Source organism: Rhinolophus ferrumequinum (assembly GCF_004115265.2).
Source record: "Rhinolophus ferrumequinum isolate MPI-CBG mRhiFer1 chromosome 15 unlocalized genomic scaffold, mRhiFer1_v1.p scaffold_54_arrow_ctg1_1, whole genome shotgun sequence".
In the NCBI taxonomy this organism is placed as follows: domain Eukaryota; kingdom Metazoa; phylum Chordata; class Mammalia; order Chiroptera; family Rhinolophidae; genus Rhinolophus; species Rhinolophus ferrumequinum.
This window is the reverse complement of record NW_022680357.1, coordinates 15275488-15852203: the sequence shown is the minus strand read 5'-3', so window position 1 is coordinate 15852203 and position 576716 is coordinate 15275488. Positions and strand designations below refer to the sequence as shown.

At 47.2% G+C, this 576716-nt stretch overlaps 11 protein-coding genes, 1 long non-coding RNA gene and 1 pseudogene across 25 annotated transcripts; 8 read left to right on the top strand and 5 right to left on the bottom strand.

The window, feature by feature from the left end:
• The first annotated feature begins 97678 nt into the window (after positions 1 to 97678).
• On the top strand, positions 97679 to 127957 carry GPR139 (G protein-coupled receptor 139). Its single transcript, XM_033101854.1, has 2 exons — positions 97679 to 97928; positions 126950 to 127957. Exons 1-2 carry the CDS (start codon positions 97814 to 97816, stop codon positions 127882 to 127884), a joined length of 1050 nt encoding a protein of 349 aa, XP_032957745.1. The 5' UTR covers positions 97679 to 97813; the 3' UTR covers positions 127885 to 127957.
• Positions 127958 to 196738: 68781 nt separating this feature from the next.
• Positions 196739 to 217429, top strand: GPRC5B (G protein-coupled receptor class C group 5 member B). 3 transcript variants are annotated; one of them, XM_033101322.1, is made up of 4 exons: positions 196739 to 196759; positions 206186 to 207199; positions 212761 to 212873; positions 216175 to 217429. In XM_033101322.1, exons 2-4 carry the CDS (start codon positions 206194 to 206196, stop codon positions 216220 to 216222), a joined length of 1167 nt encoding a protein of 388 aa, XP_032957213.1. In that variant the 5' UTR covers positions 196739 to 196759; positions 206186 to 206193; the 3' UTR covers positions 216223 to 217429. The 3 variants fall into 3 exon arrangements, with proteins under 3 accessions (XP_032957213.1, XP_032957211.1, XP_032957212.1); XM_033101320.1 differs by lacking the exon at positions 196739 to 196759 and adding an exon at positions 205915 to 206027; XM_033101321.1 differs by lacking the exons at positions 196739 to 196759; positions 216175 to 217429 and adding exons at positions 205916 to 206027; positions 214194 to 215714.
• IQCK (IQ motif containing K) lies at positions 199203 to 303380 on the bottom strand. 8 transcript variants are annotated; one of them, XR_004422508.1, is made up of 12 exons: positions 303103 to 303339; positions 300710 to 300771; positions 298940 to 299069; positions 298074 to 298171; positions 279846 to 279898; positions 279632 to 279709; positions 263385 to 263469; positions 241705 to 241816; positions 207628 to 207828; positions 203352 to 204643; positions 201781 to 201968; positions 199203 to 200767 (listed from the first exon to the last, which is right to left on the bottom strand). XR_004422508.1 is itself a non-coding variant. In XM_033101323.1 (9 exons), the coding sequence occupies exons 1-9, from the start codon at positions 303302 to 303304 to the stop codon at positions 207755 to 207757; spliced, it is 894 nt and encodes a 297-aa protein (XP_032957214.1). In that variant the 5' UTR covers positions 303305 to 303339; the 3' UTR covers positions 207216 to 207754. The 8 variants fall into 8 exon arrangements, 7 of the variants coding, with proteins under 7 accessions (XP_032957214.1, XP_032957215.1, XP_032957218.1 ...); XM_033101323.1 differs by lacking the exons at positions 199203 to 200767; positions 201781 to 201968; positions 203352 to 204643 and having other exon boundaries at positions 207216 to 207828; XM_033101324.1 differs by lacking the exons at positions 199203 to 200767; positions 201781 to 201968; positions 203352 to 204643; positions 207628 to 207828 and adding an exon at positions 217355 to 218228 and having other exon boundaries at positions 303103 to 303375.
• Positions 241924 to 242512, top strand: LOC117019868 (ATP synthase subunit g, mitochondrial-like; annotated as a pseudogene).
• KNOP1 (lysine rich nucleolar protein 1) lies at positions 303346 to 316785 on the top strand. Of its 2 annotated transcripts, none has more exons than XM_033101318.1 (5): positions 303346 to 303429; positions 305736 to 306649; positions 308190 to 308258; positions 311821 to 311898; positions 312821 to 316785. In XM_033101318.1, exons 2-5 carry the CDS (start codon positions 305738 to 305740, stop codon positions 313130 to 313132), a joined length of 1371 nt encoding a protein of 456 aa, XP_032957209.1. In that variant the 5' UTR covers positions 303346 to 303429; positions 305736 to 305737; the 3' UTR covers positions 313133 to 316785. The 2 variants fall into 2 exon arrangements, with proteins under 2 accessions (XP_032957209.1, XP_032957210.1); XM_033101319.1 differs by lacking the exon at positions 303346 to 303429 and adding an exon at positions 303449 to 303914.
• Positions 316786 to 317318: 533 nt separating this feature from the next.
• VPS35L (VPS35 endosomal protein sorting factor like) lies at positions 317319 to 407139 on the bottom strand. Its single transcript, XM_033102032.1, has 31 exons — positions 407075 to 407139; positions 401559 to 401658; positions 399580 to 399750; positions 397509 to 397631; positions 395210 to 395234; positions 392684 to 392760; positions 390454 to 390582; positions 384266 to 384350; positions 380797 to 380856; positions 375898 to 375994; positions 375193 to 375240; positions 373835 to 373928; positions 370326 to 370403; positions 369760 to 369882; positions 362934 to 362980; positions 361969 to 362080; positions 361349 to 361465; positions 359011 to 359064; positions 356355 to 356435; positions 354825 to 354887; positions 353557 to 353642; positions 352300 to 352380; positions 350368 to 350431; positions 348183 to 348281; positions 346524 to 346601; positions 345585 to 345699; positions 334251 to 334390; positions 328149 to 328314; positions 324360 to 324478; positions 318814 to 318960; positions 317319 to 318401 (listed from the first exon to the last, which is right to left on the bottom strand). The coding sequence occupies exons 1-31, from the start codon at positions 407089 to 407091 to the stop codon at positions 318303 to 318305; spliced, it is 2895 nt and encodes a 964-aa protein (XP_032957923.1). The 5' UTR covers positions 407092 to 407139; the 3' UTR covers positions 317319 to 318302.
• A 197-nt stretch (positions 407140 to 407336) lies between these two features.
• On the top strand, positions 407337 to 408542 carry LOC117019831 (uncharacterized). The gene is made up of 3 exons (XR_004422572.1): positions 407337 to 407670; positions 407792 to 407896; positions 407979 to 408542. It is a non-coding gene; the product is annotated as an uncharacterized LOC117019831 (long non-coding RNA).
• A 1181-nt stretch (positions 408543 to 409723) lies between these two features.
• CCP110 (centriolar coiled-coil protein 110) lies at positions 409724 to 433248 on the bottom strand. Of its 2 annotated transcripts, XM_033102030.1 has the most exons (17): positions 433020 to 433248; positions 432068 to 432149; positions 431245 to 431390; positions 429227 to 429382; positions 426293 to 426421; positions 421734 to 423381; positions 419972 to 420102; positions 419286 to 419463; positions 418579 to 418718; positions 418183 to 418299; positions 417724 to 417825; positions 417448 to 417564; positions 415932 to 416005; positions 415317 to 415379; positions 414573 to 414632; positions 413993 to 414078; positions 409724 to 411626 (listed from the first exon to the last, which is right to left on the bottom strand). In XM_033102030.1, exons 4-17 carry the CDS (start codon positions 429365 to 429367, stop codon positions 411574 to 411576), a joined length of 3039 nt encoding a protein of 1012 aa, XP_032957921.1. In that variant the 5' UTR covers positions 429368 to 429382; positions 431245 to 431390; positions 432068 to 432149; positions 433020 to 433248; the 3' UTR covers positions 409724 to 411573. The 2 variants fall into 2 exon arrangements, with proteins under 2 accessions (XP_032957921.1, XP_032957922.1); XM_033102031.1 differs by lacking the exon at positions 413993 to 414078 and having other exon boundaries at positions 409725 to 411626; positions 433020 to 433247.
• A 1192-nt stretch (positions 433249 to 434440) lies between these two features.
• On the top strand, positions 434441 to 447605 carry GDE1 (glycerophosphodiester phosphodiesterase 1). 2 transcript variants are annotated; one of them, XM_033101774.1, is made up of 6 exons: positions 434441 to 434865; positions 438916 to 439091; positions 440933 to 441038; positions 443473 to 443565; positions 445619 to 445830; positions 446978 to 447605. In XM_033101774.1, exons 1-6 carry the CDS (start codon positions 434605 to 434607, stop codon positions 447123 to 447125), a joined length of 996 nt encoding a protein of 331 aa, XP_032957665.1. In that variant the 5' UTR covers positions 434441 to 434604; the 3' UTR covers positions 447126 to 447605. The 2 variants fall into 2 exon arrangements, with proteins under 2 accessions (XP_032957665.1, XP_032957666.1); XM_033101775.1 differs by having other exon boundaries at positions 434728 to 434865; positions 438920 to 439091.
• Positions 447606 to 451411: 3806 nt separating this feature from the next.
• TMC5 (transmembrane channel like 5) lies at positions 451412 to 507070 on the bottom strand. Its single transcript, XM_033101884.1, has 22 exons — positions 506559 to 507070; positions 505729 to 505854; positions 492529 to 492670; positions 485040 to 486226; positions 483185 to 483357; positions 480714 to 480800; positions 475599 to 475698; positions 474554 to 474641; positions 473873 to 474121; positions 471647 to 471798; positions 469798 to 469942; positions 468430 to 468585; positions 465727 to 465878; positions 465228 to 465306; positions 464359 to 464456; positions 462105 to 462200; positions 459328 to 459403; positions 459019 to 459152; positions 457074 to 457247; positions 455893 to 455971; positions 453384 to 453488; positions 451412 to 452843 (listed from the first exon to the last, which is right to left on the bottom strand). Exons 4-22 carry the CDS (start codon positions 486149 to 486151, stop codon positions 452793 to 452795), a joined length of 3306 nt encoding a protein of 1101 aa, XP_032957775.1. The 5' UTR covers positions 486152 to 486226; positions 492529 to 492670; positions 505729 to 505854; positions 506559 to 507070; the 3' UTR covers positions 451412 to 452792.
• A 10258-nt stretch (positions 507071 to 517328) lies between these two features.
• TMC7 (transmembrane channel like 7) lies at positions 517329 to 557759 on the top strand. 2 transcript variants are annotated; one of them, XM_033101987.1, is made up of 17 exons: positions 517329 to 517647; positions 522177 to 522410; positions 529607 to 529850; positions 530950 to 531098; positions 531803 to 531970; positions 534554 to 534636; positions 539050 to 539195; positions 542401 to 542548; positions 543458 to 543631; positions 544702 to 544859; positions 546942 to 547059; positions 547371 to 547468; positions 549084 to 549270; positions 551107 to 551237; positions 554079 to 554234; positions 555633 to 555711; positions 556521 to 557759. In XM_033101987.1, the coding sequence occupies exons 2-17, from the start codon at positions 522380 to 522382 to the stop codon at positions 556584 to 556586; spliced, it is 2136 nt and encodes a 711-aa protein (XP_032957878.1). In that variant the 5' UTR covers positions 517329 to 517647; positions 522177 to 522379; the 3' UTR covers positions 556587 to 557759. The 2 variants fall into 2 exon arrangements, with proteins under 2 accessions (XP_032957878.1, XP_032957877.1); XM_033101986.1 differs by lacking the exon at positions 522177 to 522410.
• A 213-nt stretch (positions 557760 to 557972) lies between these two features.
• On the bottom strand, positions 557973 to 559134 carry LOC117019812 (transmembrane protein 258). The gene has a single exon (XM_033101988.1). The coding sequence runs from the start codon at positions 558717 to 558719 to the stop codon at positions 558507 to 558509; it is 213 nt and encodes a 70-aa protein (XP_032957879.1). The 5' UTR covers positions 558720 to 559134; the 3' UTR covers positions 557973 to 558506.
• A 1175-nt stretch (positions 559135 to 560309) lies between these two features.
• Positions 560310 to 575888, top strand: COQ7 (coenzyme Q7, hydroxylase). The gene is made up of 7 exons (XM_033101896.1): positions 560310 to 560466; positions 563846 to 564024; positions 565470 to 565584; positions 566313 to 566452; positions 567041 to 567109; positions 567549 to 567627; positions 572583 to 575888. The coding sequence occupies exons 1-6, from the start codon at positions 560394 to 560396 to the stop codon at positions 567624 to 567626; spliced, it is 654 nt and encodes a 217-aa protein (XP_032957787.1). The 5' UTR covers positions 560310 to 560393; the 3' UTR covers position 567627; positions 572583 to 575888.
• Positions 575889 to 576716: the final 828 nt, after the last annotated feature.

Here is a 576716-nt window from a genome sequence, read left to right as displayed (position 1 = left end):
AACAAAGAAATATCATCAGAAGTCTTGTCAGAGAGGAGAGGCGGGTGAAGGGGACCGATACAGTTACTGGCAGCACTGATAAGGAGAGCCCCAGAAAAGCAGAGTCATGAAGAAAAGTGTCCTCCCCCAGTGGTCCCCAGGTTGGAGGGAAGGGGGTGCCACATGTCCCCAGGGCTGCCCAAGACAGAGCCCCCAGGATCAGCAGGGACAGAAAGAGGCTGATCCTGGCATTTAGGTAACTGGGGGAAGAGACACCACGCTCCTCCCACCTCAGTTTCAATGTCCTACTTCAGGGAATTCTGATGGTGGAGCTACGACGTCTTGGTATCTGCTCCCCGTGACTTCCAGACTTTCCCTTCGCAACATGCATTGGGCATGTGAGTATCTGTTTACGTCCCTCAGATAGGACAGAGAGATGTTGTCTTGTTTTATCACTCCATCCCAAGCCTCGCAGTGCTTGACACATAGTAGGGGCTCACTAAATAATGACTGACGACTGACCCAGGGAATAAACAGTCATCTGACCTCAGGCACAGGTTACTCAATCGTACAGGGCCTCGCCTGTGAGGCCGGGATAACAACAGCTCCTCTGAGAATTGCTGTCTTCTCCGTGCTGGAATCCACAGAACATCTGTATGCCGTGTGTTTCATCTGCTCTTTACAACAGGCATATGAGGCTGGCAGGATTTGTATCGCAACTTTGTGCTGAGGAAATCCAGGCTTCCAGCATTGAAATGACTTGCCCAGGGCCACACAGCCAGGAAGTGACGCAATGGAGATTCCGACTCAAGGCTGTCTGGGTCTTTCTCATCTTTCTTACGGGAATTTGGAGAGTGAGAAAGCCATTTCATCAAACCGATGGAAAGCAAAGCAAACTTCATAAAGGAGGTGCATTTATTCTGAATGGTGAAAGGGGATCGGAAAGGCAGACAAAACAGAGAAAGCATTTGAGGTGGAAGGAATGACTTAGGCAAAAGCATAGAAACATAAGGTCCATTCAAGCAATGGTGGGTGGATCATTTTAGATAAAGGGACGTCCTGAGTGAGGCTGAAACTATATTATGAAAACTTTAACTTCACTTGTCCTCTCAGCAATTATTTTTGGAGTACCTACTATGTGTGAGGCTCTGAGCCAGGAGGCAGGCACAGGGAGCCAAGTACCCTGGCTTCCCGTCCCCAAGAAGCTGACACTGTGCACTGACTCACTGACTCCATAGCATTGTGGCAAGGACCAAATGAAGAAATAAGCAGGCAATTACTCTGAAAAGTTAAACTGCGCTATTTCAATTTTCTCCTCTGTTCCTCTAGGTCAGGTAGATGCTTCATGGCGATGACGTGAAGACTCCAGTTTAACCTGGCTTTCACAGAAAGAGAATTCGTGGAGTCCAGTATGAGGAAAGCTGAGCGTAGACTCGCCCTGCTGGTTTCAGGGACTTTACCAAGTGAGCAGAACAGAGTTCAGGCCACTCTCTGATCACAGGGGTGTGTGGGGGCTTCATTCTCAGACAGCTCCAGACCTCACACCTGCTCAGCTTCACATCTGACTGAGATGAACTGAAGAGTTGAACCGTGAACCTGAGTTCAACTCATTGGCCAGAAAGTGACGGTGTGCTCCTCTTACAACCAATCACGATATATATCCATAGGGATGGGATATGCTAATTGGCTTAGACTAACCAGGACCTCCTTCTTCTCACCCCCCCCCCCCCCGCAAAAGGCTAAGCATTAAAGAAAAGTAGTTCTTCAAAGAAAATTCTCTTGGACAGCCACATGCAAAAGAATGAAACTGGACCACTCCCTTACACCGTACACAGAAATTAACTCAAAATGGGTTAAAGACTTGAATGTAAAACCTGAAACCATCAAGCTCCTAAAAGAAAAACATAGGTGGTGAGCTCATGGACATAGGTCTCAGTGTTGATTTTTTAAATCTGACATGAAAAGCAACAAAAATAAACAACGTGGGATGACATCAAACTAAAAAGCTGCACAGCAAAGGAAATCAGCAACAAAATGAAAAAGCAACCTACTGAATGGGAGAAAATATTTGCAAATAATATATCTGATAAGGGGCTAAAGGCCAAAACGTATAATGAACTCATACAACTCAACAGCAAAAAAATAAATAAAATAAATAAAAATCGGGCAGATCGTTAATCATCAGGGAAACGCAAATTAAACCCACAATGAGACATGACCTCCTACCTATTAGAATACTTATTATCAAAAAGACTAGAAATAACAAGTGTTGGCGAGGATGTGGAGAAAAGGGAACCCTCGTGCACTGTTGATGGGAATATAAACTGGTGCAGCCGCTATGGAAAGCAGAATGGAGATTCCTCAAAAAATGAAAAAGAGAACTATTATATGATCCAGCAATTACTCTTCTGGGTATTTATCCAAAGGAAACAAAAATACTAACTCGAAAAGGTATACGCAGCCCCATGTTCATTGCAGCATTATTTATAATAGCCAAGATATAGAAACAACCTAAGTGTCTACAGATTGCTGAATGGATAAAGAAGATGTGGAATACACACACACACACACACACACAGTGGAATATTATTCAGTCATAAAAAGAATGAAATCCTCCCATTTGTGACAACATGGATGGATCTCAAAGGTATTATGCTAACTAAAATAAGTCAGACAGAGAAAGAAAACACTGTATGATCTCTCTTATATGTGGAATGAGTGAATGAATGAATAACTAACAAGGTCATAGATAGAACAGATGGTGGTTGCCAGAGACAGGAGGTAGAAAGTAGGAGAAATGGATAACCTATTTTTTTTCTAGTTTAAATAAACTGAATTTGTAAAACCATTCTGGGGATAATTTTACCAGAAGAGTGGCAAATTCTGTGACTCAAAGCATAGCAACCCACTATTAACCAGCGCGAGGTTTGTGATCTTAAGAAAGCTCAGATTATCAAAATCACGTTATAAATACAATGTCAGAGTTGCAAAGACAAAGTTGGGGCGTGGCAGAAATTTCAATGACAAAGGTGGTCTTTTTTCAAGGTCGAGGTTATCTGCTCTCTGAATAAGCCTAACCACATCCCCTCACAGCAGCAGGAAGAATGGATAGGCAACAATGACTGTGTAAACATTCCTTTCCTTTTGAAATGATATTAATACAGTATTTCTGTGGTTAGGGCTAATACGTCATTTGTTGGCTAAATTTTCTGTGTGCAGTAAAGACAGGCACATGGAAAAATCCTGACCAGAATGCACTGATGAAGGCTTAGAACCCCAGACCTCTTTGCATAGTGTGGTATTTGTAGAATTCATAATAGTCATAATTAACAGAGGAACTATTCTTTGCCGAAGACTAGAAAATGGAAGATTTTTTAAAAAATGACCAAATATCTACCTGCAAACAGAAACCTTTTATAAGTAGCAACGCTACTTCACATTTTTAATACACCTTTTGTTCAAAAAATGTTTCCAATATGTTGTCTCCGTTGAATGATTTTTTGGTGGTTGACCAGAAAGAAGAGAAGACAATGAAACTGGCTGTCCCCCAATTTTGTGCCAGGTACTCAATGAGTCATTTTGTAGGTATTATCTGATTAAATGGTATTATCTAATTATCATTTAAAAAATATTTTAAAAAATTACATGAGTAATACATACTCGTAACACTTTTCAACAACACAGCGGCATAAACATTAAAAAGCGAAAGCTCTTCTTCACCCCTTTCACCCCTCAAGTCCACTTAGGTCCCTGGAGCGAATTTCTGTGTCCTTTGGTGTGCATCAATCCAGACTTTTTTTCTGCGCGTTTTCATGAATACACATATTCTTACATAAATATGTAAACACATCACATTTCATCTATTCTAGAAACATAGTTTTCTTTTCATTTAAAAGTTTCTGAAATGACAATGCCTCTTACAATTAAAGACAACGTACGGTGGCTAATTTCTTTCCCTCTTCGTGGCACATAAAGTAACAGCTCATCTTGAGGTAAGTGGCATGTCAGAATAACAAAAGACAGTAGACATAGCGCTTCCACGATTATATAGATGTATGGTCGTGTGAATGGCTACGGGCAGCTCTCAGCTCACGTGGGGCTGCCTCATTCATTTTAATATCTGCGTGATGTGTCACTGTATGAATGCACCCGTGTTTACGTAGCCATATCCCTTAGAGATGGATTTTCCAATTATTTTCCAATCTTCCTGGTGGAAAACAGTGTAGTGACCATCCTTGTCCCTAAATCTTTGGGCCCCTAGTGTAAATACTTCTGAAGGGGAGAGTTCTATCTCGTAAGTTCGTATAGGTTACCCTGCGTGATACGAAAAACGTAGTTGTTCCAATCCTGGCTCCAGGGTTCCCATATTGAATAATTCAAGGGAGTTCAAACTGTCATCTGGGATGGGGGTCAGCAAACTTTTTTTGTAAAGAGCTAGACAGTCAATGTTTTAGGCTTTGTGTGCTTTACTGTCTGCATCGCAACGACTCGACTCTGCCAATGCAGCATGAAATCAAATGGACGCTGTTATTCCATGTTCCGATAAAACTTGAATTACAAAAAACAGGTGTTGGGCTGGATTTGTCCCGAGGGCTGTGGTTGGCTGACCCCTGGTCTAAGCAAACGGTCCTTCCTGGAGCTGTGCAGTGCCCCACTTGTGTGGCCCTTCCTGGTCCCTTACTCTCCAGGGACCCGACTCTGGATCAGTGTCACAGGCTTTGCAAATTTGAGTTTTTAACCTTTCGTTGTTCAACTCTAATACGCACTCATAAAGTAGTTCTTAAAGTATGTGTTACTGAACGGACGCGAACACCTGACTATGTGCATATGACTCAGTTTCTTCATTGAGAAAATAAACCTGTTGTGGCGATTGTGAGTGTGAATGGAATGCAGCATTTACAAGTACTCGATAAACGCTCTAGGTATTAAAAAGCCTCTTTTCCCCCTTTCACCAATCAAGAAATGTATAATTATTAATTCACAGAGGCAAGGCACAAACCAGGTGAACCTGTCTCAAAATCACGTGCCTCTCCTACAGCACCAACTGCACCATAAAGGAAGGATCTATGGCCCAGAGAATCTGAACCCAGAGACTAAAAGCTTTTCTGAAGTCCCCCCATGTCACCATTGGACATAGAGGACACTGGATCTCAGCGTGTCTGGCGAACACACCTCCCCCACCAGAGGAGGCAGCTTCTGCAAGCCCCCAGCCCTTTGGCCTTGCAGACACCCCCAACCAAGTGGGTTTTCCTGTTATTTCAGCTGACTCAATCTGATCACAGTTCTGTTACCTGGATAGAACACAGCCACGGAGGTGTTGATAAAGCTGTCACGGCAAGATGGAGATAGAAAGTCTCGTGACTGTTAAGAAAAGAACAAACCCATACAGAAGAGATTATCAACTGAAATAAGATAGTCTGTCCTTCAACTTCTAACACATGTCATGGGCAAAACCATGTCATTTCCGCAGGCGTCCTCCCTGCCAGCCAGATGAATAGAATACGAACTGTGGGAGGAGAAAAACTGACAGGCAGAAAAAGGAGCTGGCGGAACTCATCAGAACTGTGAGGCTCCCTCAGTCGTGTGGTGGATTTGAGAAGCCGCCAGAGGTAGAATCGCAGGGTCGAGATCCCACCAATTATGGAACACATCGGTCCTTGAAAAGAGCCTGAAGAGAGGTGACAGGACTGTCCCCGGAAGGTGAAGGCGGAGCCACGCCTGACCCACTCAACAGCGAAGGGCCACCTTCCCAGGTGGGTAAGAGCAGGTGCCGCCCCCTTGGTGGCTCTGCCCTGCCCATACCGTCCCATGTCCCCCCCACGCACACACTCTGCCCACTGAGGCACCAGCCTCGTGCCTCCCTCTCACTCGGTGGCTCCGTCACCCAGACCATGCCCCCTGCAGGTGGTCACACTCAAGGCCACCTGCAGGTTGAGGCTAAGGACAATAAAATGGTAATTTCACTAAGTTGCTAAAACCCGACTGAGAGCCACTGGCAGACAGGGCCCTGTTGGGTCTGAATCCGCAGGGACCCCCGCTCCCTGACTGGCTTGTAATGGGGAGTCCAGAGATGCTTACTGATGGACTTGACTAAAGTCGCCAACAATATCTCCTTCACGGGACAGGCAAGAGAGAGGGAGAGGAAAGAGGCAGGAGTGAGGGGAAGAGAGGAGAAGGAAGCCGCGGAGCAGGAGGGCAGAGGGGCAGACGAGGCAGAGGAGGTGCAGAGAGAGGAGGGTGGACAGAGAAGAGGCTGGTGGGGGGCGGACAGCAGTCAGCCAGACAGGCAGAGGAGGACACCTAGGACAGACACACCGAGAGACAGGTGGACATGGAGATGGTCGGATGCCTCCCCCCACACACACTGAAACAGGGACACCGAGACAGAAAGAATACAGCCAGGACGAGGAGGTTCCCGAGGGGGTGGGGGTGGGAGGGGGGACCAAAGACGTTCCCGGTCTCTCCAGGGAACCCTCACTCCTCCCAGTTTAAGCTTCTTTCTCCTGAACGAATTCCCTGATAGAGAAATTGAAGAAGAAAAAAATGTCTGTCTGGAAGAAACGTCTCCCCGGATTCTGGGAACCTGTCCTGCCGCTCCAGGTTTCCTACGATGGAGTTGGGGACCTGGGTTCACATCTCAACGCCACTGGCCTGCGTGGCACTGACCCTTCTGGGCTCCTCGAGGTGCTAAGTGGTGACCTGGAACACACTCTCTCTACCCTCTTGCAAAACGTACCCTGCCTCTAAGGACATCCAGGGACGAAGGGGAGTTCGTCTGACCTTGGTTAACTCCTATACTCACTTCCTCCCTTCCTCTCCTCCCCTTTCCCATCCACCACTCCCTACACCCACAACTGATTCCCATTTCAAAGAGACCTTGACTTCAGCCCTCAGGTCATGAAATATTCAACCCACTTGGACACTCTAATTAATATGGGGTTTGATTCAGGCCATCGTGCCTTGACGTCCGCCTCTGTAACCCCTTCCTGGCTCCAGTGAGCTGGCTCTGAGCGCTGCCCTGGAGACAGACACTCGACAAGAGGACCCATTCTCCAGGAACTGGCCTGACGAGGCGTCTGCACACCTTCTCTTCACCATCCCTCTATGCCTGCCCGGAAGAGGTGGCAAGCACAGTAAGATCTGAGACGGCCAGAGGCAACTTGGGAAGGCTGAGGGAAAAATAATTGTGAACCCAAAGCAAGCGACAGCTCAGCTGACCAACACACAAGATGTTTCACAGGCTGGCTGGATCCGGGATACAGATGTTTCATCAGGTCGTCCTCACCTGACTGCTGTCAGCCACCCCACCTCCCATGTGGACTCATTACCACAGGATTCACTTGTACTCCTCGGCATTTGGCGCTGTTAACACAGAACGGAGCTGTCCGCTGCTGTTATTCTAGTGTGCTGGTGGGTTCTGCCTCACAGCTGGAGTCATAAATAACATTGAACCAATTGACGGATGGAAGACACGCTAAGTGCTCGACAGAGGATGGGTATTTTGATTAATCACTGCCGTAATCGTTATCACCCCATTCATGGTGGGGATCGGCCTGGTTTTCTGCCCTGCCTGTAACGGCTCACATACGTAATATCCAGCACTCGGGTGGTTCTTCATCAGATTTGCCAAGAAGCTGTGAACTGTTTCTGACATTGAGTATAGGATTCCCAAACGGTCTGTATGTTCCATGGTACTCTCCCCTCTCTCCCAAACTCCTCTTCAGTCATGCAACAAGCATTTCCCAGGCACCTACTGAATGCCAAGCATCGTGGTAGAGGCCAGGGTTTGCCAGTAGGCAAGACAGACAGGGCTCTTTCCCTCAAAAGGGTTAAGACGAGCACTCCCCATCCATGCCAATGACAAGGACACATAGTATTGTCAGATGCTATTCTCAGATCCTTACTGACACTTAAACACTCATTCCTCACAGCTGGCCTATGAGGGAGGGACTTCCAGAGCCCTCATTTTATATTTTGTGCATCATAAACTGAAGCCCAGAGAGGTGGGTTAATTTTCCCAAAGTCACACAGCAATGAGCGGCAGAGCTGGGGGTTAAACACAGGCATTTTGGCTCCGGAGTCCACAACTAACCACCACGTGATGCTGTGTCACGGGGTACATGTTGCTTCTTTCTGTGAGCAATTTTTTTTTCATTTGTTTCTGCACGTAGATTAGAATATCCTTAAACTACCTAGAAAGAGGAAGTGGATTAGTGGTTGCCGCGGGTAGGGAAAGGGAGAGTGAGGAGTGACCCCTTGTGGGTACAGGGTTTCCATCTGGGAGGATACAGAAGTTCTGGAACTACACAGTTGCACAACATGACGAATGTTGCACACTCAACACCACTGAGTTACACACTTTAAAATGGTTCAAGTGGTGAATTGTATGTTATGGGAATCTTACCCCCTACCCCGAGGTTTTTGTTTTAATCCTTAAGTGTAGCGTTGTCTTACTGCCTTCACAGCCCCACAACGCCTGGAGTTTAAAAGTTCGCATCACACATTCCTTGATGGGGCGACTTCTGTCAGTGGTCTTAGAAATGGGGCTTGCTTTGTTTGTATGAGCACCACGCTTGTGATGATTAAAATCAGAGCCCTTCTAGGAGCCCAGAAGGTTCCCGTCCATCTGTGAGCAACTGGACCACAGAGAGTGCCGGTTCTGAGGGCGAGGGGACAGGTGTTTGGTACCAGGGCCAGGTGAGACCAAGCAAGGAGCTTCACAAAGAGGCGAGACGACATCGCAGGCGGCAGGGCTGAGCAGGCAACGTTCAGAGCCAGAGGAACAGCCCAAGCTTGAGGTCTGAGGGGCAAATCAGGGCTGAAAACCGAACATGACCTCAGGGTGGGGAATTCGGAGAACCCAAAGCTTTTGGGGAAGCAGAATATAACAATAATATAAAAATAACCCTCACAGTGAATCAAACCCTTAGAGAGTGCTTTTCCACATGCCGGATACTGTTGCAAGGATTTTCACGCATCACTTCATGTATTCCTTATTATTTTCACCTCTGTTTTATACAGAAAGAAACTAAGGCACAGAGAAGTTAAGTGACTTGTCCAAGGTCACACAGCTAGCAAGTGGCAGAATCTGGATTCCAAAACTGGTCAGGAGCCAGAGATTGACTGTTAATCACAGGAGTTAAGAAGTTAATCTGGAGTTAAGATTCTGGTCAGCTGAGAGCTGACCGCTGGCTTGATGAGATGAGGGACCCGCGGGAGGTTGAGGTTCAAGGATACAGATTACACCCAGACTTCCTGGCCCTGGATTCACAAAGAGATACGTCAGCTACCAATACCGAGAGGTGGATAAGGGCAGTGGATAGGAACAAGGACAGTGCCTGGAAGCCTGGGCTTGGACTCCAGCTTTGTCACTTTGCGGCCATGAAAACTTGGGCCAATTACTTCATCACTCTCTGCCTCAGTTTCCTCATCTGAAATGCGGATATAATAATTACCACCTCACAGAATCGCTGTGAGCAGCACATGGCTGCAAAGCATTGAGGACAGCACCCGGCACACAGTAAACAGAACACGAACGCGACAGAAAACAAACTCTTTATAGAGAAAAGAGCCATCACGTTGTGTATCTGGGGAGACGAGGGGGCTTGGAGAAGCAGCAACCAGCTGGGGAAATCTCTCTGGACATTTTGCCTTTAACACAGGAAACTCAATTCCTGGCTGGAAAAGAACTGGTGGCTGGTGCCAAACTGAAACGGACTCATGTCTCGGGCCACTCAGCCCCGCTTGAACTCAGCTCCCGCATTCCTCCTCGCCTCCCAGCCACCTCAGGGAGGGCAGGGCTGCGGGGCTGCCTGCCTCAAGCTGCCCACGTGCTGACACTTAATTAAGCTATTCATTTGATCCCCCAGTTTGCTCAGTGGCTCCCCTCCCTGCGGTTTGAGTACAGTAAAACTCAGCCCTAATTAAGACTGTTGAAAACACCAGCAGTCTCTGTTAATAAAACATCAGAATGAGACTGATTTCTTTTTTATCAGCCTTTTCTTAAAAACTCTGAGAGGGTGGGCAGAGTGAGCTTAGTTAGGAAGGAAGAAAGTTACCAAACTCCTTCTTGCCAAGTGTGTAAGAAGAGGATGGCATCTCTAATTCCCTCTCCTGGTCTGGGGCCGGAGGTCAAGCCTCTGTGGCAGAAAGAGTCCTAGGGTGTGTGTCCAGGGACCTTCTGTCATGAACTTCCTGTGTGAGATGAAACCTTAGCTCATCGGATCCCTCTTAGGGTCTCAGTCTCTCCATCTGCAAAATGGAGACACCAAACCAGCCTGAATAGTCTCTGGTCTGAGAACAGCAAGGTGTCGAGTCCTTGGATTTGGCCATATGGAGGACAGAGTGGCAGGACCATCTGCCTCTCCGGACACTTCCCTCTCTGACACCATCCTAAGAAAAGGGCCACGGGCAGTTCCTTCTGCTCAAGTCATGGAAGCTGCCCCAGTCACAAGGGATCAGAGTCCCTGTTCCAGACAGCACTGCACACCCAGCCTGATGAGACGTCCTGGCTCAGGAATCTCCATGGTGGGTGGAACCAGCCAGATCCAGCATATTCTCTCTTCTTGGGGAGCTTTATGTGTTCCCCTCCCCAAGCAGAGGGGAGAAGAAGCAGGGACATTGGCCAGACCTGGCTGTCAAATCCTGCTGGTCCCTCCCTGCCATGCACCAGCTACATGACTTTGGACATGTTGGGTACCCTCTCTGTGTCTCAGTTTCCTTACATGTAAATGGGGAAAAGACTCTTCTACATAAGGTGGTTGTAAGGATTAATAAGATAACATGTCAGTAACATAGCACAGAGCCTGACACACATGAGCCCCCAGTTATGGGCAGCTGCGGTTACCAGTGATGGCAGTAGATGAAGAACCAGGACAGAGATTGAAACAGAAGGCAAAAGCAGAAGCGACGCAGAGAAGGCAAAGCACAAATGACTGTATGGGTGAAGCATCTTTCCCTGCACGCACTCAAGGCACCTGCCCTGGTGGGACTCCACCCCCTTCTCCAGCCACAGAGCATGTGACACATGCCCAAGCCAATCAGGGCTTCCGATTCTCCCGGCCACAGTGATTGGTCCAGAGGCGAGCACATGACCAACGTCAGCCCACCTGTGCTGCATGCTTTCACCCTGCGATGCCCAAGGTGCAGAGTTCAGTCTCTTCTCCAATATCTAGGAGAAATCACGGCCCACAAACCCTTTTGTGATTTTTTGAGGACTCTTGGAAATTTGCTGCACAGGTCAGGTGAAAGGATCACCTCACAAAGCAAGTGGCTTTCTACCATCTTGCTATCTTCACAATCCCTGAAACTTGCTGTCTTCCCCTCTTACCGCTCGTCCTCCTCTCCAGAACAACGCTGGAAATCCACCCAGGTGCTTCCAAGAATAAACTTCAGCCCCGATCACCAACCAAAGTGTTTTCCCAGCGAAAGTAGCTTTCTCTTCCAAAGAGCAATTCTGGTTGAACCAAATCTCCTCTGTCACTTTGTATGCCAAGTTCAAGGTCACCTCCATCAGTAGCGGAGATTATCATAGCAGTTCCCCGGGCAGGAGATAAGACGGATATAGCGTTGCCAGATCCCCCTCATTTTGCTGGAACGTTGCTCCCACTCCTGGAATCAACATCCCCGGCAGAGAGAGCAAAAGGTTTTCCACGTTGTCTCCTGGAGCACAGGCTGTGTGATATGCAGCCACCTCATTCGACGTAGGGTTTGCAGGTCTCCATGCTGCCAGAATCAGCAGGTTAAACACTCTGGATGAGAACTAGAATTAGCCTGGCAATGGCCTTCCCCGGACCGTGGATTCCCCCTGCTACTTAATAGAAGGATTCATTTGCACTGGTTTTCCCTTCATTGATGGCAAGGGGCTTGCTTCTGCCCCCGGCAGCCCCTCCCCCTTTCTAGGACGAGAGGAGCTAGGCTTATTGAATTCTAATTCATCATCCTGGCAGCGGGTGTTAATAGAGGGCGACAGATGTGAGACCAGAACACGGGAACCCCGCACCCACCCCTTGCAGTCTCCCCACACCCCTCCTTCCGCTTCTCAGAAAATCTACTCAGACTCCTCCCCACCCCCCAGGGAAGCTGAGAGTTCATTAGGAACAGCAGCCACGAGTCAATAAATACACAGCTGAGATTTTAGTCACTTGCTGTGGTTGTCCTCACCTCCGACCAGGTGATTCCACGGCCCCAGACTGGTTTGTGGGGTGGGGAAGGGTGGCAGGGAGCTCCAAGGACCTCTGCAACCAGAATGATCTTTTCATCAAGCAAACTGGGTCACGTCTAACATCCCCACCTCACTGAAAACTCTTCAATGGCTCCCCAATGCTTCTAGAATAAAAGTCAAAACATTAAATAGGGCTTACATGATGCTGCAGGGTCTGGCCCCTGCTGACCTGTGCAGACTAATATTCAAATACACCCCTCTGTGCTCAACGACTCCAGTCGCACTGAGAGTCATTCTTTCAGGGGCTTTGGGGGCGGCGGGGGGTGGGGTGGGCGGTGGCGGCTCCAGAACTCAGAGCACATGTCACCCACTCACTCTGGAACAAATCCTACTTCCATCTAATCTTATAACCCCTCATTGCATTGGTCACAGCCTGCAATTCTGTATTTGCTATTCTGAGGATTGGCTTGATGCTCTTTCTACCCACTGGTATATAACTCCATGTTTTGTTCACTAGGTATCTCCAGCTTCTAGCACAATGCCTGCCACAAAACAGGAACTCAGTAGATAGCTGCTGAATGGATGGAGGCATGAACAAGTTAAGGGCCCATTCCAAGAGTTGGAAGCTCAAAATGGAGCTAAAACAGAGTGCGTGAAGCAGGACAGGAGAAGAGGGCAAGACAAGGGAATGGAGCAGATCACAGGACGGTCATTATCCAGCACCTACTGTATGCCAGGCACTGGGGATACGGCCGTGAATAAAACGGACACCAAGCTCTTCCTTGATGGAGCTTCCATTTGAGGTCAGTCCCCTCTGGCTTTGCACGATACACACAGGCCAGTATTTGTCCTAGAAGCATCTCTATTTGTCGTGTCATTTTAAGTTGTGGCAAGAATAAATCGCGCGCATAACCAGGCATAGAGGGCCACCCATGGGCAGCCTCCAGAGCTGGGACCTCCTCCGTGGGGAGGCCCAATTAAACACTTCAACACATCTCGGAAATAGATCCGCTCCACACCCAGCTGATAAGACGGAGGGGGCTTCCTCCAGAGTCAGTGGAGAAATGGGAAAGGAGGATTCAATTGCATACCATAGAACTGAAACATCATCAATTTCCCTCCCCTTAAACACCCCAAGTCCCTCGCCCCTGCCAGACACTTCATCTGTCTTCCCTCCTTCCCGCACTGCCTTTCAAAATCCCCGTGTCCTGAGCAATGCAGCATTCATCAGCAGCTGACAGATTTGCCTAACAGTGACCATCTACCATCTTTCCAACGTGGCCCTTGGCTCGTTTACAGGCTGCCATAGGAGCACTGACCGAATTGGGTGGACACTGAATTCGCCAGTGTGCCCAGCCCACTGGGTGGGGGTCGCTGTCACATGGGGCCGTGCTGCTGCACTAAGGATTCTGGCTTTGGCCCAGAGGCTGTGCGGAACACAGGAGTTTTCTGGAGCGGAGTGGCCCTGGGCAGATTCTGCCCCAGCCACCAGGAAGACTCCAAATGCAGCTGTGGGGTCCTTCTTCTAGCTTTCATCAAAGCTTCGCCCAGGACCCAGCTGCAGAGAAGCCCCCAGGGTGCCCCACAGAGCAACTGCAGCTTCAAAGAACCACAGGCAGCTCTAAGCTTGCCCCACCCCACCCCACCCCACCCCACCCGCAGGCCCCTGCAGGCATCTTCCTTCTGGAAGCAGAGCTGGGCTCGCCTTGGGGAGAGGACATCTCTAAGCTAAACCTGAAAAGCCTCTGCTTCCCGTAGAAGAGGGAAATGGCGGTTGCCATGGGGGAAGTCTATATGGATCTATATGGAATCTCGCTTAGGACCGCTTCTCTCTGATCCCTTCAGGGCTGAGCCTGCAGCCAGTGGCTCTTCTGGCGTAGACGAGCCCCACCTCCCATCATTTGGAGCCACCTCCCCTGGGCCCAGACAGTTGTTTAGTAAAAATCATAATTATAAAAAAATAATTGCAGCTACCAAGGCAATCTGCTTAACGTACACTATCTTGATGAAGCCCCACCATAATCTGGTGAAATGGAGATTCTTGTCACCATTGGACAGATGAGGGAGCTAAGGCTTACATGTACTTTCAAATCCTAGACTCCCATTGAAAAGCTGTGTGATGCTGGGGAAATTACTCAACCTTTCTGTGTCAGTAACTTTCACTGAATCAGGATACACACAAAAGTCTTTCTCTGGAGACAAACCCCATCCTTACCCCCAGGCCTCCTATCCAGTCTCAGTGATTCATAGACCGTGCTCCTGGAAGGGGAACCAGCTGTGTCTGAGCCTTTAGGATTCCTGGGAGAGAGGGGAACCGTCCCTCTGGAAAGGATGAAGGTTCAAAACTTAGGCAAAAACACAGGGTCCTGCAGAATCCTCCCTGCCCATGTCTGGTTGCTGGGAATTCATCTCTGCATTAGATAAACACCTGTACCACCCCCAGGCGAATATCCTAGCAGGCAAATCTGACCCATCTCTCATCTGCTGAAAACCCCAGGGCTGGGGTTCTATTACAGAAAGGATTAGGGCCTGTCCCAGTGACCCATTTAACCTTAATTATTTCTTTCAAGACTCTGCCTCCAAAGACAGTCACATCTGAGGTTAGGACTGGGGATTAAGGACTTTCACATATGAATTTTGGGGCAACACAAGTCAGCTCATGACATCTACCCCCATGAACCAAAAAGGGAGTTTACCTAGTTACTTCATACGTCAAATGTTACCTACAAGAAGAGGCTGATGCAACTCCTTCTCAGCTCCTAATACAAAGCTGGGGAGAGAGGACTTGGGGTTGGTCCAGTTTGGGGCAGATGTCCATCCCTGGTCCAATCAGCTATGAGCAAGCATGTGGGCTTATCTAGAACAAACGTGGCTGCCGAGACTGCCTATGGATGATGGTGGCGCACTATTGGCCCATGGCCTTGACAGACACTCCATATCACCTATCAGACAGAATAAACTCAAACTCTCCAGTAGGGCACAGAGAATCCTTCACTCCCTACCCCCTGCAGCCCTCCCTCTTGGCCAGATCTGCGTCCTGCACAAATTCTGCTCTCCATCCATGCTACAGGCACGATTCTGTGAACTCAGCTCGCTATTTCGTACCTCCAGGCCTTTGCTTAGGTTGTTCCCTCCTCTCCACCCGCTTTGCCCACCTGACAAGCTCCCCCTTGAATTTCTGTTTCAAAGCCGAGCTGGAGCATTTGCTTTGGAAAGTCTTTCCTGACGTCCTGTAAAGTCAGCCTCCCTCTTTCATTTCACTCTGTGCCTTTATGCACCCGTCTGTTTTGTTATGTACCCTTTTAGAACACTCAGTCACAATTTCCATTAGACTGTTTTTGTCTTGAAGTAGACTCCGGGTTCCAGGGTAGTAGGGAAAACTTCCCTTACCTACCCCAAAGTCTAGCACAGGGCTTGCTCTGTACTCAAGATGTGGAATGAATGCAGGTTATCCGCTGGGCACCATGGGGTAGAGTTTATGAATAAAACATGAGTCCCTGCCCTTTGGAAACCTCTGAGTGACTAAGAAATGAATATGAATATTGATTATGAAAATAAAGGTATAAACCCAAAGCTAAGGAAGTGCAGAGGGAGCTGCATTTGAACTGGGAGAACTGTGGAGGGCTTCTGGGAGGAGGTGACTTTGCATGCAGTCACAAAGGATGAGTAGGAATTTGCCCAATGGTGTTAGATGGGGAAAGGGAATTGCAAAGAGAAAGAGCAAGAACAAGGCATGGGGAAAAGACCTAGCCCGGCTTGCAGATGTAACACGAAGAGTTATAGGAACAACCGGGCCACGGATACCAGGGGTTCTGAGAAAAGGGGTCCCCAGTCACACCTGGGCCTTTTGACCATTCTCAGGAACAAGTTGAGCAGAGAAGTGCTTTGCAATTGACTCATGGAGCTACCCACTCCTCTGGGCCTGGAGCCTGCACTGATCTGCTCCACTCCACTCCCTCCCCCAAATGACAGAGGGGGTGGCATCTGAGCCTGGAATGAGACAGTCGCCTCCCACCACCTCCTCCCCCACAGAACTTTTCCCAAACCTCCCTGATTTCACTTTGCTCTCACAGTCCCTGGCAGCTCACTCCACTGCTCTGAGTCTCAGCTGTCCATCTGAGAAGACGACAATGGCCCCATGGGAGTTATTGTGAGGGTTGAAGTTCACTCAGGTGAAACACCTAACACACGACTGACCTCTAATAGGTGCTCAGTTAATAGCGGCCACTACAATTAGTTTTTTAAAGTGAAAACGGGGGCCTGTCTTACCTCGCCTGTTCTAGAGCTATGAGTTCCCGGCGAGGATTCACGCCCTGTTCTGCCCGGTACATATTCATGCTCAATAAATGTATGTTACATCAATGACTGCCTAGAATCCCAGAATTTTCAGACTGGGCGATATCTAAGAAACCAGCTATTCCAATCTCTCATTTCACACACGGAGGAAATAAGACTCCTGACTCCACTGTGTGTAATCGTGGCCATTTCTTGCCCGGTGTCCTTACCCATAAAAACAGAGCAGCTATTTTATTGAGTTGTCTGGGGATTAAATGAGTAAATATACATGATGTATTAAAACCAGCATTTGGCACGTAACAGCCATCCATAAATGTTATTAGCATTAGACGACCGAGACTGGCCCAAGGCCACATGTCCAGTCGCCGGCCCAAGGCTGGGCTGCTGCCTCCCGGTCATTTTCCCCAAGACACCCCACTGCTTCAGATGCTCCTTATCCTAATTTTGGTGGTTTGCAATTCCCATGGTGTCCCCATGTCCCAGGAGGGTGCAGGCTGACCCCCGATTCCTGAGGAAGACTTCCCAGCCAACCTGATCATTGGCCAAAGCAAGGTCTCGGCCAGCTTAGAGTCCCGCCGTCTCTGCTTGCAACGTGGCAAACAGTCTGAACCACTTCCTTTTCAATCACTTCGATCGGTTTGTCTCAACCAGGGCAGATTTCGGCCCCCAGAGGACACTCGACAGTATCTGAAGACATGTTTAGTTGTCAGGATTGGTGTTACTGGCATCGGGTGGGTAAAGGCCGGGAACGCTGCTGAACCTCCTACAGGGCACCAGATGGGCCCTCTCAACACAGAATTATTCAGTCTAGAATGTCACCGATTGGCTATTGTCAGACCTTCATGCAGATGCCTGGGCATTCAGATGAAATGTATGTCTGTTTCACATCTGTTTTATAGCTGCATAATCAGCAGGTTGTGGAAAAAACAGTAGCTTTGGCATTAGAGAGACCAGGGTTCAAACTCCAGCTCTGCCACTTACTAGCTGTGTTACCGTGGACGTGATACTTAACTTCTCTGAGCCTCAGTTCCGTCATCTGTGAAATGGAGATAATTATGCTGTGGTGAGGCTTTTTGATGATACATGAGAAGCACCTCGTAGGTACCTAAGACAGTAGGTAGGTCGTAGGTGGCATCTGCTATTATTTACCTCCTCATGTTTGCAAGACATGTAAGTGTGGATACTTGAGAGTGTTGGCTGCGGATGAGCCAGAAGTGGGCTGACAGAAGACAGATTAATGGATGTTGATGGATGGCTTAGGACCAAGAAAGGCTCCAAGGCAAGAGATGGGAACTGGCCACGGTGAACAGGAGGGAGGAGAGGCAGAGATGGTTGAGGAAAGAATCCATAGAGGTACAGGAAATTATCACTCATTCATTTATTTGTAACTGTGATGTATAGGACAGGCTCTATGCTAGGTGAGCCAGAAGTTGGCTGACAGAAGACAGATTATCATTCACACACACACACACACACACACACACACACACACACACACACACAGAGTCACAGTACTTTATTTTCTCTCACAGAACCTGCCTGCCTTTCCACACTTGAAATTCACGCTTTTCTCTGCCCTTCTCGCGTCTGTCCCTCCAAAAGAAACTGCCTCCCCGTCCTCACTTTTCAGGACCCATCTACTATTGTTTCGCCCAATAAATTCCTGAATAAAGCCAGGGAGGGCGTTCCCCTTCCAGGCAAAGACATACAAAGGGGTAGCTACCTTCTTGGAAAACACCTTATTTCGTCTCTTCTAAGATACACATTTTCTCCTGCCCCTGAACCCCTCTGCTAATTACGCAGCCTCTCACTATCGATGAATCTTAACTGCAGCTTTTGGTCAATGGCCGTCATTTCCATGCATGCCCACATTTGGCTGTTTCTCCAATTGTAGGCATGACCGAATGCCCACAATCAATCCCTCTACCTTTCAGTCAACAAACCATGGAGGACCATCTAAGGAAGGGACCTGAATGTTGGTTGTATTCTGAAAACCTTTCATTGCAACCCCCTGATAAGACCAAGAAAATGTCGAGATCAAAAGGTATAGAATGAGTGTCAGAGGCTTGACAAAAGACCCCAGAGACAACAATGGAGTCCTGTTCTAAAAAAAATCCTTATCACCAACACCCTGGACGGCACAGGCTGAGAGTATATGGGAAAACACAGACACCGGTGAGCACAGATGACTCTGAGCTAACAAGTGGCTTCCAAGAGTTGTGCTTGGAGTGTGAAGAGGTTTTAGGATTGCCCTAAATAAGTTTTTGCTTAAATTTTCATATATATATATATATATATATATATATATATATATATATATCCATAAGAATTATACATGTTGAAATCTGTGTCTCAGGAAGCTAATGAACTCTTTTCATGAATATAAATGTGTCCCAGCTTAACTGGTCTTGTTTTTTCTTAGTGAAATATGTAATAGTGGCGTAGCTTAAAATCAATAGCATTTTAAATACCAGGACATGAGGTTCCAGGAGAACAAAATACAGAGACTTCAATACATGCTGCAGCCACGCACTGTCCAGCCAGAACCCTCACCAGCTAACGTCTGGAAAAATGAGATGTCAGGGAAGGAAGAAATCTCACCTTTGCCTGTGGCCTGTAATTTCTAGATCCGGGCCCTGAGCCCCTGACTGAGCTCCCCAAGTACTGCCAGATGGAGAGTGAGAAGGCAGAGCTCTGCGCTCTGGCATTGCAAGTCTTTGGCAAGGAACTCCCTGGAGGAAGGAGCTGTCCGTCAAGCGCCCTCAGAGACCCTGGCTGGATGGGAAGTGGATGAGCTCTTGAGTTGAGGAGAGTCCTTTCGGAACACCACTTCACGGCCCACGCCTTCCCTGATCATTCATCCATTCGGCACGAGACGCTGTTGCTGGAAACCTGGGGGATTGGCTCTGCTTGAAGTCCTGACCTGGCTCGTGTCCTTGCCTTTCTCCAAAGCTTAGTTGAACAGAAGGGGCACAGGCTTCGGAGAGGACCCAGACAGATCTGCGTTCACATCCCACCTTCCACATGTACTAGTCACCTGTTGTGAATTAGCTGTTTAATCTCATCAGGCCTTCCTTCCTTCCATGTTTCCTTCCTTCTTTTCCTTCCTTCTTTCCTTCCTCTCCTTCCTCCCTCTCTCCTTCCCTCCCCCCTGCTTTCCTCTCTTTCTTCTTTCCTTCTCTCCTTCCTTCCTCCTCCCCTTCCTTCCTTCCATCTTTCCTTCCTTCCTTCTTTCCTTCCTTCCTCTCCTTCTTCCCTCCCTCCCTCCCTCCCTTCTCTCCTTCCTGTCTTCCTTCCCTTTCTCTGTCCCTCCTTCCCTCCCTTCTTTCTCTCGCTCCCTCCCTCCATTGCTTCTTTTATTCTACAACATCTTAAACAAACACTTACTGTGTGTCCAGCACTGTCGAAGCACTTCACAAAATTAACTCATTTAATCCTGAGCACAGCCTAGGAAGCAGATACCACGATTTTCATCATCCTCATTGACAAACTGGGAAACTGAGGCACAGGGAGTTCAAGCAACTTGCCTGTGTTCACACAGCCAGTAAGGGGCTGAGTGAGGATTCAGACCAAGGCGGCCTGATCCCAGGGTCTGTGTACTTCCCTCTGCTCTGCTACACGGCCGGCCACCAGTGTCAGTAAAAAATAATAACCACTTCGGGGTTATTGTGACATATTGTGACATACAAGTCCCTGGGAAATAGTAAGGTTTTAATAAATGACGGTCGTCAACTTCGTTCTCCGGGTTGCCAGTCTTTTAATTCACACAGAGAATAGTAATAAATTCTACTTGTATTGTCTTACAAGCTTAGAAAATGCCTTCACGGACATACCTTACCCTCGTCGGTCCTTATAACAGTCCTGCAAACCACTGTTTTTCTTACAATATTGTTAGCCTACAGTACTTTGTATGTCCCAGGCTTTATTCTGTGTGCTTTAGGTATTCATTGACTCCTAAACTCTCTTAGCCGTCTAGCTCTGCGAGGTATCTTATGCCCATGTTACTGGCCAGAGAGGTTAAGTAATGTGCCCAAGGTCACACGACTAGTACGTAGTGATGCTGGGATAAAGCCTAAGTAGTCTAGTTTCAGACTCTGTGGGGTCCACGTCTAAGGCCATTCAGGCTCATAAACCCTGTGACAAGTAACAGAGGCAGTCAGTGACAGAGCCAGAACTCAAACCCAGGTCTATCTGCCGCCAGTGTCCCCAGTAGGTGATTTTTCCCACTCTGCTGCCTTGTACAGCCAGGGCCCTCATGGAAATAGCTTCACGATGATGGTCAGGAGACACAGGGTCTAGTCCTGCCAACGCAATAACTGGTCAACAACTGGGTGACCTTGGGCAAATCACTTTGCCTCCATACTTCATTTGAAAAATTAGGGAGTCACACTCACTTGAGCTTTAATATCCTATAACTTAAGCAACTATTTCCTAGTACTGAATGGTCTGCAACAATTGAAGGGGAAAAAATATAGCATGTTTCTTATGGCTCAATGTCCACCTCATCCTTCTGCCAGAGAAACACTCTAGACGACGCCTCTCTTTACCTGATGAAATCCTGCATGTCCTAGGAAGTGCACCGCACATGCACAGCAGCAAGAAACAGAGCCGCTGCTCTGGAGGCCTCTCCGGCTTCCAGCTCGTTTCCTTCACCCCTGCTGGGAAGAATTACTCATACATTGCTCTGTGCTCCTGCAATACTTAGCTTGTGCCTCTATAATAGCAATTATTACATTCATTGCCAGTAGGGGTGAGTGTGTGTGTGTGTGTGTGTGTGTGCACGCTTCCCCACTGAATCGGGAGCTCCTTGAGGATACAGCCTGTACTCCATTAATTTTCATACACTTGGCAAATTGTATGAGGTTGACCATATTTGGACCTACACAAACGGCAATTCCATATGGTTCAACCTAATAGATGCTCATTAAATATAAGATATTTGGTATTGTGCAATACATGCATTCCTAAAAAAAAAACCCTCATGTTCTACAAGAGGGGTCAGTAAGCTTTTTCTGTAAAGAGACACACAGCAAATATTTTAGACTTTGTATGCTACACAGTCTCTGTCCCAACTACTCAACTTTGCTACTGTATCAAAGCAGCCATAGACAATCTGTAGATGAACGAGCACTAGTACGACTGTGTTCCAATAAAACACTACTATAAAAACAGGCTGGACTCAGGAAGAAACAGAAACTCTGCATAGCCTTATAACAAGTAAAGAGATTGAATTAGCAATCAGGAAACCTCCCACTAAGAAAAGCTCAGGACTAGATGTCTATACTGGTGAATTCTACCAAACACTTAACAAAGGATTAATAACACTTCTTCACAAACACTTTCAGAAAGTAGAAGAGGAAGAAATACTTTCCAACTCCTTCTATGAGGCCAGTATTACCTGATGCAAAACCAGGCAAAGTCATCACAAGAAATCTACAGACCTAAATATATCTTAAGAATATTGACATAAAAATCCTCAAAAAATACTACTAGCAAATTGAATTTAGCAATCTATAAACAGGATCATACACCGCGACCAAGTGGGATTTAGCCCAGGAATGCAAGGTTGGTTTAACATTTGGAAATTGAGCAATGGAATGCACCATGTTAGTGGAACAATGCACAAAAACCACATAATCAACTGAATAGACACAGAAAAAAAGTCATAAAATTCAACACCTCTTTTTCATAAAAACACTCAACAAATCAGGAATAGAAGGGAACTTCCTCAAGTTGATAAAGGGTAGTTACAAAAAAAAAAATCACAGCTAACATCATACTTAATGGTGAGAGACTGAATCTTTCCTCCCTAAGATCAGGCACAAGATAAGAATGTCCACTCTCACCTCTTCTACTCAACATTCTACTGGTGGCTCTAGCCAGGGCAGTCAGGCAAGCAACGTGAAATAAAAGGCATCAACATTGGAAAAGAAGAGGTAAAATTGTCTCTATTTGCAGATGACATGATCTTGCATACAGAAAATCTGGCATATAAGAAATCCCCTACAGAAACTATTGAAACAAATAAATGAGTTCAGCAAGATTGAGGGACATGAGATCAATATAGAAAGGTCTATTGTATTTCTGTATACTAGCAACAATCAACCTGGAAACGAAATGAAGAAAACAACTCCATTTGCATGAGAATCAACCAAGTATGCAGAAGTAACTTTAACAAAAGAAATGCCAAATTACAAAACTTTGTTGAAATAAATTAAAGACCTGAATAAACCGAAAGACATGCCATGTTCCTGGGTCAGAAGACCCAGTATTGTAAATATGGTAATACACCTCAAATTCATCTATATACTAGTCAGTGGCAATCCCCATCGGACAGTGTGGAATGTCAAAAGGCAGCTAAGTAGAAGACGAAAAATGAGAGAAGGAAAGTCCTGGGTGGACTGGGAAAGAAACTTCCTTCGTCACACGTAGCAAAAGGCAATAAACAATTTGGGAATTAATATTCATAATCACTATGCATAATCTTACGCTAACTTAATCTGTATACAACGCTCATTTCAAAATTTGGACTCAACTAACCTTTTTGTCATGTTTCTAAAATTCAGCTGCTTTAGTGGCAATGGAAAAGCACTCTCCCGTGACCTGCACGCTTGCTGCAGGAGATGGCTTTGGACTTGAGTGACAGAGCTGCCTTGGCGTGCTTGGATATGGCCTCTGGACTTCGTGTGAAGGCAAAGAGGCTGTGAAGAAAAGCATGGACTCTGAAGTTCCCATTATGCAGTCTTTCCTTTCCTCGTTCATTGACAGATTCAACAAACGCACACTGAGACTCTACTATGTGCTGACAGCCAGGCTTGAAACTGAAGGCATGACAATAAACAATCAACATGTGGTCCCTCCTCCCGAGGGCTCAGGATAAACAAGGGACACGCAGATAAACAAGGCATTACAATACACTGATGTGCAAGCCCAGGATAGAATGAGTACGTGCCAGTCAGCCAGAGTGACTGGGTGCAAGCAACAGAAACCAACTGGAGCTTATGTGAGCAGAAAAGAAATGTGCTGGAAGGATTCCCGGGATCTCACAGAAGCACCAGAGGGACGAAAGAACAAGGCTCAGAAACACAGGCAGGAAAAGGGGGGTTCCGGTGCAGCTAGTCCCTCAAGTCTCAAAACTACCGTGGTGAGGAGTCTGTAGCCCCAGTCGGTGCACAATGGCCATTACAGTTTAACAGCACGACCCCAGCCCTGGACACCACAAGTTGCACGGGACTCCTCCCGCCCCACACCCCTGAAGCCACAGCTGTGTAAGCACAGCTTCTCCACTGGCCCAGTTTCTTTAGCTTTCCAGATCCCAAAGCAAAGTCTTTGACTCATTCTAGCTGCAAGGCATGCTGGGGAAATGGGTGTCTCACCTGTTGCGTTGTGACAGAGGCAAACTGTCTCGCACCCCCAGAACTCTTAGAGTAAAAGGAACTGTTCCTGGGTTTTGCTCAAATGTCACCTTCTCAGGGAGACCAAACAGGTCAAATCAACCCATCATAGACCTTAACCTTACACGTTATATATCAGTTATATCTCAATAAAGCTGGCGGAAAAAAGGGGAAAAAAACCCCTCTAGAGTTTGTCCCTCCCCCAGCACTCATCAGCTTTCCATACTATATTTTCCTGCATAGTTCTTACCATTATCTCATATACCATATGTCTATTTATTTACATGCTTCTAAAATGTAAGCTCCAGAGGGAAGGGATTTGTGTCTAGTTTACTGCTTTATCCCCAACGCCAAGAATGACGCCTGGAACACAGTAGGCTCTCAATAAATACGGTTGAAGAAATAAGTGAATGAATGAATGAATTCTCTAAACACAGGGCGCTCAAAGATCCCCCAAATCCACAAAATTTCAATAAATGCTCTCTCCACAAGGAGCCTAGGGGAAAGACGCAACCTAACCGAGCCCAGGAGACATCAGAGGGCGCTCCCTGGAGGAAGCGATACCTGAGCTGAGTCTTCAGAAGAGGCAACGCAGACAAATCAGGATCAGGAGAGCAGGATGTAAGCAGTGATGTGGGATTCCATGAATGTGTTGTTTCCTGGATTGGCATTACTCTGGGATGCTTCTCACCCAAGCTCCCTGCATCTTTTCTGTATGAAGGAGGCACTGGGGCGGACCAGGTGTAGCATCAGGCTTGACCACCGAAAGCCAAGATTCAGAGCTTGGAGACAGAAGGAATCTGCTCAGAAGCATCCAAGAGTGAGTCCCTGGTAGAATAGAATGGTAGGTTCCCAGGAACCTACCTTCCCAGGAACCACCTGGCACCTTAAACAAAAAGGTTAACACTCGGAACCTTATTTTGGAGAAAGGCAATCAGAGCAGTGAGAATAAATAATGGCGCTACCTAGAAGGCAAATGAGTTTTTCTCCGGTTTAAAGGTGCGTGTGTTATTACCTGGGTAGCTCTTTGTTTAAGTAATTAGGTTGCCACAGAACTTTTTGTAATTCATCAAAATTCATAGGACGTGCAAGGCCAGGGGAAAAAGAAAGAGTAGGTGGCAGGATTATTACTTGAAGTTCAACTCAATAAATATAATTTATTTTTCTATAGAGTCCTTTATACAAAACAGCGCCAGAGGCTTTACGGCGCAGCAAGACCGAGTTTGAATGACTTAAGTTATTTGCTTGCAGACCAAATGGACGTTTATGAACATTCTGACTTCCCCCTGCACTAAATGAAGTGATATACAGCTATTCTCAACATAATTTCTGTCACCGCCACTATCTTTTCTCGCTTCAGCTCTTTCATAGAGCTCCAGCATGACATAAAGTGATAATTGCTGCAGTACTGTCCCCATGGAGGGGACTGCTTCTGCTCCTTTCAGCTGATCACTTATGAAGGGCCTTTCACAAGATGCTGGGGTGGGGGGGACGGGGAGTGCAAGGAGAAAAAAGGAGCCAATATGGACAGGATCCTAGACACATAGGGTTCACTCCTCTGGCGAATTCGACTGACTCAGTCACAACCATAGAACAATTTCCTCCATCCTGGCGAGCTGAATGTGACCCAGATACAGCCTTGTCACCTTACCTCATCTCCGTACGACATTCAAATAAATAGCAATTGGAAGGCAATTTCCATCTTTGCAGCAGTTTTTGCTAGAAACGCCAAGGGAAAAACACCTTTCTAGTACACGGCAAAACCCAAAACTCCTTTCCCCGCCTGTCTCTCTTCTCTCATTTCATGCTCCCTAAAGCTCCCTCATAAATCAAGCCTTCGCAGTCTTTCTGCTTTGTCTCCTCTCCCTATTTAGGTTCAGCTCTCTCTGGCTTCTCTCCGCTTCCCTTTCTACCATCACCCAGACACTGTACCAGAAAAGAGTGCAAGCCAGGTGAGTCTGGAGCAGAAATGGGTTGCAAAGATTTATCACTGAATATATTTTCCTTTATAACCCGTCATAGAATTCTCCCTTCAAGGAGAGGCCATTCCAAGCACAGCTGTGTTTTAGTTAAACCGAGAGTGTAAAATATTACGTTATCACCAGTACCTGCTGTTTGTGTATAGATAATCCTTAGACCTGGACCAAAGAAGAGAAGATCTGTGTAGTTCAACATCAGCAAAGAAGACGTAATGACCTCACACGTGACCCAGGAACAACTCCTTTGTGAGAGTGGAGAAAACCCCGGGGGAAACGGACCTGCTCGTTCCTAATCCCCACAGCCAATGACCAGTTCTTTAAAATAAACCTACGAATCAGGCTAACAAGTTTTCCAATGGTGGTAAAACACACATAGCACAGCATTTACCGTTGTAGGTGGACAATTCAGTGGCGTTCAATACACTCCCATTGTCGTGCCACCATCCCGGCCAGCCATCCATCGCCAGGACTGTTTCATCTTCCCAAACTGAAACTCTAATCCCAAGAAAATAGCTCCCCATTGCCCCCTTTCCCCAGGCCCTCCATTCCACCCTTCTACTTTTTGTCCCGATGAATTTGTCTGCTCTAAGCAACTCATAGAAGTGGAATCATACAGTACGTGTTCTCTTGTGACTGGTTTATTTCACTCAGCATCGTGTCCTCAAGGTTCATCCATGTTGTCGCAAGTCTCAGAATGTCCTTCCTTGTTAAGGCTGAATAATATTCCATCATATGTGCAGACTACATTTGTTTAGACATTCAACTGTGTATGGACACTTGGGTTGCTTCCACCTTTTGGCTATTGAAAATAAGGCTGCTATGAACGTGGCTGCATGTAAGCTGCCATTTTTGTCCAACACAAAAGCCTGGGGTCTTTTTTGTGCCTGCTCCATTTTTACTGGACAGAAAATGAGCAGCCGCGAACACTCTGTGCCCCAACTCCTTACTCATCGTTGAAGTAGGTGCTCTGTGGCCATTTGCCAGCCCATCTCCCTGTTCTCGAAGAATTCCCTCCTCATCCATCGGTTGGCATACCGCAGCTCTTTCCATTGCAAGCGACCCCACCCCTCCTTGGACACAGCTGATTGGATAAGGGAAAAACCCCGATCGGGGAAAGCAAAGCCATTGGCTGAGACGAGCCAATCAAACTCCTTCTCTCACAAACTTGGGATTGACACTCATAGCTGGGTCCGTTATCTTTGCATGCTGGGCTTGAACAATATACAAATTCAGAGGTAGGGGTTGCAGGGGTGCACGTGGGCCAGTCCCCCTGCTCCCCAAGGTGGAAAATGGAGACAGCCAGTCTCTGAGAGAGAAAAAGAGTTAAGCCTTAGACCCTAGAAAAAGATAGGAGACATCCTGGCGCGTTAGCTGGGCAGAAGAAGTCATACTCCCAGATAAGGGAACAGAGACGGAAACAGAAAGGTAGACAGCATCTGCCTTTCATGCCACTGGGTTTCTGTTACTGAAATACAGCATTTCCTATTCCTGCCTTCCATGAGGTGCTCGTGTAGCCTTTCAGAAAAGGTCCCGTTTTGCTTAAGTTATTTTGAATGACTTCTGTTCTCTGTAATTCCATGTGTCAAGATGACCTATTGAGATATTAATTTTTTGTCTTATTTCTCTGCCAGAGGAGAGGAAAATAGAAAAGGTAATTTTCTGCCTCCCCACCTTCTGGAAGAACAGCCATATCTCCGTGTGTGTTTATTGTTCAAAGGTGGCACCGTGCGACGTGGTAGCCACACGTGGCAGTTGAGTGCCTGACACGTGCTTAGTCCAAATTGAGATGCTCTCTAAGTGTACACACTATATTTCAATGGCTTAGTACTAAAAACAGATGGAAAATATCTTATTAACAACTGCATATTGATTACATGTTCAAATGGTAATATTCTGACTCTATGGGGTTGAATAAAATACAATAATTTCATCCATTTTGCTTGTTTTAAGATGGCTACTAGAACATTGTGAACTATGAATATGGCTCCAATTCTATTTCTCTGGGAGAGCAGAGTGTCCGGTGAAGGTCTAGGCCAGTCTTGGGTGAGGGGAGAAGGCAGCCAGAGCTTCTGTGAATTCCAGGAGTCCTTCTGAAGAAAGCCCCCACTCCCGTCTATAGTGGGCGGGTCAGACCGGCCATGGAATGAAGCTGCAGTCACCACAGCGGGCCACGAAGAGAAGGGCTGGTGCTGTGGACGGAGGAGGAAACGGTGTCCCCAGAGTTCCCAGGACCATGACGGTGGGGGGAGGCAGATTCTACAAGAACTGGGGACCTTGCAGAGTCCCCAGGAGGTATAAACCTCTGAGGGGGTGACACGTGGATCCGAAGGATCAGCAGGAAGCAGGACTTCAATGGCTGCAGGGAGGTCTCTGTGTCTGAACCACCGTGGGGGAGCGCCTCCCAAAGCAGACAGCTGAGGACCAAGACCCTATGGCACCCAAATAAGCTCCAGGATTTGATACAGTCCCGTCGGGTGAGGGAGGCAGCCCAGAGGTGACAGATACTGCACATCTCGTCAGTCACGTGGGTGGGGACTCAGAGCCAGAGTTCACTTTAGAAAATGAAGAGAAGTGGTTTTCTGCACCCCAGCACTGGGGTCCAAATCCAGGCCTGTTTCACAAATAACCTTTGGCCCCAGGGTGAGGCATGGAGAGGAAGATGCAGGCGTTTAGATGGTTCTGTGAAACCGAGGAAGAAAGGGAAGGGGAGAGGGAGAGGGAGAGGGAGGGAGGGAAGAAGGGACTTGCATTCTCCCAGTGTTCCCCCTGGGTACAGGGCTCCTGCATCTGGTGACAGGTACACAGCGGAGATGACACGTAGTAAGGAGGGTGTCCTCTTTTACATCAAAGAGAGAGACTGGGTTTGGCGCCCTCTGATGCTTGCTACGCTTCCTTTCTAACAGAGTGGGCTTTGGTAGCCTTTCCCAGGAAAGGGTAAATAGCACTTGAGAACAATAATTTCATTTTTATTTTGGGAACGGGAGATGACAAGCCCCACAAAAATGATGCCCAGATGAGCAGAGCACCAGCTTTCCACCCCAGCTGTGCTTTAGAGTCACGTGGGAGTTTAAAAAGACTGACGGTCAGCCTGCACCGTCAGATATTCTGGTTCAGTGGGTCCAAGATGGGCCCAAAGTATCAGTATAGGTTTTTGTTTGTTTGTTTGTTTTTTAAGTTCTTGGGCTGATTTTAAAGAGCAGCCGCAGCTGAGAGCCACCGGCTAAGGTTTCGAATATATCCCATTATCTCATTTAAATCAACACTTTATGTCATTACTCTGGGGACAGAGACGAAAGTCCCTCCCACACACGGCTGCTGAGGACCAGGGGTCTGGCGCTTACTTGTGCTTCCGGTTCGTCCCTTCTCGTCTGATCCTTCATTCCCACAGCCCACCTTCATTCCCACAGCCCTTCATTCCCACAGCCCAGGATCAGAGCACTGAAAGGTCCTGCAAGGTTCTTGTCCCCACCAACGTTCCACAAAGCTACCTTACGTGAAAGCACGTCAGCTTTTAAGCTTTGCATCCTAAGCCGCGCTGCTCTGCACCCGGACGGTAACATGAGTAAGAAATAAACCTTTATTGTTGAAGCCACTAGGGTTTGGGGGTGGGGGTGGGGCTGTTGCTACTGCAGCACAGCCGGGCCTTTCCTGATCGGTACCATGTGGATGTCAATCAAAGCCGCCTGTCAATCAAAGCCGCCTGCGCCTCCCACGTCATCCAAGCCAACTGGACTCTCAAGATGGAGAGGAACAGAGACCACTGGTCCTGACTCACCCAGCACAGGTTCCCTGAAGTCACTGCCCGGTCGCTCCTACTTCCTGAAACCTCTGAGATTGTCCGGATCCTGCCCTTTGAAAGGCTGATCAACATGCCTCTGAGTTTTGGCCTCCATCGTCCCAGCTTTGATGTTACTCCGACCCATGCGACTTACATCCTACCTGCCATTTGTGTCCGTGCCTGCCAAACCTAGAGATTCTGCCCCCAGGGCGGCCTTATAGTCTCCCCTCCTTGCCCTGGCCATTCTGGTCCAGTTTCCAACACTCACCCTTGAACATGGCCTGACCACACCGGGAAGACCACGACTGCATCCGGTCCATTGTGCTGTGATTCAGCCACAGGCTCTTGTTATTTCCTTTCCAAATCCACATAGGAGCCTTTAAAAGTTGCAGGAAGGAAACAAACTCATGTAACCCAATGATTAAGGATTTAGGACCTGGAGGCAGATTGCCTCTGTTGAAATCCAGTTCCCACTGCTCACTAGCAAATGACCTTGGAATGTAACTCTCAGAGCCCCGATTTCCTTATTGGTGAAATGGGCCGAAGAAACAGTCCCTTGTCTCAAGATGTTTTCTGACAATTTAATGAATTAATATATGAAAATTACTCAGAACAGGGCCTGGTACAGAGTAAGTGCTCCACGGATAGGCGCTGCTTCTGCTATGTGCCACAGGCTAACCATATTTTCTCTTTAATACTGTCATAAATAATATTATAGTCTCCGTTTACGGAGGAAGAACGTGGGGCCCACAGAAGGCAAGTAACTGGCCCTGGATGAAACAACTCATTATGGAGGCAGCCAAGATTCCCAGGCATCTCTTTCTGTCCCACTCTACCACCTCCTGTCTCCAAAACTAGTACAGAAGGGAAGCCAAGGTTCACTGAGCACCTATTAATGTCCCAGGTACCAAGCTTGATGCTTTTTAATACAGTTTCAAGTACAGCCCTGTGTTGTACGTTACATCATCCCAAACTAGTTCATGAAGGAACTGACGCTCAGAGAAGTGAAATAAATCGCGGAAGGTCACGCTGCTAGTAAGAGCAACCAGGCTTTGAATCCAGGTCAGTCTGACTCCAGAAGCTCCCTCCCCTGGGCCTGGCTACCTCGTGTAATAATCAGAGCTATTTACTGAGCTTTCTTTTATGTCCCCCACAAAGTACAACTGTCACCGTTCCCTCGGAGGTAGGGCACGTCATCCTCGGGAAACGGAGGTGCAAGGAGCTAAATTGGTTGCTCAGGTGCGTACAGCTCGTGAGTGGCAGAGGCCCCTGGGGGCAGGAACTCAAATCTGCAGCCTCCTCCATGGTGTTTGTTCTTTCTGGACATCAAGCTCCAGAGGTTAAAGGCCTCCTGCAATGATAAGGTTTTCCCCCCCCACCCCCCCCACCCCCGACCCCCCCCACCCCGGTCACCTCGCTGGCCACACTGCAGCTGGGCCACAGCGGCTCATTGATTTGGATGCTTTCTCTGTAATTCAGGATTCATGACACTTTGACCCAAACTAAAGTTTCACTGCATGCTATAAAAATGAGGGTGAAAATAAGATTATAGGCTCTTCTGGATAGACGCAGGTGCACGTGTTCTTACATAAGCTCATCCATCAGAAAACTGGATCCTTTTGAAGAAACGGTCCCCAGAACTATGGTAAAACGACATCAGGGTCCAGCTTTGGTAGCTGATTAACAGCTGGTAGCTGCCGCTATCAGGAGCTGGGGAGGCTGGTCCACCTTACGTACAGGTGAGAGATGCAGCCAACCCCAAACCCTCTGGTCTCACTTGAAGGATGGCAGAACTGACTCCCAGCTTTGCCTCCATCTCTGCTGCCCTGGGGGAGGCTAGTTCCTCAAAGCAGTCCCAGCGAGGGCCCCCTGGGGATCCGAGCTTTCCCGCGTCACAGATTATTTAGAGCGCCTATCCATGAAGAGGCAAGGGCAAATCACAAAATGGTGAATGACACAAAAGCAAAATTTGCAATGAGATAAATCACCTCCTGGACTTGGCCAATGACAGGAGCCAAGGAAATTATGAAAAGCTGAGAGTGCAGCAGGAAAGGGAGCTTGTGGCACTGCACTGCCTGGCAATGCCCCTTATTATGGAAACCTTGCTATTTCGCACACTAGCGTGCATAGGATCACAAGAGCCAAAGAAAAAAACCCTGCCATGTCAGACTCACAGAGGGCAAACGCGAGTAAACCAAGAAAGCCTTGATGGTTTGCCTTCCTAAGAGGACCTCCTGTTTTAATTCATGTTAGCATATTAATTGCCCTTATGCAGCTGGGTGCCGCTAATTAGAAATGAATGGTGTTTATTCATTATAGAAAACCCAGCAGGAAAGGCTCTCTACTTAGCAACACTATGTTAATTTGAGTTTGGCTTTCAAAGGTCATAAAACTGCTTAGAACTAAAAGGGTGTTTTTCTAAAGAGAGTTGTTTCCCCTTCTCGTCTTCACCCTTTCTCTGCAAGGAAATTCCGGGCAAAGAGCTTCTGGCCTTTTCTCTACCCTTCCTTGCTGCTCAGGTCAGCGGGATCCTGGTTTACTAGCGTGCAGGTAACTGCTAACAGCAACTGCCCACGCTGGCACACTCTGTGCCTCTCGTGCTTCCCAATCTCTGTACTTCAACACTGCCGGTGCATTTCTCCTCTTCCATCGGCATGAAGAAAGCACCCCTCCCCACTAGCCAGAATTTCTGAGCGTGCCTGGGTGGTAAGCCTGGGTGGCGGCACTGACCACATTAACTGCCTTCAAGTTATGGATTAAGGAAGTAAGAGACCCCGATTTGGGTTCGGATCTAAGCTGTGTTCTCATTCCGCTTTTTACCTGAGACCCCTAAGTTGACGGTGGGGGCTGCTTTTCTATGTAATCGAAGCATCATTTCTCCTGTGGTAGTGATGGTTGTGTACTGGACCGAGCACGCGTGAGGTGGGAGCCCAGCTCCCTGCACCTCTCTTGCAGTCTATAACTTAGATATTTCAAAATTATCTTTAGCATGATTATTCTGAGGTATTAAAGCTCGAGTCTGTATGTTTATCTCTCTTATGGAATAGCTCGCATTCATTGTTGTCCAATGCTGCAATAAAAACAGTTGATACTCATTTAGGTACCAACACTCATCTTAATTTTTTTTTACACGCAGGATCTCACTTTCTTCTGATAACAATCCTGAAAGACATTACTATTATTATTCCCCCTTTTTCGGGTGAGGAAACTGAGTCTCAGAGACGTCTACAGCTTGCCGACAGCTAGTACAACATGAAAGTGGAAAGGGATTATATCTGACTCTAGAGCTCTGAGTCACTCACTGCTTTACAGAGACCTATCAATGACTCGGGGCTTTTCGATGCAGAAAAAGACACCATGCAGGGAAATGGAGAGAATGCAAACTTGCAACGAGGTAATCCAACAGCAAAGGTCCCTCCCTCCATGACTTTTGGGGCACTGGCTGCACACTGAAAGACGTCACCCCCTACCAAGGCATTCTAGGAGCTCACTTTTAAAAATCAATAAAATGTAATCCCTCAAACTGTTGGAGACTTGCGGTTGCTTATAGGATGAGATGTAAGCCTAGCATCGCTGGTAACCATCTTACCACCATAAGGGGAGAGCTTGTCTGGAAACTCAGACCACATGGAAGAGAGAAGATGTGCGATGAGGAGAGAGAGAAAAAAACCAAGGCTGATATCGTCATATGAGCCCCTGGATCCAGCCATACTGACGTGTTCACTACTTTTCCAAAATGACTTCAACTGCTATCCAACTGTGCCATATCCTACCATCTATAATCTAATATCAGTTATGAACCATTAAACTTCTCCTGAACTTTTCACTTATATGAGTCAATATCTCTTCCTTTCCTTATTAAATTACGAGTTGGATTTTCTATCATTTGCACCTGCAAGAATCCTGAGTATATATTAGTTTTAGATTGTTGTCGTTTTTCTCTTTATTGTTAATATTAATTTTTTTATAGCACATGGATAAATTATTTAACTGTGGATTTAGAGGTGCCTCACGCTTTACCTCACACCAAACAGAAAAATTAAGCCCAGCTGGATCACAGACCTAAACCTGAAAGCTAAAGACGTAAAAACTTCTAAAAGGAAGCTTAGCACAACACATTTGAAACCTTGGTTTACACAAAGATTTCTCAGACAGGATACGAAAAAGCATTAACCATAATAATTTTTTAAATGACAGATTAAACTTTATCGAAACTGAAAACTTCTGTTCTTCAAAAGACATTAATAAAACGAAAAGGCAAGTCACAGACTAGGAGATAATATTCACAATACATATATCTGATAAAGAACTTGCCTCCAGAATATGTAAACAAGTCATACAACCCATAATGAAAAAACTTAGTAGACAAAAGACTTAAACAGATATTTCAAAAAGAAGATGCTCAAATGGCCAAAAAGGTACATGAAAAGATGGTATCATTCATCTTCTGGGAAACACAATTTAAATCCACAATGAGATACCACTTTATACCCACTAGACAGGCTGAAACTGAAGAGTGATAACCCCAAATATTGGTGAGGACATTGAATGACTGACACTCTCATACATTGCTGGTAGAAGTGTAAAATGTTATTATAACAACCACTCTGGGAAACCCTTTGACACTTCGTTAAACAGACACTTGGCATGATCCAATAATTTCACTCCTAGATAGCCAAGAGAAATGAAAACACGCGTCCACAGAATGATTTTTATACGAATGCACGTAGCGGCTCTGCGAAGAATGACTCAAACCTGGAAATGATCCAAATGGTCACCAAAAACAAAGCCAGATTCACCCAACGAAATGATATTCATCAATAACAATGAACAAATGACGAATACATACAGTAACACAGGTGACTCTCAAAAGCGTTATGTGGAGTGTAAGGCGCCCAGACACAAAAGATTACCTGTTCTCTGATCCCATGCCTATGAAGTCCAAGTACAGGCAAAACGAAGCTGAAGCTACGGGGACAGAAAGCAGATGGGTTGATGCTCGGGTGGGCGTGGAGAGTGACCCGCATAGAACTCCTCACTTCATGAAGCAGGTTCAGAACAAAGACTCTGGAACCAGAACGCCCAACTCAGCTCCTGGCTTGATCATGTATCAGATGTGTGACCTAGGGCGAGGTACTGAACTTCTCTGAGCTCCCATGGCTTCACCGGGATTAATTCTACTTACCGTATAGGATTGTTGCAGGATTAAATAAGATAACACACGGTGAAGCAAGTGGAATCGGGTCCCCCCAAAATGTCACGCCCACCCAGAACCTTGGAACGTGGCCTTATTTGGAAATAGGGTCTTTGCAGGTGTATCTAAAACAAGGATCGAGATGAGAGCACGGTGGGTTAGGGTGGACCCTACGCCCAACAAGAACGTCCTTGTAAGAGACAGAAGAGGATACAGGAAGATGCAGAGAAGAAGTGATGTGACGACAAAGGCAGGTAGTGGAGTGATGTGTCCACAGGCAAAGAACGGCGAGGAAGGCTGGCAACTGCCACAAGCAAGGAGGCAGAGCCTCCAGGAGGAGCCAATCCTAACAACACCTCGATCTCAGACTGAAGGTTTCCTAACTATGAGAGCAGACATTTCTGTTCTTTTAAGCCACCCAGTTTCAGGTCATTTGTCATGGGAGCCCTAGGAAACCGATCCATAGAGTAAAAGTCCATGCTCAATAAATGGCTTTTTAACATTAGTACGTGGTTTTTCCTGCCATTAAGCAGCAAGGCCCTGCCCCATATTCCTAGGGAGACCAGGCAGTATCTAGCTAGATATTTGTGTGACTTTCCTGGTGCCGCCGTAACAAAGTAGCACAGACTGGGCACCTTGAGCAACGGAAATGGACTTTGTCACAATTTGCGAGGTTGGAAGTCCAAGGTCAAGGTGTTGGCGGGTTGGTTTCTCCTGAGGCCTCTTTCCTGGGCCTGTGGATGGCCGCCTTCTTCCTGCATCTTCACAACATTTTTTTTCCCTCTGTCTGTGCCCAAACGTCCTCTCCTTACGAGGACACCTGTCAGATTAGATTAGGGCCCACCCCGTGGTCTCATCGGAACTTATTTATCTCTTTGAAGACCCTACTTCCAAATACAGCCCCACGCTGAAGGACTGCAGGTTAGGGTTCCAACACACGCATTTTGAGGGGACACGACTCAGCCCACCACACGCTGATACATTCTTGTTGTCCTGTCCTGTCTCGATGTCCTGAAGCATCAAAGCACTGAGTCTTCCGCTTGCAAACACAACTCAATTAGATTGACTAAAGAGTTACTGAGGCTTCCTGGAGCAACCATGGACGTTATTCTTAAGGGTTCCAAACTCAAATGCCTCAGATGCTGGACAGGTACCCGAAAGGTAGGAACCAGGCCAGGTAGAAGGCTCAAGGAGTGGTGGGGCTTATGGGGACCTGGAGAGAATACACACTCAAATGCAAACTTTTAAACTAGCCAGAGAAAGTGCGTCTGCGGACAGGATTCAACCTGCTGCGGAGTTTGCAACACTTGCTTTTCTTCTACATCACCGTCATCATGATCGTCACCAGCATCCTGCCTCCTCCATGTGGAAATCTTTTCTCTGATACCTATGTGGTGAACTCCTGCCCATATTTCGAGGCCCTAGACAAATGTTCCCTACTCAGAGCCTCCCCTCACTTCCCCGAGCACAGACTCTCCCTCTTGTCTGTCTCCAGCGCACATCGTACTTTCCTCATTGCCGGGAAGGAGCGCATCGCTTTGCAGGTCTGTCTCCCTGCTAGACAGTAAACTCCCCAAGGTGACACCCAGTTCTTCTGCCTACCCCTCCCTTACGTTTGGGGACAGAAAACCAGGATATAATGAGTGCCTCCCAGGTACCAGGCATTGCAATAAGCACTTCATCTTCACAAAAGCGTTCCTCTGACCCCAGTTTACAAATGGGGATCCCGAACCCCAGAAAAGTGAAGTTGCTTGCACACGGTGCCACAGCTAGAAACCCTTTGGCAGAGCCAGAATTGAAACCTAGCCCCCTGATATAAAAGCCCCCAATGCCTCTCCCAAGCCACACCACTCCCCAGGCGGCCAGAAGGGCAACCTGCCACCAGATGGCTGAGGGGACAGGGGGATGGGCCACTGGGAAAAATTCCTGTCCTCTCTATGTATTGAGGGGGTTGGACTAGCTGCTATTTAGCTCCTTTCCTGCACTGACGTTTTATTCTAGGAGGCTTGTTATCTCTCGTTTTGACACCGCCTGAACTATTCGAGACAAGTTCCTGCTTTAAAAATAATGATAAAACCGCCTGTCAGTGGAAATAAGCCTCACACACTATCTCGCGAATAGAAGCAGAATTTCTGAGATACCTCTGCAAGTTCGTTAGGCATGCAAGATTAAACTCGAATTTACGTCGGCTCAGTCATACGTGCTCTAAAAGTGAATTGCAGGGGATGGAATTTTCAGCTGCTCAGCTGGTTCCAGATGCAGGTGAGGGAGACCTGCTTCTACCCGCAGGGAACCGCCCACGGGAAGACCCGGGCTTCTCCCTGCCAAAAGCCTGGCACCCCCTGACCAGTTCAGGGATGGAGCACCGGGGTCAACAGGCAGACTCGACTTAGAACCTCCAGGTTCAAAGCCAGCTCCACCTGCTCGGTGAGTAGCCGTGAGCAAGTTTCTTTATCTCGGTGGCCCTCGTCTATAAAACGGGGTGAACAACAGAGGCCCTGCTATTGGTTGTTATGGGGAATAAATAAACGGTTGCAGCCCCTAAGAATCTAAGTCGGAATTAGTACACAGGGTTTTTGCAAAGGTGCCCAGTTCCTTCGAGGACACAGCTCAAGCTCAGGGTCGTATTTGCAAGGCCCTGAACACTCTGGCCTCTGATTATCCCTCCAGCCTTGGTTCTTGCTGCTTGCCCCCCCCTCCCCCATCCCTGCTCAGCCATTCGCAGTACCCCACGTGTCCCCCACTCTCTCTTCTCTTCCCCACCACTGTTGTCCCATATAAATTTCTACTCACCCGTCAGAGGTCACCTTCTCCGGGAATCCTCTCCCACTTCTCCAGGCCGGCATGCGGCTGGGTCCTTGATGACACACCCGAGAAAGCGCCCTTCAATTCACCTGGCCCTGCTGGAAACACAGGAACGTGCGGGGTGTCACCAGTGACTCACCCTTGGGGGGCAGGCAAGCAAAGCATCAGCATCTCCCAAACTGTTAGGAGGGGACGGGATGCCCGAGATGACAACCAAAGGAAGCTTGTCTAAGGATCAGACAGGACGCTCTCTCCTCTCAGGCAGTATGAGCAGTAGCTGGGTGCCTGAGCTCCAATCCCAGATTCTCCATTTACTGGCTGTGCGACGCCAGGCAAGTCACTTAACCTCTCTGCACTTATTCCCCATCTGTGCAATGGAGACTAATAATACCTTCCTCATAGTGTTATTGGGGGCGCTAAATGAGTAAATACACGTAAAACTCTCAGCATAGTGCCTGGTACACAGAACTTTTGCAGTAAACGCCACCAATAATTAGTGTGACTGTTAATCTGTGTCCTCCTTCCCTCTCCCTACGGGGTTGTAAGGTCCAAAAGATTAGCGGCTCTCTGCATGGTTTAGCCTTTGCCCCCCTGCTCAGGATGCAACACAAAGCAGGTACTCAGTAAATATAGATGGAACGGAGAGGGGAAGGCTGGGGAGAGGAGAGTCTTGAAAGTTCTTTAACTGCCAACATATAATATTGTGAGTCCAAAATTATCTACAACGGAACAAAGCCAGATAAATCAATTCCCACCCAATGGGAACCAATCACCCTTTTTCAGTTTGCCAAAATCATATAACTATTCTCCAGCGTTAAAGAGTTCATCATTTCTTAGTTTGCGTTATTCGTTATTTTGGGGAGGGGACATAAGGACACATCAGCAGCTGCTTGAAAGATGCATTGAATGGCACAAAACGACTCCCTACATTGGACCAGGATCCCGCTGCTCCTTCAGAGAAGCTACACTGCGCAGCCAGCTCCTGGAGAGACCCAGGGAAAGCCAAATGTTACCTCCATGTCTATCCTGCAGTCCCACCTACCGTGTTTCCTCGAAAATAAGACCTACCCCGAAAATAAGCCCCAGTTAAGATCTCAGCCAGACGGATGCATTTAGTACATTAGGAAAATGTTCCAGAAGAAGATGACGTGACTGTCACAGAACACAACGTTGACTGTTATACATGAAAAAATAAGACATCCCCTGAAAAGAAGCCCTCAGGGAGCAAAAATTAATACAAGACCCGGTCTTATTTTCAGGGAAACATGGCATAAACCTCAGCTTTGCTGACTGAATCCCCGCCCCCGATTTTGCCAGTACACTGAAAATAAGTCTGTCTTCAGCTACCTGTTCACGTTACCCAAGTTCTCAAGATGAATGTTCAAAACCAAAGAGTTAATGGAATTGTTTTCAATGCAAAAATCACTGTCACAGAGACTGGATTCCTCAAACTCCGTCTGAGCAGAATTTTCTCCCCCTGTCAAAGCCAAGTACTATTCAAAGGTCATCTGATGGTGAGAACTGCAGAGCTAGAGAAGTTAGATTCATCCAATGTTGGGCGGCTTCAAGATAGACAGATGCGTTCATCGTTTAGTAATAATAGATGGTCACACCTCGTAGTTCCTGTTGAATGCGTCATTTTGGTGCCAACCACATGACTTTTTGCTGTACCCACTGGTACTATTATTTACTATCTTATAAGGACAATCACTTGGAGGGGTGGGCCTAGGAGCCCCCGAATAAACACTTCTTTACATAAGGAGTGTTTTCTTTTGTCACCAGGTAGCTCCTGATGTAGCTGAAGCCTACATGTCTTCCTGAAATGTCCACTAGGCTTTGCAAGTTTTATTTTTTTATCAGATGGTAACTGAGAGGAGATACTGGTTGCGTGTTAGAATGTGTTTGCCTTTCAGGATTATGAGATTGTAAGGATTGGTGGTTTTATGCGCCTGGACAGCCTCACCGGGGAAGCATTGGCCACCATGAAGAAGTGTGGGTTATGCTCTGCTGGCCAGGGTTTCCGGGCATCCAGGAACAACAGGATGCCCGCCCAATCCATTCCACAAATATTGCTCAGCTGAGACCCACTGAAAATCCAAGCTTCACGGAACTGGACACAGATAAAATACAGGTTTCCATGGGGAGTCACAAGTGGTTGGAATGGTCAGTCTGAAAACTTAAAAATTATAACGCTTTACTTCCCTCTTTGATTGGGGACCCTCCCTTCTTCTGCTCTGGGTTTAGGGAAGGTGGGGTATCACCAAAGTTCACATCTATTTAATCAACACCTTGCACATCCGTATTCCCCATGCAAAGCCCCATTCATTTGGCGGGAAAAGAACCTGCTTCTGACCCCCGCTGTGGTACCAGAAATCCAGTCCTCAGTCAAAATGATACATCCACATGACTTTTTAAAGGTCAACTCTCTTATATATTATTTGAACACACTTATTTTTCAAATGAAACTTTATATCTCTACTCTATAATTATCTCACAGATGTAAATAAGTGGAAAACCTGTATCATTTGCCAGAAATACAAGGCAAAATAGATACCAATAAGACAGCACCATTAAAATCTAAAGAGATACCTGTGGTTTGCTAAAGGCCCTAAAACTGAAATCTGCTCTCTCCTCATTGAAAAAAAAAAATGACTTAGCATTACAGACATGTTAAAGATGTGGTAGCACCAGACGGAGGGGTTCTCACTGATACAATCAGATGAATAAAACAGAATTTTGTGTGAGAAATAAAATGCTTCCAGTGGGACAGTGAGACTCAGTGTTATTGAAGGCTGCTATACGGTATCTCATAGAATCATCTCACATACTATTCAGGGATAGGCTTTATCCTTTAGCCACTTTGTTGTGCCAATGGAAACAAAACACTCGAGTGTGAGCTGTACCTCTCTGCATCCAACCCCATATTAGAGATGGTCTTGCCAATATAAAATCCACTGGTCTCCTCAACATGACAAAAGTCACACATGAAAAAACAAGGGCGAACGTCACACTCAATGATGAAAGTCTGCCAGTTTTTCACCTAAGATCGGGAACAAGACAAAGATACCCACTTCACCACTTCTATTCAAAAGAGTATTGGAAAGTCTAGCCAAAGCAATTAGGCAAGAAAAAAGAAATAAAGTGTAACCTAATTGGAGAGGAAGAAGAAAAATTATCTCTGTTTGCATATTACATAATTGTACATGTAGAATGCCTTATAGATTATACACACACGCACAAAAGAATTATTAGAACTAATAAATTCAGCAAAGTTGCAGGGTATAAAATCAATACAGAAATCAGTTGCATTTCTATACACCAGCAATGAACAATCTGAAAAAGGAAATTCAGGAAAAAAAATGACATTTAAAATAGCATCAGAAACATAAAAAAATAAATAAATAAATAAATAAATATATATATATATATTTAGGAATAAACTTAACCCAGAAGATGAAAGACTTGTACACTGAAAATTACAAAACACTGCAGAAAAATATTAAAGACATAAATAAATGGCAAGACACTTAAATGGATGTCTTAACGATGAAAATAACAAGCGCTGGTGAGGATGTGGAGAAACTGGAATGCTTGTGCAATGCTAGGGGGAACGTGAAATGGTGTGAGCACTGTGGAAAACTGTATGATGGTTCCTCAAAAAAATAAAATAAAATAAACACAGAATTACTACATGTTTTAGCAATTCCATTTCTGGGTATACACCCAAGGAACTGAAAGCCGGGACTCAAACAAATATTTGTATACCAGGGTTCACAACAGCATTATTCACAATAACCAAAAGAATAGAAAGAACCCAACAGACCATTGTCGGATGGATAAACAAGAGGTGGTCTTTCCATACAATGGATTATTCAGCCTTAAAAAGGAAAGACCTTCTGACGCGTGGTACAACCTGAACGAGCCTTAAGGATATCATGCTAAGTGATATTCTTAAGTAAATATCCTTAAGTAAATAAGGCATCACAGAAGGACAAATACTGTATCAGTCTATCAATACGAGGTACACGGAGTAGTCAAATTCATAGGGACAGAAAGTAGAGTAGAGGTTACTCAGGTTGGGAGGAGGGGAGAACAGAGGGTTGTCTAAGTACAGTGTCTGCTTGAAAGGATGAAAAGTTGTGAAACTGGACAGTGGTGATGGTTGCATAACAATCTGAATGTGCTTGATGCCACTGAAGTGTACGCTCGGAAATGGTGAAAATGGTCAATTTTACGTTACATATATTTTACTACAATAAAATAGTGCCTTGGTCGATCAGTAGCAGACTAGAAAATTTGTGGTACATTCGTACAATGGAATACTACTCAGCAATATGAAGAAACTGTTGATAGGCCTAAGAACGTGCATGAACCTCAAAGAGGACCTGTGTACTCAAAAAGGCCTTACGCAGAAGGATATGTAACAGATGGTTCCACGTATACGAAGTTCCAGACCAGGCTAAATTATTCCCAAGTGTGAAATATCAGAACCTGGTTGCCTGGAAGCGAGAAGGGTATTGATTGGAAAGACGGCCTGAGGGAATTTTCTGGGGTGAAGGAAATGTACTATATCTTGTCTTTGGTGGTTGTGTCCAACTATTAAAATGTAATTCATTTGATAACAGTGAAGATTTTATCATATGTAAATTATACCTCAAAGAAAAAGGAAAGTTCTGTTGGTTCAAATGTTCTTACAGCTGGGCAGCACTGAGCTGGGTATGAGAACAGCTTCTCTCCTTTCTCCTGTCTGCTGCCCGCCTCTTTTTGATTGACACTTTCTTTATGTGGCTCTGTTAAGACATTCAGTCGGGTAACAATTACATTCTACAGGCCTGATACCTAGTCAGTCTTTTTTAAGGTGATTTTTCACATCGCCTTTCTGACTCGCAATGAGGTGACATGTCTTACCCACCACAACCTCCAAAAGGCAAACCCTACCACAATAATCGTTTTAAGGTTATGCTTCACTATAGCTTTAACACTAGACTACGGTGTTTTTTTCTGGTGTCTGGCCCCAGATAAAACAGGGAAGTAAACCAGGAGTCAGAGAAAGCTCCTTGAAGAAACATCAGTGGTAAGCAGGAGGCAGAAAAAGAGGCAGGGGACAGCATTGGAGACAGAGGGACCTGTATGTGCAGAACTGCTGAGGTGGGAAGATGCTGGGGAATTCTAGAAACTGAACGGCCAGTGTAGCGGCAAGCCAGGCGTGATCTCTCTCTCTCTCTCTCTCTCTTTCTCTCTCTTGCTCACTCTCGTTCCTTTCAAGGAAGAAAGAACAAGGGCTAATGAACTCCGAGATATGGAATCAGGCCAGTACACTAGACACCAATTCCACAACAGCCAGTCCCAAAAGGCAATGTGCCAAATTCCCCATTCAGCAATTGACTTTCCTTGAATGGTCCTAAATCCCGGGGCCATGGCTGAAGATGGAAAAAACAGAGACAAGCTCAGGCAGTGGGGACCTTAGAGAGCGTGGGGCATCAAGCAGTGCCTGGAGAGTTGTCCAAGGTAAGGTACCTGCGACTGATGAGAAGTGGGCTTTGTTCTCCACAGACCCAAAGAAAATGGACGTTGGAGGCTTTCAATATGTAGGAAGGGTTCCAAAGGGAAGAAGAGAGCCACGAGCAAGAAAACACCCGAATGGGGCAGGAAGACGAGCGTGCATCACTTAGACGAGTCCCACTCTGTGAAAGAGGGGACAGGCTTTGACGCACAGGTGGGTTCTTCCCCAGGACCAGGAGGCAGAGGGTCACAACCTCTGCCTAGATCTTTTCCACCTGAGTTTAAACTCAGGGTTTTTAAGTTCCATGCAACTGCTACGAAGTGATTCTCATCCTAGAGAAGCACAAACTAGGGAGATTGTTTTCTTTTCCCCCCTATTTTCTGTGTCTCTGCCGTCTCCAGATAACACTAAGTCTGTTCATTGACCCCCAAGGACACAGAGACATGGAGCTTAGTGGTTAAGAGCGCGGACTTGGGAGACACCTGCCATGTGACCTTGGGCAAACCACCCTCCCGTGCCTCAATTTCCCCATCTAGAAAATGGGGATAAGAAGAGCTCCAACCTCACAGGGTAGATGTGAGCAGTAAATAAATTAATCCTGAAAGTGCTTAGAATAGTCCTTAGCTCATAGTAAGTGACCGATACAGGATGGCAGCGATTACTACTATTACAATTATTACTATTATTATTTACTACTCAGACGAAGACAAAGCGGAACAAAAATTGGGCAGGGGAGAATTCCAGACGTTAACTCCTTTGAACCCCAATTTATAAGGAGAAGGAGAGTTAACCGGAGGGGAGTTGCTCTGGTTTCCACTTGGGACAAGGTACAGTGCCCTGGAAGCCGTGCTGGACAACATCCCTGGGTAGGATCCGAGACGGGCACCATTAGAGATGGTCACTGCAAGTCCACAGCATGGACTGGAATGTTCCCTTAGGGAACAGTCCCTTAGGGAACAGTCCCTTAGGGAATGAGCGATCATGACCCATTTCAGAGAATTCCAGGGGGCAAGAGCTGCACCACCCATTCGCCTGGTTCCAGAAAAACACCCCCAGATGTGCTGGGAGGGAGTCTCTGGAAGCAGAAGCAGAATGGTCTGGTTATGCTGCTGCTCGTCCCCACGGAGAACTACAGTGCTGCCTCGGTTTCCGAACGTAATCCGTGCCGGAGGACCGTTCGAGTTCTGAAACGTGGGCAAACAGCCGACAGCTGGGCCTCCGGATCTCGCACTCGGCGGGAGCTGCGGGACACCTTCGACTTCCGAGGCGTGTTCGAACACCTTTGGTTTATGGCATTTGTAAACTGAAAAGTTCGTCAACGGAGACGTTCGAAAACCGAGGTACTACTGTGTACACCCCTGGACCGCTGGCTCAGCCTTTTACCCGGTGACAGAGAAGACCAACCCCAGATGATGTTTCAAAGGAGGGGGTGTTTCCTCCTGTCTGCTCTCATTTCTGGACTCTTCCTCCAGGGAGAAGAGGATTCTGGTCCTGTAGCCATCACCCGTGTGCACCCAGTCTGAGGGGTGGAGAAATTGCTAACCTGACATCCACGGGGCCACGCTTTGCTGAGCTCACTGAGCTGAGAGGCACACGTCCGCTCCGAGCCGCAGACCAGCAGGGCTGGTCCAAGCGGCTCCTTCTTCCCACTTCCTCCAACTCTCTCTGCAAGATGGGTAGAGGGTCTTCCTGCTCAGGGGAGCCTGGATTATAGCCTCCGTGGAGGGAAACGCAGACATTCTTCCCTAGTCCTTTCTCGTTTTCTTTTGTCCCTGTGCCTGCCGGTCATTGGGCAGAAACCAAAGCCAGTCTGCAGGCTCTGTCCTGACCTGCCTGCGCCCTGGGGGAAGACCGGCCCACCATTTCCATCCAGGCAGGGCTCTGTGACCCATTTCTCCCACCTCCCAATTGTGCATTGGCTCTTGGTCACTGTGTGTATAAGCGCTTTGTGCTGCCCACATGCAGGAGAGCACAGGGGAGTGTGTGTGGAGGGGCACTTACTCAGGAATCTCTGCCTCTGATGACAGATACTCAAAGAACATCGGCCAGCATTATAATCCCCACTTTGCAGATGGGAAAACAGAGGCCCAGAGGATTTAAAGGGCTTGACTAGAGAGTAGGTGGCAGAGCCGGCCTTCTGTGACTGGTCTTCAAATTCTGAATCCTCTTGCTTGAAAATGTGTATGTTCATACTGTGTGTGTGTGTGTGTATGTGTGTGTGTGTGTGTGTGTGTGTAGTAAAGTAAAACACATGCATAGATGAACAAATACAACAACAAACGTACAGAATACAAAATAAAATCATACAACCCCCATCTAATGCCTAGGTGCGTGGAGCAATGTGTGCAAATCAAATTGTTATCTACCACCCTGACCTACTGGGCTGACGCCTCCTTCTCGACTTCTAATTCACAGTAGACTCAAAACACCAGCCCTGCTTTCTCCCTGGTTCCCGGTCTGGCAGTCGGTTCTGTGCTATGTTCCTTCTCATTAGAGCAGAATTCCACCCTCAGCGCAGCACAGCCTTAGAAGGGGGCTCCGTGGACTTCATCCTAATAGACTCTGCCGGCAGCCCGTCAGGTAGACGTGACAGACGGACAGACAGACAGACAGCTGCCTGCCACCCTCAGCCAGCAGTGTGGACAGAAGACAATGCACGTGAACAGGCACCGACTAGACAGAGAACAGCGGGGTTTGCACACACTGGGTGGCTGGAACTGCCCCTCCTGCCTGGCTTTCAGGCAGGTGTCTGGGTGGGGGCAGGGGTGGGGTGGGGTGGGGCGGGGTGTTGAGGGACGGGCGCAATAATGCCGCCTGGACCACCGGGGAGCTCAGGGGTCGAATTTTGCTCCATGAATGAATCAACGCTTGTACCACAGGGCCAGTATGTGCACTTTGGTGCCTGGTGAGAGAGCAGGGCAGGGCTTCTCGCCCATTAATTCTAAAAAGGACTTTTTAACCTACTGGACGTGAGGGCAGAGGTTTGGAGGCTGTCAAAGCTGGAGGCAGCCTCAGCAGAGGAAAAGGGGCACCTGGTGCAGTGTCAGAAAGCTGGGTCTCATCCCAAATTTGTGTACACGTGAGCTGCAGGGCTTTGGGCAACTCACCCCATCTTCCTAGAGTATGACTAATATAAATAGAGATGTAAATATGATGTAGCTACAACATATAAAATATGTATTATTTATGCAACATAAGCATATATACAAATGTAGAATATTTATATATTTGCATACATATGTATTAAATATATTTATATCATTGTGTAATATATACAGCAAATAAAATAGAAAGAGATAAACATTATATGGGAATATGTATACACACATATACACAATACACTGGACCTCGGGGAAGTGTCCTCTGCGACTGTGTCTCATCTGTAAAACAGGAGCCGTATTAGGCTCCCACCAGAGGGTTCACGTGAGGATGAAATGAGATTAATTATGTAAGATGTGGAGACAATAAGTGGTGCTTGTTTTTCCTCCACTGCACTTAGGATAATTGTAATTGGGAGGAAAAAGTCACCCTGTGATGTGTTTCACGTCCGTCTCTCCTGCCAGGTTTTGAGCTCGGTCAGAGCGGGGACCATCTGCTCTGTCCCCAAGTCCCCAGCAGGGTGGATTCTCCTTACAGTGTGCAGCGTGGACGAGTGACTACAATGAAAACGGCAGCACCTACGTCGGGGAAAAAGGGAATTGCATGCAGTACGGGGTGCACATTGGAAACGATTAAACGCCGTGAAAACAGGAAAGGTGGCACTGCCATGGGCTGCGAGGTGCAGAGGGGCCCCCAGACCACTGGGAGGGGCAGATGAGAAAGAGGAGAATTAGAACTCGGGCCAAGAGCTGAAGGAGACGCCAGGAGGAGCCTTTAGGAGGTGGCCTGAGGGAGTGGAACAATGAATGACAGTGACATACTGGCTTCTGGATAAAAGAGGCAGGCCAGCCTTGATGCTACCGCGTTTGTGCAATTCTCCTCCTGAGAACTGACTTGCCCCAGCCGGCTTTTATTCATTCCTTCAACCCATTCATTCATTCAATCCATTTTTAGCGATTTCCTGCTAAGTGCACTTTACTGAGCCCTTAGTGAGTTCACGTCCAAGTCCAGGGGATGCAGCAGTGAATAAAACAGACCAAGTTCCTGCTCACATGAAACCCAGATGCTGGGGAGATAAATAAGCACACACGTCCCTACAGACATCGTGACTGAGACGAGTGCCATGAAAGAAAAGAAAACCGCAGAAGGGTACAGGGAGCCGTGGGGGGTCAGGCTATGTTAGAGGGAGGTTAGAAAGGCCTCTCTGATGTGGTAGGCGCTTTCAGGGAATGGGAGGGAACAGCATTCTGAGAAGAGGGAACAGCGGGTGCAAACACTCTCGAGTGGGCGTGTGGTGAATGGATTCGGCTGGCGTGGAGTGAGCCAGGGGGAAGCAGAAGGAGCTGAGACTAGAAAATTGGGGGGGGCAGCTGATCACAGGGAGCCTTATGAGCCATGACGACGGGTAATGAGATGTGTACCAACCTGACGTATCCTTTAACAGATCGCTCTAGCTGCCGTGGGGAGAACAGACTGTAGAGGGCAAGAGTGGGTGGAAGAGACCACTGTGGGGGGGGGCGACCGCTGTTGGTGCTGATGCGGGGGAGCTGATGGTGCCAGGAACCAGGGTGCAATGGAGGAGGTGCGCAGTCTGGGAACAGAGGCTTTCTCCTGTCTACAAGAGGCATTAGATTTGCATCAGCCATCAGAGTCGGAGTTAACGGAGACCTTGAACCTGAGCTGGTCCCAGCACCTGCATTTGACCGATGAGATGCCCCCAAGATGACACAGGCAGAAACTAGACAGAGCCTGGGCAGGAAGCCCCAGTTCAACACCTTCCACTCCTGGCTCCTTTTTGGGTCATTGTCACTTGTCCCTTCAGTCGCTGTGGCTTTGGAGAAACAGATCCACAAAGGGCTAATGCACTTTAGAGGTTGAGAGTAAAATTAAGAATAACTTGCTTTTCATTTATAATTTATGCACCAGCTACTTCCCAAAAGGATTTGAGACAGCTTCCAATAACAATCATCTTTAAACCATCTTCACAGCCACTAAAAAACATGTTTTCAGAAAGTCCTTAATGGAACAGGGAAATGCTCAAAACATAACTTAAAATGAAGAAGACAGGACGCGGAACTGTATTTACTACAATATTGTTACATAATATGAAGATGGCTGGAGAGAGGGGAGAGGGAAGAAAGACGGGGAACGGGAGAGAAGAGGGGAGGTGAGGAGAAAGGAACAGAAAGAGGGGAGGGGGAAAACAGCGGAGGGGGTGGAAAAATAAAGTGGAAAGAAACATCGATAGGGGTTATTTCCCTTCTTAAAATTGTGTGGAAAGATCTCATTGCTAACAGCCCGGTTCCCCAGGATGTTATAAATGAGATGATCTTCAAGAGTACTAATATCTTTTTAATGTTAATTGTTATGCATTCATAGATCAAATAATGTGTCTTTTTAGAAACATAGCTAACACATCCCAACTGTGTGTTCTGGTTTGATTCCCTTTGAGCCGCAGATCCATTCTCCACCCCTCTCTGCCCTGCTCTGGGCAGAGGAGGCTCCTTTGTCCTCTGTTTTTTCTTGGTTGGGGCCAACAGGGACTCCAATTTAAAACATCAGAGGGCAGAGGAGAGGGGGGTCAGGGTATTTTCCACCCTCCCCCAAACCCTCCTTCCTGCTTTCCTTACCCCAGCTCTGGACTGAGGACATGCGGGTGGGGTTCCCTTCCAGGCTCCAGCTCCCTGGGGCCCACCAATACCTCCGTCTTCCCTGTGAGTTCCTGATGTCTCGCCGTCTTTTGTTGCTGTTCTCAGCCTTGCCCTCAATTCAAGAGAAGTCTCTTTAGTAAACGCTCTGTAGTATTTCTCAAAGTTTGAAGGGCACAGGAATTACCAGTGCTACCTCTACCCCCAGCCTCCACACCCACGCCCACCCAAGGTTCTAACTCAGTAAACCTGGGGTGAAGCCCGGCAAGTTTCATCTCTAACAACGCTCAGGAGAGGCTTCTATTGCCCATCCGGGGACCACTCTTTGAGTGGCAGTCCTTTAGTTTAACCCCTTGGGTGTGCCCTCTACTTCCTGAAAGTTCCCTACTAACACTTGACGGGGGCAGTCCAAGGGATGTGTCCGGGGGACGGTGTAATTAGCTACATCTTACAGAATGTGTTATCAGGAGAGAGAATACAATGGTGTTGATCTAAGTCAAGACACTCAGTCTCACGGGGTTTCTTACTGGGCAATACATAGGTGGAAGAGTAATGGCCAAAGTAGGGTACTGCCGTCACGCAAACCTGAAACGTGGCAGTGGCCTTGATCCAGGGGGGAAGGCTGAAGTACCTCCAGGAGACTGTTAAGGGAAGCTGGAAGGGCAGCGAGGAAATTGCTATTGGAGGCAGGAGAACACGGGACTTGACTAATGAACAGTTAGCAAAACGTCCCCTGGAGATAGAAATAGTATCTAATGAACCTGTCCGTCTGGTGAAGGAAATTTCCAGGTCGAGTGCTGAACGTGCCAGCTGACTTTTATTAACTCAGAGCTCATTATTTTTATTAATTAAAGTTCAATACAATTAAAAATCCAGTTCCTCAAATGCACTAGCCCCAGGTCGAGGGCTTACAAGCCACAGGTGGCTACCCCACTGGAAAGTGCAGACTATTCTTGGGCATTGCCCCCATCGTGACTTGAATCAACACCACTGCATTCTCTCTCCTGATTCTGTGTGTTGATGGGGTTCGGCTGGGTGATTCTTCTGCTCTCCGTGGTGTTGGCTGGAGATACAGTTGTCTGGGAGATCTCTCGGGATGGAGCTTCCCAGATGGTTTGCTCACCTGGCTAGAGGTTGGGGTCCGCCAGGTGCACAGATGGGGCGACCAGCCAGAGTGCCTCAGTTCTTACCCATGCGTTTTCTCCATGTGGGTTGGGCTTCTCACGGCATCGCAGCTGGGTTCCAAGAGGCAGGAAGTGGAAACTCTTTGGAAGCCCCAGAATGTCACTTCTGGTGCATTCGAGTGGTCAACGCCAATCATGAGACCAGCTCGGATTCAAGGGAAACAAGCATTTCCCTTATCCAAGGGGATTCTGTTTCAAGACCCCCCCGAGGGTCTTGGATGCCTGAAACCTTAGATAGTACCAGACCCTACATATACTATGTATTTCTTATGCATACATACCTGGAATAAAGTTTAATTTATAACTTAGGCACAGTAAGAGACTAACAACAATAACGAGTAATAAAATAGAACAATTATAACAATATCCTGTAATAAAAGTTACGTGAATGAGGTCTCTCTCTTAAAGCCTCTTAAAATATCTTATTGCACTGTAGTCACCCTTCTTCTTGGGATGCTGGGAAAAGATACAAGGCCTATGTGTTAAGACAAAGTGAAGTGAATGACGTCAGCGTCGTGATGTAGTGTTAGGCTGCTATTGACCTTCTGACAAAGTCATGTCTTCCACCCACAAATGCAATGCTTTTCCCATCTTAACTAAGCACTTATCTATATCACACACTGTGGCCAAAACTTTTTCAGTGTGAGGTGCAACAGCAAAACTAGCACGAATTCCTTTTTCCTTCTTCACAAGTTCACAGATAGAAGATTCAATCATTCTTACCATAGATCTTAGCAACCTCAGCGTACAATTTTTTTTTCTTTCCTTATGAAGAACGTCCACCTTTTCACTTAGAGGAAGCACTTTACGACTTTTCCGTGGCATATCCAAACTTGCAATGTAGGGCCACGATTAATATAAAGGTGACACAATCACTGTGATACCTCAACAGCTGACCTACTAACCCAGATGGCTGCTAAGTGACTAATGAGCAGGGAGTGTCTACAGTATGGAAACGCTAGACAAAGAGATGATTCACGTCCCAGGAGGGACACAGTGGGATTGCGCGAGATTTCATCAAATTACTCAGCATGGCGCGTAATTTAAAACTTATGAATTGTTTACTGCTGGAATTTTCCATTTAATATTTTCGGACTGTGGTGGACGGCAGGTAACAGAGTCCATGGAAAGCGAAACCGTGGCTAAGGGGGGACTAGTGTAAAATGATGTCCCCCTCAGCTTCAAAAACCCTCAGCTCCCACTGTCTGTCCAGTCGGAGCTTCCCAAGTCCCTCACGCGCATCCAGGATGCCAGCCTTGCCCAGGGACCTGCAGCAATCAGAGCCCATTCTCCCCTCCCCACTTTCACGCATGCGATTTCCTGTGCCTGGGATGTTCTTGCTCCAATTACTAGCCCAGCAGTCTGGCCTTGGGCAAGTCACCTCACCTCTCTGACACCGAACTGACTCATCACACAATGAGAGTAATCGTTATGTCTCCCTCACAAGTGGTTGGATGATTGAGGAAGACAAAATGTGCAGAACGACCAGAACAGGGCCGGGCAGTTACCCCACCTGGCTACGGTGGGGAGGGCATCTCTTCCTTGGCTCAGAATCCTTCCTGCCGATATCACCTTGGTCATTTTTTTATACATTCCCAAGGAAGCTTCTCACCTCATCCTGTCTTTTACCCAAGGCTCCCCCCTGCCCCTCCCGAATATCTAACTGAATGATTTACAGGGGGAAAAAAGCAATACTTCTTTTTTTTCTCTCTCTCCTACGGCCAAGGGGGAAAAGAAGGGGAGAGACAGATAGCCCAAGGAACAGACGACCTTGGATTGGTCGCCGAGTTCTAGACACTCAGATTCAAGCTGGGGGATTGATCGCTTCCCTTGCTCTTAGAGAGTGAGCTCGAGATATCAGGATAGCCTCCTTCAAGACCATGCTTAGTGCTTTCTTGGCAAACTAGGACCATTTGTCACCCTTTGGGAAAAGCATGAGCAGAAGGGAAAAAATATTGGCAAGTATTTTACCCTGAAAGCCCCACAGTCTTGAGGATGAATCGCCTGCCGTGGCTAGAGCCGCAGGCAAGTTTTCCAGCAGTTCACTCGCCCAAGATTCTCATCAATTGTCAACTTCGACACGTGGACGCCAAATCCACTTGAGGGACAAGAAAGAGGCATAAACATTAAACACATAACCTTTCAAGTGTGTCCCTCCATTTCCTGACTGTTTCTTCTCCCCCACATCATCGTTCTCTTGTTTTCTTTTCCAGTTGACGTTGCACGGAGGAGGCAGACATCATCAGTTTGATTTCTGAATTCACCACACCAGCAACGGAGCGCAAAGAGAGAAGGAGCGGACTGTGGGAGTCAGCAGTCGTGGGTGCCCAACCCCCGCTCCATCACTTTCCAGTGACATGTCCTCTGCTTTTCTCATCTGTAGAATGGGTAGAACAATGCCTACCACCCAGAATTGTTGTGAAATTTAAATGGAGGCACACATACCATGTTTCCCCGAAAATAACATGAGTTTTCAGGATGCTCGTAATATAAAATAAGCCCTAATGCATCTGTTGGAGCAAAAGGTAATATAAGACCCGGTCTTATTTTCGGAGAAATATGGTATCAAAGGTAATATGTAGGAGCTGGTATTATTGTTGTTCTTACTGGTGTTATCATACCTGAATATACTTAAAATAGTTCAGTGGTCACCAATGAGTCCTAGGACCCCAGGCCTCAGCACTCTTATTTCCCTCCCTGCTTAGTTCAGATCCATAGCCCTTATCCATACCTGATATATAATATATATTTCCTTACTTGTAATTATCTTTCTTCCTCATGGGGAACGTTAGCTCCTTGAGGGCAAAGATCTTGGTCTACTTTGTTTCATTGCCAAAATTCCAGCACTTATCAGGTGCCTGGCACATAGTAGATGCTCAATAAATATTTGTTAGATGAATGAATGAGTAAATGAATGAGTGACCGAACTCGCACGAACGAACCCAGCAGAATACTCTGATCTCCTTCCGATCGGCCCCATGAATCGATGGAGTTCGAATGGAGGTCTATTGACCGTCTGTCAATAGAGGACAGTCACCAAGAGAGGAAGGGCAAGGGGCCCTGCTGGATGACCTCATCTTGGTGCATCCATTCATTTCTTGTGCCCCACAAGCGCGAGGACTCAGGATCCTAGAGCCGGTGGTGTTCGGGGAGAAGGACGCTGGCCAAACCCACAGGAGACTGGCGTGTATACCAGCACAAACGCACAGCAAATGTCTTCATTGACAATGATTACTGGGAGAGCCAAGAGGACCAGAATGCCTCTGCTGGCATGAATAGCACATTCACTCCTCGTCTGGAGCCAAACTGCAATCATTTATTCATTAAACAAATACTTAGGGAACATGGCGGTGGGCTAAGCAAAAGCCGACGTGGCGAGAAAGGGTTCAGTGAGCGTGTTCCCAACGAACGGACACTGAGTTTCTTTGGGTTGTAGGTGAGGGAGACCACTTGCATCGGCTTAAACAGGAAGAACCGGTTCCTCAGCTATAAAAGAGAATGAAATCCTGCCATCTGCAGCAACAGGGATGGACCCAGAGGGTATTGTGTTAAGGGAAATCAGTCAGACTGAGAAAGACGAATACCACACGATCTCACTTATAGGTGGAATCTATAGAACAAAAGAAACAAACAGAATGGACACGAATTTATAGATACAGAGAACAAAAGGATGGTTGCCGGATGGGAGGGAACTTGAAGGGAGGAGTGAAAAGGGGGAAGGGATTAAGAAGCACAGATTGGTAGTTACAAAACAGTCACAGGGATGTAGAGTACAGCACAGGGAATATCGTCAGTAATATGGAAATAACTAGGCATAGTGCCAGGTGGGTACTAGACTAATCAGGGGGATCACTTCGTAAGTTATATAAATGTCTAACCGCTACGTTGTATACCTGAGACTAATATAATATTGTATGCCAACTGTTAATTGCGAAAATAAAAATTTATTTCAGAAAAAGAACAGTTTATTGCAAAAAGGAAATGCAGGGGTCTAAGGTCAGGAATTAAATTTTGGTCTTAAGAGGGATAGGAATTAAGAACAGGAAAGACAGAAACCATGACAGCCACTCTTTCTCTCAAACATGTATCATGTATTATATACTCCTCTCTCCCAATTTCTCTCTTTCTCTCTCTCTCTTGCTCTCGCCTGGCATGCTCTATCATACCAGCTTCTCTCTATACATCTGCTTCATTTTTCTCTCATATCAGTCTGAATTCTTGGCCGCACAGAAAACTGACTCAGGCTGATTTAAACAGGGAATTTATTAAAAAGATATCAGGAGACTCACAGAATCTCCAGGAAGCCCAGAGAACAAAACAAAACAAAAAAACTGCAAGAATCAGGAGAGGCTAGACAGCCAGATACAGTCAAAACCCAGTCCGGTGAGGACGGCCCTGCTGCTATAACGGAATACCAAACATCTCAGCTTGCAGCCGCTCCCCGACGGGCACCAGGCACCGTGAGCTGCTGTGGCACTGCTGCCAGGATACAGTCTGCTATGCCTGCATCACGTGCACAAGCTTTTGTCGTGGAAATTTATATATATGTAGACACACACACGTACTATAGTCCCTCAGTGTCCGTGGGGCATTGGTTCCAGGAGCCCCCGCGAAAACCCAGATACTCGGATGCTCAAGTTTCCTATGCAAAATGGCAGGGCATTTGCATGTAACCTACGTACATTCTCCCATAGGCTTTCACTCTACATTACTCGGAATACCTAATACAGTGTAAATGCTGTGTAAATAGTTGTTACACTGTATTCTGTAAGGAATAATGACAAGGAAAAACGTCTGTACGTGTTCAGCACAGAGGCAGCCATCACTCACCATTATGGTAGACCTGACTATTTAGTACCTATCAGACACGAAGTAACTTTTTTTTTCCCCCGAATATTTTCAATCCATGTTTGGCTGAATCCACGGATGCAGAACCCACAGATATGGGGGGCCAACTGTATGTGTTTATACGTTCCCCAAACATGGGGAGGAAGGGGAGGGAGAGACAATGGACAGTCCCCAAATCACAGCTGCCCCCGTGTCTCTCTCCCCCTCTACAGCAGACTTGACTTTCTCAGTGCACATGGCCGAGCATGGCTGCCCAACAGCCATGAGAAACCGAGTCCCCAGTCTAAATTCCCAGGAGCTTTGGTCTGATGGCTCCAATCTCAGTCAAGTATTTAATAGGATCAGCTTTAGCCTAAGGGCAGGATCATGCAATACAAACCTGCCCACAGGGGCTCCCCATTGAGTATGAAAAGCACGTCTCAAAGAAAGAGAGACCTGCCTGAGCAGACACCCCAAAAAGACATCCGCTATCTGGAGTCAGAGTTGAGAACTGGGTGATGATTCACACTTTGGCAGCTTTGAGTTCTGGGAACTTAATGAGCCCGTCTGCAGAGCTCCAGGTGACCCCCCAGGCTTCTGCAGTCCTCCCGGGCTCCTTGTCTCAGTGACATCAGTGACTGACCCCTCCTTCTTCAGCTGACAACCACAACGCACATTTACAAAGCTCTCACTGCGCACCAGTCACCCAGTACCATCGTGCATACCTGTTTCTCCGAATTCTTAAAGCCACCTGTTGGGGGCGCTATTTTCACCATCCCCATTTTTCTGTTGGAGAAACTAAGGTTTGGAGACATTCACATGCCCAGGTTTCTCAGCCTCCTAGTAAGAGGTGGAGCCAGGATTTGAACGCAGGTGGTCTGAAGCAAAGCCTGTGCCCGTCAACCATCTTGCCTCACCCGTCGTCTCCTGTAACTGTACGGTCACATGAAGGTGACCCTCTATTTCTCTAGTTTCATCTAAGTGTCTTCCTGCTGGAGTTACCTCTTAGGGAGCCACCTGATTTTAAAGTCAGTGCCCACACCCCAACCATAAAATGGAATTCAACAGTCAGACTGTCTAATATGTTCCCATGAGAAGCAGCCTAGTTATCTCAACCAAAAAAAAAAAAAAAAAAAAGTACCCATTAATGTAGATAATGTGGGTTTATAAGGACTATCTGACAAATACACACTCATTGCTATAGAAAGGATATGTGTGTCCCTCCAAAACTCGTATGTTGAAACCTAACCCCAAAGGTGATGATATTTGGAGGTGGGGCCTTTGGAAGGGGATTGGGGATCAGTGGCCTTATAGAAAAAGACCCCACAGAGGTTTCTCTGTGGTGTGATCCCTTCTGCCATGAGAGGACACAGCACGAAGAAGGCGTTCTGGGAACCGTAAAGCCTCACCAGACACTGAAAGTGCCAGGGCTTAGATCTTGAACTCCCCAGCCTCCAGAACTGGAAGAAACACGTTTCTGTTGTTTCTAAGGTATTCTGTTATAGCAGCCCGAGCGGGCTAAGACACTCATTCCATCATGCGAGAAATATTTATGAAGCACTGTTTTAGGCATGGGGATAGAGGAGTTAATAGAACAGATAAACAGTAAAGCGCTGCAGGTGGTGTGGGGCAGTGAGACAGGCAATAAACGAGAAAGACAAAGTATACGATCTGTGAGGTAGGAAGTGCGACATGGAAAAAATAAAAGAGGGAAGGTAAATCTAAAGCGCTGAAGGCAGGGAATCCAAATTTTGGACTGAGCAGGAGGAGGTGTGTGAAAGGGTCACTTGAATAGAGGAGAAGAGGAAGGGAAGTAGTGTGCAGCTATCTGGGGAAACAACAGTCCTGGCAGGAGGAACAGCACGTGCAAAGGGCCTGAGGTAGGAACAGGACTACAAGTGTTTTTGGGGAACAGAGGCCAGTATGGCGGGAGGGGACGGAAGGAGAGGCAGAGCCGTGGAGGTTGAGTGGAGGTTAGTGGAAGTGAGAGCACAGAGCCAGCCCTTTGGGGCCTTGACGGCTAAGGTGAAGACTCGGGCTTTTTTCCCCCCAAAAAGCTAGAAGTGACAAGATTGATGTAGTGTGTGACAAAAAGAGAGCAGCCCAGGTTACCTCCCCCCACTCAGCCTCACTTTCCTCATCTGTAAAATGGGGACAATTTGACCTACTTCCTAGGGGAGCTGTGAAAATCAAAGAAGGGGAACCACAGAGCTTGGCACAAAGACCTCACTAAACATTAATTGTGTCCCTGTCACTCTTAGTAAACAGGCCTCGGTGTATGGATGGCTGCTTTGGCTCTGTCTCCAGATTCACCAAGTGACATTCCCTCCTGCTCTGTTGTGACACCCATCAGGGGGCCGTGAATATTTAATGGCCCACAGACGCCTGTTTCAACAGCATGTTTTCCTTTCTCAGATGGCAATTTCTTAATTGCTCTAAAGCAGATGTACTTGGTTTGCCAGCCAAGTCGCAGGAGATCGGTTTCAGGGCTTGGGTTTCCAAACAAGACCTTGGAACTGAGTGGTTTCATGTTTGGAAGACCGTTCCTGGGAGCGATGGGAGCAGGGCAGGGGGAGGGTGTGGGGAGACTTTCTGGATTAATGAGGACAGGCCAAGGGGTGTGAGCCCTCGGCTGCCTGCCGACCCAGTGACCTCCTATACACAGCCATCGTCAGGGGTCTGGTGGCTGCAAGGAACCCCAATAAAGTGAGGGCAGAGGGAGAAGAATCTGGGTGTTACAGAGGTCAGAGGCTGTCAAACTGCACTTGGCAGAGCTGTCAAGGGGATCCACAGTCCTGTCAGGTTCCCCCACCCTCCCTTTTAGTAACATTAATTATCGTGATCAGAGCCCAGTTTATTGAGGACTCGTAATATGCTGGGCACAGTTCTAGGCCCTTCTCACAGGTCAATGCATTGCATCCTTACAACAGCTCCCCCGGGTGGGTATAAATCCGCTTTCACAGAAAAGGGAACCAAGGCTCAGAGAGGTTAGGTAACAGGTCCAAGGTCACCCAGCTTTTACGCAGCGAGGCCAGAACTCTGACCCAGGCAGTGTGGAGTCAGGGCTCAGGCCCTTAAACACTCCGTCTTCACCGACTTTATCTGTGCAGGTTTCCGTGTACGAGTCCATTTTGTTGCGTGTGCATGCACACACACACAGAAATCGTTGATCTCGTCTAGAACAGAAGAAACTTCGGACAATGTTCCAGGACTGTTAGGACCCCTTGCTTTCTTAGCTGCCGCGTCCTAGCTATCCATTCCGTCATTTATTTATTCACTCAACAATTACTCTGACAGATGCTGCTTATTGGGAAAGGGAGCACAGCCAGTGGCGCACAGCAGACACGGCTACAGCTGGACAAACGGGGACAGGGGTCTGTCCTGGGGCAGAAGAGACCGCGGGACCAGCATCGCCCAATGCAATGGAAGACTCGCATGGATCCTGATTTGAAAAAACCCAAAGATGTGTTCAGGACAAGTTCAGGACAAGGGGAAATGGGAACACAGATGGGTGGTAGATCATTCGAGAATACGCTGAAGGGCTAGATGCCACCAAATCAATAACCTGGAAGAAATGGACACGTTCTTAGAAGCATGTAGCCTTCCTAGGCTGAACCACGAAGAACTGGAAAGTCTAAATAAACGGATCAACAGTAAGGGAATTGAAACTACCACCCAAACCCTCCCCAAAAGCAAAGTCCAGGACCAGATGGCTTCACTGGTGAATTCTACCAAACATTCAAATATGACTTACTACTTTTCCTCTGCAAACTCTTCCAAAAAATTGAGAAAAAGGCAATACTCCCTAACTCATTTTATGAGGCCACCACTACCCTGCTACCAAAACCTGGTAAGGATAACACAGACCAATGATCTCTGATGCATACAGACGCAAAAATCCTAAACAAAATACCAGCGAATCGAATATGACAATACATTAAAAAGATTATACTCCACGATCAAGTGGGGTTCACCCCAGGGGTGCAAGGATGGTTCAACATATGCAAATCGATCAATGTGGATACACCACATAAAATAGAGGGTAAAAATCATACGATTATATTAATAGCTGTTAATTTTGTGAGAGTGATGATGGCGCAGAGGTGGCCTTCATGACCTGGTTTCTCTAAGAAATCAATTGTAAGGGGGAGGAAAAAGAGAGGGAGAATCTATAGGTTAAAACAGACTTTAAAGACACCTCAACCAACTACAGCACATGGTCCTGGTTTGTAAGTTGATTCATACAGACTGTAAAAAGGAAAAAGGGAGGGGAGAAGAGAGCTAGAGAGGGAGAGAGAAGAAACAAAACAATATGAGACAATTGGAGAAACGTGAATGTCACCTGAATATTTGGTGACATAAAGGAAATGATTACAAAGTGTTAAGGTGTGCTAACGTTATTATGGCTGTGTCTGTTTTTGAAAGAAGTCCTTATCTTTTATAGATACATACTGAACTAGTTACAGATGAAAGTGATAAAAATGCCCCAGATTTGCTTCCAATAACTGGCAGGAGAGAGAAAGGGGCTACAGATGAGGAAGTCGTGCCACGAGACCACCCAGAATTGGTCAAAGCCAAAGATGCAAGTGGTTATAGCATCGTCTCTACTTTTGCCTGGTTTGGAATTTTCACAATAAACTCTTTTTCGTATTCGCGTAAGTCAGAGATACAAACTGACAATTGTTTGTAAGACAACATGTCTGGGATTCACTTCGAAATATTCTAGCAAAAAGATTTAAAATGTAGGAAGAAGGATTAAATAATCGAACTTCATTGCTGAGGCTGAGTGATGGATCCACACGTGTGCATTATTCTATTCTCTCTGCTTTTGTTTACGTGTGGAACTTTCCTTAAATATAGAGGAGGGGAGGAAAAGAGCCTGTACCTTGGCCTGCATATGGCTCTGCCCTTTGTTAGCTTTGTGGCCCTCAGCAATTGTTATACTCCCTGCCTCAGTTTCCTCATCTGTAAAATAGGGTTCAAATAAAACCTATGTCCATAGCAGCTGTCTGTGTAAGAGCCTCAAACTAGAAACAACCAAATACCCATCAGCAGGTCGGTGGGTAAATAAATTCTAGTACATCCATACAATGGAATATTACTCAGTAGTACAAACGGATGAACTCTGATATATGCTATGAAATGGATGAATCTCAAAATAATTATGCTCCATAAATTAGCCAGACAAAAAAAGAGTTCATATTGTATGATTCCACTGACATAAGTTTTTGAGAAAATGCAGACCTATCTATAGTGGCAGGACGTATACCTGCAGTTGCCTGGGAACAGGGGTGACAAGGGGGGGCGGGATGGAAGGATTACAAAGGCGCACGGGGAATATTTGGGGTCGATGGATAAGTTCATTATCTTGACTGTGGTTTCTTTATCAGGCTGTCCACTAACATGCGTTTATTGCATGTCATTATGTTTTAATAAAGCTATTAAAAAAATAAAACTTATCTCAGAAAGTTGCTTGGATTAAGCAAGTTAATATACGTAAAGTACACAGACTCATATCAGGCCCCTGGTGACTCTCGGGCAACCATTACTAGGGGCTGGGAGTGCAAGAAAAAATCCAGACAGACCGGGCTGTTGAACCCTGCCCTCACGAAGCGCTCAAGCTTCTCGGGAGAGGAGAGACACAAATCACAAAACCCTGCAATCGGAAAGAACCACAGGGAAAGGGGGGATGTAAGTCAGTGCAGACTTCTTGGAAGAAGAAATATATCAGCTGAGGCCTGAAGATAAGCAGCAGTCGGAAGGAAAGCACGTGCAAAGGCCCTGAGGCAAGAGAAAGCCTGACACATGCTGCAGAGGGCGTGAGGGTCTGGGAGAGGGAAGAGGAGAGAAAGGGAAAGAGTGGGAGGAGGAGATCCACTAGCGTTTACTGGTTACTATGACCTAGGCTCTCTCCTAAGCATCTTACATTCGTGAACGCATTTACACACAGTAACAAACCCATGAGGTGGGTACTGTGATTATTCCCATTTTTCTTAGGAGCAAACTGCCGCAAAGATTGGTTAAGCCACTGGGTCCAAGCTCACACAGCTAGCCTAGTAAGAATGGCAGGGAGATTCAACCACAAGTTTAAATGATACCAGCTCCGGAGCTGAGCCTAACACCCTAAGGCCCATGAAAAGATCAGCGAGTTTGCACAAGCATAAAAGGTGTCAAAGCCAGCCCAGCACCACATTGAGGCTTCCTCCTTAATATCATGAAAAGAATCAAGAAAGAATTGAAAAGGGAATGACTTCCTCTGGAATACCATCGGTGGGAAAAACTGCTGTGGCAAATACGACCATCTTCCAGTTAATGGACAAGGAAACTAAGCACCAGCAAAGTCAAGTCACTTGCCCAAAGTCACACAGCTGGTAAGCGTTGGGGTCTGACTCCAAATCCTAGGCAAAAGCCTATCTTGAAATGAGTTCTCCCCCGAGGTACCGTCTCACCCTTCTCCTTTGGTCCCGCACGTCCCGGCCTGGCCTCTGCAGGGCTCAACACTCGTGTTTGCCCTTCCTGTGCCATGTCTGGCATCCAACCGCGCTGTCTGTGGAAGGGCTCCATGACTGCCGTGGGCAGGGGGGCACATCAGACTGCCACCTCTTGGAAGGGGGTGCCATTATCCTATGACACGGGTCTCTCGGTCAGTTCTCCTTCCTATTGAATTAGCACGGCTTGACACAACCCCTCTTTTGCCATCTTAATGTGGTAAGTGGCTAATTTGATTGGGTTTAATGAGATGTAAATGATTGGATTCAATAAAGCACCAGGGAGTGTGTCCCTCCAAATTGCTGGCCTCGTTTCTCACTGGAGGTGCCACGCTCTGCCTGGGAGCGCGAAGAGAGGGGCCGGAAGCTCTTGCTGGCACCTTGTTGGCCTGAAGGCTACAGGCTCCTCCAGCTCTGGGACGCCTGCTGGGAACGGAAACCTCAGTTCTGTAACATGGAATCACCCCGTTCTCAGATCATGAGCTTTCCTGATCTCCCTGCCTTCAAACTCTACCCACATCAGGGGTACCCCCCAAAGGGCAGCTTTGGGGTGTTTGGCCCAGGAGGCCTCATGTCACTTCCAAAACACTAGCACCCCCTTTGCATTAGGGTACAAAGTGACCGTAACACTCCCGGGGGGCAGGGGTGTAATTACTGGAGTGCAGTCCCTGAGAAAAGGGCATGGGATCCAGATAGCATTGCCAGATAAATTATAAAATGCCACTATATACATTAGTACATACATAAGTCTTAGTGTTAAGTATGTCCCAGATATTGCATGGGGCACACCTATGTTAAAAATTACTCATTGTTTATCTGAAATCCAAATTTAAGTGGACATCCAGATTTTGCTTTGCTAAATCTGGAAACCCTAGATCCAAAATAAATATGGACAAATTAACCTTCAACAGGTGACAGAATACACCTTCCACTGTAAGAGGAGAGGGTGGATTTTATAACATGTGGTGTGATTTGTGCAAGCTGTTAGGTTGGTCCACAAGTAATTGCGGTTTAAAAGGTTAAAAATAATCACAAAAACCTCAATTACTTTTGCACCAGCCTAATACTACTTAGTACCTACCTCCTAGGGTCTTGGTGAGTCCATACATGTAATTATTAAATGGGTTACTGTATATAAATTGCTTAAAATAGTCCCTAGCATGTATTAGGCAGGATATAGGAGAATGTGATGATGGTATTGATGAAGAAGAAGATGGAAAGAATACATCTGAAGGAGGGTATAACCACAACTTCCGGTCAAGACAGGAAGTAAAGATAATCCCCATGTGATGGTTTATATTTTCTCTGTGAAAATTCCAGCAGGCAGGAATCATACCCCTCTTGCTTTGTTCACTGCTCATTCGCCAGTGCCTGTACATATACCTGCTACATACGAGGTGCTCAATCAATATTTGGTGAAAGGAAGAAAAAGGACTGAAGGGGGGAAAAAAAAGGAAAGAAAGGATGGTAAGGAAGAAGGTGTAAGGCAAGTTGCAAAACCTGGCAATGAGAAAGAGAGTTGAATATGGAAACACAAAAGGAATTCTAAGCTACACTGAGAATGGATCCCTTGATTTGCAGTGGTGCCAATATATAGAACATTCTGGGGCTAAGTTCAAGAGAGCTCAGTGGAACAGATGTAGGTGCAAATAGTCAGAAAGATTGATTGGTCCAGGATGGGGGATTCACCAGTGGTACAAGGGAGGGACAGTGAAACAAGGAAGAATTGCTGATAAAGTAACTCAATGATGGACAATGGTTCCTAGACTTGACAAGGAAGGAAGATAAGTGGAGGCTGATGGAAAGAAGAAGAAGAAGAAGAGGAGAAGAGGAGGAAGAGGAGGAAGAGGAGGAAGAGGAGGAAGAGGAGGAAGAGGAGGAAGAGGAAGAGGAAGAGGAAGAGGAAGAGGAAGAAGAAGAAGAAGAAGAAGAAGAAGAAGAAGAAGAAGAAGAAGAAGAAGAAGAATCAATGGCTGGCTTCAGTGGGAGAAGCTGTGAAAAGTTTGAAGGACAGGAGGGTGTGACCTGAGTGTGAAGTGTTTCAATGTATGGCTTTAGTGATGGAGCAGGTCTGGCTGACCATGAGGTTCAGGTAATGGCCAGAGGGATCTCAGGCGGACCGTCTCATTTAAAACATAACAGCTCATTTCACTAACAATTGTCCCCCCAATAAATTAAAAAAAAAACAAAACAAAACAAAACAACGTAACAGCTCAGACCGACTTTGGAACACCTGCTCGTGTTAAGCTCTGTGACAAGCACGGTCTTTTCATCCACTCTCTTTTCCATCATTGTCTCACTGAATCCCCACAACACCCCTGAGAAGTGTTCTGTTTTAAGGAAAAAGAAACGGAAGCCTAGAGGTTAAATAACGTGCCCAAGGCCACGGGACTGAGTAGAACCAGGATTTGCACCCAGATGAGCACTGAGGCCCACAGTCTTACTTCTTCAATCTATCTCCTGGGTGGGACGCAAGCAGAAAAGCAGAGAACCAGAAGGAGCCGTGACTCCCAGAGTAAGGGAGTCAGAACAGAAAACCATTTTCTTCTGACCTTTAAGGGAAATCCTCGGTAAAGTACGTACGTCGTGTCTGCCGCATGGTAGGCACCCACTTCCTGGAGTGGTAGCTGCCCTCCAAGATGGCCCTCAACGATCCCCACTGCCCGGTTTTCTCTCCCTTCCACAGTCCCCTCCCATAATGTACCAGCGTTGGTCTGTATGACCGACAGAATGTGACAGAAGTGATGGGAAGTCACTTCTGAGTGTCACTTCTATATGATACTATGGCTATAGTCTGGGGCAGGCTGGGTGCCACATTGAGAGGACAGTCAGGCACCCAGTCGGGAGGCCCACATGGCAAGGAACTGAGGCCTCCAGCCCACAGCCAACAAGGGACCAAGGCTGCCAACACCCACGTGAGTGAACACAGAAGCAGACCCTCAGCTGAGTGCAGACCGGGTTCCATGAGACACCCTGGGCTAGAACCACCCAACTAAGTGATTCCAGGTTCCCAACTCCCAGCAACTAGGAGAAAATAAATGTTTGCTGTTTTAAGCTGCAAAGTTTGGGGGATAACTTGTTACACAGCAATACATCACTCATAAACCTGATAAATACGCTTAGCATTCAAGCTAAGCCCGAGGCTCCTTGACCCTCAGCTTCCTCATGAATTTTTTTCAAAAAGAAGACGATAAAAGGACATTGAATATCCCTCAATTTAGGCCGTTTGATTAAGAATGGACTCTGGAGCCCAGTCTGTCCAGTTCTGTAACCCAACTCCACCTGCATGACCTTGGACCTGTTACTCAAACTCCCTGAGACTCAGTCTCCTCTTCTTTAAATAGGGGGTACCCTTAGAAACCCCCTCAGAGATGAAACAGGATAATGACTAGCACAGCACATAACAAAGAGCCTGACACAAAACAAGGACTTAATAAACACTGGTTATTGCGACGTTAGTGTTATTGTTGAATTCGTAGTATGAAGGCTGAGTAAGGGCTGGGAAAAGAATCGTACGAATCTTTATTCCCTACAGTATCTGTTTACAGACTAAACTGAGGTTGGAAATAAGAGATAAATCTGCCAAAGCAATGGCCAAATGAATGTTGATGGTGTAAGCTATAGAAAATCACCCCAAATGGTGCTTCCGGGGGTCCCCACCTCAAACACCCAAATTTCCGACACCAGGCCCAGATGCTGGCAGGTGGCTGACTTCGGCTGACTTCTGAAGGTACTGCACCCTTCATCTGCGCTGGATGCTTCGGGCCATAAAAGAAATGAGTCAATGGCTTAGTCACCGCTGACATGGAGCTGAGACTAGATTATGAAAGAAACTGAAATGGGAGGCAGAGCCTTGTTGGGAAAACCTCAACCAGAAAAGACGTCCCTGGCCACTGGAAATCTCCATTTGCTCCAGAGCTGTCCCCCCTTCAGGGAGGGCTGGCAGGGCATGGGGAGTCCAAGATGAAATCCATCCTCCTTTAAAGAAGTAGGATTCCAGGGTCAAAACTGAGCTCTGTTCCAGCCCAAGTAAGCCACAGACTAGCTGCATGCCCTTGGGCAAGTCACTTACACATCAGGCCTCAATTTCCTTGCTGTAAAATGGATGCCTACCTGGCAGGGTTTTGTGAGGCTAAAATAGGATCACATGTGTAAAGTACCAAGCACACAGTAGGTCCTCAAGAAATACTAGACATTTACCAGGGTTTGCTGCATGGGGATAATAAAACTGCCTTCAAGTCACTGTTATGAGGGTTAAACAAGGGGACAAGTAGAGTATCAGGCACACTCTGCACGTAGTAGGTCCTCAAAATGAATTCCATTCTTTCCAGCAGTTCCTAAAATCTCTCCTCCTGCAGAGAGTCTTCCCAGACTAACCAGAAGAAGAAGGCAAACTCCTCTAGAGCTTTTTGACCAAATTTAAAGACCACTTGACATAATCCCTGAGGCAGATACTGGCTAGTTGGTCACCAAAGCTCTTCTTGGATGCATGATTGGACCACATTTCCCAGCCTCTCTTACAGCTATGTGTGGTCATGTGACTAAACTCCAGGCAAAGGATGTGGATGGAAGTGATGCGAGCCACTTCTATGCCTGGCCCTTGAAGACCTCCCTTAATGCCCCTCCGGTCCTTCGTGTTCTCTGCTCCGTCCTCTGGATGTGTACAGACGCTTCCACGGCCTCAGAGCAGAAAGAAGAGCCACTGGATGGAAAGCATGGCTCCTGGCGTCATCCTGTGCACAGCGTCCCCAGGGACCAGGAGTAGCCGTATCAGACTGGTACATGAGCAAGAAGTCAACTTTTGCAGCGTGAAGCTACTGGATTTCAGGCTTTGTTTGTTTCAGTAGCTGGCATGACAGTCAGCCTCTGGAAAATCCTACTCTAAGTCCTCATCACAAAGGGGACCAAATAGATAAAGTGAACTTGGCTGCTCCAGGCTTCTGAGAGTGAGATATTCCCCCTGAAAATAGGAATGCTTTGGACTTCTTTGCCATAAAAGAAAAGCTCATGGAGAATTAACCTAGGAGGTGCCACCCACGATACCACCCAACATTTCTGCGGGCTTTCTGTGTGCCAGCCGCTGTGTTAAGAAGTACTTGATATGTACATGCTTGATACGTACATATATTCCTCATAACAGTCATAAATGTCATTCAGCTCAGTTCACCATAGAGGGACCTGCAAGGCAGTGAAATGAAGGAACCTTTTCTCATTTCATAGCAGGGAACTGCTCTATGGCATGAGACAATGATGGTTCCATTTTGTCGGGAGAAGGGGGAGGAACAGGTCTGCCTTGGGGTACTCTGGGAGCCAGGGGGGAACAGGAGGGTTCCTGGGCCCCTGGATATGGGCAGAGGAGAATGCTGCCATTCTGAATTATGGGAAAAGACCAACGTCCAGGCTTTGAAATGCTCACCCCAAGTCAGCCCTGCCCAGTTCACGTGCTTGGTGTAGACATTTCATTTGTCCATCACCAGTATGCACATCTGTGGGTTTGGAAGCTTTCCCCTACCTTCTCAGGCCAACCATTACATGACTCTCTTTTGAATGCTCAGGGCACTTCATTTATATCTCTCCCTGTGCGAATGCAGGCAAACTACTTAACTGCTCTGAGTCTCCATGGTACAGAGACAATTACACACCGACTTCCTTGGGCTGTTGTGACGCTTAAACAATGTACTATACATGTAAAGTGTCTGGCATGTAGAGTGCTCAACCAGGTAGGCGTGTGTGAATGCACAAATTTTCTGTCCATCTACCTGTCGTCTAGAGATAATATTAGCTCCTTTGATGTCAGAAGAATTGACTAAAATAACATATTCCCAGTTAGCACACCAGCTTGCACGAAGACAACACTCAGCGAATCTTAGCTGGTGCTACTTATTTCAAGCCACCCACCGTCAGCGTTGAGCTGAGACGAGGAAGTCCGGGGTTTGAGTCCCGGGTTTCCTGGCTCGGCAGCGACAGCCAGCTCAGCCCATCTTCCAGTCTCAGTCTTGTTGTCAACAACATGGAGCTGACGGTGCTCACCACAGAGGATTTTTTTAAAAGCAGAGAATAGTGTAAAAAAATATTCTGTAGATGGTAATAAGCCTTTAAAATGTATGGACTTAGTTATTGGGTGGCAGCCTGTGCCTGTCCTTTATATTTCTTATCAACAGGAAACCCAACTTTGCATCTTGAGTACCCCAGTACCTAACATAATGACTGGCACATAGTAGGTGCTCGCTCAATGCTGATCAACTGAGCGGATGAAGAAATGGTTGAATGTCTGGGACTGTTTGAAGCTTGCAGAACGCAAGGGTTTTGTCTCTGCTGCAAACTTCTCTTGGAAAAATTATCTCCCTAACCCACTAGCCCACTGCCTGGCGCCTGATTTCCAGGAACAATGATGAGGATTTCCTAAACCCTTTCCGATAAGCCTAACAATAGTAATTGAACGCTTTCCTTCCAAAATGCCTTTACATCTACCTGTCAGCACCCTTACCCAGGGAAGTGTTATTATTTTCACTTTACAAATAGGAAAGAAAAATTGAGGGCAAGAGAGGAACTGCAATTTCTCCCACTCTGCGAGCCAGGGGCCTCTCTAGAACTTTTCGGAGATACTTGATTTCAGTTATTCTTCTCCTCCTCAGGGTGTCTAGACGTAGAGAAAAAGTGCCCTCACAGTTCACTGCAGGTTGGGTATTTTTCCCACGAACTACATGGCATCATGTTCTACACAACCATCCAGTTTAGGAATTTGGAAATGGTCCCGGGTTCCTCAGCGTCCCTCATGCCCACGCTCCTGCCCACTCGGGCACCTGCATTCACAGACCGGTCACCAAGTCTGGCATCTTCTTGTCTATTTCCACTTCTCCCCCAACCGGCGAGTCCATCATCACTTCCCAACAGGAGGACTTCGGTCCTCTGACGGGTCCCTTGACCCGCGCCCCGGCCCCTCTTCCCTTCCCCACAGGCTGAGTGATCTTTTCAACATCAAAATTCGATGCCACAGGCTTAGGGTAAAATCCAGACTCTTCACCACGACCCAGCCTGCCCTCTGCATTCCTGACTTCCTCTCTGGCCACCACCCCCTCACGCTCAGGTTCCCACCAGAGGGAAGTCCTTGAAATTTCCAGAGTGCTCCCCACTTTCTCCGGCCTCTGACGCTTCACACACATTGCCCCCTCCTCTGGGAAGACCTGCCTCCACGCCACACCTGTCTGTTCTCCGAGACTTGGCCGCAACATAACAGCCTCAAGGTGCCCTCCTGTTCTTGCAATCTCCTGCGTGTCCCTGATCATTCAGTACACGTGGTGATTTGCGTGGCCCCACTGCTAGCTGTGAGAGCTAAATAAGTCGAACTGAGCCATCGGTTCGCTGTCAACACCACTCCTGTCCAGAGTCTTCCCGAGGACTGTGAATTCCAGGGCAACGGGACTTCTGGCTGACCACATCAAGCCAAGGGCAAACTCATGTTCTTCTCCAAGCTTTCACGTTCAAAACCACTCTCACCAACAGGGAGGGAATTGTTTCGCTTTCCTACAATGTTTGGAGGCTCCCAGAGAGGCATTTCACAGCGCTTTGCAGAAGCCCACAGCCTTCTGCCATTTTGCTGGAACATTCTCCTTTTAGATGTCCCTACCAATCCCCCTCCTTACCCTGAGAGTTTCACCCCCAAACCAATATGGTAATCACTCACCACATGCAGCTGCTGTGCATTTGAAATGTGGCCAAACGGGAATCTGCCGTAAGTGTAAACTACACACTGGATTTTGAAAACGTAATATAAAAAAGAATGTAAAAGATCTCATTAATACACTTAATACGACAATATCTTAGATAGAGTTTGTCAAATAGTTATTCCAAGAATTTCACTCGCCTCTGTTTTCATTTTTAATGTGGATACTAGAGAATTTTAAACTTCATTTGCAGCTCGCGTTATATTACTATTGGACGGCATCGGTCTGCACGACTGAGCTCGTCAAGGGCAGGTGTTGGCTCAGAAATTCCAGCGGCTGGTTTCAAGATGATGTGTAATGTATGTCTTCCCTTCATACCCCGTGGAGTGAAGACATGCTAGCACAAAAATTCATCTTCTCCTAGTCTGGTTCCCCAGTGATAACATCGGGATGGGGGTAGGGGTTTATCACTTGACACACAGTTCCAGAACCCCACCATGCAACTGGCACTGGGGTGCAGGGGTGAATTAAATGGCCGGACCGAGAGGAACTTTATGATCCCTTCCAACCCTAAAATGTCACCTCAAATTTCTGATTTTTGGTTGCACAGCCTAGGACTCCTCCATTTGGGGTCCGAACATGAGGAAATCAGGGTCGCAGAACTTGAAAGATATTTTTCACAGAAACTCCACTATAAAATATGTAATATAAGATCCCAGGCCACCCTCCACATACAAGTTTATTTAATCGATAATTATAGTAATATTTATTCGGTCCAAAATACTGTGCATTTTAAGGAACTGTCTCATTGAATTTTCATATCAGCTGTGAGAATTCGACCCTATTATGTTGGTTTTTCAGGTGAGGGAACTGAGGTTCAGAGAAGTTTAGCAGTTTCCCTCGTTCCTAATGCTAGAAAATGATGCAACTGGTATTTGAACAAAGATTTGTGTAATGTGGAGGAGACGGGGGTGAAAACCATGGCATGTTTCACGAAGCTCTAATAGAACGGGAGACAAAAGCTCTTCTCTCTTTCCTTCTACTAGATCCCCCATTAGGTTTTCTTGGCCAACTCCCTTGGAATTTGATCCAGAGCATAAAAGTTGGGAGGACCCTGAAGTAAATGGGACCTTTTCAGTAACAATTTGTAACTCACAAGGGATAGAAAACGCAGCAGATGCAGATTTAAGCCGGACAAAGATGGGGAAGGAGTCAGAATTATTGGTTCAGCAATTTCAAAGTTCAGGGACATGTGGCTTCAGGTATTGCTTGCAGGTGTTCAACCCCCGGCATCAAGACCTGGTATCTACCCATCTCTGCAGACTCCTCACCTCCTGAGTTTTCCAGGATTTTGGCTCTCCTGTGTTCTTTCTAAGCTCCTTAAAGGGGGCAAGACTCTCTTCCCACCAGTGGTCATAATTAACTCTGATTGGTTTTAAATGTGTCGCGTGCCCATCTAGGAACCAATCACTGTGGCCAGCGTGGTACAGTCCTCTGATTGGCCAAGCTAGGTCACGTGCTCACTCTTGGACCTGGGGAATATGGTCAGTCCCACCCTAACCACTGGTCTGAGATGAGTGGAGACCAGTGTTTCCCCAAAGGAAATTTGCTGTTACCAGAAGAGGCAAAGGAATAGATGGGGAACAGGCAAAACCCACAAATATCAACTACAGTCTGTATCATGTGTGGTATGCGGGTAAATCTGTTCAGGAAAACCAACAAACCCTGATTTGTAACATTTGAAGATGTCACGAATGTAATTAATCCCACCGTGGCTAATTTCAAGCTACCAACAGTTTAACAACTGTTCCAAAATTCCCGAATATTTAACAGTCTGTTCTCATAAGCCAGTGGGAGCTGCCTTCGGCACAGCCCTGCCTCCTTCCAAGGAAGAAGAGAAAAACCCTGACAGAGAGGAGGTACTTCTAAGAGGAAAGGGATTTTATTTTTTATCCCCTTTGTATTTTGGATTTTATTAAGTAAAAATCTAAGTCTCCTATAATCTCAGAAGACGTCCTTCACCAGAGTGAGGGGACAAGCAGGGGACAGCTCCAGTGACGGTGGAAAGCTCCATCACCCATTTACCCAAAATTTCTCAACAAAAGCACATATGGCCCAAGCTAAAGCTCCTCTTTCCACCTTAGGCTTTGTGTCAACGTGATTATTAAAACACCGATTCAAAAAACATTCTCCCTTCTGTGAACATCTGTTGTCACTGATTAGAAGCTGCTTAGAACCAAACCATTTTCCCTCTTGCCCGATATGAACTGCAAACAGACACCAAGGCCACGTTCTGCTGAATAACTGGTAAAGAACTCGGATGTGTCCTTAAATGTACACACAGGTGAGGACTCACCACGGCAATTAGGAATGCCAGGAAGCGAAACGCACGCGGCAGACACGGAGGGAACAGTCATAGATTCAGGTACAGATATTTACTATGAGGAACTGGCTCCCATCATTATGGAGGCTGAACAGTTCAAGATACACAGTTGGCGCGTTGGAGATCCAGAATGTTCAGTGGCGTAAGTGACAGTCTGCGTCTGAGAGCAGATGGTACGAGTTCAGTCTGAGTCCAAGTCGAGGCAGGAGAAGACTGATGTCCCAGCTCAAAGACAGTCAAGTAGAGAGAAAAGATTCTTTCTTCCTCAGCTTTTTATTCTATTCAGACCTTCAACTGATTGGATGCGGCCCACCCACATTGGGGAGGGCAATCTGCTTTACTCAGTCCACTGATTCAAATGCTAACCTCTTCCAGAAACACCCGCACAGACACACCCAGAAATGTCGAACCAAATATCGGAGCATCCCGTGGCCCAGTCAAGTTGACACATAAAATTCACCCGTGGCTATCTCGTGTATACTCCCAGTGTTGAGACAGAGTCTGTTAGTCTGAGATCTTATACTGCGCATTTTATAAAGGAGTTTCTATAGACAAATACCCTACAAGCTCAAAATCCCTGACTTCTGCTTGTTTGCGTCCCCAATGAGTGAAGGAATAGCTAGGCTGTGCCACTGAATATCAAAAAATTGAAGTGAAGTGGATGTTTTCATATTAGAAGGCATCTGAAAACTCCTCTTGGTCCAGCCCTGAGATGATTAAGCACTCAGCTTTTGGGTTCAGAGAGACCTGGGTACACATCGCATCACTGTCACCTTCTAGCTGAGTGACACTGAGCATATTCCTTAGCTTCTCTGAACGTCAGTTTCTATACCCTGGGAGAACTGATAGCACTTATTTCCCAGAGAAGAATGGTGTGAGAAGACACGAAGAGTTTCAGCACTGAGTCTAGGGCCTCCGATTGCTAGCCTCCTAAATAGTAACACATAGCGTTTGAATGGGTTTTAAATCTCAGTATTGCTCCCTGATTGAAAACGCCCCGTGCATCTTAGGTGCTAAAGTCACGGCATAGAAGGGTGAGAAACGCATGAGCCATGTTGAAGGGTCAATGAAAGAGGTTGTTTCCCAGCCTGTTTACTTGAAGGAACGCGAGACTTCAGCACAGCTGAGTTCTGGGCTTTCTTTGCCTGTAAAGACCTTCTCACCATCAGCATTTATTACAATCGACTACACTAGGTGCTGTAGGGCTCACAAAAGAAATAGAAGACATGGAAGATGAGGGACTGGAATGACCAGTGTGTGGACGTGGAGTAGACAGCCGGGATTGAGCTCAGCTCTGCCACTTTCTAGCTGTGTGACCTTGGGCCGGGTATCTAACCTCAAATGAGAGTCATCCCTATGGGACAGCATATTTTGGGGGATTCAGTGAGAGAATGCCCACAAAATATCTGGTACCTAGTTAAGAACAAGATGAGAACCCTTCTCCTATTTACCTGTAGGAGCTGATTTTCTAGAAGAGAAAAGAAGGTACACAGAGAGGCCATGGCTACCATTTGAGTTTCGTTTACAATAGGCTGGGGATTCAATGTGCCGTGTTTTCACACTGTCATAGGAGAGGAAGAAAGAGAGGTAATTTCTGTTTTCACACTGTCATAGGAGAGGAAGAAAGAGAGGTAATTTCTCTGCCCCCACCCATGCTGGAATAAAGGGGCTTTGCTGACAAAAAGTCAGGCCCATCAAGAAATCAAGCAGAAGTTACTTTAGAGAGAGTGGAGGAAAAGAGGATGGAACAGCAGAGGCAGAAAGAGAGGTACCCTGAGATCGGGATCACTCGGGGGGTGGGGGGATAGTCCCATGAGAAGAGCCCTGAGCCCTGTTGCCACCCAGCCCAAAGGGTCAAGACCTCGGCAGCAAAAATAACTTCAGGGGTCTATTTTTAGGAGTGAGCCTGGGCAGGCCCGGGTGCCCTGGAAAGAGCTGATTCCGGGGCAGAGCAGGAGCGCCTCCCAGAGGTCAGAGGACCAACAGTCAGCTGGGGTACCCACAAAAACAACCGCCAGGATGGAGACCCACCCTCCAAGGATGGGCCCTTCCTTGGTCTTCTTGAGACCATGGGGTTCTTATAGGATTCTAGTGGGAAGTAGGACTCAGCCCCGTCAATCAAGCCAGCGAGCCTTGAGAGATCAATTTAACTTGTTTCAGAAAAAATAATAATGATGTATTTGTTGAAGCTGAATGCCATTCACAGGGTTGTCAGAGCTTGCTAAGGACTGTGACTCATGTTCTGTCTGGCAAACATAACTAAGCACCGAATTGTTCACACCACCCTATGAGGCAGACATCATTAATTCCACTTGACAGAGAAGGAAACTGAGGCTACCAGGGTGGCAAAAACTCGTGTTGGGCCACAGTTAGTAAGGAATGATTAAAGAATATTTATAGCACCAACTACAACATCTGGAATGGAGGAGGTGTTTCACACACATTTGTTGAACTGATGATTGAATGAACAAAATAGATAACCTCTCAGTAAAAGGGGATGGAAATAGCAAAGCCGGGTAACAATAATAGCTGACACGTACCACACCTGCTTTAGAACTTTCTGACTCATCTCACCCTTGTTCAACCCTCAGATGTTTGTCCCATTTTACAGATGGACAAACTAAGGCCAGAGAGGCTCAGGCGTTTCCTCCTAGTCACATCTCTGGGAAGCGGCAGAGCCAACATTCAAACTCACGATGTCTGGCTCCACCAGCCACGTTTGTAAAGACTGTAGTATCCGGCGTGTGGAGGGGATACAGCGTGAAGGAGCTGTCCTTGGAGTGGGCCCTTTTGTCCTGCTGAGATTGGGAAACACAACGTGAAGGTTCAGAGCAAGGGCTCTGGGGACAGAGAAACTTACCCTCCCACTCCAGCCCTGTTACTTTCTAACTGTGACCTCAGACAAGTGACTAAGCCCTTCTGGGAGCCACTATGATGGCAATGACAACAAACACAGTGATGGAGGAGGAGGAGGCAGCTTCCGGAAAGAAGTGACGTCTAAAATGGGTTTAGGAGACGGGGAGGAGCATCCAAGTCAGAGCAGAGAAGACCCCCCCAAAATGGGCAGGGGAGCTAGGAGAACAGCACATCAAGAGGCACAGACACAATCCTTAATGCCCACTCTCTGCCGAGCGCGTGTGAGACCTGGACAGGGAAAGGAGAGCCCCAGACAGGCAGGCAGGAGGGGCAGCACTTGCCCATACGAGGCCCAGCCGCCCGAACCCCTAGTCGTGTGTCAGCAAGTCGGAGGTTACATCCCAGGTGACTCCACGCAGGGACATCAGATGGCACACGCCTCCCTCAAATCACCCCAAGATTGATTTTCCAGCCACATCCTCCAGACATGCCCATTTCGGCAGAGATGCTACTTGCAGGGACCAATCAGAAGTTGTATGTTAAATGCAGTTCCCCTAATCGGAGTAATCTCTTTCCAGTGCCAGACAGACCCTCTTATGTTTGAAAGGTTAGGTCTGCCTTGAAGCAGTTGAGCGGAAACCCAAATTTGGAGAACAATTTGCAGCTCCTAAGAAGCCATCACTCAGAAATGCACTGACTGGACTCGAAAAACTAGACCATCACCCGTGGCTCCTATGTCACTACCTGCGTTTCGATGACCTTGCGGCATGAGGCCTCCAAGATTCAGAGTCTAACGACAATTTCTGTTACTCAACAAGGACCTCCTCCAGTGAGGCTAGAAGCCAGAGAAGCTTGAATGAGAAGCAAAAAGCCAAGAGGAGACAGACTGAGTCTCATGCTTCTGCCTCCCTCTTCCATCAACAAGACTTCCATTTGTATTCCTCACAGAATGGTCCATGGATCAGCAATGCCAGCCTCACCTGGTAGCCTGTTAGAAATGCAGGGTCTCAGTCCCCAGCCCAGACCTGCTGAATCAGAATCTGCATTATAACAAGCTCCCCAGGAGATTCCTGTGCGTGGTAAAGTGTGACAAGCTCTGTGTGTGGGGAAATCACCGCCTCTGAACCCATGTGGTTAGAAAGCCATCACTCTGTCAGTCGTCCACGAAAGAATCAGGACAGCTACTGTTTATCAAGGGCCCCTGGCAGGCCAAGGAACGTCCACGTATCTTCTCGTCTGTCCATCTCCCCACATTACAGATGGCAGAGCTGAGATTCAGAGAGGGAAAGCAACTTGCATAGGTCATCCAGGTAGTAAGTGACAGAGTCCTGTCAATTATGGTTCATCCCCAGAGGCAGGTGATATGGTTCGCCTTCCAGAGCACACGACCCCAGGCTTTATTACCGAGGAGGAGGGTGGAATGGCTCTTAGATGGGAGACAACAAGTCAGCTATATCTGGCCTGGAAGAGTAGACTTCTTCCACAGAGCCCTAAGGCTCAAGGAACTAGAGACAGGTCTCTCAGGAGACAGCAGTCATTGCCTAAGAGAAGGGTCCGAAGCAGGTAACAAGCCCTCTACTAGGTCCAGGGCACCCAAGCGCTAGTTCTGACCCATAACAAGTCCTTACATTAGCACAGGAAAGAAGGAAACTAACCATGCTGGGTACGTGAACCGCATGACCTTATTTCTTCCTCAAATAGACTGTCATCGTTCCCATTATACAGATGAGTAAGCTGTGGTTTGTAGAGGTGACACCAACCGCCTAAAGAAAGCTGGGACTCACATCCAGTCTGGTATGACAGCAGAACCCTAGCCCGTTTCACAGTATGACACACAAGATGATAAAGTCCTGAACTAAGCGAGGGGCATAAGGAATGAGGAAGAGGAGATAAATGGAGGAGACTCCAGGAAGGATCATTCTTTGGATGGGGCGGAAAAGCCAAGGTTAAAGGTCATTCCGAAATTTAGAGCCGAGCACTGCTGAGCATGGTCGAGGCACTCGTGATCCTTACTTAAATCATAAAATGTTTTGGGGTTAATTCCCAAGAGTTCGGGAAAGATACAGACCTATTCAATCCCAGGGCATGCTCTTCCTCCCTGCCCTTCTCCCTAATGCTCAGACACAGTAACTTCCAGAAGGAAAATAAGTGAGACCAGAGGTGACAACCCCCCAAGAGAATACTCCTTGTCCATTGGGAGGGAGTGGCCATGGGAACCTGTGACTGGAGAGGCCAGGGACACCCCCCGCCTCAGATACTCACTCATCTGACATTCACACGCACTCTTCTCATCACCTCAACTCCCCACCTCCTCCAAAGCTGGAGAATCCTTGTACCAAAGACTTAAATATTAAAGGAGGCCTTTGCCCTAAGCACGTGAAAGTGTTTGTTAAGCCTGCTTCCCAAGTGAAAACAAACCCAGAACAAACTCGAACGTGTCCTCCCGTGAAAGGGACCCCAACCTTGGCTGGTGCGTGTACAGAAATCCAGACTCTCGGATGAAAGAAACTACGACATGGCCTCCTCATTGCTCATTCGATTGTCTGTTGAATGAGAATTCGCTTCCACTAGGGCCTCATTCAAATCTCTTTTCCACACAACTTTCATCAGAGTGATATTTTAAAAATCCGAATCTGATTATATCATGCTCGGGCTTAAAACCTTTCAATGGCTTCCCATTGCACTTAGGATAAAATCCAAACCCTTTAATGTGGCCTGTGGGTTTCTCTGTGATTGGACCCCGGCCTACTTCTTGCAAATTTGCTGGCGCCTTTTTCCTCCTTATTCTATAAGTTATTACACCCCACCCTTAGGTGTGGAAAAGAGGCGGCCCCGTGCCAGGCTCCCACAGTGTAGACCACCCATGTATCACAAACACACAGAAAAATAAATGTATAAGAGAATAAATGTATAAGAACACTTGAGATCTGACATTCAATGACAGCACAGTGGGACCTATATTCGAAATGTCCACGCTCATGAGTAACACGACTCGACTCGAGGCCCAGGGAAAGGCTTCTCTGCAGCCTTTGATCTGGACCTTTAAAACAAAAGGCAACAGCATTCAAATGTCAAGAACGATTGTCTACGACATTCACCCCTGCTGATTTTGGAAACAAACGCTGCCCTGAAAAGCAGCGATATCAGCATTGAAAACACTTAGGGAAGAGAAAATAGGAATGAATTAACTTCTCACTGCCTTCCTCTCAAATAATACGAATGCCGTACAGTCTTACAAAAGGAAGCATTATTTCCTCGTAATGCCAAGCAACCATTTTCTTGCTCCCTTTTATGATTCAATGTATGGATCCAGGGGTACTCACGAATTAGCACGGTCGGACACGGCAGTGGAGAAACATTTTGCAATGTTAAACGATTTATATGACTCTGTAGTTGGCGTGTATCTAGATCTCGGCCCGTTCGGGACGAGCCTGAAGCCATGATAGCCGTACTTCTCATTGACAACTGGCTGAACTTTGCTAAAATTCTTTGATGAGTTCAAATTTACGTTCTGAAAGCTGAGGTACATTTCAATTTTATGAAAATGATTTGGATTTGGATTTCAATATTCATTCTCATGTTTATTTTACGTTGTAAATGTAACAGATCATTGAAAATACTTAGGAGTAAGGTCTGTGGGCCTTCATTTTGTACCCCAAATAATGTTGGGGTCGGGGCCGCGCTACACTTAACGATCTTGTTGGAATTCCCTGAGTTCCTCAAATGCACTGTCCTCTTTCTTACCCCAGGGCCTTTGCACGTGCGGCTCCCTTACCTGGGTCAGTTTTCCATCAGCACCCTCCACCTGGATAACTCCTCCCCACACCACACATCTTCCCTCAAACGTCTTACTCTTTAGGAAACCTTCCTGAATTTCCCCGTTCAAGTTCCGTTCCCGTATTACACATACCCATTGCATTCATTCTTCTCATTGGTTTGTTCAGTACATCTGCCTTCTCAGAAGACTGCAAGCTCGTTCAAGGTAGGCACTGGGTCTTGTTCACACCTTTCCGGCACCTGGAAGAGAACCCAGAATATGACAGACGTTCAATAAACATCAGGGGACTAAGTGAATCACTTTGCAGAGCGGCAGCTCCCATCACACGGCGTTGTAATTACTTGTTTAGGTTTCTCCATCTGGACCATGAGTCGGAGGCCAAAAGCTGGCAATCCCCTGGTCACATTTGGCCTGCAGTTTGGGTAGTGTGGCCTGCAGAATATTGTCCACTATGTCTTTAAATGTTTCAATTAATTGCCATTATTTATGAGCTAGGAAACTACACTTACAGATCCAGATTTTCATCTTCTCTTGAAGAAGCCAAAGCTTTGGCATTTGGCAATGTTTCCCACATGGCAACGATTCTCTAAACTGAGACACATCCACTCTTTCCAGGGAGCTCAGCTGTCCTGACCACCACGGTCCTGATTTACCCCCCTTTCACTCATTTCCACTGGACTCCTAGAGCAGAGACTAATATTCAGTCACCAAACCATTCTTCTCTTCTTCCTGAGCTCACGGCTAGATTACGTTTCCCAGCCTGCCTTGCAGCGAGGCATGGCCATGTGACTAAGTTCTAGCCAATCTAAGAAGCAGTGATGAGAGCCACTTCCAATAAAAAACTTCCATGCAAGGTCCAATGTCTCTTCCCTCCTCTGTCAGCTGAATATTGATGCCCGGGGCCACCCTGGAAGGTACACATTAAACCTGGAAAATACTTAGGAACAAGGTATGGGGGCCTAGGTTCCTGAATAATTGCGTAGAGACCTCCCACATACTCTCTGCCCACCAGAAACACCCACGTCGCACTGTTTTCTTAGAGAGTAAAACATTCTTCCTGTGTTTTAAGCCACTGAAAAGTCGAGTTTGGTTTTTTACATCAGCTAATGTGACCCTCACACAGCCCACACAGGCATTTGAACTTGGGACCCTTGCAAACGCTCTGGGAAGACAGGGGATGTCTCGCTCACTCCTTCACCTGCAGCGCCTAGCACAGTTCTGGGCCCGTAGTGGATGCTCAAAAATATGTTTGTTGAATGAATGAATTGCAGGAACAGAAAGAATTCGTGTTAGCTGCAAACAGAGCCCAGGCAGGCGAACGCCCCACCACCACCCTCATTCAGTCCAGCACCACCGCTGCCCAACACACCAGCCCCTAGCCTGTGCGTCCAAGCTTCCTCCTCTGAAGACCCTCCCCAGGTGGATGTACATGTCCCTTCTCTCCTTCACACCTGTGCTGAGGACAGCAGGCGGGGACCCGTGGAACTGGTATATGGAGATAGGCACGAAGTCGAAGCAGCTGCTTGGAAAATAAATTGCATGTAATCACCTGCTATTCCAATTCTAATCTCATCGGGAACCTGTTCTCCCAGTCCCTGCTTCTGCTCCTTTCTCTCCTGGCTGCAGAATGCTCTGGAAACAGAACTCCACTGGACAAGAGGGAGCCCAGGACGGAATCGACCTTCGCAATCCTGCATCACCAAGTATTTATTACATGACCAGTTCAGATAATGGTGGATACGTGCCTTCCGTCCAGAAATTTACAATGGTAACAACTAATATTGTATACCACATTTTAAAAATCCCACTCACCTATGTTCTTTCATTTAATACTCAAACATCCGGGTGATATATGCAGGGATTACTGTTCCCATCATACAGATGCACACAGTTCCCAAACTTTTCCTTCCATGTGCCAAGCACTGTGCTAAGGACTTGTGTGTGATTTCATTCAAAGCTCAAATCAACTCTATGAGGCATATTCTGTTCGCATTGTACTTATGTTTAAAAGATGAAGTGATTTGCTCTGGCCCGCGCATTGGTACGAGGTCGAATCAGGAATTGCACCCCGTCTGTTGGATCCCAGGGTGCTAACCGCTGTGCCATTACACCCGTGAGTCACTGCGTTATATTTGTTGTGCGGATGTGTGTCCTCTATCAGACTGTGAGCTCCTCCAAGATTGTGAGACCGACGCATATCGATAACAACTCACCCCAACTAGTACAGTGCCCGACACTTGGAACAGTACATATGAAACACCTGGAAAAAAGAGAGCGGTTCAAGAACGTGTCCACAGCCACAGATCGAGCCATGACTCTGACTTGACTCAACAGCTGTTCTCCAGTCCAAAGACTTTTCAATGATAACAGGAATGATGATGCCATCTAGCATTTACTGAGAACTCCTATCAGCCATTTTCATACATATACTATGTCATTTACTTCTTGAAAATAACCTTGTACAATGGGTGCAGTAATAGCCTCATTTTGAAACAGAGGTTCGATGAGATGAAATAACTCGCCTAAAGTCACCCAGCTAATTAGCATCAATGACTCAGCATGTCACATCTGGCTCACTTAACACTTGCCGCCTTCCTTCCCTGAGAACTGGACCCAGCCTCTATATCTGCTCCAAACTGATTGACTCCCTCCCTCCCCAGTTCCCAAAGCCTGACCCCCACCCAGCTGATTACAGGAACCCCATTGCTCACTCATTCCTGCAATGGAGCTGCAGCTCTAGAGGAGGCCCCTTGGGTGCGGGGGACACTTTCCAGCCTTATAGCAGAGGGGCTAAGTGCATGGCTTCTGTGTCACGCAGATCAGGTTCCAATGTTTTCCTTTCTAGATGCACAAATGTTGGAGGAAAGAGAGACGGAACTCGACAGAGACTATTAGTTCTCTATGAAGTGTGGCCTGGGCCCCCCAATACATCTTGTGGCCCCCCTACATGTTCCATCCATCTATCTACCATTCTTTTTGATCTATCAATCAATCCATCAACCTAGCATCCTTTCTTTTATCCATCCTTTTACCAATCTACCCTTCCATCATCTTTCCTTCTTTCTTCATTCATCTCTTCCTTTCTTCCTTCTGTCCATCCATTCCACAAAAACATATGGACCAACTATTCTGTTCCCAACACTGTATTGGGCTTTGAGCTGACAAAGATAAGACAGGGGCAGAGGGGCTGTTACTGTAATACAAGACTCACAGAGTTGTTTGTGAGAAAATCAACCACACAGTGAGTGCTCAAACACCAGCAGTTGACATTGTTTTTATACAACCAGGTCCTGCCCTGGTGGAACTCACAATGTACCTGGAAAGCGCATTTGTAAATAAGCTAGGACGTGGGATAAAAAGCCAAGGAGTGGGAGGTAACTAAAGTCAGCCTGAGGCCTCAAGGCCAGTCTCACGGGAGAAGAACGTCCCTTTTCTCATAAAAAGGAAACTCTTCCGAAAGACGATTCATCACACATTACTTGATGACCTTGAGGCATTCAAAGGCTTTCATGGATAATCACCTTTTCTCCCTTTGGTCAAGATCTTTGCCAAAGCATTTGCAGCCCTCCATTCTTTGTGTCTGTTTCTGCGTTTAATAGATCTTCATTCACCCATATATTGCATCTAGAATGTCCTTGGAACTTAATGTATTTCAGATTCATCATAAAATTACAGCAGTGAAAAGCACCTTAGGTACCATCTACCCAATACTTCTGTTTCGCTCGAAGGAAAGGCCCAGAGAGGTTAAGTGACTTGTCTGAAATGACCCAGCTAACCTGGTGACTCAACTGGGACCAGATCCAAGGTCTTCTGATGTTCGTCCAAGGTTACTTCCATCCTACCACGCTGCCTACTCCTTGAATTTCACACCAAGCTGCCATCCCGTGGTCCTCTCTCTTTTCCTTTTTTTTTTTTTTTAATTTATTGGGGTGACAATTGTTAATAAAATTACATAGATTTCAGGTGTACAATTCTGTATTACGTCATCTATAAATCCCATTGTGTGTTCACCACCCAGAGTCAGTTCTCCTTCCATCACCATATATTTGATCCCCCTTACCCTCATTTCCCACCCCCCACCCTCCCTTACCCTCTGGTAACCACTAAACTATTGTCTGTGTCTATGAGTTCTTGTTTCTCATTTGTTTGTCTTGTTCTTTTGTTGTTTTTGGTTTATATACCACATATCAGTGAAATCATATGGTTCTCTGCTTTTTCTGTCTGACTTATTTTGCTTAGCATTATACTCTCAAGATCCATCCATGTTGTCACAAATGTTCCTATATCATCTTTTCTTACCGCCGAATAGTATTCCATTGTGTATATATACCACAACTTCTTAATCCATTCATCTATCGAAGGACATTTTGGTTGTTTCCATGTCTTGGCCACCGTAAATAAAGCTGCAATGAACATTGGAGCACACTTGTATTTATGTACAAATGGTTTCAGATTTTTGGGGTAGATACCCAGGAGAGGAATTGCTGGGTCACATGGTAATTCTATTCATAATTTTTTGAGGAACCTCCACACTGCCTTCCATAACGGCTGCACCAGTCTGCATTCCCACCAACAGTGTATGAGGGTTCCTTTTTCTCCACAGCCTCTCCAACACTTGTTACTATTTGTCTTGTTGATGACAGCCATTCTGACTGGGGTGAGGTGATATCCCGTGGTCCTCTTTCTGTGTATTTCTTTATCTCTTCCGCATCCACGGCAGGGTGGCAAGTTGAGGGCCAAATTATCTTGAGAAAATTACTTTGCCTCCCTGTTTTCCCATCTGCAAAATTACATTGACAAGACCGACTTCACAGATTTGACGTGCAGATGAAAGGAGAGAATTTAAGTGAAAGGACTTCAAGCCGTGCTATGTATTGTCTTTGATCCTCAGAACAGCCTATAAATGGCAGATTCAGGATTTGGACTTACCTGGATCTGACTGCAATGCGTATGCACTAGGCACGACATTTCTGATACTTCGAGGATGCTTGACAAATAAAAGAAACTAGTGTCCAAGGAGGTCAAGTAGATGTACTTTTCCCTATCACTCCTGCTAAGTACAACTAAAGTCCCTGGACATTTTATATAAAATAAACCTAAGTACAACTTCCACTTCGACCTGCAAGTAACAGAGTAGCACTAGTTTCTTGCCCTGAAAGAGAAAACCAGCAGTGTCAGAGAAAAACAGACAAAACAGAACGCGTTAGGAGACCCAGGCTTTCACAACATAATACAAAAATGTACAAGCTTCCGTTGAAAACCACTCATCACAGCAAGAACCAGCAATCTCTCAAACTGAATGAAAAAAATTACAATCAATAGATGCCAACATCAAGTTGCCAGAGGTGTTAAAATGATCTGGCAAAGAATTTAAAGCAGCCATTGTAAAAATACTTTAATGAGCAATCACAAACACACTTGAAACAAATGGAAAAAAAATTGAAAACCTCAGTAAATAAATAGAAAGTGTCAGCGAACAAATAGAGGATATGAAAAAGAATCAAATGGAATTTTTAAACTGAAAAATACAATTTTTTAAAAGAATTCAGGGAATAGGCTTAACAGCAGAATGGATGGGAATAGTCAGTAAACTGCAAGATAGAACAATAGAAATTACCCAATCTGAAAAACAGAGAGAAAATAGGCTGAAATGAGAAAAATGAACAAAGCCTCTAGGACCTGTGCGACTATGAAAGATCTAATATTCATGTTGTTAGAGTCACAAAAGGAGAGAAAGAGAGTGAGTCTGAGAAAGAACTCAGAGAAATGATGGCTAAAAACTCCCCAAATTTGGCAAAAATAAATAAATAAACCTACAGATTCAAGAAGCTAAGCAACTACCAAAGAGATTCACACACCATAATTAAACTTCTAGAAACAAAAGATACATTAACAATCCTAAAAAACAGCCAGAAAAGAAAAAAAAAAAAAGATACCTTACCAATAGGGAAAAAAAAAGACCTCAGATTTATTAACAGAAACTATGGAGGCTAAAGGGAATTGCTCAGTATTTTCAGGTGCTGAAAGAAAAAAATTGTCCATCTAGAATCCTATACCCAGTGAAAACGTCCTTCAAGAACAAAGAGGAAATCAACACATTCTCAGGTCAAGGAAAACGAAGAGCATTTGTCCCCAGCAGCCTGAAGAAAGAATGGCTAAAGAAAGTTCCGTCAACAGAAAGAAAATAATGTTTTAAAGGAACTTTGGAACATCAAGAGGGAAAAAAGAACACAGTAAATAAAAATATGGGTAAATACATGTTTCCTTTTTCTCTTGAGTTTTCTAAACTATGTTTGATGCTTGGAGAAAAACAGATAAATCGTTATAAGAAGAGAAACATATTTGGAAGCTATTTTTTAAGATCCTTTTTTATAAACATGTTTTTTTCCTCGATATGGGTATTATTTAGAATCTCCAAAAACCTCGTTATTTTATTTTTCGTTTGCTCCTTAAGAAGGTCCAAGTCCGAAGACGAGTCATACATCACTTCTTCTTCGTCAAGTGCACCCAGGTAAGGCACCCTGCACCCACACCCAGCAAACTCTTTTTCGCCTCTCTAAACCCTTTCCTTAAACATGGCTAAATTAGAACTCTTTGATTCCAACTGACATACACTCAGTTTGAACTACCCGTGTTTCCTCGAAAATAAGACCTAGCCAGACCATCAGCACTAAATGTGTCTTTGGGAGCAAAAATTAATATAAGACCGGGTATAATATAACATAACATAACATAATATACCAGGTCTAACATAATATAAGACCAGGTCTTTAATATAATTTAATACCAGGTCTTATATTAATTTTTGCTCCAAAAGATGCATTACAGCTGATGGTCCGGCTAGGTCTCATTTTCGGGCAAACATGGTAGCTTAAGGCAAACAGTAGAAAGATCAGGGCTGGTGCTACGAAATGGCTAGAATTAGTGTTTCCAATACCATCAGCTTCCAATACCTTTCTCCTCTGTCTTATGTCAACTTCCTCTTTCTGCACACCAGGTTCATGATCATCTATCTGCGCTTTCTCTGAGTCTATATTCTAACAGCCCTGCAGCCAGAATAGAAACATGATCTGAACATAAAAATCCCTAACTGAAAGCGGGTCATGGCGGGAAGTCCTATCCTGAGCCTGTAGCTTCCTTTACAAAGGGCAATGTTTCCCTTAAGTGAGCCTGTCTATTGTCTTTTTGCATCTTTTGCATCTAAGATAACATACCTTTGAAAGGTCAGAGTAATCTTTTCTTCCGGGCCCCTCAAGGCACACGTTTTGTTTGTCCAGCATCCAGGACTCTCTTTTGCTAACAGATCCCACCCCCTAGGCATAGGGTTTAGGAGATTGGTCAAAGGGCAAGTAAAGAACCACAAGTGACCAATCATAGCCCTTCCCTGGGATTTTTTTTTTTTTTCAAATGGGAGGCAGAGGAGAAAATTCGTTTTATGTTCAGACCATCTTATGTGGTTAATTTTGGTCTCTGAGTTTGTGGGGCCTGCTATGCTGGTCTCCCCTGAGCTTGTCAGTTTTTGTATGTGGCCCCTTTTTCATCCACACTACGAATAAGAATAGGATTCATTATAAACTTACTACATTTCCAATACTGTACTAAGCTTTTTAGATTTGCTATTTCATTTGATGTTTCATCCCTACAACAAACTCAGAAAGTAGATACTACCATGAAATCTGCTTTACGGATATGTAATAGAGTGGAAGAAAGAGAACTAACATTTATAGGTTGATGATACATAGCCTCTTGGGACGTCAGGGAATGGCTCAGAGTACAGACTCCTGAATCAGACAGTCTACATTCAAATCCAGTTTGATCACTTACTGGCCCTGTATTCTTGGGCAAAGACTTAAAAAGTACAGTGGTACCTCGGTTTTCAAATGTCTCCGTTGACGAACGTTTCAGTTTACGAATGCTGTAAATTTTACGGATCTATGGTATCATTAGATAGTACAATTCATGCTAAATTTGCAGTTGTAGGGGTTGATTTTAAAGGCCTGGAACGATTAATCCATTTTGCATTACTTTCTATGGGGAAACCGTGACTCAGTTTTCAAATGTTTCAGAACTCGAATGAACTTCCGGAATAGATTACGTTCGAAAACCGAGGTTCCACTGTATTCTCTTTGAGCCTCTGTTTCCGCATCCTTAAAATGGACATGATAACTGCCTCCATCTCAAAGTGTCATGAAATGAGATTCACTCATTCAATCAACAAATATTGTGTGCGTGACTTAATGTGCCTCATAATTTTGCAAGGTTGGGAAATACTGCCTACATTTATGTAAATGAGGAAGGCGAGGTTTAAAGAGCTTAAATTATTTGCCAGACTCCACACTGCTAGTTAGCAGGGAGCTGGGATTCAGATCTAACTAGGTTTCCTTTGGTCCCAAAGAACTGCCTGTAGTCCCAGGACAAAGGCTGTTTGGGTCAGGGGCTGCAAAGAGGTGAAGGATGGATTACATCCAGGTTGGAAAGTGCTCTTTGGGTTCTGTCAAGGAACATGGGGAACGCGCTGGGGAAACTGAGGCTTTAGGCCTGTGAGAGGAGGAAGGCAGCAGGGTGTACAACGGGCAGTGGGGCACAGGAAAATATGGGTACTGCCCAATGAGTGGCCCCGAGTCTCCAGAAATGCAGCTGGTCTCTGGGGACACACTCTCTCAGGATGGCTTTGGGATCACCAACCCAGATGGCCTCAGTAATTACTGGATTTGCCTTGTGCACTATGATGTGGTGATTTATCATAAGAACTATATATTTATTTGGTCTTAGTCCCATTTCTGGCACACAGAGCCCCTAAGACCTTTGGAATTTCCTAAGCGTGACAGCAATAAAGGTGTCTTCTGGTATGGTAATGAGGTAACTTTTGGACCACACCTTAGGATGAGGGCAGGCTGCTGGAAGAACCAACCTGGTGTTTAGAGGGTTGGTACACTCAGGCCCACCCACTGACCTCCTTGGAGGGGAGGGGCTGGACATTGAGTTCAATCCCCCATTGGCTAGTGATTTAATCAATCATGCCTATGGAATGAAGTCCCCATAAAACCCCAAAGGGAGGAGATCTGAAGAGTGTCTGGGTTGGTGAACATGGGAACAAATGTGCAGGATTCAGAGAGGGCACGGGGGCTCCATGCTTTGCCCTATGCCCGATCTCCTTCCCCAACGGGAAGGCCCTGTCCACGTACCAGGAAGTGAGCTCTCACCAGCTGATACCCTGAGTCTGCCAGCGCCATGATTTTGGACTTCCCGGCCTCCAGACCTGGGAGAAATAAATTTCTGGGGCTTATAAGCCACCCACTCTGTGCTATTCTGTAATCACAGCCTGAACAGACTCAGATAAGAGACCACGGAGAAGACAATTTTAGGGGTTCCTAGGCCCAATATGAAATAACATTGAATCACATGGCAAGAAAGTTCATCCTTTCCCCATCATTCTAATTATAGCAAGGAGAAGTCTCAAGTGGGTGCTAGCATATCTTTACCGCCTCTCTAACCCTTGCTAATCTCCCCTTCCAATAAACGATGAAGCAGGCCTTAGACGCAGCACCTTGGCTACATACAATATTAGCTAGAATTTTAATGATATTTTCTCCCTCACCCCCACGAGTCTTTAACTGGTTTCCTTCTTTATACAGCAAGTGAGACCAGTTTGCCTCTACATGGTAAAACTAATTTTAAAATAAAATTTAAATATCTAGTCTTTTAAATAGAAGTATTTCTAAGTGAGTCAGCTTAAAGAGAAATATCATCTTGATAATAGCAAAAAAAAAAAAAAAAAAGTCACGCATGGGGTATTGCAATGGCTAAATTCCAGGAAATATACTGAACGATTTCTTTTGTCCTAATAGCAACCCACTGAGGTAGATGCCATTTTTATCTCTAGTTTATATGGAGGAAGCTGTGACACAGAGAGGAAAAGAGACTCGGCCAAGGTTGTTTTAAACAGGCCTCTAAAACTCAGTTCCGCCTGACACCAAAGTCTGACCATGGGGACAGATTATGGTGTTTGTTTCCAGAATCAGAAGTTGTCAATTTGGGAAAGCCTTGTGTGCCTCTCTGAAGAAGTCTCCAGTGACCTGCTGGATTTAAGAAATTAGCTACCAGGTGTGTGGCTCACCCTGACCTGCCAAAGCCTGGGCCAAGCACTCCATCCTCTCTCCACGTCTCCTGCAGCTTCTGCCCCTACAGTGTCAGCTATAGAGAGAGACAGCGTGGTACTGGGGGCCGGCCCTGCACTGGAAATTGCTCTCTCAGGTCAGCAGTGCAGAGTCCCCAGGATGACTGTTCCAGAGAAGACACTTTCGGTGCGCAGGTATTCAGGACATTCTGGAACTTTCCCGAGCAGGACAGCTCCTTCCTCTGCTCTCACCTACTCCCCCCCCTGTCTCTGGAGTGCCCACCTGCTGGCCTTTCCAGCTGTTCTGCTTCTGTCATCGTTCTGCTTGGCAGAACAGGCCTTCTCTACACACCGATGAGTCATGCGTTCTGTACATTTCAACGTTTTACCCCTGCAGGGAAGATTCTGGTAGTACCTTCGCTCTCACTGCTCTTAAAACCCCACGCCTCCCTCTTAGGACTATTTCTGAGGCTCTTAAAGAAAATTGAACTTTTCGGCAGCCAGAGCGCAATGGTTGGAAAAAGAGAAAGGCTGGGGTTTGGGGGAGGTGTCCTCATAATTCGCTGGCAGGGAAGAATGTTCAAACGTTCTCTCCTCTTCGGGTTTGACAACCTGAGTACCTGGAATGTTCTAGGTGCTCTACAGTGTGTGAGAATTCTTGACCTCGGAAACTAGACAAATCAAAGGAAAATGACATTTGGTAACTTTTCATGCACTCAACACACAGACAAGAAGCCAACTTTAAATTACTGTGATTTCTTCTTGAGCCAATTCTCAATTACGCAGCGAATGGTATTAGACGTAAGGTGATAAGTGCTGCGTTTGCGCTCCAGCTCTGACACTCATGAGCATGGACACCTCATTTAACTTCTCTGGGCCTCAATTCTCTCATCTGTAAAATGGAGCGATTGCACAGGTCTCTCACCCGAGGTAAACGTGGGCCCGTTGCCGGCTCTCTCTGCGCCATGGCTTTCTCAAGGGCAAAAGGATCTCATTAAACCCTGGCTGCTTCACAGACGTAATGATGAGAAGGATGAAAAGGAAACGGTGCTCGTGGCTCTGCTTTGTTACAGGTAAAGGTCCATCAACTGTGAAGTGTTACTGGAAGGAGAAAAAGATCACCCGCTGATCAATGCATGTCCTTGAGTTGCTAATAATATGATCCTTCCCCGACTAACTGACATAAAAAGGAAACTGGTTTGGTTTTGTTTTGTTTTGTTTAGACGTGCTCTTCATAGCTCTGCAGAGCCTGAGCTGGACAATCTTTATGTGTCCTGGATTGTTTTCATTGTAGCGAGAACATTTCACATGAGTGTCACCCTTTGAACACACTTTTAAGTGTGCCATTCGATAGTAACTATAGGCGCGGTGGTAAAGGTAAGAGCTCTAGAACTTGTGTAACCGAAACATCATGCCCCTTAAGAGGCAACCCCCCCAAATCCTTCTCCCACCAGCCCCCGCGAACCACCATTCTATTCTCTGCTTCCAGGAGTCTGGCTACTTCACATGCTTCCTGTTAAGTGGAATCACGTGACATGTGTCCTTCTGTGGCTGGCTTATTTCACTCACATCCTGTCCTCCAGGTTCCTCCATGTTGTCACATATGGCAGGATTTCCTTCCTGGTAAGGCTGAGCCATAGTCTCCCATAGTCCATCATATGGATATGCCCCATTTTCTTTCTCCGTTTGCCCTTCGAAGGACGTTCAGGTTGTGGCCCCATCCTGGCGACTGTGAATAATGCTGCCGCGGACATGGGGGTGAGGAGACAGGGGAGGGCTCATGGAAAACAGGAAGCCACAGACGTGGGAACGGGCAGGAGAGAAGAAACACAGCAATGGCCTCAGAGCAGACGGGCCCTGACGGGCGGTCTGCACAGAGACGAACAAACGCCAAACGCTTCTCCAGCCCTTGTCTCACTCTTTCGAGATCCTAAGCCCCAGAAGATCATCTAAGTGGCCGATTGTGGCACGACTGTCCTGTCAGAGGCTCTGGCCCCGTCTGACTGTCCTGTCAGAGGCTCTGGCCCCGTCTGACTGTCCTGTCAGAGGATCTGGCCCCGTCTGCTCCCACAAAGAGGTGGCAGGCATCTGACTTCCCTCTCCTCCGACACCACATCCGGTGGGAAGGACACTCTCCCTGGGGAAATCAGGACCTGTTAGGAAGAGGAATATGATTCTGCACGGCCCCTAAATGCCTAATAACTACTGCGCGGAGATTACGTAAATGCTTCAATAATGACAAGGTGCCACTCTCAGATAGGACTTTATTTCTCTTTTTGCCATTACATGTTTTCCCACCTGATCGAAAACAGGTAACGTGGCGAGACAGACTGGTTTGGTTTGTTTGGTTTCCTCCGTCTCTTCTCTCCTCTGCTCGCCTCTTCTCCCTTCTCTTCTACCCTCTTCCCTCCTCCTCTCTCTCTGTCCCTCCCCTCCTTTCTCTCCCTCCCCCAACTCCTGTCAAGCAAGGTGACAGGAGCAAAGTGCGTCTTAAATGATACTCATGAGTCTCCTGGGTCTCTCTGCACCAGAGAGAAAAAACTGTTTCCCTCATGGTTCAACATCTGGCCAACTACACCCTCTCTCACCCTACCCCACACACGTGCACACACACGTGCATCACACACATGTACACATAAAGATGCACACGCGTGTGTACAAACACACACGCACTCCCCTACCCCTCGCCTCCCTCTTCCTCTCGGGCAAAGGGCCCATTTCCTTCAGCTTGTCCCCACTCCTTCTTCACCTCTTGAGGAAAGGTACCCCGGTGCGAGCCGGACTCTGTCTTTTTTCCAACCCCTGGGATATAGTGGAGACAGAAACACGCCACTGTGCAAATATCCTTGTCCTGCCCTGTGGCAACCCCTGACCACCGTGGCAGCTCAGTGACACGTGACAGAAGACCTTCTCCAAATTCTGCCAGAACTGACCTGCCCCTCCCAGGGCTGCGGGAAATGGAGTTAAAGGGGTGCTGGAAGGGTCCTCCGCCATGAGCCCTGCGTGTGTGGCAAAACAAACACAGCAGAGAAACGCAGTGCTGCAGCTCTTATAGGACGGCCGGCGAGAGCAAATGGCCAAGGTCAGGAGAGAAGCGCCAGCGAGTGGCAGGGACCCTGTGGGCAGCCTCATAGCAGGGCAGGAAGTGTTTCCTGCAGCAGCTCCAGGCGGGATTTCTGATGGACTGCAACCCCACCAAGAGGTGTCGGTTTCAACCACAGCCTGTAACAACCTACGTGGCCAAGCGACGTTGCACACGGTATTTTCCCCTGTATTTTTACCATGAGAATTTTCAAGGATACATAAAAAAATGGAAGGAATTTTACAGTGAAAACTCATATACCCAATACCTAGATTCTGCTGTTAACCTCTCCTCGCTGGAACACGTGTCTCGCCATTCTTCTGTCTACCGAGGGAGCCACTTAATTTTTTGATACATGTCACCGTGAGTAAGTGGCATGCGAGCACATTCACCCCAGCACTTGGGCACACGTCCCTAGAGTCCAGGATTTGCTTATGGTTCACACACAAGGGATTTTTGACATAAAACAGGAAAACACAGGGTTTCGGGGAAGGGCGGGGGGGATGAAAGGGTGGAGCACAGAAGAGTTTCAGGACAACGACAAAGCCCTTTGAGATGCTATAATGCTGTACACATGTCCCTTACACATTTGTCCAAACTTTGCAACCTACGACACCAGGAGTGCGCCCAAGCGTAAGCTCTGCGTTTCCGGTGGTAAGGGTGTGCCAACGTAGATTCAGTAGTCGTGACGCATGCCCCACTCTGGCGGGGGACATTGCTAATGGGGGACCTGCACGTGGGGGGGGGTGGCAGGTGGATATGGAAATCTCTGAACCTTCCATTCAATTTCGCTGTGAACCCAAAACTGCTCTAAAAAATAAGTCTCTTGTAAAAAATTAAATAAATACTAAAAAGGGAAATGAAACATCCGACGCGGGACGGACTATGTAGTAAGCACACCCCAGGGGCTGGCCTCGGCTTGCTCACGTGTCGGGTTGCCTGCCCAGCATCTTCCCGTTCCTCCTGTTGCAGAACCCCACGTTTCCTTTGGATCAATGGTCCAGCTCTTCTCAAAGCCCGTGTGGTTTGGGAATCGCTGACTGCTTCCCTTGGCTCCATCCCTGGACCCATGAACACCATTTTTGGTCGGCTACAGAAATCCAGCTCTGAGTCCGGGGCGCATTGGTGAGGCTGGTCCGGTGAGGGCCTCCCTCTCCCAGGACTGCTCATCTTGCATCTTTTTATGATGCTGTAAGAACGTGCTTAAGAATGCTGCTCCTCCAAAGCAAAGCAGGGCCCCCTGACGGAGAGGGCCACGGACTCTTTGCTCCTGGATCCAGCCAGGCCTGACGCCCAGCAAACGTCTGTACTTTTCAGTTACGGGGAGTCCATACAGTCCTTCTAAGAAATCAAGCGGGTTTGAGGGTTTTCTCTCCATTTCGATAAAGAGTCCTGACGAACATACACGGTTACTAGAGAGGAACCGGGATTCGCCCCCATGTCTGGGTTCAAGGTCTCAGATGTTAACAGTTACGCTAACATACCCCGCATTTAGGTCCTAAACTGAGGGTTCAGAGAGGAAGGAAGCTTACCCTGCCCACGAGGTGATCGGAAGCCAGGAAGGGCAGGTCACAGGTAACCCCTGAGGGTGACACAAGGTGGTCAGTGGTGTGGAAGAGGGGTGCCTGGGTCAGGGAGGTGTGGGGGGACGTGCAGGGTAGGAAAGGCTTGGAGGATGAGGTGACCCTTAAGAGGAGTCTCAAAAAATGAGGAGAAAGCAGAGGACAAGGTACATTCTTCCGGGAGGTAGGGGAGCAGCGTTGGTCATCAGAGAGGTCCTAGGGTGCTCTACGCCCCACGTCAGCAGCCCCCCCATTCGGGACAATCTCAGTCATCATTGCTGTGTGTCTGTCGATCAGTCTCTGTCTGTGTGTCCATCGACCTCGTCTCTCTGAGTCTCTCTCTGCATCTCCGTCTCCTTTCTTCTCTCTCTCTCTCTCCCCCTCCCTCCTTCCCCTCCCCCCTCCCCTCTCCCCTCTCCCCCTTCCCCCCCACCCCTGCATGCACTCACTCTCCTAACTGCTGGGAGGCTGTCCACTCCAGCATCAATACCGCCCTGGTCCAAGCCACCATCACTTGTCGCATGTCCAACGTGACAGTCTCATAACTTGTCTTCCCACCGCCATTCTTGCCTCCCTCCCTCCATCCATCCTCCACCTCTCAGACGAAGCAAATGTTTTCAATGCAAATCCAATCAAGGCACTCCCTGCCTAAAACCAGGGATAAAGACCAACCTCGTCACCGCAGCCTACAAGGCCCTTCTCACTCTCCAACTGCATCCGTCTCCGTGTACCCCCACTCACTGCACCCCAGCTTCCCTGGTGTCCTGGTTCTTCAGAGTCCTTCTCCCTCCAGCCCAGGACCTTTGCACTTGCTTTTTCCTCTCCCTGGGATGCTGCCCTCACTCCCAGACTCCTTCTCCTTCATCTAATTAACCTTTACTCATCTGTCACCTCTTATCTCAGGTTCAAATCTCACTTCCTCAGAGAAGACTTCCTGTTTGCCCAACCACATTAGGTATCACTGGTACACATTTTCCCGTTCTTTTGACTCTTTCTTTATAGCACGGATCCAGGTTTATACCCATATCTGTCTCAGAGGGATTGATTCCTGCCCGCCTCCTGCCCTTAAGATCCAGGAAAGAAGAGGCCGTATCAACGTTTGAAAACAGCTGTACACGTGGCCCGCAGCGCGTGGCTAGCACCCACTTCCACTTGTTAGACCCCACCACTCCCCTGTTGCATCCCCAACCCCGAGCAAAGTGTTAGTTGTTATAGTTACAATGGACATGACGTTTGAGCAGCTGTTTTTCTTAAAGAATTATTGCTTCAGCCCGCTTCCTCTATCAAGAGGGAAGAAATGGAAGCTGGACCAAGACAGCCAGGTGTTTCCAAGAAAATGGGAGACAGCCTATTTCCTTACGGAAGAGAAGAATGCTAACAGTTCGGCCACATCTGTGGTTCTGAGCTGTGCAGGGTTACAGGCACGTGAGCTTGCAATCCCCTCTCCTACTGTCCTCCACATATTTCGATGATATGTTGTTTTAATTTATTCATTGGCGAGGTATTTCTGGACACCTACCTGGTACTGTTCTTGGCCCTGGGGACACAGCAGAGGACAAGATGGATGTCACAGGAAGCCCACAATACACTGTGTGACAGTTTTCTGTTGTGTACCTGTCCTTTCAGTAGACTAACCTCCCCCCGTGGTTACAGCACAGTCTGGAGCCAGACTACCTTGGGTCTAATCCCAGGCAGGTGGCCTTAGGCAAATTACCAAACTTCTCTGGGCCTCAGTTTTCTTACCTGTGAAATGGGCCTGATGACTGTACCTTCCTACCAGTGTCAGCATGAGGATAAAACGAGCTAAGACATAGCTCTCTCATAATAACATCCCAATAAATGTTAACTCTTATTACCCGACTCTGTACTCTAAGCAGCACGGGCTTCGTGGGTGTATGACCTGCGCAGTCACACAGAGCCCCACCCCACGCCTAGAAGGGCTCAACACGTGCTTTACTGCCTTTCTGTTGCTGTCCTGAAATTCTTCATTTTTGAACAAGGGGACCTGCATTTCCGTTTTTGCCTCAGGCTGCATAACTATGTGGCTAGTCCTGATCAACACACATGAAATGGCCAGCAAAAGCCTGTTGAAACAACGAATAAATGAATGAATTGAGCCAACCAGAGGTGTGCGCGCCAGCACGCCACTGCTGTACAGACCCAGTCAAGTTAGTCAGCCCTGAAGCAAAATTAAACAGACTTTGTCGTTGGCTCATCCTGCTCCTCCCCTGGGACCACACACCTGTCCTAAGACCTTAAAGTTCTTCTCACCCAAGCCATCCATCTCCCGGGAAACTCAGACCTTAACAGACTGTCACGGTTCACTGTGCAGCCAGCGGAGAACCCAGTGCAATTCCCCACCCCCAGACCACAGCCATTGCCCCTGCTGGCATCCCTGGGACAAGGCATTCCTGGTTTCCTTCATGCCCATTTTACAGATGGGGAAATGGAGGCCGAGGAACAATGAGCTCTGGCAAGATTCCCCGTGCAGCCTGGTAACTCTGTCCAGCCAAGTTTCTAGTTTTATACAGAGTCTCTAACTAGAGCCACACAAGTCTTTTCTAGAGTGGCCAGTCATATAGGACAATTACATGCAACATTTGCGACGGTGCCTGGCCCACCCTAATGACATCCCATGTTCTGACACTCTGGCTAAGATCAGGACAGCTCATTTCCCTGAGTCCCACATGCCCTGCTCACTGGGTGCCAGGGCCCTTCCTCCTTCAATGTTTCTTGAGAGTCCACAACAGGCCGACTCTGCATAGAAGCCAGCGCCACCACCGCGAACAAAACAGACAAAAGAGCCCAACACAGACAAGAAATAAATACACAGTATATGGTGTGATGCTCAGCACGCTGGAAAAAAAAGCAAGCAGTGGAGGGCAAGGGGAAGTGAGCATTCAGGAGGGGAGCAGTGGAGATTTCAATTTTAAATAGGATTGTCAGGGCAAGCCTCCACGAGAAGGAAACATACAAAGAAGACCCGAAAAAGGTGAAGAAGCAGGTTAATGAAGCGTTCTAGGGAAAAAGCACGCGGAGCAGAGGGAACAGCCAGTGCAAATGCCCTGAGGCATTAACCGTGGTCCCCAGGGTAGGTAGCGAGCTCTCTGAATGAACTGGGGAGCTGTGTCAAATCCCGTACACACAGTCCCCAGGTCCGTCCAGTTGCCGACAGACAGATCCAATCGACAGGGTTTTGAACCATTATTTATTGAGCCTCTCCCATGGCACTGCTTTCTGTATCAACGCTGTGGGGGTTTTGTTTTTGTTTTTGTTTGGGGTAGTCACATGTAAACAACAGTTCACAACAAAATATCAGGACCTAACTTGGCTCGAGCTATCAGACCGGCACTCACTGGGCCCACAGGACTTTCATCTGTCCCTTTCCGGGCCACAGCCTCGCTGGTTGCCACAGACCCAGGCAGGCCCAGCAGACCCCTCTCTCATGCAGAATGCCTGGCCCTGGATGCGTTGGAGTTTGCCAGCCTGGGGGAGCCCCTTACAATACTGGACACACGTCCCTGGCTCTGCATGAGGGCCAGGGGTCCACTCCATCTTGGAAGAGGATGGGGAAGCCCAGACAGTTCCTTCCCCACAGGAATGGATGGCATAGGGGTGGGGGCTTTAAGGGGAGCAGAGGTGGGTCTTAGCCCGTCTGAGCTCATGCCCTTTCCTGTATTGGCGGCTGCTACGCCTGCCCTGGGAATGCCTCTGCTTCCTCCGTGTTTTTTGCAGAATCTTTCATTCTCTCTCTCTCTCTCTCTCTCTCTCTCTCTCTCTCTCTCTCTCTCTCTCTCTCTCTCACACACACACACACACTGTCTTGAGCCCCAGACAGACTTCTCTCCCTTCCCAATTCCGTTGTGGCCCCCAGAAGAGCTGCCCAGGGAACTCTCCATCTACCTACCCTGAGAAGGGGGTGCCCCTTCACCCCCACTCTCCAATATAACCTAGATCCCACCTGCTTTACCTGTCCTAGCCTTTACACAGCCTTCAAACACTAGACCGCCCCCCAGATGACTCCCACGTGGGTCTGCATGCATGTTGGGGTCGTCCTGTGGGTGTGGCCATGGTGCATATTGATGAGGACGCCCTGCGGTTTCACGTGTCTGGGTGTGGGCTGAGAGGGCCTGAGTGTGAGTGTGTGGACATGCCCGCATGCCTGGGTATTGTGTGCCTCAGGGTAAGTGTAGGTGAGTGTGTCTGAGTGGCTCAACATCTTTATTCCTGACAGAAGGACTCCCTGTGGCTGGCTTCTCTCATCCACCCTGCATCCCCTTCAAAGGCACTCCAGCTCAGGGACAGTCCCCCCGGCCTCCCCCAGAGTCCTTATAAGCACTCAGACGCAGGCTCACTTCCTTTCAAGCTCAGCTCCTCTGGTCCAGGAGGCCAACAACCCTTGAGCGTCCTCGCTCCAACAGCCCCCCATTCCCCCATGCCCTGGGTGGAGACCCCGCTACAGCGATGGACTGGAAGCGCTGGCGAGGGGAAGGGAGGTGGCTGGGAGGACAGCCGAGAAGGCAACCTGAGGACACGCTGCAGGGGCAGGTCCCACCCACACCATGCCCCTCCCACGCAGGTGGAGATGGGGGTAGGCTCTCACCCTGGTCTTCCTCTGGGGTTCCCAGGTCAAACTCCTCCTCTCCAGAAACTGTAGCCGAGAGAGGCAGCTGGGACCCCCTCCTCCCGTGCATCCCACCCACCACGTCCAGGCGGTTGCTGATTGGCTGCGGGGAACTGCGTCCCAGCCCCCCGGCTCCGAGGCGGGAGCCGAGCGGGTCCAAGGTGGGAGGCGCACACGCGGGCTCCGGGAGCCCCTCCCGAGTCCCTGTACCCTGCGGAAGGGCTGAGGCGGGACTCCAGGCAGGCAGGTGCGGACGGAGCAGAGGGGACCACGGCCAAGGGTGGAAGCAAGTCCTGCAGGGAGAGAGGCTCTGCTGCTCCAGCTGCTGCCTCCGCCGCTGCCACCAGCGAGCCGGCGTCCAGAGGGGGGCCGGCAGGCCGGCGCGGAGACGGGGAGCGAGGGGCGCGCTCATGGAGCACACGCACGCCCACCTCGCAGCCAACAGCTCGCTGTCCTGGTCCCCCTGCGGCTTGGGCTTCGTGCCCGTGATCTACTACAGCCTCTTGCTGTGCCTCGGTTTACCAGGTGAGGAGCGAGGGGGCGAGGGACGGTAAGCCAGGAGCCCCAAGTACGCAGCGCTCCTGTCCAGGACCGCCAGGCCCACCCACCTTCTCGGTGAGATCCCTGGTGCCCCTTCTGAAAAAGTTTAAGCCTAAAGGGCAACTGCGGACATTTCCAGATTGGGGGGAAAGGAAGTTGCTGTGGCCTTGGGGGCAGGGGGCTGGGGCGGGGGGGGGGGGGGGGGGGAGGACAGTGTGTGTTTCCTGTGTGTTTCATGCGTGTGCGCGGCAGGCGATGGGCAGCGTGTGTGGGGCGGTATGCGTGTGTGCGTGGATTCGAGGGTGCTGGTGAGTATTTGTGTGCGCATCTGAAGGGTTGCGTGTCCTCGAGGGTCCAGGGAGGGCTGTGTGTGCGACTTGACTGCACGACCCGACAGCTTGCTGGGGGCTCCACTCCTCGCACCGCCCCCATGTCCACTCCAGCCTGGGTACGCCTCTGCCCCTCTGCTGTCCCCACCTGACCCGAGATGAAGCCGGAGACCCTGATGCTGGGCAGTCCTTTGCTGGGGAGGGGTGTCCCTGGGATGGAGCAAGGGCTGTGCCCCAGTTGCAACCCCTAAGCAGGAATGGGGCTCCAGGCCAGCTAAGAAGAGTGTGGGGGGGTGGTGGCTCTGGGACATGCCCTGGCCAGGGTAAGGGCGCAGAGATACACAGGCAGGCTGCTGAGGCCACCACCTCAGGGGGTCACAGTCTCCTTGAGGACAAGCCTCCCCTCCCCTCCCCGGCTTTGCTTCCTGGTCCTCCCACCCCGGGCAGCTCACGGCTGCCGCAGATGTCTGGCTGGTCCCGTATCTTCACGTCCTCTCCACAGTGTGGCTGAGACTTGTGCTAATTCCTGAAGAGAGCTGAGCTGCTGGGGGAGAGCGGGAGGGCGCTTGCCCTGTGAGAGGGGAGAGGGGTTTCCTGGGGCTCCAGCTTCAGATGGCCCTTTTCTCCACATAGCCCCTGAGACAGGTCTCTGTGGCAGAAAGATTCCTTAAAGGTCTTTCGCAGGCAGATGAGAGAGGGGACCAAAGGGAACAGAGAGGGAGAAATCCAGTGTGCAGCCTGGAATTCTAGCATCATCATCTTCAGAACCCTGGGACCTTGGGAGCTGGGTTTCTGACAGCCTTGCTGAGATTTCCTTTCTACAACATTCAACATGGTAGCCAGCGTCCCCGATGAGCTAGTTTAAATAAACCTCTCGCCAAACTAGGCAGGTACAGAAAGCATAAGTTTACTAATGCTGCCCCCCCCAGCCCCCCGCCGACCGCCACCGCCATGAGCGATGAGGCTTTTATTACTAACTAATTGCTCTGGCTGCCCTGGGAGGGATCCTCAGCCTCTGATTTGCCCTGCTGGGCAGCAGCACGTATCCGTGTCCCGTAATTACCTCGAGCAGGAATTGCTTTCGGTCCAGTTTGCACCTCCCCGTCCACCCTCCCGAGCCTCTCCCAGGGCGCTCTTTCAGGGAGTGAGTTTTTCAGAAGGTTGGTTATTGGTGACACTTGCTGAACAGGAGAAGGGACAGGCCCCCTCTCCCCTGCAGCCCTCACATGATAATGTACCTATTCTGCCCCTACACCCTCCATCTCCTCTGCTGACTCAAGTAGCCACTCTCTCAGGCTTTCCTTCTGAAAACGCCTTAAGGACAGAGACGAAAGACAGGGAGAGACAGATCCTGCACGAGTCCACGGCGGGGACATGCGGATAGGAGGATAAGGAAAGTACAGACCCTCAAACGCCTCGAGGTACAAGTTGAGGCACTTCACACCTTCACCGCCTAACTCCTGGGCCAGCCCGGGCCTTGTCGACTCACAACATTGGCACCGACTGAATGCCAGGCAGGGTGCTAAGCGTGGGCTCGTCAGGGCTGAGCCTGGGACTTGGAGATTTATGGAGACGGGGGGTGGGGGGGGAGGGGATATGGACTAGGATTAGAAAGTGGAGGGCATGGACGTGCTCACACACTCAACGAAGCATTAGGACCAGTTACTGTGTGCCAACTGCCCAGAAGGTGCCAAAGAGACTCAGAGCCCCCTCAGGTGCTGTCCCTGAGTTCAAGCAGCTCACAGGTATAAGCTTAGGATTCTAGAGGCAGCGACACACGCAGACGGACCCGGCATTATGGAAAAGAGGAAGTCAGGCTTGTACGAAGGTCACGGGCTGACAACCGTTGGTTTTGTTAATAGCTTGCAAGGTGGTTCAGAGGTGAAATCCTTGTCATTTCGTAAAACCATAAAGGAAGGCAAGTCTGTCCTGCTGACTAAACATGCAGGCTGTAGAGTGAAGCAGACCTCAGTGTTACTTTGGGGGCCTTTTTGTATCTCTATGCCTCCGTGTCCACATCTGTAAAATGGGTTTTCTGGGAGTGGCCGCTCCTTGGAATCGTGGTAAGGGACGAAGTTGATGGAGATGAGGGTTCCACTCCGTGCCTGGCACTTCGCACACCGCTTGCTGTTGTGCTGTTGCAGCCGTGCTGATCGGGGAGCTGATTTGGTTGTGGGGTGGCGCACAGGCCCACCAACAGCCAGAGAAGGGATGGGAGGCACGCAGAGAAAAGCTCTGAGCTCAGCACTCACTCTGGTGCTGAGCTCACTACCGTGTTGCCCTCCCCTCCCAACCACAGGCCACCAGCAATTAGTAAACCCTCATTACCCGGCCGCTGCCGGGGAGGCGCAGCTATGCTGGGTGTGAAGTAACAGACCACAGGGCCCCATAATCTTGCTGAAAACTGAGATTTTAATTGAATCACTTTTCCTGGCAGTACACTCACTCTAATTCCAAATTCTTGCCATGGTGGTCGGAGCTGTGGGTGGGAACTGAGGAAGGGAGGGAGAGTGGCTGAGTGTTTGGCAGTGGAGGAGCCAGTGACTAGGAGAAAGTGTGGCTGTTTCTCACCACCTTCAATCTCTAGAGTGAGAGGAAGAGCTTGGGAAAGGCCACGTGGTTGTCCCCTGCCTCTAGGAATTGCCCCAATCAGACTAAGTGAACTGGTCTGGTGTGGGATAAGGGGGTGCTGACGTGAGGTATGGACAGAATTAGGAATTCCTAACCTCTCTGTTCCCCAAGTTTCTCCCCCTGCAAAACCGGGGAACGGGGAAGGTACTGCCCACACAGGGAGTTATATTAAATAAGAAAATCTATGTCCAAATCGCTGAACACATGCCTGGACTGAGAAAAGCACTTATTACTCAGTGCCTTCTCCGTGCCAGATGTTTTTCTCTATTAAGTGCTTATATTATTGCAGTTAACCCCACCACATCCCTAGGACCCTGAACCCATTTTACAGATGAGCAAACTGAGTCAGAGAAGTGCCGCATCTTGTCTAACCGGCATGCAAACACCCCCTCATTCCATTGCATCACACCCTTCGTTACTGCAGGGAAGTTCTCTGAACTAACCGCAGTCCTTCATGCGACGTGCTCAGCGGCGAAACTGGAATCCCAGTTGCTCCTAGAACTCCACGTCTTTTTTCCTCCTGCTTTTTAAGGAAGCAGGATGTTTCTAAGCAAGATGTTTTCTAAGCCAGCAGAGCCAGCAAGGTAGACTTGGGGACACTGATTGGACTAGCTGGGAAAAGACAGAGCAGAGGAAAAGATGAGCCCGAAGGTCTGGGGGAAGAGTGTGAAAGGGAGGAGAGTGAGCCCGCTAGATAAGGATGGAGCAGCACGAAATTAAACTGATTTCGAAAGCTATTTTTTAAATTTTACCAGAAGGGACCAGGGAGGTTAAGGGAGACGAGGCAAGGAAGACGACAGCCTAAAACCAACAGCTCGGCACCCAGCACATGGGAGCGTTTCTACGATTGCCAAGCAAGGGTGATAATACCTGCTTCTGCAGGTTGGTGCAAGGTGAAAAGAGATGACTAGTCTCAGCCGGACAGGTAGTAAGTGCTTTGACACACAGTAGTTACTGGTGCTGTTAACCAGAGGTGGGAAAATGGTCACCAGTAAGCTGGACTGAGCCCTCCAGACGTGTTATCTTTCCCTTTCAAATCTCTTTAGAGAAAATGTCGGAAACAGGTTAAGAGTTACAAAGTCTGGAGCTGGACCTCTGGGATTTGAGTCCTGGCTTTGCTGCTTAGGAGTTGTGTGACTATTAGCAAGTGACTTGACACTGTGCCTCAGTTTCCCCATCCGTAAAGCATGGATCATGATAATTATGGTCCATACTTCCTAAGGCTGCCGGGAAGATTCAACGGGTTGAGAACCTAACACAATGCTGGCACACAGTAAGCACTCTATAAGTTGTTTTATTGTCATTTAAAAAATTAGGAAAATCCAGGAAAAACTGCCAACGTGTTTTACGACACCAGCTACACCAGCTTACCCTAATATCAAAACCAGACAAAGACATTACAAAAAAACTACAGACCAGTATTCCCCATGAACATTGACATAAAAATCCTCAACAAAATATTAGCAAATCTAATCCAGGAATATATAAGAAGGGTAATACATCAAGACCAAGTTGGGTTTATCCCAGGAATGAAAGGCTGGTTCAACATTTCAAAATCATTCAGTATGATTCACCTTATTAACAGAGTAAAGAAGGAAATCCAAATGATCATCTCAATAGATGCAGAAAAAGTACTTGACAAAATTCAACATCCATTCATGATAAAAAACTTATCAAACTAGGAACAGAGACAGAACATCTTTAATAAAGGGCATCTATAAATAACTGACAGCTAATATCACATTTAATGATGGAAGATAGAATGCTTCCCCCTAAGTTCTGAAACAAGGCAAAGGTGTCTCTTCTCATCACTCTGAGTCACCATTGTACTGGAAGTTCTAGCCAGTGCAATAAGGCAAGAAAAAAAAAATAAAAGGTATATAGAAAGGAAAAAATAAAATTGTTTCTCTTCACAGATGCTATTTTCTTTGTAGAAAATTCACAAAATCTCCACCAAAACAAGCTCCTAAGAACCAATAAGTTAGTTCAGCCTGTGTGCACACTGTTAATATGCAAAAACCCTTCTGTATTTCTAGATATCAGCAATGAATAGTTTGAAATTAAAAATTGGGATTCTTAAAAAAAAAATGACTTCCAAGTGCCCTTGAAAAACCAGAAGAATGGACAACATTAGTTTAGGCTCAGATCCCCAGCAGGTAGTAATTGGCTGGAGCTGAGAAATAGGCTGTATTTATTTACTTATTTGCAGCTGTGTATGTGTATGTGCATTAAATCGGTGATGACATACTAGTCAAAAACCTAAAAATATTAATAGGTACACACTGTAATTTCAAATCTCTCTTTTGTCACTCTCTCCAAAATTAGCACGTTATACACACTGTCCTCCATCTTGCTGTGTTTTACTTACATGTTAGTCATCCACAGCAGTACCTACGAAGTTTTCCATTAATGAAGCTGCATAGTATTCCATTGTTTGCCTGTACCCTAATTCATGTAATAGTTGCCCCTCTCCAAAGCACACACGGGCTCCAATTTGAAACCATCCCTACGTGGTGCACCTCCTTCTCCCCTGTAACCTGTCTGGCCCCTCCTTATGCACATTTGGCCTTAAGATCCCTTTTATCTTAGGTAGAGAAAGAGCACTGCACAAGGAGCCCTGGATTCCAGGCTTGGCTCTGAAACTACCTCACTGGGTGACCTTGGACAAATCATTCTCGATGAGTCTGTCAAAGGCCCAGGAGAGCCAGGCTCTGCTTGTGTAGTTCAGTTGGAGACGTGGCCATAAATAGGACACAGGCCAGTGAAGTCGTCATCCTGGACTGGTCTTGGGCTGGAGTCCAAACCAGTAGCTTTGTAAGCCTCACCCTTGCACTTTCTGTAATGATCCCCTATGTGGTTTCTGCTTTATTAATTTGAGTGTAAAATGCATTGCATTGGAACGGAATGAACATGGATTTGAAACCTACATCTTGCTCTTGTGTGCTGTGTGATCTCAGATATGATACTCCACCTCTCTGAACCCCCGTTTTCCTTTGCAAGAAAGCGGGCGGTCAAGTTCAGCAGTTAAGCAGACTGCCTGCGTCTGAATCCCGGCTCCCCTACTTCCGAGTTTGTGACCTTGGACAAATTTCTCACCCTCTCTGAGCCTCAGCCTCCTCATCGATGAGATGGGATCATCATCCTACCGATCTCAGAGGGTTGTTTTTTTGAGGATTAAATGAAATTGTAAAAATGCTTATCCCCATTCTCGGCACGTGTTTGCTCTCATATAGAGCAAGAGTTCGATAAATGTTATTAACCTTCCGTGCCCTGCATGGCTGCTGTGGAGATTTGAGATAAAACATGCAAAGGCTGAGACATGCTACAGGCCCGTGCACACTGGAAGCACCCAACAAATAGTAGGTGGAACTGCTTCTATGGGCCAACAAGTCAACCTTTATATGGAGGTCTTTTCCATACACGCACAATTGCACTCAAAGGGCGCCCACCAGAAATGAAAATCCATGCCCTGGGAAACGAGGAGAGAAAGAGCCGATGGATTAAGCAATCCATCCCATCACAAGCCTAGGGAACTTGTGCCCCTAAGAGAGTTGCCAGTGGTTCAGGGAAACCTGCAGAAATAACACCAGTCCAGAACGTGAGATGGTCTGCAGCTAAAGCTGGGAGAGACGGATCAGTACCACGAGAGAGACAGCCTGATGCTGCAGCCGGGTCAGAGACAGAAGGGGCGGGGAGGTGGACACAGATCCAGCCAGTGAACGAAGCTCCCTGTGGATCAGACACGAGTGGGCGACACTGACAGAGGTGCCAGCCCTGCAGAGGGCACCACAAAATGCTGGGGGCGGCGGAGGGCAGGTGTCTTGAATTCAAATACCTGCAAAGGCCACTCAGACAGTGTAAAGGAACGGACAGGCCCAGTCTTAAGAAATACCTCACCTACCCAAAGAATCAGGCTCCCAGCTGTTTTTCTGAAAACTTGTGGCCCTTTTGCTCTCATTTTCCCTCCGTGATTGAGACCTGTGTTCTACAAACACTGCACCCTCCTCTTAATAATCGCCGGTACTTATGTAGCCCTGACCACGTGCCAGGGAGTCTTCAAAGCACTTTACATGCATTAACTCATTTAATTCTCACGACAACCCTCTGAGGCATGTATCATTATTATGCCCATTTTTCAGATGAGAATGTTGAGACACTTACCCAAGGTCACGTAGTTTAAGAAATGACAGAACAATATTCGGTACTGCTGTCCAGCTATATCAGAAGCAAATGGCGGCACACACTCAATGACAGCTGACAACCGACACTCAGGCTGGGTCAGGGGTTGGAGGCGACAGATGACGGAAGAACGGGGACTGAGGGAGTTAGCTTTCCAGCCAAAGGCCCAGTGTTGCCAAATTGTTCAAAAGAATCTAGAACTCCAGATTTTTATATGAAATGTTCCAATGTTTCAATGTTGGCAACTAATTCAAAAATCGTAAAAACACTATGCAAGCCAGCACAGCGTGAGCCAAATCAAACATATCTGCAGGCTTGCTATGGCCCGCCAGGCTGACAATTCACAAACTCCAGAGTGGGCAAAGCTTTAACCACCACGAGGAAACACCAAGGGGGTCACCGGGTGGAGAATAAAAACAAGATGCTAGAGGGAGGAACAAAAAAAACAGAGATGGAGACTCAGAGCAGTAGGTGGCTACCTAGGAACAGAACACCGACTCAGGAAACTGGGGATCTGGCATGAACTGGAAGGAAAGTTCCAAGGAGTACCACAGATTGCATGCTGACAATGTACTTGGAACACAGACCCACCACGCTTGGGAAAGGGACGAGCCCCCCGAAACTGGCAGCATGGTACATTAGGATATAGGCTCAGTGGTCCCCAGAGTTTGATTCAAATTCCAGCCTTGTGGCTTCCTAGTGGTGGGGCTCTGGCAAGTTGTTCAAACGACTCCGAGCCTCAGTGTTCCTGTCTGCAAAATGGGTGTAACAGTGCCTTCCTCACAGTGTTTATGGTGTGGACAAAATGGGACAATGTGTGGCTGGCACAGTGCCTGCCTCTCCGTGGCTGCTGTTTTCTGATGAGTCTAAACAGCCCCATTTCACAAAATGAAACCGTGACCTTACCCAAAGTCACAGGGCTCGGAATGGCAGAGTCTGAACTAGAACTCAGTTTTTCCAACGCTTACTTGGTTTGCTTTTCACAAAATCACGCCGCTGGTCTCTTAAGAGGAAGCAAAGTGATAGAAAATCCAGGAGAAAGAGGCTGTGGAATTTGGGAGCTCAGAGTCATCATCTAACTTTTGAGGGGTTTTGTTATTCCTATTGTTGTTTTATGTATGATTATTTTAGGTCGGACAAGACTGCATGCCGCATTCAATCCCTTTTCAGTCTTCTTCACCGTTCTGATTCCATCAAGAGGAAAGTCTCCCTGGGTGCTAGTGTGTCTTTCACACCTTTTCACGCATGCTAAATCTCCCTTAACAGACACAGAGTAGGCCTAGGACTGATACTTTGGCAGGCAGCAGAGTGACATTTAATGTCTAGCTAGAATTTAGTGTCACTCTTGTATTGTCACCCTATTTATCTGTAAGGCTACCTTCTGTTTATGACACGGAGGCAGAGCTGTGATACATCCAGGCTGGGCAGTCTGGGAGCCACCAGATAGGCCAACTGTGGAACCAAGTCTCGGGTCATTTCAATCCATTTATTAGGTTGGTGCAAAAGTAACTGCGGTTTAAAAGGTTAAAAATTGCAACAACCAAAAATGCAATTACTTTTGCAATTACTAATACAATTAGAATCTGCTACTCAGTTCCGTTTTTGGAAAATAACTGACTCCTCAGACCAACCTGGGTACGTGAAATCTATTCCTTCAACTGTACACTTTATGACATCTAGTCAGAGATCAAGGATTGCCAGTGAAAATTTAGCACCCGTAGGGAGAGATGTTGGAAGTGAAAAATACACACCCGCCTTTGGAAATTTAGCATGAATGAAAAATTAACTATCATATTATTAATTTATATTGATTAACATTTTGGATGAACATGGTAAAATGAAATATATTCTTAGAATTTATTTCACCTGTTTCTTATTTTTTTTAATGTGGCTGCTAGAAAAATTGAGATTGCTTACGTGACTCACATTACTTTTATATCGGACAGCAGTATTATATAAAGTATAAATTCTAGGGAAAAAGTTAAATCACTTTAAAACAAGATGTTAGGTAAATAATAGTACAGGGAATGCAAGAATACAGCAAACATCATAATGTTGGTGGGCCAGTCACTAAAATCTGAGGAACACTGGTCTCAATGAAGAAACTGAGGCCCAGAGAGGGCACGAAAGTTCCCCAAGGTTACACAGCCAATCAGGGGTGACCGTGACCCCAAATCTTCCAGATTCCAAATCCAGTGTATTTTGGCCATCCCAGCAGGTCAAAATCCATCCCTACAAGGAAATGGATCCCTGCCATCTCCATCCCTAAAAGGAAAATGTAAGGAAGGTAGGGTCCGGGTGTGCTGAGCACACGGCCACCTCGACTCTCAATGGGATTCAAAGACAGGGAACTTCTCTGATGACCAGGATCTTTGCTTTTCTATAACATGGCAACAGAAAGAATGACTTGGGTTTTTCCTGAGGAAAGGCCGTGACCAGCTGAACTACACTGAGAGGATACTGGGTCTTGGAACCCAAATATATGTTTTCATTTTGCCCGACGGCAAAGAAGGATGAGAGGAGAAACCAGAGAGACCAATTAGACAACTGCATCTGCATTCACTGATTCATTTATTCACCCACCCATCCATCCATCCATCCATCCATCCATCCATCCATGTGCCCAGCATTGCCAAATACCAGACACTATGCTAAGCATGTGGCAAACCTAAAAAGACCCACGCTCTGCCTTTGTGCTCATGTGTGTGTGCACGTGTACACGTGGGGAAGACCAGCCTGATCAGAAACCCAAATAAACATCAACAGTCACCCGTGAAGAGATTGCCAGGGAGAGACCTGGTGATAGGAGAGCTTTGCACAGGGGCACACGCCCAGACGGGGAGGCCAAGGAAAGGTCCCTCGGGAGGAATGATGGAAACCTGAAGTCTGAGGAAGGAAGAATGGAAGGAAATGGGTGAAGGGAGCAGACAATGGTCCTGAGGCAGGAGGGGACCTGGTGAATGCACATCAGGACAGAAAGAGGGCAGAGTCTGCAGTGCCAAAACGCGGGGTGGGGGCGGGTAGAGACCAGGGTGTGAGACGCAAGCAGGGGGAGACAGGAAGCCAGAACTTGACAAAAACCATGAACTGGACCCTGAGCTCGGACCACACGCGCTACAGCGAGGGACTGATGTACTGACCCGCGATTTCTTTTCTTTCCCCTCATTTGCTAGAATGTGTGGCGGTCAGTGGAGCTGGGGGATTTGCTTTTCTGCCACGGATATTTCTTATCGTTTTCAGTTTAAACGCAGAGCAAACTATCAGCCACCTCGGAGGGACTCCACACAAACACACACACACAAACACACACACACACACACACACACACACACCCCGCAGTCAACGGCACACAATGGCCTGCAGATGCTGTTCTGGCTGCAGCCCTTTGCTTTCAGCATTCCTGGCCTCACCACCACAGTTCAGCGCCACATCGCTGCTGACGAGAACCTTCGTCTGCCTCTTAAAGGAAAAGCAGCAGCTTCCCTGGAAGGCGGTGGAGCCAAGCAGTGGTCGCAGAGAGACCCCAGGTGCACCCTGTGCCCTGAGGAGGGCGGGGCGGGCAGTCCTTAAAGGACCCACAGGGCCCACGCTCTGGACCCTCCCAGATCACGGCTCCCACATCATGTCCCCTCCCCACACCCAGAAAAGAACTCCTCTCCGCCCCGCCAGGGGGCATCAGGAACGAAACACGCGTTAGGAACGAAGCACACCGGGTGCAGCTCTGCTGTAATAGTTGCGAGGTCTTGGGCACGTCATTCCCCCTTTCTGGGCCTCAGCTTCCTCATCGAGATGGAGGTGATGATACCAAGTTTATTCACGTCACACACAGACAGTCGTCCCCCCTTTATCCGCACTTTCCCTTCTCACGGTTTCGGATACCCGCAGTCAACCGTGGGCCAAATATTCAATGGGCCATTCCCAAAATAAACAAGGCACAGGTTTTTAATTGCGGCCATTCTGAGAAGCGTGATGAAATCTCCCGCCATCCCCGCTCTGTCTCACCCGGGACGTGACGCGTCCCTCTGTCCTGCGTCTCCACGCTGTACACGCTCCCCGCCCGTGGGTCACTTGGCGGCCCTCTCGGTTATCAGATGCCTGCCGGGGTATCGCAGTGCTCGTGTTCAGGGACCCCTTGTTTTACTTACTAACGCCCCATTCACACAACTTTGATTCCAGTATATTGTGATGCTAGTTCTGTGTATTCGCGTTGTTCATCTCTTATTGTGCTTAATTTATAAATTAAACTTTATCATAGGGATGTATGTGTAGGAAAAAATACAGAGTGTATAGGGTTCGGGACTGTCTATGGTTTCGGGCATCCACGGGGGTCTTGGAATGCATCTCCCGCGGATAAGGGGGGATTTCTGTATCCAGAGCCCCTGTAGGCACGGCGTGTGGCGGGGCTTGGAGAACAAAGAACGCAGAGAGGTCCCTGCTTAGACCCACAGTCCACCAGGGCCACCAACCGCAAACAAGTAAACAAACGCACAGACCACTTTAGATACTGAAGCGTGCTATCGGGATAACAAAACATGGGAAGGCGGCAGGAGACAGGGTGGCCAGCAGATGTCTGAGCTGAGACTGGAATAATGCGAAAGAGCTGGCCGTGGAGGGCGTGCCAGGCCGAGGGACCAGCAGGGAGAAGCCTGGAGGGGGGAATGAGCTGGCACAAAGGCAGACCTGTGTGGTGGGCACACACAGTGAGCAAGAGGGAGGCTGGCAGGCGATGAGGGGGAGAGGTCAGCTGGACTGTGTGGGCCTCTTGGACCACAGTGAGGAATCTGGGTTTTCACAGTCGGCCTCCCCGTCTGCGGGTTCCGTCTCTGCAGATTCAATCAACTGTGGATCGAAAGGACGAACACAAAAATTTCCAGAAAGTTGATCCCCACGCCGTGGAGTATAACAAGTGTCCACAAAGTATTGACATTGTATTCGGTATTGTAAGTCATCGAGAGATGACTGAAAGTCTACGGGAGGACGTGCGTAGGTTACATGCAAACAAGACACCATTTTATATATGGGACTCGAGCATCCGAGGATGTGGTATCCGCCGGGGGTCCTGGCACCAATGCCCTTAAAAACACCGCGGGACAACTGCACGCTAAGTGCTGCAATAAGACACACGAGCCTTTGAAGCCAATGACAGGATCTAACCGGACTTTGGCGAAGGTCTGTCTGGCTGCTGTGGAAGGAAGAGATGGAAGGTGGTGAGCGGGAAGCAGCTGGGAGGGTGAGAAGGCGGCTGCTCTGGGGGCCTCTGGCTCTGGCAGGAGAGGGAACAATACCGTGCGGTGCCTGGCACAAGATGAGAGTGAGGGTCAAACGTCATGTTCACAGCCTCTGACACCCATTCCTGCCCCATCCACCGTGACCTTGGCCTCCAAGGAAAACAGACACAGTGAGAGAAGCCAGCCGACTAATGGTGTCCTCAGACACCAGGACGTCTGTACCCGCCTCGCCGGGGGCCGTGGACAGCGTCCGCAGCACAACAGAGAGCCGCCGTCTTGGCCGTGGCGGTGGGCAAGTCCGGCTCATGACCCAGCCGTCAGCTGCAAGAGTCCTGAACAGAGAGAACGCAAAAGCCTGGACGAAAAGGAAAGGGTCCCCTTCGGCACTGCCATTTGACAACTGAACAGGACTGCATTCAGGCCGGAATGCTGAGGGATGTGGTCACAGTTCTGGTGACCCGATTCCAGCAGGAAGAAGGGAGGACTGCCCTTGAGAGTGAGTGCAGAGTCCAAGGGCATCTTGAAAACGGGCAGAGAGAGCTCGTGGGAGAGGGAAGAGAAGGTGCTTGCATCTTCTCCGAGCAGACCTTCTGGACAGACCAGGGGGGCTCTGGGAAATGAGACAGAGCACTAGGTGCTTCCCCCCAAATGCTGGCCAGATGCCTGCTGGTCAACACGCTCCCCAACCACCTTCACTCAACTTCCTGAAGAGCCTTGAACTTGGAAGGAAGGAAGGAAGGAAGGATATGTGCATGCATGCATGTATGTATGTATGGAAGGGAGGATGGATGGGTGATGGAAGGAAGGAAGGAAGGATTCTGGATGGATAGATGGAGGATGGATGGAAAGATGGATGGATGTATGGATAAACAGATGACTGCCTTCTTAATCCATGAATGTAATTTCCATACTAACAAGGAAGAGACTGAAGACAGGAGCTTGATCATAACTGTCTTCTTTATCATCACCGTCATTTTCCCACCACCACCACCGCCACCATTTATTGAGCACTTACTCTGAGCCGAGCACTAGATCAAACCCATCGTCCATGCTGCCTCATTTCACCTTCACAGCAATGCCTGGGAGGTGGCACCTCTATCATCCCCATTTGGCAGATGGGAACGGAGGCTCTGAGAAGTAAAGTGACCTGCCCAAGGTAATTCAGCGACTGGCCAACAGAGCTGAGACGTGATGAGCCTGTGCGTCACCACTGTGCTCTGTGTTTGCCGTTGGGTCTGCTGCTGACAGTGGTATGCAGAGCATTGGAAAAAACAAATACTGCGTGTGCAGACCTCTGGTCAGACTGCCAGCCTGGTCTTTGCAGACGCTTTGGGGGACTAGCCTCCTGACTATGGACTCTCCCAGCGTCCCCACTGCCCTCTCTCCGAGCACACGGTTTGATTACTTAAAATTATTTGTAAGCAAGGACAGACAGGTGAATTCCCTCTCTACCCCACACCTCACCTACAAAAGGAAAACTGAGGTGCCTCTTTTTTCTTTTTTTTTGAAAGTAGGAGGTTATGATAAAAACAGTTCCCCTGAACACTCTGTCATCTTCCAAATCCTTCCGAGGTTTTTCAGGCAAATGCCCAGAATCCCAAGTTCCAGGTCAGGTGGTGTTTACTGACCACCTGTTACGGGCCAGGCTGTATTCCTAATGCTTAAAAGGCACCATCAATAATATCCATTAATATTAATGAAGTGTTGGCCAATAAGCAAAGCAAATTCAAATTTACAAAGGGCTTTCTCATCCATCATGAAACTGAAGCTCAGCAGAGTGCGATCGCTTTCCAAGTTACTACTTGGAAGGCAAGGCTGAAAACCGAAGCTGCATCCTCAGACCTCAAAGCCAGAGCTCCGTGTCCCACTAAATATACAGAGCCGTCGAAGGCTGGAATGACCCCCAAGATGGAGCCACGCCCCTGCATCCTGCTAGGACTTTCCATTATTCAGGACACTGTCCAGTGGGAGAATGAAAATAAACTACTGTAATGTGAAGGATGAAGTGTGATCTTCTAGAAGGGAGCCCCAGACCACGGGACAAAGAGGAAGGCACCACCCCAATTCCTGGGTTGGGGAGCAGTGCTGGGAATGCAGTAGGGGCTAGCAGGGCAGACTTTTTGCCCCTACTGTCTGGCTCACCTCCTCCTTTCAGGGACCCCGTATGCAGTGCGTGTTTCTACGTCATACACATGCACTGAACACGTCCTACGCTCCTGAACTTTGGTCAAGGACTGGGGATGAGAGAGAGACGAGTGAACTTAACCCATGCTTTCAAGACATGGACTGTCCAGTGGGCAAAACACATAAATTGAAAATCGTTAGGTTGCACCATGTGAAATTGTCAATATTGGCCCATTTGTTTACCTTTTTAAAAGACCACTTTATATGGTTCAACCTTGGACCCCATAGTGCAGTAATTCGCTGCTCTGAAGAATAGCTCAGGATGACGTGGGAGCCCCAAACCAGGGGCCAAAGGCTGTGTTCGTGCCTCCTCCATCACCATATCCCCCCAGTGGCAGTTTCCATGGCTGAAAGTGGGATAGCACGATTGATGGTAGAAACTAAACTAATAGTCGTTTACCATAAGTATAACTAACGCTAGTTGAGTTCCTACTGCCTGTTGGGCACTGTTTCGAGTACTTCTAATCCCGTAAAGTAGGTGCTATTCTTACCCCACTCTACAGATGAGGAAACTGAGGCACATGGTAAGTTGTGAAGTGGCTCCAGGTCACGCAGCTGGTGCCACGGCAAAGCCAATCTTCGGCCCCAGACATTAGGACCTGGAGCCTGTGTCCCATCTGCTCAGCCGTACTTCTGCTCCGGACACTTCTTTGGTTCTAAGACCACCCAGGTGCCTTCCAAAATAGTCACACCTCTTATTTTAGTTTCCTACCTTATCATTTGGGCTAAACCGCAGGTTTGGATTATTTATTTAGTAGCATTATTTAAAATCAGTTCAATTAGTTTACCAATGGTATTTTATGAAGCTGAGGAAAATGGATTGAATTTTCGAGCAAACGCAGAGAGTTTCAGGAACAGAGGGGCGGGGGGGAGGGGCCAAGGCAGGGCTAAGAAGTCCCTGCAGTAACCCAGGTGTGACATGGTGACGTCTAGACGTGGGTGCTGCACCAAACAAATTTACCAAGTGCCCACTATGTGTCAGGTACTGTGCTAGCTAGCAACTAAGAATGTGGCCCAAAACAAGATGGACACAGATCCCCTCTTCCAGAGCTCCCCGTGTCAGGATGACCAAGGAAAGAGAAGAGACCGGGTGCAGCTAAGAGGTAATTATATAAAGTATTAGCTGGACGCGGTCTTATGGGTGGGCAACAAAAAATGACTGCAAGTCTCAAAGCCTGGCAATGTGATTGATAATGACCAAGAAATTGACTGAATGTGTATTCGCTTCTGAAATCTATGACAATCTATTCATCTGAGAAAAGCAGACGAGAGCAATGAAATTAGAATTTTTCCTTTATGAATGCTTTTGAGCGTGCGGATTCCAGAGAAATTAGCCAATATTTTAATTTTCTGCTATCTCGCTCCGATACGAATCAGGCCACCTCTGATAATTAACATGGGTCTAAACGCTTTTGTAGTTTGCAAAGCCGCTTCCCAGGCATGCACTGTCTCCTTGAGCCCCCACAACAACCTTGGGAGTTTGCAAAGCAATTTCACTGAGGTTATCACACTGGATTCTTGAATTCTCATGCCTCATTTCCCCGCGGCCCACATGCCAGCGAAGCCTGTCATTTTACTGTTCTGCAAACACAGCATGCTTTCACACTTCCTTGACTTTGCACTTGTGGTTCCCTCGGCCGAGAAAGAAGCCCATCCCTTCCTTGTGCAACCAAGGAGTACCCTATTCGTTCCAGGAAATGCTGGGCAGGCAGGGAAAAGCCTTTGTTCCCTGGGGCAGCGAGGAAGGTCCAGGCAGCTCGGACCCAGCAGATGCACCCAATGATGGCACCCACATAAGGGGTAGACCAGCAGGCCAAGAGCCACAAGTTCTGTCCTGCAGCTGACTTAGTGTCATTCAGTGGCAGAAATGGCCCCAAGGCCTTCTGCCTTCTTCAACAGTGGAGCAGTGAACACTTTGCAGCTCGACTGACCTGAGGTCAAGTCCAGCCTTTGTGACTTACTAGCTGTGTAACCTTGGGCAAGTGTCTCAAGCTAATCCTAAATTTCCTCCTCTGCAAAAAGGATCTAATAATACCCACCTTTCACGTAAGGGAAGGAGCAGCGACTATTAAGTGTAAAACACGTGTCAAGATTTCTAGCACATCATAAGAGATTTCTACATGGAAGCTCTTGTTTCCGTTATTGAGGCCACTTCCTTCACAGCAGAAAAAGGTATAGAATCCGTTATCATCGTCACCATTACTGCTACAATGGCTGTGATTATTTGCATTCGCCCTGATTGCTAAAGAGGAAACAAATCCACTTTCTGCTCCTACGGACACTTTCTCTGCCGTCTCTTGGAAATGATAACGGAGGCGGTTTGTTTTATCACAGACAGCGGCACAGCAAAGCGTGAGAGGCATCCACCGGCATCACGGTGGCTGGACAGGCTCATTCATGAAGGACAGACGACGTGGATACAGGGAGAGGGAACTGAATAGGCGAAGGCCCAGAGGCTGGAGACACAATGAATTACTGCGGGAGTTTCAGGTACAGTGGGTCCTCTTTGCTGGGACAGACGGTAGGCAGGAGTGAAATGCAATGGAGAGGGGAGCAGAGGCCCCAAATCCCGTAGTGTCTGCTCTGCAGCCCACACTCTGAGCACTTTCTGTGCATTAACTTATTGAGTACGCACAATCAGCCCCATCTGACAGAGGAGCATGTGGAGGCCCAGAGAAGCCAGGTAACTTGCCCAAGGTCACACAGCAAGTACGCATCAGATCTGGATCCAATGCTCGTGCTCATTACTACCACACCAGGAAGGCACTGCTGCTTTTACTGTGTGACATTCAGGCAGCTGTCCCGAAGCCAGCAAAGAAACAGACCCTCCAGAGTCACGAGGAAGCAAGCCACACCCAGCTTGGGTCCAGTGGGAGCTGCCCTCTGTCTGCCCCCTCCCAGCGTACAGAGGTTGGTTTTGAGAAGTTCCCAAACAGAAAATCATTTCCATATAATTATGCCTCCTTGACCTACATGTCATTCGGCTGTGTGCACGAGCTGGAGGCACAAAAAACAATTTCTCCAGCCAGAGAAAATTGCTTCCCGAGGTCCCCAGGTAATTAGGCATTGTCTTCTGGGCATGGCCTGTTCCCTGTCCACCCACTTCAATGCCACATCTGCTGGGAGAGTGGCAGTCCCACGGTGGAACAGAACGTCCACCAGACCTTGGAGAGCATGCAGCCGGTAACGTGCCTGAGAGAATTCTCCAGTGTTCTTGAAAATCCAAATCCCATGGAACTTTCCCCTGCTGTCCCGAGAGGGACAAGAGGGCACGTTATGCGAGAAGCCGTACCTCTCAGCATTTCTGCTGGCCCCTGGCAAATTCTACAGACGAGGGAGCTACAATGCCAACCGCGTTTGAAAGTTGCAATGCGGTGCATAAAGGACTCTCTCTCTGGTCTTTATCCCCTGCCCCCTACACATACACCCCATCTCCCTTCAGGAATGTCTGCTGCTTGCCACAGAAATAAGAAGCATCTTCGTTAGGAAAACGCTTTGATGTTTATAACCTTTCCAAGACTCTCCACTGCCGCGAAAATCACAGGGGGGCCGTTGCTGGGCCCACATTTGCACGTGGGGCTGCCCTGAACTTCAACAGGTCCCCACCAAGCCCCCCGCATTTCTGTCATCCGCCTGCCCCAGCCGGGAGAGACAGGTGGGAGGGAGGGTCTGGTGGGAGAAGGAAGAGAAGTAGCAGCATGGATTCTAACCGTCGCAGTGGCTTTGCCGCCCAGTTTGAGTTGGCTTTGTCCCGCGGCAGTACATTTTCTGCAGTAAACCTTTAGTAACTCCCAGGCTACTCAAAACTGTTAACCAGCCCTTCAGCATGTCTGTGACGCGGTGTTTATCTCGACCTGCTGTTGTTCATTCATTCATTCTTTCAACACATATTTATTGAGCACCAACTACATGCCAGAAACTGTGTAAGACGTTGGCAATACATTAATAATAATATGCAAAACGGACACACTTCCTGCCCTCTGGATTTCTAACCCACCTCACAGCAATGATGGTAAAATTTATACAGCATGCCTGGTACCAGGCACTGTTCTGAGCACTTCCGCTGTGTTATTCCATGTAATGCCCGTGAAAGCCTGTGATGGCTGCCAGGTCGTCATCCTTTCCATAGAGGAGTCAACTGAGGCACAGGGAAGTTAAGTAAGTTGCCCACAGTCACACAGCTGAAAAGTTGCAGAGGCAGGTTCGAACCCTCGCAGGCAGGACCCAGAGTCTGTACTCTCTGCCACTTGTCTTTCTGGAATGACACTGGGAGGCCCTGACGTGCCTTCTGGGGTGTCTATACTAATGGAACCAGGGTGGGTGGGTTAACCCTAACAACATACTCTGAAACCTTTGCATACAGTAGCAATTCCCCCCCCCCCCCCCCCCCCCCCCGCCGGATGTCACATGTTACCACTTTTTCTCCTTTTAAGTTGGAGACACTTGATGCAGGACGCATACTAGAAAGCAGCCAGGGGTGCAAAGTCAACATTTGATTGCTACTGTTTCTATGTGGTCTGAGCTACGGGGCACCCAGCTGGCGTCCCTAGGAAGAGATGCCTCAAGGATGGAAAGACAGCTGGGGTCTCCTTTGCTCATGCCATCACTGGATGGTGGTGCCCATCTCCTCCTTCCTGCCTCTGTGCTGCCCGCCCTAACCCAGATGCCTAAACGCATTGCCACTTTCCCTCCTGGGCCCCCAAAATGCCTGGGCCTGCTGGGTCACACCTGCTGCTCGGTCGTGCAACTTCTTCCCTTTCTGCCTCCCTCCCCTGGCGACCAGCCTTGCACGGTGAATGGCACAAAGCACATGCTTTCTGAATGAAAGAAGGTGGCCCAGAAAAATGTGTGACTTACCCAAGGCAGCAGGGCTAGCAGGTAGCAGAGCAGAATTCCTCTGATCAAAGTAGACCGGAAGCTCCAGGTGGACTCAAACCGCTTCCATGTTTGTGCATTGCTGCATCCCCCAGGTCTGGCTCAGTGCCTGGTGCTCAGTGGACAGCTCAGTGTTTGTTGAATGAATAAGTAAGCACCGACCTCCTTTAATTCTTATGTTGCCCTTGCCTGAAAGGAAGAAGACCAGCAACAGAAAATGAAGGCTTTGTGTTGGCTGCGTTTTGTATGCACAATTGATAAGCTATTTGCCCGCAGCTAAAAATACCTACCCCTGGCAGCCATTGGGAGGCAGATGGATGGTGCCAGGCTCGGGTCACTTAATCAAACAGCGACAACCCGAGCGGGGCCACAATTAGCCTCTGACACCCCAACGAACTCAGATGAAGAGCCCGGAAGCCTCTGACTTCCTGTTAGTCCCCAGGCACCCAGAGACCATCACCCTGGGTCCACAAAACAGCAAAACAAATGAGCACCCTGTGCATAAGGCCTCACAGCTGGAAGTGAGGGATGGGCAGAGTGGGTGGAAACGGAGCCCCCAAGAAGAACACGAGGGAGAACAGCCAGTGGAGAGCGTCCCTCGATATTGGAAGGGGCAGTGGACAGGGTCTCGGTCATATGCCCAGGACTTCAAGAAAATGATTAGATCCTCGGCGGGTGGAGATGAACTTAGGGTCGGTCTCTTTATCCCCTACTTTTCCGCAGGGGCTGAGGGTGGCGGGTATTCTCAAAGACTCTACAATTCTTCTGAAGGGCATTCTTCCCCCAACTTCCCTCATGCCACATATACGCCAACTGATATGCACTGTTTAAAGGAAAAGGATGGAAGGAAGGAAGGGAGGGAGGGAGGAAGGAAGGAAGGAAGGAAGGAAGGAAGGAAGGAAGGAAGGAAGGAAGGAAAGAAGGAAGGAAGGAAAGAAGGAAAGAACAGAGGGAGGGAAGGAGGGAGGGTGAACTGGCCCACTTCTATTTAATGGTCAGTCCCCTCCAGCTAATTATGGAAGCATCTGGACAAGCAGGTGCATCGAATGGGCTCTAGAGTCTAATAAATTGGTGTTGAGTCCTGGGTCCAGCTCACACTTGATGTCTGATCGGGCTGGTCTCTTACCCCACTGAGCCTCAGTGTTCCCATCTCTATAATGGGGACAGTAACAGTATCTATCTCCGAATGTCGTGTGAGGATTAGATTTCATGAAAGTAACACCTCTCGCAAGTGATCCATTTTATTAAGCAAGTGCTCAGCTCTTGAGTAACAAGTATCGTGAATGGGAGAACTGGAACAGGCCTCTGTGTGCAACCTTGGTCATCTTAACTCTTGTAAGCCTCAGTCTTTCTCATCTATACTAAGGGGATGAAAATAGTACCTAGTCTATTAGTAAGGATTTAACATAGAATATTTAATGTCAGATATGACATTAATATTTAATACTCTAGATACAAAGTATACTTCATGCATATGAAGAAGCACCTACTTTATTAGTCAGGATTTAGCGCTGGATACTTAACGTTAGATATAATACTAGATACTATTGAATATTCTAGATAGGAAGTACACTTCATGCATATGAAGAAGTGAGCTCAGGGCCTGACACAGAGTAAGCACTCGATGGCCATCAGCTGCCCTGACGGGATGGTGGGGACCTGCCTCTTTGCCTTTAGACACGCTCTTCACCCCTCCTGCAGAAACCACCCCCCCTTGCCCTGTCTGCCCGTCAAACTGCCCACTCACCTTCACTAGGTGCGAGCTATGATACTATCGTGATTTTTACCGCTTTACTATTAACTGGCCCGTTTTGTAGACCTGGGAACCGAGGCCCTGGGAGGGGCAGTGGGTCGGCCAAGGTCACACATGCTCTATGTCAGAACCTTCTCCCCGTGACGCATCTCCTAGCAGAACTGGCAAGTCTAAGGACCCTTCACTGGCTGAGTCGGAGACGAGTCACGGGTCTTTCCTACAGCCAACTGGCCCCTCCTCAGGAAACACCAGGACACGCTCCTGCCCACATTTGCCAGAGCGTTTTCCTCCACATCAGGCCTTCGTCTGATTCACTTGGCAACGGTATAGGACTGCCCATCGTACGTGCACGTAGTAACTGTGACCACGTACTGCACGCTCTCCCTGGGCCAGGCTCTGAGCTAAGAGCATCGGGTACGTGCGTGATTCCTTCTAATCCGCACAGCAGCCTTCAGAACCAGACACCTCTGTTACTTTGTTTTACTGATGAGGAAGCTGAGGCGCACGGCGTTGACGCAACGTGCCCGGGTCTGCCAGCCAGAAACATGCAGGTCTGAGGTGCTAACCCAGCTCTGCTACAGTCCAAAATTCACACCTCTCATTTGAAGAAGTCTGTCCTTTCTGGTAACTTACACCCTGTGTCTGCTGGACAACCAGCCACCTTGAGTCCCCATCTGTCTCTGTGGCAAACCCCCGGGGCTGAGAAAACACAGCTGCATCCATCACTGGTTACACAACTTGAGCCTGGATGGCACCATCTAGTGCTTTCAAAATGCTTCTTCGACTTGCCAGCTGTGCCACCTTGGGCAGGTGGCTAACCCTCTCTGAATATTAGTTTCCTCATTTGTAAAATGGAGACCAGAGATTACACCCTACTGACACTGTTATCCTCTTAGAGTGTTCTTGAAATCAACTTACTTATTACATAAACTGAACTTATTTTATAAGCAGGCTTTCATCACTACCCTACATGGAAAAAACAACATTCCTCTAATACCATTAAAACTCAATGCATAACTTTTAATGTAAAAAAGTCCGTCAGCAAATCCCATAAAACCATTCCATCTATACAAGGCCACCAGCACACAGTAGGTGCTCAATGTATGGTAGGCATAAGAAAATGAACTTGGAACCGGAGAAGTATGGTTTGGAAACATTTGAGTCTGTTGGCCAAAGTGAATGTGGTTTCCCAGTTGAGACCTGGCAGTTGTCATGGTTACCCAAAGAAGCTGCCCCTGGTCCGAAAGCCAGAACCACTTTTGCAGTCCAGAGAAGGCCAACTGATTGGCAAGGCTGGCTCCAGCCCTGCAGCAGGAGGCTGACTCACTTTCCCCGTGGCCCTGGGACGGCCGTCATCTTAGGTCTTGCGGACTCTTCATCTGCAAGAGGCAGCCCTGTTTGGTCTACTATTTCTGATCCACATTGCTTTGTTAATTTTTGGGAAAAGCCAGGAAGGCTGCACCATGGATCTGGGGCCCAACACCCTCATGACAAACCCACCACATTTGTTCGACCACGGCAGACATCGCCAATCAATGGCAGCATTACTAAGCTCAGGCATGGTTGTAAATTTCAGCAGGGCGCCCAGCAGCCACTACCAATCTATTGAAGATGAACCGTTTTCTTGCCATCCCTGCCTCACTCAGGCTGTGCTCTCACTCTTGGCATAAGACCCAAGAAAGGGAGACACAAAGAAAGGAGGAAACACCGACCCTAGCTCTGAAAAGAATCCACTCAAGTGCTAAATGTGGTGACAAACGGGTCTCCACAAGAAAAAAAAAAAAAAAGCAAACATGATAGTAAAGCTCCAAAGAAAATTAGGTATCAAAATAAGCACTAAAATTTTTAAAGAACAACGTCTATTTCAGAGAATGCAGAGACAACTGAGTTATCGGCTCTTAAGGGTTTAGTTCCATAGATAATGACCAACGAGTGTGTCCAGCAAGCAGTAGAACAAAGTGAATGTGGGGGGTGGAATACAGCTGCAGCTGGAAGGATTAGGTCAGAGGCGATGGACAATGTCCGAATAGGGTGACAGGGTTGTTAGTGCCTGAAATGATCCATGCAGGGAAACCAGAATCTTCTCTGGGCTCCCTTGGGAGCTCAGACTCTCTCCTACTCATCTCTGCTTCCAGCACTGGGCCTGGCCTCTAGTTCAACAACTGTCTGCTGAACTGGCCAGGTAAAAAGTAACAATAGCTCACGTTTACGAGTGCTCACTAAGCTAAACCTTTTATACATTATTCCTATAATAACAACAACCTATGAGGGTACGACTTGTGATGGTGCCCATTTCACAGATGTAGGAACTGAGGCTCAGCGAGATAAACCACTATACTTCACAACCTCTTCCAACTAGGATAGGTTCTTATGTGTCTGGATAATTTGGGGGGTGAGGTTCAGCCTGCAAACAGCAAAAAGGCCAAATGGCCGTTGGGAGCCCTTTCGGGAACCTGGAAGCCTTTCCCGCTCTGGGAGAGCCTTTCTCCTGGGGTGGGGTCCCAACGCCCGCCCTCCACTGCACTCGCCCACAGTCAGTTTTGTACCCTAATTGCCAGAAATACTCCACATTCCAAGTTTCTGCCTTGGGGAAAATGGAACAGTGGGAAACAAGGATGGCACTGGCCAGCTGGCAGTGCCCACACCATGGGACAGCTGCTCTCAGCAAATCCTTCCCGGCTCCTCTCCTGGGAGTCCTCAGGGCAGAACTTCCTGAAGACCTTCTAGCACCATCTGCAGAGGCCAAAAAGACTGAATCCCGAGTCTTGCCAGCATCATCTTTTTAGTCCCCCTTCCTTCCACCTCAGGAGTGGAGCAAGTGACAGTGAGGGAGGTGACAACCTCCAAGAGGTGAAGCCCCATCACGCAGTTCAGTCTCCACGCCCCAGCAGATCTAAACAAGGGCAGTGCTGAGTGCTCACTCAGGAGGCTTCCGTATTGCTTTTCCTAACAGTCCGTCTGTCCTTGGGGCATCTCCTGGGAACAGCTAAAAGACCACCACTGGCGCCAGGGGTCCTTGTACGTCTGCAGAACGTGAGAGCTGACTCTTCTAGTGCAAAAGATAGGCAACTGGAAGGAGGAGGGATGTATCAAAGTCACAGGGGATGATGGAGAAATGGGTGAAGGGCTCCTTTTTTGGAAATTCACAAGAACATAATTTAGGATGCAGAGAAAGGATTTGCAGAAGGTCATCCCAGGAATTTCATCAGCCCAGATAAGCAATTTTGTCCTCTTCTGAAGGTCTGCGTGGACTGAGCAACTGTGTTGTCAGGAGCCCGCTCTGTTCACTTAACTGCCGTCAAAATCAGAAAGTTCTCCTTGGTGTCTAACCTAAATCCTCTTGTAGCTCCAACTTGAGCTCTTTTCCTTACAAATTTGCTTTGCTACCTTTAGGAAGGGACAGAGGGAGGGAGAGGAGGGCAAAATAGTGTGTGACCCTTTAAACCAGCATTTCTACTTTGGGGAATTTATTCTACGGAAATATGCAAAGATGCTTAACGAAAAATAAATAAGTAATGTCCAGCCATGGGTAAATATTTCATGAATATTATTGACACGGGGGGAAAATCCATGATTTATTTCTAACTGAAAAAAATCAACTTGCACAACAATATTATTGTAAGATATCATTTTGTGGTGACGATCTTTATCCCTAATTATCCCTATAATTATAGGCATATAAACATCCTGGAGATATCAACAGCAAACGGTTAACAAATCTCTGTCCTGGTTATCTGTTGTCGCATAGCAAGGCACCTCAAAACTTCGAGGCTTAGAACCACCACTGATGATTATTTGTCACAGCATTTGGGCTGGTGACGCTCACCTGGGTGGCTCTTGCTGAGGCTCTCCCCTGCCTCTGCAGCCAGCAGGCAGCTGGGACTGCAGTCACCTGGGGATTCCACTGAGCTGGCTCAAGGTGGCTCACATGGCTGTTGGGTGTCAGCTACGAGCTCACATGGGGCTTTTGACCCGAGTCCCATGGCCTCTCCATGTGGCTTGGGCTTCTCTCAGCTGAATTCCAAGAGGGAGCACCCAACAGCAAGTATTCAAAAGACCACTTGTGACCTGGGCATGCAGTGTCACTCCTGCGTAGTCTATTGGTCAGAATTAAGCCACAGGACCAGCTCCAACTCCAAGGGAGGAGACTATACAAAGGCGTGAATACCAGGCGGTGTGCCATCAGTGAGGCTAGATACTGCATTACCTCTGGAAAAATGGGATTGGGGCAGACTTTCACGTTCTAAGTAGTAGCTAAATGTATAAACTCAAGAGACAAGAAGCCTGGTTTATTGTGCTGGCTCACCACTCGCTTGCTGTGTGACCTCCAACAAGTTACTTAACCTGTCTGAGCCGCGATGCTCTTAAAGAATAGTACCGATCTCATAGGGTGGGGGGTGAAGAGTAAGGGATTAATCTTGTGTGTAAGAGGTTTAGAAGTGCCCTGTCCACAGTGAATGCTCCATAAAAGTCAGTGAACAATAATATTATTATATGCACTGATATAACACTAAATATTTTACAAGTGTATTTTATTTTTATAATTGAAACAACTAACTTTCAAAGACAGTTAAGTTTTCTTAAAAACGTTCTTAAGTTTTTAAGAAAAAAAAGAAAACAGAACAGAACTCAGAGGCGTAAACTCAGAACTCCCAGCCAGTGCTCTGTTCCAGCTGCCTCTCCCAAGGACCCTGCAGAGACCTCTTAGTCCTCAGGGACACAGAAAACACCTCTGGAAGACCGTGACCCTTTCCCTCTGCACTGAGACCAGTCAGCGCTGGGGTCAGACAGCCCCTCCAGTGTTCTCTCAGCCACTCCCCAAATCCTCTCCAGTTTGAGCACAGGAAGCCGCAAAGTACAGGAAATGAATCCCCGCTAGAATATAACCAAGAAGTTTTGCAATCACAAAACCTGGGCTTTGTGCTCCCCAGGAGCTAAACCTGTTCAATGACACTACCAACAGAAAGGATTTGCGTTCTAGAAGCACTGACGTTTTGACGGTGAAGTTCACTGGGGCCAGCTCAGACCGGATCGGTTGGGTTTCCACAGCAGACTCCTGGGTTAGTTAGTTTGAGAGAAAAGCTGAGCAATGGAATTTCAGGCAGGAATAGACTTCGGTTTCTTCGCTTATTCACCCATTCTAAACACACACGGACTCTGTCAACACCACTCTGTTTCTTTGGGGGGAAATGTGCCACTGTGGAAATGAAAGGATTTTTTGATGTGGGGAATTACAGCAAATGTCGGGCCTTAAGAGTTGAAAACGCCACCTTCTCATTTCTTTTGCAGGAAATCAATACCCAGGCATCGTTCCCCTGTGGGTCTCTATGGCTCACACGTCTTTCATCCCAAGGATTTCCTAAGTGTTCTTGATGCTGCCTTGGGGGGTTGGGGGGGAACCTACCTGTATGAAAGGAATGGGAAGGAAACTCAGTGTCTGCGGGTTAGTTTCTCAAGAGCGGCAATGACTAGAAACTTACGGAAACGTCAAATGTGAATACCTAGCAATTTTGCTCAGAGTTGATGATTTGCTTGACTTAAAACATTAATTAGATGGGGCGGAGACATTTTTAAAGAGTTTGGATGTGGAGAATTTTGAGCAGCACACTTCAAAGCTTCAAGTGGAGAGTGAGACACAGTGGTGACATCACTCTCTGCAGAATATGCATAACATTTTTTCTGGGGACACCCCAGAATTTATTCATTCCTACCTCCTCAGAAGCTGGGAGGGGGTCGGCAAGGTGGGACATGAGAGAGAACGTGGGCATTGCTTAATGGTTCTGAGACATGCAGGAACTTTTCTAAGTCAAGGGCAACCTGGGGAGCAGGAGCCACTTTCCTCCGGCTGAGAACCCTTTCCTGTGACCAAAAATCCACAAAGCAGAACTTCATACGCCTTCACGTCAGACAGAACCAGAGTCACCTTCTGGCTCCCCCCACTCACTCACTGTGTGGCTGTGGGCAAATTACCTAAAAACCCAAGCCTCAGTTTCCTCATCTGTAAAATGGGGATGGTAATAGAGCTGATAAGAGCCCTTCTTTCCATTCCATGAATACCAAGCTCATTCCCACCTCCAGGCCATTGTACTTGCCATTCCCACTGCCTAGAATTCTTTTCCCACACATTTTACATACACACGTAGACACACACGTCTGTATAATGTGCATATTCACATAGACATGTTTGTGTACGTGTATGTATGTGCGTGTAGCTATATAGATATGGACATATATAGACATACGCATGTATATCTGTATAGCTATGTCTATGTATCTATGTATATGAATAAATAAATTGCAGTTAGTATACAGTGGAATGATAATCGTTAAAATGAGTGAGCTAGATCTACAAGCATCAACAAACACAGGTCTCAAAACCATAATGTTGAGTGAAAAAAGCAGCATGTTGAATGGCCGGTTCTGTGAAAAAGAAGATGAGAGTTTATGAGCACGGCCCTGAAAACTTGCTGCCCTGTGGCAAGAATCCTGTAGGGAGAATACAAGGGAAGGAGGGAAAAAATGGGCTGCGGCAGTTTCACAGAGGGCTTCAGTGCTACAGTGTCGTTTCTGTTCTAAGAACTGAAGCAAGTATGGCCAAATGTTAAAATGTGTTCAATTTGAGTACGCCAGGGTATGTCTATTACAAGACATTTTTTACATAATAAACTATCGTATAATATTTTTAAAAGAGACAGATGCCGGCTTTGTCGCTGGCCTTCAGACAAGGGACGTAAATTCCCTGAGACCCTTGTTTGCAAAGTAGGATTAACAACGTTCAAATTTCAGGGTTGACTGTGAGAATTAACGAGAATAAATGTGCAGAATGACTTCCAGATATTATATCCATTGGCATACCATTTTAGAGTGAGTCCCCAGTGGCTTTCCAGATGTGTCTTATTCAAAGAGACATTTGGTTTTAAAACTGATCCGAAATTAAGTGGATGCGTTTTCAAAACACGTCTGACCCCAAGAAAAATAATACATCACTATTATTTAGGCAAAAACTCTACATACGCCTATTATATGGACATACGTAAGCATAGATTATTTATTAACTGTGATTGCCTTGATAGAGGGGTATGTGGGTGGCTGGAGATCAAGAATAGAGGGAAAACTTACTTTTCTCTGCTATTATTTTTAATTATGTACTATGTGTAGATTACCAACTCTAAACATAAATATATTAGGTTGGTGCAAAAGTAACTGCTGTTTAAAAGGTTAAAAACAACTGCAAAAACTGCAATTACTTTTGCACCAACCTAATAATTTATTTTTAAATTAACGTAAAGGTCATGATCTTTTCTGCCTTCGGTTTTAAATCCACCTAAAAAGGAAAGGACCTGAAATCCCGTTTCTAAAAAGGTTCTTACGAGGTCGTATAGTCCAGTCTCTTCCCTGAACACATGCAAGCAAGAAAAGCCACCCCAGCCCCACCTTCTCCATGCAGGCGGATGAAAGAGCAAGCCTGGGGTTGGGCACCGGGGAATCTAGGTTTAGTCCCCGTCACCTGGACTTCCTGTGTGACTCTAGGCAAGTTCCTTACGCTCTCTGAGCCCCCGTTTCATTCCTGAAGTGAGGACAAGGGGAGCACCCCCTGTCATGACCGTGTGAGCTACAAATAAACGACAGTGTGGGCATGACACTGTGTCACACTAGTACCTGGAGGTTTGCAGGAGGTGGGACTTGCAGTGCAGAGGTTGTCCTTGCAAAGCTTGGGTTCAGTCCCTGGTCTTCCAGGGGAGCGCCCAGTACACACACCCCTGGGGCCCCACAGCTGCCAGCGGTCACCTTGCTTCGGAGATCAAACAGATTCTCTTCTGTCCACAGCCAACATCCTGACAGTCATCATCCTCTCTCAGCTGGTCGCCCGGAGGCAGAAGTCCTCCTACAACTACCTCCTGGCCCTGGCGGCTGCCGACATCTTGGTCCTCTTCTTCATCGTGTTCGTGGACTTCCTGCTGGAAGATTTCATCTTGAACTTGCAGATGCCCCAGGTACCTAACAAGGTCATAGAAGTGCTAGAATTCTCCTCCATCCACACCTCCATCTGGATCACGGTGCCGCTCACCGTCGACCGCTATATTGCCGTCTGCCACCCGCTCAAGTACCACACGGTCTCCTACCCAGCCCGCACCCGGAAGGTCATCGTGAGCGTCTACGTCACCTGCTTCCTGACCAGCATCCCCTACTACTGGTGGCCCAACATCTGGAAGGAAGACTACAGCAGCACATCCATGCATCACGTCCTCGTCTGGGTTCACTGCTTCACTGTGTACCTGGTGCCCTGCTTCATCTTCTTCACCTTGAACTCCATCATCGTGTACAAGCTCAGGAGGAAGAGCAACTTCCGCCTCCGTGGCTACTCCACGGGGAAAACCACTGCCATCTTGTTCACCATCACCTCCATCTTTGCCACGCTCTGGGCCCCCCGCATCGCCGTGATTCTCTACCACCTCTACGGGGCGCCCATCGAGAACCTCTGGCTGGTGCACATTGTGTCAGACGTCGCCAACATGCTGGCCCTTCTCAACACGGCCATCAACTTCTTCCTCTACTGCTTCATCAGCAAGCGTTTCCGTTCCATGGCGGCCGCCACGCTGAAGGCTTTCTTCAGGTGCCAGAAGCAGCCCGTTCAGTTCTACACCAACCATAACTTTTCCATAACAAGTAGCCCCTGGATCTCGCCGGCCAACTCACACTGTATCAAGATGCTGGTGTACCAATACGACAAAAATGGCAAACCTATAAAAGTGTCCCCATGACCCCAGAGGTGTGGCACCCCGTGCCTCTGTCTAATCCATTTCGAAACGGGAGGGTGGCCCCACCTAAGGCTGAAGGAGCGCTCTTAAGGAGCGCTCACCTGATTTCCTGTCTTCACAGACTGAGCAACTCTCAAGACTGGTAGACGAGAAAAGACGGAAGGGAAGGAAGAAAAGCATGAATCCTGTTTTCATTTGTGCGTTTACTTTTCACAAAGTCACAGTGACCGCGGAAGTTCCTGCCAGCGTGAAGGTGGTACCACCGGAGGTTGTCATCACCCTGTGGCCAGGAAGGACACACAGTAGAGAAGTAGTCTGTGACTTAGCCTTGGCACTGTCCACAGTCACTGGGGACCATCATTCACGTGACACATCCCACCGCAGTAGCACTGTACCTGAGCCCACACTCTTCTTCTGGGAGCTGAGGTCATCCACCACTTCTGTGTTCTGTTCCCCGCATCTCACAGTGCTGACCAACTCGGGACTTTTCCGTGGTGCCCTTTGTCCTAGATAGGGTTGTGGTGTTCAAGTGGCCCTGGAACCCCTCGCTGTAAAATGACACTGTGGGGACATCGTATTGAATCCCATCCAGACTGTGGCCCGGACTTCTGTGGAAAGACCCCAAACCAACATAACTCTGACCCTCAGACCTGAGGTCTAAGATGCTGTCTTTCTATTCGCCATGATGTATAGATTTTTTTCTATCTCCTCCAAAACAAAGACCCTGCCTGGTGCATGGGGCGAAAGGAGGATTTCTTGAGCCCAGAAAAACAAAAAAAAAAATAAGCCCACTCTTGCCATTGTTTCGATCCACCCGTGTCAGCTGTATACAATCCTTCAACCCCCAATAGCTTCCTTGCTGCGGTACCACGTAAGCTTCCTGGAGAAGCCCTTTACGTATCGCCTTGCCAGCCCCGCCTCCTTGCTTGCTGACACCCTCACCAAGTTGCTTTATTTGAAGTGACTTCTGAACTGGATTTAATTTCCGAGGGTCAGGAACTGTAGTTGTCCAGGTATGAAGGGAGATAGTCTCCGCTCTGCCCCCACGGTCCCACTGGCTTTCTAGACACAGTGGACATGGAAAGATGCCCGTGTTGTTTGCTTCTCGGCCCTTTGACGCACGTGGGCTCAGAAGGGTGGTGCCAGTTTTCTGTAGAGCTATCTAACCAAGATCCTTTGCAAAATGATAAAATCTGAACTTACTCATCTTCTCTTTGCCTGTCCAAGGCCAGGGGGTAATTAACAGGCACTTACTTCCCTGGGAATTACCACTCGTGTGTGCACACACACATTTGATTGTATTAGGCTCCTAGCGATGTGTTTTGAAAGGGAAATCCACACTGGAGTTCCTCTTGTTTCGCCTTTTGTTTCTTTTCCTCTCCCAGATTCCTAGTATTCGAAATTGTCCCTGTTCTGGAAGAAATTTCCCCAAATGATTTTGGAATTTCCTAACATCTTTGGTGACCAAACAAAAAGCAGACAGTCCACCTGGGGACATGTGCTTCCGAGGGCTGGATATTTACTGCATTTTTGTTTCTAAATTAGAAGACATGTCTACCTTCTTTAAGGGAAATTTGCAAACCATGAGCATGGTAGAAAAAGTCCCGGGTAACACGAGACCTAAACTTCCAACGCCCTTGGTACTAACGCAGTATAATTGTAAACCATGTTAGTACCCATGATCCTTTTCAAATCCTCCGTCTTTTCAATGATTGCAATGGAGGCTCATCTTACCCAAAGATTAGATTCTAAAGTCAGGGCAAAAACACCAAACTCCGGCAGAGCCAAAGTTACTTACCTCTGCAAAGTCTCCAGGAAGAAGCCCTGTTGGAGACCCTAATCAATCCCGTAAGAAACCTAACACCGCCAGGTTTTTCTGCAGCAATGGAACCATGTGCTGTTGTTCTGGCTGAGGATGGGACAGAGTTGGGGACCGTATTGTCTGAGTCTAGTGCACCCGACATTAGGATCACACTGGGGCAGCCAGGTGCTCCCACTAGAAGAGGTTCACAGAAGTGGCCTGACGGAGACAAGCGGATTCGTGTCCCCCATGTCACTCTCTCCCCAGGGCATATGCGCATCGGGTGAAATGGTGGACAGACTCCCCGCATCTCTTAACATTGCTTTTCCCTCCGTTTCTTTTTTGCCAAGCACATGTCGTCAAATGTGTGTCCCTTTCACGTGTGTGTGATGTGATTCCACCACGCTCCCTTATGAACGGACATTAACCAAAGGCTACCTACACTGAAAATGTATATCTATTTATTTTTTAAACGCATAGCTCTGAAAAAATGCTAGTTGGGGCTATACGTGAATGAATTGCAGTGCAATAGCGATGAAGGGTAAGGAATTCTGTTTTCAGAATGTATGTAAGACGGAAAAGTGTATGTGGATTTCAACGCTGTCTGCTCCACGTTTTTAATTATATGTAAAAGTTAACGGTTGATGTTTAAAAAGTCAAAACTGGTGTGCATTTGGAATGTTTTCCTCGTACACTCATTTATTACTTCTCCTCAAAACAGAGGCCGTACCAAGTAGTACCATGGTCTCTTTTCCTTCTGACTATATTTTATATTTTGATAAAGTAACATTTAAAAGAGGTCTGATTCTTGATGGCACTTTTAACAAGTTGCTGTGCTCTGGTTAAAATGCACATGAATGCCCGCTGGATTAGGCTGATATATATCTCCTAAAACTGATCTCAGATAATCTACAAACTTTCAATTTATTATTATTTATAGTAATAATTGTGGACAATAATTAAAATGTTTTTTTTTAAAAAAAAAAAGAAAAAACAACAACAAAGAAAAAAAACAACTTTTAAGTCTTTCCCTTCAGGCCAGTTTTGGAAATAAAGCCTTGAAATTTGAAGCCTGTCATGGAAACAGCTGCTGTTGGTGGCACTTATATAACTGCCTTATATCGGGTTTTTGTGACGCTTCCTTCAAAGTCTGTCAATTAGCATCTCTCTTGGTGTGTGGCGTGTGTCCCTACTTGGACGTGCAGTGAGACTACACGTGTGTACACGCTGTGTCTTTTTTATTGAACAACACAAGGACGGAAGTGTCTCCTGGGGAAGGAAATGAGGAGGATGACAGACAAACCATCACCGGCAGACCGTGGAAAAGCATCAACCTCCATTTTGCAAACTCTGCAATTGGAAAAGGTTACTTTGCACAGTTGGTACCTCCTGGTCCAACATGGGGGTGGGGGTGGGGCTTATCTGAAGGGAATAAAAGACTCCAACATTGGCTCTTCCAGTTCAAAGAATGGAATAGAGTATTACCATAGAAAAACAGTACACGCTCATATTTTCTTAATTAGATAATATATTGTGTTTGGACTTGTTTGTATTATAATAAATTCTAATATGGTGCACATTTGGTGTTTGCTATCTGTAGAGCTGTTCAAGCCAAGGCACAACTCTGATCAGAACATTTTAAATGAGCTCCTTATACTCTGTGCTGGTGCTAGAATGAGGCCTGTGTCCCACCTGCCTCCTGGGTAGTCAGATATCGTTCAGAATTGAAGACCACTGAGCTCTGCTTCCAGTCTCCTGAATGAGGTGGCTTACTGGGTATACAACTGAATTCTCTTCTGACCACATCCTCTACGCGTCTTCGAGACACTGATAGCTACAACCGTAAGTAGAAATCTAGCGCAATGGCTGAGACCTTGGACTTGGAAGTCAGATGTCATGGGTTCGTGTCCCAGCTCCACCATTTACTAGATGTGTGGCCTTGAGCAAATCCTTGAAGATTTCTGAAAGACTGTGCTAGGGTGGAATGTGGTGCAAAAGTTCATTTTTTTTCCAGTTGCCTGCAAGGTGGGGAGATGCTCTCACAGTCAGGAAACCAAGGTGTGAAGTCAGTTATTGTCGCTTATAACTTTGCAGGCTCTGCCCCTTCCAAGCTGTGTGGCTTCGGGCAACGTTCACAACCTCTCTGAGTCTCAATCTCCTCTCCATAAAATAGGGCTACCGTGTTTCCCCGACAATAAGACCTAACCGGAAAGTAAGCCCTAGTATGATTTTTCAGGAGGACATCCCCTGAACATAAGCTCTAATGCGTCTTTTGGAGCAAAAATTAATACAAGACCCGGTCTTATTTTCGGGGAAACACAGTAATTGTAACTCCAGTACATACCTCTTGGGAGATTAATAACAGTAGAGCTAAAAAGAGCCTCCAAAGGTACATCAGCTCACAGGTAAGGATGCTGACCACAAAGAGCTTAATGATTTTTGTCCAGACAGAACCCAGGTCACCTACCACTTCATCCTTCCCCTCTGTTTCACTGCCTTCTCTGTAAGATTCTGGTGACTCGCCCCCTCAAAACCACATTCTTTCTGTGCCCTTTTGCGAGCTGGGTCTATTGCCCAGTTTTCCAACTCTTCAAACCCAGGTCATCCAAGCACGACCTGTCACAGCATCATTAAAACACTTGCTTTGACTGTTCCCTGAGGTGGAAACTTCTAAATTCACTCTACCTGGAATCTTAACCGCGGCTCTCAAACAAGCTATGCGTTTCCCACACAAACCGCCACCAATTCTGACAGCCACCCCCAAACGAGCGTCACAATCTATCTTTGCATCGACTGGGAGAATGAAAGCAACTTACAAGTAGTTGCGAGGGAATTACAGCAAAGCAAAGTACGTGCTGAAAAGGTTGCAAACAGAAGCTGTCAGGCACAGCCATGGTGGCCTCATTAATTTTATTAACCGTCTCAAGGAGGTGGGATAAGTGAGATGATGAAGGCTGAACGGTTAAATAATAATCCTTTCCTTAGTGCACTCAGCTAACTACGAAGAGGTCAGAGGCTCCTGTCTACTGAGATAAACAGACACCGTGAATTTCCTACGTTTATTAGGAGAATGTGTCACTGTCGTGCCAGAAAAAGAAAACTTCTCTGATTAAGAAGGAGACCACAGGGCCACTGGGAGGAGAGATGCCTTCTCGTCAGCTCTGCATGAGGAGTTATTAGGTCTGAGGAGCTGTGTCACCTCGTGAATGTCAGTAACATGATATTTCCTCTCCACTGGAGACAGAACAGGAGGGGGTGAGGCTTAAACTGAAGTATGAGGGATCCAGATTAAACCCCGAAAAAGAAATTTTCACAGCGAGAAGCAAATCTCACTCAGATGGTTTCGGTGAAAAGGCTTTGCCCAAGAGACTGCCGAAAGTGGTTTGAGCAAGAATGAGGGAACCAACAAGAGCTACTGAAGAGTCTAGGAACTAGAAATAAAAGGAAGCCTCACCCTCCTAGGCCCGATGAAGTGATGGGGGAACGAAGGTTATGGCAGCTCAGTACGGGCTGTGTTTTGGAAGAGGGGACTTCCAGCAAGCAGGTGCCACGCTACTGCCAGACATAGGATGCCAGGCAGGAAGGTGAGGTGCCCTATCCTCTCTCTTCCTTCCCTCTGGTATCCTGCCCACGCCTCTACTGGCCAAGCTCGAACAGAAGTCAGCCAGGAAGAGAGCACAGGTGAAGCCGTCCGCAGTGGCTCCAGGGCACAAAACAGTGAAAAGCAGATCAACGGTGGATTGGGACAGGAAGCAATTGCAGAATCGCCATCAAAGGTTAGATTCGTCTTTCTCTACCTTGGGTGCTGGAGGGGATCTTAGAGATTATTTCACTCAAAAAAAGAAAGCTAAGGCCCAAGAGATTCGCTTGCCCAGAGTCACACAACCTTGATGTTGGCAGGTCCTGTTTCCATTGATTTTCTAGCACATTCCTGGAAATACATAATATAGACCTTCACGAGCTTGCTTTCCAACCTTCATGGTTAGAAATTTCTTTGATTGATCCTCAGACTCTCCAATGACCAGACTATGAACCCGAGCACGTTTAGGGAAGTAAATGAAGAGAGTCAAGAGGGTGAGCACTCATTTAACAACCACATGTCCCAGGCACTCCTATCGTGATTCATTTACTTGAAATCAATACTTCGATAAGTACTGAAATATACGATGTGCCAGGATCCATTGTAGGCACAGTGATTCATCAGTGAGCAAGACAGACAGGGACGCTGCCCCTGTGGCATTTATATTCCAGTGGGAGAGACACAGAAAAGCAAATAAGCTAATTTCAGGTAGTGGTAAGTGCTGGGAAATAAACAATAACAGTAAGTGATTGGGGTCAGGCAGAAGCAACATGGGGGACGTCTGACAGGGAAGGTCTTTTTTTGAGAAGGTGGCAACAGAACTGGATCCCAAATTAAAAGGACGCAGCCCTACAAAGAGCACTCCAGGCTGAGGGACCCGAAAGGACAAAGGTCTTGAAATGGAAATAACCTCGAGTGTTCATGGAACACATAGAAGATGACTGGTATTGTTGAAGCACAGTGATTCAGGAGAGAGGGGCATGAGACAAGCCAGGGAGGGGCAGGCAGGCGCAAACTCATGGTGAGATTTGGGGGCCCTGGTGAGGAACGGAGTGGGAAGCCCTTGGGGAATGGGTAGTAAGAAACTGATGTGGTCCTATCATCTCACTTAATCATCACAACAACTCACGAAGGGAACGTGGTTACCTCCACTTTTCAGATGAGAACACTGAATCTTGGGGAGAGGAGGGTACATTAAGTTTGCTTAGGGTCACAGTGAGAAATTTATGAGTTGGTATTTAAGCCCAGTCCTGTCTGGTTCCAGGAGACACTTCCTCAGGCCACTTTTGACATCTTTTCCTTGACTTCCCCGTACTCTCCTGACTTAGCAGCTTGCTCCCATGAGCCTTTTCATCATGGACGGTTGCTATTTAGCCTATAGCCATCCCCTGGTTTCAGGAATGAGGAGTCAGCAATCATCAGTTCATAGCACATGGCTCTATTTCATGACCCGATTCGTGTGTCTGATAAAATCTGGCAGAGTATCAGCCCCACAAGACTGTAGATGAAATAACATAGACTGTCGTGCGGGGCGGCCTGTGGGGTCCCTGCTCCCGCTCCCCACATAAGAACGCAGGATATGGTGAGGCCAAAAAGGAACACCCACGGAGCCACAGATAGGGGAGTCAGACCACTATAGTCTTGCTGGCAGCTGGGTTGGAGACACACGAAGCAGGAGTCACACTGTCCGCAACCCGCTGTCCTAACTGCAATCTGCGCTTGCCAGCCACCATCTCCTTGCTGGTCCCCATTTGCTGCTAGCGTAGCCACAGCAGTTATATTAGTGGCCAATGGCTCACTGGTTACAGCTGACGGTCAACTAGCCATAGCTGACGGCCATTCAATCACAGTTGATGGCCATTTACTACCTGAGCCAGCACCTTTCCACGTGAGGCCGAGAGCCTGGAAACTGCACTCCTGGCTCTGTCCCCACATAGACTCTACTAGAAGGTAAGGCATTAAAAAGGTATATCCTTTTTGAAACGTTCTCGCACAACCCTCAGTCATATGTTCAACGTCACTGTTTTGCAAATGCTTTTATACACAGATTTCAACTCAGTCCCTACTCAATTTTACGCGATGGCCCTTAAAAAAAAAAAAAAAAAATTGCCTCTGCTTCTGTCCAAGGTGCTGCAAGCATTTGGGAACAACTTTGATTTGAGCAAGAAAGGCAATACATGTTAAGAAAATTTTACATATGAAGATACAGATTTGCCCACACACACATGCGCACACCCATAAAAAAGGAATCGGTGCAGCGTTATTTACACGAAACGACTTACATTTACAGCAAAGTTATTTACCAGAGGATTTCTTACAGGAACAAGTTCCCCTCGGGCCTTATTCCTCAAACCATGGTCCACCTATCAGAGAAGCAGCACCTGGAACCTTGTAAGAAACAGACTCACCGGCCCCACCCCAACCACTAAACCAGAATCTGAATTTTTACAAGATTCCCAGGTGAGTCAGACACACATTCAAGTCTGAGAAGCACTGCCTGACTGCACTTTAAAATGGTGGTTTATAGCCTTGGGAAGCTCTTTAAAATCCCAACACCCAAGTGGAAATCCAGGCAGGATTTTTTAAATGTCCTCAGATGATTCCAATATGCAGCCAAGACAGAAAACCACGGATTTTTTTTTTTTTAAGGAAATTTGGTACGACTACCATAAATGGAAACCTGGGATCACCTGCCATTCATAGGTACAAGTCATTGAAAAAGGCCAAAGATAGTCAGTAATTCTTACCTTATACGATTGTCTGAAAGTGATGTCGCCGGCAGTCCCCACTAATGCACACTTTCGCGCTCCCCCGTCTCAGGCAACCCCAGTCCGAAAACATTAAACGGCAAGTTCCAGAACGAGCCAAGGCAGGACTTTGAAAGGGCGCGCGCTTCTGAGTAGTGTGATGACATCTCCCACGGCCCTGCTCTGTCCCACCGGGGAGGTGACTCATCCCTTCATCCGGCATCTCCACGCTGTGGACGCAGCTCCCCACCGCCTTTAGTCCTGGGCCTCCCAGCAGACCTCTTGGTGATAAGGGCAAAGGTCACGGCACCACCCAGCTTGCGTTCAATCACCCTTAATAACGGCCCCAACGCCCAAGAGGACAGATGCTGGCAACTTGAATACGCCAAGGAGAAGCCGTAAAGTGCTTCCTCCAGCGAAAAGGTAGGGATGTGTAGGAAAACCCAGCACATACAGGGTTTGGTTCTATCCATGGCCTCAGGCATCCAGTGGGGGGGGTCTTGAAACCTATCCCCCCTGGAGAAGGCGGGACTACTGTACTCTCGCTTTGCTAAGAAACCAAAAGTTAGCTGTTCAGGGCCTACTGCCAACGCGCTGAGTCTTCCTCCTTAACCTAATCAGAAGGATTGATAGCAAATCACAATGGGCGGCGATGTTAGTGAAGCCAGCCTGGTGCTCTCTACAGCGTCTCACACACTCTTTGTGTTACAAGCGCTGTACTGTACTTTAGGAAACACTATTCTATTAAGATGCTTCAGCAGCTTCGTTTATTTTCGCGATCCCCAGCCTTAGACTCACCTGTAGTTTTTTTTTTTAAAAAAAAAACCTATACCCAGACCCTACCCCCAGATGAATTGAATCGGAACCTTCTGGAATGGGCTCAAGGCATCAGAATATTCTAAAACAGGTGTTTCTGGTACACAGCCACGACTGAGAACCACTCGTCTACGTGGTAACACTGGTTGGCTTAAAACTGGGAAATTAGAATCCAGCTTTCCTAAATCAGACTCTTCACAACTGGTTGAGGTTTCACAGGTGTGCCCTTCTCACGTCTGAGGACTAAAGCGGCTGACTAATCATCCTCAAATTTCCCTTCATTCTGAGTGTGGAACCGGTTGAGAACTAGATTCAAGAAATGGACAGGTGGAGATGTATTATCACCTCTACTCCTGGAGGAGCAGGTTGGAGAACTTTGGTTGAATCCAGGGCCGAACGGTTTAGATGTCGACTCAAACACCCATGGGACAGTCTGAAACTGCATAGAAGGCAATTACCCAGACAGTTGCAGGCAGGATTTCTGCCCTTCAAGCAGTGCCCTACTGGCGAGGGCAATCAGAGAAGGGCCTCTTGCCACAGCTCAGTTAGGAACATGTCCCATGTAGGAACATGGAAGACGGGACACAGGGGGAAATCCCACCCTCCTGGGGGCAGTCCAGCCTGAGAAACAGACAAGGAGAGAGGTTTATTCATATATTGTTTCTTCTCCAATTGCAAAAATCAGTCAATGCCCTGCTCCTCCACTGGGGCTGGAGTAAAAAAAAGGAGGCTGAAAGAAGTTACCTTGCAAGTACCTCTGAGAGTAAGACCAAGAGTTCCTAAATGATGGGCTAAGGTGAAACAACTAGAAAGAGAAATCGGTTTCTCCCATACTCACCTCCTCATCACTTAGGGAATTCTACTAACGTGACTCGGGGAATTTCACAGCCTGCAAGCAGTCACACTGGACAGGTCACTTCTCGTCTCTGAGCTACTGTTGCACCATCTATAAAACAGAAATGACAACAGTATGGACTTCAAAAGGGGGTTGTGTCTGGAATATGTTTGTAGTATTAATAAATAACATTATTCGTTAGTTCCCTGTGACAGGACGGTGGAAACATTGCATATTCCAGGACCTCCCTGAGAAACTGGTCCCCGTTGAGATGACACAAGGTCACTCCCAGGAAGAAAGCATTGAACTGTGTCAAGTTCCAGCTCTCTCTCTTTTCCAAAGTAGAGAAAGCATATCAGTCATTAGTCATCTAGTGACAGTCCCTGAAAAAGACAGAGCAACAGAGAAGACGGGTGACAGGCCGTCGGCCACTCCATACTCAATTTCAATACCATGAAATGTGGCCTCCAGTTTTGCCCGAATTCTTTCTCTCAAACAGTGTGCAACCACTGCTAATCTCTGGAGCAAAACTTTAGCCTGCAGGGTGGTGCGTTGGCAGCTGCAAAAGGTCACTGGCCCCATCTCATCTCATTAGGGTCTCACTGCTGGCTTCAGTGCTGAGAAAAATGGAAATCGTCCCGCTGGTGGGTGAAGGTTGACAGACAGGTGACCTGTCCCCATGATGTCAAGTATGTCTCTCGGGCTCTGAGAGAGCAGACAAATATTCCTCAGCTGGAGACAAGCACTTCTCGTTATTGTCAATTAATCCTGTAAATATCTGATTTCTAAGAGGCTGTAAAGAACGGACTTCCCGTTGCTAACCGTGTGTGTGCGCCTCTTGGTGTATCTGATGCAGGGGCATGGTGACGCACTCTGACATTGCTGCTCCAGTCAGGAGAAGGCCACAGCCATGAGAGGAAAGGACAGGGTCTGTCTCGAGAATGAGGTCATCGTAGCTTCTGTCATCTGTGGGGGAAGAGGTCGTCAGACAGAGAGTAGGAACTAGATGTGAAAATGCGGGAGAAAGCGCTCAGCTTCTCTTTGTCTGGACTTGGACAGTCTGATGTCCACAAGACTTGTATTAACTGTTGCTACTATCTGTGCTACAGGCTTTACCTGGATTCTCTCTTGTAATTCTCATCCCTCCAAGCCGGGCCTCTTATCACCCCCCCAAAACCCCACGTTTTACAGGTGAGATCCCTGAAACTCAGAGAGCCCAAGTATCTTGCTCAAAATCGCTCAGCTAATAAAGAGAATGGTGGGGCCACAACTCTCATCTAGATCTGTGTCCCAAAAGCCTGGTATTTGTCCCTTACACGACTGTGATTGATAATATGACACCCAGAAGGCTGGGTAGACTTGAGAGATGTCTGCAAAGACTCAATCAGACACAGAAAGTGAAAAGAGAGGGAAGAGACACTTCTGGGAGGTATTACTAGAATGCACCAAGATTTGGGCTCTCCTCTCTTACTGGGTAGACACCCCTCTGACGAGAGGCACAGACACACAGCTCTCTTTGGCCAATGGAATGTGACAAGTGACATGACTCACTTTTTGGCATTTACGAGTCACGAAGTAACTGCCCTCTCTTTCCCTGCCAAGCCATTGTGGAAAGAATCTGAGCCAAACCAAGACACGGAGGTCAGTCACCCGAACCCACAGTACATTTTACATAAGAAATAAATTGTGTGTTAAGTAACTGTATTTTGGTGATGTTTGTTACTGCGGTGTCACTTCACCCACCCTGAGAAAACACGACGATGCCCAAGCTAGCGTTACAAAGCAGTGGCACCTATGAAAAAATGAAATGTGGGGAACAATGTCTGCATCGAAAACTCTATTAATGGATGTCAAATCAAAGAGAGACCTTTTCGGTCTGCTTCCAAATAGAGCAATGCTATCAGAGCCTATTGAAAAGGTGGTACAATGTGGTAGGTAAGTGCAGTCTGGCTGACGTGTTTAATTCCTGTCTCCCTCCAACAACCGCCAGCCGGGCGGACTCGCCTCTGTGAGTCTGTTTTCTCATCCGTAACACGGATTTACAGGAACACTAACCTCATAGCATGGGCAGTAGGAGTTTTAAGGACACTGCACATATAAGCACTGGACGTAGTAGTACCTGGCACAGGAAGTCCTCCAGAGATGTAACTATTATTACCGAAGCAGGAGGCAAAAACTACTGGCAGAAATGAAAAGCATTAGTTACCCGCTTCCCAACAACGCCCTGTGAATCCTGCAGGGGTTAACGCAAGGCACGCATGCATGCACACGCACAGTTGCACGCACGCACAGTTGCACACACGCACAGTGGCACGCACAGGCACTCACAGCCCCCATGCACTGCCCTTTGATTCCTCTCCCAAGGCAGGGATGGAAATGAAGTCTGCCGACTGTGCAGCCCTAATTGCATTTGCTCCCTGAAAGAGGGTCTGGCCCGGAGCACCTGCAGTCCGGCGCTACGTGACAGCAAGGCTGTCGTGCAGGCAGCAGGGCCCAGGCAGCGTGCTGATTTGGGGGTTCTGGGACCTGAGACACCACCAGACCTGGCAGACCCCTGGGGGCCCCTCCCACCTGCTACCCCCACCCCGGAAAAGGAGCTTCCTACGCAAAGCTGGGGGCAGTCTGGACATTTGCCATCAACCCCCTTCTCCAGGGCCCTCAGGGGCTGCAGGCGGGGAAAGAGGAGTCCAGATGTTTTCCCGATGCCCTGGGAGGCCGACTACATAGCATGGTGCCGAGAGCAGAGGGTTCTGAAAAGCAGGAGCCAGGCCCAAAGTCCAGCTCTGACATCCCATCCGATGGAGAACCCGTGTCCTCAGCTGTAAGATTCAAGGTGGTAACATGTGCAGGACTGGACGGGATGGTGCATCGCAAGTGCTCAGACAACACCTGACACAGAGCAGAGGCCCAGGAAACTGTAATGAAAATATTTGTTCACTCATCGGACAAACATTTATCGAGCTCACCCTGAGTCAGCTCCAGTTCCAGCTCAGAAGACATGGGTACACCACTGAGAGTAAGTCTCTGCCCTTGCAGAGCCTACATTCTGCTGGTGTACAAGTAAAAATCCACAAAGAAAGTAGGCAGGAAAGTCCTTCTTTTTCCTCTCTCCCCCCAGGGATAACCACTGTTCACAGTTTCGCATATGGCCCTCAAATCATTTTCTACACACAAGTATCCTTTAAATACACACACACACACACACACACACACACACACACACACACAGAGTATCATACTATACCCGCTGAGGTAAATTTGCATTTTTTCACAGAGTATGTCCGGGGTATTTTTCTGTGTCAGCACATATGGGGTGACCTCATTGTTTTCAGTCACTGCAATGTATTCTGTAGTAAAGAGGTACCATAATTTATTGCTAGGCTTTCAGCGGTTCTGCAGTGTTTTACTCTCCAAATGACTTCAAGGAACATCCTTAGGTAGATACATTTTGAGACATCAGATGGGCGGGTTTTCTTTATGACCTTCACACAACAGCATTGAGACAAAAGCGAATTTAACACCGGTTACAAGCCAGGCACTGCATCAGGGGCTGGGACCCAGAAGTGAGTAAACCATCGTCTCTGTCCTCGAAGAGCGCACACTGCCATCCAAAGCTGGTGTTGATGGATTTAATGAGCGTCTACTATGGGCAATTCATGGTGTGGTGACACAAACATGCATCATCTCACCCATTTTTCACAACAGAAGCACCCTATGCGGCAGGTACTATTATCAGCCCCACTTTACAGATGGGATTGAAGCTCAGAGAGGTTAAGTAACTCACCTCAGGTCACACAGCTAGCAATAGACTGAGCTGGAATTCAAACTCAGGCTCTTAAAACACTTAGACTCAGGAAATAGGATTAAAGTTAGTGTAAGCAGGACCTCAGAGGAGGGAAGAAAGGACTCAATTGAGAGATCAGGGAAGGCTCCATAAAGAAGTGACAACTAAGTGGCATTGAAAAGAACAAGCTTGTTCTAATTGACAAGGAGGGAGTGGGAATTCCAAGAAGAGAGCCGCACGCTCAAAGCCCCGGGGCTGTGAAGGTGGAATTTCTGGGAACCAATGCATGTAATTTAGCAGGAACGGGGTGCAGTGAGGGAGACGAAGCTGGAGGGAGGGGCGGCAGGACCACGGACAGCTCCGCATCCCAGCGGAGGACTCTGACCTTATCCTAAAAGTTATGAGAAGCCACTGAAGGGTTTGTGAGGCAAGAACGTCAGGATCAGAGTTGTGTTTTTCAAAGGGCATGCTGGCTGTCGGGGTGGAAGATGAATTGATGGAGGGCAGCAAGGAGACCGATCAGGAGGCTGCCGCAGCCATCCGAGTCATACTTGGAGAGTTTGTCTTCTTGGGGCCAGCTCACGCCATGTAATAAAAAACAGCAGGGTGGCATCGGGGCAGGACGTGCCAATCCAGAGAGACCAGGAGCTCAGGGGCTCCGGAAAATGCCTGAGGCAGACTCAGTCCCTGCTTTTCCCCAGGATGTGAGAGCTGATGGCTGACTGCTCAGTGGGGAGACGTGAGTTAGCCTTGGACCATTTCACTCCACGTCCAGAAAGCTTCCAGCAGCCGAGAGATGGCCTCGGGTCGCCCCATCCTGGTGAGAGAGGGCATCTTGAGCAGTGGCCCATCCCTTCCACCACCCCGCCAGTGGGCGCCAAGGGCCTTGTGGACCTGCAGAGAACCAAGCCGCATGGCTGTAGCCTTGTGAGTCACCCCAGCTGGTTCCGGCTATTTTCCCTGGGAGGCAGAGGGGCTGGCGGAAGTGTGTCCTGGCGAGGCCAGGCAGGAGACCAGCGGCCAGCCTGCCAGGGGCTGCCAGGCGTGGCCGCGGCTGACGGGCAGAATGGATGACAGCAGCCACCCGCTGACCTTGTGGGGAGGCAGAAAGCTGCTTGCTCATTTCCGCAAGGCAGAGCAGCCAACACCCAGGACCTGCCCAGGGCAGGGGCACACAGCACAAGGCACTAGCATCAGGGGTTGACAACGGCGAGTAAAACAGCTAACGAGTCACCGAGCCGGGACTGCTGTCCAGGAACTGTGCTCCGTACTTGATGTCCTCACCGTGTCTGCCGAAATACTTCACAGCTGTTATTTCATTGAATCCACTACAGCAGGGGTCCAGCCAAATCCGGTTTGTGGCTTGGCTTTGTATGGCCCATGAAATAAGAATGATTTTCACATTGTTAAAGGGTTTTAGGAAAAACAAAGAAAAACATGTGATAGAAGCTATCTGTGGCCCAGAAAGCCTAAAATATTTACTATCTGGCCCTTTCTTGAAAAAGTATGCCAATTCCTTCACTAGAACATAAGCTCAAGGAGGGCAAGCAGGGTGTGTGTGTGTATGTGTGTGTGTGTGTGTGTGCGCGTGTGTGTGTCCCAATTCCTAGAAGAGTTCTCAGCACATAGTAAATGCTCAATGAATATTTTTCAAGTGAATGAATGCATGAGTGAATGAATAAGTGAATGAATTTTGATTATCACCCAATGATGTAAATACTAACATTAGCCCCATTTTACTGATGAGTAAACCGAGGCTTACAGTGGTAAGATGACTTGCCCAAGTCATAAAGTTAGAAAGCTCCTGGGCTGTGATTCTAACTCAGGCAAGTTGGAATTCACGGCCTGGCTTTTTTTTTAAATTACTGATTTAGTTTTTTCAGTTACAGTTGACCTTCAATATTATTTTACAATAGTTTCAGGAGTACAGCCTAATAGTTAGACACTTATATAATTTATGGAGTGATCCTCCCAATTAGTCTAGTACCCACCTGGCACTATACATAGCTGTTGCAACATTATTGACTCTATTCCCTGTGCTGTACTTTACATCCTTGTGACTATTTTGTAACTGTCAATTTGTATCTCTTAATCCCTTCCCCTTTTTCGCCCAGCTTCGCAACCCCCATCCCCTCTGGTAACCTTCAGGGCTTTTTAACTGTAGCAAAAGGGCCCAGGACCCTAAACCCAGAAGCTGGGACTACATCTCACAGCGCTATAGCTCTCAAACTTTCCTGTGCATCAGAATTATTAGCGACACTTGTTCAAGTTCCTGTTTCCAGACCCTACACCCTTGCGATTCTGATTCCATCAATGAGGACCGGGCCCAGGAGTTTGCGTAGGGAGAGAGGAAGGAAGATGAGGTGGTTACTAGAGGCAAAGGACCTTGTGGGGAAGAACAGGAGGGGAAATAAACCTGCAGCACGAGGGCAGGATGCCAACTCTCTTTCTCATCCCCCTACGACTTCTTGTTCAAATTCAGACTCCAAAACAGCCTCCACCAAGAGCGTTTTCTCTTTCATCCAAGAGGGAGCTGAAGAACGTTGTGTGCTCATTGGCTTCCAAAAGTGCAGAGGGAGCCAGGGAGGCCTCGTCCCACCCGACCAGCCTACCTTCCCTGTGGCCCAGCGATTGAGTTCCTCGGCCATGCTAACGATCTCTCACCGCAAGTGAGCTGACTCTGCCCACAACAGCTAATGGCGGTTGGTTTGCCTGCTCCGAGAAATCCATTGGAGGACTGTGCTCAGGCAAAGGGAGCTTGCAGCATCCTGACCGCTCAGGATGAGAGGTTTTCATTAGGAGGTCAGACATCATCAGCCTCTCTGGAGGCAAATGCAGGGCAGACAGCATATCATCCTCCCGCCCTGACTCTTTCTCCAGCGCAAAAGCCTCAGGGACCGGGTCCAGCCTGATCTCTAATGCAGCACCAAGAAGACTTCTCTTCCTTATAAATACCTTCCCTGGACCCAGCTGTCACAATGTCTGCGACTCCCTCGTTACGGAGCCATTGCCCACTGGCAGCCATCAACCACTGGGTAAAAGCCCAAACCTCGGCCAGAGGCTCTCGAGGGTGTGATTCTGCTCCCCCTGTCAATTTCCCCCACACTGAGTCAGTTTCAGGCCCACATTTTCTCTTGCCTCCTGGCCTTGGCACATGCTGGTCCCTCTGCCAAGAATACCCTTCCATGAGAGTAGACTGGTTAACCAATCTATGGTACACTCTTACAATAGAACATTGTGAAGCCGTGAAATGTGATGAATCCGAAGACTATGAGGCACCGTGGGAAAATGTAAGAATATACTGAGAACACCCGGTCGGGAAATCCTAATAGCAGGTAATAGTTACTGAGCATTTACTCTGTGCGAGTGTCTTAGGCACTTCACAGGTCCCGACTCATTGAATCCCCAAAACAACCTTAGCTGGAGGGTCCTGTGATTGTCCATCGCTTTACAGAGGAGAAATTGAGGCTCAGAGAGATTATATAACACATCTAAGATGACAAGCCCAGGCAGTGGCGGAGCTGGGATTTGAACCTAGGTCATTTATCTTTAGTGTCTGCACGCCTAACCCCCACACAGTACTGTATGAAATAGAAAGCACTGGTGCAGTGTGACCCTGGTTTTATAAAAACAAAAACAAAATGCATTACTTGTAGAAAGGGGGAGAGTTTTAAAGCCTCGCCTTGATAGGTGCCAAAACGTGCGCAGTGATTATCTCCCGAGAATGACATTGATGAGGTGAATGACAGTCCCCAGGCAGCAGCCCGAAATGGAGTTTACCGCAAAGCATGTCTACTGAGGATGGCCCTTGGGACCAGTAGCTATGGAAGGGACAGACAGAAAGCAGGAAGTCGTGAGGAGGACAGCTTGAGCTTCGATGCAGGGAGCCCTTGATCTAGGACAGCTCTTGGAGTGCCCCAAGTTGGGCCACGGTAGCCAGACCTTTCTGTCCCATCACGTCCATCGGTCATTGGATGTGGGCCACCGTGTAAAGGGTATAACATCAGATGAGGCAGCTTTCTGCAGCCGAGGCGATTCCTGAAGGGGCCGACAGCGGAAGGTATGCCAGTGGCTGTCTGGGCAGCATCTGGACAGCAAGTGCTTCCTCCAAGGGGCATCTGACGGGTGCAGCACAGGCTCCCACCAGGGATTTTAACTCTCTCCTTTTTATCTGTATGTTCTATGATTAATGCCTGTCACTTGTGCAGCAAAGGGGGAAACGGTACTAAACTGTGTTCAACTGCAGTAAGAGAGTCATAAAACAGTGGCTTAATCATTTAGGGGAGTATTTTTCTCCCCTGTAAAATAAGTTCGCGTTATCAGTGTCCTTCTTTCATTAGCCATGTTTAGCATGTGGCATCCGTCCTCATTATTACCTCATGTCTGCCAGAGGGCTGCTGCAGTTCCAGCTATCACACCTGCATTCCAGGCAGAGAGAAAGAGGAAGTGGAGAAAAGGAAACAAGAAGCCTCCCATCTGAGTCAATCCATTTAAAGATTTTTTTCCCCAGAAATTCCTCCCAATGATATCTGGTTACATGCCTCTGGCCACCTTTATCTGCAAAGGAGATGAGAATGTGTTCTTATAGTTGCCCTGAGAGTTGGTTCTGACAGTAAGGAAAGGGGGTAGGGGGATAATGGATATCGGATAGGCAACTAGAAGCCTCTGCCACAGGGACTGACTTAGTTTGGGTTCCCCTGAAAGCAGATCCTGACTCAAGGATTTAAACGCGCATTTACTTGATTCCGGGGGAAACACCAGTAGAGGAGTGGAAATGAGAAAGGGAAGGTAAGACAGCCAATAAAGGGTGAATTATTATGCAAGTTACCAATGAGGGCAACTGGGGCTTACTCCCATTTGGAAAAATTCTGAAAACCCATGGAAAACACTTGCCTGCGTTATTCTCCCCAAGGCCCAGGGGTGCTGGGATATTTATGTACAGATTCCTGTCAGTTGAGGGGAAGACGCGGAGGGTCAGGCATTAATTCATTAGGACTTCAAGCGGACACGACGGTGATCAACTAGGCCCCAGCTTTTTAAAAAAGATGCTGGTCGTTGGAAGTCGGGCCATTCACCCTAAAGTGGTAAATTCAAGATCATGGTGAAACGTACAGCAAATAACTTATTGTTAAGAAATTGTACTTGCTGTTACGTACAGGATTTTGTGAATTGCTTATTTCTTGTAAACTAGAGCAAGATGCAATGTCGGCACTGTAGTAACACTCAAAGTTCCTGGCTCATTCCGTCTTGTGGTGCCATAAACCTCCCACAAGTTATAGGACAATAGTCGCCTATCCCCAGTTCCAGGGTGTAAAGCCTAATTGGTCTTAACCAATCAGAATAAGGCATGCCCCTGGCAACTGTTACTGGCTCAGGAAAGATCACATGATCTAAACTGGCCAATCAGATTGCAGGAAAGGGATACAGTCTAGGCAGAGTAGGGAGATTTCCACATCTCTCCGGCTACACGTGAATGATGAGGCATGGAGACCCAGCTGCCACTAGAAGCCATCTTACACCTACAGAGAGAACCAGGAGCGCAGAGCAGAGCGATGGAAAGAACCTGGGTCCTCTTGACATCACTGAGCTACTACTGATCATTCCCTGCTTAAGCGTCCACCCTATGTGTGAACTTCCAGCTCTGTGTGATTAAATAGGTTATTCCTGAGCAAGCTTTAATCAGGATTTTCTGCCATTATAGCTAAAAGACATTCTAATGGATACAACTACCATAATTTTGAACACACTATTACTTTTGCTTGTTTAATTGCCGGCTGCCTCTAGATTTTTCCACTAGACTATATTCTCTGTGAAAGCAGAGACTGTCTTATTCGCTATAAACTTCCCAGGGCCTACCAGAGTCAAGTGCTTCTAGTAGATTCTCAATTAAAAAAATATCCGTACATGGATGGATAACATCCCCTATGCTTTATGAATCGGAAAGAAAGGAGCGGACTTCCAAGCAGTCCTGGGACACAGCCTATCCCACCTGTGTTTCAGCTTCTACTGAATATTTTTACTAATGTACCTTCCTTCATAGCTGTTGCAAATGGCACTCGTGTATTACTTACCTATGACCTTTTAAGTTATTCAAAATCTAGAATCAAATATGCAAGTAAAGGCATTAGTCATGTGTGTGGCCGTCAAGGTAAAATTCACCATTATTCCAGCTATGCTTCAGTGCACCTCTGCACAAACCTGTCCTAGCACCACCCCGAGCATTCAGCATCCAGACCAAGGGGAATAACCCCTACGATCCCAGAATGGGCACCCCAACTGGAATACCCTCTTCCTAACTGTTTTAGTTATCTACGGTGTGTAACAAATTACCCCCAAACTTAGCTGCTCTGAACAGCAAACATACATTATTTCACACTTGGTGAGGGTCAGGAATATGGAGAGGATTAGCTCTGCGGTTCTGGTTCAAGGTCTCACATGAGATTACAGTCAAGCCATTGCTTGTCGCTGCCAGACAGGACCCACTTTCAAGTTCAATGACATGTCCCTTGGCCACAGGGCTGCTCACAGCCTGGCGTCCCCCAGAGTGGGTGATCCAGGAGAGAGAACGCACATGAATCCGAGGGAAGCTGCAGTCTTTTATAACCCAATCTTGGAAGTGACACACGATCACTGCTGTCGTATTCTGTTCATCAGAACTTAGGCACTAAGACCAGCTCACACTCCAGGGAAGAGGGCTTACACGCCAAGTCCTGTGGGGAAGAGTAGCAGAGAATTTGTGGATCTATTTTTTAAACCACACTACCCCTGAGTCTTTCCTTTCCTCACTGGACGTTTGCCTTCTGGGATTAAGAGAGTCACAGCTTGGGCGGCCTCATGCTTGATCAGTCACCACCATCATTATCAGCTTTATTAACACAAGGGACTGATCGCATACGAATTGCTACCATTTTCTGAGCCACGTGCCAGGCAAATGCTTTATGTGCAATCATCCTCGCAACACTATTAGGTAGGTACTATTATTATTCCCATTTGTAGTTGAGGAAACGAAGGTTTGGAGGCAGTTAAGTGATGTATTCAGTGCTGCATAGCTGATAAGTGGATAAACCAGGATGGAGAGCCAGAGCTACCTATCGGAAGAGTCCGTGCTGTTAACCACCATTCTACACTTCCTCCCATTGGCCAATAAACGAAACTCCATTTATCCCAGCAACACCCCATGGGGAAAATCTTTAAAAATTAAAAAAAAAAAAACAAAACCCAAAACTTTGAAATCAGAGTTAAATTAGGTCTAAATCAGAGGATGAGAGGGTAGGAAACTAATATACAGAGCGCACACTCACGCATGGATCCAAATGAATAGGAAAAATCCAAGCATATCCCCCAATGAATGCAAATCTATGCAGATGTATGCAAATACCTGTAAGAGGCTAGGCCCATCTATGTAAATGACCATGTCCTGAAAAGCAATGGGGGGATCAGACCGGCTTTTCAGAAGGCAATGCCTCCTCTGTTGACCTCTCTTGGTATAGGGGTCACCACTGGGCAAAAGGGAAAAAAACCTCTAAATTGAAGGTTTTAAGGAAAATTGTACTCGGCGTGACATCCAGATGGTTGCAGGAGAACAAATACCCCAGACGAGGGAGGCACAGCTTCTCCAGGCCCCAAAAAGCTGCCAGATTCAATAAATTAGTATAAAAATCAGTAAGAAAACATCCTGTTTGCAAACAAGTGCCATTTTCTTGTCCCAAAGGTAAATTAGCAAAAGCCGAATTGGAAATCTATCCTTTCAGGGCAATCATTCTCAAACTTTGGTAATGCATTAGAATCACCCAGTGTCATTAGTTAAAGTCCCTGTGCCCGTTCCCAAGTCTCCTGAGTCAGTGGAGTGGAAGGCAGATGTGCTGGAAATCGGCACCGTGCAAACACATCCGCGATGATTCTGAGTCAGGAAGAACATGGATCACTTTTTAACAAACAGGCATTTAAAAAACACAGGCTTTGAGAACGGGCAGATCTAGGTTTAAATCTCAGCCTGACCTTTACTTACTATGGGACCTTGGATTGTCAACAAGGTATCCCAGTCCCAGGTCCCTCATTTGTACAATGGGGCTAATTGTCTTCTCCCTCTCAAAAGATTGTTTTGAGGCCTAGTCGGGATAATGCATTTAAAGGCCTTGGCACAAAGCCAGACATACAGTAAAAAGTCAGTGAATGTTTCTGACAATCATATTCTTTAATGGAAGTCAGGAACCAGAGACCTCGACCCAGTGTCCAGGCCGGCTCCTAAAATAGGGTTCTCCTTCATTATTAGCTGAATAAGCCTTTACCTTTCCTCCCACTTCCCACGGACTCCACCCCGAGAGGCGGAGTAACGATCTGATTGGTAAGTTGACCAGAGTCTGCATTCCATTGGTCCACTGTTCTTTTTGGAGTCTCCGACTCCCGGCTCCTCCCCTTCTCCCTCCCTTCCCCACTCCCCTCCCTCCCTTTCTGTCTCCCCTCCTTCCTCATTCTCAGCTCTCCCCATAAAAAAGTCCTCAGGTTCTAGTCCAGAGAGGAGTATTAAAATGGCTGATTAAGGTCCACACGTCCAAGCTATATTTTTCAATTGGATTAGCCAGCAACAGGCTTGATATTTTTATCCCTGTCTTGCTCCTGTGCCTATTAATTTCTCAATTGGTCCAAAATCCATAGAACGGAGGGGCAACCATCGGCCTAAAGCCCCACCACCTGGTGTGTGCCTTCTGGGCCCCGGGCCTCAGCCCACCGTGGGTAAATTCCCTTGAGATCTGTTGTCTGACTTGACAGTTTCCCATTGCGGCCAGTTATTCACTCACGATTAACCATGGCAACCACATTTATGCACTAATTTCACAGCTGTCAAGATTTCCTCTCAGGGAACAGCCTTCATGTGCTTGAATTACGATTTTTTCCCCTGTCAATCCTTATCAAGTGGGTTTGTGGGTGCGAAGTCGACAAACAGAAAGGAGCCCTCATAAAGGACACGTCAGGAGGAGCGCCCCGGACTCGGCCCAGTAACAATTAACAACTGGATTTTGGAGAAGCCTTCCAAAGCGTGTAATCCGTGTTTATAAACAACACCACTGCTCGACAGTGCCCCTAAAAACTGCTGCTGCATCCATGGGGTGTAGGCGATGTGCCAAAAATCCTGAGTGACACTTCCATACATTCCTTAGCGCCTTGAGTCCTCATGATGACCCCATTCGCAGATGAGAAGACTGAGGGTCAGGGAGATACCTGAAAGCAGTGCCCAAAGTCATACAGCCAGAAGTTGCAAAGCCAGGACTCAAACCTCAGTCTCTTGGCTCCAAAATCTTCATCTCTTTCCACCACACCAAGATGCCTCTTTGTAACCCTACCATCATGCACCCCTTGTATTTGAGAATATGTCAAGCCAAACCTCAGGATTGAACGGCCTGTTTTAATGCTTAAACTCGCAGAATAATTCCTAGGTACAGTCCCTGGCTCTTCCTCTTGCTAGCTGTGTGATCTTAGGCAAGTCACTTAAACCATCAATGACACTCCCCCCCACACACACTTCCTGGTATTCACACCCTTAGGTAAAGTCCACCCTTTGAATGTGCATGGGACCTGTGACTTGTTTCTAATCAATGGGACACAACACACAAAAGTGAAGGGATATCCCGGCGGCCGGGTGGCTCAGTTGGTTAGAGCGCGAGCTCTGAACAACAGGGTTGCCGGTTCGATTCCCATGTGGGCCAATGAGCTGCGCCCTCCACAACTGGAATGAAGACAACGAGCTGCCACTGAGCTGCCAGAGGGGTGGCCAGCCGGCTCAGTTGGTCAGAGCACAAGCTTTCAACAACAAGGTTGCCAGTTCAATTCCTGCATGGGATGGTGGGCTGCACCCCCTGCAACTAGATTGAACACGGTGACGGGACTTGGAGCTGAGCTGCGCCCTCCACAGCTAGATTGAAGGACATGACTTGGAGCTGAGGGGCCCTGGAAGAACACACTGTTCCCCAATATTCCCCAATTAAAAAAAAAAAATTTAAGTGAAGGGATGTCATTTCCATGATTAGGTTACAAAAGACTGTGACTCCGGTTTTGCTCTCAGACTCTCTCTGACTTCCCAGCTTGCACATTTTCATAAGGCAAACTGGCATGTTGGAGAGGCCCAGATGGCATCAGACAAGAGGAGCTGTGGCCCTCACTCCAACAGCCACGAGGAATTATATCCTGCCAACAAGCACGTGAGTCTGAAAGCAGATCCATCCCCAGTTGAGCCCTGACATGGCTGAAGCCCCCCGCTGACACCTTGATGGCAGCCCGGGAGGCACCCTGAGCCCCCAGACCCCACTGAGCTCTTCCTGAATTCCTGACCCACTGAACCTGTGCAATAAAGGTGTGTTCTTCTAAGTTGTGCGGTATTGTTTTAAGCAGCAACAGATAATGAGTATATCATGTAATCGCTGATTCACTCAAACATTCACTGAGCCCCTACGACATGCAGGCACAGTGCTAGGACAGCATGCAGAAGGAAGGAGGGCATAGTCTGCAGGAGACACGCACGTGCATGACAGCAGGGTACACAGCCCACGAGAAACACGCACAATCCAGGCTCACGGATGCAGAGTCAATACACATGGCAGTACCCTTTGTCAAAACAAGACTCCTAAGTGTTTAAGAATGCACCCTTTAATTAACACTGAAAGGTAAAGAGTCTAAAATCAAGGAGAAAGGAAAAACCTAAATGTGTCCCCCAACAGGGGAAGGACGAAAAAAGCAAACCAACCCCCCAAGAGATTTGCCATCCATGAAGTCCACCGAGTACTTAACAGCCATTAAAAATATTGAAGCAAGTCTGTATCTATTGACACGGCAACAATTCCATGACACAATGCTGGTTAAAATTGAAATAAAAAAAAAGCAGTATCAGGAAGAACTATTTGATATATCATGGATGTTTAAAAAGCAGTCCACTCTGTGCACGTGTGCACGCACGTGCACACACACACACACACACACACACACACGGCATTTATCTTCACTGCACATATATACATGCAGAGAACAACACAACGTCAGGGTGAGGGCAAGACTCTGGACTCAGACTTCCGGGACTCACCTTCTGGTTATGCCATTCCCTAGTCGTGCGACGCTGCATTTCTGACATCCTTGGAGTCTCAGTTTCCTCATCTGTAAAGTGGGAATTGTAAAATGAGGATACAGATTATATCACAGGGTTGTCGTGAATTAAACGAGCTGCTAATATACGGCTGGTACACAGTCAGCGCTCAGTGGGTATTCACTGTTATCAATACTAACACCATACGATGGTTATGATTAGTGCTATTATGAGTCTGGAAAGATAAAGACAAAACTACAAAACAATGTTTACCTTGGGGAGGGTCCTGGGATGAGAATCAAGGACAAAGGAGTCTTAGACCTACAGTGGTACCTCGGTTTCCGAACGTAATCCGTGCCGGAAGACCGTCGAGTTCTGAAACGTTGGAAAACAGCCGACAGCTGGGCCTCCGGATCTCACCCTCAGCAGAAGCCGCAGGACAGGTTCGACTTCCAAGACATGTTCAAAACCGAAGCATTTACTTCCAGGTTTACGGCGTTTGTAAACCGAAATGTTCGTCAACGGAGACATTCGAAACCCGAGGCACTACTGTATTTGTAATTTTCAATTTTTTCATAAGGACAATGTTTCAAGTATTGCGAAACCACCAAGTGCCATCAATAAAGAAATAGTCAGGTGGGTACAGGTGCTCAGGCATTGTGGGGCAGACAAAGCAGGTCGTCTGCTCCCCCGCGGTGGAGGGGATGGTGTCAAACCAGGCTTTACGGAAAATACAACTGCTATTTTCTCCATATACGTTTTCCTCTCTGTCACCTTTGTCTGAAGAAGCAGACAGGGAGGTTCCCCCCACCCGCCCCCGCCAAAGTCCCCTACAGATTGACAAAGGTCCTCCTGAGAGTCTGGGGAAGGGGCTCAGGGGCTGTTTCCAAAGCTCCCTGGGCACCCACTGGGTGGCCCGGCCAGCTGCCAGCTTGGTCTGGTTGGGCCTTCGAAGCAGCCAGCGAGTTCTTCCAGCCCCGCTGAGCCATCCATTAATAAACTCCGAATAACGGGCTGTTTTCAGGTTCAAGGACGCTGCTGTTGATGACGGAGGGAAACCTGTGTCCTGGGAAGGGGTTTGGCTGTAACGGTGATGGATGGCCGGCCACCTCCCTCATCTGGCCTGATCTGCCAGGTCCCTGGGCTGGCAGGGGCTGCCAGGGGGAGTGAGGAAACCCACTGGGGGGGCTTCCGAATAGAAACAACGAAACACCCCAACACCTCGTGGATCAAACCACAGTTGGGATCTCATTAATTCTACACCTTAACCATCTGAGCTAAATGCCTACTGTGAACAAGCCTCTGCTTTCAAAGCAATAAATTCAGCCAGAAGCAGCAATTAACTGGACCAATAAAGGTAGGACGGAGCAGAGAAGAGGCATTTATCAACAGTCTCCTAATTACTTGCTCATTTCCCGTCCCATTTATTTTCCCCAATAGTCTTTTTTCTTAATTTTTTTTCTTACCCAACAGTCATATAATGTCTTCACTATTATTATTGACCGTTTTTATGGAGGAGAAAACTGAGGCTCAGAAAGGTTCTGGGACTTTCTCAATACGACACAGCTAAGAAGCTAACGAACCTGATCCTTGTCACATTATTATGTCCCTTTTACAGATGAGGAAACTGAGGCTTGAGAGAGTCGATGGCTTTCCCAGGGAGGAGCACGGGACGGAGACGTGGCGTGGTCATTATTTCTGAACTCAAATGTTGACTTCTTTCCCCCGAGTTGATGCCCAAAGACGCAAGAAGCATCTCATCCTCTTCATCAGTCCCTCGGAGGCTGGATCAGACCTTTCCTGATCCCCCACATTACACTACTTCTTGAAAGCTGGTCCTGGCTTCACCCACAGCAGAATTGAACGACGGCTGGATTAAATATGTTAAAATGCATATTCCCAGGCTCGGCCCCTGGTCTTTGAATCACATTCTCTCCCCACGTGATCAGAAGTCTGCCTTTTAAACAAATACCCAGAAAGAGACGCGCACCGACGTTTGACAGCCACATCACAGGCATTCTTCCCCAATGCCTGGTACATCTTCATCCATGAAGGACACGGCAGCTCTTGAAAGAGACCTATTTTATATTCATGAGCCACACTGTTAAATCCATCATCATTTTACATTTATGAAGTTCATTTCTGTCCCCTTAATCAGAGCTCTAAAGCTGGCAGCCTCAACTCTTTGGCTGGCTGTTTAGTCTCCTTACCCTGACACCTCACCATGGTTTTAAAAAGAATCCGGTCGGGGCCCCAGAGACAGACCTCCAGGTTCACATCTCGGCTCCCCCAGTCTCCAGCTGTGCCACCGACACTCTAGATCTCAGTTTCCTCACCTGCCAGGGGGGTAACGCTAGTCCATGCCTCACAGGTACATGCGATTATTAAACAGAAGGAAAGCTTGCCGAAGAACATCTGGCATAGTCACTACTCGATAAAGGTGAGATATCACTACTGAAATGCAGATTTCTAGATTTTGCCGTGGCAACACAGCTGGATCCAGGTGGTTGGACTGGGGGGTGCTGTCACCCCACACACAGTGCTTGGTCACCTGGCCATCCCTCATGGGCACTGAGTCTTCAGCTGTCCCTGAAGGCCTCTGTGTTGGTAACACTGAGGGCTAAATTAAAAGCACGTGTCCATCACTGGTCCTCCCCAGGAGCCAGGGGTTTCAACACCCTGTCCCCTAGCACCAGCCCAAGCCATACCCAGCACCCACATTCCTGGGGATAGACCTGGACCAAAACGCCCCTTCAAGTCCTCCCAGGCAAACCCCTGACTCATGGCTCACCCTTCTCCCTCTGTACCCTCACCTCTAGCAGGACTGCTGCAGGTACTTAGGGATACCCACCATCCTGTGCTCCAGGGACGTACAAGATCCTCTCCCCTGGCTCACTTACCCTTTCTCCTTCCAGTTTCAGCTTCAACGTCATTTCCCCCAGGACACCTCCACGGCCTGTGGAGACTCGATTAGCTGCCCCGCTGCGGGACCCCGGTCCCCGGGACTTCCTGCTCTCCCAGCTACTAATTGAACTGAGTTCGAGTTACCTAATTTATTGTCTCCCCTTATAAACAAGGAGATCCATGAGGACAGAGTCTGTGTGCTATTCACCACAGAATCCTGGGTACCTAACAAAATAGTTAGCACAGAGTTGGTGCTCAATAAATGTTGAATGAGTGACTAAAAATAGGGATTCTGTTGAAATTCAGAAGGAGGACCAGAATTCTGTTTACAAAAGAGAGAGGAAACAAGCATTTATAGAGCATCCTACTATCTGTGAAACTTCATAACCGCCTTATGAAGTAGGTATAACGAGCCCTTTTACAAATGAGAAATATGAGAGTCAGAAAGGTTAAGTGATTTGTTCAAGGCTATTGAGCCAGAGCAGGGGACAGGAAGGTTTTTCTGTCAAGGGCCCCAGTTTTTCTGTCAAGGGATATTTTAGAGTCACTACCACACATACAATCTCTGTTACGACTACTGGATTCTGTAGCACAAAAGCTGCCATACATAAACAAATGACCTTGACCAAGTCCCAAGAAAATGTTATGTACAAAACAGGGATGTGACCCCTGTGCTATAGTGTGTAAACCCCTGAGCTAGGCAGGTATTGATCTGAGGAAGATTGGAACCCATGTTTGTCCACGACATACTCAAATCTTTCAGACAAAACGTTGAAGACAGAGGAGTAGCAGACATGGTTATAGACCCAGGAAGGGATGTTTGCTTTGGGAAAAGCCAGAACAAATTTAGTCTCTCTGATCATAGGAGCTCCTATAATTCCTTGAGTAAACATTCATTGAGGACCTACTGTGTGCAGGGCCTTTGCTAAGTATTCAGGGAGGGCCCTAAACATGGACAAGATCAGCCCGTGGCATTTCCTAGCCTACGGAGTAGTAAGTGAAGTGGTATGTGTGCACTTTCTTTCAGTCATTAAATATTTCTTGCATACCTACTACGTGCTAGCAGGTGAGACAATAGCGATAAACAAATCAAGGCTTAGTCCCTTGGTCTTAGGCAAGTTACAGCTCAGCTGCAGAAAGCGACGTGAAGCAATAACTGCACAGATAAATATTTAATTACAATTTGGGATAAATGCCACAAAGGAAAAGAACATGATGTCAAGAGAGAAGAGCAAGAGGAAACGCATTTAGTTTGAGGGGCAGGGGGCTGGTCAAGGAAGAACTCTCTGCAGGAATGGTAAACGCCCCAAAACTGAGATAGCAAAGGGCAGAGACAGTTCAGAGGAGGGCTAGGGAGAGACTTCTGGAAGCCCGTAGCATTTGAACTCTATCTACCCGGAAGGATGAGTGAAATGTGGAGGTGCAGGAACCAGGCTGCGTGTGCAGCTGTGCAGGCTGTGCATTGCACCGGTTCAGGGAGTACCGTCACCCAGACACACAGGGAATGGCGCCCCTGTGGTTGTGCAGCTGTCCAGCTGTCTGCAGCAACCCTGTGCCGGGACGGGGAGACACAGCAGTCCTGAAGGGGGGCCAGGAGCCCCTTCGTTCACCAGGACCACTGGCAAACTGCCCTGGCTTAAAAGAAACCTGTCATACGCTGCGTCTTGCCCCCCAGCCCCGGCCCCCACCTGGGGCTCCATCTATGCATGGAGGGGCTTCTCAGGCCCCCCAGTAGCTGTGATGAATGTCCCCTCGTTGCCTGTATCGACTCCCCCAGTGAGGCCCTTGACGGGTTCATCAGCCCTCCTCTGGCTGCACTGTGTTAAGTGGTCTTCAGCCCCATACTTATTACTGCTGTCTAACGAGCTGGCGGCAAAAGCTTGCTGATATAAAATTCATATTTATTGAATTTGATGGTCCCCGAGCCTACTCCTGTGTGTCTAACCTTCCTGTCCTGGTGGCTGGGACCACTCTGGATTATTGTGTTACAGTTTTATTGATGGGCAGCTCATTAGCTCCTTTCTGTGGACAAGAAGTCGCCACCCATCTTTGCTGATTACATACAGGGAGGTTTTCTGCCTGACAACTCTCTCAGCTGAACAGGGGAAGGTTGGGGGGTAGGCACCCAAATTCACATGCCTGCCAGGACTCAGGGGGTGGGGGATGGTAAATGAGGAAACGGGGCTGGGGGACAAGAGATTTTCCAGGAACTTGGAAAAGGGGGATTTGTATGCGTGTGAAATCTCTCCATTTTAAACACCTGCAATTAATCGGTAGTGTTTCTAACTCTGTGCAAGCCACACAAATTACGTCTAGAGGTCAAGCCCAACTCTTGGACCACCCGTTAGTGATTTCTAAGCTAAGGAAAGTCTGGAAAAGGCCCACTGGGGGTCTGCGCCGTGCAGGTAACGCCATGAGCTAGCAAAAGCCATCTGCCCCAGTAAATAAGCCCCTTGTTAGTCCCCAAAGGCGGCTGAGCCCTGTACAATCGGGTCACTCGTGAAACGGTACATTGGTCAGGGCAAGACACACACAAATGAAAAAATTACATCTAGGCAGGAAACTGCAGAGAACGTCACTTGACACTCACAGGCTGTTTCTCGCCCTGGCAGGCTTGAAGAAAGGGGCACACTGCAACAGATACGGCCGAGGTGGCAGCTGTGACTGCTGGATGGGGTCGGATGGGTGGGGACAGAAATAAAGGGATGGTGACTTTTCACTGCCGGAGCCCCCTGGATACAGCCCGTATGAGAGAGACGAGCAACTACATTTTGGAAATAAAGGTTAACGTTATCGTTATACAATAATAATCATGAAAAAAACCCACATTCTACGTGTTTATTATAATACTAGGTTGAACCATATGAAATTGCTGGTGTTTGACTAGTTCTCATCTATAAAGATGCCAGTTTCATTTAGTTCAACCTAACACATGCCAGGTATTGTGTGCTAAGCAGTCACCACGTATCATCTCACTCAGTACTCACCTCACCTCTCTGAGGGGCGTCCCATTATTATTTCCATTTTACAGTGCAGGAGACTGAGACCAGAGAGGTTAAATGATATGCCCGAGGTGCAAAAAGGCAGGTCTAAGATGTAAACCCAGGGGGTCTCAATCCAGAGCCTAGGACCTTAATCACGGGACCCAGCCACAAAGAGTGAGGGCCGAGAACCAGCCGCTGCAGCAGCATGATGTGACATGCGCACCCCCATTTGTAATCACATTACTCATAATCGCCAAAAGATGGCAGGAACCCAAAGTCCACACAGTGGAATATTATTCAGCCACAAAAAGGGCATTGTGACACATGCTACAATCTCTATGAACCATGGCAACATTACGCTAAGTGAAGTACGTCAGACACAAAGGGACACGTATTGTATGACTCCACTTACATGAGGTACCTAGAGTAAGATAACTTCATGGAGACAGAAAGCTCTGGTGGTTTACAGGGGCTGGGGGGGGGGGGAGAGGTGGGGACGTAGCGTTTAACGGGGGCGGAGTTTCAGTTGGGGAAGATGAAAACCTTCTGGAGAGGATGATGTTCGTTGCACAACAAAGTAAATGTACTGAATGCCACAGACCGGCACACGTAAAAATGGTTATAATGGCACATTCTACGATATTTAATTTTCACAGATAAATTGTATGTGTAGTTAGTTTTCCACAAAATAATAATAATAATAATTTCTCCCCCAAAAAAGTGCCAGTTTCAAGCTACACTCGCGAGTAGCCCAGGCCCTGCATTCTGAACCAACTCCCCACATTCAAGACTGAGAAGCACGGCCACAGGTGCCAGGACAGCTGTGTGCAGGGCAAAGGACACGTTCAGCCCTCAGGCTGGGGTTGGGGGCCAGTCTCCTCCCATCCCTGCTCAGCCCTGGGCTCCTGGCATGTCGGCCATCAGCTGGGACAACAGGGCTCACCTCCCCACTCTGTTTAGCTTGGCTGTGTGGGGCCTCTTGGCCGCCAACAGAAATCTCCGTGGTACCTCTGAGCTCTGCTACCGATGAAATTAATTCCTCCAGAGCCCAGAGAGCCGGGTGGGCGGGGAGCGCTCACGCGGCGGATTGAGCACACAGCTCTGGCAGCAGCTGTTCCATTTGGGGAACTAATGAGACCCGAGGAAAAACCTGCCGAGGGATGCCAAATACTTGTTTGCTTGTGGAGCTGATAGAGCTTTGGCCAAATTGGACAGCGATGCAAAAATGTCCATCATTTTTTGTTCAATTTTGCGGCTCTGTCTTGCGTTTCGGAAGAAGGATTAAAACGGTGCTTGTCCCCAGGCAACCCCTCATTCCACAAAGATGCCGTGGAGACAGGCACCCTACATCAATAGCGGGTATTCCAAAAGGCGCTCTGTCTGGACCCCTTACTGACTCACTCACCACCAAGCCCTGACCTCCCCCCTTCCAAATTGTTTGGCCCTGTCCTGCCTTTTTGTAGCCCATGCATCTCTCCTGGCAGCTGCTGTAACGTTGAATAGCCGCAAACCCAGGTGAGCAAAAATATAACCTCTCTTATTTTCTTGAAACTGAATTTTATTATTTTCCGGATCCCCTGCTTTCTCTGGGTGCAGTAAGTCTAATCCTATTCAACTGAGGACAAACTTGGACAATTCAGAAAGAACTCGGCAAAGTCAAGGTTTCCGTGGTTATGTCATGGTCTGTTCCCTCCTGCCTTCTCCTTCGAGGTGCGTCTAATTTCTGGGGGCCTGACATGGTAGCATCATGGCATTGGTGGGGCTGTGGCCCTTGGTCGAGCCTTTGGTACCCACTGAGAAATACATTATTGTGTCTTTAATCGACATTTTTACTCCTTGTTGACCCCACAGGGATTTTGTAACGCCTCCTGGTCTCCAGTCAGCGGTGGCCACGCCCCTCATTCACGGTGCAAGACTCAGCGCCCCAACCATGCTGACCTTGGATGACCTTTGGTGCAGAGGAGTGTGTTCCCTTCTCACTGGGAGACGCTGGGGATGGTGAGAACTCAGTGAGCCTGTGCTGACCAGCGTGCTCAGATAACACTCACAGCTGCCTCTGCTTCAGCATTCCAAGCTGGGTGGTGGAGGAGCTTCTGCGAAGCTGGACAGCTGAGGCACAGGTCCTCTCTGCTGGGACCCCTAAACTCGCCTAGAGTTTATTCAATCCCTTCCCCCTTGAGACTCAGCGTGGGAGGAAGAAAGAGACAAGGCCCCTTCTGAAAAATACTTGTGGCAGACTGGCTTTCCCAAAGATGGTGGCAATGATGTCTCTCATCCCACGTCTCTTTCCATAGTGTGACCGGGACACTCGGTCCCTCGAGCGATGGGCTCTATGCCCCCTTCCCTTGAACCTGAGAACTTTATGACTGCCTCGACCAATCGAGTAAGGCGAAGAGACGTTGTGTGACTTCCAAGGGTAGACCGTTGAAATGCCATGCATTTCCACCTTTCCCTCTTGGGACATGTGCTCTTGCAACTCAGACCCCATGCTATCAAAAAGTGCAAGCATCCCAGGGTGGAGGGGCTCATGGAGAGGAACCAAGACCCCTGGCTGAGCACCGCCCCCAAAAGCCAGCACCAACTTACCAGCCATGTGAATGTACCATCTTGAAATGGATCCTAACAGCCCCAACCCCACCTGTGCATTTCCGGCCGTAACAGCCTTCCCCTGGGCGTGAAGATGCAATGGTGGAGAAGCCCAAGCAGGGAAAGATCGTGATATAAAGAATTTCCAGGGGTGGTGGAATGCACTGAATAATAGCTTATAACATTACCATGCTCTTTTCACCAAAGCAGACGCAAATCTCCAGTGTACAAGGTTATCCCTTCCTTTCTTTTCCTTAAATCAACTTAAATCCCACTCTGGCAGCATGCACCCACAAGTTGCGAGAGTGGCACTGCTTTTCCCATATGTTGGTGTTATTTTAGGCTTTAGGTGTTATTTGTTATGATTTGGTAGATTATTTTGGAGGTCTGGGGAACGCTCACAATTTTTTTTTATATAAATCCGTAGTAATTGCTTCTTCACTTTATGCCATTTCAGCTTAAGAGAGTTATCATTGGAAGAGTACTTTCCGATGGCGGGGGAAAATCTGTACTCGCTAGTTTTGGGCGCACGCTATCACTGCTGAGATGTACATTGTGCAAGCCAGTCAGCAAAGATTTTTATAAAGGGCTACATAGTAAATATTTTTTACTTTGCGGACCATATGGTCTCTGTCGCAACTACTTAGTTATGCCATTGTATTGCAAAAGCAGTGTGGACTCCAAGAGTAGAGATTCACTGGATGTGAACCCAAGAAGGAATTTACCTGCTGAGATGGACTCCACATGGTTAATCGAAGGACCAAATTTTATAAATACTAAGAAGAGTCTAGCAGCCACCTGCTGGCAGGTAGGAGAGTGTCTACCTGGGAGAGTGACTGAACTCTCAGCTTCCTGCACTACGCCCTGCTCCTTTGAAAGGAGTTCCTGATTTCGTCTTTCAACCAATAGACTGAGACTTGACCCATCCAATCAGAACTGCTCCAGAACAACCAATCAGGATGTGTAATATCAACCAATCAGAACTGCATGATTGGGGGACTTCCTGTCAAGATGACGTAGTAGGTAAACACTGTAGTCACCTCCTCCCATGGCCACATCAAAATTACAACTAAATTATAGAACAACCACCCTTGACAACCGCCTGAAGTCTAGCTGAACGGAAGTCCTATAACGGAGGAGAAGCCACATCAAGACTGGTAAGAGGGGAAGAGACACGGAATGGGCTGGTCCCACACCCACGAATGGCAATTAAGATTCAGGAAGGCTATCCCACTGAAGAGTGAAAGATCCCAGGCCCCCACCAGGCTCCCCAGCCCAGGGCACCAGCACCGGGAAAAGAAGTCCCAACATATCTGTCTGTGAAAATCAGCAGAGACTCAGTCCAGGTGAGACAGAGGGCTTCTGTAGACCCAGGCATCCTCTTACAGAGCCTGTGCATAGACTCACTTGCTTGCAAACACTTGCCCTAAGTGCCAGAGAAGGAACAGCAGCATGAAAAGCACCAAAAGGGACATATGGGGAGGAACTAAATTGTCTGGTTTCAGGGCGAGGGCTGGAGAGGAGGCTCTCTCTGGGACTAAAGTGCCAGCAGGTGCCATTGTTCCTTTGTTGAGCCCTCCCCCCACACAGCCTGCAGACACGGGCGATCACCAAATCTGAGTCGCCATCAACCTGGCTAACACTGCTCTTGCCCCACCCTGGTGATTCTCTGAGACCCTGCCCAAACCCAACGGCCTGAGAACCAGGGGCACCAATGTTTAAGGGCAAGAAAAGGTGGATGGATGTCTTAGCTCAAGCAGAGAACAAATTCACCCTCTCTCCACCTGTTTTGTTCTACTCGACCCCAATGGATTGGATGACGCCCACCCACATTGGTGAGGGCCATCTTCTCTACTCGGTCTACTGACGCAAATGCTAATCTCTTCTGGAAACACCTTCACAGATACACCCAGAAACAATGTTTTACCAGCTATCTGGACATGCCTTAGGCCAGTCACATTGACACATAAAATTAACCATCACACAAACTCAAGTGCCCTGCCAACCTGCAACCTTCTGAACACTAAGATCATGTCCTTTCTCTGACCTTGCTCTCCACTGCCCTCCGTTCTCCCGCTCCTCCTTCATCTATGCAGCAAGTTTAGGCATTTTACAAGACAGCAAGAAGCACTGACTTTAAACAGAGTCTTTTTTCAATCCTGTAAAAACACGCCCAAGGGTTAGGAAATGCGATGCCTAGCAATCTGCTTGAAACAGGAAAAGAGAAAAATAAAGGTACAATGAACACAAATTAGCATACCAACACATTATCCTGCCACATATTGTATTACACTTATCTGTTTACTTGACTTCCTTTCACACACACTGTGAGCTCCTAGAGGGCAGAGACCAAATCTTATTCAAGCCTGTTGTTCAGCTCAGTCCTGGCACATTCTACCTGCTCCATAAATATTTCTTGAATTAAATAAAGTACATCCTGCAGGAATACGCGGTGGATGAGTGCCCAGAGTGGTTCTTGACAGCGTATTTAAGACTAAAGTAGCTGAAGCCCTCCGTATTTGCAACCGTTAAAATGGTGGAGAGCAATTTGGGTGACTGCTATGAATTAAGATATTAAATAAAAGACAGTCTTAGATAGAGACAGATGCCTGCACATAGTAGGATGTACATCAATGAGGGGAGGATGAAAAGCACGTTTAGTTCACAAGATGACAGAGAAATCAAGGGAGGCATCCATGTAGATTCTAGACGCGAACCTGAGCTCTTTCAGTAGATTTTGAGGTTAACAAGGTGGTTTTCTCCGTCACTGCCACTGCCAGTTCAAAACTCGAGTTTTTCGTCAAACTCACAGAAACGGAGAGAATTTCCTTCTCTGGTTTACTGTCTCGATTTTGCTGTACAGTAGCACCCCCATTTCACAGAAAAGTGAGACTAGGGTAACAATCCGGCAATCATAGTAAGTACCATTTACTGAGTGCCTACTACGTGCCAGGCACCGTGCTAAGGTTGCAGGAGGAAGATACCATTATTACCACCACCTCCCCAATGTTACCCTCTGAGGCTCAAAGAGGTTAAGCAACTTTCCCAAGGTCATGCGGCCGGCAAGTAGCAGAACCAGAAGTGGAATCCACATTTGCTGATCCCCAAGTATGGGTTTTTAACCCCTATGTTATGCTGCCTCCTTCCCCCAAAGCTCACACACCTGGAAATGCCAAGTCCTGTCCTCATGCGATGATAGCTACCTGGAAGCCCTCCCTTCAATCAGGGAAGATACACTGAGTGTGTCCTACGTGCTGTGCACAGGCCAGCCACGACCTCCACCCTCCATGCGTTCACAGGTCGATGCAAAGATATGGAAGCACATAAGTAAATGGGATGTGTAGGCACAGGAGTATCAATTAAATGTTGCATCACAAAAAAAGAAAAAAGAAAGCAGACACCTCCCTCTGGATTGGAGGGATTGACAGCTTCGTGGAAGAGATGCCTGAAAGATGGGCAAGTGAGCGCTGGGGAGAGCAGACTCCATTTGGGATCAACTGTGCCAGAATCTGGGCCTCACAGGGTCCGAGACGCTCTTCGTGCTGCAGTGTCTGGGTAGGAGTTACAGCATTGAACGTGGCAGATAAGCCAGCCCACTGTAGAAGGTATCTATTGTTTTGTCTCCACCAGAATTCTCTCCTCTTCTGGTAATTGGTCCTTTCCCACCTCTGTCCATAAGATTTCCATAATACTGACAAATTTGTCTTGGCCCTCAAGCCACGGTGGATAGGCTCTGGGATGGGAACTTAACCCAAGTTGGGTCAATCAGAGGTCAAGATTTTTTTTTACTTGCACCCACAGAGGGCAACAGATGGCCTCTAGCTGGCTGGCGCAACTATGATTTGCAAAAGTCAACATCTGGGGCTGCCATGTTTCCTACTGCAAGCAAGTAAACTCATCCATCATGAGAGAATGAAGCTAACACTTGGAGAGGCAGAAACAAGAGAACGATGGTTCTGGTTCCAGTGTTCATGGGACCTGGCTTCCTTCTTGTGGCTATTCGACTCTTGCTTGGATTCTGTGCCATAAATCCCCTAGTGGCTGAGGCAAATGTAAGTTGAGTTTCTGTCACTTTTAACCAAACCGATATACGTATTTGTGCTTCTTGGTTTCTAAAAGATAATCAATTAGTACCAATTCTGGCTTCTTCCGTTGCTCTAGATTTGGTTCCATTCTGAAATATCTGTACAGCACCTAGCAAGTGTCAGACGCAACTCTAACTAAGGTGAAGTGATTGAAGAGACTTGCTCCAGGGCACTGGAATTAAATTTAAATATCATTGGATTGAGAGAGCCTTGGAAAAATGGGTGAAGCTCTCAAACTTTGAAAACAAAATACTCTTTATTTATGATGGTGTCGTCCATCAAATGTGAAGAGAACAATGTCATATCTTGCTGTCACTTAATTTTGGTAGAAAAATATGTGCAAAAAAAAGTGACTCATTTTTTTGTTCATCCTAAGATTTAGTGCACAGTTGTTAGTATAACTGAAATTATATTAAATACGTGATATACAATGTAAAACTTAGTTTTTCCAATTTTTAACTCCATCTTTCCACTTTTCATCCCTTCATTTTTTTCCCTCACTATCTACAGTGAAATCTTGATTCCCTTTTAAAGGAGCTCCCCTTTCAGTGGGCTGACCCGTGCATAAATTATCTTTGGATAACAAGGACCTCCTGTAGTTAAAATAAGCAGTCATCATCAGATGGTGCATGATGGGAACATTTTCTGCTGCTTCCCCAGAAGGACAAATGACAAGTCGCAGCCAGTACCAACGGGTCGTGGGGACCCAAAGTGCCTGTGCTCATGAAACTCTCAGTCTAGCTGAAGACGCAAACCCCTGCCAATCAAAACACTCCTTCGTGGCCAAAGCTAGTGAAAGAGAAAGAGATTCTGCCAGGACTCCCAGTGTGTCATTCATCCTATCTCTGCCCTCCCCCACAAGTCCCTGGGCCGAGCAGATGCCCTAGAAGCTCTTAGCAGATGCTCTCCACGGGGCGGCATTTGTACCACAAATACCTTCCTCTAGAGCAGGAATCTGCAAAGGTTTTCTGTAAAGGGCCGGGCAGTAAGGACTTTAGGCTTTGCAGACCCTACAGTCTCTGCTGTTACTGTTGAACTCTAATGTTGTAACACACACGAAGCCACAGACAGACAACACATAAATAATTGCGCGTGGCTGTGTGCCAATAAAACTTTATTTACAAAAACAAGATGGCGGGCCCAATTTAGCCCTTGGGACTTTGTGTGCAGACGCTTGCTCTAGGGCATTTTAGGGAACAGGGGTGTGCTGGTCCTAGGCTTGTTTGTTGCAGACACTCCTCCCCCTCCCCCTGTTCACAGCTGGCCTGACTACTGCAGGCTCCTGAATCAGTCAGCAACTGGCCACAGTTGGCAAGACACTGGATGGTGGGAGGATGAGCAAAGCAAGAATGGTTTTCCTCCCCTGCACCCCAGATTTGGTTGGCTTCTTGGACAGCAGCCCTGACTTCTCCGAGGCTCCAGCCCCACAAGACATGTGCCATGGTTCCAGCTTCCACTGGGGGATCCCAACCCAAGGCTCTGCCAACCCCACTCCTTCCCTTTGTCCTTCCGGCCCTGCTGATGGTGGCAGTTTTCCTTGGGTGGCATCACAGCTTCTGCTAGGCTCCCCAGCTCTTCCTTCTCCTGTATCACCCACCCCTGTGTAGATACATTCCCTCGGTTATAAAAACTTCATTTCTTTTTCTTTTCCTGATTGGACCCTGGCGGATCCAGGAGGCAACGATTTTGCCTTTGCTTTTCGAAAGCAAACAGTGCTGAGAAACACGGCAGGCTGGGCCCGAGCGGGTTTGAAAGATACTATCCTTGCCGGGCTCTGTTGGAAGAAATAATGAGTTTAGTGGGGAAAGCACTTTGTGCTGAGAGTGAAGCTTTCAGCAGTGCTTGACCTGTGCTGATGGATGGGGTGTGCTTGGAGAACTGCACCGCGCGGCGGCCGCGGAAGTGACGCAGAAAGGGGGTGAGGAAGGGAAAGGATGGGGCAGGTTAGGGGACCATGCTATAGGACACCCCACCACAGTCAGCACTACGGGAGCAGCTGGCCAGCAGGCAGGTGGACACCCAGGGGCCCTCTGCTGCAGGAGCAGGCCTCTCATACAAGGTCAAGTAGAAGAGAACCTGCAAAGTGACTGAGGTCACTGGCAAACTTACCAAAAGTGTGGAGCTTACATGCTAAGACGGGAGGGTATTCATTACCTGCTGCCATGTCACAAATCACCTTAAAACTCAGCAGCTTAAAACATCCCACATTTCTTATCTCACGGTTTCTGTGGGGTCAGGAGTCTGGGCACAGCTTAGCTGCCTCCCGTGCTCCAGGGTCCCCCACAAGCTGTAATCGAGGTGTCGGCCGGGCTGGGGTCTCAGCTGAAGACTCAGCTCCAGGGAAGGATCCATTTCCAACTTCACACGGTCATTGGCAGGATTCAGTTCTTTGAAAGGTTGTGGGACTGAGGGCCTCGGTTCCTTGCTCGGGGGTGGCTGGAGGCCTCTGTCAATTCCTTGCCACGTGGGCCTCTCCCTATGGCTGCTTCTTGTCAAAGCACGCCAGCTAAAAAGGCTACAGAGTCAGCTACCAAGATGGAAATCACCGTCTAGTCCCAGAACTGACAGCCCCTCCCTGTGGCCGCGTTCTATCGGCTAGGAGGAAGCTCCTCAGTGGGAAGGGGTTACACAAGAGCATGAAACCACGAAGCGGGGGTCACTGGGGGCCTTTAGAGAAACTGCCTGCCACAGAGAGCAAGACACTAAGCAAGAAAAATAAGTAAAGGAGATGCCATATTAGGCATAGTAGATATGGGGGAAATATGGCAAGGAATAGGGAAGTAGTCAGTCAAGCCCTTGCTGAGAAGGCAGCATTTCCGTAAAGAGTGGAAGGAGGTGATGGCACGAGCCTGGCTAACATCTGGGGCCAGAGCCTTCCAAGTAGAGGGAACAGCAAGTGCAAAGGCCCTGGGGTGGGAGTCGGGATGGAGTGTTGAGGGCCAGCAAGGAGGCTAGACTGGAGTGCGGAGAGGGTGACCAGAGATGGTGGCAGAGAGGCAACGGGAAGCCGGACCATGCAGGCCTCAAGGGGGAGATGGGAGCTGCTGCAGGGTTTTGAGTAGAGAGCAAGCAGGCGCTGGATGAAGCACCCGTCACGGGGAATCTCTGAATTCTCCTGCTCCATGCCCCCTCCAACTCCTGCCAGCAAGGACGGCAGGAAGGCTGGCCAAGGTCCAGACAGCCAGCTGGGACCGGGCAGTGTGTGCAGGACCAGACGCTTCCAGAGGTGGCCTGGGTTGCCTTGGCAACAGGGGCTTCCAAAAGCCTCCCCAGGGACTCCCCGGGGCGGCAGCAGGCCTGGCTCATTTCTTGTAATCCAGCAGTATGAGGACATAAAGAAATCAATTTATTGGCACAAACAGTCCTTCAGGCTCCCGCTCTGATTCTCCCCAGAATTCCACAGTGCAGAGCTCCCCAGATCTCAGCGTGGAGTGGACAGGTGCACATTTCCCTGGGCGGGAATGGGCCCTCTCATGAAAGGGACACGGTGGCACCCCTGACGCTTCATGAAGTAAAGAGCCAAGGCTGTGTAGTGATGGTTCTGGTTCTGATCCACTTCTGCCACCTGCAGCTGTATGACCTCGGGCCACTCACCTAACCTCTCTGAGCTTCACGCTCCTCCCAGAGTTTTCCAGAGTGAAAGCAGCCGATGCATGTTCTGGGCCCGCCAGCTCTTCCATATAGGACAGAAGCCTGTGTGTACCCCGGATCGCTTTTTCCTGAGGCATCTCCTTCAGAGAGTTTTGTTCAAATGCCACTCCCTCAGTGAGGCTCTCCCTGCACAGCCCTCGTCAAAATCTGGAATAGCCAATGACCTGTCACGTGTGAAAAAGGGGCTCACCTTCATTCGTCATTAGGGAACCGCAAATTAAAACCACAAGGCACACTGCCCCTTTACAACCAGGCTTCTCAAAAACAGGACTCGACACACCCATTTCCATCTCCTCCCTCATTCCCTCCTCAGCCCCCTGCAGCCCCGCTGCAGCCTTACTGCAGTCCTTCATGAAGTCCACCCACGACCTCAAGGCTGCCCCAAGAGCCAGGCTGGAACCCAGGCTAGATCCTGCCTTTTCCACCTCCCCGTGCAGTAGACAGAGATGGAAACGCCACAAATGCTTCGCAAGAAATCTCTTCCCAACACGCTCATAGTGAAAGTCAAAAGCAAACTCATTTGGGACTATCCAGACTTTCTCCTGCTCATGCTCTCACCACATGTGCACACGCACATGCACACACACACGCGTACACGCACACATGCACATGCACTCATACCCACGCGCATGCATGTGTGCACGTGCGTGCGCACGCACACACACCCTGCTCCCCAACCCTACGTGAAGCTATAGGTTTCCGGGTGGGGGAGACACCGCAGACACCCTCCCTCTGGGCTCACCCTTCATCAGACACCTCTGTCTGAGCTTCATAAATCGCCCCTGCTGCTGTCTGGTTGCATTTCCATCAGACGGCTCCCCATTAATGCTCACAGCCAGCCAGCCTCTCCCGGGGGCTCTCGCGCCGGGGCCCCACTTTCCACACTTTATATTCCTCTCAAAAGCCCGCTCAGCTCTTCCCCCCAGGCTCTCATGATCGATGAGACAGATCACACATGGACCCCAGAGAGGAAGGCCACCTTTCATTCAGCACAGATGGGTCCTGGGGCTCCAGAAATGGAGCAGACACAGGCCCGGCACCTCAGTTTCTCTACTGGAACATGGACCAAGGACACCTCATTGAGTCCCGGGGAGGATTAAATGACATAATGCAGTCAGCAAACACCCTGCACCTAATAGGCGCTCGGCACACTCAGATTCTGCTGTGTGCCCTTGGAGGGATGGTTTGCATCATTTATGCTCGTCACAGGGTGCCGGCTGAGCCTAAAGACGCAGTGGAGCTGGCCCCACAGCTGTGGGACTTTGGCAAAAATCCCCACCACCTCTGCAAAAAGCACTCCTGCCAGTTCAGGTGCAACAACATGTACCAACGCATCGGGCAGGGTTTGGTCATCATTTTAGTGCTACAGCCATGACTTTTAACTAATATTTATTAAGCACAGTTGTCCAGCACTGAGCCAAATACTCCATGGATATTAACCCACTTAATCTTCAAACAACCCTATGAAACGAATATTATTATTATTTTCTTTTTTTATTACCATAACCTTCCCCACTTACAGAGACGGAAATGAAAACGCAAAGAGGTGCGTTTGTCTACGGTAGCTCAGAGAGCAAGTGACAGAACTGGGATTTGAACCCAGGCAGTCCAATGCCCAAGCCCTCAGCCTTAACCACCATTAGCTGCTTGTCATGATTCTTTCTACACACCCTGCCTTCCTCGCTGGTTGGGCAATGCTCAAATAGGACATAGTAGAGGTCCCAGGTCACATGGATATTCTGCCAAAAGCCTGAAAAACTGGTACTTCAAGCAAAATTCGTATACAATCTAAAATCCATCCTAATATCATCCATGGTTTTTGAGTCTTACTGTATTCCCAGCCTGTGTTTTCTCCAGCTTCGCAACAGAATGGCCATCCTTCAAACACCCTAAAAACACACCTGCTTGGGGGTTGCTGTGCTGGGTGATGTTTTGGCCAAGCTCGCAGGGTTTAATTCCCACTCCATGAAATGGTGTGTGTGTGTGCTTCCACCGTCCTGGGGGTGGTTATACCGCAAAGCCTGTACAGCATCCTACAATGGTGGATCACACGTACACCACCCTTCATGGCTCAGGCAGCCCTCTGTGTGTTTCACACGTGTGGATGCACGTATGCCTCCCAACTGCCCTAGAGGGTAAGTACTGCTGTTATCTTTCTCATCTTACAGATGGGGAAACTGAGGCACCGAGTTGCAAGCCCTTGCATGACATCACCCACTCTGGCTCCAGGGCCCATGTGCCATGCCGTCTGTCCAAGGAGCCCGAGGTGAACAGTGATTCTGACGCCCCTCCCTGCCCGCCATGCACCGGCCAGTTTTCTCCGTGACCCAGCTCTCTCCAACGGGCCTGTTGGTCTCGGGGAAGAAACAGTCTCGTTGAATCCTCTCTCGAAGCTAATTCGGCCATTTACTCTCAATTTGTAGCGGATGCTGTCGTCTCTCAGATTTCAAAGAAGATGAATGCACGGGTCAAATTGAATTAAAAAATTTAATTGAATAAGACGGAACCAGACAGCTTGATGGAAGACTTTGATCCGATAAAGAGAGAGTAGAAATGCGTGCTCCTCGGGCCTGGGTGTGATGGGAAGCTGTCTGGACCTCGTCTAGCCTCTCCTCATCTGCAGGAAAGCCAGTCATGCCAATTAAGGGTGAGATTGCCCTGGGCTGGTGTGGGGGACGCTGTTCCCAAGCAGTTACCAGATGACCACGGCCCAACGCTGGCTGGCAGTCTGCCCACCTGCCTCTCCGTCCCTGCCACCCAGTTCTGAGCCCTGAAAGTCAGGGACCTGGTCTCAGATCTCACAGACCTCTGTGTCCTGGCCACAAGAGGAAACCTACAAAAGAGTTTCTGAGAGAGAGAGAGAGAGAGAGAGAGAGAGAGATTAGACCAGGGACCCACCCCAGAGCGATCTGTCCAGCAGAATCTCAGGCCCCGCCCCAGACGTTCCAGACCAGAATTCACATCTTATCATTAAACTCAGAGACGGACTTGCTTTAACGCAGTGGTTCGCACCCATGGCTGCACACTGGAATCACCTGAAGAGCTTTAAAAATGTCCAGCTACTCGGACCACACTCCATCCCTTCCATTCAGAATCTCTGAGGGTGGGGCCCCAGGCATCAGCATTTCTTAAAGCTCCCACGTGATTCCAATGGGTGGCCACGGTTGAGAACCATGATTAAAATCAGGTAGGACAGCGCTGGTTTCCTATTTCCACATGGCATGACGTGGCTGGGGGTGGTCGGGGGGGAAGGAGCTGCTCTCCAGCCCCACGTGGCCACACATGGATGTCCATCACCTGCAGGTGCCACAAGCTATAGGCCCTGACGTCTATCTATGAGTGGAGTCCCTGGAGGACTTCCCAGGACCCACATTCCCCCAGCTCCCCCTCTTTTAAGACGGTCATTATCAGGAAGCCACCAAGCAGTTTCTAACAAAGTAAATGATGCAGCATATGCCCCAGCAATTCCACTGCTAGGTTTACACCCAACAGAGATGAACTTACAGGGCCACCAAAAGCCTTGTACAAGAGCCTTCACAGCAGCTTTCTTCATAATAGCCCAAACCAGAAACAACCCAACCCACCGTCAACAGAGGCAAGGATAAACAAATTGCGGTACGTCCATTCAACGGACTACATCTCGGCAATAAAAGGCAGCAAACTACTGATCCGTGCAAAACACGGATGAATCTCAAAAACTTGACAGCGAGGGAAAGAAGCCAAACACAAAAGCCTACATGCTGTAGGATCTCACCCACATGAAATGTTCTTTTCAAAATAAAGGTATGGTGACAGAAGTCAGAATAGTGGTAGCCTTCAACGTGGCAGGGGGACGTGACTGGAAAGAGTCATCAAAGAAATTTTTCTGGACGGATGTGAATGCTGTTTATCTTGATATGGGTGATGAGTATGCAGGTGTACCCACTGTAAATATCTGTGCATTATTTTACTCTATGTAAACGTTACCTCAAAAATGGTAACCACTAACTAAAACAAAAAAAAAGCTGTCAAGAGGCTGTGTGGGGTGGTGGAATGTGTGTGATCTGAAGAATCTGAGCCTGGACTTTCAACCTGAGACCCCCTCAAGGAGGGAGGCATAGAGCCAGGCCTATAAAAATGGGAACAATATTCTGAGGTCAACAATTACTCAGCTACCCGATTCCTTTCTCACTTTCCCAGCCTCCCTTTCAGCTCGGAGTGACCGTATGACCACACGCCATGATACGTGGATTGATGCCTCACAGAGATTTTCATTTCTGAGTGAAAGTGAGTAAGTAAAAGCAACAGCTGGAGCCGGTACCACCCTTCCCTCTCCCTCCTTCTTGCACTGAAAACAAATACGATGCCTGGAGCAGGGGGCAGCCCTCTTTTGATTATAAGGCAACAAGCAATTAGAAGAAAACCAAGGGAACTCAGAGATCCTGCCCGACACTGCTGAAGTGCGAAAGCCAGGTCAGCAGCTGCCTACCTCCAGACTTCTTCTTGGAGAGAAATCACCCTGTTTGTTTAGGCCACTGTGAGTGGGGCTCTAAGTCGCTTGCAGCTCAAAGCATCCCTAACTAAGGACTTCCAGGACAAGTAAGTGAGGTAATCTTTATGAAATCACAGAAGTATGTGCCTGACACACATTACGTGTTAATACAAGTCAATTTTCTCCTCCCAAACCCCCATTGCAGGAACCTGGACTGACGATGAAAACAGTATAATGGGTTGAGGTGGAATACTTTTCCCCTAATTAGTGAACAGGTAATATAGGCCTGTATGCTAGCCAGAATAACGCCCCCACCCCCCAAAGATGTCCACGTCCTAACCCCCAGAATCTGTAAATTTACTGTTTCATGGCAAGGGAGGTTGGAGTTAAGGTTGCCAAACAGCAGGCGCCTGGAGATGGAGAGATTACCTTGGATTATCTGGGTAACCACAACAGTCCTTAAGTGTGAAAGGGGAAGGTGGAAAAGTTGAGTGTCAGAGGGACTGGAAGTGAGAGAGTCAACATCCATGTCTGCCTGGCACTGCTGCTTCGAAGACGGAAGGGCCCACGAGCCAAGGAGTGTGGGCAGCCTCCAGAAGCTGGAAAAGGAAGAAAACGGATTCTTTAGGGTCGCCATGGGAACGCAGCCCTGCCGGCCCCTTGCTCTCAGCTCAGGGAGACCCATTTCAGACTTCGGACCCCAGAACTGGAAGAGAATACATTTGTGTTGTTTTACGCCACTGAGGGTGTGGTCATGTGTTACAGCAGTGTGTGCTCATGTTCAGGGTGTAACAAACAACATCTACTCCCAGCAGGATGAAAAACCTTCCAATGTTCCAGCCAGAAAAACATTCTAAATACTGATCTGGCTGGGGGTGTATGCATATGCAAACATATGTAAATGATCTTTACTATACATGGATTATACAGCAATTAAAGAGTCAAAAAGCCACCTTGGGGTGGCCAGTTAGCTCAGTTGGTGAGAGGTGGTGCTGATAACACCAAGGTTGCCGGTTCAATCCCCGCATGGGCCACAGTGAGCTGCGCCCTCCTTAAAAAAAGAAAAACAAAACAGAAGCCACGGTGAATGTCATGACCAGATCAGACAATTGCCCCTAAATCCAGAAAACTGAGTCAGCAGGCTGGGTGCTGCTGAGAGCAGAGAACGGCCCAGTTTTATCAACAGGCACTAGGGACCTGGGGCAGAAGCCAGCTCAGTTGAGAGGCCTCCACCCAGCAACTCTCCTCCCCACACACCTGTCACTCTTGCTTCCAAACCACTCCTAATATCCTCTCACATGCATATTGCCACTGTTACCTGGGTGACCAGTAACATCTTCATGGGCGCCAGCTGTCCCAGTGTCATTATTAATAGCATGGCCCAGGTGGGAAGATAAATCATATCGCCACTGCCCTCGCACAAATGGTCGACAAAGGCATTTGGGGAGAACGCGCCCAGGGCAAGAAATCACAGCCCCTGCTGTAGTTCCCCCTTGCGATGCTTCTGAGTCACCGCAAAACACAGGCAGAAGCACTCTCACTCACTGTGTAGGTCTGACCACGCTGGCACCCTGGACCCCACCACCTGCCCGGGTCTCGTCCGCAGGAGAATGAGCTCAGAGCCGCGGGGATGTGGTTCTGTAAAACCTCACTCACGTCCTGCCCTGGCCCAAACCAAACCACCCGCTCCATCCTCCCTGGGCAACGTCCACGCTTAAAAGCATCACGTGGGACCCATTCGATGTCAAAACCGGCCTCACTCCCCGGATCCCTCCCCAGCCTCGGGACTTAGATGAAAGGCAGGCAGATTTGGTTTGCACTTATTTGGGGGCGGAACTTTTTTTCTTCTTTTTTTTCTCGAGCTGCCTAAATGACATCCTGCCTTCTCAGCATCCGAACACACACTGTGTAATTGTGGCGTCCTTGTGAAAGTCACCTTGCTGCAATGGTCTGGCCAACGTGGCCCAGGGCTGCCCAGTGGGGGCTGGCTGCCCAGTGGGGTGAGGGTGCTTAGATGTTGGTTTGTGGCCCAGCCACCTCCTGAGGCTAGAGACACATACGAGGGTCGTGTTTGGCTCAGCTGACAGCCAGCATCAACAATCAAACACATGGGTAGATGGGTTTGCAAATGATTTTAGCCCCCGGCCTAGTAAGTCTTCCAGCTGAGAACACAGACATCAAGGGCAGGGACGATCCATCCTGCTGTGGCCTGTCTGAAGCCCTGGCCTACAGAAACTGTGAGGGGAAATAAAATATTATTGTTATTTAAGCCAGTGTGTTTTGGGGTAATTTGTTACACGGCAGTTGATAACCAATACAGAGAAAACCTAATGATGGCTTCTCATGCAGCATCTAGCTATAAACCTTATGGAAGAACTGGCATTGCTACTGTTTCAAGTACATAACCACCTCTGGACTGATCCCGGAAGCCAAGAGAAAGCTACACTCTGATTGGCCCATCCACTGGCCAAAATGGGACACCACGATGGACCACTCTACTTCCAAGAGAAGGAGGGGGACAGGGGTCCTCCCAAGAAAATAACGCTGGCAGACAAAAGCAATGTCAAATACAGGGAGCTCGTGGCTTAGCCATCTCCCACACCTGCGTTTCCTGCTCCTGTGACCTGTGAGCTGTAGTGATGTCTTAACGGTCAAAACTGTTAACCCTTTACTATTCAAGATATCCCCACTGATGGTTCCCACGGATAACTGTGCCAGAGCTATCAATGCCACTGCCATTGCCAAAACCAGCTTCACCCATTAATGCCTTGAGCTACATTTTTACCTTTTCATGGCACAGTATTTTACTCCTGGCCTTAGGAATCAAGTATTATTCTGAATGGGACGCACGACAGACCCTGGGCTGTACCACCAAACCACTCAAAGGTAGAGATCCAAAAGCCCAGAAGGATTGGATATCGCTGGCATGCAGAGGGAGGGGGACCAAGGAATGCAGATGGTGGCTCGGAGCTGAGAGGGACCCCAGCTGGCAGCCAGCAGAAGATGCAGATCTCAGTCCTGCAACTGCAGGTACTAAACTCTGCCACCAACCAGATGAGCTCAGAAGCAGAATTCCCCCCTGAGCCTCCATATGAGACCTCATATGGAGGTCATATGGAGGTATGCTGCCGGCCATGTTTCAGGCTTAATTTGCTTTAAGTCCCATTTGTCCGTCTTTCTGAAGGTCCAGGGTTCCATCCAGAGAGCCCTCCTCCAAAACCATATTTCAAATGAGTCCGTTTTTTTCCTGTCAGCCTTCTTCCCTCTCCCGCTCTCGCATCCATACGCAGTAATGGGGAGGACAAGGGTGTGGGTGATCTCAGCCTTGGTCTCCAGTGACACATCTGGGCTCGTGATGGTCCTTCTAGTTCTTCCATTGCTGTCCTTCTGCGTCTCAGCCCTCTCTTGATTTCTTGGCTGCAGTTTCCATTTGAATTGATGCCTGAACCAGAGGAAGCAAAATCTTTACCAGCTTCTGTTTATGTTAAAGTTGTGTGTGTCTTCTGTGGTCATGGTTTTTGTCTCCTTGATGTTCAAATGCAAGTCCTGCTTTGGCCTTTTCTTCTTTCACTTTCATCAAAAGTCATTTCAAATCATTGCTACTTTCTGCCAGTCAGATGATGCTATTTGCATTATCTTAAGTTATTGATACTTCTTCCACCACTTTTCACTCCTCCTTCTTCCGAATCAAGCCCCGTTTTTCGTATAATATGTTCTGCTAAATTAAACAAATAGGTGTAAATATCTCTTCGAGTCCCTATTTTCGATTCTTTTGGGGTATATACTCAGGACTGCTGGATCATGTAGTAATTCTACGTATTTTTTGAGGACCCACCATACTGTTTTCGATAATAGCAAACAGGTATAGTTTCAAGCTGCTAAATGTACGCTAATGTGTTAGCAATTAATTACACTTGAGCTCTCTCTCTCTCTCTCTCTCTCTCTCTCTCTCTCTCTCTCTCTCTCTCTCGGTCCTGGAGATAATAGCAACTGTTTCCTACACCCACCATTCCCATATTATTTAGGGTTTTCTTTACCTCTCTTTATAGCTAATCCCCTGGTTAAGATTCTTAATCTATTATTTTTTTTTTTATCTTTTTTAATCCCTGGTTTTCTTAATCTACTGGTTAAGAATTCTGTATAAGATTTTCCCTATTGAAATTACTGGTGAGGTTTGTGTCCCCTGATGGGTGGGATCGCTAATAAACATTGTGTTCCACATGGAAGTTAATTTGGAAAAACAGTTACACAGTCAGCCCCCAGACCAACAGCAGACTGGGTGACATCTGTTTGAATTTGTTTGGGTTTGTTTTGGGTGCAATTCATATCTCGAACCTCTGTGATATGACATATTCCTATGCTTAAATGGTATATTGGAAATAAACCAATGACAGCATAAAACCCAAGATAAAACCAACTTGGGTTTTATCACTTCTGTCATTCTCCTGGGCCATTTGGAGTTTTCATTTATTTGTGTTTAAAAATTTAAAATACTTAAAAGGTACGAACTACAAGGTGTAACTTTTTTTGGTTCATGTATTAAATATTTCATATAGTAAATATTGTATGATTTACTATAGTAAATCATACAGTAAATATTTCGCTGAATTTGATTCATAAATATTTTGCTGAATTTGACTAATATGTTTAAAATAGAACTTCAGATTCTTTTTAAATTGTTTATTTTAAATCTAAGTATGAATCAAGAAAATAATGATTATTACTGATTATTAAATGATTCTTCCTGAAAATAGTTTGGTTGTACAAAGGAGGGAGGTATTAAAAAATAATCTAGGGGCCGGCCCAGTGGCTCAGGTGGTTGGAGCTCCATGCTCCTAACTCCGAAGGCTGCCGGTTCAATTCCCACATGGGCCAGTGGGCTCTCAACCACAAGGTTGCCGGTTCAATTCCTCGAGTCCCACAAGGGATGGTGGGCAGCGCCCCCTGCAACTAAATTGAAACGGCACCTTGAGCTGAGCTGCTGAGCTCCGGATGGCTCAGTTGGTTGGAGCATCCTCTCAACCACAAGGTTGCCGGTTCGACTCCCACAAGGGATGGTGGGCTGCGCCCCCTGCAACTAGCAACAGCAACTGGACTGGAGCTGAGCTGCGCCCTCCACAACTAAGACTGAAAGGACAACAACTTGAAGCTGAACGGCACCCTCCACAACTAAGATTGAAAGGACAACAACTTGACTTGGAAAAAAGTCCTGGAAGTACACACTGTTCCCCAATAAAGTCTGTTCCCCTTCCCCAATAAAATCTTTTTTTAAAAAAATAAATAAATAATAATCTACCATGAGTGCAAAATCCGAGGTGTGCTCTGAGGGAATACACTCTGTAACATTAGCTTTGTACTCGCTGTATCATTATAAATATTACTTTGTCTTTATCAATATACTCAAGCAATTTTAAGTCAAACAGCACAAAAAAATACAGACTCGGTCCGATTTTACCTTCTAACTCCCCTTCTCTAAATTGTCCTCCCTAATTTAATTTGCTCCCAACTTTCTGTACAGAAACTCTGTTTCAAGCTTTGCTCTTAAGCCAACGCAGCAATAATGGGATTTCAAATTTCCTAAACCTTCCTCTTCTTGGCTGCTTCTTCCAAAATAAAAAAATGGAAGCATTGAATTCCCCCAAAAGATGGCAGTAGAGTTTCTGGCCCTGGTCCCTCTGACCTGTGGGCTTATTCCTCCTGGATCTGCCCTCCAAGATCTCTCTGTGTTTCTCTGAAGACCCAGCTGTCTGTCAACCCCGTGTCCTGTGAAGCCCTGAAAACCCAAAGCAGGGACACAGGGGCACTGATTCCCAAACCGAGTGTCCACGTATTGACCAGCTACCATGACAACGAGAGCAGAGCCACGTTAACCCTGAGCTGCTCCATCTATGAACCCCGCTGGACCCCACAGGGAGGAGGGTGATCGATTCTCCCTGTGTGACCCTCTTCCTTCCTGCCACCGTTGCACACTTACTCCACAGCAACGCTGAGCAGAAACGGGCCCCCGAATCATCATCGACACCCCTGATTTATAACCGGGGAGACACATCAGCACCGGCTAAGGTGACCCACTGTGCTAGAGTCCCCAGGGCCGGGGGCTGTGTGTCGAAGATGGCCCATCAGGTAGGTGATCTTCGTACACAGACCCATTAAGAGCTGCTGCTGTAAAGAGCACGAACAGAGCTTGTAGAAGCAAATGCCGGTGGGTTTCAGACACAAGATGCCAACCCCACCCAGACACGGGGACCTGAGACTGTTAGGTTGGTGCAAAAGTCATTGCGGTTTTTACAATTATTTTTAACCTTTTAAACTGCAGTTGCTTTTGCAACAACCTAATAAGCTATCAGATTAACAAAGATCCAAAGTTGGATAACCACAGACAAATGGCTAATCCCCCTGGTTTATAAAGTGTTTCCACCAAATGGATCATGAAAAGACCAATACTCGAATCCCATAGGAAAAGGGCAGAGGAGATGAGTAGGTAGGTGACAGAAAAGGTAGTATACACGATTCCTAAATATATGAAAAAAATGATCACTTCATTCGTAATAAGAAAATCTAATCAAACAGCCCATCCAAAAGTTTGGCAACACACTGACAAGGTGATGGGGAAACAGGCTGGTGAGCAGGCAAATTGGTACGGCCCCACGCAGGCGGCACCTACGAAAACTACAAGCTTTTCATCGTTGAGCCAATTCCACTCCTAGGAATTTGACCAACTGATACAAGTACGTGTGTGAAAAGATTTAAGTACAGGGGTATTCACATGCAACAGTGTCTGTAGCAGCAACAGATCAGAAACAGCACATCCCCCAACAGGAACCAGTCACATTAATTACACTTCAGCCACACGGGGAAACAGTCTACTGGACAACCATTTAAATAAGAAGGGGTCAAATCAGTGAAACACTCCCAAGACATTTTAAGTGAAAAACAAAAAAATGACAGGGTGTAAAACAGTGTGTGGTTAATGACAACGTTATTTTCAGCAATGATCATTTGATAAACACGAATGAGCATTATTTTCTCAACTCATATTGGGATTCAAAATAATTAACTACTTTTAAAGAACACTTTTCTATGTCAAAATATTCAATTTATACCCATATAGTGTGTATACTTTCATTACACAGATAACTCTGGAAAGACACATACACACACACAAAACTGGTTACAAGGCAAAGGATCATTTTTCCAAAGACGACATACAGATGGTCCACAGGTACATGGAAACATTTCAACATCACTAACCAGCAAGGAAATGCAAATCAAACCCACAATGAGATATCACCTCATACCTGTCAGAATGGCTGTTACCAAAAGGACAAGAGATAAGAAATACTGATGAGGATGTAGACAAAAGGGAACCCCCATGCACCACTGATGGGAACGCCAATTGTGCGGCCACTACGGAAAACAGTACGGAGGTTCCTCAAGAAATTGAAAATAGAACAACTCTCTGACCCAGCAATTCCACCTTTGGGAATACATAGCCAAAGAAAATGAAAACACCAACTCGAAAAGAAACATGCACCCCATATTCATTGCAGTACCATTTACAACAGCCAAGCTATGGAAGCAACCTAAGTGTCCTTCCGTGGATAAATGGATAAAGAAGTTGTGGTCCATATAGACGATGGAATATCATTCAGCCATAAAAAGGAAGGAAATATTGACATTTGCAACAATATAGGTGGGCCTGGAGCGTATTATGCTAAGTGAAATAAGCCAGACAGAGAAAGACAAGTACCATATGACCTCTCTCAAATATGAAATCTAAAAAAAAAACACTCATAGATACAGAGAACAAACTGGTGGTTGCCAGGGGCAGGGGGTGGGCGTAGGGTGGGAGAAATGGGTGAAGGGGTTCAAATTGTACAAACATAAGTAAGTTGGGGGGGTGTAATGTACAACATGGAGACTATAATTAATATTATAACACTGTATTGTATACTTGCAAGTTGCGAAGAGAATAAATCGTAAACGTTCTCATCACACACAAAAAAATTCGTAACTATGTATGGTAACCAATGTTAACCAACTCGTACAAGGCGATCATTACGCAAGATACACAAATATCAAATCATTATGCTGTATACCTGAAGCTAATATATGTCAACTATATCTCAATAAAAAAACCATAAGGGCTACAAGCATACCGGGAGCCACATACAAGTGCTGGAAGCAAGATGGTTAATTTTCAGATTGTACAGAAATGGGGTGTAGCCACCACGTTCAAGAAAAAGCTCCCCCAGCAAGGACACAATGAATAGAAGGTGCTGGGGATTGAACTGGGACCTCCTGCACACTAAGCATGTGTCCTACCACTGAGCTACATCCCATCTTGTATGATGTTGGTTTTCAAACTATCCTTCAGGAAGTGAAAGAGAAATTTATTCCCTTTAAAAAAAAAAAATACTGGTCACAGTGGGGGGGTAGGAGGGGAGTAGCGAGCTGGTGTGTAGGGGAGGTTCCAGGAGCTAAGAGCAAAGGAAATTTACTTTTCTCTATGCCTTTGTATTATTTGAGTCTTTTACCATGAAAGCATTGCCTACTTAAAGATGTAAAATAAAATAACAGAGAAAATAAAAGGTTAAACAAACGTACTTTTCTGCAATAATGTCCCCACTTTACAGATGGAAAACTGAGGCCCAGTAAGAGAAGGTTTCCTCTGCCTGCCCACAAGACCCCCGCGCCCCCGCGCAATGGGGCCGCCTCCCTGAGACCCAGAACCCTTTGCTGTCCCCTGGGTTAGAGCAGGCCTATGTCTTCTTACCATCAACGCCATCTCCTGTCCACCTCTGTGCCCTCAGCACCCAGTGTGGGCCATCCATCACTTTTGTTCACCCATTCATCTTGCAGCCAACATCTGAGGACTGACCGTGGTCCAGACATGATGCTAAGTGCTGGAGAACACTGATGACCCTCAAGGTCAAGTTCCCCCCTGACCTTTACACAGGGCTGCCATGTGCAGTCACACCGGCTGCACACTACACAATTTCAGGAATTCCCATTCACATAGGTTATTATTTAACGGTGCCCCCTGGATTTTTGCAGTTCACATCCTATCTAACTATACTCAGTAACGTATGGGTATAGTAATGTATAGTAACGTAATGCAGGGAAAACGATAAATCAAACAAAGCAGGGATGTATTTCTTTTCATTAGAATCAGGGCCATGAAGGCCCAGAACCCGGTGTTAGAAGAGAGAACAAAAGGAGGGACCTATTTTGAGTTTCACATAAGCCATTCTGAGAAAGGGTTATTTAAACTAAGGAACTGTATTAGTTAGGAATTTTATTTAGTTGCTAGCAGCAGAGAGCCAACTTAGTAGCTTTAACAAAACAAGACTTTCTTGTTCTCTCATTCCACAGGGAATCAGTTAGGCAGCCCAGGACTGACCTGGCAGCTTCACTAGTTATCAGGAGCCCATGCTCCCGGTGTCTTTCTACTCCAGTGGGGGCCGGGGGGAGGACCTCCATTGTCCAGGTTGCCACATGGTTCAAAATGATTGCTAGAGCTCCAGCCACCACATCTGCATCAGACAACAGGACAGAGCAAGGACAGAGAAATAAGGGAGGGTATCCCACCTATCTAAGGAGAACACTATGTCTCACAGACTATTCCACTTCCAACTCATTGGCCAGAAATTGGTCATGTGGACACATCACGCTGCAAGGGACGCTGGGAAATGCAGTGTGTAAGGCATCGTCCAGAGTTGTTACCGAAAGGAGGAAATTGTGACTGAGAGGCAAGAACAGTCTGTGCTGAGAATAAACAGGAGTTAATTAAGTAAAAGAATCGACGGGGCCGCAGGTCCCAAGCAGAGAGAACAGCAAGTACAAAGGCTGCAAGAGGAGAAGGAGGTTGGTGTGTTCTCAGAACTGAAAGGAGGCCAGGTGGTGGGAGCCCAGTGAACAGGAGGAGACCAGGAGCCAGAAGAAGGAAGGACCCCGCCCCCTTATGCACGTCAGCAAACCCAGTTGCTTACCTTCCACTCTGGGCAAAGCCTTGGCGTCTGTATTCCAATTTCACTTCTTACTCACTGAGAGCCCTTGGGTAGTAGGTCTTTTCACCTCTCTGGGCCTCCGCTTCCTGACCTGTAAAACAGGCATTACATGCGAACAGCTTATAGATGTATCATGGGAACTAAGTGAGCTAATGCGTGTAAGGAAGTTAGCAGGGCACCTAACACGTATGAGCACACGTTATTACATAGTAATTACACCCCTGACCAAGAAGACTCACGCAACTGTGACACAGTCAACAGTCGAGGTTTTATTCCCCAGGTTGAACACACCACCTGGGGCACAGTAGTGCTCAAAAAATGACGGCTGCTCCTTTTATGACTATTGCCAACGACAGTAGCCAGCTTGCCAGAATTTCTTCCGGCCTCTTTCTTGGCTCCTGCCCCACCGCCCACCACCAGCCACAAATCTATCCAACGGCAAACTAGAGATGAGGGCACCCTGGTGGAAGTGCCACTCCAGGGAGCTAAGAGACCCCCGGGTGCCTGGTTAGAGCCCAAACAATCTATTTGCTCAGGCTGAGAGAGAATCTGGTTGGCTCCAATGCAGAAATGCTTTCTGCATTGAATCTGAATAAAACCCACACTTAGATTTCAGGAACCGCCGCCATTTATATCCCCATTGATTTCTAAGCCTATTTTATTGTTCCTCTTCCCGGTGAGGGTGGTATGTATTTTTGGGCTGCGTTCCTTTCATAAATAAGTAAATATTGCAGGGTAAATATAATAAGAGCTAACATTTATCAAGTGCTTGGCATGGTGCCAGGCATGCTGCTGTGGGACTCTGCCTCCATCATTTTATTCCACCAACGCCACAACCCAAAGAGGTTAGCACTTTAATGGTCCCCATTTGACAGAGGAGGAGACCAAGGCTCAGAGAGGTGAGGTCACTTCCCCCCAGAAAAGCAGGAGAGTAGGTGCTTTGGAGAACAGTGTGACAGTTCCTCCAAAAAGTGAAACTTGGAGTTGCCATGTGACCCAGTAACTCCACTCCTAGGTAGTACAGACCCCAACAGAAATGAAGGCATGTGTCCACACCAAACATGGACACGCGTGTTCACAGCAGCACTACTCACAATAGTCAAAAGTGGGGGAGGGTGGGGGATGAGGGTGAGGGGGATCAAATGTATGGTGATGGAAGGGGAGCTGACCTCTGGGTGGTGAACACACAGTGTGATTATGGATGATGTGATGCAGAATTGCACACCTGAAATCTATGTGATTTTGCTGACAATTGTCACCCCAATAAATTAAAAATAAATAAATAAAATAAAATAAAATAAAAAAGTGGGGGAAATCCAAACATCCAACAACAGATGAATGGATAAATAAAATGTGGTCTATCCATACCATGCAATATTACTCAGCCATACAAAGGAAGGACCTTCTGACACGCGCTACAACATGGATGCACCTTGAAGCCATACATAACGCTCAGTGATGGAAGCCGGGTACAAAGGACCACGTATTGTATGGTTCCATGATACGAAACCATAGGCAAATCCACCGAGACAGAGCAGACTGGTGGTTGCCAAGGGCTGGGGACTAGAAGGGAATGGGGAACCATTGCAATGGACATTGGGTTTCTGAGGGACCGTGATAAAAGAGTCTTGAATTAAATAGTGATGACAGTTGCACGACTCTATGAATATACTAAAACCACTGAACTGTACATTTTAAAATCATGAATTTTATGTTAAATGAATTATATCACAATTTTATTACTTTTTTTTTAGGGAGAAGCAGAGTGGGGGGTGGTTTAACCTCAAGGCTGTCCGACTCAACGTCTCGATGACCACATTCTGAGCAGCCCACGTGGACACAGACCCAAACTCCACATCCTCGGTGCCATCCTTCTTTCAGTTCCCACTAATTAAGCTTCTGGAGTCGGTCCCAGGCTGGACGGGGAAACGCTAAGTGCCCGATGGTTTGAAAACACCAGTCATCCTCATTTCTGCTGACACCCTGAGCCTGGGGCCGGCTCCCTCGCAGACCCAGAGCAGCCTTAACTGAGAGCAGCTGGGGCTGAGAAAATCTCAGCAGTGAGCAAGTTAATTACAACTGCCCGAACGCAGTCCCCTTGCCCATTGATACCCACCAGCCAGTTCCAGAAGGCGCGACGGCGGGTGCTCATGAATCTTGCTAATCGTACATGCAACAAACACTTGGCCTCAATGCCCAGGCTGTATCTTCACTGATACAAAATAATGTGTATGTCTCCTGCAAATCTTCCCAACTGCCATGTCACCCCTGCCCAAAGACGACCCCGAGCAAAAGACACCATGGGCGGGCACAAAGCCTCAGGTTCTGGGGTTCAGATGCCGCCTCTGCCACTTACCAGCAGAGTGGTCTCAAGTGAGTCGCTTCATTTCTCTGAGCCTCAGTTTCCCCGTCTGTTGAATGGGGCGAATAACTTCCACCTCTTTCATGGCTACTCTGGGAATTAGAGATGCCCAATCTTAACGTTCCAGCTTGCAGTGAGAGCTCAGTGCTGTTATATGAACCGCAGTATTAGATGAGCTGGATCATATCCATGGCATTTCCTCCGACCACTGAAATGTGGGGGCTGGCAGCGACCATGTGGCCCGAGAATGACTCTCAATCTCGTGCAGGGATCAGAGAAAGTGGCCCATCGCCAGGAGGAACTTCTCCAAGCTAAGGGGTCGCAACCTTGCAGACCCAATAGCTCATTTTTTACAATGAAACAGTCTATAATCCCCCCATTACTCCCCTACAGGGAAATTCTAGGATACCCACACACATCACGGTTTTTTTTAACCAATATAAAGACCTGATAGTAATATAAAGAAAAAAAATAAAGGGACGTCTATAATAAAGATAATGGGGATTTGGACATAGAGATGCCCAGACACCATTCAGTGCACTCCCCAGCCCCGGTGTTTCTGATTCACGAGGGGAGCTGCAGACGTTGCTTTTCTGGTAACCAACACAGGGCTTAAGATTTTCCAGACAACAGTTCTCAGCCCTGGTACCATATTGGAATCACCTGGAAAAGGCTGGGGTTTGGGGTTTGGGTTTTAAGGCCTGCATCCTATCCCCAGAGATTCTGATGTATTGGGGCCCTTGTGTGGCCAGGTCATTGGGGCTTTTTAAGCTCCCAGATGATTCTAGGGTGCAGCCAGCGCTCCGAACCCCTGCTCTCAGCCAGTGCTTCTCAGAGTGGTCCAGGGACCCACAGCAGCACTGAGAACTTGCTAGAAATGCACTTAAGTCTCTTTCCCCAACCTACGGCATCAGAAACTCTGGAGGTGGGACCCAGCTGTATGGCATCCCCCAAACTGCATGATAAGAATCACTGAAAGGGGGGTGCTTGTCATTCCTAGACACACACCCCCAATTCTGACCCAGAGACCAGTACCGGGCCCGGAACATGCACTTTTTTAACACATGCCCCTCACTTACCTGTTCAGACTACCGACGGCCCCCCAAACCTCTCCTCAGCTCGCCCTCTGAGTCTCAGGCAAGTCAGGGCAACCTAGAGAACTGAAGACCCTCCCGCCCTCCTTGCGCCACCAGCACCACCAGCCTTAAGCCTCCTGGTTCTGCCCAATCTGTTCCGCAGGCTGCGGTTTCCGGCGCGGCCTTCTCTCACTAAATGATTCCTTTTGCACCCAAACCACCATCATCTGCGTCTCCCGTTTACCCAGGCGCTCACCTCCGTCAGAGAATATTAACACATACATATGCAGCCCCCACAGACGTGTGCGGTTGCCACTTGAACGGCGCAGGGTGTGAAGCGCGCGGAGCCCGCCGAGCGGCACATCCAGGGATAACGAAGCGCAGATGGAAAACAGTATTTTCGACGCACGGTTGGGAATCCGCGGTTGGGGATGCGAAGATACTGTTTTCAAGCCATGGTTGGTTGAATCTGCAGTGGGCTGAATCCCTGGATGCGAAAGTCAGGGCGAGGAAAGGCCAGCTGTGTCGAGTGGAAAAACTCCGGGTGTAAGCGGACCCACGCGGTTCACACCCGTGTTGTTCGAGGGTCGACTGTACCCCTGCATACACATATGCACACCGCACATGCATGTAGCCACATGTACACCCACGTACGTGTATGCACATACCCACCCAAAACACCCCCGAAACTCACCCCCCCCCCCCCCCCCCCCCCCCCCGCTTTTGCCCCCCACACACGCACACCCCTCTCTCCCTGACCCTCAATTGTCAGAAGCTTTGCTCTTTCTGAGCAACCCTGGGGCCCTGGGATCTTTGCTGGACCCTGAAACCCACGGTCAGTGGGGAACAGACACCCGTGGTCTCTTACCCCACAGCCACCCCCACCCCCATCCCTGCCAACAGCTGCACAACCTTGGGCAGAGATCGTAGCCAAGCGCCCAGGGAAGGCGGCCCACTGCCAGGAGATACTCCCAAACTAAGGGGTCACGACCTTTCAGACCCAATCAATAGCTCCTTTTTGTTTTTATAAGAAAACAGCCTGTAACACACCCCCCCATTACTCCCCACAGGGAAATTCTAGGATGCTCACACACATCATCTTTTTATTAACTCGATATAATGACCTATTTGTAATATAAAGAAAAAATACATGAAGGGACATCTATAATAAGATAATAGGGATTTCAATATAAAAATACCCAGACACCACTTCCCAGAAGACATCAGGATAAAGCAGCTAGATGCTGATAGCTCGACTTCAAATCACCATAAAAGCAACAGCCACGAACACTGACCTGCTGATGGTCCCTGAGACGCCACCAAGCAGGATGCCACCAGAGATGCACGTGCCTGAAACAGAGAAGAGGCAACTCGGGCTGTTTCTCAACAAGACAAAGTACAGCCTTCCCTGACTCCAGCTAATAATACTGTATTGTGTATTTGAAAGTCACTAAGAGAGTAGATTTTTAAAGTTCTCCCCACACACAAAACTAGACAGTAACTATGGGAGGTCCTGGATGTATTAACGAATCTTAATGTCACCATTTTGCAATATATCCATATAGCAAATCATTATCTTGTACACCTTTAACTTACAAAATTTTATATGTCTGTTATATCTCCATAAAGCCAGAGGGGAAATTGGATGTAAGGAGAACTGGAGTTGGTTTGACAAGATTTTTTTTTTTAAGTTACATTTTGAGACATCCCTCTTGAGAAATAGATGAAACAAGATGGCAAAGGTTGATAACCGTTAAAGCTGGGTGATGGATACTATACATACACACACTGTATGTGATTGTGACAATTATCATAATAAAAGGGTAAAAATAAAGAAAATTGTAAAGTCAATTGTTGGGTTTTGTGTTTTTTTTAAAGGTTGGTTCATTTTTTTCTCCTGGAGCCAGGTTACAATTCCTGTTTTGTTTTTTTAGAAGAATTGGAGACTATCTGTGAAAGACGGTTGTCAGAATCTGTGTTACTGAGTTTATCATCCCGAGAGTACAGATTAGGGTAACAGAATATTAGGGAAGCTGGGACACATTACAGCACAAGTGGCTGAGCTCAATGGCCTAGACAACCAAAAGTTCAGGCTCTGCTATTTACTGGCTGTGAATTTTAGGCAAGTTACCAACCTCTCTGATCCTCAGTCATCACTGCTGTAAAACGGGTTTGACAATAGCGCCCACCTCCTGTGTGATTATGAGAAACAAATGAAATCACATATGTACTCCAGAAATAGCAGTGGTTACTATTGTATCTTTACGTCTAGTCTAGCCTGGATTCTTAGCCTTTTCTCACCCATCCAGGAAAATGACTGGGTGTTCTCGAGCTTTTAACCCGACCATATTTGAGCCTCCCCACCTCCATTCTGACCTTAGCTACCCTCCCCTCCCTACCCCAACCGAATGTTAATACGTAGTGAACATTTATAACATGCCAAGGACTGGGCTGGACTCTTTACCTGGATTATCTCATTTAACCCACGATATTATTAAACCCATTTTAGAGAGGAGGGAACTAAGGCTCAGGGACATTCACACCATACAGCTAGGAAGTGGGCTCTAAGACCAGGTGTACCTGGTTCCCCAAAGTTGGAGTCATTTTAAAAGTTCTCCCACCATAGATACTGAGAGGTCGGGATAAAGGTCTCACCCCACACTTGGTCTCTACGCACAGGTACCACCAGCCAATTGTTTATTCCCATTTTACAGATAAGAAAACTGAGTCCCAAAGTCTACCCCAGCAGCAGGGACAGACCCCCTTTCTGATTCCACTCCTTAGGAGCTGGGTGTGAAGCTCACATCTCTGAGCTCTCGATCCCGCTTATCTCCCGAACCCCCACCACTGACTCCATCTGTTTCCCAGGCCTGGGGAAGCAAGTAGAGTGACACAATAACTGGTCCAGAGATCAGAAGATGCAGTTCTGACACCATTCAGCTGGGTGACCTTGGACCACTCACTTCCCTTCTCTGAGCCCCACGTTCCTCATCCCACGCCAAACCCTACCTCAGTGGTCATCTCAACATTCCCCTCTCTTCTCACACCCTGACCCCCCCCATTTGTCATCCTCAGGAGGCAGAGGTGGAGAAGCAACGAGCCATTAAATACAAAGAAGCCATCTCTTTGGAGCCAAAAGTTGCTGCCTTTTCAAGGACAAAGAGAAACATACCTGCATTAACCACTTACAGCTGGAGTGCCCAGAGCTGCGTGAGGAGCCAAATCTGTGGGAGGCATTACCACCCTGTGGCCACCGGGCTGCACTGCAGGCCACCTCCAGAGGCTCAGAGACTATGGAGTTCAAAAGATAAAGAGGGCCGTTGACCCTTAGGGAACGGTCAGTTCAACAAGGCCTAGAGGACAGAGAGGGAAGCACCCTGTACTGGAACGTGCACAGGCTGTTCGCCGGCTGGAACACGATTCCCCAGCTAACCCCTTGGCTCCTTCTCTCACTCCTCCAAGCCTCAGCTCACCTGTGTCCTTTCTCAGCAGCCTATAAACTGGCAATGCAGCACGCCCCACCCCCTGCACCCACGTCGTGCCTTGTCGTGTCCATCTCCGTCTAAGGGGCTGCGTGTCTTACTAGCTGAGGCCACATGTCTTTGCTCATCATCCAACAGGAATTGTCTGTTTTGCTCACAGGTGTGACCCAGCCCCTTGGACAGGGCCTGGCCCACAGCTCATTTATTTATTGAATGATTGAATGAATGAATGAATGAATGAACGGACTGGTTCGGCAGCTTAGACAAACTGCTGAGACTCTCTGAGGCTCAGTTTCCTCCGTGTCTCTTACCGGCCTCATAGGATTGCGGTAAAGATCCAATGAGGTCCTGGTGTGGGTTAAATGTGTGTCCCCCCAAAATTCATGTCCACTTGGGACTTCAGCATACGACCTTATTTGTAATTATGCCCTTTAGAGATATAATTAGTTAAAATGGGGTTCTACTGGATTGGGGGAGCCCTTAAATCCAAGGACTGGTGAGGACACAGAGACACACAGGCACCCAGGGAAGGAGGCCATCCGTGTAGACAAGGTCAGAGATGGAGCTTTGCTGCCACGAATTCAGGAACACCTGGAGCCAGGTGGGGCCGCTGGAAAAGGCGAGGAAGGACTCTTCCCTTCAGAGGGACCGTGGCCCCGAGGACACCTTGATTTTGAACTTCTAACCTCCAGAACTGTGAGAGAATACATTTCCGCCGTTTTCAGCCTCCCAGTTGGGGGCACTATTATCGCAGTCACAAAAATCCATCCAGGCTCCTGTTAAACACAGCGGAAAGCGGGAAGCAGGTGTTTGCGGTTGAATACCCTCTACTGCAGAGAAAGTCCACATCATGAGAGGCCCTGGAGCTGGAGAGGTCACCTTGGACCTGCCAGCCTGGCCAATGCCACGCAGAGCAGTGACAAGCCCTATCCAGATCACACAGCCACCAGCAAAGCAGTGGCGGGATTCGAAGCCACTGCCTTTGGGAGCAGTGTATGACAGTGCATGGACAACTCAGACCCCAGCCAGGCAAACGTAAACACACCCAGGCTCTGCGTTGTTTGTTTATAATGTCGTTTACAACACTGTTCAATAACGAATAGGCTGACCTCGGTTCTTTCACTAGGACCAAGAAGGCGAGAGTAATGGAAGGAACTAATACACAAACAAATATATGTGCACACACATTGTAAATAACATCGTTCATCTTCCGCTGGTAGATGTTCTCACACACCTTTAAGAATGCGTCCCATGTCATGTCTCAGACCCTAGGGTCTGTGGGCCCAGGGTGGCCCCGGGCAGTGCAGAGGTGGCGGTTCCAAAAGCTGCCAGGGGTGCTTCTCCAATCCCATCTACCAACTTACAACAAAGCCCAAAGCATGGGACACGCCAAAGACACTGTCAGAATAAAAAAAGATGTCTGGCAGAGACAAAAGGAACAGAACAAAGAGAAATGTCTCCCCCAAGTGGGAAGCCCAAGAAATGCCTTCCAAGAGAAAGGAGAAAGGAGCCGCGCACGCTCCAGCTCACCTCTGAAGGAGAACTGGACAGTGGGGCTGGACCATGGTCATGTTCCAGACCGGGGGGGTTGCAAACTCAAGTGCCTCTGGGGCTGGCAGGAGATAGACGTAGGGAGGCGAGCTGGGTGGGGACGGTGGTGAGCCCCAGGTCTATGGGAATGGCAGCCGCAGCTTAGGAGCTGCATACAACTCAGGGGGTCTGCAGGATGTTGGGGTCTTGGTTCCCAGAGAAGACACATCTCCACCAGGGGACACATTTCAAGCTACAGTGTCCATCTGGTCCCTTTGGGCTCCTTGTGGCGAGAGATGAACAGACAGAGAAAGGAAGCCTGGCAGGAAAAGCTGCCTCGGGCCGGCTGGAGGAGGCAGGGCTGCTGCCCCCCCCAGAGCCGCTGGGATTCAGATGGTTGCCCTGGGCTCCTCTTACCTGCTTCTGATGGCACCTTGGTCAGTTCAGCTGCTACAACCGATACCACACACTGGGTGGCTGGCAGACAGCAGAAATGTATTTCTCACAGTTCTGAAGCCTGGATGTCCAAGGTCAAGGTGCCAGCAGGTTCTGGTGAGTGCCCGCTTTCAGGTCGCACACTGCCGATTTCTCCCTGTGTCCTCACATGGCAGAAAGAGGGAGCTCTGTGGCGCCCCTTTTCTCAAGGCACTGATCCCCTTCACGAGGGCTCCACCCTCATACCCTCACAATCACCCAAGGCCCCACTTCCAAAACCCATCACGCTGAGGGTTAGGGTCCCAACACAAGAATTTGGGGGGACCCAAATATTCAGTCCATCACTCATGGGAGTGGTTAAATGTAGCAGCTGAAGCCTGAGTTGGGGTGGCGACCAGGCCTCAAGACCCGTGAGGATAAAGGTCTTCGTCAGCCCCAGGTAAACCACTGGAAATGTGACAGTAAAAGCTATTACAAGAAAATATATAAATATCCATTGTTTGCTTATTCACTCAACATGCATGTATGGAGCGCCAACCAGGTGCCTGGGAGTTTCCAGACCCCCATGACTCCAGCGCTGGGGCAGGAAAGGGCTCTGCGTCACTCACAGCTCTTGTCTGCAAGACACAGAAACTGGCTTGAGTTAATTAAGCAGTAAAGGTGTTTAGTACAAAGATTCTGGAGGTCTTCTGGAATCATCTGTACCCATGGGGCCAGCAGAGGAGAAGCTGGAGTCTCCCAGGACAGGGGCGTGGGGGAGGGGACAGGCCAGAGGAAGCCCCACCCTTGGCCTGTCCTAGTTTCCTCTTGCACGGCAGGGGGACACATTTTCCTCTGCTCTGTGCTTCTCTCTCTCCTCCCCCAGTTCCTGCTTTCTGCCCTTGCCCTGACTCACTTCACCATCCCTGCCTGCCTCCCCATTACATAACTGTCCCCTGTCCCAGGGGCCCTTATGTAACCCAAGTAACCTCAGTCTTCTATGCCCACTTTGCAGCTCCCACCTCAGCTTCCCCTGTCTGGAATAATTTTTCACAGTTGGCTGGGCCAAGTCCTCAGCAAGGAAAGTGAAGAAAGGGAGGAGGTGGAAGGAGGGGGGGATGGGGAGAAGGGGGAGGAAGCCACTCCCCACCCCAGCCATGGGGCTGGACAGGCTCGCCTGGCAGGAATGAGCTCAGGAGAAACCTCTTCTGCACACCACGCCTGAGCCACGGCCCGTCATCAGGGGACTCACGCTGGCTTTGCGATAATTACCCTCGCTGTGCCTCAACGCCCGCTTCTGGAAAAGAGGAATGGCGATATCTGCACCCCCATGTTTGCTGCAGCGTTATTCACAGTAGCCACGACATGGGAACAACCTAAGTGTTTGCTGACAGAGGAATGGATAAAGAAAACGTGGTCTGTGTGTACAATGGAATATTACTCGGCCTTCAAAAAGAAGGGAATCCTGTCATTTGCGACACCATGGATGAACCGGGAGGGCATCGCGCTGAGTGAAATAAGCCAAGTCAAATACTGCACGATCTCACTTCTATGTGGAATCTGCAAGAGCGGAACACATAGAGACAGATGTCTGTCATGGGCACAAAACAATAAAGTGGCAGCAACAGTGTATCCACATTTGCTCACGCCTGGCTGTCCACTACAAGGATGAATCCAGAGATGCCCCTGGCCTGAAGCGTCCCCCACTCTCATTCCGGAGGGAAAGTCAAGTGCTGGAGTCCCAGGGGAACCTGAGCCCCCTCGGTTAATTAGGAGATTCTCCCACAATGTCCTGTGCTCAGCAGCTCTCCCTCTCTAGTGAGACAGTCTGCCTGTGACCGGGAGCTCCCTGAGAGTAGGATCCATCTATGAATCGCACCAGAATCAGGAACAGCCCCAAGGAAAGCGCTAGGGACACCATCGGGGTCCGATATTCAGGCAGTCACCTGCCTGAAGCAACTGGAGGGGTGCTGAAAATATCATCCCGTCCACTGCTCGAATCCTCATCATTCAAACCCACTCCTCCATGGAGGTAAGTCAGATGGGCAGTGGGGTGACATGGGAAGAGCAGAAGTGAGTAGGTTTGCATCATCCTGCCTCCGGCACTCCCCTTGGAGAAGCCCCTCGAGCTGTCCCAGCCTCAGTTTTATCACAGAGAGGTACAGACACCTACCTGGGATGGTTCTGCGGTGAAAGCAAGATGAGCCAGGGAGAGGCACGCGGGCGGCTCCAGAATCCCAGGGGCTCGCCACTTGGGAGATGACCTCCTTAGCGGAGAAATCAGGATCCTTCTCATGGGTTTGGATACAGAATAGACACACTTTAAAGAGGAAAGGATTCATTTGGTTGAGACACACCCCTCTGCCCCCCCCCCCCCCCCGGCTGTGGGATCCAAGGATGAACAGCAGACACGTTTCTTGTTCTCGCTGAACTTACAGCTACACTCTCCACACACTAGCCGCTGGCCACATGAGGCTATTTAAGTTTCAATGAATTAAAAGTAAATAAAACGGAAAGTTAGCACTTGTCACATGTAAAGTGCTCACGTATAGCACTGACAGCAAACACATCCATCGACGTAGAAAGTTCTCGTGCATAGAGTTAAGCTGGGGAGACTGACACTAAACAAAGCGAGAAGCCCTGGGCGGTGAGGAATGGAGCCAGGAAAGTCTGTGTGTTTCCAGAGCGCGAGGTGGACGGAGCCTTCGAGAGCCTGACCCAGGCCCCTGCCACCTTCTAGCGCTGTTCTCTCCAGGGCTGGAGCCTGGGGTGGCAGCCCTGCAGCGCCACGAGGCGCGTCTGTGTGGATGTCTGACCTCGCAGCAAATGCTACCAGGGTAGCCCCTGGTTGAGAAGAAAGGCCAGGATTGGATCCCAGCTCTGCCAACGGCATCGTGGCCGGCCAGTAATTAACCTCTCTGGGCCTCAGTGTCTCCATCTGTAATATGGGATGAATGATAGTATCCGCCTAGAGCATTCCTGGTGGGATAAATACTTTAAAGACGAGAACACTCAGGAAGCACCACGTGAGTTATGATGATGAACTTCTTGGGGGTGGAGGGAATGCACCTGCCACCGAAGAGCCACCTTCATTTTCACTCTTTGCTTCGCAAAGTCGTCTCCAAAGCTAAACTGATCAGGGTCCGTCTGTAAAATAAACCGGGAAAGGGAATATAATCACAGCCATAATACTCATCAACTCACAGCGAGGGCTTTCCACGTGCCAGACTCTACGTGAAGCGCTTTACAGATAGCGTGTGTTTCATTTTCACAACAACCCCAACAGGCGTGTACTACTAAAATTTTCTTCACTTTGCGTATGAGGAAATTGAGACAGAAAGGCGAGCTCGCCCACGTTTAAAACGGAGGGTGGGGGGAAAAAGGATCCCGGCGTCAGTTCCACTAGATACCACCAGGTGACAGTGCCCTCCCACTTTCCAATTCTGCAGTCTGACCGGAACACTGAGCAAGCAAGGGTCCGCCCGCAAATATTTAATGATCGCCTACTGTGTGCTAGGGAAAATATAATAAATAAACGGGGGAAAATATGCTGTCCTTCCCGTCCACTTTTCCTTAAAAATAAAAAAATGTATTCACAGAGATGCGTAGGTGGCCTGACTAGCAGTAAACCAGCTTGGCTGGGCGGGAACTCGGGGAGGCTCGCAGGAAGAGATGAGAACATCTGACAGGTCCGTGGTCCCCAAAGATCAAGGGCAGGCAACTACCCTCCCGAAAAGGAGTTATTCTGCCACCTTCCTGCCTCCCCAGCCCCACCTCACCCCCACCGCAGGGAGATGGGAGCAGGGCTCATCTTCCTGTCCTGTCTTGTAGAGCCGGGATGGGACGGGGTGGGTAGGATGAGGGGGTCTCTCCCTAGGAAACTAGAGTCGGGGGTCCTCAAAGTTCTGGGGGGTTTTCAGGGGAGACCTGAGGAATCTAGCCTAAGGTCTCCTAGGGATCCAGCGTCGTGGGAGTGCTGCAGCTCAGTCTCCCAGGCCGGATCCGGGCAATGCCCACTTCGGATGGCAGGGTGGACTAGGAGCCGGACTCAGTGCCCAAGTGCTAGGCTGCCCCTGGACCCTTCCTTCCAGCCGGTTCCAAGGCCGCCGTGGGGAAGCGCGGGGCGCGCTTTCTGGCTGTGTCCCGGGCCGCGGAGTGTATGCGCCCGCCGGGAAATTGGTGGACGTGTGTGTACGTGGATAACGCGAGCCGCATTGGTGGTGGGGCTCCTGTGTATGTACCCACGTGAGGGGTGTACTGTGTGGACGTGTATGTTTGGGGTGGCCAAGGACGTGGGTGTTCACCCAGTGTGCGCCAAGGGACACGGGGGGGAGGGGGAGTGGAGTACGCCCAGGTGAGAAAGGGCTGCATTTCGAGCTGCGTAGAGGAGGCCCAGCCACACGTGCGTGCCTGCTGGTGCTGCACAGAGGCGTCGGTGACTTTGGAACGCGCTCCGCGGGAACCTCTCTGCGTCGTGGATCGAGGACTAGCAGATTGAGCGGAAGTTACTGTTTAGGAACCCACGTTGGAGGGTACCCTGGGTGGGGTAAAGGCCCTGCACTGGGGTACTGTGGGGCTGTCCCTCCGTGTGTGTGTGTGTGTGTGTGTGTGTGTGTGTGCCCGAGGCTGGAGCGACCTGGAGACCTGTCCCGCGCATCTGGACTGCTTACGGCGCACTGTGGTTGTGGGGTGAGTGTCCTCGAATTTGGGACATGGGAGGGGGTCGCCTCAGTGCTCCGAACAAGGACCGTGGGGCTTGCGCGGGTGGGCGAGCGCTATTGGTGAGGGGTTGGGTGCGCAACAGTCCGCAAGGCGGGAGCCAGGACCCGGGCTCGGAGGCGGGGCTCGGAGGCTCCGGGGGCGGGGCCGGGCGGAGGGGCGGGGCTGCGGCGGCTGCAGCAGCGCGGGCCGGGCCAGGGGGCGCTTCGCGAGGCAGCGGTTCCCGAGGGCGATGCAGTGAGGCCGAACCGCCGGGCAGGCGCGCGCGGGGCGGGGGCCGCGGCCGCGCTGCAGAGATGTGACTCAGGCGGAGGGCCAGCGGGAGCGTCGGCGCTGCGCGGCCGCGGGGGTAAGTGAGTGCGAGCCATGCCGGTGGGGTGGAAGGCGCTGCAGGCCCCAGAAACTTTTCCTGCTGTGGACTTGGGAGGATTGGGGGGCCTGCTTCTGATGCTTTTCTAATTTCCCCAAGGGATTAGTCTGTTGGGGGACATGGGGGATCCGGATGGGGGGAACCACAGTGCAGCGGGCAAGGAGCTGCAGAGAGCAGAGCTGGGATCAGGGAAGGGCTGGGGACCTTTGGGGGGGTCGCTGTTTCCCCGGACCAGCTGGAGATCCAGGTACGGGGGCGATCACAGGTAAAGGACAGCTGGGAGTAGTGTAAGAGGGTCCAGCCATGCCCGAGTGACTCGTCGTGTGAGGGGAGCCGCGGGCAGGTCCCGTGGGGACTGATGGAGCCGGGGGCACAAGGGCCGGGCTTTGGGGGTGAGCTGCCGCACCTGCCGCAGGGGTTGGAGGCCAAGCTCGCAGCCGGCTGTGGCTGCGCACCACGGGACAAGGAGGGGACACTGCGGGCAGAAAGAGGCAGAGCTGAGACATCGGGCTGGGGGACAAATGAGGGAAGGCTGCATACAATGGCGGGGGGTGTGGGGGGTGGCGTTTCTGTTCGGCCAGGCTGGAGGTGACGACTGGCCCTGTGCCGAGTCCCTTCTCCTTTGGGGGACAGGGGCTCGCCTCCGGGATCCTTACCTCCCGCACCCGCCTTGGCCCGGGGTGGGGGGGCTGGTTAACCAGTCGGGGAGGGGAGCACCGACCTTGCCGCATAGGACAGCCCCAGCGCAGCTCGCGGGTACATTGCCCGGCCCTTACTCTGTCACAGACAGGCCTAGCCAATAACACCCCCCCCCACACACACACACACACACACTGTCCCCTGTTCGCTAAGGGGGCGGCTCCTTGGAGCGCGGACAAAGGCCCCTGGAGTGTGGCGGGCAGCGGCGTCCCCGTCTGGGGCCCCGGCCCACGCGCCACATTGGCTGCCCGACTGCGCCAGGATGGATGAGGGGGACGGGGACTCGGGGTGGGGGGAGCACCTGAGCAGAGCCCGGGAGGAACTGGGGGTCCTCTCAAAGACGAGAAGTTGGGGGCGGGGGCAACTTGGCACAAAAGCCTCGGAACTTCAGCCAAAGAACCTTGATTGAGAAGTTTCCTGGGTGGGGCGGGGGCTTTCGGGGGATTCAGACTTTGAGTTAAACTGCATGTAAATGGCTGTAAATAGAATGCAAATCGGCGTCTGTCGGCTGGGAGCCCTCCAGTAGGCCAGTTTTGTTTCTAGACTGTGGAGTGGACGTTTCCTGCTCGTTCCCAGCTCGTTCCCAGCTCTAAGGCTGAAAAGGGGTCAGCTGAGTTGGGAAGGGACGAAAATGGAAGGGGAAGGATTCGCCATTTGGGGCACAGGCAGCAAGACAAGCAATCTTGTTAGAAAGAGAACCTCAAAATCTTAGTGGTTAATTTGCTATTTCAGTAAGTGTGCCACAGAAGTGGGTCTGGGGCACTGCAGTGTATAACATGGACTCGGGGCTGGGGAGGTGGTGAACAAGCACAAATAAATACCGTGTTGCCCCGAAAATAAGACCTAGCTGGACTATCAGCTCTAATGTGTCTTTTGGAGAAAAAAATTAATACAAGACCGGGTCTCTGCGTCGTGGTTTATATTAAAGTAAGACCGGGTCTTATATTAATTTTTGCTCCAAAAGACATATTAGAGCTGATGGTCCGGCTAGATCTTATTTTCTGGGAAACACGGTAGATACAACTTTCCATTAGGACAAGGACTGCCCGGAAAATAAAACTCAGTGCTGTAAAAGAAAGTGACGTGACAAGGGTTTGTGTACACAAGACTGGGGGGAGTGGCATTTTAGTGGAGCCCTGCAAGATGGGGGACACCCCCACACACACACCCACCACTGGGAGATCTTGTGGGAGAGACTGAACCAGGCAAAGGGCACTACAAATGCAAAGGCTTTGGGGGTGGGAATGAAGTTAGAGGAACTGAACAAAGCCTATTGTGTCTGGAGCTCGTAGGCAGATTGGGGTGGGCAGGGGAGGGGATGGCAGGGACCAGTCAGACCTCGAACTTTTGGGCCACGGAAAGTATTGTAGGTTGTATACTCCTTGGGCCAGTGAACCCTTAGAGAGTTTTGAGTGGGAAGCCACGGGATCTGATTTTTAAAAGCTCCTCTGACCTCAATAAGGACTTCCCTTTCATTCTGCCTCTGTGGATGGCCAGGCGCCGGCAGCCTCTGAGGGTCCCTGTCCAGCCTGCGGGGAACGCTTTGAACCTTGCCAGCCCTGGGAGCCCACTCAAGGAGTGGCTCGGGCTTTTAACTCTTCTCCCCACTTTGACGCAGTCCTTTCCACCCTGAGCGGCCCCCACCCAGATCCCACGGCCCCACAAACACTTCTACACAGAGAGCTTCCTGGGGGTTCTGAGTTAGTCACATTTTCTTCTCCGGATTACAGCCTGAGAGGAATCACCCAGCCAGCCGGCCAGCCGGAAAGGGCAGCCAAGGATGCAGTTTGCATTTAAATGATTGCTTTTATTTACAGGATCAGAGCTGCTTTGCATATTCCTGTGCAAAGAGCTTGTGTTCTGGCAACCCTATTTACTAACCTCTGAGGGTTATTAAATTCCAGGGCTCCCAAACAGGCTGGTGGTCTGGGCGGCACTGGGAAATGAAGATTGCGAGATGGTGTAACATAAAAAAGATAACACAGGGTGAGATTGCAGCTCTAGGAAAGTGCTTCATGTCAGTTACCTCCTACCAGTTGAATCCTGTCCGGCAGGAAATGCACCAGCCACTGGAACGGGAGTGGGCTGGGACAGAGTGTAGCTGGGCCCCCGCCAGACACAGGGGTGGTCAAACCAGGGGTGCCGTGGAAGGGCCTTGAGGTCAGGAGTTGGGAGAAATGGGGCCAGTCGCAGCTTGGCCCGTAAATTCCAGTAAACGTCTGCCAAGCTGCCTTACCTCTACCTTCATTTTCCCAGCGGGACAATGGGAATCACGATTATCTTCTTAATAACACTAGTCTACACCCTGTGTGCCAGGTACCTTGCTGGGTCCTTTTCGTGAGTCTTTTCACTCCAGTATCGTTATGCTCATTTCACAAAGAGACTGAGCGGCAGAGAGGTTAAGAATTGCGCGGTGGCTTCCCTCCCACTGAGGTCTTCTGCTCTCCAGGAGACAGATGGGAGTGTGAATTCTGTGCCAGGTATTCATCTGGGAACCGAAGTAGTAAACATGCCCAGGAGTAGGAAAGCCCCTCTCCATCTGCGCAGTTTTTCTTTCCTTTCCATGTTCCAGTGCCTCCCCCCCTTCTTTAGAGAAGGTGGTTTTACGGTGCCTCTGACAGGGGCCCCTGGGGTGGAAAACGAGTGGCCTCCTTGGAGCCTCAGTGATGGTGACCAAGGCAAGGCTGGTCAGATGGTATGCTCCCGAGGGGGACTGTACAACCTGTATCTCCTTTCCCACGGGTGGGTAGGAAGGTGGGATGCTGGTTCCCCGAGAATGGCTCGTGTCCTGGCTCTGAGTCCTCGTCAGAGACACTCGGTTTCAGGGTACCCAGCTTGGCCTCCATTCCTCTGGCCTGGGTTCCTCTTGGGAAAATCACCCTCACTGTGAGGTTCCCACGTAGAAGTACCTGTAGCAGAGATCGGGGGGCTTGGGGGTTCTCAGGGCAGACCACCCCCAAAGGTATCACCCCTTCACACCACTTCAGGGACCTCGTTACTTGGTGCGTGATGGGGGAGGCTGGCAACCAGTGGTGGACAAACACCTGGGTGAGCCCCACTTCCAACTCCGTCTCCATGGCAACCACCCCTCCTGGAAAAGCAGTCAGAAAAGCTCACAGCCTCAGAGGGGGAGTATTTGCCAATCTTTTCTATTTATTTAACAGACACTTTATATTACTGCTTTCCCAACGTTAACTACTGCCCTAAACCCGAATTCGTCATTATTTTAATCCTCACAACAGCCCCCGCTTGATGGGTGCTATTTATCACCCTCATTTTGCAGATAAGGAAACTGAGGCAAGAAAGGCTAAAGCAGCTGCCTGGGGTCACAGGGTGCTAGCAAGGGGCAGGAGCCGGACTTGGAACCGGAAGGTCTGACTCGGAAGGACGGGGAGCTGGGTGAGGAGCGCGGCTGGGGGAGCAGCCCTGCCCTTCAGGCAGGCAGCGCTGTCCTTCTGGCGCAAGGAATCCTGCCTGCATTCTTTCCAGCCTCTGCAGGCCCCAGCTCGTGGGGGAATGGAGACATGGAGCGCGCTGCTGGACCACCTGCTTCTGGCCCCTCTGCAGGGAGACAGTGTGAGAGTGTGAGAGTGAGAGTGTGTGTGTGTGTGTGTGAGATGCAGGGTACTGAAGAGCTGAATGAGGCACATTTCTGGGAGCCTGGCTGGCAGCAACGGTAATTAGCATGTGAGCCAAGGCTCGCACATTTGTTCGCATTTATTCATTACTCCTTTTGAGGAGATGCATGCCTCCGTCCCACATCCCACGGGTTTGTTGCCATATATTCATCCCGTTCCCGTCAGCCCTGCCTGGCGGCTGACTCGAAACCTCTAATCTGTATTGTTCAGTTTGGGGTTCCTGGAGAGCTGCTCCGCAGGCCGTGGTGGGGCGCCAGGTGGCTGGTGCAGCAGGAAGGGCTTACCTGACAGTGGGCGCCCCCGCTGCACATGTCTTCAGGGTGCCCCAGCATCTGCACACCCTTGGGGCTTGTGGAGATGGGGGGCTGGGCCCGCTCCCCGATAGTGCGCCTTCTAACAAGTTCCCAGGTGACGCTGTTGCTGCTGCCCTCAGCACCCTCCGCTGTGAGATGGCAGTGAGAGCATCTGCCTGCTGTTGAGTGACGGTTGGAGACTGTATTTAGCAATTCATTCATTCAGTAACTGTGCCGTGAGCCCTGCCCATGTGCCAGGCACTGGGGTTTGGTGCAGAATAAGATAGACCAGGGCCTGGGGGTGGGGGTCCGGACCAAAAAAGTAATCAAATACAATGACTGAAAATTGTGGCACATGCGACAAAGATCAAAAGTACTGGCACGCAGCGTGACGGGGGTGGGAGAACCTAATCCAGACACACTGGCCAGCGCAAGGCTCGCCAGGTGACATGTCTGGATCCCTGGTCTGTGTTAAGAGCCCGGTAACAACCGTACAGTTGTTTGGCTCTTGGCTCTGCTTTCTAGCTGAGTGTGACCTTGGACAAGCCAGCTGACCTCCTTGTTTTACTTCCTGTGAAATGGAGACAGTAATGGCACTTGCTTTATAGTGTCGCTGTGCAGATTATAAAGGCGTTAATGTATGTGAAGAGCACAGAAGAGTGTCGGGAGCACAGGAAGCACCGTGAGTCAACAATTACTGTCACTCAACTGGCAGTAACAGAAAACTCTGCAGGGCATTTCTGAACTCTCCAAAAATCCTAGATGGGCCGAACCGGCTTCACTCTGGGAGTCGGTCTGTGGGCCTCCCGGTCACCCAGGGACGAGTGTTCTATAGATTGGGGTGCCTATCCACTCCTGGGTATCCTTCGCAATGATAAAGACCCACCTGAGACAACTGGACCCTCCCAAAGCCCCTGGCTGCCTTGTTGCTGGGGACATAGGACTTCCTGAAAGAAGGGGGGCCACATGATGTTGGAGGAATAACAACCTCTCTGTCGGCAAGTAATACAGATCCAGCTCAAAGTGGCTTCATCCAAAAAAGGGAAGTTAATTGGCTGCTAGAACTGCAAAGACCAGGGTTTCTGGCTTCAGGCATGGCTGAATCTAGCCATTCAATGTATGAGGACTCTGTGCCGTCACTTTACCGTTTGCTCTGGGTTGGATTTACTCTGGCACAGGTTCTGTCCCTATGACGGCAAACGGTACCTCTCCAGCTCCAGGCCTATGCTCTTCTAGCTTACCAACCCCAACAGAATCAGAGGACCTCTGTAGTTCATTGTACCAAATATCCTAAGGCTGATTATCATGCGTCTGGTGGGGCCATCCAGGTGCCTGTCTATGAACCAATCAGTGTGGCCAAAGGGCGGGATAAATGCTCTGATTGGCTAGGCCTGCGTCAGGTGCTCAGAGCTAGGGCTTGAGGTGGCTCTCCAAAGGCAAAGCAGGAACTCTTTTCAGAAATGGGACAAATGGATAGTAGGCGACCAAAACAACAGCTGTCCCGGAAAGAGAAGGTTCCACTCTCAGGAATGAGAGCAGAAATCAAGGGTGTGTCCATTTACCATGTCAGGAGTGGGAGCTGCAGACCTGGAAGTTCAGAAGCGTGGTCGCCATCTTGGTTTTTTCCATCATCCCCATTGGTTTCCTGTTGTGGTTGGAAGGCTGGTCGGGAAGGAGGAGGAGCTGGGGAAACCGAGTCCCAGTTTGCAGGCCGGTCTCCCGTAGAGAGAGGAAATCTCAGGAGAGTGAATGGAGGCAGCTAACGAAGGCCAAGTTCCTGCAAGGAGAGGACGTGGGGTGAGAGCCTGGCTGGTTTCCCGACATCTTTCCCATCAACTCTGACCTCGAGTGTAGAAACCAGGCTTTCTCAACCTCAGAACTATTGACATTTGGGCCAGATAATTCTTTGTTGCTGGGGGAGGAGGGCATCCTCTGCATTGGAGGATGTTTAACAGTGTCCCTCGCCTCTACCCACTACGTGCCAGTTGCACTCCCCTCCCCAGTTGTGACAACCAAAAATGTCCCTAGACGTGGCCAAATGTCCTGTGGGGTCAACACTGCCCCTGGTTGAGAACCACTGGCCTAGGGGGCATGTGGAGAGAGGGCTGGTGATCAAGACCCCAGGAACACATCCCTACCCCTCATCCCCCCAGCCCGACGGGGGGTGCGGTTGGCTGCTGAGTGACCGAGAGAGGCTGCACGGGGTGTGTCCTGTTTACTCACTGAGAAGTCTTCTAATTGCGTTTGCCATTGATGAGATATGTGGGGGGCCCCTTCACCGTGTCGGGGCAGCTGATGGCATTTTGCTCAGACATTACTGGTTCTTGAATATTCACCCCCATTATGCTTACAGGACGGTGTGACAAGCGGTTCTGGGTCAGGACGATATTTTTCCAAAGGGTGGTATGTTGGGATATGCCACTGGGCGTGCAATGGGAGTTACGTCAACAAGCAATTTTAACATTTCAAGAGAGAAGTATTGCAATGTGTGGAGTTCTCTTTTAAGTGAGTTGATTTCAAGGACTTGGTGAGTCAGTTAAGTTAATAGCTGCACAGGTGGTGTGTAGACAAGGCATAAGTAGCTGCAGTGGCACTCCAGTGGCCGACGTGGCAGGGCCACGAATAGTGGCTAGACGGTGGGCCCGATTGCCATTGTTTGGGGTGCATGCTCACCCCTAATTTGCTTCAGTGGGATGCTGAAATGCTCATGTAACGCGCATTGCTTGCCGGACGCCTTCTGTTCCGAGCCCGCCTTCTCTCATCTATAGGCAAAGGTGACGGTCCCTGTAGCACCGGGCTCCTTCTTAGTCGGCGGCCTCAGGGCCAAGGCAGGATGGGAGCTGCTCTCCGGATCCTGTAAAGGAGCAGAGAGAGGTGGTCGATACAGCATTTACTTAGGGGAGCCCCAGGGACCCGCTGGAGCTGCCTGGAGTTGGCTGGTGACAGCCCCACGTGGGTGGAGCTAAGGCAGCGAGTCACTCTGGAGCTGTGCAGGCCGGGGCTCGCTGAAGGCCAGGCTGCCCTCGAAAGCAAGGGGCAGTGGGCAGAGGAGAGTCCTGGTGACTCGGGTATTTTCTCAGCATCTACTTTGTGCCAGAAATGTGCTAGTGCTTGAGTCTCCCCGTGCTGCTCATCCTGGTGATTTCGCCCTCAGGGGACACTTGGCAGTGTCTGTCTGAAGATCATTTGGGTTGTCACAATTGGGGGAGGGGGGTTGCTGCGGGCACCTAGTGGCTGGAGGCCAGGGACACTGCTAAACATCCTTCAAGGCACAGGATGGGCTCCACAACACAGAATGACCACATGCAAACAAAATGTCAGTCGTTCCGAGGCTGAGAAACCCTGGTCTATGCTGATGAACAAGACGGTGTCCCTGTCTTCCTGCAGCTAGCCATAGAGAAAGAAAGGGAGGGCTGGGAGAAAGAAAGGAAACAGGCACAAAGATGACAGGTATTAGAGCTAAGACATAGAGAGGAGGCTACAGTAGAGAAGAATGGGGGTGTGACCTTGGCCAAGGTCTGAGTGGATGACATCAGTGCTGAGCCCAGCGGTGGAGGGGTGGGGCGGGGAGAGTTTTCCATCCTGGGGGTGGGAGGAGCATCCAAGCACAGGGAACATGGGTTAAGCCCATCCCCAGCTTGCATGGGGGCCAAAGAGCATCCTATGAGAGCATCCCCAGAGAAATGGACTGGCGTGGAGTGAGAGGATGGGTTCTCTGGAAATGTTTGGGGGGTGGGGGAGGGGGTGGGAGAAGAGAGGGGCAGGGTGGAACCCAGGAAGACAGTTCATTTTGGGTCTACGAACGGTACTACATGTGAAATGCTGGGAGGTTTCTAGGAGCTGGGTGGTATGACCTTGGGCAAGTGTCCTAACCTCCGGGAAGCTATTTTGTCTCCTGTGTGAGGATTGGCTGAGAGCGAGTCATCGCTGCCAGCTGTTACCACTCAAAGACGGAAATGGGGTGATGCGTGCCCTTCTCCCAGCAGGCCTTGGCCCACGGCTCTCTCTTTCAAGTTTCATTTTATCCCCTTATTTTTGAAGAGGTCAGAATGTGGCCTCAAATGCAAAGACTCTGAAAGGTTATTCAGAGAAAGTGAGTCTCCCTCTGACCGTCTCCTCTGGTCACTAGTGATGACGACTCATGGTGGTTCACTGGGCCCGGCCACGGGTACAGATGGGAGCCCAAATCCACCCTCCATCCCACCCGCCACGACTGGCTGTGCTGCCTGGAGAAAGGGGTGCGTTTCCCTGTGTGTCCAAAGGCAGGATGTGGGCTGGCGGGTTTGAAGTGAGGTGGGTCTTAAAGAAGTTGGGAGAGGAGGAGAGTCTAGCTGTGAATTGATCTTTTTTCCTCCCACTCTCACCCCCGACTTTCCTGGAACGTTCATGGTGTCAGAGGGAAAGATGAGAACCCAGCAAGCCCTCGCCTTCCTCCTGCTCTTTGTGATCGCCTCCGGGGCCTCTGAGAACACCAGCACGTCCCGGGGCTGCGGACTGGACCTCCTCCCTCAGTACGTGTCCCTGTGCGACCTGGACACCATCTGGGGCATCGTGGTGGAGGCCGTGGCCGGGGCGGGCGCCCTGATCACGCTGCTCCTGATGCTCATTCTCCTGGTCCGGCTACCGTTCATCAAGGAGAAGGACAAGAAGGACCCCGTGGGCCTCCACTTCCTCTTCCTCCTGGGGACCCTGGGCCTGTTCGGGCTGACGTTCGCCTTCATCATCCGGGAGGACGAGACCATCTGCTCCGTGCGCCGCTTCCTGTGGGGCGTGCTCTTCGCGCTCTGCTTCTCCTGCCTGCTGAGCCAGGCGTGGCGCGTGCGCAGGCTGGTGCGTCACGGCAAGAGCCCCTCGGGCCGGCAGCTGGTGGGCGTGGCGCTGTGCCTCATGCTCGTGCAGGTGGTCATCGCGGTGGAGTGGCTGGTGCTGACCGTGCTGCGCGACGCCAAGCCCGCCTGCGCCTACGAGCCCATGGACTTCGTGATGGCGCTCATCTACGACATGGTCCTGCTGGCGGCCGCCCTGGGGCTGGCCCTCTTCACGCTCTGCGGCAAGTTCAAGAAGTGGAAGCAGAACGGGGCCTGCCTCCTGGTCACGGCCATCCTGTCTGTGCTCATCTGGGTGGCCTGGATGACCATGTACCTCTTCGGCAACGCCGAGCTGCGGCAGGGGGACGCCTGGGGCGACCCCTCCTTGGCCATCACGCTGGTGGCCAGCGGCTGGGTCTTCGTCATCTTCCACGCCATCCCCGAGATCCACTGCACCATCCTGCCGGCCCCGCAGGACAACACCCCCAACTACTTCGACACGTCGCAGCCGCGGATGCGGGAGACGGCGTTCGAGGAGGACGTGCAGCTGCCGCGGACCTACATGGAGAACAAGGCCTTTTCCATGGATGAACACAACGCAGGTAAACGCACGGGGGCGCCGCCCGCTGGGGGAGGTTCCCGGGCCGTTTGTCCTAAAAGGACGCTCTTGCTCGCCAGTGGGGAAGGCCGGTCCTGGCAGAGCAGAGCCCACAAACGTTAACCCCGGGCAACGTTGATTTAGAAGTTTTATTTATTTAGATTTTTTTTTTTCCCCTATCAACTGCCAGCTAATTTAATATAAACATCCAGGTTTCTGGCTTCTTTTGAAAAGTTGGATCTGGCAATGCCAGGCCGCAGTTCCCAGCCAGTAGCAATTGTCTGGAACTGGCGAGAAGGCCCTGCCTCTCCCCCCTCACCGGGTTGTGGCTGCCCCTTTAGATGGGAATCCACTTCCTTTTTTTTTGGCCACACTCCCCATCGTTCCCTATCGTCCCTGACCCAGCCACTCTAACACGTTGACGCGAATTACCTGGCTCCCTGCAGGTGTCTGTGGTTGCAGCCCATGTGTAGATGGTGAGGGACAGTGCTCGTGCCCCCACTCTTACATCCGACACCACGAGTGTAGGAATTTGGGCCCCCGAGGCAGACGTCTGGGTTCAGATCCTGCTTCCGCCACTTCCTGGACGGGTGGCTTTGAGTAGATTACCTCTCTGCACCGCAGTTTTTCTCTCTGTAGAACAGAAACGAGAGAATGTGCCTCACAGAGCTGTACTCAGCAGTAACACGCTGAGTACCGGACGGAGGGGCTCCCACAGTTCCTGGCACGGTGGGTGCGCGTCTTGGTTGGGTTCCCCCGAAAGCAGAACCTGAGACCTGGTGCAGGTGGCTGACTAAGGAGGTCAGGATGGGGATCACCTCCGGGAGCCCAGATGGCCATTCAGGGGATGAGCAGAGGCCAGGGGCCTGGCCAGTCTCTGTGGTCCTGGGAGCCACCTCTTACTCAGCTATTTCTGGACCAGGATCCTCTTTATCTGAGCCCCGGGGACACCCCGGGGACTCAATGGTAGTGGGAACACCGGAAATGGATGTAAATTTTTGTACATTCATTGGGGGATGGGGCTGTCATTTTGTCAGGTTCTCAGAGCCGTCTGTGACCCCCTCCCCCCACCACTGATGGTTAAGAACTTGATGGTCTAGCTTCCTTGCAGTGAAGTGGGGATGCTGGAACTACACAAGTACTAAAAGTAAGGATGGCTAACCTTTACTGTGTGCTTATCATGGACCAGGTACTGCTCGGAGCATTGTAGTAGCTAACCTCACTTCGTGCCTACAATAACCCAGTGAGGTCCATTTGCAGACAGGAAACTGAGGCACAGAGTGACTTGTCCAAGAGGCAGAGGCGGGTGTGAACCCAGGCGGGCTGACTCCAGAGCCGACACGCCTGACCACGCTGCCACAGAATTACTCTTCTCAAAGGATGTTACAGTCCCACATCTCAACGACATGGCAGGACACCTGGGTGCATTGAGAAGACAGGGGTATCGGTCCCATTTTACAGATCAGGACACTGAGGCAACTTGCTCAAGCTCATGCTGTAAGTACACAGCAGAGCAGGAAGGGGGAAAGATGGTCTTCTGAATCCCACAACACGCATCCTTTCCTGTGAAAATGCAGCCCATACTTCATATCCACAGAAGACCCAGAGAGCAAAGGGAGCTGGGACCCAGGTCGGGACCAGCAGTGCTTGGGCTGGCACAGCGGGTAATGGGGATCCAGAGGTGCCCCCACCCGGTCTGTTTCACACCCTGACATGTACCAAAGCCAAGTAACTTGTCTTTCAGTCCCCCTCTTTCTTTTCCAAAACAAGAACAGCTTTATTATTCCTTTCTAATGACAAAAGATCAACAATAATCGTGTAGAAGGTTCGGCAAGTAAAAATGATAAAAAATGCTCCAAGTCCCATTGCCCAAAGGCAGCTACCGCTGTGTGTTTGCCCCCATCTTGCCAGACTCCTCTCGATGAGCATACACACAGCCTGCCTGTCCCCACCCCCCGAGTCCCCAACCACGACAATCTCATGGAGCCACTCTTAACCTGGCTACACATCAGATTCACTGGGGCCGCTGAAAACAGTGCCTGCCCTCATTCTGATGAAGTCTGTTTGGGTGTAGGTATTCTTTAAGATCTCCAAGTGATTCTGAGATGTAAGCAGGTTGAAACCACTGGTCTCAGAGGTGCCGCGCAGTGTGCTTGCTTAAATCAGTGTCATGGCTGGAAGCCCTCCCAGGTCAGTGACCACAGAGCGACACCGTCTTTCTCAAGATGCAGAGCTTTCCATAATTTAGTTTTCTGACCTTCAGCTGGTGAGTATTCCACTTGCTTCTGGCTTTCCATATAAAGTCATGCTGCAATGAACAATCTTATCCATTCATCTCTGTGCCCTCGCTCACTTAACTCCTTGCAGAAAAACCCCCTAGACTGCACCTAAAGGTGCCTCAAAGAATCTGCAACTTTAAATCATAATATGTACTGCTAGACGGCTCCCCAGAACGGTAGGCTCATTTACTGTGCCCCCCTCAATCACTGTATGAGAGCCCCATTTCCTCGCTTCTTTACCAACCTTGGATGTTGTCAGACTTTTTAAAATAGCCCTATTTTGCATCGTTCCAAACATGTGTCCACCGAAATTCACAAGGGCCCAGGCAGGGCGGGCTCCAGGCAAAGCCAGCTCCCTCAGAAAACTCGCAGAGAGAGGCTCAACTAGCCGGGGCTGCCTTTGTTCTAGAAACACTTGCTTTGCTAGCTGGGGAACACGTGGGCACGCCCCCCTGCCACCGTAAGGACAGCTGTTGTCATTTTTGGTGCTGACCTCGGCCAGCTTATATTTTAGGGAACCAGGACCCACCAGGGGCCTTGCCCAGGAAACAAAGTGGTCCTCTTTCTCTTGCATTTCCAGCACCTCAGCAGCCTCTGCTCCCTTATTTCCTTCCCCTGAGTGAGACCCCCGATATATACACGACTTTACCAGCCTAATGCTTATTCATAAGTATCAACAAGGCATGAGGTATGTGAGTTAAAAAGATGTGAAAATATACTGAAGTATGTAGCACCTCTTGTCGGAAAGATCACATGTTGGAAAGCGTTAATGAGACGCATTAAATGTTCACCTTTCCAAGGAGCAGGAAAGAAAAGTGTTCTTTCTTCTGTTAGGGGATTTCGGCTCTCAGATCTCATTAGGGCCACAGGCTATTTAAACTCTGACCCTCAGCTTCGCAGTGCAAGGCCCTGAGTCGGCTTGGCGGACAGGGCCAGTCTAGCCTCACCTGCAGTCTAGACAGGAGTAGGCTGGCATTCAACCTATGGTCTTTGATTCCTGTGAGGACCCCCTTATGGGTGGGCCCTGCTTGCCTTTTAAAGCTGACTGAGGTCAGAGTAGGGTGTTAGTTGGGATTCTTGAAGTTGCAAGTGATCAAAAATCTGATTTGAAGCAGCGTAACCGAAACAACAACAACAAAACTAATGTACTAGGGACAAGCTTCAGGAATGGTTAGATCTCGGAAACTCAAGGTGACAAGATTTGGTCTTTTCCCACCTCTCGGCTCTGTTAGTATCAGGGCAGTCCACAGCTCTACGCTTGCACAGTGTCCCAGTAGAAAGGAGGACTAGTTCCCAGGGTGCGTAAACAAAAATCCCAGAGTTAGCTCTGATTGGACCTGATGGCCCTTCCTTGACCAATCAGCATGGCTGGTGAGATGTGATGCCCTGAATGGCCAGGCCTAAATCCCATGTCCACGTCGAGGCCAGGGGAGGAGGCAGCCAACGCTCAGGGAGCTGGAATGTTGAGAGAGACGTTTACCAGAGGAGAACCACAAAGAGCTACTACAGAGGGGGACCCCAGGGCCAAGGCACCCCCCCACACACAGCTGGCTTGTAGAGTCGAGGGGCATCTGTTGACTCCAACAGATTCCCCTAGCACAGCTGGCCAGGTCTCTGCATTATGAGGAACGCGGTGCTGTTTGGGCTGCCTTCTCGTCAAGCAGTTCTAGGCTGGGCACTGAGACAGTAAGAGTCCATGGACGGTGTCCTCTGTCCCCTGGTGCTGCGTCCTGGCTCCCCCAGGAAGGGCATTTCCTCACTTAGCACGTGCATAATGGGCTGCTGAAGGCGTGGAGATGCTAAAGCATACATCATGAGGGTATCTTGGAACATGCGTTCCCTACCCTGCCTCAGTTTCTTTGGTCCAGTCGGGGCTGAGATGCCCCTCATGTCACTTAAATTCAAGTTGCTTCTAAGGAACTAAGTACGATGTTTAAAAACATAGCATTTGGAGCCAGGATAGTGTGATGGACAGATTCTCTGCCTGAGTTGAAATGTCGGTCCTGCCACTTACCAGCTGTGTGACCTTGGGCAAATTACTTAACCTCTCTGTGCCCCACGTAAAGTGGAAATAATCAAAGTACCGACAGTGCTACGAAAACTGAACAAGTGAATATATGTAAAGTACTTTCACAGTGCCTGTCTCTTGGTTGGCACTCTGGGGAGATTAACTATATTACTGAGGTGATTTTTGGTCCCCTGCCCCAAGGAATGTGTGTAAGTCCCAAGCTCTTTTGCTACTTTTTAGCCAGAAAAAAATGACTCCTTTCAGGACACCTTTTAGGAGAGACTTTTCTTAGCAAAGTAAGATGGGTGTCTTCATTGAGAGTGAACATAATAAAGGTGCCATCGCACAACTGAGATGGACTTTCGTTTTGATTTTTTAATAGTACGTCTACTTTCTCCACTATTTTTTGAGAGCAGTTTTAGGGTGACAGAAGAATTGAGCAGGAAATACGGCGAGTTCCCACATGTCCCCTCCCCCGGTGTCCCTGGTATTAACGACTTCTATTGGTGTTCCATCCGTGTTGCGATTGAGGCTTGGCCTTTCCCAGAATATAATAGTTGGAGCCGTAACAGCATGTAGCTTTTACAGACTGGCTTCTTTCACTTAGCAATGTGCATTTAAGTTTCCTTCATGTCTTTTTGTGTAATTTGGTTTTTCTTGATTAAAAAAGAAGGGGGGCGGGGAATCTCTAAAAGTACACAGAAAGGAAGAAACACCATTTGTCCACCTTTCAGAAGTAAAAGGTGCTGGCATCGTTTGCCACCTTTGCTTCAGCTCTCCCTGTTTTTCCTATTTAGAAATAACCCTCCCCAAGGGGTTGGGCTCCCTCTGTTCTGTTCCCCCTCACTTTCCCCGTGAAGATGACCTTTATCACGGGATGCCCCCACGCGTGTGTGATGTTGCAGGGTGTGGGTTGAACTTGATGTGAATGGCATTCTGGAGTGAGGTCTTTTGTCAGAGGGATGCAGAGGTGCTTCCTTGTCACGCATGCCCTGCGGGGGCTTGGGGGTGCGGGGAGGCTAGAGGCTCAACCCTGCCCCACTCCCGGCCTGCAGCCTGGATTCTACAAACTTCCCAACCCCACTGAGATGGGTCAGGCTCTCTGAGAGCCAGAGAACAAAGCCCCTTTGTGACTTTTGTTTGAAATCTGGCTTGTGACAAAGAGGAGGCAGGTGGGAGGGGTCGGGGCAGAGCATGGCGTTGATGCCGTGGAAGAAAACAAAATCGGGTCTTGTTTTTTTGTGTGTTGTTTTTTTGTGTTGCCTTTGCCTCCCTCAGCTCTCCGGACAGCAGGGTTTCGCAATGGCAGCTTGGGAAGCAGACCCAGCGCTCCGTTTAGAAGCAACGTCTATCAGCCAACTGAGATGGCCGTTGTGCTCAATGGCGGGACTGTAAGTATCGAGAGGTGATGTGTTGGCAGGAAGCCTAAGAGCAGTGGGGGTTGGGTGGGGGGGGTGGCAGCTTCCAGCTCCAAAGGGGACACACTGCTCTGTGGAGGCTTCTGATGGGCCACCAAGACAGGCTCAAGTGACACCCCCCGCAGCTAGAACGCATGCGATGCTTCCATTTTTCTTCTTTCCCTCTCTACCCCCTTCTCCATGCACGGAGACCCACCTATACCTACTGCGCCACCTGTAAATTCGTTTGACAGAGTCCCTGTTTCTTGGGACTCCTGTACCCAGTGAATTCTCTGGCTTTCATTGCACGCAAGATACCTTCATTCTCTCCCTGGGAGGTGACTTGTAGGAAAAGCCCAGGATTGTGAAGCCCTGGAGGGTTTTGCTGACATCCAACCTAGTGTAGCTCCCCTTCACTTCCCCCGCCATCGTTGTGCCCCAGCCGGGTCCTGGGGTCCCCCGTCCCACCCCCACACACACACTCCTTAAGAGTTGTCTTAAGAAATGAAAGTGATTATCATTCCTCTCCCACGAACACAAAAGCAGGTTTACTGTCTGATGCCAAACAGACCGCCAGCAGAATTGTCACTGTTTATGTTTTGCCTGCGTGGAATGACATCATTTTGCTTCTCCAACGGTCCAAAGACGCACTCTCATTCCCACGTTTAATTTCCAAACATAGCTCGGTGCTTCTTCCAGAAACAACGCATGAGCCAGCTTACATGTGTCAATTGGGTTTCCATTCTTTCTATCATGTGCCAGTTCCATAACTCGCCCTGCGCTGCTTTTGTTTTTGATGGAAGTCAGGCGTGGTCTTTGATCTCTAAGGGAACTTTGGTTTTCTGGCCTCGCTAGGCATTGGCCTGCACGGGTTGGGAACAGGCTCAAAGACAAAGACTCACAGTTTTGCCTTCTGAAGCCCCCCTGCCATCCCTGGGGCTGCTTGGTTGTTGGGTGCCAAGAAAAGCCTGATGAGGCATTCCGCCTGGGTGCTATATGTTGTTAGAAAACGGCCCCATGCCCGTCACTCTTAAGCCCCCTTGGTCCCTTCACGGCATAAAAGCACCTGGACTTAGGAAGCAAAGTGGGTTTCTGGGTAAGGAAACATTCGTTCTGGATGCATGATTGCAGAGAAAGGGAGACAGCTTCCCAAGAAGGGAGCGGCATCACACGCTAGTAGCTGCCTTTTTGGGGGACTCTTCAGCCCGTTTTGAAAAAGCAAGGGAACGGGTCTTTGGCACGTTGGTAATGCGCTGGTTTCTGATGCTGATTTTGCAAAGCACAGAGTTCTTAGTGTGTTGTCCTTGTTTCCAGATCCCAACTGCTCCGCCAAGTTACACTGGAAGACACCTCTGGTGAAAGACTCAAGTTCCAGAGAATAAGAATCTCTTACCGATTTTATTCCCTGGCTGTGTCTTTCTTGAGGGAGAAATCAGTAACAGATCCAGGCCGCCACACAGCCAGGAGATTGGGGAATCCTAGACAAGGGGATTTCGTGTAAATGTGAACACTGCTGAACTGAAAAGCTAACACCGACTGCCCGCCCCCCCCGCCCCCCGCCACACACAGACAAACACACACACACACGTAATACCAAACCAACCTCAAGCCCCACAAACTAAAGCAACGCTAATTGCAAATAGTATTAGGCTCACTCGAAAATGTGGCCGGGAAGACCGTTTCATCCTTGGGGGATAGAACAGAACCAAGTTCACAGCCGGTGGCCCGGGCTGGTGTTTGGTTGAACATGGAGGTCCCCACGGCATGTCCCCTCCTCGACCGCGGTGGCCTCTGGGAGATGACCGTTTCACTGAGGAGGGCCAAAGGGACCCTGCACATTTCAAGGGGGGGGTCAGGAGCAGTTCAGGAGGTGGTGGGTGTGATTCCAATCAAATCGTGGGGTGAGCTTTACAACCAGTAGTGGTGGAGGGACCCTGACATGTGCCAAAGAGGAGATGCCATTTGGAAGCTGAAGTGACCGTCACATTTTTTTAGAGTGTGGTGACCAACCACTGTTCCTTCTAGGGGCCTCTTGCTCCAGCATGTATGGCAGGAAAGCAAGCCCGGCCTCCCTCCCTGGTGTTGCCATGGCAACACTCTGGCTTGGGGCAGCCGCCTCTTCCCTCAACCATCCCTCCCTCTTTCTGCTCTCTCCAAGCCCTCTCCCAATTGGATTCCCACATTCACTTCAAAAGGTCAAATGGGGCCCCCAGCTTGAAACCCCCTGGGCTGGCAGGCTGGAAGAAAGGCCAAGCAGATTTCCAAGATGACGGCTTGTGGCAGGGTATCCCGGGTGCCCTCTAGGATGGAGAGATGGCACCTTGCCGCCTGGCCTGCAGTGAGCGGTTGGGCCTCTTCCGTGGATGCAGTGCGAGTCGCAGGGTGGGGCGGGGCACGTAGGGCTTCCTCGCTGCTTTTGGAGGGTGGGGGGACATTTCTGACTTGGTTTTCCGCAAGTTCCATGAAAATGGTTCTCTTCAAAGCCCACTGTTTCTGTCATGGTTTCCATCTGTCCTCAGGAAGTCATTCTTTGGTTCTTTGGCATTTCGAACATCTCGGCCATTCAAAGCCCCATGTTCTCTGCACTGTTTGGCAGCATAACCGTAGCAACGATTCAAAGCAGAGTCTTAACCTGATGGCACGGAACGTATTACATGAGGGTGGGTCCTTCTGCATACACTCTAATCACTATATTGCTTTTTCTATACAACAACCCATAAGCCTTTAACCTTTAAAGAAAATGAAAAAGGTTACTGTTTGGGGGAAACTGACCTCTTCACAAGCCAATGTGTCTGAGCTGAGTATGTTTTAATAAACCTGACGATTTTTCTCGAGGCCCTAGTCTCTGCTGTGTCCTGTCCTTGTCCCCAGCCCCCAGCCCCCGATCCTTGCAGAGCAGTGGGGTAAACAAGGCCCACCCGGCCACCCGTGTGGCCCAACTCCGCGTTTTCCGTTCCTGCTAAGCGTCTTTCTTGTCACCACGCTTGGGGAGGGGAAAGCATGGCACCAGAATGCGCCCGCCCTAACCGTCACCTTCCGGAAGCTGCCTGCCCCTCCCACAGCATGTGCTTGCTTCTAGGGAATCACGGTCCAGATTTCTGTGTGAGGAGTATCATTGGGGGGGGGCCGAAAACATGGGGGACCTACTGGGAAGGAGTGGGAGGGAAAGAAGCTAGGGCCTGGGGTGGGGACGAGGGCGGGTGCATGCAGACCCAGAATCCTCGAAATACAGAAGTCTGCAAACCGCCGGGTCCAGGCTGGTGGAAACCGACTGCATTACACATTCTTGTGCCAGGAAATGGTCGCCCACCCCCGCTCCCTGGAGTCCTTCGGAGCTCCCTGACCCCACCTGTGACTCGGTCTGCAAGAGCCCCCTTGCAGAAGGGAGCAAGTCACACAACCGTTTTCTAAGTTCTTGGTGGTCCAGGAGTGTGCGGTGAGCTTGGCATGCATAAGTTGCTACGAGTGGAAAGTCACGTCTCACCACCATAAAAATGGAACCAGCTTTGAGTCACGGGAACCTCGCTTAAGGAGACCTGTCTTTCCTTCTTTTCTTTTCAAACCTCTGATACGTTCGTTATTGCGCTTTGGGTTTTGTTTTATTTTGGCTTTAAGATCGAAGCGTGGGTTGAAAGCCTTCCCAATGGGGGGCGGGGGCCGCGGAGGCTCGGCAAGTGAGGGGACAGCGCAGAGAACTTATTTTTCTAATGATTTCACCTGAAAGGGACAAAGAGACATCTTTGCCAAGAGACTGTGGCAGCCAGCGACCCCCATGGAGCTAAGTTTCAATATAAAATTAAGCGGCCCCTCTGTTGAAGATCTGTTTATGTGAACAGGACTTGGGGTAAAAGAGCTGTAAGAGGAGCATCTGTGAGCAAAACACCTAATTGTAAGCACAGACCTTTCCGTGTCTGGTTAGTAAAGTCACCTTGGGACTATAACAGCCACTCTTGCACCCCCTTTCCGTGGGAAATGCGTCTTCTATGCTGGATTTCTCCACTGGGGGTGGAGGGCGGGAACGAGTACCTCAGTACTGAATAACCAACGGCAAAGTGCTGTGTGTCGCCAGGGTTTCTAGCTCAGCTGCTGAACGCCGGGGACCCAGCGCTGTGAGCACAGGTTTCCTCAGGCCCACTGAACAAGCATGAATGTGGGGTGGTCCCCTGGGCTGGCTGAGTTGAACCCTGAACTGAAAGGGAGCATTTTTGTGGCTTTTATAATCCGTGCTGCGACGATCATACCAGCTTCACAGGAGTGCTCAGCAGGTGCTTTTCCTTAATTGACAAAGAGCTAAGGCTCATTTTTGATAGATAATATATATTTATTAAATGTATTAATGTGTGTTTTATAAGGTACCTTCATCCTTCCCTGGCTGACTGTTGCATCCTTATAAGAGAAAAAAAAAATCGTTAAAAGAAATTTCAAGACAATCAATGTGTACCATAAAGGACTGTATATAAATATTACAAATTGAAAAGGTTGTAAAGCATGGGCAGATAGGTTTTATTTTCAAAATGCTGTTAACACAAAAATAAAGGCTTTACTATTTACTTCAGATGTGTGGTAGCTTGTCGAAACCACCCAGGACAACCACTGGGCTTTCAGATGTGGCCAGAGGCTAAGTCTGGAGCGCTCTGAATTGGGCGATTCCTGGTTTTAGTGGCAAACCTCAAAATAAATGAGGGTAGGAAGTCAGCTTGCCCAGAAAAATGGGGGCTTGCTGTCATACTTTGGGGCCTCGACAACCAAAATCCTGCTACTGTGGTCGGGGTGTCCGGGTCTCATCTTGGGTGAGCTGCAAAAAGTGAAGGGCGAGTCTCCTTGGGAATCGATCGCAGGCGGTAACGTCTTTTTTTTTTTTACGAAGAGTACTCACTGGATAAATTGAAAACCCACTGCTGAGGTCTGGGACTTAAATTTAAATATGGCTCTTTGCAAAGGCAACCACAAGTGGGAAATTGGTAACCAGGACACTTCACCAACTTGGAACTCGAGTTCGCTGTACATTGTAATGGCGGTTGGTGCAGAAGAATATTCCTGAAGCTCTGATGACAAATAGATGGATGAAAGAATAACATGTGGGTATAAAGCAGAAAAGTAAGACTGGTACTTTCTTGCGATGAACGATTTGCACGAAAACATATCTGCCACGAATCCTATCTTTTTATGGAAACGGTTCTGGGTTCACATGTAGCAAACCTAGTCTTTAAAGAAAAAAACAACAAAGGAAGCATAATTTGGACATTTTGCTTGAATGAGGTCATTGGAGCTCGGAAGGGAAAGACACCAACAGCGTTTAAGGGGCTGGGGTGTTAGCTACAGTCTCCTCCTCCTCCATTCTGCATTTCACTGCAAAGAAACGAAAGAGAAAGTCAGGGTTGATTTCCACGCCTAGGCAGACCTGTCATTTGGAAATCTTCGACGTGTGGACAAGGCTAGTTGGACCGAAACCCACAGAGCGACTATGGCTTTGGCCCCATGGACCCACCGGGAAAACACAAGGGCTTTGTGCTCCGAGGGCAGCACCTGGTTTCCAAACCCATTCACGTGACGTGCATGGCCACCCGTAATTCAGTTCAGAAGAAGGTCAGAGTGTGCTTTGCGGGTCGGGGGAACTGAAGGAAGTTTTGCAGATGATGATGACAGATTCCAGGCTCTTGGCTCAACCCAGTCTGTCACCACTCACCCTGTTCCCCGCCCCCCCCCAACATTAAAAACTCAGGATGGTTCTGGGGTCGACACAAGGTCGAAAGAATCTTTTCTAGTGTTTCATGGTCCCGATGAGAATGTGATCTCGGTGATTTCCTGAGTCAGGCAAACAGGAAAGTGAGCTGAACACAGAGCACGGCGCTATTTGTAAGGGAAATGGTCCCCAGAGCTAAAATGTGGAGCCCCAGTTCCCTGGGTAGGGGGTGGGGTCCTTTTGGAAAGACCCACTTTTTTCAAATGTCTGCTTCTAGTGTCCAAGTGCTTGGTGGGACACCAGTGCCTGAAGCGGAGATTCTGAGCGAGGTCTCGGCTCTGGTTACTTGGGGAGCCGTGTTCTGAGCAGAAAGGACAGTGGAGGTTGTTACGTGTAGGGCACAGCTTTCAGTCGAGCCTGGACCTGGTCCTGATGTCCTCGTGCCCACGGGCACACACTGGCCACACCACCCAAGCACAGGGCGAGGTGCAGACACCACGTGCAGTGCAGTCCTTTCCCGACAGAAGCGGCCTGAAGGCTTCCAGCAGCACAAACCAGCCCAGCCTTTTGAAACTCGGGCCACGCCAAGGCTGCCCAAAGCTTCCTGGACCTGGTTTACTCAAAGAAAAGTCAACTCCCAAATCTTCAGTGCTCACGCGTGGACTTGTAATCGTGGGGTTTCGATCGGTCCCCCTTCCGACCTCTCCCCATCCTGGCCTTGCCCAGCGTGTGAAATTCCCCAGGTGCCAAATAAGGAGGCAAGTTGAAATGCTGACATTCCCCAGACTCTCCCCAATTTGATAACTATCAACATTGATGTCGCTTTGTGAAGCACTGATAATTGCATTGATAACTCAAACCACAAAAGTATCTTTAACACCTGGAGCCTGTGATCATGGGAAAATTTAAACCATTTTTCGACGTGTGTACTTTTGTTCCATATTTATGGAGGCTACAGGGGTGGTCACAGTCAGGCCCCTATCGAGGGTGACAGTTAACGACCCTTCACAGATAACGGCGCACCCACCACACCCACCTCGCAGGCCTCCTCCCCACACCCCGCCCATCCGTGACGGCATCCGGGATGTGGCTATTTAGCCACGGCCTGGGGTGGTGGGGTCCTGATCCGTAGCATTTGCCAACGTCCACAGCGAGTTCCAAGCTGCCATCCTGACGACAGAGTCAGGGAGAGGCGCACACAGCTGGGGGCAGGGGCAGCTCAGCACACAGCTGCTCTGGTTCCCCATGGGACAGTATTCAGAGAGACTCAGGTATGGTTGGGGGGCCAGCAGCCTTTGCATCACTGGGAACCGGTTAGAAATGCAAATCCGGGGGCCCACCGCCAGACCCACAGAATCAAGCTGCCAGTGCAGCCCATCCGTGTGTGCGCTAGTTCAAGTTTTAGAGCTCCTGACTACTGGTTCTCTGTCCTGGCTGCATTTAAGAGTCGCCCGGGCAGCTTCGGAAGCCACTGGTGCCTGGGTCTCACCCCAGAAATTCTGATGTAATTGGCCCGTGCATCCATCCGTGTGTTCAAAGCTCCCGGGTGTCGCTCACCTGTCCCAGGGTTGAGAAGCACAAATCATGGTTGGAGTCCCTCTAAAGAAACGACCTTAAAGACCCTCAGAAGAGTTATCAGTGTCTCAAAATTTAAGCCACTGGAATGAATGACATTCTCTCTGACCCAGCACTGGCAGACAGACGCTGGGGCTCAAGTGTGGACGGAAGGAAGGCGTGGCTTCCGGGAGGGGTCTCCAGCCCTCGGGTTTTCTGGTTCCTCAGCTCGACCTGAAGGAAGAATCCACCTACAAGCCTTTGGCCCAGTATTTTCACCAGTTCCTGTCCACACCTTCATATCGTCTTACCCACCCCCTACCTACACTTTGACCTGGGAAAAAGCCCTTATTATCTTTTCCAGATCATTACACAAACGTCTTGAGGGAGGCGAGTGGAAGGGATGCTAGGGACACTCCTTCAAATTAGAGTCAAGGGACCATCTAGAGTTAACGGACTGGAAATAATCGTGGACATGGTCACCTGGGGGACTCTGAACATTCCCAACCCCCAGCCCCACCCTAGCCAAGCAAGTCAGAATCTGGATGGGGGCCGTCCGCGGGTGCTGCCACCCTGGAAACCCGGCATTATCGCGTGACACTGAGTGTGCACGTGCCCTGCGATGCAGCCACTCTATTCCTGTATCTGTCCCCTGGATAAAGGAACCGTGGTCGCCTCGAACAGTGAGCACACAGCAGCGAACGCCAATTTCAATTAGCTGACGGAAAGGTGCAAAGCGTGGAATGGTACCTACTGTGTGACTCTATTTATAGCATGTGCTGACAGGCGCTCTATTTCCTTAACTGGGATGGTGGTCACGAGAGTGCTTTCCAGTTACGCGTTGTTTAGAGTCACTACTGTATGAATATTTCAGCACTCCCCCCCCAAAAAAAAAGGTGAAAAGAAATACAAATGGTAATGATATTACTTGAAATTATAAAGTCAACCAATAAAGGAACGGCAAAGAGAGACTTCATTGCTTTGGGAGGGTGGGGATGGGTTGTAAGTGAACCCGTCATCTGTCATAGCAGGAAACCAGGGGATAATGTCTACAAGCTTATCCGTCTGTCGGCGACCACCCAGAGAAGCAGCTGAGAGTTCAGAGAGACTGCAGTAGGAGAGGGCAACACAGACAGCAGGCGATGCTCCTTCTGTCCTCCTATTTTATCCTCTGTGTCTTACCCCAGGAACCATAGCGAGGGTCACTTTGCTACTAGAAACTAAGAAGCAGATGCAGTCTCCCTGGTGGTTTTCCTGCTGGTCTTGGCAGGACAGAGCCCTGCACAGGTAGGCAGGGACTCAGCGAAAGGGGCGGGGGAGCGGCAGGCAGGCTGCGTTTCCACCTGAGCTCAGCGCCGTCCTGTGCTCGCGCTTGGCTCCCCACACCACCAGGCAGATGCCTCCTGCCCCTGCACTGCCCTTGTCCCCGTGGCAGGCTGGTGCGCAGCCAGTTCCGGAAGGGCTGGGGGAGTGGAAAATCCCGGGGAGATGCGCCAGCCCTTCAGCTTCAATTAAAGGCAATGTGACAAGAAAGGTCCCGCATACCAATGAGACTCGCTGCCAGGGTCCCTGGGCCTCTCCAGTTCCAGTCAGTGATGGAGCGGAGAACTCGGGGGTGGTCAGAGGGGCTGTCTCAGGCTGGGGACGTGGGGAGGAAATTCAGGGGCCACAGGGCCACCTGGCCACTCATTTGGTGTTGCCCAGATGTGGCCTCCACATAAAGGATCACCTGGGCAAATACAGATTCCTGGGCCCCTCGCCCACCCAGGCCTTTAGAATCGGAACCTCTAGGAGTGAGGCCTGGGGGTCAGCATCCCCCATCCCCTCCACCTCCGAGCTTTGAGGGATGGTTGTGATGTGACAAGTCTGGGAAAGAGCTCTGTGTCACTGAGCCATCACTCAGTGCCAGCTTCCTGAGGGCCCGGGTCTGAGAACGGCCCGGCCTCCTAAGGGCGCTGGGAAGAGCAAACCAGACAGGCCTGCAAGATGCTCAGCACGGACCCGGCCCAGAGCTAGGCACTCAGTGAATACCAGCTATGATTATTTTTCGGGCATAGGCTTTGACCTCAGGGAATCACAGTCCAGAGGGGGACGCAGAAAAACAAAGGGGATTGTAAGAACCAAGAGACGTTCATACACCACAGAGAGGTGATACTTCAGCGTTCACCCATCACACAGCTACGGACCCGAAACAGTGCTGGGTCCTGAGTTACAGAGACGACACCGGTTCACACTCTCAAGGCAGCAATTTATATATAAGAAGCCTTGAAAAATAAGAAGCCTTAATGTTTCATCCCATTAGCACCCAGTTTCTAAGATTCCGGGGAAAGAAAAAGCAAGCACTCCTAGGGTCTATCCTGAGCCCTTTACACATAAGACGTGATACCAGGTAAGTGCTGTCCTTTTCCCCGTCTTACAGATGAGGAGACTGAGGCACAGACAGGCTACACAACTTGCCTGAGGTCACTGGGGGCTGTCTGGCTCCCTCATTCATGCTCTTAACCTCGACAGGGTCAGTGTTGCTTCCACAACGGTTTCTCACCTAGCAGGTGAAGGTTTCTGTAATCCAAGATACGACCACGACGCATGCAGACGAAGGTGCATCACTTACCACATAAACAGTGTGCGAACAACCTAAATGCCTAGCCATCGGGGCGTGACCGGGTACCTGATCAGTTATGAACTTGGTAACATCATAACGCAGCCATTAAAGAGGTGATGCTTTTGCAAAGTTTGAAGGCACGGGGAGAAATGCCAAGGAACGGGGAAAACACAGTGGGGCACATTTCCTGGAAAGTGGAACGATGCGAATTTGAAAACTGAAATTTGAATCTAAAAGTCAGTGTCCCCCAGGGGGGCCTGGACAGTTCGGGGAGACCGAGGCTTCTGTCCGTGTCGGAAGCCAACCACGATGACGTCTCTCTGACGATAAGGTAGAAACCCGGTTCTTTCATGTAGTGATTCCTGGCCCCCCTTTCCCTCTTTCCTTTCTGCAAACAGAATTTTTTCAGAGAACAGTGATTCCTATGTGACGTTCAATCCTGGGTAAAGTCTTTGTAGTACGTCCTTGAAATGTGATTGCCCTGTATCACATTCGTTCCCCCTAAAATTGTACTCATTGCCTCAACCAGGTTATGGCCCAGCATCTCGACTGTGTTTAACAGAAACAAAAACTAAACATGGATACAATGATTGAAAGGAAATGGGTGAATTGTTTTTTTTCCTAAATGTCTACAATATACGTGTATTGCTATGCAATTGGGAAAAACTCTCTGAACGAATTCTCAGAAAATATATGCGACAGAAGAAAAAAAGACTGTCAGGGAATGGACCGCTACACAGCCTCACTGCAATCAGTCACAGCCCAAAGATGGGGAAAGGCAGGAAGGTTAAGACATGGGGTCACAGGGCCCATCAGAAGCCGCGGGAGCCCCGGAGGAACTGACCGCCCAGTCGTCAGACCCAGCGCGGGGAGACCCTGAGAAGGGACCCACCCAAAGGTGAAACTGTCTCAGGTGAGGTGACCATTCCAAACAATATTAATGACACGTTTGCTGGGAGAAGTTTCTGGAGAATTGCTAGAAAAATGATCCCCCCTCAGTTTGCTTGCTCATGGGAGGGCAGACTTCAGGATCAGGTAGGCCCGGTATTCAAAGCCTGGTTCTGCCATATGATAGCTGGGTGACCCCCACCTCTAGCCTCCATTTCCTCACGTGAACTATAAGTATAATGAGTAACTTGACCTCATGGAGTCCTTACGAAGAGTAAAGGAGATGAAGTATTCTGAGTGCCTGGAGCAGGGGCTGCTGCATAGTAGGTGCTCAACAAATGTGACTTCCTTTCCCCGAGGGGACTGTCGAAATGTAAGCTGAAAAGCTGTCCAGGACTTCACTGGGCATCTTCTAAGATTCGTAACACGTCCCTCCTCTGAAAGGTATTTACCTTGCAAGCTCGGCTCTCAAACACAGCCAGGAACTTGCCAGTAAGCAGCAGGAGCGGACGGCGACGTCCTGGCATGTGTGCCCCTCCCTGTGTTTAGTCCTCTCCCACAGCAGCTGTGCTCGTTCTCTAACCATCATTCCGGCAAGCTGGGCTACCAGATATCCCGAGACCGGACCTGAGCGTAGGAATGAAGCGGGGTCCCGATGGCTGAGAAGCACACAGACAGTTGTGCATCATCGTTCGTCACCGAGGAAATCAAAGCCACTACGCACCCACCGGGGTGGCTAACGTGAGAAAGACTCGTGGTACGAAGTGTTGGCAAGGAGGTAGGGCAACTGGAACACTTATGAGTCGCCAGTGGGAACGTGGAATGGTGCGTCCACGTCAGAAATGATGTGCCAGCATTTCTAAAATTAAATATATGTACCGGGATACTGTCAGACCCATCTGACTCCTGGGCAATCTGCAACTGAAGCATTTCCATCCACCGAAAAACATATACAAGAACGAGCGCAATAGCGCTTTTTTTCTTAATAGCCCCAAGTGTCCACCAGTAAGTGAACAGATACACAAATTGTGATCATATTCACACACAAGACTACAAAGCAGTGAAAAAGAGCCAACTGCTGCCGCCCTCACCTATGTGGCGACTCTCCCAGACACGAGGTTCAGCCAAAGACGCCAGGCACGGAGGGGCCATCCTGAGCTTTCCATGCATATGAAGTCTGAGGATGGTGGTGACGCTGGTAGCCGATGCGGACAGAAGCCAAAAGAGACTCTGCCTTGGGGTCAGGGGTTACTGACTGGGCAGCGGCCTGAGGGGGTGCTGGACACGCTCTTCATCTCGAATTGGGGGGGCGGCTGGTCAGGTTGGGGGCTACACATACAGGAGCTCACTGAGCTGCACTTAGGACCAGTGCACCCCTCAGTACGTAAGTGGTACCTCGGTAACAAAGGAAACAAAGCAAAATTGGAAAAATGGGGAGGTAGAGAACAGACACCAAGATCTGAGGACGTTTCATGCAGATCCAGGCCAAAGAGTCGTGGGAAGCTCAGCCTTCCTGGAGGGCACCTCACGTGCTCTGTAGACAATCTCCCATAATTCATCAGGACATGCGCACTTACCGAGTATAGGACTTGGTGCTCATCTATCATCTCAGTTAATTCCCCAGCCACTCTGGAGGCAGATGCTATCATTCCTGTTTTGTTAACGAGGAAATTAAGGCTCAGAGATGCCAAGCAACGTGCCCAAGATCACAGAGCTAAGTGAATGGCCGCACCAAGGTTCTAAGCCTGATCTGTCTAAGTCCGAAATCCGTGGTCTTCACCATCACGTCACAGCCAGCCAGAGTAAGGACCGGGGCCCTGGTCACGACCCAGAATGATCCAATGGACCGTAAGTCATGTTCCCTACCTTCCAGTTAGGAAGGGAGGGGAGTGTATCGTTTATATTACCGAGGTTTTATTTCTTTTCTGTTTTACCGAATTTTCCAAATAAGAGTATTTTTCCATATGTATTCCAAAAGCAATACATAATCGTTATAGCAAAGTGGGAGAATACAGAAAAAGTATGAAAAAAAACTCCATGTCCCCCACTGGAAGAAATCATAGAAGATCTCCTTTCTCACAAGAACTAAATGTTGACATTCGGGGGTGGGTGTCAGCAGTCTGGTGAGTTGACCCCCCCTTTCTGGACAGTGCCAGATACTGGGCTGCAAGGTCACTGTGGGGAAAGTCGAGCTGACTTGGAAGCCACCAGGCACTGGGGCGAATGTGACAGTCTCAAATGTGTGGCAAATGTGACAGCCTCAAATGTGTAACAGTGACAGCAAAGCCTCGTTGGAGGCAGGATGTTTTAATATCGATAAGGAAAGCTGAGGGGGAGGCAGCCAGCAAAGCAAAGCCAGCAGCAGGGCCATCGGAGCAGCGTGCGGGGGCTCAGAGCACCCCTGGAGCCTGAGCCGGCAGGCTCTGAACGCCGTCATCATTTACCAACGGGGAGATGCGGCCTCAGCTCCTTCCTCCATCAAATGGGGGCAGTCAGACCTTCGTCTCGGGAGAGTGCAAGGATGAAGTGCAATGGCACCGACTGCCTGGCACACGGCACAGGCTCAATAAAACCAGGTCTTAAAAGTGCAAGTAACGCGGTGACTGTAGAAAACCTGGGAACCAGGCTACTTTCAGACAAATACTTAAACACATTTTCTTCAAATCATGGAGGTAAGCGTCAAGTGCTATTCATGTGTTTTCTGTCTATTCAGATAGTCTCGCTATGTCTCCATTGACGAGGGAAGAAGGTCCAGTTCTCAGGCAGCCAAATTGCATCGACCCTGGAGTCCTAGCACAGCAGTTTCAACAGCCACCGTCTACTAGGATACCTTTCAAAATTCTGCGTCTTCAAAAGCCTGGAGAGTCAGGCGTGTGAATGAAGAAAGGCGACCTCCGTCAGCCGTGTGTTAGGACTTTTTAAAACATTTATCTCTGCATTCCCAGCTGCTGCGGCCAAGACTGAGCCTAGAAATATCCCAGGCATTCTGAATGAGCCGGGGTATAAACAGCTCTCATCCCGTTCAGAGCGGCAGACGCTCTGGACATTACATGTTGCCTGTAAGTGAAATGGAAACAAATCCTCCAGTTTATTTTTAAACAGCTCCTGTAACAAGTTAATACCTAATTGGGAAATTGCTTCAATCTGGGCTGTGGGAGTGGGGTATTCACTCATTATCTTGGTGGTTGGCGGGGAATCCAGGGCAGACGGGGCTCAAGTCAAGAAACCCCAAGGACTAAGGAACCAAGCTGATCAAATGTTAATAGAACAGGGTGGGAACTAATATTCCAAGCGTTTCAACTACAGACTGTTTGCCCCCGCCCCCCCCCCCCCCGTGTGCTGGAAAGAAAATGTGAATATTTTCAAACACTGGCTTTGGTGAGAAACATACCTCCAAACAAAACCACTCGGTAGAAAGGATCACTCTTCTCATCTATGTCACTCCTACCCCATAAATGTCTCCCAAATCGCTCCCCTTCTGTCCCCTGCCACCACCAGGTCGCCCGACTCATCCCTACCTGCAGACACACTCCTCCTTCTGTAAAGCCCGCCTGACCCGCTGCCCAGCACAAGCCTCAGGGTCAAGTCCAAAGTCTTGAACAAGGCCCCTGAGGGCCCTGCTCTCTCGGCTCCCCCATCACCTCACCTCCTGCTTCTCCCTCAGGCCTTCTTTCGGCCCCCCTTCCAGGCTCAGGGGCCCTGCCTTGGCCCTCCCCTCTTCCGGGAAAGCCCTTTCTGCCACTCACATCTCCTTAACTCCTGGCTCATTTCCAATCGCAGCCTAGGGGCACCTATTTCAACAGTCGCGCAGCACCCTGCACTTCCTTGGAATATTCCCTGCAGCTTGTAATCACGCGTTCTTAGGATCGCGGGAACAGCGTCCAGCTTTCCCACTAGACTTTGAGTTTCCAGTACAGCCAGGCGTGGCTTAGGTCTCCACTGTACCCCAGGACCTGGCAGGTCTGGACCCAGCCCGGGGCAGGTGCTCAGTCAGTCTCTGTTGGACCAATGAAGGAAACTGCACTCTAGCTTCCTTTGTAAGTTCCAAGCCCTCTCTGTCTGCCTGCAGGCTGTTCAAAGGACACACATCCTTTCCAGCAATATAAAACCTGCTCCAGTTCAGTGGGGACGCCCAGACTTTAGCGTCTCTGTGAAGGGACTAGCACCTTCATTTTTCAGATGAGAACACTGAGGATCAGAAAGGTTAGTGACTTGACTAAGTTGCAAACGTGGGATGTGACCCCTCGTTTGTCTGTGCCCTGTTCTACCGCTTTTAGGGAATTGCGGCCAAAGTCTTGAATTCAAAGGTAGTGCTTTCAGAATGAGATGTATGAATTTAAGTTCAGAAGTTCAAGTCGCTTCCTATGATGACAGGTCCATCCGTGGCCACGGAAGTGGATGGATCATGTGGGAGGAGGTGAATCTGACCAGGGTGACGTGGTCAAGGAAGAAAACAACCATGTTGGTGGATGAGTTAATCACAGGTGCACCGGACAAGCTCAGCCTGACATCAGGGCTTGGGACGAAGGGCAAACTATGTTAGGTAACAGAGCTTTCAAAGGGAAACCGACGTGTGACATTGGAAAAGATATTTGACATCTCTAATAGAAAAGAGCAAATTAGAAAACAATAGGGCATGATTGTTCACCAGTTTCATAAACATTAAAGTACTGATAATATTCAGCACTGCGGACTGAGTAGGCAAGCAGATATTCTTATTAATATATATGCCTGAAGGGAATGCTACCGTGTTTCCCCGAAAATAAGACTGAGCCGGACCATCAGCTCTAAAATTAATGTTAAGACCCGGTATTACATTATGTTATATTATATTACATTATATTATATTATATATTATACCCAGTCTTATATTAAAATAAGACTAGGTCTATACATTAATTTTTGCTCCAAAAGACGCATTAGAGCTGATGGTCTGGCTAGGTCTTATTTTTGGGGAAACACGGTACTATCGTTTTGGTTAGAGATTTGTAAATATGTATCAATTCTCCCATCCCACTTTTGAGAAGCTGTTCTGCAGGAAATAGTTACCATGTACATGGCCAAATGCACAAATCTGTTTATTGCAGTGTTATTCATAGTGTTAAAAACACTGGTCGCAAAGTATCTATTAATAAAGGGATGGTGCATCCTCGGCATGTAATGATGTGCTTCTATTCAAAAGATCAATTTAGAAACAACAACTAAAAAGTTAGTGTTTTTCAATATGTAAAAATATCTCCAATAGCTGCACAAGTGAAATTAAATTCTCTTAGGAACGAAGGCAGGCACAGCAGCAATATTTATAATGGCAAAATTTAGAAAGAAGCGTCCAATAAAGAACTAACTACATTATGTAGCTAATCATATGCAAAATAAATTCAAACTATAGGGAGATGTGTTTATGATATACAGCTGGGTGAAGAAAGCAGGGACACATGAAAAGCATCATTTTTGGAGTATGATCTCACTTAAGTAAAATTAAAGAGAGAGACGTATTTTCAAAAACATTGACAAGAAAGAGGACAGCTGGAAATTTAAAGGCCCAGAACAGCCAAAATAATCTTGGGGGCAAAGAAAGTTGGAAGACTCACACTTCCCGATTTCAACACTTACTATAAAGCGAAAGTACAGTGGTACTATGTGTACGGGCCTAAGACAGACGTATATTATAGATCAATGGGATGGAATTGAAAGTCTAGAAATAAATCCTCACGTTTACGATCGCCTGATTTTCCACAAGGGTGCCAAGATCATTCAATGGGGAAAGACCTGTTTCTTCAACAGAAGCTGATGGACAGCTGGACATCCACATGAAGAGAATGGCGTCGGACCTATACCTTACACCACATACAAAAAATGGACTCAAAATGGGTCAAAGACCTAAACACGAGAGCACCAAAATCATAAAACTCAGGAAAAAAAAGACAATCTTCGTGGCCTTGGATTAAGCAGTGGTGTCTCAGATATGACGCCCAAAGCACAAAGCAACACATGAAAAAATAAACTGGACATCATCAAAATGAAAAAATTCTTGTGCTTCAAAGACACCACGGAAGTGAAAAGACAACCCAAGAAACTGCAGGTCGTATTCGTCTATCTGATAAGAGAGTTGTGTCTAGAATATATAAAGCACCCTTACAATTCAACAATGAAAAGACAATCGAATTCAAATGGGCAAAGGATCTGAATAGACACGTCTCCAAAGAAGACACACGAATGGATAATCTGCACATGAAAAGATGCCCACCACCCTTAGGTGTTAGGGACCCATGAATCAAACCACAATGAGACACCACTTCACACACCCTAGGATGGCTGTAATCCCACAGGCTGAATAACAAGTGTTGGAGAGGATGCGCAGAAATTGGAACCCTCTTTCTCCGCCGGGAGGAATGTGAAATGGTTCAGCCACTGAAAATAGTCTGGCAGTTATTCAAACAGCTGAACCCAGAGCTGCCACAGGACCCAGCAATTGTATTCCTAGCTATGTACCTAAGAACAATGAAAACATGTCCACACAAAACCTGTCCACGAATGTTCACAGCAGTATTATTCACAACAGCCAAAAAGCAGAAACGTCTCAAATGTCCCCAGCTGATGACTGGACGGATGAGATGTGACACGTCCCTATGACGGATTATTACTCAGCCGTGGTATGGACTGAACTGTGTCCCCGTCAAATTCATTGACGCCCTAACCCCATCGTGTGATGGTACAAAAGAGAGAGGGCCTGGTGGAGGCCGGGAAGGTCGATGAGGTCACAGGGTGGAGCCCTGATCCAACAGAACTGGTGCCCGTGTAAGAAGAGGAAGAGACACCGGAGCTCTCCCTCCACCTAGTGAGGACACAGCCTGAAGGCAGCCGTCTGCAAGCCAGGAGGGGAGCCCTCACCGGGACCCACCCTGCCGGCACCTTCATCTCGGACGTCCAGCCTCCAGAACTGTGAGAAATAGATGTCTGCTCGTTAAGCCCGTCCACTGCCCTCTCAGTCTATGGTACTTTGTTATGGCAGCCCGAGCTGATGAACACAAGCCATAAAAAGAAATGAAGTACATATGGTAAGTGCTGCAACATGGATCAACCTTGAAAACATCGTGCTAAGTGAAATAGAACAGTCACCACGGTCAACCTGCAGAGTCAGAAAGTAGATTAGTGGCTGTTTGGGGCTGGAAGGAATGGGGGTCTTGGGAGTTATCGCGAAGGGGAGTAGGGTTTCTCCGGGGGAGTGACGAAAATGTGCGAAAATTGATTGTAGTGATGGTTGAAAATTCTGCGAATTGACTGAAAGCCACTGAATTGTACACTTGGAAGTGTATGATATATGAATGATATCTCACTAAAGCTTTTTTTTTTTAAAAAAAAAAAAAAAGAAAGGTGACATTTCAGTAGTGGTCATCTCTGGGTGGTGAGACTCACACTTACCTACTTTTGGGTTCAATTTTCCACAAAGGGCAAATATTACTTTTCTAACCCGTTAAGAAGAAAGTTATCTTTTAAAATTGTTAAAACAAATGCTAGCAGCATTCTCCTTTTCTACAAAACCAATAAAACTCCCACGTCTGTAAGAGTCGGCTGCATCCTAACAACTCCCCCTGGGCCAGGCTTCTCAGGGTTCAACGTTCTTTCATATACATTATCTCACATGAGCTTCGCAATCTCTGTGTCGTAAACAAGGCAAATGCCTGTTTTCTTGCTGGATATATTTATATCCTGCTTCCTCCCTAAAAGGATCTGAGATCATTGTACAACAAAATATAGTTAACAAAAATAGGAAAAAGAAAACTAAGTCCAAAGATAAATGGAGAATTTAGACGCGCTAACCAGAAGAGTCAATACGTTGCTGCAAACGAGCTTGAAGTTGGACTCGGAGGTTCCCGGCAGGCAAGGCAAAAAGGGAAAGTTAGGGAAGAAGCAAACCATTTCCCCAAAGGAAGCACCACTTTTTCCCGGCACCATTTGCTAGATTACATTTTTCATACGGGATTTATTCTTATAAAAAGATTTAATCTGGAGTTTGGGCCAAACAATCTTGGTACAGAAGATGCTGAACTACATTTAATATGGCTGTTTCCTAGAGCTCTCCTGGTTTTGTAAGCCAAAGAAATACCACTTTGGCAAATTCCAGTAAAATCCAAGATCACAGGATCCAACTTGATAATAGGACCTAGTCCAGTGGTTTTCATGTATTTAAACTGCCACCTATGAAAAGAAATAAGAAATACAATTTGCATTGCTTGCAGTACACAAACACACACACCTGAGACAAAAGCGTCATCAGTTGGCATTTACCTTACTATGAGAAATACATACTGATGTTTCCTATCTCTATTTCGTTTTTAAAATGCTGTGGCAACCCACTAATTGACTTCACCGTCCACAGTGGGGAAAAAACATGATGCAAACACTGTATGGTTTAGAGTAGTTACTGATCATTGTTGAGCACCTAATGGGTATGAGTCATGTTCCAGGCATGGTTTCTACTGTACAGACGAAGGAACTGGAGCAGAGAGAGGTTAAGCAACTTGCTCGAGGTCACACAGCCAGTAAGAATTTGGAGGCGAGCATTAGCTCACGTCTTTTGAATTCAAATAACCTCGATTCTCAGGTGGGCTTTCAGAGCAGTGCTAATTTCATTTCACAGTTAAAAGAGGGTAGATCAGGAAGGTTAAGTGCCTTACTCAAAGACACACAGCTAGGAAGCTTCCAGGCAGGGTCTGAATGGAGATCTTGGGGCTCCAAGTCCAGGACTCTCTGCCCTTATTAGCTGTTCACTCTGGACAACGTCAAATGTCACTTTGGAACCTAGTTGGTCGATACAGCAAACTGTTCATTATTAGTGACGGTGTGGTGGGTAAGTTGGTTTGATCTCTTGATACGCCTCCGTATTTTCATAGTGAGACGGTATTACTTCGACAAGGGGATGATTTTAAAATTATTTTCAAAGGCAATCAGTCTGTCCTTCACATCAAGCCTTCATCTCCCGGCACCTTTAAAATTTTCCATGTCCTGGACTAATGAGAGTTGAATCTGAAAGTTGGCAAGACACTTCAGCCCTCAGAGCCTATATTTAGACCCTACGGGTGAATGCCATGCGTCAACACAGTTGGCCCGGCCCTCAGAGAGAAGGTGGCACACAGACGGGCGGGACCGATGCCCTGTAAGCCAGGCTAACAGGCAGAGGGGACGTATGCTTCATGCCCCCAGCCATTTAACCAGGTTGAAGCCGGATGGATTTCCCACAAAACCCACCACCACCAGGTTCCTCCAGAGCATTTTAACGCCATAAAGAACATCTGTGCGTTGCGGTATAATAAGTTGGGGAAGAGGAAGGGCTGTGCAGTGAAGCCACCTGGCTCTGCTACTTGCTTGCTGTGTGGCCCGAGGCACACCATTGAACCTCTCTGTGCCTCAGTTTCTTCCTCCGTAAAAGCCTGAGTCACTGCTGAGGAAGGGTTTGGAACAGCGCTTGGTGCCTGCCTCACTGTAAGCAAGCAGCGCATGTGAACAATCTCTTAATATTTTAAGAAAATATGAGTAATCAAAAAAGAAAACTAACCACCTGCATTTCTATTCTAGGGAGAAAAAAAATCCACAAAAAATAGGCAGAAATAAATGAGCCCATCAATTGCCGACCTCCATTACTAGAGGTAATCACTATTAGCATTTGGTAGGCTTATTCTGGTAGGCTTTTTGTCTTTGCCCGTTTTTATATTCTGGGTAAGCATATATTTTCCGTTTGTTTGTTTGCTTGGAACCCGCTCTGTTTCTTTTAGATTGTCTACAGAGTGTTTACCAAGCTGGGTGCTTTGGGAAAGGGACTGTGCGACACAGATTCATTCCTTCCGTTGACAATTATTTCCTGAACAACCACCACACGCTGGGCACTGTTCAAGGTGCTAAGGACGGAGCAGTGAACAAAACAAGAAGGGAAAATGGCCCTGCGGTCCCAGAGCTTCCAATGCAGTCACACAGACAGTAAAATAAGCCGGTCAAATCCTGGGAGCTTCAAAAGAATTAAACACTTAAAAAATAGTCATGGGTGACTACATATAATAATAGAACTGATGAGATCACGTGGTCACAGGCATCTCGGAAGTGACACAGCGATTACAACGTAACCGAAGCCCTACATGCAGACCCTGTGACACCCCCAGCAAACGTGGCAGCCAGCCCTCTGTCATCACGGCCGTTTCTTCAGTTCTCCAAGGCTGCAGAGAAGACGTGGCACCCACAGCAACTTTCTGGTCTATGCCCCCCGATGTGGCATGTTGTGATAAAGCTTTGGGAGCGGTCATTTCTTTCTGAATCGCCCGGTAGAGAACGTGTTAGATGAGGGCGAGCCGCGGCCAGGGATGGGGCAGCCTGGAGCTCAGGGAGGACCCACTGCTGAGGGGAGGGGATTTTAACCAGAGCAGGACGGAGGTGAAGGAGGAAGCCATGAGGGAAGCCGGGGTCTGTGCCTTCATGTATTTACTCCCCATTTCTACAACTGTGGCCGAAGACACATAAAATTGACCATCTTAGCCATTTTCAGTGGACAGTTCAGTGGCATTAAGTGCTTTCAAACTGCCGTGCAGCCATCACCACGGGTCGTCGCCAGAACTGTTCATCTTGCAAAACTGGAACTCTGTCCCCATTAAACACTGACTCCCGGTTCCCCTCCCGCAGCCCCGGCAGCCACCATTCTACTTCCTGTCTCTATGAACGTGACTGCTCTACGTACCCAGGCACATGGGATCCCACAGTATTTGTCTTTTTGTGACCGGCTCATTTCACTTAGCATAATGCCCTCCAGGTTTCTGCAGGTTCCACGTGTGTCAGCACTTCCTTCTCCGGCTGAGTGGTGTTCCACTGTATGGAGAGACCACACGTGGCTCATCCATCCATCCTTCCACGGACATTGGGTCACTTCCGCCTGTTGGCTGCTGTGAATGAGGCTGCGGTTATGAATACCTGTGTACAAATATCTCGCTGAAGACTCGGCTTCATTTTTCATCTACACCCCGACATGGAACTGCTGGATCACGTGGTGATGCCATTTTTAATTTTTCTAAAGAACCGCTTTCTCGGCACCATTTTACATTCCCACCAACAGGGCACAAGGGTTCCAGTCTCTCCACATCCTTGCCAACATTATTTTCTGGTTTTGGATAGCATCCCCCTCATGGGTGTGAGGCCGTCTGTGCCTCCATCTTTATTTGCCCTGTGACAGCTTTATCGAGATGTAAGTTCCACACCAAACAATTCACCTAAAGCACATAATTCAGAGGCTGCCCCCCTCCACGCTCCCTGGATGACTTCGTCCCGGGGTCGGAGCATCTGGGGGCCCCAGATCCACGTGTCAGGGTGTCAGTGCAATGGTGTCACCAAGGCATCAACGACCTCCCCTGCTACCAAACCCACCACCTGGTTTGCTTCCTGCAGAGGGAGGGAAGGAGGGAAGGACCAGGTGGCTGGGACGCCTGCAGGGCATGGAGGGTGGGCCAGCGGGATTCTGAGAGTGTGTGTGTGGGGGGGGGGGGTTCACCTGAGGGGGCTGCAAGGCCTGGACGGGAATTGGAGATGGAAAGCCTAGGCGCACGGGAGGAGAACTTGAAGCGGCTGGGATTTAAAAGGAGGGCCTGGGGCAGCACAGAGCCGGGCTGACTTTGTTTTCCTCCAAACTCTCCTAAACACCCAACCCACTCTTCTCTCTTCACTCACATCTACAGGGTCCCAGTTACTCTCTGGCCCTCAGCTATACCCCCCAACCCTACCCCACCAACCACTCTCCCCCATAGAAGCCCAGGACGTTCCCCATCCATTGTTCTCTCCTTCAACCTTGAGGTCACACTCGCAAACCCAACAACCACCCAAACAACAGCAAGTCTCCCAAGGTTTGCATTTGCCTGAAATAGGCCTCTTGCCCAGGGGGGCAGGAGACAGACAGCAAACACCAACTGGATCTGCGGTTTCATGGGGAGTTCTAGGCTCACCCCTTCCATGTTTCAAAGGAGACAGCAAGGCCCATCGAGCCGGTAAACCTCCGAGCTGGGCCAGGCACTCAGATCCCCTGAACTTTAATCCAAATGAAATCGCATTAGTGAGAAGGGGCTCGTAAAGGAAGATTCTGAATCCAAAGCTATTACTGGGATCCTGCAGCTATTCCACAGAATTAGGATTTTGCCGATGTGGTCACGACACCTTCTCTACTGAGAGTAAACCCATGTAATCACTGTATCTGGCCTCTGTCCTGACGCGTCCTGCTCCATGTCCCCCAGCGAATACCAATCAGCAGCAGGACCCAAAACCACACTGAAGGTAAATTTCCTGGAATAAAAACTGTGCTTATTTCTCTTGACAGTTCGAGAAAAATATTACTGACTCCAGCCACCTGTTACTGACCATCCGCTTTGAGCCAGGGATCTACTTAATAGCAATCAGGGTATTATTTCATCTTATTTAATCCTCAGAGGAGCCCTGGGTGACACACCCTGATTGTTCCCATGTAACAGAGCAGAAAACTGGGCCGTGAGAGGCAGGACCCAGCTCTGTCGAACCCCGAAGCCAAAATTCTTAATAACATATATGAGCCACGTGGTGAACACTTACGTTACTAATACAAGTTACTGATCACTTATTATGGTGATTTGGGCACTACCCCAGCTCGTTTGAGCCTCACAAAAACCCGAGGGGGTAGTCACTCATATTCGTGTTTCCATTTTAGTGCTGTGCAAACTGAGTTAGACAGAGAGGTGAAGCGACCTGCCCAAGTGTACACAGTTGCTAAATGGGAAACTGAATCCAATCCGGTTCTATGAACCTTCCAGGAGTTTGTAGCTTTATTCAGATCCGGCAAAAGGCTTCTGCATCTAACTGCGAAGAAGAATGCTGGACAAGATGAAGGAATGACGCTGAGGACACGAGAGGCATCTACTTACATAAACTTAAATGTGCACTTAGGGACAGGTCGTCTCAAAAAGGAAGTCATCTTTCCTTTTACTTTTTAATCTCAGCAGAATAGTAGGGCGTCTTGGAGCATTTCCATAGAAGGCAAGTCCCCACTGTGCAGACTTTTGCAAATTTTAAATGAAAAGAAATGTATGAAAGCTGACGTCAGGAAAACATCCCCCACCTACGGGTGAAGCTTAAAAACAGAATTGATGGAAGTAATAGCAACGCATGAAGTCACTAGATTTCTGCTAATCAAATTTTAGTTTCCTTTGCCGGTTAAAATGGAGAAGGAAGTAAGGTTTGAGGGGATACGAGAGAAAAAAATCAAAATGAAAGCGACACCTTCGATTGACAGATACATTTCTTTCTGAAGAGGCATGATATTATCAAAGCAATGACCTCATTCAGAATTATTCCTGACACATAATCGTTCTCATTTTACCGGCAGGGAAAACGAACCACAAAGATTACAGCACCCACCCAAAGCTCCAGAGTTGCTCGGTGGCATTAGCACAAATTGACGCTTTGGGGTGACAATGTGGCGGTCACTATCTAAGCTCAGTATGTATGTTCCGGCCCTCTGACCCAGCAATTGCATTTCTAGGAATTTATCCTGGAGAAACACTTCGATAAGCAAGCAGGCATGTGTCTAGAAAAATGTCCATGGAAGCATTATTCCTGATACAAGCCAAAAGCCCATTCATAGGGATCGGGTGAAAGAAAGCATGGCAAGAGATCTATCGTTTTCATGGCACCACAAAACATAATGCGCCAAAGCCATGTATACTGACATGAAAAGATGTCAACGATACATTGCCGAGTGAAGAAAAAGCAAGTTTCAGTACACTGTATGTACTATGGTTGCACGTTTGTAAATACACGTGTGTATACGATTTATATTACATATTGATAAACGGAAGAAGAAACTCTGTGAGCAGACTCACTCACCAGTGGTTGTCTGGAAAATAAGGCACTGAAATTTGGTATTTTTTGTTATAAGATAGACTATATTTGTTAATCACAAAGGGTCACAGCCAGTGCCAGAACCCACCTCCTGAGTCCGGGGTAGAGTGCTCCCTGCACACGGGAGCGGTGGTGGGGGGAGAGCCCTCTTTGGTGGGGCAGCCCTTTCCCGCTTCTCATCTCTAGGTGGGCAGGGAATCTGCGAAGGAAAGAACACCCTCATCCATCTCCACTTAGCCTGCCTTCCTGCTCTCATGGAAACATGGTCATAAATCCTGCAGCTGTTGGATGGGGCACTCAGCCTCCCCTCCCCCCAAACCTCCCCTATTCCAGCGGCCTGTGGTCATTTCAGTGTGAGTGTGCAGGGTGGGAGGCATGGCCAGACACTGCCCACTATCCTGCCTGGGGGTCCCGGCACCCTGCTGGGAAGCTTTGCCCTGGGCCAACATACCCTAGTGGGCACACGGGTTACAATCACTGGACGACATGGCAGGAGGTGGCCTGAGGTTCCCTGGCCTCAGGCAGATCTGGGTTCCCATCTCTGCTTTCTGGCCCTATTGGCTGTGTGACCTTGTGATCGTCCCAGACTCAGTTTCCTCATCTGTACAATGGACACACACCCTTTCTCTCTCAGACAGCGGGTGTGAGGACTACAAGGAAACATATGGTGCCCAGGATAGTGTGTGGCCAGTGGCACATGCTCCATCAATCCCAGCTACTCCTGAGTTCCAGACATCCTTCTCTGCTCTAAGAACTAAGTTCCAGGGGCCCTCCCAAGGTCACACGCACGGGGTGTGGCCAAGACGAGGTGCTCATTTTAAAACTATCTTGAAAACCCAACCCTAATAGGTAAGATGTGTCATTACAATCCAAACTTACAGTTCTAGATTTAAAATCAGCAAAAGACATTTCTCTTGTTTCTACCCCCCACCCCCACCTCCAGGCAGGCTTTTATCTTTTCCCTCCAGAAGCAAATGTAAGAAACTCGTTATTGTCCTTAGAGAAAGGACAGTGTTCACTAGGTTGTGTCCTCTTTATGAGAGAAAAATCTCAGCTCCAGGAATAAGTGTGCTTCCGAGAAACTTTTTAAAGCTTGAGGACACAATGAACAATGTCACAATCCCATGTCCTTCGCTGCTGCCGCTTCTAGGAAGCTCAGAGCCATACTTCTACCTCCCACAGGAACATTTCCGACGTTATCACGCACATTGCAGAATGGATTAGGGGAGGGCCCAGTGTTTCCAAAACACTGGCATACCTTTGTTTCTTACGTACACTGTGAATTATGTAACAGACCCTATGTCCTTCTTTGCTTTGTCTCTAAAACATCTCTAGCGAGGATAGGCCTGGGAGCAAGCATTTTGCTTACTGCATTTTACTGGCTTTATTTTTCTCCCCGTACTCTTAATTTCTCCTTAACCAGATCACCACATTTACCTAAAACTGTTATGCATGAGCTTCTACCGCCACTACAAACCACTCTTGGAATGAGGTAGGAAATAAACAGGTAAACAAACAAAGGCACACAATCTAATCCCTTTAACAGTTCAACTTCCTTCACTCCCTTTCTTTAAAATATCAACAAGAAAGAGTATTTGCACACCTATAAAGAATACACATATGAGAAATGTAATCTGATTACACACACACACATATGTATGAAATGTAATCTGATGTTATGGAAACAATTTCTTGGTTTCTTTCTTCCTTCTCATACTAGATTTCCAAATAAAATATGGATATTCAATTACAAAGCACATTTGAAAGCAATTACTGACTATATAAAGCTAAAAATATGCTATTAATCAAGAAAGGATTTTGACCACATCTCAAAAATGTCTTAGGCATCTTCTTTTGGATTTTATTGGCTGTAATTCTTGTCACACACATTTTAAAATAATTCTTGCAACTGTCCCAATGGGTAGAGACTCGAGGATAACTTCACACCATTTCTGTCCTAGAAGAAATCCTGTTTGGGACGGCCTCTGACTCACTGTAACATGAGGCGGGCTATAAATGACCACGATTCTACCCTGACAGCTGACGCCACTCTCTCTCCCTCAGACCTCCTGTCTGCACCAAGGTTGCTCCAAGAAATGAACTTGGCCAAGATTATTCAGACTATAAATACCAGCACACGGTATGGATAAAATGGCATCCCCTCAAGAAACATATTATGTTTGTTTGCTGGATTTGTACAGAGATGAGTTTGTGGGTTTTTTTAGATGAAGTTGAAACACGATTTTTACTGGCAATCACTCCGCTTCTTTTTTTCTTTTTTTATTGCAAATCCAAAGGAGAACTAGCATATGTTTACCATTCATTTTCAAATGATTTCATCAGAGGTCACCTTGGCTGGGGAACTTATTTTCTAAACCTCCATGCCACCCAGATTCATAAGGTTTAAAACAGAGAGTAAGTCGGTTGTGCACGAGCTTAGCAAATGATTCAGCTCGGTGACACTTGCAGGGAACAGAAAGCTCTACTTTACTTGTGGCAGCAGGTCGTCCCCTGCGATTCTCAATTCAGCCCCTGCCGAGGGGCTTCCGTCAACACAAACACCCAAGAACCGGAAGCCCAGGTCCTAAGAAATGGACAAGCCATGCGCAGGGGGGTTGAGTCTGATGGGAGAATCCAAAAGTGTCTCATCCCTGAATCTCTTCTCGGGCATGTGTTAGAACAGTGAACACAGAAAGGGAGCATCTGGGCACTCCACTGGCCGTGTGTCCTTGGGCAAATCCCTTGATCTTCCTGGGCCTCTATTTCCTCATCTGTACAGGAAGCGCAGAGCTCCAGCCACCAAATGCGTACAGAACCCCCGTTCTGTGCCAGGCGTGGGGGCATTGTGACGAATGAGACAAACACAGTCCCCACAGGGAACCCCAGGGAGCTTAGAGTCTAGGGAAGGAAGGCAACCCCAAAACTGCTTTCAAGCACACAGATATTTTAACAACACTAATCGTGACAATAACTGACACTGACGAGCACGCTGTGTCAGGACTTGTTCTAAAGACCATCTCTTGTGACCCTTTTATCACCCACAGGAGACGGGTCCTGTTAACAGTCTCATTTTGTACAAGGGGAAACCAGATCTAGCGTTCATGAAGTTAACTAGATCAGGGTCACACAGATAAAAGTGACCCTGGATTCCACGACCCATCTGGCCAATTCCAAAACCTGGTCCTTTATCCATCACGCTGCACCGACTTCCTTCTACATGGGTCACAGGTCAGGGGACAGCGGTTAGAACCGGCTGTTTTGCCCGAGGGCCATTTCACAGTCTCATCGTAAACAGGAATGTATCCAGGGGTTCCCACTGGGAACCCCATCTTGTTTGGAAAGCACGGCTCCTCCTGAGCCCTTGAAAGGTGGCAAGGGACACAAGCAGCAGGTGGCTGAGAGGGGACTGCTTTCAACGCCCCTCGGCTGAGGGCTGGATCCCACACCGTAAACCCAATCTGCTTCCCCTACCCAGAGCGAGCCACATCCATCAGTCAACCCGCAGCAAATCAACCAAAAGAATAAGGAACAGGAATAAACAGGCACGCTGCATTCCGCCGACCTTTAAGCTGATTGCAGCCTTGACTCTCTTCCAGTTTTGGAGTGAAAGGAATTGGCAGTTGTGCAGGGAAGAGAGGCCTGGGCCGAGTCTGCCAAGTGTTTGCAGCTCAAGCTGCTTTTAACAAGGGATACTAAGACCACCAATCTGGTGAGCGCCAGGTCTGCATCAGGCATACGGCTCTGTATGCCGGGCTCATTTAAGCCTCGGAGCCTAGCCAGGCATTCATTCATTCATTCACTCATTCATTCATGCACTCACTCACTCACTCACTCAATCAGTATTTACTCGGTGCTCACTTTGTACTAGACGCAGAAGTAGGACAAGGGCTCTGTCCTCATGGAGCTTACACGCTGGCGAGGAAGACAAGTAACGGCCAAATAAACAAATAATCGATGTATGATCACGCATAGGCGGGACTTCCCTGGTTTGTCCCCAGAGCTTGGGACACAGGCAGGCCTAGGGGACGCCACATTTTAAAGAGTGCAAACAACTGGGAAGCCGGTACCTCTCAGGGTCTCCCCTCTGGCTGACCACTAGAACCAGGGAAACTTAACATCAACACAAACCCTGGGGCCCGTCCTGGAAACATCGAGTCAGAATCTTGGAGGGGAGGCCCCGTCAATCAAATCCAGCAACTGACCTTTCTGCTCTTGTCTGGCCCAGAACATTTTGACTCTCTGGCGAATGTGCTGCTCCTCGCGCAGTTTCTTCTGCCACTGACGCAGTTCTTGAATCTCAGAGTCACAGCGAACCTGGAACGGCCCCACAAAGCTTTTAGTTCCCGTTCCGCATACTTCCATGTATTAGCCTGTAGAGCTTGCATAGAAAATCCTTCACAAACCAGTCTGATATACTTCTGATGCTAAGTGAACGATCTCTACCCCTAAAGCTCACGTAATAATAATATTTGAGTGAAAATGAGGCTGTGGGAAGACTTACAATTCTAGTGGCAGGTTGAGAACATTCTAGCTCTGTGCTGTCCGATCGAAACACAATGCAGCTACATGTATGATTTAAAATGTCCTTGCAGTCTCATTTTAAAAAGCAAAAATAAGCTGGTGAGATTACTTTTTAAGAATATGTTTTAGATTCCACCGGCCGTTTGAGGCCATGGACTTTCCATCCTAGAACCACGGCCCCGTTTGTCCATAACCTTGCAGAGAAGGCCCCGGCGCTGCTAAATGCCGGCTGCTGACTTACTGGAAGCCTTGCCTGGCCACATTTTGGCACTATGCTGAGGTTGAGCTGGTTCCTCCAACCCCTGCTGAGATCCCTACAGCTATGCAGAGCTTGAAACAAAAAATAGTTAATGGTGCTAAAACTGGGGGCTTCAAACAGCTCACAGGAAGGAAGCTCTGCGGGATGGTTTGGTGGCCACGGAGGTGTGGATGTGGTTTTCTGTCGGCGAGATCACAGGCAAGCCTGGCATCATGGGCTATAATGTTTGACGACCAATCGTTTCTTTTGGGTTTATTATTCGACTGTTCTTGGACCATGTGTGATCAGACTGGCATTTGAATAAAATATGGCAAAATCAGTATTTTCTATATCAAACACTGCATGGAAGATCACATTTTCTCTTGACGTTAAGTTGGATTGTCTTTTGCTTTAATATAGCTCTAAATGCATGTCTTTGCTTAGCCTGAAATTGGAAAGGATATATGTGAGTATACCAACCTGTTACAATATGTATGAGGGTAACATTTCAATTTGAAGGTTGGAAAGCATGTTTACTTCCAGAAAAGTTGGGGGAAAGGCCTTGAGAAAAGTAGAACTTGCTGCAGTAGGAGAAATAGTAATACCATGTACCAAAGTTAAATCATGTCAGTAGCATAAAGAATAAAATTTGGATGGTTTCTCTTTGCTAAAATCAGGGAAAGACCTTTTTGACAACACCTATGTCTGTAAATGTTGGGATACTTGCTGGTAATCTGCGTATCTATAACATCTTTAATACCATGACAGACTGAATGAGAGCCATGACTACATGTTTTAATCTAATTTTGATAAGTGTATTATTAATCTATCTGGTTTTATGATTTTTAGGACTGATCTTTGCAAAAATAAAACACCCTATGGATATTTAAAAAAAAAAAAGAATATATTTTATTCAGCCCTAAAGATCCAAAATATCATTTCAACATGTAACCAATACCAAACCATTATTTATGAGATAATTTTACTTCCTGTTTCCCATACTAAGTCGTCTTCCACATCCAGTGTGCACTTCATACTGACAGAGCATCTCAGTTTGGACTGGACACATTTTGAGTGTTCGACATCCTTCTATAGCTGGTGGCTACACATCGGACAGCGGAGTTCTAGACTAATCACAGTGAATGAATGCACCAACCACACTTCCGGTTAACTGCAGCTGCCTGAGCGCTTACTGCATCCTGGGCTTTGTGCCAGATATCGGGGATGAAGAGACAGGTCGTATGGTCATTTTGCAATGGACTTATTGAGAAACCACCAACTGCCTGTCACAGTGGCCACACCATTTTCTACTCCCACCAGCGATGCAGGAAGGTTCTAACTTTGCCATCAATAGTTATTTTCCACTTTTAACATTATTATTGTAGCTGTGCTCGTGGGTGTAAAGTGGTGTGTCTCCCTGTGGTTTTGATTCGCATTTCCCTCATGGCCGTGCCACTGAGCAACTTCTCACGGGCTTGTGGGCCACCGGGATATCCTTTTTGGAGAAACATCCTTCAACCTGTTACCTTCCTGGATTAGTTTCCAAAGAGTCCTGTTGTCTTCTAGTAGGAGGCTCTTATGGGTTTTTATAACTAGGAGTCTTGGGGAGAAATGTTGGGGTTGGGGTTTTCTCAATCCCTTCCCTTCCAGAAAGCTTCCAGGTTTTTTATGCATCCCAGAGCTGTACTCACCGAGAGGCATTCAGAGCGATGGCCTTAGCAAACTCAAGAAAAATAAAATCCTTCCTATTACTTCCTCTCTCAGGGTATGAGGTATCTTGCTTACAAGTGATTTTTTTTCCCAAAACAAAGACTATTTCCAGCTGAACGTACCAATGGAAGCCACTCTTGCATATATATGTACACACACACACACACACACACACACACAAATGATTTATCCATATTTAAAAATTACATATAAAGTACTGCATATGTATATACAGATCAGGTATATTATGAAGTTATACAAGTTTCAGAGAGTAAAAACAGCAGTACACTGATGCCATACAACATAAGGTAATCCCCCGAATCTTTTCAACTACAAATCAATGTTTTTACAGTATTCCCTAAAGTCTTGTGTTCGTTAGATTAGGTACTTCCACATCTATTCTGGGTAGGAGGGTTATCAGCCCAAACACTCCTGGGGGTGCTAAAAGGGATTCCCCACAACTTTCTCACACACTTCTGTGTATCGGGACCGAGTCCACAGAAATCCCCACATTTCTGCATTGTGACAACTGATACCCTTAATGAGAATAAACCCGAAGGCTTTTCTGAATGACTAAAGAAAGGTGAACATTGACGCTACCCAGTAAGTTGATTATATTTTTATTATAGTCAAATTCTTTCTTCACAATTTATTTATTCTGAAAGTTTGGAAGGATGAACAAGGAGTGTGGGTTCCTCTAGACAGGAAGTGAAGTTGGGGGGGGCGGGGAGCTTTCACTTTTTACTCCATATTTTTCTGGATGGGATTGTTTAGGAACTAGACACCCTTTATCTTTTCCTCGATGCCCCTCATTCTGAACAGAGCACTGGTATTTACAGTGTGGAATACAGCACTTGTTAGCTAACTTCTCATTACCAGGAAAGCCTGGGTCGTCACAGAAGGCTTTTGTCAGCCCTGGGGAAAGCACCCATTGAACTGGGCTAATCCTGGTCGCTATTGTCATTATTCGGGAGTCAATTTAAATCGCGGTAGTCGTGCCAATCAGCAAACACCACAGAGTGCAGGGCAATGCTCAACGCAGAAACAATTTCATCGCCAAACAAAAACTCCCTTAGGAGTCCTCTTCTACTTTTACTTGCTTAAATTACCACGTGGGGTCCATCTGCGCTTCCAAGGTAGGCACACTGAGTATCACACACGTTATTGCATACTTGACCGTGGAGTAAGATCAGGAGGGAAACTCTTATCATGAGGAAGTTACTGAAACTCTCTGAGCCTCGACAGCCTCAGCTGTAAAATGGGGATAATGCAAATACTTCCTTCAGGGGATTGGCGTGACGACAAGGTGAGATGCTGCGTGAGCAATGTCTTAAATCAATTAAGAAGGTAATAGGAATAGTCTGGATTTAGCTCGGATGTTGCATTCAACAATTACTGTTAGGACATGGAGCCAAGTGGCTGAGGAGTCATCGAGGGGTCATAAAACCGAAAGTGACGTCTCCTTCCAAGGGCTTACAATTTATTGACTACATGAATGGTTTTATAATTGTACAGCTTTAGGCCTCAGACAGCTGGTAGAGAGGAATGGGAGCTGAGGTCGGGCTTGCAGGTAGGGAAGGAGAGAGGCGCTGTTACCTGGGAATCTGAAATTACCCTTCACAGAGCTACGCTTCTGAATTCCTCTTCGCTCAGCTGTTTTCCTTGCTTCTTGGCAAAACAGACCAAAACAAAGCAACAGCTACCCTCTGTGGATGAGTCCCTGGAGGTTTTCTAATTGCTTTGGAGGAAGATACTTACTCTATAAAGATGCCGGAGAAGTGACACAATTGAGACCCCTTCAGTGACGTCACGCGAGTAACCTCCAACCTAGGGTGAGATGCCTCGTAGAAGGTTCTTTCTACGTCTTTGCCATGACTTGGCATACGAATGATTCTACCGACGGATTTTATCCTCGAGAAAAGCTGATTTCCACACACAGCAAATATGTTTGCCAAATCTCTTTCAACTACCTAATGAAATATTCAGAGTTCCCAACTCTCTCATGAATTCAGTGTCCTCTCTGTACGTTAAGCTTGGTGATTTCTTCTCAGACCTCTAGCAAAACAAAAGTTGGTTTCTCGTGCTGGTGGTCATGAGTGTGCCTTATTGTCTTTAGGAACTAATTATAAAAATCTGTGGCTATCACGTATTTCCTGGCATTGTAGAGGTGTTACAGCTATTCTTCTGCAGGGACAGGGTGCCTCTGAGGACTGACTGGGGGCTGTCGGGGGAGACGGGAACGGGCTCGAGAGCAGATTTTCTGAAACGGGGGTTGCAGCACAGCCACGAGGAGTTAATTCAATTCCCCGCGTTGTGAATAGCATTTAGGAAAAAAAAAGTCAAATCCAATAGAAAATAAGCTATTCCTTTATCCTTAAGTAAGGGCCCTCTTTATCGCTCATAAAATTGTTCTGTCTCGAAGTCTATTTCGTCTGATATTAATAATGCAAGCTCATTTTCCTCTGGGTTGCCGTTTGTGTCATAGATCTGCTTCCATCTCTTTCAACGATTCTGGGTCATTTTTGTGTGGCCTGTAGCTCTAGCACAGAGGCAGATTTCTTTTGAGCTCGTAATCATGGAGGGCTGTAGTTCTAATTCCAAGTTTTCCCAGGTCGGAGGTCATGTCTTTTATTCAGGGATCAGTAAACTTATTTATTGGAAAAGGTCAGATAGCAAGTATTTTTGGCTTTATGGGCCATCCAGTCTCTGTCCCAAAGACCTGACTCTCTGCCATTACAGCACAAAAGCAGCCCTGGACAATGTGTTCTGTAAAATGGACATGGCTGTGTTCCAATAAAACTTTATTTATAAAAAACAGGCAGTGAGCCAGACTTGGTCCACGGGCTATAGGTGGCCAACCCCTGCTTTTATCCTTCAGTTGGCATTAGAACTGTAGCACCCAGCTTCCCTTATTGTCTCTTCCACCTCCCTATGTGTATTACATAAATATTGCCATTTTAACACAACCCCCTAAATTTGATGATATTGAGATCATTTCGGGCACTGGTTATAAACAGAATCGCAGGTTCCTACCCCACATGTTCTGATTCAGTCCATGTGAGATGGAACCAAGGAGTCAGGACGTTTAGCAAGAACTCCCGGTGATTTAACAATCTGCAAAGTTTGGGAAATTCCACTCTAACGGAAGAGACTTACTGCTACAAGACGTGCTGCCCTAACATCTGCTCGACTTTGTCTCAGTGTTGACTCACACGATACCAGCTGATTATCACAAATCCTTAAACTCCGAATCAAGGACGCCTGCCTCAGACTATGGGTGTGGGATCAGGAAGTGGGATCTGTGTGACTCATGAAGCAGCTGCCTTTTTGGTGGGGTAGCCTTTTCAGGGCAGTTCTAGAAAGGCCTTCTCCCAGGAAGCCACACCTATTTTTTTCTTTTTTATTTCCCCCCGAAAATCCCTTTAATAATAAAGCCACATCACAGTGGCTTTCCACATGTTTGGAAAAGCGGAATTTCCCCCACAGCTCAGTCGATGACAATAGAGATAAAGTTCATCCGGCGCTTCTTACCCAAATAATCAGGGAATGAATGATTCGGCTGCAAAAGCATTTGAGGTATTCGGTGAACTTGCCAGTGATGTATAGGGTTAAATTACAGCAGATTAGGCCAAGACCGTATTACTGCACAAGGCTTTGATCTCTTTCTCACCATGAAGACCCAGGGCTGACGTTTATGTAGTTACAGCTGCCCAGATGTTTCCAACATGCAGTCAAGGTTGAAAGCCACTGCTGTACGTGTGGACACTGAACCCCTCCACGGGTGGCTTTGAACCTGCTGTCCCCAACTAGCAGCAAAACAGCAGCACCCGAGACTAGTTTGAAATGCAAGTTCTCAGGCCTCACCCCCGTCCTACTGAACTCGATACCTTCGGGGTGGGGTGCCCAGCAATCTGTTAACAGGCCCTCCAGGGAATTCTGATGCCAGATGAAGTCTGAGAACTGTGCCCCCAAGAAATCACGGCTCCGGGGCCCCTGCCCCTTTAGAATTGCAGCCACTCTTCTCACCTCGAATGTAGGTGAGCCTCGGGGTTTACTTTGCCCAACGGAAGGTGACGGAGGCGTTGCAGTGCGGGTTCCAGAGTCCACGCCTCCAGAGGCCCGAGCTTCCATTTCTGCCCCCTTGGAATGTTCCTTCCATAATGTCAGGAAGCTGGCCTACTGGAGAGGAGGGCCGTGTGGCAGAGAACTGTAGTGTCCTACCCAACAGCCAGCACGTTGGCCCCAGACATGAGGCCAGTTTAAACCTTCCAGCCCAGCTGGTCATCCGCTAAATGCAGCCATGTGTGAGTCAAGGAGAAATCAGGAGAGGAACCACCGAGCAAACCTAGAGAATCGTGACACACAGTGCACTGCAATGGTTTTGAGCCACTAAAATATAACAGCAGAAGGGATTAAATTGCAGCTGTCAATCTACTGCCCATAAACGGTGCCTTAAGGGAAACTGGTTAGCCCTTTAAAGAAAAGGACTTTTGCGGTACCAAGTGCCAGGCAGGCTAGAAGGTGCCTCGGAAGCCGGGCTGGTGTCACGGGCAGGCACCCAGGCCAGGGCTTAGAAGGGCCTCACATTTGTTTGAACGCTCTGCCGTCACCACCTAGAAATTCTTTATAACTTTGAGCAAGGGACCCTACACTTTCATTTACACTGGGCCCCGCAGGTTCTGTAGCCAGTCCTGTTAATATGCAGCTTTCTCATTTATTCCTTACAACCCTAGGAGTTAGGTTTGTCAGCTTTCATCACCTATTTGGGATACGTTGTGATTGAGCAAATTAAAAGGGGACTTTTGTAGACAGTCTGGCAAGTGGGCAAAGCATTTCCTGGGCATATTAAGGAAAATCCACTTGCAGATATAAATTGGAGTAAATTTAAACAACTACGGGGCTGGGCAGGGGGCAGGGGAAGGGACCGGCCTGGGAAGCTGGGTCCCAAGCAGCCCAAGCTCACTATTTTTAGTGCTGTGGCCTATTTCGGCCTGCCGGTGGCCCTGAGAACTGGGCCTGGGAAGCGATGATGGAAACCAGGCGCCTTCCTTCTGGGGAATGGCTGGGATCACGCTGGGCACACACAAAGGTCTTTCTGATGAGCTCAAGGACATTTTGCAAAACAGGATTTTCTTTGACAGGGAAGTCAAAAAAAGAATATTAAGGAACACTATCAGGAAATGATCAGGAATATAGTCTTAGGGAAGAAAAATGCGTGGACAAGATCTAGTCGTTTAAAGAGCGAACAGTTAACTAACAATAAAGAGCTAACTAGACCCTGACCACGTGCCAGGCACTGGGTTGGTAAGCATTTAACGTCCGTCACTTCATGTGCACCCTCACGTATAACCCTATGAGGGCAACACAGGGGTTACGTGATCATCTTCATTTTACAGGAAAGGACACCGAGACTCGGGAAAATTAAATCACTCTCGGAAGGTCCCGGGGTTGGTAAGCCGGAGTTCAAACCCCCATTGTGGGACTTTGTCTGCCCAGACTGTCGCCTACAGCCCCACTTCTCTAACTTTAGCAATGACTCACCTGGGCATCTTGTTAAGACCCAGATTCTGATTCAGGTGGTCTAGGGCGGGGCCTAGATCCCGCATGTCCAACCAGCTGCCACGCGGAGATGACACCACGTGATCCATGGACCACAACTTGGGTAGCAAGGATGTGCATATTATGATCGTTTTCTCCTGCTTCTGCTTTCATCCTCCTACAATCTGCACTCTGTATAGCAGCCTGAGTTACTGTGTTAGTTTCCACTGCTGCCTAATAAATGACACCCCACCCCCCAAGTTTGGAGGCTTCAAACAACAATAAACACCTATTATTTCACTGTTTCTGAGGGTCAGGAATCCAGGTGCAGCTAAGCTGGATGGTGCTGGCTCGGGGTTTCTCATGACGTGACAGTTAGGAGGTGAGCTGGGCCTCGAGTCACATGAAGGTGTGACGGGCTGAGGAGCTGCACCTAAGATGGCTCACGCACACAGCATGGGCTGGAGGCCTCCGTTTCTTGTCATGGAGGCATCTCTGCAGGGCTGCTCACGACATGACAGCTGGCGTTCCCCCAGAGTGAAGGGTCCAAGACAGAGAGAGAAAGAAAGAGAAAGACAGAGAGAGAGAGACTCCAAGACTGCAGTGTCTTTCATAACCTAACCTTGGAAGTGGCACACCATTACTTCTGCCGTATTCTATTGGTAACACGTACCAACCCCGGTACCCCTGTGGGGACTCCCCAGGGATGTGAATACCAGGTGGGGATCGCTGGGGAGTCATTGTGGATGCTGACCGCCAGTTTCCCGAGGAAAAGTAAGTCGGATCGTGTCACTCCTCTGATTAAGGGCCTACCACCGCTTATCAGCAGAGTCAGAACACAATCGAAAGCTACAACATCCTGATGACGGCTCACCACTGACTCCCCACGATGTGGTCCCAAGTCTTCTCTCGCTTTCCTTCCCTCAGTCCCGGCTCACTTTAATCACCTCCATTGGCGCTCATCTTGGTCCGCAAACACATCTAGCTTCCTCCCGCCCCTGCGGACCTTCACGCGTGCTTTTCCTTCTGCCTAGAATGAACCTCATTCAGATCTCGGCTCCAATAACATGTTCTCAGAGAGGCCTTCCTGGACCGAACCCACCATCTAAAAGAGTAGCTGTGCTTCTCCAGCCCTTTAGTTTGCTTGATTTTGTTTCATGGTATTTATTTGTAGTAAGGAGTGAACTTCTCAGCTACACTGATGTTGGTCATGTGACTTGCTCTGGCCAATGGAATGTGTGGGCAGGTGGCACGTGCCAGTTTCCAGCCGACACCTTACCACTCATTGTGTGCTTTTGCTCATCCCTTTTGAGAGCTTTTGATCTCTGCTGTAAGAAGAGCATGGCTCTGGTAGCCTACTGACCTCAGAAGAATGGCAGACCCTGGAACAAAACTAAATAGAACCCAACCGCCTAGAGCCAAGTGTAGCCATACCTAGCTGAGGGAAGCTGAAATCGGGTTTATGTGCAGACACGTGAGTAAGATATCGATAGATGTTGTAAGCCATTGGGTTTTGGGGTGATGTGTTAAGCAGCAGCATTGTGACAGTAGCTAACTGATACACTTCTTGACGTGATATGACGTATTTATTTATATCTGTGTAGAGTCTATTGCAAGAATGCCAGCTCTGTGAGGGCAGGGACCTGGCCTCACTCTCTGCAGTAGCCCAGCATCTAGAATAATGCCTGCCTGCCACCTAGAAGTCCTCAATAAATACTAGTGACTTAATATCAGTGAATGAATTGATCGAATTGTACAGCCTGCTTGCTTATTTAGCCTTTATGCTATACTGCCTTCAAATTAGCCTGAAAAATTGCAAAGTATTAAAGAAATAATTGCCTTGAACAGGAGTTCTAGGCAGCAAAGCCTCCCCAGGGAACACGTCACTCACACCAAGTTGTCTGCCATTGTTTCGGTGCCAGCCACAATCCCTCTTCATCTGGGCCAGATCAGAAGTCATCCAGAGACTACCACCAAGCCCAGCCTGAGAACGGAAGTGCTGCCCTCAATGACACTGGCTCACCTGGTTCGGAGGCTGTCCCCAGAGGAAAGCCAGAGAGATGGCTAAGGACACACACAAAAGGAGGAAATGCCCCCAACCCCCCTGCCTGGAACAGCTGCACCAGGAGACGCCCCTCTCTGGAAAGGAGGAAGAGGAAGTCAGGAAAGCCGTGATGCTGACCGACAATCTGGAAAGACCAAGACTCACGAGAAAGCAGAAGGAAGAAAGAAGCTGGCCTTCAATCACGCATTTTGGGGACTTGTGGAGGAAATAAAAATCAACACTAACTCCTACAAGTTTCTTCAGTCCTTCCATCTCAGGGCTCATGTTAGGTTGGGAGTATTCCAAGTGAGACTATGTTTGGCCAAATTCCTACCCACTAACTACATTAGTAGTGAGCTTTCCTTCAGGTACAAATACTCAGAACAGACCTACGTGTGCTGACGTGGCAAGCTATCCTCAATGCTAGGTGAAAAGGCAAGATGCGGGTGGCCACGTATGAGCCTCTATTTATAAAAACCACAATATAATAAGTACACCTAAATGTTCATATATACAAAGGAAAAGACACACACCAAACTTTTAACAATGGTTTCACCTAGGAAACGGGGTCAGAGGAAAATAGGAATGGAGATTTTTCATATTTTAAATTACTCGTTATGGACTGAATGTATCTATCCCCCCAAAATTTATATACTGAAGCCCTAACCACCGGTGTGATGGTATCAGGGTGTGGGGCCTTTGGGGGTTGGTAAGGGTTAGATGAGGTCACAAGGGTGGGGTCCTCATGAGGGGGTTAGTACCCTTTTAAGAGGAAATCAGAGAGCGTGTTCTTTCTCTCTCTCTGCATGAGTGGCTATAGCGAGAAGGCAGCCATCTGCAAGCCAGAAAGAGAACTCTCCCCAGACATTCTGAGAAATAAATGTTTGTTGATCGCGCTACCCAGTGTGTGGCATTCCATTACAGCAGCCCAAACTGAGGTACCATTTCCAGAGGTCTGATTTTTGTCTGAGTGTCTGCTCTTGAGCAACAACAATATCCATAAGAGACTTTTTTCATACAAAGGAGGCCATTCGTTTTTCCATACCCAAACTGATACACGCACGGCTCCTCGCCAATATTTTCAGAGGTGGTCAGATGTGGTTGCAAAATGACATCTCATTTCCTACGAGGTTTGCCAGTCGCAAGGGACCATCCTCTCACGCATGCCGTTGTCAGGACTGGGTCATGAGCTGTGCTCTGCAATTGTACCCTTGGTGCCAGACTGTCTTTCCAGTCCCATCAGCGTCTGCCTGCTGCAAACATGGTGACTTCATCCATCCTGCTGAAGACCGTGGTCTACAGGGGTGCCCAGTTCCATCAGCACCATCGTGGTCTCGGAAAAGAGCACATTTATCCCCCTTCTCGTCTGCATCTGTTTGTGGCATTCCTGCTACTCTCACAAGTCAGTCTTCTAACAGCACACACAAACTTGACAGAGAAAAACTGCTCATTCCATCTGGCCTTGACAACCTGTCTCATTTGTTTGGGAAATAGAACCTCTGGTACTTTTCGAGTAGGAAAGACACTGAGATATAGTCCCACCTGCAATACCACCCATTTCCGCCTCCACAGGGCACAGAACACTCTCTCATGTGTTGAGGCTGAAAAATATTTTGGTCCTTGTGATAACCCTGTGAGCCAGACTGGGCAGCTATTATTGTTCGCAACTTAAAAGGAAAGGAACGGACATTCTGAGTTGGTGATTTGTCCTGGACCATCCCATTGGTGGGGAGCAAAGACGATTCCAGTTCATCAGTGGGTCTAAACACTGCATGTGAGAGTCACCTGGGGGCTTTAAAAACTGCCTATGTCCTGTTCTCACGTGGTCACATGAACGAGAACCCCAGGGGACGAGGCCCTGGGCATTGGGATTTAACAATAAAATCCTTCCACGGATGACCTTGACACATCGTGAGGCTTGAGACAACTGTAACCCACAGGCATAACTGGGCCAGTCTTACGTCAAACTAACGTGTTTATTCATCTCTAGGTTTAAGAATTCCCTTATCAGGTTCTACAGTGGGATACTGCTCAACAACAGAAAGGGGCTACTGATGCATGCAACCAGACGGATTCATCCTGCCCAGGATGCCTGTAGTGGATGTTTTCCTTTCAAACCTGTTTGGGGGATCGTCATTTCCCATAGCACACTTCATTTCTGCACATCACAAGGCCTGGAGCAGAGGTGGTTCACAAAGGCCAAGGATAAACTGAACACACTTCCCTGAAGTGCAATGTCTGGGAGCTCACCAAGCACAGCTGCCGAGTTCAAGGGCCCGGCTGCATCAGTCCACAGAAGTCCAGGTTTACAAGCCCGTGTACATCCCTGAGAAGGAGCTACAAAATGGAACAATACCGTTTGTTCTTCTTTGTTTTCAAATTCCCTCATTACAGGGATCAAAGAAGGGATTCAGTTATTTACTAAAATACGTAGTTACAAAATGCCTCACATGCGCCAGGCAGTGTTCTTGGGGCTGGGGATACAGGATGAACAAGTCAAACAACCTCTACCCTCCTGGAGCTCGTGTCCCCGCTAGGGCGACAGGCTCGCGACAAGTGAGGATCTAAGCTTTAGACAGAACATGCAGCGTTGTCAGAGGCTGGAGAGTCATGGGAGGGTGCTATTTTAGGAAGCGTGACCAGGGGGGACACCCAAGAACTCGGAATGAAGGAAGGAAAGGCAGATGCAAAGAACAAGCAGCAAGTGCAAAGGCCCTCGGACAGAAGGATGCTTGGGGTCCCTGAAGTACGAGGACGCTACTGATGGGCTTTTTAAAAGGTGCCTTATTAAGGAAAATAGAACCAGTAACACAATAACGACGACCATGACCGGAACTAATAGTTACTGTGGATTTACTATGTGCCTGGCACTGACTATCTGATTCAATCTTCACAGGCAAACTATTATGATTCCCATTTTATAGACAGGAAACTGGTTCAGAAGCTAAGTAACCTACCCAATGTTAAGGAGAGCCTGATGGAGCATACCAGGATTCAAACAGATCTGTCTGCAGTGGGAGCTCCCATTTTTAACAAGTCGCCACAGGGCACGTTTCACATTGAAAGGATAAAACAAGTCTTTCCATTCAGCCATAACATTCAAGAACAAGAAAGTGAAGGCGAAGGATGAGAATGTCAAGTGATCTTTCAAAATAAAAACTGTCGTGCCTGATAGGCCAGCCAGCTGCCTGAAGTGGAGAACACGTTCTCTTCCTCTAAGTGCAAAGCCGCAAGCTGGAATTTCTGCAGAAAAATATGGGAAGAACAACAAGCCTTTCCTTTGTATTCTCTGAAGAGCCTTTTCATAGTTGCTTAGTTTTTATCCTGGGTTGTTTTCATTATCCATTTTCTACTTAACTATATAGGTCATCTCTAAGTAAAAAGGAGTGGCTTTTCAGGGGGGAAAAAAGTCAAGTTAAATCAAAACACACCTCAACATCCATCTCGTGGTTTTTTTTTCTTTTTCTTTTTATTGTGGTAAAATACACGTAACATAAAATTTACTGTCTTAACCATTGTAAGTGTACAATTCAGTGGTATTAAATACATTCATAATGTTGTGTAACCATTGACACATCCATTCCCACAAGCCTTTCGCCTTGTAAATCTGAAACTCTCTCCCCAGCAAACAAGAATACTACCCACTGCCCCGCCCCCAGCAATCATGATGCAATTTCCTGTTTCTATGAAGCCGACGACTCTAAGTACCTCATGTAAGTGGAATCCTACAGTATTTGTTCTTCTGTGCCTGGCCTGTTTCACTGGGCATCATGTCCTCACGGTGCATCCATGTTGTAGAGTGTGACAGAACGCCCTTCTTTTTGAAGGTTGAATAATACTCCATTGTATATATTATCTATACACCACATTTTGCTACCCATTCATCTGCCAGTGGCTCGAGGGTTGCTTCCACATTTTATCTCTTGTGAGTTATGCTGCCATAAACGTGGGGGGAACAAATCTCTCTTCGAGACCCTGCTTTCAATTCGTTTGTGTCTATCCCCAGAAGAGGGATTGCAGGGTCCTACAGTCGTTCTATTTTTAATTTGAATGTAATGCATACTGTTTTCCACAGTGGCTGCACCACTTTACATTCCCACCAGCGGGGAACAATGATTCTAATTTCTCTACATCTTTGCCAATACGTGTTTTCTGGAGATTTTTTTTTGGGGGGGCGGGGGATGGGGGTCGATAAGAGCCGTCTGAATGAGGGTGAGGTGGTATCTCATTGTGGTTTTGATTTGCATTTCTCTAAGGATTAGTGATGTTGAGAATCTTTTCATGCACCTGATGGCCATTCCTGTACCTTCTTTGCAGAAACGTCTAAGTCCTTTGCCTATTTCTTAATCAGGCTCTTCTTTTGATTGTTGTGTTTTAGGCGTTCTCTCTATATTCTGGATATTAATCCCTTATTAGATATATGACTTGCAAATATTTTTTCCTATTCTGTGGGTTTTCCTTTTTTTCCTCCATGGACAGTGTCTTTTGATGTACAAAATTTTTATATTTTCATGAAGTCCAATTTGTCTAATTTGTCTTTTGTTACCTGTGCTTTGGATGTCATATCCAAGAAATCACTGCCAAATCTAGCGTCATTAAAGCTTTTGTCCCATTTTCTTCTAAATGTTTTACTGTTTTAGGTCTTAAACTTAGGCCCTTGATCCATTTTGAGTTAATTTTTGTATATGGTGTTAAATAAGGTTCCAACTTCATTCTTTTGCAAGTGGCTATCCAGTTTTCCCAGCACTCTTTGTTGAAAAGACTGTCCTTTCCTCACTGATGGTCTTGGCACCCCTGTCAAAAACCATTTGACCATATACATGAGGGTTTATTTCTGGGCTCTCAATTCTGTTCTATTGATCTATATGTCTGTCTTTATGTCAATACCACACAGTTTTGGTTACTGCAGGTCTAATAAGTTTTGAAATGAGGAAATATGAGTCCTCCACTTTTGTTCCTTTTTCCTTTTTCAAGATTGTTTTGGCTATTCCGGATCCCTTGAGATTCCCAATTAATTTTAAGATGGGTTTTTCTATTTCTGCAAAAAAGCCCAATATTTGTTCAATAATTGCTATATTACTGAATATTAATTGTTTATGTATTTCACTTAATCTGAAAGACGCTGCACAATTTCAGGAAGGAAGCTCTCAGATTCTGGATCAAAACCGTAGTGCTTCTAGACTGTAGCACAGATACAATCTTCACTGTCTCATCGAGCCTCCAGCTATCACGGTTATACACTTACAGGCCAGCAGCTGCCTAAGCCCACGGGATTAAAAGAAAAAGAAAAAAAAAAGTGTACCAAATGGTCACTCAATCCATTTCCCAGGCTTCGTGGAGCTTCAGATGTCTGCTGTATGTGATTGCAAATGGTACCCCCGACCCTGAGAGTTGTACAGTGCACAACCCACGCAACTGGACACAACAGCCGTACCTGCTGATACTCTGTAGCAGTGTCCACGCAATTCCATCCTCCCCAGCAATGCTTCAGACTCACAACCTCTTTCTTCTTCCTCTCGCCACTCTGCCACCAAAACCTACACCAAGGGCCCACTAGCATACATTGATGGTGCGTGTATATCGAACTACAGGCTAGACTGTAGCCTCTGCAGAGGGTAACTGAGCAATAATTATCAAACTCTGAAAAAAGGTACTGACTGTTCGAGCCATCAATTACACTTACAGAGAAAAATCAGTAAGTGTGCAACGACATACGAATAAAAATGTTTTTCATAATATACTTTATACAGGACAGAAAACTAGGGTGTCCAACCCACTACAGTTAAATAAATTATGGTTCGGTGCATTCATGAAAGGTCTAGGACGAAGCCACTACAATCTGTGAGATACGCCTTTGTGTACTGACAAAAAAAGGTTACTTCCAGTATAGCATTAAGGGTAGAGAGCAGGCACAAAACAGTGTTTCTCATCACTATTGTGCAAAAAAAAAAAAAAAAAAAAAAATCCTGTATGAATAAACAAAATTCTAGAATGATGATGAATAGGCCAAATCCCTAAAAAACACTTTTATGTATTATCTGTTTTTTCCCACAACAGTAATGTATTACTTCAACAATAAAAAAAGAGGTTTTAGAAAAACTTGCTCCTTGGGGGAAGCTTCATCTCCAGCCGAGACTACAGCTACGCAGGCCACAGACTTTCCCTGGGATGAGTTCGGATGGTTGCTGTGCACGAGTGGACCCAGATTTTTACTTTGTGCCAATCACTTGCTTCATGTGCAGGTAATCCGGAGTCTAGAAATTTCTATGTTGGAAATTGTACTTGTCAGGCCTCTCGATTGGGACAGAGATCCATCCTGAAGAGGATTCACTGGTACAGCTGAGTAAGCCAGACGCTCCACGTCCTGGGGCTCAGCTCTTCACCTGCCCCTCAGCTCTGTTGCCCTGGGGTCCCTTCTCCAGAAGCAAGATGCTTGCTGAGACCCCGCTGCAAAGGGAGCTGCCGTGTCCCAGCAACTCCTATGAGGTCCCAGAACGGAGCTGCACCAGGTGGGATCGGCCGGGTTGAGGTCCCTCCCCATCATGACCTAATCTGTGCAGCCAGAAGGACGCCACGTTGGGGTTTCCCGCCGGCACTGAGTCGCCTGTGCAGTGGGGGAGGAGCCCCTGTCCGACTATCAATCTTGTACTCTTGCTTCATACCAACGCTCTTTCTCCTCGGGGCGCCTCATTCATCCCAGGCCAGTTCACTCTAGACAAAGGTACAAATCCAGGGTCTCATTCTTCTCTGCAGATGGGGATTAGGACATCGGACTTTTTGTTTTTTAATTTCGCAAAGCCGCCAAGGGGCTACAGGAGCAACCCCACGCCGTTTTGTTCGTCAAATAACGGTAATGATTGATGGCCTTTGTGATTCTCAGTTGTCACAACGCACGGAGGGAGCGCAGAGGGGAGGACTGCACTCCAGGCTGGTGTCTAGGCTGAGTTGGACAAAATCAAATAAAACAAATGGGCACAAAGCGTAAAACAGCACAGAAGAAATATTCAGTGGATTTGTCTGGTCCCTGCTCCTAAATCATTCAAGGAGTTTCAGTCATCATGGCCCACCTAAACCGCATCTGCACTTCACAAGACAACGGTTTTCTCTGTCAGCTTGGTACCTGTCACATCCAGGGTTCCAGAAGCAGAAGTGGCAACGTGGCTTCTCACCAGCCACACTTTGGAGAGGAGAGCGCTCAGAGGACCAGATCTCATTCCCAATATCCAAATGGATTTTTTTTTTTTTTAAAACCACTCAGTTTTGCATGTTGAAACAATCTGGCTTCCTCACCGTTGAGTATTTTGAAAAAAAGAAAGAACACGTCTTCGTCTACAGAAGTGCTTAATGTCTAGTACTATCAGGACCCTACTTACAATTCTAATGATTATAAAGTCACAGCTACCAGGAATGATCTGACTACAAATAGCTTTTCATAGTGTGTGACATTTCTGTTCATGTGGCCAGTTAAAAAAATACTTTTATGAGATGTCCGACTAGTTTTCTGAAAACAAGTTAGGATGTCAGATTTCTGGAGTTTTAAGACTTCCTGGCAAAATTATTAATTCAGTCTTAAAAAGAAAGGAAGTTCTGACACATGTTACGATATAGATGAACTTTGGGAAATGATGGTAAGTGAAATAAGCCAGTCACAAAAGGACAAATATGACATGATGCCACCTCTACAAAGTACTTAAGAGTTGTCAAAATCCTAAGAGACAGGAAGCAGAAAGAAGGGTGGCTGCCAGGCGCTGGGGGAGGGGGAACACGGACTTAGTGTTTAACGGGGACAGAGTTTCAGTTTAGAAAGATGGGAAAAGTTCTAGAGAGGATGGTGGTAATGGTTGCACAACCACGCAAATGTACTGAATGTCATTGAACTGCACACTTAAAAATAGTTAAAATGGTAAATTTTATGTTATGTATGTTTTACCGCACACCAAAAAATTTGAGAGAGGCTATATGTTTCCATCATGGTATTGAAGAAATTACAAGAAAAAGTTTTTGTTAATTGAAAAAATAACCTTCATGGTGAAGTGCGGTAAAAACTACACGGGAGTGTGTAAGGAGGAAGTTTACAGGAGTCCTGGCTGTGAGAACACACTTCGTGAATTCTTAAAAACCCCTTTCTTCAGTCATGGGATCTTGAGTTGTTACTGACAAAACCAAAAAACCGTATTTGATTCTGCCAAAAATCAGTACGTGAAGAACACATGGTCAAAAGGAATCAAATGATGGCTTACTTCATATTATTTTCCCCAAGATATTTGTTTATTTTATATTTATATAGATTCTATTGATATAGAATTCATATACTATAAAATTCACCCTTTTAAAAGGGCGGAATTTTCTTAATTTGTTCATTTTATTTTCGGATTGTTCATTGCTAAGAAAATACAATTGACTTTTGTATATTGATCTTATATCCTACAACTGTTACCATAGACAGAGAGAATAGGGCCGTGGGGAGAGAGGGAGGAAGCAAGGAGAGACAAAGGAGGGAGGGGATGAGATCATCCAGAAGAAAAAGTGCAGCTGCCGGACCGGCTACAGCCCGATTTCGGGGCGTCAGCAGGCCCAGGACGGCATCTTGCCCCTCAAGGTGACCTTGAGCTCACTGTAATGGATTCTGGTATTACCAGCATTTCGGGCAGGGAAAACCTTCACCCTGCGTCACCACGACAGTTCCCACAAGGGACAAATAAGGACAAGAGAACCCCACCTCCAGCGGGAAGGGGTGGTCAGTGAGGACCCACCCAGGAACGCCTATAACATCACCCCCAAAACTTGACTATTTCGCACCCTCATTTTGAAAGTAATAGATTCCCAAGCCTTTGTTCTCCAGTGCAGCTGCTCTTCTCCTGGCCTGCCCACTCCCGCCACTTCAGGAGGGCTCTCTTCTTTTCTTTTCATAAATCCACCGCTTGGTCGGCTTCTGGGGTGAGTAGTGAATTCCGTCCTGTGGCCTTCACCGAGAACCCGGTTTCCGGCAACACAACCTCGACAACTTGTTCATTCCAGTGAGTTTTCAGTGAATTAGGATTTTCTATCTAAAAGATCATATCACGGATGAATAGAGAGAGTTTTTACTGCTTCCTTTCCAATCTGAATGCTTTGTGTTTCTTTCTCTTGCCTGATTTCCCTGCTAAAACCTTCAATTAAAGGTTCTTTGAAATGGCAAGAGAGAGGACATCCTTCTCTTTTTCCCCCCGCTCTTAAGGGGGTACATCCCGTCATTCACCATCACAGACGCTGTAGCTGTGAGGGTTCCTAGATATCCTTTACCAGGTGCAAGAAGGTCTCTTCTCTTCCTACTTTGTTGAGCGTTTTATTATGAAAGCTTGTTGGATGTGGCCAAATGCCTTTTCTGCAACCACTGAGATGATCGCATGGCTTCCATTCATTTTTAATTAATGAAAATCATACTATGCTCATTTTGTAAAAAATCTGCTCAGTACATACAAGGCTAGAGGGTCCCTAATTCTTCCCCAGCCAGCCCAAGGTCCCCGCTGCTGTCAGGCTGCTCTGGTTCCTTCCTATGCATAGGGTGTGTGTGCGTGTGTAGCTGTTGAAAATACACAGTCTGTTTTAATTTTGTTTTTAATGGTATAATATACATGCTATTTCCTCTCTCCGGGAGAGTCTCTTGATCCCAGCTGATACTCCAGTGCCCCATCTTTCTTTTCAGACTGGGATCGAGTCCCTCTTTTCCATGGAACCTTCCAACGTCACTCCATACATCTTTTCCTTCCAGTGACAACTCAGGACCTTTTCCGTCTCTTGGCCTCCTTCCTCAGTTATGTTTTGAGCACAGGGGATGTTTGACTTGGAGCACCTTAAACTTCCACACAGTATACACTGACCACCTCCTCCCCAAACATCGTTCGTACCTTGAGGAACATTTCTAGCTCTGACACAGTGACGGTGCCACAGCCACAGGTAAACTGTGAGCCGTCTGGGCAGCTTTTTATTTGGCAGCGTTTGTTGGTGTGATGATGAGTGGAGTTCAGCTGTCTTACAGCTATGCTCATTCTGTGCCCATAACCCAGGGCCCCCGTGTGGAGTGGGGGTGGCGGGGGGGTCTTACTGCACGGGAGCATCAGGGACAGCACGTCCCTCTTATTGTCACATACTGGTCACATACCAGGCTTCTGGGTATGATTTGGTTTGAAGAAAGGGCTTTGCTGTTTTACAGAAACAAAATCTGAACATCACTATTTGATTGCATTTTGCTCTATTATTTCATAAAATGGAACAGAAAACAGACAAGCGGAACTGCTAATTGTAGTATAAAAAGTGTCAGTCTCACAAATGAAGCACACTGATGACAAAAATGGAACTCAGTCAAGAAGTACGTGGAATCCAGGAATCTTTGGCCTGGGCTAAACATCACTGAATTTAAGCTAAGCGACTGGTGTGCAATTATGAAGGAAAAAGACTACGTTTATAAACTATGCATGAAATGCTGAAAACCTACGTCATCTAAGATTATAACCAAATCGCAGAGAAGAACAGAGGGTTTTTAACTCTTTGGGAACAGACTGTTCCCTATTACGTGCATGTCTATTATCTGACTTTCACACTTGGCTTCAACCCACATTTTTAGGGATGTGCCAAGTACAAAGGGAGTGGAATGAACGACTGGACAACATCGCTGCAGACAGTAAGCTCCTTGTAATCAAGGACGGTCCCATTTAAAGGTCACGTAACAGATACTCTGCTGATTAACTGATTGCAGCTCATTCGAATCAATCTAACTTCTTTTTTTTTCTTTTTCTTTGTTTTTTGGGGTTGTTTTTTTTTTGGTTCTTTTTTATTTCGTTTTTCAATCTAACTTCTGGATGGGTAACTGTCTGCCAGTGCATTCACCTCTGTCTAGTTCATCTACACAAGCCCCGAGGAGTGAATGCACATGGGGATCTCTGGCGTCCCTGCAAATCCACAGGGACCTTCTCCTGTGGTAATATTTGTCACCACTGATAACACATCTAAATGCGTCCCCCTGATGTCCGACACTCAGACGCGGGTGCAGCCATTCTGCAACCTCGGATGGGAGCTGCACGGTGACCTAAACGCTTATTCACGCTGACGCTCTAACAGTCAACGACTCAGAGCGGTTGTACTCGAGGCACATGTGCCACTCCCTACGAATTTGTAAAAGTCCGTCCTTCCTGAAGGGCCAACACGACAACATGGATCAGGAGCTTTAGAAAGAAACTCATCTTTGGACCTAGAAATCCCACTTCTAGAATTCCTCCTATTATCAACAATCAGGCAAATGAGTAAGCATAGCTGCAAAGACTTGCAGTGCGGCGTTTATTGTAATAATGATAAACTGGAAAGAGCCAACCCGAAAGTGCTTAGAAAAGACAAGTTTTAAGGAAAAGGTTACTTTCTGTATGATAGGTATTTGTATGTTATTCTGCTAAGGTTTGGAGACGTTTATACCAAAATGTCAACCACGATCACCGTTGGGTGCCCGTTATTGGTGACTCGACAATTTTTATTTGCTTTATCTGAATGATTTGAATGTGCTAATTTTTTTTTCTAACATGAACGTGTACTGCTCTCTGCATGCATGTAATATTCCTTTATAGGTAACACAGGCCAGCCAACCCAACTTTAAAAGGTCGGAGGGCACGCTGAATGATAACTGCAAAAAAAGTTTGGCAAAAATTCTAAACCACGCTGGAGAACTATTTTACAGAGAATCCTGTTTCTGAGGTCTGGGCTCTACCAGCCTGTTTCAAATTCATCTAAGCGTTTCCCCCGGGGCCTCTCCATCACAAAAACTCCCCATCAGGCCAAATGCCGTAATTGCAGATGACTCTTACCTGATAAGCTCTCCAGAAGGCCTGAATGCGCAGAACTGCTTCCACTTCTGTCAGCAGGAGGGACAGCGGGACTGGTGGCCGCGGGCTGAAAAGCAACAAAATGGTCATATGCCCGTGAGAATCTGTCCCTCAGCCTCCGCGGTGCCGCATCCATTCCCATTCTTAGAAAGCAACCATCTCACTTTTTTTGATAGAAAAGTTTAGGCTTGACTTAGCATGTTTTCTTTTAAAGTCTGGGATGGGTTTTTGGTTTTTAAGCGGCGTGATCTGCTTTGAAGGACTCAGTTTAGTCAAGTTGCCGGTTAGTCCTGAAGGTACAACATAAGGCTATTGAGGGCACAGAGCGAGAGGCAGAGCAGAAGTAACCTTTACACACTGCATTCTGACTACGACATGATAAAGGGCTCTTCCACCTTTCCACGGAATGGGACTTAAGTAGTCCGTCTCTCTCCGAAAAGCAAAACATTGGAATTTATCTCTGATCGGTCAGCATTCCAGTTGAATGTGGCTTAAATTCAAGCCTTTTTTTAAAGCCCTATCATTACATCTTAATAAGCAATAAAATATCTCAAGTGCTGGGTCATTTGACAGTGTCTGCTCTTGTGGGGTTTTTCAGATCGTGATGTGACTCCTGCTCATAGATAAGTACATTTAAAAGTCACGGCTAAATGCCCTTCCCTCCTCTCCACACAAAGTTTAATAGAGATACTAACTACTGACAAGAGCTTATGAGTCCGACTTAATTCTGGTTCCTTACATTTCCCCAAAGCACAGCTACCTTGTGTAATTTCAGGCAGAACATTTCAGACATAATACAAAGAAATAAACCCCGGAAAGGACAGGGGTCACACGGAGGCTGTTCCCAGGGCAGGATCCCCAGAAACAAAGGAGGGCCTCCCAAGGGCCCGGGCCTCACAGCTCTTCCTAATGACAGCCATCCCGTGAGTTTACAGTGATTCCCAAGTACAGAGAGGCTGACTAGCCTGCCCAAGGTCACGCAGCTTGTAGGTGGCCTCGTCAGAGCCCAGACCCATCCAATCCCAAAGCCCAGGCTTCCCCCACAATGCCGTGCTCACGCCAGACCTCCGCTGGGCAAACACTTGCAGATGCCCAGCCTGGCACACACTGCAGAGCTAGCTGGCAGCAGTACACGTTCCTCCAGAATCTGGGTTTTATTTCCCTCTAAACTTTTGACTTAAAAACCACCACCACCTCCACCACCACCACCACCCCAAACCCCCACCCTTGATACACTGTATTTGCGTGAATGAATGAATGAATGAATGAATGCTCTTTGAGCTATTCTAGAATCAAAGAAATCAAAGCCGGGAAGAACCTTGGGGGTTATCAGGACCATTTTTAGTGGGCAGTGTTGTTGCCAGGGGCTGGTTTTCTGGCCACGCAGGGTTTTCCTTTTCAAGACACCAAGTAAACGAGATTCTTCTACTTCTCTAGAGAGATGATTACACCCTCAAAATGACAGCACTGTTAGGAACCTTTCCTTAATGTTCTGTTTCCATTTTTATTTGCATGATGTTTGGCTTTTTCCCCTGGTTCTGTTTTTGTTTTCACTCCTTGCCTAATATGGGTTTTGTGGGAGGGCTGCCACTGGAGGTGCACAGGCTGCCTGCTTTCCACGTTACATGTCTCCCTTCGTCCACTGTCCTTATTCTCTAAAGCTCAGCTGTGTGACACCAACGAATCCCAGCCCTTTAATAATTCTCCCTCATAGTTAAAAACCAACTGCTTCTAGAGAGACCTTGACATTTCTCAGGAGACTTTGGGGTGCGGGCAATGAACCTAGGAGAATGGCATCGTGTGTTAACATGAGCTGGTATGACACTTCCTGAGAGCTCTGCAGAATCCCCTGCCATGAGCCTCGCTCCTTGTGCTCCAGACGAGCCGGCCCTTTTCATCTCCTCCAATGTGCCCCTCACCTCAGGACCTTTGCAGAGAGCTCCCTCTGCCTCCAGTGTCCTTTCACCCCCAGCCAGGGCACTGCATACAGTTGTACAAGTTGTCCTCTGCTCCAGGTCACACAGACGGGCCAGAGGGTGCTGAAACCCCGCCCAGGCTCTGCTCACCAAGCCATGTTCAAGGGTGCAGGCTCCATCTGCCCTAGGCGAAGGGCACCTTTTCCTGATTTGCTCAAAGGCACCTTAGGGTGGCGGGGCCTCACACCTCTTTTTCCCTATTCACCCTATTCTGTCTTCCCATCTCCATTCAGATGCTACTGAAAGACGCCTTTTGATTAGGCCAGGCCCCAGTGGAGTTCTGTGCAATTTTCCTTTCTAGTGCTTGGCCTCGTTTGGAGAGGGAAATCTGTGTGATTATCTAATTACGGCCCAAATCCTCAACTGGACTGAAGGCTCCACGAGGGCAGAGAAGGGGCCTGGGTTTGCACTTTCTGGTCGCCCCAGCACTTAGGCCGTCTGGCACATAGTAGACACTCAATAAATACTTGGGGGATGGGCCTCTGTGCCTGACACAGTGGCAGCACTTTCTTCGACACGTGGTTCCATTCCATCTTCTCACAATAAGGAGTGACTGTCAGCCTTCTTTTAGAGTGAAGAAACTGAGGCACGGAGGGATGAACTGCTGCTTTCAAGGTCACTGACTATTTCCGGCTGAGAATGCAAGCCAGCCAGGAAACAGAGAGTGGCCCAAAGAGAAGAGGGCAGCTGACGAGGTCGCTGGGAGGGAATGCAGGGTCTCGCAGCTGCCCGTGTTAGCAGAGGAAAGCCCCGTCCCTTGCCTACAAGAAAAAAACAAGGGGCGGGGGAGCGGGCCGTAATCACAGAAAATGCCCTCTTCGTTAATCCCTACAGTAATAACTCGGCAGGTATTCGCTTGTCTGAAGCTCCTCGGGGAAACCCGATGTCAGGGCAGCAGAACAAAGTGCAGTTTGTCGCTTGGATCTGGGGGAGATTTGATGGCGCCTTTCTGTTCAGCTGCAATTTTCCTGTGTTAAGGATGTTTTTCTCTACTGATGTCATGAAATCCTCAAAGTAACCGTATTCCTGTTTGGGAACAGCAGCAGGGACAGAGAACGGCAAATCTGGGGACACAACAGGCTGGGCCCGCCCAACAAAGGGCTTTCACCAGTAATGAAACCCGCCACCGCTTTGCATCACAATGACATCTCCAAAAAGCGAAATGAGATTTCTAATAGGCCTTTACATGGTAATGTGAAGCCACCTTTCGTGACATCCCTGCTTTCAGGGCGAAATAATGGGCGCTGTCTAGTTCTCAAACCCAGAAGAAGTATGAGAATGTCAGTGTAAATCAGGCCAAATGGAAAGGACTTAATCTTTGGAGAGTAGTCCCTGGGAATTATCAATCATTTCAGCAGGCCAGCTTGAAGGCAGGGGAGCCATGCCAGGCCTTTTTCTCTCTTTTGGAATCAGTGCAACTGGCTTCAGGTCAAAAAAAAAAAAAAAAAAGAGAGATTGAGTAGAGGCGACTGCTCATCACTGAGGATGCAGGGGGGGAGGAGACAAGCATGTCAATCACAGCAAGCATGTCAATCACAGGGGGAGGCAGCTGGGGCTCCTCAAGGGCTAAAAATGGACATTCCGACAGCAGCGGGGCTTGTGCGCCCCAATGGGCAAAACTACCGCTGACCATGCTTGCAAGGACTGTTTCATTCGTACTGCTCATTTGTCATGTTCTTCTTTCTCAAATTAATTCATGTGAATTAAAGATATCTGAATCTCAAGGATCATGCTGTAATTCTGAGAAGGAACATGTATTAATTTTTGATTGTGTATGTGTAAATACACACATACACACACACACAAAATTCTTCCCCCTTTTTTTGGATGCTTCGCAAAAGATCTGCGGAACGAAAAGAAGCTACAGCATCCTTACAAAACACATAAGGGAATCTGAGAAGCTAGTCTTTATTAATTTCTCCATCCAGTTCTAAAACAAGAGGTACCACCCAAAACTTAAGCAGAATAAAGCAGAAAGGAGAAAAGCTTGCTTTATATTAAATACTGAATCTTGGGATCCAATGCGATCCACTTTTCATTAGGTTAAGACATTAAGTTTTCTCGGAATGTGTTTTCTCAGAATGTGAGAGCCCAACCAGATGCAAAAACCGTTTACAAAATGACATAGGCCCGAACTCAACCATCGGTCACTATGGCCCCAAGCCTTTCACGGGCCCAGTATTTGCTAATACCTACCCATCGTATTCAGCAAAAGAGATTACCTAGTCCCAGTGCTCAGCCTTAACTGCTTTCCCAAACATTCTTGAGCCATGAACTTCAAAAATTTGGAAGAAGTACAATAGACGTCACCTGGGACGGTCCCTGCAGACATAGAGTGACTGGCCCTTAGGGGGGAATCAGGATTCTTTCAATCCCAGCCTTCCATGATGGGAGGAATAGCTCCAAACCCAGTAAGGGACAGCCAGCTGCACGACTCCGACGGCCTTAGAATGCATTTAGAAATGTTCCTGGGGCGTGACAGGAGGCGATCTTGCTCTGGCCCCTTCCCGAACTTCACCCAGGAGACCAACAATCACTTACAACCCTGGCATCAGGCTGAGAAACAGATAATCTCCTTGGTAAACAGAGTCAAGCCCCATTTTACCAGCCCCCTCACTGGCAGCTGCACATGGGTCCAGGTACCGGTGCCCGTAAACAGCGTGTTGTGAGACCACGCTCACTCGCGGGCTGATGGTATCACCACCTTAAAGATCAGGGCTGTGAGACTTATGTTGTTTCATAAATATGCCCCGACTGCTGTGTTCTTTAGTCTCGTTGTAACTCATAACATATTTTCTCTAATGTGACTTAAGGAAAATCATAAAAAGACCTGCCTCCTCCCTGATCTCCCTCCTCCCGCTCCAAAGGGTGAGCCCAGGTAAGACGGGGTAGGGGATGGAGGGAAGGAGCCTCCCCACCCCTTCCAAACCTCTCGCGGGGGACCTTCACTTGTTTTCTGCCATGGACCCCTTTCCACTTTGGCAGTGGGAGTCCTTCTCGGAATGTTTTTAAAAACATAAAAGTAAATGCGTAAGATTACACAGCCAACCAATTATACTGAAATACAGTTATCAAAATGTTAAAAAAAAAGAGTTGGTGATATAGTGATATAGTAATATATGTGCTTCTAAACTAAGCAGTAAATAAGAAAAGCTAACGGCAGGTCAATTAACTGCTGTCATTTGAATGAAGTGACAAGTGTAAATGACATTTGCCTTCCCTGCAACCACTGTAACGTGACGTGAAAATACCCACTTGCTATTGGTGACGAAGTTACAAGGACCGCAGATGCCACCGAGGTTTGCTGCCTACGTTCCTAATCCAGAGAGGCTACATTCCAAGTAGAGACTAAGACTAGGGACAAAAAGAGGCCATTGTCCCGTCTTCCAAGTTCAGGGACCCCTGAATCAGAGACAGTTGGGGTTGGGGCTGGGTAAAGGCGGAAGACGCGTTTTACACACCGGACGGGACTGAAGACTGAGGATTTAAAAATAAACAAGATGGATCCAAACAGTGAAATGAAACTATCTAAAAAGAGTGACCAGGAAGTTACAAAATTTGGCCAACACGTTATTCAAAGACGGCTTCCCAGAGTCAGCGTAGTACAGTGGGGCAGCTCCTGGGGGAAAAAGAGAAATCAAAGTTCCCTGATATTCCGAGGAAGCTGTGATTCTTCAGTGACCCCGTTCAATTTTCCAAAGAGAACGTTTCTTCCCCTGCCTCCACCTCAGTACGTGGCGACCCATTTAGCCAGCGCTCCGGCCTGCGATCTCACCCTTCACTTCTCTCTCGCGCCCCACGTCCGATCTGGCAACAAGCCTTGGCTGCAGCATCAAAACGTACCCCAAATCCAACCTCTTCTTCCGTCTTCCACTCCCAGGGGCCATTACCACCCCTGCCTACCACTGCCTTCTCACTGGCCTCCCGGCAATGTCGGACCTGACTTCTTTCGTCATCTCCCCACCCAGCCGCCAGGGTGATCTTTTTAACAGAGAACCTGGATAACCCTGCTCCTCTGCTCAAAACCCTCCAACAGTTTCCAATCAGACTCCAAAGAAAAGGAAAAACCCCGATTCTTTATCATGGCTGGGCGTAGCCTGGCCAACCTCTCTGCTCCCATTTCCTGCCACTCTCTGGGGCTCCCTCAATGCCTCTGGCCCCACGGGTCAAGCCTGTTTCTGTCTCTGGGCCTTCATGTGCCTGTTCTCTCCACCGGGAACATTCTTCCTTCCGATCTTTGTAAGGCTGGCTCCCTCCGCTTGTCATTCAGGCCTCTGTGCCCACGTCACCTCCTTAGCGAAGGTAGCTGTCCCAAGCAACTCTATCTGAAACACTGCCACCTCCCCCCAGGGCTGCCACCCTCTAGCCACTTACTCTGCTTTATTTCTCTTCAAAGCACATTAGACAGTAAGCTTGTGAGTTTGGTTATTACGTCTTCCCACTACCATGCAAACTTCATGGGGCCCAAGACTGTCTCTGTCTCTTTCTCTCTCTCTCTCTCTCTCTCTCTCTATCCACGGTACCTAGCAAAGTGCCCGGAACAAAGCAGGCATTCAGTCAATATTTTCACATGAATGAGTATCATTATAGATAAGGAAACAGAGAACTTCCTTTCATGGCAGAATTGATTGGTGGCAGAGCTGAGGTCAAATGCAGATACCCCGACATTTTTTTTCTTTTTCTCATTCTCCTCCCCACGTTTCACTTTGTTCAAGCGGTAACTACTGTTCTCTTAGGATGAAGGATAAAACAAAAGCTGTCATTCTCCGAATGCCAACTCTGAGCCTCCGTAGTCGGTATCTTGCCTTGTTTCTGCCCATCATACCCTCCCTCTCTGCAGGTCAGCCCTCAGATCTGGCCCTGCTGATGTCCCCTCCCTGAGTTGGGGGCAGGCACGGGGAACGTGCGTCACAGTGCCCCACTCTCCTGTGACCCACACTGAGCCCGGCACAGGCTGTCTCCCAGGACGGGAGTCGTGAGACAAAGACTAGAGCACCTTCCTGGCAGAGCTGTCACTGGCCTGTGTTCCCGCGAGCCCTAGACCTGCTTTCTGAGGCCAGGCCCTTACCTTTCTCTTCATGTTTGTCAGTTATCTTCTTACTTCCAATATGTACCCTTTTTCTTCAATAGCCGTGAAATTTCTGTGGCTTGCAACAAGGAACTCTAATACCATCTCTAACCCTCACAGCACCCTTCAACATAGGTGTTCTTTGCGTCCATCCGCCATCCAGTACAGAAGACAGGAGTGCGCTCAGAGATGTGACGGGATTAGCTCCAGGAGACCAACCGTGGCAGGCTGCAGAACGGGCCCCCAGGATGTCCACATCCCATCCCCACATTCTGTGAACACACATGTTCCCTCATCTGGCAAAGGGGACTCCACAGATTTGATTAAGGATCCTGCGATTATCCAGCTGGGCCCAGTGACAGGGTCCTCATGAGAGGGAGGCCCTACTGCAGAAGGATGTGATGTGACAACAGAAGGAAACGGTCAGAGGGATGCAAGGAAGAGCCCTCCAGAAGACAGGTGGCCTCCAAAAACTAGAAAAGGCAAGCAAACAAATTTTCCTGCAGAAGGAACTGATTTTGTACTTCTAGACTCCAGAACTACAAGAGCAGTTTCTCTTGTGTTAAGCCACCAATGTTGTGGTGATTTCTAAAGAAACTGAAACACCAACAATAACTGGCAGAGCTAAGATGAGGCCCCAGGTGTGTCTGCCACGCTGTCTCACCTGGGCTCCCTGAGCTTGTTTCCAAAGAGTCACCTGGAAACCACAGGAAGAAGGAAAGGCAGCAGCACAGTCTGCCTCAGAGAAGGGGCCACCCGCCCAAGAGGGAGGCACTTAGAAGAAGATTTATGCATCCCAGCGTGTCCCAAGTTCAGGAAACAGCTCTCCTTCCTTCCTGTTTGAAGACGAATGCTAATATAAAGAGCAAACACAATTTATTACCCTCATGGGACTCTCTGGCCTCTGAAATTACTGAGATAGAAATTTGCCATAAAACAGAATAAATTTAAAGGATTTTTTTCTTCTTGCCACAGGGCGTGGCGGCAAATTCTCTGACGTGACACCACTGAATTATGATTTTAGTGCGAAAGGCATGCTGCTTCCCGTGCCGTGTCAAAGGCATGAGCATTTTCAGTCCCACTGGTAAGTTTGATGCCATCACACAGCCAGCGCTTGTCCTCACACGGCATGGTGACACCTTTGTTTTCACCTCAGTTTTTGGTCATAAGATCCCTTTCGCCGACATAAAAGTATAGTGGATATGTTTTCTTTTCTTTTGTGTATCCAAGGGTAGAACTTAGCTGAAAAGACGTTTCACCCAAAGCAACCTCTTCTCTTTTAAAACACAATCTTTGTTTCATTGAAGGTCTCACCTTTAACGATGTCTTTCATGAGCCTTTCCCCCTGGGACAGGGGACCAGCTAGGCAGCCGTGCATATCTGTTCCTTATGCTTATTTAGTGATTTGTTCTTGCAAATGAGTCTGATCCATTCGTTTCGGTCGAAATTAAAACAGCAAAACTTTTCCTGTCCTTAACATGGTAGCAAATAATGTCACCGCTTCTGTCTGACTGGTTGAATCAGGATTGTATACCACGAGAGAGGATGCGGGCTTCCTAAGCAGGAGGAAAGCCAACAGGAGATATGACGCAATCCACCACTGTTGAAAGGTGGGGAAGAAAACACCCTCGTCGAGCTCTGAATAGAGCATGTGGGGAACACTGTACTGTTGTTCCCAATTATGACTCCTTTCCCCGTAAGAGAACTGTGTATCCCCACGCTTGGCCACACACCTTGCAGTGGCTCCCTGTCGGTAGTGTCAACTTCCCTACAGCACTGATATTGAGCTTGGCCATGGGACGTGTACTGGCCAATGAAATGTGAGCAGCAGTGATGTTTGCCATCGCAAGGGTTGGCCACTGCCCTTTTCCTTCTGCTTGAGAATGAGGGAGGGGAGCTGCTCCTTCATCCTGGGTCCCAGAATGAAAAGAGACGTGAAGCAGAGCCAAAGGTGATACACAGCCAACATACGACAGAGTGAAGAATAAACTTTTGTTGTTCTAAGGCATTGTTGAGGGCTGTTTGTTACTGTAGCAGAACCTAGAGAAAGTTGACGAATACAGAATACTGGAGGGTAGTTGGGTAAAGCCACGTAGGAGAACTTATCAGTCAGGACTCTTTCATTTGCAAGTATCAGAAATCTAACTCAAACTGGTTTAAGCAAAAAACAAAAGTAGGTATTTATTGGCTCACGTAACTAATGGGGTAGTGTTGGCTTTAGCATGGGCAGACAGGCTCACAACACCACCATAAAGAGGCAGGCTCTGGCCACCTATCGTTATGCTGTATCTCAGGCACAGTCTCTTTAGCTGTATGCCCTCGGCAGCTCAAGGCCTATCACGTGAAAGCTCCAAGTCTAGAGGAAAAGGGAGAAAATCTTCCCTGGTTGCTTCTTGAAAACTCTCGGGCTTACCTCCGATTGAACCAATCTAGAGTAGCCACATGGTTGGGGAGAGTCATTGCTTTGACTGGGCAGGCCTGGGTCACATACCCAGCTCAGAGACAGACGCGGAGTCAAACACTGTCCATGGGAACTGAGAATGGAGAACAGTGAGCCTCCCTCGAACACAGGGCACCCAAAGAAGGGGGAGATCAAGGTCGGAAAAACATAAACGTCTACCACCGGAAGCAAGAAGATGGAATAATAAAAAAAAAAGAATAAATACCCTTTACTTTTGCAATTGTTTTTCATTCTTAAAGGAACTCTGTGGACAACAGGAAACCTACAAAATAATATAGAGGAGAAAATAAAAGCCATGTTCCTGCCGTGTGGAGTGAAACATCCTTCCAAGAGATTTTTTAGGTCTAGAGTTACTTAATTCTGACGAGCCTCGATTTTAAATGTTTCCTTTTCACTGTAGAGTTTATTTAACGAGTAAGTATATTTTATACAGCATAAATCTTAGTTATTTTTGTAAACTTAAGATAATTTTTAAAGGGTTGTCAATGTCCCCGGCTACATAAAAATGAAGTTATTTGGAAAAAAACAACACAAAAAGTCATGGAAAAGAAATGGGTAACCAAGAAGGGATGGACAGAGTGAAGGATATGCTAAATTATGGGGAGCCTTTGGGAGAAGAGCCCGTCATTTATGTGATAAGCGATCGGCAGCCACCCGTAACAAATGACCCAAACTCCCAATGGTGACCTGATGATACAACGGCATTGAGCATCAAAGACCGTCGGGCTTGGTGGAATCTGTCTTACCAAGAACATTAAAATAAGACGTGAACTCACATTGTAGATGGCTCCCAGGCTGACAGATAGGATTACTTGAGGCTCTAAATTGCTAGCACACACAGAATAGGCAGAGGCATTGCATTTTACACGGGAGCTGTACTCTCTTAGTCAGGACATAAGATGAAAATCACAGCCAGTCAAAATTTCCCCTTACTGTCGCTTAAATTAACCATATAAAGACACAGCGTCTTTCAAGCAGCCTCACATAGCCAGTTTCCTCCCAGTTTTAGTACCAATCACTCTAACTACTAAGTGATTCAAGAGGCAGCAGAGTAATTAGCCACGCTCCCGAGAGCATGGACTCTGGAATCAGACTGCCTGGGTTCAAATCCTGCTTCTGCTATTTACTAGCTTGTGACCTTGGGCAAATAACTTCCGTGATTTCTCTGTGCCTCAGTTCTTTCTCTGAAACATGGCTGTCACCGGGACAACTAGCACTCCCAATAGATCTCCCAGCCTCCCTTGCAGCTGGTTTGGGGCCATGTGAGCAGAGGTGAGAAGATGAAGAAAAAGGGTGCCTCCACCATTCTTTTCTTCCTGTGCTGCAGTGACCTCAAAGATCCCATGTTCCAAGTAGCTGTAATTTACAAGGGGGCTGTCCAAGCTGCACCCATCATTATATGCGCACACACTAGGCCGTTATTGGGTTAAGCCGCTGGTATTTTGGGCGTGTTTATAACTGCAACCTAGATGGTCTAGCCTGATGAATACGATGGGGAAAGTAATAGTTCCAACTTTCGAGGGTTGTTACGCAAGTCAAATTATACAGTATTTCTAAACTGCTCAGAATAGTACCTGACTAAGCATTATAAAAACATTTGATAGGTTATAAAAACGCAGATAGACAGACACACAGACAGAAGGGAAGTAGCTATCTTATAGACTACTCATGTTCTGAGGGGCACGTAAAACTGAGAACGAAGGAAATAGCTAAGTCCCGTGTCCTATTTTATGCTTCACCTCGAGTGAAATTGCTTGCATTTAAAAAAGAAAAAAGAAAAAAACTCTCTATGCCCCAAGCGCATAACACTGAATTAGCATAAAATCAGTACACATATACCGCAATCCAACTATCCACAAACTCTTTCTGTCCATGAAGACAGGACCACGTGCCAGGGACCAGGGCACAGAGTAAGTGGCCAGTGAATGGCAGCCAGCCAGCTTGAGAGTATAACTGCTCCATCATTTCAGAGCACATTTAATTATCCAATAAATATTAGCTGGATAAATGAACCTTACATTCAATAACTTCCCTGAAATAGCTGGAACACCCCTGCTTGGAACACGTACCAGGAGTGGAAACAAATGTATTCCCCAATAGCTGGTACCAGAATTCCTCTTATGCGGGGAACTAGATCGGTTTAGGCGAAAGACCATTTTAGAGATGGACACACTGAGGCTCAAAGAGGCTCAGTCGGCTTTGCCCAGTCACACAGCTGGAAGGAGAGGTGCTTGATTTGGAATGTAGAGCTGTGACTCCAGAGCCCAAGCTCCTAATCCCACACTGCACTGCCATTACCTTTGGGCTCTGGGACATTCTTCCACCGCCTTTGATAGCTCTGGCATGTGACTTCCTGTCATCTTCTTTAACCCATGCCCACTAACCTTTTCAGATACTGATGACACCTCCAACACTACGGCCTCAGGTCCGCATGATTCCACGAGCCCATCTCCTCGTGTCAGTCAGTCACTCAACAGAACAGTGACGTCTTAGAATGGCTCATCGCTGAAGACTACCACGTCTCCATTTCGCAAATTCCTGATCTGATCTACTTTGTCTAGCCCTCCATCTTTCCCACCCACTCACTTCTATTTATTTTACATGCCCTCACATGAGGCTATAGTTTGGGAAGATTACTGGTGTCTCCTTCGAACGGGGAGCGGCAAACTATATAGTCTGTGGGCCAAATCTGTCTTTATGAATAAAGCTTTATTGGAACACATCCATGCCTATTGTTCACGTACTGTCTATGGCTGTTTCATGCCACAACGGTGGAGTTCAGTAATTGCAACAGAGCCCATACGTGGCCTGCAAAGCCTAACAGACTCACTGTCTTCTACAGAAAATCTGCTGACTTGACATTGAAAGCCATTTCCTGTCCCCTGGAACTCTAACATTATTGGAGCTGTGTTCTTAGGGCCAGCCCAGGGCTCAGAGCACATTAGCCCTCCTCCCCATTGTTCTGGGAGAACTGGGTTTGGCATGGAAGGGGGTGCAGAGGGAGAATGAGACCCATGCAGGAGAACTGGCCGGTGAGCTGTGCACATGGTCAGGTCTCGGGAGGGGTGACCAGGGCCTCCCCAGCACCCCAAAGCTTCCCCCTTGGGCCCACACATGCCACTCTCCCCTGGACATTTTCCTTCCTTGCCGTTTGAGCTTCTCTGCATGATCACATGGAAATTGGGGCTCCCCCCCAGTGTGTCACTCACTCCAGCCCTCACCCTCCCGGTTCACTGCGAGTCAACAGATACTTCCTTGCCTGTGGCACACCCACCATTCAATCGGTGTTCATGGAGAGCTTTGAAAACATGCATTGTTTCTTTCCCTTTTAATTTTTTATTATGGAAAATTTCATGGATATAAAAAAGCAGGCAGGGAAAAAAAAAAGAACCCATGTCACCATCGGCCAGCTTGAATTCTCCTGTTCTCCATGTGGGTCACTTGTGTCACCTCTCCTGGTCGTGTCCGTAGACATCAAGCCATTTCATGTTTCATTCATAAATATGTCAGCATGTTTCTCTAAACAGTAATAACTTTTTCATCATGACTACAAAAATCTTACATTTTAAATAAAATAATAATTCTTTATAGCATCAAATACTTACTAAGAGCTCAAATTTTCAGTCACCTCCTCATTTTTCTGTTGAGCTGTGTGTTCTTTGAATCAGGATCCAAATAAGATCCACACACTGAAATTTCAAAAACCATATGGACCCTTCCACCCCCATTTTAGTGTTTCTGAGTCTGGTATGTTCTTACTTCCAATGCGAACGCACAAGGTAGTATTTCTTTCTCTTCCTGAAAATTGCTTGTCAAATTGTTAACATAATTCAGAAAGTATGGTAATTCATGAGAAAAATATTGAGCTACTATTCTTAGAAAAGTTCACAAGGCTTTCCCTTGTACTTAAACTTTCCCAGTCCAGACCTCTCACTGCACCAGCTTTGCCAGTCTTCAACCCTGATTTCCCCAACCATCTGTTGTCTCCACCCCCTTTCCAGGATTGCTGGAGATAAGCAGAGGAGCAGGCTGTTTCCAGGCACCGCCAGTCCAGGCCATCAGCTGGGTTGTCCCTATTTAGCCCACGGTTTCATCATGGCAGCTGCTGTAGCCCCCTCCCCGTCCGTCCCCCACAAGCCTCCAGAAGCCGCCGGGGCCTCCCTCTCAGCAGATGCCTTCACACCTCCGTGAGCGACAATGACAGACCCACCGTGCACTTTCTCAGCTCTTCCCCCTTCCCACTCGAATTTCCTCTCACTTTTAAGCTCTGCTCTCAGAGGAGTAAATATACATCTTCTGCTACATGTGCATACGTACAGAGAAGTCTCTGGAAAGAAGTTCGCTAAAATGTCAACAAGGGTGATACCTGGGGGACGGGCTCTTAGGTAACCTGCACCTTTTCCTTTTCACTTTTCTGTCTGCTTTCCCTTTTTTCATAGCACGCGTCATTTTTACAAAACCCATAACACCATTTAACAATGTAAGTCATCCCCACTCAAATGGAGGCGATCCCCAGGACTGAGGGACTTTCAATTCCCCCATATTCTCCATCACCCTTTACGGCAGGTAGAACGACGGAGCCCAGGGATGTCACATCCTAATTCCTGGACTCTGAGAATATGTGACCTAATGTGGCAAAAGGGACTCTGCAGCTGTGATTAGATTAAGGTCCTTGAGATGGAGAGATGATTCTGAATGATCTGGGAGAACCAAAGTCATCCCGTGAGTCCTTCACAGTGGGAGAGGGAGGCAAAAGAGACAGGGAGCAGCACTGCTGCCTTTGCAGATGGAAGAAGGGGCCGCCAGCTGAGGAACACAGGGCCCCCTCGAGGCTGGAAAGGCCAGGGAACTTCAGAAAGGAACACAGCCCTGCCAGCACCTCGATTTTAGCCCCGTGAGACCCACATCAGGCTTCTGACCTCCAGGCTTAAGATAATAGGTTTGGATTGTTCAAAGCCACCAGGTGTGCAGTAATTTGTTACAGCAGCAACGGAAAACTAATACACCCTGCTCCCTCCCCACTGGTCATTTCAGATCGACACAGAATCTAAGCGGAAACAATGGTTTGCTTTGTAAACACAGCGGCAAGACCACCCAGGTCCCCAGGGCCAAGCACGTGACTTAGAGTAAGTGTCTCCTTCCTCAAACCTCTGGGACCAGCTCAGGGGTGCTCCAAGGAGCCTTGTCCATCGGACAAGCGATGAGCATTTCTCCCCAGACCCCACTTCTGAGCTTCACGCCAAGGTCTCCAACATGGACATGCTAGAGGCACCTCAGTCTCAGGTGCCCCAGGCAGGAATCATCTTTCCCCTTGAACCTGCTTTTCTGGCTGGTCCCCTTGCTTCTTTCATGGGCCCCCCTTCACCCAGCAGCAGATCGCACCTTTTTCAGGCACACCCCTTCTCCACCCCGAAACGCATCCCGTGTCATCCATCCATTCTACCCGTCCCGTCCCTCCTCTTTCATTCCTGTTGTCCTATCTCAAGCCCTTAGGGCTGTAACCACAGCCTTAGAAAGGACAGCCTCACGACTCCAGGCTGTCCTTAAGCTCACACATTCCCTGCACTCGTAGGGGCAATCTTGCCAGAACAGTCTGCTCACTGGCATGGAGTGAGTGAAGGCGAGAGATGCTGACCAACACCGACAACAGGGAATGACCCAGGGCGAAAGGTCGATGGTGCCAGGTTGGAAAAACCCGGATGAGGTATTTCTTCCTGACTCCATTCTCCTTACGAACGTTGGTTCCTACTTGCCTCTCTGACTCTTCCTGTTAAGAGGACCCTCGAGAAGGATATGGCACCTGAGTTCTTGCCTCTCAGGATCAAATCTGGACAGCCACCAGCCTGGCCACTGCCCCAGCTGGACTGGCTCCAGGCCAGTCCTGGACTGTGGGTGGTCGTGTGCCCCCCCCCATTTCCCTGTAGTGCTCTGCTAACATCTGAATTACACCCTAAGGGCTGCAGCCCTATTTTATTCATCTCTGTTTTCACCACAGCACCAAGCTCTGTGCAGTGCACTTGGTAGGTGTTCAATAAATTTTTATTGCATTGAATTAGACTCGCATACTTTAATTTTTATCATGCCAAGAATGGTGATACAAGCGCTCAATAAGCATCAGTTGCCATCATCGTATCATTGCTACATCACTGATTAAAAAAAAATAGCTCACGTAAAAGAATACTACTAATTTTATACGACACGATTTCATTGTATATAGTTAAATAACTAATTTTAAGAGCTCTGGAAGGGTGCATTATAGACCAAACTGATAACTGCTGTGAGAAGATTCAGAGTAGAATGAGGGTCAAAGCGTGTTAACTTTATCTGTCATGTTCGAATACTTGAAATGTAGAATTGATGCATATAACTAAAAATTAATGTTTAGAAAACTTCAGCCCTATTTCCTGAGACATAATGACCCTCAGGGCAGGGGAGAGGGAAGGAGGAGGACGGGAGAGGGTGAGTGAATGGAGAGATGAGGTACTTAGGAGAAGAACTGTTGAAAGTTTTCTATTTTATTGCTGAAGTGCTTCCTGACTATTCACTGTGTGGGCAGATGCCCTTCGCCTCGACTGAAAATAACCAGAGACAAGAGCCGCACAAGTCACTGCCCAGGGGTCCTGGGTGGGTTCCAGGAGTTAGTTCTCTGAGACTGGAGAAAACTGTCTGTAACACATTCTTTAAATTAGGTGTCAATAATGGAAGGCGTTAGGTCGGCACTTACTGTTGCTTCAGCCACTGCTTCACAAACGGAATAGAGAAGAATTCGGTGAAGGGCGCCCCTGTCCTCTTTGGATTTTGACTGGTCACGACGCCATACGTTTGATTGACAAGAAAAGAATAAGCAAGAATTCAAGTCAATTGTTGTTAGTCTGCTTCTAAATCAACACTACTAAATCCTTGGGGTCACAGCATATTCAAAGACATGACACACTTACTTGTATAACCACTCAGTCAGAAAATCACAGGCAATGAATTTGGTTCTTTTCCTCTAAAGAGAGAAGAGAGAATTCAATTACATTCTTGACCCTCACGTCTGGGGAGGGCAAGGGAAGAGGGGTCAGTTAACCGATTGCTTGTGTTCCAGGTGATATGCACGAGCCCTCTGTGAGGTTTATAAGCAATCAACAAACAGGAAGTCGGGGATGTAAAGAATTCTGAAAACACTTCTCCAGTCACCTTTGAAGAAGCACATTTCTGACAACAGGGACTAATAAAAGACGGCACCCTTGGGAGGGGGCTTATTACGTGCTTTTGGAGTTTTCTCAGGAGGATTCTATTTATATCTAGACCTTGATGCTGAGTAATTGTGTTTGTCGCTTTCCCCTGGTCCACTCCAATCCCCAGAACAGCCCCGCCTCCCAAGTAGAAAGGGACAGCCATGTGACACAGTTCCACTGTATGACAGAAATGACCGTGTCCTATGGATTTCTGAGAAGCTTCTGTTTCCTTGGTTCCTACTGCCCTTCTTCCCTGAAGTTTCCTTCTGCTTCCTTCAGCCTGGAGCACAGACATGGGGCTGGAAGCGGAGCAGCCTTTTGGCCACGAGGCCAAAAGCCACATGCGATGGATGGTAGGTTAGACGGAATGTGGGTTTTTACTGGCTTCCTCAAGCCTCGGCAGCTGCTTGGGCCTGACCTGCTCTGGACGTCTTGAGACGGAGAGGAAATCAACTTCATCTGGGTTATCACCCCTGTTCCTGAGTTCTCATAATACGCGACGGAACGCCGTCCCTAGGTGACAGACAGGTAGCACGCCGCGAGGGGAAAACCGTACTGCAGCAATGGCGACAAGGCTGGGAAAGGCAGGGGGAGCAGCCCTGGGGATCCCGCTTCCTCGGCCCATGTGGAACCCAGACAGCACCAGTTAACTCCATTTAGAGAACTGTTATTTCAACTGGGAGACAGAGGGTCCCAGCTCTCCTGTCAGGACGGCAGCGGCTAAGAACAAAGTTTGTCTAGAGGCGTTGGTGGCCATGTGTAGAGAATCTTCCCAAGATTGAAGGCAGCACGGAGTCAGCTGGAAAATCTCTCTTTGCCACCCCCAGCTCTACCTTCTCCACCCTGCTCCATGGCTTAGGAGGCTGATTTTATGGTTCACGTCAACCAGGCTCTTTTCCTCTCTATTGGGGTCCAGCCAATGAGAGGTACCAGCTGGAGATCCGAGAGAGGGAAGACAGAGAGGCAGGGGGTTACGGGTTGATTTGGGTCTCCCCTCCCCCAAGTTCACTGAAGTCCTAACCTCCAGTACTTCAGAATGTGACCGTGCTTGGAAACAGGATCACTACAAATAAAATTTGCTCTAGACCCTGGATCCAGCTATGCCTGAAGCCCGAATCCCCTGGACCTTTCAGGGACACGAGCCAATATATTCCCTTTCTTTATTATGCCAGTTTGCACTGAGCTGTTTATTGCTTGCAACAGAAAGAATTTTAACAAGTATTCCTTTCTTCTCCAGCTGACTAACTCCCATTTGTCCTTCAAGATGGAAACCTCCAGAAAACTGTTCTGAGCGTTCTCACCCTCCTCAGTCTGGGGTAGGCTCTCCTCACCCCCACTTCTGTGTGTCCCTGTCATAACTAACGAGACTGCCAGCCCAAACGTCCATCTCCCTCACCAGACTGTAAATTCTCTGAGGACAGGGCACATGTCTTCCTTTTCTCTATAGTCCCAACACTTAATTGAGTGCTTTGCACAAAATAACCGATCAATGAATGGTGAGTCAATGAATGAATAAATGAATTCACCATTCAACTCTCAAGTATCAAAGCAAGAAGAACTCAAGTATAAGAATCCCACCTTTAAAAGGAGTTGCCAATTGAATTCTGAACAATTTCTTTTCTTCCCGCGATATTTTATTATGAAGTTTTTTTTTCTTTTTCTACTTCTTTCTCACCTTCACTTTGAAACAGCCAACTCAGCTTTACAATCTTAGATAAGGTTGTAAAGATTGTTGCAGAATTGATTCTAACCGAAAAGGAAAGTGCTCCGTAAGATTTTTTTTTTAACTGAAAGCTTTATTACAGCTGTTAGTAAATAAAATCTAGTGGTGCCTGAGTTGCTGAAGATTGTTTCCAGTTTCTTACCTCATTGCCGATAGCCTTTTATAAAAAAATTGAAAGACTGCAGGCCAGGGTAATAAAATCTAATGTACTAGACCATGTAATGGGGGCTTCGACATCAGCATTGCAAGACTAGGAGTCCCTTCAAAAAGCCATATTTAACCAAAAAAAAAAAAGAAGAAAAAAAAAAGGCACAACAATGTAAATATGTATCTAGCATGAATTGCCGCATAATAATTTAGACAATCCAGCAATTGTAGGATGGCAGTGTTTCTCTCTTGCCCTACAAAAGATGCATTGTTACCTTGGCCTTTACCACTCCATTTAGTGGTAAAGATTCCTTCTAGAAGGGAATGCGGCTCGACTTACTCTATTAGATAGAGTTTTTAAATAGCCAAATGGTCTGATGCATGAAGGTCACACCGACAGACTTAATCACGTTTGATGCAAAGAAATAAAATGGGAGAAATTGTGTTTTCTTTCTGTTCTGGGCACACGTGGACGTGCTGTGAATACTTAGACACAGGGAACAGTGGGGATATTGTTCGGCTGTTGTTTAGTTTAAAAATTATCTGCTGGGAGCTGAAAGGGAGAAGGGAAAGCAAATGAAAACTTGTGGTGAGTGAAGAGATAAGAGAGGAAGTAACAGAGAAAAACTGCAGCGGGAGATGAAGAGTGTGTGGGCACCCAGGGTTTACGTAATATGGACAAACACACTGAGTGCGTGACTTTTAAAGGGTGACAATGTGCAAGTTTGGGTGAGCAGAGGAAACAGTTAAGAGAACCTCAAACGAGGTTAAAAAGTAACTTAAAAAAATACCCAGAACGAAATGGAGAAGGACAAAATGTCAAAGGAGAAAACATCGTCAGTCATCCTGAGTCGGCAGCTTACTCTGAAATGCATCCAGGAAAACGGGGGAGCTGGACAGAGGGACGGGTTGACGGACTGGTGGATGGATATGCGAAGAAGCAAGTAAAGCACGACGGTACCTAAGTGCAGAATCCAGGTGGTAAATACGAGTATGTGGGTGTTCACTCCGAAATTCTTTCAGTTCTTTGTATGTTGGGAAAAAATGTTGTGATAAAATTGGGGGAGGAGAGTATCATCATAAAACCTCAACGAGAGGAAAGGCAGAAATCGGGCTTTAATTCACAGTATTTGGTACCGATTTTTACGTTGGATACATACACAGCAGGAGACAGACTGGGGGACGGAAGACTGGAAAGAGAAACAAGCAGCGTTGGAAAGTCACTGAGGCTGGATCAGGGGACTAAGTAACATGCGGGGAGGTTGGTGAAGTGAGGCTGGCTGTGGCTCTGTGCTGGCTGAGACTCCCTGGGTTTGCAAGGGACAGAAACGTGCTTGGGGTGACCTTAGTGACTGGGGTTTCCTAAAAGGTCAGTCTAGGCTCGATTTTGCTGTAACAGACCATCCCCAAATCTGAGGAGCTTTCATCATCAGTGGTTTAGCTGTGGCTCTGTTTCATGTGGATTTACTCAGGCGAGCAGAGCAAAGCTCTGTCTGAAAGGTGGCTTATTATCTTCCAAACGAAAAGACGACAGTGAACCATGCTTGGACTCCTGAAGCGTGTCTGGAAATCACGTATGACATATCTATTCATTCCGCTGACCAAAGCGAACACAGGGTCAGGCCTCCCCTTAGGGAGAAGCCATGATATTCTGGAACGATAATATATTCGAGCACAGGGGTTCCTGGAAGGAAAACGAGCATCCCTCTGACTGGGGACAGAGCCCGGGCTCAGTGTCCACAGCGCTCAGGACAGGCTAACCCTAGTCGTGCACCAGCAGCTCGGTGACCCCGACAGCTCCGGTCCAAGTTCCAGGCGGGAGTCAGCTCTTGGGCCCGTGGCTTCTTTCTCAACTGACTGCTGTTTTTTCTGATGTTCTCTCTGCTTCGACGTCGGCGAATATGGCTTTTCCAGCTGTCTCCTCATCGGTGGGGTCTCCCCGCTTCCAGCCAAACTGCAATCAGCCTGGCTGCTCTGCTGGGTGACATCCCCGCTCCCCGCACGGGAGCACCGGACCGGCTGACCGGACACCCCCCAGGACGACCGTCCCCGCCGGGCACAGCACGTGTACCAGGCCATTTCACAGCCACTTGCCATCCGGGAGTCTGACACTTAACCCTGGTTCCGTCACGTGTGTCCGGGGTGACGGGGGCGCGGACAAAGCAGGGACAACGGGCCGCAGTGCAGGCTGGGGGCATGGCATGTGCTGTGACAACAGCCTCCTTTCCCATGTAGACATTCTCCACAAAAAACTGCTAGATACCCGAGCCCCCCCCGCACCCCCCAGGCGTGATGAAGCTGATCAATAACGGCGATCCTAGAAATGAGCACCCACTCGGGCTAACCCCAGAGGCCCAAATGCTCCTGATCACAGCAAGCTTCACACAGGCTCCTTTTTTCCCCCCACTGCATTAGAACTCCATGAGAGAAAAATAAGACTTCTGAGAAGAAGTTTAAAATACGCACTCAGAACACAAAACATTGACCAAGACTTGCAGCACAAAGCCTGGGGGTCATTTCTAAAAGTGGTTGTGATTAAAAGGAGTAATGCTAAAATAATGCCACCACACCTTTCCTGCGAGAATCTATTTTTTCCACTCCTGAGACACTTCTCAAACAAAAGCTGATGGTCGTTCTATTTTTCTGTTTGCTCAAGGCCACGGAACGGAGTTTTTCCTCTTACTGACCAGCGCCTTACCACCTTTTAAAAGATATTCAGGCATGTGATTTTTAAAAACGAAAATAAATGACTATTAGATAGGCACGGAATGTACAAAAGAAAAAAAAGGTTTTGTTTTACTGAATTATTCATAGTAGCAAATTTTAGTATCATGAGCTCATCAAAGGACTTATCAGGAGTTAGAAATAGTTTCCTGATACCAACTGTTGTTTACAATCGTCTTCATTGTAATGGAGTTTGATGAGCAACCAAAGCCGAAAGGAAAATTTTATGTGGCATGTGACAGGATAGGAAAAGAGGTAGAGAATCTTATCACCTCTATCCAGACTCTGCATTTCATCCATATTTAAAGCTGACATAAGACTTATTTTCAGCCATCATTTTACTCATACATAAAACTCCTGGGCACCCTGATGGCTCAGTTGGTTAGAGCGCGAGCTCCCAACAACAAAGTTGCCGGTTCAATTCCCGCATGGGACGGTGGGCTGCGCCCCCTGCAACTAAAGATTGAAAGCGGCGACTGGACTTGGGGCTGAGCTGCACCCTCCCCAACTAGACTGAAGGACAACGGCTTGGAGCTGATGGGCCCTGGAGAAACACACTGTCCCCCAATATTCCCCAGTAAAATTTATTTTTTTAAAAAACAACAAACTCCTGATTTTCTCTCCAAATTGAGCAAGGTGCACTATTCTAGTTTCACCCTGTTCAGTAAACATTTACTGAGGACCTACTATGTGCCACGCCCTGTGCTAAATGCTAGAGATAAAGAGATGGAGAAGACATAGCCCCAACTGGGGTTAATTCAACGCCCAGCAACCACCCCTCTAGTTGGATAGGAGCTGCGATGGGTGTAGGGGGTTAACCCCACGTCCAGCTCCAGTGTGAACCCCGATAAGGCATTCCAGACAATCCCACCTCACCTGCCACCTACACCTAAGCCCATCTGGTCCACACCTATCCTGGCCCAAGGGACTCAACAGTTATCGGGCACGGACAGGGAATCCATTTCAGAGTGGTAAGATGGGAGAGGAGACGTGCTGGGGCTTCTGGGAAACCATTTCCTTTGTTTTTCCGAAAGAGCTTGGCCATTCTCTCCTTCTGCTGGGGGTGGCAGGTTGAGGCAAAGCCGAGGCCAGTGGCCAGAGCTGTTTTGCCATTTTGTAAGGATAAAGCTGACTCTGAGAGAGCCCAAACGGAAAGGCAGAAACGAGCCAAGTCCTCGGTTATTTCATTGAGCCCCTGAATCAAACCAGTCCTGAAGCCTTCTTTCTCTACCTCACAAACTTCTAGTCAACACCCCCCTTTATTATTTAAGCCAGTTTTCGGCTGGTTGCAACATAATGAGACCTAACCAAGACGGCTGCCCGGTATCCCTTCTGCCTTTTTCCGGTAACTGCACCCTGAGCGCCTTCTGGGACCTACCCTTCCCCAGCTCTAAAACTCTGTGCCCTGGGCAGGGCTCCTCCCCTCGGCTCAGCCGTCCGCCAAATCCTTCCAGTGCCAAGGACTGATTCCAAAGTAGGCAGCTGACCTGACTCAGTTCAATCAGAGAGAAATTCTGGGAGAGTCTCTCTCTAAACTTGAGCCTTAGGGACACAGGCTGGTGCCACAAGGAGAGGGACCCTTTGGGAGTGGAGCCAGGCAGGGGAAACAGAATCAAGAGACGGAGTGGAAACCAAGTCCTGAAGACATCACCCCCCCATCAGGCTGCACAGCACGACCTCCCTGTGGGCCTCTCCTCTATACAAATAAACAAACAAATAAACAAACCGCCTTTTCTATTTAAGTCAGTTTGGAGGCGGGGCTTAAATCAAGGTGGAGGGGGGAATTCAAGCCCACCTGTCTGACTCCAGCCCCCCACCTTTCCTCGCTACACCCTGCCAGAACCCTCCACATCTCAAGGTCTTCTCTCCCACTATTCCACCCCCCACATGGCCAGTCTCAGACCACTTCTTTCTTCCATACTGCCCTCATTTCAGCCTTCCACCCCGGGTCCTTGGAACTTTTTTCCAACTTAATTTTGTTCTTGTTTTATTGCTACTTTCCACTGTAGCTGTGTCAGTCACTGAGCTAAATGCTTTACATCCGTGATTTTATTCAATTCTCATAAACTCCCTTATAGGAAGCAATTACGATTATCAATATTTCCATTTTACAGAGGTGGAAACTGAGGCTTAGGAAGGTGAAGGTTACAAGGTCACCATGGTAGCAGGTCCAAGGTCACGACTCTGGAAGGAAGTCGAACTGGGCCCTAAATTCAGGTGAGCCTGATTCCAAATTCTATGCTTCATCACTAAGCTCTCCTGTAACAGCAGCAGCAGCGACTGCTACAAAAACCTGGACAGTTCCAGGGCATACAGGGGTCGGCAAGCTTTCTCTCAAAGGACCAGACAGTAAATATTTTAGCCTGCGTCACATCCATTCAGCTTTGTCATTGTCGCACAGAAGTGGCCACAGACTATGTGGGAAGGAATGGGTGTGACTGTTCCAATACAACTTCATTTGCAACAACAAGCCCCAGGGAGTTTGCAGACCTCAGCTAAAGCGCATTTATCAGTAACAGACAACATTTCATAGGGAAGCATGGAAACACCCGCAGTACTTCATTCCTGACCCAGAAGTTGGATTTCAAAAACAGCTGTTTCACCTATTTCCTAGATAAACCTTTATTATTCCAAAAGATGAACATTTTAAACATCTTTTGGATCTGGGACTCGTTTATAACTAGGTAGGCCTGTTAATAAAAAGTAGCCGGAGAAAAGCAGTTCTCTGAACAACCAAGAAGGTCAATGTATTTTAAGATAAGGTCTTTTAAAAAAGAACCAGTTGAATCTTATTTTCATTCATTTAAAACAATGGCGTCTGTCCAGATATAAATTCTCAAGAGAAGTCTGCGATACTTGCAGTCTTTTTATTTTTTTATTTTTTGTCACTAGCTCTGATTCTAGCATCTCTTTAACCCTTGGAGGTCTCTTCACATTGAATTCTCGGGGTTCTGAGTACACCATGATTTCATGATTTCTAAGAGTTATGTTTAGATTTTTACAAATATACATCCTTTCTTAAGGCACCAATATTCTTAGAATGATGAGGAAAAGTCCATCCTTGGGCATGTGTAACATCCAGAGAGGATCCCTGTGAAGGGACAGCACCTTCCATTCATTCAAGCAACAACTGGTCACCCGGAAAGGGTCGTGGGGAATGACATTCCTTTTATAGACTTGCTATTTTCCAAGCATCTGTTAACAGTGTTAACGACAGTTAACACATAATGAGTGCTTTCTGTGTGTGCCAGACAGTCTTCTAACTTTTACTTCTAAATTTAGCTCATTTATCCTCACAACAACTACGTATTATTACATCGTTGTTTACCATTATTATTATTCTCAGTTAACTGATCAAGAAACGGGCACAGAAAGGTTTAATACCTTGCCAAAGTCATTTACTAGTAAATGCAAGATTAAAAATTTGAACCCAGGGCCGGCCCGGTGGCTCAGGCAGTTAGAGCTCCGTGCTCCTAACTCCGAAGCCTGCTGGTTCGATTCCCACATGGGCCAGTGGGCTCTCAACCACAAGGTTGCCAATTCGATTCCTCGAGTCCCGCAAGGGATGGTGGGCTGTGCCCCCTGCAACTAAGATTGAACACGGCACCTTGAGCACGGCACCTTGAGCTGAGCTGCCGCTGAGCTCCCGGATGGCTCAGTTGGTTGGAGCACATCCTCTCAACCACAAGGTTGCCGGTTCGACTCCTGCTAGGGATGGTGGGCAGCGCCCCCTGCAACTAGCAATGGCAACTGCACCTGGAGCTGAGCTGTGCCCTCCACAACTAAGACTGAAAGGACAACAACTTGAAGCTGAACGGCACCCTCCACAACTAAGATTGAAAGGACTACAACTTGACTTGGAAAAAGGTCCTGGAAGTACACACTGTTCCCCAATAAAGTCCTGTTCCCCTTCCCCAAGAAAATCTTTAAAAAAAAAAAAAATGTGGACCCAGTTGGACCCCAGAGCGAGCCCCGTCCCCACACATTACCTCATTTAATCCTCTCAATACTCCTGCCCAGGGTTTATAAGAGCTGCAGACAACTTTGCTGAAGTCACAAGGCTAGAGCCAGAACTCAAACCTGCCATCTGCTGCCCAATCTGTATTATTCCTAAAACAGCGTATGAGGAAAACTGCCAAAAGGGCCACTAATCTCCATCCCTCCCTGGGCCACACCCTTTGCAATGTGACTTTACAGCTCTTCCCATCAAGAGACGGAGTCTGTTTCCTCACTGCCTGATTCTGAGCTGGCCTCGGGACTTGCTTGGGCCAATATAATGCAGTGAAAATGACAAAGTGCCAGCTCTAAGCCTCAGGCTCAAGCGGCTTTGAGGTTGTCCACTGGAATCCCTGCAACACTCCCCATCTACCATGTGAACAATCCAGGGCTAATCTGGTGCGGGATGAGAGACCAGGTGGAAGAGAGCTGAGTCCAGCCCAGCCAGCACGCAGGCCCCCCGGTACTGAGCTGCCAAGGCCAGAAGAACCTCCCCGCTGAGCCCAGTCGACTGCTGGCTTGCAGAATGGTGAGCTAAACAAATTGTTGTGTTAAGCCACTAACCTCTGCGGTGGTTTGTTATATGGTAAAAAGTTAACTGATGTCACACGTAATAATGGAAATGAAATTGACGGCCAAATGGTAACGTTCCCCCTATGTAGCAGCCAGTCAAGGTCAAGGCTGCTACTCCCACCACTTGGCACGAAGCCATGCCCCTAAAAGCAAGAGAACAAAGCTGCAGAGCCAAGAAGGAAAATCCTGTCACAAAGCCACTGCCCATTATTTTGTAAGACAACCATGGGGTCACCCTCAGGTCAGAGCTTGTTGACTTTCTTTTCAAAGCCTTGTCTTTTGAAAAGGTTGACTGAGTTTTAGAAACGAAAGCAACTCCGAGCCAAGTTTAGGGATGAAGTGATCAATGCTGCTTTTGTTAAAAAGGAAAAAGAAAGGAAAGGAGCATGACTATAAAGTCAAAGTAAGATTTTTCTTGCTGGGTTTACAAACTGGATCTGACAGCAATTCCAAGAGTCTGAAAGGGAAGTATTTTCAACACTAACAGCCTTATCGACATAGTAGAACCGAGTGCCAGGCTCTGAGGCCAGACTCCGGGGTTCAAACTCGGGCTCTTCCTCTTAGCAGCCGTGTGAATTTGGGTACTTCTTGGGCCTCAGTTTCCTCCTCCACAAAACGAGGACAATAAAAGCCACCCATTCAAAGGATGACTGATAATTAATGAGATCACGATGTGAAATAACGCTTGGCATACAGGAAGTGCCCTACAAACGACTGCCATCCATCACCACCGATTCATCACTCAAATGGCTACTGTTTGGTAATGGTAGGTCCTGACAGATCAGCCCTTCACTTTGAGCCCCCTTTCACAGTTAGGTGCTAAACTCACATCCCAGCAGGATAACTCCTTATGAATTATTGAATTCTGGATTTCCTATTTAATTATTTTCAGATCGCGGTTGACTGTGGGTAACTGAAACCACGGAAAGTGGAACTTCGGATAAGGGGGGTGATGGCTGTAGTTGTGTTCGCAAGGATGTGGTATGGGGGGACTTCAGCTTGTCTTTGATGGGCCCAAAGCAAAGCAGACAGACAGCAGATAGCTAAGAGATGCAGACCAAGAACTCACAGAAGTTAAGAATACAAATCAAAGATCACCAATGGGTGAGATCTAGCTCACAAATGTACTCTTGTTTGACATGCTGTGTTTAATCTTTTTAAAAATTAAGGATCAATAGTATTTTTATAAATTAACTGGGATAGGGCCGGCCAGGGGGCTTAGGCGGCTGGATCTCCGTGCTCCTAATGCCGAAGGCTGCTAGTTCGATTCCCACATGGGCCAGTAGGCTCTCAACCACAAGGTTGCCAGTTTGATTCCTCTATGCCCACAAGGATGGTGGGCAGTTCCCCCTGCAACTAAGATTGAACACGGCACCTTGAGCTGAGCTGCCGCTGAGCTCCCAGATGGCTCAGTTGGTTGGAGCGGGTCCTCTCAACCACAAGGTTGCCGGTTCGATTCCCGCAAGGGATGGTGGGCTGTGCCCCCTGCAACTAGCAATGGCAACTGGACCTGGAGCTGAGCTGCGCCCTCCACAACTAAGACTGAACAACTAAGAGTGAAAGGACAACAAATTGACTTGGAAAAGTTCTGTAAGTACACACTGTTCCCCAATAAAGTCCTGTTTCCCTTCCCCAATAAAAATCTTAAAAAAAAAAAAAGTTTACTGGGACAGTACATGGGAAAATTGGAATTGGGAGCTTCTTCTGAAAACTCAGGGGATACGGCCACGCTGAGCCCACACCGCTGCACGGTTGACAATCAGCAGGAAACGAGAAGCACAGCAGCTGGCCCTGAGGGCACGAGCTCCTTCAGTCACCAGGTCCCCACCACTCCTTAGGGTCCCTTTACTGTTAGTCCAGGCTGGTGGCATCACTTTCCTGGCCCTGCGTCCCTCTGAATGTTTCTCCCTTAGGACAGACGGTTTTCATACTCCAGGTATGTAAGGTAGGTTGGATAACTGTCCCCCAAATATGTCAACCTCCTGATCCTCAGGACCCATAAATATGTCACCTGACACAGCAAAAGAACTTGGCAGATGGGATTAAATTAAGGCTTCTGATGGGGAGATGAACTGGGTGGGCTGGTGCAATCACCAGGGTTCTTCTTAGAAGGGAGGCAGGAGGCGGAGAGTCGTGAGGAGGGAAGCAGAGGAGGAAGTTACACTGTAACTGACTTCGAGCCACAAGCCAAGGAACGCAGGTGCCTTTAGAAGCTGGGAAAGGCCAGGAGACAGACTCTGCCCTGGAGCCTCCAGAAGGAACAGCCCTGCAGATGCATTTCAGACGTCTGAACCAGAAGTATTCCACATCCTGCAATGGGCAGGATACTGTTGCACAATAAAAAACTGTCCTGCAGCCTAAATAATTTCAAATATCCCACTGGATATTTGCTAAGTGAAAAACTCATTTCTAGGGGTCTGAGCCAAGAACCCAGCTCCATTGCACATATACACACAGGGTCTTTTCATGTGGTTTTAATATACGTTGATTTTTCCGGAAAAGCAACTACCATGTAAATCAAGAAAAGACTATACTTTCAGAGCTTGAGTCCTTCACCTTTTCAGAAAATCAGGCCACCAAGGACAACCACAGTATTTGCGTGACTGAAACACCTCACATGACTGAGTCTGCCTTTTGCACTGTCGAGTTCAAGGTGATTCTGTGCACAGGTGAAAGCAAGGGACTACTTCCTATCTTCTGGTGTGGTTTTGCTTGAGCTTTAAAAAACGAAATAGATATGACTTAGAAGTGATTTTCATTTTATTTCTCCTTTATATTACTGTCCGTTATAAAACAAATGACCACTATACACATTTTTGAAATTACTGTACAGGTAGACTATTATAAGAGTGGCCCCTAATGAATCATGCCTGCTGGGTCCAGGCCCCTTTGCAGTGGGACTTTGCTTCTTCTTTTACGTGGAGTCTACTTCTCCCCTCTCGTGAGATTCTGGCCATGTGCGTTGTTCTGACCAGTGGGATGAGGCGGAAGTGACGCCGGCAGAGTTTCAGAGTCCTGGCCTTACATTTCCGCCCTCCCCCTTTTGGAAGACTGCCCTGAAACCCCCGTGCTGTGAAGCAGCTCGTCGGACCTCCCGGAGGAAGAGAGCCACGTGGAAGAGAAGCAGAGTGTGCCAGCCAAGAGCCAGCACCAGGGCCCCAGACGTGAGTGGGCCCCGCCTGGACCTTCCCTTCCTGCCTGGTCACCAGCTAAAAGCAGACACATGAGTGCGTCCAGGTGATACCAAGAGAAGAGCTGCCCAGTCGACCCGCAGAAATAATAAAGCATCGTTGTTTTAAGTCACAAAGCCTTCAGGTAGTTTATTAGACAATAACACAGCAATCAGGTAAGTGATAAATAGGTAATGTCATCTCAGCATTTCATTTTAGGACAGTAAGAAAAGCACTATGAAATGTCATGAGAAGGGGTCAGTGGGCCCAATAGGGTCCAGAACCACCGCTCTGATGATTTGTCACTGCTCTGAAAATAAAACCCACAGCCTTTCCTGGCCTACGTGACATGCTAACCTCACCTCCCATCTCCTTTGCTCACTCTGCCTCTGCCATCCGGGCCTCCTTTCCTTTTAGTCCCTGGAACAGTCCTGAGTCATTAAGGAAACTCGACAAGAGTCGTACATATGCTACATAAATCAGTGTACACAAAGGAAATGCCTGTACAATATTCATTGTCCACCCACAGAAATACTTATCCTGGCTATTTGTACGAGGTAATCATGTGCCATTCTTTACCTATGACAGAGTATATTCATTTAACGAAACATAAAACACTGCCAGCAACCAGCTCACTTCACAGCAAAACCAAAAGGCCCACTTATAGATGGTCCTTTTAATAGACCATTTATAGATGGTCACTGTAATGCCACAGATATGCCACTTAGATTTTCACTATGACCTTCTTACACATAGTTGAAAACAACCATCTGGGAAAGGGTAAAAGAAATCTATTTCACTTGCTAAATTCCTATCATGAATTGTGCAGTGTCTTCATCTCATCCAAAGGCTGCGACAATTCATGGAAATTGTGCACGGAAGGTTTAGTCTCCTAATTGTGAGCTCCTCCAAAAATGAAAGAATAGAGAAATATCTGCCTGTTACATAAGCTGGATTTTATTCTGAGCATTTAAGAGATTTAAATATCTAACACTGAGCAAACGATTTGATTAGGATTCTTTATGAAATTCACGGGCATCTAATTCATAGTATTTAACATGACATGCAGCATAGAAGAATTGGGCTATTAATGAATCAAAATCAAAATCATCAAGTTTTCACAGCTTGTCCAGGGCATGGCTGGATTGGAAGCAAAGTCTGCCTGATTCCGGAGCCCAGGTTCTGAACCACTGGACCACGTGCCACAGACCACCTCATTCGTGTGCACCGACAGACAGACAGACAGACAGACACCCTTCCCTCCCCCCAGACATGTGCGTAACTGGTCAAGTGCTCTACGGCACAGTAATTTAGTCTTGCCTCTTGTTCTACTTCTCTCTCTCTCTCTTTTTCCCTCTCTCCTTTAGTCCCTCTCTTTTGGTTTGGTTTGGCTTGGCTTTGGAGTACCTAGGGACTCACGGGACAATCTAAGTGAAGGGTGCTGGCCCTCCAGGCCTGCGGGAGGGCCTGGTCTGGGTGACTGCCCCCGATCTGCCTGGCTCCTCGTGCTTCTCCTCCACAGCCCCCACACCCAGCTTTCCTCTCAGAATCTGGCCTCTGCTTTTGGCAGGCCCTTGGACCAACTGGCAACCTGGTCTAGTGAGCAAACTCCGAGACTCAGGAACCAGACTGCTGGTCCGAGTCTTGGCTCTGCCACTGACTAGGTGTGCACTGGAGCTTGTCGGGTCCCCGAGGTGCTGCACAGCCGTCATCTGTAAGACAGCAACCAGCACCCACGTCGGAGGACTGCTGGGAGATGAGATGAGGTCCTGCAGGTAAAGTGCTTCGAACAACATCTGGTACAGAGTAAGAGCTCTGAAAGTGCTAGAAACTTTACTGCTCTTGAATTCCAGCCTCTTGCTCTACTCTCTGGCTCTCCATTGGCTAGGAGGCTCCTTCAGTTTTAGAGGATTTTCTCCTTTCTCTGCTCTACCTCCCACAGACCTGGGCAGCCTCCCACTTCCCTCCGGAGGCGGTAAATCCAGACACCACAGGTACACTCAGTAAATCACCTCCTGCACGGAATCACTACGGCAAACTCCCAGAACTTCACTGCTATCTAACAGTGGGCCTGACCTTTAAGGAACCACATTCATTCATTCATCCAACAAATATTTCAGAGGTCCCTGCTATGTACTCCTGGGGCTCCATCACAGAACAAAACAGAAAATAAGCAAGAAAAAAGAACTAGAAGTCAGCATTTTAAGGGCAAATACCAGTCAGCAATTATTCCTGAGCAACCTAACAGAAACGCTTCCAAAATATCATTTAAATGGCCCGCGTAAACAATGGGTTATGCTGCGGTTTAAGAGCTATGTGGACGCAAGGCGGTTGTGGCGGGACAGATAAGAACGCTCTGGTTACGTAATTTTGGCTGGAGGCCGGTTATCCCTCAGCTTAAGCATCCATTCCCCACGACAGGATGTGAGGAATAGCTGAATGGAGAAAACGTCAATCTGTCACGCAGAATGGTTACCAGGAGCTCCACTGGGGCCTGACAAATGTTGAGATGGCAGTAATATAACTTTTAAGCCTTCAAAAAGACTGTGTGACCCAGGTGGGGGAGGATGTGGAATGGAGCGAATCGGATTTAATTAAGAAATCCCAAGACGGGAAAGGAAAGAAGTTAATGGTGATTCACCCACAGTGCACTATATACTGAGCCCAAAATGCTGAGCTTCCCGGCCCAGCCTGAAGGGACGAGTGGTGGGAAGCTTACACCCCATGGTGGCCTGAGAGTCTCTAAATACGTCCCCTGCATCCTCCCATAATAGGAGCACCTCTGTCGCCCCGTTAGCGGGGGGAGGCAGCTGAGGCTCAGTTCACTTAGGGTCACACAGGAAGGGAGTGCTTGATTCTGGACTCCAGGGGGCGGCGGTCCTTGCGGGGCATCAGTGCAAGTTTACGAGTTTGAAGAACCCGCCCTTTCTGCACCCTTGATCATTCACTGGAACATTTAGACTTGAATGCTCCGTTTGAGCACCGGCAGCGTTTCATGTTCGGAACATTTCATTTAGTCCCAGAGGCAGCTCATCTGCGGGTGTCGAAGATGAAATATGAGTTGACACGAGGAAGCCTAATTAATCTCCAATACAAACAGAACCTTCTCTGATTCTTCAGAAGCGCTTTATCACTGCCTAGAGGCTGCGAACTGTTTCCAGCCCCCTCGTTACAAAATTATTTATGGAGAGACATTCACCATGCAACCTTCAATGTGAAAGCTTAATTACTGCCCTCTGAGCTGATTTTTGCGCCCTCGGAAGGGGTATAAATTAGAAGAATCACAGCTGAATAAATTGGAATAAAGGCTGCACCACTGAATAGAGCTGCCCTAAGGTCCAGAAGTGAGTACCCAGCACGGGCTCCACTCTTTGCCGTTTCTCCACATCCATTCTTATTTCAGAGAGCAAAAAAGAACAGACGCAAAGGAGGAGAAAAGTAAAAATGACCACCTTAGCTGCCCGTCACACTTCAGCTACTGAAGGCTTCATTACTGGCTGGTGGTGTTCTTAAGGACAGGACCATGTCTTGTTCTCTCTGTGCCCCAGGGCCTGGCCCTGTGATCAGCACATAGTAGGGCTTCCTAAATGTCTGCGGAACTCAAGTGAACTTGGGTGACAATCTGCTTGCAGACATCCCTTACACATATGCAAACAATATTCCATTGTGTGTGTTTGTTTAATCACGGCATTCCATCCTTTGTTCCGTCTAATGAAAGGCACAGCACACTGAGTGACCTTTGGCCAACAGCAAGAGTAAAGAGAAATGTCCCTGACATGTCACTTGTGAGATTGCCTGGCATCCCTTATTCAGCAGCAGGTCCTACTTGTCTCCTAGTAGAGACAAGACCACCCGACAACGGCAGGACAAGGCTGAAGGCTCAGCCCTCTGGCCTCCAGCCTCGCCACCGTTCCACCCGGCCATACCTTGGACCTCTTTAGCAACACATGGGGTGGAAAGCGGGGGGTCAATTATGAGTAGGGGATAAGAATTAAGTTGTAAGGGAAGCCAAGTAAGCCAAGGAAATATATGCAAGAATTAGAAGCAGATTAGATTTTATCACCTAAGGCAAATAGCGATCTGCTCTCCAGAAAACAGCCACGAATGAAAAAAGATCGGTGTTTCCTGGCGCTATTTCCAGGGCAGCCTCCAACTCCCATTTTTTGGGAGGGAGGAGAGCCCAGGCTCTAGGACCCCCTGATCCTGGGGGATGTGCCGCATCGCTCACTGGCTGGGGGATCGCAGGTAACGCTATGTCTCTGACTTCCAGGGGCCTCCTCTGGAAAAGCGGGGAGCTGCTGCGCAAGGGGATCTGGCTTAGAGGGTAACTGTGAGGGGGAGACAATGTGTGTAAAGCAGTTTGACCAGCTGACACGCAGGGGATGGCTGATCGATGAGACAGCCCCTGACTGCAGGTGACGGGGAGCAGGTACCTGCATGTGACAGGCAGGACCTGAATCACTGACATTTGTTGTCCCAGCTTTTCCCGCGTCTGGTCCCCTTCAGCAGAGCACCCCCTGGTGCTAATGAGAACAGGGGCCTGATCACGGGCGTCCTTCCCGGCTCGGTCAGGACAACTGGCCTGGACCAGTGAGCCAGGAGAACAAGGCGGAACTCAGGTGCCCTCGGCCTGTGTCTGAACACGGAGCGTTTCTGCCAGAGCAGCATGGACACGGTCTCCTCGGGATAGAAGGGACCATGGGGGCAGGAGCCAGGTCTTCTCAGAGATCCCGGGGGGAAGGGCAGCCCAGCGGGTGACATCACAGGGACCGCGTGGAAGGCCCTCGGCTGTGTCGAGCGGATGGCGATTCACAGTGTCCTTACTGCCACTGTGCTTCGTGTCCATCTGGATGGGAACCCTCGCTATGCCAATTCCCCTCGACCACCTTTCGGAACCTCTCTGTTCCTGTTTTCTCACCTTCAAACGCAGACGATCCTAACGGAAGGGGCCTCGCTGGGCTGTTCCGAGGGAAAACCGAACTAACGGACAAAGCGCTGAGCAAGCGCGCGGTCAGTATCAACCATGGTTGCTATTCTGTTCTCGTCACGTGGGCCATCCCAAATTCTAGTAGGCAGAACAGTGCAGGGAACACACCACCCCCAAAGCCTCCTGTCAACTGGAGAAGGGACGGGGACTCAGAGGGGAATAAGGTGGGGGTGCCCGGGATCGGAACTCGCCTCACACGGGTCACTGGCTGCAGTGTGACAATGACCAGCAGGAATGCAGCCTTCACGGGGCACAGGCCTCTCCTAAAGCAAGTGACATGCATATGGCATCTGGCATGAAGCAGAGGAGGGAGAGGCAATGGACGGGGGGTCAACCCAGAGCCGAGAAGGGGTCAGGAAAGCTTTCCTCCACACAGGGACCAGGAATAGCAGGCCGAGGAGAAGGGCGGACACCTCTGCAGGACCCACGCGGCCAGACCGCTGGCAGCCATGTGTGTGCACAGCTACGAGCCATGGCTGGAGCTGGGCAAGCGACCCAGAACTCAGGCTTTCCCTCACCAAGGGACCGTCCTGAGAACCACCACTGGAGGGATGGTACCGAGGTCACAAGCTACCGTCTGATAAAAAGCAATCATGGAACATTCAGAAACAAACAGAACAACTGACCTCAAAACATTTCTCTTTGTCCGCCTGGTGAAGCAGGCTGACCATGCCGGGAAGCAGAACTGGAAAGATGAACGTTTCCAGAAAGTCTCTGGGGGAACCTAAAACAAAACAAAGTGTCCACTGAAAATCCCAAATGGCCAAGTGGATCTGGGAGAAACGTTTGCTTCTGAGCCGAAAAAAGGTGCTGTCCACGAAACAACATGACCTTACATGTTGAGACTGCTGAGTCGGGCTGTGTTACTGAAGAAACTGAAAACCCGTCTCTGTGCCTTTGGTGCAGAGAGGATGTCGGCCGGGTGCTACACGGTGCCAGGATCACAGGCACAGCCAGGAGGCCTGGAGGCCGGGGTGGCTGGAGGGGGAGGAGCAGGGGCAGGGTGGGGGGGCAGGAACTGAGATCCCAGAGGAACGGGGTGGCGGTACCATGGACAGGGCCATGCAATGGCGGCGCTGGCTGTCCCGGCTCACAGCGCACCAGCAGGGAGAACGGAACGAACCTAGAAAAGAGGGCCTCCCCAGGGAGGGCAGGAGGAACTGGGGCTCAGGCAGGAAGGGGTAGGAAACCCACAGCTCTGGCTTCAACCCACAAAGCGGGCATATGGTAGTTTCTTCTACTTCTTACATTTTTGCCCTTTGTATTGAACGTAGAATCGATGTATGTTTGATGTTATTATCATTATATTTCAACCTTAAAGATATATCAGTGGAGTCAAGGCTATTTCTTTTAAAAATCAAACCAAGAAGACATTCTTTCTTGTTTATGTGGGCTCCCTGAGGTCTGTCTGTTTGCCCCGACTCCCACCCTGTGGTTTTGCAACGTTACGAGGCCCAACCTATGAAAGATAAAATCTTACTTCCTTACGCACATGTTTTCGGATCGACTGTTTCCAATTTCACTTGCGTGCAAGATGTAGGTGAGTCCGTGGTCATGTGAGGAACTGAATACATGTGCTCTGTTTTGATGCGATGGAAAACTATTTCTTCCAGTGGTGAAACCTAGTGAGGCAGAGAATCAATTCATTAAATAGTGTCAATAATTGCCTTTTCTTTTGTAAACTAACGAGGGAACAAAATTCTGTGTCCGACTTCAGGTTCAAGGGGGCATAGTGCGCACAGGGCTGTCTGTCTGTCTTCCCCCCGGAGACACAGAAATGACGATGAAGGAATAAACCCCTAACAGAGAAAAGAACAGGAAGATCATCAGTGGACGAGAGATTCGCAAACATTTCCAACAGAAACAGGGAGGAAGCCTGGTGTGAGGTAAGAAAGAGGGGACGTGGCGACCCAGGAGCCACAGAACAGACCCAACTGCCCCAGACCGAGGACGCGAGTCCACCTTCCCACCAGAATTCCAAAGGGCCTCAGTGCTCCAATTCCTCAGAGGGTGAGTGAATGAAAAGGCAATGAGAAACAGGAGGCGGTCGGTGAAAATCTGGTGGGCGCTCCACGGGCCTGCTGCCCACATTCCCTCTCCCCCTGCTTCTTCAATATACACAAAGCTACATCCACATCAGTGTTTGCTGTCCAGCTCTCCTTTCCAATGACTCTTCTGTAAATGAATGAAACACACAGCCTGGGAAGGAGTAGAACTTCTCAGGGTGCTATGCTGGTGGCCAAAAGAGAAAAGAACAAAAAAGCTCCCCATTGACTTGGAGGCTCCCCGCCTGCTGACCCTGCAGAAGTCTTCCAGGGGTCAAGCACTCCCCATGAGCTCCCAGGCAGTGTTTCTCCTCCTAGGAGAGAACCATCCAGAAAACGAACCCACATGCACAACAGTAGAAAACGAACTCACATGCACAACAGTAGAAAACCATACCAGCTATGGAGAAAAACCCACTCCGGGCTCCATTTTACATTCTGGACCAACAGTGAAAGCTTTGTACACAGATAAAGAGCATCAGCAGCATAAAAGACAAAGCTGGAGGTCTACAAAAAACAACTGACCGTGGAAGCAGCACCAAGAACTCAGGGAAGGGAACTGTTCTGAGTCTCTGCAGAGAAATGTGAGAAGACATTGCATCCATAAAACAAGAAGAGGAGGCTATGAAAAAGAGAATGCTCACACGCCACGGGAGTTCTGAGACAAGATGATCCAACAGCCGCAAGGAGCAGAAACACACCGGAAATCTAGGGACCTAGGTTTTGATTTCATCCCTGTGACACAGCATCCCTGCGAGCCTTCCTTTTGTATTTTCAACTCCATTAAGTTCCTATTTTATTCCAAGTAGACCGGCCGAGGGCCTCCCTTCCTGGCTGCCCTGCTGGGCCCTCTTTCCTTAGTCCAGGCTCCTTCTTGCCCACCTGGATATGCACAGGGGAACCTGCTCTATCTGCAACTGTCCCCAACATGGACATGGTGTTGACGCCCCTGTAAAGGCCTTTCTCATCCAGGATTTCATCTGAGGCCCTGTGAGTTAGTCAAGGATTAGCTGATCCATTTAACAGATGTGGAAGCTGAGGCTCACAGAGGTGATGTGATGCCCTTTAAGTCACACCATAGAGCTGGGACTGGCCCTGAGTTTCTGGTTTGAGTTCCGGTGCCTTCCCTAACTGAAGCCACTGTGCGACGTTCCCCAGCTGTCAGAACTGGTCTCAATTAAGAACCTGTCATTTGGATTCTGTGGGGCGATACTCACAGCAGTCGCAGCGTCTGGTTGGACTTTGTATCCTGGAAAGGGAGGCAGCTCAGCTTCATACTCTAAAGGGAGTGGGGGGAAAATGCTTAGTTCCATACTTCATTGCAGTTTACGACGGAATTTTCTTTCCTCTCAATAAAACATGCGTACCTTTTATTTTGGTTGGTGGTTTGTAGACATGAAAAACAACGGGCCATTACCGGTTAATAATTAATGTGAACCACCTTATTTTAAATGGCTACGAGATGGTGATTGGCGTCTGTGAGAAGAGCCCAGGCTTTATGTAAGAGTCTGAGACCCTTCCCGAGAGGGAAGAGCGTAACTTTAGAGTTTGCCCCCAAATTACGGCAAGTGACAAGTAAGGTATCAGGAGGCGTGCGCACACACAAACAACATCGGTCAGGCAGGATACAGACCTTGTCTGAGTCCGATGTTTACCTGTTCTGGATCTCATCTCCCTGCGATTGTTTCTGACAGGTGTGTTCGCTGGGAGAATGTGCTTTTCAAGTGGATATCCTAAGTGAATGTAATACTTAACCCCGAAGACAGGATTGCCCCCAAAGCCTGGATTCCATGTTTGTTGTGAGAAATTGAATTTAGTTACTACGTTTGCTATAAAAAACAGCATTTGTTAGAATGTTTGTTTTAAGAAATTGGGCTTATTCCTCTAGATTGTAATAATTGTTACAGTGTGTATAACTCGCTAGTTTTGACCTCTTTAACATTGTACTGTAACTCTGGAATCCACTCGCTTTTCAGAGAGGATTGAACCCTGTCTTTGCGTTCTCCCTACCGGCCTGCTTGACCAAAATAAATCCCATGATACTTAAATACAATGCAAAGCGTGGTTCTCTGTCAACAAGGACCAATACGTATGGAGCCCTTTCTAAATGCCGGCCATTTCACGGGGGCCCTTTGCATCCACTGTCTTACTTGGTCCTCACATCAGCCCTGGGACACAGGTACAAGGATTAACCTCTCTTACAGCTGAGGCTGAGCGGTTTCTCCAACAAGACACCACTAGCAAACTGTATGAGGAAGAGCTGTTTGGTTTGGCGACCTGAAAGCTGTGGGGAAAAGACAGCCACGATAACAACCTTCGAATATTTGAGTGGATTCTTGATGGTAACTCGGACCACTGGCACTTTGGGTCACAGCACCAACGAGGCAAAGGACCAAAGAGTACGAGTTACAAGATGAAACAGATTTTTATGGATGTAGCGCAACGTAATGCTTGGAGACAGAATTCAAACACTGGATAGCAGTTGAAACGCATGGCCTTTGAAGGTATCTATTAACTCTGAGCCCACTAGTCTCTTTCTCCTCTGTATTTTCCACTTCTCTCAACTCATCACTCTCTCTCTCCTTCTACCTGGACCCATACACTGCTGCATTCATTCTTTTTTCCGTTCCACAAACATGCCGACCTGCGCTGTCCCATCCAACAGCCACTAGCCACAGGTGGCTACCTAAGTTTATTTAAGTAAAATCAAAAATTCAGTTCCAAAGCTGCACTCACCACATTGCTTTATGCAGCCACATTTGAAAGTTCTACAGGGCAGTTCTGTTTCAGACCCTGCGGTAGTAGTGGTGGCCTAGGGGAGGAAACCAAGCCACCCAGCGTTACTGCTGAAGAGCTAACACCTGTCAAGCTCTTGCTGTTAAATGGGGCAATTTGCTAAGGACTTTCTGTAGCTATTTACAGGTGTATCCTGCTAACACCATAAAACAGGTGCGTCATTATGCTCCTTTGCAGAGAGGGAAACAAATTAAAGAACGTGTCCAAGGTAGGTGGAGTAGTTTTCATTGGGCCTCAGCACCCAGGGTATGTCCGTGGAGGGCCACAAAGGAAGGGGGGGATCCGTTTGGAGAGCTTAAGGGAAGGTTAGAAGTGGAGAGGAGTTGAAACCCACGTCTCTCTAGACCACACTTGCTCAGCGTGTGGGCCCCTCATCAGCCATCACCATCAGAATCACCTGGCTGCTCAGTAAAAGTGCAAATTCCCTGCACCCCATCAGGCTCTGTGTGCGGGTCCTGGGAACCTACGTTTGAAACGAGCTCCCCATCCCCGCCCCGTCGTTTCCTTCCTGTTCACTAATCCAGGCTGGAGCATCACGGGTCCACCCCACCTGGTCCTTCTATGTCCCCTTCCCTCACCTCGCCCCGCCTTTGACCTGACCACGGGTCAAGGTCGGAGACCGCGCCCCATAACCTCCGCCCGGCCTCTCGGAGCCTCAGTTTCCCCGCGCGTAAAATGGGGAGCTCGGCGGGTCAGCGACGCGGCTGCCGGGTGGCCTCGCACGTCAGCCGCCCGGTGCACAGAAGGCGCCCCTACACGCGGCCCCCGCCGGGACGCCCGCGCCCCGCGCCCCACGCGCGCCCGAGCTGCCTACCCTCGCAGATCTGCTCCCACAGATTCTTGCCCGAAGGCTCCGCAACCTGCACCGGCGACACGGGCTGCTCGGGGGACACGGGGGACACAGTGGGCACTGGTGTCCTGGGGGTGACAGACGACTCTCCGGAGCTGGCGCGCTCCTCCTGCTGGGCTATGAGGCCGCCCAGCAGCCCGGGCGCCGCCATGGCCTCGGTTTCCATGGCAACCGCGCTGCCGCGACCCGGAAGAAGCCGGAATTCGTAGGGACGGGCCAGAATCTGGAGACTTATTTCCGGGTCACGGCGGAGCGGGGTCTCACGTGGAAGCGGAGAAGTTTGGCCTGCAGGTGAGTGCGGGCGAGGCGACATCGCGAGGACGGGATGCTGCGAGGGGTCTGCAGATGGGGACCCGGGGGCCCGCTCTCCACTGTGTGCGCTCGCCCCCGGCGAGGCCGCCACCTCCAGAAGTTCTCCCCTCAGAGCTGGTCCCGGGCCCCCAGCGTAATCCCTCCCGGTGTTTGTGCGGGAGCTTTGGCGCGACGGAGCCTTGGAGGGACCAGCCTCGCTCCCGGGTCCCTTGCTTCCTGCTGACGATCCTGCAGCGGGCGTGGGACGCTGGTGCCGCGGTGCAGACCACACGCTCTGAAGTCCTGCGGGCCGGTTCCCAGGCCCCGTTTTGCCCCCTTGGCCGGCCCATGGCAAGTGAGTGAGAGTCTCCAAACCTGAGTGTGCGAGCCCCCGAGGTGGGGCGTTCACACCCATCCCCACGAGGCCGCCGCGAGAACTTTGAAAGAGCTTTTGCAGAAAGCATTTGCGGGAGACACACTGGAAGGTGCGTGTCTTCTTCCCTTCTTGAAGGAGGGAATGCATTTGGGGTCGCAGGGTTGAAGAGACGCTCTTCAGTGCTCAGGAGGCGGCCATGGGAGAGAAGGGGGTTCAGTTGACAACCCCCCCGCCCCCCGGGCTTCTTTGTTCCTATCACATCTCTTGGCCACTCCTCCATCCTCTGCCTCTTTCTTGACTCCACTCTCGCCAGATTTGCACTTTTTCCCTCAGCTTTGCAAGCCCCTCTTCCTCTGCCCACCGATTTCAATGTCAGTATCCCCTAAAGTTCTTTCTCTGGCTCTTTCTGTTCAACCCTTAATTACCACCCATATATTCCTAAATATGCCCACGTCAGCTCAGTCACCCCCGAGCCTCAGAGCCATTGCCTGTCTCCACTTGGACATCTCAAGGCATCTGTTCAAGCCAGTGTGTCCTCCAGCTCAACCACCCGCTTTCAGTTCCTTTGTCTCATGGATTAGCACCACCATCCTGCAGTTGCTCACGCTGGAAAACCGTTCCTCAGAAAGTTTCCTGACAACTGATAGACCAGGTTAGACAACCTCCATTGTGCTGAAGTACTTGGAGCGAGTGACGAACGCACTTGAGCTCCACCTCAGGCCTGGCCTGACTCTCTGAAGCTGCTCAGAGTTAGGCAGGTCCAGTGTGGACCCCTGGACTCTGAGGCTGAGGGGAGCTGCAGGGTGGAGAAGCTCCTGACCGTTCCCTGCCACTGTCCAGACCTGCGGGGAGACGACGTTTGTTTCAGGATTCCTTGGGTGTCTCCATGTCATCTAGTCCGGGGAGCAGCAGGAACTGGGCTGGTGACAGAAGTAGCCCAGCTGGAAGCTGAAATGTACTTGCAGGCCCTAGCCCCTTCTCAAAGGTGCCTCCCTGATAGTTTCCTAAAAAAAAAAAAAAAAAACAAAACAAAGTATCCTAAGTTGCTATGTGGCATATCCAATCATTAAATGTTAGCAATTTATTTGAATATTTAAAAACAGGCTTGCAGGCTGGATGTCCTCATCCTTCTCCCCTCACCCTCCACCCCCCCCGATTTGTTTCAATCCCTTTGATGGGTGGGGAAACTGAGGCCTGAGAAGCCAACAGCTGTGCGGCAAGACGATGTCAGTCACCACTTGAGCCGGGTGTTTTCAGGCCTAGCTCCTCTCACCCTACCTCGCTGCTGCTTTCATTATGTGGGAAAGTAATTAGGAGAGTAAGTCATCCGGGGTGCGGTGGCGGGGATCAATGTCCACACACAAAGCAGAAGAGCTGTTTGGATGAGCCAAGGTGACAGGTAATTGTGCCACACTGACTGCCTCTGGTGGGATCTGGCAAGGAGGGCGGAGCTCAGGATTTCTGTCCCCTTCACAGTAAAAGGTGAGCCCCTGAAGATGGTGTCTGCTCAGTCTGGCATAACTGCAGTTGGACCCTCAGTGGCTGGCCCAGGGTGACTAGGCTTAAAGAAGTGATAAATGGGGTTAGGAAAAGGAGTCCACAATGGAGCAAGCACTTTCCATGGATTCTCATTCTTTCCAACAGCCCTTTGAGAAGGAAGTGGTATTACCCCATTTTCCAGATGGAGAAATTAAGGCTCTGGGAGGATAGGTGATTGGCTTAAGGTGAGAGAGTAGTTTGGATTTGAACCTGGGGCTATCTGAATGCTAACTCCATTCTACATTGATCATATTTCATTTTGTTCCGCATTTTCCCATACCCTAACATTTTAGACCATCCACTCAAAGAAGCGTGGCTCTTGGCCATACCTACTTGAATTGTACACAGGGTGGCTTGCCGTGGGGGTAACTTGTACCATTTCTATTTTCAGGAATGATCACCAAGACCCACGAAGAGGACCTGGGCTTTGGGCTCCCTGAGAAAAAGAAGAAGAAGAAGAAGAAGAAGGTGGTGGTCAAAGAAACGGAGACTCAGTATTCGGTGTTAAACAGTGACAATTATTTCTCTGAGGTCTGTCCCCCAAGAGCTATATCCCCTTCGAAGAGTGGGGTTCAAGGGCAGGTACCCAAGATGCCTCTGGTGAAGCAAAAAAAGAAAAAGAAGGGCCACAGCACGGTCTACGGGGAGCATCCAGACGCTGAGACCGCAGCCTGTGCCAGGCAGACAGAGTTGCCTGGCCCCAGGAAGCAGCCTCGGGGGCCATCCGAGTCCCTCTGCGGGGAGAAGAAAAACAAGAAGTCCTTGAGGCCTCTGGCCACGTCCCCGGGTTCGAGGGTAAAGACCTCCCCAGACCCCAGACAGGATGAGGAAGTTACCAGAGTTGGCAAGAAGCTCAAAAAACACAAGAAGGAGAAAAAGGCCCAGGAGGCCGCAGATTCAGCCCCGGACCCTTGGTTCTGTGAGGCCGGGGGTGCCCTGCACACTTGCTCAGTGGGGAAGGGTGGCCAGGAGCTGGCCGCCTTGGGGCAGAAACGGAAGCAGGGGAGCCCCCAGGAACCCAATGCAAAGATGAAGAAGAAAAAGAAGATCCACCAAGAGGGAGACACCCCCCGAGGCCACCCTGAGCCCTCCAGGTCTGTGAAGAGCAGCCCTAGGAAAGGAAGTAAAAAGAAGCCCGTCAAAGTGGAGGCTTCAGAATACATCCCCATAGGAGATGGCCCTAAGGCCCCCGCGAAGAAGAAAACGAAGTCCAAGAAAAAGGCAGAGCTGCCAGGCACAGAGGAGCCAGCTCTGAAGAAGAAAAAGAAGAGGAAGGAGAGCAAAGTAGGAGAACCGTGGGAGGAGGTAGGCGTTCCTTCAGAAGTCGACTCTGCTTTGGGAGAAGAAGGGGAGCAGTTAGGAGCGTATGTGTATGCGCGCTCGCAACTCAACTTTCTAGCTGCCCGAACCCTGATTAAACAAACTGACTTCAGCCCGAAGAGGGATGTACGGACACATGTAACCGGAAGGGCTGACAGCTGCCTAGCACCTACTGGGGGCTGGGCCTCGGTGAACGCCACCAGAAGGACGAGTCCCCAGAACCCGGTCCTCAGGACACTGTGTGGCTTGTGCTCAGCTTGGCCAGATGCGACTGGGGCGGGGGGTGGGGGGGGAGCCTATGAGAGGCAGTCCTGGTTCCTGGGTTTGTCCCAGCTTTGCCCTGGGGCATTAGACTCCATTCCACTGGCTCGCTCCTCCTCCATTCAGAAACTCTGAGGGCCTGGCAGGAACCCCAGAAGTTGAGCGAACGCCCATCAGAATCTAGAATCCCTTCCGCCATGAGCCCAGGGAAAGGTGGTTGGTCCCCTCTGCTTAACACCCTGGAATGGGGACTCGGCCGCTTAGCGCAGCCACTGAGTCAGGAAATGCCTACCCGACTTCGGGGTCCGGGAGGGTGATGGGAGGAAACAGCCATCCAGGGACATGTGCCATGTGGCAGTTGTCAATACTGAAGGACAAGGGGAAGGTGGCCGGCCGAGGGTCCCTCGGCCTGAGGCCAGGGAGAGCGTGGCCCTTGTAAGTAGGGTCAGGACAGGCCCAGTGAGGACACCTGTGGGAGCTGAGACGTGAGGGACCCGGATGGAGCAGGAGGTGCAGGGGCCCAGGCAGGAGCAAAGAGGCTGGGGTGGCAGGAGCTGCGGGAGCCGGCGCCCCGTCAGTGACAGAACCATGGGCCACAGAAATCTGGATGTTTGTCTAAAACAAGGTCGGAGCCCCTGGAGGGTTTTGGGGAGAGGGGTGACATGATCTTTGTTTTGTTTTTCTTGAGATATAACTGGCATAACATTGTGTAAGTTTAAGGTGTACAACACGTTCCAATTGGGTTTTTAAAGCTCCCACCTGAGCTGCTGCGTGGAGTGGACCAGGTCTGGGGGGTGGGCAGGCAGGAGAGAAGGTGGCGACCAGGCCCTGGGGGCGGGCATTGTGGAGGAGAGAACTGGGTCAGTTCGGGTTTGCTGGCAGCCCCCCCACGCCCATGAGGGCTGAGCCCGCCTTTGCATTCCCCAGCCCCTGCCGCCGCCTCCCACGCCCAACCCCCACGTCAGCAGGGCCCTCGGCCTGTCTTCTTGCCGATTTGGTGTCATCCTGGAAGATCAGGTGACTGGTGTGGCAGGAAAGCCTGTGCACCTGGCCTGAGTCGGGAGACCTGGGTTAACGTCAGCCCTGCCCTGGGCAGTGGGGTGATCTCATGACAGTCATTTCACCTCACAGCTTGAGTTCTGTGGGTGACGGGTTGGGGGGTGCTGGGACCTTGGGACTTTTCTGGCCTCTTGCGATTGCACCTGCAGGGCTGCGGGGCACAGGCCACACGTGCCCGGCTCTTACCCTTTGCTGTCCTGCGCAGGAGCCCGACACAGACCTAGAGGTGGTGCTGGAGAAGAAAGGAAACATGGACGAGACACACATAGACCAGGTAGGCCCAGGTCCCAGGAGCCTGGTCGCAGAAGCCCCCTGGGCTCTGAGGGCAACCAAGCCATGTCCACAGCCCATTTCCAGGAGCAGAGAACTCGGGCCATCCCCACTTCCTGCTGGGAGACCCCTTCAACCTCACAGTTGGCCTGAGGGGCCCTCTGGTCTTTCAGAGCCCCAGGCTGAGGCTCTGCTCCCCGTAACCACTGCAGGGCGAGTGGGGGGAATGTCCCCGAGACCTGAAGCCTGGGTGGGGAATACATGCCGAGCCAGGCCCACTTGCCACCTCCTGGCCTCAATTCAGGACCATTTAGGGAAGTGGTTGTGTTGGACCAGCTTCTGTTTCTGTTGTGCCGGATGCCCTGGGAAACACGTCCTTTGTGGGAACTGGACTTGCTGGAATTGGGGTCCTGCACAGCATAGGAACCATACGGGGTGGCCTTTGACCATCACTAGCGAGGTGACCTGGGGCAGTCACTAACCTCACTGACTGTGTAGGTGAAGACACAGATGCTGGGTCAGAAGGTAGTTCCATTTTTAATGTTTTTGAGGAATTTCTGTACTGTTGTCCACAGTGGCTGCACCAGTCTGCAATCCCACCAACAGTGCCCGAGGGTTCCCTTTTCCCCACATCCTCGCCAGCACTTGTTTGTTGATTTATGGATGACGCCATTCTAGTAGGTGTGAGGCGGTATTTCATTGTGGTTTTAATGTGCTTTTCTCTGAAGAGTAGTCATGTTGAGCATATTTCATATGTCCATTGGCCATCTGTATGTCTTCTTTGGAGGAATGTCTGTTCAGGTCCTCTGCCCAGTTTTTCATTGGATTGTTTCTCTTTTGGTGTTGAGTTGTATTGTTGCTTATATATTTTGGATTAACTCTTCATCAGATGTCTCATTAGCAAGTATCCTCCCCCGTTCAGTTGGTTGGCTTTGTTTGTTGACGGTTTCCTTTGCTGAGCAAAAATTTTAGTTTCATTTAGTCCCATTTATTTTTTTTTTTGTTTCCCAAGAAGACATATCTAAAAAAAAATATTGCTAAGACCGATGTCAAAGAGTATACCATCTATGTTTTCTTGTAGGCGTTTTATGGTTTCAGGTCTTAACATTTACATCTTTTATCCATTTTGAGTTTATTTTTGTTTATGGTGTAAGAAAGTGGTCTGGTTTCAATTTGTATGTTATCCAGTTTTTCCAATATCATTTATTGAAGAGACTGTCTTTACTTCATTGTATATTCTTGCCTCCTTTGTCACGGTTTGGATGACCATCTAGGCGTGGGTTTATTTCTGTGCTCTCTATTCTGTTCCACTGATCTATGTGTCTGTTTTTATGCCCAGTACCATGTTGTTTTGATTACTGTAGCCTGGTAGTATAGTTTATCAGAGAGCATGAGACTTCCAACTTTGTTCTTAAGTTTACTGTGGCTATTCAGGTCTTTTGTAGTTCTATATGAATTTTAAGATTATTTGTTCTAGTTCTGATTGCATTGAATCTATAGATTGCTTTGGGTAGTGTGGACATTTTAACAATATTAATTATTCCTATCTGTGAGCATGGTATATGTTTCCATTTGTTTGTATCTTCAATTTCTTCAGTGTCTTGTAGGTTTCCAAATACAGGTCTTTACCTCCTTGGCTGGCTTTATTCCTAGGTATTTTATTCTTGTTGATGCAATTGTAAATGGGATTGTTTTCTTAATTTCTCTTTCTGATAGTTTGTTACTAGTATAAAACACAACCAGTTTCTGAATATTAATTTTATATCCTGCCACTTGACCGAATTCACTTATTAATTACTCTAAGTTTTTTGGTGAACTCATGTCATCTGCAAATGATGGTTTTACTTCTTCCTTTCCAATTTGGATGCCTTTTTTTTTCCTTTTAATTCTTATTTTTTCTTATGTCTTATTTCTTTATTAATCTGTCATTGTCATGGTTAGGACTTCCAACACTGTGTTGATTAAAAGTGATGAAAGTGGACGTCCTGGTCTTCAAGCTTTTCACTGTTGAGTATGATGTTAGCTGTGGGTTTGTCTTACATGGCCTTTATATGTTGAGGTATTTTCCCTCTATTCCCACTTTGCTGAGGGTTTTTATCATAAATGGATGCTGGATTTTGTCAGATATTTTTTCTGCATCTATTGATACAATCATACGATTTTTATCCTTCGTTTTGTTTCTGTGGTGTATCATGTTAATTGATTTGAGGAGACTGAACCATCCCTGTATCCCTGGACTTAATCCCACTTGATCATGATGTATCATCTTTTTGACATACTGCTAAATTCCGCTTGCTGATAATTTTTTTGAGGCTTGCACTTACGTTCATCAGGGACGTTGGCCAATAATTTTCTTATTTTGTTGTGTGTGTGTATGGTTTTGGTACTAGACAAATGCTGGCCTCGTTAATCGAGTTGCAGAGCCTTCCTTTCTCTTCAGTTTTTTGGAATAGTTTGAGAGGGGTAGGTATTAATTCTTTCTTGAATGTTTGGTAGAATTCACCTGTTAAGCTGTCTGGTCCACAGCGTTCTTTTGTTGGGAGTAAATTCGATTTCAGTACTAGAATCCGTTTGTTCAAATGTTCTGTTTCTTCCTGACATAGCCTTGGAAAACTGTTTCTAGGAATTTTTCCATTTCTTTTAGATTCTCCAATTTGTTGGCATATAAATGTTCATAGTATTCCTTTCTATTCTTATTTTTGTAGTGTCAATTGTAATCTCTTCTCTTTCATTTCTTTTTTTTAAATTATTTTTTTCAGTTACAGTTGACATTCAATATTATTTTGTATTAGTTTCAGTTGAACATCATAACGGTTAGACATTTTATAATTTATGCAGTGAACCGCCCAATTAGTCCATTATCCACCTGGCACTATACTAGCTGTTGTAACGTTTTTTTTCTTTTTAAGATTTTTATTAAAAATATAGCTAACATACCATGTTAGTTTCAGGGGTAACCCCATAGTTACTCAACATTTATATACCTAAAGAAGTGATCACCATGATAAGTCCAGCAACCACCTGACACTGTACCACGTTATCACAATATTACTGACTGTATTCCCCATGCTGTACGTTACAGCCCCACGACTTACTTGTTTTATACCTGGATATTTGAACCCTTTACTCCCCTTCACCTTTTCCCCCTTTTAAATTTTTCAATTACAGTTGACATTCAGTATTATTTTATATTAATTTCAGGTGCACAGCATAGTGGTTAGACATTTGTATAATGTAAGACTAGTCTAGTACTGACCTGGCACTATACATAGTTATTACCGTATAATTGACTCTATTCCCTGTGCTGTACTTTACATCCCCGTGACTATTTTCTAACTACCAATTTGTACTTCTTAATCCCTTCACCTTTTTCGCCCACTCCCCAAACCCCTCCCACCTGTCACCCCAATAAATCTAGTGCCCATCTGATACCATACATAGTTATTACAACGTTCCTGACTGTATTCCTTATATCCCCATGACAGCTTTGTAACAACCAACTTGTACTTCTCAATCCTGCCCTTTCCTCCCTCCATCTAAATGTTTCTTTCCTCACCCTTGCTCAGGTGAGGCGAAAGGCCTTGCAAGAAGAGATCGATCGTGAGTCGGGCAAAACGGAAGCTTCTGAAACCCGGAAGTGGACAGTAAGTTTGGTGCTGGAGCTCTTGAAGGCGGTGCCCTTGGCACCCCGGGCCCCTCCCCCTCGCCTGGCAGCCTGAGCAGCAGGGTGACGGTGACCAAGTTAGCACAGGCCCCGGAGGCGGCCCCAGCTGGCCGGCTGGCTTCCTCCACCATCCTCCAGCACAGAATTTGTCCTGAGCTAATTTCCTTCTTAAGCCTCGTCTGTGTGACTTCAGTCATCATCTTGGGGAGCTGGGTTTCTTGCCTCTCCCAAGAAGGGGTCCTTGCTTAGCCCATTGCTCTGAGGGGCTCTCGTGCATTTTCTCGAATATGGGTGATCCGTGCACGGGTGGTAGGAATCAGGAACCCCAAGTTCCTGGTCTGGCTCAGCTTCGGACTTGGCTGCGTGACCCTTTACCTTTTGGCCTCCACTCCCTTCCTGCTATAAAATGCAGTGCTTCCGGGAGGAGACATGCATTTCAGGTTCCCACTCGGCCTCCTCCACCTTCTGGCAGAAACCGTAGGCTGATGGTTGCGTGGCCAGCTGGAGAGGTGAGGTATGCCCTGGTGACCAGCATAGTGGGGACATGTGCCGTGCTGTTTGCCATGAGTTAGGGGAGCAGGAGTAAAGCAGATGGGCAGCTCGACATGTAAAAGGACGGCTCGGGCGCTGGCCAGACCTGAGATGGAATTGCAGCCAGGTCTCCCATGAAGCTTGTGCCCTAGTTAAGCAGAAAGCCCCCTCCGTTTCCTGATCAGTAAAACGGGCATCACACATCCCTCAAAGGGCTCTTGTCAGAAGTAAGAAGACCACGGTGCTCATGAGCATTGCGCCTGGGACAGAGCAAGCTTCTCGTCAGCTGGGTCCTTCCTGGGGTGCTTGGGGTCGGGGAAAGGAAAGGGTTGGAAACCGGGAGGATAACCACCTTTGTTCTCTTAACACAGGGCACTCAGTTTGGCCAGTGGGATACTGCTGGTTTTGAAAACGAGGAACAGAAACTGAAATTTCTCAAACTTATGGGTGGCTTTAAAAATCTGTCCCCTGCGCTCCGCCGCCCCCCTCACACGACTGACAGGCCCAACATGGCACTCAGCAAGGCGGCGGCCGACGGCCTGCAGCAGAGCCTGCAGCAGGACTACGAGCGGGCCGCGAGCTGGAAGTACCGCCGGGGGGCCGGCCTCGGCTTCCCCACCGCCCCAAACAAAGTCTTTTATATCGACAGGAATGCTTCCCGGTCAATCAAGTTTGAAGATTAAACTCTCCTGGTTTGTCCCCCCAAAAGAGCCAAAATTGCTTTTGTTGTTCAGTTATGCAGAGAAAAGCCATCTGAGAGTCGACCTGAGGTGGGGGCAGCTCATGTTTCAGGAGCCAAGGGAGCATGAGTGGCTGAAATCTACTGTTCTCTGCGTTAAGCTTTACATCCCCTTTTGAAGATGTCACTGTGTAAATAATGACAGCTAACATTTGTTGAGTACGTCGTATGTGCCAGACACATACTGACCGAAGTGTTTTCCTTGCATTAATGTACTTAATCTTCTTGATTATGAAATAGGTGCTGTTATTATCCCCATCTTACAGGTGAGGAAACTGAGGTTCAGGGATGAAGTCGTTACATTGCCCAGGGTCACCCAACCAGTAAGTGCCAAGTGTACTTTCATACCTCAAGCCCTACGTCACTATTCACTGCTCTGAATGTCCCCCTCTAGAGAATTTCAACTGGAATACTCACTGGGGATTAAAAGGTCTTCTGATTAAAGGAACAGAAGTCCATTACACGTCTAAATCACAAACAGGAAGTGGAATTAATGATAAACGGGAACAGCAGGCTTATTTTCCTTTCCAGCTCGGAGTAGCTGCAGGCAGAGGTGTCTGAACTGCAATAAAGCAACTGTGGCTGAGCTTCCGCTGCTGCAGAGAAATGTCTCTGATCCAATCTTGCCTTTTCCAGCTTCCTGCCTGCCATCCTCAGTGCTGAGCCTGGATTTATTCTCTGCTGTAACTAGATTCTGAACGAGGCATTTTAGATAGCGGTTAGTCCTCCGTAGGACCCACTGGCAAATTCCCAGGGATGTGTTTGTTAGATTCTTTACCATCACCAGGAAGAGAATCCCAGGTGACTTCTGTGGTGGAGGCTGAATGCCAGGAGCAGACGCATGGGGATGACACAGGAAGTTGCTTCATCAGCCATGGTGACAGTGTTTTCAAGCGTGGACTCTACAGCCAGCCTCACTAGGTACAGCAACCCGAGTGACACGTGACCACCTTCTCTCCATTCACCTAGCATTTTGCTTCCCAAAGTACAGGGTGTGACTGGGCCATTTTCACATCATTTGGCCTGAATACCTCCCTCAGACGTCCCACCTCAGGCAGGAAGTCCTGATGTTGGGGCTGATACAGCAACCCCCGAGGAAGCAGCCTCTTCCTTTGCTCCCTCGTCCTGTGTTGGCTTCATCAGGCTGGTGGAAAGCTGGCCACAGCCATTCCAGGCAGCTTACCAACACACTAGGACATTCCAGAGGAGGGGAAAAAACCGTGTGGTTCAAGGAAGCTTCCAGAAGCCCCTCAAGAGACCTTTCATCTTAACTCATGCCCATTCCTGAACCAGCCCCTGGTGGAAGGAAGATTCTCCTCAGGCCAGTAAGAAAAAGCAAGGAGCAGATGCCAACAAGACACACATGGCACCCACCCCTGACGGCCCCGCTGGGCAGGTGAGGCCGGCCTGCCTGGGCCGTGACCAGAGAGCACTGGCCAGGTCAGGAGTCCTACAGACCTGCTCTCAGTGGCTGGGGTGGGCCACTTCCCTCAGAACCTGGCCTTTCGTGGATTCAGCCTTGAGATACGTAATGGAAGAGGCCATCCGAACACCTCGAAGGGAAAGTTCTGCATTTGGAGTGAGCTCCTTCGGGGCAGCTCCTCTGACGGGAGTAAATCTCCTGGCCGTGAACTACAGGAATCTGTCCAGTGTCATAGGAAACCAACTGACTGTTCTCCACACGTTCTGATCTTACCGAGGCATCACACTTGCATTTGGGCTCGTCAGGAAGGATTGTGGTCCGCCATCTCGGGTGATTCTGGAGCGTGGATGATGGCTTGCCCCCCGACTGATCCCCACAGTGATAGCTCTCATTAGGGGGTGACGGCCAGGCCTTTCCCTCCTGCCGTGTAGTGTAAGTGGTCTGTGTCATAGGATTTGACTTGGGAACTCCCTGTATCACCGTTGGCTGACGTGGTCCCCTTGTTCGAGGGAAGGTTTATTCAAGTCTGTTCCTGAAGCACAGTCTAGCCAAAGAAGGTTGGGCAGCCAGGACGGCAAGATGCCCGTGTCCCCAGAATGGACTTAACCTCATGTCTGCCGCTGTTGTCTGCAGACCGCCATCACTCACAGAGCAGGGTCCTGTCCTGGGAGGCCGTCCTGTCTCAGCTTCCGGTGACAGCTGAGCTCCTGTCCTCTGGAAACCAAACCACATTGCCTTGAGTCACCCAGGCCCTCCTCGACCTGTCTGCAAGTTTCTGTGCTGTGATTTCCCTGATCTCCTTCAGTCTGGACCCCATGCAGAACACAGCCTGTTTCCATTGGAACAAGGAGGTTTTGGATTTTTACTCGATCTGGGGAGGGGGCAAGAGAGGTCTGGCATTTAGCGTGGCCGAGGTCTTAGCTGAATATGTAACAGCCCTGTCCTCAGCCTTGTTCTCCCTCAGCACTTCTCACTGACTGACCCTCTTCGTATGGCAAGGTCCTTCCCTCCTCCCAGTTGCCCATATCCGCTGTCCCCCAAACCTCATGATTCGTAACCACTTTATGTCATGGGGTGATCCCTGCCGTTTCTGCCTTAGTCCACTGGGCCCTGTCCTGTGGCCACCTTTCCACACACAACTAGACCGGCCCATCCAAAGTATTTCCCAAAGAGACACAGTTCTCCCCTAAAATAAACTGCGTACTCAGCTTTCTAAACTTAACAACTGTTCAGGTTTGCGACTGGCAGAATGGCCCCCAAAGATGTCCATGTCCTGATGACCGGAACCTGTGAATATGTTAGGATACAAAACGAGGGAGTTCAGGGTAGCGGACGGAATTAAGGTCCCAGGTTATGTGGGTGGGCCCCGTCTAACCTCAGGGGTCCTTAGATGTAGACAAGGGAGACGAGTCTAAGAGACTTGGAAGAGACACCCCACCAGCTGTTGCTGGTTTTGAAGGTGGAGAACAGGACCACAATCCGAGGAATGCAGGCAGCTTCTAGAAGCTGGGAGAGGCCAGGAGATGGATTCTCCTGTGAGCCTCCAGGAGGAAGCCGCGCTGCTGACACCTTCACTCTGAAGGTGAGTCCACTGAGACCAGCTGGACTTCCGGCCAACAGACCTGGACGGTGATAAAATCGTAGTTTCAAACCACTAAATTTGTGGTCATTTGTTAAAGCAGCGACAGAAAATGAACGTAGGTCTTACGCAGAAGTTTTCCTCAGTTTTACCTTGTTTCCTAGAATTCTTAGATTTTATTATTGTTCCATCCCATCATCCTATGTGATGAGAGTAGGCTGCTTCCCGTGTAGGCCGTGGTTTCCAGAGACGGGCTAACTGCTTTCGTAATTGGGTTGGGAAGAACCACACAAGAGCATAGAAAATCTAAGCTGCTGCCTGGCCAGGTGACATGTTGCAGAAGCTCCTTTGGTGTGTGTCTACCCGACCTAATAGGACCGTACAAGTTCAGGTGACTGGAATAACGTTAAGAAGTCACTGACTTAGGCTTGGGAACTAATGACATCTGACATGTACAGCCTCGAAGTAGAAGAAATGACTTGAAAGCACATAATTGGTGAATTTGCCAATTTCTTTTGTTTTCATTTAAATAGTATGACACAGTAAAAGTGGTATTGGAAATCATTTTGTGAAATAAAGGCCACTTGGGAATATCTGAGCCATGTCACCATGCTCTCTGAATTTCCGCATGTTTTCAGTAAAGGGACCTGCCACTCTTCAATGGAGGCGTTTCTCAACAGAATTCTTTGGGTGAAGGGATGTCACTTAAGTTGGCCAGAAAAGCTATAGCACATTCTTGGTCCTAAACTATTCGGTTAAAACATTAGTTCATATAGGGGCCGGCCCAGTGGCTCGGGCAGTTGGAGCTCCCTGCTCCTAACGCCAAAGGCTACCGGTTCGATTCCCACATGGGCCAGTGGGCTCTCAACCACAAGGTTGCCGGTTCAATTCCTCGGCTCCCGCAGGGGATGGTGGGCTCCGACCCCTGCAACTAAGATCGAACACGGCACCTTGAGCTGAGCTGCCGTTGAGCTCCTGGATGGCTCAGTTGGTTGGAGGGAGTCCTCTCGGCCACAGGGTTGCCGGTTTGATTCCTGCAAGGGATGGTGGGCTGTGCCCCCTGCAGCTGACAGCGCAGCTGGACCTGGAGCTGAGTTGCGCCCTCCTCAACTAAGATTGAAGGGACAACAACTTGACTTGGAAAAAAGTCCTGGAAGTACACACTGTTCCCCAATAAAGTTCTGTTCCTCTTCCCCGATAAAATCTTTAAAAAAGAAAAAAATTAGTTCACATAAATTTGTCTTCAAAAATTATCTTAGGCACTTTTACTGAGATTAACATGTGAACTGTAATCATGCATTTCATAGGGCAGGTAGAGATGAAATGTAATCTCTGTCTACTGTATACCTTCCACAAGTACAATAGTTTGGGGGCAGTTTTATTCTACAACTTGGATGCATTTTCCTGAACAAAGGGTTCTAGGCTGGAGTCCCCGCCAATCACTATTAATGTTCTTACTGATTCAAAATAAAATGTCAGTGGAAGCTCATAAGTAATAATCAGATTCCATCAAATTGGTAGTAAGAAAAATAGAATCCCATGCTGTCTAGAAATATGGTTGCACAGCAAACCAGACACTATGTTGAGATACATTCGCTTTCTTCTGGATGAAGAGAATCGGGTAATTAAAAGAACAGCCATGAACATAAATACTCCTTCAGGAGGTTCATTCCATTGTAGGATATATTCTCTTCAGGTCTATTCTGTCACAGGATATATTCTAAGTCTAGTCAAGAGCTGCTTTTTAATAGAAAAAGGAATTATTTGAGCTATCTGCCTTTTATAAATGCTCCAAGGTGGTGCAGGGAACATTTAATTCCAGACTTGAGACCCTTGCAATAGGGAGAGGAAAACAGTAGCTTTTAAAAAATGAAGCGCTTTGCACGGTTCTTTTTTCAATTAAAGACACCACAAAGAAAGATGTGACTTGCGTTCAGCTGCTCAGTGAACGAGACTGGACCTTAATGCTCTGACCTTTCCCACTTCTTCACTGTCAGAATAATCCTGTGTAGAGGCCAAAGCTTAAACCAATGGTACACGTGTAAAAATAAAATCTAAAAACGCAGGTCTTTTTGGACTTGGCACCAGAGCTCCTGGGGAGAGGTCCCAGGTTCAGGTCCGCGTTTGCAGAGGGAGCCTGAGCGCCAGCTCAGTCAGATGACCCATATCTGGTTGTTTGCTCCGTTTCTTGATGTATTCCAGAGTTTTCACCTAGGAGGGAAAAGAAGGATCCATTTCTTTACTGGTTTGTAATTCTCTGTCCTTGGAACCCAAGGCTGTAACAAATGAGCCATCTCGTGATCTTGTGTCTTTTTCTTAGCAGAGAACAAGTCAAGTCTTTTGAAGGACAAGGGCAGGGAAGAAACAAGTAAAGTGTTTAAAACTTCTTAGATTACAAATTGCCCTTAAAATCAAATTTGGATGTGACCACGCATGACTGAACTTTTAATGTGTGTGGTTTCTACACTGAAGAAATAAACTTTTAATACTATGTAGCACAAGGAAGTGATCCTGTAAAACTTGTGGGCCTGGCCCTTTTCTAGAAGGGGCATGAGGTCCTGGCCCAATGCTGTGTCTGGCCAGGAGGCTGGTGTTGCTCGTCACTACCCTCGGAGGGTCTTACCATGGTCCTGCTGTCCGCACAGCCATGCCTCTGAGCCAGGTGCCACAGGTTGACTGAGAGCTGATTAAGCCTGTTGTTGCGCAGGTCCCCATGGGCCAAGATACTGTTAAAGAAGGAAAGGCCCAACGAGCTCTGGCGCTTTAGGGCCTGAAAGAGAAAGGAGAGGTTACTGTCGGGCTCGAGACCGGCCCAGTGTTGATGCAGGCCTGGGTTCAAATGCCAGCCCCACCACAGATCTTCTGGAGGGCAAGCTGCTCAATCCCCTGAGTCCTAGCTTCTTCGTCTGTAGGAGAGTGAGCTAATGGCAGCTCAGGGGGTACGTGAGGATTGGATGCGATGATACGTGTAAAGCCTCGATGATACGTGTAAAGCCTCATGGCTTTGGAAACAAAGGACTAGAACTGTTACTGTTTGTAGAGGACATGATACTATATGTAAAGATTCCCCAAGAAACTGTTAGGACCAATGAATGAATTCAGTGAAGAAGCAGGATACAAAATTTGCATCAAAAAGAATAAAATTCCTAGGAATACATTTAACCAAGGAAGTGAAAGATCCGTAGTTAGAAAACTATAAGACACTGAAGGAAGAAACTGAAGATACAAATAAATGGAAGGATATATATATACCGTGCTCATGGATAGGAAGAATAACATCATTAAAATGTTCATAACCAAAGCGATCTACAGATTCAATGCAATCCCTAGCAAAATACCAAGGGCCTTTTTCACAGAACTAAAATAATTCTAAAATGTATATGGAACCACAGAAGACCCCGAATAGCAATTTTGAGAAAGAAGAACAAAATTGGAGTTATCATGCTACCTGATACCAAACTGTACTACAAGGGTACTGTCATCAAAAAAATCATAGTACTGGCATAAAAACAGACACAGGTCAGTGGAAGAGCATAGAGCCCAGAAATAAACCCACGCCTATGTGGTCAATCCATGACAAAGGAAACAAGAATGTACAATGGGGCAAAGACAGTCTCTTCAGTAAATGGTGTTGGGAAAACTAGACAGAAACAAGCAAAAAAAGAAAGAAATCAGACCACTTTCTTTCACCATATAGAAAAATAAACTCAAAATGGATTAAAGATTGAAGACCTAAAACCATAAAACTAGAAGATAATATATACAGTAAACTCTCTGACATTGCTCTTAGTAATATTTTTTTCTTATTTATCTCCTCAGGCAAGAGAAACAAAAATAATCAACACATGGGACTACATAAAACTAAAAGGTTTTTGCGCAGCAAAGGAAACCATCAACAACACAAAAAGACAACCTACCGAATGGATGAAGATATTTGCCAATGATATATCCAATGAGGGGTTAATATCCAAAATTTATAAAGAACTCATACAACTCAACACCAAAACAACAAATAATCCAATTACAAATGGGCAGAGGACTGAATAGACATTTCTCCAAAGAGGGCACATAAATAGCCAATAGACATATGAAAAGATGTTCAACATCACTCATCTTCAGAGAAAGGCAAATAAAAACCACAATGAGCTATCACCTCACTCTTGTCAGAATGGCCATCATCAATAAATCAACAAACAAGTGCTGGTGAGGATGTGGAGAAAATGGAACCCTTGTGTACTATTGGGGGGATTGCAAATTGGAGCTGCCACATGGAAAGCAGTACGGAAATTCCTCAAAAAATTAAAAATACAACTACCGTATCACCCAGCAATTCTACTTCTGGATATTTATCCAGAGAAATGCAAAACAAAGCACTGAAAAAAATGCACCTTGTGTTCACTGCAGCATTATTTACAACAGCCAAGATATGGAAGCAACCTAAGTGCCCAATGATAGACGACTGGATAAAGAAGATATGGTACATACATACAATGGAATATTACTCGGCCATAGAAAAGAATGAAATCTTACCATTTGCGACAGCATGGATGAACCTGAAGGGTATTATGCTAAGCGAAACAAGCCAGATAGAGAAAGACAAATACCATATGATTACACTTGTGTCAAATCTAATAAACAAATGAACAAACAAAACAACTAATAGATACAGAGAACAAATTATTGTTCATTGCCAGATGGGAGAGGAGTTGGGGGAAGCGGGTGATAAAGGTGAAGGGATTAAGAAGTACAAATTGGCAGTTACAAAACCGTCACGGGGATGTAAAGTACAGCATAGGGAACAGAGTCAATAATACTGTAATAACTACGTATGGTGCCAGGTGGGGACTAGATTTATCGGGGTGATCACTTCGTAAGTTATATAAATGTCTAATCACTATGTTGTACACCTGAAACTAATAATATTGTATGTCACCTCAAAATTGTAAAATAAATTAATTGAAAAATACACAATACTATTAGTAGAGAAGGAAACAACACAGTAAATCACAGACTGAACAGCATGACTGGCAAGGAGCAGGCTTGGGGTGTGCAGGGCCAACCCCACAGCAAAGGGCGAGGAGGCGGCACCGACCAGGCACAGACTCTGCTCTGGGTTCGAGTCCTGCCCCAACCAGGATCCTGGGCCGAGATCACCGTTTGGTAGGTGCCAGCCCACGGTGCTCACCTTTTAAACCAGCCATCGTCTGGTGCCCCATTTTCTGCTTGGGTCTGGAGGACCACGCTTAGAATTCTATGTCAAATCCACCTAGAGGGTGTCCCCTGAGAGGACCTTCAACGACACTGCACCGAAGGAGATTTTTCAAAGCCAAACAATCTCTGAGTATTTCTCCATTCTGTATCTTCTCAGTAAGCCTTTACCCTAAAAGCCCAATTCATAAGCGTCTTTATGTGCACAGCCCTTGAACAACGGAAGCGTCGGCGATGGGCCTGAGGGATGACAGGGAATGCCAGCCACTTCGCAACCACCAGAAACTACGAACCACGTCGGCCTCAAGCCCCCTCCTCTCTCCAGACGTTTCACGTGGAAAAGAGCTGCTTTTCTTTCTTGTCCTACGAGCGCTGTCGCTTCCAGGAAGCTCGAAGGATCCAGCCTGGTCCCGCTCCACCACACCCACGCAAACAACTTCATAACGCTTGTGATTCAAACAGGGCCGGCTCCTTCACAGGGATCTAACGGACAGTTTGGGGGCAGGGCTGCCACCAGCGCCGAGACACTCAGGACCGACATCAGCAGTGGGGTCTCCCCACCGAGTGGAGGGAAATCAGACCTGTTCTTCCCGAGCACCGGACTAGAGGATTCCACGCGAGCTCCCTGCCATGGCCTGTCACCTGTGAATTTCATAGCACACGACTGCAATGAAGGATGACACGTTCCATTTCAGCGTGGCCCACCCATGTTTTTCTACTAAATGTGCACCTGTGGACAGACATCTTCAGCGAATGTACCTGGTATTTATGGGAGTGGAACTGGCTTCGGGAACATTCCAGCTTTCCTCTGCTTTCAGAATTCTGCTTCAGTCCTTACTACCACCGAGGGCCCCTCCCCCAAGAGAAAGAGACAAACATGAAAACAGTCCCAAATTATACGGTCTGGGCTTTATTTTGGGAGCGTGGGGTCCCCAGCCCGTGGTCATTTATGCTGCAAGTGGCCGCCTGTGATTAGACTCAGCCTGTCGCATCAGTGAAGAAATGCGGCAAACCACGTGGCAAATGTTTCTTGGGTGCAACGTGTCAGACACACAGCGCTGCGCTAAGAGGCCCCGGGGCTAGAAGCTGGAGCCAGGGCTGATGGTTTTAAGAATCAGGGAACAAACGGCGCTAAGAATTCTTCATGGCGGGGGAGCACAGGGGGATCTAATTAGGGTATCAAGTCCAGGCTGACGGTGACGGGCTTTCCCATGTCTCCTGCAGGTACGGAAAGGGCTCTCCTGAAAACCAACCAGGCAAAGACAAAGAAACGCTGGGTCTTGAACCCCGAGGGAGAGTTGGCATGTGTTTGAAAAAGGCCTTTCGGTTGAAGGTGGGGGCTCCTCTTCTAATACTTAGGGTTTGATAACCCAGCTCCTGAAGAAAGGGGTTTCTGATGCTGCTGCTTCCACTGACAGTCAGGTGCCCTCCACGCATTAAGGACCCCAGCAGGTGCCCAGGATCAGTGGGACACACCCCACATCCTCCCTGGAGAGGGCACAATAAGGCACTCAGGGCCACGGCAGCAGTGCTTCCGTATTTTCCCCCTGCCCTTTGGACTAACCCTGAGGCTGGCCCTTTGGGCAGTGCCCCTGACTTTGGCAGAGGCCACCAGGGAATGCAGTCCAGAGACAAATGCCACTCTCTAGCACCTCCCTGAATGACCCGGGGAGAATGGGAGCCCAGGACACACATGTATGACGTACATGTGTACACCCACAGATACACAATATTCTTGTGGTTTTTTTCATGGGGTGGGGACGGGGTTTAGGGCAATGGTGGTATTTTCTAGTTCTGGAAATGAGAAAGAATTAAACGTCAAATCCACCTTGGTCTTCCTTTGTCTTCAAAGGGTTTGCCGGGGTGGGGGCGTAGGAGCAAAACCTGGGTATGGGTGGAGGGCTCAGGGAGGAAGGGGAGAGCTGGACAGCCACTGGGAGCGGAGCAGTCTGAAATGCGTCTGGGGTTTAGGAAAGGGGGTGAGGGGGAGGACGGTGACAGAAAACAGGACCTGCCAGGATGAGATCAGGAACAAGCCGTCATGTCGTCTCTTGCTACGTGGGAATAAAGCCATCAAATTGCTCAGGGCTTCAAGCAGCCAGCTCGGAGTGAGACCAGAATGAAGCACCAGGCAACCCCCGGGAAGGACGCAGAGAAAAGTGAGGCACGGGCTTTGACTCCCACGGCGCCGCCCACCGACCGCACCGCGACCACACAACAGGAATCAGGCTTCACACGATGTCTGAACGACCAACACCTCCGCCAGCCTGAGGCGGGGCCTCTGGATCCAGCTGTCACCCACGTGTTGGCAAGAAGCTGCAGAAGATGGTATGGTCGACGTAACGAGGGAAGGGGACCAGGTACAAGCACGTGCCTGAGCGACGGGGATACGTTCTGAGAACTGTCGTCAGGCGAGTTTGTCGTATGAACATCACGGGGTCACATACACAAACTTAGAGGGCACAGCCTTCCACACACCCGGCCTCTATGACATGGCCTGTTGCTCCTGGGCTACAAGCCTGCACAGAACGTTATGGAGGCGGCTGGATCACAGTGGTACGCCTGTCTGAACACAGAAAAGGCACCTAAAAACACGGTCCACGGCGCTTTCCCACAAATGGCAGCACAGGAGGTGATACACCAGCATCACCACAAACACGTGAGTGACGCCTCGTGCTGCAATGTGATGACGGCCGTGGTGTCACTAGGCAATGGGAATTTTTCTTCTGCATCATATTCTCAGGGGACCGGGATGCCGCAGACGGCCAGGGGCCTGGGGGGCCGTACTGCAGGCACAGAAAGCAGCAGCCAGGGCCCCACCGTGCTCGACAAACCATCTACAGGAGAACAGGCTCCTCACACTCCAGAATGAACCAACGTTCAAGCACATTGGAAACGCGTGCGTTCAGAGCAAGCAGCCGGCGTGGGGGGTGGGGGGGCCGACGGACAGAGGGCACCCACCTCGTCCTTGGCCAGGGTCTTCAGATGCTCCAGGATCTGCGCCATCACCGTCTCGCACAGCTTGTTGTTTTCAGCCAGAAACTTGGAGTCTCCCCCGTAGAGGCTGTCATTGGAGTCGACTGATGGAAGAAAGCAGAGCGGTGAGACGTTACCAAGGCCATTCTGTCCGGGGAGATGCAGCCGCATGGGAGGAAACTGCGGCAGGGCAAATGGAAACAGCCAGAATTTCCCAGGGGGCTTGGGGGTCTTTGGAATCACAGAGAAAACAGCTGGCCTTCTGGACAGTCGGAGCTAGAGCCCAGGATGTGGGCGTCGTGTCCGCTCTGGCTCATGGGTGGAGGGGGACAAGTAGAATCATACTGACCATGAGGGCAGCTGCCACGCCTGACCACAGGGCTAAGTGCTTTCCACACATTACATTCCCGCAAGTCCTCAGAACCAGCATGAAAGAAGAGAGTAACATCTCCCTTTGACGAATGGGGAAACAGGCTCAGAGGGGGTCCCCGCTAAGATTCAAACCCGGGAAGTCCCATTCCGAAGCCTGAACTGCCAATCACGGCACCCAGCTGCCTGCCTGGACACCCCCCTTCAAACGCACCATAAAGCTCCCTCTGCTCGTGAACTTGAATCCCTCTGACCACGTCTCTTGCCCGTTCAACAAGTCCCCCACTCGGCTCGGGCACCTCCTGTGACAACTACTCCCTAGAGCATGACCAGGAAGGACGGCCTTCCCTCTGTATGATGGACCGTAGTGTATTTCGTTGGTCCCTGCTGGGGACTCTAGCTGTTTTCTTCGTTGGAGGGTGGGGGGCTGGTCCGGGCTGTTGCCAAGTCTTAGCGTCCACAGTGAAACCACAGCCCTGCCTGCAGAGTCCATTCTTTCGCTCCACACCTCCGTGAGCCCACTCCCCCTTTTCTCTGCAGGTCCGTTTTAGCTGCTTTCATCCCTGCACCCCAGCGCCACGTTGGCCATGGTGGAGTGCCATCCTTTCAACCTGGTGTGAACCAGCTGCCGTCTCAGGGGCCGATTGAGAGGAGAAGCCACAGGCCACACGGAGAAACCCTTGGAGCACCCTAAGGGGCCGAGAAGAGGGAAAGGGTCTTGGCTGCTTCTGAGCTGATGGAAACCTGAAATGTGGGCCATTGTCCCAGCAATGGAAGTGCTCAGGCCAGAGCGCAGGCCAGAGTGAGCCTGAGACCAGACCTGGTGCTCACGAGGGGGAGAAAGGATACACCCGGCAAACGGCCACTAAAAATAGCTGATGACCTCAGCATCTGTCTGGCCTGGGCTCACACCCCCGAATGCTGCAAGGGCCTGGCAGGTGGCGTGGAGCAGTGAAGGAGCCACACCGGCGTTACAGTGGCATCCCAGGTTCCACTCTTCCCACTGGAGATGCTCCCTCTGCAGAGTCGATAAATAAACATTCAGTCCAGCAATATTCCTCCTTCTGTTAATACATCAAACACACTTGCATGTAAGTCGTGGAGTTCCCGCTCCAGGTAATTCCAGAACGGCCTCTTTTTATTCGTCTAGGAAGGGAGGAGCCAAGGCATCCTTCGTAAATGCAAGAAATATTGGACCTGAGTTTTTCAGATGTCCTGACCCATGTTATCACCGTCTAAAAGGCTGCCCAGAGTAAGAACAGGATGGGAAAATGGAACCCCCGGCCGTTGCAAAGCCTCCCGCAGCCCCCGGACTCTCTCCTACTAAGACAATTGTCCGGTCACAATTGTGTATCCAAAGTAAACACACCTGGGCCAAGAAGAAGGAAAAGAAAACCCTTCCGTTTTCACCTCTAGAAGTCAGAAATCTAGACTCCCGCCTATGGAACACAGCCGCGTTTCCTTAGCGAGTAGTCCGGCCCCGGCAGTCAGCCCTGGTGGGAGGCGCAGACAGAGAGAGGAGGTCTTTGGGTTACAGACCCACTTCCACGGCAGTGTCAGGTCCTCAGAAGTGCCCCTCACAAAAGAGGAAATAAGAATGCCAACAAATACCGGAAAACACGTTCCACCTCATTAAGCCACCAGGGAAACGCAAATTACGCTCATCAGAACAGCCAAAAATGAAAAAGGCTGGGCATCCCAAGGGAATGAATGGACCCCTCGTTCCCGCCCAGTGGGAGTGTCAACTGGTACAACCGCTTCGGAACACTGACGCAGTATCTACCAAAGCCAAACTAAGCAAATCCTGTGAGCCGGCAATCCCACGCTGGGTGTGTGTACCCAACAGACATGCACACCAAGTGACATGTTCAGGAACTACTCACTCCAGCAGGAACTGGAATTGGAAACATGCAAATGTTCGTCCATAAGGGAATGAATGAATCGTGGTATATCCACACAATGGAATACTGCACAGCGGTGCAAAGGGATGACCCAGAGCTACACAGAACACCACAGAAGACTCTCACAGACAGCATACCAAGTGAAAGAAGCCAGGCACCAAAGAATGCTTGCGAAATGAGTCCGTTTACATAAAAGTCAGGAATTGGCAACCTAATTTGTAACGCCAGAAGTCCGGAGAGCGGTGCTGACTGGACGGGAGCCTATGAGGGATTTCTGGGGAATCAGTGATGTTCGATTTCTTGATGTGGGAGGTGGTCACCTGGATGTGTTCACTTTGGGACAATTCACTGAGCTTGATAGTTTGTTGTATACATACATACGTTCTATATTATACTGAACTAAAACGCTGTTTTGTAATCAAGGACGCAGCATAACGTATATCTCACAGTTCTGGGTCTGAATTCCACTTCCATCACTAACTGGTCCTCAGCCCTTCAGACCACGTGGCTTGCAAACAACACTGTCCTTCTGAGTCTCCCCCTTGGTGGTATGTAAGATGGAGACACACACGGATGCCTGTCCTATCGCAGTGCTGTGAGGATTAAAGGAGAAAGAGGCCCATAGAGTCTGGTGCAGTGCCTGGCACACAGTAGGCGCTCAGGTCGTACAAGCTGTCATCACCTCCATTAACCGACCTCCCTACGTTACAGCTTTACCTTCAGCCTCCAGATCCCAGCTAGAGAAAACCTCCAAGCGTTACTAGCAGGTCACCCTTGTACCACTGCAAACTTGTTCCCTGAAACTTACAGATGTAGAGACACCTGCCTAAACCCTGAAGTACACAACTACCGCCAAAGCACCTTTAAACAACTGGGCCATGTTTTGGAAACCAAACCTTGGAGCCGAGGGTCTGACGCGAGGACGCTTACTTAGGCTCGGTGCGCAGCAGCGTGGAGTTGGGACGGTCCCATGTGAGGCCCAGGGCACGAGGAGGCAGCCTCGCAAACTTGGAGCAGCAAGTTCAAAACGGCTGGCAGCACACGGGGCCAAAGCCATCTCCTTCCCCCCGCAGCTGATCCAGGCGCTAACTGAGCCTCAGCGTCACTTGAAGTAACGGGTGAAAACACCCAGCCCGGGGGCCCGCCTGAGACTGTGGTTAGGACAGGCCTGGGATGAAGCTCTCGCCCGTGTTTACTTAACCACTGTTCTAGGTAATTCTGTGGCACACCAAAGACGGCACCTCTCTAAAAGAGGGCTTTCTCCAAACTCGTCTGAAGCTTGTTAAAGAGGCAGCATCTCAGGCCTCTTCCTGGGGGGTCTTAGTCAGAAGGGGCAGGTGGGGCTCAGGAATAGGTATCGTAAGAGTTGCCCTGGGGAATTCTTACCCTGGACGAACTCATGTTGGGTGAAACAAGGCAAGTTAAGTAACAGCATGAGCACACGTCACTTTACGTGCGTGTAATTCAAGGACAGTGCAGTCTCTGGTGGGAAGGGACTGTCTACCTTTATCTACGTGGTAGAGGTAGGTCTCCTGGCCCATGGCAGACAGAAGGTGCAGGACGCAGGTGTAGATGCGGATTTTATCGTCACTGTTGTCTTCCCAGGTGTAGTCCTGGATCACGTTGAGAAGCTCTCGAACAAGAAACAGGACCCCGTGTTCGGGATGATCCTAGTGGAGAACCAAAAAAGGATAAACAATCCCAGACATGAAGCAGGAGGGGGGGAAAAAAAGTCATGACAGCAACCCAGGTCCCTCCCTTTTGCAGCGGTGGAGAAAGGAAAGCGCCAGCGATGGTTCAACACTAGAGAAAAATGACAAAAATGTCGTCGACCCACGCATCCACATGCTCCGGCCTGCAGGGACAAGCTTTGAGAGCCTCCCTTTTCGGGTCCAAGGAATGAGAAAGCAGTGTCCTGTCAGCTAAATGGCCTGTTTCCAGAATGACAATCCTGCTCCCATGTGCACAGCAGTCAAAAGTCCCGTTCCTCCAACTACAAAAGCAAGTTGCAGGTCTCGGAGCAGATGAACAGCGGACGCCACCTCCTTCGGGGAAGCTCCCTGAATGATCAGTCGCCATGAGACACCGACTTTAAAAACAGCCTCGCTTGTCAGGGCGTTCGACAGCATTAACACCTAAATGGAGGGCTCTCTTGGAAGGAAAAACCCGCAGCCACAGAGTTCGGAAGGGTGTTTCTCAGATGCTAAACTGAATGGAGAGTGACGGGATGCAAAAAAGTCTGCAGCCTCAATTCAGCTCCAAAGAGGCAAGTTGGGTGACGTGGCTCTCCCGCTTACCACTCCAGAGACTTCTCCCACGGACAGTCCACCCCAGCTCCTGCCGCTATCACCTCCCTGCCCTGGCTGGTCACCATGGCCCCCACTCGCCACACCTTTACAGCTCCTGGGACCAGATGGACCACTCAGGGTCCTGCCAGGACACAGAGGGCACACTCGAAGGGTTCAATTTAAATGCGCATGGATACATGAAGGATTATTTATGAAGATATGGGCAGGGTGAAGGGAACTAGTGAAGACAGGGGAGGCACCCAGGGCCTGGTGACAGCAGAAAGCTGTTACCACCCTCGGGCTAAAGGCACACGGGGAGTGACGTTACTGGAACCTACAGCTGGAGGCGGCCAGCGGGCGGGAGCTGTGGCCTTGGGTGCAGGAACAAAACCAGGGCCCAGCGAGCGTAGGGGGATGTACCCCAACCCCACTCACCTGCCCTCCACCCGCTGTCGAGACCTTCCTCTGGCTGAGTGAGCTGAAGCCAGAAGGAAAAAGCCCAGGTGAGGCAGCCCCCAGAGGCCAGTCTCCATACTGGTCAGAGGGGAGGCCAGAGGAGGCTACAGCGGGCAGCTTGTGCCAAGGAGGCTCTGGCCTCCAGCCCACTGTTCCCTCCGCTGGGGTCTTCATCTGCAAGATGTTCTCGAGGCAGATGGCTCGTGGGAGCCTAGCTCTCCGTGTACACGCTAACTCCCCAGAGAGGCCTTTCTTCCCTGATCACCCAGAGCCCCCAGCCCCCGCCCTAGTCTCTCTTTCCCCCAAATCATGTCATGTTTCAGCGCAGTTCTCAGCATCTGAAGTGATGGCGCTCGTTCCTTCGGTGAACTACCCAGTACCATGGCTTCGTTTAGCTGCTTCTGTCTCACCCAAGCCGATCCCCTCCAGGAGACGGGTACTTTATCTGTCGTGTCTGCCGAGAGCACACTGCCAGGACTGCCCCGGGGACATGCTGGACGGTGCCCCATCCCTGGTTCCTACGACAGTGCTGGGTACACGGCCGGAGCTCGGCAAATACTGCTGAATGGATCACATGCTTTGAGTACCTTCTACGTGCCAGGAACTGAGGCAGCTATAAAAACAGTAACAGTAGCTAACATTTATGGTCGCTATCAGAGCTGCCGTAGCTTTTCTGTGTTCCGGGAAGATACGAGTATGACATGCCCTCCCCATTTCATTTGGGCATCGGGCCGCAGAGAGGTCACGTGGCCCAAGGTCACCATGATGACACTTGTGGGAACTGGGATCGGAGCCCTGGCAGTCTGGCTCCAGAGCCAACATTCCGTCTCTTAACACGGCCCCTGTACAGATGCAGTAGGCGCGCCTCTGCCCGTGGAGCCGGCGAACTGGGGAAGGCACACGCGGAGCCAGCTATTCTGAAAGCTGGCCCGGAGACGGACAAGCGCTGTAACCGAGGTGGGTGGGCACAAGCAGCTGGCAAACCCAATGGGTGTATTCCAGAGTAACAATAACAAACACTTCCAGCGGGCGGCCGGGGCGGGAGAGAAGGGGGATGTGGTTTGTACAGCTGTCAACATCCGCGGAACTGCTGTTCTGTTGGCAAGAGGTCACATGATGTGCCAAAGCCCAGGGGCTTCAAACTGTAGGCGTCAGAAGTGCCCACTGTTTACAGGGCCCATCTCAGCTGGCAGCTCACCACTGCCTTTCTTTGCTCACAGCTGCTTCTATTTTTTTCTGCTATGGGGATGTTCAAAAAACTACATTTTATTTACGGATCTGCCTTGGAATGAGACAAGAACCCAAATGCTCCAGTAACTTAATTTCAACACAAACTGCCGTAACTATTTTGTGGGCGACCATTCTACACACCTTCAAAAGGTGAGAAAGAAGGGGAATGAAGATGAAAAGGTTTGCCGTTAAGCCATTTCTGTGAGTTTCTGCTTAAAACCAAAGAGACGAGACATTATTTCCAACCTTCTGTACAAAGAAGCATTTTCCACATGATAGCCATGCTTCAGTGGCCGTAACATGTTTTTTTTTTAATTGTACTTGGATGGCTCAGTGCCAGCAACTGAAGCAACGCAAATACCGATTAAAAAAGAAAAAAGAAAAGAAAAGAAAAAGGAAAGTCCTGGATTCAGTTCGCAATCCGAGTGGGAAAGGTCCCCCGGTGTCTCTGTGGTACCAAGGCTGCCTCTGTGACCAGCGAACAAATGCAAACAAGGAGACCGACAGGGCACCTGGAAGGGACTCGGGCCTCCCAGCTGGACAGACGCGGGCTGGCTTCCGCCATGTGCAGCATCTGCACAAGTCCTTCTAGTAAGTAAATGTCACCAGTGAGGAGAAGAGGCGATACCCTGGAAATCCCGAGCTTCCCAGGAGAGCTAAGATGAGAGGCAGAGAAGGCAGCGCTGAGCCAGACATTCTGGCTTTGAATTCTGCCGTGGCCACTTCCGAGCTGGTGACCCTGGGCGAGTCACTTCCCCTCCCTGTGCCAGGGTCTGCTTCTGTGAAATGAGGATAAGAACAGGCTTGTTGGGCGTGAGTGTTTGTGAACTGCTGGCTGGCTCACTGTAAGAGGCATGTAAGTGTTGGTGAAATAAATAATAAAGTCCTTCAGAGAAGGAGCTAGAACGTGGGGGGCAGGGCTGGGAGGAAGAGCACGAAAGGAAGGGGGGCACGACTGCTCACTAGCTGTGTCCTCGGCAAGCTGCATGGCCTCTCCAGCTCCACGTTTCCTGAAGTGGAAAAGGCACAAAGACTCCACCTTGCTGGGCCTGGGGAGGGTTCCTAGAGCTGAATACTGACAAAGGGCTTCAGCACAGCACAGTTGAAAATCCACATGTAACTTCTGACTCCCCAAAACTTAATTACACGCCCTCGGTGTCCATGGGGCGTTGGTTCCAAGACCCTCCCACGGATACAAAGACCCAAGATCCCTTCAATAAAACGGCGTAGAACGACGGATACTGTTGGCCCTTTGCATCCACGTTTCCCAGCAGGGGATCAAAAATACTGTTCTCATCTGTGGTTGGCTGACTCCACCGTGCAATGCAGGGATACGGGGCTGACTGTATATTTAATGAAAAACATCCGTATATAACTAGACCCTGAAAGTTCAAACCCGTGTTGTTCGAGAGCTAGCTGTAGTCAGAAGTCACGACCCGTCGCTAGTCTCCATCTCATTATCTTCAGGAAACCCACCCAGCAAAAGCACCAGCACTGACACCAGGAACAAGAAAATCTGTTGAAGCCGGGGGCATTCCCACAAATGCCCAGCGGCCAGGCAGGCAACAGAGATGGGTTTCGTGGGTCCGCAGGCACCCAGGGCAACTGGAGAAAGTGTGCTAGCCCCCGGCCGCCTCCCAGGAGCCCCCATGCTCCCCAGCTGGGGCCCCACATGGCAGGACCTGATTTTTCAAGAGGAACTGAAAATCTGCGGTTTTTTGTGACCTACCAATTTTTAAATATGGGTCATTCATTCCACACGTGTTCCGTGATTATGTGACCAGCAAGCGTGTCATCAGTTTGTGGCCCCAGGGAGAGAGCCGGGTCACAAACCGCTTCCATGACTATCACTGCCCTCAGCCCTCACCGCAGCCCTGCCAGGCGGGCACCGTGATGCCAGTTCAGGAAGGTGACAACTGTACAAAACCTTCCCAAGGCCACACGGCTCCTGAGTCACTGGGTCAGGACCCAATGCAAGTTTCTGACACCGAACACAAGGCTTTTCATCGGATCTTCGATGATTTTTAACAAAGAGGAAACACCATGCACAGGAGGAAATGCATCCCAGGGGATCGACGAATAACGACACGAATCTGCTTCCTCCTTAGAAACCCTCATTTCTTTTGTCCCGTCACTTGACAAATAGCTAGATTATCCAAAGAGAGGAGATTTGAAAAACACAAGTCAAGCAGCCCGGGCCCCCAAGTCCCCCTTCCTCTCTCCGGAGACCTTGGGATCTGAACTGGGATTGCTGGGAACTGAGTCACCTGTCTTCTCAGCCCCATCGAGATACAATTCGCCCACTGAAAGTGCACAACGCAATGGTCAGGATAGTCACAGAGCTGTGCAGTCATCGCCACAACCAATTTAGGACATTTTCATCACCCCAACAAGGAACTCCGTCCCCATGGGAGCTGAGTCACTGTCATGGCCTGAGTCCAAAGGGGTGTTTCTCAAATTGTGTTCCTAGGACCACTGACACCTGAATTGAGTGCGGGGGGGAGCCGGGAGAGGGCCCCACACATCCGGATTTTAGCAAGTTGCCCTGGTTCCCACGCACATTTGGCTCCACCAGGAGCCAGCCGGTCCCGTACCTGGACCTTGTCCCAACCTGCCAAGGCCAATGGTCGCCCCAGAACACTATGCAGAACCTAAAATACGTAAGACTACAAAGGAAACCAATCATCCTCAAACCTAGTTTTCAAAATATTTTCCCAATGTACGTGTCATGTCGTCATCTATTGTTCCTCGGTGAATACATTTAAACAACAGACCTAAAGACGAGCCTAGTAACCACTGTGCTTTTGAAGCAGGAAACGCACAAACAGTCATCTGAAACACCTTTCACACCCGAAACTTGATATGAACATCCAGTTGTGGCTACTGCTGACGGAGTCCCAGCTCCTGCGGCGACCCCTGGCTCAGGGCCTGTAATCCGTCCTGGAGCGAATGGCTACATTTCACTGAGGTTTGTAAGAACAAAGATGTCACTTATTTTCTCCTCCAAATTCATGGCCGCCCTGCCAGCTCCCCAGGGAGGAGCTGGACCTGAGGTTTAGAATCCCTGTGAGGGTGAGGGTCCTCGTGCTGGGCCCGGAGGGCTCGGATTCCCTCCAGCCCAAGCCTGACCGCTCCTCTCTTACGTTCCACAGGAAACCCCATAAAGGTCCCCTCTGACCTCCGGTCTCTTGTTTCTACCACTTACCATCAAGAGAGTATCACTCTCACCTTTATACTGTCCTACTCTATGTCTGCACATTTGCACACTTCATCATCACGGCAGCTCTGATGGGTAGATGCTGTCATTATTCCCATTTTACAGACGAGGAAACTGCAACCCAGGGGGGTAACATCACTGCCCAAGACTGCAGGGTGGGAAGGAAGAGGGGCTGGGATTTTGCCCTCGGCATCTTGGTCCCGATGCCTGAGCCCCCTTAACCAGTCAGCGACACCTCCTGACCATACAAACAGCCTCAACTACTACGCCCAGGACACAGAATGAATGGAAAACACACTGAGAAATGCAGATCTAACAACACCAACATGTACACAATCCCTGTACTTACAGGGCTATGGATGCATATAAAGCAGGTCAAAGACACGTCACCTACAGCCCTTTTGGGGAGACGTACCGGAACTATTAATAAAGTAGAAAAGAAATTGCAGAGGAATTCCAGAAGGAATGAGTCCGATGGCCGCATCTTCCCATCGATATTTATCATCTTTGGAACTTCTGGAATGAGGCCGATAGCGGCTTTGAAAAAGGCATCAGCTGCAAGACAGAAGAAAAGTCCATTTGTGAGACTGAAAAATTCAGGGGCTGCTTTCTTATTCACACGGCTGGAGGCTGATCCCGAGAGTTACGTGGAAGTCAGGCCACGCGGAGGGCAGGTCCTAGAAAAGGGTTCCTGCAAACCGTAACTGACTGGGTGGGACGCTCCGGTGACATTCTGTTGACAGGGCACAGTTCTTCCCACCCATCTCTCCCTCTTTCCCTCCTTCCTCCTAAGAGCAGTTCAGCTCAAAGAACCTCAAACTAGCTTCAGGTAATGAAGTGAATAAAAAACAAGTGGTAAAATTTTACAGAAAGCCTAGAAATCACAGTTGCCTGGGCTGAGGGCTCAACCTAGATCCGTTCATTGAACCCTCCCGTGGAGATCACGGGAGCAAAGTGCTGTCATCGGTCCCACTTCACAGATGGGAAATAAGGTGCAGAAAGGGAAGAAAGAGGGGGAGAGGGAGAAAAGGAGAGGGCGAGGGAGAGGGGGAGAGGGAGAGGTGAAGAGGGTCAGAGAGAGAGAGAAGAGAGAAGGAGGTTCCAGCACTGGTGGTGGGACCTGGGGCTCAAACGAAGGCCTGTCTGCATCTATTCTAGCGCACACCATATTGGTTACAGAAATAACAACGGGAATGTCTGAGGAATGCAAACGCATGCACACACGCGCGCACACAAAGAGCTTCAGAGACTTCTGAGAGTAACAGTTCCAGATAATCATCCCAGAAATGAAGATGTTTGAAAAATATCTCAAAATATCTAGATATTTGAAAAAATATGAAAAAGTCTGTAAAACACGAAGACTTCAAAGGGTGAAAGGGAGAGGAGAGGGGGAGAGAGAGAGATGGAGAGGGAGAGGAGAAGAGGAGGAGGGATGGAAAGAGGACAAGACGGGAGTGAAAGAGCCACAGGACAGAAACAGAGGCAGGGATGGGGAGAGGGGGAAGAACTGGAGATGGGGGCGGGGAGAGGGAGAGTTCTTTCTAGAACTGCCAAGATATTAACCGTGAGAAAATGGCTCAAGGTCAAAACGCTGACCTGACAAATGAAATTTTTAACTGCCGATAATGGTCCAAATACACTTCCAGTCGGACACAACTTGCAGTGATGCCAAAGAACAGCACTGGCACACAGTGTCCTGAACAAAACCGAGTCGTCGTCGTTGTCGTCTGCCCCACCCCCCCAACCCCCCCAGCCCCCGTGCAGCACCGCAGGGGATGTGACACCAAAGTGAGCATAACGGACACCGATCTGCAGCCCCCTCCCCCCACACACACACTTAACATGTTCTGGCAATGGTTCCATCAGCGCACATAAAGTACATCTTTCTTTTTTACAGCTACAAAGTAGAATCTGGTCCATTTGCTTTTTCTTCCGGGCGCGCACGCGCACGTGTGTTAAAACACACATACCATAAAATTTACCATCTTAACCATCTGGTCCATCCATTTTTTTTAAACAAGCCTCTCTAGTGAACTTTATAATTCAACGAGATTGGAAACAATTGTCCTAAATCCTTTAGATGAATGCAGAATACAACTTTCCAGCAGCGAGCGGTGTGCACTGGAAGATTTAACCTGGGGACTTTCGGCCAGAAGCAAATGGAAAGGGCTGGCCAACTGTGCAAGTCCGCCAGGGCAGGCTGCCTCGTCATTTCACATCCACAGTGAGTAACGTCACTGATGGCAGTGACAACGCCAGGGCCAGGCGTGCCGGTCACTGTTATCACACAAGTTTAGATCGCTTCCTGTCGGAGAGTTTAGGCTCTCCTGTTTCCCAACCTGGGCAGCTTCAAAGGGTCCACAGAACACCACAAGAAGCATGTCATTCCAGAACCTTCTGCAGGGACATGGAGAAATCACACACACCCCAAACACAGAGAGCCACGAACATTACAGACTAGCCATCAAAATATATGTCACTAGAAACCCTGGGAGAAGGTGTGATGTGAACAGAAGCTGAAAATAAAGGCTCCGTTGAAGACACTGGGTAAGCTCTATCTGACTGAGCCATGCTGCCTGACTACCAAAAATAACGGAGACACCTGTTCCCTCTGGATGACGGTATCTTTCTCTCAGCTCTAAACTCAATGGGAGAAAAACTGAAAACAACCAGACAACAAGAGACTAGTTAAAGGAACTTGCATTGACATACCATGTTTCCCCAAAAATAAGACCTAGCCGGACCATCGGCTCTAATGCGTCTTTTGGAGCAAAAATTAATATAAGACCAGGTCTTATTTCACTACTAAGACCCGGTCTTATGTAAGACCGAGTCTTGTATTAATTTTTGCTCCAAAACACGCATTAGAGCTGATGGTCCAGGTAGAGCTGATTGCCCCCTTATTTTGGGGGATACGGTACCATGGAAATGATGTGACTAAGACAAAGAAGGAACAATCACGTGCCCCGTAGGACATTTCAGTCAATGACAGACCACAGAGACGATGGTGATCCCTTAAGATTATAACGGACCTGAAAGAGTCTTGGTAACATGGTAACGCAACACATTACAACCGTCTCCAGTGCTCAGTACGTAACACGCAGCACGTGCTGATCTCCCAGGAGCAGCAGGCTGTACCCACAGCCTGGGTGTGTGGGAGGCTGTGCCATCCTGGTTTGTGTAAGTGCCTCTGTGCTCTTTGCACAATGACGAAATCGTCTGCATATCCCTGTCGTTAAGCGACCCGTGACTGTACCTCTCTGTGCTCTGATGCATAAAGATGTCTAGGACATATAAAACACAAAAAGTTGTACAGCTGTGTACAGCATGATCCCCTCCTTGCAAGGGAAAAACCAGTGTTTATACTGATGTAGATGCACAGAGACGTGAGGAAAGACAAGCCAAACTGGTGGTGTGACGTAGGGGTGGAGGCTGAGGGTAAAGGAAACGGGCATCTTTCACTCACTCCCAGGCTACTGCTTTGGACTTTTCATTGATCAACTTCCAAAAACATTTTGTTAGCATACAAAGGCAGTAACAGTGTAAAACTGTCCATCACAGAAATGCGGGCAGTGAGGCAGGAAGGTGGACAGGTAGACAGCCTGACGGCCTGAGAAGCCCCTTCCTTCTTTCCCAGAGCAGGAAACTGGGGAGGGAATGGGGAAGGGCTGCCCAGTGCTGCAGCTCTAAGGGACAGCCACCCGCCTCGTGGGGCAAAGCATGACACTAAGCTGAGGGTGATGCAGACCTTCCAGGGCTCGGGGTGCGGCTCTGCACCCCACAGCCAATGGGCCTGGAAGGTTCCCCTCTGATGAGCTGCTCTAGGAGTGAGTCATTCTTTAGGGTTCAAGCGCTCCAGACACCCCCACGACCATGGGTTCTCCACAAGGCTTTGCAAGGCTCCGGCCTAAGCCCAGAGGCCTTTGCAGCTCCTACAGGTAACTCGGAGGCCGGCAGCCTCCCACAGCGCCCACCAGAAGGTCCCCACTGCTGTCTTGTGTACCGCGGCTCTGCACCCACAGTCTGAACGGAAGGGCTCCATGTTCTAAGGGGCTGAGGCGTCAGTCAGCTGGACAACTGTCGGAAAGCTTCAAAATGCTCGGAATTAAGATGAGGGCTGCTCATTGTCTGCAAGAGCAAAACGCTGGAAAGAATCCAAATATTTTTCAATAGGAGTTGGGGGTGGGGTGGAAACGAAGCGGGGCTGGGGAAAAAATCTACAGCACTTTTAAGAAGAAAAAGCAACAGAACACTGAACAGCCATTACCAAGAATGGGGTGGGTCTGCAGTATGTATGGACATGGATGAATGGGAGCGGGCGGGTCGGGAGAAAGTCCGAGATTGACTGATAAGCAAAAAAAGCAAACTGAAAAACACTGTGGAAGACACGATCTCCTTTCTACGGGGGAGAGGGGACTGGGTGTACAGAGGGGGAGGAAGGCGGGCAGAAGGGAGGTAAAGGGCCTATGAGAGTATTTTTTAAATGGATATACAGAAGGGAAAAAAAATCAAGAAAAACATCTACACTGTGAACAGTGGGTACTTTTTTTTTTTTTTTTTTTTTTGTAGGGGAGGAGACAGAGAAGATTGCCGGAGACAGGGGAGTTTTTTTAAAAAAAGGTCTACATTATTGTTTCGTTGGAAGTTTTTCAAATGAGCACCCACTGTTTTTATAATAAAAATCATGAAAATGTAAAATAATGTACAGGTTGTCTGTTTTTCAGCAGGACACAGGACAGTTGCCCCAAACACCCTCCATACGCAAGGAACCCAGATTTAACTGTGACCTGCAGCCGAAGTCCACGAAGTGCATGAATCACAAGACAGTCAACAAGCAGTAATGGAGGCCACCTTCACGAATGGTCTTTTGTCTTTAAAAACAACGCATTAGGTCAGTGCTAATGGAAATCTTTACTACTTGTCAGAGCCATAAACCCCCTGGGTGGAATAAGACCTCAAAAGTAATTCCCCCCCAGACTGACTTTCCGCTATCACATGCCCTCCTGGGCCACTCAGGGGGGCAGCTCCCAGTGCAGGAACCCTATGAAGGGAAACCGCAATTTCTTAAGATGAGGTGTCACAAAGGGGTAAGAGAGTCCCGTCCCTCAAAGATACTTTATTGAACAGGGTTCTGGCTGGAAGAATTTTTCACTCGCTCTCTCACGTTCTGCCAACCCATTGCTAAACATCTGTACCCGCCTTCAACGTTCTCCATCACTGGGTAAGTTTAGGCTGGAGGGACGACGTTCACAGAATGGAAACTACTGTATAAAATGCAACATTGGGACATAGTTGACTGTCTCAACTTTGTGTTATGGACTAAACATGTGTGTGTCCCCCACCCCCAAATTCTTATGTGGAAATCCTAACCCTCAAGGTGGTACTTGGAGGTGCAGCCTTTGGGGGGTGATGAGTCATGAGGGTGGAGCCCTTGTGAATGGGACTGGTGCCCTGAGGAAAAGAGACCCATAGAGCTTGCTCGCCCCTTCCACCAAGGGACAATACAGTGACAAGACAGCTGCCTATGAATCGGGAAGATCCCCACCAGACTTCGAGCTTGATCCTGGACTTCCAGCCTCCAGAACTCTGAGCCACAAATGCTTGCTGGGGAAGCCACCCGGTCTGTGCGTTGTTGTTATAGCAGCCTGAATGGGCTCGGGCAGTCTGCAGTCCAGATGTGCTGTCACCAAGGGACGGGGTGAAGGCTCATGGTCCAGATGAGCAAGTTATTATCCGCGGCCGAGTTAGCCAGAGAGACTGAAGACTATTTATTACTAAAGTGTGTTTTTGTGATAGAACTTGTCATTGTAGCAGTTAGGTTTGTGCATTTAAGGGCCGCTATTTCGATGATATGTAAATAGAGCAAGACTTAAAGAAATATGAATGTGGAGGGGGACAATTAAATACCTAATTCATCAATGTTTGTTATCAGTGACAGCGTAATCTAACCTTGATTCTGCCGCCGGGTTTATGGAGAAGCATGTCGCCCACGTTCACATCCAAACACGCAGGATCCATCCACCTCAGAGATTATGTCTGAATGGTCCAGGGCTCTCACCCAGCCAAGCACGCTCAGCCCACGCGTTACTGCAGGAATGACACGTCTTTGCCCTCCCAGCAGTTCACGGGAGATATGAAGGTCTCTGTGGATACTTGGCTTTCCCTAAGCAGAAAGGACTGGGTACTCCTTATCTTAAATCTGGCTCTTTGTTTCCTAAATTACTTTATCTAAAGTCCGGTCTTTAGTAATTGGTCTCTAGACACCACACCAGGCCCCCAGGGTTAGAATTAAAACTGTATTGTGGTTTAAAGGAACAAAGCCAACTAGCAAAGCACAGCAGTTGGGACAGCACCTGAAGTCACCTCGGGGTGCACCTGGGAAAGTCATGTCACACTTCTGTGCCTCAGTTTCCTCCTCTGTAAGATGGACGTAAACCACCTAGCAAATACTACGTACCAAATACAGTAAACTGCTCTGCCAGGAGTCCAGTTCTCACTTAGGCTCCCAATACCTTCCTGATTTGACCCCTCCGCCTAGAATGTCCTCTGCCTCATTTCAGCATTACAGGTCACCCCCCTTATCTTGCAGGCCCCTCCAAGCCACCTCTTCCATGAAGCTTTTTTTTTTCTTTTTCTCTCCCAAGCCAAGGCCATTTCTCTCTGCTCTAAAACCCGCCCGGCACAATTTACGAACACCCTGCATGGTATTTATCAGGTGCTGCCTTTGTACCTGTAAAAGGATCTGTTTTCCCCTTCCAGTACAGAGCCCCTGTAAGTGCACCCTTGTTCCGGCACAAGGCTTGGCACAGGGGCTTACGTGTAAAAATGGCCAAGAAATGCTGGGAAGGAGGAAGCAAATCAGAGGCGTTTGCTGTCGTAAGGAGCTGAGTGAACTTAAAGGGGAGACTCACTCCGCTTCTCTTCTGTCGGTTCCATCAGTGGCTGCCGCCCACCCAGGCCCTTACACTCCCTCAGGAGGATGGACAGGCTTCATGCTGCCTGCCTACCTGTGAACTGTCCCAGCAGAAATAACCTGCTTTGTCCACGGTCACCAGAGAGGCCTCAAGGTTTGAGAACAGTCACATCAAACATATTCTTCAGAGGGCAGTGTTGTCACCAGAACTAGAAGTATGACCTTAAGCATAATCCCCAAAGACTTGGTAAGTGCACGGAGACCCATTTTTCTCCTTCAGGAGCCATCTGCCCTCTCTAGGAGGAGGAAACATGCAACTATTTTCTCCTCCATTAGCAGTTAGTTTGCAGAAGCCAGATCAACCCCTTCCTTCACACTCGCCTGCGTTCCTACGGAACAAACCGGCACGAACGGCTTCCTTCAACGTGTCCATGAGCCTCGACCCAAAATTTGTTTTGTTTTACCTAGAAATATGAAAATAAATTATTCAAATCCAACTAAGAGGGCTCTGATGGGACCCTCTCCTGAACAGCGGGTTTGCTTCGGAGTTATGTCCATTCCATTCCATAAAAAGTTGGGTACCATTTTACACGTGTCAGTATTATCCACCATGACTATCTATGGTACCACGCAGTCATTCAACATTTATTGAACTGAAGCTAACATTTATGTTAGCTGAAGTGGACACAACAGCTAACAAAACAGACAAGACCTCAGGGAGCTGACAGTCTTGTGGGGGAGAAAAGCAAACAATCCTTCCCATGTTTACTTGTCAGAGAACGACGGTGGTAAGTCCAGTGAAGAAAAGTGCAAGGTGTAAGGATAACTCGACTTACAGGGCCACCTGACCTAACTGTTTGGCAGGGGAGAGACAAGGATAGCTTTCCTTAAGACGTGGCTCATGAGCTAAGCACTGAAAGATGAAGATGCCAAAAATAAATAAAAGAAAGTAAAACTTAAAAAGGACAGGAGAATTCTATAGGAAGGAAAAGCATGATTATTTGATGGTAAGAACAAAAGCCACACTTTGGACCACTATTTTGCTTGAACTGTTCTCTCTCATGTTTCATCGTTGGAGGAGCTCCAGGTCTTTTACCCTGAGGATAATTCGGCAGGTTCATCCTGAAACCAAAGCCGCAGTCCTGCAGATTTCTCAAGGTTTTACACGAGACATGGACTCGTTGCATACAGTTAGCGTCTAAAACTCCACAGCAAACTTTTGTCATTGGCGAGACAGTCATACTAAACTAGTATTTACTAAGCAGCCACTTGTGCCAGGTGGCCAAGCGCTCTAAGTACGGCACCTCATTGAATCGGCAACAGAGAGGTTCCACTGCCATCACCTCCACTGTGCAGATAGGGAAACTGAGGCACAAAAAGGCCGACCTGTGCCAGGGCACCCAGCTCATCAGCGGCGGAGTCAGGACTGGGACATGAAAGGCTCCATCAGTTGGAGCCTCATCCCAACACACAGCCACGTACGTGGTGGAAGCCCATCCCTCCGAGCTTCTCACTGTCCCGTCTCCCTCCCCACATCCTGATAAACGTATGCTCTTTTAAGACCCTCCTAGAACATTTCTTCCCATTGGAAAACACCCTCCTTCCTGAGAAACGAAAGATGATGGAACGAACATAAAAATACAGGGCAAGAGAACCTGTTCTTGCGGTGGCCTGATAATAATCTTCCAGAAGGAACCACTGACAAACAAGGGCAAGAAGCTACCTGGTAAAATAGCGGAAGGAAAGACAGGCAGGCATCTCCCGGCCACCTCTAGGTGAGAAGCACGTGACCAAACAACGGACTGGAAAGTCCTTTGTTTCTCCTAAATACTCAGGGGCAGTGGATGACTTTGGACTAAACCCCACAGGATCCACATTCTGGGCTGCACCAACGTGTCCAAAGGACCAGAACTGGATGGACCTCCCCTGTAATAAGCCTTTGTCAGCATTCCACGCTGGGAGTTCAACGAGAGTTTACTTGCTGGGCTGGACTGAGCCCTGGCAAAGCCACAACCTGACAAAAACATACAAGGGAGGCTGGATCGAGGGAGACCAGAAAACGACTCCGGGTTGGGGGACAGGTGAGGGGTGCAGGGGGTTCATAACCAACCGACAGGGAGGGTGTTTAGGGAGGTGAACAAAAGCAGCCCATTTCCACGAGCTTCCCTTAATTTATATTTAGCGTTCTCATTCTCAGTCCTTGAATGTCTTATTTATTTTGGCCAGTAAATGCGGCGTGTGGCTTCCAGAAGAACAATAGCAGGCTTTTAAGGTTTAGCGCTACAGCATTTAGACATTCAAGGACAAATCGCCAGATAAATTATTAAACACGAAGGGGACGCCACAGTCCAGCTCCCTGCAGTAGCGTAAAGCGAGGGGTGAGGAAGATGAGTCCACAGCTGACACGGAGTCCGGGTTGTTCTTACGTGGCTTATCTCAGTGTGGACAGAGGCAGCACAACCACAGCTTTCCTCAAAGAGCTCCTGGGAGCAGCAAATCTTTGGGATGGGAGAATCTGGTCACAGGAAACTTGCCTGGGATCCACAACACTTGCCATCAGGGTTGCAAGTTTACAAAGTTGGGAGGAGAAAGATCTAGGCCCCTGGGGCCCCCATGTGCCTCAGCTACACAGCTCACAGTCCACCCCTAATTTGCAGGTGACACCACACTCAGGCCTTCCCACATGGGTCCACTGTTCCTGAACTTTCTCAGAGGGAACCAGTTTATAAGAGTTAAAATTTCTCATACCCAAACTAATCATTCATCTATCCTTCATTTTGCACATCCTCAGGCTGTTGGTGGCAGCTGTTAATTTTTGTTTTACTTTGTTTCTTGCTAACCCATCGCCCTTACCAAAGCAGGCACTGGGAAAAGAGTTCCACGTTTACCGACAAATAATGAGGATGGGTGCCTGCCTGCCCTTGCGGGACTTGCAGTCCTAGAGGGGAGGAGGTGTCCAGACAACGAGTAAACACATAATACAAACAGTAAGAAAACATCAGATCGTGGTACGTGCCGTGATGGTTACGAGGAGGCTGGCACAGAGCATGATTTTCCTTTTCTGCCTGGCGATTTTTTTTAAAAAATGCAAACATCTGCGGAAAGATCATTCTAGAAAGAGGGAAGAGCCAGTGCAAAGGTTCTGAATTGGAAGGCAGCTTATTACGTTCAAAGGACAGAAAAAAGCCGGCGAGGCTGCAGTGTGGTATCAGATGAAGACAGATGGCAGGCAGCTCAGATCAAGTGGACACTGACAGGCAAGGCATTCGGTTTTATTACAAATGCCCTGGGAAGGGACCAGAGCGCCCCGGAGTCGAAAGCAAAACGAAGCTGAGTTTGAACAGTTCTTGGATGGCAAACATGTTTGAAGACTTTGGTATTCAGAGCTGTCCCAGATGAATCAGCATACCGGAACTGCCAGGCCGGGGCAAAAGAATGGGGCAGGGCCACTCTCCGACCTATTCAGTGCCCACCCAAACCCATGGCAGCAAGTGGCAAGTGGCTCCCCCTGGCATAAACTGTGACATCAGGTGGAAGACCGGAGCAGGGGGTGGGGGCAGACAGCCCGGGAAAGCATCAGTGTTTCACACAGTCCTGGAGAAATCCCCAAATTATTTACTGAAGCCTCCCTGGTGGTTTGCATGGTACACACAGTCTGTCAGGCTGATGAAAGGACATGGCCTAGGGTTAGATCCGGGACTGAGCACTGGCTCAGTGACCCTGAGCAGACTCCTCAGCCATTCCTTCCTCAGTCTTCTCACCTGGGAAATGGGGCGCCAACACACGATGGCCTCAGGTGGCTGTTGGGAGCATGAAATGAGGCAACATGTGCAAAGGGCTCTCCTCATAACAGACGCTCCATAAAGGGCGCCAGGATTTCTTCCGGTGGTTATGTTACGGCCTGCTGGACAGGTACCCTGCTGCCGAGGTGCCAGGGCTCTGCCTGCACACACCTGGCCCACACCATTCCAGGAGGTGATGGGCGCATCACCCTGCAACATACACTGTGACCCTCTGCCTACGGGCGTTCTCTGGGCTCACGGGTGGCGCAGGCCTGAGTGCCAGGACGTTCTCGACCCAGAAGCAGGCCTCAGTCAGTGACAGATGGGAGCACAGGGTAAGGAACCCCTCAGGTGGGGTAACAGCCAGGCCACTAGACACCCCTCCCAGAGGTACCCAGCTGCCCACAGCAGTCATCTGCCCCCGGCACACCCTCCGCTGGCTTCCTTCCCGTCCCCATCCTACCTCCCCACCCCCCACCTGACACCAGCGGGGGGTCGTCTCCCATATAAGCCACTCACTGCCTCCGGGAAGCTTCTGTACCTCGTACAGAGATGCGTCTTGAGCAGAATTTGCATCCCTAACAGCAACTTGTAGACAGGATTCATCCTCTGTATATTTAATAGACTCTACTCTTGTGTCTCTGGGGTTTCCAATAAACAAACGTCAACAGCAAAAAAATAAACATGGACCTGCCGTGCTGAAGGAGTCCTAATTTCTAAACTTCTCTGGGCCCACGTAGCCCGGGATGTCTGAGCTGCCCGAGCGGGTCGGTCTGAGGTAGGTTTCATGTAGGTCCTTACAGGAAAATAGCCCCACTCTGTATAACCTAACTATAAACCTGTATACGTCTGATATGCTTCTTACTAAAGAAACATTTAAAACTTGTTCATTGGTAACTTTTTCTTTCGTCCTTAAGGAATCTCTCTCTCTCTCTCTCTCTCTCTCTCTCTCTCCCTCTCTCTCTCTCTCTCTCCACACACACACACACACACACACTCGAGTTGGCTTTCCTAACCAGCCAGGGATGCCCAGATGAGAGACTGACGGGCTTACCTTGGGAGAGGCACTGGTTGGCCAAGGCCACCTGGCCAGAATGCAGGTAGAGATTGAGGCGCGCAAAGATGCCCACCAGGGAGGGGATGGTGATGAAGCAGTAGGCGACACAGGCCTAGGAGAAAGGGAACAGAGGAAGCAGTTACGTCGGCAAGGCCATCCCCGTGGACTGGGCCTGTTTTCATCCATCATGTATTTTCCACGCAAAAACACTTGAAATAATCACCCCATCTGAGCCCGTTTTTCCCTCTTGCCTCTGCTCTGTCTCTTGGGGAGGGGAAGAGGGTAGAGCAAGCAAGGAGAGGGATGGTGTATGAAAAATAAATCCTCACCCATCACTGACGGAAGGAACTAGATAACACCGAATACTGAGAAGTTAAAAAGCAGCCGTTTAAACCAATTACTTGAAAAACATGGAGGTAATCAGAAGCGGCTGCTAAGAAGAGTCTGAGGCTGACCGAGAGAGGTATAAGGTGAGAAAGGGCAGGGCTGGGATGCCTGTTTCATTGTACTCTGTTTGACAGATTTCATTTTTGAAAACGTGGATATGTAATGCTTTGATAAAATTCGGAGCTGCATACTCCAGAAGCGGTCATTTTTTTTCAAAGCTGGGAACTTACCAAGAGGGAAAAAAAGGTGCCAGGCCTCCCGGCTGCAGGTGCAACTACAGAGGTAACTGAGCTGGCACCCAAAACCCAACCCCCCTCTCTACCGCCTCTCCATCATGCGGAACAAAATTCAGACTCCTTTGATCGTTTCTTTTGAAAACATCAAGAAAGTTGGTTAGCCTAGATATGCAAGGAAAAACGAATCTGCAAAATCAATACAAAACCACCCTTATCGTGCCGCACTGGTCTTTTCCTGGGAACAGCAAATCAGGAACTCACAAACAAAACTCACTGGAGCTCAAAGTCCGTGAGTCTTATCTTTAGAACATACCCGGACAAACGCAGCCGTCTTTCTGGAATGGTTCCCTTTCATTACTTTTCTTGTTTCCATTGCCAAGCGGTTCACATTCTAGATTTGTTAATAAGGAAAACAGAAAGGGGGATGAAATGATGGGTGAGTCACGTCTTCCACAGAGGTACGGACGTGAACTGCATACAGGTCACTGAGAACAAGCTAAGTGGGACCGAGACTGTCAGCTGAGCCCTGAGAAGGGGCCATCAGGCCTGAGCCTCCCCGGGCTTGAGCAAACATCTCCTACGGGGTAGAACGAAAGGCACTTACTCAGTTAGTCATGCCTGTCAAGCAGCATTATAAATGACCATCTTTCGGGTTTAATGAACAGCTAGGGTTCACTGACTCCATTTCCAGAAATCCCACACACTACGTTGAAGATCTTGGACACTTTGTGAGAAACCTCCACATCTGAGAGTCAACCGTACAACTCAGCTACGTAATATTAACAATGACCATCAGAAAGGCAGTAACAGCAGCCACGCGTCACGCCCAGCGTTCCAGCGGCCGTTCGGAGAGCTGCACATTCATTAGCCCGTTCAATCCTCATGACCTCCGAGCTGGGTGCTGTTACCCCCCCGTCTTACAGACGGGGTCTCTACATTTAGGACTTAAGTTTTGTCAAGGTACATAACCTGCTAACCAGCAGGCAAGTATACAAAAAAGTCGCGCTCCTTGAATTTCCATGAAGCAACGGAAGAGCCTTCGGGCATCTTTCCACAGACATGAAAAGTGTGCACCTGTGGTTACCAAACTGTGTACTGTGACACCCCCGAGTGCTGGGAAAACTCTTTGGCGCATCACTGGTGTTTCTCTTTTTGGAAAACGCTGCAGTGCTCAATCGTGAGCTCTGGCAAAACACGGGTGTGAGCAGCTCACAGCGTCAACACCAGAATGGGTCTACAGTCCTCGCAGCAACGTCGTATCTTGGGAAGACCGCGTTTCGGTGACGGCTGTGACCAAAGGCGAGTACTGTGCCGAAACCAGTGCGGAAAAAAAATATCAGGGTGGAACAGACAATAAGGGGAGTGGTGTCCAATCTGACTCCAACGTTTGAGAAGTTGTGTGGTGCCCAATAGGTGCACACGTTTCATTAGTGAGCCATTAGAGTGATTTAAGAATGAAATAAAAATATATTACCTTTCTTTCAATTTATGTCTACTATTGCTTCAAAGGGCTATCCAATTGTTAGGGCATAAATATGTAAGCTGTTTGAGCCCAACTTCTTAATAAACAGAACCGTGTTTCTTTCTTTTGGTGTGGAGGTCCCGTGAAAAATTACCAGAAGGCACCATGATCTACAGAAGGTGGGACCCCGGTTAGGCAACGAGGGGCCTCTTAAGTTAGTATTTCTGTAACTAAATAACCGGTGCAGCTCACTTAACTCCTTGCTGTTGGCACCCAGGAATGAAAATATGCAAATTTCAGAGAAAAAGAAGGCAATTAAAAATCACCCGAAGACTTAACAGCAAAGTTGTAGATTTGATTGACTTTTGAGAAAACACCTTTCATACCTCGGGAACGGGAGCCATGTGGGGTCAGGAGAATCCCGGATTAAAATCGGTGCGTGGCATACAGATAAATATATGCTCAATACATAATTAGGAAGAGAACAGATGAATGACGGAAAAGCCTTACGTGAATCAACTGCACAAGAACGGGTTCCAGATTGCAAAACATCGACCTGGCCTCAACGTAAAAACTTAGCTGTTGTTCAAAGTCACGGCCGAAGGACACCTAGAATCAAGGAAAAAGATGGTTTTTCCTGAACTTCATGGGGGTCTGACGGCAAGTCACCAAAGATCCCCCAGACATGAACAGGGGGAAATGCGAAGGGTACACAAACAAACATACGCTCACTGCAATATAACTAGACTTGACGTTATTTCACCGGGCGCAGAGCTAAGACACTAGTTCTACTGTCCCCTCATCGTTATGACAACATGCACTGGAGAAGAACATAAAGAGGCCAATGGATATAAAACAATCTCAAAATACAAACAGGATTTCCCAGGCTAGAGGACCACTGGGAAGCGAGGAGTGCGCTTGTCACCTGTGGCCTTTTCACAGGACATAAACGTGGTAACTGGGAGCCGCTTGGCAGAGGGGTTTCCCTAAGAAGGGCCACCCCTTTCTCCTTCCTGATGCGGTTTCCAACCTCAGCAGTTCCCTTGTGGCTGCGAGAGCCAAAGATGCGAGTTTCTCCACCATTCAAAATCCCCTCTTCTCCTACTTCCTCAAGTGTATGAACAGCTGGTTGGTAGGCCAAGCCGAACTGCTCCAGCAATCGTTTCTCTCCAGAGGAGGTTTCACAGGCTCGTTCCACCACAGTGATCAGGTCTCACATCTTATTTCCTCATATTCTTTTCCATTTGGGTCAGTGGCTTTCAGACAAAGCCATAAAAGAATAAATACCACATGATCCACACAGAAACCAAGGGCACAGGAGAGGCACCGGGTAAAAGCCACAGGTACACTTCCCAATGTGGGAATTTTAAAGCTAATACTGACTTTTTGTCAGAATTGGTATTTTACCCACAAAGTTAGGTGGATAGTTAAAATATCCCCTGTTGCTGAACCAGTCACATTTCCAAGGTAATTTTCAAAGTAATCGAGTTATTTTTATCTCAGCCAGCTTCTGTCTTAACCTGCCTATTAAAACAGGATACTGGCAGCCGTTGGTATTTAGCTTTGCAAACCAAAAACAAAGGCAAAGGTTGTTCTGGCGAGAATGGGCTGGTGGGGTGTATCCCTCCCGCTCTGCTGGCCCTTTCAGCGTCCCTGTGGGCTCTGCCCTCTTCCACCTCCCAGAGGCTGGCCCTGTGACTTGCTCTGGGACAAAGCACCAGTCACTATGACTTCTGAAACGCTGCCTCAAAAGGCCCTGCACCTTGTTTCTGCCCTCATCACTAGGAGAGCTCAGCTGAGAGGACAGACTGATGAGAGAACAGTGGAGAGAAAGATGTCACACAGAGGAGCAATGAGACAGCCCAGTCCACAGCCAGCACCAAGGCCATCCTGGATTCTCCAGCCCCAATCCTGACACACGGAGCAGGCTGGTTACCCAGCCAACCCACAGAATTGGAAGAATTCATAGAACACGGTTACCTAAAGCCACTAAGTTACGCAGCACTGGCTAACGAAGAAGGACGGAGCGTGGACACCTGGCGTTTGCACCTGGCCTCGTGTTCATCACCACCTCATGAGCAGTACATCCGGTATTTCAGGGAGCCCCTTCACCCCACTCCCAGACCACGTGACTCAGGCGTGCAGGTGTGCGTGTGTCCCCCTGCCTGGCCAAGCGATCGGGGCGTTCACTCTGTCTCACATCAGCAATTTGTTCTGGGCTGGGCGGGTGACCCTAACTCAGCCAAAGGGACTCAATCCCAGGACTTCTGCTGGGCTGCAGAGCTTGAAGGAAAAAAAACCTGGGGCTCTCGTGGGGGGTGAGCCTGTCGGGGCAGACGCCAAGAGAGCAGAGCCACGAGCCAAAGACACTCAGATGGCAGGCCCTGATGACACCACGGAGACCCCGAGTCCAGCTGCTCCTGCAAAGGGTTCCACCCCCGGGCGTTTTGTCATATGAGCCAATAAGTCTCCCCTCCCACCCTGCTTTTTATTTTTTCCTTAGGCCAGTTTGTCTTGGCTCCCTCTGGCCCCAGGGGAGTACTGGCTAATGTAAGATGTTTTCTAATTTCATCTTGTCTCGATAAATATGAAAAGCACCAGGGAACATAATGTTAACTGCTTTCAGCAGAGTAAAGATAAACAATTACATCACATTTCCAAGAGCAATGAAACAAACGCCTTTCTCAATACTTACCATTCTTATAAACCCATTAATCAAATATGCCAGCATTCTTTTCTCATCCTCGAGAGTGAGTGCACTAAAATCAATAATTGTACATAATTAACAATGAGGGAACAAATGAGTTTCTAAAGAAAAAAATATATAAGAACTAAGCAAATGAACGAGTAAGCATATTTTACATTTTCTAGATTTAAAAAGGAAACCTCCCACCAGGCTGTGTTTCTTGTAATGAAAATCGGTACTTTGACAATTTAAGTGTGTTTCACATCTCTCAAAGATGTTGTTCTCGAGACATGCTTACTAATGGCAAAAGAGAAGGTAAGTTTGTCTTCTTTGGAATTTGGGCCGAAAGGTCTCACTTCAAATGTTGTATTTCAGAAAACGTTTGTTCAACATAAAAAAGTCGCAAGCAGGCAGCACAGCTGAAAAGAACTGTACAGTGGACATAAAAACTAACCACTAAGATCCGACCAGTATCACTTTATAATATTTGCTTCATCACGTAACTATCCATTCCCCTCTCCATCCATCAGGCCGTCTTATTTTCAGGACGCATCTTAAAGTCAATCACAGACCTCAATAGCTTCTCTTTGACAGAAAATTTACCATGATTATTAATAAGAAAATGTCAAGGCCTTACAGTTTTGATTACACATGTGAAGGCCTATATAGTTCCCCAGATTTATTTGGAAAATGTTAAGAGTCCAGAGAAAACAGGCATCCAGGTTTTTGTGTGTTGGTTTGTTCTAGGGGAAAACAAATATTGGCAGAGACTTCAGACCACCCTCCAACACGCGTTGTCTCCTTCATTCTTTGAGACTACATTTCCCAGCCTCCTTTGCAGCTAGTTATGGCCACATGACAGTTCTGGCCAATGGGATGCGAATGCGTTTTGTTCCCCAAAAGAAAGCTTAATGCCCACAGCCAGCTTCCACCAGAAAGACACAGACCACACCCCAGACGGATGGCAGAGCAATAAGCCAGAAGGAAGGTGGGTTCTTGGATTGTTGTAAAGCACAGCTACCCATTCTTACCTTCTGGCTTTACACTTTTACAAGAGAGAAATAAACCTATTTTATTTAGGCCAAAACCCAATAACCTGCTAATACAAGTGCCTTTCTGGACGTTTTCTGTGCCTTCATTGTTATTTTCTCCAACTAAGATCTACCGGTTCCATTTATTATGAAAAGTCTTCATATGTTTTGGTTATTGTAACTACCCATGAAGTTGAAAACACCAAGCCATAAAATAAAGATTCTAAAATCCAGAGGTAAAAAAAAGAAATACAATTCATCTTGTTGATGGTTAAGTACTAAAACAATTTTCTCAAATGCTTGTAGCATTTTCCAGTGACTCAAGCTGCTGTAAATTCTTTGGGGACTAACATTTCAGCCACAAATAAGCAAGAACTGCCTGAAGCGTAGTCAAATGGAAACATGGGAAGAGGGGAAAAAAAGGCTAGAAAGCAAAGGAGTGATGATTTGGTCTTTGACCCAAAGGTAAAAGCCGGTGGATGCGTCTGGACCCCAAGTATACTGAACAAATAAAGTCCTTCACGTACAGCTATGAGCAATTGCACTTGAATTTCCAATAATTGGCTAATAAGGAGAAAAAACGCAAAGGATTATGTTACTGGAGGAGTGAATCATTATTACACTCCCTGCTGCGCTCGGAAATCTCTTGGAGACAGGGGGATTAAGTTCCCTTGGATGAAACCAGCCTTTTTCTCCCAACAGAATTCCCAGTGTAAAATCATCTGCCATCTCATTTTCCCACGAAGGTTACCCTCAGCCCCCCTCCTCTCCTGCACTGGAGTGTCCCCATTAGCAAGAATCTTAATAGCGCCCAAAAAACAATATTACTCTCAGGGGCAGCCTAAAGCAGTAATTCCCCATGGTACTAAGACCCAACCCGCATTACGGGCCAGGCTGAAGCGTGGCTTACTTCACGGAGTCATGCATGGTCTTGCAAACGTGCAAAAGGGCGTTCAGGATGACGGGGTCCTTGGTGGGCTCTTGCTGATGCCTAGGAGACATTGAAAGATCACGGGAGATGCTATGTCCGCTGAGAACAACGAAAGCATGGATTTAGTTCTTAGCTAATGGACGTATTTCAGAAGCAACCAGGGACCCGGGCGCAGTGAGCTGAGCCCCGTTCATCACTAATGGGCGACGTTCTGGTTTTCTCTTAATGCTTCTTAACAAGTTTGCTCTTCGACACGTAATATAACTTCTCGTAACTGCAAAATCCTGGCAGTACTGCTCCATTTCCTAAAGCAGGCAAAGGGCAAGCCTGTTTTCTTACCGAGCTGCTAGAACCCCCTAGAGTTGTCCACCATCTGTCTACAACTGTGTCAAGTGCCAGGCAATTATTAATTGGGGTTTTCGAATAATATGAAAAAGGACACACTCCTAATATAAACCTTTATGTAAGTAAAGTAGATGTGTTTGTTCCAAGCATATGGAATTAATCTTTTAGGAAGACAACACAAGCAAAGCTGAAAACACATATTCAAGCAACATCTAACTCGATTTTCCAAACTGGGGCTGAGTTCTGTCTTAACATTATTTTTCTTTTACCGTATCTGCATGCTTAACACTTCGAGTGACTTTAACTTGTAACTTAACCTTGTCCTAAAACATAATAGGCATGAAATCACTGACTAGTTCTATGTTATCTAACAAACTTGAAAATAAACATAAAAACACAACTTTTAAAATAAAAATAAAAAATCTCTCCTCCGTGGACCACCTACAATTATTTCACGTACCACTAGCAGTAGGCAGTTTGGGAAACAAATTTAATGATAGGAAAGGAGCTAAATTTGAAAACTGATCGCACATCCACATACTAAAGGTGGAAGCCTTTCCAGCACTGGTATCTTGATGAGTACGACTCTATCTTATAAAATGTTTCTCACTAAGTAATTCATCAAGAGACTGATCCTCCCACAAACACACAGGAAAAAATCCAAAAGTGATGGCCAGGCTCTTGCTAATACTTAAGACACTGTCTTCTAAAGCGCTAACTATAAACTTTTTATCATGTCTGCTCCTTCTAAGGGGTTTTCCTCTTATGTGATTTTAGGTATATGACATACGTACACTTCATTAGGCCTCAGAGAGCACAAAATGATTTCTTATCAACAGGTTTCAAACGTGCCACGAATAGAAACTTCCAATTACGATGTGTTCCACTTACTTGATAAAAACTTCCATGATGCATTTGCAAACCTCCACCCGCACGCTCTCTTTTTGGAACATGTCCAGAAATGGCAGAAATTTTTCCTAAAAAAAAAAAAAGAAAAGCACTCTCCATGCAATTTACACAAGTTATTGGAAGGAATGTGAAGGTCGCTTTTTCTTGGAAGGTCTAAACAGAGGAAGACTTGTTCCTCTGTGAAGCAGGTTAGATGAGGACTCACCTGAAAGCAGGAAGAGAGCCCTGAGGTTTGTAAAATGAGTGACATGTGCCCAGGATCAGGGCTGGGGCCAGTGAACATTCTGGCAAACCATCTGAGCAACATTTAGAGGACCACAAGCTTTTCTGGGTACAACATGAAAAGCAGGCTTTAGTCTTTTGACAATGGTATTGACGAGCAGAGAAAGAGCCAGAGTTGTTCCCAGAGTGGCCTCTGTATCTTGCCTCTCCATCTAGTGAATCTGTGACTTAAGCAAGTGACTCTACCTCTTCCAGCATCAGTTTTCTCATCTGTAAAGTGGGAACAATAACTCATCCTACTTATCAGTGGTGCCGTGAAAATGAGATGAGGCAATGCTTGGAAAGTTCTAGCACAGTGCTTGGAGCATGGCAAATGTCCAATAAATAACAGCTTCTATTTTCAAATCAACAAGAAACCAAAAACGTACAGTCCTGTGAATATACGTAAATGGAAACCGGAAGAAGGAAGGTGCCAGGGAAGTGGGAGGCGAAGGGAAGGGAAGAGAACGTCATTATACATAGAATCACCTAGACCTGTACTTGCCCAGGGCACTGCTGCAAACTCGAAAGGGCGTCGCAGGATTTTTTAAGTTGTTGAGAAAAACATAGTAAATCTTAATTTAACTCTGTCAGACACTGAGAAAACTCTTAGCTCTATGTATTTCATAGTTGCAACATTAGACTGTGTGAAAAGAGCAAGTATCATGCGAAGACGAGGAAGAGGGAATGAGGAGGCAGGTGCCCCAGGTCTGAGCAGCCGTGTGGTGCCCAGCTGGCACCCACATCCCATTAGTAAGTAACGAATGAGCTAAAGATAATATTTTTCTTTCAGCCTATGTATAATTTTTTCGAATGCTGATGAAGTTATGACATACATGCTTAAGTTGTTGAGGCCTAACTACTTTATAAAAGGAACCGCTAAGTATTTCTTTTGGCTTCGGGTGCCATGAAAAAGTTACTGAGACACCAAGGGAACCGCCTCTGACTCAGATACGAATTTCCACAGATAATTAAGGAATGTTACTTACCACCGAGAAAAGAACTGAGAAATCATGGAAGTGGCTGATCACTTTCTTAATTATTGACTGAAGCTGCAACACAAAACAAAAGGCACATCTCATTTGAAAAACTTGGATTTTTTTTTTCTTTTTTTTTTTAAAGGCAACTCTTTCATAATCTGCAATCCCAATCACAACCGTGGAAACCTGGATTGCTCAAGGACAGAGAATTACGGTTTGGCACTGCCTCACTCTGAGTTTGCCCATCTTATTCTGTCGTCTTTGGGACACCACTTCTCAGCCTCAACTGCCCCTTCTGTAAAGTGGAAAGCAAAGCATCTAGTTCACTGGAGGATTAAATGGTTCAGGTACACAGTGCCTGCCCTTCAAAGCCCTCCATTAAAGTCAGCTATGAACATTCGAGGAGGGAGCCAACATTTTCTATAAAGGGCCAAACAGCCATGACAACGACTCAGCTCTGCTACTGCAGCTGGAAAGCAGCTCCAGACAACACGTACACACGGGCAGGGCTGGGCTCCAATAAAACTTTATTCACGGAAACAGGCGGTGGGCCGCCTATGGCCATCGGGCGCTAGTTTGCAGACCTCCATTCTGGCCCATCAGGATCGGGATTCCTGACTCCTTCAGTGGAGACACACTGGACCAAGTGTGCCCGTCAATAGAGGCCACATCACTTCGAGGACGATGGCAGGTCTGGGAGGCCGGCTCCCACATGCCCAGCACTGACGTCCACCAGCCCTCGCCCTGAGGTGTACACTGTCCTGCTGACAGGGGCTTGGCATCAGAGAAACGGGGAACTGCTTTTTCTAAATAAAATATAAACCCCTGCCCGGGGTTACCATCAAGATGAGGAAATTTACGGGCAGGTACTTTGTTTACACTAAAAATAGTGCTGTTTTAAACCCTTTGCAAAGGAAACCACTCTAAAAACAGAGTATTAAGAGGTACAAGCCTGTTTCATAATTAAGTAGCTCACTACATCAGTCAAGCCACAGATTAATGAAAAATCCTCAGAACTTCATGACAAGCAGTGCTCCAAGGCATTACAACACACTGCAATACACGTGGGGCATTTCCTTATTTAAAAGGATAGGTTTTTATTCCATCAACATTTTACTATGAAAATGCAGAAACAAAGAAAATTCAGAGAATATATAACAAATGCCCATTTACTTTCCACTTAAATTCTAGAATGACTAACGTTTTGCCGTATTCGCTTTATCTCCTCACCTATCCAGCCAATGGTAGAATTTGTGAACACAACTCAATCCACACACATTTAACTTTTTATTTGGAAATAATTCCAAACTTGCAGAAAAGCTGAAAGAACAGTACAGGAAACCCCCATATTGTCTTCACCCAAATTCGCCCATTTTGAGAATTCTGCCATATTTGTTTTATTGTTCTCTCTCTGTAAGTCATAGTTTTTTCTTAAACCATACGACAGCAGACTGCATGTATCATGTCCCTTATCTCTTAATACTCCATTTGTATTTCCTAAGAATAACCGTGGGTAAATGAGCAGTGCAAACCTGTTACCTGAGGGTAGGAGTCTTCAAATGCACGATCTGGAGTCATGTGCTTGATGACATCTGCCAAAACGGTATTCACCTCTCGTTTCTAAGTGGGGGAAATCACAAACACCTAGATTAGACACAGAATGGTAGTCGTTGACCATTTTTCTGGGGAAAAGGCCTATCGTTTTCAGAATACAGCATACACCTTCTAGAAAACAGTTTCAAAAATTCTGCTGGCAATATTATAAGGGGAAAACATCCCACCCATATGGCAGCCCTGACACCCAGTCAGAACTGCAACACTGTTCTCAAAGGGTCGGTGGCTTTGCACTGCTCCAGCTTTCCCTGATAAAATCGGCCGTGCCGTTTTCTGCCCACCTGTCCCAGACCCTCCCCAGACCCAGACCACAGTGAGGCATTCTGCGAAGAGCACAGACTTGTCCCCTACAAATCAGGTGACCCAACGCCCACCTCACTTTTGTTATCTGCGTCAGGGTCAGCCAACCCACAGCCCAGATCCAACCTAATGCCTGTTTTGATACAGCCCTCGAGCTAGGAATGGTTTTTACACTCAAACCAAAAGAAGACAAGCATTTTGTAACGGGCACTGGAGGTTCCAATTTCAGTATGCATGTACCGGGTTTACCCGCACGCAGCCATGCTCACTCACATGCTGTCTGTAGCTGCTGTCATGCTGCAATGGCAGAGTCAGATGCTTGTGACAGAGATCAGATGGTCCACAAAGCCTCAAATATTTACCATCTGGCCCGCTCTATCTAGAAAGTGCGCTGATCCCTGGTCTCTATGACGGGAGCAGTGAACTCTCCTGGCCAGGCTTACAGGTAACGTGCCTGGCCCACGGGACATGTTATCTAAATAGCTGCCATTATGTTTACTCTCTCATTTAATGCTCATGAAATTCCCCAGCATGGGATCATTACTCCCATTCGACAGATGAGGAAGTGGAGGTTCAGAGAAGTTAAGTGACTTAGCCAGGGTCACACAGCAAAAAAAAAAAAAAAAATCTGACAATGGCATTAAAAAGAACCAAAGTTCCTTGGAGAAATAGCTGATCCCAAATCTGGGGTAAGAAATAAGCAAAGGAGACTGGGCCATCTTAGAAAGCTAGGATAAACTCTGAGATGTCATGAGCTTCAAGAGCTCCTGTTGTAGAAATAAGCAGATACCGTGAATGGCCCAGGAGAAGCAGCACACCACCACCCACGGGTCCAAAACGGCAGATTTGAAGTGGATTAAATCTCCAGAACTGACTGCCAATTTATAGGAAATACTGAAGGCAAAGAAGCATGGTGAACACTGCCACAGAGAAATAACTGGCTAATCCAGACGGAAACTCCATTTCTTCAACATACAAATTATAGGGGGGGAAAAAGGGAAGAAAGGGCGGGGGTAGGGAGAGAGAACTTACAGATCAAAAGAATCCTAAGAAGTCACATAATGTATGGACCTCACTTTAATCCTGACTGAACAAATAAACTGAAAAAGAATTATGAGAGTTGGGGAAATCCGAATATTGACTAATTTTTAATGACATTAGAGCATTTTTCTTTTAGTTAGTATAACGTATTGGGATTTTATTTCAAAAAAGGGAATTCTTATATTTTACAGATAAGTGCAAAATGCGAACAGACTTTCATCAAATACGATGTCTGAGATTTGCTTCAAAATCATCCAGGGGGTGGGGAGAAGGGCTAGGGACGTAAACGAAAACAAGACTTGTCGTAAGCTGATCATTTCTGGGTGATGAGTATGAAAGGAATCCTGTGTTTGAAATTTCCATCATAAAACATAAAACAAAACTTGGACAAAAGATGTCCAACTATTACAGTGCTTTGTACACGAAACTGATCAAAAATAAAAATAACCCAAAAACCGAGACAAAAGAAACAAAATCAACAGCCTGACATTTTATACAATGCTCAAAATGAGGCAAAACCAATTTCTGGAATTACAGGCCAGGATGGTGGTTACCTTCCACTTCCTCCCCCAGGCTGGGCGGCCGCTACGGGGGAGGAGGGGAGGGGTTTGGGGAGGGCGGTACTTCCTACAGCCTATGTTTTGATCTGAACCATGATGACCTGGGTGTACTTTGTGAAGATTTATTAGGCAGCACGCTTACGATGCACGTGCTTTTCTGTTACACTTCAATTTTTAAAAGTTGATTAAAATAACTCTCTCACAATCGGATTTACACCCAGTTATATGTGCCTCCAAAGGCTCTGCCTTTTGACAGGCCCCGTATTTCCCAAACTGCGGGTCTCGTCTGGGCCTCGGGAAGGAACGGTTTTTGTGTGCTTAGAAGATAATTCCATGCAAGTCTGGGGAAGGCTGCTTACTAGACAACCATTCAAAGTCACAGCGCGCTTTAGCACAGAAATATCTAACGCATCTTATAGTGGAAAAAACTCCCTCCCCTTCCCACGCTTCACATGTGAATTTGGGTAGCACTTCCCAAATTCACATGTGAAGCGTGGAACCCTTTTGTTACGGCACACATATTAACGCTCCATCACACGACAGCATACGGGCCGCACTTTTATAAATGAAGAACAATTACCACTGTAAAATGCCCAAGCTAGACTTAGTGACGGTTACAAACATGGAAAATAAAAAAATAGACTTCTTTCAACAACAATACACACTACAGCCACACGTACCGTGAAATGCCTGCACGTGTACTCCACCCACACTTCGGCACAGTTAATGTAGTCCTACAAAGAAAGAGTAAAAACGCCTTTACGGTAAGAACACCACGGCTGACCTTGTGGCAGAAGCTCATTATGCACAAATCCCTGCGAGGCCTGCGATGATTAAAAGAGTTGACAAGCGGTAGGAATTTCGAGAGAGTTCCTCTACAGAAAACTCACCCACCAATGTATTTTTATTCCGAGAAGTGAGTTACAGAAAAACATCAGTTGCTTGAAACTAGTGATACTTTCATTCCAGAATTGCTACCTGGGACAAGATGGGAGCCTGGGAAGCTCCACCAAGCTCAGAAAATGGGGGGGCTCAGAGGGAGGGGTGGGGTAACAGTAGGGTGTCCTCATCGCACCTCAGCAGGTCTGGCTGCAGATTCCAGCTGTGCTTAAAATGTGATTTTTTTTTTTTGCATGTTCTGAGGAAGAAAAACAGGCTTTCTGCCTTTAAAAAATAAACCATTTGCCCCATAGAGGGGTGATGTGTATATGTTGGGAAAAGGTTAAGCACGCAGGTTTCAGGTAAGGAATTGCGTGCTAGATTTGAGTAGGAAGGGGACCCATGGAGAAATGACGAGATGGCTACGCAAAGGACAGTGACGAACTCAGTAAGGCTGCCTGCCCAGGAAAACATTGAAAGGGGGGAGGAAAAAAAAAAGAGTCAAGGAAAAATATAGTCCGCAAGTATACCTCTTCTGTTCTGACACTTGGGGAAAAAAGAAGAAACGGGGAGGGAAAAAATGGTTATCCATTCACACCAGAAACTCCAGGAACATTCTGAGGTCTAGCTGGAAGGCTAAGAAGGTAAACTTAATGAGGAGGGCTCCCTCACTCTGTTTCCGTCCTGTGAGGAAGGGAAAACCATCAACACGGCTTCTCATGCCAAGTTTCCTTCAAGTTCTGGGGTACAGGCACCACAGACCCAGAGATTTTTGATTTAGGTGTCCTCAATAAGCTGTTTTAGTTCGCCTATCAGTTAGGTTAAATTTCAACAGCTGGAGTTGAGCGAGGATTTTGCTAAACCTGAACTCGGTATATGACTTTGCAATTGTTTCTAAATTATGTCACCATTCTCTCTAAGCTATTGAAAATGTGGGGATTAGCGAGGGGTTTATAACTGAGCTCATGTGAATAGTTCCCTCTTGAGAAATGCGTTCTCCTTCTACCAAATGCTATATATCCATATTCAGTTATTCGCTCTGTTATGGACGGAATGTTTTGTGGCCCCCCCAAAACGCCTACGATGACATCCTGGCCTCCAGTGTGATGGTGTTAGGACACGGGGCCTTTGGGAGGTGACGAGGTCGTAAGGGTGGAGCCCTCACCAAGGGGATCAGTGCCCTGGGGACCCCCAGAGAGCTCTCTCAGACTCCTTCGCCACGTGAGGAGGGGAAGCTGGACGTCTGCACCCCAGATGAAGAGTCCTCACCAGAGGCCAACCCTGCCGGCACCCTGATTGCAGACCTTCAGCTTCCAGAACAATGAGAAACAAACTGCTGTTGTTTCCCAGTCACCGGTCTACCATGTTCTGTTACAGCAGCCTGACCGGACTGAGACACGCCACCCACAGGAGAGGAACAGTGCAGGGTGTGGTGAAGGTTTGTCCAGCTGACCCTGCAGCCACAAACACAGCCAATTGCAGCGTTTCCTGCTGGAAACCACGTAAATCGCTGGCATGCTGCCTGCGAGGACCGTGAGGCATGAAACCCAAAGCTCCAACGGCATGGCCATCGCTGCACCCATTACGGCACCAACAGCAGCTGAGCCATCTTCCCAAGGTCTCCTGCACGTGGAGTGTGCGGAGAAAGAGGCTCTCTCACTGCCCAGGTTCAAGGGACAGGAGCTGGACGTCCCTTCTGCTAATTACTGGCTTGGCTGCTCAATTCCAATTTAGGAATATCCTGCTCAGTTGGTATTTTCAAATCCGACTGCTGCATTGGGGATGCTGTTTGCAAAGTGACAGGTCGTCCCCTTCCCCAATAACATCTTTAAAAAATTAAAATTAAAAAAAATAAAGTTTCAAGTACGTATAATTCTGCACTTTTAGTACATCTTGTGGTCTCAAGAAGGAGACAGAGCTGGGATACAAAAATCAGAGAAATACACCTTTAAAGCTATCAGTTCTCCATGATAGGTTAACAAATAATAAAACTAGAAGAAGTCAATTTCTTTTTAAAAAGCAGTATGGTTAGTTAAAAGACAGTTTTTGAAAAACAAAAGCAATGTGATTAGTTAAAGGACAGTTCAGAGCATCACTTGGACAAAAAGCAGCTAGTCTCAGGTCAGAATGGCCACCCACCTGTGGATTCTTCAATTTAGTGATAACTTTCCAAGCTTCATTGAGAATCTGAAGGCGATCACCTTCGGGAGGATCAGCCAAGGCCAAGTTTAGTCCCAATGAGCGAAAGAGGAGATGCTAAGAAAAATACCAAACCATTACAATAGTGGAGCTTTTAAATCAGGGCAATTTCAGGCTTCAGGTTGTAACGTTTAGCTTGCCTCGGGGATAATCCTCCAACGCTCTCTTTCTGAAATCCTACCACAGGCCTACACATGTCAGAAAGAGAAGCGGAGAATAAAGAGCTGGCTCCATGCACGGGTCTAAGCTGGGGGACGCACATTTTGCATAAATAACAAGTGAAGATGTATTCTTAAAGACATGAAGCCAATCTCTTTCCTAAATACTTCACGGTGAGATAGTGCCATGGATTTAGGGCTCACGGGGCCTGACTTGCAGCAATCACATGTGCCCAACAATTCCAGGCTCTAACTCAGCTTCCACGGTGTTCTTCAGTAACTGAACCTTTGCTCGCTGTCCTGCGGGCCCAAGCAGCCCGGACCCCGGACGCTCGCCCTCGAGAGCTATCGGGAAAATACTGCCCATTCGTTCTCCCGCTGAGCATGACGTCCAGAGCATACCTTGGGGAAACCGGACTCATCGCACTCTTTAATCATGCCAATGAAATCCATGGACCTTGTGGCAATGAACTCAGCCCGGAAGGCTGACATCACGGAATTCAACAGCAAGGCACTGCAAGACACACACGTCCCATGTCAGCAGGGCGCCCCCTGAAGGAAGTCGCTTTAGTTTTAGGATGTATGTCGCCAGGAAGGATGACTGACAGTCCTTTCATGGTAAGATTTTAAAAAGCTAGACTAAAAAGGCAACCTCTAGAGAGTAACATAGTGTTTTGTGCACATTGGGAACTTGTTAAATGTTGAACTTGATGGGTGGATGGATGACGATGAATGGACAGATGATAGATAATGGATGGATGTATGGATGGATGGATGGATGGATGGATGGATGGATGGATGGACGGACGGATGGATGGACGCATAGGTGGATGGGTAGGTGGGTGGGTGGATGCGTCATTAGATGGACAGGTAAATATGCAAGCAATCAAATCCATTTAAACAGAAGTAAATTGAGCCTTCAAAAGGCTGGTGCACTAATAAAACTAAACATTCAGTAGCAATATTGATCCAGGCTGCAAATAAATATCCATCCATCTCTCTTATGTAAAGCGCTATTCTAGGACCTAGGGACACAGTGAGTTAGGGACGTCTACCACCAAAAGGAGAGACAGGAAGATGGGAGCTCATCCTGACCCTACTTCTTGTCACAGTCCCCTGGGGAAAGGACTGTTATTAAACCCATCTCACAGATAAGGAGACTGGGGCACAGAGGTCAAGCAAGTACCGCAGTTCACACAGCTAAGAAAAAGCAGAGCCAGGCATCTGAAGCCAGGCAGCTGGACTCGAGTTTCCTAACCGCCATGCTGTCCTGCCCCACTGCTGGCCGTCTTGCCCACGTAAGCATGCCAAGCTCCAAAAAAAAAACAAGCAAACAGCTCATGCCTTATGAAGTTGAAAATACTTACTTGTTTCCTAGTTTTTTGCATCGCTCCATCATCTCGGTTAGCAGAGCCTAATAAATTATAGAAAATAATAACAATTATCAGGTTGGAGAACCTAAAGCAACATTTCTCACCGTGAGATTTCCAAAGTAATACTCAAATGTAACCGCCTGCCCATCTCATTAATTCTCAGTGTCTGGCAAGAAGGGAGAGGAAGGGTGAATTCACTCCTACGGCATTTCGTGTAACGGCTAAGAGCTGGGGCCCTGGCGTCCGGCACACCTGGGTTCAAATTCCGTCTCTTCAACTACCAACAGCAAGACCTTGGGTCAGTCAGTCCTCTTTGTTTAGCCTAGGTTCCCTCAGCTTTAGGCAGATGATACAGGGGGTACCATCCCACCTGCAGGGTCACTACAGGAGGATGAGCGAGGTACCAACAAGAACGGAAATTTACTCCCCACCTCTCCTACGACCCCCCACGTTCCTCCCCATTTCACGAGGTGCTGGTGGACTTCTCAGTAGAACAAATAACAAATACTGGGCCTGCGCTCGATGCCCCCCCCACCGCCCCTCACGGTGAGAAGTACTTGGCACCCATGCTCTCATTTCTCATGACCACCCATAGGCAGGCTCTCTAGTCTCCCATTTCACAGGTGAGAAACCGAGTCACAGAACATGGACCCAGGTGACTCAGCTAGCTGTGGCGAGCAGGACGTGACCTGCGCCACCTGGTATCAAGGGCCACACTCGCCACCACATTTCCTCTCCATAAATTTTGAAGCATAGTTTCACCCCAAAAGGAAGTAAATGTTTTACTTGTTGGAATACAGTTAATGGCTTTGGAGCTATCTTAAGACAATTAGGTGTCTTTCAAAGAGCTCCTGTTTTTTAAAAAAAAAAATCAATGGAAGTATCCTACAGGGCAGTGGTTTGGGAAGGTTTTGAAGGGCACGGACAAGGTCACCCTTGTCAAGACAAAAGAGCCATCTTGAAACTCACGCTGCACCAGGCACGGGGCCAAGTGCCTCCCACACCTTCTCTTACTTCTTCTTCAGGTACATTATCCCCACTTTACAGACACGGAAGCCAAATATCAGACTGGTTAAGCCATTTCCTAGTAAGTGGTGGAAATGAGATTTCTTTCTAAGTCTGGCCCCGAAGTCAAAAAATAAAACAAGTCTTCTTTACTGCAATTCCACCCTTTCCAGCTGGGTCCCTGGGTCCTAGGTGTTTCCTGAATAATTAAGGTGACAGCTGACTTTGGAGGTACTGTTGGCACCCCCATCCCCAGTGCCCTGATTTTATTCAGATCTTTCTGTCTGCTCAACAAATATCAGGTTGGGTTCTGTTATGGACTGAATTATGTCCCCCCCAAACTTGTATGTTGAAGTCTAAGCCCTAATGTGACTGCGTTTGGAGACAGGGCTGTAAAGGAGGTAATTAATGTTAAGTGAGGCCTTAATCCAATAGGACTGGAGTCCTTATAAGAAGAGGAAAGGAGAGCAGGGATGCACAGCCACAGAGAAAAAACCAGGTGAGAACACAGTAAGAGGATGGAGGTCTGTAAGTCAAGGAGAAAGGCCACCCCAGAAACCAACGCTGCTGGCACCGTGATCTGGGACTTCCAGCCTCCAGACCTGTGAGAAATCAACTTCGGTTGTTGATAAGCCCCCCAGTCTATGGTATTCAGGCAGAGCAGCCCGAACAGACTAGGCAAACTAACACATGTCTGAACCAACCACATGTCTCATTCCCCCGCCAGTTGTGGTTTTAGCCATGGACACGTGACCCACTTCGAGCTGCTGAAATGGGGGCTTCAAGGAAAGATTTCTTTGTCCTTAAACAGGATCCCGAGGAACTGAAGACTCCCCATCTTTCCTTCTCTGGATGCAGCCATATCTGGACACAATGCCTGACTGGCGGCGGCCACCTTGCTGCTATCTGGGGATGGCAGAGCAGAGAGATGGACTGGACCTGCCTGGTCCAGAATCTGCACTTGTTCTGAGACAGAACACAATGAGTTATTTTTGCAGGGCCAGTTAGGTGTTTGTTCCTTGCAACCAGAGGCATCCAATGGCTGATGTCACAAATGGCTTCCCTAACAACTCAGGGGGGTCTTTCTATTGGAAAAGTCATCCTTGAAGACCAATACCAAGGCGGTTTCTGGGAAAGGCTGACAAGAGATATTCCGTATCGTTATCACACTCATACACCCCGACACACACACACACACACACACACACACACACACACACACTCACTCATATCATGGAGAAAGCAACTTTCAGGTACCAGCCGCTATTCCAGGCTCTGGGGACAGAGCAGTGAGGAAACCAGACAGAAATCCATGCCCTCGTGGGGCTTATTCTCTCCCTAGGCACACGCAGGGATGCATCCACGCACACGGACACACACGGAAACATGCACAAACGAAGGAGACGTCTTGCCACCACTTCTGAAAAGGTGAGGTAGGGCAAATGCCGACATATGGACAAAACATTCTGGCCCTAAAGACAAAACAAATACTTAAAATGCTCTCTTTTTATAAGAGATGCATGCATTAAAAATGCAGCCAAGGATATAACTTAAAAAAGAAAAACCCAAAACCGAGGCTCTGTTGTCATACAGGAATACTCTTAAGTGTACAGAGGGCCAGATCCCAGGCAGGTCTGTTAGAGGTTATTCATTTTTATTTTTTTTTTCCTGAGAAATGACAGGATTGATTATCTTTGGCAAGAAGAACAAGACGAACAACAGTTCAAACCAGACTGAGCTCGAAACAAGCCTGTTGGCTGAGAGGAGCCATCGAAAAACTTGCAACTCAGTGTCTCAGTTTGCAGAACACACATCTGAACGAGAAGTCATTAGGCCCCTACGTTCCACTGATTTACAATTTAATTGTTTGTATAACAGTTATAAAGACAGGAAAACTTACAAAAATAGCGTCATGCAGCAGGCCCTTCCTCCCAATCCCCACTTCCTAGGGGTCTGCAGGGTCATCACTGCAGAGTTAGTTCATCTTTGTAGACCTCTGTCTCTGCCCTTTGAATGTATAGCCTTCGGTGCCCAAAGCCTGTTTTTTTGTGCCTGATTTACAAAAATGGATAGCCTATCCTTATTGGGCTGCAACTTGCTTTTTTTATACTCGAGAATCTAGCACGGGCCTCCTTGCCCCATGTTAGCACACCGCCTCGTAATTGTTAATGGCTGAGGAATCCATACCATAAATATAACATCGTTATTCAAGCTGCCCTACTTGATGCATTTTTTCATTGTAAACACAATACAGAAAAAAAAATAAAGAGAAAGGAACCCAAACAAAACACTAAAGAAAAACAAGCAAATCAAAAAGAAAGAGATCAAGAGAAGAGAAACACAGAACAAAAACCACCAAACAACAATTGACAAAATGGCAATAAGCACATCATATCTCAATAATGACTTTCCATGTAAGTAGACTAAACTGGAAAGCTTCTGCTCAGTAAAGGAAGTCATCAATCCAACAAAAAGACATCCTACTGAATCGGAGAACAAATTCACAAATGATATATGATAAGGGGTTGATATCCAAACTATGTACGAAACTCATGCAACTCAACAACAACAAAAATAATCCAATCAAAAAACGGGAGAAAACACGAAAAGACATTTCTCCAAAGAAGACATGCATCAGGCCAACAGACAAATGAAAAGATGCTCAACGCCACTAATCATCAGGGAAACGCAAATAAAAACCACAATGAGGTATCACCTCACATCTCGCAGCAGGGTTATCATCAATAGATCAACAAGTGCTGGCGAGGATGTGGAGAAAACGGAACCCTGGTGCACTCTTGGTGGGACTGCAAATGGGAGCAGCTGCTAAGGAAAACAGACAGTATGGAGGTCCTAAAAAACTAAAAGCAGATCCACCATACAGCCCAGCAATTCCATTTCTGGGTACTTATCTGAAGAAAATGAAAACACTAATTTGAAAAGATATACATACCCTTAGGTTCACTGCAGCATTACTTACAATAGCCAAGACATGGAAGCAACCTAAGTGTCCACTGACAGATGACTGGATAAGGAAGATGTGATGTATACATACATACTCAGAACGGAATATTACGTGGCAATAAAAAAGGATGAAATCTTGCCATTTGTGACAACATGGATGGACCCAGAAGGTATTACGCATCTCACTGCTCAGCAAAAAATCACATGGGATTCCATTATCGGACAAGGCTCAGTCTTGGCGTGAGGTGTCAGGCCTTTATTCTCTATACCTCCCACACCATGCCCAACAAACAAAAAGCGGCTGAGAATGAAAATGATGATAAACTTATCAAGGATTTGTTTTCATTGCCTAAAAGCAGGTCTTGTTAAATGGTTGCTTTTCTTGTGTAGAATGTGCCTCAAATAGGAGGAAAAGATCCGTTTTCTACTTACTATAATTTTAATTGTATAAGGGCGAAAAAAAAAAAAAACAACCTATCTTTAAACAACAACAAAAAAGCCTTTTTGAAAAATCACTCCCAGATTTGGGGGTGGCGATGGGGTTGGATCTCAGTTTTGATTTGAAATTTCATGTGTCAGATATTTGCAGCTCAAGGCATTTCTCCTTCCTCTCCGCTGAAGGAAGGCTCTGCTTTTTCCCATATCTCACTCGCCTGTCCTATATATCAGCAACTGCTGCAGCCAAATGTGACAATCCCCTACTTTGGGGACACGGCCTCTTAAAGACACACATGGCTGTAACCCTCCAGCTGACAGACGCCAGCCACTGTCGAAGCGTTAGGCTTCAAATTGTCACACGCATTTTCAATACCACCCTCCACACTGACATGAATTCTCCATTTTGAAAATGATTTTTTCTTTTTTTTTTTACAAGACACCACACATTCCTTAGTTGAGTGCCCTAAGAATCGGAGTTTATTATTATTCAGGTGACCTAATTTTTTTAATCACTTCCTCTGCTGCAATAATGATTTCCTCACGTTTTACTCCCTAGGAAAGCTCTATTCCCAGCTTCTGCCATCCTCTGAGATTACTGGTGCTTAAAATAAAAGGAAGAATGCCCTATGCCGTGTTCCTTTTGTTTTTCATCTGATTTTGCCTTTCATTACAATAAGGGAGAATAACACAATAAGTGTTCTCATTTTCAAACGCGTCAGGCCTGCCTGTGTGTGTGTGTCGCTCAGCCGAAAGGCAGGGCAGCTCCGTCTACAGTCAAGTTCATGGTACTTCTTCCCAGAAGCCTGGGCCAGCGTGTGGCGACTGAGACGAGCCAGCACATTTCAGACAGACCATTTCTACTGGCGTGACCGAAAACGCTTTTCCTTAACGGTAAAAAATTCACCTGACATACAAGACGGCCGTATGTTCTCCTCATACTTCAGAATTTGGACAAAGTAAAAATATAAGGAATGCCTTGTATTTGCTAAAAAGTTAGAAAACACAGGCCAAGAATCCGTAAGCAGTGTCCAAAGCCTCACTCTCCAGCAATACTGTCTCCTATCTCCCCCTTCTCTCATGAGGATGGACGTGAAAACCACGTTTGCGACCCTGCGGACGTGACAAATATTCAAGCACGATGCGTGGGGCACGCCCCTAAGCCCTGTAGACGGACTCTCGTGCTTGGTCCATGCAACAGACTAGAAAACAGGAATTACTGCTGCTCCCGTGGGACAGATGAAGAAGAAAGGCTCACAGTGGGTAGGGACACAGGACTTGACCTCCGCTTTATCCCAATGGCTTGAAGCCACAGAGCTCAGATTGAGGCTCGGCTCCAGAGTACACACACACACGACCACCTAGGACACATACAACAACGTGTAGCCTCCTTTGTTCACGCGCCCCGTACTGTGAACACCCTATGACAGCACACACAGGGCATCATGGGTCGCCATCCCTTTAAATAGTCCCCTAACATCCACTGAACACATATACCATCGTTTACATACACCAGCGAGCCTCTGGTGGCTGTCCGCCACGTCGTACTAGCGTGACAAACCTACACATACGCATGCAGGTGGGTGTATGTACTTGTCCAATTATTTCCATGTGACATTCTTAGAAATGGGATTGCTTAGTGAAAGTCACACCCTTTTTTCTTTTACTTCAGGGTTGTCAGTATGTGTCTGCAGCTTGTGGGAAAAGGCGGGTGTGTCTGAATTTTGCTTTGCACTTTGTACCCTTGTTTTATAGCAAGGCCCTTTTTTTTCTTCCCCACAGAATAAATTCTCAACCATCAACGAGAAAACAAGAAGCTTCATCATTTACAGTTACGATGACAATCTGAACTGGTGCCCTACGGAAATTGCTACTCAGTCTTGGGGAAGAAAATCAGTTAATTTCTGCTATGATTCTGACTTCACTTGTAATTCCTAATGATGCTTCGATTAGACACACACACACACAAAAAAATCTTACAAAAGCAATCGCCTATCTGAGTCCCACTTTCCTTCTGTAAAATGGGAAAGACACTACCTGTTCTACAGACGTTGTGCATGAAGGTGAGAGAAGAGGCGATGAAGCCCGTTGGGCCTGGGTCTGGATTCCAGGGGTTTGTGTCCCGTCACACACTTTCCAGCTGTGTGACCTTAAGGACGGATGTGGCCTCTCTGAGCTTCCACACCCCTCTCCCAGAGGTGTGAAACAAGACAATGAGGACGAGTCCCCGGCACTGACCCAGCCACCGTGGTCAGCTCTCTCTGATGGCTGGCTAGCGCTGTGTTGCTGCTGCGGTTCTAGATGGGCCCTGTTCACGTTTCAGGGCACACGGTGTAGGGATCCTTCCAACACGATATGGAGGAGAAAGGAGCCCCAGCACCCCTCCTCCTCGACACCGAAGCGTGCTGGCAGTTACCTCGGGGGCGTGGTAGGAAATGCACTGGAAGATCCAGTCCATGGCAGGCGAGTACAAGGGGAGGTAAGACGGCATCTCCACTCCCTGGACCACCAGCTGGTTCTGCACTGTATCCCCATGAATCTACAGGAGACCAAAGAAACACAGACCAGGAAGAAAGTCACGTGTAAGAAACAAAAAGCACGCAACTCACAGACCGCGCACACTTGTAAGCATTTGGATGGCCTCAAGAGAAACAGAAAAAACACAGTTTCCCGTATCACCAAGCTGAGCCGTTCTGGGCGCTGTGCAAAGAAGGAACCTGATAAAAATGGAGCCAGCAGAGGCTAAGAAAGGCTGATCAACTAGAGACGTTTCCTATTAACACCGGCACGTTAATTCTCTCTGCCTATTCAATACAATCAACACATTTCAATGGTGTGTCACAGACGCGAGAGCAATTTTTGAGGAGTTTACACATTTAAAGAGCTTGAAGGTAATCTCGACTTGGAAAACCAACGGGGGTTTGTGAATTCGTGATCATGCAACTGTTATACCAATTAGCTGCTCTGACAGCGTTCTCTTACCTGTTTGAACGTCAGGAGGAAGTCAAAAAAGTTCTTACTGAGGCTTTCTTTGAGATGTGGCGCCACTTCCATTCCCACCTGCAGCCGAACAAAAGGAAATTACCTTGACGATGGAAAAACAACTAATATGTACAGTAGGGTGCCAGTTTTGTAAATTAAAAATATACACACAGATAGATACAGGCATAGAGGAGAAGTCCAGAAAGTTCATTTTTATGCTTTTTGCTTATCTATTTTCTTATTCACTAAGTATGCATTGTTTTTATAAGAAAAACCACAGGAACGATTTTTAATGAAAAAAAGGGCAACACTTGCAGTACTCATCTGTGCAATTTCCCAGAGGGAAGGAATGTAAATCTGAACAGATGACCAAGAGAACAAATCACCACAAACTACAGAGGAATGTACTCTCAAGACTGTGTATACGCTTTTCCTCCTTCCTCCCTGAAACACGATAAACACACATGTGGCTGTACTTATTAAATGCAGCAAAAAAGATTTTGGTACGTGAGAGTCAGCTGGGACTTCACAGCTGCATGGTTAAAATACATTCTTTGCCGGGCAGTCATGGAAGCAGACAGAAATTTTCATATATTTTAAGCAATTTTACCTAAGACAAGCACGAGGCGTAACCATGCTATAACCCACTGGCTCCTGCATTCACTGTTTAGAAAAAGACTAACATTTCCAGCTGACAAAATGTGCCAATCAGAGAGAAGGTGGCCAGAGCCCAAAGCGCCCCAGTGTTCCTTACTGAGGTCCTCGGCTGCACTCAATTCCAGCCCAAACTGCTGCCTTTATTTAGCATAAAAACAAGTCAGGAGGGAAGGTGCTTTTCTGGGCACTGGTTGTTTACAATGGGGACAGGTTTCTGCCACTCACCTCCCCACCCAGGGGCCATGAAGATTAAGAACGGGGTTTTTCAGGTGGCTGGTAAAGAATTCCTTTGAGCAGATTTGAGCAAGACCCACTGGGGCATTAAGTGACAAGGGCAGGCGGGCGGTGACTGGGGATGCTTCCTCATCGAGCAGTGGGTACAGAAACACACTCACGACAAGCGTCAGATCCAGTTCTGCTGTGCTCTACTCCACTGTCTTTCCCTCCGCTTAATCATATCGTAGAAAAGGCAGTAATTATCTATTAGGCAACAGCAAAGAAAGGCAGTGGACAAGCCATGGAGGGGAGCTGAAGAGGCCGTCGCTTGGAAGAGGAGTTAATCACACATCCCTTTAATAAGCACGGCTGAGCTCCCCCCATGCCCACCCACTCGCTGCTTTTGTGTTTTGTTGCTCCCTTCCCATCGCGCCAAATGAACAGCTTGGAAATCTGCTTGGGTCTAGAAGGTTCTACCCAGAGTAGCAAGGGTAGTTGCTCACCCTTTCCATCTGTTCTTCCCGCCCACCTGACATTCATTCATTCTCACTGTTTTTGTCCTTGGGGAATCAAACCTTCCTGTCGGACTACGAGGTATGTGACAGAGCTGGACCCAGGGCTGGGTCAGTAACACATCCCATCCCATGGCCACAGTGACAAATGGCCCAAGAGGGTGCCCTGAGAATCAGCCCTGAGACAAACTGGAACCACTGGGGCCAAGGCCCTTGCACGCCACGGGGGTTCCTATGATGGGAGGATGGAGGCCAGGAGCTGCTAGGCGCCACCATATGTGGACAGAGCAAGCCCCTGAACGAAGTCGCCCCAGAGGAAGTCCGAGCTGAGGGATGAGGGGGAGGACCATTCTCGCCGATGCTCGAAGGCCCGGCATCCAGCCATGCCCACACCCCCCGAGGCTCTCTGAAGCCAATACGTCTCCCTTGTTGCTTAAAGTCGCATCAACTGAGTTGCTGCCACTTGCAAACGGAAAGAATTCTTCCTGTGCACAGACTGTCTCTTATTCTTTTGACGTCAAAGATCTCTGGGAATTCTGGGTTGACAGAAATGATTTCGACAGGTACAGCGCATTTCATCACCAGTGTTCCTTGGATGGGCCTGCGATCTCTGCTGACCGTCACCGCGCTGTAAAGTAGCACCTGCCATCCAAAGGCACTTGACATGCAACAGACAGTATCTTTCCCGACTCATGAACCTTACGTTAAACTTGAAAACCGAACAGGTCTGCGAGGCGTGGGTATTTCTCCCCTCTCTGATTTCTCTTTAATAACCAGAGCGTCTTCCTAAGACGCAAAGCCATTCAAAATCTTGATTACTCTATTACTCAGCTGACGTCTAAGGTGAGTTCAAAGCATTTGCTACTTTCTACAAGGGGAAAGGCAGCTGCTCGCGAGTGTGCAAAGACCCCATTCTGGCACGTCCCCCCGCCGGATCCGGCAGTGTTGTAGGCACAGGAGGTCCTCTGTGCATATAACACTGCCTCAGTGTTTCAATATGCTTCAGTATGGTCCGAAGTTGAAGCTCTAGAATACTCCTGTAGGAAAAATGCTCCCCAAGTTTCTGGCCTCTGTGATAAGGGCAGCGGGTGCCCTGAAACGGACAGCCTTTCTTTTATTCTCGGTATCAAGACACAGCCCTAGGAAAGGGTCCTTCCTAAAGCTGTCTGCTGTTCCTTCTGACGACCGATCTCTTTGTGACAGGTGAGACTGCAGAGCGTCTGTCATATGCTAGATGTCACGCAGAAGAAGTCAACCAAAGGCTACTGGCTCTCGCCTCCTGATTGAAAAATATGAATAATCACTTGTGGGGTGGGGAGTCCATGCAGCTTTGTCCTCGAGGAAGACAATGGGTCACCAGGACCCTCCAAAACAGGGGCAATAAGCCCCCTGTCAAGGTGTCAATGGGAAAGGACAGGACAGGCAAGGAGGATTCCCAGAAAAACAACCGTAAACTTTTTCACAAAGTTTACGTAACGTAAACTGTTGCATTTTTCACAAACGCAAAATAAATAATTTTAAGCAGAAGCTTCACGATACCTTAAAGGAGAAAAACCGCTAAGTGATTTACCATCCAGACCGCCCCGCCCGTCAGAGCAGCCATGAAGATGGGCCGGCCACCCTCCTCGGCCGGGCGACACAGACCCTGAATCCTGTCAACCTGTCGCTGCAGGGAGCACCTCTTCCCACCAAACAGCCCTCACCAACGCGCTCTCGGCACGAACTGTTGAGCATGAGGACGGAAAAACGAACACGCCCATGAACTTCACGACAAAGGGAGAGCACGTTTCAAGGCAGAGAAAAGCAACCCGTCAGCTGAGAGGCCCTGGGAGCCCCTTCCCAGCAAGAAGGAAGAAACAATTAATTCTGAATACCAGTTTCTTTGTAAGAAGATGACCTTCAACACCTCCTCATGGGAGTGACGCTAAGCAGGTCTACTTTAAAATGAATGTTGAAGGGAAAAATCCTACAGCTCTGCTTTCTGTGGAAAAGCCATGCTCTAAAATCAGCCACTAATGAAGTCCCTTCTTCAGCGGCTTAGGGGGTGGCAGAGTAACCAGCGTGAACGCTGAAGGAGACAGGATCATGCCACGCACACACGTGCTGGGGAGAGACGTGGCCTACCCGGCACAGATAGGCCCTGGCGTACACGGACACCAGCGGGTCTCCGATCCCTCGAATTATGCACGTCAGGCGGGGCAGACATTCCGAAATCCCCCTGTGAGAAGAGACAAAAGACGGCAGCATCACACCCCATGTGAGAGCTCCTTGTGCTTTTACTTTTAACATAAAGATAAAACCAAACTTCCTGAGTGGAGGGGAGGGCGGAAAAAAAAAAACCAGGTTTCAGCAGTAAGCCAAGGTCAAAGTTTCAGAGTTTTCTGAGTCTATGTAACAACAGGCTTTCTCTCGTTAACAATTCATTCGCTGAATGGCTTCTTTCATCCTGACCGCTTGCTCAGCGCTGGAGTCCAACCTTCATTATTTTCCTGCTTGAGGTCACATGTATTTTACTAAGTTAGCAGTTTCTGTCCCCCAGTTATTTTCCGTGGGCGGGTCACCCCTTGATTTTCTCAATATTCTCACCGCATCTATATTTCTTTGGCACTGACGCCCTGCCCCGGCCCTGCCCCTGTCCCAGCACCCACACCTCTCCCTCAGGCTGGTAGCAGCACCCCCACTGTGCTGTGCTGGTTTCTCCTGCAACAGGGACTTCCCTCTGCCTCGGGCACCATTCTCCCCACTGGGGAGGCAACATAACTGTGCCTTCAGCGCCAGTGTTACCCACCCCACAGCCCCCGGCATCCCTAGATTCCACTCAAACACTAGATTCGAAACCCAACCACACGTCCCTCTGTGGAGTGCCGAGTCAGCCATGAACTTCGGGGAGTTCATTACCTAGATGCTACCCCACAGAACAGCCTTTCCCTGCTCTGCAGAAGCAGAGCCGGTTCTCCCAGGCCCAGCAATCTCCTCTGCAAACAATGCCTGCGGTGACCCAGGGCTCAGGGGGAAAGGCTGTGGCTTCTGACCTGGCATCTTTATCACCGAGCTGGACAGCGGCAGCAAACACTGAGCGCGGGCCTACTGTGTGGTGTGTGCAGCTCAAAGGGGCCTCCTGGACCTCTTCTTAGGGACTTGTTCACAGAGGGGATCGAGGGTCAGAGACCCTACATAACTGGCTAAGACCACACAGCTAATAATGGCAGAGCCAGGATTCAAACAACTCATCCCCCACGAGCTACTCAACCCACCTCTCCTGGCCCCCGTTTTCTTCTCAGTAAAATGAGGATTAAAATGGTATCTCTATTTCTTTAAGTTTTCATTTGGAGTAAAGGAGAAAACGCTTTGTACCAGATCGGCTCCACACTGAGTACCCAAAGAATGATAGCTACTGTTTGCCTGCCATTAGTGTGTGGATATGTGGAGGGACTGACTTTTTTGGAAATGTTACGGTTCTAGACGTTTACAAAGAGACTTACGTTTTGGAGAGGAACTTGTTACACTTCAGGATGGACGCTTCCACGTAACTGCACAAACATTCCGTTAAGGAAGACATTTTCTAGACGGCCTGCTTCCCAGGGGAAAAGGCTCAACTATCCACGAACAGGATTAAGTGTATACCTTTGGGAGAGGGGAGCTCTCAACAACCCAGAGAATTAAGTCCGGCAGTGGCTTGCAGTTTCTGTATTTGGCTTCCAAGGTTTTGTCCTCATTAAAAATAAAACTGGGAAACGTGCTGAAACTTAAGCTGGGTTTGGGGCCGTTCTAATCAAGGCTTTCTGGGGAGTGGACGAACGCCGGCTAACAAAGGGTTAGTTTGTGTGTAAGGAGAATTCAGTTCTTTACTACCCGTCATTGTGCAGAGAAGCTCGACCCCGTTCCTTCCAAGTTCATGGAACCACAGAAAACACAGAGAGGTGAAGCACCAAAATTGGAGAGAATTCATGGGGAATGTCCCTCACGGAACCGGAAGCTCGGGATCATCTTCGAAGGAACCAGAGAAGTGTTGGAAGAGAGCAAAAGTGCAAGGGCTTTCCTACAATGTCACTGTCTTTTCAGCCTCGCAACTGGAACGGGACCAGATTTCCAACAGGAATTTCAGGGCATCCCCCCCACACGGCTTCTGTTCACAGCACAGCGCTTTTCGCCTCTTTAAGACTCATCAGACAGAAAATAAAGGATACAATCTTGGAATGAGTTCCCTGATGGAAGCGATCTTGAAAAACCAATTTAAGCATGTTTCTTTGGCCGTGTCATTTACATTCTCTGGAGAGAAGTGATCTGCAAGACAAAAATAATACCCATCAGCCTCCCTAATGCTCGGGATCCGCTAAAGCCGCGATGAGTCCTGGGACAGGAAAACGTCACAGTGAAGCAGAAGGGCCAGGGTACCCAGTCCTATCCCTTTCCTTCCAAAAATCATTATTCTTGTCAGGAAATAATTGGTGACAATGATAGCTTATATACGAAGGCTTTGTAAGTGCCAGGTGCTGTGCAGAGTGCTTTAGAGACAGCATCAGCTCACTTAATCCCCACAATACCCCCTTTTCATCACCTTATTATCCTGCTTTATAGACCGTGGCACAGAGATGTTTAGCAACTTGCCCAGAGCACACAGCAGGCAAATTTTAAGAGCTAGAATTCAACTTAGGCCGTCTGGCGGCACCACCTACATTCTTAGCCGCTGCTCAAATACAATTCAGAGGTTCTTGGTGTGCCCACCGATAAGATGAGACTTGACTTCCAGATGCTTTTGGAGGCTGCAACTGTAACATGAAATGCGATCGAAGCTTGTGCTCTAAATAGCACAGGGCCAGACTGGGAGGTAAACTGAGGCCCTAAGGTGAGCAAGCAGCCAGAGTTAGTGCCAGCTCAATGCTGGCTCTCAGGCTTGAGTCACCTTGTGGCAAAACTGCCAGATCCTCCCCTTATCTGCTGTTCTCCTCTTTGATAATAGAACTATCACTTTTCTGCTGGGCAAGCGGCCATCCTGGCAGTGAGACAGGACCATGTGACCAAGTTCTGGTCCCAGGACATCAACAGAAGTGCAACTTCTGGGAAATAGCTTTAAAAGAAGGGGCTTGACCCCTTTCACTCCTTCCCCCCGCTGCCCCTCACCAGCTGGAATGCAGGTACAATGGCTGGAACCCCCACAACCACCGTGAACCATGAGAGCAACGAGACAGGCCAGGATCCCTGGCACCACGGGCTGGCAGCCCCGCCAGCCCTGATCCTCTCTGTTGTTATTTTGAGCTGTCTGGCACTGGTACCCAAGCGGGATCTTGACATACATCTTAATAAGGAATAAAACAGAGTACAGAAAAATGAAAAACAAAAACGAAAACAAGAACTCATCAATACCAAGAAGGCAACTGCTGAGTCTCCCATGGAAATGCTTTCTTCTAAATGATTCCGTAGGCTTCATTCATTCCCAAATGATTCACTCGCCATTTTGAAAGGGAAGGGAAATTACCATTTTTCCTTTCCTGGCCGGAACCTGTGCACTTAAAGTAACGTTTTTTTCAAGTTCCAAGAGACCCCAGACAAGTAAAGATAAGGGTTATTCTTAAATTCATTTGTGAATCCTGCCTTGTGGAAAGGGGAGAGGCAGGGTTAATTTCCCTTCACATGACAATCCTGTGACTTGAAGTCCAAAAGCAAAAATAAGTCTGTGAAGTCATCTCACAAAAATCCCTCGCTTTCCAGCTGAGGGAACAGAGCGTTAGCATAGGGTATATGCACTGACTACAAGCTGTCCAATAACCTGCATGTGTCAACACAGAGGTCCTAGGCTTTCCTTGCAGCTCAAGAGCTAAGTTAGGGAAAGTTTTTATGTCATGCGGGACTTTAAAATCTTACAGCAAACGAAACATTACATTCCCTTACTATGTGCTCAATGCAAGTATTTTCAGAACAGTACATAAGAGAGCCCTGTCCTCAGGAAGCTTCCATTCCAGTGGGGGAAGAAACCTCATCAAGAGGGGACAAGGATAAGCAAGCAAACAAATAAGATAACACCCAACAGCAGCCAACACAACGCAAGCTATAAAACTAGACAGAGGAATGGAGTGCTCTGAGCTGGGGACCGTCACTAGACAGGGTGGCCAGAGAAGGCTCCGCTGAGGTGGCATTTGAGCTGAGCCCTGATGACAACAAGGGGCCAGCCATGCTCGCATGTGGAAGTCATGTATTTCCAGGAAGAGGAAACAGCAAGTGCAAAGGCCCTGAGGTGGGCACGAGCTCTGGCAATGTCAAAGAACAGGAAAGCAAGCCAGTGTGGCAGGCAAGAAGGGGACGAGCCGGCATCACAGGCCAGGTCACGCGGGGCTGCAGCCTTGGTGAGGACTAAGAGTTTCTCTAAGTGCTATGGAAACTCCCCGAAGAGTTCTGAGCAGCGGGATGACGTGACGTGATTTATATTTCAGGACTGGGGCTGCTCCGTGGAGAACGGATTCAGAATTGGGAATTCAACTCAGAAGCGATTTCAATGTAACAAGCAGCAGACGTGTTTTTTTTTTCCCTCCAAGTTCCCAGTCATTGTTCTTACAGGGCTTCTTTTTCCAACCCTGACCTTCTGTGGCTATTTTAGGAGGAGGGAGGAAACCAACGAGTCTAATTCTGTGTCACTTGCCAAGTCTCTGCAGTAGCAGTCTCTTGAAGGCACAGTGCTTATAGGCGAAACGTCATCTTAGCAGGTGCCTGGGTGGCCAGGTCAGCTAAGGACGCAGCTTATGTAGATGCCGTCGGCCACGGGGGAAAAGTGAAGGAGAGCAAGCCCAGGGTGGAGGATGAGAACCACCACATAATAAACCCACGTCCCTTCTCCCGCAATGGAAATAAACTTCCACCACAGAGATGGTCTCTCCAGCTATGTGCTGCATTAAGGGATGTCGGGGAAAATCATTACTACCTCCAGTAGCGTATCCTTCCCATGAACCCAAAGGACGCTGGTGTCTTTCTACACTCGCAAGAGCTACGCCCTAGTTAAACCTCCAGGAGGTGAGGGCTCAGACATTCAACTCAGCAGTCAGAACTTGAAATGGAAGGAACGAGGACACCTGCCACCGGATTTCTCTCTACACTTGATCTCTTTAGGCAGAATTCTGCGCAGTAGATTTCAGAAGCTTCCTTCATAATTATTGTGAAGTGTCCTCCCCAAGCTCGCTGGTATTTTTGAGAAAGGTTTGCCCTTTCCCTGTCAGGTTCCTGGAACCAGAAAACACACGCAGATGAAGACGTTATCTGATTGGGGGGGGAAAATGGAGAAGTTAATTTTAAGAAAACCAAAGTCTGACTTGCATCCCTCAAGGCTGCAAAAAAGAAAAAAACAAGATATTTCAGGAAGGAAGAATTTTATTGCTAAAAGTGCTACTTAATATCTTTAGATAAGGACCGGAAGTGACTACAAAAATTACCTTTTATCTTGAACTTCTATGGTTTAGGGAGAGAGTAAGTTATCCCTAATTTTTTCCTTCCTTGGCTCTACTGTGCTGTCTGTATACTTAGTAAAAACTGGGAGGAAAGAAAATTAATACAGTCAATGCAAACTCGAATGCTTCTGGGGGCCAGGCAGGTTAAGACAAATATTCTGCAGCGGTTAGGTCCACAACCGCAGGAAGTAGTAGAATCTGTATCAAAAGCACTCAAAAAAAATACTGCTGGAGCCAAGGAAAACACCGATTTGGGTTTCATCTGCCCGCAACTTTTAGTGATCTGCTGCTGCTGCCCTTCCAGCCAGGCGGGCCCCTCCACCTTCCCCGTCTCACTGCCTCCCAATCCGGAGACACCCTGAACGTGGGAGGAGCTACTGCAAACATCACAGGTGTGACCTGGAGGTGGGGAGGGCTGAGAACGGTGCTGTCCCACAGAAATACCATGTGAGCCACATTCAAACAGGGGAAACAAATCAGGTGAAATTTTCATAATATACTTCATGGAACCCAAATCATCCAAAACATCATTGCAACATGTAACCGATATTTTAAAAATTATTAACGAGGTTCTTTATGGTCTTTTATTTGTATTAAGTCTCTGATCTGAAATCCACTTTTTAAAATATTGACAGGACATCAGCTTGGACTGGCCAGATCTCAAGTGCTCAAGAGCCGCACGTGACCCAAAGCCACCATATTGGATAGTATAGACCCAGCGCTAAGAGCCAGGCTCTTGCTAACAGCTGTCAGCGAAGCTATGGGCAAGTCCCTGACTATTTCACGCTGGGTTTGCCCGTCTATAATGAGACAAGGTGATTCCTCAGAGCTCTTCTAGCCCAAAGGGTCTTAAGGTTCTGTTTCTTTCTGAAAAATTAGTATATTAAATAACTTTCAAAATACAGGTAGATGGATGAAAGAAATAACGAATGAATGAATGAACGAACAGAGGTCAAATTATGGGTTACTGCTGCTGATGCCCTCATCTGCTTAGGAGCAGAAGGACAGAAAGTGAAGGTGGAGCAAAGGTGTAGTTCTAATTTGTACAGATGTCTACGTACAGTAGTATTAGGCATCTGAATGGGGAGGATGAAAGGGAAAGAAAGCCGCTCCTTGCTGCCAGACACATCGTCACCAGCTAGATGACAAAAGAAATTCAGAATCTACTCCCATTATAACCTCCTGAGAATTTTAAATTGATTGGCAATAAATTTAATGCAAACATCACTTGGGCAAAGACTGTAGACTCAGTCAAAGCATCTTCTATTGATTGAGTTGACGTTGTTCTTTAATATAGATAAAGTAGGTCCTTTAAAGCAATTTGCTTCTTAGGAAAGATCTGCAAGCAAAATACTAAAATGTCAAGCAGCAGAGGAATTTAAGTCGGTGGGAAACTTCAGCTGAATTTAATTCTAATACCTTTTCATTCGTGCACATTCACGTTACTTGCCCAAATTCCTCGGCGGGCTAATGGAAAACCTTCTAATGTTTTTAAAAGACTGAGATGATTAGAAATCTGGAAACGTTTTCTTTTACTTTTAACACACCAGAAATGAAAAACTTTATTATCGGGTCGCACTAACCGCTGATGTGATATAAACCTAATCCTGACTCCAGAGCAGAATGAAAGCCGGGGAACAGCCGTGACATTACCTGGTAAGACGCTGCGGTTATCCACGCACATGGAAAAGATGCGCTCGTACACGAGCTTTCCTGAGGAGAAAGGACAGATGGTGTCAGCGTCGCACTCTTCCGGAGTAAACACTAAATAAACGTTTGTTCCTTCGTTGGGGACATCGCCCAGACAAACTTCAATGGTGGCAAAATGCTGCCACCTAGTGGGACAAATTTGAAGCCACGTTTCTTTGTTTTTTTTGTTTTTAATAAAAGGAGGGATTTTTACTTTCTGTGAGAGGCAGGTAGGTGATCAAAGGCGCCTCTGGTACCGCCACTCAATCAACGGAGAATGACCCCCATCTTATTCTAGACAAGAGGCTGCAAATGGGTGGCCCAAGGGCTGAATCCACTTCGATCAAAGCAGTGATCCACTTTGTTTGGTCCACCATACGGCAGCCCACAAAGTTTTAACATTTTTTGATTTAGCTGCCAACACTTAATAACTGGGAGAATTCAAAAGAAAAAAAGAAAAAATTGGGATAATTCACATGAAAAGGCAGATTTCTTGCTTCTTCCCAGACGATATGCCAAAAATGGGCCCGTATCCCGAAAGGATAACTATGAGCTAGAACAGATTAGCAGCTGCCCTGAATGGCAAACAGACTATCCAGTTTGCTGCACTCTCCACCATTCCCTACCGTCTCTCATCAACAGCCTGCTTCACTCGTTTATGTAATCTGCCTGGTGCCTAGAAACATGGGGATTCATCTAGAATGTAAGTTCTACAGGGGCATATTTGTGTCTGTTTTGTACACCTAGATCAGTGCCTGGCATACAGTGGATGGTCGATATTTGGTGTTAGATGCATAGATGAACAAAATTTAGGTCGTGTGGGTCACAGGTACTGTTAGGACAGGACGTTATTTGTTGTGGATTTATCACCATCATGATTGTCAACTCCCAGCCCAGCTAATTTCGGCAATACAGCAAGGGCAGCAGGCACCTGCATTACATCCGGCTTGCTGAGATCTGGGCTGCCGCCAGTAGAGGCTGGCAAGATGGCAGCCCAAAATTCTCACGAGGTTAATGTGTTTCTCTGGCCAGGCTTGCAGGTTAGAAATTGGATCTCACTGGTGTCCCGAGCTAGTTTCGCTCAGGGATGCTGACTTAGGCAGAGGAAACTTGCAGGCCAGTGTGTTAACTTATCATGAGAAACAGAACTGTCAGGAGGACCAGACACGGCCACCGGCCTGTCTCCCTGACTGATGGCCTCGCCCCGTGAGGACAAGCTGTGCATGAGGACAAGTCCAGGTGCGAGGGGTGTATGACCTACTATCTATCCTCAGAGCCTAAGGTGCCCGCCCCTTCTGGGTCACTTGTCCCCATCTCCGCCACCTTCCTGGGTCCACGCCAGTCTCGTATGTCACCGAGAGTAGCCTAATATATTACACCTGCAGTAGCCTCCTACTCGTACCCCTGTCCCTCCTTGTCCTATGCTCATCCCAACACAGCAGCCAGAGGGAGCCCATCACAACTCAAATCGGACTACGTCCCTTCTTTTCTTGACACCCGCTTGGTTCCTCACGTCCTCAGATTCAAAGCCCAAGTCCTTCCAATGGCCTCCAAGGGCCACTGCGATCTCCGGCCACGTCAGCTCCTGCCTGCTCCTGCCCTCACTCCGCTCCAGCCACTGTGGCCTCTCAGCTCGCCAAACCTGCCCAGCATGCTACCACCCCAGGGCCTTTGCACCAGCCGTTCCTTGGGCTAACCTGCTCCTGCACTCCCACCCCCACAGAGCACATGGCTCATCTGTCCCCAACTTCAAGTTCTTGCCCACAGATCAACTTCTCAGCCAGGCCGCCTCCCATCAGCCTATTTACAAGTACAGCCGCCCCGGCCCCCAGCCATTCCCTCAGCTCCCCTCACCCTACCCTGCTCTCTCCAACATACACATAACACAGGACTGCCCTCTAACACACTCTCAGGTTTACTTATTTGTTCTGTAAATCCTCTTTTATGGCTCCACACAGGCAGGGATTTTTGTCTCTTATTTGCTGACACATCCTTAGCACCCGGCAGTGCCTGAGACCAGCTCTCCAGCTCATCTGAACCCGAGAGATGCTACCTTTTAGCTGGGGCATCTCTTCTTTTAGCTTTCAGTCCTCTTCTTCTGGCAACAGCGTCACCCAGGCCTGGATAATAGGCATGTTTCACCCCCCCGCCAGATGCCACGAATGGCTCAGGGACTGACACGTGACCCAAGCCAGACCAATGAGATGGAATTCTGGGACTTTTGCTGGAAAGCTTAGAAGTTTCTTCCTTGTCCTGGGACTAGCAGTGAACAGAAGCTGAGGACACCTGGTAGAGTTTGGGAATGAAGCCAAGCCCTGGGAAAGTACTGGAAAAAGCCAAGCTCCTGAAGACACTGTCTGGGCTCTGACTCCAGCTGTACATGAAGCCAGAAACTACAATTGGACTTTTCAACAGAAGCCAATAAATAGCCAAAACTAATACAAGCCAGGCTTCTTATCACTTGTTCCAATACATTCAGATCCCTGGTCTCCTGTGTAGAGCTAAATGGGTCCGAAGGACATTTGTTTCCTGACATTTCCGGTCTTTGGATGGGTTACAGACAACACTTGCCAGCTTGGGAGCCCACTGGTCCTTCCTTGGTGAGACAGCGAATGTCTCTCCTGAGTTCAGCTCTCAGAAGGCAACTCTGTCTGCCAGCTCTTGTGGGCACCTCGCTGCCCGACGTACAGCTTGGAGGGCTGCCCGCTTTGGACAAGCTGCTAATGGCATGATGCTTGGGCCACTGACCACCAAGTAGCAGAGGCCGCCTGCCTCTCCAGAGGGGCCTAGGTCATTCTCTTCAGACTAGACCTCTCTACTGGGCTCGCAGTGATCACTGTGCCCGAGGGGTGTGTGTGGGCTGAGGGGCAGCCACAGCGAGGCAGAAGGTCTCAGATGTACTGCAGTCGTCACCCAGGCTGGAAGGAGAGGACGGTGGCCTGGCTCTGGTTTTCACAGTGATCACAGGGAAAAATGGGCATACTGGGGAGAGTTTTAGGCGGCTGGGCTGAAGAACGTGGAGATGGACTAGACATGGGCCACAAGGGGCGATGTCCCTCAGATTTCTAACAGCGGGGTACACAGTGCTGCCATTCCCCTACCAAGAAACCCAGTGGGGCCAGAAGAAGGGCTGGCAGGAGATGCCAAGTTCAGTTCCGACAGAGTGAGATGGCGATGGCCTGGACCTGGGTTTCAGGACGTGTGTTTGCCAACACTTTCCTCACTTGTTTTACGAGCCTATCAGGTTAGAAAACATAATTTAAAATATTTCAAAAACAGCACCCTTGTTAGTGAGCAAAGGTTTGGTCTCCCTCCTGATTCACCTAATTGATGACTTAAATCACAACAGAACCGAATGGAAAGCAACGCAAGCGCCCAGCTTCTGGCAAACCAAGTGCATTTCCTAGATCTAAGATGACTGACTAGTACTTACCAAATGTGTCAAGTATGTCGGTGATGAGCACAAATTTGCTTGGGTAGAACTGAATGACACTGGTGTCCGAAAGAAGCTTTGAACACTAGAAAGAGAGAAAAGAAAATTTAGTGTTGTGTCTGACCTGGTTGGGACGCTCCAGGCCCAGAAAATTAACAATTTGTACAAACAGGTACAGGGGTTAACCATGTACCAGGCCCTGTCCGACGAGACACTGGAGACGTAAGGACGAGCAAAACCACCGGGCTTTTGACAAAGAGAGCCAGACTCTGTCACAGCAAGCCTCATAAGGAAAGACACGGTCACCGTCCTCCAGGAAAGCCACACACCAAGGAGGCTTAGCCAGAAGGGTCTCTGCTCAAACATTCAAGGTCACCAGGGGAGGTCAAGGACACCTCTCCCATCAGTGTCCCTGCAGGTGACTCCATCTTTGTTCCAGCTGCTTTTCGGCAGTTACCTCTGGTTTATTTCAGGACAGTCTTGATTCTTAAACATTCTTTTCTATGAACTGACCCCAATAAGTAAGTCTCCAGGGTTTCTTAAACTAGCATCTACTCAATCCCAAACTTCCCGCTAAAGGAAATGACACGTTTCCTTCCAGGAAGACATGTTTCTCTGGAACTATGATCTTTAATGCCAGAAGCACTTTGGCTGTGCAAGGAATCGTTCAATTCCCAGGCAATCACTGCCGCCAGAGGACCATTCACACTGCAGTTCTGGACTCGTAACGAACGGAACCCGGCAGCCACGCAACCTAAACACCCCAGATTCAGTCACCACTTATCATCAGAAACAAAACAAATCGGGGTCTGTGTGGAAGAACTAAACGTAATGCCCTGAAGCCCTTACAAATTCAAAAGTCATCATGAGGAACTCAATAACCTTGCCCTATTTTAGCATTCAAATGGTTGGCCCTCAGGTAGGACGATGTCACTTGAAAAATGTTTGGACATGTGGAAAGGCTCCTTGAATGCACACTTTTCCAACGAGCAGCTGAGGGTGATAACCTTCAGCAAATCAAGAGGCACTTCGGGTATCTTCGTGCTCCGCTGGTTACCCCCAAATCGAAATTGTCAGATGCACCAAGTCCCTCCCCGGCATCACGTGCCCACAAGAAAACAGCGTGTATAATTTGGGAAACATCCTCTGACAGCCCAAATGTTATTTGGGGAGGGGTGGAGAAGCGAGGAAAATGTGAGCTGTTAAAACAATGGTGTTGACACCAGACGTGGCATTTGGACGTGCGCAGAATCCCATTTCCTGACGCCTCGCTTTGTGTTTTCCGTATGCCCTTTATGAGCGCTCCAACGTAAACAACTAGCCCATGAGAGTTCAGGGCTTGGAAAAGACAAACAAGCTGAATCTTAGATACTGTTTACAATGCACAGCTCTGGGCTCCTAGGGACGTTCCATCTCCCCAGCTCTTACCCAGGGGCCCCCTCACAGATGAGGTTCTGCCCATGGGTGGAGAGAGAGAGAGAGAGAGAGAAAATTCAAACAGAAGATTTCAAATTAAACACAGCTGGGGCTTCCCAACATCTGTGCATTGACTTTTCTCCCAAGCTGGTGTCACAGAACATATATTTTGTAAAGAATAACAAGAAGCAGAGTTTTTTAAATCCAAAGTTAAAGTCATAATGATGCTATCATTGAAATTACCTTGTAAATCACAATTCTGAAGAATCTACAGGTTTTTAAGGCATGGGTGCAGTTTCCTACATCACAATCAGGCACCCCAGTGTGCGTGTGTTAAATATACAGAGTCTTCGCACCACATCAAAACTACTGGTCAACCTCCAGCCAAGACACCAGGAAATCAGGCCTTTTAACAAGGGCTCTGGTGACTGATTCCCTGAAATAAGCCGGGGACACACTGGGTTGGTGACCTCCACAATCTGCAGCAGATGCTGAATGGACTAAGCTTCCTACAAACCTGTGTTCTCAGTTTCAGAATCATCTAGGGAGCTTTTAACAATAATGGTGCCTGCCTCCCAGTGCTGACGAAGCTGGTCTGGGCGCAGCTGGGACTCGGGATTGCAAGTGACTCTAACGTGCAGCCGAGGCTGAGAACCACTGTCATACACATTTCCTGAACGTCTGACCACTAATACTTTATTCTGCCTGAAACACCTGCTATCGAACTTATTCACATCGCTGGAAAAATACTGCAAGAGTGTTTTTCCTTTGCATCCAATTAGAAATATCTAGAAGCACACTAGCAGTTTTCTAATTAAGTTTGGGTCTTTAAAAAAATGGAATAACCCAAGCAAATGTATAAATTACAAGATAACCTACGGTTGAGTACTAAGAAAGCATAAATGGATGGATGGATGGATGGAAGGAAGGAAGCAGACGAATTAATCAGAGGACAACTACTATCCAGAATATATGAAAAAAATCCTAAACATCAATAATAACGCATAACAATGAAAGAAATGAGCAAAAGGAATTGACACAAGGCGTTTTACAGAAAAGGGAACTCTGATGGCCCGTAAACATGTGAGATGCTCAATCCTATTATAATTGGGGAATTGCAAATTAAAACCTCAACAAAGGAGCATTTTATCACTTCCTCAATTGGAAAAATAAAAATAGAAGCTCTGCTCATACCAAATGTTGGGGGAGCTGAACAGCACAGCCTCTCCCATTCCCACTGCTACTGCGAGTGTCCCAGCGGGCACAGAAAACTCTGGAAAACAACTGGGCACTGCCTGGTAAAGCTGGAGAGGTACACATACACACCCTACACCCCAGCCATCCCGCTCTCGGGTCTGGACCTTCATCTAGAGGAAGGTCAGCAGACGTGTCCAAGACTGTTCATAGTGACAGCGTAACGACAAAAGAAAAGGACAGAACCAGATGCCCTTCAACAGAATGAAAGATACATGATTTACACATCAGTAGGCTCACTGTTATTACGATGGCAAATCTCTCCAGACCTATAGGGTCAACACAATCCCTATCAAAACCCCAGAAGGGGCGGTCTGTTAGCTCAGGTGGTTAGAGCGCAAGCTCTGAACGACAGGGTTGCCGGTTCGATTCCCACAGGGGCCAGTGAGCTGCACCCTCCACAACTAGATTGAAGACAATGAGCTGCCACTGAGCTGCCAGAGGGGTGGCCGGATGGCTCAGTTGGTTAGAGCGTGAGCTCTCAACAACAAGGTTGCCGGTTCAATTCCCACACGGGATGGTGGGCTGTACCCCCTGCAACTAAAGACTGAAAACGGTGACTGGACTTGGAGCTGAGCTGTGCCCTCCACAACTAGACTGAAGGGCAACGACTTGACTTGGAGCTGAGGGGCCCTGGAGAAACACACTGTTCCCCAACATTCCCCAATTAAAAAATTAAAAAAAAAACAACACACAGGTTTTATTGGGGGAGGAGATAAGAAATTGACAACCTCATCCTAAAAACCACATGGAGATGTAAAGGACCCAAAATCTCCAAAACGATTTTGAAAAAGAAGAACAAAGCTAAAACATTTACACTACCCAGTTTCAAACTTACCATAAAGCTACAGTAATCAAGACAGTATGGTACTGACATAGGACAGACTTACAGATCTGTGGAATAAACTTGAGAGTCCAGAAATAAACCCTTCCATTTATGGTCAGTTGACTTTTGACAAAGGTCCCAAAATAATTCAATAGAGAAAAGACAGTCCTTCCAACAAATGCTGCCGAGACAATTGGATACCCTTAATAAACTTACACTCTTATCAACACGCAAAAATTAATTCAAAATGGACCACAGACCTAGATGTAAGAGGTAACACCGTAAAACTTCTAGAAGAAAACAGGAAAAAATTCTCATGACCTTAGGTTAGGCAGAGTTCTTAGAAACAACTCCAAAAGCACGAGCCGAAAAACAGACACCAGATAAATTGGACTTCATTAAAATTAAAAACATCTATATTTCAAAAGACATCATTATGAAAAGGGAAAAAGCCACAGACTACAAGAAAATACTTGTAGCTCATATATTTGATAAAGAACTTGTATCACGGATATGTAAAGAATTGTTCCAACTCAACAAGATAAACAACCTGATTTTAAAAATGGACAAGTCTTGAACAGACATTTCGCTAAAGAAGATAGACAAATGGTCAATAAGCACATGGAAACATACCCAACACCACCAGTCAGTAGGGAAATGCAAGCTGAAACCACAATGAGATAACACTTCAAACCCACTAGGATGGCCATAATCAAAAAGGCAGACAGACTGCTGGAAAAGATGCAGAAGAACTGGAACCCTTAGATGCTGTTGGTGAGAATGCAAATGGTGCAGCCATTTCGGAAAGCGGCTTAGCCATGTCTCAAAAAGTTGAACACAAACGTCCCATATGACCCAGCAATGCCAACTCCTAGGAATCTACCCAAGAGAAAGGAAAACGTGTCCATGCAAAGACGTGTGTACAAAGGTTCATAGTAGCATCTGTCCTAGTAGCCAGAGTGGAAACCGCCTAAATGTCCATCAACTCATTCACGGAGAAGTAAGAAGGGGTTATCCGTACAACGGACTAATATTCAGCAGTAAAAAGGCACACCGTACTGACACAGGGGGGAACCTCAGGAACGTGACGCTAAGTGAAAGGAACCAGATGCAAAGGATTACATACTGAACCGTCCCACGTACATGAAATGTCCAGGAGAGGCAAACGTATAGTCAAAAGCAGATCAGGGTTTCCTGAGGCTGGAAGTGGCAGTGGGACTAGACTGCAAACAGGCTTGGGGCAGTCTGGAGGGGAGGATAATGGAAAAGTTCTAACACTGGATTGCGTAATAGTTCTGCAACTCTATAAACTCACTGAAAATCACTGAACTGTCCACACTTCCAATGGTGGGTTTGGGGATATGTAAACTATATCTCAATAAAGCTAAAGAAACAAAAGCCTGATTACAGAGCACGTCAGGTGAACTGGTCTCATTTCTCCATGCTCCACAGCTTGACTGTCTTAATTGGCTAAAGAAGGCAGCTTCTAAAGGACCGAAAGTTCAATAGTTACGCATCACCAGATGTGGAGTTAATTCAACACTTTCGTGGTTATTTTTCCTTGAGAAGACACAAATAAAATCTGCTCCAGATGTAAAACTTAGAAGTCACAGTTCTGTACCACAGTACTCTCGGCGTGGTAAAGGCTGCCAATAAAAATATTTGGAAGAAGCGCTTGTTAGTTTAGAAATTTCTCACTTGTGCCACGCAGCAAGCAACCCCCGTCACGTGCATTCAGGAGGAGAGAACCCTTCCTCAAGGGTATTTACTTTGTAAACCAACAACAGTGATGGAAGAGACGTAGGCGCAGGTTTGCCTCAGTCACGAAACACCAAAAAAAATAGCACCTGCCACGCAAAGTATCATCTTAAAAGACTTCAAGTACCCAGGGCAAAGACTCCCAGCCTCTCCCCACTCTCTCTCCAGAGCAACAGGTGAGCAAACAAATGTCACATTGCCACGACGCTGAACTAGAACGGGATCTGTCCTTTTGAACTTAAATGGCTATTCAGAAATTCTTTGTTAAGCGCTGCTCTGGAAATCGTAACGCACACATTATTCCTTTCACAGTGTGTTTCTGAGCATGTTTTGCCAAGACAGGATGATCTTAGGGGTCAAAACAACAGAATAGGCTGTTTTCCTTCCAGAACTTGCTCTTGTGATCCAAGAGTTGTCACGGATCAACAAACTCACCAACAAAGAGGTTTCAACAAATGTACCTCTCCCAACGGCGTAAAAAATAGGGTTTTTTGTCCCATAATTATGCAGAATATGACCCAAAAATGCATTTATCAGGAATACACAACCATTAGTTCCAAAGATACAATGGAAATCTAGTCAAGGAGATCCAGACTGTTGGTCAATCTTTAGTCTGTACAAATCATAAACGTGTCAGGGGCTGTACCAGGAACAATGAACTAACTGCATGACGCAGGGGGCATCATTAATTGTGCAATCTAGGGTGAGTGTCCTGGAATTGTGCAGTGCACAACCTGTGCAGCTGCACATGGTGGCCCTGGGATTAGCCATCTCATGAAAACACTGATTCGTAATCACGGCCTTTCATAGAAAGTATGTGGAGATGGAACACATGAAAGAAGGAGGGGAAGACTCTGAAGGCGGGCCTCTGAAAACCCTAATTATCCACAAAGAAGTTTTACATAGAAAAGTCACAAAAATCACCAGAGCTGACCTGGATGACTATTTTTAGAGCCTTCACTTTCTGGTCCGAGGCCCAAGCGTCCTTCAGCGACTGGTTGAGCTCCTCTATGCGGTTCACATAATCCTGTTGAGTCAAATTCAGCAGTTCCTTTTGGGAGCCCTGTGGGCAGAAAGGAGGAAGGTGAAGGAACAAAAGGAAAAACACTGACCACCAACCCGAGCACTGGCTGAGCTTCGCGCTCTAACTTTCCCTGATAGCCCCTTCAGGATCGATCGTTTTGTCTTTTGATCAAAGAGGCTCTTGGAGTTTTCTGCGAAGCGGGGCAGAGTGGAGTGTCACCGAGAAACCGGCCTAGGAGGCAAAGTCAGACCTAGGCCAACTCCCAGGTCAGCCGCTTCCCACCATGCGGTTCTGGGTGAGCTGCTTCCCTCCCAGAGCCTCACCTACAAACAGGGAGGACCGACAGTTATCAGGACGCACCGTGGGCCAGGCCAGGTATACCAGATGCTCGAGATACAAAGGTGGGCAAAATGACCTTATTTCTGCACCAATCAAGTTTAAGGTACACAGATGGACATTAACACAGACTAAGGTAAATGCTCGGGAGGGCACAACAGTTCACGGAACCTTCTGGGCCGAGGCAGTGAAAAGTGACCCTTTCTTCACGTCAGCTGTGACAACCGTGCAAGCCACCTGTTGAGATGGCAGCATCGTGAGATGGTGGTGTGTCTGTCACTGCCCTGGATAAGTAATGCCAGGAAGAAATAAACCTCTGTTCTAGTAAAGCCACTGAGGTCTGGGGGCTCATTTGTTACCACAGCATAACCCAGCCTTACCCTGACTAACACTATGTTAACTTGAAAGCCACAGGGCAGCCATCTCTGCTGTGAGCAAGGAAATCAGTCTGTAGGAAAAAGAAAAAAAAAAATGGAGAACTAGAAAAAGACTCAGTGATGAAGGCTTCACAGAACCACGAGAGACAGAGGACAGCTGCCAGGTTTCTGGGTGGTTCTTCAGATCCTGGCTTAGCCAGCTTAAGTGACTTTCGGAGACCCACAGACTAACGTGCTTTGATTCAAACCCTCGGCAATTCCCTTCTTATCAGCCACAGTTGGCTGACGATTGTGTGACTGAGGCTCTCGGACACCCTACTTCAAAACGTGTCCTGTCTGAACTGGGAAATCGGACAGTGGATTATGAGACTCTGCTAAGCACCCAACAACTTTGGTTTCAGAGCTGGAAGGACCTGGAACCAAGGGGCAAGATACAGGACAGAGCAACACAACTACCATGATATGGCCCTTTGTGGATTTCAAAGCAACCCCATTCAGACCTCACAACTATATTCTTTATCCCCATTTTATAGATGAGGAAATGGGCATAGGAAAGGTGAACGCCCAAGCACAGCCTGTTAATAAACAGTTGAGCTAAGGCCTCGAGACTCAGGATAATGACGGTGAAAGCAGCTAACACTTACACAGCACGTACCACGTGCTGGTCTAAGCACTTCCTAGACATTCACAAACCTATGAGGCAGGAACTATGTAGCACCCCCATTTTATAGATAAGTAAGCTGAGGCACAGAGCTGTTAAGCACCTGGCCCAAAAATCACAGAATTACCAACGGTAAAGCCGGGATTCACAGTCAGGCAGTCTGGCTCCAGAGTTTGTCCTTTTACCCACCATACTATGCCACCTCTCTAAGTGACACTCCAGAGGACACAAATTCACCTGTCTCCAGGGGCCAGGCTAGAAAGGTTCACGAGTGAATCGGGATGGTACAGGAATGCGGGCCCACAATCAGATGGAATTCAAGAGAAGCCAGAAATCTGGATTTATGTTAAATTGACCGATTTTGAAGAGTTGGCAAACGAGTCACGTGTTTTGAAAGCAGGTGCAGGCCAGTTAAGACTCCTGTGGCCACATGCAGCCAGCAGAGCAGCCAGGGGGGACCTTTCTCCTGCGCTTCCCAGGGAGATGGCTCCGCTTGGCTTGCACAGTGAGACCCTGTCCTCAGATGACCCAGGTTTGCTCAGGCATCACAGTGAGAAAAGACGCCTTCAGAAAACCAGCCCGAGGCAGGCTCCTGTGAGCTCAGCCAACTGCACCACTGGCGTCTTTCCTGGTTCCCTTGGTGCCTCGGGAGGACACAGCACAATGCAGGGCTCGCGAATTAATCAGCAGCCACCAAGACTGCGGTCCCTTGGCAGAAGAAACGACAGCACCACGCGGCCGTGGGCTCTGCCGGGGACTTGCTCACCTCCTCAAAGTCATCCAGCTCCTCCAGCCTGGTCCGGACCTTCTCGGACATCGCGGATGTGGCCGTCCCGGCTTTGCCTAAACAGAATGGATTCACGTCACACAGGTGGCTTTCCTCTGTCACCAATACTCCCGAAGGAAGGTAGCTGTCACTTTACACTTCATCATGAATAAAGCGGCCGGGGACCAACTTCCACCCAAGATTTTTTGAAAGCAACGTCCTTCCGTAACCCAAGTCCCATCAGGAACCTTCCTGCTTGGAAAACTGCCCCCGCCCGGAGCTCAGGGGATCAGCCTTCAAAAGGTTCCACTATTATTTGATATTTACAAACGTTTCACTGCATCATTTATTTATTCCTAAAGGCAGGCGGTCCGGAGGAGGATGCCAAAAATCCGTCATTTAATTGTTCTCCACAAACAAGAGGCCGTCTCAGGCTCACTCAGTGTGGAATCCTTGCACCCTTCCACCAACCAGACAACAGTCTCCCTGTCTGGCCGGAGGTGGACACTAGGGCTTCAAAGCCCTCCCGTGGCACGTACAGGACCAGCGGTGCCTCTCCCTCATCACCCGTCAGCACCATTCTTGCCATCAGCAGAGACAGGTGACAGGATGACGGAGAGGGCTGCGGGTCGCAAGCCGGCCACCAGGCTGTGTCCAGCGGGCGGCTGCTGGCCAGCGCCTCCTCCTCCAGACGCGTTCCCCATCTGAGATGGCTTCTGGTCCAGATCTCAGGTCCCTACGCTCCGGCCTATCCATCTCACACTTCAGGAACGCAAGTTGGTCCTTTTAAGGTGCTGGTTTCTTAGCTCTGGTGTGAACTCAGATTTGTCTGGGATCAGCTGAGAGTATGGTACGATTATCTAATTACTAACAACTACTAAAGTTAAGTTTCCAAATCATTTTTTTTTTTTACCTGTTTTTACTTTTGTCTCCCCCCTGAAATAATACACACAGAATGTGCATATATGTACGTGTTAACAGATATTAGAGGATCTTTGCGACCACCACAGAGTTCTTTCATTCACCATTAACTTTAATTCTTGAAACTTACCCCGGTTGTTGCACAGAGCTCTATGCAGCTCATTCGTTTTCCTGCTGTTCAGTAATTTCCATTGTGTGTGTGAATACACCATAATTTTGTTATTTTACTGCCGATGGATGTCCGGGTCATTTCCTGCTTGGGGCTACTCTGAACAGGAGTAGCTGCTATGAACATGTCTGCGGGTATCTCCTGTTCCACACATGCCTGAATCCCTCAGGGCAGTGCTTCGCAGCATTTTATAGGAATCACCTACGGCTATGTTAACACGCAGATTCTGATTTTCAGTAGGTCTGGCCGGGCCTGAGACTGCATTTCTAATGAGTCCCAGGCGATACCAAAGCTGCTGATCCTTGGACCAAACTTTAAGAAACACAAATCTGCACAGAGTTAGAAAAACGCTTTCTGTAAAGGGCCAGATATAAGTATTTGGGGTTGTGTGAGTTATACAGTCTCTGTCACAACAACTCAACTCTGCCTTGATAGCCAGAGACAATAGGTCAACAAATAGACATAGCCGTGTTCCAATAAAACTTTATTTACAAAATCAAACAGTGGGCCGGATTTGGCCTATAGGTTGCCCCTTTCTGATCTAGGGTACATCCTAGCAGGGGAATGGCTGGGTCAAAGGGTTGGCCCATCTTTAATCTTAATAGGTAATGCAAATGTGCTTTGCATGGTGGGTGGCATGTTACACGCTCACTGGTCATGTATGAGAGTCCCTGTTGCATTACATTCTCACTAGCTAGTGGCGTCATCAATCTTTCTGATTTTTCCAAACTGGTGGATACGCAATGCTATGATTTACTTCTTTACTGTTTGGGGTCAAAGTGACACCCTTAACAAAGGGGCACCCACTCTCTTGATTCTCAACCTGCAGAGAATGGGGGAGAGCTGCAGCTGCCATCCCGGCGATTCACACAAAAACCAAGGCCAAGCTCATCTGCACCCCAGCAGCATGTGGTCGGTCAGTCCCTTCCGAATCACCTGGGAGCTTGAAAAAAGAAATTCCCAGGCCCCATGCCTCAGGAGTAGTTCAACAAGTGGCATGGGGTCGGTGATCTGTATTTGTATGAAAGTTCCTCAGGTGACGCTGCTGTACAGCCAGTTCGAGACCCCCTGGTCCAGAGCCTCTGACCGTGTCTTAGCAGAGGGAACCGAGAAGTGGCATGTCCACAGAGCATTAAGTGTGAGTGTAGGACTCCCTCCCCAGTGGATCCGCATTTTCACAAGGGAGAGACTGCTTCTCTGTAACCCTAAAATCAAGCAGTGGGCTTACCTTTTACTCCATGTAACATCTGTAGTCTTTGTTAATTCATCATCTAAATGTACTTCACCTCTACTGAGTCTACCCGACCCAGAAAATAATAACTTCGATTGAATTAAACATCAGGGTTTGATACTACGAACTTTTTTTTTTCCCTTTGTGAAATTATATTAAAGGGAATGAGAGAATTCCCCATCGAAACAGTAACAACAAAACTCACCTTTTTCAGATCCCATAAATAGATTCTGCAGAGGCACAAAAAAAAAAAATTAATTTTTTAAAAACTTACTGGATTCTATGGTAAAAAGGACTTGTAAAATACTTAAATTAGTATTCAATAGCACTAAGACAATCTGACCCACCATTTTCCAATAAAGCCAAATGAAAAATAGAAACATTTACTCAAAGGAGGAAAATACAGCTCACTAGAAACTACTGGAGATTCAAATTTTTAACTCGATTCAGGACTCTCAAAAGTAAGCCAACAAACAGCAAAATTTTGAGGACAGTGGAGTCACGTGACAGCATTTAGCTTACTCTAAAGCAGGGTTTCACAACCTTGGTACTATTTACATTATGGGCTGGAAAATTCTGTGGAGGGGGCCGTCCTGTGCACGGAAGGATGTTTAGCAGCAGCCGCTGGCCTCCACCCACTAAATGCCAGGAGCACCCCCACAGCTGTAACAACCGAAAATGTCTTCAGACATCGCAGCACGTCATTCGGGCGGTAAAATTACTCCTGGTTGAGAATCACTGCTCTAAGTTAACGTGCTGCACTCGGAACATAAAAAGAAACAGCTAATAGCCCTGTCATTCCACCTGCCACTCTGCTCAGCGAGGACCAGGCCTGGCAGGGGAACAAAGAGGCTGGTGGCCTTTCCTAGTCGCCTGCCTGCCGAGTTCGCCCCTTTCTCCCTACTCACAGCCCCGGTTTTTGATGGGGACACTGTCACACTTCCCAGCTTCCCTTGCATCTGCGTACAACCGTGACTACCTTTCAGACAAGTGTCACTGGATGTGTTGCGGGGGACGCTGAGAAGTTTCCGTAAATGAGAGAAGGTGCATCCTACTTTCCCCTTTGTCTCCTTCTGACAAGTTGGACACGAGGTGACACTGACCGTGACAGGGGAGCAAGACAGAAAGAGCCGGATGCCTGATGACTGTGGAGCTGCCACACCAGCCCTGGACCAAGCGCCTCTGGACTCCTTTCCAGTGCCACGGGAGACAACGTCAGTCTTGTTTAGCTCGTCAGGGAGGGCTTCGGTTATAAGCAACTGTGCCCAAGCCTCCACTCACAGGCACTGCGCTCCCTGGATGCTCTCAGCTCTCCCCAGCCTTTCCTTCTGTGGGCAACTTGCCCAGTGCAGGGCTGGCCTGGAATTTCATACGTGTCCCCAGGCACAGGCCAACGACTCCCCCTAGCGGACACCCAAAGAAACCGAGCTTCCAGCCCTGGAAGAAAGCCGGTGGCTGTGACCCACACAAAGAGCAAGAGTAGCCACAAGGGGCCGGGTCCTCACAACAAACCCCGACCACTTCTGGAGACGGCCCTGCGGTTCCGGTTCTTTCTCTGACCGGGGCCAGATCCCTGACTCTGAACATTTTGAGAAACCAACCCGCACGTTGTTTCCCAACTAACACTGACATAAGTGAAACTTATGGAGCCCGGGAGTTGGGGAAACATAACTGTTGACGATGTGATTTATAAAAGAAATAGTCGGTCTTCGTGGCACAGAGCTCCTAAAACCCTTGGAATTTCCTAAGTGATGATCAAGGTGTCCTTTGTTATGTTAATGAGGGGACTTCAGGACTGCACCTAAGGGTGTGGCTGATGTCCAGAGGAAGGGACCAAGCGATTAGAGGGTTGGTTTCAGTCCCCTCTCCTGATTTCCAGGGCGGGGAGAGGGGCTGGAGGCTGAGTCCGATCGCCAAAGGCCAATGAGTTCATGGATCGCGCCTCTGGAACGACAGCCCCATAAAAACCCAAGAGGACGGGGTTGGGAGAGCTTCCGGGTTAGGAAACCGGACCACGTCCCTGGACCCCAACCCCATGGGGACAGAAGCTCCTTGGTGAGGGACCTGGCCCTATGCATCTCTTCATCTGACTGTTGATTCGCTCCCTTTGATATCCTTTGTAATAAACTGGTAATCCAGCGAGCACATGGGTTTCCTAAGTTCTGTGAGCCGCTCTGGCAAATTAATCAAACCCGAGGAGGGGATTGTGGGAAGCTCCATTTTACAGCCGGTTGGTCAGAGGCACGCACAGGTGACAACCTGGACTTAATGAATGCCATCTGCCGTGGGGGGCAGACTTGGGCTGGGCCGTGGGATCTGGCGCTGTCTCCGGGGGGACAGTGTCAGAACTGAGCCGACTTCATGGGCACCCAGCCGGTGTCGGAGAACTGCTGGCTGGTGCTGGGGGGAAACGCACACAGCGGAACTGGGTACAGAATCATCACCACAAGAAATTACTACTACATCTGAAGTCGACGCTGAGAGAAAAGTCTGCTGGGACTCACGATAGAGAGTTTTTCTGTGGTTGTGTAGCGGGCGAGGATCTCTCCTCGTTTGCTGGCCCAAGGCTCAAAATCTGATCCGACCACGGAGTTCTCATCTCGGTCACGTTTCTTTCGGGAACTGTCCTAAGGAAAGGCAAGACAATCTCTTCAGCAGCGATATCATTTTCATCTTAAAAAGATAAGCAAACACGGTGACTACAGTTGACAACATGGCAGTGTGGAATTGCAATTTCCTAAGAGAGTAGAACTCAAATAGTTCCATCCAAAAAAAAAACAGGAAATACATGGGGAGAAGGATTTGTTAACTCGGTGGGAGGAATCCCTTCACAACATATGTATCAAATCATCACAATGTACGCTTTAAATACCTCATAATTTTACTTGTCAATTATACTCAAAGGTAAAAAAAAAAGTATAAGCAGAGGGTTGATAGTCCTCACTGTAGAATAAAACAGATCTGTTTAAAGAAAAGTTTGCTATGATAAAAAAATTTTTCAGGGCCAGCCCGGTGGCTCAGGTGGTTGGAGATCTGTGCTTCTAAAGGCTGCCAGTTCAATTCCAACATGAGCCAGTGGGCTCTCAACCACAAGGTTGCCGGTTCGATTCCTCGACTCCCGCAAGGGATGGTGGGCTGTGCCCCCTGCAACTAAGAACGGCAACTGGACCTGGAGCTGAGCTGCGCCCTCCACAACTAAGACTGAAAGGACAACAACTTGACTTGGAAAAAATCCTGGAAGTACACACTGTTCCCCAATCAAGTCCTGTTCCCCTTCCCCAATAAAATCTTTAAAAAAAATTTTCAGGCTAATTCACGACAAATGACCAACAAATGTGTCAAAAGGTGCTCAAACTCATTACGAATCAAGGAAAGGTGAATTGAACAAGGTCATTTTTCAATGATCAGAACTGCCAAGATTTAACACAACTGATAACATCCAGGCTGGCACGGGTGCAGGGGGACAGGCCGTCTCAAGTCCTGCTGGTGTGGGCACAAACGGGCAAAGCCTTTTTGGAGAGCAGTGCAGCAGCAGCCGTCAAAGCCCTGACTGCACATTGTCTTAACGCAGGCATGAACTTCTTGGAAGCTGCCCTGCAGGAGAACCGCACGTACGCACCGGGGCGTACGTATGGTCAAGGTCTGAGGCACCACTGTCTACACTGGCAGTTACCAGGAGCAGCCTCTGTGGACATCAGAAGCAGTGGTGAGTTCACGCGTGGAGTGCCCATTGTTTAGGATACAACGCAGCCATTCACAGTGAGAAGGTTGTTAAGTAAGTACTAACGCAGAAAATTCTCCAAGACATTGTCAAGTTAAAACAAAAAGTATAAATACAGTTCAAATTACATAAACAAATAAAAAAGTAAATAGATGGATGCAATGGCAGCATAGACTGGTGGCTGAGAAGGTGGATTCTGGAGCCAGACAGGACGAATGGGAATTCCAGCTCAGCTATGACTTAGTATCTCTGTTCCTCCATGGGGACCGCTTCAAATGGGGATTGTGATCCATCTGTCACAGGTTGTCTGAGAGCTAAACCGGGACTGCATTTAGCAAAGGCCGGCCCCCTGGTGAGGGGATGCTATTACTAGTTGTTATTATTACTTATTAAATGAGTATGTGTGCAAGAGCTCAGAAACTGCTGTCAGAAATATCCATGGAAACACAGGGGAAGTTACAGAATCCACAGCACACCCATTGTCACTGACGACCTCCAGGTGGTGAAGAGAAGGGCGGCAAGTGGTCAACAGGACTTCATCCGACTTTTACATGAAAAATTAGTGAATCAGTGACGTAACGACATAAAAATAAATCCGAAAGAACTATAAAAAGAGGGACATTAAAATAATGAATCAATTTTAAAATGCTTTCAAAAGAAGAAAGGAAGAAGCTTCCAGGCCCTACACCAGCCTCTCCCTGCAGAGTCACCCTCTCTAAGCTGTACCCTGTGGACGTCTGCACTGTTTGGACTGTTACAACCAGGTAGCACCATGCAGTTTAGACGACCCCCCCCAATCCCTGCACCCCCAGAGCGGACCCCCAGTGGCACGGGGGCCCTGAGGGATGCGTTACCGTGGCCACGGCCGCCCTGCCCGCGGGGTCAGCAGTGGCTGCGAACATGGACAGGGGGTCGGTCCCATCCAGGACGCTGCTCAGCGGGTCCACCACGGAGCTGGAGGACGACGAGGATGTCGAAGAAGTGCTTCCTTTGCGGCTCACTTTCTTCGTCTTTGACTCCGTGACCTGTGGGGAACGGCTGTGAGGGTCAAAGGGAAGTCACCCCAAATCCCCCCAGTGAAACACTCTGACGGGTTTGCCCTGGTTCCAGGAGGTGACGTAACCATTCCTTTGAGGCAGGGACGCTTCTTTTTATGACAAATGGACAGGACTCAGAATGCCAGTGGCCAAGGAAGGGAAGGTGGGAAGTGAGGGTCAGGAAGGGCCACTGCGATTAGCAGGTGAGCTAGATGAATTCTGTGGGGCCTGCTCACTCAGCGGGGTCCCTGGACAAGCAGCAGCCACGTCCCCCGGGAGCTTCTAATGCTGCAGAACCTCAGGCCCCACCTCAGGCTGTGTAAACTCACAGCCTCGGCGGCAGGCCTTCCTTTCTGGAGAACTCTGCCCAGGGGCCACGTCCCGGTGTGTGTACTGCCGGGTGCCGGGGTGTGGAGCCACGCTTCTGTCCCACTGGCCCCTCTCCCTCCCCAGCTTCAGATGACTGGATCACAGGTGAACCCGAGACAAGAGGGGCCAACCAGAGTCTCTGCTGAAAACGGGGAGCAACGTCCAGATGGGCTCATGACGGTCCACTCCTTCTCAAATGAGAAGCTGTGAAAACCCAGGGGCCAGGGGCTGGACAATTATGGGCATTCTGGACAGGTGTCCACAGGAAGTAGAGGAAACCAATCTTCAGGGAGACAGAAGGACAGGATGGACCAGAAGGAAGGAGAGAGAAAAGAGCATTTGAAGTGCGTGTGGCCTGGGGCCCCCCCAGTGTGCAGCTGGTGTCTGAGGCGAGAGCAGTCTTACGGAAGACCCTCCCCGAAACCTGCGGGGCCTGACACTAACCCGGGTGACTAGTGCCTGTCACTGGTGCACATGTGTCACCTTGTCTGCCGGGCACCCAGTCCTCCCTCCCCCAGGCTCAACAGTCCAAACTCTCTGTGGGAAAGCAGCCCTCCCCGACTCTCAGCTCCTACAGGCCTGGTGGGTGGACGCTGCTCCCAGTTCCCAGGCTCTCGCCCCAATCCCGTCAATCAGCATATTCCACACCCCGGTCACCAGGCTTGGTTCAGAGAAGGACGCGTAACCCAACGGGCTAAACAAAAACTGCTGGAGAAGACGTCCCCCTGCTGTGTCACCAGTGAGATGTGAGCTGGGAGCTGCGGCAGTTACTCTGTCACCGTGTGGGGAGCGAGGTCCTGACAATGGAACCAACTCACTGGTGGGTCAGCTGCAGGGGCCCATGGGGATCTGAACGGCCCTGGGAGGCTGAAGGCCAGTCTTGTGACCTCCTGCTTTATGGGACCACCTCTGTGGGTTTACGTCAGCCCTCCGCTGGAAGAAGCTTCATGGCGTTGGTATCCACTGGCATCTGTCTGTCAAGCTCATCTCTACCCACGGTGACAACCCCACGGCTTCTACTCCTTGCACTAACCCAGGAAGGAGTGACCAGCTACGTCTCTTGCCTGCTTTTCGTTTTGTTTAGTTTTTGAAATAAACTCACAGACAGGCTACGATGCCACTCAGGCCAGCACCCTATACTGGTAATGACAGTGATTCTTCATATTCCAAATAGGCGAATCAAAAAAGCAAGATATGTTCTGCTTACACCTCCACCCCAGGAATACAGCACCCCACACGCATGACAACTTCACTGAAAGGAGAAAGGGGAGAATAAAAACGATGGTGGGTGAGGCCAAACTCACAGACAAGGGGACAGGGACAAGCTGGCTGATTTAAACAGGCAAAAAGCAAAAGACCCAGGGATGCTGTCCCTGCCATGTTACCGAAGGGGGATGTCACGCAGGGAGGCCCTTGACAAAACTTACAGTTATGGGTTTCAGCGGGTGATAGTCCCCAAGCTCCAAGGGCACGGCCTCCAACCGGCATGACGCAAATTCGGCCTTGTAGTTCCTGTTCCTGGAGTGCCTGAAAAACAGCAAAACCCAGAAACCCATTAGCTGATGGAGATACCGAACACTAAAAACATTTTGCTCAGACTTCCGCAACGACGAGGCAATTTACAAGGGAACGGGATTTCCACCAAGACCCACGAGAAATGCTATACTTAAAATTCTTTTTTTTTTTTTTTTTAAGTCAGTTTGAAGGTACAAGGAGCTGCCAACACACACAACACCTGTGAGGCCAGACACCAGAACCCAGGGAAGCTCGGTGAGGTGAAGCCAGCTGCGCGCGCACACACACACACACACACACACACACGGCATTTGCCAGAGGGACGAGGGGCCAGAGCCAGGCAGAGGGCGGCTGCTATGAGCTGATCAGCCAGGAGAGCATCAAGGAAACCTCGCAGCGCTGGAAAGACGCATTAGGACACAGTCAGGGTTGGAAGGACGAGCTTCTGAAGACAAGGGGCTGCAGAGAAGTGAGAAATTCGGCCCTGATTCCCCCTCAAAGAGTGCGCCAGCTAAGGGCATGCAGCAGAAGGAAGCGAATCAGAAAGCTGATGAAAAGCAGTTTTCATCAGTCTTGTGAGGGCTTAACAAGTCAGGGCACCAGTGAGATGGGAAATAAAAGGGGAGAGAGTCGCCACATTGAAACATGAAGAGGAGAAGATGGGAAGCACGGAAGAAAGAGGGTAGACGGCGAAAGGGACGTGAAGGGGCGGTCTTAACACACACGCGAGTGGAACCCCAAAGGGGAAGAGAAAAAGGATGGGCAGAGCAGTATTTGAAGGGACAACAGCTGAAACTTTCCCCAAACTAAAGAAAGACATCAAGCTACAGACTCATGACACACGTGCGTCCCAAGCCAGCCTCAAAAACAAAACCAAGCAACCATGCTTCGGGTCCTCCGAGTAAAATGGCTAAAAACTAAAGAAAGGACATTTTTCTTAAAGAAAAAAAGAAACACTATTTTCAAAGGACGGCAAGAAAATTTTGACCTCCGCACAGAGCTGGGAGCCTTCTAGAAGATAAGTGAACTCATACCTTTAAAGTCCAGAAACACAGTAACGGCCAACAAAGAGTTCTACGCCTCATGGAACGATCCTTCAAACAGAAGAAAGAAATGTGCAAAGGAAAAGCAAGAGCAGCGGCAGCAGCAGCACCACACTTTAAAACAAGAAAACCCTACATATTGAAATATACAGAAGGTGCCAAAAAATGTATACACACTTTAAGAAAGGACTGTATTAAAATTGTCATACTCAATAAATACCCATAACAAAAGATGAATACAAGTCATGTGTATGCATTTTTTTGGCACCCCCGGTATATGTGTGTAACACACATGTAAATGACCATTGACTGCAAAAGATAACAGAGTACGGGGACCTGGCTACTTTGTTCCTTGGCCTCCAAACCCCGTGACTTCATCCCCCCCCTTGCCCCATTCATATTGTCCCAGCTTCACTCCCATCTGTATGAAATCTGACCACCCCCAACCTACCTGTGCCCATTGCTCCAGCTCCCTCACTAACCAGAAAGCCAACGCAGTAGGAAAGAACTGAGCTCCTATAGTTTCATTTCTACCTTTTCTAAGTAAATCTGGCTTTGAGTGCAGGAGAAAGGCCGGTTAACATGGACCAGCTTCTCCTCTCTACTTTTTTTTTTTTTTTTTTTTTTTTTTTAGAGAAAACCCCAACCGCAGTCTATTGCTCAGTCCCTCTGAATCGTGTTTTACAAAATATACACTGTCTTCATTGCAGTTGGAGTCAGTTGTGACATATTCTTCCAAACTCCCTCTCAAATGCGATCAGCCAATCCCTGCCTTTTAAAACAAGAATAAATACACTGGAATAATAGCCATCAACAGCCATAATGAAGTTTTAAAAACCAAATCACAGTTTTCTTCCTTTCAGGTCACTCTGAACCTCATCCATAGGATTCTGAAAGGTTAATTTAATAGAATGACTAGAAATGTCGTCCGATCTGAAATTCAGTTGCAAATGTGTTTTCATCCGTACAACGAACAAATCAGTCGACGGCTGAGAAAAGCACTACTGTATTGCCCCAAAAATAAGACCTAGCCGGACCATCCACTCTACTGCGTCTTTTAGAGCAAAAATTAATGTAAGACCCGGTTATGTTAGATAAGACCCGGTGTTATATACTATAGTAAAATAAGACCGGGTCTTACATTTATTTTTGCTCCAAAAGATGCATTAGAGCGGATGGTCCGGCTAGGTCTTATTTTCGAGGAAACACGGTACATCAAAACAGCATAATAACGGTTCTCATTTATTATGTGCTTACTGTATACCAGGATCCGGACCAAGGCCTTTACCTCCATTTCCTCATTTAATCAGCCCCAGGAGTTAGGTGGTATGATGATGCCCGTTTGCAGACAGAGAAGCTGAGGCTGTTTGTGTTGGTAACTTGTCAGGTGACAGCAACAAGTAACGGAGATGGATGCAAACTGAGGGAGCAGTTAGCATCTGTCTCTGTCGGATGCAGTTCTATGTATCACCTATAAGTCATCTTGAGAACTTGAAGAAGTAAGCAATGAACTGTCTACTTTTTTTTTTTTCAGGACCAAGCTTTGAAATGATTTTAAGTTTGAGGGGAGGGAATTCTTGGGAAAATAAATACTGCTCTGGAAAAACTTTTTTAAAAAGGGAACCGTTTATCCTTCCTGAAAGTCAGGTCAGACTTCTACATTTTGATTTTTCTATCACTTCTTCCATTATTGCCTCAAATTTGCTCTCGGCTCCCTACTAATTTCCCGCAGTCTGAGATGTTTAAGCATTTTCCTCAACGCTTGGGTCTTTGGTAAGGCTCACAGCGACCTCTAGTGGACATTTTCTCAAAAATTCTTCTTCCTGCGGACAGAGCTGGTACCCAGGGTCCCTGCTCCCCAATCATCTCAGCCCCCAGCAATGCAAAAGGCTCCTTTGGATCTTTGACAGTTGCTTCAGAGGAAAGGCCAGCCTTTCACACCTCCACTTCTGGCTGGGTCTAGCCTCTGAACCCCACTTCCCTACCAAGGGCATAACCTGGGGAATGTCTAAATACCCCAGACCTACAGAATCAGGAGCTGCATTTTAACAAAAACCCCATGTGATTTATAAACACATTAAAGCCTGACAATTCCATTTTTAAATTATTTACAGTTGAGAACATGGATACCTAGAGTACAGACATTCCATTACCAGTTACTAAATTAATCTCCTTATACTGGAAATGCTGAAATCCACTGAATGCTTTTTGTCAGCTATTTTCAAGCTCGAATGATTTTTTTTTTTTAATCACAGTGACAATCTGGCCACACACTTTTGTTCTCTCACGATCACAATACACCAACCACTCCCCCCCACACACACCCAAGTAAAATCTAAACATGATGTAGAAACTCCAGTTCCAAAGGGTGATTTTCAGGGTGCTGTTACCAAAGGAGGAAACAGGAAATGTGAGGCATGGTGTCCTGGACATGTCACACGTTAGACCCGGCCAAAATTCATCCAAGATAACAAAAAGTGTGAGAAAAGAGATTCTGGGGAGACCCAAGACAACGCAGCGGGGTTTGGGGAGCCTGCAACCCAGAAGCCTCAGCCGAGGATTGGAGACCCAGCTGAGGACAATGAGTAAGTTCGCAGGCTCTGGGCTCTATGATTACGTAAACTGCTTCATCATCGGCCTCCATTTCCTCATTTGAAAATCGAGCTTGTTATGAGGGTTAGATGAGATTCTGCACGTTAAGCTCTCAGCACAGTACCTGGCACAAAATAAAGGCCTGATGTGTGTCAAGTACAATGGCAGAAACACTGTTCTCCTCTGTGGGGCTATTTCCTCATTCATTCCATAAATTTTACTGAACACCCACTACCTGCCAAGCTCCATGCCAGGCACTGGGGATCCAGTGATGGTTAAAAGCCAGTCACTTAAGGAGCAGCACGTCGGGTGGGGAAACTGAATGGTGACCATGGACTACCACACAAAGGAATGTCAAGGGCGCAGCCAGACTCGGAACTTCGGAGACCTCAGATGGGAAAAGGCTTAGGGCACCTCTCTGTAATTTAAAGGGAAAACACCTAAGGTCAAAACGTACTGGGAGGCAGAGATGAAAAGAGCATCTTCCTGAATTTTTATTACAAAATTCCAGATAACTGAAGCCAGTGTTTCCCATGTTTTTGGTATTTACATCTTAATGATTCCCGAAGAGCTGCCGGGCAGGGCTAGCTCAAAGGAAATGATGAAGAAGAGCTCAGGCGCATCCAACCCTGCTTCTGGGTGGAAGACGCTTCAAGAGTCAGCGAGGTGAACGGAAGACAGCTGTGAATCAAGCAGGCAACCAGGTGGTACAGGCAGGCCTCCTTTCACGGCGCTTGGCTTTACTGCGATTCACAGGTGTTGCTTTTTTTTTTTTTTTTATAGCTGAAGGCCAGACCCTCTACCAGCAAATTTTGATTGACTCGCTTTATGGCGGTGGTCTGGAACGCAATCCGCAGTGTCTCCGCAGTATGCCTGTTTTCGGATTATTCAAGTCTAGGGCTTGTATAGTCTTTCATTTGCTCACTCACTCATTCAGCGAAAGCCACTACCCATCATTTGTAGATAAACACCAGAAAATTATCTCCCTCTTTGAGACTCAGAGGAGACCTTACATTTCCAAATAATTCTACTGTCAGTATCACAACTTGCTTGCGTTCTCCACGTACTCAGAGCACCCGTGGGGGCCGGAAGCTCCAATCACTCCCCTTTACACCAGCCACAAGAGTGCCGCCAGGCCCGTCAGCCTTTGCAGGTGCCATTCATTTCTGCATGGTGAGCTCCTACACATCCTGCAAAACCTCCTTTTACAGTCAGTCTGCCTCTCTGAAGCCTTGCCCAAGGCCCCAGGAGAGGCTGTGCCTCATGCAGATTCCTTCTTTAGACATCCCTCTGTTCTGTGTGTCTGCTGCATGAAAGTGTCAGCTCTGAGGCCAAGTAGCATATCTGAGGGCCCTGCACAGACTAGGACAAATGTAAGCCTTTAAACAGATGAGAAAAAGCAAGTCTCCTCTAGATGAACCGAGCAGCTGAGGGAACAGCCAGGTGCCCTGACTCGTCCAGACTCAGAGCTGAGTGAACCTTTCTCTGCATCCAGCGCCCCTAGAAACCGCACCAACTCTACTGGGAAAGTGGGAGCTGGGAACTCGAGTTTCCTCTAAGGGAAGGGGTAGCGTGGGAGACAACCAACACCCCGCCGGTCCGGCTTCAGGGAGCTCCTCCACGTCAAGACAACCCGGGGATGGGGTGAGAGGCTCCACTAACACCCAACACAGAGAGCAATTCATTCATGCATATGCACACACACCCACTCGCAGAGACACACACCGATACAGAGACCCAGAGACCAACAAGGACAATCCCTTCCCAAAGCCCACCGGCCACTTCCACCTTACCAGGGAAAGACGGCCATCTTCCCAGGCACGTGACCGCTCGCTCTGGGGCCGCCAGCCCTTTTCTTCCTTTCCAGACCCCGCCCCACCCCGCCCTGGCCGCCATGATTGTGAGGGGCAGACGCCCGCGCCGCAGAGCGCAGGCGCGCCGTTCCCTGGCGTTCTCATTGTGGACGGTCGCCCATCCCGCAGAGCGCAGGCGCGAGGCTTCCTGGCGCCATGATTGTGAAGGGCAGGCGCCGGTCCTGCAGGGCGCAGGCGCGCCGTTCCCTGGCGCCACGATTGTGAAGAGCAGTGGATTTTCTAGCCCACCTGCGCCCTCTGGGGCGGGAGAAGACTCCAGACGTGGGCTAAACGACCTAACCATTGGAATGGGGAGGGGGCGGAGGGAAGGGTGTTAGGTTCGACCTGACAGTGGTTTTACCGCTCATTAGCTGTTTGGGTTGGGTAAGCCACGCCCCCTTCCCAGGATGGACAACCTGGGTCTCTAAAGGCGGCCCTAGGTCCAAGGACAACGGCCTTCAACTGGAATTAAACCACATGGGGAAACCGGGGTTGGCCTTTCATCCCACTTGGCAAAGCTGTACGTTTTCATGAAGGTGGATATTCGTTTCGACCATAGAACTTGGGTGCTCTAGTGTTTGCTCTGCTTTAAAAACAAACATCCCAGGATTCCTTACTAACATTGCCCATTTAGTAAATGCTTTCTCTGTGTGGCAGGTACTATGCTTGGGCGCTTTGCATCCGATCTTTACTCCTCACTGCAAACCCCCGAAGTAAAAAAACCAAAACACTTGTGGAGAAACTGAAAGTGAATTGCCCAAGGTTGGTAAGTGCCCCAAGCGGGACTGGACTGTTGGTTAATCACAAGATCTGACTCGCCCTTTTTTCCCCTTTTCCTTTCCAGTGTCTTTTCTGATGGAGTCAAGTGAGAAAACCACATTCTCAAAAGAGCTCCTCGGGAAAACGCCATAGAAGATCTTCTCGGCCCTTTGATGGCGCTCGGCAGGCCGAGGCCTGGTTTCTTCATCCGTGATGTTACAATAATTTGGGCCTTAAGGTGAAGGGAGATGATTGTAAAACCCCCGGCAAATAGCCAGCACTGGTTTGAAGATGTGCGTCATCAGGCAGGCAAACGAGTCATACTGTATCTTGTGTGACCCTCGGGTTTGCAGTGTTTCTCTCCACGACAGCCTACCGTGCAAAGTATCCGACTTGAGAGCTACAGAGAATCTGACCAAAAAGGAACAGATTACATAAATAAGTGAAAAGGTAGTGTTTTCTTGTCAAGTCTAATTGTGGCTAGACACCATTTTTACCCTCAGAGCTGTCTTTAGACCCTGATCACGGACGTGAGGCCATGGCACCATATTCCAGTTCGATTTGCTGTATTCGACAACTAAAGTCTCCTTTGTTTTCTGAAATTGTTTATAACCTATACAGATGCCCACTGTGGTCGCTTAGAGATAAAGCGTGCCAACTCCATTTGCTTATTGTTGTTTTTTTTTTTTTTAAAGTTAAAGGTAAACTTACTCTTTTTTTTTTTTTTTAAAGATTTTATTGGGGAAGGGGAACAGGACTTTATTGGGGAACTGTGTACTTCCAGGCCTTTTTTCCAAGTCAAGTTGTTGTCCTTTCAGTCTTAGTTGTGGACGGCGCAGCTCAGCTCCAGGTCCAGTTGCCGTTTCTAGTTGCAGGGGGCGCAGCCCACCATCCCTTGCGGGAGCCGAACCGGCAACCTTGTGGTTGAGAGGACGCACTCCAACCAACTGAGCCATCCGGGAGCTCAGCGGCAGCTCAGCTCAAGGTGCCGTGTTCAATCTTAGTTGCAGGGGGCGGAGCCCACCATCCCTTGAGGGACTCGAGGAATTGAACCGGCAACCTTGTGGTTGAGCCCACTGGCCCATGTGGGAATCGAACCGGCGGCCTTCGGAGTTAGGAGCACGGAGCTCCAACCGCCTGAGCCACTGGGCCGGCCCGCTTATTGTTTTATAACTATTACTTTTCGGGGGGCGGAGGGGTTGTTCATGGGACAGTGGTATCTGATGGAAAAGACCCTCATCTCCAGAATGGGTCTTTGTTTTCAGCCCCGTGTCAGTAATGAGCAGCTTCCAGTCAGAACCACTATTCTCAACACAGGAAATGCACACGAGTTAAAGGGTGGTCGTGGGAAAGTGAGGGGCTCTTCTCCCACTGCCTGGCAGACGACGGGATGCAGTATCTCTGTAAGAGGTGAAGTGAGCAGCTCTTACCACGCTCTCATGAGACGGTGAAGCGGTAACAAGAGCTGGACTCTTCGGAGCTGTGTGAAGGAGGGCTTTGATGTGAGCTCCAGCCTCAGCATTCTCGCCCATTCGCTCCTCCACAGGCTTCTAGCTCTTAATAAGCCAAGACAGTCCCAGCTCTAGTGAACCTTCTGCCTTCTGAAAAGCCCAACTCCTGCAAAATCTAATGCTGGAATAAGCACTGGTCTAGGTTACATATTAAATAGTGGGACATAACCTTTCATGGGACGTTTAATTGTAAAAAATGATCATATTACAGTATTAACGTTTTGGCCAGTTACTTTTTAATATCTATCCCTTAACAGTCCTTTCCTTGATAAATAAAAGATCAAACTAGATTTCCTTTAAGATGAAAAGTTTATTTTGCCTTTTGCCTAGAAGCAAAACTAGTGAAAATTAAAGTATAAAAATAAATACAATTTACATTAATGGACATTCCACTTCAAAGTAAAAATAACAAAAATAACAAAAAATAAATAAAAATCCATTAAAAGCACAATGTCTGGCACTTTTAGGAGAAAAAGCTGTGAACAATAAAAAAATGTGTAAAACACACAAGCTCTTATCTTTAAATTAAAAAAAAAAACAACACTCAAGTTTCTCATCCTTAATCTAAAACTAGTCTTAACTTTCTCCAAAACATACTATATGTTTTAGCTATTTTGCATTAGTGTACATAAAACTTTTAGTATCTATCTTACTGGAAAGACCCACAATTATATGAGTAAGCTACCTGTCTCCTGAGTTTTCAGAACGATAAAGCACAATGTATCATATTAAGATAATTTGATATACTTTGCCTACAAATAGCAAATTGGTAACTCAAACATTTTTAACTGTCTTCTAATTTCCTGGTTCACTCATTCAATAAATGACACATCTCAATAAGGGAAATCAAGTTTACACCCAGAGTAGGTTGTTACTTTCTGTCTACACCTGGATATAAAAGTTAAATTTTAAATAGAACAGAAAATCAAAGAAAATAATCTTTATCTCCACATTCTTAAAAGGATATTAAGAATATATATCGTCTACATTTTCAAAAGACCAGTTTCTTTGTAAAATTCAAGTTTGATTAAATGTACACAATCCCAATTGTATGTGAAAAGCACAAAGCCCTTTTTGGAAATGGTACGATAAATTAACTGATATTCTCCTTCATAAAAATCATGTTCCCTTGGTAACATTTTTTTGGTTTGTATTTTAAAAGAATATGTTAATGACGGGAAAAGAACCTTAAAAATTAGTGCCTCTTAATGCATTTCAATTAGACAATATTACTATCTCATTTCAAAAATTGAATTGATGATTATGTAGCCCTTTATTCTCTCCTAAATCAAGCATGCTAGAAAAAGCAGACTATGAAGAATCAAAATATACAGACTAAATAGAAAATAAAACTGCATGCAACGCGTCATTCTGTTACAGACGTGAATGTAATAATAATGCATGCCTAAATGCCACTCCACGCAAGAAAATTGTGCTGTCTTCACCAAAGTTGTCACCCTCCACAAGAAGACGTCATAAGCTAGTAGAAATGTTTCTGAAGGACTGGGGGAACGTACATTAAACCTCACACTTCCATAAGACAGTGAGCTGTTGAGAGGAAGGCGGACTTGTGACCGAAACGGTGAGACCCAGCTGCTTCGGAGGTAAATGGTAGATGGACCGCAATCAGCAGGCAAGTGTTTTAGCCCATGTGGTTGTCCTGTTAGCCCAAGCCTGAGAGATTAATCAGAGTTTTCTTACAAAACCAGGGGAAAACGTTCTTCTGCAATAATCTCCCCCTTGAACAGAACAGTAATTTGCAATCAGTCAGCAGAGATGAATGGAATCGATATTTCAGAACTTATCATTGATCACACCTTATCAGTATTTTATGGAAATAAACCCAAATATCCTTTTAAGTTTGGAAAAAGGTTCTCAGCAGACATCTGGGTAGATAAAACAAACATATGTTTGTACAGGTTCAGCACAGAGCTGAGCCAATTAACTAAATACTAATTAGTCCTCACGCAAACCTAATATTACGAGGAATGGGGGGGGGGGGCGGGAACAGACTGGCCAGACTGACCAAACCGTCCAGATAATTGCTCAGCCCTCCCAAACCACTTCATGTGTGTAAACAGAGTCCAGGGCTAAAGAAAACATCGTGGGCAAGGACAGTAAGATGGATGGAACCTTCCCCCCTTTCTTATCCTAATGAATGTTGTCTTCTTAAATTGTCGCAACATTTGGCCGCTTTCTTTGGATTTTTCCTGCATATACTCCTAAAAATAGAGCAAAACTAATATTATTTCTCAATGTTAGTGTTTCTGTAATGATAACCATTTAATGAGTGCTTACTATGTATCAGGTACTGAGCTAAGAAATATACATTATCATATTTAATCTTTATATAAATTAATCCTGAGATAGAAATTGTTACCTCTATTTTATAGATAATAAAACTGAGACACAGGAGAGGAAGTAAGGGAGCTAGGGGTAGAGATTCTGAGAACCCAGTTCAACCTGATCTGTCTTAACCATTTTGTATTACTGCCTCCTTACTCTGCTTTAATTAGCGGTTTCTGAATTTCATTATCAACTCTTGTGTCAAGCATAAAACATCAAATGAGTAGATATGTTTCAAAATGTACGAGATCAGTGATTTAGCAATTCCGTTTGTAAAAACTCAACAACTTGAAGTGCTTTGCAGCAAACTTTGACACCTTACAATCCTATTTCGGTGTAAGTATGACATTCTATCACCATAACAAAAAAGAGGTTCCTATAAATTGCTTAATGAAGGATTCGTTCTTCACGTAGATCAAATCAAAGCATAATTTCAAATTTGTTTGAAACATAATGTAGGCCATTAAAAATCTAAGGAGGAAAGAGGCATCTTTTCAAGAACAACTATGTATATGGATCCCTGTGTTGAGACTCCAACTTAGAATTTTAATCAGTCATATCCCAAATTTTCATTTTATGTAAAAGGATAAAATTCTTGAGTCTTTTTCAATCACCTAAAGATGCACTCTTGTATAAATAAATCTTTAGAAAAAATAGGAAAGAATTTTTGTACTTGTTTGGGTACATGCTAATTATACATACTTATTCAAGGGTTTTAAGTTCGTTTGTACTCATAACTATGTTGCAATTGAACCACAACAGGTCTAAATACTGAACTTCATTGTGTATTATTAACTGCAGTGACTTCCTATTTATCTTTACACTGTTGAGTATTACTGAATAAAAACATTAGTTGTTATTTTGCTTATAGGTTCACAAATGACAAAAAGTGGAGATGAAATGCATGAGACAAGAACATGGAGACTAGTCACTGTGGCAAATATGCAAGATGGGGCAAAATACTACTAATTCCTCAATGATCTGACAACTAGCTAGGATGGAACACTAACATCAGGAGAACACTGAAAATGTCGTAAAATTCCATATAACTTCGCAAGCAACAAATTTGGTGTTTGGTCTGCCTTCTTCCAGTAATCTTTCAGACCAACTGATTCAGACTACCTCTGGAATAGCAGGATCTTCAATTATATGATCGCCTTGAAAAGAACCCACTGACTGTCACTCATGGTGACTTCCAAAAGATGACACTTAAATTATCCTCTACATATGCAAAATTACGAATTAAATTCATTCTATACATGCAAACGGTCAGCAATCGTTTCAAAGTTATGATCAATATCTTGTTCCTTCTTTGAACTTACATAAATGGTGAAAACATGAAAACATTTCTCGTGTTGCTTGTTCCCTCCTAATTTGGAGGAAATCTCTTAGTAATAAAAGCTCTAAAATATGTTAATTGCATATTAATGAGATTAGAATTGATTCAAGATTTAATTTTCATTACTTAGTGATTAACTTAGGTTTCTTTTAACTGCTCAGAAAGCAGCACAGTTAAAACCAAACATGTGGAGAGTATTTTTCATGGATCATGTCATTTCGGGTGAGCTCATCAAAGGGTGTTAACAAAGACACCTAAAACATTACTAAAACATTAGCTTAGGAGTTTTGCATTAGTTCAACATTCAATCTGTCTTCTTGCCACCATACATAGAATTTAAAAATAGTTTTTAATTTAGCCCTTAGATAATTCTCAAATAATGAACATAAAGAGAGATTTAGCTCAAGCTTCTTATTGAGCAAAAGATTAAGGGAAAAAACACCCAAAACAAAACTCAGCCCTCCCACTTGTCATATTCACACGTGATCCTGTGGTCAGAGGGAGAAACTTTCCCCTTATGTGCAGACAGCATTCCTGGGGGTTACACGGTCCCCAAACTGAACAGGCACAGATGTAGACATCAGACATCATCACATTTCACTCACTTATAAAAAGGTTTCTGAATTAAACAAGTAGAATTCTACCAATTTTTTCAGATTAAAAATAAATAAATAGTGTTTCCATGGAATTATTGCAGAAATCAAGGTTGGAACCACCGTTTTCCTAGGTCTCCCGACTGCCACAAAATGCTGACACAAACCATCACTAGCAGGAGTGACGGTGAATACGGCAGGATGATGGTGGCAAGGACAGACCACAGACCCCACGTGCGTGGCCTGTGTTACGGGGCAGCTTGTGCACTTCTGTCTTTTGAATGGGCTTCGGGGACTCGTGGCTACACACCTGACACAGGCGCTCTGTTAGGCATTCTGCTCTGTGAAGACTTCTGTCTATTTTGCACAACCCCCTTCACTGCTGTCTTAGGGCTTCTAATTGAATATAAAAAAATTAATAAGTCACTTGCATTAAGATCTAAATGTTCAACATTCAAAGAAAGCAACCGTTCTGCATCAACTGTTCTTAGCAAAATAAACTTGAAAAGAATTTAAGTCTTATACACGCTTGTGTAAGGAAGCTGTACTTTTGCTTCAGCAGGAGACTGAGAGCCATGGCTTATGCTTTGCTGGAGAATCACTCTGGTGATGCTGAACTTCCTCTACAGATGCTTACAATACTTAATGAGCCAAATGGTATGAAATGAAGCGTAAAAACATGCCAACAGAAGATGATAACTAAAATACAATACACAACAGAACACCAAAGGGTTATCTCCGAACACAGAACTTTAAAAGATCTTGAGACTATAGGAGATACCACGTTTGGAAAAGAGTTCTCCTTTACATAAGGGGCCCTAAATGATTTTTCCCTCAAAGCCAATCCTGACTTGAACAGTTTTTAAAGCCCATGTGTGTCGCACTCTTACCCTTGCCTACTTAGCAGCCTGGGAACAGGGGCATTCTGTCCTTGGTTTGGCTGAAGGACTCTGTTGACAAAATAAACAAAAAATTAATTTAACAGGATGAATTCCTTCTTCCCCCCATTTTCTCTCAAAAGATGAGAGCTGAGAGCAGTGCGGTGGGGGTCATCTATGCAACGCTATGGCCGACGTAATAGTGCAAAGCAAAGCAAGATGGTTAAAGCAGATTAATACAGTACGTGTATTTTGTTCAACAAGAGCCCAAACCTTAGGTTTCTGTCAGGAAAGAGGTGTCCGACGTAAGTTAATTAATCCCTCTGCTTTTAGATAATTTATTTGTATACTTTCCAAAAGCCAATTTCCTTTCAAACACCTGAGAGAAGAAACTTCACTCTTCTAAGAGTAGAAAACAGGTCACAAATATTAAGCTCCCTTTCTAAGGTTTTTAAGTAAGTATCAAAGTCCACCTGGGCTATGGGCTGAACTCAGGAGACATAGGGCTCAAACGTCCACCAGAGACAGCACGTCCCACAGAACATTCCAGAATATGTGGCCTGACGTGACCAGGTACAAGACCAGGTGTTAAGATGGAGTCTGACCCAACTGAGAATCTCCAACTGAACAGGGAGTGTCTTACCGATGTAACGTGGAACAAAGCCCACAAAGAGCAAGCTCAGGATTTATACCATTTTCTTATCTTTGAAAAAAAAAAAAAATAGCCTCTCAGTGAGACTAAGTAATTTTTCTCACCTTGTTTCAGAAGGATTTTGTTTAACCAGAAATTTCTTATTTGGCATTCCCATTTCAGCAGCTCTAACAGTACAAAAATAAGGACACACAAACAGTGCATTTAGAAAGAAAGAAAAACATGTTTACAAATGTGATACAGGATGGCAGAAACAAATCATCATTTAAAAGTTGGTGTACCACTGAAAGACCTGTAACAAGCATACTAAAGACTACTGTCATGGAAGAAGAGTCTGAATATGATAGTTATTAGGATATTTGCATTACGTTTTCCCCCCGTGAAGTCTTTAGGATATTAGAAAAAGAATGTATTTAAAAGATATAAAATTAACACTAAATGTAAAGGATGAACTATGTTTACGATTATTTGACTGGCTACCAATTACAAAAGTTGAACGCTGACAAATTTAGTAGTTTACACATTTATCTGAAGAAGAAATCAGATTTTACCACCTCATTTTAATAAAATTCGTCACATAAAAGGGGATTCTATCAGTTCAGCTGTAGAAAAGTGAACTGTTCCTTATTTCTAATATGAGTATACAAACAGACCAACCAATAACTAAAATTAATTGGTTTGATAATAAACGAATGTAACACAACACAAGAAAAACTTACTTCATGTACTTCTTCCTGTCAAGAGACTTCTGTGTCGCAGCTGAAAGAGCCACTCGTGGACTCTTCATTTTATCCTTTAAAACACAAAAGTAACATAAAGCTTTAGCGGTATCCATGATACCACTAAATTATAGCATAGGATAATCTCTTAACGGCCCGGGCAAGCATCTCTTACCAGCATTTTGAACTTTGACTTAGTCTTTATAACTGGAGCAGTCTGATGTTTAAAAACAAATTATTTTCCCAAGGAAATATAAAATTTGCTCGTTTTAGTTTTGCCAACCACACTAAGATCAGTGATTCAAACCACAGATCTCTAACATTGATCTATTTCAAATTAACTTAGAGCTTATTTTCTTACTCTGATTTCCAAAAGATGCAAAAACCACGTGACAGTTTTAAGGCAATTCCACCAGGAACAATGGCTTATGATCGTTTTCTATAAGCCATCCAAGCAACAGTCAAAATCCAGTCGCAAAACAAAGTGTAATTCTTTCACTATTTTCTTTTAAATCCATCTACAGATTTAAATGTTGCTGGTAATCCTGGGAATTACTTGTGCTCAAGAACTGTAGGAAGGGTGCTGAAGTCAATAGAGAAGAACGTCATTGTGAAATAAAAAGAAACATACATATAGCAGTTTCTGCCCCTGGTTCCTGCTAATATTCGGTCTGTGACCCAAGTTCCTAACACAGAGCAAAGCTCCTAAAACCCTTGTAGTCTGAGTGATACAGTTGGTAGAAGCAGCTTTTGTTCTAGTATTTGGTCTTTGACACTGGTTCCTGACACAGAACTCCTAAACCACTGGAGTTTTCTGGGTGACAGGCAGTGTTCTAATGAGGTGACTTTGGCTGAACCCCTGGACAGAGACTAATTATCATAAAGTCCAAGCATGATTAGAAGCTTGAAACTTTCAGCTTCACCCCCTATTCTCCAGAGACAGGAGACGGGCTAGAGACTGAGTAAATAACTGATCATGTCTACGTAATGAAGCCTCCATAAAAATCCCTGACGATCAGAGAGCTTCCGCGTTAGTGAACACCTACCTGTGCCAGGAAGCCTGCGGGGACAGAAGCTCCGGCTCTCAGGCCCTTCTGGACCTCGCCCTACGCATCCCTTCATCTGGCTATTACTTTATTATATAATAAGCCAGTAAATGTAAGGAAGTGTGCCCCAGAGTTCTGTGAATCACCAGAGAAAACCTCAGACCCGAAGGGGGGGAGGGGTCATGGGAACCTTGCTTTACAGCCATCAGTCAGAAGTCCAAGTGACGCCCTGGGACTTGCGAGTAGCGTCTGAAGTGGGGGCAGTCCTAACTGCCTCCTTAACTTGTATTATAGTATCTGATAACTCCAGGTAGGCAGTCACAGAACTGAACTGAGTTGTAGGATATCCAGCCTGTGTCAAAGAATTGGTTGGTGGGGGGGGAAAACCCACACATCTGATGGCAGAAGTATTTTGCGACTTGTAGAAGAAATTGTTTTTCACTCATTCATGACAAAATCAGAGAACGTACCATTTGCCTGAGCATTTTCTCTTTGCGAGCTTCTCGATCATGATGTAGAATAGACATTCTTTCAGCTGCATCCATCACAAAGAATATGTCATGAATACCATAGAGGGCAGCTCGCAACTAGGTTGAAAGGGAAAAAACATTGTACCCATTTAGAGGGTTCAGTCATGTTACACGCACTTGTATTTAGAGGGAAAGGATGAAGTTTCCATTGAAACATATTATCAGTGGGTAAGTGAGAGACATAAAACAGCCCATTTCCAGGACGTGCGACCTTACCTGAGCCAACACTCTGTCCTGAAGAGAAGCATCCTGTGCAGAAACAGCCCCCCTCTTTAACGGTGCTTCAGACTGAAAACTTCTGAGGAATTCCATAGTGTCCTGAAAGAAAACAATGCTCCTTCAGAAACCATTTTTCTAGAAAGATTCATGATCACTGGAGTTCCTTCTTGTTTTTTTTCTCAGTCAAGCCAAAATTACTAAGAACACAAAATGATTACTTATTACAAGTCAAACAGCTCCACGTTAAGGTAAGATGAAAATACACAAACTACTTCATTTATGTATTTTTTGAAATTACCTGAATGAGATTAATAATCAGATTTCTAAAACTGCCTGTTAGAGTAACTAAAAAATGTTTGATCTGCCCAAGTTCTAAACTAATTTGTCAACTCGGCTGTAACAAGACTGATAAAAACTGAGACAGAGTGAAATACGAATGATTTACAACAATCTTACTTTTACAGTTTGTCGAAGTTGCTTCAGTTTATCTGTCTGCATAAGCCTACGAGTAAGAAATCCTTTTGCCACAGCAGTTATTTTATTAAACTTTGCTTGTACTTCTGGACTGAAAACCTAGAAGAAATAAGATAGACACAATGTTTTAAGAATCTGAGTATTACACTCAAGATTGTTTTTCTTAATTTATTACAATGAACTAAGTTCTTCTATGTATGTATGTTCTACATAATTTCATCTCTAATAAAAACTAATAAGCTACTTGATGTATGGCAAAAATATTCATGCTCATTTGTACAACCTAAGAGAATGTAGCTCTTTTAAAAACAGAAAGATAGCTAGATAAATAGACAGAAGACAGACACATGTATGTTATAGATCATTAAGTTTGCCCACCTGCGACCATTTAGTTGTGGCCCTTCCAAAAGGCCTTGTGACTAAGAGTTTGGTCAAGCCACTAGTTGATGGTCCCCAGAGGTAGAATGGTGCTTCACTTACAGAACCAAAGCTATGTTGTAGGGCAGAATTTGTGGAAGCTGGAGAAATACACATAGAGTGTTATACTTGATGCCACATGACCAGAAAATGCAGAACACCCAAATCAACACTTCTGACAATCAGTAAGAATAACAACCGCCTCTGAAACTGATCCACATGCGGACTTGAAATATTGATGGAATTGAAGCTTAGGCACCAGATGGATCTTTTCAACACAAACAGCATCTCAGGATAACTGATGACGTGAAGATAAGCTCTTGCGGGGACTGAGGAATTAAATGTAGTAAATGTGGTAATTCAAGATCACTCCGGAGAGAGAAAACCATGCTTTCCCTTGAAGCAAGTCACCTGCTGCGTGAACGAACAAAGACTGGACTCCAGGTCAAGTTTCCTGATATTTCCTTTGTAAAGGTGGCTTTTCTCAGGAACACCTGCTCACCTGTCTTTGATCTACTGCTCTCATTTAATTTTTCACTAGTTACTAAGCCATGGGTTGGACATGGAATTACTTGAAGAAGAAAGCTCCAGTTTTCAAGGGCGGCGAATGAAATACCTTACGATAGCATCATTTTATTTCACACGGAAAAGGATTTGTAAATAATTACCAGAACTGTGAGAATGTGACGTGTGGAGAGAGTCCACGTGAGACAGCATCGCTTCCAGCACACCGGAGTCACTTACTCTTCTCCATTCTATGGCCTCTGCACCATTAATGCCCAATTCATTGGCTTCCGCGGCAGTCGCCTTCTTCTCTTTGAACATTTTCTCCTGTTCTTCTATTTCCTGTACATTGACAGTTCGTTATCACACGCTAGGTAGTTTGTTAAATTGTATCCCAAAGTAGTATCATTTTAGGCTTGGCTAAAAGTATAATTATCAAAAAATTACTATGTATTTCAGGTTTTCCTCCCTCAGATAAAATTGACAATTTGTTTAATTGATTTTAAAATGTAATACATTAACAATAATAATCTTAAAACAAGTATCTTCCTCTTACGATAATACTCTCGCAGAATGCATATTTCAGTGTCTATTTATAAAATACCTTTTAAAGATATTAAGTGTTGAACCAAGGAGTGAATAAAGTATCCTTCTGATAAATTCTACATTTTTGGATAAGAATAATCTAAATAGTAAACCTCAGATTCTGGCAATAAAAATATTATCCATGTATCAAAATCAATGAAGATATACGGGGGGAAATTACACGTACCCATGACATGACCAAAGTTCACGGGTGTCCCAGCTAAACTCCACTGACCACCCTATGTCCCTCCGTTTAATTCCTCACCTTCTGCAATCTTTCCTGCTCCCGCTCCTGCTCAGCTATGAGAAGTGATAACTGCTGGGCGTGCTGTTCTTCTAGTCTCTTCCGCATTTCTTCAAGAGCTAACATCTTGCTTTTTACTGTCTCCTCACCTTCTGAAAAGAAACATGTCCCCCTCGGATTTAGAAAACCTGCAAGTCTAATATCTGATGTTTTATATCATTAACTTCAATTGTGATTCTCAAGCAAGAGTATTCCTGGACCTGACATAATATAACCAAGACACAGCCAGGTCCCCACTTTGGACCACATTCTCTTTTGCCACTCTCCTTATTTCACGCGATCAAATAAAGGTCTGCATCTCACCGTCCTCACCACTCATTCGACAGATCCCCTTATGATCTGAAGTGATGGAGCCCAAACTATGCTATGTTCAGTCTACATTCTCCTTACTCCACCTTACTTCAAAATGTGGGCTCCATCCCTAGAGGGGCTCCCTCCCTCGAGGGCTGCCTGGAGATAGCCCACAACTCTCAGCCTACTTTGAGTTTGGCCTTGGTGAAGAAAACTGCCTCTCCCAAGTTCAAGTTCATGCTCACATCCAATGTCCCGATTAACACAGCGGTACATAGCCGTCCCCTCACCCCAGCTCAGACCCACTGAAGGACCATCCACACTTCAGAGGGCCCCGTGGGAGCAGCTGAGGTCTTGGCTGAGGCTGTGTCCCAGCTCAACCTCTCCCTCAGCTCCTCCCCTCCTGCCACAGGTGTGGTCCCAAGAGCCCTCCCTCAGAAACAGCCTGCAGTCCCTTCTCCATCTCACAGTGGACTTCCCGAGCAACAACTAGCTCTGGGCAGCTCTCCACCCACAGCCCTGCCTCCCTGCCCACTCTGAGAGCGCCCGGGCTGCCAGGGCTGCACAACTGCCAAGTGTCGGTTTTGCCTACTTCTGGGTTTCAGGGAGGCCGCCTCTGGCCATGTTACATGGTTTACTTGGAGAGTCCAGGTTATCAACTGTTGTTTTTATGTCAGTGCTTACTGAGTTGCACAGGTTTATAATGGTCTTCCCCCACCCTATTTTTCCTACACACCATGTTATTTTCAGCATGCAGTTTTAAAGAGTGTGAAGTGTTTTTTCAGGAAGATAAATATCACATTAGAGCTGAAATGTCTATATCTAAATACTTAACTTACTTGATCATGTCATCCACATCGACAATGAATTATGGCCACGACAACAAAGTAAGGAGTAACGCAGAAGACATGTCGTACCAAGCTGTTGTTAATACAACTCCAGATGCAACAGAAAATAACTTGAAATAATTTTAATCGCTAAAGACAGTATTCCTGAAACACTTTCTCTAATAATTTGATGTTGAACTGTGTACTGAAGGCCCAGCTCCACAAAGATCGCTTCACACATGAACGGACAAACTGAGGAAAATATTGGAAACCATCGTCCACAAGGGAAACACCGTAGCAATACACTGGATTCAACTAGGAAGGATGTTTCCTGCAAGACCTTTTCCTGCCGTCTTTACCAGTACGCTCTATAATACCAAGTGTATAGTGAAATAGTCAAAATTTAAATTAAAAACTAATTTAAGAAAGCCTATCAAATGGCGATAAACTGTAGCTAATTATACGCTCTCTGATAAGATAAATGAAGTTTAGTACCCTAATGAACAGATGAAGACTATTACTATTATTTCACAAAATGTCCATCGGAAGTATTACATGAAGGTGCCATCTGCTTGGCAGGTATCAACACCTTCAAATTTCCTCACCTTTGGAGCTACTTTCTAATATTTGATTCTTGCTGACGCAGACAGATCCCTTAGGGTATCTTTTGTCTGGCAAATGTTGCCTTTCCTGTTCAGCTATTCCAGGAGTTATGGCATAAGGGCAGTTTTCTTTTTGCAAACCGTCAACATCCAAATCAAGTCTCCGTTTCACGTTCTCAAAACTGTCGTCCAAAAAGTGTTCATTTGCACAGGCCACTATAGGGGTGTCGATCGGCTGCCTGGCATTCTGGTTTTGCATCAGTAAAGGAGACGGGTTCTTGACATCATAAGACTTATTCAGTTCCATTTGTAAATTGCAGGAGTTTTTCTCTAACACGCTGGCTGACTTGAGTCCACTTGTGGTTCCAAAGTTTGGACTCGCTATGCACGGACCGGTGGCATAGGGCTCATGCAATCTTGGCATTGGAGGACACAGACTGTCCAATTTGTGTGGTCTTTTTCCATCACATGCTAACTGACCTTCCACGACAGCAAGTCCATGAATGACTTTATTTTCTATGTGATCTCCTGAAGACTGACATACCTGATCTGATTTACCTAAAACCATTTCCTGTACGGCTTCTGGTGTATTTTTGCTGACATAAACCTTGCTTGAACAAACGTCTGTTAAATCGATCGGTAACTTTGGCACAGTTTCAGGGATGTTTGTTTTTTCATCAGTATCTTGGACAATTAAGTCTACTGTCTGTTCTTTTCCTTTAGGACTCAATTCACAGGCATTTATCGGGTTATTTATAAGTATATGACACACTGATGATGGCCTAGAACGCCTTCGATGCATTTTAGGACTCAGGCTGGGCTCTGGACTTGGTAATTTGGCATATGAACCAGTAAGACTTTTGATAACATTATTTTCAGTAACAAAAGTGGGAATGACTTTAAAATCAGAATCAGGATCTGAAACAGCGGGATGGCCGTTTCCTATAGGTATGTCTGCTTTAGAAAAGCTACCTAAGACTGATGGATTCACACTGCTTGCTTGAGTGGAAGCACCTTGGAGAAGAACGTTTGACTTATTAAGGCTGGGCTTGTCAGGAATGATGGAACCGCAGTGTTTGCCGATCAGCTGGGTTTTCTCCTTTACACAGCCAGTCACCATGACATCATTTTCTTTGTCGGAATGGCTCTCATTAATACTCCTCTTTGCACTACTTCTCAGACTGCGTCTCGATTGTTCTCTTTCTATATATTCCTTTGACTTTTTCATCAGGCTCTGAAGACTCATGATGTAGGGATCTGCAGGAACTTCTTCCAAAAGGGACGGTTCCTGTTTTTCATGTGTTGAGAACAGACCATCAGAAGTAAGAGTCTCTTGCGGGGTTACTGAGGAGGTCTTCAGAGAAGCTTCGTTTTCTGTGTGGCTAATATTGGAACAGTCACATTGCTTCAGAGAATTGAGTTCTTCTGAGTTCCTAGCTAGGTCTATCCCATTGGATTGAAACTGGTCCTCATTAGTCAATGGTAAAAGTCCAGTTATCTTTTCAAACTTTGCTAAAGTGGAGTGTTCAGCAGGGCTTGGCAAGATATTTGGAAATGTAGCAGGAACATTCAAGTTTGTGACTTCTGAATGAGAGTAAACTGTTTCTGTCTCCCACTGATCAAAATCACTGGTATGAGGTGCTTTTCTAACCTGAAAAATGGAGATTTAAAAATTAATGTTTCCTCATTGCACAAAAGCCTTTGATTTCATTGTTTTCTACGATAAAACAAATTAAAGATTCAGAGTTCTGATATTTGAAAACACAGACAAACAAAAACGAAGACGACCATTTTCCATGGTATGCTTTGTCACATGGAGCTCAAATGACTTTAAACAACATGTCGGTCACCCAGGCCTATTTATTAAGGTGTTTTTTTAAAAAAGAATTCATCAATTCTGATACAAATAAGAACATATTTGCAAGTGTATACACACACACATATATCCCTATATCCATGTGTGATTTAATCTTGGAATAGAAGCATTTTCCTTAACTTTCATCTGGTTATGTTATTAATGTCACCAACTGTTTCTCCTATTAAGAGCCATCATCTCAGGATAACGATATGTAAGATAAACAGTAAGTAGTTAAATGTCTTACATAAATGAGTCCCTCTTTAACAAAGACTAACGTGCCCTGGATACTGAATAAGGGAAAATAATTTAGTAACAAGACTCTGGCTTCCCACAAGCTTACTCCAAATTTTAACTAAAATCCTTTTGTATGAGGTAAACTTGAGTTAACGATAGCTCAGCCAGGTAGCTTAAATTACTTAAAAATAAGAAAAATTTCAACTTAAAACTCAATTTACTAAAGCAAATTTCAATTTGAATAAATGATGGTCATTTAAAATAGGAACCTGTTAATGAGTTTTAGAACAAGCGAAATTAAGTAAAAAATTGATAAATTAAGATGAGAACAACTGTATACACAAGAAATACAACAGGAAAAAAATAAAATTACATTTTATATCTAAATATTTCAACTTTGCAAAAAAATTAAAAGTGAACTAGGATGGTTTCTAAAGATTATACAAGACTATATAAAGAAATTATGGGGCTGGCCCCGTGGCTCAGGCGTTTGGAGCTCCGTGCTCCTAACTCTGAAGGCTGCCGGTTCGATTCCCACATGGGCGGGAATGCTCTCAACCACAAGGTTGCCAGTTCAATTCCTGGAGTCCCGCAAGGGATGGTGGGCTCCGCCCCCTGCAACTAAGATTGAACACGGCACCTTGAGCTGAGCTGAGTTGCCTCCCAGATGGCTCAGTTGGTTGGAGCACGGGCTCTCAACCACAAGGTTGCCAGTTCTCCTCAACTCCCCCAAGGGATGGTGGGCAGCGCCCCCTACAACTAAAAGATTGAACATGACACCTTGAGCTGAGCTGCCACTGAGTTCCTGGATGGCTCAGTTGGTTGGAGCGTGTCCTCTCAACCACAAGGTTGCCTGTTCGACTCCAGGGCTGTGCCCCCTGCAACTAGCAATGGCAACTGGACCTGAAGCTGAGCTGCGCCCTCCACAACTAAGACTGAAAGGACAATAACTTGACTTGGAAAAAAGTCCTGGAAGTACACACTGTTCCCCAATAAAGTCCTGTTCCCCTTCCCCAATAAAATCTTAAAAAAAAAAAAAGAAATTATGATGTGAATATAGGCTCCAGAATCCTGAATATTAAGATTTTTTAGGTTTTTTCCTAGACCACATGGCACTCCTGTTTTGCCTTACAAACCCCAAGACATGTAATCGTTTCCAGATACTATGCAATAAACAGGACAAGGGGTACGCAGTCACAACGTCAGGACCAAAGTAAAATAAAAGGAATACACAGTCACAAAATCCATGAATATATTCATAGGTTTAAGTAAAATCAATTATTTCCTTAAAATATCTCACATTTCACATTTGTGATATTCAGCAACTACGCTTTTTGTACACCACTAATATGAGCCTTTGGTTAGATGATTTAAATAACAAACGTCTATCATAGAATAATAGCTTTTACAGATGAAAAAGACCTTAGAAATCTATTTTTAATATATGAAATTACCTGTATAATCAATTCATCACTCTACAGTTCAACATTGTACATGCTCTATCAAAACAGAGTTTTCAAACTCAACAATAATTGCATTAGTAATATATTTCATATATTCCCTCAAGGGATCAAAAATGATATGCCATTTTTGTTTCAATAATAAAAAAAATCTAGTAATTAAAAAACCCACCCTTACTGTGCTACACATTATATTTTTAAAACTTAATATGAACTATAATTATAACCTGCAAATTAAAATCTATTACCCATAGAGAAATGAAAGGAGCAGTTAATATCCTAATGTACATTGTACATACATTATCCAGAATTACACAAACCACAAACTCCTAAGATTATGGAAAATTAAAAAGATGTAACCAGCAAAACAGTGCTATATATGGCAGAAATTATTTATTCAATCAAATTCATTTATTTTTCTTTTTGGTATGAAATGATCCAGACCTTAAGACAGCCTGTTTATATAATTTTAAATTAAGCTAAATAAAAACAACTACACAGGTATGGATGTGTTGTTTAAATGGTTTTAATTAGGATCTAAGATGCATCTAGGCAATTCTATTTATCTAATCTAAATTGCATTTGTGTATCTATGAGCAGAATTGTCACCAAAAAAAAATTGGGGGCAGTTATTTACAGAGAATGAGAATAAGAGCATTGAGTCAATAGTCTGATTAGTTCAGAGGTAAACGACAATGGACAATTCTATCATTTTGTCACTGAGAATTGAATGTTTTTAGTCATAAGACACAGACAATAAGCAATTATATTCTGTGTAGGGTTCCACTGTCTAAGTCCCCTCCGATTCAAGTACTGGGCATTACTAACAAGCAAGGGACTTTTCTTTGGAGTAACTGAAATGGAATATCACAAATTATGAAGCTTCTCAAACAGAACAGTAAAGTATGCTGGTAACTAACTAGTAAGTGCAAATATATTTCTGAAACATTATCATCAATGTTTATACAATTATGACTCCTAAATAATTTAAAAGAGCTTAAATTACACACCTGAACATTTTCAAGAATCTCCTGGACACGAGTCAGTAAAGCTTTCTTCCTATTAACCTGCTTTCTTGCTTCTACGTCAAGTGCTTTCTGCTTTTCTTGTTGCATTTCCTTCCTTTTCTCAATGTTAAGCTGCAAAACGTCATAAATATGTAATTATTTCTCATAAATACAAAAATAGCATAAAATCAGGACGTTTTCAATCAGAATGACTAAAACTATCTATAGTGAAAGAAATCTGAGCAGCAGTCGGGTTTAATGGCAGGGATGGGGTATGTGAAATCTTTAGGTGGTGATGAAAATGTCCTCTGTACGAGTTACACAAAACACATGAAATTTGAATGCTAAACATGTGTGCATTTTACTGTATATAAATTATTCTCAACTGAAAAAAAAAGTAGAAAGAAAGAAAGAAAGGGAGGAAGAAAGAAAGAAAGAGGGAAAGAAAACCTGTTCTCTTATCAATTCCTCTAAAATGAGAGATAAAATTTGCTTTTGGCCACTGGTGAGCTTTTCACTTGGCAATGTCATTCTTCACTGAGTCAGTTAGATTCTTCATGATCAGTGTACATTTTACCTCTCTGCTACCTCAAGAAAATCTCCAAAGGTTTAATGATAAAAGAAATAGATGTTTTATTTGCCTACAAAATCAGAACACATATTTAATTCTACTTCACCATAACCTCCAATGAAAACATAATGTACCTAAAAAACTGAAAGCTTCCAAGCATTATATCTTTTTACAGTGGATTTAAGTCTTATTTATTAAGTCCTGGGAAGTCTTGTCGCTATTTTAAGGAGTCGAGGCTTATTTTAGATTTATGCATATGGAAAACATGTCCTAAAAAATTATTCCAAAGTTGCAATATTCTTCTATCAAATACAACATAAAAATATGGATGAATGTCAATAAGTATAGATTTTGCTTATAAATAATTAACTGACGGAGTCACAGACGCTAAGCTGTAAGGCGCAGACCTTTTGGTCCATATTAAACTAATCAAGCCTTATGTCATCAAGTAGCTGATAAAAATGGTTGCAAAATTTTTTCTCCTTTGCATGGTACCAAAGAATCACTCCACAGTTTACTTGCTAATAAAAAGGAGGAAAGAAAATTTATACCTTTAAAGAATCATCTGGCAGTCACCACTGTAAAACCAATATTCAAACTAAACATCAAAACAGGAACAAGGAGGCATTACGTAACTTCTGATTTAATTTACTATGAAGTACATGGCATTATCTCCAAAGAATTCTTGCCCAAAATATGTAACCTGACTCTAATCAAAGTTTATAGGAACTATAGGGACTAGAGTACAAGTTAAATTATCACTGAAGGAAACAATTAGAGAAATCCAATGGAAGGCACTCTACAGGATAACCGGTCTGGTCTCTTTAAAAACTCACTATTATAAAAACAAAACACACAATTTTTAAGAGGTAGAGGCACTGTTCCAGATCAAGAAAGATTAAAAAAATCATAATAAGCAAATGCTATTTGTCAATTTTGACTGGACCCAAATTACAAAAAAGAAGTTATAAAAGATATTTTGAGCACAAATTGAGAAATTTGAGTATCAATGGAATATTAGATGCTATTAAAATTATTATTCATTTTCTAAAGGTGTGATCATGGTATTAGGGTTTTATGTAAGAAAATATCCTTATTTTTATAATATGTATACCAAAATATTCAGGGGAGACATGTCATGCCTCTGCAATTTTCAAATGGCTCAGCAATAAAACAAAAAGAGTAGGCAAATATATACACACACATATACATATATAAAATCACAAACACAATAAAGCAAAAATGTTAAAAAACGGTTGAATCTAACTAGTAGATATATGGGTGGTCATGGTACCTCTCAACGTTTATGCATGTTTGGAAATGTAATTATAAAAAGTTGGCAAAAATTACTTATCTTTTAACTCCTGTTATATAAGAAAAAATTAACTCACTTTCAATCATATTAATTTTCTGATCTGAAATAAAGTCACATACATATAAAAAATATTCAATCCATATCGAAGGGTATGTGATAAAAAGTATGTCTTCCTTCTCATCCTATATTCCTTTACCCCTCCCCAGAGAAGGAGTGCAAGATCCTTATTTAAAAACCCAAATAGTTAACACAGATTGATTATCTCTTATGATCTAAGTGGTTCTATACATGTTAAATGGATTAGTTTATTTAATCCTCAAAACAGCTCTGTGAGGCAGGCATTATTTTTATTGTCATTTAACAAATAAAGAAAATGGACTTGCAAGTTCACAGAGCAGGTAAGTGGCAGAGCAGTGATTTGAACCCAGGCCAGAAGGTAGCAGAGCTGGGCTTCAAACCACGGCTCTTCCCTGCCCCCGAGAGCATGCGTTGTGCAGTGACTTATAGTAGCTTGTGGATATTCTTCCAGGCCCATATCTTAGGTGTACTGTATTCACTTGAATGGCATGGATGAGATTCTTCTATAAAACGGACCAGTTAAACTAGTCCACTACTGATAGATACTTAGGTTGTTCAATCTTTTTCTATTTTAAACAACGCTTCTATAACCTTACGAAGATTTCTTTGGTCATATAGATGAGTATAACTGTAAGATATTCCCCCAAAATGGAATTGCTGAATCAAAGATTATGTATACTTTTAAATTCTGATAAACACTACCATATTGCTCACCAAAAAATAAAATTAACTTATTCTCTCAGCAAAAGTGTATCATAAGTGCCTTTTCCCCACAGATCTTATCAGATCTTTGCAAATCTAGTAGGCAAAAAAAAAAAAGCTAAAAAAAACACCCAACTCATTTCTATTTTTTTAATTATGAATAAGTTAGGCATCTTTCTGATGTTCATAACTCTTTCTTTTGTTTTTCTATGAACTGCCTTTGTGGGCCACTATAGAAAACAAGGTTATGTAAAAATCAAAGAGCGTTTACCAGTGGAGAAAGCACAGCCACTCCATGGAAGCGAATAAGTGAGATGCTTTCAGACTGGACAGGTAAAAAGCTCTCAGTGGACAGTGATGCTTCTTGGATTCTGGCAAGACTCTTCTCACAGAACTTCTCATATTCCTCCATCTTCCCACGACCACACTACAAAAGAGAAGAATGTCATTTTGAATGTGCTGAGTAAAATACATCTTAATTATTTGGCCAATTGTATAGAGCACTGAAATATTCCTAGAATTCACGACTCCTAGAACTGGCCCTCCCAGAATTTTTTCACTGATCAGGAGCTAAATCTTGAGTCTAAGGTAAAACATAGGTCACGATCCTCCCCAGTTGAAGCTTGCTTCCAGATAGTAAACATTTTTGAACACTTGCATGTAAATCAATCTTTGAATGTGATTAGTTTAGAAAAGTACTAAGAACTCACTCACCAATGAACTCTACTTTAAAAACACAAAGTTCTATACCACTTTCCTAACTTTAGATTACAAAATAGAATACATTTTCTTAAGCAGGACTTATCTACACAGCACAAGAAAAACTAAATTATAGAAAGGTAGAAATGCTTTTCTACAAAAAAAAAAAAAGACAAAAGGGTTATTTAAATAAAAGAGCATATTTATTTTTTAAAATTCTTTTTCTGTCATGGAGTTCAAAGTCTATTACTTGCATATCTAAAAAACATAGTATGACTCCATGGTCACTGGCCAAATCAGTCAGCAGTGGAAAACAGAAAATCTATAGGCTCTCATAATAATTCTAGTTGATCATTGAAAATTGAAACCATTGCCAAACTACTTAAAACAATCAACCCTGTAACTTCACAATTTCTGGAAAAGTGTAATGGTGGCTATGAAAATACAAGGGAACCAGGAAGGATTAGCCACCATATTCATTCAGCTAGCAAGCATTAAATATTTGATTGCCTGTTTCCATAGCATTATGTCTGGCATTGTTTCCTTTAAATAAGCAAGGGAAAATAAAAAGGGAGTCATCATCAGACTCATAACCAACAAGGGAATGAACTGTGAGGACAGAAAAACTAATACAGTAATGTATCTTTCAGTGTTCATTTTAAAACAATTAATTAATTAACAAAAGACAGAGGGCAGGGAGATTCAATTCATGATGTAGGATATGCAAAGATGAAATAAGAGAGAATATGATACTGTCCTAAGCCTCCAGGTACTTAAAAATTCAGTACACTGAAGTGCCAGGGACAAATTATAATACAATTAGAAATGAAGAAAAAGCATATGAAAATTATGATTAGATTGACCAACTGGTAGTCTTAATAACTTCTTCCTACCATCCCATCAATTCTAAATATTTCCATATTCAAATTATGCAAAGTGAGCGTTTAATTCACAGAAATGTCACCATAGCAAGGCCTCCATTTTCAGTCTAGAGTCCAACCTACATTATGATTACGATTATCTTAACAATCACAATATGCAGAAGCTAAGACGTAAGAGAAATTCAAACGACCCCATTTTGATTAAAATACTTCCAAATATTTTTTACCACAATCCATGCATCCAGCATTTTACGGCACATAAATAGATTACTCATACAATTAATGTTAATAGACTTCCTATGGCTACACAAACAAAGAATGAAATTCTATTTTAAAGGTCTGGGAAATTTAAGGAAACAAAGTATCTTTACAATAGTTTCAGTTTTCTTTCAACAATGTCACATAGATATGCCTCATTGCTTCAGAAAGTTAAATTCATATCCCTTAAACAGTACATGTATGTCATACATACTGCAGGTGGACCGTAATTTATTATTATTTCAGCATAACTTGTGGCATCTGCTATTGCATGAAATATCCAAATACAAGTGCTAATATGCTGACTATGGAAATTACCAAATGATCCTAGAAGAGCATGACTGGATCCTTCTTATCCTTCAGCCTCAGCTTGTTGGTCCCCCATCTAAATTAACCCTGCATCAGTCACGACCACATTATACTGCTTCTTACCAATTTCCACAGCACTTACCACTATCTGAAATTATCTTGTTTGTTGCCTTGGTTTTTGTCTGCCTTTCTCCAGTGAAACACGAGCTCCATAAGCACAGGTGCTTTCTCACTCTTGCTCACCACTGAATCCCCATGACACAGGAACAGCGCCAGCACTCAGTAGCACTTGATAAAAGTATTGAACAAATACATCAGGGTAGTTAGCTCAAAGAATAATGCAAACCAGGAAAAAGATGAACAGCGATCGACTAGATAGCAAGGCAGCTAGCAAGGAAGAGTGGTAGTTTCATGGATGACCCTATTCTCACAGAAACTGGCACCTCTGAACTGCAAAGGCAGCCACTTACAAAGTGAGCATCCATAGCCTGCACGATTGAGCAAGAGGGAGCCGCCTTTCTCACAATACAATCACCTCTGTCAGCAGGATTTTATTTTTAGGGAGCCCTGACTACACGGCCACACCAACCACAAATCTACTGCCCCATACTTGACCATCAGGCATTACCGGCTCACGTGCATTAATAATTTGTCAGCTGCATCAAGTTCAGACATGCCTCGTCTTTCCCATTTATACCATGACCCTTCTCCAAGTAAGCCTCTTTGCAAACCCCTTCGACTCATGGCCCTGCGCCTGCGCCCTGTTCCTCACCAGTGCTTTACGAGTCACATCACTGAAGGGAATGGTAAAAGTAACACAGAACAGATCTTGCCTTGTTTAGAGATTCTAGATGGTTGGTTACCCATCCGTCCTCCCAAAGACATAAACCTCTTGCAGAGGCCATACAGGGGAAGGTTTCTTATCCAGGCACACACTCGCTGTAAGTTCTTGGCAATTCACTTACCATCTCTATGCCTCAGTCTCCTCATCTGTAAAATAGGGATAATCTCATCTGTCTCAAAGAGATCCTGTGAGGATTCAAGAAACTAACACACGGATGGCAATTAGTATACTGCAGGACATGCAGAAAGCATCAATAAAAGGGGGGGGGCTGCTTTTATTATGCAGATGATGATGGTGATAATGATGATGATGGTGGCTTATCACTAAATTATGAACTCCTGGAGGGCAGTGAACAGTGCGTGGTTCCTGGTAAGATTCAAACTTAACTGTAAAACATGGAAAGGGGGACAACAGCGTCCTCATTTCTTATTTTTCCAGACCCCTTCCCATTGAATCAATCTCTAGCACCTGTCATTTGCCTCAACGCGGGGGGTAGGGAACTTGGATCAAAACCAGAGAGAAGCAAAGATTGGGAACCACGTAGCAGCATGAGAGGCAATCAAGATAATTTGCTTTATTATCCTCATGCTTCTGCCCCCAGAGAGTCGCGAAGGCAGAGTAAACAGCGCTCCGAGGGCCTCCGGTTGTGGTAACCCGCGTGCAGAAATGGCCAGTACACACCCTGGGGACGCCTCCCTCGCCAGCCTCGTGGCCCGGTGATTTAAATAGGCCCAGTTTTATCAAAAGGAGACAGGCTCGGGCCGGAGTTTATGTACCCGGGACCCTCACGCCAGCGCCCCACATCCACCTCCCCCAGCTCCTTGGATAAGGCTCCATCCCTAGGGCCCACCAGGCGGTGGTGCCACCATCCGAGCATCACCTCCGCGCTGGGTGCCACGGGCACCGGGGCCCCCGCCTCCCCACACCGGCGCCTTTCCAGGGGCTCGAGGCCCGGGAGCCCAGCATTGGCGCTCGGGTTCCGTACGGAGCCCGCCCTCAGCTCCTCAGGGCGCCAGGTCCGCCTCGCCCGGTGGCGGGACCCTCGGAGTCAAAGCCCCTCCTCACGCACACACCTGATCTCCTACGGCTGGGTCAGCTTTCCTCCCCTCACCACAGGCCTTGTCAGGAAGCAAATGGCTCAACTGGTACTGACAGAGAGCAGCTCGGTCCACCGCCGCCGCCTCCTCCTCCTCCCCGCCATATTACGGGTCTCAGGCGGCAACGCGGGCTCCTGGCAACCGCCGCCGCCGCCCAGACTCCACCTCTCAGGGTGGGCACTTCCGGTGGTTGCTTCCCGGGCCGTTGAAACCGTTGGGCCACCAGAAAACTACAGTCCCCGAGGTGCATTGCGCGCCTGGGTAAGGCTCCTAGGCCAGTGATGAAGGGCGTGGTACTTACGGGAAGCGCGGTGCGCGCCGGGAAACGTAGTCTTCACTGCGAGCTAGCGCCTCTACCGTTACAAATGATATAGTGACACCTTTCATTTTGTAACTTGACTTTACGCTCTGCCTCTCTTATTGACGCTCCTTCCCGTGCCTATTTTTGCATATGTAAAATGAGAGTTTTAAAAGTGACTGTCACAAGGGTGGTTATGAGGAGCAGCAGATAATTCTCGCCCAATAACTGGCTCGTAAGCCCCATGACCAGCCCTTGGCAGGACGTAAGGTTAGGAGGAGAAGTAGCAGTGGAAAAGTCACTGGCCTAAAACTGGGGTGGCTTGAGTCAGTCTTAACTCTGCCATTAATGGCTCAATTCGCTTCACCTCTCCTGGCCTCAGTTTCCTCATTTGCACAAGGAGGGAATCATTCAAATGCCTTCCAGCTTTATAATCTGGTTTTCGCTCATTTTGCTATGCCCTTTCGTTCCCTCAGTCTGAAAAACCCTCCTAAAAATCAACTGAATTCAGTCTCCTGAGATAATACCTACCCACTGAGGCTGTTGTGAAGATAATACCTACCCACTGAAGCGTTCGCTGGCACAGAACCTGGGACATGGTAGGTGCTCTATGAATGTTAGCTGTACCCCCGAACACAATTATTTTCCCCCACGATTACGTAAGCCCCGCAAGAGTAGGAACCCTGTAGATCCTGTTCACTGCTGGGCGGTGTCCTCGAAGGCAGACTGAAGGAGTCACTAAGATCCCATCCAGTCCTACGACTATACAACAGCTCTCGTATCCCTCCCCTTCCGGAGTCTGAAAGCTCAGGTTGAAGTCCAGATCCCAGAGTAACCCAAAAGCCACTTTTGGACTTTTGGAATGCGGGCCTGGGGCCTGGGGCCTGGGGCCTGGGGCCTGGGGCCTGGGGCCTGGGGCCTGGGGCCTGGGGCCTGGGGCCTGGGGCCTGGGGCCTGGGGCCTGGGGCCTGGGGCCTGGGGCCTGGGGCCTGGGGCCTGGGGCCTGGGGCCTGGGGCCTGGGGCCGCCTCCGTTGCCATGGCAGTGGCTCCGCCCCCGTCCTCGCAGATCCCGGGCCCTGATTGGCTGGACTCCCAGCCCCTTCCAGGGATGTGGCCGCCGCCGCCGCCATTGTGAGGCGCTAGTCCCTTTGAAGGGTGTCCCCTGCGGCGAGTGCCTTGGGCTCTCGCCCTCGCTTCTCGTTCTCCTGTCCCAGGAGCCCGGCGGGTCCGGGACTCCCGTCCGTGCCGGTGCGGGCGCCGGCATGTGGCTGTGGGAGGAACAGGGGGGCCTCCTGGGCCCTTTCTCCTTCCTGCTGCTGCTGTTTCTGCTGGTGACACGTAGCCCCTTCAATGCCTGCCTCTTCACCGGCAGCCTCTACCTTCTGCTCCGTCTCTTCAGCTTTGAGCCTGTGCCCCCCCGCAGGGCCCTGCAGGTGCTCAAGCCCCGGGACCGCGTTGCCGCCATCGCCCACCGCGGCGGCAGCCACGACGCGCCCGAAAACACGCTGGCGGCCATTCGGCAGGTGAGCCCCCCCCCCCCCCTGCTTCCTCCCCATACCCCCATCTCTCCCCCCTCGCGCCCCTCCGCCGCTCCTGGGAGTTTGGACTTCTGCTTGCCCTTCCCAAGCTTCCCCAGTCTTCTCACGACAGCCTTCCCAGTACCCCATTCGTCCGCCAGGAAGACATTCAAGTGGCCCAACATCCCTCTGAAGTCTGGAAAGTCTTCAAGAATTTGTAGAACAGCAGCAAATATTGACATGTTTGCTATGTGCCAGGCACCGCGGACACACGAACAAGTCCGTAAGGGCCCCGCTTTCACAGAGCTTGCCTTGCAGTGGGAGAGACAGGCCTTAAACGAGGAAACCCATAAATGAGACACTTGAAGAGAGCGAAAAGCGCAAAAAAGAAATAGGGTAATGGTACAAGGAATGACCCAGAGGAGGAGTTAAGCTGTTTTAGACAGTCATCAGAGACGTCCTCTTGAAGAGAAGAACGTGCGAACTGAAATCGAGATTATGAGAAAGACCCAGACAGGGATCTGGGGGGAAGGCGTCCCCGGAAAAGGGAACAGCAAGAGCGAAAGTCCTGAAGTGGGAAGGGTGTTGGAATATTCAGGTGACAGAATAGGCAGTTCTGTGGCCTGACTTCAAGGAATAAAATGAAGGCTGGTGTGGGAGTGAAGGAAGAAACGTGGCCAGGCTAAGCAGAGGCTTGATCAGTGGTTGAGTTCACGCTAAATGGATCCCCTCCCCAGGAGCAGCCGTTGCCCACGTCATCTCCTTATCACCTTTTCCCCCAAACACACTGACACTCAGACAACCATGTCAGCGGGACTCCTGATGAATTTTTGCCTCCCCTTTTCACAGGGCTCTCCTGGCAGTCTCGCAGCTTCACAATAATAATACAATAATAATGACAGCTTACATAGCAAGAGAGCTTTTGCGTTGTCTAGGTTCTTTTGCATCTGAGGAAATAGATCTGGTCCTCTCGTTTCTTTGAGACATTATTTTAACATTGAATGGGTAGGAAAACTGACTCAAATACATGGCTCCTTGAATTCAGCCTTCTGATTCCAAGCCCCAATCCACGTTGTCATAGATTAGAATTGTTCCAGGATGGGAAAACGTGGGCTGAGTATCCTTTATTTGTCCAGCTAGGGACAGACAATGTTGTATAAGGAGCAAGTTACTTAAGTTGTGTGTGTCCCAGTTAGAGTCATGACTAGGGTATGGCAGGCCAGGCACCTTAGGACACCTCCCTTCACTCTAGTCCTAGCCCTGACCTCAATTGCCCCATCTGTACAATGGGAATACTATTGGCATCCACTTAGTAGGTTGTGATTCAGTGAGACAGTCGACACAAAGTGCTTGGCCCATGATGAGACTTCCATTCATGTAAGATCTTTAGGCCAAGAATCTAAAGATGGCTTGATCCTTTAAAATCATCTCCGAGTAAAGGTTAAAAAAAATAAGTGAAGAAGGAAGGGAGTCTGGAAGGCAGCCTGTAATTTACTGGAGCGCACTTCACTCTGTGTTTATAAACCAAGTTAAACTTCTCTTGTGCTTCTTTCCCCGTGGTTCTTTGCGATGGAAGGGAGGCAGAACAGCTCTTTAAGCCTTCTGTTTAAAAAGAAATCTAAAGATATTGAAGGGTGTATTTTATATTCTAAACTAAAACTCAGAGCGGTCAGATGAAGTAACATAGCTACACAGGAGATAGAATTGTCATGAAAAGAAAGATGACACTATAGGAAAACAACCCAAGAGTTCTACCATTGTCAGAAAGTCTTCCGTGATTTTTCACATCATAGAAAGTTTAAGAATATAAATTATGAGATGCAAACATGCAAAGGGAGAAAGAACAGGACAAAAACCAAACTTTGATGGAAATACACTATATATTTCTTTTGAACTCAAGATGAAGGGAATGGCCTTCTGTAGATAGAGAAGGACTGAGAGATGAAATGAATGTATTCCAAAAGCATACACAATTACGCATAGTGACAGTGATGAAATTTTACCCACAGTCCATTCTCCACACAGGCCAGAGTACCTTTTTAAAGTATAAATCAGATTGTACTATCCTGCCCTTATTTAGAACCCTCCAGTGGTTCTCTGTTGCAGTTAGATAAAATCCAAACACCTTTCTATCTTGTGTCTTTCTCAAACTCCATAATCTGTCTATTCCAACCACCTGGGTGTTTCTTAGAATGCTTTTGGCTTCGTGTAATAGAGAGTTTACTACAAATATCGCAGACAATAATGGGGTTATCCTCTCACATGACAAGTGTGTGTGGGAGAGGTGACTTCCGGGATTGTTTCTTCAGCCATTCAGTTTGTGATCATGGAGGACTCAGGTTTCATGGATCCATCTGCTCTGCCATCTGCAGCATATCTGTACTAGTCCTCTGTGCGGTTGCCAGGTGGCCATTGCACCCCAGGCATCACCTTCTTACACACCAGCATCTAATCTCAAGAAAAGGCTGCACGTCCTCTCCCACGTTTCTTTCCCAGAAGCCTCCGTCACGCACGCACGCAGACAGAGGGATTGGGAGTAGTCCACTTACTCTAAGCCCAGGAGAAACTGAACACTGGGGCAAGGGCCAGTCTCCGCCAGCAGAGAAGAAGGATAGATTTGGGTAGGCAGTCCCCACGTTGTGGCTCCCTCCTCCCTGGTGGCCTTTGTAGCTTAGAAGAAAATATGGGTGTATGTGTTTATAAATGGGGGATAGAAAAAGATTTTAAAAAGATAGAAAACTCTCTACCCGTAAAGAACATTGATAAATTTGATAATCCAGTGTTTCAAAACAACCCAGTACCTAACAATGGCTAATATTTATTGAATGTTTACTGTGCGTTAGTAGAGTGCTGTAGGTTGTTTATAGGCACTTAAGTGTACAGCAGATACACAAAGGCCTCTGGGAAATGATAAGGGAAGGATGCACGTCAACTTTAAGCGGTGAGGAAGGGGGAGAAATTCAGCTGCCTCTGTAGTGTCCATAGTAATGTCACAGTGATTAATAAATAGTGCAGCATCTACCATATCCTTCTTTGTGTAACCCAGAGCAAGTTTCTTTATTTCTGCTTCCTCATCTGAAAATGAGAATGCTCACAGTACCTCCCAAAGTGTTGTGAGGATCAAGTGAGTTAATACATTTAAAGCACTTAGAATAGTGCCTGACACATAGAAAAGGCTCAGTAGATAACAGCTTTCATTATGTTTTTTAAGGCAGCAAGAGATCGAAGCCAGTATGGCCAACAAGGGTTTACATCTGTTAAGTGTTTTTTGCTGTATAAACATGGGTGGCGGCAAAAGTGACAAAACTGAAACTGTCCTACTTTGGACACATCAGAGAAGGCAGGGTTCTTTGGAAAAGACAATAATGCTGGAAAATAGAAGGTAGTAGGAAAAGAGGAAGACCGAATATGAGATGGGCGGAGTCCATAAAAGAAGCCACAGGCAGAGGTCTGCAGGATCTGAGGAGGGCAGTGAGGACGGGACATTGTGGACGTCACTCACTCACAGGGTCACCAGGAGTCAGAGCCGACTCAATGGCACGTAACACACACACTATGCTTGCATAATGTAAAAATTTTGGGGGGGAGTGTCTTGTTTCGTTTCGTCTTGTTTTTCACTCGTCTTGTTTATGCCAAGGTAGTGAACACCCGACTTAATCAGCAAACACCGAGGAGTCTCAGAGATGCTGTGCCAAACAGTGTGGAGGGAAACAGTGGGATCTGTCAAAATATATGCAACTGTAAACTGCCAATGGCGCATATAATTAAGGCAACTAGAGAAACTTAAATTCCGGAAGTCTCCCCGTCTGCCACTGTGAGAGTGGGAAAAGTGGGGAAATCGAAGTTTTTGAGGCATCCCTAAGTGTAGATGCTGAGTGAGGGTACCACCCATGGAAACTAGCAATGGCTTGGGTTGCTCTTTGGTACAGGAAGGGAAGGAGTCGGTAAGAGCAGCCGTCTACTTACCCAGCCCTCTGGGTGGTCATGTTGAGTGTCTAGACTGCAAAGTGACTTCTGTGGCCACTTGACATTAATGTTGTTGATGTTTTTGTTAAGGCAGCTAAGAACGGAGCAGCAGGCGTGGAGTTGGACGTTGAGTTTTCTTCTGACGGGGTTCCTGTCTTAATGCACGATAACACAGTAGATAGGACGACAGATGGCACCGGGCGATTGTGTGATTTGACATTTGAACAAATTAGGAAGCTTAATCCTGCAGCAAATCACAGATTAAGGTAAGTGGTGTGTTGGCAACCTCAGCATTAGGTTCAGCTTTTGTTGGCGATCACAGAAAGACCCTGGCACCTTCAAATGACATCTTGTGCTCCCGGAGAGTTGTTTTGTTGTGTTTCGTTTTGAACTGGATACATGTTTCCTAAGTAATAAGCAGGTGCCAGGAACAACAGCAATGTAGCATGGATGTTTCTATCTTTTCCCACAGAGGCCAAATTTGGCCTCAGAATTACTTTTTCTAGTAACTAATGTGACAATGACTTCGTACTGTTATATAAATTTTACATAGATAGATATACGTATATCTATACCTATTTATATATAGATATCAGAGCTAGTCCTATGCTTCCCCAAGAAAGGGGTACTATGATCAAATAAAATCAAACACTATAAGTGTTCCCCTTTGGGTATTAAACAATCTATAGCAATCAATTCTTAACATTTAATTTGTGTTTCTCAAGCACAGATGACCAAGAACCCTCACCCTTCCCACCACTAACAACTGTAAACACCTTGGAATTGGTGTTCTGGGTACTAATGTACTTTGCAATGTCGTTGTTTAAATCCCTCTCCATTGACTTCTTTGTAATACTGAAAAACGTGGTCACTGTTACTCACATCGTATTAATTCTGTAGACAATGACGAATACTCCTTGAGTACTGAGTATTCCCCCCAGTGAATAAGTTGTAGTCTTCCCTGAAAGATGGTTCAGACTTTATTTTCCTAAGATCTGAAGGAAATTAAAGTCAGACAATAGAAATGATACTTTAGTCTAGAAATAATATTGATAACACTTGAAAGTTCCGAGTCCCAGCTGCTGCAATTACTCTTTACTGTCATCAGATATTTCATCGCTCTGCTGTATGGTTTTCATGTTACTGTGACACCGCACGTAAGACGCCAACACTTAACACATAAAATGCTTAGGGTCACCATCACCCTTAAAATTCTTCAAAAAGGCACGATATTGGAGTCAATGTAACATCTTTATATCTTCAAGATAACCAGTCTTTGTTCCACATGGGGACAGTTTGCATTTTCTTAGCTTGAACACCAAATGAAGTAATTGCCTTGTGTTTGGGGACCATGCTGTAGGAAAACTAGTTACTTTCTCTGGAAGTACCCATTGTTGTGAGATGCTCGTCCAGAGGGGCATGGAAGCTAAGACTGGCCAAGGGAATAGCAATTTCCGTCTCCATCTCTCACTCCCAGGGAATAGGCATTGAATAAAGTGTCTGGCAGAAGTGCCTATACTATATAAATTGTCTTTTTTTTTAATTTATTTTTTTTAAGCCAAGATCCTACAGTTGAAATAATATAGTTGGGTTAGCATTAAGTTAAATCACGTACGTGAAATCTCATGTGAGAAAAGCTGATATGTTAATTTATCAGGCACTTTTCTTTATCGGAAAATTATGTTTCAGAAAACTTTTTCAAACAGTTGCACTTAAATGCACAACTATAGAGTCAACAGATGTATGTATTCCTAGAAATTTCTTCTGCAAAGGATCTATTAGGGCAATTACAATCAGAAACTAAGTCTCTGAGTTTCCAAAAGTGGCATATACTCTGCACTCTGGTGAGTAGGGTTACTAATTATATGATTAATTCCGTGGAAATCCGGTGACTTCCTCAAAATGAAATGATTTTTGCTGTTGTTGCTCTTTTTTGGTCAAGAATATCTGTACTTTGGTTTAAGTACCTACAGTAAATTATCCTTGGACTTCCGTATGACTGAAGAAAGGAAGTTGGGGAAAACTCCCTTTCCTTTAGGTTGGGAGACATTCGTCACATGTCTGTCCCACTAAACTTTGATCTTCTGTTTCCCTTCCTCTCCTATAGGAATGATTTCCCTCATGAAAAGGTCCCTACCCTGAGAGAAGCTGTGGCAGAGTCCCTAAACCATAACCTCACAATCTTCTTTGACGTCAAGGGCCATGCAAATAAGGTACAGTTTATACCACAGACTTCACTTCTTAAAAAAGACATCTTTCATTGGTAGTCGTTTCCAAAATTAACTGTGTATCTTGTTATTTATTCTTCTTCAATTATTTTTACAAATTATATTTGCTTAATGGAAGTGAACAATGCAAAAATCCACATCTTTAAGGAAACAGTAAATTATAGCACCTTCTAAACCTTTTAAGCTTTGATGGAACCTTTTAACGATTCCTGATATTCTACAACTAACACAAAATGGAAGAGTCAGGTTTCTTTTATTTGCATAAAGCATTTACCAAAGGTATTAAATAAACAGTAAAGAGGCACTTCCTGAACAGACCAGTTAAGTAACCGCATAAAAAGTAACTCGAGTGGGGCACAAGACCAGTTGTTTCTGGCTGATAAGTGAAAGGGTCTCAGATGGACAACTATAGACTAAATTTAAAGAGAACTCCTGAATTTAAGCTTCTGATAGCTACTAGGATATTTATGTTTTACATGCCTTGTCCCTTCTTTATGACTTCTATCCCTTATGTATAGTTTTCTTATTCTATAATTTGAGTAGTTATACTTTTATCAGAAAATTAACTTCTTCAAATATATATGACATTGCTAAATAGAATTGTAGAACGTATACCTGTACTCATAAAAACATATCATTGCGAGGGACATCAGTGGGAAAATATGGTTCAGATTACATGTGTTCTCTTATCACCTGCTTTTCAAGGACAAATCCTTTATTCTGCATTTGGACAACTTGGGTAATTTCCCCCTTGCCGTTATAATCAGTAATGGCCATCTATGGGTTGAGAATTCTGATACTGTTGATTTTTTTTATTAATCCCAGGATATAGCTGAAACCACTTGTTATATATTGAGGAACCTCAATATATAATATTCTAACTTTAAAGCATATATATATGTATAGTAAACTCCCCTATTTTTGAAGAAAAAGGAGAATGGTGCTCTGGCTGATGTATTATTCTGCTAAATTGATAGTTGTACGCTTCTAGATTTATCAGTTGGTCTGTGTCAGAATCACCAGAAATGCCTGTTAAAACTGTGGATTCCTGAGCCATACCACTTAGAGAAGAGATTCTGAAAGTGCCGAGGGTGATGAAGTCAAAGCACATGTGTTTTTAACGAGCACTTCAGGTTTGGGTGGTACTGTGGCCACGTTTGGGAACCCGGACAGGTCCCGCGTTTCACCCACGGTGTACCGACCTTCATGCTTATTCTCTTAGAAGCGTGAGAAAAAGAAGAAGAAACACTCTTTTAAAAACCCAGCTCGGTAAGCGTTTTGGTTGGGTGCTCGCAGGTGGTTTGGGCAAGAGTGGGTAGGACATACTGATCTCATTCACCAGAATGCTAGGCTAAAGGCAGCACATTTGGCAGCCGCCTGGAGCTAGTAGGACACAGGAGCCAAGGTCATGGGTCATGTCCAGCAGACCATGCGTAAGCTCTGTCCCTTCCTGCAGTGTAACCTCAACCGTGACGAGCATCCGTTTCCTCGTGGGCACAATGGGAATCTTTAAACCACCACGTAGGGTTGTTGTGAGGATTAAATAACTAAGGTAGGCGAGGGGGTACACACAGGCCCTATGATATGAATAGTTCCAACAGCAAGCAAACAGCTTGGCTCTCCAGCTCACACTCCGTCACATTACTGAAGGGGAAACGTGACATGAATAATTTCTATGTTCTTTGGTCTCTTTTGGAATGCATTTTGTTGTTTATATTTGGTCCCAGGGATGTGTGACTTTCTTGACATTAACGCTATTTCAAGAGTTACGATGCAGCCAGATCTGTGAATTCACTAGAGATTTCAAAATGTCGACATCTTCATTCTACCATTTCTTTTTCGTTTATTCGCTGGACTACTACAAACAGGAATGTCTGCTCACCTTGGGAAAAGTGAGGAGACTGCCAGCTCTTCCCTGTTCCTCCCCTGGCCCATTGCTTCTGCCTTCACATTGGGGATGGATGGCGTTTCCTCTCAGTCCCCTGGACTGAGAAAACTCTATCCTGTGTAGTTCCCAGGCTGGTTGGCTCGTGCTTCAGCTAGGGAAAGCAGACGGTGATCGAGTTGTGGGTATAAAAGAACTTTTCCTAGTGGCTAAACTAGGGTATAAGGAAAAGATTTTAAAATTTTGCTTCCAGCCTCCACTGGCCTGCAGTCTGCCAAACTTTCCAAAAATATGACAAAAGAGGTGAGCCTCTCAGCAAGATAGTAAAGCAGAAGTACTCCAGCTTCTTCCTTATCTGCTGCAGATAACATGTATCCCAATGGTAATGGATCCTACTAGTACTCCTTCCGTTGTCTCCATGTATTAGTAACCTTCTGATTTATTTGCTAGCGTTGTACTTGATATATAATACTTACTGCCTAAGACCATTACATTTTCATAGATTTAAAATACCTGAGTCTCTCTGTTTTGCAGGCCACTGAAGCTCTAAAGAAAATATATATGGAGTTTCCTCAACTATACAATAATAGTATGGTCTGCTCTTTCTTGCCAGAAGTTATCTACAAGGTAAAATTCAGGATTTTTGTTGTGCATAATATCATGTTAGCTGGCGGTGACAATAGCAGCGGGCCAAGTAAGCATAAGATAGATGCCTGTTGAATTGAACTGAATCTGTTAAAATTTAGAAAAAGGAATGTACTCAGACCCCATTTTAAAAAAACCTGGCTTCCTCTTTAGCTCCCTTTTTTATGTTGTTTATAGGCTCATTGAGACTACTTTGATAAATGTTCTCAGAACAGAAAGAATTATGTAGGTCTATGTCTCCCTAAGTAATAGCAAAATATTCCTTTAAAAAATAACCCTTAACTCGGGAGAGTTTCAAATATGCATAAAAGTCTGTAGTAATACCGTGAGCCTGTTAACCGTGCTCCCGCTGTTTCACCCACACCTTCACTTCTCTTCCCCAGTGTTATTTTGAAGCCGATCCCAGACTTCATATCATTTCATCCATAAAAACTGCATTGTCGGGGGTGGGAGATGAGGGTAAAGGGGATCAAATACATGGTGATGGAAGGAGAACTGACTCCGGGTGGTGAACGCACAATGGGATTTATAGACGACGTAATACAGAATTGTACACCTGAAATCTATGTAATTTTACTAACAATTGTCACCCCAATAAGTTAAAAAAAACAACACTGCATTAAGTATCTTTAAAAAGAGATCCCTTTTTAAAAAACATAGCCACGATACCATGATTTCATCTAAAACCACTAACAATTTAACATCATTAACTATCCAGTCAATAGTTAGGATAGAGATTGCCTAAGACTATGACATCTTAATAGATTTAAAATATGTGAATCTTTCTGTTTTACAGGCTACTAATGCCTGTAAATAGCAGAAATGGTTTTTTGGTTTTTTACAAATTGCTAATTTGAATCAGGACCCAATTAAAGACGGCATGTTTTCATTTTAAATCTTGAAACATGCAAGTTCTCTCTTTTTTCCCCCACCTTGTGATGTGTTTATTGAAGAAACCAGGTTATTTCTGTAGAGTTTACCCAAGTCTGGATTTTGCTAATTATGCCACGATACAATTTAACACACTTTCCACCTCTGTATATTTCCTGTAAATTGGTAGTGAGAGCGAAAGGCTGGACTAGACTGGGTTCCATTACTCTTGGCAAGATAATTTCATAGGTGAGGGTATTTTTCCATCAGAAGGCACATAACATCTGGTTGCCTGGTTGCTGTTAGCAGCCGCTATTGATGCCAATCAATGGCCAGCTCTGTCAATTTATTAGGGGTTGCAAAATGTCAATATTTTAATTCTAGCCTCCTATCATTTGTTTGTGTATTACCATATTTCCCCGAAAATAAGACCTAGCTGGACAATCAGCTCTCATGCATCTTTTGGAGCAAAAATTAATGTAAGACCAGGTCTTATTTTAATATAAGACCGGGTCTTAATATAATATGATATAATGTAATATAATATAGTGTAACACCGGGTCTCATATTAATTTTTGCCCCAAAAAACATGTTAGAGCTGATTGTCTGGCTAGGTCTTATTTTCAGGGAAACAGGGTAGCTAGAATACTTATATAAAAAGAAACTCTCATCTGCTATTAAGTTTACGCAATAGACAAATAAATACTTAATCTTTCCCTTAATTTACCAGTCTCCAAAATACTGAGTTGGTTCTGTAGCATTCTTCAACAGCGACCAACAGCATACATATTTAAACTTTTACAGTAAGAGTGCATCCTATCCAGATAAAAACTGTCACTGAGATGAACAGGGTCATGGGGCTTTCAGACTTTGGATCAGTGTTTCCCAGACTTACTTGACCATAGAGGCCTTTAAAATGTGTGATATATTCTCCAGAGGAGAACAGAGAACAGACTGAAAGACTTCCAACCTCATTCCCGTTTCTCCTTGCCCTCTTCCTATCCCCAGCCCCCCCTTTTTCCCCTCTGTGCTGTCTTTTCTTATCCTCATCCTGCGTTCCCACCCACCGAGTCAGAATGAGTACATTGGCTAAATCTAAAGAACAGATGAGAGGTATTGGACTCAAGATATGATCATTATTTTATTTTCCACACTTCCTTTCCAGATGAGACAGACGGATCGGAATGTAGTGACAGCTTTAACTCACAGACCTTGGAGCCTTAGCCATATGGGAGATGGGAAACCGCGCTATGATACTTTATGGAGGCACTCTCTGTTTGTGGTAATGGACATTTTGCTTGATTGGAGCCTGCATAACGTCTTGTGGTACCTGTGTGGAATTTCAGCTTTCCTCATGCAAAAGGATTTTATATCCCCGTAAGTTGGAAGGTTTTTGTAATCTCCTCCTGACACGTTTCCTGAATGCTCTTCCCAGAAAGGAAGGATTCATGGCAAACAGCCTGGGTGGGTTCCCACCCGGAAAGCCCACCTGTGCCTTTATTCAGTTGGAATGCCACGAGCTTCTTAGGTGGGAAGAGTTCAGGCACATTTTACTATTTCCAAAACAAACATGGCATATTCTTGTTTTAGATTACATTTCCGGGTGATTGGCTATCTCTGAAAACCTACGCAGGATCCAGGGCAGGGCCGGGAAGAGGCCCTGGGGTGCCTCCCTCAGCCCTCCCACCTTTCCTCCCACTCCCCTATACGGGACAGGCTCTGCTCCATCTTTCCCAGAAACTCTTTCTTCCCTAACCTGCCGATAATCTCGGGATCTTTCTTTTGGCAGTTTTATAACTGTGTATTTCAGCCGATGGTAATTTTAAGTTTCCTATTATCTCAGGCATGTATGCATTCAATTCACTAAAGAGTTGGTGTGTGCCTACATTATTGCAGGGTCCTGTATTAAGAAGCTGAAGGTGCTGTGGAAAAGAAACAAAGCCGTGGTCTGCCCTCATGGAGTTTATAATCAAGTGGAAGAGACAGATGCCAATCAAATAAGAATCCAATAAATAAAACTATAGCTTAGATAAATGCAATGGAGGGGAGAACAGTGTACATACATCATTTGACCTATTGGGGGAGTAGGGAAAACATCCCCAAGGGAGTGCCCGCTGAGCGAAGCTCTGAAGGGTGTGTAGGGAGTGAGGGGGACGGAGGTGGAGACCCACGTCAGAGGGAGAACCACGCTGGGGTGTTGTGGCAGGAAGGAGCCTGGCTCTTTCAGGGAACTGAAAGAAAGTCAATATTCTGCAGCACAGAAAAGAAAGGGGAGTGTGGTATAAGATCAGGCCAAAGAGACAGGTGGGGCTAAGCCAGGTACGGTCTCCAGTGTGATTGGAACAAGGCAGAGAAAGTTCTGCTGGCTTCTGGACCATTCCCTCTGATGGCAGGGCGGGGGCCAGTTAGGAGGCTCTTTCTGAGCACTGTTAGTACTCGCTGAATTCCATCCATAGTCATCATTATAGATTCCTGAGCCAGCTGGCTGTTATTCTAACAGGACTGGTTTCTCCCCTCTCCTCAGGGCCTACTTGAGGAAGTGGTCAGCTAAAGGCATTCACGTTGTTGGTTGGACTGTGAATAGCTTTGATGAAAAAAGTTACTATGAGTCCTATCTTGGTGCCAGCTATATCACCGACAGCCTGTTGGAAGACTGTGGACCTCATTTCTAGACTTTTCTCCAAGGAACGAACCATGGGTACAGAAACTGCCCACTGGCCTCATGCAGGGATATTGAAAAGCCCTCTGTGCTAGCCCCAGGCCTGGGCAATCTGGTGGCCCACACAAGCAGTCGTCGGTGATTGCATCTTTACCTGAACCACAGCAAAACCCAGTGTTGCCACCATGCTCTGTGGAGTGCCTGAGCTCCACACCATTGCTCTTGAAAACCTGGGTCTGCAAAAAAGCACAGCAGCTCTGCCCAGACCTAGCTGAGCCCTCCACCCAGACCCAGTGAGGAAAAGCACAGATTGACTAGTGCAATTTGGGGTGCAGATGCAAACGCATGGGAAATGCATGATCACTCAGAGTTGACATTTTAAAACTTGACACATTTATGTAATGTACTTATTTAAAATATTTGTATTCAGCTATGTTATCAAGGTACTATAGATGTCCAAGTTGTGACTGTACTAATAAAATCATTAAAAGGAGCACGAAGGGAAAACTGTGCTGAGCAGCACATCTTAAGACATAAGGAATATAAGCTACACACCACTCGGGAGTTGCACTCTTTCAGGCTACTCTACAAGAGGAGACCATAGCCAATTAGAACCGGAAGAAACTTCCAAGGACACCGAGGCTTATCCTCATTTTACCAGTGAGAAAACAAACCGCTGGGAAGTTAGGGTCTTCCTCAGAAACAACCCAGCTGGTGACACAGCAGAGCCTGAACTCATAACAATCTTCTTATTTACTATTTGCCAGGAACTCTAGTGGTTTAACGCTGTATCTTAATTCTCACAAAAACCTTACAGAGGAATTGTTCTCTTTACTGATGTGGAAGCTGCACACTGACAGTCACTTACGCAAGGTCTCAAATTCCAGGGTGCAAGTGGGGTTTCACATGCCCTGTGCTAACGCCCCCTGGGATTCATGTCCGAGTTGGTCTGACTCAGCCCCTGCTCTTAAGCGCCCGTCTGCCTTTATAAAGCCCTGGATCCGCAGCCTCTTCACGAGCTTTCTGGGGTCTTACTGTGAACTGAAATACATTTGACATGAAGTCGAGTCTTTACAAATTGCAAAGCTGTCTTTCTCTAGCTGCCCGCCCTCCCTCCCACCTTTCAGCCCCACCTGCAGCCTGATCACGGCCCCACAGCTTAGTCACGACTTGGCTCCCGAGTCCCAAGGCGTCCCCGTCGGCCTCACGCACCAGGCGGGCCCCCAGGCCACACAGCTGCTGCCACTAGGAAACAAACTGATTTTTGCTACAGTTGGGGTTGGCACATCGATGGGGCTTGCGACATTGTCAATCAACATTTACAAAATTGTCTTGAATTTTAAAATCAGTAAGAGAAAGATTTATTCAATGAATGGAGTATTATCTAAACTGCATGTACCTCCATGCTACCTTACAACTAGACTGACAGGAGAAACTGACCCCAAAAAGTCTGTAGACTAATTCCCCCTTTGACATACCTTCCGAGTGCAGGTCAATTGGCAGGAAAGGAATTATCTTGGGGACAGAAGAGTTAACAACATCCCTTCTGTTCTGTGAAGAGCTGGTGAGTTGCTGTCTCCACCTTTGTCCCAAATCCTTTTTGGCTCCTGACTCGGCCATAACCAGTTAAGGATTTAGATCCTATGCTAAAGATGTCCAGGCCTTGAAGAATGGAGAATTTGGATGAAGAAAGGAGGTGTTATAAGTACTATTAAACACTTGAAAGGCTTAGCATAGGGGTTAAAAAAACAGCACTTGGGATCAGAGAAAGCTAAATCCGATTTCCTGATCTATAGTTTCCCATGTGTATGACCTTGGGTAAGTCACTTAATTCATTCGTAAAATAGGGGCAGTATGAGTACTGCCCTACAGGGTGGCTGTGAAGAAATGAAAGGACATGTAAAATGCTTGTTAATAACTAGCGTTAATAACTAGACACTTTCAAACGCTTTCCATGTGTTTGCAACGACACCGTGAGATAGGTACCATTATAATCCCGTTTGATACTGAAGGAAACCCAAGCAAGGAAAGTTAAGTAACTTGCCTCAAGTCTCTCAACAGTAATAGGATACAGACTCAGGCCCTGACGATATAATTCCAGAGCCTGTACCCTAAACCCCTGCTTGGCATGTCTGGTCCATACCGGTCACATAGTGGATGCTCAATAAATGTTTGTTGAAGGAATGAATTGTGGGATATCAGTAGAAGCTTCCTTAAGGAAACGAGATACCAATGTAGAGTGAGATGAAACTTCGGGACTATAGATACATGATTCAGGATTCAGCAGCATCAAGGGGCCACCCAAAGTCATGACAGGTAGCATTTTTTCCAAGACCGTCAATACAGCAAAATGTCACATCCTCTGACGCTCGTTGGATGCTGGAGACATAGACATACCATCAAAGGGCTACCTCAAAAGGCTTAAGAAATCCACTACTGACTTGATTAAACAAAACTCATTTTCTTATTTGGAGACTGGTATAGGCAATCAAGAATTTCACCATGCCATAAATGCTCTATTTGTATTGGATGCAAATTTCTAAATAAAATGACACTATTTCCTAAAGTGGGTCTAGTGTTTCAACAGGACAGTAAACCACAGCTTTGTGGAGAGCAAGGAAGGGTGTGAGTGGTGAAGTGTCCAAACATCCACTCCAACCCTTAGCTGTAGTGATGGTTGTTACTGCAGGGGTAAGGGGATTTGGTTTCTTTGATTAAAAATACTGAAGATTAACGACTTTCTGTGTTTATTACCAAACTTTACATGATGCTCCAAATCGCACGACCTACAGAGCATTACGTGTTAAAAGGCTGGATACCAGCTACCGTGTTTCCTGAAAATAAGATCTAGCCAGACCATCAGCTCTAATGCGTCTTTTGGAGCAAAAATTAATATAAGACCCGGTCTTATTTTACTGTAATATAAGACCGGGTCTTATCTAACATAATATAAGACCGGGTCTTATATTAGTTTTTGCTCCAAAAGACGCATTAGAGCTGATGGTCCGATTAGGTCTTATTTTCGGGGAAACACGGTAGCAGCCAGGCCTGGTGGTTTTCAAAGGCTGTCCCTGAGACACGTGTTTCATCACCAGCATAACGGAGAACTTGTCAGAAATGCAAATTCTCAGAGCCCATCACAAACTTACTGAGTCCTAAATAGCACCTGTCTTAACAAGGCCTCCAGGCAGTTCTGATAAATACACAGATTGAGAACCACTGCGCCAAAGAAAACCCAATGGCTCCGGTTCTGCCACCCGTTAGCTGTTCGGCCTTACACAAACCACTTGACCCGTGTGTGAATGAGTAACTGAGACGTGAGCAATTCTGCCCTCTGTCTGGGGTGTGTCATCTGGATAAATCTGGTGTCAAGTTTTCGTCATCTATCAAATGGAGATCGTGATGTTTGCACTAATGATCTTCTAGCGATACCGTTACGAGGTTCAAATGAGAAAAGTGGAAGTGTGTTTCAAAAGACACGTGAACAGAGTGATAATAGCAGATAACTGCTATAAAGATGAAAAGAAGGGAAAAAGTGGAGGGGCTCGAAATCCGTCCTACTCAGGACATGGTCCCCAGACCCACAGCACTAGATGGAATGCAGACTCTCAGGCCCCCTCCCTGACCTCACAAGTTAGAGCCCCAGGTGATTAAAGTGGGAAGAGCACTGTGCGGAGATAACACTACAGAGGTGTGAGGCACCACCCATATGAGACAGGTGCGCTCCTGAGGAAAGCGGAAAACCCTCTGGTCCACACCTGAGCTCCTCTCCGTGGTCTGTCTCCCTGGGGATCAGACAAGAAAAGGCTATGAAACAGTCACATGCCTGAATCTTTTGGCAAGTCTGCAGAAGAATGCCACACAAACACACACACACACACACACGCACACGTATACATGTATATACCGGGGGTGCCAAAAAAATGTATACCAGTGGACACTGGTCAACGTTGCTTAAGCAGTAGTTTGCCATCATCAGACGTGTCTGGATGCTGATGGGAACCACTTCGAGCGCCTCTTGTCATTGCAGAAGTTAAACACGACTTGTATTCATCATTTATTATCAGTATATATTACTACAATTTTAATAGTTCTTTTCTTTCTTAAAATGTGCACACTTTTTTTGGCACCCTCTGTATATACACCTATGTATATATATACATACACATATGTATTCATTCCACACACAAATACATACATATATATATATATATATATATATATATAAATATTCCACACATCACCACTGGTCTTATGTTTGATTCATAAGACTGTGATAGTCACATAGAAAATGTCATGGGGCCGAGTTCCAGTCCTACCCCAAAGACTCATGTACTCGATGTGCAACAAAGTTCATAGACGAGACCTCCAATGTATTTCACCTTTGGGGAACGTGCGACGTTTTTAGTTCAAAGTCATGAACAGATTGCAGGTTTCACAAATCAGAGGCTCCGGGGCCCTGATGGAAGATCACATTTTTATTCAGGCTGGACCGCTCGTCTTAGCACCAGTTTCTGAACCTTTGCCGGGTGTGCGAGCATGTGGCAGGAGAGATTTCTAAGGGCTGATAACTCATGCACATCTCTCTTAAAGATAAAATACATCATTCCCACATTCTCTCTTACCAGGTTTTTGCGAATTAGTTGAAATATTACAACAGTCTTCATTAGAAAATCCCCAATACGATCTGTTGAAAAATCAGCAGTTCAAGTGTAAAACACCTGCAGGGAATGGCCAATTTTTACTTCAGTATTTACACTGTGATCAGTTTCGACTCCGGGCAAATGGTTTGAATTCCGGGAAGCTCCAAAAGACTCAGGTATCCTGGAAGAAGTGCTTCCCTTTCTATCTTCTTTCCTCCTTTGATATGTGTCTGGCTACCACACTCATTGTCAGGCTGATGCATTCTCTTCTTGAACGGATCGCCTGAATCGCAGGTCTGGGGCTGACACGGGAAAGAGAAGTTAGCACAGACCCACACCGCCCCACGTCTCCCAGGGAAAGACCAAATTGGCCTTCGGTATCGCTCCGCTTCTCGTGCCCTCCCTGGCTCTTCAAGAATCTTCAGTGCTGCCTCTTGAACTCCTTTCATTGGATGCTCTCAGGAAATGCTATCCCAATACAGACGAATGGGTTTGTTTGTTTCCTCCCCAGCGTGCCTTGCCCTTCTGGCGTCAGCCACAGATTTCCTTTCGGAAGCCACTCTTCCCCAGTCTTTGTCCCTGCGGTCTGTATGGTCGTTCCACCCGTCTTGTACAGCCTGGGACTCAGATCTGACCAATGACATCATCACGTTTGCTTGGCCCCAGCAACTGGGTCACGAGGAGCCCCTCACCTACTCAGATCAGTGAAACACCATGAGAATTCTGGGTCTCTCAAGCTTGCCCACTAGGCTTGAATCTGAGAAGACGGAAGAAGCCGATAAAGCGGTCTTGCACCGAATTATTAGGACGCGCCTTTTTGAGAAAGGAGCTAACACGGACAATAATTGAACAGGAAGAAACCAGGTGCTGGTGACATATTGTGAACCCCAGCTTCTAAAGCAAGAATTATTCTCGGGTTTGTGCTCAAGCCTGCTTGGGTCAGTTCTTGCAATTGAATGAGTAACTGAGACGTGAGCAATTCTGCCCTCTGTCTGGGGTGTGTCAGCTGGATAAATCTGGTCTTCGGGCCAGTTTGGTCACTCACCATGAGTGGCGTCATGTCCCCTGGCGTGCAAAGGGCTCGGCTGCTGCAAAAGAAGAAAACAGGCGGCCTCATCACGGGAAAATAATGTGGACCCTGGGTCCTGCCGCATAGTTGGTAAGATTTGTGAGCCCCCCGTGACTTTAAAACTAAGAGGTGACAGATGGAGAACAAGGATCAGCCATAGAAACATTAAACGCATTTTGTTTTGTTTTTTAGGGGCAGCGATTCCACTCATTTTTCATTCATTCACTAAACACCAAAGCATTCATACAGTGGGGCGAGATTTCAGGGCACTTTTTATGTCCGTGGGATAGACTTCTGCACGATTGGGTTATTGAGAGGACACATGCCAACTCCATGAAAACAGCGTCTGTTTTGTTTTTTTTTTACCACAATAACCCCAGCACCGAGAGCAAGGCCAGGCATGGAAAGTGTTAAATGAGTACTAATTCCTAAATGCAAAATGCAGAAATGTTTCAATACAGAAAGTCAAGTGCTCCTGTGTGACTTTGTTTCCCCAATGCCCTGTTCACAGGGAGGCAAGTGTGTGTCACCAGAACCCCCACGCGGCCTCTGTCCTCACCTCTTCATCTCGCCTTTCTAGTGTCAACGAGCTGGGGTTTGCTCTCTTCTCTGCCTCCTGCAGCTTCGTCAACTTTTCTATCAGGAACATTTTATCTTTGCCCTCCTGCCGAAAAGAAAAATGAAAACAAAGACAGGGAAGATCAGTGATGGTGTGAGGTTGAGATGCAAATGACGGAAAGAAGGGTGATTTTTTTTGGGGGGGCAGGTAGGGTCCCAGACATTGAGGAGACCACCGCCGTGTTTTCTCCTGATGAAAGACACATTTTCACAGCCAAGCCAAACTATCCCCCAAGGCCTTTCTGAATTAGAATATTCTCCTCGAAAGCAATTTCCCTCTCAGGCTTGAGTATTATCAGCCTTCTCTAGCCTGGCTGCTAGAAGCAACATACACGCCACAGTCTGAAGGTCCAGGAAAAATGGTGTATGGTACCCCACTTCGTGCCATACGCTGGGCCCCAGAACCCTGTCTGGGCACCCAGCATTGCCTGGGTCTACCCTGTCCTTCCACTGAGAATGGCAAAGCTTATAGCTCTGCATCTAAGGACATCAAATATATTTCATTTATCGAAGTTATCTGTGTTAATAGAGTAGACCGGATAAATAACCCTGAATTGGGAAGGGGGAGAAAGAAACGGGGTATACCTTCCCCAGGAAGGTGACTTTCCTGTGAATCTGTTGCAGATAAGACAGTGGTATGTCCCCCGCCCCCCGTGTTGAGATGGGCTGGCAAGCACCCCTGATGGTCTGTCCAGTCAAGGTCAACCCCATTTCTCATGCCCTGGTTTCTCCTTAAACTTGCACCCAGTAATGTTAACATCCGCCAGTGGGTCTTGCTTGCGACAATAATTACTATGGTATTTGCTTCGTGACGATTTTCTATTTCCCTCATTCCTTCTACATTTATTCATTGGAGTTCTTCTGTAAGGAAGACCTGAACTTGGGAATTGTCATTTTTCCCAAGTCGTCCAGATGTCTTGGGTGTGGCCGACTTGTTTGGAAATCTCTGGTCTGTAGCAGCTGTTTTCACACTCTAGGGTGAATTAGAACGGCCTGGCAAGCTTGCAAAAATGCAAACTCACAGGCTGGATTCCCCAACAGACTTTGACTCAGGGAGTCCACATTGTATTGTTAAGAAAACAAAAAACAAGCAAACTGCATTGTAGTTCAGAGCACACGTTTTGGAGTTGCCTGGTTCAAATCCCACCTGTGAGGTGGGGCAAGTCACTTCACTCTGTTAAACCTCGATTTCCTTCATTTTAAAATGGGGGTTTAAAGAAATGGTAGGTGTCCCAGAGAGAGCAAATAAAATAAGAGTGCTTGTTTCTGTCTTACAGTACCAGGCAGTATGTAAGGGCTCCACCAATGTTACCCGTTGCTGTTATTGGAGGGAAAAGGGAAGGGAAACAGGAATTAGCACTTGTAACAAGCAGCTGGGAGTTCTGATGCAGTGAGCATACTTGAGAAGGGTTGTTGCCCAGCCCAGGCCCAGCCTTTGTCTGGGATTTTCTGGAGGCAGCAACCTTCCTGGTCTTTGTGGTCCAGCCTCTGGACAAGACTTCCAAGCAGGCAGGCCTGCAGTGATGCTTCTGGTGCCATCCAAATGCCTGCCCAGTTTACCTGGCAGTGCCCCGACCACTGGAGGCTCTACCAGCAAATCGTTCCCATGTTGAGATCTTCGTAAGCCTCGCCCACACCATTCAGAGTGCTGCATCAGAAAAACACTGGGCATACTCCTGGGTGCAGGCGGAGGAAAGAGCATAACCACGGCCTTTCTTTACACTCCAACAAGAACCGACTCAAGTGACCCGAAACCCCAAAGCTTCAAGCAGACAGAACCCTGGCGAGTCCTGCTTCGTTCCCCCGCCCTTAGACACACGAGTGCGCATGCCATGGTGATGCGGGTCGGAAGAAGAACAGGGAACCGGCCCAGCAGTGAGCATCCCTGTGCCCAGACGGTGGTCTCTAAAGACCATTTTACCAGGACCCTTGACTAAATTGAAGGAATGGCTGATTCCCGTTCTGGGACAGAAAAGGAGCAAGATGAGTCTGGAAATCTTACCCTTCCAGAGAGCAAGGAAGCTGTGAAAGACCTCTGGAGTCATGTCAAAAGAACCCGTGAGCTAATTCAAGACAACGGGGCAGTGGGGGGAATCTGACCAGTGGTTGGATATGAAATGATAGTAAGGAATTATTAAGTTTTCTTTTAGGTGTGATGATTGGTATTGTGGTTACTTTTTTTTTTTTTTAAGTCTGTATCTCTTATGTATATGGAAGTTTTTACAGATAAAGTAGTATAAATCTATGCATAGGATTTTCTTTAAAATAATCCAGAGATCTGCAGCGAAGGGATAGTAGAGATGAAATAAGAGTATACAAACTCTGATGGTTATTGGGGCTGGGTGGTGGGCGAGTAGGGGTTCATTGTTCAATTCTGTTTTGGAATGTCTGGAAGTTTCATTATAAAATGTTAAGAAAGGGGGAAAGATAACGGGCCCAACGGAACTCACGTTAACGATGTGTTCATGAAGCAGTCTGATCATAACCTTCCTTCCTTGTATGATCTGCCAGTAAAGATAGGTGATGATTCTGGAAGACAAGCAAAGAAAGCGTGGCAGACACTTTCGCCAGTGTTTTACAGGCTCTGAATTCCAACGGGCTGTGAAGGAACTGGGATATTGGCTTGCAAATGGATTTGGTCCAACTGTGTTCCTGAAAAGTTGTGTCTGGTTGAGTTATAGGTTAAATAACATTGTATCAATGGTTCTCCCCATTCTACACACGGAATCACCTGAGAGACAGAACAAAGACTCAGGCCACGGTCTCCTCCGATTAATTCACTGAGTTCCTCTGCACATGGAGCCACACATCAGTATTTCAAAAATGAACATGAATCTAATACGCAACCAGAACTGGTGAATCTGGACGGTGCTGTTCAAACTTCAATGGCATACAAATGCCCTGGGAGTTAGTTAAGATGCAGCTTCTGATTCTGCAGGTCTGGGGTAGGGCCTGAGAGTCTGCATTTCTAACAAGAGCCCAACAAGTGAATTAGAAGTTTGAAGAACAAGGCACTAAGGGAACTCCCCATTGTAAAGAGGCCAATGGCAACCCAGCATTGGGGAGCGAAGGCCTGCCTGAGGAGCTGCACGTTCAAATGCCATGAGGCCTGGGGTTCTACAGAGGGACAGCCACTAGTCAGCGAACCCACTGTTCATGCAGGAAAGGGGCCCGGGCTTGGCAGATCCACTTTTTCACAAGAATTCAGAAATTGATCTTTTTCTATTTAAAAATGAAAATACACTACTCTACATATCAGTAATGCCCAGCCCGTTTTACTATATCCGTCTCAGAAAGAATCACACGTCTCATTTCCCTAAGCATTCTCATGTCCGTTTCTCTTCATTTCATTTTCATGTTCTCTCTTAAGATGGGCAGAGCAGGAACTGCTTTCTTCTTCATAAAACAGACACACACACACACACACACACACACACACACACACACACGGATAAGAAGACAGTAACTAACTTTTAAAACTTCCAGGGCAGAGTCAGGGTCATCCAGCACAGGGAGCTATGCTCTAGCCCTTGGCTCTCCCACCCAACGCGCACATGCCTGACCACGCGCCATGTTAATGACGTGTTTCCCCCACCCCACCCCCGCGAGCGTCCCGAGGCACCCCACTTACAGGACAATGAGGGTGAGGATGAAAAAGCAGTGCACGCTCCCAATGAGGTTCTGGTAGATCCAGACCACCCACAGGTAGCTGGGCCTGTGACTCAGGATGTCGATCCAGGTGTAGATGGACTGAATGAAGACAGGCAGACCCCGAAACGGGCCGCAGTCAGCCGACGGCGTCAACCTGGCAAAACAAGGGAGAGGACAGCGTTTCTAGTGGGCGATGTTGGTTCTAGAATCAGGGCGTCCCTTCAGGACTCTGGACCTGGAACCAGCAATTCTGGCCTGTGCCACCCGCACCACCCTTCCAGAGGAAAGGCTCTTGCTCACGGCCTCTGCTGGTTTGTTTTCCACTCGTGACACATATCCTGGACGGCGGTGTCACCTGATCCAATGGTAGCCAACCCAAAGGCCAGGCAGTGGCCTCTTAGCTCAAAGAAATGAACTGAGGTGATCAGATTGTCTTTTTTGGAAACTTGAACTAAGGAATAGGAAGAGGGGACCCTGTAATCTATGGGAGCTGAAGCTATGTCAAGGATGGACGTGCACCGTCAGTTGTTACGAACAAGCAGAAACTAGAGGGCAACAGGGGCTAGTCAGGACGAGACAGAAAAGAGAGTAGCAGGACATCGTGAAACAACAGAATGGCCTGTCCTGAAGCCACTTGAACTGCTGAGGGTCCCAGTTCCACATGTATCCTAAAAGTCAGCTTCCTTAGTTGTTTCTTTGTTCCCTCATCCATTTATTCATTCTACAAGGATTTACTGCCCTCGGACCAGGTACTATGCAAGCTAGTAAGCCCTGAACATTCCATAGTAAACAAGACAGGCGTGATACCTGCCGTCTGCAGTTTCTGTTCTTCTGGGACAGATGGCAACCAGCAAGTAAACAATCAAACAGATTCACACTAAGGCATTTCTGACTTTGAACTATGGAATGAGAAGAAGAAAGTGCCCTGCGAGAGTAGAGGTGGAACTGATAACAGACGAGGAGGGTCGTAAAGGTCAGAGCTCGGAGATGGCTTCTGAGCTGAGAACCAGAGGGTGCAAAGAAGGCTGTCGAGCAAAGAGAATGAAAGAGCACTTCAAACAGAGGAGCCACCCTGCGTAGGGAGGGTTTCTCATGGTCCCAGAAACGGAGCTGGAGCTCTGGGCCTGGGGTAGGATGGAGGCGGGTTCGGGGGGAGGTAGAGCTAGGAGGGAGATTGAGTAGATAGGACCTTTTAGTTCATTTAGATGAAGTTCTGTTCTCCAGGTGGAGAAACGGGCCTCTCCCCTTTCTCGGGGAAGTGAGGAGGCTATGCCAGTCATGGCTGTGGGCACCTAACAAGGATACAGTCCCTCTCTTGCTTGTAGCGTCTGTTGGTTACCAAGAGAACTTGGCTTAAACGTTGTGTTAAGCATGTCTATTTACTCTGATGGTTTGCCATCTGGGACCTTATGGACCCTGGAGAGACGGCCCTTCCTTCCCAGGGCTAGCCTACAAAGCAAGTCCTTCACAGACACACGACCCCTCCAGAGCCCACCTCCCTCCCCCACCTCCTCTGTCAGCTCTCACACTATTGGGCCACTATTCTCCTGCCCTACTCACCCCCGGGCCAGGTATCAGGCAACCCCAGAGAGCACCAAGGCCCCAGAGCCGGCGCTGAAATGATTCAAACTGGCCAATCTTGAGCCTGCTTACCCTGCCTTGCCCATCCCCTCCCATGGAAACCACAATAAAGGCTCTTGCCTGCATGTTCTCCTCACTCCCTCTGCCTCTGGACCCACCCTGGTACCCTACCGTGTACCTTCCACCCAGGGCGTGGTTTGGTGTGCCCCCTTTATTTGGGATCTGGGAGGGTAACAAATGATCTTTTCAATGGCCATCGTCTCCTGAATAATAACGAACCTACTCTGGGAAACACGCCCCCACCCCCACGTCTAAGACCTCCCCCGGAGGCCGCTATCTCCTACCTCCAGATGGTGATGGCCAGGGTACAGAGGACGCCGGTGAAGGACGGGAAAAAGAGCACAAAGATGAAGCAAGTCATCATCTGTGAGGCCCGCCAGGCTTTGCTCGGAGGCTGGAAGTTCATCTTCAGGCTGACCTGAAGAGAGACAAGCGGCCACCTCCCATCGGTGATCTGCGGCCAGAGGGGCAGACCAGAGGGACCCCAGGCAGGACCAGGCTCCTGATACCCTCCCCCCTCCCCCAATTCCAACCACCGCTTGGTCACATGTCACTGAGCAAAGCTGACTGGCTCCAACTTTGCACTGACTCACATTTTTGACGTAAAACATGATGAAAAGAGTAATCATTTGGATAAAAGGCAGCAGAGGGCAGAAGAAGGTTCCAATCCTATGAAGGAGAGAGGGTAAGTGTCAGAAATCAGGGGAGACACGGGAGTGGGGGCAGACATGGGGTGTGGGGGGAAAGGGAAGAGGGTGTTACGGGCTATGTCAGGTCCCCCCCAAATCCGTATGCTGAAGTCCTAACCCCAGGGCCTCAGAATGTGACTTTATTTGGAGATGGAGCCTTTACAGAGGTGATGAAGGTAAAAGGCGGTCCTAATCCAATCCTCATCAAAGAGGCAGTTAGGACACAGACACACAGAGGGAGGAGCACGCAAGGACACAGGGAGAAGACGGCCACCTGTGAGCCAAGGGGAGAGACCCTAAGTCTGCCCACACCTTGGTGGTAGACGTCTGGCTTCCAGAACTGTGAGGACATGCATGTGTGTTGTGCAAACTGCCTAGTCTGTGGTTCTTCATATGGAAGCCTAATAAACAACTTAGGAGGGAGACAGCTGCCATCCCTGCAAACCAGGCGAATCCCCACCACACCCAGTATCCACGGCTGCCCTCTTCCCAGCTCCGGAAAAGAGAATTTACAGAGAACCCACCCAGGCAGCCACTAAACCACCAGATGGCCATCGGCAAGCCCCAAGCGAGGTGTCCCAAACGTGGGACATGTCCCCCTCCTCCCGCCATCGTATGCTAGAAGGTCTGAGGTCTTGCACAAACGGGCATTAAGCTGCACTGAGCTACACGTGAGAGGGCTTTCCTTCTTCAACTCCCCTCAGTGCCCCTGAGCCCACGGGAAGAGCTCGGTTTGGTGCTAGAATGTCTTGTACCCCTATCCCTTGCCAACCTCCCACTTTTTGAAGAAAGCAGCAGGCTTTACACTGGGAGTCTTGCCAGACAGCAGTGTCTAGCTAGAATTTAATGACTGCTTGAGATGGGGCTGATTTTAGTTTTCAAGTGACTCGCAATGTCTGTCAAATGACACTGGTTTCCTATTTGTAATTGGAAAAGAAAGACTCCTTGAAAATGTGTTTAAGTTAAAAAAAGGCAAATAATTTAAAAGATACTATTAGGTTAAAAAGAATACAGGGGATACGTAGCTACGCTAAAACTAGGCAGACTGGTGTACAAAAGACCGAAGTTTGGGAAACACTTTCCTCACCTCATCTCTACCGTCAGCCATAACGTCACTCCATTTCTGTCTTTCTATTACCTTCTTTAAAAGCCCACCAAAGGCAATACTCTCAGAGGTTAAATCTATAATTGCCCCAGAGAAAGGAAAAGAAATGTGATGCTTTATTAACAAAAAACTTCAAGGCCCAGAAGCAACAATGGCCATCTCAGATTGTGACTTTGCCCCCACTCATAAAACATTTCTCAGTCGGGTACTCACTGAGCCTTCGTACCTACGGTTCTCATTTCATCCTCATCTAAACCTGTGCACTGGGTACTACAATCTCTCCCTTGAACAGATTAGAAAACTGTTTAGAGAGAGTTGAGTAACTTGCCCCAAGGTGTCCATCCCACTGGCTGACATAATATGGGTGAAAGGCTTCTGTAAGCTAAGCTGTCCAGTCGCTAGGAGGTGACCTGGCAGTGTGTACATGCATCCCTCTAAACCAAAAGAAAAAGTTTTCACTGCCTCTAAAAATAAATTCACTGACATGAGTTATTTGCAAGTAGCGAAATCACCCAGGGAAACGTTCAAGAGCTGGAAAAGAGAACGTCTTACAGTTGTATGGCCCATTCGAGATGGCAACAGAGTTTTCATACAGCATCTGACTTAACCCTGAACACTATTCGAAGGCAGCTGGAATTATGTGTGTTTTACAGATGAGGAGACTGAGACCCAGAGAAGCTCGGTGATCTCAGGTAGCGTCAGAGCCAGCCAGCCCCAGAATCCAAGTCTACCCAACTCCAAGTCCTTTACTTTCAAATGATCAAATCCCCAACAGATGGAATCTGGGGATGTAATCCACCATGCAGAAGTTTGGCCTTAATTGCATCATGTTAAAATAAATAAATAAAAACGGTCACTGGCTGTTGGCTTGGGTTTCTAGGTGACCCGGTCAAAAATGTGATGCAAATAGCTGGCTATTCCCAAAACACATACGCGTTGCACACACACAGTTGCTAAAACAGGTCGCAGACCCCATCAGGTGTTGTATCGGTGAGTGGAACAGGCCAGGTAGAAATAAACGGCCCTCTCTGCCTGTCTTCATTTTCCCACTTCTGTTGAGACGTGATTACAAAGTAAAACTTTTCTACCACGAGAAGATGAACAGCATAAGGGCAGCAAGAAATGGCAAATTTGTGTTGCAGAAAAAATAGTTCAAGGTGGAGACTGGCCAGCTGAGGACGTCAGCCCAGCTCAAGGCCCAACCAACTGTTACCACAATGTGAGATGGTCTAGATCCTTCCTTTTGTTGCAGAGAAGCCAGAATTTTAAAATTTTATGTGGCATCTCTGATTTTTAAATAGTGGTGGTGAATTCAAATATTTAGAGAAAGCACTGTGGGGGATGAGCCAAACACAGCTGCAGGCTGGATCCGGCCTGGGGGCCTCCCGGTTGGGATCCCTGCTCTACGCTTATTCTTGCCTGAAGCCCTCATAAGGAAAAGGGACATAAGTGTGTGGCTGGCAGTGGTGTCACCCATGCAGCTTTGACAACAACAGATGTCGGGGGCTTGCCACCAAAACTCCACGTCCACAGTCAGGTGGGATCCACTGGGTGCACTGCAGAGTCTCGAACTTACCACACCAGAGTCTGGGCGTAGATCAGTTCTAGGACATTCCTGGCAATGTCGAACTCTGGTAAGCCAAGGCTTGTGATGAACTTCATCCCAATGATTCTGTAAAAACATACAGAGTTTAGTACCCAAACCATCAACTTCCTCCTTTAAAAGAGTTCCCACAACCTCCCAGTGGGGCGTAAACTTCCAAGGCCCCTTACCAATTTCTGAAAAGTTCCGTATAAGCGTATTTTGCAAGAAAGAATTGAAGGAATTGAGGGAAAACGGAAGTAACACAACACGTTCAAATGAAGGGCTATGGTTAACCATGGTTTAAAAAAGTTCTAGAGAACACTTGTTACCTTATCATTTAAATTATCCCATGTACAACTCTTGGTTTCTTTTTTTTTTTCCCAAGTCAAGTTGTTGTTTTATTGGGGAAGGGGAACAGGAACAGTGTGTACTTCCAGGACTTTTTTGTTGTCCTTTCAATCTTAGTTGTGGAGGGCGCAGCTCAGCTCCAGGTCCAGTTGCCGTTGCTAGCTGCAGAGGGCACTGCCCACCATCCCTTGCGGGACTCGAGGAATTGAACCAGCAACCTTGTGGTTGAGAGCCTGTGCTCCAACCAACTGAGCCATCCGGGAACAGCTCAGCTCAAGGTGCTGTGTTCAATCTTAGCTGCAGGGGGCAGAGCCCACCATCCCTTGCGAGACTCGAGGAATTGAACTGGCAACCTTGTGGTTGAGAGCCCACTGGCCCATGTGGGAATCGAACCGGCAGCCTTTGGCATTAGGAGCATGGAGCTCTAACCGCCTGAGCCACTAGGCAGGCCCAACTCTTGGTTTCTTAAACCTCTTTTTCATGAGCAAATAAATTCAGACCCTCTAAAAAAAAGGAAATTGTTTTCAATTTTTGATTACTGCTATTGAATCAGTGTTTCCGTATTTATAAATCCACAAGGAGGAAACCAAGGTCTACATTTACTCTTGAAACTTGAGACCGCTTTTATTTCTTCCTACAGAGGAGTTGCCAATACAAATTGCTGTCAAAAAAATAAAAAAGAAAAACTTCTCATCTTTATGTCCAGATCACAGACAGAGGCTGGACTAAAACTGAGTTTGGGGAGACTGAGTGAGGAATTGGGGCATTCACCCTACCCACTGGGGAAAGAATCAGCATTGTGTCATGCCATCTCATGACGAGGGCATCTTGTAGGAATGTGCAAATGTCTGTAAGGCGTGAGATGGTCACCGTATCAGTGAAAAATGAATACATAAATGAAAGAGGACTCCACACAGGCCCATGAGGACACTGCCTCAATTCTGCACAGCTGGGTGCTAAAAGGAAAGTTAGGACATTAACTGTACAATTGTACAAAAATGAGTACAATTAAATGAATCACGAGATAAATCTATATATTCTGGCATGGAAAGGTACCAAGGTATAATGATGAGATGAGTAAGAGCAAACTCCACGTGATTTTGCAGTGTGACCCCATTTTTGTCTTTGAAAATTATATAGTGCACACACACACACACACACACACACACATACACACAGCAGTCTGTGCAATGTGGAGGAATATATACTAGAATATTAAATGTATCTATGGTGGGTAAGAGCGCAAATGGCTCTCAGTTTTTGTGTCTTATCCTAGAACCTTTTCCCCCCTTTCTTCCGCCTCCCCCGCCCCCCACTCCGGTTCAAGCGGTTGTTTCTCAGTCTAGTTGTGTAGGACACAGCTCCCTGGCCCATGTGGTATTATGAGCCTTGTGTTCCCCCCCGGCTGAGGCAGTTGGTCACCAGTCGTCGGTCAGCAGCACACAGCAGCCCGCGGCAGCTCACAGCAGCTCACACCAACCTCTGGCTGCTCACAGCAGCCCAGCTCCAGGGAGAGCCGTTGTTCACAATCTTAGCTGTAGAGGGCGCAGCTCACTGGCCCATGTGGGAATCGAACCAGAGACCTAAGTTAGGAGCACGGAGCTCCAACCACCTGAGCCACCGGGCTGGCCCTAGAACATTTTTGTAAGAGAAAGTTGGAAAGGGCCAACTGAACCAAATGAACTTTGACAACAGGATCTGAAGTTTTCAGTCCTAAAATTTCAAGGTGAAGTTTCAGTTCATTTAGGAAAAAAACCCCAATATCCCGAAGGACTGTAGGCAGATTTAGAACAAAGCACACTTAAAGAAGTGAGAGACCCATACTACATGCTCAGTCAAGACACTGGCTCAGATGACAACTCCAGGTACTAATTACTTAAGACAGACAGATATTTACCTCCTCAGGAACTCCCCCAGGAGGGAGTCAGCTAAAGAGAACACGAAATCCATCAGAAGGAGCCGGTAGATTTCCTGGCCAATGAGGGTTTCCCAACACTGGAAGGCAAACGAGAGCCAGGCTGTGGGAAGGCACCGCTGCCGCCACTCAGGGTCCATCTGTTCCTGGCACCCTGTACTCATGACGACATGGCTGGTGGTTCAGCCTGACCAAGTCCCCAGGTCCCCAGGAAACAGACCCACTCTTAGCAGAAATGCATCATTAGGCCAAACTTGTTTTCAGGGGGTTTATTCCTTTACTGTGTTCCCTCTTCCCCCATTAAAGCCTGCCCTCCATATGCACCCAAACTTTCCCTTCTCTCTCTCTTAACATTTTTCAGCTCTGTCTTATGCCCTCTGGATCCCATTTCTCAGCCAGGACTAATCAGTTTCTTTGGGAGAGCTGGAGGCATCGATGGCTAACAATGCCTCCACTTTTTGGTTATTAACCGTATGAAAAATCAATAACTGCTTGGCCAAGAAAGTGGCCTAGAGGTTTAGCAGGCTAGTACATACTGGAAGCTTGAATTGGTCAGTTTATGAAACTGGTGGTCAGAAAATTAGGGCTATGAGCTGATAAACTGGGAGCTTTTAGATTTGACTGAATGAGGGAAGAAAAGTTTTGGGAGCACAGCCCGAGGATGGATGGATGGATGGATGGATGGATGGATGGATGGATGGATGGATGGGGTGGATGGATGGATGGAACAGCATGATATCTGCTTTCATATCATGAGCAGAAACTCTCAAGAAACTTGAGAAACTCACTTCCTCCCTGGTGGTCAAAGTGTAAGAACCCAAATTTCAGGCAGAACAGCATGGCTATCTCACCTTTTCACCAGTTAGGGCCACGATGTTGAGCCAATAGTAACAAAGAATTCCAATGATTGACATTTTCAGAAAGATGTTTCTAAAAAACAGGAGAGGAAACAACTACCGTTACCTTCTGTGGCTGTCATCAGTGCTGTTTGCCAGTATTTCCTCCTGAGCACATAGTAACATGGAAATTCCTGCCCCCTATGGATGAGTGGGGCCATCTAGCTACTTCTGGCAAATGAACTGTGAGCAGAAGTGATACATGTCACGCCGCGTCACTTCTAGGCCGGAGCATTTAAGTGCCAGTGAGACCCGCCAGAACTCAGTCTTCCCTCTGGAATGGCCACCAGCGATATTCAAGATGGTCACTGCTCTGTCAGCCTGGATCCATGCATGACTAACATGAGCAACCCCCCTTGCCAACAACGTACGATGGACATGTAGCATGAGCGGAGCCACTTCTAACTCCGTGCCCATTTCCGCCAGTGAATATGGGAGGACCAGACACATGTACCGGATCAGAAGGACGCTGACTTCATGCTGTGGCATCTCGTACTGCTCCACCAGCCTGAACGCGGAGTAGAAGCGTGGCACGGCCAGGTTGATGCAGGAAACAACGAAAGGCAGTAACAGCACCGCCCCGGGGTCCTTGTGGCTCTCCAGGAACTGCAGGGGATGGAGGGAGAGAAGTGAGATGCCCACTGCACACCGGACCCCTCTCTCCTCGCTCACAAGACTCCTCGCGATGGGAAAGCCCCACAAGTAGCTGCTTTGAGGTTACGTGTTAAGCGAGTGGTTATGGGGCACTTACCCTGGACCAAGCATCACCCACATGACTTCATTGTCACTGCAGCCCAGCAGAGGGGTATTGACAGATGTCACTGACACGCAAACCGAAGCACAGAGAGGTGAAGATGCTTGCCCAGCGTCACCCAGCCAGAAAGTGGCAGAGTGAACCCAGGTCTATCTGAGTCAGGAATCTGAGCTCAAACAACCATTCCGTGACCTTCCTTTCCTTACCAGAGGTCTGGGTCAATGCCAGTGTGCTCCCCGACTGCTGGAGCAAAAGCTTGAGTCTACTGAAGCCATAGCACAACGGTGTCCACCCTATGGAATTTCTCCTCCCCGGTCCTACGTGGCCAGCTTCATGGTCACCAGACTTCACCGGCCCTTGGGTGCTGAATTAGGAGCAGGGGAGCCTCTGCTAGCCCAGGCCGCACTTTTGTGTAGGATCAGAAGAGGTACCCCTCCCTTCACGTGGACACAACACGCTGGTGTTTGGCTCGCGGTGGAGCCCGGACTGGCCTTCTGCCAGGAGTCCCGTGGATTTATCTGCCATTTCACAATCCCCCTTCTTTTGCTCCAGGCCTGACGCTGCCTCCATCTACTTCTGGATGGTTTTGAAAGCACCACTCGAATTTTTGGTATTATCTTTGGAGGCAGTATAACCACTTGAATTTTTGGCATTATCTTTGGAGCCAGCAGAAGAAATTCTGTCCTCCTTCCCATATTTATAAATTGCAAGGTCCGGGGACAGAAAAAAAGCTTCTCTGAGCCTCTTGTTCTCCATCTGTATAATGGGGAGGTTGTCACATAACCCACAGAGACAATGTGAGAATTAAATGAGACCCACAAGGCAAGGTCTGGCTCCTAAATGACATGGCGGGCACCATTCACATGAACTTGTACTTGGCAGAGAATGTGACCCCTGGGGTTGTGAAAAGGGTTGATCCTGGCTGGCACAGACTAGATGTCCCAACAATGGAAATGGTTCCATTTCCACCTCCTCTCCTCTTCTGTGGCCCTCCTTCACTTCAGGTGGGCCTGGAGAGAACCTTCCCGGTAAAGAAGAAACTCAGGAGTCTGCTTTGTACCTGCAGCTGCCCAGTCACAACTTCCAGCCTAGTTAGCAATGCCAGGCTCCGGAGGACCCAACTTCCCCTTTCAGGGCACACTTAATATGGTTAATGGCAAACCCTGAGGGTCGTGTGGTCCCACACACATTTTCTTGGTGGCTTCTCCTTCGCTTATTCATCCATTTGAGCTCCTACGATGTGCCAGGTATTGGGCCAGGTGCTTATCTACAGTCTTTTGTAGAAAGACTTAGAAAAAGATGCCTAAACAGGTGTTTTGAGGCTGCATGTGATGAGTGTACAAGGAAAGCCTGCAGAGTAAGAAGCACCTAACTCAGCCTAGTGAGGGTGGCGGTGGTGAGAGAAGGCTGCCTGGGGGAAGCGACACCCATGAGGTCCAGAGGAAGAAAAGGAGGCGTGTGCGAAAAGGTGAGTGGTGCGGTGCAGACGGAATTGCATGTTTCCCATCGAGAGATGAGGGAAAGCGTGGAATGTTCCGGGAACTATGGACGCACCAGTTAGTGTTGCTGGTGTGGCATATGGGTGGTTGTGGGGTTCCGAGGCTAGAGACAGGGGCAGGGGTCAGATCATAAAAGATCTACCAATCATGCCACAGAGGGTAGATTTTATATTAAGCGTAATGGGAAGCCATTAAAGAAAGTGACATCATCAGACCAACCTGCACCACAATTTTAGAGGTCAGCAAACTGGCCCATTTTCCACAGAAGAAAGCTGAAACCTACAGAAAAACGGTACTTTGCCACCCAGCTAATTAATCTCAGAGTTCATATCATTAAAAAAAACACAACTAACTAACATTCCCTCGTCACCCACAGAACCAGGCACTAAGTGAAGCCTCTGCATAACTTGGCCATGACCCCACCCATGACCACACCCCTACAAAGATAGGGGTGACTGTTCCCATTTTACAAGTGAGGAATTTGGGACTTGGAAGGAGCACATCACTTGCCAGAGTCCATCAGATCACAACACGTATTGAGTGTCTGTGCAGGGTCAGCAGCTGTGGGGGGCAGCAGGGTTATCATAATACAGGAAGAAACAGGAACTTGGTCCCAGGTCTGCGGCCAAAGTTGCCATCTCTCCACCAGCCCAGAGCCTGTCACTCTAAGATGTGCACACACGTCACCTAAGGACGTTGTTAAGACGCAGATTCTGAGTCCATGGGCCCAGGGGAGGGACCTGAGTTTTGCATTTGCTAACACGTTTCCAGCGGATGCCAACGCCGCTGGCCACGCAGCCGGTTTGAGTAGCGGCCTCTACTCTGCTCGCCGCTCCAGCATCCCGTCCCTTCACTTGGTTCTCTGGACTCTGGTCCCGGCCCTCCTGCCTCTCTGGTCACCTACCTCTGTGTTGTTCTCAGCCAGGTAATAAACAGCGACACAGCAGGCAATGGCCAGGCTGGTGGACACAACCCAGGCTGCCAGGTGAGTAGACCAGCGGCTCAGCCGCTGACTGAGCGTCAACTTGACATTCTCCTGACGGATTTCTGACAGGTTCTCCTATCAACACAAGGAAGTCACGTTGGCCCACAGACCCCTCCCCACTGTTAGCAAAGACCTCCCCCCACGTGAATACTCTCCACTCCCAGAGACACAAACACACCCCAAATCCACAGGCGAGAGAGAGGACAGTCCACGATGATCCTGGATTATGGGAGACCCCTGGGAAACGCTCAAATGGGCAAGAACCCCATCACTGCCCCAAGCGCCTTCTCTATCTTAGAAGAACGGAGAGGACCAACAGATTGGGACCGAGGAAAGTACACTGAGGTCATGAAAGTCTTGAATTTAAGAACTTAACATCCGCAATCCTTGTAACAAGGCCTCTTGGTTTATACACTCTGCTTGCTCTTTCTTTTTAACAAGATTTTTCTGCAGACCAGGGTTTCTCAGCCTCGGCACGATTGACATTTGGGGCCAGATAGTTCTCTGTTGCGGCAGCTGTCCTGTGCATTGCAGGCTGTTTAGTTGCATCTACCCACGAGATGCCAGGAACACCCCCTCCTCGATTTGGTAACAACCTTCAAAGTCTCCAGACATTCGCTGGTTCGAGTCCCACATGGACCAGGGAGAAGCCAACAGCTTGAGCTTGGAGCTGGGTCTCTGGTGGGCAGCCAGTTGGCTCAGTGGCTAGAGCGAAGTGCTCATAACACCAAGGTCACTGGTTCGAGTCCCACATGGGCCAGTGAGCTGCGCCCTCCACAACTAGATTAAAAACAATTTGACTTGGAGCTGAGCTGTGCCCCCCACAACTAAATTGAAAAACAGTATCTGACATGCTGGAAAATAAACTGTTCCCCAATATACCCCAATAATTTTTTTTTTTTTTAAGCTCTCCAGACATTGTCACATGTCTCCTGAGCAGCAACTTGGACTGGGTTTGAAAACCACTGGATAAAATTTAAACCTGGAACTATGAAGTCAAGAAGTATTTACAGCTAACATTTTGATATAAATTGCTAACCTGCCTTCCAGTAAGCTTGACTAATTAAAAAGCCAGCCATAGCATGTGAAATGTCCATTTCCCTACACCATCACAAGCACTGGGCATTGTATTTTTTCTGGGTTTTGGGGTTTTTCTGTTTTGTTTTGTTTTTGCCATTCTCATGGGTGGACAATGATTCATTATTACTTTAAGAAAAGTCACAGACACACTGAAAGAGGGAAGGAGAATGGCCGAGGAAGATGCTGCGAAAAGCAAGCTTGTCTTACCTTTATCTCAGTGCTTAGGTTCTTCTGTTTCAGCTTCACAGCTCTTTCGTGAGTGACAGTGAAGTCCCAGCAAAAAATAAGCTTAGTGATCCCTCTGGAGTAAACGTGGGGGTTAATGAAGTTTTTCCGGAAATGCCTGGCCATGCTGGGGAGGGCAGAAACCAAATGTCACGGGTTATTCAGACAGGCAGTGAGGAGAGCAGGGATAAAAACAAAAGTCCTATCCTTCGATGTGAAAGGCAACATGGAAGAGTTAACTACAAGTTCTTCTGGAACAGTGTGCTCACAACCGTAATGGTTAAATGCACTGGCTTCGGGATCTGACAGGCCTGACTTACAAACCTAGATTGCCAGCAGGCGGATCTTCGTCATTTTATTATAACTGTCCTGAGCCTCAGTTTCCACATCAATATAATGGGGATAATAATAGGACCCACCTCACAGAGTTATTACGAGAGGTGTATTTGTTTCTTATTGCTGCTGTAACAAATTGCCCCGAACTTAGTGGCTTAAAACAACACAAATTTATTCTCTTACTGGAGATCAGAAATCAGAACATGGACCTAAAGTTAAGGTGTTGGCAGGGCTGTGTTCTTTCTGGAAGCTCTGGCGGACAATCTGTTTTGTTGCCTTTTCCAGCTTCCCGAGGCTGCCTGCATTCCTTGGCTGGCAAACCCCTTCCTCCATCTTCAAAGTGACCAGAGTCGCGTCTTCCACACTCTGTCTCTGACCCTCCTGCCTCTCACTTATAAGGACACTTGTGATTACCTTTGTCCCACCTGTATAATCCAGGATAACCTTCCCAATTTAACATCCTTAATTTAATCACATCTGCAAACTCCTTTTTGCCAGGTGAGAGAACATACTCATAGGCTCTGGGGATCAGGACGGGGACAATTTTGGGGGGTGTCGAGGGTATTATTCAGCCTACCTACTACACGAGTCAATGCAGCGCCTAGAGCAGGAAGCACTCGATAATGGCAGCGGTTCTTATCATAAGGATATCAGGAGGACTCAATGAAATCAGGCCCAGGATAAATAAATGCTAAATAAAAAATGGACACTACCCTTCCGAAAATTTCCACCACTGAGTAACAGCAACTTAAGAATGCATTTCCTAGTTTGATGGGACAAAACAGAATCTCATTTTCCTTTGAATTATTGTGCTGCCAGGAAGGTTGTTATAGGCTGAATTGTATCCCCTAGAGAAGTGTGTGTATGTTGAAGCCCTAACCTCCAGGACCTCAGAATGTGACTGTATTTGCCGGGAGGGTCCTTAAGTTACAATGAGGTCATTAAGGTGGCCCGAATCCCATATGACCTGTGTCCTTTCCAAGAAGAGAACAGTAGGACACGGATGTGGACAGAGGGAAGACCACGTGAGGACACAGGGAGAAGACGGCCGTCTCAAAAAGCCGAGGACAAATGCCTCAGAGGAAACCAGTACTGCCAACACCTTGGTCCTGGGCTTCCAGCCTCCAGAACTTGAGAAAATAAATTCCTGTCCTTGTAGCCCCCAATCTGTGGTACTTTGTCACTCAGACCTACAAACAAATGCAGAGGTTGAACATCTATCTGTCCCTTCTCTTTGACAACTGACAATTGTCCGTCCGTGTCCTTCTGTCCATACAACACCTTGAGTCATTGCATTCTTAGGTTTGGACTGACTCATTTCTTTAAAAGCACACAAAAACCACTCTCCTCTGTCCAAACTCATATTTTTGGTTGCAGGACAAGGAATGATCAAACAGATGACAGAGAAACTGTTTCCTAGGTAACTTTCGAGTCTCTTGAATTTTGTCTAAATCTGAAAAAGAGCTTAGAATCAAGAAATGCAGACTCTCCATACCTGAACAGCAAACTGAAAAAGCAGATGGTCAAACAGGCTCCGATTGTGAAGATGTAGGCTAGCGGCATATCATAGGACGCCGCACCGTCCCCGTGCTGGATTGTAGAGTTGGTGTAAAAGCCATAGTACATCACTGTGTCACTAAAATAATCCTAAAAGGGACAATAAGCCCTAGGTCAGGTGGGTCTCTTGAGAAAATGATGACCGACTATGATCAGGATGGTTGACTTCTTCTATCTACAGGAAGCTCGAACCTGTCAATGTAGACGTTTTGTTTGCCAGGAAAGGGGCACCCAAGGCCACTGAGAACCTGGACATTGTATCACTAGGCTCTCAGACTGGAAAGAATCCCAAACCAACATTACTTTACAATAGAGGGACCCAGTTGTCACCACTTGGACCCAGGAATCAAGCGAAGCAGGACTCAAAAGCAGGGTGCATGTTGAAGAAATTCACAGTGAAATGTCCTGATGTCTATAATTTACTGTAAAATGCCTCCCAAGATAATAAGATGAAACAAATACAGCAAAATGTTAACAATATTAAAGCTATGCAGAGTGTATGTGGATGCTTATTATATGACTTTTTATTTTTCTGTATAATTGAAATTTTTCATAATAAAATGTTTCATATATACAAATACACAAAATATACTCAGTAAAGAGGGAAAAAGAAGAAATTTACACAATAATTCCATTTACATGCATCTATCCCAAGGAAATTTTTTTAACAGAAAAAGAAAAAAAAAAGGGACAAATGGAAGAACCTTACTTTGAACATTCCTGCAAGAGTCAGCAGACTTTTTCTGTAAAGAGCTAGGTAGCAAATATCTTTGGCTTGGTGGCCAATATGGCAGCCACAGCAAAGATTCAGCTCTATGGACAGCAGAGAAGCAGCACAGACGTGCAAACAAATAAATGAGGGTGACCATGTTCCAAAAGTACATTATTCATAGATGCTGAAATTTGAATTTCATATAATATTCATGTTTCTCCAACTATTATCCTTCTTTTGATTTTTTTCAAGCATTTAAAAATATGGAAACCAATCTTAGTTTGCAGGCTGATCAAAAACAGGTGGGCCAGCCAGATTTGGCGCTTGGACTGTAGTTTGTCAATCCCTGGTCTACAGAATATCAATGGTAGAAATCTCTTCTACAAGGTGAACTCACAAGGGCTATGTGCCTCAATAAGGTGCTGGGTAAATAAGTTATGGTTGCTATTAAGTAGAATCTATATAGGATCTATATAGATATCCAAGACACATAGTGAAGCAAAAAATGTTGAAAACAAGATTGTGTTATTCTATCCTCTTTTTATTTTTTAAAGGAATGTCTGTCTATCCATTCGTCCGTCCATCCATCCATCCATCCATCCATCCATCCATCCATCCACCTACCTACATACCTACCTATATACCGTTTCCCCGAAAATAAGACCTAGCTGGACAATCAGCTCTAATGCGTCTTTTGGAGCAAAAATTAATATAAGACCTGGTATTATATTATATTATATTATATTATATTATATTATATTATATTATATTATATTATATTATACCTGGCCTTATATTATAGTAAGATAAGACCGGGTCTTATATTAAGTTTTGCTCCAAAAGACACATTAGAGCTGATTGTCCAGCTAGGTCTTATTTTCAGGGAAACACGGTATGTATCTATGTTTGTAAAGGAACAAACAGTGAAGAACAAAGAACAAAGATACCCTCTGGAACTGGGGAGTTACACAAGGGAAGAAGGGTAAAATGGACTTTCCCTTAGTTTGTTCTCTTCTATAATAGGAACTTTTCAAAAGGAGCGTTGTATTTTGTAAAATGAAAAATAAAAAAGAAAGAAAAGGTAGATCTATGAACACTAACACAAGATATCCACCACATCTTAGGCGAAGAAAACAAGTCGTCAGCATTATATAGGAATAATGCATCTTTTGTTAACAACGCAAAAGAATGTATATGTACATCTATACATGTGTCCCTATGTGCTCCGAGAAGACGATTCTGAATGGCAGAAACTGTTAGCTCTGGAGCCAGAAATTCTTCTATGCTGTGTATATGTTACTTTTGGGGAAACAAGAAAAACGTTATTCACACACCCACGTTCCCCATCAGTTGACGCCCAGGAAAAATGAGAGGTCTGGAGTGGTGACCAGTAAGGTGCGTCTGTAGGTTTCCAAGGTGGTAAACTGCAGGCGGGGGAAATGGAGGACTTACCGCCCCGGTGAAAAACTCCAGTCCAGTGAATGGAAGGGTATTCTCTGCGGCCACGGTTAACTGCGGGATTATGATAAAGCTGAAGGTCACGATGAACGAGAAAATGTTGAACTTCAGAAGCCACCTGAGAAAGTTGAAATAGGACAGGACGCTGGTTCCAAACTTGCCCCCGATGACCTTGAGCACCTTCTGCCACAGGTTGATGGAACTGAGCAGCTCCGACAGGCTGTTCTTGGATCTCCGGTATGCCTGGGGGTGGGGTGCAAAACACAACAGTTGACATTCCCTCAACAAGTACCCACCCAAAGGGTCCCCCAGTCGCTATTCCAGCCACGGTTTCTAGAGCATGACCATGTGCCAGGCCCTTCCATAAGCACATTTGCAAATGTCATCACATTTAATCCAAGGGATCACCTGCTAAAGCGAGTGCTATTATTACCTTCCCAGGTTTGCTGCCAAAGGGGACACTCGCAGTGGCTGAGTTGCCCAGATAACTCAGACCTTTGAATGCCCACCTGGTTTTCCCACATCTACACTGCCTCAATTTCTGTGACTTTCAGTGAAACAGACCTGAATTTTGGTTCCTCTTCCCCTGCGTCCTCTTTCATCCCCACTCTCCCACCTCCCTGTTTTCACCCTCTTGGGTGCCCATTTTTCCGACTACAGTAAAGGCTGATTTACCAGTGAAATGGAGTTCAGACACTGAGTGCAGCAGGTGAGCTCAAAGATACGAGGGGACTGCTTCCTTTTCTCTTTATCAACTACTTTCCTGTGGGGAATGGCAGAAGAAAGCGAGAGATATCAACGCTATAATATCCATTCCCAAAATATATACAGAGTGCCACAACATGCCTGGCATGGTCCCGGGTGGAAAGAGACCAGTTTCCCTGCCTCAGGAGCTGACATCCTAGTGGGAAGAGAAAGACAAGAGACAATGAACATAATAACAAAATGGGTAAACGATATAGGATATTAAGAGGTGATTTGTATTATGGAAAAGAAAATGGGAAAACAGAGCAGGGAAGGGAGATAGGAAATGCTCTGGTGGGAACCCTGTTACAATTTGAAAGAGAGTGATATTTCAGCAAAGTCTTGGAGGAAAGGAGGGCTTAGTCGTATGCATAGGCAACAGGTAATGCAAAGCCCCAAGGAGACGGCGATGGCTGGAATTTTCTATTCCAGGATCTCATCCCACATTGCAGTCCGTCGTCATGTCTCTTTAGAACCCTCTAGTCTGTGACAGTTCCTCACACTTTCCTCATTTGTGATGACCTTGACAGGTCTGAGGAGTACTGGTCGGGTGTTTTGCAGAATGGCCCGCACTTGGGGTTTGCCTGATTATTTTCTCTGGTTAGCCTGGGGGCGGGGATGGGTTTTATTAGACTGCCACAGAAGAGATGTGTCCTGGTCACGTGACTGACCTCTGGGGACGCCAGCCGTGATCACCTGGCTGAGGTAGGACTAGCTGGAATTCGCCTGTGGAAGGTGATTCTCCCTCCCACCCTCTACAGTCTGCTCTTTGGAAGCTAGTCACCAAACCCAGCCCACACTCCAGGCGGGAGGAGACGGGAACACCTACCTACACAGATTAGGTAGAATTCTTCTGAAGCAGGACTGTCTCTTCTCTCGCACTTATTTATTTATGATCTACCTCTCTAAGATGGGCAGAAGTAGGAGATTACGATCCGCGTGAAATCTGGGATAGAAGAAAAGCTTTGGTCCATACCTGAGGTTCCTTTTCTCTTCCATGGTCCTTGGCTGACTCCTGATGGCTTTCATTCTGTCTCTGGATGTCATGGAAATCAGAGATGTAATTAACTTTTGTCCTGAGGAAGAAAATAAACGGAGTTTCATTTTTATTTTTACCTTCAACAGGATAATAGCATTTTAAAAGATGGCGCTGAAGGTAGCACCATGTTTTTATCAGAGCACAAGGAAAGAAGAATCTACGGACTCCCGATTCCCAAAGGTCACCCACAAAAGTGGGACGACAGCACGCGTCTGTGTTACCCTTCAAATGATGCTTTGCATGCAATTCCGAGTGAGCGTTTTCCATTTCCCATGACGATAAAACATTTCACAAGGCCAGCGAGCCCCTGCCTTTGGTCCGCCTCTCTCTCCTCTCTCACTTCAATAGCTCGCATCCCTTTCCTGTGCCCCTGGACTCCAGGCCCACGCACCTCCTTTACAATCCTTGATGTTGTCTTATGTGCTTCCACTCCCCTACGACGACTCCCCGCTCTTCTCCTGCTAACTCACATTTACATTTTGGGTCAATATGGTGGCTATTGTTGGTGGCCTATCCCAAACTCATTTGTCCTTTTTAATAGAATCCCGATTTTGTTTGGAAACCTATATTCCTCCCTCCCACGATCCTGAGCTTCCGCACCATGTGGGGCCCATCTCCAGGCACAGGGGACAGGTCCCCATGAGTCCAGGTCAATCCCGATGGCCCTGTGTCCCTAGCAGGTGACCGTTGTAGGCACAGACATGGGACACAATGTTGGTCAATGTTCTGTGAGGGATGGACTGCCGCCAAGAGGGGAGCTTCTTGGTAAAGGTTTCTTCCTTCTTGCAAAAGCAAAACTCAAAAAACAAGGAAAAGATGGAGCCTTCTTCCTCTGGACGTTGTGTGTCTGCATATGACACCTGGGACTGCTGCCACATCTTGTAACAGTGACGAAGCCAGCTAGGGGCCCCGGCTGGAGTCACAATCGAGGGAACAGACTGGCTCCCTGGTCGAGCTATTGAGCCAGAACCCCTCATTTTCATGACATACTGTAGTTAAGGTGGAGGGAGCATCTCCAGAAGAGAGCCACCACAAACTCCCTGGGCTGAACATGAGGAAATTGCTCTCTCCTGAGAGGGAAGGGGGAGCAGACAGAGAGGAAGAAAGGAGGAGGAGGGAGATGGGGAAAAAACAGAGATTCAGGGAGACAGCAGAGTGACAGGAGATGTCCCACTCTTCATTTAAGGGGCTAAACCCACACAATGCTTTGCTGTCACTAGATTTTTCGCCCCCTTAGAAAGCACTGAGAGAGGCTGGACTTTATGCCTGAAGTATTATGGGCTGAAACAAAAAAACCACCCAAGAAACTAAGCCGTATTTGGACTCAGGAGCAGAGGCAGGGAGGTCTCGGCTAAGGACGACTTTCATGGTGGATTTGGCAGAAAGAGGCATCCCTGTGTTGCTGAATCCAGGGTGGGAAGGAATTGGACCAAAGCAGGACAGTGGTTAAGGTGTCAGGCTTGGGAACCAGGCCGACCTGCATTTGGGCCTGAATCTGCCAGGTCACTTAATTTCCCCGAACCTCAGTTTCCTCATCAAGCAAATGGAAATGACAAGCGTGCTTGCCTCCCAGGTGTGGAGCGTGGGGAGGAAATAAAACTAAACTCAATGGATAACAAACAGGAATGCCGGGCAGAGCACCAGACACCTGCAATGAGCTTGATCAACGTCGACTCCTGTTTAGGTGTGAGATGCTCTCAAAGTGACCCCCTCCTCGGGTTCTAGCATCCTTAGGTCATCTCCCAATCCTTCCACCTACTTGATGTCTTAAAACTAAGAAGGCCTGTGGACCCCTTGGAAACCTTCTTTGCTCTCGTCCTCACTGCTCTGCCCCGGCGTCTTACTACCTTGAATATTTTCATGGGAAGTCCAAGAAGTGTCTGTGCCCGTGCTCTCCGGGCTATGAAGGGTCTGAGAAAACGATTCATTCGAGGATGTTGAAAACTGTAACCACTGCTTGGCGTTTCTGTCATTCCGGGGACTGAAAATCTGAGAGTCTGTCCCGTCGACGTCAGACGTGGATGAGACCATGCTGAAGGCCGAGTTCACCAGCTTCCCCGGCACCCTCTGATTTGAGGACAGGTGCCTTTGGACCCAGATGGCACAGTCTCAACCTCGATGATGACGTCATTCCCTTGGGCATCAGACAGCATCTCTCGCTTCATCCCAGCCTAATTCTGCACTGGGGTGGGTTTCCACAGACCTCACCCAGCCGTCACGGCAGCACTGTCGAGAACCGCCTTGAAAAGGGAGGGCAATCACAGAGGGATGCCCCATCCACATGCTTTAAAACGCCAGGATGAGCTCGCCAAAGCCAGCCCCGCACAAATCACAATGTAACGCCCCACGGCTATACGAGAGGCATCTCCTAGGAGGAGGTTTCTGAAGAGAGTTCCGTCTCGGTAGCTAGGTAAGCAACTGCGAACAGAATCCTTCAATGAAGACAATGGGATTCTAGAAACAGAAGGCAGAGATTCTTCTAAATGACTCATAATCAAAGGGAAAGACTTGCTTTTTCGTTTGGTGCTTCTGGCCTAAAACTTTACTTTATGTTCATAATTGTATATGCCTATGTAAGTCCAGATGGGTTTCTAGTGAGACGGTTATTATCTCCTGACTGCCTTGGGGGGCCAATCCTGCTGTCAGCCTTTCAATATCTATTCTCCACTTCTCTCCTACCAGCAGAAACTTCCTTTCCTGGGCAGGCACTGTGCTCGGTTACCATTCTCCCAGCTTCCTTTGTGGCTGCGGATAGACCCGTGACTCCATTTTGGCCCATGAGACACGTGGTTTCCAGGAATGCTCTTCCCAAGGTGCCATTGTGCCTGGTTTCACCTTTTGCCCTTCACCATTTCGCCTTCTTCCTGACCGGCGCTGCCATTTTGAAAACAAGAGGACAGATATTCACCGACTAAGGTGGTGGAGAGAGAAGCTATAGAAGGAGCCTCGGTCCTTGAGAGCACGGTGGGCAGAGCTGCTGCACAAACTCTGGCCTCTCTCCCTCCACACTTCCTGTTACGTCAGAAAATAAGTCCCATAATTGCTAAGTCAATGCCCTGTTTTAGGGCCAGGCCCTTGAACACAGTTCCTATCCAAGTGACCTGATTGGGAAATCACTTCGGCTCAGTTTATGTAATATTTGGAGAAACTGAGGTGCAGAGAAATGAACTGAACTCCCTCCTCATCACACCCTCATTAAATGACAGGACGGAACTAGTACTCTACACCTGTCCCCACCAATGATAAATAACAGCAACAATACCTGCCATTTGCTGCAGGCAAACTGCTTATATAGAGTATATCATTTAATATTCACAATCACCCTATGAAATAAGTACTATAATCAACCCCATTTTATAGATAAGAACACTGAGGCCCAAAGAGGTAATTTACCTCAGGTCACAAAACCAGCAAGTAGCAGCTCTGAATGTCAAACCCAGATCTGTCTGGCCCCAAAGCAGGACCTCTTCATCACTTCACCCCGGCCCCTTCCTACAACAAGAATGCTGATGTAGCATTCATTCATTCATTCATAAATGAATATTTATGAGTGCCTACTATGGGCTGGATGTTTCCTAGGTGCATAGCGTAGTCCATCGAAGTGATGCTTTATCAGGAGGCTGTCCACCAATTAACTGTACGCGGCTTGAGAATGAGGACGGAGGCAAAGCACAGTGGTGACAAAAGCCAGGTTCATTTGTGTCCTCCACTTCTTTACTTCTCTCTGCCTTCTGGGGGCTCCGCTTTGACCAGAGGCCCCAAACCTCATGATGGCTAGCTAGAGCAGTCTCAGGAAGAGTAAAGGCATTTCTCTTCTCCCATAGTTACAGCCGTTCTCTATTCCAGGGGGACCAAATGGAGATTATGTCCCCGAGGTTTTCCCTCCCCAGCAACAATAGCTAATTGTTTTGGAAGAGACTTGCCTCCTTGAGAAGGTTCTTAAGATGAGGCTAAAGGTTATCATACAGGCTAGGGGCCTGGCGGTGAGAGATACTGTAGTTTGAAGTCATGAAACTCCTCAGTTTGGGTTATTACGTAGAGGACACCATGGGTTTATTTCTTGTTGTTCACAGATTTGCTTTTAGGTCCCAGCATTCCCTGGGCGCTCTCCTCTGTTGCTTTCTTTTTATCTCTCGGTCTTTGCCTCTGCTCAGGCCTTCATCACTACCCACAGTGGTCCTTCCAGAGCTTCCAGACTGATTTCAAAGCCTCTGTCTTTCACCAGCACGCCTGCGTCTACACTCCACCATCACTAACAACTACACAACGCCTCAGAAAAATTTTGATCAGTGCACTGCCACCTCACCAACACATGTGTCAGACATAGGATGGACATGTGACCCAGCCTTCTTTCCTACCATGATTGGTCCACACGTAGGCAGGCGTGCGGCCCAAAGAGAGGCAGACAGAGTCTTTCCTCAGCATTGCCTGAGAGACCCACAGAGAAAGGGAGACTGTCATTGAAGCCACTAAGCTGAGGGTGTGTGTCTAGGCCTCCTATTGGTCACACGCCCTGGCCTGCAGTGAAGGCGTGACTGCGGCCGAGACATGTGAGGTGAAGCTTAAAGGGAAGCTGGGTCAAGCATAGATGAGCTATAGATGGAGGAAAAGAGAGTCCGGGTAGCACTGAGCCTCTGGCTTCAGACTCAGAGGCCCTGGGTCCTGTAACTCAGTCCATACATTAATTCGACAAATATCTCTGAGTACCCACTATGTGCCAGGCACAGTACAGGGGCCAGAAGGTAACTCGACCTCCAATTCTTTGTTTCTCCCATATCCTCCCCTTCCCCACAAGCCAATAAACTCAATGTGGACCCGTGCGAGTTGGGTTTCTGTCACTTGCAACCAGAAGAGTCCTGATGAAGACACCTTGATGTCCAGAGGAGAAAAACAACTCTGCACGTCTACAAGAAAACCCCGTTTGATACTCTTAGGGAGCGCGGCTCAGTTACCACACCCGAGGCTGAGAGGAAATGGCCCCGTCTGCATTGCCTTGATCGTTCCTTCTCCAGCGCTGAATGTTTGCGCACTTCCTGTTCACGCTGTAATTACCTTGGGGTGACTGGTGCCAATCGCTCCTAGGCAGTGGGTTTCTATAAGCTCGCTCGGGGTGACCTTCACCCACATACGCGGGATTCACTGGAATGAAGAGACAGGAGACGTTGCCATGAATCCCACCATGTTAGATATTACGGAGCACACAACAGTTGGTGGAGCCTGAGACCTTGACCCTGGAGGTTCTACTAGACTAACGACGAAGCACTTGGGTGTAAAATCGGGCGCCGACATGAAAACAACGCTGTTGAATTACAAACAGCCTCCATGGATGGCTTTCATTTGACTACAAGCCATAGTTAAAAACAACTGTTACACTGAGATCCAGGACATACCTACACATATGTAACTAAAACCCAAGTTTCACAAAACAGCACTTTGCTGGACTACGTAAGCAACACTCTGATGTATTCTTCTTCTTTTCCATTCTTTTCTATTTCATTAAAAAAAATTAATTGCCCAGCTTGTTAACGGGCTACACCTTAGTTTGACACATACTTGCCTGGGGGGCAGGAGGGAGGGATGAACAGGCAGAGCACCAAGGGTTTTGGGGTAGTGAAACTCTTCTGTACGATACCGTACTGAGGGATACATGTCATTATACATTTCCAAACCCACAGAATGCACACCGCCAAGAACGAACACTGATGTAAACCGTGGGCTTTCGGTAATGTTCAGACGCCAGAGCAGGCTCACTGATGGCAACAAATGTAGTACCAGTCGGGGGGGACGTTGATAATGGGGGAGGCTGTGCATATGGGGCCTGGGGGTGTATGGGAAATTTCAATTTTACTGTGAACCTAAAACTGCTCTAAAAAAAATAGTTCTTAAACTTTTAAAAAATTAAGCAAAAAAAAAAAAAAAAAAAACTTGTCTAGATAGTTATAGAGGTTCCTTCCAGTTCCGGCATTTTAGGATGATGTCTGAACGAATGTGAAACGGCAGGATTTTCTTAGGGACAGAGTCCATTCTCAGCACCTACACGGCAGTGTCACGTTTCAATACATTTTTATTCAACCCATGGTAAACATGAAAGGCTAAAGTCCTCAACAGCGAACACGCAGCACATTTTGATGGCGACGTGTACAAAATCACACTGTAGGAAGTTCTGGAACTTCTCACCAGGAATCAATTCCCAGATTTGTTACTTACTAGCTGTGCGCCCTTGGGCCTGTTACTTAACCTCTCTGAGCTTCAATAGCTTAGTATCTAAAACAGAGATAGTATCTTTTTTTTTTGTTGCTGCTATTGGCCCCCTAAGGAGTCTTTAGACATTTCTGCCTTACTGCCTCCCCCCATGAAATGTTAATACCACAGACAGACTATATATCTGTTCATATACTGTGTATGTATCTGTGCTTTATACATAAGAAAAGAGAGATCTTTTCTGGCTTTTCAAGGATAAATTTCATCTCTTGGGATTGATTTTGCCCTATTGAGAATCATGGCACAAGGTTTGGAATAGCCTGAACGAATGTTTTCTATGCAAACGTGCGACAGTCGGTGGTTTTCATTAGTGCCTGGCAATGCGTCCCAGCCCCTCTTCTGCCTGTTTCAACCCTTCCCCACCTGCCCCTTCAGGGCTGAGCAATCGTCCATTTGCACTGGCCAGCACTTGGGTCCCTCGTTCTGTTCTTGGCTGAACATGCCCCCTTTTCTGGCCCCCGTGGGCTCTGAATTCCTATAACATTGATTTGTGTGGAATAAACTGGCTCCCTCTCACAGCAAGTCCCCCTTTTCTGCAGGAAGACCCAGTAGAATTTCCTTTGCCTCCCGGAGCTAACCCTTGACACACAGCAGATTCTGAACATGATGTGATTTTTCACATACTAATAGTCTGCTTGCTAACTTGCTTTCCTCTTAGTGGGCCAGTGTTCCCCGCCCTCTCAGGCTTTAAGTACCTCAAGGACAGAGCTGCCTCCTCCTCCCGTTGTCCCCCAGAGGTTCCGAGCACACAGATGCTCTCCGATCGAAGGAACACCTTCTGGATGCACTAAACTAACGCAGGCCACTGGCCGCACACAAACTGAGTCCAGCTCACCAGGAATTTTGTTGGCCGGGTTCAGTGTTTTTACTTTTTTATTATTGTCTCGGAGCACGTCAAAATTAAGGGAGTTCACCTAAAAACCCAGATTTCTCGCCCCTTTAGAAAATCTGGGGCTCTGGCCACACCGAGGCCACATTTCCACACACCCGCAGTGCATCGAATCCGAACACTGGCTCCCTCGTGTAAGCACAGGGTGCGTACACCCCAGGTTTTCATAAGCCTACCTGGCCTGTTCCGATAACTGATGATACTGGTTTGCTCTAGACGTTGACTTCTCAGCCCCTGTGAGGTGGGAGTTTGATGGGGGAGGGATAAACCAATTCTTCTGTGGCTGTACATCTTTCATGCTTGCTCCCCTAAGTCCACTGAATTTTACTTTCTTCCCAGGAGATGAGCCACATCTGAACCAAAGCTTACTTACCATAGCCAATGGTGGGAGCACCTGGCACAGAGAGGCCATACGGATTTTCCATCTCCATGGAGTTCATCTCAATGCTTTCAGGGTCATCTTCATTCTCTCTCACAAGGATGCCCACGGGGCTGTCACCCCGATGATGAAATGAGGACCGGATTGGAGCTGTTCTGCGGAGCACCCTGAAATCCCAAAATGATGCATCAACGTCCATCCAGGAGCATGGTAAGAACAGTCACCCATCCATCCATCCATCCATCCATCCATTTCCCAAATGCCAACTGAATACCAGCCATGTGTTTGGCACGGGCTAGGGGGTGAGGACATAAAGATAAAGACACATGGCTGTCTACCCTCAAGGAACTGCCAGTACAATCTGGTGGAGCTTCTTAGACTCAACCACAAGCAATGAGAAGACAGGCCCAGTCGTTCAGAGGCAGGAGAGAAGAATTCTGGTCGGGAGTTTGGGGGAAATATCTACACGGAAGAGAGACATCCGAGTTGGGTTTGGAAAGATCAATTCATACATAAAGAGTTAGGAGGAGGGCATTCCAAGGATGAAGAATCGCATAAAGGCGTGAGACAGGAAAGTGCCGAATATACAAAGGGAATGCTATGGAAACTCAGTGAACCCAGAGCAATGGTTCTCAGTTGGATGCATATACCAATTCCCAGGCCCCACCCCCAGACAATTAAATCAGAAGCTCTGAAAGTTAGGTCCTAGCATCTGGACTGTTTTTTAAAGCTCCCCAGGTGGTCAGATAATTAAGAACCACTGACCTGGAGTAGAGAGGGTGGAGGTAGGGAGGGGACAGCAGAGGTGAAAGGAGGTCAAGTCAGGCTGGTCTTTGGCTGGCATCTTACGATTAGCCCAGTTCGTCCTCATTCTTAAACGTTCTCAGAGATGAAGCGGTGTGGCCTTTCCCCCAAAGGTTATGGGGAACCGTGCATGTATTGTGGAATGATGAATCAGGCCGGGGGACAAAAATCAAGGACCTGGTCCTGTTAACCCTACTATTTAGGACCTGGAGACATTTTGACCCCTCTGCACACCCCAATCCCATATACTTGTTCCTTGAGATACATCCAAGGAATTCCATTCATTTGGGTTGATTGCATAAATATTGCTAGTAGAAACAGTACACACAAAATGAGACTCATATTGGTTAAAATGTCACATAAAATTTGTCGTTTTTTTTTTTTTAAAAAACCTGAAGAAAGAATCACATCTTGTTGGCAACACGTACATTGAAAAAATTTAACCCAGGAAAAAAAAATAGATTTAGGCGAATTAAGTCACCCAAACCAGCACTGTCCATGTCCAGAGCTGCACCTTGTAAAATTTGTCAATGACCAAAAATTAATGGATGACTGAAGATTTTTTTATGGCTCAGCCATAAAAATAAAAATAAAAAATTGAGGAATTAAATTGACCTCATGGAGTTAGATCTTCAAAAGATTTTCTTGATTATAATGCATTCCTGTTGATTTAATTCTGGTGAAAATGTTTGTGTTCATAATTGTCACGTCTTAACTCTACCCTCACTGGCAAAGTAGCAGGTCAAAATATTGGGGATCTAAGTGTTTTGCAGGGTTTGGAAAGGAAGAGGTAGGAGATTAGGGAGGATGTTATCCAAACCCAAGGTGATTAAAGATTACATTTAGGTAAAGGCTTGAAGCCTCAGACTGAGGGTCCCTGGCCCACGTGAGGTTTACAGGTAGGTGAGATCTACAGGTAGATAGGAAGGTCTGGCCACAACTTCAGGTCACGGAAACCATCATCCATGTCCCTAACCCAAATAATGCCAACCAAGGTCCACTGACTTGATGATTTAGTACTCAGCCCCCAGCCCAGTGGTCATACTCCCTGGTCATTTCTGGAGTCTTTGAAGAGCCATAATCTCGACCATCCTCAGCATGTGGGTAATCAGGCTCTCCCCAAAAGTTTGGAGACTGCTGATAGTCCTCAGCACTGGGATAGTCTGGTTCCCCCAAAAAGTTTGAAGAGTTAGGTTGATTCTCAGCACCCGGATAATCAGGCTCACTCAGAACGTCTATAGATGAGTTGATTCTGGAACCAGCATATTCTGGATTTCTTCTGGATCCTGGATGGTTGGAAGTGTCTCTGGGACCGGGATAGTTAGAGATTCCCGGAGCTCCAGGGTAGTCTGGTTCTTCAAAGGAGCCAAGATCACCAGGATTTGTTCTGGAGCCTGCATAGTTTCCACTGGTTTTAGAACCTGCAAAATCAGGATTTCGTCGAGATTCAGAGTAGTCTGGCTCTCTAGATGAGCCTGGATGATATGGATTGCTCCAAGATCCAGGATAACCTGGCTCTGCTAGAGACCCAGGATGGTCTGAACTTCTTCTGGAGCCTGCAGAGTACGGACTGCTCCTGGTGCCAGGGTAGTCTGGATTATTCCGAGATCCAGGATAATCTGCTCCTGCTAGAGGCCTGCGATAATCTGGACTTGTTCTGGAGCCTTCAGCGTACGGATTGCTCCTGGTGCCAGGGTAGTCTGGATTATTCCGAGATCCAGGATAATCTGCTCCTGCTAGAGGCCTGCGATAATCTGGACTTGTTCTGGAGCCTGCAGCGTACGGATTGCTCCTGGTGCCAGGGTAGTCTGGATTATTCTGAGATCCAGGATAATCTGGTTCTGCTAGAGACTCGAGATAGTCTGAACTTCTGGAACCTGCAGAGTACGGATTGCTCCTGGTGCCACGGTAGTCTGGATGACTCCAAGATCCAGGATAATCTGCTCCTGCTAGAGACCTGGAATAGTCTGAACTTGTTCTGGAGCCTGCAGAGTATGGATTGCTCCTGGTTTGAGAGTAATCTGAGTTGTTCAGAGGACCTGGAGAGTCTGGATGACGCTGAGTTTTCAAATACCCCTGCATGTAGTTCCGAGACTCTGAATAGTCAGGGTAATCTGGATCGTCCTCATACTCGTTATGCCGGTAGTAAGCAGACATGCTGGTACAGATTCTTTACCCTGGAGGGTTCAAGTGTTCCTGCATTTGCAGTTACTCAGGGATCTTTGCTTTAATCTGCAAAACAAAAAGGAAAGAAAAGGTCAGATTTTTTTCCTTTCTTCCCTGCAGAGATTGCTGGTTACCGTCCAGTGTTCGTCTTCCTTTATTGCATAGGTCGGTACCCAGCTGCCCAGAATAAAGTCTCTGTTTCCCAGCCTCCTGGGCACCTCAGTGTGGCCATGAGCATGGTCAGTGGGGTGTGAGCAGAAGTGACAGAGCCAGCATCCAGGCTTCAAGGGAAGGGGTATTCCTTGCTTTCTCAGTCCTTGCTTCCTGTGAACTGGGAATGACAGGACACCATCTCGGCCCATGCACACACAAAGGCAGCACCCATGTGAGAACAGCAGCACAGCAGCGGGAAGACGGCTGGGCTGCTGATGACGTCACAGGCCGGTGCTGACGTATCAGCTTGGGCTCTTACGTAAAGAAACAAAGGGATGTCTATCTGACGTGAACCACTGTTCTTTGGGTTTCTGACCCATGTGGCCACATTTATGTCCTGACCAACACAATCCCTCGATTGGGAGGGAGGCGCACAATGAGCCAAAAGATGGGAAGGAAGAAAGACTTTGTGAGCACTTTCGTTGCTCGTGGTTCTAGGGTTCAAAGCATAAATGAGTATGAGTGCCCGAAGGAAGAATGCATCATGGTAACTAGAGGACTTGGGTAAGGAGACGATTGCTACCATCCCTTCCAGTTTGAAAATAATGATTTCATGAGTTCCACGAGCTCGACTCTACAGACACAGCATACTTCCAAGTCAGAAGTGAGGGCGTTTTCATTTCTAAGTGTGTCGGATACCTGTTTTACCTGCCTATTACCTACTCCCCCTTCTTTTTGGCATCAATGCCCCGATTTTCCTCCAGACATCTGCCTCTCCCCGACTCTTGGTCCAGGTGATTCAGGAAGAGCTGGTGGCATTCCCGAGTCCAAGATGGTCACATGACCCGGGCCTGGCCAATCAGTGTCCACCATGGCCCTGGCCACAGGGTTTCATTCAGGAATAGACACAAAACCCTAGAAAGTCTTCCAGAGTCCTGACAAGACTGGGGGTGACGTGCTCTTGTTTCACTAGGGTTCGCTCCAGTGATAGGATGCAAGCTTGGAACTGCCGGTGTAGTGTCAGTAGGAACAGTGAAGAATATCATAAGCGAGGGAGAAAATTTAAAGCAAGAATCGACAGGATTTGTGGACAGACCCAATATGGGAAGGGCGACAGGGAAGAAAAATAAAACACAAAACTATCTCCAGGGAGATGAACGGTGATGCCTTTGAAAGAAAGAAGTAGATGATTTTTAAAGTTCAGCCAATGTTTACCAACTTATCTCTATGCAAACGAAAACGGTTCGACTTTCTGTTGAGTAATCAGAGCTAAAAACAACGTTAACCTTCTGTCATCACCTGTAGTCTTAGAATGTTCGTTTGCCACCTCGATCCCATATTTCTCAGCACAGTGGGAGACCATTTTTCTGTATTTTGTCCTTGTCCAGCATTTATTTCTCTCTTTTATGGTAACACTTATCCTTCAGTCACACCCCTACCCTCAGTCCATATGGGCCAAGTGTGGATATATGACCCAATTAGAATTATTTTTCTCTCTGGCCACAGTGATTGGGTCAGAGTATATAGTCCAGTCCTAATCAATGAGATTCAATTCTGGGAGTTTTTCAGAAATGTTGGGAAGAGAGAAGCTCCTTGGTGGCAACAAGGAGGGGAATAGAGCCAAGAGATAACAGAAATAGGGATCCAATGCTGGTACGTTATTTAAGCCCCTGAACCCAGCCGCGCCTAATGGCTGCTCACCACTGGATACTCCAGTCATTACATTCCCTTTTTGACTTAAGTTAGTTGGAGTTGGGTTTCTGTCATTTGCAAATTAAAGAGAATTCTGACCAACATGCTGAGTTTTGCAAACGGACATCTACACAAACTGAGATCTCTGAAAACTAAATGCGAATGCTTTATTACTAATTGTTTTTCCTAAGATGGAAATTGAACACATTCATTCAGTTATATTGTAAGACCAGATAATATATTTATGGTCTAGGACTTCCATGGACTACAAAACCCCTAGCCATTACATCTAACAAGCCAAATGATGCCTACTAAATTCAAGAAATGAAAAGCAGGTACCATAATACCAGCCCCAGAGAAATGAATATATCTACCGATAAGTAACTGTGTTCACAGAAGCCTCTTTTGTTTATAGGTGTCAGAAACTGGAAACACCCCAAATGTCATTCACCAGCGGAAAAGAAGTAAATCACGGCACGTGCATAAGATGAAATACTGCACGGCGGGAACAAAGACTGAACTGCTACGTGCAACAAAACCATGCCTCTCACAGAGGTAATGTTGAGTCGAAAAGCCAGCTACAAAAGAGTACACACTGTAGGTAATATTTCTACAAAGTTTTAGAACAGGCAAACTAGGAAGTGGTGGCCTCAGTCAGAACAGCAATTGCCTTGGGGAAGGAGGAGATGGAAAATGATGAGAGGAACCTTCTGGGATGTTCTATGTCTTGATCTAGGTGGTAGTTACCTGGGTGTGTGTGTGTGTGTGTGTGTAAAAATTCATTGAGTACACTTAAGGGTTTGGCACATCTTTGTAAAAATATTACTCCTTAATTTAAAAAAGAAAATTAAAATGACTTACACCAGAAGCTATAATATAAAACCTTCTACTTCCCCAAGAGGACACTATACCAGATTTTTTTTCTTTTAAATGAAGGCTTCTGGCTCACAAACACTTCCAGTTTTCTTGTATTTGTATCGTAGAAGATCTGAATTAATGAAAACAAAAGCTAGAGGGAGGACGGATTACCTAAACTGAATCGTCTGTGTGATGCTGTGAAATGAAAGTGGTTAGGGACGCAGCCCTTGGCATTGGGTAGGACTGGTTTAGTTTCCATTGCTGGCTGTGTGGACTTGGGCAAGCCACTTAACCTCTCTGAGTCTGTTTCCTTACCCATCCAAATGCTGGCAATAACATCTCATAGGGTTGTCATAAGGAACCAATGAGGAAAGATACATACAGCAGCTGGCACCAAGGAGGCATTCACAGAACGGAAGCTATTTTATTATCACTATTTTAATTGATGTATAATGTCAACTTTGGAACCTTCCAAAGGAGATAGGGGGTTGGTGGACAATAAAAGCCATGCTCTCAACCAGCACGTGATTAAAAAAAAAAAGGAAACGTTTCGTAATCAGGTAGAGGAAGGAGCAATTCTACAAAATTCATAGGTGGATCTAGTGGCTGTAACGAAGTTTGGCTTTAAGCTTATTCACTGAGACTGAAAGGAAGTCATAACAGGTTATTTCATACTCACTACTTGTGAAAAAGAGGAAGTATAGCAGTTTTTCAAGAGAGCCGCACCTCTTCCCAAGATAAATTTCTGAAAAGACTGTATCATGGGAACCCTTCCTAAGGGATCAGAAAACCAAATCCTGAAACCAGGGCTCAGGGTCACCAGCAAAGAGCTCAGAAGCTCTAGAAATTCCAAGATGAGAAGCAGCAGTGGAGTGGGGAGGAGACCCTGGAGGCCCCCCAGGCCACTGTGAGGAGGAGAGCAGGCTCCCTGCAGTAAGGCAGTGACATATGGCTATTTCTAGCCAGTGGGCTGTGAGCATAAGTGACTGTGACACTTCCAAGCCAAAGCTTGTAAGAGCCAAAACACACCCTCTGGCTCCCGGTTTCCCTACCAAGGTAACCAGTGACGTTTCAGATGGGGCCCCATTCACCAGCCAGAGTTCCTGCAGGACTAAATGGAGCACAGCTCACCCCTGCTTCCACCAACCCACCAAGATTTTCACAAGCAAGAAATAAATGCTTATGTGTTAAGCCACTGAGATTTCGAGTTTGTTTCTTGATGCAGCAGAGCTTAGCCTCACCTGACTGATGTAAGGTCATCTTTGCTCAGAATCTTGGACAAATGTATTAACATATATATTTTTTCACATATATATTCACAGAGCACACACAAACACACATATGTATGAGGTCTGACAATTAAGTTCGCAAACTTATTGCAACAATGTTGCTAACCTTTTTCGATATCAGAGGGATTATTCATTATGAATTTGTACCAACTAGACAAACAGTGAACCAAGTTTGCTATTTGGAAGTGCTGAAAAAGCTGCGTGAAAATGTGAGATGACCTGAGCTTTTCGCCAGCAATTCATGGCTCTTGCATCATGACAATGCACCAGCTCACACGGCACTGTCTGTGAGGAGGTTTTTAGCCAATAAACAAATACCTGTATTGGAACACCCTCCCTACTCACTTGATCTGGTCGTAGATAGATACAAAGATAGATGATAAAAGAGTAGAAAGTAGGTAGGTGGATGGGTGGGTAGGTAGATAGATAGAAGGATAGATAGATAGACAGACAGATAGATGTTATATGTGACCAGCCAACAACTAGTTTCAAGGTTGTTGGTTCGGTTCTCTGTCCTTCGGACGTCATTTAACAGGGGCTTGTATAATGCACCTTTGTCACAGTTCAGACACAAATGGTGCTCTAACCATTATCACCTGCACTGGGGCAAAAACCAACAAAAAGTTAAGCCTACAGAAAAGGATCTGGGAAAGAAGGAGGAGGAGGAAATAACTGTAAGGAAATAGTCTTGTGTTAATCGTCAGATGAAGTGGGTGTGGTCTTCTGGGAACCTTACTCATAGTTTCCTGTTAACTATTAGAGGAAAAATATCCCGCCTTTGCAAAGGAATAGTTTCGCTTTGTGCCTTGGAAAAAGCACAGAGAGGATCCATACTTTATTTCCATCCAAATGTTATTGCTCTCGTACCTGACTGAGTATGAGGGCCATTGAACCATCTAGTCTGGGTCCTCTTTCGGACACCCCATTAAGGGGCTCCCACTTCACTGTTTCAGTGGTTTTTCAGTCACATTGCCAAGCAATTATATGTCTTCTAAGTCTGTTAATTGTGGACTCCCTATTTGACCTTGAAAGCCTCCTGGTTTGAATGGGCGATCATAACAATCTTGCACTTGTCATTCCAGGAATGCTCCAGATTAAATTACAGCAGGTCCTCGAATAATGTCATTTCGCTCAGTGTTGTTTCATTATAATGTTGATGAGATACTGTAGGAACTGAACGCTCGTTCATAGCAATTAGCCTGTGGGAACATTGGTCTCGTTATCCACTTTTTCACTAAAAGTGGCAGAACCTACCCACAGCGTTAACTGAGGACTTACTGGACATCCTATAACCGCGACGAGGTCACATTGAGGCTATTTATCTGGATCCCTGCTGCCTCTTCGCTTGGCCAGACTTAAGCCAACATAAGCCCCAGCAAATCACCCACAAGCTCTGTTCTGCAGCCGCCAAAGTGACCTTATAAAATATAGGAACCTGGAATCATTAAGCGTTGTCAGGCCAAGCTTTGTGAGTAATGACAAAACACTAAACAATCCAAAAACTCATCCACAGGGGATGAGCCAAATCAGTAACAGCACATCTGCATAATACAATATCATGAAGTTGTCAAAAAAAGAATGGTTTCGATCTACATGGGCCAGCAGAAGATGGTTGGTCATAGTTCTCCCCTCTAACCTCCTTTTCCCATCCCCTGCTGCAGGGCCAGGCTAGAATATCATGGCCATGCAGTCAGGAACTGTGCAAAGATTAGTTTTGCTAACTGAGGTCATTTATTACCCAGAGAAAGAGGACAGAGAAACCAGGGGCTTATCAAACAGCACTCCTGATCATCGGCAAATGCAGGACCACACCCCATAAGCGGCAAAGCGAGGCCACAAATCATTATTTCAGGTGTACCTTTTATTTTCTAAAGGGGTGCACTTTGTCGTGCCAATACACAGCAAGAGAAACCTTTTAAGGTAAATGAAATCAAAGATGCTTATGCTAGTTGCAGTCCTACAAATTATATAAGATATATGCATGTTTACGGCCCATCGACAAAATTATCAAAGTGATTCTATAGAAATTCTTAACTAGTTCCAATGAGTCACCATCCATTTGATTTCAAATAGACCCATTAAATTTTTTTTTTCTTAATTTTGGGGAGGAGAAACATTTTATTTTGCTAAATGAGGACATGAAAATCAACCACAGCTACCGTACCACGACCTGCCATCACTGTTATTTCATAAAACATTTTATGGACATTTAAGAAAAAAGGAGAGGGTTCCAATCTCAAAAGGAAGGGAGGCCCTTTAATCGACTGGATTTCGCTTCATAAAAACTTACTCCTCTCTCCGTATTTTTCTCACTTTGTCCCAAAAGGATACAAACCGTGCAAACGAGCTTGTTCTACACAGGCTGTTGGGAGTTACCTGCGTCAGGTGAGCTTGGGGCTTCTCTCAGGCTGGCTTTCCATAAGAGCTGGACTGTACACGATTCCGGGAGGCTGCAGTTTCTGACACTGTCTGAAGTCTGAATTTTTCAAGTTGCTGAACGCAGGTAGAGCCACACGTCCTGGAAATCAGAAAACAGAGGACTTTGACTTCTATAAAAGTTTATCGCATACTGCACAACCCAGTCAGGTACATCAACAAGTGCGAAACTGGCTCTAGTGCCTGCTTGTTTGCTCTGAAGCACTTAGAAAACTGTACTATGGGGCTGGTCCGGTCGCTCAGGTGGTTGGAGCTCTGTGCTCCTAATGCCAAAGGCTGCTTGTCCGATTCCCACATGGGCCAGTGGGCTCTCAACCACAAGGTTGCCCGTTCGACTCCTGCAAGGGATGGTGGGCTGCGTCCCCTGCAACTAGCAACGGCAACTGGACCTGGAGCTGAGCTGTGCCCTCCACAACTAAGATTGAAAGGACAAAAACTGACTTGGAAAAAGTCCTGAAAATACACAGTGTTCCCCAATAAAGTCCTGTTCTCCTTCCCCAATAAAAAAATAAAAAGAGATCTTTCTCATTTAAAAAAAAAAAAACTGTACTACAGTAAAACACAGAGAATAAAAGAACAGAGAGTAGCAAATACCAGACTTGTTCATGTTAACTCCAGATCTGTGTTTATTTATTTCTTCAAGGAAATAAAAACATAACTAGGAAAGTTGAAGCTCTCTTATGCCTTTCCCCGATCCGGTTTCCCACCAACTTCCCCCTTCTTCTCTGTCCAGAAACCACCACTAGCACGACTTTAGTGTGTGACTTTCCAGGTCATATTGTTTATACTTTGGCCGCTGTGAAGGGTTGAATCGCGCCCCCAGAGAAAGGTACATTGAAGTCCCAACCCTGGCATCTCACCATGTGACCTTATTTGGTTAGAAGGTCTTTGCACAGGGGGTCAAGGTCAAATGAGGTCATTAAGGTGGGCTCTAATCCATGTGACTGCTGTCTTCAACAAAAGGGAAATGTGGACACAGACACACACAGAGGAAGGAGTCGGTGAAGAGACGCTGGGAGAACGCCATGTAAGACTGGAGTTATCCTGCCGCAAGACAAGGAACGTCGGGGGAACCTGAAGCTGAAAGAGGCAAGTTAAGGATACATCCCCTACGGGTGTCAGAGGGACCCTGCCCCTGCCCACACCTGGAATTCGGACTTCCAGCCTCGGGAACTGTGAGACAATAAATTGCAGTTGTTTAAGCCACGTACGTGGGGGTGCCTTATTACACCAGCCCTAGGCAACTGGTGGGGCCACATATATGTATCACTAGGTGACAATGCCTAACAGGTATACGCATGGCTTGCTATATCTTACCCTACATATTGTCTGCAACTTGCCTTTTTTAAACATAGAGTGGGCTTTGAGATTTAGCCATGCTGGTAGTTGTAGTAACTGAAGTCAGTAAGCAGTCCACTCAGTCTAGGAGCGTTCTCCACCTTAAAGACTGTACGCAGCCCCACTCCATGATCAGACTGCATTGCCCTCACTCCTCCTCTTCCTGGGGACACTTAGGCCGTTTCCCATTTTTCAGTGTTAAAATGATCCGAGTGTACCCCATCGGGGTCTCCGTGTGCCCACATGAGAAAAGGTCCCCGAGGAGGAGATCTGGAAGTGGGTTTGCCAGGTTGTTTGGATTCAGTGTTTTCAACCTCACTGGAGATAACCCCCAAGTGGTTGTACCAATTTCTAATAGCTACAGATGAGAGGCTATTATTGATTTTTACATTGTCACCTATGAAGGACAACCAGGAAAACCCCCCAAATTGAACTGTCTTCCCTTTTCTCTGGATTATACCCAGTCAGTGCCATACACAGCTTGCACGAATGCAAGTGCAATATGCTAATATAGAAAAACAAGACTGGCAGGATTTGCCTCAGGTAAACTAGATTTTTCTCCTTCTCAGTACCATTGACATTTGGGGCCAGATAATTCTTTGTTGTGGGGGGTGTCTTGGGCACGGTAGGATGTTTAGCAGTGTCTGTGTCTCTACCCATTAGCTGCCAGTAGCATCTCCCTGAAGTTGAGACATCCAGAAATGTCCAGACATTGCCAGATGTCTTCGGGGGACAAAATCACCACTCCTCCCAGTCCCCCACCCCCTACTCTGCATTTGAGAATGACCAGGTTAAACTGCGATTAACATGGGAGATTTAAAGGGGCTTTTCCAACTCTCCAAGTCACTGACGTGTAAAAAAAAAAAATTATAGGAGAAAAAGAAAAAGGAAGGGAAGCAGATGGGAGACTTTCTCATTAAAGAGAAAGGAGAGGGCATTTTGAATGAGAAAGTGAAATCTAAGTTAGGAAGTGAAATGGACAAAGTAAGAAAATGTGTACGTCTGAGGCCTGACTTCTACTGCCTACTCTGAGCCAGGCATCGAGCAGAGCAATATACATTCACGTTCCCCCTTGAACTTCAGTCAATTCATCGCGATGGACTCTTCATGCTCCCATCATATGGATGAGGTAACTGAGGCTTAGAAGGATTTGGTAACTTCTCCAAGTTCGTAAAGACAGTTAATCCAGACAGATTGCAACATAAGTTTCTGATTTACACTCAATCATCTCCCATGCAGACTGCCTTCTTCACTTTTTAATTTACTTATTCAATTACTTACACTGCTTTGAACCATCAGTGAAGACTGCTCCAGGAGAAAAGGAAGTAGGGGCAGAACCTCTTCCCTTGTTAAAGATACAAAATAAAAACAACACAATTTTGATCCACGTAAAAAGAAGCCTTCTTGGCAGACCGGAAAATAATAAACAAAGCTGAGTAAAAGGAAGCAAGAATTGGCATAAAGACAGACACATAGACTAAGAGAATAGAACAGAGAGCCCAGAAATAAGCCCTTTTATAGAGGATCAAGTGATTTTTGACAAAGGTGCCAAAACCATTCAGTGGGGGAAAGGACAGCCTTTTCAACAAATGGTGTTGGGAAAACTGGATATCTGCATACAAAAGAATGGAGTTGGCCTCTTACCTTACACTATATATAAAAATTAACTCAAAATGGATCAAAGACCTAAAAGTAAGACCTAAAACTATAAAACTCTTAGAAGAAAACAGAGGGAAAGATTCATGACATTGGATTTGGCAATGATTTCTCAGATGTGACACCAAAAGCACAGGCAGCAAAAGTAAAATAGACAAATTGGACTACATTAAAAAATTTAAACTTCTGTCATTAAATGACACAACCAAAAGAGTGAAAAGGCGACACATGGAATTGGAGAAAATAACTGTAAATCATATATCTGAGGAGGGATTAATATCCAGCATATTTAAAGAACTTCTACAACTCAACCACAAGAACGAAAATAATCGGATTTTAAAATGGCCAAAGGACTTGAATAGACATTTCTCCAAAGAAGACATACAAATGGCCAAAAAGTATATGAAATGACGCTCAACATCACTAATCATTAAGAAATACAAATCAAAACCACAATGAGATATCACTTGATCTCCATTAGGACGTCCACTATAAAAAAAAAAAAAAAAGCAAAAAACCCCCACCAAAACAGAAAATAACAAGTGTTGGTAAAGATGTGGACAAATTGTAACCCTTGTGCACTGTTGGTGGGAATGTAAAAGAGTGTAGCTGCTATGCAAACAGTAGGATGGTTCCTCAAAAAATTAAAAATAGAATTACCATGTGATTTAGCAATGCCCCTTCTGGGTATATATCCAAAAGAAATCGAAAACAGGGCCTCAAAGAGATATATGTACCCCCATGTTCGTAGCAGCATTATTTACCAGGGCCCCAAAGTGGAGGCAACACACGAGTTCATTCACAGATCAATAGATAAACAAAATTGGTATCGAATAAACAATGGAATATTATTCAGCCTTAAAAAGGAAGGAAAGTCTGACTCTGCTAAAACATGGGTAAACCTTAAGGATATTGTGCTAAGTGAAATAAGCCAGTCAGAACAAGACAAATACTGTATGACGCCAGTTATATGAGTTGCCTAGAGCAGTCAAACTCATAGACATAGAAAACAGCGTGTTGTTAGTTGAAGTTCTTGCAAGATGTTTTGCAGACAAAAACATTCTGGAGATTGGATGTTTTTGCAAGACAAAAAAGTTCTGGAGATTGGTTGTATAACATTGTGAATGTACTTGACACTACTGGACTGTATACTTAAAAATGGTTAAGATGGCAAATTTAATTTTACGTGTATTTGACACAATTATAAAAGTAGGAAAAATGGGAAAAAAGGAGACAAGAATTTTTCCAAACCACGGTCAATTTAAAACGAAAACTATTTTTTAAAATGAGTAAAACAATAAAGCACTATGGGAGGAAAAGGGAGAGAAAAAGCTGGAATAAGTTGACTGTGTGAATGCCTTTTTCCCCCAATCCCCAAAAAAGCTGGAGGCTTAAAAATAAATCAAAGTGAGCTACAAAGTGTTTTGAGTTTGTAAACTGTGCCATTTACTTAAAGCCTCAAAACAAGCACAATAAAACCATGATTGACATGCTGAACATGGCATTCATCACAGCAATAAAAGAAAATTTAGAAATTATCAGCCCTGAATGCATTCCCCACTCCACCTGCACTTGACAAAGACAGCTGACAGCCCCTGACAATGCATAATTGAGTGGGTGTGTACATTCCAATTTCTGGACACCAAAATGTAAATGTCATCATTTTCATGTGCCATGAACTTATTATTCTTTTGAGTTTTGTCAATAATTTCCAAATATAAAAACCATTCTTAGTTCACAGATCACATTTGAACTGCATGGCCGACCCCTGCACTATACTCCCTGGCCTGTTTTTCTGGATCGTGGCCTTTGCACAGGCCATTCCCTCGGCCTAGAATGCTTTTCCCTCCACTCTTGGCATGGCTAACTGCTCTTTCGCAGAGCGGTCTCCTTTTCCCCTCCACATCCAAATAGTTCCCCTTGAAAGTTTCTCGCAACACCCTGCCCTCTCCCCTTAGGACTTACCAGACTGTAATTATATGCTAACTTGATGCATGTATTGTTCAATCTTTGTCCTCCACTGGGCTGAGAGCTTTGTAAGGACAGGGCTTATTCTATTTTGCTCACTGTACCTTCAGCATCTAACAGCGTGCCTGGCATGTAGGAGGCACTGACTTAATATTGTGGAACGAATGAATGAATGAATGAATGCTGCCCCACCAAGTTTTCATTCATCTCATCCATCGCTTGGAGTACATCTTGGTGGTGGCCAATCTCAGCCTGTGGGAAGAGAAACAAACCTACACCGGCACCAGCGGGGCTTCTCTAGGGGAGGGGAGAAAAAGGAAGGGGGAGGGGAGGGGCCAAGGGAGGGGACGGGTTCCCTCAGGCCTGTTCTTCTCATGCCTGGATCTACATTTGGCACAAATACATCCCATTTATAAATTGAGGGTTTCAGATCAGTTCGGTGATTCTTGAAAGGTTCATTTCCCTTGTGGAAAATCAGTAGCGATAGGTCCTTCCATTTTAATTCCCCTTCAATATTTCTAAATAACAACTAGGGAAAGTCTCCACTGGTTCTAATAGGTCTTTAATACCTCTCTGAAGTGGCCAAAGTCTCTTTTTCAAACAAAGACAGAGAAAAGCTCCAAGCTCAGAACCTTCATGAGGCCACAACTTACGACAAGAATTTAACTGTTGTGTTTTTTAAATCAACATACAGTGCAATATTTTTGGTGCACGTTTCTGTGAGTCTGAACACAGGCGTAGCCACCACTGTAATCAGGACACAGAGCGGTCCCATCACCCCAAAACTGTCTCCAGCCACCCTTTTGTCCTCAACCCCTCCTTCCACCCACCCTTTGCCCACCACGGAGGTATTTCCCCATCCCGATAGTTTTGCCTTTTCCAAAATGTCATGTAGATGGAATTGCACAGAATGCAGCCCTTTGAGACGAGCTGCTTTCACTCAAGATAATCCAGCTAGAATTTTATAACACGGTTTGGTATTCCCTATATGCATATAAATATATAGTCACCTATATTTATAAGCCAGCGATATGTTTCCCATATACAATAATGACGTGTTTCCTTTCAAAACAAATCTATTAGGTAAAAAGAATAAATATTAGTACGCATGGTAAGAAACAGGGCAAACATTATGAAGGTGGAACGCAAACGACTAAATTTTGGGGAACAATGGGTGTTACGCAATAATATAATTCCCTACTCGCCCCCTCCCCCAACACACACACACACACACACACACACACACACACACACACACTCAAGTTTGTGCTTCTAAGAATTCCTGAAAAGGAAGAAAAAAGAACTTAAAAAGAAGAAATGGCTCATTCCCTGGCATCTCATTTCAACCAAGCTTTCATAGTCACAGTTCTGGAAGGTTCTATGCCTTTCTCCTGATCTTGGAAAGATAATTCCAACACAAAGCGTGAAGGCTACCACACGTTCCGAGAGGTTGCCAGGGCACCAGGCCATCCAAGGCTCAAACACACCCCCATTTCAGCAGAGACGTTGATTTTGTTTGCTCACAGGGGCTTTGTTGTTCTTCTGGGCTTATCAGGTTCACTCAACGATTAGTCTGGCTGTCATCATTGATGCCACTACAAACAAATGCTTTAGAATCCTGTATCTGAAGTATGTAATGTTTAGAACAAGGAAATACAGGCAATGTAAACAGTTTCTTAAAAGCATGTGAGGGCAAAACCTCTAATCACCAGTTTAACAAAAACCTCCCCTAAAAACCTCTAATCACAAGTTTAACAAAACCCTCCCCTAACTAAACATGGCCCCCTGGGGTTTTCCAGGGCGTGTTCCGCCTCTGACCCAGGCACCTTCATAGCCATAGGCTTGGACCCTACAGAAAATAAGGTCTGTGTGTGCAAGAGATCTGTATCAAAGCCACGAACAGGAGCAGAAAAATCTAAACAGAATAAAAAGGTTATGTCTTCTTGTCATTCATGCTTTCTCTTCACCACGAAATTGACTAAATTTTCAAGAAATTTAGTAGGACTTCCTTCTCTTTTTCGAAATGACGTGCACCCAGATTCAAATGCTATAGGAAACGGAACTTGTTTGTTCTGGCATTTGTGAAAATACAGAAATCTCACGCAGCCCCTTCTTTCTTTCCCCACAAATAAGGCCGTCCTTCCTAGAAACGACCCAACCTACTGATTAGCATTTCCTCAGCTGGGGTTTATCTTGGGGAACATTGACCCTTAGGAGATAGGAAATCAACTAAGCTGTAAGAGAGTCCTGTCTCCTAGCACTCCACTCTGGGAACTCGTGGCCAACAAGGAGTGATTCTCTGACCTTCAACCTTGAACCTGACTGCATCCTGGCATAATACAGAGCATAAAGACAGCACCATTTACACAGCACTTACTGGAGCTCCAGGCACTGCACGCCTCTCCCATGCAGTAGCAATTGACTCTTCAAGCAACCTTATGGAGAGGATTCATTATCCCCACCTCATGACCACAGTGAGGCCCAGAGAGGTTAAGTAATTTGCCCAGAGTTACACAGCTAAACAGAGGCAGAATGGGATTTCAACCCCTTCCTCTCTGAACTTTGATTATTATCATCAACATCATTGTTCTCAGCGGAAGAAGAGAAACACAAGAAGGAAGAGCAGAAGGAGTTAGACGGAACATTTATTGAGTGCTTACAGTGCACCACATTTTCTTATTAGCCCGAATGTCCACCCGTGGAGGTGGGAGCTGTTAGCATACTACCCATTGTACAGACAAGCAAACTAAGGCCAGCAAATACAATGACTCACCCAGAGTCTCTAGTTACGACCCAGGGAAGCCCAGATTCCAACTCAGAGAGACAGCTCTTGAGCTTTTATGGCCAACACATTCTCTCTCGCCTCCTACTTCCCCAGTCATTCTTTCCTCTAACAAATATTTATTGTGCAGTTTTCTGTACCTGCATCTGGCGATAAGCTACAGGAAAGCCCCAGTTTCTGTCCTCGTCCCATGACACATTCCCAAGTGTTCCCCATTGTGTCTATGTCCCCGCCGTCCGGCAAAGCACCCTCTCTTACCTGTAGGTGCTTCTTCTCCACTCTGCAGAGACAGTGACTCCTCTCTTTTTTACTGACCCATCTTTTTCTGCCTTGAACACAATGCTGTTTGATCTCTTAGTCACATTGCTGGGCTCCCAGGGAGGGGATGTTTACCGTCTTGTGACAATTTTATGCCACCCTGGTCTCCCTTTGTCAGCCAAAGAATAACCACTAACTGGGTCTTACCCACTAAACACAAATCAGTCCTCGACCTCCAACATTGCGTCTGTACCCTGGCCTCTGTGTGCTAGCATTGCGGTGAAGCAGCCCTAACTCAGAGACCAAACTGGGTATTTCTTCCTGAACACCAAGCCCTCCCTCGCATCAATGTTATTTCCGTATCAGTGCAATAAAAAGAACAAAGTCCTTTCTAGAGATTATTCTATTTCTTGGACACCATAAGGAACAGTAGCATTGTTGGTTGGTTTTGTTGTTGTTGTTGTTGTTGGTGGTGGTGGTGGTGGTGGTGGTGGTTCCCTCCCACCCTAGAGACTAAGGTAGAATAGAAAGAAACTATCGTTTCCTTTATTCAATAAAGAATTCTTCTGCAACCGGATGCTCCATTAGATACCCTCAGGCACGGGCCACTTTATTCTGTAGACGCAGCCCTTAAGGGTTTCACTTCACAATGACGATGGCACGTCCCTGCAGGCATGAAGGACACCCCACATTCTGGAACCACAGCTGCTTCCATGCGTGGAACCGGCCCACCTTCAGGGCTGCAGACTTGACCAAATTCTGACTCTGGCACTTTAAGACTCTACCCCCCTGAGATGAGACCCTTCAGAGTCTCAGTTCCTGCCCTCCATGGACAAAATGGGGAAGATATACTCTACCTCTCTGGAAAGAAAGACGGAAGTAGACGACCCAGGGCTGGGTAAGATTTCCATAGGTTTATGTACGCCAGAACACACAGTCCTGTTTCCTATGGCATTTGAATCATTTAGAAGAAGAGTAGAAAGTCCTATTTCTATGATTTGCGAGCATTGGAGGCCCATAGGTACGGGTGCCACCCTTTCATGTATTTTATGAAAGGCGCCTGTAGTAAATGTAAACCACCACCTTTCCAAAAAAAAAAAGGCGGGATTTACCCGTGATGGAGACAGAGACTTGACTTATCCTATAAATTGTATGATCAAAGGAAAGGTCTTAAAATGAGCGGAGGTAGGTCGTGATTGCCAAGAAGATGGTTTTATTTGCCACAAGAACTGTCTGCCCTTCCTGAGGTGAGATGACGGGACCTGGCAGCACGTGACTCATGGAACACGTGACTCATGGAACACGTGGGATGCAGGGTCCTGCGCGCCAATCAGTATGGAGCTGAGCCAGGTTGGAGTCCGAGCAAAAGGACCTGGCAGTAATTCTTTGTAGGTATAAGTGAGGGTTTCTCAATCTCGGCTCTATTGACATTTGGGGTCAGATAGTTCTCTGCTGTGCGGAGCGGTCCTGAATATTGTCGGATGTTCGCAGCATCCCTGGCTTCTGTCCATTGGATGCTAGTAGAACACTCGCCATCGCCACCCCCACAAACTGGGACCACCAAAAATGTCTCCAGAAATAGACAAATGTCCTCGTTTTGCAAACTGTCCCCGTTGAGAGCCACTGCTATGGATGATATGTTCCGTGAACTTTGTATCTCCCAACTCCCCATTACGTAGGAGAAGAAAAGTAGCACCTCAGATTTTTCCCTTGTAAAGTTTTTTCTCCACCTCCATTTCCATATATTTCTAGAAACTATACCATGTTCTTATATAGTGTGGTTTATGACACATATTCTGCCCTGGAAACTGTAATTACATGTTTCTTCCTTTCTTTGCAGGCAGACTGTAAATTGGCAAGCTTCTGGAGTGAGCTACAGGGTAGCTGGGGACAAATACGAAGGGAGAGTTTTTTCGACATTTGCTTAGACATCTTTTGGATTTTACACCACGTGGAAATGTAGTGCTCAACAAATAAATTAAGTTTTGAAAATTTTCTGCTGTGCACTGCACATAGTTTGGATAGTATGATCTCATTTTTGTTAAAGACAACTCAAAAAAAGATTTATCTTATTATATTGGGGGAAGGGGAAGAAACCTACAGGGACATACATGAAACTCTGAATAATGATTATCACCAGGGGATGAAATTGCAGTTTTATAAGGCATACATTTTTAAAGTAACTTGTTTATGCATTATATTATTAATCAGATAAAACAATGGAAAGCGTAAAACAAAAAGAACTGTGTCCAAGATCACTGGGAAACCCCTAAAGTTTTGGAAGTGAAGGAGAGAGAGAACCTTCTGGAAGCAGCAGATGCTGGGAGCCCCAAACACAAGAAACAGAGATCCTAGATAGGGTCAGCTGAAGGAATTCGGGCATGGAAAGAGGGAGGCTTGAATGAAGATGGTGGCAGTGGAATGGAAATGAATGGACAGTTGCGAGAGAAGAAAGGATTGCTTTGTCATTGGACAGATTCTTCATTTCCCTGAGCCTCAGTTTCCTCAGCTGTAAAATGGAGAGACTCATGACATACATAAATGGCTAATGTTTATCATGATGTTGTTCTTATCACCATATATATGTTGTTTATATTTAATCCTCACAGCAGCTCTATTAGTTAGGTATTTTACAATCAGCCCATTTTACAGATTTGTAGCACAGAGAGGTTAAGGAACTCGGCCCAAGGCCACACCGCTAAAAAGTGGCAGAGGCAGGATTGGAACCCAGGCAGCCCGGCTCTGGAGCCCAGATTCCATTGATTACTAGAGCTGGAGCTTAGCATAACTCTTAGCATAACAGAGCAAACAGAGCAAATGTGAACGACTCAAATGACACTAAAAGGCTGGGATTCCACCACCACCATGTGCCCACATCAAAGGGTGGAGTTCCTTAAGCATTGCACAGTGCCCTTCCCATCACATGCCAGCTTAACTGTCCCCAGGAACTGCTCTGGCACACTTCAGGGCAGCACTTGCTCTATGAGCACACAAAGCTCCAAGGATTTGATGAGTGGGGAATCCCTGGAGTGCGACTCTCCACACGAGGAGTTTGAGGGAAAGGCACTTTATTTAATCCTCCTGCAATAGTTTCACCTGCATAGCAGCAGATCCTAAGGTCAGGATAGAAAGAAAGAAACCTCAAGCATCAAATAATACAGGCAACAACAGCTGCCAGGAGTTATGTGCCACACACTGTGCCAAATGCCGTCCAGACATGAGTTCAGATTTCCCTTCTGACAACCCTATGAGGTCCTATTATTGGGCCCATTTAACAGATCAGGGAACTGGGGCTCAGAAAGCAACTTGACAAAGTCCCAGAGCTGGATGATACTTAGAGATGATATTTAAACAGGTGTAGCTAGAATCACCACTGCATAACTGTCCTTGCCACCTGAAATCCTGCTCCTAAAAGCCTCATCTGCCAACAAGGAATCAACTGAAGCAGAGAGTGCAACAGAAGGGTTGCAGTTCCTTGTGACTTCCCCCTGCACATGAGAGGGAGAGCGGGACACCTGTAACACCCCTCCCTTTGTGCTCAGGAATGTTCCAGAGAGCAAACGGGGACTCTGACCTCCGCTCTCCTCTCTGCCTCCCCTCCACTCTACGAGTGGGCCGTCGGCAGTCACGGTACCACTGTTTACTGAGTTCCTGCGACATGCCAGCACTGCGCAGAATGCTTTCTCTTTATTTAATCCTGACAAAACAACACGGTGTAGGTACCATTAGTGTCCCCATTTTAGATATAAGGAAACTGGGGCACAGAAGAGTGAAGTCACTTGCCACAGTCACCCTACCAGGAGATGATGGAACCTGGATTGGATGTCAAGACCAAACAGACTGGAGGAGGAAACAGACCTGGGTTCATATGTTGATTCGTCTACCAGGCACCCCGTCACCTCCCACGAGTCACTTAACCTTTCTGAGCCTCAGTCTCCTCGTCAGGCCTGTGGGGCGAGCAGGCATTATTGTAAGGACAAAAAGGAGTAGGTGCTCCTTAGTCATTCAACAAGTATTAATTGGGCATCTCGTATGTGCCAGGCACTGGGGGAGTGTCTGCAAGCAAAACCGAAAAAAAAACCATCCTACCCTGGGGGCTTGTGGCATGCTGTGTGTTGGTTCAGTTAATCCACTGGTTAGGTGCTATTAGTGTACCCATTTCACAGGCGGAGAGAAGGGATCTCAGGAGCATCTTAGCCCCACCTCTCTCCATCTTTGTAGGAAAAAGTGGGACCTGCATTAGACACTGAGGTCCAGTCTCTGGAGTTCGACTTCCTGGCTTCAGAGCTGCTGTTTCCATCTAATTGCGAAGGCAAGTTACTTAACCTGTCTGAGGCCACGTCTCCTCATGGGTAAAATGAGGCCTGGAGATCCTATCTCAGGAGCTGAACCCTGGGGAAATAACAACATCTAACCTTTAGGAAGTGCTGCCTGGGTCCCTAGCACACAGAAGGCCCACAGAAATCCTTTGGGGGTGGGGGGGCGTCCTCTAGTTTCAGCTCTTCTTTTACAGAGGTGGAAACTGGAGTCCAGAGAGGGTAGGTAACTTGCCCAGAGGCGCACAGCGCATAAACTGAGATTCCAAAGCCTGCGATCCGAAACAAGTGGCTGCGCAGAGAAAAGCTAACCCGGTCAGCTAACCCGGTCAGACACAGCAGGCTGAGCGCCCGATAAATGGGCGCGATTATTCTTCCCTCCCTGCAACTGCCGAGCCCGCTGAATGGGGGCGACCGATGTGCGCTCCTTGATCCTCGAAGCTTTCCTAGCCGGAGGTCAGCGCGCGGCCACCCAGAGCTGGAGCCACCACCCGGATCACCCCACTCCCAGATTCCCGACCCTGGGTGGGTCTCCCCACATTACTCGTCCCCACCTCCACCCACTCCCCCAGCCACGGGTGCCATCTCTGGCCACCTTGCTGCCAAGCACGTTGGGGACATCCCCAGTGAGGCGCCCCATTTTTCCCATCGATCCCCTATCAGAGCCAAGGAGGGGGCTTCGCAAGTCGCCCGGTCGCGGTGGATACCTGGGAAGTCTGTCCCAGCGCTGGTCCCAGAACCTGGTGAGCCGTGTTACCTCCCACCAGCCGTCACCCATCCCCTGCACCTGGCGCTCCCGTAGCCCCCGCCCTGTCTGCTCACCCGCAGGGTCATGGCACGTTGGAGACCCCGGCCTGGGGCAGTCCGGTAGGCTGCGTGTCCTAGCACCAGAGCTGGACTTCCTGCCTGGAAGGCTGATCGCTTTCTTCTTGGAATCAAGCCAAGTTCCTGTGAGAGCGGGGTTTGTACACCTGTTGGCATCGGAGACCTCTATTCACTGCCCCAGGGCTGCATTCATTCTTTCCTTCCATCCAGCACACCTTACCAAGCGCCCACCAGATGCCAGGCGCCGGCTTGGGTACTGCAGGGTCCCAGAGGACCTGGAGGGCCACCGGCTTGGGCTGCACTCTCCCAAGCATTCGCCACTAGCCACACGCCCTTATGAAGCACTTGAAATAGTGGCTCCAATGAACTGAGGTGTTTTTAAGACATAAGACGAAAAAAGGATTTTTTAAAACCTCATTTACAAGCTCTAAATTGATTGCATGTTAAAATGATAATATTTTGGATACAGTTTAAGTAAAATATATGATTAAAATTAATTTCACCTGTCTCTCTTTTTCTAAACTACAGCTCCTAAATGATTTAAAATCGTATCTCTTACTACACTTGCCATAGGGTGTTCCCAAATGCCTCTCCCGGTTCTTCCGGGAGGATTTATTCATCCTTTCCTTATTGCCTTCAGGAAATATCTGGGGAAGACCTGGTATGCACCAGCCCTGGCACTAGTAAAAACTCTGGAGCTTCTCCGGTGAAATCTGAAACCGCCCCCCACTCCAACATAGAGGGCAAGAAGAGAGGGCAGAGAGAGACAAACTGCTCCATCCAGATGGGTGGGTGGGCAGGGTTGCCAACCAAGGGAACTTACTTACGAGGCCACAAGACGAGTAGGTCTCCACACCCACAGGCCAGAATCTTGCCGTTTCTATAGAGGCCCTAACTGGGTTCAGTCATGTGTACCGTCCAGATGGTCTCCACAACTCATTGCTCTCTTAAGGCTGCATTCTTGAAACCTCTCTTAGTGTGGGCAGAACTTTCATTCCAAGGACAGGGGAGCAAGTGAGGAGCCGCCCTGTGCCCCAGGATCCAGCACTCCTGACAACTGTCAGATTGCCAGGGCCCAGCTCTCTGGGCAGCTGGTGGTCACATCCTCTCAAGGACTTTCCCCAACAGCTAGACACTGGGGGACTAGAATGGCAGACACTGCCCTTCACTTCATAGAGCTGATAGGTCAGGTGAGAGAGGGCTATTAAAATTTATGATGACGAGTGTCAACAAAAGGTTACTGCCACCAAGCTACTGCCAACAGGAGTCCCAAGTGTGGGGTGTGGTAAAAGGTAAAACCTTTCTCAGGCAAACAGTTTGCAAATGGAAAACGCACCCTCTGCTAGAAACCAAAAGTGTGCTCCTAGAGACAGGGAGAGGGTGCTTTTTATAGCGAAAGTTCCTGCCCTGGTTCCTGATTGGTCCATTTTTATGCAAATGAGGAATCCAAATATGCACAGTCTGACTGGTCCAAATAGCACTATACTGATTGGTTGGATTCTTGTGTTCTGATTGGTCACTGTGGAGCTGCTCTGATTGGTCGGTACAGATGCAAATGATTAGACAGGGCAGGTCTCGGTCCAGTATTTGGAAGATGATACCAGGAATTCCCTGAGTTCAGCTCAGTCTACGGCTTTTCCCGGGAATGCAGAGTGTATGAGAGGCTTCTGTCAGCAATGACTGCTAGACTCTAGTTATAAATGTGTGTCCAGTTAACCACAAGGAGTCCTTCTTGGCAGATATACTCCTTTCGAGGTCCACACTCGAAATGGCAACCTAAGGAATGAGGGAAAATATTTGCAAATCATATATCTGATAAATTGTTACTATCCAGAATATATATCTTAAAACTCCTACATCTCAACAATAACAAAAAACAAATAACGAGATTTAAAAATCGTCCAAGTTTTTACTGATATATCTCATTAAGAAAAGGAAACAAAAGAAAAAATAAACAAATGGGACTACATCAAACTACAAGCTTTTGCACAGCAAAGGAAACTGTCAACAAAACAAAAAGACATCCTACTGAATGGGAGAAGATATTTGTCAAAGATACATCTGATAAGGGGTTAATATCCAAAATTTATTAAAAAAAAAATTACACAACTCAGCACCAAAAAACTCCAAACAATCCAATTAACAAATGTGTAGAGGACCTAAATAGACATTTCTCAAAGAGGACATACAGATGGCCAACAGACGTATGAAAAGATGCTCAAAGAATTAAAACCACAATGAGATATCACCTCATACCTGTCAGAATGGCCATCATCAATATATCAACAAACAAGTGTTGGTGAGGATGTGGAGAAAAAGGAATCCTTGTGCGCTTTTGGTGGGATTGCAAATTGGTGCAGCCACTATGAAAAACCGTATGGAGGCTCCTCAAAAAGTTAAAAATAGAACTCCCTTATGACCCAGCAATTCTGCTCCTGGGTCTTTAGCCAAAGAAATCCAAAACACTAATCCAAATGCACCCCTACATTTACTGCAGCGCTATATGGAAACCAAAATGCCCATCAATAGACAACTGGATAAAGAAATTGTGGTACATGGAGCATTACTCTGCCATAAGAAATAATGAAATCTTACCATGTGCAACAACATGGATGGACCTAGAGGGTATTATGCTAAATAAATCAGATTGAGGAAGACAAATACCATATGATCTCACTTATATGTGGAATCTAAAGAACAGAATAAATGAACAAACAAAACAGAAATAGACTCAGATGTAGAGAACAAACTGATGGTTGCCAGATGGGAGGGGGATTGGGGAAATGGTGAGAAAGGTGAAGGGATTAGGAAGTACAAATTGGTAGTTACAAAATAGTCACGGGGATGTGAAATACAGTATGGGGAATGTAATCAATAATATTGTAAAACCTATGTATAGAGTCAGATGGGTGCTAGACTTGTGGGGGGATCATTTAATAAATTATATAAATGCCTAACCACGATGCTATACACCTGAAACTAGTATAAAATAATATTGAATGTGAACTAGAATTTTACAAAAATATGTATAGTCATGGGATGTAAAGTACAGCATAGGGAATATAGTCACTAGTGTTGTAATAGCTGTGAACAGTGTCAGAATGGGTAGTAGACTTGTTGGGGTTATCACTTTGTGAGGTTGTTTTGTATACCCTATGTTGTTTTGTATACCTGAAACTAATAATAAAAAAAAGTCTAGGACACAGACACACACAGACACACAAACACACACACAATGTACTCAGCCCAATATAACTCAGGACTTCATAATAATCAACCTCTGGATAGTTTATATTCAGAAAAATAATAAAAACAAGAATGTATAATAAAGTACGTAAACTCTCAAAAAAATAATAAAAGTAGTCAAAGGACTTAAGTAGACATTTCCCCAAAGACATACAAATGGTCAACAAGCACATGAAAAGATACTCAACATCACTAACCATGAGAGAAATGCAAATCAAAACCATGATGAGATATCACCTCATATCAATTAGGATAGTCACTGTTAAAAAAAAATAATAACAACGACAGAAAATAGCAAGTGTTGGAGAGGATGTGGAAAAACTGAAACGCTTGTGCACTGTTCGTGAGAATGGAAAGTGGTGAAACCACTATGGAAAACAGTATGGAAGTCCTTAAAAAAATGAAAAATAGCAATCACACTTCTGGATGTACATGTCCAGAAGAATTCAAAGCAGGACCTCAAAGTGATATTTGCACACCCAGGTTCACTGCAGAATTATTCACATTAGCCAAGAGGTAGAAACAGCCCAGATGTCCATCCACAGATGAATGGATAAAGCAAATGTGCCACGTACACACAGCGGAACATTATGCAACCTTTCAGAAGAAGGAAATATTTCTGATGTGTGCTACCACGTGGAGGAACCTCAAAGACGTTATGCTAAGCAAAATAAACCAGTCACTAGAAAGCAAGTAGTGTTTCATTGTACTCATATAAAATGTCTGAGGTAGTCAAAATCGTAGAAAGTACAAAGGGCTGGGAGGAAGGGAGAGGGGGAATTCATGTTTAATGGGTATAAAGTTTCAATTCTGCAAGACGAAACATTTCTAAAGATCTGTTACACAACAATGTGAATGTACTTCACACTACTGAACTGTACAGTACACATGGTGAAGATGGTAAATTTAATGTTTTGTGGGGTTTTTTTGCAGAGGGAGCCACGCATGTGAAGACGAAGACCCCAGGGCAACAGGGCACATGGTGAGTCTGAATTTATTTTATATGGTGTAGTTCTCTCGAAATTTCCTGCTTCGCGCACCCGTTCGATGATAATGATGACAACAGCCAATGTGTACAAAAGTTAATTCACTTAATTACTTAATTAACATGTTAAGTGCAGGGATTCTGAACCGGACTACTTGGGTTCAAATTCCAGCTCTGCTGTGTTCTTACTAGCTTCATAATCTTGGGCAAATTACTTAACCCCTGTGCCTCAGTTTTCTTATCTGTAAAATGGGGACAATAACAGGAGCTACCACATGGGGCTCTTGTGAGGATCTAATGAGGTAGCATATATCATGAGTTATATTATGTATACAGTGCCTGCTACACCCTAAGGGGTATATAAGTTAAACAAAATAAAATGTAATTACATTTTATTTACACTAACTGCTGATTTACATGCTATGATATATTGCAAAACGGCATGCCCTTTTGCAAACGTAATCTTGCAGAATCAGAATCCATCCTCCCATGTAATAATAGGGTGCAAGGTGCTTCCCAAACCAGCAAGGCTAGAATTGACCCCCAAGGGTCCCCCCCCTCTAGCCTGTTCTTCACAGTCTCCCTCTCAGGAAGTGGCAGCTCCCTCCTTCTCCAGGTCAGAGACCTTGGAGAAATCAATGTCTCTTCTATTTTTACTCCTCACATTCGCTCTGTCAGCAAATCCTGGTCGTGGTCAGAATCTGACCACTTCTCCCTGGATCCACTGCCACCTCCCTGGTCCAGGCCACCATTATCTTCTGATGAGTGCACGGACCTCTCCACGGTCTCCCTGCATCCATCTTTGTCCCTCCACAGCTGGTTCTCAAACCAGTAGTCAGGGGGCTGCTGCCAAGGGCCAATCAGATCCTGCCCCTCCTTTGCTCGAGTCCCTTTAGTCGCTCCCACTGGACCCAGAGTAAAAGCCAAAATCCCTGCCATGGCCTGTGAGGCCCTCTGTGCTCTGGCCTGTGCCCTTCTGACTTCCTCCCCCGCCATTCCCCGCTGGGCTCACTCAGCTTCACTGCAGAGGCTTCAGCGCAGTCCTGCCTCAGGGCTGTGGCACTTGTTATGCCCTCTGCCTGGAGCAACACTGCCTCAGCAATCTACATAACCCACTCCCTAGTCTCTTTCATGTCGGACTCAGACAGCCATAGCTGCTTGCTTATCACTCTAGTGACATCTGCATATTGCCCCAGGCTTTGTACACCTCTTTACAGTTTGCAAAGCATATGTGAAACATGGCACCTACACAACCCTGTGAGAGGGATATTAGTGAAGAGTCACACTCTCCTCAGACCACAATTTCTGATGGAGAAACAGTTAAAAGCAGGAGATTTGCCTAGGACCAATTTTCTCAGTGTAAAAATACTGATCCAACCATGTCGTCTGGCTGGATAGTTCAGGCGTCTTTATCTCAAGCAGAAAGGCTACTTGTGCAATGGTTAGGCATGCGAGCTGTGGAGTTTGGACAGACAAGACTAAAACTTGCCTCTACCACTCCTTAGCTGTGTGATGTTGGGAAAGTTGCTAGCCCTCTCTGTGGCTCCATTTTCTCAATTATCAAACAGGGAAAATAACAGTACCTACCTTAGAGGGTTGTTCTGAGGGTTGAATGAGAGGAGATCTGGAATAGCATGATTAGCCGGTTTTAAAAAATACTTTAAAAATAATGTAAGCATGTTACTTTGTGTTCATTCAAGCACTTTTTTGAGTGGCTCCCGATTGTGCGCAAATTTCTGCAGCTATCCTAATGGGTAGGACTGGAAAGTACGACACCATCTATTATAAAGGTGGCAAAACTAAGGTTCTTGGTCACAAAAGGGATTTGACTTGGTGCCTTTGGAAACAAGAGCGGCTGGGACAATTCCATAGCAACCAGAAGGCAGGCTCCCCCAGAGCGGAGCTGTTGCCAATCTCTGGGGCACTCATTATGTCTAAGACACAATTTTGTTATGTCATCCCTTGAGAGGATGGTGTTTACACACTGGAGGGATGCTTGCAATGAATACACAGATAACCCCTGAGCTTCTGCGAGCCCCAGCTATGCTGAGCCCAAGGGCTGCAATCCACGCAGGCCCGCTCACCTGCGCCCCCTGGTGGGAAGTCCCAAAGTCCGTCCTGGGGTTGTAGAAAAGGGATCTCACCTACACTGAGTACCTCAGCCTGGGAGACTGAGGGATGTGACTTTTTATTATTCTTTCTGTGCCATTGGGAACAAGCACATGTTAGACGTAGTTCTGCAAAGGTGAACAAGCATTATTATTTCATAAGTTCAAAAACCGTTTAAAATTGAGAGAGATCCAAGATGGCTGAGTAGATAAATGCTGTATTCTCCTCCTGTGAACACATTAAAATGACAACTAAATTACAGAACAATCAACCTGGAGACTATCTGAAGTCTAACTGAACTGTAGTTTTATAACTAAGGATATAAAGAAGCAGCTGCGTTGAGCCTGGTAGGAAGGGCACAGATGAGGAAGGGGCCCCAAACCTCCCTGCGGTGGTTGAAAATAGGAAGGGCTCAACCTCGGCCATGGAGATGCCCCCTGGAGGAGCAAAGGACTCCAGCCTCACACCAGGTTCCCCAGCCCAATTACTGGTGCGGGGAAGAGGAGCCCCCACGACACCTGGCAGTGAAAAGCAGTGAGCATTCAGATGAAAAGGGTGGGGACAAAAGACTGCGGGGAAACCCAGACTTCCTCTTAAAGGGCCCGCACAGACTCATTTGGTTGCAGGCACTCACCCTGTGCTCCAGTGGAGGCACAGTGACTCAGGGGGGCATCAGAAACCTACAGGGAGAGACTGGGGTGTGTGGTTTTGAGGCAAGGGGTGGACAGTCGCCATTCTCCCTGTGTGTAGTTCTAGTCCCCCGGAACGGGGCGCCACCTTTCCTGTGTTGACTCCGCCCCCTACGCTTACGGCCAAATCGGAATCTGATTGGTCTGGAGAGCTCCGCGCACTACGCCCCACTGACGCACTGAGACCCCGCCCCACCGAACTGCCCCCAGGCTGGAGGCACTTTCTCCTGAGGAGCCAGACCTGGCCAACCACATTGCACTCTCTCGGGCAGTTCTCTGGGGTCTGCAGGCCCCAGGAGGGCAGAGGCTGGCCTCGGGGTGCTCTGAGCTTCTGCTGAGTAGTTCCAGGCTCCGCATTGGCACCAAACCAGAATGTACATTAACCTGGTGACCGACATGCATCTGACTCTGAGATCCCCCCTCCTTCCACTCGCGAAGGAGGCGTTATCAGCGGCTGTGCCTACGGGAGCTGGCAGGCGGCAGCAGGCCTCGGTTCACAGCGTGGCTTCTCCCAAGCGAATTCAGGTGTACTACAGGCAGCGTCCAATCACAGATCACTTTGCACCTCCTACCACGGATTCCCCGGCCAGTCACAGGCAGTGGGTGGCCTGGACCGGCACTGGAGCCCCTCCCAAGAGGCCCCAAAACAAACATACCTGGAGGTCGGCTTCAGACCACAGCAGACCACTGCCCAGTTAGCTCCGCAAGTGACACACACACAGGATGGTCTCAACAGGCACCAGAGCCCGCTGGGGTGAATTCCACACCATAGGGTAAGACCCCCCCATGCCCCAACCCCACCCTGGACAGCAGCTATGGACGTGACTAAAACCCATAGCCAGGCAAGCTGAGGGTCAATTATGATAGGAAGGAACACACAACTCACACACGGGCCACATCTGGAGCTCCCAGTGCAGGTGACTGGGGACACTGTGCCACTGGGCCCCACAGGGCACCTACTACATAAGGCTCCCCCACCCCGGGCCAAGACAGGGAGACCTAGCAGATCTACCTAATACGTAGAAACAAATGGAGTTTGGTTCTTGGCTCAGGTCCTTAGAACAGTTTTTCACCTGCTTTTGTGTCTGCTGGGATCATGGAACGTGGGTGTCCTGAGTAACAGGATGTTTATTGTGGGGGACAGAACTGATCAGCTCCTCGCTAGAGGGCAACCTTGCTTTCACCCTTGAATGAAAAGCCAGGGACATCCCCTATTCCTAGTGACGACTAAACCATCTCCCCACAGTTCCAAATGCTCCCCAGGGGGCAGTATCACCCCAAGTTGAACACCGCTGCTCCAATCCGTGTATTTTGCAAACGAGAGGACTCCATGGATGAAATGCTGTGTCTGTGATCACACAGCCCAACTAGCAGGACTAGATTAGTATCACCGGTGATACGATGACAAAAATGATAGGATCGGCGTCTTTGGGTTTTTCAATTAGGAGTTTGACCTAAGTGGAAACATACGGATAAAGAACAGGTGTCCGAGAATATGTTTGAAAATAATACCTTTCATTTCTCAGTTATGAATGCTGTGACCGCTGGCTGGGCGAGAAAAGCTAGGAGAAGGCAGAGAGACAGTCAGTCAGAAGGCAGTCCTTGCCTTGGCTGTGGCAATGGTGCTTGGGTTAGGTGATCGCTGTGGGGGAAGGAGGGTAGAAGGGTGATTCACTCTGCCCCTCTTGTAGAGAAAAGCATGGTGCTTTTCTCTATTTAAAAAAAAAAGGGGATTGAAGGGTCCTATGTCTTCTTAGGGATGATGAAAGTTAAACGAGGTAATGCGATGGCAAGGGTGTGGTCCAGATGAAGACCTCCATAAGTGGTATTTGTTGTTGTTGTTACCCCCCTAATAATAAAAGAAAGCCATCATCAGCTTATGTCCTAGTGTGAAGCTAAAACAAAACGTAAAAATAAAGTGCTAGACATGAGACAGCCCATAGGGGGCCATGTGGCAAGACATGTGCCTCCCCTTGAAATAAAGCAGTAAATAGAATCACGGATTCCTTTTTTGGTTCCTACTAGCCATCCATCTGTCTGAGTTTCTGTTGATCTAGCTGCCAGTCTCCTTCCTCTTCTACTTCCTTCAGACAGGAGATATTTGTGACCTTTTCCCCAAGAACCACCCCGTTTCTATTCTTGTAAAATTAGTCTTCTCTCGGGAGAGAGGCGCCTACTTCAGGAACGTGGGCTGGTTCCCCACCCTCGGAGAGAACCTGAAGCTTTGCCTGGACAGGCACCAGCAGGCACCAGAGGGGTCCCTGGGGTTCTGAGCCTTCCCTCCAGGGTCACTGACCAGTCACCACCACTTCCACCCCATTCTATCTTCCATTTGTAAAGAAAATGGGTTCCATCCGTCTTCTTCCAGATCTGTGGGCTAGAATTGGGGGCAGAGAGGTGGCCTCTGGCAAGGAAAGCAAGAGGGAGGCATTGTCTTAGGATAGAAATAGCTACCATTTATGGACACTTCTCTGTGCCATAGACTTTAAAGGTAATTTTTAAAAATTCGAGCACGTGTTTTTGTCTATGCAGTACAAAAAAAAGGAAAATCAGTCAATATCCCCTACTCTTGTCCTGAGATAGACTATGCCTTTACAAATATATACATATTCTTGTTTTTTCTTTACTCAATCGATAGCTTACCCAATACACTTCTGCACCTTGCTTTTTTCACTTAATTATATACTTCTTATATACTTTCACTTAATTATATACTTCACTTAATTATATAGATAGAACTTCCTATATGTCTAAGTGTACATACAGAGCTATATAATAGCTGGACATATGTGTCAAAATGTATTTAACCAGCCTCCATTCTATGGAGATTTAGGCTGCTTCCTCTTTTGCTATTATAAACAACATGCAAGGAATATCCTTGTACAAATGCCATTGCTAGTGTTGCAGAATTTAAAGTTTTTATGTAGTTAAGGTTTTCATGCTTTTTGGGCTTCTGGGTTTGGGTCAAACTTAGTAAGGCCTTCCCCTCTCTCATACTTAAAACAATCAAACAAACAAAAAAACCATTGTTTTTTGTGTTTTTTTTTTTAGTACTTTCATGGTTTTCCTTCTTACATTTACATCTTTGTTTGGATTTTCTTTGGTGTAAGTGTGACGTTGGCATCAGATAATTTTTTTCCCCCAGTTGCTCTGCCCAGGCACTTCAGGTGATTGTTCTCACCACAGCTGGGGACCTAGCAATAGATCCCCATTTTACAGGTGAGAAAACAGGCTCAGAGAGTTGGAGGCATGTGGCCTAGCTCACTCAGGGAATAATTGGAAACTCAGTTCCCGTTGGAAACCCAGTGACCTCACCCTTAACTACAATAAACATCGCCTTTATTTTGAGCCAGGGAATTATTTTATATATATATATATATATAAATAAACGTTCTATTTTGGAATAGCCTTGGAGTTAAGAGAAAAATTTTGAGAGCAGTACAGCGAGTTTCCATGCACCTGGGTCTCAGTTTCTCTGATTATTCCTTAAATCAGGAGGGTCTATTTCTCACAGTAGATGAACCATTTACACATTATTTTCTGAAGTCCCCACTTTATTAAAGTTGGCTTACTTGTTACCTTTTCCTGTTCCACACTCCCAACCTGGCTACATTATACGGAAGTGGTCATGTCCCCTTAGGCCCCTCTTGGCTGTGAGCTTCTCAGACTTTCCTTGTTTTGGATGACCTTGACAGACAGTGCTGCAGAGCTGATCAGGCGTCCTATAGAATGTCCCTCAGCTGGGGTTTGCCTGATGTTTTCTCATGATTAGACTGGGAGTGTGGGTTTTGGGGAGAGAGACTCCACGGGTTAACTGTCATTCTCATGACATCGTATCACGGGTGCATACCATCCACATGACTTATCACTGTTGATGTTAACCTTGATCGCCTGTCTGAGAGGGTTTGCCAGGTTGTATCCAAGGAAAGCTACTTGTGTGGCCCGCCCTTCCTTCCCATACTCTCCTCTTTGGAAGGAAGTCACTGTGTGCGCCGCCTCCATGAAAGTTGGGCAGTTACGCTCCACCTCTTTGTAATATCCATGATTAATATTTGGAATTCTTCTGCGCAGGAGATATAGCTACACTTCTCCATGTATGTACTTAATTTGGCAACTACTTATATACAAATGTATATACAATCACATTTATGTATTGGGCATTTATTTGTGTTTGGCAATTACTCTTCATTCTATGTTTAAACGGTACATGGATAGATGTGTAGAGGCAGACGTGAAACATGGATACGGTGTAAAATTTAAAAGACAAACACAGCATATAGTAAAAACTCCCTCTTACACCTTTCTCACCCAGCCACCCAGCTCCCCACTTGAGAGATAAGCTTTTGCATTTACAAACATGTACAACTATATTCGATTTTTTCCTTTTGGCCCCCAAATGGTAACTTACTATAATAGAAACACTTGTTCGCCGTCGCAGTTATTTTTATTATACTTTTTTACATTTAGTAAGACGTCTGCGAGGTCACTCCTGATCAGGCCGCTGGATGGAGCCTTCCTGGATTTCCAGCAGCCTTTCCCATGCCTGTTCCCAGACGCTGCGGGGCTAGCATCCCCGGCCCCCCTGCTGGCACATCCCGGCTGCGCACGCACGCACGCCTGCGGTGGGGGCGGGGGATGGGCCCGTCGGGTGGTCCAGCGCCGCCGGGCAGGCGTGGGAAGAGAGATCTAGGCGCCCCGCCCCGGTCTCTGTGACGTTGGCGCCGGAACCTGGAATCCTGGCTTCAATAGCGAAGAACCAGAGGCAGCTGCGGCTGCCGGAGTGCGTCTCCGGCGGCCTCTCCGGGGCGCGGGGCGCAGCCATGAACGAGTCCAGTACCACGGCGCTCCGGTCAGGCAGATCCAGGAGGGAATCCTTCATCCACCCAGGTAGAGCGGCGGGACGGGGCTCCTAGCCGTGGGAGGGCGCACGGCGGTCTCGGGGTGCCAGGAACGTGGCGCGGGCCTCGCCCCCTCCCCACCTCTCAGGCTGTGAAGGAAAGCGGATCTTTCTTATTCCTGCCCTATTCAGAGGGCATATGCCCTAACAAAGGAGCACTAGAATGGGAGTGGGGACCGTGGTGGCTTTGCTTTCCAGTTTCTGGCCGAGGGATCTCAGGTTAGTCTCTAAAATACCCTACCTGTTAAATGAAATCATTGTGAGATCCTTGCCAGTCCTAACGTTTTGGTACGAGGTCCCTGACACCGAAACATTTCAGGGTTTACAATTAGATAGACTTGGAACAGAATTCTGCCTCAGCTGTTCATTGCTGTGTGACCTTTGGTAAGTGGCTTGCCTTCTCTGAGCCTCAGATTCTTCAGCAGTAAAATGTGAATAGGATGTTGGTGGGATCAGCTGAGAGGAAAACGGGTGATGTGCATAGCACCGTGCCTGGTACATAGAAAAGCACAATAAATGATAGCCAAGCAAGTATAATCTTTTTTTTCTTTTTTATTGGGTAAAAGTTGTGTCCTGCTTTGTGCATTTTCCCAAAATTATGTACAACCATCACCCAGGCAAGACAGAAAAGTTGCCAGCACCTTGGCAGGCTTCTTTGTAGCGTTTATATCTTATATTTGCCCTTAACAAAACACAAGACTCTACTGTGAGCTTCATGTGCCGTGTTTTCTCTATTTTAATTTGAGAATAGTGGTTTTGTTACCGGGATTCACAGTAAAACACGACTGTAGACTTGGGCATTAGGCCCTTCCGATTGGCTTGTTCTCAGCATCTAGAAGAAAAACAGACATCCAGAAGGGACCCAAACCCCGGGAACTTGCTCAGGAATCAGAACTCACAGTGGGTTTGATGATAACTCTTTTCCAGGTCATTATTAATACAGCTGGTATCAGTGCAATTTCAGCCTTTCCATAATGGCCAGTCAAGGATTTTTCTAGTTGGTTTCTCTTTATCTTCCTCTTATTTTTGCACAGTCCGTCCCATTTAAGGTGCCAACTCCGGTTTCCCGTACGGAGGACGTGAGATTCATCTTCCTTGGATCTTTACTGGGTGTTTAGGGGACTCTCTAAGCATCTTCTTAGGAGTATTATAACTAGCCCCTCTAAGGTCTCCCCCATGCCTCTGACGGATGATGTGTTGTTGTGCCCTTGTCCCCACCAGCATGGGTGGGAAGCTCAGCAGGGATGTGTTTGTAACTTTGTAGCACTTTGTAAATGGTTAGCTCCCTTCGGGGCATCATGGGAGGACAGTTGGAGGTGGGCAGGAAACAAAGAGATCTGGTTTACACAATGGGCAGTGTGCCTCCTAAATGACAAAACAGATCCCGCCACTCCCCTTCTTAATGAAACTTCCCAGGGTTTCCCACTGCTCTGAGAATAAACTCCAGGCTTTACTATGGTGGCCAACAAGGCCTGATGCTTGGACCCCAGTCCCCTCTCCAGGCCCTCATCACTGAGGTCCCTCCCATAACCCTTCCTGCTCCAGCTACACTGGCTGCCTTCCCATGCCTCCAACGTATCCAGGTTGTTTCTAAACAGCCTTTGCATCTGCTCTTCTCTTTTCCTGGACTACATTTCTCTTTGCTCTTCATGGGGCAGCCTCTTCCTCCTCTTGTCAGGTCTCTGCTCAGATGTCACCTCGAGAGACAGACCTCTGGAGTCGTCTTATCTGAAGAAGTGCCCCAAGTGCCCCCAGCTCGCTTCCCCAGATCGTTACCTTGCTTATTCCTTCAAAGCACTTATCACCATCTGAAGTCGTCTAGTTGGATTTTCTTGTTTATTAGCTGTCTCTCCTTCTAGAACGTGGATGCTTTGTCTTGTTCCGCTAGGAGCTAGATCAGTGTCTGGCACATAGTAGATGCTAAATATGTGAGGAAGGAAGGAAGGAAGGAGGGAGGGAGCGAGGGAGGAAAGGAAGGAAGGAAGGGTAATCTCTGCTGCACTGGCAGCTATAGTGTAGCAATTGCGAGTTTCGACCCTGGAGTCCCAGATGCAATGCTCATTTTCCCATTTACTGGTTTTGTCTTTGGGCAAGGCACGTAACTGCGTGGTGCCTCAGTTTCCTTATGTATTAAGTGGAGATAACGATAGAACCTACGTAAGGGGGTTATTATAAGGATTAAGAGAGTTAATTTATATAAAGAACTTAGTGTTTGTATTAGTTATCTACACTGTGTAACAAATTGCCCCCAAACTTAATGTCTTCAAACAGTAATACTCACTTATTATCTTACGTCCGATGGTCACGAGTTTGGGAATGACCCGTCTCGTGGTTCTGGCTCAGGGTCTGTCATGAGGTTGCAGCCGTGGTGACAGCCAGGGAGGCAGTCAGTCATCTGCAGGCTCGTCTGGGGCTGGAAGACCCCGTCCAAGGTGACTTGCTCACACGGGTGGTGAATTGACACTAGCTGTGGGGCAGGAGGCATGAGTTCCTCTCCGCATGGACGTCCTTATCATTGTGACATGGAGGCTGGCTGTCCCCAGAGCAGATGATCCAAGAGAGAGGAGAGCAGAAGCTGTCATGTCCTTTATGGTCTGGTGTCGGAAATCACACTGGACTATTTCTGCACTCTCTTATTGGTCCCTGGGGCAGCCCTGAATTCAGTGTGGAAGGGACCTGTGTAAAGGTGTGAATGTCAGGATGTTGGGGGCGAGGATCCGTGGGGGCAAGCTTGGATACTGGCCCCCCCCGGACCACGGGAGTGTTAACTGTTGTGATTAACGTCTCTGTCTCCCCTACGAGGTGATAAGCTGAGGAGGCGGGGGCGGAGCCTGTTTGGCTCACCGTTGCTTAGCACAGTGCTTGTTGCATAGTAGGCCTCTGGTAAATACTAGTTGAGGGATGCCCTTCATTATTTGGTCCTTTTCTTAGCTCCCATATTACCCTCTACAGATGCCTGATGGTCTCCATGTTGCTTCTTGAGCTTGAGACGCTCCTTCTGTTCCCTCTACCATGGGAACCATTACTTTATTTCTTTATAAGGCATATTCCGCTTCTTTCAAGCTGGTGTCACCTCCCCCTGGAAGCCTTCCCAGATTACCTCTCCTCCTACAGGCTGGCCTCTAGGTCCCTTCTCTGTGCCTACACAGCCCCTTGGCCGTGCCCTTTCAAAACATCCATTGAACTGTATTCTCGCTTTTCTTGAGTTGTACTGTTTTTAAGAGCAGGGATTTTGGAATTGAACGAACTGGGGTTCGGACACTGACTCAGCCTCTTATAAACTGTGTGGTCTTGAGCAAGTTACTTCCTCCTCTAAGCCTCCGTTTCCCCATCTATTAAGTGGAGGTTCCGACAGGAGTAGGCGGTGGAGGGCCACCCTGTCCCAGGGCCTCTGCCTGCCTCTCCAGCCTCCACTCTTCTCCCCCAGACCCCAGCGACCAGCTAGTCCCTCCCGCATCTCCTTCCTCAGGTCTTTGCAGTTGCTGTTCCCTCTGCCTGACACACCCTTCACCCTGCTCTTCCTGTGGCCAGCTCCCGATGCTCCAGATCTCAGCTTGAATGTCGTCTCTCCAAGAGGCAAAGACCCTGCTCCCAGGAGACCTTTCCCCCCCATTGGGCCCCTCAGCCCCATGACGCCTGACGTGTTCTGTGTCTGTGGAATGGCCTGACTCTTTATGGCTTTTCCCCCTTCCTTGCCAAATGTTTTGATATTCCAGTCGCTAAGCACTTCATGCCAGCTCATCTTCAATTAGCATGCGTGCAGGGACATTTTTTTCTAACCAAGGTAGAATCCACATAACCATTTGAAAGTGTATAGTTCAGCAGCATTTAGTCCTCTCACAGTGTTGTGAAACCATCACCTCAACCAAGTTCCAAAGCATTTTCATGACCCCCAAAGGAAACCCTGTGCCCAGGGAGCAGTCACTTCCCGTGCGTCCCTCCCCACGCCCGTGGCTACCACCAGTCTGCTTTCTGTCTCTACGGGTTTACCTGTCCTGGACATTTCATATAAATGGAATCATACAGTCTGTGATGTCTCATGGTGGCTTTTGCACTTAGCATAGGTAACATTTGTGAGCATTACCCGTTTTGTAGCAGGTGTCACTGCTCCATTCCTTTTTGTGGCTGAGTAAATTCCATTGTCTGGATGGATTAGTTAGCGCATTCATCCATCAGTGGACACTTGGATTGTCGCCGCGTTTTGGCTTTTGTGAGTAGCACGGCTGTGAACATTCAGGTACAAGTTTTCGTTTAAACATCTATTTTCAGTTCTTTTAGGCATATACCTAGGAGTAGAATTGCTGGGTGCTATGTTTTATTCTGTGTTCAACCGTTTGAGGAACTGCCAAACTCAGAGACTCATGACCCTCTGTGGGAGGGTGACAGTAACCATTACCCCATTGTTAGTGGGGGAACCAAAGTGACTCAACCAGATGGCCCGATTGACATTGTGTGGTGACCAAGCAGCCCTGAAGCCTGTGTGGTGACCACAGAGCCACTGACCTCTCTCCTCCTCCAGGGGCACTGCTCTTAGAAGGGGACCTGCAGGGCCCTGATGTGACCCGGTTTGGATTGACCCTACCTGCCAGGTGGAACTTGGTCTGGGCCTTTGGAGCAAGGAACACCTGGAAGGGTGAAGGAATTAAAACTAAACAGCCCCTTTAGACTCCTCCTGTGAGGGGACTTGGACCTGTTTTTCTTTTGTTTTTTAAAGATAAATGAATGGAACCTGTGGCGGAGCTGCCTGGCCTAGGTATGAATTCCAATTTGGCCAGGTATCAGCTGTGTGACCTTGAACAAGGCCTGTTCCCTCTCTGAGCCTCAGTTTTCTTATCTGTATAGTGGGCATAATCATACCCCTGTCTGCTAGGGTCGCGGAGAAGATGTGACAAGATAAGCATGTCAAGACTGTAGCATCACACCCGCAGATGCTGTGCTCCTGAACGGTAGCCGTAGCTATTACGATTCGTTGGGCCTTTTCTAGCCCTGATGTTATAAGATTTGATGACCGCGTGTGCTGTGTGCCTGTGCTTTTTGGAGATAGGCTATTAGATAGGTATATAGTTAAAAACTATTCTTTGGGCTATTTTAGTTCAACAGAGTGTATGAAACTTGAAGACCGGTAACCATTCAGCCTGCGGTGTTTGTTTTTTCCCCCTTATCTGCTAAGCCCATTCACCTGGGTCACTCATCCCCCGTAAAGGTATTCCAGGAGGGAGGGATCTTCTGCAGGTCTGCACACACCTGGAGATGGCACAGGCCCTTTTCAGGCTGCAGTGGTTCTCTGGTGAGCCAGACAGCTGCCTTATTTTCTCCCCTCCGTCTGAAAGTGGCTGAGCTCTGCCCGGCAACTCAGGCCTGGAGGAGGCCCAAAGCCCCTAGGTGGCTTTTTGTGTTTGTGTTTTTGTTTTAGGAAGTGAAGAATGTAGAGGGATAAAAGGGGGGAGTGACGTCTCAGTGCTGTAACCTTTGTTGCAAACTGGTTGCTTTTCAAAGGAGCATTGTTTGGGTGTGGGACTCACCCAGACTTTCTGCAGGGGTTTCCCCTCCACCCACTGGGAGGAGGAGGAGGCAACTGACCCCTGAACCTCACCCGTGCAGCAGGCGTGGGGTCTAGTGGTGCAAAAGGCAGGCCAGGGACGTGCTTTCACGAAGCTTCTAGCCAGGCAGGGGAGACACTCACTAAAGAGGTCGAGATGCATAGCGCAATTACAGCCAACCCGAACGGCTGAGGAGGAACTAGCCAGGTGATGGCACAGAGAGGGAGGAGGAGGACCTGATGTAAAGGAATCCGTGTAGGTGACTTCAGAGGTGCAGGTGGAAATTGCACTCAGAGGGGCGCACAGGAAGAGCAAAGGGCTGCAGGTGGCAATGACCTCTGTGGAGGTCATTGGTGGAGGCGCCCGGCTGGAGCTTCGAGAAGGAGATGGGATGAGGTCTAGTAAGCACGAGCCACCTCCTGAGCATCTGGTAGGCCCGGGTCAGCTGTTGGATTTTGGACTCGGACTCGGCGTGTGTACCTTTCTTGAATGCCTCACAGCAACTCAGTGAAGTAGGTGTTACGTGCCCGTGTTACCCGTGTGGAAACTGAGGCCCTGAGACGTTAACTGGTCAAGCTCCTGAAACAGCTGGCCTATAATGTGAGTCTAGAGCCAGCGTGTCCACGTATTCATTCGACAAATGTTTATTGAGCACCTGTCACGTGTCCGTCCCCCTGGACCTTGGCTCAGCTGGGGCAAAGTGCTATCTTCTCTGACATTTCCATATTGCAAAATCATGGGACTCCAGGAAGTCTTTGTGAGAATCACAGGAAATACGTATGTAAAGAGCTTGGCATAATCACGGCGCACGGTAAATGCTAGTTGTCATGAATGTCACTCCCAGCAGCTTTGGAAATCTCCTTTGGAGAAGTCCTGGCCAAGGAGGGTCGTCACTGCATATTAGGAGTACCTTGGTCCGTGGCAGGCTCCCCCACTGCAAATAAATATAGGTCTTCCTCATTAAAGAACTAGAGTCAGTTATTAGTCAGCAATAACTACAGCCAGTTCATTGGTAAATAACTACGCGTGTATCGCTCAGTGTGCCAGGCGTTGCTCTAAGCCAGGGATCTGCAAAGTGCAGACCACCAGCCAAATCCACGCGGCCATCTATTTTTATAAATAAAGTTTTATTAGAACACAGTCATGCCCGTGTATGTATAGGTGATGGGTGCTACAAAGTAGTTGTGACACAGACCGTGTGATAAATAGGATTTACTCTCTGGGCCTTTACAGAAAAGGTTTGCTGACCAGTTTTCTAAGCACTTGACCCGTCATAGCCGTGTAACCCTCAGGATGGCTGAGGTGGGGAACTGCTATCCCCATTTCACATGTGTGAGAACTGAGGCACAGATTGGTCAAGAAACTTGCCAGCTGGGCTGTTCACCTGAAACTAATATAAAATATTATTGAATGTCAACTGTCATTGAAAAGTAAAAATAAGAATAGAAAAGAGAAACTTGCCAGGTCCCACAGGTGGCAGGTGGAGCTGGGATTTGAATCCAGGCAGCTGGCTTTGGAAGCTGTGCCCTTAACCACCGTGTGATGTCACCTGCTCAGACAGACAGAATCACAGTAATAGCTCCAAGGACAGTCCATGGAGTGCTCCACTGGCTTGAAAGCCTAGGAGCCCTGGGGTTCAGGGCCCAGCGCGGCTCTGATGATGCAGTGAGTCACAGCTCTGGAAGGCTGTTTGCTCACCTGTTCAGGAAGCCTTGGACCCAGCCAGTCCCCAGGTCCCACCCAGGTGCCAGGTGCTGTGATTCATGCAGTTCCTCCCAGCCCTGCAGTTCTGAAGTCTGGCAGGTGGAGGAGGCCCCTGGCCCCACCCCCTTTCTTAGACGAGGCTCTGGGCTCCTGGGAAGGAGGCCCTGCTACATTGTCCAATGCAGGAGCCACCAGCCCCATGTGGCTCTGGACATGTACACATAATAAAGTCTGCTGAAACTCAAACTTCATTTCCTCCGTCTCGACAACCTCACGTCGGTTGCTCAGTAAGCACAGGTGGTTAGCGGTTAGCGGATTGGACAGTGCAGAGAGAAAACATTCACACCGTTGCAGAAGGGCACTGCAGCCTGACGCATGATGCTCTGGCATGGGACATAGCCATGCCAACCTGCACAGCTCAAGGACAGAAGCAGCCGCAAGACTGGCCAGAGAAATCCTGTTAAATCTGGTGGAGATCATGTCATTCCTCTGCTGCAATCCCCTCCCGGTGCCCACCTTACTCAAGTAAAAGCGGTGGCCTCCCCATGGCCTATAGCGCCTGGTGGCCTTGACCCCAACACGCCCCTGGTGACTCTCCTCCAGACGCACTGGCCTTCTTCCTGTTCCTCAGATGGTCTTGCCTCGGGGCTTTTGCACCTGCTCTTCTCCCAGCTAGTGATGTGGTTCTTCCCCTCCTTTCAAGCTTTGCTCAAACCCATCCCCGCCTTAGTTTTCTCCACACACTAATCACTGTCTGAAACATATTGTTCTTGCCTGTTGACTGTCTCCTCCCGCTAGAATAGAAGTCCCATAAAGGCAGGGGAATTTGTATGTCATCTTCAGAGCTGTGTTCCAGGCCTACCACAGCGCTTGGCACATAGCAGTTGCTCATTAAAGGTTTCAAGTGTGAGTGAATGCATGAAGGGTGGGTGGCCTTCATCAGGTCTAGCAGCTTCAACTAGGTTCCCTGGACTGTGAGCCCCTGGTTAAGACCCTTTGGTAGCTGTGAGCACGGGTCACTCAGGTGCCTCATGTCTGGGTAAGCATCCAAAATAAAAACAGTATCAAGCCATAGACTATTAGTAGGAAGAAGCCCCAAAAGTTCTGAAGTTGATGCTCTCGTGCCTTATTAGTAATAACAAACAGGGTATACATGTGCCCTTTGATCATTTCTTGATAAATAATAGCAAAGCATTTTCTAACTGGGCTGGTTAGTGTAAAGTACCTGAAAAGGAAAGAATACGATATATGGTCAACATCTCAATGAATATTTTTGCCAACTTTTTTTCCCCTGCTCTAAAATTTTTTTCAATTGTGAAAAAACTATCCATACAGAAAAGAATAATGTTAAATACTTAAATTCCTTAAATCTTTTCCTCGTTTTTTGCTAAACATATACTTTGGTCTGTTTGGTAGGTGATCCATTGTTGCCTGCATCCCCAGCTCCAAATTCATTCATTCATGATTCATTCATTCATTGGTGAAGGAGAGAAATAGGGCCCCTGCCCTCATGGAGGTTACAGTCTAATGGGGGAGGGAGAGGGTCAGAGACAACACAGAAGGAAACCATTAGGCAGGAGGCTGGAGTCATGACGGAGATGTGTACAGTGGGCCGGCACGTGGACATGTGTGCCAGTGGAAGGAGTGAGTGACAGCTGAAGGCAGTCAAACCATCATCCTCTGAGGCCCAGCCCCCGGCCTAGAGTCCCATGCAGAGAAGAACTCCGTGCCACCAAGCTAATTCCCACAGCAGCTGGCCAGGGACTGGGCCTGGGTGCCCCACAGGGTCCCTGCTTACCCAGAGTTTCCATGATTCTGTGAGTGGGAAGAAAAACCCTGACGTGAACCCAGCACCGAATAAGGTTGGGCTCGGTTCTTGGCAAGCACTCGAGGGAGGCTGGTGGTGGTTTCGGTACCATTCAGAGCATGGTTGGCCTGTGCCCACTTCCTGGGAGTGTCCACGCCCCCGGTGAGATTTGGTGTCATTCAGAGCATTAAGTGTGGTGACGCATACTGAGGACCTCAAATAGCCTGGCACAAAGTAGGTGCTCAGTAAATCCGAGCCTCGATTGTTTATGTTGTGTGTACCTCTGCCCTCACAATCATGGGCCCATGAGGTCCGTGGATTCATAGCCCCAGTTCCAGAGATGAGAAGCATGTGACTTGGACACCTGGGGTGGCCTGGTTCATGGGTGACTAGCCAGCCCAGGCTCTGGCACTTGGTTCCTGACCCGTGGCTGCTGAATATTCAATAGGTCAGTACTGCTCCATATTCAAAGACCTTTGTTCAGTTAATAACAGCTCTTTGTTGCTGTGCTGATGGAGGAGTGGCCTCCAGCCAGGGTGTGGACACTCTAGCCTCCAGGTCCCTGCCCGCCTCCCCAACCCATATTTGCTTAGGGAGCCATCATTACTGATTGGAAGTGTGTCATATCCTCAGGGTGTGCTGGGGCAGGGAAGTGAAAGGTGGAGGGGGGCTGGCAGGCTTGCACTTGACCCCTGGCAGGGCTCCCGTCGCATGGCTGTGTGTCATCGGCAGTGGGATAGCTGTTCCGTTGTGTCTGGGCATGTCCATCAGTCAGACTCCGTCTGGGATTGAGGCCTTGGCTCCCTCCCCCCGCCCCAGCACTCCCTCTGTCCCCCGGGAGCCCTTCCTGGTCCTATTTGCTGCACGTCCATGTATGGAGCCCACTGCGTGTGGGGCACTGGGCTGGGTGCTTCCGGCTGGGGGATCACCTTTAATGTTCCTACGTTGGGCCCCTGTGGGGTCCTGCCTGTAGCCTTGCAGTCTAGCGTGATCCTTTAAAACGTGGTCAGATCATGACATGCTTGGCTCAGAGCCCCCAGTGGCTTCCCATCTGCCACATCCAAGGGTCGTCGTCGCACAGGCCACCACTCTGACTTGGTCTGAGCCCAGCCACCTCTCTGACCTCCGCTTTTCCTTTCTCCCGAGCCCAGTTACCTATTGTTGTAACCAACGAATGCAAACGTGATGGCGAAAAATCCCTTTTACAGTTTCTGCTGATTCTGTGCGTTAGGAAATCAGCAGAGCCTGGAGGAGACGGTTTGCCCTGTTGCCTGTCATGTCTGCTGGGGCCAGAGCGTCCAGATGGCCTCTTCACCCCCATGGCTTTGCCCAGTGAGGATGCCCTGGAGGCCTGGGGACTGGCTGCCATGGCCGCTGGGACCATAAGCCTGCGACCTTGGTTCTCCTTGGAGGTTGGAGGTTTGCACGTAGCTGTCCCAGCAGGCTAGTCGGACTTCTTACACGGCAGCCCTGGGCTCACAAGAGTGCAAGAGTGGAAGCTTTCAGCCTTTTTAAGGCTTCAGCCTGGAACTGACAGCGTCACTTCTGTTTCGTCTTTTATTTAAAGCAAGTCACAGATCCAGCCCAGATTCAAGGGAGAGCGGGGGGTTGACAGAAGGGCTGGTGTGGCTTTCCAGGGGCCTTCTCCGTGCGTTCACTCTCCTCCAGCTACATAGGCCTGTGTGCTCTTCTTCAAACATGCCACGCACATCCCTACCCCAGGACCTTTGCACGTTCCCTCTTCCAGGACGCTCTTCCCCAAATACCCACAGAGCTCTCGCCCTCCCTTTGTTCAGCCTCAGCTTAAATGCTACGTTAATAGGGAGACCATGCTTGACCCCATCTTATCAAAAACAGTGCGCCTTTCCCATCACCTGCCCGCTTAACCGACTCTGCTTTTGGTTTTTTTATTGCCGTTATCATTCCTGGCGTAATATTTATTGCCTATTTATTGTCTGATCCTCCCCCACTGTAGAATATAAGTGCCGTGTGAGTAGGGCGTTTGCTTTGTTCCCTGTGGTAATCTCTATCTCCAGCTCTGACACATGGTAGGTATTTGTTGAATGAATGGGTATTTGAAGTGAGAAAACTAAAGCTCAGAGAGGTTAAGTAACTTCCCCAAAGGCACACAGCAGTAATTAACACAGCTAGAATTCAAGCCCAAGGAATTTAACATCTAACATAAAGCAATAGAAGCTTTGCTGCCTGTAAGGGTAATTGCTTAGGTATTTGTGGCTGCTCTCTCCTATTTTCTCTCCCTGTGTTCTGTCTGTCTCCACTTAAGAGTGGTCTTCCCACGACTAAAATTGGATCGGGCATAAAACCCCCCTTGAAGGTGGTGTCCCTCACCTCCAACAGAAAGCCCCTCACCTTCTTAGGGCGCTGCACAAAACACAGCAAAGCTTAGCCTCCAGCTGTGGCCTAATGTAGTGGAACAAATAGAGATTTGTGAGTCAGGCAGACCCAGTTCTGTGTCCAGCACCCCCGCTCACAGGCTCTCTAAACATGAGCAAATTTGGAATGTCATCTAGTCACCCAGTAAGTATTTATTGCCTCCTGCCTGTGAGGTACTTGGTCTACTGAGGGATGGGGGCAGACATACTCACATAGTCGCCCAAGAAATATGTATTTACACATTGTGGTAAGAACTGTAAAAGAACTCATGGAATGTGGGAAATGTGTAACAACACACCTATAGTAGTGCAGTGAGGTAGGGACAGTTCCCCGAGGAAGTGACCTTTGAGTAGGAGCTACTAGAATAAAGAGGTAGGACAAGTCTATTCCAGGCAGAGGGAACAGCATATGCAAAGGCTCTGAGGAGGAGAGAACAGTCCAAGTTGTGTTTGTTGGCTCCCAAACTCACTGGGGTGAACAATGCTTTTCTTTTTGCTTCCCCAGAGAGCCTCTCTTTGGACTCCAGTTGCTTCGCTTCTTCACCTGTGAATTTCCTCCAAGAATTGCCAAGCTACCGGTCCATTGCACGCAAGAGGACAAACATCCTTTCCCGAGACAAGCAATGTGGCACTTTGCTGAAGCCAGAAGACTCTTACAGCTCCCAGCTGGAGGAAGGACTCACTGAAAACCTCAATAGCCAATCCATTCGAAACTATGCACTGAACATCTCTGAGAAGAGGAGACTAAGGTTTGTTCGGTAGCCTGCCATCTGGAAGGCATTTCTTGTAGGTTTTGGGCAGAGGTGTGTTTTATGCATGGAATGCATTTCCTGAAGAGCTCACATAGCCCTAACTGTATTACTTAGGGTAAGCCAAGCTGCTGTGACAGATACCCAAACATGTAAAAGCTCAACATATTAGAAGTTTATTTCTTGCTCACATAAGATTAAGTCATTTGCAGTCGTTCAGAGAGACCCAGGTTCTTTCCATCTTGTGGCTCTGCAACCCCCTACCCCCTGCCCCTAACCCTCAGTGTTGTCTGCATCCAGCCAGTGGCAAAGGAAAGAGTATGGAATATGAGTGTACCAGTGGTAATGTCACCCCATAAGTTAGAAGCTTAAATCAACAATGTTACGAGTCTAGAAGTCAGTGCTAGGTCATTCTTTTCATTCCAGTCGGGCTCATTGTGTATCTATGGTGAGCTGTGGTTAGACAGGTGGCTCTGCTGATCTAGGCTCGGGGTCAGCTGGCGGTAGGCTGGTCCAGGACGATCTTATCCTCCAGCAGGTTAGCTCAGGCTTGTTCGCATGGCAGCAGTGGGCGTCCAAGAGAGGAGAGCTTAGAGCTGGCACAGAACCACTTCTGTGCCATTCTGTGGTCTAAACAGATCCCAAAGCTAGTCCAGAACATAATGTTTTTGAGGTTCACCCATGTGGTAGCATGCACTAGTGTTTCATCCTTTTTTATGGCTGAATAATATTCCATTGTGTGGCTATAGCTCATTTTGTTTATCCATCTGTTGAGAGACGTTTGATTTGTTTCCACCCTTTGACTATTATGCATGGTGCTACGATGAACATTCTAGTACAAGTTTTTGTTTGAGACCTTGTTTTCCATTCATTTGGGATAGCTATGTAGGAGTAGAGTTGCTGGGTCATGTGATAATTCTATGTTTAACTTTCTGAGGAATGGCCAACACTGTTTTCCCTAGTGGCCACACAACTTTACATCCCCACCAGCAATATAGGAGGGCTCCAGGTTTTCCACATCCTCTGTGCTGCGGTTTTATTTGATGCTGGGGTGTGGCGATGTTTCCACGGTCATTGTCATGTTCATTTTTCAATGCAGGGACATTCAGGAAACCCAGATGAAGTATTTATCTGAGTGGGACCAATGGAAACGGTATAGCAGCAAGTCTTGGAAGAGGTTCAGAGAGAAGGCTCGGGAGATGGCGGCCCACCTGGAGCTGTGGCGGGAGGACATCCGCAGCATAGATGGTACGTGCCACACACACTGCAGAAGTCCCCAGTGCCTGAGGGGAGAGTACAGCGTTGTGCTCACTAACCTGGAGCTGAAACCTAACATTGCCTTTCGTGATGAATATGGGCGACACCACAGTTAGCATGGGCAGAACCTGTGTCTTTGTCCCCAGGAAGATCACAGATGTTTTCCTACCCCTTCCAGCTGTCGTTATCTTGGAAGACCACGTATGCTTATCACTGCTTTGAAATTGCAGCCGTTGTCAGGTCTGCCACGCATCTTGGTATTTAATGGGCTAATGGAGATGAGCGTGTGATGCTATCCCGAATTTGGTTTTGAATATGATGCTAAGCACATGTCCATTTGTATTTTGTGCATTTAAAACATTATCCTGAGATGGGGTTTCCCAGACTGCCACCTGTGCCCGGGGCCCTGAAGATAATGAGAATCCCTACTTTTTCATAATGGTGACAAGGAGATACACAGTATTGCAGTAGGCAGCTCGGGCTGCCATGAGTGTAGATTTACAAGTGCAGGTTTAAACCATGAGGAAGTAGAGCCTTTCAGGTGCTACCAAGAGTAGAAAAATCAAAATGTTTCTTCCCCCTTTCCCCACCGAGATTCCTCCCACTTCAGCCCTCGGTGGCTGATTGAATCTCCAGTGGGGAGTGGGGTCGATACTCCGTCGATACTCACTGATGTCTGGATTTCTTTTTTCCAGGGAAATTTGGCACTGGCATTCAGTCGTATTTCTCCTTCTTACGGTTTCTGGTGTTGCTGAATTTAGTGATCTTTCTGATCATCTTTCTGCTGGTTTTGCTGCCCATCTTGCTCACCGAATACAAGATTACCAACAGCAGCTTTGTGTTCATTCCATCCAAAGCCATGGGTGAGTCTAAGGCCTGGTTTGCCCTGAAGAGTGCGCTGTCACCGTGTCCCTGGCTACAATGCTTCCTTCTGTAGGAAGCTTCGTGTTCTTAGTGACTATTAGTCAGGATGGGCTAGGTTATGCTACAAAAACAAATGACCCCACGACTTCCAGCACCTGATAACCATAAAGGTTTCTTTCTTGCTCACAGTACATGTCCAGCACTGTTTGGTGGTGGCTTTGTGCCATCTTATCTTCACTCTGGAGCCCAAGCGGATGGACCAGCCTTTGTGTGGAACCTTGGCAGCCACTATGTACAAAGGAAAAAGAGCCATGACAAACAGGCTGACTCCTAAAACTTTTGCCTGGAGATGACACATGTCATTTCTGCCACATATCATTAGCCAAAGCAAGTCATTTGGCCACTCCTGAGTTCGGCAAGGCATTTGGGAAAAGAACCGCAGGGTCGGAAAGTGGAATATTTAGCAAACATAGTACAATCTACTCCGGTGGTTTTATTTCCAGACTTTCGTTTCTAATAAGGGTGATGCTTGGGGCTACTGTTTATTACACACCAATCACATGCCAATGGCAAGTGCTGGACCTGTGTCTTCTTACTGAATTCTCCACAGAAGTCAGATCTTCTGGGCATCTTGTTTGTGCTCCGGGCTAGAGGTGGAGACCTCATGCTTCTCTATCACATAACTCCTTTCTCTGGAAGAACCCTCTTCTAGAATCACTGCTGTGGCTCTAAACATCCCATCTCATCATATTTGCTTCTGTCCTAAGTCTGTTACACTTAAAAATAAAATAGCGAGGAAACTCTGACTTAGTTCAGGGCCCTGGCACTCATATTGAGTGCCTACTGTATACCAGATGCTACATTCTCATTTTCTAGTATGTGCGTTTTATGCATATGTGCATTTTACAGATAAATAAACCCTGCTGCTGTATGAAAACCCTGCTTCAGTGTCAAGGCCCAGTTCTGCTAGTGGATTACACTTTCTGAGCCTCGGTTTCCTTATCCATAGAATAATTTAAGTAATATTTAAATATTTAAAGTGGTAATTTATAATATTTACATAAGGTGGTAATTTAAATAATGAGTTGATTTCGTTATTCAAATAACACCTCGCTAATTAATACTTGGCTCATTAAAAAATAATAAATACTTATTTAAATGATGAATAATTGAAAACAATAATATAAATGCTATATTAATATAGAAAATAAAAACACACAATTGTTATTTAAGCAATACTCATAATTTAAAAATGAGTATTAAATATGATAATACAGTGCTCGACACGTGGAAAAACACTCAATAGATGGCAGCTGCTACTTTTCTTTAGTGTTATTTCTTTCTAGGAGACCTGAATGCCATTCTCTCTCCTGTGAATTTGGAGCCCAGGCACTTAACCACTGGCCTCAGCTGCCTGTTCACTTCTCCCTGTAGCTGTAAGCGGGGCCTTGGTCGGAGGGAAGCCCCCTTTCTGGAGAAAATGCAGTGGGACTCTTAGCATGGTCACCACGCATACCTTCTTTCTCATCATTATTTCCTCTGATTCTATCCTCCCCCTGCACACACATGCTTTTATGTTTTTTAACTTACCTAGTGAACTTTGTCCCTTAAGAAAAGGATCGGAAGTCCCTCTCTTCCTTTTCTCACCTTCCATCCCTTCTTGTGACTTTGTAGGGCCTCTCGCTGTGGGCAGAGAGTACTTCCTGCCCCATTGGTCTTGCACTTGGCCATGTGGCTTGTGTTCGTCTAGTGGGGAGTGAGCTTGAAGTGGTTTTGTGTGACTTGCCTTATGACACAAGCCATGAGGAGAGCATCCCCAGGTGAGCCATTTCCTCGTTAGTCTGGGCCCCAGGATGGAGTCATGTGGAGCAGACCTGAGTCCCTCCTGGCTCGGCCCAAATCCAACTGCATGGATTCCAACTGCAGATCCATGAATGGAAAAGTAAATGGTCGGTATGTTAAGTCACTGAGACTTTGAGGTTACGAGTATTTGTTACACAGCAGTAGCTGACTGATACAGAGGGAGTGAGTTAGTTGTTCACGGTTAAGGCAGTGTCACTAAAGTTGGTATTCAGATAATTTCTTGGTTACTTAGACATGTGTAAACAGATGCATTTTTCAAAGGAAACTGCATATTTATTTACACACACATAGAAATCTTTTAGAATTAGATATGCTTAAAGGGGATTAACAAGTATAGCAGTCACATATTCCAAAATATGTGCACACATGAACCCCAAAACAAAATAAGCAGAAAACACAAACTGTAAGTGAACCCACATGCAAAATGTGTAGAAAAAACACACTTCTCCAGATGTTTAGGAAGAATAGTGCTGCTGTACTTGGTGCTTTGACGTCTGGTCTACAAACAGAAAATCACAAATATATTAGGTTGGTGTAACAGTAATTGTGGTTTTTGCAATTTTTAACCTTTTAAACTGCAATTACTGTTTTACCAACCTAATGCAAACACACCCATACACAAATATGCCAAAATGTGTGACACACCTAAATGTGTACACAGACGCAAACTGTGATTGACAGGTTACAGACTCTGATGTTCTTGTTTTTGTCTTTTGCAGATACTCAGTGCACAGTCTACCCCAGAAGCAGCTCTGGACTGGTTTACTTTTACACTTACATCATAGACTTGCTCTCTGGCACTGTAAGTACTGAACATAATTCTGTATTTGGGCCCTCAGTATCCTGCGAATAGGTTCATTGAAACACCGGCTTCCTGAATGTCTTCAGGGAGAGCCAAACACAGTAAAAGAAACAGGATTTGCAGTGACCTCATATGCAGGAACAAGGCCCACCCAGCTCCTGCTAGCATACACAAGCAATGTGCTTTGTCACTTGCAGCCATTGTCTTTTTCTTGGTCCCTGCCCACTTCGTATTGACCTGCAACAAAATGCTGAGTTCCCCCATAGAAAGGAGTTTTAGTGAAAGTGAACACAGTTAGAATTTATTTGATTTCTCTGACATTGAGAAACCTTCCATTTTGGGGTCCTAGACTAACTGGATGAAAACTGTGGCTCTTCCCAGAAATCATGCGTGATGCACACACATGCCCATACACACCACGTTTTTACACATACATACATAGTCATTTCCTGGAACCCTTTAAAAGTCTATTAATCCTAGGATAACACCCCCTGCTCTAAAGTGGAATTGATCTCATCCTTCTTACAGTAGTTCCAAGAGGTTTCTTTGAAGCTTCTGAAAAATGATTTTTTGTGAGTTTCCTTTTTTTTTTTTTTAATCCCACTTATTTTTTTAGCAAATAAGATCACTGTGGGAAGTGACCCTCTCTGCCCTCTAGAATTAATTTCGACACTGTTTCTTAATTTCGACACTGTTGACACTTAGGGCCCAGTAATTCTCTGTTGTGGAGCCGTCCGTGTATTGTAGGATGTTTAGCGGCGTCTGTGGCTTCCATCTACTAGAAGCCAGTAGCAGTTCCACAGCTGTGACAACCAAAAATGTCTCCAGACATTGCTACATGTTTTCTGGGGGATGAAATTGTCCCTAGTTGAGAACCACTTCTTTTGATGTTTCAACAATACAAGCATATGAACATACCTTTCTGAAAGTTACTGGTAGGAAAATGCCATGTCATTGAACTTCCATCTTTCTGAATAAATAAGTAGAAAGTATTGAATTTGTCTGTTGCATTTGATTCTGAAAAAGTTGTACTTACATCTCTGACGTGTTCCCAAAACAGCTGAGTGGAATTGTCAAGTGGGTGTTGAAATGTCCACTCTGCAAGGAGAAAAGAAACTCAGCGACTCACTCAAGGTCACACTGCTAGTGAAAGCAAAGTGGGATCAAATCCCGGGACTGCTATTGGCCCCATTTCTTTCGATTACATCCCAAAAGTGAAATTTATTTGTAGATCTCCACACATCGTAACCTTTTTCCTTATAGGAAAGATTTTTAGGAGACTTAGATGCATTGGATCATCAGTGTTCAATAAAATATGCCTGATACAGAACAGCCTCGTCCAAAAGAATTTTCTACAGTGATGAGAAAGTTCTGGAACTGTGTGTTAAAACGCGATAGTTACTAACTCTTGAACCTTTGAAGTAGGGTAATGGGAGACTGAATTTTAATTTGATTATCCAGAATTTAAATGTAAATAGAGAGATCTAACAGTAGTTTGTCTTTGCTGAAAACAATTAAGTCAAACTCTGTGAAATCAGAAAAATTATTTTCCTGGCCCAGTGGACCTTTGCCCTGTACTGCTGCATTATTTTCAGGGAAGAGATTAGTGGCAGCCCTGATATCAACCCCGGGCCAATAGAAACAGGTGTCATGTCATTGGGCAAGTTTTAATGGCCTGTGTGCCCCACCTTTGGGAGAGTTAACAACAAGATGGAGTCTTCTGTTTCTACATTTATTTTTCTATTTAAAAATTTACTTTCCTATTAAAAAAATTACTCAGTTGTCATAAAAAATATAAACTATAAAGACTTAAAGTACCCCTCCCCAGAGGTCACTAACCTTTAACACCGTGGTTCTTAGCTTTCTCACCCTTGCTTATGCACTGGCATGGTCTTGCTTAATATTTTATAATTTGGATTTTCCTTGATCTAACCAGGCCCCTCTCGATGGACGTTTAGATTGCTTCCATCTTCCTTGTTTATAAACAATGCTGTGGTGAACATCTCCACTTCCTACACTGCTTCTGCTTTTATGAGTTTCTCTTCTCGCTCTCCTGGACTTTGCCTGCCATCCAAGGAGGAATTTGAAGTGTTCAAATACTCTTTCCTTAAGAAGTCTGTGCTGTATTTCCACACAGGTCCCCTTCCTTCCTTCTTTCTTCCCTTCCTCCCTCCTTCCTTTTCTTTTCTTTCTCTTTCTTTCCCTCTCTCTCCTCTTTTGCTGACAGCTTTATTGAGATATAACTTACCTACCATAGAAGTCACCCATTTAAAATGTTCGATTCAGTGGTTTTCAGTCTATTCACTGAGTTGTGCAGCCATCACCTCAGTCAATTTTGGAACATTTTCATCATCTCAAAAGGAAATTCCATGCTCTTTAGCTATCACTTCCCAATCCCCCTGACCAGCCCTAAGCAACTTCCTGTCTCTATGAAATGCTTAGTCTGGACTTTTCATGTAAATGGAATCATGTAACGTGGTCTTTTGTCTCTGGCTTCCTTCACTTGGCATGTTTTTAAGGTCCATCCACACTGGAGCCTCTGTCGGTCTTTCAGGCCTTGTTATAGCCAAATAAGATTCCATTGTATGGAAATAGCACATTTTGGTTATCCATTCATGATGGACATTTGGATTGTTGTTTCCACCTTTTGGCTATTATGAATAATGCTGTGATGAACATTCTTGTGTGAGTTTTTGTGTAGCCATGTTTTCACTTCTTTGGGGATATATACCCAGGAGTGGAATCACTGGATCAAATGGTAACTCTATGTTTGATTTTTTGAGGAACTGCCAGACTTTTCCAAAATGGCTGCACCATTTTGCCTTCTCATCAGCAATGTATGAGGTTCTGATGGCTCCATGTCTTTGTCAACACTTGCTATTGCTTGACTTTTTTATTATGGCCGCCCTGGTTTGTTTGAAAGGGAATTTCTTTGTGGTTTTGATCTGCATTTCCCTAATGACTAATGCTGTTGAGTATCTTTTCATGTGGCTATTGGCCATTGTATATCTTCTTTGAATAAATATCGAGTTTGGACCTTTTTCCATTTTTAAATCAGATTATCTTTTTATTGTTGAGTTATAAGAGTTCTTTATATATTCTAGACACAAGTACCTTATTCTTCAGATATGTGATTTACAAATATTTTCTCCCATTCTGTGGATTGCCTTTCATTTTCTTCATCATGTTCTTGCATGATGAAGCACAAAGTTTTTAATTTTGATGAAGCCCAATTTATTTTTTCTTTTATTGCTTGTGCTTTTGGTGTCATATCTAAAATCCATTGCCAAATCCAAGGTCATGAAAATTTAGCTCTCTATTTACTTTTAGGAGTTGTATAGCTTTGGGTCTTACAGTAGGTCTTTGATCCATTTAAGATTACTTTTATATATGGTGCAAGGTAGGGGTTCAAGTTCATTTCCTTGTATGTGGTTGTCCAGTTGTCTCAGCACCATTTCTTGAAAAGACTATTCTTTCCCCTTGTCAAAAATCAATTGACGGGGTGGCCGATTGGTTCAGTGGTTAGAGCACAGGGCTTATAACACCAAAGTCACCGGTTCGATTCCCACATGGGCCAATGAGCTGTGCCTTCCGCATTAGACTGAAGGCAACGACTTGACCTGGAGCTGAGCTGCGCCCCCACAACTAGATTGAAAACAACAACTTGACATGGAGCTGATGGGTCCTAGAAAAACACACTGTGCCCCAATATTCCCCAATAAAAATTAAAAAAAAAAAATCAATTGACCATATATGTGTGGGTTCATTTTTGGACTCAGTTCTGTTCGATTGCTCGATATATATGTCTTTTCGTATGCTAGTGCCACACTATTTTGCTTACTGTTGTTTTGAAGTCAGTTTTGAAATTGACATGTGAGTCGTCCAACTTTGTTCTTCTTTTTCAAGATTGTTTAGGCAATTCTGGGTCCCTTGCAATTCCATATGAATTCTAGGATTAGATTGTCAGTTTCTACAAAGAAGCCAGAGGGGATTCTGATAGGGTTGTGTTGAATCTGCACATCAATTTGGGGAGCATTGCCGTGGATCTTCTGATTCATAAATATGGGATGTTTTTCCATTTATTTAGGTCTTTAAACATTTTTTTCATATAAGATTTCCATCTCACTTGTTAAATCGATTCCTACGTATAGTATTCTTTTTGCTGTTATTGCACATGAAATTGTTTTGTTAATTTCATTTTTGGATCCTACACCTGTATTTTTAGTGCTTAGGTTTTGGCTGTGCTTTATTCCCCAAACGTTGACTGAGTACCCCTTGTACCTCCGAGGTTGTTCCAGTATCTGGGGATAATAATAATGACACCGGAATGTGAATTCTTGAGGCAGAGGCTGGTCTCTTGGTTCCCTGCAGTGAACTCACCAGTCTGACCTCATGCCCTTGGCTTTGTTTCAGGGTTTCTTGGAGGAGACCAGCCTCTTTTATGGGCGTTACACCATTGACGGGGTGAAATTTCAGAACTTCACCTATGATCTGCCCCTGGCTTATTTGTTAAGCACAATTGCCTACCTGGCGCTGAGCCTTCTTTGGATCGTGAAGAGGTAATGTTTGATCTTATCACTGTGTTTTCTTTCAGTTACACTGATGGCTGGAGTTTATTGGAGGTCATGGACTCTGCGAACCATTGCCCAACGGATTAGCAGGATCCAGGGTTGGGCTTTGTGGGGGAAAGTTTTGTGGGTGTGTTGGAGGCTGTGGAAACCTGGAGGTGATGGAGACAGGCTCTGGGAGCTGGCACAGCAGCCTGAGTTCTTCACTCATTATCGTGCCCGTTTGCCACGGCCATTCTCCCTCCCTAACCTTATCTTTGATCTGGTGTGTATGCTAACCAGGTCTCTCTTGGGTTGCGAATGGCAGAAACCCAACTCTAACTAACTGGGACAAAGAGCAATTGAGTGGCTCAGGGAACCAAGGAAGGGAAGAAACTTTAATTAGAAGAAGGACAAGGAGACAAGTATGGCTTTGAAACATCTAAAAGCAAGAGCTCCTTCGTCTCTAATTCTCCTGGGGGCAGCTTCCTTATGTGGACTCTCTGAGTCACTAGTTCTGAAATCCTTTGAGGAGACTTATTGGTTCTGCTTCCTTCAGGTACCCAACCCTGACCCTTCAACCATGGCCAGTGGGTTAGGGTAACGGGAAAACATGGCGTTTTCTATGGTAGACAGCTGGTTGAGTGGGAGACGCTCATTCCCAAGAAAAGAAAAGCGAGGAATATGAATTACTTGAATGACTAACAGACAACTTGTCAAAAAGTACGACAGCCCAAACACAGTAGAAGTTATATAACTTTCTTGCATGAAGTTCCGAGTGGGGCACAGATTAGTCGCTCTGTGACTCGAGTTGGCCTGGGTTCAGCCATCTTCAGTGTGTGGCTCTGAGGTTCGTCTTGGGGGCTGGGAGGGAGAACAACCATGGAGGAGGTTCACGTGGAAGGTGTTTATGGGCTACGACCCACATCACTCAGATTCCATTGGCTCCAGCTTCGTCACATGACCACAGTGACCTGCAGGAGAGGTGTCCCTGGCTGGCAGCCACTGCTCAGCCCTAACACTGAACTAGGGAAGGGAAACCACACGTTTCTGAGGGACGGCTTGCTGTCTCTGCCCCAAGGGGGTTGCTTGGCAGACAGGGTCGGGATGGGCACCTCTCTTTCCCACTTCATTGTCACGTGAGAGCATGAGCGGGCCTAGAAGCCAGATGTAAAAGAGACCAGGATGATGGGGTCTGAGTTTGTCAAACTCCGTGGAGACCAGGGTTCGCCACCCCAGAGAAAGCCCTATAGCCCAGCTGGGCTCTCATCTCCTGAGTCAGAAGCTATGAGATGAAAATGACCTGCTGTGAGTCCATTCCCCACCCAGACGGGCAGCGTGTGGATGAGAAGGAGCCATGGCTCATTTGGAGGGGCAGAGATGTGCTTGGTAAAGAAATGTGGGTTGATTGGGGTTCTGGCTTTGCTGCTCTGTGATGACGGCAGAGGCAGATGCAAGTTTATGGACCTGCAGTTTAGACGATTTGGAGGGGCCCTCTTTAAGACAAAGAATGGAAAAATATCTTTTGTAGGTTCTGAAAAAATAAAAACAACAGGATCATAGGAACCCATTGCTACAGGTGCTCCCAGGGCCTTGGAAGGGGCCCCAAAGAAAAAATAAGCTTTATGAGCCGAATAGTGAATCCACCCCCAGATCTTCTCAAGCTCCTCGCCTCAGCGCCTCGATTGCTTCCTGGGAAGACAGGAGGGAGGGCTGGGTGTGATGTAACCGGGACATGCCCACCTGGGAGGAGGAAGTGCTACGGAGTGGCAAAGAGCAGGACTTTGGGATCCAGAGACCACAGTTCGAACGTCACTTTTCCTCTTAAATCTCACTTTCTTCATCTATGAAATGTGCACACCTGCTTGATGGGGGATTCACTGAAACAAGGCAGATAAAGAACGTTGCACTGGGCCTGGCGCCTGGTAAACCTTTACTAAATTAAAATCGTCGTCGTCGTCATCGTCATCGTCAAATTTGTTTCCGGTTCTGCCACTAACTCGATTCTAGGGAAATAATTTTCTCTTCTCTGCACCTTAGCTTTCTCATCTGTAAATTTTCTCTTCTCTGCACCTTAGCTTTCTCATCTGTGGGTTTGGTCTAAATCAGATGTTTTCACCTGGGATGGGACGTCAGCATCACCATGGAGCTTTATAAAATAACACATTTCTGGACCCCACTTGAGCCCCACTGCAGTAAAAATCTCAGGGTGTGAAACCACTTGGGAGTCTGCATTTTGGAAAAGCACCCCAGGGGGTTCTGGTATAAATCTGGCAGAATGACTTATTGCTATAATTCCTTCCACTTCTTATTGTCCTTACAACTCACTAGTAAATCCTAGAACACCCTGTTTCATCTACAGTGGGTGGCATCTGACATATTTGTAGCATTAAGTGCCAAAGTGTATTTTTTCCATGAAAGCATTTGCGTGCATAACAGTTATGAAGTGTGCAACAGAGTTGCATCTGACCTAAACAGCTGCTCGCGAAATATTTGGTTAATTTACTATTTTGGTCATTTATCCATCAATTGGATAGTGGCCGTATTATGGTCCAGGCATTCTGGATAAAAAGGTAGCAAGGCAGCCAGGGTAACTGTCCTCAAGGAATTTAAAATGTAGTCAGAGTGAAGGGCTATAAGCAGTGAAGAGATAAATAAGATAATTTCAGAGTAGGCTCATTGCTGGGAAGGAAGTGAAAGAGGCTAAGATGAAGTGGGGGGGCGGTCACAGCTTTAGATGGGGTGGTGGTGAATCCATGGAGGGACAATTTGAGCCGAAACCTGAAAGATGGGAAGAAAGCAGCCACAGGAGGAGTCAGGGAAGAACTGTCCCAGGAGAGGGTAGCAGGAACTTTAAGGATAAAGGTCCTGAGGCAGGGGTAGAGGTTTGCATGTTTATGAAAAGGAGAAAAAGCCAGTGTAGTATCAGCAGAGTGGCCATCAGGGAGAAAAGATGGCATCATGCAGGACCGCTAGCCTGTGTTAACGAGTTTGGGTTCTCTGAGAAGAGCCATCGGGTGGATGAAAGGAAATGATTTTCAATATAACGAGATGCCTGGTTAGCTGCCATGTATATTTAGGATGGTCCAACACCTGACCGTGTCAGAATGGGGGGAACAGGCAGCTATGTGTAACTGTTTTATTCCAGACAAAGCCCATCTGTGGCCTGTATTTTGTTGTTGTTCTGATCAGAAGCATGATTGTGTTTTGTGGTCAGGTCGGTGGAGGGCTTCAAAATCAGCCTGATCCGGAGTGAGGAACATTCTCAGAGTTACTGCAACAAGATCTTTGCCGGCTGGGACTTCTGTATCACCAGCCGCAGCATGGCTGACCTGAAACACAGCAGTCTGCGATATGAGCTTCGAGTGAGTGCTGCTGGGGTTTCCTCCGTGGCTTCCTTGCCAGAATGGTCATGTCTTGGGAGGCAGGTGTGCAGCTTGCAGAGGAGGGAGGTGGGGGCCCGGTGGTCCCCAGTGCTTAGCAAGTCTCTCCTTTGTGGTTTTCCAGAGCTTTTTGCAGCTCACAGCTTCCTGGGGTTGATCACTTTAGGCTCAAGCATGGAGCTGGTGCAGTGGGGCTGGGAAGAGAGATGGGGACATGCCAGCAGGTACGAGGAGATGGTGCCTTCCTTCTTCCTTTGTCACCCTGGTTATTTTTCTACTGTGTGAGAACCTGTCATAAACATGGCTTATACCAGAAGGAATAAGACTAAGGACGGAATACTAGGATGATAAAGTTGAGTGGAGAGAATGTGAAAAAGTAGAAGAGAATTTCTAAAGCTAATAAGGAGAGAAGGCGTCATAAATAGCATCGTGATCAAACCTACCGGGGGGGAAAAAAGGGAGGAGGGGACAGTTACATCAAAGCGGAATAAAGTAAGATGAAGAAAACAAATCAAATGCGTTATTTGTTAGACTAAATATGAATAGATTGAATTCTTCTATTAGAAACAGATTGGGTTAGAAAAACAAACAAACCACCCACCTATATACTGTTTAAAGAAATAACATATACAATATATATAAGTAATGTCGTGACTAGCTTATAGTTCTCTTTTCACATTTAATGCAAAGTCTAATTGAATACTTAAATAGGTGGTGCTCCCTTGACTTAAGCCTTATGTAGTAGACATGCAAACTAGTTAGGTTTCATCTGGAAGGTGTCTTGGGGGAGATGAATATTGAAGGGGAGTCTAAAAGATGGAGAGGGAGTGTTATGGTGATGAAATAGAGGTTCCACCCCTGACTCACAAATGAGTTTTCTTTGGTCCTTAGGCCGACCTGGAGGAAGAAAGAATACGGCAGAAAATAGCAGAAAGGACCTCAGAAGAAACAATACGGATTTACTCTTTGAGACTGTTTTTGAACTGTATTGTGCTGGCCGTCCTAGCAGCATGCTTTTATGCAATCTATAGAGCAACTATATTCTCGCAGGAACACATGAAAAAAGTAAGGACTGCATGAAAGTCAATTTAGCTTTTACTCTGGTTGGACGTTATGCTAAGTGCCTTGTAAACCTCTGAGACAGATACCATCATCACTTCTATTTTACGTACAGGGATACAAATTTGGCTGATATGACAGAGAACCAAAATTCAGAGGTGACCAATTTCCACTTAAAAAAAAAAAAATCCAAAATGGAGTATTTGGGATACCTATTCCTCTTGGAATTCACAAATTCAAATCCAGCTGAACTGCCTGATGTAATCCCCAAGTTCTCTACTTACCTCGTTGGGGCCTCAGTTTACCCAAAATAATAGTGGTTTTTAAAAACCCAAGTTGGTTGTGCCTCTGCTTCATGAAGTCAATCATCAGGAGCCCAGGTTCCTTCCATCTGTGGCTCTGCCATCCTTATGGTGTGACCCTCTTCTGTGTAGTACTTGATAGTTTCCCACATCCACATTCCAGCCAATGGAAAGGAGATGGAGAGGGCACACCCCTCCCCTTCAAGGTCATGACCTGGAGGTTGCACTTAAAACTTCTACTCACATCCCTTTGGCCAGAATTTAGTCAGATGGCTATACCTAGCTGTAAGGGAGGCCGGGACATTTAGTTTTATCTGCGTAGCCATATCTGTGGCTAAATAGTCTATTATTATGAAAGAAAGAGAATGGCTAATCTAAGTCAATTAGTATCACAGCCTTGAAAATACTTACATTGACCATTGATACATGGATTTTTTTATACCTCACCTAAATTAATCCAATAGAGCTCATTTTTCTTCTAGTATGGTGTTAGCTAACGTTTCTTCTATTTGAACACCTGAGGAAGGAGATGGCTCGTGGTAGGGGCCATGTTGAATGACATACGAATTTCATTTTGTTTTTTTGCTAGTAAACACGTATAGTTGAGTTCTTTTTTTTCTTCCAGTTTTATTGAGGTATAATCGACATATAGCCCCATGTACGTTTAAGGTGTACAGTGTAATGACATAGGTATAGCTGAGTTCTTTTAAGGTCGACTCATTTGTGACATAACCTTCCTTATTATACTCTTGACCAGTTTTCTTATCTTCATAGGAAATTGACAAGATGATTTTTGGAGAGAACCTCTTGATATTGTACCTGCCTTCTATCGTGATCACGCTGGCCAATTTTGTCACCCCAATGATCTTCGCCAAGATCATCCACTATGAGGATTATTCCCCAGGCTTTGAGATCCGGCTGACAATCCTTAGGTAATGCCTAGACATGCCACGCAGATCACCAACCACTTGCCTGCTCCCTTGCCCTTGGCAGACATTGCTCATCAATTGTGGCACCTTTTCCTGCTGAGCCAAGAAGCCCCTTCAACATTCCGACAATCCCCATGAATGAATTAGACTTTGCACGTGCGGTGAAATCTATTTGATGTAAGAGTCTACTTATCAATAGTATATTTTTGGTTCATGTATTAGCACTTCGACAGCAGAGGGCATAGGCCCTAGGAGGCGGTGATGCTCTGAAGATGTTCGAAATAACAAGGGGAGTGAGGAAGTAAGAGAGAGAAGGGAAGGCAGCTGACCAAGAATGTTACTGAGCAAGTCGCCGCTGCCTAGCAACTGGGGTCCAGTCCTGCTGGGTAACTCGGAGTTGTGTGGGCAATATCTGAGAGTTTTCCCACCAAACCAGATATTCAGCCTCTACCGCCTAAGGGTGGCCGCTCCCAGAAACATTAAGTCTCCCACACTTCTACCCACTAATCCCACACATGCGCCTTGGGTGGAGAGGTACAAGCACTTGCAGTAAGAACATGAGGCATTTGCTGGAATAGGGAGTGCTGAGAAAATATGCCCAGGTCACCTGCAGTGTGGGCTACAGTTGACTGTTTATAAGTTGCTGTAATATCTCTTCTCCTTTCAAAGAACTACTCTGTGTCGTTTAAAAAATGACAGGCGTAAAGCAGGATGCAGCGAGTCAACCCAAATAAGTTGAAGAGGACCAGGTGGGGGCTGTGTGAAACAAGCTTCTCAAATGTCTCACATTGCATTTGCATATCTTTAAAAAAAGAAAAACACAACTTTTTATTTTAGAAATTTTCAAACGGAACAAATGGTACCACAATCCCCCTTTATGTTCCACTTACCAACGTTTTGCTAGTCTGCTTTCAGCTTCTCCCCCCACTTCTGCTGGAGTGTTTTAAGCAAATCTCAGGCAACAATGTCATTTCACCTGTAAACACTTCAGTATATCCCTAAGTAACAAGGACTTTGTTTATTTTTAACATAACCATCATGACTCCTAATAAAATTAAGTCCGTTCCCTGCTGGAAATGCAGATGGACTTGGACGATTGGTTTGTTCAAACCAGGGTCCAAACAAAGACCACGAGCTATGTTTGGTGGTTATGTCTCTTAAGTCCCTTTTATTCTTTTAAGAATTTCCCCTGCCCTTGTGTTATGCGAGAAACTGGGGTACTTGTCCTGTAGAATGTCCGCTAGTCTGGATTTAGTTCATTGTTTCTTCATGGTGCGTTTTATTTTCTGTACCTATAGTCGCTGTAAACTACTGTGTAGATTCAGACTTGTTGTTAGATTCCGTTTCAGTTTCTGATTTGGAAACCTCGGTGGAGCTGGGTTCTCGCCCCACCGGGAGGCGCGTAGTGTCAGGTGGATACTGAATAATGAGAACAGTGAGCAGATGGTGTGGACTAGCTTCTTCCTTTTTCCCACTTTATGTTTCTGTTTTATTTATTTTTTATTACAAACCACACAATAGAAAAGTATCTTTAAAAAAAATCGCACTTACTATATATACGTTCTTGAATCCTGCTTTCCCAGGCAGCCCTAATCTGCATGGTTCCTCTCGTTCATGCCAACGCTTACACGTTTTGTTTTCTTTTAGAAATAGGATTGCATGGATGCAAAACTCTGCAGTGTACTTTTCCCATTTTCCAATATATCAGACATCTCTCAAAGCTGATAACTTAGGAGATTCAATTCGTTCTTTTTCAGAAATGCATAAAGTTCTGTCGCGTGGCTATATTATCATAGATGCAGGAGTTCCCAGCTTTTTATCTTTTTTTTCTGCGATTTGAAAAAAACAGTGGTAAGATATTAACATGAAGGTTGCCAGTTTTAAGTATACAACTCAGTGGCATTAACTACATTCCCAATGTTGAGCCATCCTCACCACTATCTGTTTCCAAAACTTGCTCATCATCCCAGACAGAAACACGGCCTGTTTGTGGGTTTGCGTCTCTGCTCCCTAGCCCCGTCCCAAGGGCCCAGCCTGCCCCAGGGCCTGTTCTTCCCCTCCTCTCTCCTCCCTCTCTTCCTGCAGGTGTGTCTTCATGCGGCTGGCCACCATCTGTGTGCTGGTCTTCACCCTAGGCTCCAAGATCACATCCTGTGATAACAACTCGTGTGAGCTTTGTGGCTACAACCAAAAACTCTACCCGGTGAGGCTGCGGGGATGGGAGCGTCCTACTGGGTGGGTCATTTGGGAATAACAGGCTCGTGGTCAGAGAACAACCTTGAAGCCACAGGTCTGTGTCCCAGTTGATCCACTCTTGCTGCACGGCAGTCTGGCACACCAGCCACCTCTAAGGGCGTGGAAACCAAAGCCTGTGCTGGAATCCATGGCGGCGTCAGCTGGTGGCCTCCGGAGGCAGCAGGATCTGGGGATGGAAAGGGCGTTGGGAGGAGTCTGAGAACCTGGCTTGCCCTGCCCCAGTCGGGTCTCAGCGTCTCTTCCTGTCTCTGCTTTCAGTGCTGGGAGACCCAAGTTGGGCAGGAAATGTACAAGCTGATGATCTTTGATCTCATTATCATCTTGGCCATGACGCTTTTTGTGGATTTTCCTAGAAAGTAAGTGTGAGGGATACCTCGCTCTTCTCTGCCCCCACTCCTCCCACCCCTGCTCCTGCCCCAGCGGGAGGATCTTCTCACAGCGGCTCTCCATAAAGTGCTGGATGATTCCACAGTCCCTGGAAACCACTGACAACCATACAGTGACGTTCAGACAGTGCCAGGCCATCGGTCCCCCTCAGAGAGGCCACGGGAAGAGCGGAAATGGCACTGCTTTCCATGGGGCTTCAGTGGACATGGCTTCCTGCTGTCAGCACAACCCCGGCGCCTGTCCGTGGAAACCCTCCAAGCCACAGTGGACACCACATTTCCTGGTGTGGGTTCAAGCCCCAGCACTGCCACTTGCTAGTCAGGTGACCTTGGGCAAGTTATGTAAGCACCATGCCTATTTTCCCACCTGTGAAATGGGGATAGTAGCAGTACCCACCCCATAGTATTGGAGGAGGATTAAATGAGAAAACGCAGATGAAAGTGCTAAGAACACTCCAGGCATCAGAACTAGACAGAACGTTCACTGTCACCATGATGATTATTGTTACTATGCCATCATTTTAAAAATTCTCAGCATCTCCTTTAGTGGCCTTAAGTGAAACACTATTCACGTAATCAGTTTTTTACCCATATCTACAAATTCTCCAGGCACGTCAGAGGTCCAGTAGGCCCTGAAAAATAAACATTAAAATAGAAACTTTTCTTTTAAAAAATTACACAAACATGACATGAATATGTGCTTATTGAAAATTCAAAAGTATTTAGAATTTAGGTAAATACAGAAGTCTGGAGAATAGTGGGAGATTTTGTTTGTTGCCGCCCGACTCCTCAGAGGTGGCCGTTGATACACTTTGGGGAAGATCCAGCAGTCCTTGAAAACAAAAACACATTTGCATAAATACATGTATAAGTAGACACACAGTCCTGAGAGAAATATTCTTTCCCCTACCCCTAAATGGGATCACATTACATCCACATAGGTCTGTAGCTTTCTTTTTTGTACCCTCTACAAACAAAATATCATGAACTTTCCACACCAGGACACATGGATTTTCCGCATTCATTTTAAGGACTGTCTAATATTCCACTATATCCATGGCTTATCATTTGTCAGCCCAGTCCCTGCTGATGGGCATATATGTTGTTGCCAGTATTTCTCCTAATACAGTGCCCCAGTGAACAACGGTGTGTGTTTACCTCAGGCCGCTTGCCCTCAGGAAATTTCTGGGATTCCAGCATGCTAGGTGGTAGCGTCCTCACAAGCCATTTTCTGTGTGGATACCCATGACATCTGGGGCTCAATGGCAAGCCAGAGCACAGAGACTGCCCAGGTCATGCATTGTCACCACAAGCTGGTCAGGTAGGTTGTGTTACAATCCCCCCACATTCCAGATGAGAAAAATGAGCCTTGTCGAAATTTATTTGGCTCGCAAGTTGTCGATCTGAGACTAGGACCGTGGTCTTCATGATTCCAGAATTCACTCTGCTGTGAATCTTCTCGATTTGTGACGAACCAGTGTCCATGAGGGATCTGTGTGGAAACAGCCCTGATTTCGGAGACGTGGTTCTGTGGCTGTGGCAGGCGCTTTGTGTCCAAGTGAGAAATGGTCCCATTTGTTTCCAGGCTCCTGGTGACCTACGGTTCCTCTTGGAAGCTGATGCAGTGCTGGGGACAGCAGGAATTTGCCATTCCTGACAATGTTCTGGGGATCGTTTATGGGCAAACCATTTGCTGGATCGGAGCCTTTTTCTCACCCCTTCTCCCTGCCATTGCAACCTTGAAATTCATTGTCATCTTCTATGTGAAAGAGGTAAGGAGGTACCCTGAACCATTCTTGCTTGAATTTGAAAGCTGTCTGTTTGGAGCTCACCTGCATCCTGTCAGATGTATCAAAATGATGTCCCTTATTGGATATATAGATGTATTCTGGCAGAAAGACTGGATGGATTGTCACGTTTTCATAAGTTTGAGAGTTTTGTTAAGAATTGTTTTGCTCCCGTGATTTAAGGGTCAGTTTTATATGTCGTCACTGTTGCAATTGATTGATCAGTTGACTGTGGTACATTTTGGGGATGTTTAAGGGAACGTTGATTCATTTAAATGTTGTAGTTTTCTGTTTGGATTTTTGAGCCAGTGCATGTAGTTCCAGGTCTCAGTTATTTGTGTAGGTTCTTGAACAGCTTGCAGGCCCTATGCACTGTGCTTGAACTAAATGCTTAATGGGAGAAGTGGCCCCGCAGACCACTGACCTATCTGGGCTTGTTCATAAAACTTTTTCCTTTATTATAGAGGCAATGTATGCTCAACATTAAACATTGAAACAGTCCAGATGTGGATTGTTTCATCTCTTCTCCCAGAGGAACCCTCTGTTAACAAGCCCGACGTGTGTTGATTACTTATTATGCTAAGCCCTGAGGATTCAGAAATGGAAATAATAATACTATTAATAATAATGGCGAGGATAATAGCAGATGCTAATAATACCATGTACCCCGACTCTGCTGAACACTTAGGAAGCTGAAGTTCAGACAGGTTAAGTAACTGGTCCAAGGTCACACAGCTTACACGTGACTCCTAGGATTTAAAACCAGGCTTATCTCACTCCAGAGCCACTTAAACGGGTAAGCAGGGCCTTGAATTGGGCAAAACTTTCTGCTGTGATGTTTTGGCCTTTGAAGAGTTTTTGATGCTTTCATTTGAATGAAGTCAGCGAAGGAGAGATGGATGTGAGAAAGGTCTTAGGAACATTTTCCCTTTCCAGAAAACACTGGTTGGCCAGTGGCTTCCCAGTGTGTAGCACAGTAAAGAAAGTGTGGGGACAGTGGTATGGGCCACGGGCACCGGGCAGAGTTCTGACGCTCACTCCAGGCCTGACCGGCCAGTTGCCCCGACACGGGACACTGGGTGCTCTGGGTACTCAGTGACCTCCACTCAGAAGATACTTTGGCTGCTGCTGAAGTCAGAAGAGCCTGATGCCTCTTTGAAAAATATTAAAGAGAAAGTGTATGCTGTGACTATACCTCTCTCCCTCTCCCCACTTGGTATTGCCTTCACGTCGTCTTTCCCTCCGTGGAAATATTTCTTTTTGCTATCAGAAAAAAACAAAAACGCTTGTGAAAAAAATTCAAGGCAAATCTCTCTCAATTTGTTATATATGACGGCAGATCCATTTAATATACATTTAGACCCCTAGAAAGCGTGCGTTTTCAAAACTTTGGTGAGCTATGGGACAGGGTGCTGGAATCGACCTTTCCCATTTCATAGTGCCTTGTAGGACGCAAAGCTCCCTTTCTCGTCCTTTCTAAAGGGTACAGGGTAGACCATGTGTGGATGCACTTTAATCCATGAGGACCCTGAGTGATAGCTCTTTTGCTTGCTCCCATTTACTCCATTATCAACAACTGTAAGCAGTACACCTCCATCCACTACATCTATGTATTTTGGCCCATTTTTCCTATTTTCTCATCAAGATGAATCCCCCAGCGTGGGGATCTGGATTAAACACTTTCCATTCTGGATCTACAGTGCTGACTGCCCTCTAGAAAGGTTAGACCCACTTACATTCCCACCGTAGTGTGTGAATGTGCTCATTTGTTGTCAAGGAGACCGTACTCTGAATTCTTTTTCTTTCTCTCCCTCCCCTTAGATGAGTCTTATTCATACCTGCAGACCGTCCCCAAAGCAGTTCAGAGCATCCAACTCCAATTTCTTCTTCCTGTTGGTGCTGTTGATTGGACTGTGTTTGGCAATAATACCTCTGACAATCAGCATGGCACAGTAAGTACGACTTTGTTTTCTAGAACCTATCCCTGCTTCCTGGCATGTCCTTCTCTCACGTGCAAGGGTCTGTTGCATTCTTCATGGGCTTTCCTCACCGTGTGTCACCTGCGGAGGTCAGTAAGTCGCTCCAGGCTTAGCCAGGCCCACTCTTGCTTGGAAATCTCCCTCTGGATGCTGGAATGTCTTGGTCCATTCTGGAACTTGGACTTGCAGGGTCACCATTGTTTCTAAGAGTGTCAGTTGAGTCTGTCTTACCCAGCTCCCTTTTCCTAAGCCCTGTCTCCTCGTCCTCCGTTTGGATTGTTTTTGTGTTTCTGGTTATGAAAATAATAAATGGTCATTGTAGAAGAAAACCGAGTTTCTTCTACACAGTAGAAGAAAACCGAGTGTAGGATAAAACAGAAAACAGGAAGTCACCCACATTCCTGCCATTGTGGTTGAGGGTTTGCACTTAGCAAACATTTATTTATTACCTTCTATGTGCCAAGCACTATGCTAGATACTAGGGTATAAAGATATTTAACATATGACTCTAGTGTGGAATTTGAAAGGACTGAGGATCAGAAGTTGAGGTTTCGAGCCCCAGTGATGCCAATCCCTAGGGGTTTAACCATTTATACAAGAGGCTGGCAAACTTTTTCTGGAAAGGACAAGAAAGTAAATAATTTAGGCTTTGTGGGCCATGTGGTGTCTTTCGCAGCTATTCAACTCTACTCTGTAGTATCTGGAAAGCAGCCATAGACAATATATAAACTAATGGGTGTGACCCTGTTCCAATAAAACTTTATTTATAAAACAACAAGTGGTGGGCCAGATTTAGCCCATGGGCTCTAGTTTGCCAATCCCTGACTTACACTCTCACGGAATTTCATTTCTTCATCTTTAAATTAAAATCCTTGAACTTTGAATCTCTCTCTTGCATTTTGTTTTTTAAGTAATTTGAATGTATATTTTTATTGTTTTTATTGTTATAGTAATATGTATTATATATAAAAGAATTGCAAATAGTACAGAAGAGTATAACTTAAGAGAAAAAATTGTTCCTCTCCTCACCTTCGTTCCATTCTGCACAGGTAACCACTGTTAATGGTTTATGAATGTTTCTAAAAATTCATTATGAAAAAATGTATTTATTTAAAAAAAATACATATGGAATAATACTGTAATCCTGTTTGGCAGCTTATTTTTTCCTCTTAGTTTTATGTTGTGCCTTTTTCTATGCCAGCACATTTAGGACTCTCATTCTTTAAAAATATTTCTTAGCTTTGACTTAAAAAAAAAAAAAAGAATAAATACATTCACATGGCACAAAACCCAAAAAGCATAAAACAGTATATAGTGGAAATTCATTTTCCAATCCTATTTCCCTACTCCTTACTTAGTTTCTCTCTGGGAGACAGTTATATCTACGTGTGTGTCTGTCTCGGTGGCTCTTTCTTTCTTTCTTTTTTTCTTTCTTTTTCCCCTGCCCTGCCCTCTTTAGTCTTCCATTATATGAGTGGATCATAAATTGTTCATTCATTTTCTTAAACAACACATAGATGATTTTCAGGAATTTGGTTTTTTTGTTGTTTGCTTTTTAAAGATTTTATTAGGGAAGGGAAACAGGACTTTATTGGGAACAGTGTGTACTTCCAGGACTTTTTCTAAGTCAAGTTGTTGTCCTTTCAGTCTTAGTTGTGGAGTACGCAGCTCAGCTCCAGGTCCAGTTGCCGTTGTTAGTTGCAGGGGGCGCAGCCCACCATCCCTTGCGGGAGATGAACCTGCAACCCTGTGGTTGAGAGGATGCACTCCAACCAACTGAGCCATCCAGGAGCTCAAGGTGCCGTGTTCAACCTTAGTTGCAGGGGGCGGAGCCCACCATCCCTTTTGGGAGTCGAGGAATCAACCGGCAACCTTGTGGTTGAGAGCCCACTGGCCCATGTGGGAATCGAACCGGCAGCCTTTGGCATTAGGAGCATGGAGCTCCAACCTCCTGAGCCACTGGGCTGGCCCCAGGAATTTGTTTTTATCATTAAAATAGGATTGTAATAGAAAATCTTATACACAGAACTTTGTCATATGAATGTAGGCAATTCTTTATAGGGCTTAATTTAATTTTTTTCCATTGTAATTTTACTTTTTTCCCTACTTTTTATTTTGAAAACTTTCAAACCTATAGAAAAGTTGAAGAAATAGCCATTGTGAAAACTCATATACCCTTCAACTGACTGTCCCAAATGTTCACATTTTGCTGCAGTTGTTTTCTCTCTCTGTGCATACATTTTTGTGTGTGTGATGAACCATTTAAAATTAAATTGGGGATGCCATGGTGTTTATCCGTAAATACGTGAGTGCAAAGTTCCTAAAACTGAAGACATTCTCCTTCCTATGCGTCCACAATCACATTAGCACACCTCAGAAAATACGAGCATCATATTCCTGCCATTTTCAAATTTCTCCCAGTGTCCCCAAATAGTCTTTCATAGCTTTATTTTTAAAGTGAGGATCTTTCAAGTTTTACCCATTGCTTTTGATCATTATGTCTTTTTAGTCTCTTAATCTTTGATTCTTCAAAGAATCCAGGCCAGTTCCCTCACCTCTACGTTAAGAAACTGGAGACTCATATCCCCACATTCTGGATTTGTCTGATTATTTTCTCACCGTGTCACTGTCCTTCTGTCCTGAATTTCCTGTAAACTGAAAGTCAGGTCTAGAGACATGATGAGATTTGATCAGAATATTCCAGAAAGCCACGAGGTCAGGCGGTTTCTCACAGGTCACTGTGTACAAAGACTTGTGGGTGTTCCAAGGAGGGACCCTCAGCCTCACTGAGCTCCGTGGTCTGTGTCCTGGCAGCATCCCTTCCTCGAAAGCCTGCGGGCCATTCACCAACTTCAACACCACGTGGGATGTGGTCCCCAAGACGGTGAGCACCTTCCCTAGCTCGCTGCAGTCCCTGCTCCACGGCGTCACGTCCGAAGCCTTTGCAGTGCCTTTTTTCATGATCATCTGGTGAGTGAGCACCCCCTGAACCCCTGCGAGTATTTCCCACTGCGGCGCCTGCTCTCCACTGGGGAGCGAGAGCTCACCTTCTGCTCTCGATATGTTACTGAGCCTCTCTGAGCCTCACTTTCCTATCTCTAAAATGGGCACAATAATAGTAATTCTTTCAGGGGGTCATTGAGCAGTAAGATCCCACATGTAAGGCACTTTACCCAATATCCGACATAAAACCCAATAAATGTTGACTGTTATTCATGTTACTGACTATTCACAAAATCACTCGCTCTTTGAAAAAGGAACTGATTCCTGGGCAGAGAGAAGATGACGAGATTAGGAGCATACACTAGATCCCTGGCTCTACCATGAATAAGCTGTCTGGCCTTTGGTCATTACCTGTCCTCTCTGAGCCTTAGTTTCCTTACCTGGAAAAAGGGGATAAGAATGGCCGGTGCCTCATAAGGTTGTGAGCAGAAGGGAATGTGGTGATGCCCATAAAGTGCTTAGCAGAGAACTGGGCCATTAAAGGCTGAGTAAATGACAAGTGTTACATGTGAGAATGACAAGGGTTTTTGCTGCACAGTGATTCGTTTGGGGTGTTAAAGTAATTCTAATCATGGATGTGTACTGAGGGTTTACTGTGTGCTAGACATTGTTCTCATTGCAGTCCGTCAATATTCACGGATTCCTTCCCCCCCCATTCTGTAAATGTACCCACTCACTCATCTTGGGGAACCATTCTCATCTTTGGCTATGGGGACTTCCGAAAGAGTATGGTTGGTGTCACTGATTTCCAATGGCCCTCATTTCCTTAGCTCTGTCTGGGGAAATCGGACAAGAAACCACCTCCCCTTCATGGAATGAGCTTACCTGCTGTTTGCCTGGGGGCTTGCCCTCCCCTGCACTTGTCCTGCTCCCCAAAGATAACAATTTCAACCACCCCCCATGTGAGATCTGGGGCTGCACAGGAAACAGGAACCATTGCCAATTGCTTTGATTAAAAACTATGTTATCTTAGGCTTGGGTTTTACTGTATTATCCCCATTGTACAGATGAAGAAACTGAGGCCAAAGAGCTTCCACAGGGTTCATCCACAGCCAGCTCATGTTGAGCTGAGCTGACTTCCTGGACCAGCTCCTTGTCTTTGCCTGTCATGTTGCGTGTGCCGGGGGGAATATCAACAACTTTTAATAGTAACTTTAAAAAGCAAGGTGTATCACACACAGTCTCTGCGGCCACTGCCAAATAAAAACCCTCTGGCTGTTTCTGATGCCCTCTGCTTGCGAGAGATGGGGGTTTTCTTTTTCGAGCAAGAGTCCCAACTGTTCCAGGTAAAATGTGGCGGGCTGTTTTTCTAGTGGCCTCCAAAGGGTGCAAGCTCCCTAGTGACCTGTCCGCCTTGTGTTGCAGCCTCATTATGTTTTATTTCATCGCCCTGGCCGGAGCACACAAACGGGTGGTCGTCCAGCTCCGAGAGCAGCTGTCCCTGGTAAGGAAGCATGCAGACCCATTGGGCATTTCGGAACCGACACTTTCCCCAGGAACGCTGCGGTTCCCCTCCCCCTACCACTCCCCCAAAACTCTGCCTGCAAGCCGGGCCACCTCCAACATCATTCATTCACGGACTCATTCATTCCTTCCTCGTGTATATTGAGCTTGATATATGACATACACTGTGCTGGGTTACAGTGGTGAAGAAGGGAGACAAGTCTGCTAAAGAAAAAAGATACATTCTGATAGCGAAGACCACTATGAAGAGAACAGAAACACGGGAGTTAGAGTGACAAGGGGGCCCTCTGCTGCTGTAGAGGGTGACCACTGGAGGCCTGTTGGAGGAGGCGACATTGTATAGCTGAGAGCTGAATGATGAGGAACCGATGATGGGAGGTCTTACCGATTAAAGTAACTGGCAGAGGCTAGAGTGAGGGAACGAACGGGGCTGCTGGGGGTCAGGAGGGAGGCTGGGGAGGCCAGATGATGCTGGAATAGCAGCCCGGGTCCCAACACAGCCTGAGGGCGCTCGTCAGACGTATGGGTGCACTTCTGAGCACGCTAGGAAGCCATTGGAGGGTGCGAAGTACAAGTGTGATGGACATTTTTAAAAGATGATTGGCCGCTCTGTGGACGGGGCTGTGGAAGGGACAGGAGCGAAAGAGGCAGGCCAGTTGGGAGGCCATTACAATTGTCCCACGTTTAGGACCCTTGCTCTTGAGTCAGACAGGTAATTTATTAGGTCGAAATGATGATATTTGTTTCCAAATATACCGAATGTGTTCTGGAACCTATTTCTTTTTTCAGGAAAGTCGCGACAAGCGTTATTTAATCCAGAAACTAACGGAAGCCCAGCGGGATGTGAGGAAGTGATTCGACTGGTGGTGAACACACTGCTGCCTGTTGCGTATAAGCTGACTTAGTGACCTGCCAAGCCTACAACGCCCACCTGCGTTTTAAGAGAAATGTTTGAAAATATTTTTTCTGGAGTTCGGCCCTTTCCTGAAGGTGCGTGCAGCTCCGGTGGCCGTGTTTACACAACGCAGCCTGTACTTAGGGCTTTAGTGACTTAAAAAAGCAGGTTCAAACACCAAGTCTTTGCCTGTTGACCAGCCACTCAGTGACTCTACCAAACAACTGACTTATGAAGCCGTTGAAGCTTTTATACCAAAAATGGAGGAGGAGACCTTTTGTATTTGTGAAAGCGTCTGTGTGTCATCTTTTAACGTCAGCTGTAGAGATCATCCGTTCATGAGGCTGGTTCTAGGGGTTTAGGCTGAGAAGTGTTCCTTAAGAAGCAGTGGTGACCCTTTGAATGGTTCTGTAGACTTAAAATGAGACCTCCTTTTTTTTTTTTTAATGAAGATAAAGCCTTGAATCATGATGTTTGGAACAGACAGTGGCTACATGGAGGAGGATGCTTATGTAGTTTCAGCGACTGAGTGATGAGAGAGAAAAGCCATTCCTGCCGTGTAAGTCTCTGAATGGCCTAGACGAAGCCTTCGGAGGAGAAGGGTTGCTACAGGATGGCAGCAACGATTGGTCAGCTCCTGGGGCCTTCTGCCACCACCTTATTACTCAGGAAAGCTGCCTTCAAGGGGCTGGATATTCACAAGCCTTCAGTTCCCTTCTAGGGCTGACTTCAGAGACTTGGCAGAAGGCCTTGTGCCATCCACATTAAGAGGCAGACAGAATTTGTCTCTCACTCTTCCAAATGCCATTTCCCTTCCAGCACTGAGGTCTCTGTTTCTGAAGCACAGTCATTTCAGAGCCAGGCTGGAAAAGGCTCTGTAGTATTTATTTGAGTCGTGGGTTTCTGTGCAAAAGTGTTTGGGGGATGTGTATTGCACGTCTGCCTGTGCCAGTGGACCAATCTAGACTGAATATTCGTTTCTTAAATACACATATACATATTTTAAGGGTTACCATTAGTTGTGCTTAAAATTTTAAATGCATGTGCCTTTATGTGATAAAACATGCAATCTCAAGATTTCCGTTACAGTAAAAAGTATGCACTAAATACCTCATCATAAGCTTACCGAAAGTGATGGCCTAGACGAAGCCTTCGGAGGAGAAGGGTTGCTACAGGATGGCAGCAACGATTGGTCAGCTCCTTAGGGCTTTAGTGACTTAAAAAAGCAGGTTCAAACACCAAGTCTTTGCCTGTTGACCAGCCACTCAGTGACTCTACCAAACAACTGACTTATGAAGCCGTTGAAGCTTTTATACCAAAAATGGAGGTATAAAAGGTTCATAGCTCTGAACCTTTTAATGTGAGCCTAAGTTATTGTTTAATGCAGTCAATTTTCATTTTTATATCTTCAGAATTGTTTTCAAAGTACTTGAGTTTTGTCACAGACCGTTGGAAGCTTCCTTCCTTTTCCTGGCTCTAAACCATTCCTGGAGGTGCCCTGGAATCTCATGCTGGGTGCAGGTTTTAGAAAGCTGCTGCTGTTAAGAATATTTCCCACCCCCTCCCACATTACTCAAAAATGACTGGCTCTTTGGTCTGTGCAGCAGGGCAAGCTTACCACAGCTTCCACATATCTGCCTATTTGTCCCTTTGCCGGACCACTTTCTTTCCTTTCACAAAGGTAGCATTAATGGGATGTTTTTGTACCTTTGAGACCACTAAGTTTTTCTAGCTTTTCCTGTCTTTGTTGAGGTTTATGACTTTTTTTTTGGGGGGTGGGTCACACATCTGCCTTTATTGTCAGCAGCAGGTGGGACACTTGCAGAAATAGCTAAAAAAAAATTAATTTACAAAAGCAGGGATTCGGTGTCCTTAGGATCTCATATGTAGATGCCAACCCAGAGCAGCAAGAAGGGGACCCCAAAGCCCATGAAGAGCGAGGCCACCAAGGAGATGAGGAGCTCTTTGTAGATGTCCCCAGTGAACTTGGTGGAGGTGAAGAACGTGCCAGTGGCCAGCAGCACCCCGGTCAGATGGGGAGTAGACAGCAGATTCACTGGGCTGGTGAATCTGCTCACGGCCTTGAGCTCCATCTGGCTGGTCGCTCAAGGCTTATGACTTTCTCAGTCTAATAACTAGCATCATGGCATTTTGAGTAAACAAAAGTTCATTCCACCCTTACTTTTTAAAAATTCTAATTGTTGGCATGTCTGCCTGGTGTATTTATATAATGTTCTTGTCTTCCTGCTTCTGAGGACAATCAGGTTTCTCAGGTTTCTCTCTCTCTCTCTCTCTCTCTCTGTCTCTCTCTCTCTCTCTCTGTGTGTGTGATAGAAGCTTTGTTTTCTTTCCCTATTATAAAACTGATACTAAAATATGCTAATATATTTGTTGTAGTTAAATGCTGCTAATTTGCATACCTTCTACTTGAATGTTTTCACATATTTTGGTAACGTTAATAACTTCAAGTGATGTCTGTATAATTGTTTAAGTGCAGCTCTCATTAACCAGTGCACATTAAAACTACTGATTAGACAGTCTTGAAGGTTTTGTTTAATGTGATTGTATATATTTGAATCCATGAAGGTTTCTTGTCAGCAAATAAGTGATCAGGGAAAACTCTAACAGTTTGTAAAGTTCTTGGCCTTTCCCTAGAACCAGAGAGGAAAAAGAAGTGTATAATTATAATCCAAGGGTGTAAAGTAGAAAATGAAAGCCACCTTCTCACAATCCCAACCCTCTGAAGTTACCTGTATTACATGTTTTGTTATATACTTGTATATCTTTCCAGATATGCATTTTTGATTTTTTGCCCTCACATACATACTTTATACATTCGAAAAATTATTTCTCTTGGATAGATCCCCAGAAGCTGGATAGCTATATCAGTGGATATGCATTTTGAAAACATTTCCAACAAAATAGTTTTTCTTATGACTTCATTTTTGGAGCAGTTTTAGATTCACAGCAAAATTGAGAGGAAGGTACCAAGATTTCCCATATGCCCCCTGTCCCCACACTTGTACAGACTCCCCCATTGTCAGCATTCCCCCATCAGAGTTGTACCTTTGTTACAACTGATGAATCTGCATTGACACATTGGCTATGCACTTTTTAAAGTATGGTATATGTTGCTAAATCTCCCCTCCTCACTCCATCCCCCAAGAAACTAATTTGCACCAATATAATAAGCCCACACTAACAGTGAAGTGGACACAAAAATAACGATATATGTTCTCTGTAGGAAACCTGAAAACAGAGAAAAGGACTAGGAAGAGATTTTAAGTCGTCTGTCAGCCCCAACACCTAGAGATCACACTATTGGCCATGTGAATTTAATTTTAGCATGTAACTTTTACTATTTTAAAAGTGGATGTAGGATATACATAAAGAAAAATCTTCCTTGTTGGTAAAGCAGACAGTACGATGATTATGCCAATAAATAATTCCCTCATGGTCCTCTTTCCCAGGAATTTAGGTGAGAAATTTTTACCCTGTCCATCTTTGAAAGAACAAGTTCGCATGCTCATCTCCATGGCAACGCAAGGCTCCATCGTGTGGAGCTTTTGAGTGATTGATAGTGACCGCATCCAATTGAAGCTTTTCATTTGCCGCTTCCAACCAATCGAATGGAAGCAGGGGCCTAGGGGCGTTTCCACCAATGCAAGGGCGGGCTCCATCTCCCTTACGTCTGTCGTGCGTCATCAGTCTGCGCAAGGGGACGTTTGGCGCGCTTCGCTCAAAGCAGTGGTTGCTGTACTGTCGCAATGAGCTGCGCCGGGGCGGTGGCGACTTGCTCCGTGTGGTGGCTGCGTACGGGCGCCCCACGGCCCCTCTCAGGTAAACGGGGAGCGCGGCTGCGATCCTCCGTTGGGCCGGCAAGCTCGGGAATTTTCGCCTGGGGTTTGGGCCGGAGAGGTCACGGGGGAGACGTGTCAGTATGTCACAGGGCTGCGACGGGGAGACGAAACACCGGTGCGGGCGGCGGGATGGGCCCTGTAGTGGGCAACGGGAATGCGGGGCGAGAAAGGGGTGGTTTTCAGAGGTGACGCTGCGGGGCGGCTCCTCAGGGCTGGCGCGTTGGGAAATGACACACCTGTGCCTGGACGTCACTGCAGGTGTGGTCAGCGTTCTGGGATGGAGACAGTTGGCGACCTTGACAGTTCAGCGTCCCAGGGGTGTCTTCGTTGCCAACCCTCAGGGCCTTGCCAGGCAAAGTGTAGTCATACGACCAGCAGCGTCTGCTTCCCCCATTCCCACCCCCGAACTTGCTAGAAAAGCAGATTTTCAGGTCCCTGCCCTGCCTGACCCACAGGGTCACAGAATCTGTAGTATTTTAACAAGTCCTTGGCGTGATTCGTGTGCTTTAGAAAGTTTGAGAGGCACCAGGGTAGTGGAAGGCGCGTCGAATTGGGAGTAGGGAGACTTGGGTTTGAATCCTGGCTTCTTCTCCTTCTCTTGTTTCATCGGAGCTGCCTCAGAAGATTGTGAGGTCCTTCTCTCAAAGTTACATCGTTCGCGTACCATCTTCATAATTTTGCCTTCTAGCAATACCACGTGTATTTTTCCTTATTTAATGTGTGTTTTTTCCTATAACTGTGTTCCATTTTTAAATTAAGTAGTTTCAGGGAAACTAAATCCTTATGGTAAACAGATGACCTGTATCGCCTGCCCCAAATAGAGGAGTCATAAAAAATAAATATGCTGAAAACAAAAAGTTATTAAATTGCATTATATACTGTTGTCCACAAGGCTCCAGCCCAAGAGTATCTTTCTGGTAAAAAGGGGAGATGAGCAAGTGTTAGGAAGATGTTAAAGATATATCTGCTGTAAACTGAGGCAGTTTCCTTGATGAAATCAAAAGGATTGGAAGAGAATTTTAAAAAGAATAACTCAACTCCATGGGTGTTTTGTAGTGCACATTCATAAGCCCCATAAGACCTTCCCATATGCCACTTAAAATCTCCCAGGTATCACCACTGGTATGTATTTCACACTTTGGGAAAACACAAATATAAAATAATGCATTCGAGTGCTTCTAGCACTGAGCTTCAAGTATGTTTTATTTTTTCTGAAATTTATTTAAAAGTGTGTGGCAATGCAGGCAAAACTCAGAGGATTGTTGAACGTGACTTTTGATGCTCCTTTATTGAGCCAAGGAACATAACAAGAATCATTCGGTTCCATTTGTAAAGTTACTTTCATGCCTGTATCTCATTTTATCTACATGATAACTCAGTTATCATGTAAAAAAGAAAGGTTTTAGTGTATGTTTCCCCTTAAAAAGGAAATGACCTGGTTATTACCAATTTTATACGTCAGAAATGGCACTTGTGATTTGTTTAAGGTTAGCGTTTCAGACAGAACACGTTTTTTCTGACTCTAGCTCTGCCTTTTCTACGGTCCATCCATACTTATTAAAGACACCTTGCAGAGATGGTGCAAAGATAGAAATGACAAATATTACAATACCCGATCCTTCCCATATCACCCCCCAAAACTTGCTGAGGTGCCTGAATCTGGAAAGATGGTGCAATGCTAGGAAACAGTCTGATGTGTTTTTAATATAAATATAATCCTACCCATCAGAAGTCAGCTGTGTGTTTGAACTCTTCCTATGCACTCGGCCCCTTGCTATTTTTCAGTATATGGTTTTTTTTGAAAGCTGAGTACTGGGTTGTCTTTAAAGTTCTTTCCCATTAACAACGTTTTTGGATGGAAGTAACAAACGAAAGAACAAGCAAACAAGTTTATTTTGAGAACCAGAGCTAGCTCATCGTTTTCAGTTTCAATTCCTGGACCCCGTCTTTCTGCAGGGAGATCAGGTTGATGGAAAGAGCAGTCCTTGAACTTGGAGGCAAAATCTTAGGAAGGCTACCTTGCCTTTGTCAAATGTCTCAAGTTGTTCTCCGCATAAAAACATGGCTGCGGACCACAGTGACCCATTGAAGGCACAGAACTGAGTGGTACATTACTTGTGGTAAAACCTGGACTGCATCCATTTCTTGGTGTCCAGTTCCTAGACTCCATCTAGTTTCTTGAGTCAAATACACTCAGTGGGATGGAGCTGGTTTTCAGAAGAGTTCAAGATCAAAGCTGGGTCACCATGCTTCAGACCCCTATGTCCACGCTCCTTTGTTTAGAGTGAGGCCTTTAAAACCCCACATGGCCAGAAAGTTCACATGCAGAACCACCCCAAATTCCACCCGGCCTACCCCATCACTTTGTGTCCAAAGCACTCAAGTCTTTAATGAAAAAATTATAGATGTGCCCAGAATGAAATTCTGGGTGTTGACGTTAGCTTAAATGAAAAGAAGTATCTATGAAAGACATACTAGTCACACACAAGAGCCTTGGAACCCCCCAAGATGGTACCAGTACAGGTCAAAGTTCAAATTACAAACTAAATGGTCTCTGTGGGTCTCCATTTCCATATCTGCAAAATGGGCTGATAAGACCTTACACACCTAAACACATTACAAAACCCTTCTCTTAGGGGAAAAAAACTTCTGGGGTGCCCCCATACGGCTCAGAGAATAAATCAAGTTGTTACTATTAGAAGATTTTTAAAGGCAATATCAAATCTGTCCTGAAGAATTTACATTTTGAAGGCAAGAAGAGTTTGGTTGAATTGGTTACCTACCATAATGAGGGGAAACCTGAGTTCTGAGGCTCATTTCTCGACGTCAGATGCCCACGGATGTGGGTGTTTGAAGAGAACGTAAATCTATCGTTCCCAGCCTTGGCTGCAGAGAAGATTCATACACAGAGCTTTTTAAAAATATCAGTGCGCCCGTCCCAGAGATCGGCTGGGGAGGAACATCCCTGCAGTTGAAAGACCCCTTGGAAGTTCTGTGCAGCAGCGTTGGGAACAAAGTGGACCAGAAGGGGTTGGGTGAGCTTGAGAACCACGCCCATCTGGACAGTTGCCACATTACCTGCCTGAGGAGAGGGCAGGCTCAGAATTTCCAGATCTTCATACACTTAAAAGTGAAGCCAGAAATCCAGATCGTTAGCTAAAAAGCTTCTGTGTTAAGTGTTGGTAACAAATTCACTTTAAAACAAAAACAAAAACACTGCAGGTTAAACAGAATACGCTGGTGGCACCTGCAGATGGACCTGCAGGGGACTCAGTTGTGCCCTTTGCTCTAAGGTGTCTGTAAAAGGAAAGATCTCAATTTTACCTGAGAGTAACGAACAATAAACACTTGCATTGCAGCTTATGGAAGAAGGATCCTTGTCAGGTTTTGCAGTTCAGGAATGCTCGCAGACAATATCAATCGGGCAACTGTGCACCGAATCCTCCGGGTGGATCATGCAGGGGAATACGGAGCGAACCGCATCTACGCGGGGCAGATGGCCGTCCTGGGTCGGTCGAGTGTGGGGCCCGTCATTCAGGTGAGCGCTGCTTTCTCAGCCTGTCTACTCAATGGGGAGGCGAAGGGGAAGTATCCTTCCCCTTCAGGTAATGAGTCCCAGTAGGTCTTGCATTCTCAAGGGACATGCTGTTGTCCTCAAGAGGGTGAAAATTGGATATAGGGGGCAGTGAAAAGCATATTATTTTTATGTAGGGAGCACAGATAGACATGTAGTACATAAACAGATACACGGTGTGTCTGTAGTAGTAACATTTCTGGGGCCGGCCTGGTGGCTCAGGTGGTTGGAGTTGTGCTCCAAACGCCAACGCCGCCGGTTCGATTCCCACATGGGCCCGTGAGCTGCGCCCCCTACAGCTAAGATTATGAACAACAGCTCTCCCTGGAGCTGGGCTGCTGTCAGTTGCTGAGTGCTAGTGGCCAGCGGGAGTGGCCAGCAGCCATCGTGAGCGGCTGGCAGCAGGCGAGAGCTGCCCTGAGCTGCTGTGAGCGGCTGACCGGCAACTGATGACTGACCGCCCAGCCGGGGGTAGCACAAGGCCATAATACCACATGGGCCAGGGAGCTGTGTCCTATACAGCTAGACTGAGAAACAACCGCTTGAACCGGAGTGGGGGGGGAGGTAGGCAGAAGAAGGGGGGAAAAATTTCCTGGTGGGGGTAGGTGATAATGAAAAAGGGGTTGAGAAACACCACATTCAACGGAAGTAGCTGTTTCTGAGAGGCTGTGGTCCTGCCCCCAGTGGAGATACTTTATACTGAGACGCAGAGGGAGAGGCCTGGGCTTTGTAGTCACACAGACCTGGCTTCACATTCCAACTCTCCCACCTCCTGCTTCCCTTGGGGAAGTCACATGACCTTTGGGTCTCCATTTTCATATCTGCAAAATGGGCTGATAACACCTACCTTATTGGATTTTGGTGAAGAATAAATGAGCTCCTGTAGAACATCTAATACCATCCCTGGCACGTAACAGACACTCAGCCAAGTTAAATTGCCTGCTCTGAGTCCTAAGGCAAGTTACTTAACCTCTCTGTGCCTCACTTTATTTATCTGTATAATGGGGATAATGATAGTTTGCCCTTCACAGAATGGTCGTGCAGCTTAAATAAGCTGCCCACATAAAGCGGTTCGACAGCGCCTGGCACTGGAAGTGCCTTTGTTAGCTGTTAGAGTCATCCTCCCTTTCTCCTTTGTGGTAAATGATACGTACTTACGTGCTAGCAATCTGGAAGGAAACTACACAATAGCTAATAGCTAAACTACACAGTAGCTCATTCTGCCCTCCTGATTTGGAAATGAGCTGAACATCTCATTCCCAGGGGGGTGGACGCATCTCCTTGAGTAGGCACGTTGTGGGTCTGAGGGGCTTCGGCCAGAGCCGTGGCTCATGGACAGGGCACGTAGCTTCCTTGGGTATAGCAGGCGGCCTATTGAGAATGCTGACGTGTCTTTATGTTTCTTACAGAAAATGTGGGATCAAGAAAAGGACCACTTGAAAAAGTTCAATGAATTGATGGTTACATTCAGGGTCCGGCCGACGATTCTGATGCCGTTTTGGAACGTGGTGGGGTTTGCATTGGGTGCGTGTCTGTCCAGAAGAGCTCCTGGGAGCTGAGGGGTCGGGGATGATTAAATTGTTTAAGTACCGCTTCACCGTTCTTGCTCTGTCCTCCTGCAGCCTCTCTTTACTTGCTGCATATTTTTCTAAAATTAAATTGACTTGCTTTTTTCACTTATATTTATTTAAGATAGAATCTTAAAATCATAGTTGTATAAATAGAAGGTACAGTAAAAATAAATAATGGGGGGTGGGGGAAGGAAGAGTAATTCCACGGTAGCCCGATAATGTGCCCTGACAAAGGTTCTAAACCTGAGATCTGCTCACTCTTAAAGAGGGATAGAGTAAATGGCATAGGAGGATCAAAACATACTCCGAATGATGACTGTGTCCTTGCCGTAATCAGAAGGCTTTGAAAAGAGAATAGCACTCTCCCTGTGTGATTCAAGGTTTATCACGCTCACCTAGTACCACCTAGAACAGTGGTTTTCAACGTGGGCGAGCTGCTCCCGAGGACACTTGGCAATATCTAGAGCCTTTTTTGGTGTCCCCTCTGGGGACGCCACCAGCCTCTAGTGGATAGAAGCCAGGCACGCTGCTGGACATCCTACGATGCTCAGGGCGGCCCTCACAGCAAGGCCTTGCCCAGCCCAAAGTTCCTAGTGCCCAGGCTGACAAGCCCTGGCCTGCTGTGACCTCACGGGTGTCAGTCAGTCCCATCTTCTACCGCTCGGGGTTTGACAATTCCAGGTGCGGGAACCGCCCTGCTTGGGAAGGAGGGAGCGATGGCGTGTACCGTGGCCGTGGAGGAGTCTATTGCACGTCACTACAACAACCAGATCAGGACACTGATGGAGGAGGACCCAGAAAAGTATGAGGAGCTGCTTCAGGTGTGTATGTGGCTACACTCTTGCAAGGGGCTGGGGAAAGGCACAGGGCAAACGCAGTTTGGTAAGAAGGGACAAGTAGAATGCGAGGGACCTTAGAAGTCTCGGCAGACGCACTGAGGCACAGAAAGCTGAAGCCGCGTGCCCTGGTCGCACGGGGCAGAGCTGGGACTCGAACCCGTGTCTCCTGAGCCCGGGCCTGCATTCCCTCCACTTCCGGATGGTTGGTAGATGGAGCAAATGCTGCGAGCACGAACCCCTCAGATCAAATACATGAACTAAGAGATACCCTCGGTTAAGTTTCCACAGTAGATAAGGGAACGAGTTTTTTTGTGTGTTTTGTGTTTTTAAGCCTACATCGGGGGTTGGTAAACTATGGCCTATGGCCACCATCTGTTTCTGTAAACCATTTACATGTCCATGGCTGCTGTCCTCTCCACAGTGGCGGAGCTGAGTAGCTGCGATGGGGACCCTACAGCTTACAAGTTTGCCTGCTGCTGTCTTAGACAATCATATGAGGCTTTAGCCTCCAAAATTAGCCAGCACAGCAGGAGAGGTGGGGTGCTGACTTGCTTCGATTTCTTTAACAAGGTGATCAAGAAATTTCGGGATGAAGAGCTGGAGCACCATGACACAGGCCTAGAACACGACGCAGAACTGGTGAGACCAACCTTTACTGTTCGCTTGTGGTGCTCTGGGCACCTCTTTGGAAGGTGGAGGGGCAGGAAGGTTTCCGTTCCCAGAAAACTAGATTTCAGCGTGACCATCAAAGACAGGAAGCCCATGCAGTCCCCTGCTTTGGCCAAAATCACGCAAACGCATTGCTCCCAACCAGGAATCTCATTTCTTGCTTCCTCCCTCATCCTATTCGCTAACAGCTTTTTTTCCTGTTCTGGTGAGAAACCAGACAGCTCAGTGCTTTGGCAGTAGCGGAATCTATTCTCATTTGAATAGATTTTTTTCCCCCCGCATTAAAATAAATTGTTTCTTAGCTCTTATTTCCTACCCAGAGAAGTCCCAGCGGTGCCATGCCAGGCTTGGATCTCACAACTAACAGTGAACGTTGAACGTGTTTCTTTTGTTTGCGTGTTGTTAACAGGCGCCAGCGTATGCCGTTTTGAAGAGGGTTATCCAGGCCGGATGCAGCACCGCGATATATTTATCAGAAAGATTTTAAGGTATGTCCACTTTTCCCTGTCTATAAAAGATGATAGTGATTTAACAGGTGACATTGGCAGCAAAGGAAATGTACAGTTATTGTGACAGAGCAAGGACTCGGTGCCCGACACGCGTGCGTAGAAGCCGATTCTATGACATCGGGCTTCCGAGAAAAGGCCTTATTGCGAGCTCTGCCCGCAATGAGACAGGAGGCAAAGCCCCAATCTGTCTCCACGACTGAGGGTTTTCGGGCTCCGTGGAAAGGAAGAAGCGGGGGAAGCTGTGCATATTCGGTGGAATTCCACTGATTCAGCATAATGACAGCCTAGTTCGAAGGTGTTTGAAAAATCACGGCTTTTCGTGCGTCGCATGTTTAAATTCGGGGATGGGGCATTTAGTCTGCCCTCCGCGGTGGATTTTGACCCATGGACGTTGAAAGGTTATTATAGGGCGATTACTTTCTCTAGTGCCTGTTCAACTGTCCGACTTTGTGGTCTGCGGCCTTGTTTTATTATCTCTGAAAACCGACTTAGTCTCTCTTTAGAAACAGGACGAGGCCCGGTTAGGCTGGTTCTGAAGTTACATTGTTCATGTGAATTTTGTTAATAAACTGCGAGAGGTTTTTTTTCATTAATAAAACTCTCCAGTGTTGCTTTTCTTCTGTGCTGCTTTAAGTCCTTAGAATGCCAGTTCACCAGGTGTGTTCCAATTACAACAAACCAAGCTGGTCCTTGTTTGGTCGGTAGCTAATTTTTTCCTAAAACATCAAGAGTGAATCATGAGGAAAGTTATAGGAACCTAAGAGAAAAATATTTGAGTTTACTGGTAACAGAAGGTAATTTAAAGCGCAGGGATGTTTAATATTGACAAAGCAGGACTGTCAAGTTCATCAAGTAAGTAAAAGACTCATTGTTTCTATTTTGCATTGTGGATTGAGGGCAGGTTACTTCCATCAGAGAATATACTAAGTTGCAATTATTTGCCAAGTTGTATTCTCATCATTTCCTTTAGGTCTCTTACCAAAGGAATGGACCAACATGGTCTAAAATTTTCATAGTGTGTTGAAATATTTTATGATTTGCCAATTTTCACATTATTTTTGAAAAACCTTGGACCGTGGTTCTCTCTGCACATTAGAATGTCCTGAGGAACTTTTTACAAATTGTGAGATTGTAAACCGAAGATACTAGATCAGAATGGCTTCCAGTGGTTTCTAGGTGATTCTAGTGTGAGTTTGGACTGGGACCCCCCGACCCCAGCTTGCAGAGTAAGCTTCTTGTGGTGAAGAGAAGTGTCACTAAGGCTGGGCCGTCACCACACCCTGGGTTGATTAGCTCCGTGTGTTGGGGCGTGACCTGTCTCAGTGGGGTTCAGTTTTGAAGGGCAGTGGACGCCCCCATAGTTTGGATTAGTCCTCTCTTTTCCTAAGCCAAGAGTGAATTCAATTTTATGTGCTCCAGGAAATGAATCTGATGATAATAACTGTAATAAATCCAACAAGGGAGAGGACGGTGAAAGACCATTTGAGCTTCCAGACTCTTTTGTGCTGGGTTCCAGTCATCTGGAGTGTGGTTTAGTGTAGTTGGTGAACAACTGAAAAGCCGAGTTCCTTCCTCCACAGCTATGGCCTCGTGTTGGTGTGATTTTCTATGTGTGCATTTTGCGTCTTTCCTATATAAGACCATGCGTTTCTTGGGGGCAAAACATCTTTTCCAGTTCCTGGTATGTTCTAGGTGCCCATTTAAAGGAAGGGAGATGAGATGGAGGGAAGGAGAAGGAAACAGGAAAGGAGGAGAAGGGAGACGGGGAGGGAAGGGTCAGTGTGTTTTTAAACAGCTGCAGAATTGCTGTGGAAACCCCCAACTGGGCCGTTCTCCCTTTTCTCTAGGTCTCTCAATGCGCGTGACCCCGGGCTGAGGTCCTTGGGCCCACCTGTCTGTCATTTTTCCTTGGTGTCTCATCCCACCACGGGGCCGATTTGCTCACATGTGTTTCACCACCCCAGAATGCTCATTGTCCAAATTCCCACTTCCCACCCAACCCCTCTGCTTGGAAGTTGAAGAGAATCTCAAGCTCCGCCTGCCCCAGTGGCTTTCCCCGTCACAGTAATGGCAGCTCTGTGCTCTCACTCTCAAGCCGAATCTCTGGCGTCACCTTTGACACCTGCCTCCATTATACTCCCATCCAGGTGACCAGGCCATCATGTCCACCAACCCTTTTCCACTGGCTTCACTGCTGCCCCTCGGGGTCCAGCCACCCTCCTCTCTCACCTGCGTTACGTGAGAAGCCTTCTAACTCTCCTTCCTGCCTTATCCTCACCCGCCTGCAATCCATTTTCAACCCAGCAGGTAGCGTGAGCCTCCGAACCGTGAGCCAGACTGTGTTAGCTCTCAGCTCAGAACCTCCCAGCGGCTTTTCCCAGTTTTCTCAGACTGAACGGCAAAGTCTGTAAAACGGTTTACAAGACCCTATGTGATCCCATTCCTCCTGCCTCACTCTGCCCCAGCCTGCAGGCTCGCTTCTGCCTTGTGGTCTTTGCAGTGGCTGCCCTCCCCCTGGAACACTCTTTCTCAGGTATCCACATGTCAAATCCCTCAGCAACTCCGAAGGTTCTGCTCAAATGTCACCTTTTCAAGGAAGCCACCCTGAACTCCTTTTTCAAAATTGCAAACCCCACCCCCTTGCTCCGCTCTGCGCTTTTCCCCTCCATTGCTCTTAACACCTTCTAGCATATTATATAATATACTTACTTGTTAGTTTCTTGTCTGCAAGAATGTAAGCTCGGTGAGGCAGGAATCCTTGTTTTAATCACTGACCAGATAATTGGTGCTCAATAAATCGTTGTTGATGGGAATGAATGAAGAAATAGTTAGAAGTCATTTTCACATAACTAGTCATTCAAGACTACTCCTGTGTGCTTCTCAGCAAAATTCAGTGGACATTTATTGTAAGGATGCTACCAAGCCAGGATGAGCCCCTGGGCCCCTGGTCTGTACAAACTGTTTTGCCATAACACTCAAAACCTTCCAGCCAAGAAAAAGAAAGAGAGAGAGAGAGAGAGAGAGAGAGAGAGAGAGAGAGAGAGAGAGAGAGAGAGAGAGAAGGTGCTACCAGGAAACCAAAGGAAGGCCATTCTTTATGCTTTTTGCTGATGATTAAAACAGACTTTATATCCACACAAAAGAACCCTTTTGGACCCTTACTTCACAGCATATACAAAAATGATCTCAAAATGGACTAAAAAATCTAAACGTTGATGCTAAAACTCTAAAGCTCTTAGAATAAAACATAAGGGTAAATCTATGTGATCTTGGATTAGATGTGACACCAAAAGCACGTGCAACAAAAGAAAAAAATAGGTAAATTGGACTTTATCAAAATATTTGACTTTGTCAGAATAAAAACTTTTGTGCTTTGAAAGACACTATCAAGAGAGTGAAAGACAACTCACAGAATGGGAGAAAATATTTGCAAATCATATATCTCATAAGGGATTTATATCTAGAATATGTAAAGAACTCTTACAACTCAACTATAAGACAAATAGTCCAATTAAAGACAGGCAAAGGATTTGCATCGATGTGGCTCCAAAGAAGACATACAGATGGTCAATAGCACATGAAATGGTGCTCAACATCATTAGTCATTAGAAAAAACACCATGAGGTACCACTTCACACTCGCTAGGCTGGCTACAGTCAAAAAGACAATAAATCAAAAAGAAAACAATAAACATTGGTGAGGAAGTGGAGAAACTGGAATTCTCATACACCGCTGGTGGGATTGTAAGATGTTGGAGCCCCTTTGGAAAATGGTCTGGCAGTTCCTCAGACAGATAAACAGAAGTAACGGTCATAGAATTAAGGATTATGACACAGTAACTCCTCTCCTAGGTATAAACCCAAAAGGAATGAAAACATGTTCAAACAGATACTTGTACATGAATATTCGTAGCAACATTACTCACAATAGCCAAAAAGTGGAAATGACCCAAACGTCCATCAGCTGATGAATGGATAACCAAAATGTGGTCTGTCCACACAGTGGAATATTATTCAGCCATAAAAAGGGATGAAGTACTGAGACATGCTACAATGTGGATAAACCTTACAAAACCTGGGGCTTGGTTACAAAGTTTCAGTCCTGAAAGATGAAAATAATTCTGGAGGTGAATGGTGGTGATGGTCACTCAACACTGTCCACAATGCCACTAAACTCGACACACGAAAATGGTGAAAATGGTAAATTTTATGTTATACATATCTTACCACCATAATAATAAAAATAATTATGCTAAGTGAAGGAAGCAAGACACAAAAGGCCACACGTATGATTCCATTTACATGAGAATTCCAGAAGAGGCAAATCCATAGACACAGAAAATATACCTGGTTGCCTCGGGATGGGGAGTAACTGCTGATGGACGTGGGGTTCCTTTCTGAGGTGACGAATGTTCTAGAATTAGATGGTGATAATTGCACAGCTTGTGAATGCACTAGAAAAACCACTGAATCGTACACTTTAAAGGGGTAAATCTTATGCTTTGTGGATCCTAGCAATAAAGCAATACAGGACGTCGAGTTTTATGCTGTATTTGAAAGCACATTTCTATCCAGGCTGTTGAATGGGGAACATCCTTCCAGCCAGCAGAGCATCCAGAAGCCTGGATCTGAGACGCTGGTGCTGTTTGTTGCCCTCCTGTGTCAGAGCTGATTTTGTAAACATGGCAGTCCGGAGCCATAGGCATCTGAAGGCACTTTGTACAATCCTTATTAAAAGCCCAGATTTGCTGCTGTTTGTGTAGCGTCCCCTTCGGAATCGATGGCTGATGCCTTGTGCTTCCGAGAGCTTCCAGAACAAGACCAGAGAGATTTTCTGAATCCCCCTCTGATTGTTTTTTATTTCATTACAGCTTGTCCTCATGTATTAACAGGGTAATCTTGCCTTCCCCTTACTTTACTGCTCTGACCTTTCAGGGGAAATGTGATTTTAAAATTGGACGCCACCCAAAGATGATGCCAGAACGACAGAGGATGTTATTCTTGCAAGCAGTACAGCTCCGAAGATGTGATCCGAGCTGTTGTTCTTTGCATGTGTTTGATTCCCTCTCTACTCCGTGTGATGCAACAGCAGTGTTCTCACCTGGGAGCGTGTTGGAAATACAGAACTTTGGGCTCCTCTCCCAGACCTGCTAATTCACATTATGCATTTTAACAAGATGTGGTTTTACAGTATGGCCCCCAATTCCTTGGTACTGCCTGTTCAGTGGAACCTAATCCTCCTGGCCGAGTGTGGGCTATACTTAGTGACATGTTTCTAACAAACAATATAGTGGAAGTGATGGAATCTGACTGCCAGGGCTTCTCGGTCATAAAAGACATTGCAGCTTCCATGTTTCCAGGATCATTTTCTTGGCGGGGAGAGGGGGCAGCCAGCTGCCATGTGGTGAGGACACTCAGCAGTTACTCTGTGGAGAGGGTCACGTGGCCAAGAACTAAGGCCCCCGGCCAACAGCCATGTTTGTGCGACGTCTTAGAAGTGACTCCATCAGCCCCAGTCAAGCCTTCGGATGGATGACTGCAGCCTCATGAGAGACCCAGAGCCAGAATCACCTAGCTAAGTCACTCCTGGATTCCTGACTCCCAGCCACCACGTTAGATAATAAATGTTTGTGGTTTTCAGCTGCAGAGTTTGGGGCTGATTTGTTCGACAGCCATAGGTGACACTCACGCAACAGTTGCAGGCGATTTGGAAGCGCAGTCAAGTTGGAGAAGCCCTGAACTAGACCATGAATTCCTGGAAGGCAGAGACCACCTTAGTCATTTCTGTATCTTCAGAGCTTAGCACAATGCCTGAAACTCAGTAAAGTTTTTTTAGACCAAATGCAAAGTTAAGTTGCCCTGTTTTTAAAAAATTACAACTCTTTTTTGTAATAAATAATACATGTATGCACGTGGTGAAATAGTCCAACAGTGCTGAAGCTTTTTCACAAATCCAAGTAAATTTCCCTGCAGGCCACTTGCTGATTACCAGAAAACTGACCACTTGCCTTACTTCGTGATTATTAGCAATCCGTCACATAAGACGGTACATTTTTTTTCTTTTTCTTTTTTCTATTACTTCCAGAAGTAATGCTTGCCTCAACATCAACATAAACTGCATATAGGAAAGAAAAAAAAGAAAGCGCCCCTAGGCTACCGAGCCTCTTCTTGTTTCCTCATTTCCCCTAGGAGTGGATATTTGGGTTATTAATAACAGAGTTTGGGGACCTCTAATGACTCAAGGGGACCACCTTTGAACGTGTAGTTTCCATAGAATTTCAGGAGGCGTGATCCCTTGGGGGTCTTAGCCCTTTGGAGATGCCACACCCCCTTGAAAATATGTCAAAAACTCTGGACCCTCAGCTAGGGCCTCCTTAAGACCTCGTGATCCAGTGGTTTGAGAAGAAAATCCGACCTTTCCCGAGGGAGAGGAACAAAAGAAACCTTTCCTCCAAGCCGCCCTTTTCTGGCTCTGCCTGAGCACAAAGCACTTTCTGTTGAATACGTTCTCAAAGGTTTAAAAGGCTCCCCTTGCCGTAAGGGACGTGTTTCTTCCCACTCTTGCCTCCCGAGATGGCAGCCCTGCGGGCTGTGCCTGAGCAGGACCGGTCCTTTGATGACGGAAGGTGTAGGAAGAAGGTGTGCCCCTGGGCGCCTCAAGGGCAGGGAAGGTCTCCAACTTCCCGGCGCCCGCCTCTGGCCACCAGAGGGCACCCTCGCCTCGGAGTCCCAAGTCCCGCCGGCCGCACCAACCCTGCTAGTCTTTTCCAGAATGACACAGGGACAGTGCCCGGTGACCAGGGCCAGGCGATTGCTACGTGCTGTGAAAATCTGGCCTTGTCATCCCCCCTCCTGCTCCCCGCCGGTGGACGGCAGTGGAATGGCGCGTTTGCCCACCGCACGGTGCGGAGGGCTCAGCCGGCTGCCCCGCGCTGCGCTGGGCCACTGACGTGCGCGTCCTCATCAAGGCGGAGGCATTTTCTTTTTCAGAAAAGAGAGAACACGGGGGAGGCCGACGAGCCTCTGTGCACAGTACCACGTGGAGAAACGAGCTTCGGGCACCCGGCGCTTCTCCGGAGTGGGCGCCGCTGCCCGGACCCCCCTGACTCGGCCACGTCTTCCTGCCGTCCACATGCTCTGCCCTTCAATGACGAAGGCTCTTCACCCTTTCAGAGACCCCCGGTCTCTTAGGTGGTCATCCCACCCCCCTCCTGTCCCAACATGCCCCAGCGTCCTGCCTGGGGGTTGCATTCTGTCACTGCGTGGTGGTTCCCTGCTTTCCGACTCTCTCCAACCTGCCAGCGAACTTCTCAAGTTGGTGAAGGGCTGTCCCAGCCCCTGGAGCTTAGCAGGCCCTCAGCCAGCATTTGATAAACGAACCTAAGCCGGGGGGAAAAAGTCATGTGGGCTCATAAAAAGGAAAGGGATGACTTGAAACAAGTAATTACAGGTACTGACAGATGATCTGATCTCAGTATGAACACACCTAGAAACTTCTGGGTGCAAGTAGGAAGTGGGGACGGAGGGTCAGCCTGGGAGTGTCCTTCAGTCCTCTTGTCCATCTGCACCCTGAACCCTGCCCGAGCCTGGCAAACATGTCCCCTGAAACGGTGTCTCAGCTCTTCTCCCTCACAATGCTTTTGATTTATTTGTGGAGAATTTCTCATCGCGGTACTTCGTTCTTGTTTAAAATCTCACAGTTACATTTCCAGTTATACGGAATGTCCTGATGCGTAATCCTGAAATTCTTAACTAGGCGTGCGCGTCAGAATAAACTCTTGAGATTAAGAACACATTACAGATGTTCTCTCCCCGCCCCCGCCGGTCCTGCCGAAGCAGATGCTGTGGGGTTGGATCTAGGGGATGGACATAGTTTAAAAACTCACACAGGGGCTCGAGGGGCAGCCCTGGTTAAGAGTCACCGGGTGAATTCCACAAGCACTTGATTGTAAATCTGCCCCAGATGGACGCTCCTCCCTGCTTTCCAGCCCACTGTCTACGTTGAGTCAGGGTTTCCAAGATGTGACTTCTTGTTCCGATTTTCTCCAGCCCATTCGGTGCCGTTACAGCTGGTAACATGTTCCAGACCAAGTTGTCTTCATCAGGTGGAAACAGTGGTGACAGCAGTGCTCCCCGTTATGCTGGAGGGAGCAGCTTCTGTGTGGTATTTTCCAGGCCTAACTTCCAAGTGGCTGTATGGAAACAATAAAAAAAATTGCATGGAGATGCCTCCTGTTGCACTCACTTACTGATGCTGTGTGTGTGTGTGTGTGTGTGTGTGTGTGTGTAAATAAGACAACATAGGCATAAAAAGATTATCTCAGTCACTTATTTGGCTCCTTTCAGGGAACATGTTATTCTAAGTGCTAAAAGAACTTTAGAACATGACATTCTCACTCCTCCCTTATATATCATTTAGAAGAGACACAAAACATCTCACCTTTGCTTCTAATAAGCTATGAACTCTGCTAAATGAAAAATGCATCCCTCATTTTCTTCAGGTATGGTTTGATCCAGCAGCTCACATCAGACACCTGGCTTCTGTCTCACTCTCCTTTCTCTGCTCTTCAGTGTCAAAATTGGTCTCCCAGTGGCTCCCAGTCACCCTCCTCATGTATGGCAGCAGAGTAACTGCAACACTTCCATAGGTCACCTCCCAACACCCCTCCAGCCACAAGAAGGGTGAGAGTCTCTTCCTCTGTCTTCTGCGGAAGAGAGAGAAAGCTTTGCTTTGCCAGAATCCACAGTACGTGCTCCTCCCCCAATCAGGTCACATTCCTTGCCCTCGACCAATCTCTGTGGCCCAGGGAATTGTGGTGCTCTCATTGGCCAGACCTGGTCACATGGTTGCTCCTGAAGTTGGTGGAGTAGTTGGTGGACAGTTCCATGCAAGCCACTTGGGCCCAGAGTGGGGTAGGGATGGTTTTCACAAAGGAAGCCAGAGTCCCCTTTGGCTTCCAGGAGAAGGGAGAACAGATGTTGGGCAGGTAAAAAGGCCCGATGTCCCCTGAGCTCAGAGTTCATGATGGAGACAGAACTTGAGTAGATATACGTGGGGCAGTGGGTTGG

Bases quoted from the DNA above. Each gene is read 5' to 3' on its own strand.
- KNOP1 (XM_033101318.1), top strand. From the start codon at position 305,738: ATGATCACCAAGACCCACGAAGAGGACCTGGGCTTTGGGCTCCCTGAG. The intron at 308,259-311,820 runs GTAGGCCCAGGT...ACCCTTGCTCAG, and splicing joins ACGAGACACACATAGACCAG to GTGAGGCGAAAGGCCTTGCA. The intron at 311,899-312,820 runs GTAAGTTTGGTG...CTCTTAACACAG, and splicing joins CTGAAACCCGGAAGTGGACA to GGCACTCAGTTTGGCCAGTG.
- GDE1 (XM_033101774.1), top strand. From the start codon at position 434,605: ATGTGGCTGTGGGAGGAACAGGGGGGCCTCCTGGGCCCTTTCTCCTTC. The intron at 439,092-440,932 runs GTAAGTGGTGTG...CCTCTCCTATAG, and splicing joins GCAGCAAATCACAGATTAAG to GAATGATTTCCCTCATGAAA. The intron at 443,566-445,618 runs GTAAAATTCAGG...CTTCCTTTCCAG, and splicing joins TGCCAGAAGTTATCTACAAG to ATGAGACAGACGGATCGGAA.
- IQCK (XM_033101323.1), bottom strand. From the start codon at position 303,304: ATGGAAACCGAGGCCATGGCGGCGCCCGGGCTGCTGGGCGGCCTCATA. The intron at 300,772-303,102 runs GTAGGCAGCTCG...CACTCCCTTTAG, and splicing joins GTGGGAGCAGATCTGCGAGG to AGTATGAAGCTGAGCTGCCT. The intron at 207,829-241,704 runs GTCAGTTGCTGG...TCTGTTCTACAG, and splicing joins GGCCAGACAAGAGCAGAAAG to AGAGAAAAACTGCGGTGCAG.
- CCP110 (XM_033102030.1), bottom strand. From the start codon at position 429,367: ATGGAGGAATATGAGAAGTTCTGTGAGAAGAGTCTTGCCAGAATCCAA. The intron at 419,464-419,971 runs GTGAGGAATTAA...GTCAATGTACAG, and splicing joins AGCAGGAAAGATTGCAGAAG to GAAATAGAAGAACAGGAGAA. The intron at 414,633-415,316 runs GTGAGAAAAATT...TTTTGTCAACAG, and splicing joins CAAAATCCTTCTGAAACAAG to AGTCCTTCAGCCAAACCAAG.
- TMC5 (XM_033101884.1), bottom strand. From the start codon at position 486,151: ATGTCTGCTTACTACCGGCATAACGAGTATGAGGACGATCCAGATTAC. The intron at 468,586-469,797 runs GTAAGACAAGCT...TTGTGTTGATAG, and splicing joins ACCTAAGCACTGAGATAAAG to GAGAACCTGTCAGAAATCCG. The intron at 459,404-462,104 runs GTAAGTTCGAGA...TCTCCTTCATAG, and splicing joins TACGCCCAGACTCTGGTGTG to GATTGGAACCTTCTTCTGCC.
- LOC117019812 (XM_033101988.1), bottom strand. From the start codon at position 558,719: ATGGAGCTCAAGGCCGTGAGCAGATTCACCAGCCCAGTGAATCTGCTG.
- TMC7 (XM_033101986.1), top strand. From the start codon at position 517,581: ATGAACGAGTCCAGTACCACGGCGCTCCGGTCAGGCAGATCCAGGAGG. The intron at 544,860-546,941 runs GTAATGCCTAGA...CTCTTCCTGCAG, and splicing joins ATCCGGCTGACAATCCTTAG to GTGTGTCTTCATGCGGCTGG. The intron at 555,712-556,520 runs GTAAGGAAGCAT...TTCTTTTTTCAG, and splicing joins TCCGAGAGCAGCTGTCCCTG to GAAAGTCGCGACAAGCGTTA.
- GPR139 (XM_033101854.1), top strand. From the start codon at position 97,814: ATGGAGCACACGCACGCCCACCTCGCAGCCAACAGCTCGCTGTCCTGG. The intron at 97,929-126,949 runs GTGAGGAGCGAG...TTCTGTCCACAG, and splicing joins GCTGTGCCTCGGTTTACCAG to CCAACATCCTGACAGTCATC.
- COQ7 (XM_033101896.1), top strand. From the start codon at position 560,394: ATGAGCTGCGCCGGGGCGGTGGCGACTTGCTCCGTGTGGTGGCTGCGT. The intron at 565,585-566,312 runs GTGCGTGTCTGT...TGACAATTCCAG, and splicing joins CGTGGTGGGGTTTGCATTGG to GTGCGGGAACCGCCCTGCTT. The intron at 567,110-567,548 runs GTGAGACCAACC...TGTTGTTAACAG, and splicing joins TAGAACACGACGCAGAACTG to GCGCCAGCGTATGCCGTTTT.
- VPS35L (XM_033102032.1), bottom strand. The intron at 328,315-334,250 runs GTACGTCTCCCC...GTTCTCCACTAG, and splicing joins CTACTTTATTAATAGTTCCG to GATCATCCCGAACACGGGGT. The intron at 324,479-328,148 runs GTAGACAGTCCC...TTCTTCCATCAG, and splicing joins CCTCTACCACGTAGATAAAG to TCGACTCCAATGACAGCCTC.
- GPRC5B (XM_033101320.1), top strand. From the start codon at position 205,931: ATGGTGGTTCACTGGGCCCGGCCACGGGTACAGATGGGAGCCCAAATC. The intron at 206,028-206,185 runs GTGCGTTTCCCT...TCATGGTGTCAG, and splicing joins TGTGCTGCCTGGAGAAAGGG to AGGGAAAGATGAGAACCCAG. The intron at 212,874-216,174 runs GTAAGTATCGAG...TTCTTGTGCCAG, and splicing joins TTGTGCTCAATGGCGGGACT to GAAATGGTCGCCCACCCCCG.